Genomic DNA, 511,092 nt, shown 5'->3' with positions numbered 1-511,092 from the left:
GAAACCGGTTTGGCTCAGCGGTAGAGCGTCAGTCTGCGGACTGAAAGGTCCTGGGTTCAATTCCAGTCAAGGGCATGTACATTGGTTGCGGGCACATCCCCGGTAGGGGGTGTGCAAGAGGAAGCTGGTCGATGTTTCTCTCTCATCGACGTTTCTAGCTCTCTTTCTCTCTTCCTTCCTCTCTGTAAAAAAATCAATAAAATATATATTTTTTTAAAAAAAGAGAGAGAGAGAGAGAGAGAACTATAGGCCCATGTAATATCTTGACTGAAATCTCATGAGAGACTGTGAGCCAAAATCATATAGCCTAGCTCTCTTGAGTTACCAACCCCAAAATTGTGTGAGGTAATAAATGCTTATTATTGTTTTAAGTCACTGAATTTTGGGGTAATTTGTTATACTGCATCAGATAACTAATACACTCCACCTGACACACTCCCCTTACACCTTACTGGCCAGAATGTATCATGAGAATAAATCTGTGACATATGTTACCCACAGTTGCAAGGGACCCAAAATAGTATTTACTTTCGCTTGACACATTCTTCCTCTAAACAACCCTGAGTTCTGGTTCTATTATTTAAAAATAAAAATAAAAAAATAAAAAGGGAGGGGGGTGGGGAATGGACATCAGGTGTATAGCTACTCATTCTCTACTTCAATTCTGTCTTCTCCAGGAAGAAAAATAGTCTTAAGAAAGGAAGATAAGCATAAACAAGAAAATGCAGGCTTTAAGAAGCAAGGAAATACTAGCAAATCTAGTAGCTGCTTTAAGAGGGTTTGAATCTCCAGACAGGGCAATCTGCATTCCACCATGAAAACTAAACCCAAAACATTCACCTGTAACCCCCCGACAGTAATCACACCGAGGCATCATGACAAGTGGGAGAGAAAAAAGGACACAGGAATATGAAAATGCTGTTTGGTTTTTTCTTTTAGTAAAGAAAAATGAATATATATACTTTAATGATAGTTTAATCCACATAAAATTCTGTAACAGATTATTATCTAGGTGATTTATACATGTTTAGAAATAATGCAGAGCTCAAGAGTAAAAAGATAAACGTGTGTTAAGAATAAGTGTGGGAAGAGACAAAAGGCTTTATTTTAACCCTAACCTTGGCCTTGACTTTTCAATATTTTTAGTAGTAACATAAGACATAAAAGAGATGCCTATCATTTATGCTCATGTGACACATCCGGGAATGATACATATAATAACAGAATAAAAATTCTAAATGATCTTGACAGCTTACAATACTGTCATCCAACAATTCTAAGTTATTTCATGGATTTAATTTTTGTCTCCTCAAAAAATATACTAAATTTATCAGGGCAGGATGGAAAACGCACCCTTTTAAAACCTCCTATGGTATTCAAAACAGTGTTGGGAACATAGTAGGGTATTTTATTAATATTTAAAGTTGAACTGTATCCAGTACAATTGTAGAGAAGGTTAGACTAAATCTGTGACATATGTAACATAATAGCCTCTTACTCTTACTCAGGTCATACATAAAATTTATCTCCTTCAAAAACCTCTTCAAAATCTAATTTTTCCAGCATACACTTCTTAAGCTGCCTTCAGCCCTTTAAAGAAAGACTACAATAGGTAAAACTTTACAGTATACTTAAAAACCTCTGTGCCCAGCTTGCACGGTTCAGTGGTTGAGCATCGACCTATGAACTAGGAGGTCATGGTTCAACTCCCGGTTAGGGCACATGCCTGGGTTGCAGGCTCCATTCCTAATGTGGGGTGTGCAGGAGACAGCTGGTCAATGATTCTCTCTCATCACTGATATTTCTCTCTCTCTCTCTCTCTCTCTCTCTCTCTCCATTTCCCTTCCTCTCTGAAATAAGTATATATTTATATATTTTAAAGCCTTTGCATTTTTTGTTTATTTTTGTTTCAGTATTATGCACAGTCTGTGCCATTAGACTTCAAGTTCATGAGGCAAATTCAATAGTGTTTTAAAGCTCTCCCCATATATATGAAGCAGAAAAAGATGTACACCCACTTTGCAGAACTGCACAACATAACATTTTCTTGTTACAATTCAATATCATTCCAGCAAGATAAGCACACACCACAGTCTAATTTAACAGACATGAAGAAGTCAAGCTCTATTGTTCAATGTCACAGCCAGCCAGCTCTGCATGATCAACCTTTATTCTTTTCTAGCTTCATTATGAGGATAATGCCTTTCAGCTGTGGTGACTAAACCTGTTAAACTACAAAGCAAGAAATTTGTAGAACCTTTATAAAAGTAATACTGAACAGCTTAAATGTAAAACCTACAATTAAATTCTGAAACTAAGCACTTCACTCCCAAGAAAATGCTAAGTAGTTCTTCAGCAACATGCCTGATTTACATACCCCAAAGATGACAGGAGCTATATACATACATGCTGTGGTGATATTAATAGTAATTCTTTCAAGTAATGTTCAATATAAAACATGGTAATATTAACCCATGCATTACAAAACTAATAAATTGCCCCCTCAGCAAACCAGGCACAGGAACTATGCTTTTTCATTTTCAAAAAGCCCCCTTTTGTCAGATGAAAAGCCTCAAGGGTAAAATATTTCAGTATAGTTCAGTGATAACAATGGGTATGCCATTAGATTACCATACACGTGAGTAAAGCACCAAATGATACTGAATATTTTTTATGCTTTAGATTTTGATGTGAAATGAGTCTAATTATTTATTCATAGACTTTCCCTCTAAGGAATTCAAGGCACTATATTTTAAATTTTCAAACACATATTTCCTAAGCTCTGAAATCTACCAGGTAGGACAGAAGAACATGTGGCAGGGAAAAAGATAAAGAAAAGCAACACAGAAAAAAAGAAGAAAAAAAAAAGAAAAGAAAAAAAAAAGGCAGCGTGAAGAGCTCGAGCACATTTCAAATGTGAGGGGGTACATTTTATTCATTCATTTATTCTTCCAGCCATTTGAACATTTAGTGAGAACCTATTACATGTCAAGCTCTGTGCCAGATGTTAAGGATATAAAAAACAGCCCCTGCTCCAGAAGCTCACCAGACAGAGGGATGACTCACATTTACAGTGATAATTACATGTTCCAAGGGCTATCCTATAAAAGGCTAATATACAAATCCACCAGTCGCTATGACACACACTGACCATCAGGGGGCAGACACTCAATGCCAGGAGCTGCCCCCTGGTGGTCAGTGCACTCCCACAGGAAGAGCATCACTCAGCCAGAAGCCCTGAGCCGGGCTCACGGCTGGTGAGCACAGCAGCAGTGGCGGGAGCCTCTCCCCACTCTGTGACAGTGCTAACAATGTCTGACTGCCAGGGAGCAGGCCTTAGCCATCAGTTGGACATCCCCTGAGGGCGCCCGGACTGTGAGAGGGCACAGGCCAGGCTGAGGGAATCCCTTGATGCATGAATTTCATGCACCGGGCCTCTGGTAAGGGAAGAATAAACTAAGTACTTTGGGGCACAAGGGAAGGAACCGCTGGCCTGAAGAATTTGAAAAGCTTTAATAAGAAGGCAGCATTAGCCAAAACCGGTTTGGCTCAGTGGATAGAGCATTAGCCTGCGAACTGAGAGTTCCCGGGTTTGATTCCGGTCAGGGGCATGTACATTGGTTGTGGGCACATCCCCAGTGGGGGGTGTGCAGGAGGCAGCTGGTCAATGTTCCTCTCTCACTGATGTTTCTAGCTTTCTATCCCTCTCCCTTCCTCTCTGTAAAATATCAATAAAATATATTAGAAGAAGAAGAAGAAGAAGAAGAAGAAGAAGAAGAAGAAGAAGAAGAAGAAGAAGAAGAAGAAGAAGAAGGAGGAGAGGAAGAGGAAGAAGAAGGCGGCAGCGTTACAGTTGTATCTGGACAACTAGTAAAAAGTCTGTCAGCAAATTCAGAGGAGAATCTTTAAGGTAGAATATTGAAATGCAAGTTGTCCTTAAAATTTTGCCTGTTCAGAGAATATTGAGAATTATAACATGGCTTATAGACAAGAGATGACAGTGCCTAGAAATCATAGGTTTTAAGTTTTAAAAGCACCATAATCATCAAAACCTTTGCACTAGACAAATCAAAAAATAAACATATAAACTATACATATACATATATATATATTTGTTACATATATGTGTTTTTATATATATGTAACAGGTACATATATTTATATATACACACAGCTCTTTGGTAAAACATAACCAATGCTACTGGACTTTTCTTCTGTACTGCTAAGGCCAGCGATGTGTTTGCAGGGCAAGTGAAAGTGCTGGATCAGCCGAAACCGGTTTGGCTCAGTGGATAGAGCATGGGCCTGCGGACTGAAAGGTCCCGGGTTCGATTCCGGTCAAGGGCATGTACCTTGGTTGCCAGCACATCTCCAGTGGGGGGTGTGCAAGAGGCAGCTGATCGATGTTTCTCTCTCATCGACGTTTCTAACTCTCTATCCCTCTCAATTCCTCTCTGTGTAAAATCAATAAAATATATATTTTTTTAAAAAGTGCTGGGTCACACACACATTCTCCCCTCATTCACCTCTTCTACACAGTTCCTTCTTCTCTTATGTATGGTTAACCATTTTGAGAGACTCTCTCAAAATGAAGTCTCTCAAAATGAAGATGAATATTCATACCAGACTCTGCTGATTGTCTTTAACCCCAAGCTGCTACCAGCTCCCAGGTTCGATTCTGGTCAGGGGCATGTACATTGGTTGCGGGCACATCCCAGTAGGGGTTGTGCAAGAGGCGGCTGATCAATGTTTCTCTCTCATCGATGTTTCTAACTCTATCCCTCTCTCTTCCTTTCTGTAAAAACTCAATAAAATATATTTTTAAAAATAAAAATAAAAGGTACACAAAGACATATTATTCACTCCATGTTGTGTTTTTAAAAAAGAGAGAGAGAAAATTTTTTAAAAAGCAAGAGATGGTTAACCATACAACTTGCCTTTTTTATACAGCCAATCATTTTATATTTACTGAATGCACAGGATGACATACACCATAGAAGAAAGCAAAGACAGAATCATAGTTCTCAGGACTTCTCTATTTGCAAGCTTGATAACAGAGGCTGATGATTAAGACCTGAGTCACCATTCTAATTTACCCTGGACCTTATTACTGAACAACTCTGATTTAGGCAAATTATTAATCATAATTTAAAAGTCAAAGAACTATCTAATCCTGAAAACTCATGTTGTAAAAAGGAGTATTTTCCAGAAAGTCAAATCAAAAGAAAATTAATACTGAAACAGAGACTTGAATGTATCATGTCAGGTGGGTATTAAATGTATTGGAGGCAGGAATTACCTAGTAAGTTATATAAATGTCCAAGTGCTCTGTTGTGTACCTAAAACTAATATTAAATGTCAACTTCATTGAAATAAATTTTAATTTTAAAAAGAGAAAAAGAGATTTGAATATAAACATATACTGGGACATCAGAAAAGTGTTCTGCTACTTGCCAAAGAGCAAATAAGTGGGGGGAAATGCTAAGGACGTAGAGCCAAAGGAATATTAAAAGGGAGAACATGACCTACTAGTTGAATACCTTAGGTACTGGCCAAGTAAGCACAAAGTATAATGCTAACATTTACCTCATGACATGGAACTCAAATTAGTATAAGTGGTGAGGGTAATGTTAGGAGACCATTCTGAGAACAGAGCAAGCGTAGGTAAAGATAAATGGAGAATTCTGAATACTCCAAGTAAATGAGGAATTCGGTGAAAAATAGAGCCAAGATATTCAAAATGGATGAGAAAAAATAAATAAGAAAACAAAGGTTTTATAATTATGATCAATACAAACCGTATAGAACTATAAAATTGTGTGACTCTTCTATAGAAAATGAATGTCGTGGAAGTAGTGCTGTCTTCGGTCTTTCTAATAGAAATGTTCTATGTCTTTCCTATTGAAAATGGTGGCCACAAGCTACATGTGACTAGTGAGCCCTGGAAATGTGGTTAGTGGACTAAAAAACTGAATTTTAATTTTATTATTTAAATGTTATTTTATTTTAATTAAGTTAAACTTAATTTTTAAAATGCCACAAGATTTAGAGGCTACCATATTAGACAGAGCAGCTTTAGACTTAAAGAATTTGTGTGCTTTTTATAGATGTAAGAGTAGAGCCCCAGCCAGGGTAGCACCATGATTATAGCGATGGCCCATGCACCAAAGGGTTGTGGGCTTGATATCCAGTCAAGGGGAGGTACCTACGATGCAAGTTCAATCCCTAGTCTCCATTGGGGCTCCTGCAGGAGACAACCAATCAATGTGTCTCTCTCACATAGATGTTTCTCTTTTTCTCTCTCTCTCCCAACCCCCAATCTTCCTCTCTCTCTCTTCCCTCCCTTCCCACTCTCTAAAACTCAATGGAAAATATCCTTGGGGAAGGATTAATATTAAAAAGTCATTGTTTTAGTTATAAATTATTTTATTGTTACTATAATTATATAGTCCTGATAGAATATATAAAACTTATTTACACTGCCTTAAATCAGAGATTGGCAAACCAAGGACTTTGGGTCAAATCCAGTCCTCAACCTGTTTTGACCCTTGAGCTAAAAGTAGTTTTTACATTTTTAAAGATTTATAAAAAATAAAAACAACAATATGTGATAAAGACCATATAAAGGATGGAAAAGGTTAATGAGGGGAAAAGGAGAACTATGTAATACTTTCAACAATAAAGATATTTTTAAAAAGACAATATATATGCGGAAATATTTACTGTCTGAGAATGCTTAATGTGAAGGTTAAATAAAGTTCAGAAAAAGTTTGCCAGCCCCTGTTCAAAGTAATCATAGTCACTAGGCTGTGTGCCTTATAAGTCACTAGAGGCCCAGTTTATGGATTTGTGCACTGGTGGTGTCCCTCAGCCTGGCCTGCGGGGATCAGGCCAAAACCAGCTCTCCAACATCCCCCAAGCGGTCCCAGATTCGGAGAGGGTGCAGACCAGGCCAAGGGACCCCACCAGGGCACAATCGAAGCTGGGGAGGCACTGCGGAAGGGCTCCAGGGCATTTCTGGCCTGTCTCGCCCAGTCCCAATTGGTCAGACCCCAGCAACAAGCTAACCTACTAGTTGGAGTATCTGCCCCCTGGTGGTCAGTGCACAACATAGTGACTGATTAGACAAGCAGTCAGACACTTAGCATATTAGGCTTTTATTGTATAGAATTACATCCTCTTTCTTTCTCTCCCCTATCTGAGGATGCAGAGGCTCTCAGTTGAGAACTACCCTGTTTTCCCGAAAATAAGACAGTTTCTTATATTAATTTTTTTTCCAAAGATGCACTAGATCTTATTTTCAGGGGATGTCTTATTTTTCCATGCGCTAGGTCTTATTTTCAGAGGATGTCTTATTTTCAGGGAAATACGGTATTAAGCTATCTGTATGCCCTTTGTCACTAACTTAACCTCTCTGAGCTTTGTTTAACCATCTGTAAAATGAGACTGAACATAATTTCATGGGATTTCTAGGAGAATGAATGAGGCACTATGTATGGCAGACATTCAATAAATGAAAACAATCATGACAACTGTGCTACATTAGACAAAGACAACCTCAAACAGAAGACACTTGGTAAACAGAACTAAGAAAGCAGAATGATATAAACTTTGTTTTAAATTTACTTAAAAGATCCTCCAATATATAAATTAAAACATCATAAACTTTATTTAACCTTCACATTAGTAAGCATTCTCAGTTCTTAAGTAGTAAATTTGACTAACAGCTAAAGACATACCAAATAATAGCCATGACAATCAAGCAACTTCTGAATTCAGAAACACAGTGACTAAGTCACTCCCAGAAAGCCAGAATCTCTCTTCTATTCACTTGGATCACCTTTATTTCATTGTACATTTTATAACACCAAAGCAAAACATGGCATAATTTCAGGCACTGAATCATCATCAAACTGAGTTGCAATTAAGGATAAGAACATCATTAAGTTTTAGGTAATGCTTGCAATTGTAAGTAAGCAGTGGCTTTCTATTCTTCTGGAAAATGCCATTTAGGAGGTTTCAACAATTCTCCTAAACCTAAACTGTAAGTGCCATGCTGGAATTTTTTTTGGATGCACGCCCAACAATAAATGATCCACCGTGATCTGAGGATAGCATTCCCATCCAAGAACTTAATCAGATTAATGATGTATTTGTTTTATAAAAATGAAGTACATTAAGCCTGAGAATACCTAATTTACATACTAAATGGTTGCTAGGGACCAAAAATACTAGTGGTTTATATAAAACTGAGGTTACAAAATTGCCTATTGTCTTAAAATCTGTTAGTAAATAGCAGTGAAATGCAAAATAATAAACAAATGTTAATTAGTAGTGTTTATATATGTAAATTCATAAGGTGGTATATAGTCTTTCAAAAGAACATAACTATGCTCATGTTTCAAAACATACATGCCCCCAAGAGAATATGATGCCATTATGTAAAGATGGAAATAACAACAAACTTGCTTGTTTTCTAATTGATTTGACCTCAAATTGTGATTAAAATGCTACTCTAATTTTTTTATTTGGGGGGTCCTAGTTTAATATATGCAAACATAAGCAGTAAATTAGCAGTCTAGGTTTCTATAATTTTTGTTGGTAACATATTAGCAACCTTAAACTAAAAAGAGAAGGAGAGCTTTCACAAAATAGCTGGATTTCATCAAATCCTTAAAAGAGGAGAGTTAAAACATCTTTGGATATCTTCTTATAGATATTCTCTCTCTCTCTCTCTCTCTCTCTCTCTCTCTCTCTCTCTCCCCCTCCCCTTTCTCTCGCTCTCTCTCTCTCTCTCTCTCTCTCTCTCTCTCTCTCACACACACACACACACAATTACTTCATGAATTCAACAAACATGTTTATTGAGCTTGAGGAGGCAAAATGAATAAGACAAGTCACTCTCTGTTTGCTAAGGAGCCTAGGTCAGCAGATAATTACAATGTAATAGGACATGTGTTATAATTAAGATATAAACAGAGACCTCAGGGCACAAAGAGAAGCTAGCCACCAACTCTGCAAAGGACACAAGATAAGCCCCACAGAGGAAGTAACAGTTCACAGTTCTTAACACCTGAGATGAAATGACATGTACAAGAAACACTGAGAGCAGAGAATGGGAGAGGACTGATGAAATCTATAGGCTTATGGTTATCTATATATTACTCTATTTTTTAAAAAAAAAATTGAAGTTTCACTTAAATCAGGGCAAGACCACAAAAGTTGAGATTACTTTTTTAAAAATATATTTTATTGATCTCAGAGAGGAATGGAGAGAGAGAAATATCAATGATGAGAAAGAATCATTGATTGGCTGCCTCCCACACATCTCCCCCCCAACCCTCACCCCTGCCACTGGGGACTGAGTCCATAACCCAGGTTTGTGCCCTAACCAGAACCAAAACCAGAATTGAACCAAGACCTCTTGGCTCATAGGTCGACATCCAACCACCAATCCACACTGGTCAGATGAGGGTACTTTTTTTTTAGAGTACTTAGAATTAGGTTTAAGTATTTTTATACAGAAGCTTAATTCTAATGCCTTGCACTTTATTCAGTAAATACTACATAAAGAAAGACAAGAGGTTAAAAAAAAACAAACACCTGAGTTTAAAAAATCTAAATGAATACTTTTCTTTACTTTAAAGTGTAAAACTTTAAATTAAAAAAAAAATAAGTTGGATTCAGATTCAAATATCAATATTTATAGGCCTTAGAAATATACATGCTATTGGTTCCAGTACTGAAAAGATGGCAGCTGGCAGGACGGAGGTGAGGGAGAGGATGTGAGTGAGGGGATGAAAGGAGAGTGTGTGGATGAGTGTGGATGTGTGTGGTGTGTGAGTGAGTGAGGGACAGTTAAGTCCAACAGGAGCAGCAGGGGCTGGCTCTCTTGGACAGGGAGAGACTTCCACCACTGTAGGCACTTTGCGGACTGCAGGACTTGAGCACAGAGCCCACACCACCTTGAAGGGGAGAGCGGCCTCTGCTTGGAACTCAAAAGCACCACCACCCAGACAGGCCTTGGACACTGCTTTTGACACGGAAGCCATGGACCCTGGGATCTCCACCTCCAAAGGTACACCGCTCCCGCAGCAGTACGTGCAACTTCCCCCTCCCCAGCAACAGACCTCCGGACACAGCCCACAAGCCTCCTGAGCACACCACTCCACAGGCAGCCCGTGGATGTGATGTGAGCCCCCACTGGGTGTGATTTTGTACAGACAAGGGGCATGGTGCCCTGCAAGAGAAATTCTGAATTCACCCATCTTGGATACCTGCCCACAGGTTCCTCGATTGCATGGCTTCCGTGCCAGGGCCCTTCAGAGTGCATCAGTGCATCCTGCTGGCAAACTATACTAATAAAAGAGAAACACACAAATTGACCATCACTCCACTCCTCCCACAAACCAATCAGAAGGGAATATGCAAATTAGAAGGACAAAGATGACGGCTGCCCAGATGCTCCAGGCACGGAGTGGCAGGGCGGAGCAGGACACCTATTATGAGAGGGAGAGTGGGGGATGAAGGATTCTATAGGAGTGGCACTCCAGCCCCAGCGAAGACGAAGACTACAGACTCCGGAGTCTGCAGCAAAGATGAACATGGCAGACTCTGGCCAGAGTGAAAGCATTGGTCCTGGGTGCTGGTGAAAAACCGGTGCTGGAAGTCAAGGGAAGGAAGGTCAATTGCAGAAAACTCTTCATGCAACAGGCCTCTAGTCTATAGTAAAAGCGTAATATGCTAATTAGACTGGACAGCCAAACGACCTTGCAGACAACCTTCCAGGTGTAGCTGGGCTTCGAGGACCGAAGCAAGCTGCCGCAACCATGAGGGCCAAGCCCCTTGCATGAATTTTGTGCATCAGGCCTCTAGTATAAGAATAAAATAGAGTTGCCTGGGCATCATAATCTTTTTTATAAGTAATCCATGTCAATTTGCTATAACTGCAATCATAGAGACAGAAAATACATATATCCTTGGGATTTGGCAAAATCCTGGGCACTTAATGTTTCCTGGTAATATAATAATTCTGGTAGAGAATTAAAAATGTCAAACATATCAAAGGTGGAGCTCACGTAGAGCAAAAAAGCTGATGATACAAGAGCATCCAGGCAAGATTCAGTCAGCTGATGAGAAATATGTAGAGCAGAATGCCAAAGAGTGTAGTCTATTAGAAGAAAAACAAACCTGAATGTGGTAAAATGTGTTAATGCTGAAAGTCAATGTGGTAAGATGTGTTAATACTGAAAGACAAACATTTGTTACTTTTAGAAACAACACAAATTCCTACAGAAGGGCAAACCTACTGCTGAGCCATCTGTTATTTGCAATACACATAACAAATTCAACAGACGGGTGCACCCTCTGAGCTTCCTATAAACAGATGGTTTTTTAAAGTCTAAAACATCCTATCATTAAAGACCACAACCAACAACAACAAAAAATCCCTCACAGCCACACACGGCCCACGGTTTCTTTTCATTCAGCAGACGCATAATAAAGATGGCACTGCAAACCCTAGACTGCCATCCTTCTGTTACCATGAGAGCAGCATCTTTTCTTTGTGAAACACGTGTGGAGACAAAGGAGTCTATTCAGTTGAACTGGTTAAACATCTTTTGTACCTGGAATGTTGATGATATGTCTTGTTGGCAGGCAGAAGCAGCATGACCAATAAATAGCTCACTTCTTCATTTATTTACAAACTGTACACATGCATAGCTTACAGACACCACCGCACAAATGAATGCATTCAGCATGTAAAAGGGCCTGGCAGAGTTCTATTATAGCAAGATATCTGATTCTAAATATTGCCCTTAAATCTGTAGGAAAATTATAATTTTGAATGAAATAGTGATACCTCAAAACTTTAAAAATCTACTCAAAGTCACTTACATAACTGTATTCAAACATGTTTCAAAAGTTAAATCCAATATTAGCATTTGCACCTTAACCAAGTCACTGACATGGCTTTCATTTGTACACTACTGGAGTTATTTTTTAGTTCACAGTTTGGGGTCCGCAAATAGAAATTATTTTATATGAAACAAAGGTAAAAAATAAAACTTAAGACAATTTTATTTTTCTAAATAGGCTGAATACCAGGGTGGGCAAAGTAGTTTGACGTTTGTGAGCACACAAAACAGTTTATTCTTGTATTATTTATTAACTAGAGGCCCAATGCATGAAATTGGTACAAGGGGCTTAGCCCCTGCCACCGCAGCTTTGTCTGGAAGGACGTCCAGTCTAAGTAGGATATTATGCTTTTATTATTATAGATGAATTACTGTATTATTTATTTGTATTATGTAAACCTTATTTGTCCACTCTTATATAAAGTAAATTCTCAGTTTGTCAAGCACTTCCATTTTTCCCATAAGAAACATTCTGACTATGAAACGTCTTTTATCATACATGCTTATGAAAGTCTAAGATCTCTAAACAAATATCACTGACAACTACAATTTGAAAAAATACATTTCAAATTTATAAACAGTAAAATAATAAAAGCACCACTACATTTATTACTTATTTTAATCAATATGTCTTAACTTACAGTATCTATTATATCAGTCATGAATGTCCAGATCTTGACCTATCTGAATCAATTACTTGCTTGGAATCAATTCATATATAATGCCATGGAAAAGGATATGTAAATGTAAGTATATTTCAAGTCCATTGTATTTAAATATTCCCTAGTATTTTAAATTGAACTAAAATGAATAAAAATATATAAACAACAGACAGACCAGCTCTAACATAACTACCGAAGAAAGTGAGCAGGATCTGATTCTTTTCTGCTAATTAGACCACAACATAGTGAGATTGCATACAAGGAAATGCCTTTTTTGAAATTAAATTACTATATCATATTTCAATATGGCTGGCATTTATTGAACATTTACCATGTGCCATGCATTAAGTGCTTTTATTTTTCATTGTTTAACTCATTTAACTTTCACACTAGCCCCAGAAATCTGTAAAGGAGTAAAATACTACTTTAAAAGCACATGATTTGATTAAGCACAGCCTCTATTAGCCACCAGAAAGCTGGTTAGTTTAGTAAATCCTCTGAGTCTACTATGGAGGGAGAGTTAACATGCTAAAATTTAAGACAAATTTACTATATTAGTCTAAATCAGTGTTTTTCAACCTTTTTTGGGCAAAGGCACACTTGTTTCATGAAAAAAATCACGAGGCACACCACCATTAGAAAATGTTAAAAAATTTAACTCTGTGCCTATATTGACTATATATAAAGTAATTCTCTTGAATAGGAATCAAATAAACACAAAGAAAGTATTTTATAATTACTTTATTATGAAATATTAAGTAAACAAAATAGTGAAAAATTATAAAATTCTTGTCTTGTCTGCACCTACGGCACACCAGGCAACATCTCGTGTGCCGCGGAACAGCGGTTGAAAAACGCTGGTCTAAATGAAGACTTAGTCTGACCTCTATCTAAAGTATCAAACAAAGTTTCAGAGAGCCATTAAATAATACACATCAATTAATCATCATCATCCGCTGAGTCAAACATTGGAAAATAATGTCAAGAAGTCACCCTGTAATTACTTTGTGGCTCCTTGAAAACCCATTTGACATAATCACTCTCTGACAGCTGCAAGAGGGAAAATGTTCCATTTCTTCTCCCACCAGTACCCTCTTCTGAGAGCCAGGGGCATCGCTTTGCAGCACTTCCTGATCTGCCAAATGTTTATGAGGGAAGTGTGTGGGGTGCCTCTGTAATCAGTGCTCCGGAGACCAGTGAGGGGTTGAGAGTTTCCAATCAAAGCTGTGGATTCAGGAGAGTCGCAGTCAGGGGAAGAGCAATGGGCTCATTATTACCAGTGCACCGGGAGGAAAATTACTCAAGTACAAGAGAAGAGTACCTGGTTTTATCTAAAAGACCCCTGGAACATTTCCCTCCCTTCTGTGTCTGACATTACATTTCCATTTACAAAAGAACCCCTCCGTATCCCGCGTATTACAATACGGTAAACATTCTTATTTGCCAGTGTGGGGGTCAGTATTGAAACTGCGACTCGTTCACATAAACTAGGGCAGAAGTGAAATCATCCTGAACCCAGCTGACAAAGCCTGTAGTTTCCATCCACGCTTTTTGGACCTACGACCACATTAGTAAACTGATAAAGACTAAGTCTCCCTCTGAAAGGGAAGCAGTCAATTTGACAGCTCATTTCCAAGATGTGAATATGGTCCTCCACTTCTCTGAACACTTACTTGGAGCTAACATCTGAGTCCAGTTCTCCACCTCCCAAGGGGAGTGTTTTCTCATTTTCTATTATAATTACACTTGGTTTTCATCAGAAGCATCCACCAGGAGAAGGGCCTACCTATCTGATAGCACAACATGATAAGCTCAAAACCCCAGTGCCTCAGCAATAGAATATAAGAGGAACCTAGAAAAAAAATTCCTGCAAAACAATCCTATTGGGGAAAATTGAAGTTTCATATTGCACTGCAAATACCTATGCTCTTATCATGGATTTTTCATTTTTTCCATCAGAAGAGATATAAGGTAGGCTTGCGACACAGCAAGATTTAGAAAGTCTATGGCATTAATGAAAATGTCATTGGTGCAGTATCTTATACCTCTGCTGTAATAAAAAAAAAAAAAAAAAGGAGGGGGGATCAAGGCCAGGAAAAGAAGAAAGCAATAAAGAAACCAGCAACACCAGAATAAATACAGTACTGGGTTCTGGTAGGCCATTTTACCCATCTGACAAGGACAAAAAGGGTGAAAGTCATTTATACAGTTTGGTACTTAAAATTGGATTGGGACCTACTAATGATATTTTTCTAATTTTCTTAACTTTCTTAGCCCTTCCTCAGAAATTACTACAAAGATAATTTACCCTATTTCTCAAATTAAAATGAAACTTGAAAGGGATAATATCACTTTACACACAAAAAAAATGTTATTTACAATATCTTCAAGTAGGTAGAAGGAATAACATCTTTCATTAAAAAATAATAGGCTAATTATGCTGAACTAATTTAGGTTAATATCATTCTCACTTTTGTCCCCAACAATGTCACTTGCATATTTATGAGTAAGAAAATTCTGCATGATTAAAAAATGAACTTAGACTCCTTCATAACTGGCATTTTAAAGTAACTTTTTAATAATAATGTGTTACAACAATGATAATTTTACTTATTAAAACCTTATTTATTTACAGCATTGATATTTCATAGTACTCTTGCAAATAAATCTTTAGTAACTTAACATTACAACTTGATAACTCTTCCTAATCTCATGTAATTTATCCTACTTAATTCCTTGCTTCTGGATATGCTACATTTGCCACCCAATGAGTTTATTTCACTGGTCATTTACTTTTAACAGTAAAGCCAAACTATTTGAACGGAATAATCTCCCTGTAAATCCAACACAGTAAAAAAGGACTCTGATTTATCCAGCATTTTGTGCCATGAATTGAAGCTTTATTGCAAAGAGTAAGCAATAAACAAAAACACCTCAGGGGTCTGGGAGGAGCAATGTAACCAATTACATTTAATTAAATCAAAGGATGGGAGCCCCAGGGTTGAATGAGCTGAAGAACAAATTTGCATTAACACCTAGCAGCCAAACAAGTAGCTCTGGGTCTAGTATGCAAGTACAATTGTTGCCATCTATTCTCTGCACTGAAGGGGGGCCATTAGCTAAATTCTTAGGCATTGTTTGTCCACTAATGAGAGGCTGCCTTCTCAACATTTCACTTCATCACACATGAAAATTGCCTACTAAAATAAGAGCCGCCTCTGAAAGCTCAGAAACAAACATTATTCCCTGATTCCAGTTTGCAATTTGGTGAAAACTTTCCATAAAAAGAGAGGGGGGTAAAAAAAAAAAAAAAAAAAAAAAAAAAAAAAGGAAAGGAAAGGTGTGATTCCAGACCCTAACTTTACAATTGATGGAGATCATATGTTTGAGCATATTCCTTTGTAAGAGACTACAAGGCAGGTTATTCCTTAGGTTCCACCAAGAATGACTCTGTTCTAAATAGGATACTTCCAACAACTTAATCTCAAACATGCTAAGCTTAAAGCTCATTCTATTATTCCAATCACAATTCCCCAAACAATGCTCTCGCTTTATGAAGACCTTCTCTCCCTTGGTGACTTACTATTTCTATTATTTGGGGAATTTTGTCTTAATATATTTATATACACACATATATCACATGTGGTATCACAAATTCTTTTTACTCTACTGAGAGCCAACTAATTATGGAAAGTTAACCTAATTCTGGTAGCTTTTATTCTTTTGTCTTACACATTACTCTTTAGTCTCATTGCAAATATTGCACTCCCAAAAATGAAACAGAACAAAAACCAAACGCTGATAAGGTAATCCAGTAAGTCATTAGGAGCACCACTATGGTAGAAGATGAGGTAGTAAGTGTCCTATCTAATAAAAGAGTATTATGCAAATTAACCATCACTCCACTGCACCAACAAGTCACATCCACCAGCCAATCAGAAGTGTGTGCAAATTAACCCCAACTAAGATGGCTATGGCCACGGAGCAAGCAAAAGGCTTAAGTTTCCCAGGTGATGGAGGAAGCAAAGCTTTCCCCACACCCTGGCCAGACCAGGCCTCCACTCAAGGCTACAAAATTTCAATTATAGAAGATAAATAAATCCCAGATATCAGGGCCTCCACTTGGGTCGCTGGGGGGCGTGGCCAGCCTGCAAACCACCACAGGCTGCCCCACGCCCCAAGGGAAACCCCACCCTGATCCAGGACACCCTTCAGAGCTGGTCCCCATCTGCAACCAGATCTCTATCCTATCTAATAAAAGAGTAATATGCAAATTGACTATAACTACAACACCCATGTAGTCAAAGATGGCTGCCCCCATGTGGACAAAAGATGGCCACCTCAAGATGGCCAGCAGGGGAGGGAAGTTGGGAGGGACCAGGCCTGCAAGAGAGGGCAGTTAGGGGTGACCAGGCCAGCAGAGGAGGGAAGTTGGGGGTGACCAGGCCTTCAGGGAAGGGCAGTTGGGGGGACCCAGGCCTGCAGGGGAGAGCAGTTAGAGGAGACCAGGCCTAAAGGGGAGGGCAGTTAGGGGTGACCAGGCCTGCAGGGGAGGGCAGTTAATGGCAAACAGGCTGGCAGGGAAGCAGTTAGGCATCACTCAGGCTAGCAGGGGAGTGGTTAGAGGGTGATCAGGCTGGCAGGCAGAAGCTATTAGTGGCAATCAGGAAGTCAGGCAGTCGAGCAGTTGGGAGCCAGCAGTCCTGGCTCAAGAGGGGTCCCAAATTGGAGAGGGTGCAGGCTGGGCTGAGGGACGCCCCCCTGCCCCCCATGCACAAATTTCATTTGCTTGTCTTTTTGAAGGCATGTTATGATCTAATTCCTCATTTGGTTTCCTATGCATATCACTTTTCACTTTGTAAAACTTTAAAAATGAGTTTTTATTGTCATGGATGAACTGATGCTCACTTTGAAAATATTTCAATTTTATAATTATTCAAAAAGTCTTTACTACACCCCCTCTCAAAGTAACACATACTAGAAATAAATCAAACAATATAGATCAATAGAGAAAAAAATAATTTTTTCTCCACCCTAACTCCTCAGATCCCACTTTCCAATGTGATCAATACTGTAAATTTGGTACATATGCTTTCACAGCTTTTGGCATATTTACACATACACATTATATACATTACTCAACAATACATCTTAGACATCCCTCCAGATTAGAGCATACAACTCAGTTTCTTTTTTTCTTTTTTTATTGATTGATTTTGAGAGAGAGAGAAAGAGAGAAAGGGAGAGGGAGAGAGAAAGAAAAATCAATATAAGAGAGAAACATCTATTGATTGCCTCCCACACAGGGATCAAACCCACAACCTGGATATGTGCCTTGACTGGGATCAAACCAGTGACCCTTCGGTGCACAGGCCAGACTACATTCAACCAACTGAACCACACTGGCCAGGGTAAATTTATTCTTTTTAATAATTACATAATAATCCACTGTATAAAAATACTGTAATTTATCCAACTATTCTATTAAAGATGGTAATAGACTCAGACTGTTTCCAGATTATTTTCCTTTCCAAGCCAAATAATTCTGTAATTAACATCCAACCCTGTGCATGTGTTCTTATGTACCAGAGGATAAATACTAAAAAATGAGATTGATGGGTCAAAAATGAAAAATGATATTTTAATTTTTAAAAGCCTGTATAAGAAGTTTTAATATACACAAAAATAAATAAAATAGAACTCCCATTTACCCATTATTCAACTTTAACAACTGCCAAATTTTAATGTTCTCTTTTACCCCGTACCCCTAAACTATTAAAATCTATTAAATATTCAAAACTATAAAACACTATTAAAATCCATTTTAATAGTTCTGTCTTCATGAATGACTCTAAAAGTGTATCAAAACCTTTTTTATAAAATTAGTCTATAGTAAACATCAGTATTTGTATTCTTTAATATTGTACTTAACTTTTTAAAAATTCACCCATAATATTCACTTCCTCCCTCTACCATGCTCTTTGAGGTGGAGAAACAGCAGAATCAATGCATCTAAGACAGCAGAAAAATAGACTAGGAAAGATCATCCTAAAAGCATAAAAAGACCTTGAAAGGGAACAATATCAGGCAGGCATAGAGGTATATTAAATGAAAGAGGCAACAAAGAGAAAGAAAGGAGTAACATTAAGTAGATATTTAAAAGCTAGCATTAGCTGGTAGGGAAAGTACTTAAGGGATTGCTGGTGGTCCGAATGGGAAATTTAAGCAAAGAAATAGCAATTTATGAGGAATAGTACATGCTATTTGAATGTATTTTGGAACTAGCTGCTTAAAATGTATTGCACTGATCAGCAAGCTAGGTGAACAGCCACTTAGTGCTCTCCCAGCAGAAGATATTTGAATGAAAAAAAACATCATCCATGGGTAACAAATTAACATTTATTTCTTCTTAAATATAAGTAGTACCCCGTCTAAAGAAAGATAATATAGAATGTGTGTATATGTACACAAATATGCAAAAAGGACACAATAGAAATGTGTTTCTGGAGGGGTGGGACTATATATAATAAAATTTTTAAAGAATCCTAAAGTAAATTACTTTGCATAGTGAACATTTTATGACATAATCATATCTTTACTTATTTATTTAAAGTGTGGGGGTTTTCTTAAATATTTTTTTATTTATTTCAGAGAGGAAGGGAGAGGGAGAAAGAAATAGAAGAAACATCAATGATGAGAAAGAATCATTGATTGGCTGCCTCCTGCACGCCCCCTACTGGGGATCAAGCCCGCAACCCAGGCATGTGCCCTTGACTGGAATCGAATCCAGGACCCTTCAGTGTTCAGGCCAATGCTCTATCCACTGAACCAAACCAGCTAACGCTTTTCTATTTTTAAATACTAAGTTCACAAATCTATAAAGAATTTATTATTCACTATATGCCAGGCACTGTACATACACAACCAAAAATAAATCACTCAACACTAGAAGCTTATAGTCTCACCCCCTCACTCCCCCCTCCCAGGGAGTAATTTAGACACAATTATATGTGATATGTTTTCATCGTGTATTTTCCTCAAATCTAAAGGTAAATATAAGATGTATGATTGTAGCTGTAGCTTAGAAAGAGTCAAGAAAGGGTTTGTAGAAGGGGTGACACTGAGTTGATTCTTGAAGGCTGAAGAATTTTAGAAATGTGGGGAGAAACTTATAAAACTTGTGCAAATCCTTGGTGATTCACCTCAATATATTTAAACTGAAAATGGTTTCTAATGTACTAAAACCAATAAAATCAATGGTTTTATTCCTATTGTGACTAGATAGTTAATATTAGTAATAGGAAAGAAGCAAAAGGAAGATCAGACATTATAAGCATGGCCATCTGGGCAGCTTCACCCAGAAGCTGCAATGTCACACTTCCCAGCGAACCACAGGGCCATTCTCTGCCCATCACTAGGGAATGGGCAGATGGATGCATACACAGTGAAGTCAGGGTGATGTAGGGAAAGTACTTGCCTGTCAGTCTAGCCTGAGGAACCATGTACTGGCTATAGGGGGTGGAGCTATTGCAAGCACATGACATTCCAAAAGGTTAAAATCCCAAAACAAAGGAATTCTTCTCTCTCTCTCTCTCTCTCTCTCTCTCTCTCTCTCTCTCTCTCTCTCTCTCTCTCTCTCTCTCTCTCTCCCTCCCTTCCTCCCTCCCTCCCTCCCTCCCTCCCTCCCTCCCTCCCTCTTCCAGCCATGTAGGCCTAGAAACCCCAATGACTAATGGCCATACAGATTTCACACATAATCGACCACAGCTGGGAACACAAACTAAGCTAGCTAATGCTGGAGTGGACTGTGCAACTCTGCTGCAGAAACTCTGGACACTGGCTTTAATCCTAGCTCTGTTGAAGACATGGCTGGGCTTTTTCCTTGGTGGGACGGAAGGAGATGAGACCTTGGAAACTTGGTGTTTAATTCCATACCAATAAATGTCACTCCTCCCATGCGAATCTCAGAAAATGCCTTTTCTCCTAACATCGCAAGAAGCCACTTCCACCAGCAATAGGTGGGGACACAGAGAGCCCCCAACCAGTAACAGTTTACTTAAATGAAATTTAAATTATTTCTTAGCCATTTTTAATTTGCTAGAGCAATTATGTGAGATTGGTAAATGTGTATGTGTGTATGTAAGTGTGTGTAGTTAAAGATGTTAGAATGAATCTATGTATTAGCTTCCATTCCCTTCCTGATACACCACCTAAAACAATAATAAATAGATTTGGAAATGGAAGTTAAGGTTCATAAAGGCACAAGAAGATAGCAGTAAAAAAGCTGAATCCTAAGTTGGCAGTGGGAAAAGTCATTTCTGTCTCTATAAATGGAGGTGAGAATGGGCTAAGTACAAAAAGTTTTGTTGAAAATCTATTTACAAAGCAGTTAGACCTTAAAGTCATATCTCTCACTCCAAATAACTGTCATCCAGTCTAGTCTCCAAAGAATAGAAATGAGAGGGTCCCTGGACTGTAGAGCATTAGTCCATTTGAGGGGGAAAATATCTTTGGGTGAGGATTAACAAACAAACAAAAAATATTTAGCTCACAGTAAGCATTCATAGAGTGATGCAACAAACACAACCCAAGCAAATGGCCAAATACCCCCCAACTACCCATAATTCTCTGTGGAAAGGCTATCCACAACCCAAACTACGTTGTTAAAGATGAAATGATTCTTTTGGATGAAATTTTTGTGTAACATGTCTATATAAACAATTGTTAAATATCACTGTGGGGAAAAACGTTAAAACAAATTTTAAATGAATGAAATATAATGAATACCAGGCTATGTAAAAATACAAATCAGTATTTACCATTGTATTATCATGCAAAAAGCGGTGTTTTTAAAAAGAAAGAAAAAAAACTGAAATAAAACAAAATCCACATTTGATTTTATGCTGTTAAAATAAATGCATTCTTTCACCCCTCTCCTCACGCCCCAAATCCCCACTCCATTAGATTGTCAACTACCTTTCAGAAACCCTAGAGGGCCCATTTTTCCAGTGACCTTTAATCAGTCTCCTCTGAGACACAATCCACTGGACAGAATTCTTTTCCATTTGCCCAAGTTATTTTCTAGCACTCCAAGTTGCCACTTTTAGTTTCAATTCCCACCATGAACTTTTAAAATTCATTTCTTGCCATTTGGGAGAAATGCTACCTTTAGGAAATACAGTACAATAGTTATAAATTCTTGTGCGACCACTAGCTAAATATTAATTTTTAAGCAAGTTATCACTACCTTGAAAAATTGTTAAGAAGATTAAATGGTAATAATATTCACAAAATTCCTGATAAATACTGTAGGGGATGCAAAAGAAATGGTATCTTTTTTTAAAAACTGATTTTAGAGATGGAGGGAAGGAGGGAGGGAAGAAGGAGGGAGAGAAACGTCGTCGATGTAAGAGATACATTGACCCATTGCCTCCTCTATGTGCCCCTATGGGAAATTAAAACAACAACCTAGATATGTACTCTGTCCAGAATCTAACCCATAACCTTTCAGTGTACCAGAGGATGCTACAACCAACTGAGCCACACCGGCCAGGGCAAAAATGGTAGCTACTTTTTAAAAAACAGAGAAAGAAGTACTACTCAGTATTTGCTCAAAGAGAAAACACACAAACACACACACACACACACTCAAAAAAAAAAAAAAACCCACACACAAAACACTTGCTTGGTATATCTTCTGCCAAAATCTGGAAGCACCCAAATTAGAAACATCCCTTCAAATGTTTAAAGATGGGAAAACCTAGCAGGTTGATAGCAAAGACATGAACTATTGTACTTTCTAGTATTATTGCACTATTTAGTATTAACACCTTATGAATCTAGAAAGGATTATAGAGTTTATTTCAGTCTTTTCTCACAATTGCAGCACTTTCTATTATCAAAGAGAACCAGTCCAATTCCATAATTTTTTATTTTAAAAGTGCATTGAAAAGACATCCTCTAAGTGTTCCTTCCCTTGTAAAAGTAGAAACAAATGCACAGGACTCTGTTTAAGGTTAAGGGGGCATGCCTCCACAATATTGTATCAAAAGAAAAAACTGCCCTGACAACTATGGAGCTACAAAACCAGGCAACTGCAGATACCTGGCTAGGAAAACTATCTAGAAAAGTTTTCTAACCAAGACTACATATATATTGTGATCCTCTACAGGAGCTAAGAGCCAAATCCAGAGCCAGTCCTGCATGTCACCAGCTCCCCTCTCGCCCTGGGGCCTCCTACAGTCTCAGGGCTGCAGACCATGACCCATGCAAATTAACCACACAATGTACTGACCCTTAAATTTTTTTTTAAAGGAACTTATAAATTATCTGTGTCCAAGCTCAATATTCTGCCAGACTGAGTTTTTAACCTCTTTGTACTCTTGTGACCTAATAGGGGCTAGAATGATCTAATCTCTCATTTCTTATTGCACAAAAGTATTGCATCAAAAGATACAATATTAACATATAACATGCTCTGAGCTCCTTGGAGGAAAGTGCCATTTAAAAATAAATACTTTATATTTTTTTAGTGGTAAAATGAATTGCTCCTTTTTCCCCCAAGTGCTTTCCGAAGCAATTTGAGATTTTATCACAGCTTTCCAAAAGATAAAAATAAAAATAAATTAGTACTCAATCTGGAATTTAAAGAGTAACTACTTTTATTAAAAATAACTTTGCTTTCTCCAATTATAAAACTAATACATGTCATTAGAAATCAAGCAATACTGAAGCATATTGAAAAGAGAAGGAGAGCCCTAGCTGGTGTGGCTCAGTTGGTTGAGCGTCATCCCATGCACCGAAAGGTCGCCTATTCGATTTTCCCATCAGTGTATCCAGGTTACAGTTCAGTCCTCACTTGGGGTGCATACTGCAGGCAGCTAATAAATGTTTACCCTTCATAGTGATATATGTGTCTCCTTCTTTCTCTCTCTGTTTCCTTCTCCCTTCCTCTCTGTCTAAAATCAATAAAAATATATTTATTAAAAAGAAGAGGAGTCATCAATCCCTGAATAGCCAAACCAAATACTATGAACATGAAGACATACTTCTATGCATAAACATAGCTACTTAATGCATATATGTATTTTACATAAATAAAATCATACTTTCTATAGTGTGTGTTTTTTTTTAGCCTAATATGTTTTAGATATCTTGAACAGCTACATAATGTTCCATTTTATGAATCATCCATAAATCTCAGTCACATTAAGTTAAAGATTTATGGTGGGGGTTTTTTCAGTTATTCATTGTACTACAATAAATCCCTTTACAGTCTAACTTTACAGTCTCATTTCGTTTTTCTTTTAAATATGTTTTCACTACCCTAGCTGGTTTTGCTCAATGGATAGAGCGTCAGCCTCCAGACTGAAGGGTTCAGGGTTCAATTCCAGTAAGGGCACATGCCTGGGTTGCGGGCTCAATCCTTAGTGTGGGGCATGCAGGAGGCAGGCAATCAATAATTCTCTCACCATGATGTTTCTATCTCTCTCTCCATCTCCCTTCCTCTCTGAAATCAATGAAAATATTTTTTAAAAGGGAGGGGGAAGAGAATAGTGGAAGGAGTCTTACCAATACATTTCCCCAAATTTAAGCTGCAATGTTAGCCAAAAATCCTGATCATGCTAGGTTATTGCAATGATTTATAATAACTTTTGATTTCCTATCCTTTAAAGGCTTATACATATTATATTGTATATATTACATACAACACATGGTATGAGAAGTATTAACTGTTTTTACTGCCAAAAGAGAACTGTGTGATAAAAAATATACAAATGAAGCTATTATATACCAAATACCAAATATGTAGTTGCACTGTATACTATGACGGCCAATTTTGCATCAACAAAGTGCCAAACAGAATCTCTTTTTTAACCCATTGTATGCCATAAGTGTCTGTAGACACAAGCAGCAAATCTTCCCCACACGCCAAGCACGTCTATAAAAGAAAAGTGTTTTGCCGAAACCGGTTTGGCTCAGTGGATAGAGCATTGGTCTGTGGACTGAAGGGTCCCAGATTCGATTCCGGTCAAGGGCATGTACATGGGTTGCGGGCTCATCCCCAGTAGGAGGTGTGCAGGAGGCAAATGGTCTATGTTTCTCACTCATCAATGTTTCTGGCTCTCTGTCCCTCTCCCTTTCTCTCTGTAAAAAAACAATAAAATATATTTTTTTTAAAAAGAAAGAAAAATGTTTTCTATAAGTGGCAGCCCTGACCAACTTTAAAATCATTTTTCGAGAGAGAATTTTCAGTTGAAAATATTCAAGAACACTTGACTCATGAGTAACATGTTTATTTTTATAGCATTCATTGCATATTGATTTTTTTAATTAAATTCAAAATATCGTGGCATGTGGCAATGGTTTCCATTTTGGACACGTGGCAGTTAACTGGTTAAAAAAAAATCATTTCAGTAGAGGAAAGAGATGACTTTGGAGAAAGAGAAAATGGTTTTGGAAAAGACATAGCATGATGGGGCTTCTCTGATTAGAGGTCAGGGACAAGCTGGAATGGAGATCCTACCCACAGAGAAAACAGAAGCAAGAGATCTGCAGTGGTGCTAGCAAAGCACCCTCTGACCCAAAGTACCGTGCCTGTCACAGGAAACACAGAAGCAGCCAGCACCTCATTTGAGGTGAAGGGTGTCATCCTATACTTTTCCCTAGGTAGCTTGACGACATCTCTTTCCAGGCACGACGAATCAATAGCGCAGACAACCTCTCCCCAGAGTAACTTTGATATTTCAAAAGGAAGTAGTTTCTCAAGTAGAACTCAAGTAACAAAATATGTATACCTACCCATATAGTTGGAGATAAGCACAAAAGAGCCTACCTTTAAAAAATCATTTGTTTTCCACAATAGCAAACACATAATATAAAAATAAGACCGGGATCATATTCTGAATGAGTCATGCAAAATGATTGTGGAAGATTCATTTCTTCCTACAACATTCAAATGAATTTAAACTGTGAAAGGTATCTCAAAAATATAAAACAGCCGAAACCAGTTTGGCCCAGTGGATAGAGCGTCGGTCTGTGGACTGAAAGGTCCCGGGTTCGATTCCGGTCAAGGGCATGTACCTTGGTTGCGGGCACATCCCCAGTAGGGGGTGTGCAAAAGGCAGCTGATCGATGTTTCTCTCTCATCGATGTTTCTCTCTATCCCTCTCTCTTCTTCTCTGTAAAAAATCAATAAAATATATATATATATATATATATATATATATATATATATGACAGGACATACACTTAAAAATACACAACACTTTTAAATAATAAAGGTAAAATAAATAATGTCTTCTAATATATAAGGAAACAAGAAACTAGAGGTTTCATTTATTTTCTAAAATTAAGGATTTTCTCATATCCTTTAGGTTAGAGAATAAACAAATGACTGATTCTCCACTCTTTGAAAATTTATAATGAATAAAATCATTACTTTTTTAAAAAATTACCTTAAAATTGAGATTAAGGGTTATACAAACCATGAATATATTTTATATGTACATACATACCATGTTTCCCCAAAAATAAGACATCCTCCGAAAATAATACCTAGCGCATGGAAAGATAAGACATCCCCTGAAAATAAGACCTAGCGCAACTTTGGAAGAAAAAATTACGTAATATAAGACACTGTCTTATTTTCGGGGAAACAGGGTATTATAGTATATATGTACATCAAACTTTTAAAACTATAAAATATTTTAATTATGTTATTCTTTCTATTATCAGAGAGCTATATTAACCTGGAAACTAATTCCTGAAATACATGGATAATTCTATTAGGTCTTTCACAGTATTAGAAACTTTTTTCCTCATCCTAAACATCCCTCAGTATACTTACTATCAATGTACTACTATGGTGATGACTTAGGAATTGATATTCTTAAATAGAACTTTCTTTCTATATCAGTATTAACAAGGTCAAAAATATTCCTCTATGTGAAGCTAGAAATATAAAAATTCAACTATTTAAAACAAAAAAGCAAATAAACTAAAAAAATAGTCAGAAAAATCTATTTTTTAAATTAATGAGTTCCTGAATACAGTAAATATATAAAACAAATCAAATGGAAATGTTTAGACATATGTCTTTATATGTTTATATGATGAAAGCTTACAGTTATTTATTACCCAAGTTATTAATTGACGCATGTTGAGCAGTGAGACAGAATTATGATGTGGCGCCCTCTGCTGGGTTTTCACAAGCTCAACCTAAAATCACTATTAATGTAAAATCAAATACTTGAGTGATTAAATTTTTTTTTAATTTGTGAAAATTTACTTTTTTAATCCTTGATCATTTTAAGCCTTGACAAATATTATATAAAAATTATAATCAATGCTTACTTTATTGTAACCAATTTTTCATTAAACAAAATATCAGTACAGATTTTTCTTTTAAAATAAAAAGAGTGTAATATAAAAGTTACACTAAATAACATGTTTTGACAGGTCTTATTTTTGTCATCACTTTTATCAGTTGGAATATTAAGGTTTTGAAGGCCACATTTGTGGCAAGACATTTTAACAAATTACTATTTTGGTCATTTCTCTTTCCTGCCTTATAAGTTCTATCAAAATAATTATTTTAAAACACCAGAATAACTCTTTTTTTTAAAAATATATTTTATTGATTTTGTACAGAGAGGAAGGGAGAGAGATAGAGAGTTAGAAACATCGATGAGAGAGAGTCATCGATCAGCTGCCTCTTGCACACCCCCTACTGGGGATATGCCCACAACCAAGGTACATGCCCTTGACCGGAATCGAACCCGGGACCTTTCAGTCCCCAAGCCGACGCTCTATCCATTGAGCCAAACTGGTTTCGGCCAGAATAACTCTTAATATTATCTTCATTATTAGAAAAATTTTAGAGGCGCTCATCATTGATAATAATAAATTCTATAGTGTCAACTATGAAAATGCAATATATACTACACACTTTTTATACATTATTTTCAGTTCTAAGAGTTTTTTTTAAATTGTGGCTCATGGAAATGATATAAATTGCTCAAGATGAATTTCAGAACAAAGATTCAAATGTAAATAGGTCTCATTCCATAGACTCAAATCTTACTACCAAACAATAGAGAGCAGTGAAGAAATATTTTCAACATGAAATTTCTCCATTTGTCAATGCAACAAATGGAGTACATATTCTATGTAGATAAATGAGGGTTTGAGGGGTGGGGGCAGCTGATACGGAAAAAAATGTTGGAACAGTGTAAGACAGCTAATCAATATATAAAGTAATAGCTTGGACCTCTAGGAAAATATTTTTGTTTTACATAATGCTGCCAGCTAGTGGCCCTGTTTTATACTGAGTCACAGGGAACAATATTTTATTTTTACACTACTGAATCAAAATTTCCATATTTTTAATATATGTTTTATTAATTTCAGAGAGGGAGAGAGAGAGAAACATCAATGATGACAGAGAATCATTGATTACCTGCCTCCTGCATGGCCCCCACTGGGGATCGAGCCGCAACCTGGGCATGTGCCCTTGACTGGAATCGAACCCGGGACCCTTTAGTCCACAGGTCAACGCTCTATCCACTGAGCCAAACCGGCGAGGGCAAAATTTCCATATTTAACACTCTCCAATCATGTTCCTAGATGCATAAGCCTGACTTAATGTTATTTTACATTACCCCAGAATTAAAGGAGAATGCCTCCTCAACTACCATTAGCATCCCTTTGGCCACTCCTTGCCTAAAACCCCAATAAAAATGTGAGATATGCCTAAATAGGAAACAATTCAGGAAGTGCCAACATGTAGAAACTAAAAGATACCCATGAAAAATAAACATACATTATTTTAAATATTTTAGGATTCTTGAGGATATTTCTAAATTCCTTAGTGACAAAATGCATATTTTGCTATACATGAAAAGTTTTCTATACTGTGGTGCATAGAATAAGACATTATTCTATGCAGACCTAAAATTAGGGAACATTTAATAAAGCAATACTATTAGCAAAGGAAATTGTTTTAGTTCAGACAGTAAGTAGTTACAGTTCTAAAATTTCCTTTGAGAAAAAAGGTAGTTGAGTACAATTTTTACATTACAACTGTCATACCACATTGATAATTCATTATCTTAAAAGAAATATCCTATGCAATACACATAAAGGAGAACCTAGCTTCTATTGTATCATGGTATGCTATTTAGTGCAATGATATAAAGATATTCTTTTTTTATTTCTTTAATCATATGACTTTATAATGATTTAAATGGTTTTTTCAATGGAGAAATCATGACTTTCAGGCTTAGATGAAAAAAAAACTATATATTCTATAATATTATAATATTGCATAAAACAAAAACATTCTGGTACTAAAGTATATTAACAGCAAGGGAAAATGTTCTGGTTGCATTCTGTAGTGAAAGAAAAGAAGCAGGAAGTGGAAAAGAAAGCACCCAAACCACAACAAAGAGGAGACAGCCCCTTTGTTGGATTAACTGAGAAGGTCAAAACGAAAAGAAGAAACAAAGGGAATACTGGAGAGTCCAGTACTGGAGAGTATTCCTCTGACCTACATTTTCTCTCACATACACAACTGCCATGTGTAAAACTGCCTTGTCCCACTTAGTAGGCGCATTGTATAGGAAGCTCATTTTGCAGCTAAAAACTGTAAGAGTTCCTATTATACCCACATTCGTCAGTATAATAAACATTAGTGAGAACAAATACCAATTATAAATTCACTTTTTAATACACAAAATATTTCTACATAGTGATCATATAACTTACAAACATTTCCTGTATTGTCAAAGCTGGTAAGAACATCTTCAATATTCAAAGATCCACTATTATGCCTAGAAAGGAATAAAACATTTTCTTTAATGATTCTGGAACATTAAGATTTGCTTTAAAAAAAAAAGTGAGACTGCATTGCGATACATTCAATACTCACAAACCTTTCCATATTGTATTTTTAAAATATTTCTGCCCACTAGAGGGAGAAGGAAAAGAAACAACAGAATATAGTAGTCCTCCTAATATTTAATGAAATAACATTTCCTGATGCTTAATCTACATTTTGAAGTACTAATGTTTTTATTGTTGTTTTAGTTATATAAAGGTGGGATTAATTATTAACCTTTTTTTTTTAATCCTCACCCTAAGATGTTTTTCCATTGATTTTTAGAGAGAGGGAAAGACAGAGAGAAATATCGATGTGAGAAAAACACATCTATTGGTTGTCTCCTGCTTGAGCTCCATCCAGGACACAGGCTAGGAAGGAACCTGCAACCGAGGTACGTGCCTTGATTGGAATCAAACTCTGGTATCCTTTGGTCCACAGGCCGATGCTCTCTCTACTGAGCCAAACTGGCTAGGGCAATTAATTACCTCTTTAAAGATAACAAAACCTTACACTTGGAGAATCTAAAAAGAAAAATAAGCAATCAAACTCCAGAACCTCAACAATACATAAATGTCCTTTTTAACAGCCCAAAGAATTCAATCACAAGGAACTAACCAACCTTCAGGTCTGCACATTCCATCTATAGGGAATTATGTCAGAGGGCAAATTCTTTGTATCTTTTGCTCACTAATCTTAATTCCACTCCCTTTAATTCTAATCTCTGGTCACTTGAAAACCCTTTAAATATTTAATTTAATTACTAATATTTTATTCATCCCCTTATAAAAGATACTATTCTTCATATACAAATGGACCCAACAGGCAATAAATAGAGTTTGAGTTACTTTTCCAAGAGTGGTAAAATATTGGTGCTAATGCAATCTTCTATATACTACTCTATATATCTTAAACCTATAATTCTTTAAGGTGTTGTAACAATTTACAATAACCATCTACTAATAAAAGAAGATGCAAATTGACCGTACCTTCACGATGCCCACCAGCCAATCAGGAATATGCAAATTAATACAACAAAGATGGTGGGTTGATTTGCATACATCGGCGCTGAGAGGCCGGGGACATTCCACACTGTCCCAGCCACTCGGGGCCTCTGGGCAGTGTAGAAAGGCGGAAAGGCAGCTCCAGCCAGAGCGAAGGCGGTGTCGGCAGCCATGGGAAGGAAGGCCCATTCTGGCATGAATCTTTGTGCATCAGGCCTCTAGTTTATAATAAAACTTACCTCAACAACACTACTTTAATCTTGTCATTAAACCTTATCATAAATGATATAGAATATTATGAAATGAATTGTATCTTTTCCAAAATTGATCTGTTGAATTTCTAAACCCTGGTACCTCAAAATTTGGGAGATTGGGCCTTAAAGAGGTAATTAAATTAAACTGGGGTCATTAGGGTGGGCCCTAATCCATTATGACTTGTGTCCTTATTAAAAAGGGAGATTAGGACACAGACAACAGGGCACGTGCACAGAGGAACTACTGAAGAGACAGCAAGAGGGCAGCCAACGCGAGTTAAGGAGAGAGGCCAGAAAGGAAACCAAACCTGCAACCCCTTGATCTCAGATTTCTAGACCCAAAACTGAGAAAATAAATGTGTTGTTTAAGCCATCCAGTCTGCAGTGTTTTGTTTTAGGATCCCTAGAAAAACTAATGCATGTATATAGTAAAAGAATACATGTAAACTGTATTACCTTAAAAAAATAATAATAATAAAAAAACTTCACTTTTATCACAGCGACCTAGTTCTTTGATAGAGTGACTAAGTGAAAATGCAAAAAGTTATTTGCCAAATAAGCCTTGGGCTCAACAAAATCATATTTTAAGGTAATGAAGTTACCAACCACAAACCAAACTTTCAACACCATAACACAATGATTCTGTATCTTCTCTGTGCAAGCAAGCTGAGATTTACACTAACATGGAAATCCACACTTGAGACAGGAGAGAAAACAATGTATTGACCATCTAAAATACAAGATGAAGCCATTAAAATTATCAGCAATAGCATGAAACTCAAAATCACTTTTTCCTAAATATAAGAGCCATATATTAATATATGGATCCTTAAGCCCAGCCAGCATGGCTCAGCGATTGAGCATTGATCTATGAACCAGGAGGTTCAATTCCATTAGATTCCCGGTCAGGGCATACGCCCAGGTTTCGGGCTTGATCCGTAGTGTGGGGCATGTAGGAGGCAACCAATCAATGATTCTCTCATCACTGATGTTTCTCTCTCTCTCTCTCTCTCTCTCTCTCTCTCTCTCTCTCTCTCTCTCTCTCTCTCTCTCTCTGTAATCAATACAAAAATATAGTTTTTAACTGGCTGCTAGGTTATGTTTCGTTTTGTTTGAATTTGAGCCCAGTTGGCCACCGGCAGCCCTTTTTAGTATCTTCCTTCTCAGGATTCACACTACTAACATTAAAACTACTTTTTAAATATAACTTCAGTGTTCATATTTGCCTCAGATGCCAGCCTTGCCAAGCTTTATATGGGCATCTATAATACCCACATATATTGTATAAGGATGCCATACATCTAATATCGTAAACATACCATTCCCATCACTATTTTTTATCACAGGATACTTACGAAATTCAGTGGGGTGAGAATTTGCTTTACTTTTTCCTTTCCCCAGAGAAGCAATATGATCTTACTGTAGTGTATTTGTTTTACTAGAAAGATGCATCACAAAGACAAACTCATTCTTGACTTCTTGCCCACTCTAAGCAATTAGGACAAGCCGAAAGTCATGAGTTTTCTAATTCAGCAATTACCATAGCAACAGGAGTCTTATCATCAAGAAAGGAGGACAGTTAAGCCTCTCAGCTTTTTCTATACCCAAGATGTGTATATATTTATAAATGAATATTTCAGGCAATTCTATGGTTCCAAATATAATGGAAGTATTTTAAAGCTTTCAGAATATATACATTCCTACTACACTAAAAATAAATTGACATATGGGGGGGAGTGGGGAACAATTTCTAGTATCCATACAAAAAATTCTGTATGAAAACAGATTCCAGCTTATAAATCTGGGAGAAAGAATTTTTAATGGAAGATTTTTAGTATAAACATCCCCTATTATATATTTGTTTCCTATAGAGGTGTCTATCTAATAGCAAGGGCCTCTTCTATAAAGTTCTAAGAAATAAAGCACCAGAAAAACAAGAAAAATTTGCCAAGGAATAAAATACACGTCACATCCTGAAATTTGATTTCCTAATTCTCAACACTCACTTTGGAACAATGAGTCGACCATTCCAGGTATATAGAAAAGACAATAGATCTTAGGGATTTCATAACATAATATTTACATTGTCCAGACCTTTGATTCTGATGAAAAGTTACCAAGGGAAATTCTTTATTCTTTCATTTTAAGAATCACCAAGTAAAGCTATCAGAAAATAAAAGGACAAAGTTTTAATGTGGACCACTGCTTATATACCTTTTAATAGTATAAAAAAGATAAAAAATATCTTAATTATCTAAGTATTTACCCTCTTGGAATATTGATTTCAAGTCCAGTAAAACTTTACAAAAACAAACAAAAAATTTAAAGAAACAAATCAATATGTAGGAAAATTTTAAGAAGGATAAGACTAATAAAAAGTATTGATAAGTATTAATCACCATGTACTAGTATTCATCATCTCTGTTAAACTGTGGCAGGTGATCTTAGGTGATAAGAACTAAAGATTCGAAAATGGAGTTTATATTTATGATCTGTGAGGAATAAGGCATCCCAAATGTTCAGCCCATTATTAGAACCCAAAAGTAAATCCATGTTATAACATTTATTGATCACTATTCCTCCCCAGAGAGACTGGTTTTCTCAGTAGCCGCTGATGATTATGCCTTGTGCTTGCTGACCGCTATATATTTTCTAGTGCCTTTGCCCTCACCGGGAATGATTTCTTCCGTTCTCCCAGAATGTTCATATACTTCCAGATCCATTTTAAACTGCTGTTCCTCAAGGCCTTCAAAAATCACTCCTACCCTAAACTCCTAATATGCATGAACTTTTCCACTCATTTGGTAATTAGTTATGCATTACCTGGTGATAACTTTTAGAATAGATGTTTAACTTAACTTTCCTTCTTATTTAACTATTATTTAAAAAAATAGTAGTTCACCTGAGGATATTTTTACCATTGATTTTTAGAGTAGAAAGAAGGAAGGGAAGGAATGGATGGAGGAAGAGAGAAACACGGATGTGTTGCCTCCCACACACACCTCGGTCAGGCTGCAAAACAAACCTGCAACCCAAGTATGTGTCTTTGACTGGGAATTGAACCCATGACTCAGGCCAATACTCTACCACTGAGTCACACTGGCCATGGCTTAATTATTTTTTATTATTTCACTTTTCACCTATTTCAGCTCCTTGAGGATAATATATTTTATATTTCTTTTTGTTTATCTACACAGAAGGTACTAATAAATATTTTATTTGAATTTATTTTAAATTATTCATCATGTTTTTTCAATCATTCCATAGTGTTGAAGCCAACATGAACAATATTGGCAATGGAATGGAATGAAGTATTCTTGTAAGAAATCCTCCCCTAAGCAATGTCAGTAATTTTTGTTGCAATTTCCTATTAACAGAATTATGGAATAAGAAATGGAATACTCAGAATAATCAATGAGGAAATTGGTTTTACTAGGCCTCAATCCTTTCATCTGAAAAATGAATAAATAGATGCATAACTGCCTCCTAAGAGGCCAGATGTGTAGAGTTAAGCTGGGTGAAAGGTACCTGGAGCTCCTTGTACTATTTTTGCAACTTCCTGAGAGTCTATAATTATTTCAAAATAAAACTGTTTGAAAGTACAGGCTGTGGAACCAGACCACCAGGGTTTGAGTAGAAGCATAACCAATCGAATTATTTAACTTCTCTGGGCCTTACTTTCCTCATCTATAAAATTAGGATAATGACAGTATTTACTTTATACGGTGTTATGTGGATTAAATAAGCTAATACATGTAAACCATTCACAACAGTGCTTGTCACATAGTAGGCACTCAATAGTCAGCCATTATTAATGCTGTTAGAATTTTTTTAAATGCATTCTAAGATCACATTCAGTTCTAGAGTTGTGTTAAAGTTACTCGGGCAAATATTTTTTAATCCTCATCTGAGGATACTTTTTCATTGATTTTAGAGAGAATGGAAGAGAAAGGGAAAGAAAGAGAGAAACATCCATGTGAGAGAAACACATCGATTGGTTGCCTCCTGAATGTGCCCTGACCAGGGCCCAGGCCAGGGAGGAGCCTGCTACCAAGGTACCTGCCCTTCACAGGAAACGAACCCGGGACTCTTCGATCTGCAGGCTGACGTTCTATCCACTGAGCCAAACAGGGTAGGACAAGTTTTTAACTCAGTCACCTCTTTTCTCTCCATAAAGTAGGATTAAATGTCATATTTATATAGACATACCTGTATTTATTCTTCCAAAACTGAATATATCACAACCTATTGGAGAGGAGTCTCAGTTTACATTCGAGCCTGGCTTCCAGGTCATCTCTATCCACGTCTTATTTCGAAAGTTCTCAAGAATAACAGATGTCACCTGCTCGCTGGCAATGCTTTCCAGGGCGTTGCAGACATCAGGAAATTATTTTTGGCGCATTTATTGCTTCTTGTCACCAGTGGATGTAAAAGATATGTTTTAGAACTTTGTACCTGAAGACCCCTACTGAATCACTCTGCTTTTCCCTCTCTTTAATTTCCTCATATATACTATCTTCCAATGGTTTATCTTCATTTCTATTCCCCAGAGTTATTGTAAGGATTACATGAATTAGAATACATCAAAGCACCACCCTCTATATTTGGCTCATACTAAGCATTTAATGCATTTTTCTTTCTTTCTTAACCACGGACCAAACTAAGTATCTCCATTAGAATGTGAGGCAATTGAGGTGTTCTAATTAGAATCTCATAAAGAATGTACAGGCAAGCTAACTAACCCAAAAGTTCTTATCTTTCATTTGAAGTTCTCAAAACAGTTCCTAGTTGTTCTTCCCTGCTGAGCCCAGTCAATTTTTATCAAAATCCCAAATTTTAGCTATTATGGTGTCTCTAAAGCTTAAATATTTTAAACTAAAATAGTTCAAGAAATCCTATATAATAAAAGGGTAATATGCAAATTAACCCTAATAGTGGAATGACTAGTGACACACACTGACCACCAGGGGGCAGATGCTCAGTGCTAGAGCTGCCCCCTGGTGGTCAGTGCGCTCCCACAGGTGGAGCTCCTCTCAGTCACAGTGAGAGGGCAAAGGCTGGGCTGAGGGACGCTCCCTCCCCAAGAGTGCACAAATTTTTCATGCACTGGGCCTCTAATATCTATAATAATAAAAGTGTAATATGCTAATTAGACCAGACGTCCTTCCTGCGAGGGAAGCCTGGGATGTGGGTGCCTTCTGGTGGCTGGAGGGAAGCCTGGATCCCAAGTGCCAGAGGGAAGCCAGTGCCCAGCAGCTGGGAGAAGGAAGGCCTACTCTTGCATGAATTTTGTGCATCGAGCCTCTAGTGTACTATAAATAGACATCCTTTGGAGAACTTTTTTTCTTGAAAGTATTTTTAGCCTTACCAAAACCTTATTCAGTCACATTTTTGCTTAAAATGTTTTTTGTTCTTCTTATAGTTACTGTAAATGTGCTCCTCCCTCCATTTCAAAATGTGAAATCTTATTTAAAAAGGGGGCATATCAAACACCTAAAGTAATATTGCAACATGCTAGATTAAAGCTGTGAGAGAAAAGTAATTCAATAAAAATAGGATCTTGCTACTTTAGTTTGCAACTATGTCTGATTTTTAAAGCCAGAACAGTCTGCATGCTTCTCACAATATCAGTGTGTTCAGTTGAATTCTCTCCTCCTATTCTTAAGATTCTATTCTGAAAATGACAAAACATAAATGGGATAAATACCAAAGCTTGATTTTTTTAGATAACTACTACTTGAAGAGTAGCTTAGAAAAATTCTGTGTTCACTTTCAGCCTTCCTTGCCACACAAAGAACTTGGCTTTTTGTCATAATCAAATGCTATGAGAGAATGGTTAAATGAACCCTTTGATTTACGCCACAGTTTATCCTCAAATGTCACTACATTTTTGAAAATTTTTTCTTATTTCTGATAATACAGCAAGAACAAGTTGAAGCAGCAGGAATTCCTAACACAAAGTTAGGAAACATAATTTCTGATAAAGATGACTTGCAAACTCAATAGAATGAACAATGAGGTTATTATTGTTTCTCTTTTATAAGAGGAAAATGCCTTTTTTTTTTCTTTTTTTTTCTTTCAAATCCTCACCCAAGGACATGCTTCGAAGGAGAGAGGAAAGGAGGCGGGGAGGGACATTGATGTGAAAGAGAAACAATTGGCTACCTTCTATAATCTATATGCTCCCCAACTGGGAATCAAACCTGAAACCCAGGCATGTGTCCTGACTTGGAATTAAACCAGCAACCTTTTGGTTCACGGGACGATGCTCAACCAACTGAGTCACTCTGGCCAGGTGAAAAAGGCTTTTTATTTTATCCATAGATGGTTAATTAGTTTTTTTGAACAAAATCTTAACTGTGATGTTTACCTTAAGGAAATACTGTATTCAGGGAAGAAGACACTTGTATATTGGACCCATGCACCACATTCCTCTTCAGTTTCCCTTTCTTTGGCTTCTGTTACTGAAAACAGATTAAATGATTCAAATCTTCTTACAGATACATGTCGTAGACAACCATCCAGGTGTTTTTGCTTCAGGACCTTTGAAATGAAACCAAAGATTGTGATCATATTATATAAACATAAATTCCGTGTACATAACCAGGTCGTGTACGTAAGCAATAGCTAAGCCTCTCCTCAGAGTGACAGAGCTTTGAATGTAATAAAAGTGTAATATGCTAAGCATCCAATGCAGGCAAATAAAACTACTAACAACAGCCACATCCACTGTGTTTAGTTATAAAATGGCAGGAACTGTACAGGTTGGAGCAGGAGTAGGCTCACAGTTGTTCGTATGGAAAATAATATCATAATTAATAAATAATACCAAAATAAGCTGTTTTGCATACTCACAGCTGTAAACCCACTTTTGCCACACCCTGTACAAGATGAACCTAAAACATCATACACAAGAAAACAAGAAGGCCATACAAAATTAAGGGGTTAGCCGAAACCAGTTTGGCTCAGTGGATAGAGCGTCAGCCTTCAGACTGAAGGGTCTCAGGTTCAATTCCGGTCAAGGGCATGTACATTGGTTGCGGGCACATACCCAGTAGGGGGTGTGCAGGAGGCAGCTGATCGATGTTTCTCTCTCATGCATATTTCAAATGGCAGGGGAGGGAAAGCAACCAAAGGACTTACATGCATGCATATTAGCATAACCAATGGTCACAGACACTGGGGCAGTAGGGGCTTTCCCAGGGTGGGAATGGCTGGAGGGTGGAGAAAAAGAAAACATTAAAAAAAAAAAAAAAAAAAAAAAAAGAATCAAGTACTTCTTGTCTTTCCTATATGAACTGTAATTGAGAGTCCAAGTAGAAGATCAGGGGAAATTTCTCTTTATGGTAGTTTTTCAAGTAATAATGAAGAAGGGATAACAGAATTAGAATATCACCATTTCAACACACTCCTCATGAATTCATGAACCTAGGTAAACCATCACCAAAAAAGAGAAATAACCAGACATCACTGTGATTACTGATAACAACTGTAAGAGAAAGTATACAACACCATCATCTTGACCAACCAAACCAAACGAACAAACAAAAAACTTCAAATCTGAATCTTCTTCCCTTGCCCCCTCTAAGAAACGGTATATTTCTCTGCCCCTTGACCTTAGGCTTAGCCAAGTATCTTACTTTAGTCAACAGGATGTTAGCAGGAGCTTAAAATGTGTTTCAGTGGTTAGGTTTGCTCTCTTATACCAACTGGTCCAAGGATTAGAACCATGTGGACCAAGAATGTAGCACAGAGCCCCTCAGCTGATCACAGCCTATATGAGATAACTCCCAATTGGCCTACATATGCACAAGCAGCATAAATGGTTGTTGATGTATGCCGCTGTAATGTTGTAGCTATTTGTTACTCAGCAATAGCTAGCTGATGCAATACACTGAGGACTAGGTGCTGTGGACCACTTAAAGACTTTCTTTACTCTAAGGTTTTCCACAACAATTGACAATATCTACTAAAAGCCAACTAGCCAGGCCCTGTGCTAGGTGCAGAGGATGGAGATTCATAAAATATCTTTTCCCAGAGAAAATTCCCATTCTTGTGAGAAAGATGGACTCTGATCAAATGATCATAAAGTAATGTGATTTGGGGCTCACCAGAAGTGAACGAACTAACGGTCTCAGTCCAGATGAGTTAGTCTTCGCTAAAAGATGAGATTGAAATGGAGGCCTGAAGGATACACATTCATTCATCAAGTAGAGAAGAAGATAAAGACTTTATGCAGAGGGCAGGTGTACAGTGAAACATTGAATGTCAAAGCCTGTGGGGAGTTCAAGTGGCATTCATAGTTGAAACTTGTCTCGTGTACACAGCAATTCAGAATGAACATCAGTGCTGGTCAACCAGAGTTTTTCCTATACTAAGAATCACAGAAGTCATCACAATAAGATTAACTTAAGGCCCTAAATTACTACCGTACTTTCATAATTAGACTTTAACTGATGTTTACTTCACTACAGAAAGTTCCTATGATAATGATGTATGAAGAACATTCACTTTATTATCCTACTAGAGGCCCGGTGCACAAAATTTGTGCACAGGTAGCATCCCTAGTCCTAACCAGCAATCAGGCCGATATGTGGAGTGACCAGCGGGATGATGGGGGGGAAGCCCACTGGCACCCACCTTGGCTGGCCTGGTGCAGCTCACTTGCCAGCCCCGCCCTCTGCCATCACCAGTCACGGCCTATGGGCTGGGGACAGCTCCTGCTTTGAGCAGGTCATAAACACCCACCATCTTTCTGCTGTTTGGTCGATTAGCATATTAGGCTTTTATTATATAGGAGGATTTGTAACATTATTAGCAAAACCAGCTCTGGGAAGACTTCCAATGCATCAACAAAGAAACACTCTTCGAGTTATGTTATGACAGCACTGGAAGGTCACCATATGCAAAGGTGACTCTGCAAACAAAATAAACCCCAAAGTACTAACCGCACCATCTCCGGTAAAGTAAGTGACAAGAGCTGGAAAAAACTCTTCTGGGAAGATGTCAGAAATGGATAATGAACAACATAAAACTGATGAACAAAAACAGACCCAGAGAAAGAGAAGCAGCGATCAGACTCTCAAACCTCAGAGGGAAGGTAGGGGAGGGAGGGGGTAAGGGGGAGAGATCAACCAAAGGACTTGTGTGCATGCATATGGGCCTAGCCAGTGGCCATGGACAACAGGGGGGGTGGGGGCATATGTAGGGAGGGGTTGGGATGGGAATGGGGGGATGAGGACAATTATGTGATACCATAATCAATAAAGAAAAAAGAAATTAAAAAGAAATGGAAAGTGTCCGCTGGAGTCCAGTTTTCATCAGGCAGCCTCAGGCAGAGGCACAACAATAAACAGCCTTCACTTCCCGCAGTTTGTAAAGCGTCAGTGATGTCCCATGGGCACTGACTAATCAGCACCCTGGGCTGAAGTTAGGAGCCCATAGCAGCCACTTTGCAATACGAGCAGTACGAGAAGATAACCGCCAGGAAACAAACTCTTCCACCTGCGACAGCCAGAAAGAACCTCGTCCATCTCCTCACCCTACAAGATGCTCAAGTAACTTGCACACCCCAAAGAGGAGTCGGGCACGGAAGAAACCGGGGTGACGCGTGCCACCGCCAAGTCCCAACACCGTCAACCGCGCTGGTGCCCACGACAGGGGCCGGACCTGGGGCTGGAACCGGGCTGGGAGGTAAGCAGCAAGAAGACACCTGGGAAAGGAAATTAAACAGACGCGGGAAAGAAAAGATTGGGGCCGGGACAGACCGGGGCCGGTGGTCCTGCCCATCCGATCGGCGTGCAGGGAGACGCAGACATGTGTCTAGAACGGGACTGTCCACTTCGCTCGGAGTTTCCCTAAAACTCGGGGGGGGGGGGGGGGGGCGCTGCTCCTTCCCACACACCCCCACCCCGACCTGGCTCCCCTCCGTTGGTGGGATCCTTCTAGGAGAAGCAAGAAGACACTTCTGAGGTGGCTCCGGACGACACTGCGAGGGGGGAAGACCTGCCGATCGCACGCCCGATCCACCGAGGGGAAGGGGCCCCGCGCCCAGGTGAGGCGGGCGGGCGGGCTCTGCCTTACCTGCCGCAGGAGCCTCCACCGGGCGGCTCCCAAGCGCGAGGAGACCGCGGGGCCCGGGGCCGCGCCGCCGCCCCGCGCCGTGCCCTCGCCCGAGGCGCGCTCAGCCTCCCCGGTCCGGGCGTCTGGGACTCGAGATTCCATCCCGCAGGTGCCACCTCCACACCAGCGGCTGCCAGCACGACTCTCCCCTGCCAGGACCTGCCCACGTCTTCCCTGTCAGGACCCGTGACGCCGATGGGCCCGCCCACTGCCCGGAGGCTACTAGGGACCCGCACTTCCGGTTTCCGCGTCTCCTTGGCAACCAGGCCCGCGCTGGTCGTCCTGTCATTGCACCATTTTCCCGGCGGCCATGTTGAGTGAGGGCGGCGCGGGCTGGCGAGGGAGTCGTGGCAGAGCTAGTGAGACGCGGCCCCTGTTGGTGTTCTTTTCCCCTGCCGCATCTCTAGTTTGGAACGCTAGCAACGAGCCAGAAGGCTTGTCCTTTTTCGCCGGTGGTAGAGCCCAGGAGACCGCAAAAGAGCCGCCCTTGCCCACAATAAAGATGGCGGATTACGCGTCGCGCACGTGCTAGGCCGCGGGGGTGCGTCGGCGGCGTGCTGCAAACCAGCGCTGGGCAGCTCTGGGCAGGCTGCGGTCTTGCGGGCTGGAGCGCGCAGACGGCGCCGGACGCGCTCGAGGTCGCACCCTCGCTCCTTCCCAAGAGCTTCGGGGCCGTTGGGCGGCCTGCCTTCCCTCGTGCCGGCGTCCAGAGTCAGACGGCCTTTGCATTTGCGTAGGTATGGGTAGCGTATGCTGGGGGGGGTCTCTCCCCTTTTTCCATCCCTCCCCCCATCTCCCCTGCCCAACCCACACACACACAGCCATCCCTTAGCCCCTTGGTCTGGCTTTTTGGCCTGGCACACGGGGTACTACTCCCTCTCGCACTCAAATCGCCACCTCATCCCTGGGGTGGAGAGTTGCACCGGGAAAACGCAGTTTTCTCCCGGGAACACCCATTCATCGGCCCCACCCCCATCCCCGTCCTTGCCTCGTGTCTTCTCCCTGCGGATGGAAGGTGGGTGGATTCAGGCTGCTGCCCGCATGGATGTAATGGTTTAGGTTGTTTGTTTATTTCTACTTATTTTGCTACGGATCCCCTGTTCTCGCTCGCCCGTTATTTTGCTGCGACACAGAGACGGGGGGCGGGGGGGGGGGGGCGGCGGGGGCGTTGGCCTGGCAGCGCATCCGAGCGGGAGCGAAACTGACGCAGTCTGGTCCCTTTGGCAACCGAAGGGCCTGTGGCTTACTGCATGGTGGCATTCCGCACTGTGCAGCATACCGACATGTTTCCTGTCCTAATGGTAGCGGTCATCCTGTAACTAAGGTCTTAGCAGGCACTGTACTCAGGTCTTAGCATAAATGGTCTCATCTTATTCTTGCATCAATTCCATAGGGCGAAGGGTGCCCTTGTCTCAGTTTTGCAGATCAGGAAACTGAGGCACAGGTAGAAAGTGCAGGAGTGAAGGCCGGAACCCAACCCTCTCTGTTAACTACTTGCTAGTTTTAATTACCTTGATAAGTTAGTAAGGACCAACTTCCCAAACAAATCAGAGATGCTCTCACATTTTGTTGGTGCATCCTGAAGGACTTTTGTTTGTTTAGCTAACTACCTTTCTAATAGTAAAGTCCATGGTTATGTCCAGTTGGTCCCAAGATTTGGAGCCAAACCATGTTGGGCTCTTTGTTCTACTTCTTACTCCAAGTCACCTGGGGCAATTGCTTAAACTTCCCAGAGCCACAGTTTGCTCTCCTGTAAAATATTCACAATGATGTTATAATAGCTACTCTATCAGGCCCTTATATAAAATCAGAGTCATTTTGCCTTTTAAAAACCCTCAGAGTCCCAGAGAGGCCCCCATTAAACTCCATGTACTTATTTGCAAATTTTTATTTTGTTTTTTGTTTTGTTGTGTGTGTTTTGTGTTTTTGTTATGTGTTGTTGTTTTGTTTTTTAGTTTTCCCCTATGTGTACCAGAATCAGTGCTGCATGGTTTGAACGTGATAGGACTGACTTTACAAATGAAACATTTCTGTCACACCTGCCAAGAAGTATGATTTGAATGAAACTTTAACTTATACACATTATCACATATTTTTTAACCTGAGTTCTCAGCTGTCTGCAGTTATTCCTTACCCTCTAGGGTTGTATGACCCTGAAGGGGGGATAAAATCTGCGGGTTTTAGGTACTGTATAATCAGACCTATGAAATCACTTGTGCTGGCAGCCCCAAAGCGACCATAAACCAGGGACTTTGTTATCATGCAGCAGAAGAGCAAATTGTTTCTCCAAGCTTTGAAGTATAGTATTCCTCACCTTGGGAAATGCATGCAGAAACAGCACTTGAGTCACTGTAACTTCGCTGGTCATTATTACAGTAGAATAAAGTTGAAAAAATATCACCTAACCAAGTGTCTGCAGAATAAGCCCAAGATATCAGAGTTAGCAAGAAACATCCCAAGTCGGAGCTTCTCATCGAAGGTATGGATTGTTTAAGTTTACCTATCTGTAGGTCGTTAAGATTAATTTTAGCCTAACGATAATTCTAGTTTGATTTTTTTAATGTCTACAGTTATCTATAGTCAAATTAAGTATAAAAGTATATATTTATAAAGTTCTAATTTAATATATAAAAATATAGATTCATGTAATGACTCACCTTAGAAATTCCTTAGTGTGCCTACCAATGTAACTCAAAGTATAATTCAGTTTTCTAAAATTTCTAGACTATCATAATAGCTCTTAATACAATCTACTAGTATAGTAATTTTTTTCTGAATACCAAATTAGTAAACTTCAGTAAAGGCCATGTACTTGTGTGTTACTTCTGTGTTAAAAAAATAAATAAATAAACAAACAAACAAATAAAATGGAAAGGAAAAGAAAAAAAAAGACTTGCATTTTTTACCACTGGGTCCTTTAGGAAGATGCTTTCAGACTATTGTGCTTTGGCCAGACCCCAAGCTGCATTCATGACGTCTACCTTGAGAACCCAGTTGCCCTTATATGTAGAGTAACACATCCGGGTTTGCCTGGGATGGTGTCAGGCTACACCTGCTGTCCCTGTGTAATTATTAATAGTGTCTCCTTTCCTCTCAAAGTGTCCCGGTTAGGATGGTAAATTATATGTTCATCCTACTTGTTTGAGATGGAGTTATTTATTTATATTGCTGCTGCTTTGAAATACCTACCCTACCCTATGCTTGTTATACTTTCAATATTTTATTATCTTAATTTCTGGTTTTAACTGTTTTGTTGCATACTGAATTTTCTTCTTAACTCTATTTTTACTTCCTCGTTTTTTATAGTTAAACATACAACATATAAAATTTGCTATTTAAACCCTTCTTAAGTGTAATTTAATAGCATTCATTTCGTTCACAATGTTGTACAGTCATCACCACTATCTCTTTCCAAAACCCTTTCATCACCCAAAAACATATACCCATTAAGCAATGTCTTACCTTTTTTGAGCCCCTGGTAACCTTTAACCTACTTGGTCTTTATGAATTTACCTATTCTAGGTAATTCAAATATAGTAAGTAGAATCATAATATTTACCCTGTTGTGCCTGTTTTATTTCACTTAGCATAATATTTTTAAGGTTCATCCATGTTATAGCATATATCAGAACTTTATTCCTTTTTTTGGCTGAATAATATTCCATTGTATGTCTATACCAGCGTTTTTCAACCGCTGTTCCGCGGCACACTAGTGTGCCGCGAGATGTTGCCTGGTGTGCCGTAGGTGCAGACAAGACAAGAATTTTATAATTTTTCACTATTTTGTTTACTTAATATTTCATAATAAAGTAATTATAAAATACTTTCTTTGTGTTTATTTGATTCCTATTCAAGAGAATTACTTTATATATAGTCAATATAGGCACAGAGTTAAATTTTTTAACATTTTCTAATGGTGGTGTGCCTCGTGATTTTTTTCATGAAACAAGTGTGCCTTTGCCCAAAAAAGGTTGAAAAACACTGGTCTATACCACATTTTATTTGTACATTCATCTATTGAGAGACACTGGAGCAAGTTCTTCTAATTTTAGAAATTATTTTTTAATATTATTTTACTTGGTTTATCTGTGTCTTTTATTTAATTATTGCTTTTTAAACTAATACTTATGGGTTTTGTGTGTGATTTTTTTTTTGTTTTGTTTTTTTGCATTTAACTTTTTATCAGTTAGTTCCTAAAGTTTTACTCCTTGCATTTTTTTATTTCATGTTTTATCACTCCTTACATTTTAGTCTTTCAAATTATTTTTCTTTTTATAGCATCTTAATTTAGCACTTCAATTCTTTCTATAAATTCTTTTTTTTTAAGATCTAATTGGCTTTATTAGGTAATTCATGAAAGGGATAACATCCCATCTAGCAACTAGAAGGTGCTCCCTCATGCAGGAATTCTTTATGCCTTCCTTTATTTCATTTTTACCTTTTGTGTGTACTACACACACGTGTAACTTTAGCATACTTTAGAAAGATAGACTTAAATGTTACCGATTGGACACATTTTAGACCTTTAGATCATTTTATTTTGTATGTGTTTAGAACATTGTGTCATCTTGTGCTTTTATGTTGAATCTTAGTTTATAAATAGTAGGCAGGAATTACCATCAGAGTTACAGCTGAGATACTAGGTCACACTTGTGCAGGAGATTGACTTTTTCCCCCCTCCATTTGTTCCTGAAGCAACTTGTCAGTTCGCTTCTGTAGATACCTATCACCTGGAAACTTTATCTTGATTTGATGACTCCAAGTTAAGGGGCTCTTTTAGTAATTCTTTTGCCTAATAAATTGGTCTGCTTTCATATGTCAACCATTCTGTCTTAGAGAAAGGTACTATCTAAAAGCTTTGATCTCTGTTCTCAGTGGTCACTGGGACCTGGAGAAGCTGTGAAGAGACCTATAGCCAAGAAGGCACATTTCCTTTCAACCAGCATTTACTCGGTTTCAATTTTGTCCTCTTATGGGTGCAATAAAGAAGAAAAAGTAGTTAGTTCCTATAGACAAAACATATTTGCTTAAAGTACAGACCTATTTATATAAGGTAATGTTTTCCTGGCTTGCCTTCTACCTTACAAACCTATCCTCACTCTCCTTTTCTAACTTCTCTTTTATATGACCTCTAAATTTTGGGGTTTCTCAGACCTTAGGCCTGGCCCCTTTTTCTCTCTTCTTAAGTATTGTAATTTTACCTATAGTGGATTTAAATGAGATAGCAGTTACCTTCCTTCCAAACTCCCCTTCGAGCTGCACATCGTGGACATCTCACTTTTTCAAACTGTGTCCATAGTTGAACTTCAACTCTTGCAACTCCGACTCGACTCTTTCTGTGCTCAGTTATTCAAGCTGGAACACAGGGAAACATTGTTTATCCCTCCTGTTCCATCACATCCATTAACAGTGTATCCTGAACTAGCTTCGGGATTTTTACCACGAAGGCTATTATTTATTTTAGTCTAATCAACCTGCCTTATCCCAAGAAATAATATTCAGTAAATCATCAGTCTGATGCTATATTCTTTCTAATAAATTATTCATATCCAAATTATGTATACCATCATATCTGAGATGTTTTCAGAAACACTGCATTGACTTCCAAAATACATATTGAATCTGTTCATGTTTCTCCATCTCTGTCGTCATCTCAGTCATCTTTTTCCTGGACCACTGGTAAAGGCTCCTAACCAGATTTTTTTCTTGTCTCCTTTTCTTTTCTTTTCCTTATTTGTGTGTGTGTGTGTGTGTGTGTGTGTGTGTGTGTTGTTGACATCCCCCATTCTCCCTTTTGCCCCATTCCACCCAGCCCCACCCCACCCCAGGCCTTCACCACATTATTGTTTGTGTCCATGGCCTATGCATATATGTTCTTTAATTAATGTCTTTCCCTTATTCTTTTGCTTGTGGATATCCAATTATCCCAGCACCATCTATTGAAAAGATCTTTTCCCATGGAACTGTCTTAGCACCCTTATTGAAAATCTGTTACTAACCATAAATCAAATATAAATCTGGGAGGCCTCAGCATATAAATAGCATTTAAAGTCGTGAGGCTAGATGAGATAGATCACTAAGGGAATTAGTGCAAACTGCAGTCCAGGGAGTACCAATGTTAAGCCAGAGAGTTAAGAAGGAACCAGCTACAGAGACAAAAAGGGCAGAATTAGGAGCAAAGCAATGAGAATGAGGTGTCCTGGGAGCCAAGTGAAGGAAAGTGTTAAGAAAAGGAAGTGTTCATCTGTGCCATGATACTGATAACTCAAATAGTGTAAATACTAGAATTAACATGTGCCCTTTCTTTGCAGTACGGGGACTGCAATGGGTCATCATTGATTTTGACATGAGCAATTAATAGAATGAGAAGGGCAGACATCCAGAGAAGAGGGAAGAGAGCAATTGGGGGCAAGGAGCAAGTGAAACAATTACTTTGTTTCATTTTAACAATCACTTTTGAATAACAATATAAACAACAAATATAACTAGATATTTTAAATGAATATAATGAAGATTCTTGGAAAGTATTTCACAGATACTTAAATAAGATGTGTACTGCCCCACCGATATGGCTCAGTTGGTTGAGCCATTATTCCCATACATAAGGGGATGTGACTTCCATTCCAGGTCAGGGCAGTTGAGGGTTCGATCCCTAGCTGGAGCATGTGCAGGAGGCAACTGATTGGTATTTCTCTCTCTCTCTCCCTTCCTCTCTCTAAAATCAGTAAAAAAATGTGTACTAATATGAATATACTTTGGGTATGTTATTTACAGATTTGCTATGGTCCTGTTTCAAACAATAGGGAGACCATTTATCAAGTCAGGGAAGTTCTTCTCTATTCCTAATTTAAGGTTTTATTATGTTTTTTAAAGTGTGGGGTTTTTTCCTCCTGTTTTAATTTAAATTTCCCTAAGATTTACCTCCTTTATATGTGTTACATTACATTAATACATTTTTTCTAATATTGAACTATCCTTTTACTCTAAAGATAAATCCTTCTTGGTCACTCAGGGTTTCATTACTGTTATTGTTTTTGTTTTGTGCTATTTATTTATTTAAAATATATTTTTTATTAATTTCAGAGAGGAAAGCAGAGGGAAAGATAGAAAAATTAATGATGAGAGAGAATCATTGATTGGCTGACTCCTGCATGGGGATCCCTACAGGGGATCGAGCTGCAACCCAGGCATGTACCCGTGCCCAGCATTGAACCTGTGACCCTTCAGTCTGTAGGCCAGTGCTCTATCCACTGAGCCAAATCAGCTTGGGCATGTGTTGTGCTTTTTAAAAATACATTGATTTATTTTGGATTTGTAAATCTATACTTTATAATAATATTGATTTTTGTCATATATTGTGATTGTCCAGTTTTAGTTTCAAGGTTATCTTAGCCTGATAAAATTAGTTGGGTAGTTTTAAGTAGTGGTCATTTTTTTTCTTAAATAGTAGTTGATATATGAAAAGATTATCTGTGCCTTGAAGATTCAAGAAAGCTACCTTTGAAAGTATGATTTTATCTATGTTTTCTAATGTAGTGGCATAAAGAACTTTGTGATTTTTAAAAATCTGTTATATCTCTAATAATGCGATGTTTATGTCTTTTTTAAGCCACAGTTGCTATACATGTCTTTTTTGTTACATTTTTCAAAGAATCAATTTTGCATTTTGTTGATCCTCTGTTTACTTTTATCAATTTCATTAAACAAATTAATTGTATTTTTCTTTTACTCCCTTTAGGTTTACTCTTCTCTTTTTTCTTCTTAAATTGAAATGCTTTGTATCTGCAGATATATAATATAATATATTTTCCCACTATTAATGATGCTATCTATGCTCGATCATTTTGATTAAGGGGTTAAATCCTTGTTCTCTCCATTGTTAAATGAGCAATATTCCCTTTGCAATACTAAGTAATCAGTCGGGTAATACTTTGGTACTGTGCAAATATTGTATTATGCAACGTAATTTCGCCTAATGAGTTTAACAACCACTAATGATCTTTACCCCAATCACTTCTCTCACTGGGGCTTGTTAATGATCTTCTAATTCTACTATTCTTTCTACATTTATTAGCTTGTATAATTTCATAAAGAAGGACTTCTTTTTTTGATGTATCCTCTTTTTATTTTAATTTAGTGGGGAGGGTTTTTTGCTTGTTTTCAAGTTATTATGAATTTTTTCAGTGTATATAATCAATTATAGTCATTATTCTTTTTGATGCTCAAATTGTCATTGTGGCTAGTAGGAACCCCTTCAAACGGGCCCTTTGACAAGTCTTCAATAATCTGTGAGCATTTCCTTGCTTTCTGGCAGATGTCCTAAGCCTACTTTTTATTCTTCCCTGCCCAAGACTTGGAATTAGCCATTTATTAATGGCACCATCCTAACTAAAAGCAGTCTAAGTATCCTTCTACGGTGCCATTTTCTATCTTTAGAGTTAACCATTTTTGCCATAAGGAAGTTTACACATTCCATTCTCTTATGTTTAGAGTGCTAAAATGGTTTTGTGGTGGGCCACCTGAGAAATGGGGAGCAGTGCTTCTTTTTCCACTAATGGCATGATAATGTATATGCAGCCTTCTTAAGCTATCCTCACCTCAGCTCCATTAGGTAGTGTATACCCTTGAAGCCAGTAGACTGTTAATGTATTAAGATACTTGGCTAGCCCAGCCAGGTGTGGCTCAGCGGTTGAGTGTTGACCCAGGAACCAAGGGGTCACCGGTTTAATTCTCGGTCAGGGCAGATGCCCGATTTGCAAGCTGGATTATCGATTCTCTCTCATTGTTGATGTTTCTCTCTCTTCCTTCCTCTCTGAAATCAATTAAAATATATATTTTCTTATTTAAAAAAGATACTAGGCTAAATTGGATAGGTTTTACTGCATACCCTAATGATATTGCTAGCTGACACTGAATGCAAGCTTAAAAAACATAGTGTGTATTATTGGGACAATAAAACCAAAACAAGTTGGTGTCCTTTATGAATATTAAATAAAAATCTGTTTCCCTGGGTATAAGTATTTTTAGGAATTATCTACAAGGCTTTTGAAAGCTACTTGCCTTTTGTCAAGGCAGTTAAAAATCCTGTTGCCTTCAGAGTTATTTTGATTCAGATGAGCTCAGTTTATTTGGACTTTTGACATAGAAAAAAGCTAAGAATGTAAAGTAAGCTTCACTAAGAGAGCAGGTATTGGGCCAAACTCTGTTGCCTTTAGCCTTGTGTTGGCTGTGCCTCTCCAGCCCAGTGCCCTGACCTAAAATGTGCAATGAGCTGCCAGGTGGTAGAAACAGTACTGCCTACTTTAAAAAGTCTAATAGGATTAGGGATCAGATGAGCATGTATCCGCAAATGAAGAGGCAGAGCCCATTGCTAAGTTACAGTTTCAGGAGAGATTTCTAGTAATCTGATTTGTGTTTTAGGTGATAGTAGAACATTATTGATACAAGTATTTTGCCTCACAACTCTAAAGAGACACTCTAGATTTTGTAAAAATGCAAATATAAATGAAAAATAAACAATGAAGAAGGCCTCCAGCTTTTGGACTTCACATAATTACTCAAGGATAATAATTACAAGATGGAAGTAGAGACTGAGCCGAGCCTGCGGACTGAAAGGTCCCAGGTTCGATTCTGGTCAAGAGCATGTACCTTGGTTGCGGGCACATCCCCAACCAAGTAGGGGGTGTGCAAGAGGCAGCTGATCGATGATTCTCTCTCATGGATGTTTCCAACTCTCTATCCCTCTCTCTTCCTATCTGTAAAAAATCAATAAAATATATATTTTTTTTAAAAAGTAGAGACTGAATGATTTAGACTACCATAACAACCATTGTTGCTAATTTGAATCTAATCCAAATCAAAAGCATCTCAGAACTTCTAAAGGAAAAACTTTGTGAAAATGATTGTTTTTCCATTTAATGTTTTCTATTTTAGTTGCACGTTTAATTTTAGATTGTAAATGCTTTATGATATAAACTATATTTATAGCCTACATTTTCTAAAGTGTTGGTAAAGTACCATGGACACACTTGTGCAGTAAATATTTATCAGCTGTTGGAGGTCCTTACCAAAGACTTAATACCCCTCTGGCACAAGTCACTGTACAGTTGTCATCTTTGACTGGAACTTGACAATGAAAATCTTGGCTAGGATTCTTTTGCTTGACGCAAACCTATGAGTGTTAAATTATTGAACTCTTTTTTAACAACTGAGGTTTTACCTTATATAAATGTCAATACTTTATATGATATTTGTGTGCTAACTAGAGGTCAACTAAAGCTCATAGCTTATTAGATACTCCCAATAAAATAGAGTGCTTATTTAGCTTTCATTGATATCTCTATTTATGTTCATTAGTTTTTCATTACTTTCCCTTGTTCTTCCTTTTATACGGTGAATATATTATTTTTTACTTAAACTCAAAGAAAAGCTCTGTTTTATAAAGGATTAATTCATCTTTTTATCTGGTCAACAGTTCTATTTGGGGGATTCTTTATCCCCATGAGAAAAGAAAATTATGGCTAATGAAGATCTAATGTAGGATAAATTTTTTACCATAACTCATGCTGTGAATAGTGAACATTTATTAATAAAAATGTCTTACTCTCACATCAATATATCCCTCCTTTTAGGAGGTAATTTATTGATATTTTATTTTTTATTTTTATTGATTTCAGAGAGAAAGGGAGAAGAGCGAGAGATAGAAACATCAATGAGAAGAGACAATAATTGATTCTTTGCCTCCTACATATCCCCCACTGGGAATCAAGTCAGCAACCAAGGCATGTGCCCTGACCGAGAATCCAGCCATGACCTCATGGTTCATGGGCTGATGCTCAACCACTGACCTGGGCAAGAGGTCTTATTGATATTTAGTACTGGATAAAATTCAGTAGATTTTTTTTTTATACTTCTAAGTCCTGATAGTTAAATATGTAAGTTTTCATAGGATTTCCTTTACTGCTTAATTTTCTATACACCTTTCCCATAGAATTGCTGAACATTCTCCAGTGCTTCTTATTAATTCTGCATCATAAGGTTTTGTCCATTTAAATTAATAGTTTAGCTACATGTATCCACCTCATTGTCTTTGTTTATATTTTTAAGTGAAAAAAAGATCATTTATTGAGCTTGAGAAACGACATTTAAGATCTTTGAAAGGCGTACTATTACATAGGTAAAGACCTACCATTGTAGTACTTGCATGAAAAGGAATTAAGAAATATCTTTTAAAAGCCAAGATACTTTCCCTAGTTTGAAATATTATGATCATATCAATAAAACTTTTTTCCAGGATAGTCCGCCTACTAAACAAGGAAACGAAAAACCCCTTACAGAAAACATGGATGCTTTTGAAAAAGTGAGAACAAGATTAGAAACACAGCCACAAGAAGAATATGAAATCATCAATCCAGAGGTAGAATATTAATGATTTTTTTTAACTCTGATATTACCACTCAGGATGTATAATAAATGAACTACCTGGTGATTTATAGGCATAATCCACATCAGAAGTAGACTGCTTTTGGCCTTTAAAATATGCTTAAAAACTGAAAGAACAAAGAATAAGTATGATCCTCAATGTAAATTATAAATGTTAAAACCTAGGTGAATTTTCAAGCATATTTTGTTAATTGTAGTTTTTAGCAAAAAACGATTCTGTTTTAAATTTTTAAAAATAATTCCAAGCGTAACTTCAAATAAAACTAAGTCATATTTCTTTCTTATTAGAAAAGTATTTGATTGCTCTAGCTACACTTTTTTTAATGAAAAGAAATTCACTGTAAGTCATGTTGTATGGAAGTCAAATATTTGTTTGACTGTTTTATGGTTACTACAATCAATTACATTCAATATATAGGTACTACACAGGAGCACTATTTATTCTCTCAGTTTCAGACTGTCTATATCTGTCACCCATAGAAAATAATATGCTTTGTGTAAAATCAAGACCATGAACAGTTGATGGTGACAGCATATTTGAGAGGAAAGAATCTGAGAAAGATATTGACTGGGTTTTCAGCCCAATCTGAGCCACAGTCTTCTCACCTACATCATTCTGGACTATCTTCAAGATGCTCCTGATGTCTGTTAATGGAATCCCACTATAGAGATGTTAGATGTTCCCAAAATACAGCTAAAATACTTTGTACAGTCATGAGAACCAACATAGATTGCATTATGTCTTCTCTTTGTTGCCTCTTTCATTTGTGTATAAGAAAGTCCTTCAGTGATTGTGGACACATGAAAACCATTTCTTAACCACTATGTTGTAAAAAGTGATCCATTTTATAGTTTTTATGTGTTCATTTATAAACTTCAACATGCTTTTATGAAAAATCCCATTTCTTCATCTTGACTAGTTAGAACATTAAACAGTTAATCAAATTCAATCATGCTTGAATTGTTAAATAATTATGTATTATTATTAAATAAACAATTTATTTCTTTTTATTGTCAGATTAAACATGGAGATTTTGTTTACTACCAAGAAGGTTGCTGCTTGGTGCGTTCAAAAGATGAAGAAGGTATACCACAGTTTTTCCTTTTAGCATACTCTGATGTTTCAGATTTCACATTTTTCATAGGAAATTAGATATTCTCAATGGCATAGAAAAAATTTTTTAGATTATTTCTGAATATTTATTAAATGGCTCTTTTTTAATATCTGAGTTTATTTAGGATATAGTTTGCAGCCATACTCAAAGCTTTGATAGGAAGAATGGAGATAGGAACCAGCATTTTTTGAGCATCTGCTATATCCCAGGTACTGTACTAGGTACAATTAGTCGATGTCATTTACATTATCTTCTAGGTTCTATGTGGTCTTTAAATACTAGGCTATAATGGTATTGAATAATATCACATAAATTGATGCACAGCATAATATGGAATAGCATAGGATAATATTAAATAACTAATGCCAGTTTCTGTGCAAATCAAGCTGCCATTAATGCTACAGGAAACTAGGAGAGAGAGAGAGAGAGAGAGAGAGAAAGAAAGAAATGATTGCCTCCTGCATTTGCCCTGAGAGAGAGAGAGAGAGAGAGAGAGAGAGAGAGAGAAATGATTGCCTCCTGCATTTGCCCTGACCGGGAATGAAACCCACAATTCTTTTTGTGACACAAGACGATGCTCAACCAGCTGAGCCACCCAGCCAGGCAGATTAATGCTAATTGAAGACATTGAAATACAATTTAAAATATTTTTAAGTACATTTGTGGCATTATCTCTTTCATTTTTTTTCTTTATGCAGCAGACAGTGATAATTACGAGGTATTGTTCAATTTGGAGGAACTTAAATTAGACCAGCCTTTCATTGATTGTATCAGAGTTGCTCCTGATGAGAAATATGTAGCTGCCAAGATAAGAACGGAAGATTCTGAAGCATCTACTTGTATAGTTGTGAAGCTCAGTGATCAGCCTGTCATGGTAGCTTCTTTCCCCAATGTGTCCAGTTTTGGTAAGCCATCAACCACAACAGTCTTCCATTTAACAAAGCAAATGTAGAGAATTGTTCACACTTTTAAACATTTTATTTGCCCATGAGAGTGAATGAGAAAGTGAGTGCCTGATCCATTTACCCCCGTGGTCTCCAGTCCATACTATGTGCCTCCTATTCCAGGGTCCGCCCATTCTTTATATATTCGATAGCAAACTACCCAAGGTCACTACCAGAGAAACTTCGGAACATGTCGTCTAACTAACTTACTCATCAGTAGAAGTTGTGATATTTTTACTAATAGAACCAACTTTAAATGTTATCACTGATCATTGAGAAATCTAGACCATATTCCCTTTTTCATTTTCCGTCATAAATTTCCCCATTGTTTCATAACTAGATGCTTTTGCAGTGAATTGAAATTATACCCTATCTAATTGATCCTAATACATAAATTTGGTACATTTTAACCTCTCTTAAAATCAGGATGCATTTTATACAATGCTGCCTTACAGTAACTGTCAGCCAGGTGGCAGTCACGATGTCATTGTGTGAAAACTTTCACTGACAGCTTCTGGTAAGATCAAGAAAACCCCAGCTTTAAAGGATATCTGGTAGTCTGAGATATCCTGTGGCTTGAAAGCAGACAGAAAACATTTAGGCATGAGAGAAAATGATCTAATATTTCCTCATACTTAAAGTTAGAGGTTTTAGATTTAAACATAATTTATCTCCTAAAAACAAATGACTTTACCAAAGTCTTCCCTAAATAATGAACATCCATTCCTCTCCTATTTATAAACTTTAGTGTCCTGAGACTGATAACAACTTGAAAGTTTAGAATTGAGGTAGTATAATATTTTATTCTCTGGAAAGCTTTTAGGTTTATATAACACAGGTTCTATACAGTTGAACCTATGTTAGATTTAGATTTCCAGGGATAAACTTACACATCTCTTTTCTTTGGCACTCAAATTGAGAATGCACTGTGCCTTTTTAAAAATATTTTTATTGATTTGAGAGAGAAAGGAAGAGGGAGAGAGAGAGAGAAACATCAATGATGAGAGAGAATCATTGATTGGCTGCCTCCTGCACATCCCTCACTGGGGATCGAGCCTGGGCCCTTTGTTCTGCAGGCTGACATTCTATCCACCAAGCCAAACCAGCTAGGACTGTGCCTTTAAAAAAAAAAAAAAAAAAAACAAACCTGTAGCCAAAACCGGTTTGGCTCAATGGATAGAGCGTTGGCTTGGGGACTGAAAGGTCCTGGGTTCAATTCTGGTCAAGGGCATGTACCTTGGTTGCGGGTATATCCCCAGTAGGGGGTGTGCAAGAGGCAGCTGATCGATGACTCTCTCATCGATGTTTCTAACTCTATCTTTCTCCCTTCCTCTCTGTACAAAACCAATAAAAATATATTTAAAAAAAACAAAAACTGTAAGTAGTTGGCTATGTATAATTCTTTTTTTTCCCCCCTCCCAGAATGGGTAAAGGATGAAGAATATGAAGATGTTTTATTCTATACCTTCCAAAGGAATCTTCGCTGTCATGATGTGTATCGAGCCACTTTTGGTGAAAACAAACGTAATGAACGTTTTTACACAGAAAAAGACCCAAGGTACTAGAATAATACAATTAAATCTTTTTCTCCAAACTATTTCTCCATTTATCTAAAGTGCTGCTCTTGCCAAAACCTGTTTTGGATAGAGCGTCGGCTTGGGGACTGAAAGGTCCCGGGTTCGATTCCGGTCAAGGGCATGTATCTTGGTTGCTGGCATATCCCCAGTATGGGGTGTGCAAGAGGCAGCTGATCAATGACTCTCTCTCATCGATGTTTCTAACTCTTTATCTCTCTCCCTTTCTCTCTGTACAAAATCAATAAAATATATTAAATAAATAAATAAACTGCTGCTCTTGGTTGGACTTAAAATGTTGATTTTGGCTGGAAACAGATAAAATATTGTAATTATTCTTTTTGTAAGTTGTTTAGATTCAAAACGAGTTAGGCATATTCAAACTCCAGAATAAACACAAACACATCATTAGACCGCAAATGATGAGTTACTCACATTCTCTCTCGACTGTGACACAAGAGGAGTTGTTGATTGAACATTTAATAGGGTTGTCATATAGCAATTATAAATCTCTTGTAAGTCAGATACCATGGTATCAGAATTCACTACTCATTTCATAGAGATTATCTGAATTTTAAATCGCTTTGCTTTGAGCCATGATGGCCATTGGTCCTTCCCTGGTACTTTGGTAATTTCTTATTAAAGCTGCTTGTCTTTATTTCCTTGTAATTTCCTGGACTCATGCCCTATCTTACCACTTAAGCTTGGAAGGAAATGATAGTGAATGATTCCTTGTAATTGAGAAACAATTTTTTTTCTTAACACAAGGATCCTGTCACTTTGTACATTATTAAACAATATAGTTTGGACAATATCTGAACAGATTTTGCAAGGAAAAAAAAGGGGTTTAAAACTTAATAAATTTATGCCAGTGAAGTCAATATCAAAAACAAGAAACTTTACTCTTCATTTCATAAGAACTGGCAAGGATCTTAAAGGAAATCTTAAAAAGAAAGAAAGAAAATCTTGTACAACTCCTAATTAATTAATTAATAGTAGTAATCTTAGGTCTAAAGGAATTACATTATTCCAGGCCATAGAACTAATATTCTTGGTCCAATGATATAGTCATTGTTTTGTTTGTTTTTTCTGATAATGATTATTTTAATGAGATTGATTTTTAATAATCATAAAGACCGTAACTAATGTTTGGGGAGATATTGATATTATGTGACATAAAAATATGCAGAATCCACCAAAGCCGGTTTGGCTCAGTGGTAGAGTGTCGGTCTGCAGACTGAAAGGTCCCGGGTTCGATTCCGGTCAAGGCCATGTACCTTGGTTGCGGGCACATCCCCGGTAGGGGGTGTGCAAGAGGCAGCTGGTCGATGTTTCTCTCTCATCGACGTTTCTAGCTCTCTATCTCTCTCCCTTCCTCTATGTAAAAAATCAATAAAATATATTAAAAAATATGCAGAATCCTGCCATGACTGGTGTGGCTCAGTTGGTTGGGTGTCTTTCCATACCCTGAAAGATTTCAGGTTGATCCCTGATCTTGGTGCATACGGGAGGCAACTGACCAATTCTCTCTCTCTCTCTCTCTGTCTCTCCCCCTCCCTTTACCCTTTCTCTAAAATTAATCTATAAGCATGTCTTCAGGTGAGGATTTTAAAAAAAAAAGCAGAATCCTTAATTGTATGTATATTTTAATTACATCTATTTAAAAACATGAATGAAATACAAATAAACCTTAAAAGAAAAAAATAGAAAAATAAAATAATTAAAATGTGTTAGGTTAGTGGAATTATGAGGAATTTTCTTTCCAACTGTTGATCGGTTTGTTATAAAAACTAGAAGAAAAAGAAATTCAGCATGAATACAGAGGAAAAACAAAGTAACTGAGTCCCTTTCTAAACTATCTATACTAATAAAAGAGTAATATGCTAATTAGACCGGATAGACTGCATGTCTTCCAGACGTCATTCTGGACGTCCTTCCTGACAAAGCCGAGGCCTGGGCTGCGCCACCTGGGTTCCTGGGTGCCTGCCCAGGCAAAGCCAGCCTGAATCGCAGTTGCCTGTGGTGGCCAGAGAAGGGCAGCTTGGGTCTCAGGTGCAGGGGCCAAGGCAGAGACTGTTAGGGGCAATCAGGCAGGCAGGTGAGTGGTTAGGGGCAATCAGGCAAACAGGCAAGCAGTTAAGGGCGACCAGGCAGGCAAGCAGTTAGGGGCATCAGGCAGGCAGGCAGAGGCAGTTAGGGACAATTGGGCAGGCAGTCGAGCGGTTAGGAGCCAGTGGTCCCAGATTGCGAGAAGGATATTTGACTGCCTGTGGGATTGGGCCTAAACCAGCAGTCAGACATCCCCCAAGGGGTCCCGGATTGCGAGAGGGTGCAGACCAGGCTGAGGAACACACACACACACACACACACACTGTGCACAATTTCATGCACCAGGCCTCTAGTAATTGCATTTTCCTCTAGGAAGTTTATAGCCCTATAATCTATTAATGAGATTGAGAGTGAGATGATGTCTGTACTTTACCTTGAAATACATTCAAGAACAGATGGATAGATGATGCATAGGTATGTGATGTTGATATAGATTAATAGGTATTTACCATACATTTCTTTCTTTCAACTTTTCTGCATGTTTGAAAAATGTTCATAATAAAATGTTAGAGAAAATTTATTTTTAATGTTTCTAGAGGCAATGAGAAAAATAATAGCAGGATTTTAGTTTACAAGTAGAATTCATAAGCAGTTATTTTTATTTTCTATCTGCATTTTAATTAATATATATACTGACCACCTGTAAGATACTGTCATTAACAAGGTAGCATGCACTTGAAATTTATTGAATTTTCATATCTTTTTCTCTCCCTCTCTCTCTCTTCTCTCTCCCTGTGTATGTATGTGTGTGTATAGCTTTTTTGTTTACCTTTATCTTACAAAAGACAGTCGTTTCCTCACCATGAATATCATGAGCAAGACCACTTCTGAAGTGTGGTTGATAGATGGCCTAAGTCCTTGGGATCCACCTGTACTTATCCAGAAGCGAATACATGGGGTCCTTTACTACGTTGAACACAGAGATGATGAACTATACATTCTCACTAATGTTGGCGAGCCTACAGAATTCAAGGTGATACCCTATTTCCTTAGCTCCATTTGGGAAGTGTCACATTTCCATCAGCAACATTTCTTGCTCTAAAAGTTCATTGTTTCATAGGCTTTTGGTTAAGTGTAGAAATTGGTGCTACCATCCTGTGTTTAGTCAGTCCCATTTGAATTGTTCCTAAAAAGGATAATAAATGAAGCATACTCTATCCTGATTATATCAATTACCAAAAGCAAACCTAGTAGCTTAAAATAACAAAGTTTTGCCTTGGCTGGTTTGACTCAGTGGCTAGAGTGTCAGCCTGTAGACTGAAGGGTCCCAGGTTCGATTCCGGTCAAGGGCGCGTACCTTGGTTGCAGGCACATCTTCAGTTAGGGCTGTGCAGGAGGCAGCTGATCAATGTTTCTCTCTCATCTATGTTTCTAACTCTATGCCTTTCCCTTCCTCTCTGGAAAAAAAAAAAAAAAAAAATCAATAAAATATATCTCTAAAAAATAAAAAAAAATAAAAGAACAAAGTTTTATAAATTCATGATTTTGTGAGTTAGCAATTTGAATTGTTCTCATCTGGCTGTTCTGTCAGTGTCAGTGAGGCTCACTGGTGCTTCCATAGTCAGCTGGATGTCAGTACCCTCACTCAAATGTCCATTGGTTGGCTATCATTCAGTGGTGATGGTCACACTTCAGCCCACATGCAGTTAGCTCATCATAAGACAGTGAAGAAGACTGTGTCTAGTTTTCAGTGGTTTCATCTATGGCTTTGGATTTTGTAGATATCATGTTCTGTTACCTAGATCTCTTCTTACTTTGTTCCACACAGCTAATGAGAACAGCAGCTGATACACCTGCTATAATGAATTGGGACTTATTTTTCACAATGAAGAGAAATACCAAAGTCATAGACTTGGACATGTTTAAGGATCACTGTGTTCTCTTCCTGAAGCACAGCAATCTGCTTTATGTTAATGTGATTGGTCTGGCTGATGACTCAGTTCGGTCTCTGAAGGTATGTTTAATTATTAAAAGACAATACCATTAATCAAAATACATGCAGTTAAGCTTCACCAGAACATCAAATTTTTACTAATATCAATGTACTTTTTCTTAAAGAATTAATTTAAATGACTAGGTCTTTATCAAATTTAAGAGGTAGGTCTCTTTCTATAGATCACCTATTTCTATAGCTTTAGATATAGTAATAACTCAGGCCAACTTGGCAGCTAGTGCCAACCCCTGCCTGCTGCTTCTTCCCACACCCCCAGTAGAGTTAGTGCCTACTGTGTTTGTGCCACACTGCATGCTTGGATCTGCATCATCTCTCTGCCATGTTTCTCACCAGGGCATGAGGAAAAGTGAACTTCGATTTCTTTCAATAAGGGGTGGCAATGGTCTCCACTACAACAGCTGTGATGCTGGCACATGTCCCTGGCAGGCTGATCCACTGGTTTTGCCTGTGGCTGCCAGGAAAGACAATCTGCCTCCACAAGTGAACTTACAATGGCACCCTTAATGCCCAGTATTAAAGCCGCATTAACATGTGAGTTAAGACACCAGACACTGAAGCACAGAGGAGAGGCCTGCATTTTCCTTAATATGGAAAGGGTTGTGGAGCCAATTGGCCAGTAAGCATAGACCGCTTACACCTCCCTAACTGCAGTGTTGTCGCAATTTCTGTTAAAATGCAATTCCTGGAAATTCACCGGGAATTGAATTTCTATGCGCAGAGCACTGTATGGGGCACTCTAGAGTGGAAAGACAGCAGGACAAAATATCTAGCCTTAAGGAGGATACAGTTAATCATGAGCTTCAACTAACAAAGAGCAGGTAGAAGGTGGTTTGAATAAATGGTGTCAAGAATGAAGGAGATATAAAATAACTATTAGGATACACAGTAATAGTTGTTATAGGCAAGATCCAAAGAGGATAGACAGGAATTTGATGAGTAGGAAGGGAAATGGTATTCTAGGATGAGGACATCTATCAAATGAAGCACTAAGCTGGAGTAGCTCAGAAAATGGTCAGGAAACTGCTAGTAATTCTGTTTTATTATACAGTAGATTTATGGGGGATGACGCTATGGTTTGACGTTCTTTGATTGTCACAGTAATGAATTTATGCATAAATTATGAAGAGGGGAAACATGAAATTTGAGGGTAGGAGAGTGATTTGAGGAGTGAGTTATGCTTCATGAGGTTATCTGGTAGCCACATTAGGACATACTGAAGCAGCGGGAGATAAAAGGCAGGGAGATTAGTTTTAAGATTGTTATAGTTATATAAAATAAGAAATTACCAGGCCCTAAAATTTTCTAGCAACCTCATAAAATCAAATTATCAAATGTAATATCTGATGTCTTAGAGGACTTGTCCTAAAACACAAATGGTGATTTTACTTTAGCAAATTTTTATTGGTTTCATCTACTAGATTCTTATTTGCTGACTGAATTCTAATTCACAATCTATGTGAATACAGATGGAAGGAAATATATAATTCCTAGCAGTGCATTTATAACACAAAATTCTGTTAAGAAAATTAGGAATGTCATGAGTTGACTCTGTTATAAGATTTGACTTTTAAGTAAATATGACCTTTTATATTTTTTGTCAGTATTTCTATTTTCCATGGTTATAACTTCCATTAGAATAAGCATCATGTGTTTAGTTTATTTCCTCTGCTTTATTCCCTAACCCTCCCAACCTGTAGGACCTCTTATGCCATGTATAATGTTCTGAGTCAGTATCACATGGAATCAGATACTGTATTGTATGGCAGGTGCTAAAGAGGATTTCGCAGATGCGAGCCTTTTCACGAACTGCATTACACTGATTGATATGCATAGGCAGCACTATATACGAAGGACAAAACCTTTGGGCCAATTTTCTTTCCGCATTTAAGATACAATTATTCTTGGGTGCTGTCCATTAATATACATGGTAGATACTACGGGCTTATCCAAGTGGGAAATGTGGCTTAAGATATTCTTGAGATCATTAATACTTTATTTCTGCATTAGCTGGACAGACTTTAAAAAGTCTATAGCCGCCGAAACAGGTTTGGCTCAGTGGATAGACCATCGGCCTGCAGACTGAAGGGTCCCAGGTTCGATTCCGGTCAAGGGCATGTATCTCGGTTGTGCGCACATCCCCAGTGGGGGGGTGCAAGAGGCAGCTGACCGATGATTCTCTCTCATCGATGTTTCTAACTTTCTATCCCTCTCTCTTCCTCTCTAAAAAATCAATAAAATATATTTTAAAAATAAAAAATAAAAAAATAAAAAGTTTATAGCCTTGGAACAGTTGTTATTATAATTAAAACTCTAACTTTGATCCATTAGTTTAATACACCCAAAGGACTTATTGCTTTATTGGAACCACTTGGTGTAAAACTAGAGCAACTTAATATGTGGATCACACAGAAACTTTTAAAGTCACCAAAGGACAGAACTTGTGCCTCTCAGGGCCGAGGACCCTTGTCCCCTCAGCCTGAGGCCTGGTTGCAATGTTAACAGCGGTGCTTGTTTGTTCCCTTCCCACTAAGGACTCGGTTTGCTCGCTCCATTCATGTGACCAGCTTTCCCAACTTTCATGATTACACTTTTCTTTCTGGTTATAGCTTGCATTTAGATACATTGTCCTTGAAAATAATCCTCAATCTGAGGAGAATAAATCGGGGACTCTTATAAAGAAATATTGCAAATGTATGTCCTTATTAGTTTCAGGAAAATAGATTCTTTGGATTAATTACAAGAAATTTGCTCTGTAAACATAAGCTCTTTGGCTGTAGTTTCTACAATTTAAATGGTGCACTCTCTATGCACACATCCCCCACTTATCCTTTCTGAATAGTGCCCACCAGTGACTTTGCTGGGCCAAGACCTCTGATTTTCTCAGGAATTTGCTCCTTCTACAATTACTCAGGAAAAGAAAGGCAATTTTCTTTTAATGTTCTGACTCCTGGTACCATTTCTAAGACACTGTCAGCCTGCTTACCGGAGTTCTTTAAAAGGTGTAAGAAGGATGTTAGTGGAAGGCTTGAAGCAGGACCCTGCTGCTCTGAGAGAATAAATTTTGATTCCTTTCCTTTTTTTCTTAAAGTTAAGAATCTTAATCATAATAGCTCTGAGTCTTTCAGAGTGAATGTGCAGGAAAGGTTTTGTTCTGCACAATGGTTAGCCTAGGAGCTAAAGTTAGAAACAAATTGTAAATGCTTTAGTGCTGCTGCGCCATTTTGTAACCCAGGAATAATAACTGTCATCACTGTGGCTGTCTGGGCAGCAGAGCGTGGGCTGGTGGGTAAATTATTAAAAATACATGTCTGAGATTTCGTGTTCTATGAGGACAGAGATCTTGAAGATGTTGCTTGGTTCTGAATTACTATTTGATTTGCTCTTATTAATCCTTTTGCTGTTATTTTATTGCCCAAGTTTATGCCCCAAAATAAACTTTTTTACTAGAGAGTTCATATAAATCCAAAATCATGATAAACTATTTTCTATCATTTTCCTTATTTTATTGATCATTGGTATAGTATTATTTGTCTTTTACTTGAAATGTATTTTGTTGTGCTAAAGTAATCCTTAAATGAAGCATTATATGATAATGGATAGAACCTGATGTTTACATTATCTTGTTTCAAGCAGACCCAGAAATTTAATTAATATACCTAGTGTCTAGATAAAGAGTAAAAATAACTTCTATTTTTTTAGCTCCCTCCTTGGGCCTGTGGATTCATAATGGATTCAAATTCAGACCCAAAGAACTGTCCCTTTCAGCTTTGCTCTCCAATACGTCCTCCAAAATATTACATATATAAGTTCGCAGAAGGCAAACTGTTTGAGGAAACTGGACATGAAGACCCAATCACAAAGACTAGTCGTGTTTTACGTGTAGAAGCCAAAAGCAAGGTAAGTCTTTGTAATCTCCACTGTCAGCCCCCATTTACTGCAAGCCTACTGTTTGTCAAGTATTGTACAGTTCCTCATGTTGTGGTGACCCCCAACCATAAAATTATTTTTGTTTCTACTTCATAACTGTAATTTTGCTACTGTTATAAATCATAATGTAAATATGGTCTCTTAAGAGACCATAACTCTTCGTCTTAAAGTTCTGCTCAGCGTCAGTAAGCAGAACATAAAATAGGTGATAAAACTGTTTGAAAATACTCTTTTTTACATAGATAATAAATCTTTATTTCCAGGATGGAAGATTAGTGCCAATGACTATCTTCCACAAAACAGATTCTGAGGACTTGCAGAAAAAACCTCTCCTGGTCCATGTGTATGGAGCTTATGGCATGGACTTGAAAATGAATTTCAGGCCTGAAAGGAGGGCGCTGGTGGACGATGGATGGATATTAGCATATTGCCATGTTCGGTGAGTCTGCATATTTATCCTGGCATATGAGTGTGAGAGCACGGTGACAGATGTCCAAAATAACATGAGCAAAAACTTTATTTTTTCAATTGTGTTGAATTTATGGATTTCTACACCTATGCTGGCGGTGGAACTTGGTAACATTATTTGAACCAAAAAACAAAAGGGTCCATTTTTTAGGATATTGTATCAGACTTTTAGGATTTTTAGAATACTACCTGTCTCTGCTTATTTGGTAACATTATTTCCATTTAATTCTCCCTAGTTTAGGTTTTTCTAAAATAGTCTCTTAAACTGAACTCCTTTTTTCCAATCTAATTTCTATTTTATTCTAGCTGTTTTCAAGACACAAATATTATTGTGTCTCTGCTTAAAATCCTTCACTAACTCCCCATCTCCATAATAAAGTCCAGATTTCTCAGTATAGTATTTAACAACCTGATGACCTCTCTCATCTCTGTACAGACATCTGTTATCACTGCCCACGCATGTCCTGTGCTCCCACCATACACTCCACAGCCAGCCTTGCTTGTCCTTCCAGGCGACAGGCTGCTTTCCCTCGGTGCCCTGGCTCATGCAGTGTCCTGATGTCATCCTTGCTTTTTCTCTGGGAATTTACATTCTTCCTTCCACTTATGTATTATCTCCATATTAAGCATATGTGTTCCTGACACATGGATGTTCTTTCTTCCACTTCTGAGACACCTTTTAAATCAGTGGTTCTCAACCTTTCTAACGCTTCGACCATTTAATACAGTTCCTCAGTTTTTGGTGACCCCCCAACCATAAAATTATTTTCGTTACTACCTCATAACTAAGATTTTGCTACTGCTATGAATCATAATGTAAATATCTGTGTTTTCCGATGGTCTTAGGCGACCCTGCTAGCAGTTCTCAATCTGTGGGTCACGACCCACAGGTTGAGGACCACTGCTGTAGAGCCTAAGACCACCGGAAAACACAGATATAACATGAGGAACTCTATTAAAGGGTCATAGCATTAGAAAGTGTTGAGAACAACTGCCTTAAATACATTTGTGTAATAGCAGCAACCAGATTTCTTGGTAGCTGTTTTCGTTCCCCACAAAATTATGATCTTCTCTGGGGCAGGGGATGTTTGCTTATTTATGTTTTTAAGGCCTGCATTTAGCACAATGTCTGGTAAATACTAGGCAGGCACTCAAAACATGTCTATTGATTGTCTACATCAGGGGTTAGCAAACTTTTTCTCTAAAGAACTAAATAATAAACATTGTAGGCTTTGCAGCCACATGTGGCTCTGCTGCACATTCCTGGTTGGGGTTTTTTCTTCCAACCTTTGAAAATGTGAAAACTGCTTTTAGCTCGAGGGCCATACAAAAACAGGCCTCTGGGTAGATTTGGCCCATGATATAGTTTGCTGACTCCGACCTATATTATTATTATTTTTTTTTTCTCTCCACTAAAACCTTTTTGCCATTTAATTTCAGGGGTGGTGGTGAGTTAGGCCTCCACTGGCACACTGATGGCCGGCTAACTAAAAAACTCAATGGCCTTGCTGACTTAGAGGCTTGCATTAAGACGCTTCATGACCAAGGCTTTTCTCAGCCAAGTCTAACAACCCTGACTGCTTTCAGTGCTGGAGGGGTGCTTGTGGGAGCGTTGTGTAACTCTAAGCCAGAGCTCCTGAGAGCTGTGACTATGGAGGTGAGTACACTCAGTCTCTGATTGTTTACAGAATGGGGAGGCATGAAGCCATACACTGCCCTGAGAAAAAATTCTGATTGACCATAGCATATGAGTGTAACAAAGCTTTTCAATTTCAAACAAAGAATTATAGCTCTGAGTGAACTTCTAAAGTTAATTTAATCCAACTACTCGCCCTTTACTTTTCCCTGACAGTGTTCTTTATTATGTTTTAAGGATTTCAATTGAAGGGTATTAATAGCTATCCCCATTGTGTGTGTGTGTGTGTGTGTGTGTGTGTGTGTGTGTGAGAACATTTAGAGTTGGTGTAAGAGACAAAGCATATAAGACTCACCAGCTTCGGGAAGTAAGGCAGAGTGCCCTGGGACTCTGAAATGCACCAAGTATTTTATTCCATTGCCCATCAACCTTTCAGTCCTGATTTTAGGGGCTCTCTGGTTTTACTCTATTTTTAATGGTCCTTAGGGATAGTTTTTCTATACTTCAATTGAAATACCTTATTCTGAAAATGCTTGATAGCCTTTTCCTTCTGTCCAAAATTACGATGTTATAGCAGCTCATCTCTCCTGTTTCTTGGTTAGATGCTTTAGGAAATAAAATTATTAGGGTGAGCAGAGTAAAATATTTTTAAGTTTTTTATTTTGAGTGTGTGGGGTGTATGCTGTGGGTTTGTATAAAATACGTGTTAAATAATTCTGAACTGAACATCTGGCTTTTTTTTTTTTTAATAGAAATACGGATAGGGGAAGAAAAACCTAACACAAAGATAATAATGGAAAAATTATTTGCACTATAAATAAGCTTCAACCTTTGACTTTTAGAAATTAGGAAGGAAATCAGAAATGTATGTGTAAGGATTTTTATCCCACACTAGAGGCCCAGAGTATGAAATTCATGCACTTGGGGAGGGTTCCCTCAGCCTGGCCTGCGCCCTCTCGCAGTTTGGGAGTCCTGGACGGATATCCAACTGGTGGCTTAGGCCCACTAAGCCATCAGTCAGACACCCTTAGCATTGCTATGGAGGTGGGAGAGGCTTCGACCACTGCCACAGTGCCCACCAGCCGTGAGCCCAACTTCTGGCTGAGCAGCGCTCCCTGTGTGGGAGCACACTGACCACCAGGGGGCAGCTCCTGCATTGAGTGCCTGCCCCCTGGTGGTCAGTGCGAATCATAGTGACTAGTCATTCCATCATTCAGTCATTAGCATATTAGCCTTTTATTATATAGGATTGCTTATAATAGTGAAGAATTGAAATCTTCAATTATTCCAATAATAGAGTATATATATATCCAAAAATATTAGTAGGATCTGTATTAGTCAGTTCTTTAAAAAAAAATATATATATTGATTTTTTTACAGAGAAGAAGGTAGAGGGACAGAGTTAGAAACATTGATGAGAGAAAAACATTGATCAGCTGCCTCCTGCACATCTCCCACTGGGGATGTGCCCCCAACCAAGGTACATGCCCTTGATTGGAATTGAACCTGGGACCTTTCAGTCCGCAGGCCAACACTCTATCCACTGAGCAAACCAGAGTCAACTATTAGTCAGTTCTTAATCAGAAGCATCAGAACCGTAGTTCTTCATTAGAAGCACTAGTTCTTAATTAGAAGCACATGACTAATTTAAGCAGAAAAAGGATTTATTGAAGTGTATTGGGTGAGGGTGGGTATGGAACCAGTCTTAGAGGCTGCACAACCAGAAGCATGTCTGAAATATACCATTAACCTATCCCATGAAGCTATCACTACCCCCAGGATCAGGCAGAAGTCACTTCAAACTGCCAGGGAACTCCACCACCACCACCCCCCCCCCCAACTGCTCTTAGAAACCTGATATGGCTGTGGCAATCTTGTCAGAATACATTCTCTGTGGTCCCTACTTCTTTCAGTCACTAACTTCCCATTCAGAATTTGGAGCACATTGTGTATGATTGGTAGACTGAAGTCATGTGGCTACCTCTGCGCTGGAGGGGAAGCTGGGAAAGGAACTACTTAGCATTTAGTACCTCTGCTCACAAGGTTTGGGATACTCTAACTGCAGAAAAGGAGTTCAGGTGCTAGGCACCCAAAAAGAATTCCATTTGCCCATGTGGTTAATGTTAATGCAAGAGAAAGCTGAAAAGACCATAAAATTAAGTGGAAAAAAAAGCAGCTACCATTTTATTAAATGTTTTAACACTATATAAGCCAATGAGTGATTTTTCTCTTCTTTCAAGTTGGATATTTTCCATATTTTCTTCAATTTGCATTTATCTTTTATTTTTATGTAAAATATCCAAATGGTGAAAGAAAATTAATTCATGTATTGCTGAGTTTTTATTTTTTATTTTTAATTGTGGTAAAATAACAAAATTTACCTCTTCACCATTTGTTTTGTTAATCCCAAAGATATTTTTTTCCCATTGATTTTCAGATAGAGTGGAAGTGATGGGGAGAGAGAAAAACATTGAGGTGAGAGAGACACATTGATTGGTTTCCTCCCACACCCACCCTAACTGGGGCGAGGGGTGGGAGAATCAAGCCTTCAACCGAGGTACATGCCCTTGACCAAATTAAGCCCATGATGCTCTAACCATGAGAAAACTGTCCAGGGCACCTCTTCACCATTTTTAAGTTACAGTGTGAGTCCATTCATACTATTGTGCAACTAATTTCCCAGAACTCTTCATTGTGCAAAATTGAAATTCTATACCCATTAAGTTACAACTCTTCAGTTTCCTCTTCCCCAGCCCCTGAGAACCACCATTTACCTCTGTCTCTCTGGATTTTACTAAGGTACCACCTAGAAATGGGGTTCTTATGTAACTGGTTTATTTCACTTAGGTAATGTCCTTAAGGTGCATTTGTGTTGTGGCATGTGTGAGAATTTCCTTCTTTAATAGCTAGCTTTCCTAATAGATGTGAAGTGGTATTTCTTTTATATAAAAATGGGTATGTGTGTCTGTGTGTGTGTGTGTGTGTGTGTGTGTGTGTGAATAAAAGGCACAAAATATGTGAAATCCTATATAATAAAAGGCTAATATGCAAATTGTCCTTTTGACCTGGAATCCACCAGGGGGTGGGGCCGGACGGACAGCACCCTTGCATGAATTTGTGCACTGGGCCTCTAGTTAAAATATAAGCCCTTTGTGTGTGTGTGTGTGTGTGTGTGTGTGTGTGTGTATATATATCACTTAAGAGGTCTGAACATCTAAAAAGCCGATATAAAGCCCAGGTGCTGGGTAAGGACTGAGGAATGTGTGCGGCTCCTGGCTTCTACATTGCTTTCTAAGCTCTGTTCTCTCATGTCAACATATATATTCATAATGTATATTTCCCTGTAACTCATTTTACCAATTTGTTAGTCAAAGTTTAAGTCCCTTTGGCTTTTTTTTTTTTTTTTTTTTTTTTAGGCACCTTTCTTGGATGTTCTCAACACCATGATGGATACTACACTTCCTCTGACATTAGAAGAATTAGAAGAATGGGGGAATCCTTCATCTGATCAAAAACATAGGAGCTACATAAAAAGTTACTGCCCATATCAAAATATTAAACCTCAGGTAGTGAAAGACAGTTACGATATTACTATCTCAAGTGACCAAGTGAAGATGATCAAAAGGACACTTACCTGAGCTCAGGCCAGAATTCAGTAGACCTTTAGTTGTTTCTACTATAAAACCCAGACACCTTTCAGCACTGCCGCTGCTCATATTCCATGCTGGTTTCAGTAGGGTCATGGTCTCTCTGGTTGAGAAAATACTATTCCAGATAATGAGTAGTCTAGTACTCTAATACCATAGATTTCTCAAGAATATCAAATAAAGGGGGGAAATGTAGCATTGGGGGGGGGGGGGGAATTAGAGGTAATTATTTTTCATAATTTGTAAGATAGAAAGTGGCCATAAGAAATAATATACATTCTTTGTACATTCATTTTCTTACAGCATTATCCTTCAGTTCACATCACAGCTTATGAAAATGATGAACGGGTACCTCTGAAAGGAATTGTAAACTACACTGAGAAACTCAAAGAAGCCGTTATGAAGCACGCTAAGGACAATGGTGAAGGTGAGGGACTACTAAGAAGCAGGAACATAGCTAAGCAGACTATTACCTTCAGCATACTGCTCAGAGGAATTCATTTCATGTACAGACCAAATTACCAACCTATGATTTGGGACAAATTATTGTTTTTTCTATGTTGACTACTAATTAAAGCACACTTTATAACCAGTTAATAATGAGGATTTTGTAATCAAACACGATAATTTCAAGAGAAACATCAAAAGTGCTTTATTCAAAGCAATGTCCATTGCTAGCTACACATTTCCCCCATCTTTCAGGTAATTTGTGGATACTGTCTCAATAGAACCTTTCTTGTCTTGAGGCAAACCATTCAGAGACCCAATTTTCCACTTCATACGTTTTTAAGTGCTGCTCAGAAAGTGCGTGTGCCATCAATCAGAACAAATGGTAATCTGAAGGAGCAAGGTCTGGTGTATATGGCCAATGGGTTAATACTTCCCAGGCAAGATCTTTTAATATTGGAAGTGTGTGATGGTGTGTTATGATGAAGCAAAATTACTTTGCCGTGTCTTCTGGCCCATTCTGGTAGTTTTACGATCAAAGCATGGTTCAAATTGACTATTTGTTGTTGGTAACGATCAGTATTAACGTTTAACTTGGTTTTAAAAGCTCCTTTCTTGGTGGAATTGGTAATACACCACACCTTACTGATCCTACCAGACGCAGAACATTGTCTTCTTTCCGAAGCGATTTGGCCTTGCAGTTCATGTTGATAGTTGACCTGAGTCAGCCCATGATTTTGTGCATTTGGGATTCTCAAAATAAATCCACTTTTCATTGCCAGTCAGAATTCGATGCAAAAAATACTTTTTTTTCGTGCGCTTGAAGCAACATTTTACTGATGACTTTTCAGTTTTCCATTTGTCTTTCGTCCAGTTGATGTGGCACCCATTTTCCTTCAAAATCTTTCCCATTGCTTGTAAATGATCAGAAATTGTTTGCTGAGCAACATTTAATATTTCTGCAAATTGGTTTTGAGTTTGACATATATCTTCATCCAATTATGCTTGTAATTGTTGGTCTTTAAACTTTTTGGGTTGATCTGTACGTTCTGTCTTTCACATCAAAATCATCACTTCTAAAGTGTTTAAACCAGCATTGACAAGTATCTTGAGATGGAGCATGTTCACCATAAGCTTCCCGAAGTATATAACTTTTAGCAGCACTTTTCTTCAAAATAATGAATTAAAACTTCCTGCAAATGCTCTTTTTTTGGCACAAAATTTGACATTTTCAAGCATAAAAATATCTATGATGTTAACACCTTCAGAAAATTTGACATTTGAAGTTTTGAATCTTGCTGTCAATACAATAAAATAGCATACATATCAAATCACATATATAGCAACATATGTGTAACTCCATCTATTGGAAAAAATCCGCATTATTAACTGGTACACTTAGTAATATTAATTGAGCCATTACTCTTGAGAATCTATTTTTTAAAAAAGAAAAAAGAAAAAAAAGGGTTCTGAAGTTTTTGCTCTGGAGCCTCAGTGCCCAAACTAATGGCTTTAATTTTCTCTAGATCTTTGTGTTTTATTAAACAAGAGCTCTTACCTTTTTTTCTTGCCAATACATCCCAGACCTTCAGAGCCAGGTGGGAGGACCCACATTCATGTTTCCAGACGGTTGCCCTGTGCCCAGCTCTGTCTCACTCTCACCACTGCTGTAGTGGGTGTTTCTGGGTCTCAAGACTCTCTCAGACTTCACAGGGCCAGTGGCTTCCTCCTCGGTCACAGCCTTCTTTCTCCCTATGGTCCTGCTCCTGCCGGCCCCTTCCCATCTCTCTGTTGGAAGTGATGGTTCAGGCCTTTTCCTTCTCTATCGTTTTCACAGGTTACTTAGAAAGGGGGGAGGAGCAGAAATGGGCCAAGAACTTTCTAATTGTTTCATATGTTAACTCTTTCAGGCTATCAGGCCCCCAATATTATTTTAGACATTCAGCCTGGAGGCAATCATGTGATTGAGGATTCTCACAAAAAGGTATGTTGTCCAGCCCTCTCAGTTGACAGATCCTCAGACAGAAGTGTGCTCCACATTTCAGTGGTTGGGGCGGGGTGGGCCACATTCAGGTCTGTGACTGAGACCAGGAGGGTGAGGAAGAACACTGAGTCCGTCAGAGGAGCAGGCTCTCTCTAGTGCTTGTGAGCTCTCTTCATGTAATTGAACCTTAATCGGTGGCAGCCTTCTGCCTCTGTCCCAAGGAAAGTGGCCCTACCGTAAGTTGCTGACTTGAGGGTTAGGTGAAGAAGATGGACAGACAGACTTAGACACTGGAGTTTTACTACCAAGGCCTTCCATCTAATTTTTTAATGTGTGTCTTTTAGATTACAGCCCAGATTAAATTCCTGTATGAGGAACTTGGACTTGACAGCACTGGTGTTTTCGAGACTCTTAAGAAATATGTAAGATTCTGAAATTCTGTGGAAATTGGAAATACATGGAAGTATTTCCTAGTTTTATTTGCAGTTGGGTTAGCAAAAGTGAGATATTTATAAGTAAATGAATAGTTTATTAAAATTTGCTTCTCCTAATTTTGTTCAGTGTATACATCTCACACTGTTCTCTCCTTGGTGTATATGCCCCTTACCTAGGAAAATAGATTTCTAATCAGAGGATGTGGAGAGGGGGGTAAGGAAGAGTTGGTGGCAGTAGAGCACTCCCCTCTCCCCATCAAAACAGCTTTGTGTTTGTTTTACTAAAATTTCATTTGAACAGTTTGCAAATCAAGGTCCTGCCTCTATGCTAGTGAACATTTTTAGACACTTTAGTGGTAAGTCATGCTCCAGTTTCTGTGCCTGTATTTTGTGGAATGAGAACATTCTTCACATTAAAATGAATTAGATCTTTGTAATAATCTGGGGTCCTGAGGTGTTCTGATGATCTCTATTGATGCCTTGTCAAAAAGTTACAAGTTCCTGCATGTGATAATTTTATTTTAAACATTATTCTTTAAAAACATTGAGAACCTTTCCTAAAGCAGTTACATTCAAGCTGCAGATATATTTAAGAATTAATGATTGTCTGTAAAGTTTGCCCAGCAGTGTACTGTACACTAAGTTACCGCAAATGCTGAGAGTAGAACGGAAAGCCAGTGTCTTCACCTCCTCCGCAGAGATGTCTAGCAAAGGCTGTGCAGGATGTTTAACACACTGGAGTAGCACGCCCGGCTGGAAACAAAACATCTGTCCCTGGCGTCTGCTTGCTGATGCAGGAGAGTCTTTGTATTGTATTCAAAGATGAATCCTTCTCCCTTGCCCAGTGCAATGGCTTGCGTGTCAACTTCACTTCCTTTCTTGGTGGAATTGGTACTTAACTTTATCCTCACTGTTGTGGGAATGTTTGAAATAATTTCCTTTAGATTTAGCAGTGATGATTCTCCAAAATTCAGAACCACCAGGAAGACTCTGTCTATGCCATTCATTTCTCTTGTGTACACGACATGGTGGCTGTCTGTCCTCAAATAGCAAAACCAGCCCCTGTTGAGGAGCAGCTCATTGGCATGCAGCAAACTCAGTTCTTGATATAACGTTAATGCTGATCTGGGCTGAGCCTTTTGGACCTGTTTTTTTAAAAAAGTATTAGGATAAATGTTTGATTCTAATTTTTTTTTTAATAGCTTTAGTATCAAATAAGAAATTTCCCCAAAAATCTTGCTTCAGTTTGCCCCTTCAAATAATTATCAAACTGTAATAATAAACTACTGATAGAAATTGCAAATGCAGGGTTCCACCTTGTCGGTGCAGTATGTACATCATCTTGACCAGAGCTGAAGTAGAGAGCAGATTGGACTCCATTTTAGGAATCCCAAAACAGTGCCCATGTCAAAGTTAGTGGATACTTAACTTGCCTAAATAAAAGTCCCTTCATTCTCTATTGTAACTGGCAGAAAAGCAGCCATGATGGCCACAGACTCAGAACTGCTGGTGAATTCTCTGTTCCCTTTCATAGAATTGTAGGTATGTTTGCCATAATTTTTGCAGACATGTATTCATGCATAGCTAATGAACAGAAAGTTGCAAAAAAGGATGCAAAAAATGCTGCCTAAAATAAAAATCAGTACTTTTTTTAACCAACATAAATAATTTAATGTATTTATTTTTTCTTTAACATGTCAAGCATCTTTTGTTATATAATTCCTTTAATGTCATTTTAAAGGCAAAAAACTATTCTCTTTCATTTCAGCATTCAAGTTTTTAATATTTTTTTTATATTCATAGTGTGTCTCCCGCCCCCCAAATTTGGATAATTTAGGATATAAATATAAGAAAGACAATTACTATGTCAAAGAGTATGGACACTTGATACATTATGCCAAATCTTTATCAGAGCTGTTGCCAAATCAGTGATAATGTTCATTTCATTATGCCCCTGCCAGCCATGTTGACTGGTGGTTTTGGTGATTGTTGTTTGGGCAGGTGCCTAATGTGTAGTCTTTCGTGAATATTTAATGGATGTTTAAAATGCATTTATTCTGTTTACCAGGTATAACAGTATTTATGATACATGTATATGCTATATGTATATGACCTGTCAAATTACTATTAACATTTTCTATAGCATTAGATATTGCATGAAAAAGCATAAGAAGTGCCCGATAATTGTTAAACATTATTTTTGTTAAACATTATTTTTGTCTACTCGATTTACCAGTTACTAGAAGTATGTTGAAGTGTCTCTCGGTAATTGTGGATTTGTCAGTTTCCCTGCATTTCTCACAGTACTTACTTGTTTTATATATTTTGAAGTTATTGTAGATACATAGATTCATGATTTGTAGTGGAATGCTCTTTTATCTGTTTTCTAAAATTTGCCTTTCTCTCAATGCTTTTCATATTGAATTCTATTTTGTCTGCTATTAAATATTTCACACCTGCTTTTGGTAACTTTACTTTTTTAAATAGGAAATGCATGTGTACAGTATAAAACTCAATTATAAGCGTATATGAACATATAAAATAAAAAGGTTTTCTTCAATACCAACCCCTAGTTTCCCAGTCCCTTTCTCAGAGATAGACACTGTTGCTATTTACATATTCTTTCATTTTATGTATAATGAAATAAGCCATTCTGTGCCTATGCAAACATATACTTTTTTCTTCTTACACAAATAGTGGCATGTTACCATTCTTACTTTTTTGTATTACTTAGTATATGTTAGAGGTGGTCTCATATCAACACACATAGGATCTCCCTTATTCTTTTTAAAAGTTGTATATTAGCCTATTGTGCAGAATTAACCATAAATGATCCAGCTGATTGTTGATACATTTAAATCATTTCTAAAGTCTTCTGCTATTAAAAACAATGCTTCAGTAGAGATCCATGTCTCTTTGCTGTGTACAAATATTCCTAGATACAGATATTTACAAATAAAATTATTCAGTCAAAAGGTATTATGCATTTTTTCTTTTGATAAGTATAGCCAGGAGGCAAGCTTTTTTTTTGGTTATCATTTGTCCTCAGTGTCTATATTTTCTTTTTTTGTTGTTAATCCTCACAAGGATATTTTTCTATTAATTTTTAGAGAGAGTGGAAGGGAGGGGAAGAGACAGAGAGAGAGAAACATCGATTGGTTCCCTCCCACACATCCCCAACCAGGTCTGAAGATCAAGCTTGCATCCAAGGTACGTGCCCTTGACTAGAATCGAGCCCGTGATACTTCAGTCCTCAGATCAACACTGTCCAAAAAGCCAAACTGGCTAAAGACCATTGTATTTAGTTCTGGGTCCTTGGGTTTAGTCATGTCTTATGTCAGATTTTGTCTTTAGATTGCTCTAATCTGAGTATTCTTATCTTTTATATTTGTGGTCACCATATGCTTAGACATAATGCTGTAGCCTAATTTTCTCTTTAACTTACTTTTTATTTTCTTCCTTTTTGGCTTTTTATTGGATCAATTGGTTATCTTTATGACATTTTTTCCCTTCTAATGTTCTTTGAAATTATACAGTTATGTCTATTCTTCTAATGGTTACCGTTAAAATTGTAATAGCCATTTAAAAATATAATGTTTTAGCCGAAACCGGTTTGGCTCAACGGTAGAGCATCGGTCTGCGGACTGAAAGGTCCCAGGTTCGATTCGATTCCGGTCAAGGGCATGTACATTGGTTGCGGGCACATCCCCGGTAGGGGATGTGCAAGAGGCAGCTGGTCGATGTTTCTCTCTCATCGACGTTTCTAATTCTCTCTCCCTCTCCCTTCCTCTCTGTAAAAAATCAATAAAATATATTTTTAAAAAATAATAAAATAAATAAATAAATAAAAATATAATGTTTTATATCTTTTCTATATCTGTGCTGTCCAGTATGGTAGCCACTAGCTACTTAGCACTTGAAATGTTGCTAGCATGACACAGGAACTGAATTTTTTATTTTAATAGTCACAATATTTAGGAAATTTGTTTGCTGAACTTGGCAAATTTGATCACCATAATCGGCAAAAACCAAATGGTGTGCTTTTCTAGAACAGCTACTGCCTGTCAATGGTGGTTCATGTCTTCAGTTTCTCCGGGTACACAGGCTTCTCTGCAGCCCACATTACCCTGAGTGATCGGACCCCTTCCTCAAGGGGAGGAAAGAAGGGAGGATAGACCTGCTGACAGACCTTCATAAAATTTCCTTAATATCTCAAAGCCCTTGGTCTTTCCAATGAAGAGTTGCATATTCTGTATGATAGTTCAAATGCTGCCAATTTGTATTTTCACAAAAGCATGACTTGAAAGCTGTAAGAGAAGTCTATGTGATTGATTTGAAATGTGTATCAGGCCCTGACCCATGCATCCGGTTGGTTCAGTGCCCACTTGTGCACCAAAAGGTTGCGGGTTCAATTACTGGTCAGGGGACCTGCCCAGGTTGTGGGCTTGACCCCTAGAAGGGGGTGTGCAGGAGCAGCCAATTGATGTTTCAATTTCTCACATTGATGTTTCCCTCTTCCTTCCTCTCTCAAAAATCAATTTTAAAACGTTTTAAAAATAAATAGCATCAGTTAAGGTTCTAGTATATGTTATTAGCATAGAAACTCATTTCCTGTTTCTGGAATCAGCATGAAATTTTCATTGATACTTACAGCAACATTTACAGTGTAGTAATCTGTATTGGTAGGTAACCAGGTGTGATTGCCTTCAGAAAAACCGGCATGTGAGCTATTGTCCCACTGCATTGGTGACTTTGAGAGAAGGGTATCCTGTGTCAACAACCGTACAGAGAAAACAGTGGTCAGATTAATTAGTGAAATATAATTTGGCCATTATTGACTTCGTAATTACTTATACCTATACTTGAATTTGTTAACATTCAATGTACAACCATTAAAGTGGAAAACAGTTCATGTCATCTTGAGTTTGAATAGACTATACTAACTAAACTTTCATACATGTTTACACTCTGCTGCTTTTTTAAAAAATTGAGTAATGAGAATTTCAAAACGTGCTATTACCAACTCATTCTGTGATATAGTGCTGATATGGTGAATTCACATATGCAGCCATGTACAAGTGAGTCTAAATTCTATCCTCTCTATCCAGCATGATTAATTGCACTATTGGTGCACACACACACACAAATTTAGGAGCTGAAATGGGAAGTTTCCATTAGGGAAATTGGATCTGATACAATTGAAAGCTAATCTTACAAATTATAGGTTCAAGATTATTCATCTACTCAGAACAAAATGAAAGCCATAGCCTCAGACAAAAGCAAAATAAAAACACCCTGCCCAGCCAGTATGGTTCAATGGTTGAGTGTTAACCCATGCATCAAGAGGTCACAGGTTCAGTTCCTGGTAAGGGCTTATGCCCTGGTTGCTCATTTCAATCCCTTGTAGGGGGTGTGCAGATGGCAACTGATCGGTGTTTCTATCCCTTCTTCCTAAAATTAGTAAAAACATTTTTAAAAAATAAATAATAAAAGCCACCCAAGTGTGAGGCTGTGTGCTACTTTTGTTGAGTCAGAAGTGTTGCTCAGTGGTTGAACCAGGAAGTCAGAGTTCGATTCCCAGTCAGGTCAGAGTTGTGGGCTCAATCTCCAGTAGAGAGTGCCGGAGGCAGCCGATCAATGATTTTCTCATCATTGGTATTTCTTTCCCTCTCTCTGAAGTAAAAAACATTTTTTTTTTTTTAAATGTCAGGAAGAATCTTGTGCTATGGTCAAGTGAGATCTAGCAATATAGACAAGCACTATAAATAGACGTTCCTAGACATGTAGAGGGTAATGAGTAATATTCCAAACTCAAAAATGGTTCTCAGATTTTATTGTGCCTAAGAATTAGCTGGGAAGCATCTTTAAAATGCAGATTCTTGGCCCTGGCTGGATAGTTCAGTTGGTTAGAGGGTCATCCTGATATACCAACATTGCTGGTTTAATCCCTAGTCAGGGCACATACAAGAACAAATATCTCTCAAATCAATAAATGCAGATTCCTAGGGTCTACACAAGAAATTCAGTTGTGTTACTAGAGGCCAGGTACACATGGAGGGGGGGAGAGGGAGTGGGGGCGCTGGGGAAGAGGGGTGTCCCTCAGCCCAGCCTGCACCCTCTCCAATCTGGGACCCCTCGGGGGATGTCGAACTGCCGGTTGGCCCGATCCCCCCTGCCCCCAACTACTCTTCCCTGTTGGCCTGTTCACCCCAGTTGCCCTCCCCTGCCGGCCATCTTGTGGTGGCCATCTTGTGATGATATGGGGGGGGGCCATCTTGCGATGACGTGAGGCTTTTATTAGTGAGTGTGTGTGTGTGTGTGTGTGTGTGTGAGTGTGTGTGTGTAAATTTATTGTATATATTTCAGAGAGGGAGGGAGAAACATCAGTGATGAGAGAGAATAATTGATCAGCTGCCTCCTGCACAGCTCCTTCTGAGGATTGAGCCCTCAACCCAGGCATGTGCCCTGACTAGGAATCGAACTGTGACCTCCTGGTTCATAGGCCAGTTGTGTGTCTCATTTTACAAGCTCCTCAGCCTGGAAAGCTAAGAATTCTCACTGTCTTAGAGCACATGTGTCAAACACAAGGCCCGCGGGCCAAATCCGTCCCGCCAGGCTTTGCAATGTGGCCCGCACCGCGCTGTCATCACTGCACTCCGCTGCGTTTCCATCACAATGACAGTTTATGACTGTTCAGTAAACCATTCGGCCCGCGATTTAGGCTGGATTTTAGATTTTGGCCCCTTCTCTGATTGAGTTCGACACCCCTATCTTAGAGTAAGAAAAGAAAAATAATTTTCAGCTGTGAAAAAGAAATAGTAAATTATCTGATTTGGAAAAAAAAAAAAAAGAGAGAGAGCATATGGTATGGAGCACAGTTAAATTATATTAACTTACGACATTATAGCTTTCGTTGAGGTTTGTGGCTAAAATATTTCCCATTCCTATTTCTTCCCCATAGTAAGTAATGGGAGTTCCAGGAAGTGTGAACACAAGCATGTTCATGATGTTAACATATTCTTTCCCCAGACGGGAAGTCAGCCGAGCATTGTCCGGTCCACCAATCTAAAAGGCATATATTTATAAGAACACAACTCTGTATACAGGCACATATTTTTAATAACACGACTCTATACACAGTTTTCCATGGATCCTTGATATCAGCAAACCTGGATTTCAATCCCAAACCTGCTACTTGCTGCTTAACTGATCAGTTCACCATCTTGGCCATTATGACCAACAAACTAATTTACTTCCCAGTGATATTGCAAATTGTAAGATTCAGGAGGGTGCACGTTAGTAATTTTACACATTTGGATAAGAATATTGACATGAAAAGAAACAAAAATGCTTTCCATAGAGAGCAGGATGGGGACAGAACAGGTGGAAGGGACAAGGGTGGGACAAGAACTGATATCTGTGACTTGAACTATTCAAAAACTAATTTTAAATTAAAAGAACTGTAAATAAGCCATGTGAAAAATTTTTGTAAAGTTTTGTTTTTACATAGCATATTTCTATGTTAAATGTTCCAATTACATATTGTAACATCTAATCCTTATTGAAGAGTTCTTTGAATCGCCTAACAACTCTTCCATATACCATAACTCATGATGAAATGGGCCCTGAGAAACTTCATCATCCATTCAAGTCAGGGAATGAGGCAGAACCAGCCTTTGAACTTGAGTCTGATAATAGGAATTTAGTTGCTACAATTCAAGGAAAGGGAAGTTTCTTTTTTCCTTTAGATGTACTAAAATTATATTTACAATGACCTTTTATAGGCCACTGTAAAGTGTATTTCTACTTTTAAGGACAAATTAGGTCAAATTTTGCCTTTGTTTATTCTTTTCATTACCTTAAGAGTATCTGACAAGAAACATTGATTTTCAAGCCTAGGGCACTTCCTTTTTCATAACTTTTCTGCAAATAGTTCACAGCAGTGGACAGAGTACAGGGCCCCCCACAGATTGAGAGGTCCCAGTCACCTCTGATATCGGAGACTCTGTGTATGAAAAAACAAGTGCTCAAACTACATTATGAAATCTGTGGATTGGGGGCACTTCTGTAATGGTGCAGTAAGGATTTCCAAAAGTCACATAAAAGGAGAACTGGCAAATCAGAACCCTGCAAATTAACTAAAGGCTTGCAAAAATCCAAGGAAAACAGCCACTAGTAGATCTTGGAATGGCAAGCTTTATGTCATTTTAACTTGCCCTGATTTCATGCCCCTCGCCTCAGATCTACAATCGTCTTGAAAACAACAGACTTGTAACTACAGTAGCGGTGGTGGAATAGGTTTTGAATTTGCCGAAAGCTTCGCCTGTAGAAAATGATTACTGACCTCTCTAGCAGCTGGGACTTTTTTTCTTTATCTGATCAGATTCAAAGTTGCTTCTGCCTCTTCCCCAGAGTATTTACCCAAAACAACCAGTAGCAGTTGTTCAGCATTACACCTGCCAAGGGGCTGACCAGAGACTAGAGACTGGCTGAGAAACTTAAAGGCTGGTGAATGAGATGTCCGTAGGGGCTCTGGCATATCCCTGGAATTTGGAAGGCTACACGATGTACAGGACTGTGCAGATGTCCAGGGAAGACCTGAGATTCACTGTTTCAAGGCATTTAAAGAATCTCCAATCATTAGGTGACCGATAAGCTGGATAAGCAGAGGCATGGCCACACGACAAAGAAGACAGATTTGGGAGAATTCATCCAAGAAAGTCACTAAACAGTATCAACCACTAGGGAGGGGAGTACATAATTTCCAGAATTTTCACATTACATTTTTTAAAACACCCAGTTTTCAAAACAACAATAAAAAAAATAATAATAAAAAACAAGAGTGCAAAGAAACAGGAAAGTATGACCCATAAGTGGGGGGAGGGTAGGAGAGGAGAAGCATTCAATAGAAAATGTGGCTGAGCCAAGACCAGTTTGGCTCAGTGGATAGAGTGACAGCCTGCGCACTGAAGGGTCCTGGGTTCGATTCCGGTCAGGGGCATGTACCTTGGTTGCGGGCACATCCCCAGTAGGGGGTGTGCAAGAGGCAGCTGATCAATGATTCTCTATCATCGATATTTCTAACCCTCTTTCTTCCTCTCTGTGAAAAATCAATAAAATATATTTTTTAAAAAGAAAAAAAAAAAGAAAATGTGGCTGAGAAAACCCAAACACTGCACTTACTGAAAAAAGACTTGAATCAACTATGATACATACATTTCAAGGAGCTAAACGAAATCTAAAGAATTTTTTAAAGCATGATGAATAATGCTTCAAATAGATAATATCAATAAAGAGAAATAATGAAAAAACCAAGTAGGCATTTTATTTGAAAAGCAAAATAAATGAAAAATGCAGTAGAGTGGCTCGACAGATTTGGCCTGGCAGAGCAATCAGCAAACTTGAAGACAGATCAATTGAGAGTATAGCCTGAGAACCCGGGAAAAGAATAAAGACAAATGAAAAGAACCCGGTCAGAACCCGGTCAGACTAGCTCAATCAATCACCAAGTAAGGGAAAGGTGAAGGTCGCTAGGAGACAAACATCCTTCATTTTAGAGGTAACTTATTCCAGATGCTCACCAGCACCAGATATGCAGAGCTGGGCATGAGAACTTACCATCCAATTAGGCCATTTTCCTTCTGGTAGATGTTTCATCCAGGATGTGATAACCTCAAACACACTGTTCCCAGAAGGACTGTCTAGCCTTGTGAGGTAATCGTTGAAGGGAAAATCTGCTTCTTGGATAAAAGGCAGCCCGTAGTACATCATAGTCCTGTCAATGCTGTCCCCATAGGCTTCGGTGCCCATGAACCTGTGAGAGTTGGCAGTGTACAATGTCTTCAGGCCTAGGAACGTGCTTACATCTGATTAACAAGATGTGGGTGATGAATGCATACTATTAACCATATTAGTCTGGGACTCACTAGAAAAAGCCAGATGGCCAAAAAATAAATGCTGGATTACCTGGACAATTTCTCACTGTAATAAACCCAAAGACTTGCCTAATACTAAGGCCATGTCTACGAGTTAAAACCTTTAGATCTCAATACTGTTCTTTTTAGTCTAATAAAAAACTCAGTCACTTCCAGGAAGATTGGCAATTCTCATCACTCTCCTGAGAATGTTATGGATATATCTACATATAAGGTAAGGGGAGGGGAGTTTCCTAAAAACATGCCTTGTATTTGAATCCTTGTAAAGTCTCACTTTTGTACCAAGGCACACTCAGTTATTGGCCTGAAATGACCCACACCAATGCTGGCTTTAGCTGTTTGAGTCATTGTGGTAATAAACAAGTATGTCTGGAACCCAAGTGTTTCAGTTCCCATGCCATCACTACATGTGTGACCATTGCCTCCATGCTTAGAGTCTCAGTTTCCTTCTCTGTAAAATGGGGATAGTAATCAGAGGACCAACTTTAGGAGAAATTTCTTTAACTCCTTTCCTATTGATTCTATTGAGTGATTAAACAAATTTAGTAAGTGTTAAGTTTATTTTGTTTAGTATGTGCCAAGCACTGTTTTAAATGCTTCATATACTTTATCTCATGTAATATCCCAACAGCTTTCTAAGGATGTGGCTATCACTTTTTATATATATATATCCTCATCCAAGGATATGTTTCCATTGATTTTGAGAGAAAGAGGAAGGGAGAGGGAGTAAGAGAGAAACATCAGTGTGCAAGAGAAACATCAATTGGTTGTCTTCCCTAGGTCCTTGACCAGGGATCAAACCCACAACCTGGGTTAGTACTCTGACTGGGGAATTGAACCCAACATCTTTCAGTGTACTGGACAACACTCCAACCAATTCAGCCATACCAGCGAGGACTATGACCTTTTAACTGATGAGAAAACTGAGACTTATGTGTAACTAATCAGGCCAAAGTCACACAGCCTTTATGCAGGAGTCCATCTCAGGATCATCTAATTCCAAAGCATGTCCCTAACCATTGTGATCTACTAATGTTTAGTTGAAACACTGGATTTATACTGTATAGGGATACTAACAGCTCAAATAATAATAATGGGTAACATTTAGATAACATTATCTTTTAATTTTCACAAAGTTCTTGTGAAATAGTAAGTACTATGGTTAGCATTTTACAAAAGAGGAAACTGAAAATCAGCAAAGTTAAGCAACAAGAGAATATAACAGGCCCCGGCCTGAGTTATAATACACTAGAGGCCCGCTGCATGAATTCGTGCACCAGTGGGGTCCCTCGGCCTGGCCTGTGGGGATCAGACCGACTCTGGCTCTCTGACATCTGCCACGGGGTCCTGGATTGCAAGAGGGCAGTTCTTGGGTGACACACCCTGGAATCAGACTCCCTCCTCTCTGGTTCCGAGTGCGTCACTTGAGAATCTCAGTTGCCAAGTCACTGCAGCTCCTGCGTTGGGCATCTGACCTCTGGTGGTCAGTGCGCAGCATAGCTACTGGTCAGATGGTCAAATAGTCAGACAACCTACCTAGGCTTTTATATATGTAGATTGCAATTACACAAGTTTGTTCAATTATAACTTGAACCTCCTGAGAATGCCTGGATATAAAGGACAAACTGCTGCATCAGGAAGTAAGGACACACGTCCTATTGTTACCTGTATCTCCCAGGCTCCCTGCTCTGTTGGTCCATTGTCTGCCGGAGGCTCCGGACAATGTCGTGCATTCCCACCTGCGTGGTGGTGAAGTCATGGTACAGCTCTGCGTAGTGTGTGACTGTGTCCTTTGAAAAGAGGGCAGCACAGTTACCACCATTCCCCACGTCCAATAATGTGAATACAGATTGTCTCTAGCACTTCCAATGCTCAAAGGGTTTTGTGGGTAAAGAATATTCATGACTGTTAGTATTTCACTTGATACTTAATTATTAACTATAAATCTAATAAATTCTAATTATCATCTAAACATTGGTAGCAAATGTATTTAACAAGATGCTCCTCTGGAACATTTAACTGTCCTAAATGCTCCAGACTTTTTAAAGACAAAGAAAGCCAATTATCTTAATGATTACAGAGCTCATTTTTATACCTATATGTTATCTGCTCTTTATGCAGGAGTATTAATAGCATGTATTTATAATAAACTTGTTTGTTTTGTTTGTTTGTTTGTTTTACCACTTCTAGCCTTTATTTTCACTGTTATATTCTCCAGAGTTTCCGAAATTTTTCCTGGTACATATTCTATGCCTTCCCAAGGTTAAATAGTCTAGAATCCAAAGAAGAATTTATATCTAACACAAGCCAAGGTTGTAAGTCCTGGGATGGACATGGACAACCTGGAAAATCCAAACCTGAAGTTACCATTGATTCAGTGGACCCTTTTTTAAAAAATAGGTGAACTTACAGGTGTTTTTGGAATCTCAGGTCTCTTCCTGAAATTACATAATCTTTACATTTTTCTTGGGTAGCACACAAATACCATTGTTCTGATCATTTGTCAAGACTGGCAAATGTCTTTCCTATGACATCTCATTATTAATTACCAAGATTTTGAGATTTCTTCTTCAAGGATAAGTGCTTCCCCCTTGGGACCACAGGCTACCTTAACACCTTTCCCCCCTTCTTATTGAAAGTCACGTGTGAAAAAAAGAGAGACAATTATAACCTTCAGTTCATGAAGTGCTGTCATAATTAGCCCATGCACAGCCAACTTCTCTTTAGGTAATTGGTTTGTTTTAATGAAGTCATAGTACCCATAAATTTAGGACAAAAGCTTGATGATACACTTGATATCCATATGAATTTCACTTGTTTAACTTTATAAAAAGGGCCTCATGCTATGTATGATAATTTTAGATATTTTTTTTAAATATATTTTTATTGGATTTTTACAGAGAGGAAGAGAGAGAGAGTTAGAAACATCGATGAGAGAGAATCATCTATCAGCTGCCTCTTGCACACCCCCTACTGGGGATGTGCTCGCAACCAAGGTACATGCCCTTGCCCGGAATCGAACCTGGGACCTTTCAGTCCACAGGCTGATGCTCTATCCACTGAGCCAAACCGGTTTCAGCAATTTTAGATATTTTTTGCTATTCATTACATTGCTAAGATTCACCTGTATTGCTATGTGTCACTGTAATGCATTTACTTTGACATTCCATTATATAAATATACAAATCCATTATTCTGAAATGCATTTCAGGACTGCTGTCTACTTGGCCTTGAAAACAGAGCGACTGTAGAGTGTTGGTGGACCAGATGAAGAGAGTGGCATGTGATTAGTATCTCTCATCAGTGATGGGGGGTGGGGGTGGGGGGAAGGGGGAAGGCTTGGAGGTTGAGAACCACAGGTGGAGCACCACAGAGAGCCCAGATTCTGTAGTGAGCTAAGGCTTGGTTGTAACTCCATTTATCACCTCTCATCCTGATAAATTCGTTTCTCCAAGATTTGCTAAATGGGGATCATGAAACCACTCTCATAAGGTATTCCTAAGTAAACAGCACACAGTATACAATAGTCCAGGGGTGGGGGGACCTTTCTTTTTTCAGCCAAGGGCCATTTGGGTATTTATAACATTGCTCACAGGCCATACAAAGTTATCAAGTTAAAAATTAGCCTGCTTGCCAAAACCGGTTTGGCTCAGTGGATAGAGCGGCAGCCTGCGGACTGAAGGGTCCCGGGTTTGATTCCCAAACAAGGTCAAGGGCATGTATCTTGGTTGTGGGCACATCCCCAGGGGGGGGGGGGGGGGGTGCAGGAGGCAGCTGATCGATGTTTCTCTCCCATCGATGTTTCTAAATTTTTATCCCTCTCCCTTCCTCTCAGTAAAAAAAATCAATAAAATATATATATTTTTAAAAAATTAGCTTGCTCTATTGGGTCAAACATTTACCTCATCCCTAATGCCTTGGCAAGGCCAGACCAAATGATTTTGTGGGCCATATACGGCCCTCGGGCTGGATATCCCTCACCCCTGCAATAGACTCTCAGCATGTGTTAATGCTGTACCCTTCCACCTGTGTGCTCTTTAATGGCCACAACAGCACCTGGGGGGCTTGAGTGAGATGCCAAAACTGCAGTGAGTAGTGGTGGCCCTTGGTAGAGTCCACACTGTCCACGCCCTCAGGACCCTTGTCACCGAAGGATTCCTCATAGGGCCCCTGGCTCCTGAGCGAACCAGGGGAAGGGAGCATCAATCAGGTCACATGCATTTGAAATTCCTCTGGGTTTGCTAAAGAAAATGATTTAAGGCGCTTCCTACAGACAGGACAGAACGCATCTCTGGTAGCTGGTGTCTCCGGCTGAAAAGGAAAAGCACGCATGGCATTTTCAGAAAAGGGGGATACCTTACCGGGGTCTGGTTCTTATTCACTTGGATCTCATCCCTCAGATGTTTTGCTTCTAGAAGAAACTTAACAGCCTCGAAACTGAAGCCATCGACACCCTTTGAGAGCCAGAACTGTATAATTTCCTAAGATGAAGAAGCAAAACACTAGGTTACATTACAGACATTATCACAATGTTTAATAAGGATCTTGTCTGTTAATAAAGCAGCCATTCCACCCCCTACCCCCCCAAAAAAAGATAAGATGCAAGCACTCGTAGTGTGTTTCCATCTATTTAGCATAGCAGTGTCTCAGTAGAATGAACTCAAAAATTGTATGTATAAGACTCCCATGCTTCCCTCATGTTTGAATTCCGAATGTGACGTTTGTAACTGATGTTATAAGCATGTTTGCAAAGTTTAAAGAACCCATTCAAAATGAAAGGTTGGACTCAGGAGAAACTGGGACCATATCTTCCTCATGCTGGGCTTCTTCACAATGACTCCAAACTGAGAGAAAATATAACCAGTGAAGCACCCGGTCATGAATGGCCCTCCCACCAGACCGGGAGATCCCTGAGGCAAGGCTGCTTCATTTCCAGTTCCCTGGCCTCTGACACACTGCACGGCCCTTAGAGAAACAGTCCTTCCTGCGCTAAAGAAGGAAGCACAGAGAGCCAGATGAGTCGGATGTGGTGTGGTTCTGATGGGACACCTACAAGGCATCTACGGAATAGTTGGGGAACACAGGTTACCTAAGAATGCAAGGCTGAGCGCAGGTCAACCTCCAAAGAGGAGAGTTCTCTTTCTGCCTGGCTGTTGGAGCTCCAAGAAGATTGTATTTAATGTGTGTGGGTGGGTGGGTACTACCAGAGAAGGAAGAGCTAGTGTTTGAATGTGGCCGGTGGGATTCTATCAGGGAGTGAGATGAGGAAGAACATTCTGGACCTGCCTGTGTGGCTCAGTTGACAGTGTTGTCCCATGCACCAGGTGATCACAAGCTTGATTCCTGGTCATATGCCCAGGTTGTGACTCAATCCCCAGTCGGGGGCATGCAGGAAGCAGCCAACTGATGAACATCAATGTCTCTCTCTCTCCCTCTTCCTTCTCTTTAAAATCAATGGAGGAGGAGGAGGAGGAGGAGGAGGAGGAGGAGGAGGGGGAGGGGGAGGGGGAAGGAGGAGAACATTGTGGACTGTTAGTGGACAGCATGAACCAGTCGTGGAGGCAGAAACTGACTTGACTTGGCCTGTACTGGGGCAGTTGGGAGGACGAGGCTCTTGAAAAGCAGAGGGCATAGTTCTCCGCTCCACCTCCCACCATGAGGCATCCCCTCGCAGCCTCGCCTATTCCAGCACTGTGTGACAGGACAGTGAGTGGCTCTCCCCACATTGCTCGTGGCTCACCCCTTACTGAATTGAAGGTTTCATATTAGAGCAGAACCACCTGCGATTCAAAGTGTTAGAGTTAAGTAGCCAACTTTCACCTGCTGAAAGGAACAGAGCCTTAGAACCCTAATGAGGATCAGCCCCAAAATCACTTGTTGGAAGCAGTGGTTGCCAAGACCTCATGGACCACCAGCGATCTGCGGACCACTGGTTGGCGACCACTGCTGAAGTGTTTCTTATATCTACATGTGAGTGTGGAATCTCTAGGGTGCTGAAACTCAAGGGGCTCAAAAAAAAGGTGTCTATTGGCTAAATGGAAGGGTTCATACTGCTGAGGTCAATACACTTAAGAGTGACATTTTGAAAACTTGAAAAGTTTTCCAAATCTATGCAGGCTCGGCTGCTGACAATCCTTAGTGTGGACATAGTTGACCTAAATAACTTTAAGCTAGTACTACCCAGTGGAATTTTTCTTTTGAGCACAAAACCCACAAATTTGTTGTTACTACCCTGTTTCCCCGAAAATAAGACAGTGTCTTATATTAATTTTTGCTCCCAAAGATGCGCTAGGTCTTATTTTCAGGGGATGTCTTATTTTTCCATGAAGAAGAATACAGTACACATTTATTGTTAAATGAAAATAAAGGAAATTTATTACCTGTATACGGTACAGTAGTTGTCAATACAGACCAGACAAACTGTGAATCCTACAGTATAAAGAATTTACTCATTTATTCAATGACAATCATGTCATCATCTTCTGGAACAGGCATCCTCAAACTTTTTAAAGTGGGGGCCAGATCACGGTCCCTCAGAGAGCTGGAGGGCTATATGAACTACTAATTCCTACTGTAACACCTCGGCTGTGCTCACTGCCCAAAAAACCTGGCGGGCCGGATCAGACTCCTCTGCGGGCCGCATGTGGCCCACGGGCCGTAGTTTGAAGACGCCTGTTCTGGAACATCATCATAACAATCCAATTCCTGAATTTCCTGGTGAATTTCTTGTGGCTCTATTTCTTTCAGAATCAGTGGACCAAATCTCTCATGTTTAGCCTAAGGAATGCTTTATATTTCACTCAGAAGGAAACTTGTAAGTAGGTCTTATTTTCGGAGGAGGTCTTATTTTGGGGGAAACACGGTAGCACCTTTACTTCTTACCAAATTTATTCATTTAATGAGTATTTGAGCCCTGCCCAGTTTGGCTCAGTGGATAGAGAGTTGGCCCAAGGACTAAAGGTCCCAAGGTTCGATTCTAGCCAACAGCACGTACCTCGGTTGCAGATTCAATCCTGGTCGGGACTCATATTGATGTGTCTCTCACATCAATGTTTCTATTTCTCTCCCCCTCCCTTCCACTCTCTAAAAATCAATGTAAAAAATTTCCTTGAGTGAGGATTTAAAAAATAATAAGTATTTGAGTTACAACTCTGGGCCAGGCACTTAGCCAAGCTCTGGAACTACAACCATGAGCAAAATACAACCGACAGGTCTGTCTTTAGAATATTTTAGAACCCCCAACTAGACAATCAACTTGCAATGCAAAAAAAAAAAGAAAATTAAATCAGAGCCAGGATAAAGCTTTCAAGGAGAGGAACAAGGTAATACAAGAGTGTGAAACAGTAAGATTTGCCCAGGAATCAGCACTGCAGGATGACTAGAAGTGAGGACAGATGGTTAGAGACGGAGCTAGAGAAGTCAACGGATATTGAGGCACCTCATTCGTAGAACAGGATCTAGGACGCTTTAGGGTCCAAACTTAAAGACCCCCTCACTTGTACGAGCCCCTTCTTCCCACAGCTTTCCTCCTTCTAAATGCTCATTTCTCTGCACCTAATTTTACAGTCTTTTTATTTTAAGACGACCCCAAATTTGTAGAAACTTCAGACTCCACACAACCAGGGCCCACCTCCAGATGGCGCTGTTCTTTACAAGAGGGAACAATGACAGGATATGGGGCGGGGTGGGGGGAGCACAAAGAGCTATAATCCAGCCAAGCAAGCAGCCCCTGACAAAAATGTGGAAACCATTAAACACCAAGATGCTGTAAGCATGAAGCTTCTGAGCACTGATTTCCTGGGATAAAGCGACTAGTGGGTCCTTTTCCTATTGGGCGCCCTCAGCCTCCTTAACTGTTGGCCCGAAATGAAAGAATGAGAAATGTGTGCACCAGCAAAGGTGGATGGCCTTGCAGGGGTTTTCACTGTAGTCCAGTAAGAGATGTTATCGTTGTTTGATGAAGCAAAACAGCAAAAGCTGGATGCTTATTTTTGAGTCATTTTAAATGCTGAGGTTTTTCACTCAGAGAATCCAAAATGTGCTGTTGAAAAAGATTTGCTTCATGCTATTTATGCTCTTGACCAGGTGAAAAAAGAGAGCACCAGGTTTTAATCACTAAGCCTCTTTTACTCCAATTAAGCTCTCCCTGAGTACCGGGTGGGGCAACTGGCCCAGAGCCTGGTTCTGCCAGGACCTGATGAGCCAGGTAGGTGCCACAGGACTCTGGGGATAGTACACTGTGTCCCCGATTCCTGTCTCACTCCCATGACATCACACCAGGCACCTGCTCCTTCTTTTCTCCTTAAGCAACTCACTGCTCTGAGTAAAAACGGAATTATTTCAGCATTATCGGTATCCAAATTCCCCAAACCTTGAGCCAAACCTTTCCTAAAAAGCCAGGTTTGGGAAAGAGAAGCTCTGCTCTTATATGTGATGATCTCTAAGACTTCCTTTTGATAATGACATAAACCCCAGGTCATCCATCGTTAAGAGGGAATGAGAAAGTCTAAGAGAGCCCTAACTGGGTTGGCTCAGTGGATAGAGCGTCAGCCTGTGGACTCAAGGGTCCCAGGCTCCATTCCGGACAAGGACATGTACCTTGGTTGCGGGCACATCCCCGGTAGGGGGTGTGTAGGAGGTAGCTGATTGATGTTTCTCTCTCATCAATGTTTCTAACTCTTTTCCCCTCTCCCTTCCTCTCTATAAAAAATCAATAAAATTTATATTTTTTTTAAAGTTTAGGATATACAAAGAGAAAACTATATTGTGAGTATAGGCAATGGGACAGGGGGCGGGGGGCAGGGGTGGGGCAGGTGGGTACTGACCACAGTGCTGCTCAGAAGTCTTGGTAAAATTTCTTGCTAAGTCCTTCAGGAGCCGGAGTAGAGGAAGGACCACAGGCTCTGGAATATGAGCTAACCTCGAGCTACCATCCCACCGCCCCTACCGCCCAGCTGCAAGAGTTAGGGCATCAGCATGCCCTCGTTAAACCTTAAATAAAATAAAACCCACCTGCAGGGTGTCTGTGAGGTAAACGAGGTATTCCTGCTACAGTCAACTGACATTTTGGTCTTTAAACTTCCTGAACTCTCCGCCATGTTTGGCACTGCTGACTAGCCTCTTTTTCTATTGTACAAATACATCCCTTCACTGCAGGACGCCCTGCTCCGGGTTTGTCCCTCCTGGTCTGTCTGCTCAACAGGCCTTTAGAGCTCCCTGAGGTTCCATCTTACACCTTCTCTTCATTTCACATCACTTTACTCATTTATCTACCCACTTATTACTTAACAAGTACTTATGTAATAAAGAATACATTGTCCAACATGCGCTACAAAAGTCAACCCCTTTTATCCCCAAACAACCCTGTGAGGTATGTACTACTATAGTTCTATTTTACCAACGAGGGAACTGAGGCCCAAGGAGATGGGATACCTTGGCCAAGGTCATACAGAAAGTAAGTGGTGGCAGCAGAAGGGGAACCCTGTGGCACACTTACCAATTCACCCACTTGACTTCTCCAGGCCTTCGTTTTTCCGTTTGTCAAATAAGAGATTGACGCTTACTCTGATTTTTTGTTGTTGTTGTTGTTTTTTACTGGAAGGTCCACCAACACCTAGCCCTCATTCCCACATAACGACAACCAGCTCGAGCTAAGTAGCAACTGACCCCTGCTCATCACAGCCAGCCTAGCTCTTTCCCTGACCTCTGCAGACATTATCCATCTGTCAACAAGTCCCAAAGTTCTATCTCTAGACCAGTCATTTCCCTGAGCTCCTTGACCTAACAGTTGGATGTCTCACAGAGAGAGCACAAACTCTACACAACTAAGACATCACCCCCTCCACTTCCTGTGTCTCCCATCTCAGGAAATGGCATCATCCCCCAGTCAGTATTCAAAATCCAAATCCAGGAATCACACCAGACTCCTCTCCAAGTGCTGATGATTTCTCTGCAAACCCACACCACCTCATTGGTCCAACGCCCAGCTTTTCTTCCCTGATGACTGCACCTCCCTCTTTCCTGGCCTCTCTCTGTCTCCAAACCTGCTCTACTCCCTCTTCTCCAAAGCCAGATTTATTTTTTCAAAATGCAGATCAAGTATTATTTTTCTAAGACCCTTTACACCCACAGCCTTACCACAACCTTCAATGCCGCTCAGACCTAGTCTTGTTGAATCAAGCTCCCGCTCTATACGCCATGTCCAGCCATGTTGGAAAACTCCTAACACTTCTAATGTGCCATTCTCCATGCTTTCTCTCTACTTGAAACACTCCCACCCATGCCTCTCAACCTGGCTCATTTGTCCTCGTCCATTAGTTAGCATTGCTTCATCTGAAAAACATCCCCTGATCTCTCCCCCTACGTCACTCCACACCTAGGTTAGGTGCCTTCCCTGTGCACTCCTACTTCCCATTGTCATGGTCACTCAGCACACTTCATTGTAATTGCCTGCTTGTCTACCACCCAAACAACCCTGTGATGAGCAACTCAGAGCTCAGGTAGGTAGGTACCAGGTGTTTCTGCCTTCCTCCCATTTCGATTATTTTGGGTTAAAGGAAGGAAGGTGCCACTAGCATATCTGAGAGACTCCTTAATCCCAGAATTTAACGACACAACTTGATATTCCCCGCACAGTTATTGCTCAACATAAAAGTGTATCAGATAACCACTTAAGCTTCAGGTCACAGAGAAGTCTGAGTAGATGTCTATACTCACTTTTATTTCTTCTTGAACATCAGGATTGCGGAAATTTAAATCAGGTTGCTCTTTTGTAAACTGGTGAAAATAACATTGGTTTCGTACATCGTCAAAGTGCCAACTGGAATTTCCATATACACTTAGCTAGCAAACAGAAAATAGCAAATCAGTTACTTGGTATCATTCATATGATGGTAGTGCCCATAAAAAAAAGTGATCATTGCCTTCCCTGACCCTCATCCCAGGCTGAGTGTACAAATCCCTAGAGTTTTCCTTCCAGGGAGAGGATTAGGCAAATTAATTCCTAAAATGCCACCCACTGTCCTAATGTCCCAAACATGGTGGGATGTATTGCAAAATCTTTGTGTTTCTCAATGTCCAGATGTTCTCTTTAGCATGACATGAACAAATGTCCCAAGGCAGAGCCCTGAGGAATTCTCACATTTAAGGACCCTTGGCATAGACTGAGAAGAAGGCGTGGGACATGTAGTAGAGTCAACCAGGGGAGTCATGGCATGGAGCCGAGGATGTGAGTTCCCAGAAAGAGGGAATCAGTACAGTGTCAAATACTGCATGCGTTGTTTTCTTTTTATTAGTTGGAAGACCTAATAACAGTGGGTCTACACTTCTATGGTAATAACTGGCTGCTGCTTTTTGAGGAAACATACCCTTGCCAGCTCACCTCATAGCCCACCTAGGGGTCATAGACACAAAGTAGGATAAGGCATTTACAATATATATAACCGAGAAAAAAAGAATCAGTATTCGGAATACAAGAACTACACAAATCCATTTCAGAGGGACCAGCAATTCAACAAAAAAGTGAGGGTAGGGGTAGGGAAGCCATAAACAGGTGTTCACAGGAACAGAAGCTCAAGTGAATAAATATGTGAAAAGATATTCAACAGTATTAGTAATTAGATAAGTCATCATTAGCAATTAGATAAATATAAAATTAAGACGTCAGCCAAAGCCGGTTTGGCTCAGTGGTAGAGCGTCGGTCTGCGGACTAAAAGGTCCCAGGTTCGATTCTGGTCAAGGGCATGTACCTTGGTTGCGGGCACACTCCCAGTAGGGGATGTGCAAGAGGCAGCTGGCCGATGTTTCTCTCTTATCGACCTTTCTAGCTCTCTATCTCTCTTCCTTCCTCTCTGTTAAAAATCAATAAAATATATTTTTTAAAAAAGACTTTAATGTGTTACCAATTTATGTTCACTTGGTAAAAATTACAAAGTCTGGCAGTACCAGCAATTAATGAGAATATGTATTTTTTTATGCTGTTGGAAGGAATATAAACTGGTACAACCACATCGATAATCAATTTGGCATTATCTTTGTAGAGTTAAGCATGTGGTATCCTGCCCTCAGTAACTGCACTCTGAGTTATTTGCCTCTATAATATAAATTGATTTCAGAGAGGGAGAGAGAGATAGAAACATCATCTCTCCTTCTCCCTCCCTCTCAACATCAATGATGTTTATTAAAAGTGTAATTTGCTAGTTAGCTGGGATGAAGCTAAATATATAGTAAAAGTATAATATGCTAATTAGCTGGGATGAAGCCAGGGCTGCAGCCTCAGGGTGGAGGCAGCCGCTGCAGGTGGGAGAGAGGATCGAGGCAGCCATAGTTGAGAAGGCCTCCTCTTGTACGAATTTCGTGCATCGGGCCTCTAATATGTGTGTGTGTGTGTGTGTGTGTACTTACCTAAAGAGTAGGTAAGTAAATCTTAGAATACTTACACAGTGAAATTGTATTAGCCACACAGAATAAAACTACATGAAAGAATCTGGAGAACAATGAGGAAAAAGCCAGGGCGGGCTTCCTGGATTTTTATGTGTAAATCTGGTAACCTCTATTGCAAAAGAAGTGATTAAGAGGGTGGGAGTGGAGGCAGGCAGGTTTGCTGGCTACTGTTCTCTGTTTGAACAGCAGAATTTACTGCTTAGAGTGATAAGATAGGGAGAATGCATTTAGGATGTTTGCAGAGGAGGGAGGGCGTTGATCTGTTGGACTTCCGGAAGAGACTGATGGGGACAATGGGTGTGTGCTACTTCCAAAGGCAAAGGCTCAGAGAAAGAAAAGGGAGAGTTGGGTTCTTTGTGGCTAGAGTTTTGTTGGATGAGAAGGCAAAATGTCAGAAAGGCGAGGGGGTCTGGAGCATAGCAAGACACTTATGAAACTAGTGGGCATGGAATCTAAGGGGGACAAAGTGAGAGTGAGGGAAGGAGGGAAGGAAAGGCTAATAGAGAGTGTAGGTTTTAATCTACAAGAATGCACTAGCTCTACAATGAAATCAGAAATCCAAATGACATTGGGAGGCTTGGGCACCTTATTTTTATTTGTTTGGGAAACTTTCCCCTTCTCATAAACTATACCTATTAATTGTGTGTGTGTGTGTGTGTGTGTGTGTGTGTGTGTGTGTGTGTGTTTCTTTAAAAGGGCTTTATAAATATCCAGTTTAATCCCCGAAGATCTGATCATTTTTATTTTAGAAACCAAGTTGGTACTTACCCAATTGTTGGGTGGTATGGTTATGCCATTTTCATGGGAACAGTTATGCCAGATATAATAATCAGCATATTTCCCTGTCCGGGTACGACTCCATTGAAACCAAGCATGTTTATCACTGGTGTGGTTTGGTATAAAATCGATGATTAATTTTAAACCTAATGAATGAAAATGTTTCAAATGTTAGGTAAAGATTATATTTGAATAATACACGACAGGCAAGAAAAAAAGGCTTTACGGAGGCATTTAGGGAAATGCTTTTTTCAAACCCCACCCCTCTGACCCAAAGTCCGTTTGGTTTACCTCTGTCATGTATGGCTGCAACCAGATTCTCAAAATCTCTCATGGTTCCAAAAATGGGATCGATTTCTCGGAAATCTACAACAGCGTGTCGGAAATCTTTAAGGGATGATTTATAAAACGAAGTAATCCAAACAGTTTTTATATTTAAAGTTGTGATATAGTCCAGTTTATCTTGAATACCTAAAGAAGAAAAAAATCCAGTCCATGAAAAAATAAGTAAATAAAGTTTGGGTGTTTTGGTTGAAGGATTAAAAATTAAAGGAATATGCTTAACATCAAAATATGTTTATTGAGACAGAATTCGAATTGGAGTGAAAATTCAAATAGCAAGGTTTAGTTCTACAAACAGCAGCAAATTAGTCTTCTGCAATAACCTTTAACCTTGCACATAGCTACAATAACATGAAGTCTGTCTGTGGCTTGTTCATTTTATACATTTAAAACCAAGATACAGTATTGTTCATTCATTCTACACATGGTTTTTGAGCACCTGGTCTAGGCCCCATGCTGGGCTAACTGCCAAAGAACAGAGAAGAATAACACATGGCCCCTTAGCATCCCTTCGTCTAAGCTGCGCTGTCCAGTGTGAGAGCCTCTTGTCACCTGGGCTATTGAGCATTTGAATGTGACTAAGTCTGAATTGAGTTGTGCTGTGAATAGAAAACACACTGGATTTTGAAGACCTAGTATGAAAAGAAAGAATGTCAAAAATCTCATTAATATTTTTATTGTGTTTATATGTTGAAATATTAACCAAAGTACATTATTAACATAATTCACCTGATTTTTAAAATCATTTTCATGTGGCTCCTAGCAAATGTAAGGTTACATATGTAATTATATTTCCTCTGGACAGTGCTGACAACGAGAATGTACACAGATGGGAATTCTAGACTTGGCTGATAAGAAGTGCGGGAATGAAACGCTTTGTACTTGGAATCTTGTAGGGTAATTAGCAGATAGTATGGTGGTTTTTAAAATATATATATATGGTTATTGATTTCAGAGAGGAAAGGAGAGGGAGAGAGAGATAGAAACATCAATGATGAGAGAGAATGATTGATTGGCTGCCTCCTGTACACACCCTACTGGGATTGAGCCGCAACCTGGTCATCTGCCCTCGGCCAGAATTGAACCTGGGACCTTTCAGTCCACAGGCCGAAGCTTTATCCACTGAGCCAAACTGGCTAGGGCTGTGGTGGGTTTGTTTGTTTGTTTGCTTGCTTGCTTCTAATTCAGAGTTTTAAATGTAGACTCAGGAGTTGTCTAGTATCCAATCTCCAGTAACTTTCAGTGGGACCTCTATAAGCCTCCTACCATCAGAGCTTGTCAGTGTCACACTGCAGCCAGAGGTCACTGTGCCCCAAACACAGTCACCTGCCTCTGGCATGGGGCTCTTCCCCTGTCGCAGGCTGCCCATTTTTGTCCTTGTTGTGCCTCAGTTCCCCCATGTGGGTGACTCGGAGACCTCACAGTGTCAACAGGCAGCAGAAGGATTTTGATTTAAGTCAGGACAACAGTATGATAAATCTGAAGAATGGGCACAAAGGAACAAGATGACAAAAACAATGGACTGGACAGACACAAACCAGGAGTGAAAAAGGGATCCCAGATTCACGTTCTGGTCTAGGGGACAGAAGGCAATCACCAAAACCAAACTGAAACCTACAATGGTTTCTTCAAATAATCACAGAAGCCCCTCAACCTCAATGATCAATGCCTACTGATTACAGGAAGCAGCCAGCTCTTCAAGAAAAAGTTATTGGAAATAGCTAATGTAAGAGATGAATGGGGCATACAGGTATCCCCCAAGTCCCATGGCTCTACTCTGCTTTTTTTTTTTTTTTTTAATCTACATTAATACCTGTTTTTTGCTAACTGAAAGAAATCGAAGAGGATTTTCACTTTCAAGAAAAAAAAAAGGTGAAAAGCGAAAAAGTGTGTTTAGCATTTTCTGCAGCAGCTGTTACAGAGGTGGGGGGAGCAGGAGCAGTTGAGAATGGCCCTGCCAAGCCCCTTCCAGGGAACTACGCTCGGCATCCCAGCATCAAGCCCCATAGCCTTGAACTGTGTCTGAGCATCTGCATTTTATCTCTACTTTGTGCCTCTGCTAGCAAGATGTGCCCTGTAGATAGTATTTTTTTTCTCTGCTTTTACTATATGTTAGTGTTACTTTAGATTTTATGTGTTGCTTAGTATGATTTGATAAGTTACGTTTGGGTTTGGGGATGCTTAATAATTTCCATATAAATTCATGGTGATTGCTCCTTCACCTCTGCCCATTCAGCTTAGAAAAGGCTTCACAGTTATGCTTTACTTCTGCATGGGCTGGGCCAGGTGAGGGAAAGACTGTGTCTAGAATACAGTTACAAAGGGAGAAGCAGGAAGTGGGCAATGTATCTTAGGGTTTAGGGAGTTGAGTGGGTGGAGGGGTGTGGAAGCGAAGTCACCCAGCCCATGACAAGGCAGTGTCAGAAGGTGCCACAATCAAAGTCCAAAGCCCAGTAGGAGCTTGGGAGGGGAGGGCAGCACGCCAATGAAGAAGGATTAGAGGGAGGAAATAAACATGAATGCAGGAAATGGGTCTGAACTGCATCTTGAAGGACTAAGAGTATTTCAATTAGTGAAGATATAGGACAATTTTTAAAAAGAGAGAAAGTGATATAAGTGTACAAAAGAAAAGTTGGAGATTTTGAGTTTATTTGTATTATTTTAAGGTTAGATTAAGCTCATTTCTACTCGCCACACTCCGTCAAATAACCATTCTGTTTTCTGTTCTTTAAACTAAATACCACTATCAGAAACAACCATATAAAATTAAATTAAATTAAATTAAATTGAAATAAAATAAAATTAAAAGCCTATTAGTTTCTTTTTTTTAAAATTGACTTGAGAGAGAGAGAGAGAGAGAGAGAGAGAGAGAAGGAAAACATCAATCTTTTGTTCCACTTATTGATGCATTCATTGATTCAAACCCACAACCTTAGTGTATTGGAATGATGCTCTAACCAACTGAGCTGCGAGGCCAGGGCCAGTTTATTTATTTCTCGTTGCCACCATTAACTAGAGTGACCATATCAACAGATTTCCCCAGGACAGTTCCAGTTTATACCTGCTGTCTGGCTTAATTTATATTTTTACAATAATTTAAACAATAAATAAGGTCATTCTACACTTAACTCACTAGGAGATTATCAGTGTAACTTTAAAATATAATTTTTACTTCTACTTTATATATAATATAATATAATATAATATAATATAATATAATATAAATATATATATATATTGTTTTAAATAGCCTTTAATTCAATTAAAGACCAGCACACTGCTATGCCTTTTTTCCTTTCCTTCATTTCTCAGCATTTATGCTTTAAAGACTCAGACTATACTTTTTAATATCACAATATTTTGCTGAAATACTACTTACGTTTTTAAAAAATATATATTTTATTGATTTTTTTACAGAGAGAGGGATAGAGAGTTAGAAACATCAATGAGAGAGGAACATCAATCAGTTGCCTCCTGCACACCCCCTACAGGGGATGTGCCCTCAACCACCGCACATGCCCTTGACCGGAATCGAACCTGGGACCTTTTAGTCCGCAGGCTGGCGCTCTGTCCACTGAGCCAGATATCAGTCAGGGCACTACTTACGTTTTATTCACTGATAAGAAACTCTCGGCTAGACTGCCCCCCTAGCCACTACATGTGATGGCAAAGAAGTTCCGAGCTGCCACCATGAGATGATCGGCTATAAAGTGCACAGGAGCAGGACACTTTCAGGAGGAACCCTCCCCTACGTAAGAAGTCAGAACTGATGACCAACCAAGCATAGTGCTTAGTGAGAAGTAAATTAAATAACTGTGGTCTGTGTGTGTGGGCGGGGGGAGGCCAAGGGCCTCCAGGCAGTCTTCCATCATATGGGAAGAATTTCTGGTGTTTGCTAAATGGCTTTTAAAAACATCACAAAGTGTGACCAGTCCTACCGGACTGTGCTTACCATACAACCTGGACATAATAATTCGGTTTCAAGGACAGAGAATGCCACAAACCCACCCCATCCTGGCCCCCACCCGACACTTTCTCCCCCAGGCACCTTTAAGATCTCCGTTCCCATCCTGGTCGCTGTCCTTGAAGGATCTGGGGTAGATCTGGTACATGGGTCCGGCCTGCCACCAGTCGAGGCACTTGGGAGAGACGGCGATCATGGCTATGGTGCCGGCCGTGAGTACCAGCACGGCAGCCGCGGTGAGCCAGAAGAGCAGCTCGCGGGGCACGCGGTACCGGGCCTGGCCCGAGAAGTGGAACAGCACCTCCTTGGGCATCCCCGCGTAGGGCCGGATGTCCTTGAAGTCGAGCTCCCCGGGGCCAAGGATGCCCACGGAGCAGGGCTGCGGGCCGTCCGTTGGGCTGCCTGGATCCGGGTCCTTTTCCAGGATGTCTTCGCTTTGGACAAACCCATTGTTGGTTCGGCATCCCTTCTCATCCATCCCAATAGAGTCCCTCTTGCTTTTCTTCTCAGCCATGTCTCCCTGCCTTATCCCCGAGAAGCGCCTTCCTGCAGTAACAAAGGTGGATTCCTGAAATGCTGGGTCATGTTAATGAGCTTGTGTGGTTTATAAATAAACCTGGCAGACAAAGTCCAGCCCGGGGGGAAAAAAGGGTAAAGATAAAGGGTGTTATAAAAAGTCCTCTTTACACCTGTGGGGCTGATGTCCCTTGGGTCCCTGCCCTGAGGAGCTGAGACCCGGACTGGGACAGGGGCATGGAGGAGGGGGAAGGGGAAAAGTGGTGGGATTCCATTGCGATTTAAGATGTTACTTGAGCTGAAACAGGTTTGGCTCAGTGGATAGAGCGCCAGCCTGCGTTCTGAAGGGTCCCAGGTTCTATCCCGGTCAAGGGCATGTACCTTGGTTGCGGGCACATCCTCAGTAGAGGGTGTGCAAGAGGCAGCTGGTCTATGTTTCTCTCTCACTGATGTTTCTAACTATCCCTCTTCCCTCCTCTCTGTAAAAAAAAATCAATAAAATATATATTTTTTAAAGCCAAAACCGGTTTGGCTCAGTGATAGAGCGTCGGTCTGCGGACTGAAAGGTCCCGGGTTCGATTCCGGTCAAGGGCATGTACCTTGGTTGCGGGCACATCCCCAGCTTTTTTTGAAGCTCTGGTCCTACAAATCCTGGAGACGGGAGACAACACCTCTTTGTTACTGATACTAATTTTATTTTACCTCAGTTCAAGCTAATCGTACAAATACCCATAAATAGCTATAAACAGTTGAACCCAGTTACATTCGATCTTGTTTCCTTTTTTCAGAAAAGGAAATCACCGCTCATTCTGGGAATCACCTTCTGAAGGGAGGGGGGGTGGGGTGGGGAGGATTCTACATATTGCAAGATCAAGTGCTTTAGGTAAGCAGTTTTTTTTGTTTTGTTTTTTTAAGTATGTTTTTATTTCAGAGAGAGGAATGGAGAGGGAGAGGGAGATAGAAACATCAATGATGAGAGAGAATCTTCAGTCAGCACACCTGCAAACAGGGCCTGTGCCATGACCAGAAATCGAACCATGACCTCCTGGATCATGGGTCCACGCTCAACCACAGAGCCACAACGACCCGGACAGTAAACAGTTCATGACACAAGCACTAAAGAGTTGTTTAATCATTGACAAGAAAAAATACACAAACCTGAGGAAATGGCATTAAAGATAGGTGTGCTTTCCTATAAGACTCTGCATATCTTAAAAGAATGTGATGGATGATTTGTGGTTTCGGTTTAATCTAGCCCTATGAATCATTTGATCAGATAAAATTATTTTTAATGATGAAAATTACATTCCTAATTTCTAGTACTACTGTTTCTTATGGAGTGATGTATAAACAGTATTGGTACAGAGGGAAAGAACTATTTGATTTTGGTCAAGTTATCTTTATTTTTATTTTTTCATTGATTTTAGAGAGAAGAAGGGAGAGTGAGAGAAGGGAAAGAGAGAGAGAGAGAGAAAGACAGAGATATCTATCCATTGTTTGCTTCTCCCCACTCGCTCCAACCAGGATTGAACCCCAAACCTGTGTATGTACCTTGACCAGGAATCAAACCATAACCTCCTGGTTCAGGGGTTGATGCTTAACCAGTGAGTCACATCAGCCAGGCAAAACCATCCCATTTTGTACAGCCCATTGGAGCGAACCTTCTATTGTAGTTGCCAGATGGGATGTTGCCTGATTCATTAATCCCTTAATAAAGCCAATTAAATCTTCAAATTACTCAGTTGAATTTTGTTTTTCTAATAGATTTAGTAAAATTTTTCAACTTATTATGACACAAAGCATACTAATTGAAGAGCGTATGACAAATTGGAAATATATGGGTAATAAATAATCTCCAAAAATGTCGTATGTCTTTAACATTTTTAAAGTTTGTGTATATATATTATTAGACATTATATGAATACTAGAGGCCTGGTGCAGGGGATTCATGCACTGATGGAAGGCGTGGCCTGTAGGGATCTGCCCACTGTTGGAGTGTTGCTCATCCCAGCCAGCCAAGCAGTTGTGGACCCGGCCTCTGAGTGGCTGCTCCCACAGCTGGAGCAGCTACTCATCCTGGTCAGCCGACTGGTACTCCCATTGTGGGAACACACTAACCACCAGGGGACACCTGCATTGACCACCAGTCTGCCCCCTGGTGGTCAATACATGTCATAGCAATTGGTTGACCGGTCGTCCTGCGCTGTTTAGTCACTAGGCTTTTATTATATAGGATATGAAATTTTATATTATTAATTAAAATTACAAAATGGCAGCTCTGGCTGGTATTAATAAGTGGCTAGAGTGTCCATCAGCCCAACCACAGAAGGATTGCAGGTTTGATCCCTGGCCCTGTTTGGGGCTCTTTCCAGGAGGCAAATGTGTGATGTCTCTCTCTTGCATTAGTATCTCTCTCTCTCTCTTTCTCTCTCTCTCTCTCTCTCTCTCTCTCTCTCTCTCTCTCTCTCTCTCTCAGGAATCTGAGATAGTAAAGATAAACTTGTTCGGTTAATTCAAATCTCAAGTAAGAAGGCTGCACTCTCATGATAATAAAGCAAAGAATGAACCACCTAAGGAACAAATGACAAAACAATAAGGAATACCACAGAATCCAGAAACATCCTGCAAATAAACAAGTACAAAAAAGTGAAACAAACACACACACAAAAAAATTAGCAGCAATCAGCCTTGCCCAGGGTTGCTCAGTGGTTGGAGCATTGGTCCAAGTACCAAAGGTTTACAGGCTCCATTCCTGGTCAAGGGCACATACCTGGTTTGTGGGTTTGCTCCCCGCCCCCAATCAGGGTGTGTGTGAGAGGCAACCAGTTGATGTATCTCTCACATTGATGTTTCTCTCCCTCTCTCTGCCCTTGCCTCTTACAATCCCCTGAAAAAGCAATGGGAAAAATAACTTCTGGTGAGGATTAACAATAACAACAACAACAAAGTAGCAATCAATGAAAAAAAAAAAGAATTTTAAAACCAACATATCATAAAGATTTTCCACATTCATCAGCAAACCCACCAAACTGGCATGTAACATCTCTGGTTTATAAATATGTGAAACAGGAGGATTTCCCATATTCCATTTACCTATTTACAGCTTCTATAAACTAAGGGTATGATATTCTACAGTGTCGTCTGTAAATTCCCAGAATCTAGTTCAGTGCCTGATGTGTTATTAAATGACTAAAAGGAAGAAGGAGGAGGAGGAGGGTAGAATACGTGAAGAGTGGGGAGGAGAAAGTGGAGAAGCGAAAAGTGGGAAGTACATTCTACACAAAAACATAGATTTGTATCATGTAGCCAAATGTCCTTACCTTGATATAGGTTAGTGAATCAAATTTTAAGTCAGAGGAAGTTTCAAGCCTGCCTCCTCCACTTGCTCTCTGCTTGACCTTAGATGAACTTTGCAGCTTGAACTAAGCCTCTGATCTCTCAGCTGAAAAATTTAATTTGCTTCCAGGGTTAATATTATATAGTCCAGAGTAAAATGTTTTTTAAAAACAGTTCTAATTACAAGAAAAAAAAATAGTTTTATCCCAGCTAGCTTGGGAGGGAAGGTCAATGTATTCAACCATTGAAATCAAGGGAGAATATTTAAACTTATTTTTGCTGGAAGTTAAACTATTTTGAAACATATATATATATATATATATATATATATATATATATATATATATATATATATATTATGCAAAATGTCCCCTTGGGAGTTCAACCAGAGAATGAGAGTTCGATCTCTCACTATGACATGTACTGACCACCAGGGAGCAGTGTGGAACATGGCAGGTGACCAGCAGTGGCAGTGGGGCACTGAGGGAGTGAGGGAAGAAGGAGGTGGAGAACCTGATTGGCCCTGATCGTTGGCCAGGCCTAGGGACCCTACCCATGCACAAATTTTGTGCACTAGGCCTCTAGTATCGGGTCTAGTAATAATTAATGTCGTTTCTCAACATTCGTTTAAAATCTTGCTTGGCGTTGACTTGTATTGACATAACCTTCAAACACGTGATATCTACAGAACGTGTGAAGTGCAATTAACAAGTTTTGCTTGAAAAAGTTTGTGTTTGGTTTGGTTTTTGTTGCAAAACTAGGGCTAAGAAGATGGCGGATGAAGAGCATATTCGGCACTGCATGCTTTACGAGTTCCAATTAGGAAGAAAAGCAGGTGAGGCTGCAAAAAACATCTGTAGTGCTCTTGGTCAAGATGCAGTTAGCGCCGGGACCGGTTTGGCTCAATGGATAGAGCGTCGGCTTGGGGACTGAAGGGCCCCGGGTTCGGTTCCGGTCAAGGGCATAATTATAACAAAAATAGCAAAAGAAATCTTAACAGAGCATGACAATGTGATAAATACCATAACAAAACCTTATTATCCTTCACATATAATTAATGCAAACATATAAAATCAATAGCTAAATTACATCCAGTATGAGATTTTAAAGGATGGCAAATTATATCCCTTGATGGAATAAATAAAAGTACTTCCTTGATGGAATAAAGCCAAATAAAAAAAATCACCAAGGTACATGATGTTAATTGCATTGATAGACCAATTAATGAAATCCCTGTATTTATGCATTTTGCCCCAAATTTCTTAGTACCTAAACACAGTGTCCAGGCTTGGCCAGGTGGCTTGAGTTGGCCAATGGAATAATAACAAGCTTGATACAGAAGGAACTTTAAAAAGAGACTGTGCACTTCTGCTCCTTTTGTGGACCCTGCCATTACCATGAGGTTATGCCCAGGCAAGCCCGCTGCAGGAATGAGAGGAGAGAGGGAGGAGCTGTGTGAAGCAGTGCGGTCTCTCCCCTTCCAGGGTCTTCCAGACGAGCGAGCTAGTCCCAGGCAGCCAGCCAAGTGGCCACAGGTGCATGAGGAGGCAGGATCCATGGAGCTCAGCTAGGGCAGCCGCTCCATCAACAACAATCCTGTCGTAAAATTAAGTAATTAATGATTGGGTTACTTTCTGGTTTTGGCTTTTACAAAACAGTTTTGAGGGATAGTTGACATACATTATACGACACTCATTTAAAGTATACAATTAGTTTTACATTGTATATACACCCATGAAACCATCACCACAATCAAATTACTGAACCTGTCCGCCACCTACAAACAGTTCCTCCCACCGTGTAACCCTGGAATCTCCCCCTCCTTACCCTGGAATACCCCTGGCTGTTAATGGATGCACTAACTCAAAGCCAGAAGATAGTCAGCATGGCTTTGGGCACTGGGTCAGGCTCTCTGGAACACGTTTTGTACTCTAAGGAAATTCCTTTACCCACATCTAGGCAAATACAAAAAGCCACTGTGAATGTGTCTCTTAAAATAAAGTCCACTTACACTACATAATCCTCTCAAAACACTCATACCACAACTCTGAAGCTGTCAGGACTCTCACAGGGAACAAGTCCAGATACTGCAGCCTAGAAGCCCAAGCTGCAGTCCATGTCCATATCACCCTTCTGACCTTCTTTCTTATCTCCAGATCAGGCCCTCTGATCCATCAACCACTGATGCTCATTGTTCCCTTGGCACTGACTCTGAACACCTACCTGTTCTGGACACTTGTTCTTGGCCCTCTGCCGGCTCTGCTCCATCGACCATCCCCTGCCCCACCAATATAATCATCCCAGTGGACACTGATCCAGAACTCCTGTGTTAGTCATGTGCATATTCATCCTTATAATGACTGCTATTTGAAAACATAATTTTCTTTGGTCTTCCCATCCTAGATGACTGAGAATTGTAGTGGTATTACAATTATCACAATGCCAGACCTCTGCCTATAGTTAACATTTAGAATCTTTAAAAAATATTTATATTTCATTGATTTTTTTACAGACAGGAAGGGAGAGGGAGAGTTAGAAATATCTAAGAAATCATCATTGTACTCCCTTGATGGAATAAATAAAAGTACTTCCTTGATGAATAAAGCCAAATAAAAAAAATCTCAATCAATTTTTCAATATTTTACTCCCTTTTAAAATGTATCTGTTATGAACACAAGTCCTTTTTCTTTGCTTGCTTTCCTTTATCAGATGTTTTGCCTATTCATTTTCTTAACAGTGTCTCTTGAACAGATTTTAATCCTTATATGAGCTTTGCCTAACCCAGGATCACAAAGATTTCCTCCAATGTTTTATCTAGAAATTTTAGTTTTAGCTCTTAAAGTCTGGTTCATTTCAGGTTACACTTTGTGTGGAATGAGATAAGGTTAGGATTGATTTTTTTTTCCTCTTGCATATAGCTATGCATTTGTTACAGAACCATTTGCTGAAAATACTTTCCTTTCTCCCATTGAATAGTGTCAACCTTGTGAAAAAATAAGTGGCTACATAAGTGTTACATACTTACAAAGACTGTTTCTGGACCCTCTTCCGTGTTCAATTGATACATATAAAACTGGGCACCAAAAGCACATTATCTTAACTACTGCAGCTTTATAAATAGAAAAATTAAATTCAATTGAGACCTTTCTTCAAACAAGTGTTTAAAGCTATAAATTTACCTATAGGTACTGCCTTAGCTGCAGCCTAAAATTTCTGGTATATTGTGATTTTTCATTTCCCTTCTGTTTAAGGTATTTTCTAATTTGTCTTGTAATTTATTATTTGGCACATGGATTGTTTGTGTTTTTATTTTTCTGCTATTGATTTCTAGGTTAATTCCATTGTGGTAAGAGAATATGCCTGGTACTATTTCATTCCCCTAAATTTAGTGAGAATTTTAAAAAGCAGGAATATTTTTCTTTGCTCGCCTTCCAGTTCTGCTGCTTAGATAGCATAGGGCCCTGGATGATGATATAGCCACAAGATGAGAAGTCTCAGACCTGAATCACCACATGGAATAGAGAAGCAGGCTTACCTAGAACATCCATCCTGCTCTATACATGAGCAAGAAATAAACTTCTATTGTTAGAATCATTCCAGGTGTGATTGTTTGCTACAGTAGTTTAGTTTACCACAATTAAAATGCTGCTTATGCCCAGCTGGTGTGGCCCAGTGGTTGAGCCTTGACCTTTTCCCATGGCTTAAGGGACGCGATAGATAATACAGGCAGGGAGAATGTCAGAGAGGAGCTACATTACCTCCTTTCCCAGAGCAAATGCAGGTCTCTGGGGCTGGTGCCAGCCAATTTGGCATCTCTGATACATTTTAAAAACTCCTCCAAAGAATTCCTTTTTTGAGTCATGTCACTTCTACAGCCTGTCAGATATTTGTTGCAATATATACTTATGCTTATTTTTTTGGTAAGAACACTTTCCTGGAAAGTTGTGACAGGGAAGTCCCCATTGCTTGTGATGTGAATAGCATCCTTCTGCATGGGGCAATGTTCTGCTCCGTCCAGATAATAAAATAGACACATGCTGCACATGGCTCAGGCTGTGGCCAACTTGTAGTGTTTTTTGGTTTTGTTTTGTTAATCCTCACCAAAGGATATTTTCCCCCCCATTAATTTGCAAGGAGAGTGGAAGGGAAAGGGGGAGGGGAAGAGAGAGAGGAGAGAAACATCAATGTGAAAGAGAGACATTGATTGGTCACTTCCCAGACATGCCCCGACCAGTGCAGGGATTGAACCTGGAATCCAGGTACATACCCTTGACTGAGAATTGAACCCACCACCCTTTGGTGCACAAGCTGATGTTCTAACCACCGAGCAACACCAGCCAGGGCCCAAGTTGTAGTTTGACTTTTTATTTTTAATGCACAGGGATTATTTTATAAAATAATTTTAAGTGGGGAATCATATATGTATATGATAAAATATGGAGATGCACCTAAAAAGAGCAGCAACAGCCGGGACCAGTTTGGCTCAATGGATAGAGCGTCGGCTTGGGGACTGAAGGGTCCTGGGTTCGATTCCGATCAAGGGCATGTACCTTGGTTGCAGGCACGTCCCCAGTAGGGGGTGTGCAAGAGGCAGCTGATCGATGACTCTCTCTCATCGATGTTTCTGACTCTATCTCTCTCCCTTCCTCTCTGTATAAAATCAATAAAAAATATATATATTTTTAAAAGGGGAAAAAAAAAGACTCCTTTAAAAAGAGCAGCAACAACAAAACAAAAAAGCAGCTACCAGTTTTTACAGGAAGAACTGTAACAATTTTAGAATTTCAAAAATGCATAAGTAATGCAAGAAACACCATAAGAAAAACAATCATCAGAAATTTGCAAGTACTCACAGGATTAGGGTGAAAAAAAAAAAAAGCTCCAAATAAATTGAATTATGCACAAGTGATAGGGCCAATAAGAACTTTATTTCCTATTTTATACCGATGGAAAACAAACCTAAGATTATCTCTGGGTGACCCAGTCTAAGTTTTACAGAAGTTACGGAGGGTTATCAGCCTCAACATCAGAAAGGGAACTGTCATTCCAGTCTTTGGAAGAGATAAAGGATGGTGACAACTTGCTACTAATTCGAGGAAGGCCCTAGAATAGATCTTATTATAATGATAATATTTTTAAGTCTTTAGGAAAGAGAACATCATTCAGTAGGTTTGACTTGACTTCATGAACTTTTGGAAGCAGTTATTCGCTAATATTTGGGAAATGTAGGTCTTCAGCAAGAAATTATATTAAAATCCTATGATTCCCTTACAGATAACCGGGGAGAAATATGGGCTGGTCAGTAAAGCACTCAAATTATTACCTAATGGGTGCTGATTAATACATCAGTCTGTCTGCATCATACTGAAGACAAGTTTCTGAGGCCGACTACAGGCTACTACCCTCAGACTTCTTTCACTCAATATAGGTTTACATGTCAAACTGGAGTGATTTGAAACGTTTAAGAAAATATAACTAAGATGGATCCCAAAACACCTCAAAAGTTTAATGAATCTAACATAAGAGAACTTAGTAAGAATAAATAAAGGTCTTGCCAAGTAGGGCTAAAAAATGAAAACCAAAAAAAACAAAACAAAAACAACAACAACAAAAACACACACACACACACACACAAAATACTGACCACACTAGTAAAAACAGAGAAAGAATGCTTAACAGTAGTAAAAATAACTCTAAGGACTCCAACAGTACCATGTGGTATCACATTAGCTAGCCCAATATGTAGGTGTTAAATAGAACAGTATTAGCTAGAACAAAGAACATGACAGTTCTGCTACTACTATAAATGTTCACTTCTGGGTTGTAGACCTTAAGAAATATATAGAAAACTAGAGTCTTTGGAGAAGAGGGTCTTGGGTGGTAAAGACAACAGAAGCCACAATATATGACGAGTGAAGTAACTGGGGATAAAAAAGAGAGATGCTGGAAGTCATCCTAATAACTGTGGCTAAATGTATGATGTTAAAACCATCACCATTCAATTCCGTTTCTTTTCTCTCTCAAAAGGACATATGAACATTTGTGTGTTGCTCCCCGCATCTGCAATTTTCTTGAGATACAATTGAATTGTGTGGTGTTTTTTGTTTTTTTGTTTTTAATATGTAATCAGACCAGGAAATGTAGCTTATTCTTTATTCTGTCCCACTCCAGTGTTAGAGCAATCAGCATCGATGTGTACATTTTACTTTTTGTTGTTGTTAATTCTTACCAGAGGCTATTTTTCCATTGATTTTTTTAGGGAGAGTAGGGGGGGAAAGACAGAGAGAAACATCAATGTGAGAGGAACACATTGATTGGTTGCCTCCTGCATGAGCCCCAACCAGTGCCTGGACCTGGAAGGAGCTGCAACTACAGTACGTGCCCTTGACCAGAATCAAATCCAGGACCCTTTGGTCCCCAGGCTGACACTATCCACTGAGCCAAACTGGTGAGGGCTCGATGTGTACATTTTTTATGTTGAAAGACATTTCACTAGGATAGTGTGGTAGTTACACTGTAATAGGAAACTGTCTTTTTTATCTGCCAGATTCATGGGTGTCGCACACACACAAAAAAGCCAAAAGTCTTTAAAAATACTATCTAATAAAAGAGTAATATGCAAATTGACCTTACCTTTTCTACACCAACAAGCCATGCTCACCAGCCAATCAGGAGTATGCAAATTAACCCAACCAAGATGGCAGTGGTCATGGAGCGAGCAGGAGGCTTGGGTTTCCCTGGCAATGGAGGAAGCCAAGCTTTCCGCACACCCTGGCCAGCCATGGATTCCACTCAAGGCTACAGAGTTTCAATTATAGAAGATAAATAAACCCCCCCTCAAAAAAAAAAAAAAAAAAAGGCTGCATCCACAGAGCGAACAAGAGGCTTCAGTTTCTCCGGCAACGTAGGAAGCCAAGCTTTCTGCACACCCTGGTCGGCACTGGACTCCACTCAAGGCTACAAAGTTTCAATAACAGAAGGTATCCCAGATACCAGGTCCTCTGCTTGGGTTGCCAGGGGGCATGGCTGGCCTGCAAACCACCACAGGCCCCTCGCTCAGGCTGCTTCATGCGCCAAAGGAACCCCCACTCTGATCCAAGACAGGATCAAACCAGCAGGCCCCAAACCTGTACACCAGGCCTCTATCCTTTCTAATAAAAAAGTAATATGCAAATTGACCATCACTTCCACACACAAGATGGCCATGTGGTCAAAGATGGCTGCCCCATGTGGACACAAGATGGCCACCACAAGATGGCGAGCAAGGAAGGGAAGTGGGGGGGGGGGGGGACCAGGCCTGTAAGGAAGGGCAGTTGGGGGCATTCAAGCCTGAAGGGGAGGGCAGTCAGGGGTGACCAGGCCAGCAGAGGAGGGAAGTTGGGGGCAAACAGGCTGGCAGGGGAGCAGTTAGACATTAATCAGGCTGGCATGGGAGTGGTTAGGGGGTTATCAGGCTGGCAGGCAGGAGTGCTTAGGGGCAATCAGGAAGGCAGGCAGGCGAGCAGTGGGGCCAGCAGTCCTGGACTGTGAGAGGACAGTTAGACATTCCTCGAGGGGTCCCAGAATGGAGAGGGTTCAGGCTGGGCTGAGTCCCCCTGCCCCCGTGCACAAATTTCGTGCACCAGGCCTCTAGTTATACATATAAAGATAATACAAATGAGTTATTAGAAAGGAATTCCTTCCTTTTCAAAGATAATTTTACATAGCTCACCTTTCAGGTGCATTTAACTTATTGTTTTATTGATACAATTTAGGTTACCTCTAACTTTCTGGAAATGTGTGGCATGAATCTAAGTCTAATTAATTCCAATTCTGCCTTAAAGATGCCTCAGAACTACAAGCAATCTTTAGGCACCAGTACTACAGAGCCGAGATTCCTGTAAGTCTATTTCAATATTCATTCTCAGAGATTACATAAAGCATGAGTAAATCAATGAAAGACACTAAAGAAACTGGCTATTCTACAAAACCACATCATAGAATTATCCAGAGATGGAAAAATGAAAGGAAACTTTTCCATGGTTTTTCCTAAACGGAATTATCTACTTCTAAGACATGGAAACAAAGTGTTTTTGGTAGATTGGATAAAGAAGATGTGGTACAATGGAATATTACTCAGCCATAAGAAAAGATGAAATAATGCATTTTTGACAATATGAATGGACCTTGAGAATATCATGCTAAGTGAAATGGCTAACAGAAAAAGTCAAGACCATATCATTTCAATTATATGTAGGATAAAAACTGAAAGCAACAAGTGAACAAACAAGACAAAAACTCAAGACATAGACAACAGTTTGGTGGTTACTAGAAGGGGAGAGAGGAAGAGGGGAGGTGGTAACACAGGGCAGAGGGGGTAAAAAATATGGTAATGGGAAGGAGACTTGGCTTTGGAGGGCAAACACAATGCAATAGGCAGATAATGCATTATAGAGTTGTGTACTTGAAATCTATATAATTTTACTAACCAATGTCACCTCAATAAAATTAAAAGGGGTCAACTGTAATTTAATTTTTTTGATATATTACCTCCTAGAATATTTATATAAATTTTCTTTGGAAAACCATGAATTTATGTTGGCTTATCTTTGTGCTCAAGGGCTAAATATGTGTTTCTTTTTCTTACCATACTTTCTTGCATCTTTCAATCTCAGATTAAAAATATAATCTCAGAAAGGGAATATACAATTATTGTGCAACTTACTACTCCCTGATTATATAAAAGTAAATAGACAATTGGAATTGTAAAAAAAAAAGAAAAAGAAAAAGAAAAAGAAAAAAAAGAAAAGTGCATACCTGTGATATATTATTACCCAAAAGAACTATTTTTTGGTGACTGGGAAAAGTAGATGAGAAAATATTTGAAAATCCTTACCTGACCAAGAAATTCACTACCTTCTCTAATCCTCAACATAGGTCTTCAAAGTCATCTAAATTAAGCCAAAAGGTGTCTAAATTTAAGGGGGTATTAAGATTTGTAGTCATGTAGAATAAACCAGCTATGAACCTACTTCCCTTTATATTAATTTTATAAACTCTGTTCTTCATTTCAGAAGACACCCAGGAATCATTAAAAACTAGTCCTAAGATACACATTTAGAAATCCTGTAACTTCTCATTTACATGGTGCTTTTTGGAGAAGAGAAACAATAATGTCAGATTAAAGCCTGCCTTTAGCTATGAGCATCCCTAGAATAAAACCAGAAATACTGCCAAGAAGCCACAGGTGTTTATTCCATGGGCAGAGAAAAATATGATATTTAAGGGCCCAATGACAGTATCTTCATTGCCCCCATTAGTGGGTTATAAGAGTAATGGTTAATAGCAGTAATTTACATAATGTTGAGTTCACTTTTAGGTTTATGAAAAAACTTTTTGTCCTTGTACTTTTGGAAGGTCTGCCAGCCACTCTGCCTTTCTTGTCCTCAGAGCCTCAGCAGGTTTAACAGATGGATGTGTCCAAGACTGCCATCTGGTGGGAATGATAGAAATTGAAACTTTTGTTTTTGTCAGCAATTAAAGAACTTGTCTATTAAGATACGAATTTAAAATGTATTGGGAGGGGGTATATATCTATAGGGGTGGAAAAGGGCAATGGGGGAACAAAAGGAGGGGCTTCTGCAAGACTCTCAACAATAAAGATTAAAAATGTATTGGGGTAAATGATTCATTCTTAACAGTAATAAATATAAAATAATAAGGAATTAATTTAATAAATGTGTAGAACATAGGCAGAAAACTACAAAATAACACTAGGGGCATTAAAGAAATACCCATACAAATATTAAGATGCAGCATTTCCCTGGAATAGATCGCTGCTAAAAACATGAATGACCCCTATATCAATCTACACTTATAACAATTCCACATTCACAGGATTTTCATCTGCTAGGAAAATCTTGGCCAAGTTATTAAAAAGTTTATTTGGAATAATAAATATTAAAAATTTGTTAAAGTAGACTAGTAAGAGAAAATTTCTTTACTAGATAATAAAATATACAAAGCAATGAAATAGAATGCTCATAAACATTCAAGCATAATAGTATACAAGAAAATGCCCTATAGTAAGAGGGAATTTTCAAAGAAATGAACTAAAACCAGCTTAAGTATTAGATGATATAAAGGGATAATAGAAAATATTACATTAGATCTTTGCCCTGTAGCAAAACCCAAAATGAGTTCTTTTTGTATTGTATACATAATTTCAAAAGGCCAAAGTCATAAAATAAAAGATGTAAATATTTACTTACTCAGAATGTTAAAAGATCGTCTAAGTATACAATTGTAGTTTGAAACTGTTAAAGGAAAAGGATAAAATTCTAAATATTTTGAATGTAAAACTAAGACACTTCTCAAAACTTAACTTGAACAGTGAAGATCTTTGCAGTTTGCTGTAAATTTTTTCAGGTTTTAAAAAGACATAAAAAAAAATAAAACCTACTATATTTGACTTAAAATGGTATATGGAAGAATAAAAGGCAGTATTTTTTTACTAAAGAGAGGTACCCAGTACTTTTTACATCAGAGAGCATTTTAGCCCTCTCTAGCACCTCTGCAATTACACTGAGTAGAAAGAGCCTTTACTCTGTCTGCAGGAGAAGTTGACATAGAAACAAAATGTTATTGTATAAGAAAAAGCACTGAAACAGAAACAGAGAAGCATAATATAAAATTTGGAGTAGGAGGAACCTATGCTACTGAGATTGTAGTTTTTCAGAAATTATGTCATTTCAGATTATTCAACAGCTTTGTTCTTGGTCTCATTCCTCAATATCCTTATTTTCAAAAAATTGTTAAAAGGAAAGGGGTGAATTGAGAATAATTCATGACGTGATAGAAGGATGATATCATTGGTTAATTTCCTAAATATATAAAGAGCTCTCACAAATAATAACACGATAAATGTTTATGGAAAATACGCAACATATGTAAACAAGCTTTAATCAAATACATATAGAGAAAATGTTCAGTCTCACTGATAATCAAATAATTGAAAATTAAATGAAAACTTCATAATTTATTTTTACCCAGCCTGACAAGAAAGCAGAAATCATGGACATTTTTGTATATTGTTGGGATTATAAAATGGTACCTTCTTCTTGGAAGGCAACTCATGACCACTAAAATTCAATTAGTTTCTGTATTTAATTTTTTAATTCAATTTTATTAAAAATTCAAACATCCAAAATATGATGATACCCTTACCTATTACCCAGATTTAACAAACATGTTAGCATTTTGCTATCTTTATTTTTCAGGGAGAAGGAAAAAAGTAAAAACCTCACATTTCCCAATGCTTCTGAAGTACTGTCCTAAATTATTGTGTACTCCCAAGCATATTTTATACAACTATCTATAATAAGAGTAATATGCTAATTAGGCTGGATGTCCTTCTGGACGAAACTAGGGCCTCGAGGGAAGCCCAGTTCCCAGATGCCAGAGGGAAGGGAAGCCGGTGCGGGCAGCCAGGGGAAGGAAGGCCTACTCTTGCACAAATTTTGTGCATTGGGTATCTAGTGTGTCTATAAATTATACATTATATATACCCTCAACTCTAAGATTCCATCTTTTATATATAACTAAGAAAAATGTTTCCAATTAAACTACGAAATGTTTTAATAACACTTAGGATTGATTACATTTATTGTAATACATTTTAAGACAGATTAACAAAAATCTTGTTTCTGAATTTTGCTTACACAAAACTTTGCTTCTACGTTAAATCTTACATAATCATTTTGAAGACATTCTAAGCATTTAAACTTAACACAATTCCAACAGCATACAAAAACCAGTTATGGAACTGAAATGTGGATAGCTGTGACTACTTTGGTACTACTGTGCCAGGACAGCTGCCTAGCCGGTGGCAACTGTAAGATTCCACTGACCTAAGATGCTTCTCAATTTCAAAGTTGTTAAAACGGGGGACGGGGAAGGAATGCATTTTGGAATAAGTTTTGGAGATTTAAGCTTTCACATAAAGGACATATACTTGGAACTTGATGTTTGTTTCAGCGTTCTGTTTTCCAAGTATTGAAGATGGCTCACGGCCTAAGGAAGCAAAGCTAGGCCTTCTCTCCATTTCAATAAGCACCGCAGGAAAAGAAAACTGCTTGGATTTTTTTATTTGTTGTTTATTTCTTAATCATCACCTGAGGATATTTTTTCCATTGCTTTCTAGAGAGAGTGGAGGACCGAGTGGAAATAAACATCGCTGTGACGAGAGAGACACATCCTAAAATGCTACTGGAAGTTTTAAAACTCGGTTAAAGTATAATCACTGCCTTTATAATTATTCCAAGTGTTTATACATTTGGGGGAAACATTCATCCTTTTCAGATTTAACTGACTTGAAATAATGGATAAAGCTAGACTCTTTGAACAAAGAAAATTTACCAACTAGACCCTTTTACGAGAATACATAAAATCTATTTTACAGTTAAAAAATGGCAACAGTTGACAAGTTGAGGGCGCACAAATATCGAACAAAATGATTCTTTATGTTTGCAATTCCATTGCTTTGAAATATCAGCAGTGCCTGGACCAGAATGGTCATCGGTTTGAAAATAAGCATTGACAAAAAGAAAATTATTCACTTCTGGAGATTCTTTTAAATTTTGAAAATGAACTGTATGTTAATAAACATTGACTTTATAATCATTCAAAATGTGTATACACTTATTTGGGACACCCTATGTAACAAAATATCTCAATACTTGGGTAAGTCACCAAATAGAAATCTGCAAATATCCCTCACAGCCCAGAGTAACTGCTCTTACTGTTGCCTTTCTTATAAAAAAGTAACTTAACTGTCTTGTTTCATTTGTCTAGTTATATTTATACTCTCTGAGCCTAGTGGCTTTCAAACTTTTCAAAGTCAAAGAACGTTTATTCAAATGAAATCTTAACTGGAATCCCAACAAGTCAACATACAAAAGTAGAACTGCTCTGGAGGTTGAGAGTGGGGACCCTGGTAATTTCCTCTGGAAAGGACATCATATTGGGAAGAGTTTGAACTTCCTGAAAATGCTTAAAACTATTAGTTTATTTTGAATGCACTTAATTTTAAAATTGAGCTCTTCAGAAACAGTTTTGTAGCTTCCTAAAGAAACTGTAACCCCAGGAATAAAATCCGGTCACCTTCAATTTGGGAGTGTACTTTAATAGTTTCAAAGTGCCATAATAATTACAAGCAGTCTTGTCTAAGATCAATTTTAATAGCAAATATTAAATAGAAGTATTTAAAATAGGCTTTATATTATGTCAATTTACTTTAAAAAATGCTTATCCATAGGCAGAATCTCATGAAAACAAATCCAGGGCCTTCTAAATAAAGCACAAGTAAAAGCAAGTGTAAACAACCCGAGAGAGGAAATGAGGTATCAGGCCCATTTATTAGGGGAATTCTTGGATTGTACCAGTCCTCTTCACTTCAAATACATGCCCAAGTATTTTCTTCTTTTTTTAAAAAACCAACAAACATATTTTTATTGATTTTTTAGAGAGGGAGAGGGATAGAGCCAGAAACTTTTATGAGAATGAAACATCAATCAGCTGCCTCCTGTACACCCTTAATGGGGATGTGCCCGCAACCAAGGCACATGCACTTGACTGGAATCGAACCTGGGACCCCTCAATCCACAGGCCAATGCTCTATCCACTAAGCCAAACTGGTTTCAGCCCAAGTATTTTCTTACAAGTAGATATTATATGGGAAGAATATAAGACGACATTTGTAGTGCAGACTTAAATCACTAAAGAAATCACTGTTGCCAATATTATAAATTAGGGTTTTTAGTTAAGAAAAAAATGTCCCAAACCTTTGCTTCTACCCATATATAAAAGTTATGATTCTTTTGTACTCCATTGGAGTACTGGATATGAAGAGATAGAATAATTAACCTCCTAACACCAGATTACGAACCCCCATGCCTGAATTTTAAGAGCAGAACTGTCAGTTACATCTGAGTGGCAAGTAATATAGTTAAGTGTTTGCCAGATAGAATAATACTGAAACAGAAAATAAGGGGGAGAAGGTTCCATAGCCAAAAACAAAACAAACAAAAACAACCCAGCAAGAAGTGAGAATTGGTAGTGGTGCTGCCTGAAAAGCATCTTACCCTATTTTAGTAGCTATACTTCTAGACCACAATAAATCACTAAGACAATGAGCAAAAACAAATACTCTCATCTACTTTTCACATTAAGAAATTAACTCTTGCCGAAACCGGTTTGGCTCACTGGATAGAGCGTTGGCCTGTGGACTGAAAGGTCCTGGGTTCGATTCCGCTCAAGAGCATATACCTTGGTTGTGGGCACATCCCCAGCAGGGGGTGTGCAAGAGGCAGCTGATCAATGTTCTCTCTATCCCTCTCCTCTCTCTTCTTCTCTGTAAAAAATCAATAAAAACATATTTTTTTAAAAAGCAAGCCTCAATTTAAAAAAATTAACTCTTGAACATAAATTGTACTTATATGCAACTTAACATTTCAATATTTGCTATATTAGATAAGAAAGAAGCCCAAACAAAGACAGGTCTGTTGATATTTTGTTTCCACACTGGCAACTTTCATCTTAGTTTTAAATTTTGTTATGGTTTCTTATGAGGACTAAATGTCTAGTTAACTGGTTGGAGAGAACCTGACAGCACCATGAACAGATCAAAACTCAACTGAATCACAGATTCTAAAAAGAAAACTGACAAGGTGAAACAAGAGTTGTAGTGACTTCCGGCTACCCAAAAACATTTAAAAGCAAAACCTCAAGTAATAAGCTTCTAAAGTGTTATAACTGAAGAACCTAACCAAAAGAAACCAAAACCTTCAGCATAAAGCCATGATCCACTTAATTGTCACTTAAAAAGTCCTATCTTAATATTGTTGACCTAATATATCTCAGCCATAGTAAAATGATTTTAAGACATGGACTTAAAAATTCAATTAGAAGACCTTCTTAATAACACAAATCTATAGTAACTAAAGATACCTAAAAAGATTAAAATGACCTTAATATATGCCACATAAAACTATTGTTAACCTTAAATCATAAATTTTCTAAGTCAAAACCCATCAAAGAAATACTGAGAGAGAAAAGTATAATACTAAAGATTAGACCTTTATAATCTTGCTTTCTAAGTTCGAGTGTAATAGTAACCACCACTGGCCCACACACACCACCAAGTAGATTTTGTCACATCTGTGTTTTAACATTCACTTACTATTATACTGAGATGTTTCAAATAAATGAACAGATCGTCTCCAAAGGGATGAGGGCAGCAATTCTAAAAATCTGGGGGCCCAGAGAACCTTTTAAGGAGGTCCATGAAATCAAACTATTTTCTTAACACTAGTTTTTTATTGAATTTTTTAGAGAGAGGGAAAGAAACATTAATGTGAGAAACATCCATCTCCCTTCATGCACCAGGGATCAAACTCAAAACCTGGGTATGTGCCCTGAGACAAGGAACTGAACCTGCCACCTTCCAGTGTACAGGACAATGATCATACCAAGACATACTGGCCTTGGCAAATTTATTTACTTTCTTATTTACTTATTTATACTGACACTTGCACTGATTGTGCAAAAGAAATGATAGGTAAAACTGCAGACACCTAAGCACAAATAAGAATGGTAGCACCAAACAAATTAGTCATTATTATACTTTCACTACTACAATATATCACAAAGAAAAAAGGGGGAAACAAGTCAGTTTCAGTTAACAATGTCCTCATTAAGCACTAAAAGTTAATTTCCTTACGACTCTACCCTTGAGTATACATCTTTTTAATAGCAAATATGGTGAAAGGAGAGTACTGATTCTAGAACATGAAGTGTGATGGTCTTTTCATGCTACTATTCAAGATATGCAGAACCAGCCACTTTTTACAGAACACAAGTTTTACTTGAATGACATGTTCTAAAATGAATAAGCCTGTCACTTAAGGGGGGGAAAAATGACAATATTTGTTGCCAATACTAAAATTTCACCTTGCAAATGAAAATTAGCTGTTGAAAAATCTGTATTCATCACCATGAGCTTGGCAGTGTCCCAACATTTTTTTTCTGATGAGATCAGTTATATCAACAAAAAATTTTAAACACTGCATATGTCGATATTCTAAAGAATTGGGGTGAGAACCAAGATGGTGGCGTAGGTAAATGCCTCTACTCTCCACCTCCCACAACCACATCAAAATTACAACTAAAATACAATCATGATTAAGAACTGCCTGAAAGCAAGCTGAATGGAAGTTCTACAACTAGAGAAGAAAGCATGAGACTGGTACAAGGGGTGGAGATATGGAATGGGTTGGTCTGACATCCAAGTGTTTTTTGTTTTTTGAATATATTTTATTTTTTACAGAGAGGAAGGGAGATAGAGAACTAGAAACGTCAAGAGAAAAACATCAACCAGCTGCCTCTTGTACCCCCCCGCCCCTTACCGGGGATGTGCGCACAACCAATGTACATGCCCTTGACCAGAATCGAACCTGGGACCCTTCAGTCTGCAGACCGACACTCTACCACTGAGCCAAACCGGCTTTGGCCCAAGTGTTTGTTTTTTTTAATTGGGAGGGATCTCTCGGCTATGGAGCTCTCCTCCACCAACTCTGGTGAGGAGCAAGGGGTCCCAGAGTTGGGAAGAGAAGTCCCTCTAAAAACCAATGGAGAGTGTGGCTGAGTGATACAGAGGCTGCTTGAGACCCAAGTGTTCCTCTTAAAGGGCCAGCACACAAACTTACTCAAACTCAATCCCTCAGAACTTGTGTCTGGCAGCTTTGGGGGATCCGGGGATAGATGAGGAGGTACTGGATTGTCTAGCATTGGATCAGGAACTCAGGAGTGGCTGTTTCTCAGATAGGGGTCCTCGTTCCAATGGTGGGACTTCCCCTTTGCAGAGCTGACAGCCATATCTGAATCTCCATCAGCCTGGAGCACAGTTTGGTCCACGTTGGTGATTCCCTGAGCCCTTGCCCCAAGCAATTTACAGCCCCACCCAAGCTGTTTGCAGCAGCTTTTTTTTGTTTTTTTAATATGAATAGCCTGTGCTAGCTTGGGCTTAAGAATCAAATCAATGATTTGTAATATGAGGAAGCAAAAAAATACCCTATCAGAACAAAAAAAAAAAATCCAAAAAATATGAAGAGTCCAGCTTGCTTAGCTCAGTGGTTGATTGGCGACCCTTGAACCAAGAGGTTACCAGTTTGTTACCAGGGGTTTAATTCCCAGTCAGGGCACATGTTAAGAGTTGTGGGATCCATCCCCAGCAAAAGGCAGCCAATTCATGTGTTTCCATCTCATCCATGTTTCTATGTCTCTATTTCTCTTCCTTCCTCTCTAAAAATATATATTTAAAAAATGAAGATGGTGTAAAGGAGCGTCTTGGACAACTTCAAACGTACCAATATTTGCATTATGAAACTGCAAGAAGAGCAAGATATTGAAAACCTATTTGAAGAAATAATGGCAGAAAACTCCCCCTACGCAGTGAAAGGAATAGATTTACAAGTAGAGGAAGCACGGAGAGTCCCAAACAAGAGGAACTTAAAGAGGCCCACAAAGAGACATCATAATTAAAATGCCAAAGGCTAAAGACAAAGAGAGAATCTTAAAAGCAGCAAGGGAGCACCCATACAACTGTCAGCTGATTTTCCAATAAAAACTTTGCAGGTCAGAAGGGAATGGCAAGAAATATTCAGTAATGGATAGCAAGTACCTACAACCAAGATTACTCTACCCAGAAAAGCTCTCATTTAGAATTGAAGGTCAAAGAGCTTCACAAGACAAAAAGCTAAAGAAGCTAATCACTACCAAACTAGTATTACATGTTGAAGGATATTCTTGAATAAGAGAAACGAGAGGGTGAGGAGGAGGAAGATAAAATATATGAACTTTAAAACAGCAATAAATGCCGAAACCGGTTTGGCTCAGTGGATAGAGTGTCGGTTGGTCTGTGGACTGAAAGGTCCCAGGTTCGATTCCAGTCAAGGGCATGTACATTGGTTGCAGGCACATCCCCAGCAGGGGGTGTGTAGGAGGCAGCTGGTTGATGTTTCTCTCTCATCGATGCTTCTAGCTCTCTTTCCCTCTTCCTTCCTCTCTGTGGAAAATCAATAAAACATTTAAAAAAAAAAACCAGCAATAAATATTAACAATTTATAAATCAAATGAGAAATCTAATGAACAAAATAAACTGGAGAATAAAATAGAAGAAGAAGCATGGAAACATGGAACAGTCTGATGAATCTCAGAGGCAAGGGCGGAGAGAGGACAGGAAGAGATTAGCCAAAGATTTACATGCATATATATGCATTACCTATGTTTGGGTAGGAAATGATGCAGAAAAGCAATGGGGGGTGGGAGGGAAGGAAGGAAAGCTGTAATACCCCCAACAATAAAGGCATGATTTGGCAAACCAGTATTTTATAAATGACCAATGTATGTTATTAAATCATGCAAAAGTAGATCAAACTGCAAGATAGGTCAAACAAATTTTAATTTAACAGACTAGCACAAAGTTGAATAGTTTCAGATTTCACCCTGCAACTAACTTTCAAGAAACTACCAGTTCTGAAGTTTTGGTAATGTAACAAAGAGTATCCACAATTATCTAAAACTACTGAAATATTCTTCCAAATACATATGTGTGTGAAGTCAGATCTCTGCATACACTTAAAAGCGCCATATTACAACTGATTGAATGCAAAAGCAGATATGAGAACCCATCCAATTTATAAAACAAAAGCATTTTTTTGTTTTGGAAAACATGTTGTTGTTGTTTTTTTTAAATAAAATAATGCTCTTAATGTTAATAGGTAATTTTAAAAAATATAATAAATATCAATAGATATAACCTACTAAAGCAAAAATTCTTTGGAGCCTCAACCTTTAAGAATATAAATGTTTGAGAACAGTGGGACTAGGAAATTCATATTAATAAACTGGAGTTTTTCTTTTGCTATTTCAATGCCACTAAACTCCCCAGAGAAAGGGTAAAGTGGTATTAAAAATGTATGGAAGTGGAAAAGGGTTTAATTAGTATTGTCTTATATAGTTTAGTTAATTCTTCCCTGGAATTAAAATTTAACTACACAGTTCTATATGAAACATTTCACAATATTCTAACTATATAAAATGTTTAAAATAACATTCAAAACTGGACTTTTACTTTTAAAAATCATACCAAGTAGTAATATGTCACACTGTTTTTATCAATTCTTTATTTAGGTAACAAGTTGGTTATGTTCACTGCATTGTATGAAACATCACAATATCATACTGGAAAGGTACTGTCAGTACAGGATTGGATCAGAGTGGACAGTTGAACAATAAACCATTTTTGCATTCTTCATTCTTTTAACAACCCCTAAACCCAGTAAAGGGACAAATAGCTTTTAACATCATCATGTAAAGCACTTTAACTTACAAGGCTAAAATCTAAAGAATAAATAAAATATATTGTGGCAATAATTCTTTTAGGCCAAAAATCAGGTGCACAATAAATTGAATGATCAAGGAAGCTGTCTGTATTCGAATGTGTGGCTCCCCAGAAACAGCTTCGGGAAAATGTTACAGAAAATACCATGAATTCCACTGCACACAGGACCAGATGATGACTCATCTTAACTATACACAAAGGCAATTACATCCCGCTGAAACACAATTTAAACATACAGGGAAGTGTTTACAAAGCATCCACAACATGTGAACCATGTACAAATGGATACATTCATTGCTTCTCCTATCCCAATAGCTTTTAGATAAATATTTTACTCTTCATGTTCAGCATTAATTGGATACATGCAAAACTCAAAAAGAATTCAAGATTATTGTAAAAATAGAAGTAAATGAATAATCTTCAAGTACCTTATGTGACAGCCACTCTGTACCGTGCCCAATGTTATAAAATGAAAGGTTACTGAACCCATGAAAATATCTCTGTAATATTTCCTTAGTTCTAAAATAGATAATTTTAAATGTATTTATAGTCATTTCAATGTGATATTCTGAGCTTTTAAAATAACGTAAACAATTAAAATTTATACCAAATTACACAAAACTTGTATCTTAAAAGCTGAAAAATTAAAACTATAGAAACCCACATGTAAAACAAAAATCACAATTTACATTATAAAGGCAAATCTCATCATTTAAAAAATTTGCAGCAGTGAGATGTCTAAGCAAATTATAAATAGCCATAAATTAATCCATTTGGTTTCAAAGATTTTCTATTGTGTGTTGAAGGATATAGGAGATACATGCATAAAATTTGTAAGGGTTTATAATATTATTGCCAAATACACTTATCTTGAAGCAGGCAACATTACAATTTGGACATTATTGAGGAACCCAGTTTGGTAATACAGGTAAAATTGGAAAAAATTTAAATAACAATAAATATATACCCTATAGTAGATTGCTCAAATGAAATTTTAAGCCAGAGCTGCAAAAGGCTTTCAACTTGGTGAACTGAAAAAAAGAACATCTCATACAATTCTTTACTCTTACATGCTTATATGTTGTGTGTCTTGTTTAAAAAAACAAAAAACCCATAATGTATCTTCAAAGTACAGCTAACTATATTCCCATGCACCTCAGGCACAATTATTATTTGTGGTGAAATAACTCCGTTGGTTTCTAGGGCCAATAGTTCAATACAGATGGAATCGGTATGCCTGAGGTTGGCAAAAATACTGGAGTACAGGCAATGCTACAAGTGGCAATTATCAGAAAACACAAATATGAACAAATGATGGGAAATGCTAATGATTTTCTGCTCATATCACAAAACGTTGGGAATCCACAAGAATATTTTTCCCTTGTATTGAAGAAAATGTGATTAAAAGTTTTTCCCCCAATTTTCAGAATCAAAAGCATTTTAGAAGTTTATAAGGCTACCATGGGTCTTCTAGATCTCCAGCACCCTACAGGAAAAGAAAAGGAAGAATATTATTATTATTTACCTATACCACTTTCAGGTTGGATTGAATTTAAAAAGAAAACAAATCAGATGAACAAATTACCTTCCTTTGTTTGAAAAGATACTTTTAGAGAGATGTGTGTATTGTACATTGTGTGTATACACAAAGATCTATCCAGTATTGATAGGTAACTGGTTGTTTTTTTCTTCCCCTTTCCACCAAATAACTTCCTTTTAAACCACTTAAAAGTATTCCAGCATTGAAAAAATAGATCAAAACATCAGCTACCTCCAATGATTCCAAAGTTTCAACTTCCGATACACCTTACCCAACTTTAGACACATGATAAGTATAAACATGAAGAAAAGTTAATTATCTACATTCACAAAATAATTGTTTTAAGAAATAGTTTCCCACATGACTAATAGTTATCTGTATTTAAACATCAATTTTAACAAAAACAAAACTCATATATTTGCCACTATTTAAAATACCCCATAATTCTTGCAACTAATAATATCTGATGAAGACTTATAGCAAAGTCGACAGTCTTGCAATCTTCATCATGGCAATTTTCTGACATGTCTATGTGTGTTCATTCTGCCCAAAGTTTAATATTGTGTACCATAAAAAGGGGATAAGATACAGACTAGCTTTTCTTTAAGCAAGACTTCTCAAAATTTTTCCCCTTTTAATGAAAAAAGCCAAGCCAATAGTTTTCTAAATTTTATATAAATACAAATGAATTTCTAATGGGTATTTTTCCAATGTACCAAACCTGTTTAAAATAAAATAAAAAAGTACAACATTCAAAGATTATTCCATATCACATGCTTTATTTGAACTTAAAACACTTATAATTTCATTCTGAACACTTGATTGACATACATTTTGATGTATGTGTGTAGTTAGGCTATACAGAATATACAAATCAATGCTATACTTAAAATACACATTTTTCAAACATTATTTTTCATAAAGAATACAGAGAAAGGAAAAATAACCACATATCCAATAGCTAAGAAATCTAAAAATAAAACTACAGAAATGTAAAATATAAACAAGTCAAAAAACACACATCATCATCCTTGAAAAAAATTACAGGCCAGCATCTGCCATTCTTTGAAGAACTAAAATTACTAAAGAAAACACAAATTTATTACAAGTTTATTATTATGAGTATACTAATATGTAAAATACTGTGAGACAGTAAAATTCTACATTAACAAGTTTTTTCACAACATAATGTAATCTTGCTAATCAGTAACTTTTAAACCTATCTAGTATGAACTTAATTATTGATTTTAATAACTGGTAGCCTCATTTCTGGCATACAATATGAAATAACAATTTTATTAAATTCTAAGTATATAAACAGCCGATTTTAACCTATCTGATAAAGGTGTATGCAAAGGCCTTCTGAAAAAACAAGGCTATATGAATATTAATAAAACTATCGATAGTTACCAAGATAAGATTCAAATAACAAAATCGTTATATAAATGCACGCATTATACTTCCTAAGTAGAAACCATCAAATCAAAGATCACAAAAATATCCCCACAAATTAAAGTCATACTTTTTCATCACCCATGTTTGTCCCTGCATCTTCATTACAGCTGTCTAAGTCAGCAAGATCACTTTCTGATTCAGTATGGCTTTCCTGCATTGTCACTGGGTTTCCAGCATCAATGTTCGAGGAAGGAGCTGCAGCAGCTGGTTCAGCAGGGCTTTCTTCTCCCTCTACTTTAGCTAGCCTGTAACTAGACAGCATCTCCTCCAGAAGTTGTCGGTAGTTTCCCCTATGATTAATTCTCATTTGCCTGAGAGCTTCCACCAATTTTCCCTGTGATCCACTCTCCTCTGCATCATCGGAGGCCTTTTTTTAAGATTTAAGACCCCAGTGTCAGTAGACAAACTAGGATATCACATGTATTTCATAACACATCACAGCAAAACACTCATTTTTCTGCCATGAGTAATATAGTGTAAGCACGAGAACATTTCGTTAAATAAGAATCAAGTCTTACTGTGTCAATTAATAAAAATTTACAATAGAAAATATCTCAAGTTATTTTTAGCAAATTACCATTAACTAGTTTAGGTCTCATTTCACATTATAATTTTAAGTTTAACCTGAAGTTTACTTTGCACTATTAGAATTCAACAGCAACACAAGCATTTCCTGAAAGTGACTTACTTAAAAACATAATTGGCTATAATGACTTAGTGTAAAAGGGAAATTAGTGTGTAAAGCAATAGGAAAGGACAGAAAAGCAGGTATTAGAATATTAGTTTCTCCATGATTTCTGCTAAATGACAGATAGGAAAGGAGATAAAAAATGTTAAACTATATAAAAGGAAATAGAATTTTGGGGAAATATTAAAATTTTCATGGATAAACATTTTAGTTGTATTTTTATCTTTAAAGGGTTTAATAAATAGACGAATCATTTTAAACATTAAAATAAGGTATGGATAGCAAATTCCTTATCCTTTTATATTTTATTAAATTTGGGGAAATCTACAGCTTTTTACAATAGCAGCTACTTAATCTTATTAGTGAAACAAGCTCTAACATCCAAGCTAATTAAAGTTAACCTGAAATAGTAAATACCAGACAATCTTACATTATAATATGCTCCCTGATTTGATGAATTAAGGAATACAGGGCCATGTCCTGTGTTCTTGCCAAAAATATTTAAAATAAATCTAATAAAAATAATTATTATTTTACAGGAAATAAAGAATAGAGGATCAAGTTAAAGGACAGCACAAGGAAACCATTATTCTGAATGTAGGACATTAAAAAGCTGGCTCAGATTCTTATTTAGTGTGGGGGGGCGGGGGGAGAGAAAGAGTGTGATCTTGATTAAAAACCTGCCTAATATGCTTGAATGTTAACTTAATAACCTGATTAGACCATGGTTCAATATAACAATTATGATAGTCATTCTAGGGACAACTGGGACTTGTTATTAAATGACATTAAGTTTATTACTAATTTTCTTAGGTATAAGATAACGCTTTTGTAGAAAAATATCTTTTTCTTTTTCTTTTTTTTAAGATTTCAAAAATTGATTTTAGAGAAAGAAGAAGGGAGTGGGAGAGAAATGGAAACATCAATGATAAGAAAGAATCATTCATCGGCTGCATCCTGCATGCCCCTATTAGTGATCAAGCCCAAAACTTAGGTGTGTGCCCTGTCTGGGAATCAAACCAGCAACCTTTTAAAGCATAGGACAATGCCCAATGAACTAAATCACAGTGGCCAGGGCAAAATATTCGAATTCTTAAGAGGTACATACCAAAATAGAGGTAACATATTATGATGTCTTCAATTTGCTGTCAAAGGATTAGTAAACACACACACACAACCACAACAATAACACAACAACAAAACAACTAGTAGCCCTGGCCAGGTGGTCAGTTGGTTGGAGCATTCTCTCACACACCAAAAGGTTGTGGGGTCAGTTCCTGGTCAGGGCACATACTTAGGTTATAGGTTCAATCCCCAGTTAGGTGTATCCAGGACCCAATGATGTTTTTCTCTCACATCAATGTTTGTTTGTTTCTCTCTCTCTCTCTCTCTCGCTCTCTCTCAAATCAATAATCATATCCCCAGTGAGGATTAAAAAAAAAACAGTAGTGTACACACACAGAAAGAGATAAAGCAGATACGGTAAAATGTTAACTATTATTGAATCTAAGTAGAAAGTATTCATTATGCTTATTTCAACTTTTCTATAGGTTTGAAAGTTTTCATCATAAAACTTTGGAAAAATAAAATACAAAAATGGTTAATATGGATGATCTGGCACAAATTCTTAAACATCTTTGGAGACTAATACTCTAATTCCATGACAAAGATATATTAATAGAAGAACACAATAAAAGACAATATTTACAAGAAAAATGAGAGTGCCTGAACACGTTTTATAAAAAGTGCCACGTGGCAAAAAGCAAGAGATAACTGTGTATAGCTTATGTTTTGTGTGTGTGTATATGATTGTGTTTGTTATTTTAGGATATCATATACAAACTGCCTAGGTGGAAAAGAAATACAATATACAGGGATTGGCAAAAGTAGATTTGCAGTTGTTCAAGTGGAAAAAGACATGCAGGTTATGAGGTTATGATTATTACAATAGCTTTAAGTCAAAAGAATGTCACAATGGCACAGTGCACTTCTCTCGTAAATGCTCAGATTGTTGGCCTTCACTATTTACACATTCTTATAGTCTTTGAAAATCGTCCTGAGGGGTTGCAAACCTACTTTTGCCAACCCCTATATAAATAATGATAATGGGTAATGAAGTTACAGATGCTTGTTTTCTTTGAATTCTCCAATTTTTTATATCAGGCATATTAACTATCAAGATAATTTTATTTGCAAAATTTATTGTGCGGTGAGAACATAAAATGTGCTCTTTGTTACCATTTTTCGTATTTACCTTTCCTTCTGTGCTAAATAAACATGTTCCCCTAAATAAAGTTTCCCTTTTGAATCTATTCAGGAAAAGTTAAGATGGAGCCATGCATGGTAAGTGCTTACTCAACATAAACTTTATCAGTCTTTAGTAAGGTCTGCCAAAAGGCAATTTTCTACTTAGTGGTAAATTACAAAGAAGTTTTAATGAAGGACAATTCCCCACCCCCATCTCCTGAAAACCTCAAATAAAAACTCCCAATTAAAAAAAAAAAAAAAATCTCCTAGGACATTAAAACAAAATTTTCTTGAATTGGGCAAGTTGACTTTCACATAGCGAAAGTGATTATCAATGCTGGTTTTCACATAAGAATCACCTCTGAAGCTTTTAAAATTGTACAGATACCAAAGTTCTACTCCATTATATTCAGATTCAATGGGTTGGGGAGATATATAATTCTGTTAATTGCTTTAGTAGTATGGGGTGGGGGGAGAAGGATTTGCTTTTTAAAAACCAAACTAAAATCAAACCTATAAATTAAGTAGAGACGGATTTATAATGGTTGGTATCATAGAACCACTGAATTGAAAAGAACTTGAGGAACTGACCACATTTAAAAGTCATTATATCTTATAGCAAATTACATTTCCCTATCATATTAGATAGATGATATATGAGTGAAATCCTTTCCCTAGTTATTTCATTTGAGTCTTCAAAATACTATTACATAACCCTCTCATGGAGTTTCATTAATATCAGAAAAGGAACCTATTATTACTTTTTTAAGTTCTCACTCAAGGATATATTTTTCATTGATTCTAAAGAGAAAGGAAGGAACAGGGACAGGGAAGGAGAGGGAGAGGGCGAGGGAGAGGGAGAGGGAGAAGGAGGGAGAAAGGGAGAGAGAGGGAGAGGGAGAAAGGGAGAGAAAGGGAGAGAGAGGAAGAGAGAGGAAGAGAGGGAGAGAGAGGGAGAGAAAGGGGGAGCAAGCGGGAGGAAGGAGGGAGGGGAGGGGAGGGGAGGGGAAGGGAAAGGAGGGGAGGGGAGGGAGGGAGAGGAGAGAGAGAGAAAGAAACTGATCTGTTGCCACTGTACGCACCTTGACTGGGGACAGAATAGACATACAACCTGGGCATGTGCCTGACAGGGAATCGAACCTGTGATCCTGGTGTAGTGGATGATGCTCTAACCAACTGAGCCACTCTGCCAGGGCAGAAACCTATTATTTACCTCCACTTTCTTTACCTGAATTCATATGTCATCATGTATACATATTTATTACAGCAATTAATTCACCTTGCAACTGTTTACAAGTCTATTAGACTATAAACTCATTGAATTAAAGATAATTTCATATTACTTTCTGCATCCTCACTACCACCTACGGAAGGGAATTTTATATGCATAATCTCATTTAATCCTCACAGGTACCCTACATGACAGGCATTTCAACACTAACTGGAGAAACTAAGGCTCAGACAGACTGAAGCTATTTGGCAAGGTGACAATACTAGTAAGCAACAGAGCTCAGTTTTGTGTTCAGGTGCAAGTAACATCAGCAATGTCCCTCTGAATGTTTGTTGAATACATTATGATAAATAATGGGTTTTGCATAGTAAGTGCTCTATAATTAAACACTAAAATAAATACTGGTTAAAATGGCTGTAAAACTAGACCACAAATAATTTCATTTCAAATCTATAATGTATTTTAAAAGATTAACAAAATGATAGAACCAAGAAAACCACATTAAATGGAATATTAAAATTATTCTTCAAAATCAATTTAAGGCAATTATGGAGATTGGAATTTAGAACTTTTCTCAGTTTTTGTTTGTAAGGCTTTACCTGTTATCTAGACTCACACAGCTTAAAAATAAAATCTCTCATTATAAAAAAACTGTCTTATGCCAAACAAGTTATGGGAATCTACATACCTCACAGAGCAAAAAAGGAAGGGGAATGGGAATCTAAGCACATTTTAAAATAAAATTTTACTAGCTACTGATTGCAGCATTAAAAAAAATGTATTGATAGTTACCATAAGCAAAATTCTTCAAATGATTAGCTAAAACAATGGAGAAAATGTAAACAATACTACCATACTTATTATAGAGTTTTTTTGTGGTGTCCTATGCCCTGCTTGTCAGCTAAAAATAAATTTTAGAACTAGATTCTCAAATATGACTTCATGAGATACAATGACCAAATGAAGAATCTGATAAATTAGATGTTATTTATAAGAATCGTGTAAAATTTAATTTGAAATAATTTTGGAGTCACTTAAATGGTCAAGACCACAAAGCTAAAAAATGTTATGTCAAACCATATCTCAAAAAAACAATGAATATAAAATTAGTGTATTTTCTTTTTTCTTTATAGTTAGTGCATTTTTAAATACATTTGGTCTACTCCAGTGGTTCCCAGCCTTTTTTTGGCATCTCTAAAATCCTGATGCCTCCCTGAGACATATAATTCATAATATTCAAAAACTGAACTTCTGTTCACGTGGAGGAAGCCTAAAAGGCCATTAACTTGATCTAAACAAGCTTCCAAAGAACATGACATCCATGAAAGAAAAAGAGAAAAGAACAAAAGGACAGCTGAAGCACCAAGGAAGAAATCCCTAAGAAATTGTTTAGGAAAAAAAAAAAAAAAAAATGACATGAAGTGATATGAAAAAATAGCAAGTAGTTTCAAAACATATAATAGAAAACTGAATACATAAATATATCAAAATATATATTTATGTGCTGTCTGTAAAGCTCTTGACCAGCGTGACTCTGTTGGTTGGAGAAACATCCACATACCAAAAGGGAGCATTCAGTAAGCAACTGATAGTTGTTTCTCTTTCCTATTAAAACTTCTTTCTCCCTTCCTCCCTCTAAACATCAATTAAAAAAAAACCCAATAAAAAAACACACACACACACACACAAAAAAAAACCCAAGTAGTATTAACAAAGTCCTAAAATTGTGATGTAAAAATGCAACAAGCAACTATTTTTATTGTATCGATAAGTGACCTATTTAAAATTAAAAAAAAAAGATGGTACATAAGATTGAATGAGAAAACAGAATATGGAGATTTATTGGTGTTTTTGTGCTGTCCTTCCTTCCTTTCTCAAAAATCCAAATGCCTTAAAAAGTTTTTGGCTTAGGATAAATAAAAATGTATATTTAAATGAAAAATGAAGGATTAAAAAAACGGGCTGGACTGCTTACTTTCAACTTTATAAATTATTCCTCATCAAAAACAGAGTATCTTAAGACTATTAAACATGAGATTCACAAAAGAATGGGAAGATTTTCTTGGATGATACACAGAGGTATATAGACAAATCTCAAAATAGTTTAGATAGGCAGCATGAAAAGTGTAGAGAGAATAGTTTTAGGAGTGACTCTGACTTAGATTAAAATCTGGTTGCATGATTTAGTTTTGTAACTTGGGCAAGCTACTTCATCTCACTAATTCTTGATCTTATCTATATAAGAAGGATGTTGAAGAGATTACCTATGATTTTATATGTATATTAGAGGCCCAGTGCATGAAATTAGTGCAATGGAGGGGAGGGGGCGCCTCAGCCTGGTCTGCGACCTCTCATAGTCCAGGAAACCTTGCTCCCTTCCACCCGCTTGCTCGCTGCTTCTTACTGCTCGGCTCGCTGCTCCTCTCCTGCTACTGCAGCTGTGCTTGCCAGCTGTGAGCCCGGCTTCTGGATGAGTGGTGCTTCCCCCTGTGGGAGCGCACAGACTACCAGGGGCAGCTCATGTGTTGGTGTCTGCCCCGTGGTTGTCAGTGCACATTATAGCGACCAGTTTTTCTGGTGGTTCCATTATAATGGTCATTAGGCTTTTATTATATAGACTAGAGGCCAGGTGCACGAAATTCATACACAGCGGGGGAGAGAAAGGTGTCTCTCAGAGATCGTGCCTAAACCAGCATCAGACATCCTTCTAGCAATCCAGGACCACTGGCTCCTAACCGCTCACCTGCCTCCCTGCCTGATCACACCTAATTGCCTCTGCCTCTGCCCCCATCACTGTGGCTTTGTCCAGAAGGTTGTCTGTCTAACTGGTCTAATTAGCATATTGCCCTTTTATTAGCACAGATATACATGTATGTATGTATGTATGTATGTATATATGTATGTATATGGCTTGGCACAATAGGAGTTGGATAAATACAAGTTCCCACTTTACCCTTGAAAAATCATCAACTTATATAGCTACTCAATCAGCTGCACACTAATTCAAAAGCATTATAAGTCTTCTTTGATGGAAGAACTTAACATTTTTGCAAGAAAAATGTTCTGAAAATATGCTTTCATAGCAATTAGCAACTTCAAATTATTTTTTTAAATATGTGACTTAAGGGTAGGCTTAGCAAACATCAACTAGAAATGAATAAAAAAAATTTTCTTATTTAACAAATATTTATTGAGTTCTCACCATTTTGGCCAGACACTGCTGTAGGTGTTGGAACTATAATCATAATAAATAAATCAAATGAAGTCCCAGATCTCATAGAATTTATATTCTAGTCATAAAGCACAAAACTAGCATTTTTGAAGATTACCTATGATTTCATATATAAGAACAACTGATAGCCAAAATGTAGTTTTACTTTTCTGATCCTATAGGCAATTATTCTTTCAGGGTCACAGACTCCTTTGAGGAACTGATGAAAATCCCAGACATAATCACCATTAAAGAATATGTATATACACACATAAATATGTTTGCAAAAATTTGGGAGGGAAACATGAACTCCTTGATTAAGAATTCCTCTCTGTACCATTTGTAACAGCATAGATGGAACTGGAGAGCGTTATGCTAAGTAAAATAAGCCAGTCAGAGAAAGATAAATAACACATGATCTCATTCATTTGTGGATTATAATGAACAACATAAACTGATGAACAAAAACAGATCCAGAGATAGCGAAGCATCGATCAGACCATCAAACCTCAGAGGGAAGGTAGGGGAGGGTGGGGATAAAGGGGAGAGAGATCAACCAAAGGACTTGTATGCATGCATGTAAGCCTAACCAATGGACACAGACCACAGGGGGGTGAGGGAATGCGGGGTGGGAGGGTAATGGGGGGGGGGGTGGATAAGGAGACATATGTAATAGCATAATCAATAAAGAAATTTTTAAAAAAAATATTTTTATTGATTTTGTACAGAGAGGAAGGGAGAGAGACAGAGAGTTAGAAACACCGATGAGAGAGAGTCATTGATCAGCTGTTTCTTGCACACTACCCCTGGGGATATGCCCGCAACCAAGGTACATGCCCTTGACCGGAATCGAACCCGGGACCTTTCAGTCCCCAAGCCGACGCTCTATCCATTGAGCCAAACCGGTTTCGGCCAATAAAGAAATATTTTTTAAAAATATATTTTTATTGATTTTATACAGAGAGGAAGGGAGAGATATAGGGTTAGAAACATCGATGAGAGAGTCATCTATCAGTTGCCTCTTGCACCCCCCTTCCCCCCACTGGGGATATGCCTGCAACCAAGGTACATGCCCTTGACCGGAATCAAACCCGGGACCCTTCAGTCCCAAGCCGACGCTCTATCCATTGAGCCAAACCGGTCCCGGAAATAAATAAATTTTTAAGAAAAGAAATTTCTCCCTAGACTCTCTTCTACAGATTTTGATTTTTAAAGTTGGAGAAATTTCAATATTGTTTGCATTCAAAAAGTTGAACTAAAATAAATTTAGTAAACAACTTAAGATTACCCTAAATTGTGAACTTTCTGAATTTATTTTAATGATTTCACTTGTTACTTATATTCAACTCAGTTTTTTGAAATATTAACCAAAAGTATTGTTTTTTTAATGTAAGAAAATTAATGAACTCTTTATAATGGTACTCTGTTATAGGCATTTGCAGCAGAACAATTCTCTCTTTGATATAAAGTAGACATTTTAGGAATCTAAATGAATTTCTGATTCATTCTAACTAGCATTCTTTTCTTCAAGTTATTTTTAAAAACTAATTATAATAGTTCCCCAACTGTCATCCTCTTTGAATTTCTACCACACTTTAGTCTTTCCTATTCTGCACATTAACTACTGTTCCTGACACATTGTACTTCCTAGTAATATCTTCCACAAGGCACAGATCTATGTTGAGAAGCATTTATGGAGCATATCTGTGCCTAATTCCCTGCTATCATAGGTCATGAGCTAAAATTTTAATTAAACATCTACAATTTATTTTTTGTTTATTTTGTATTTATTATTATATTTCTGCTATTTGTGATTACAGGTCAACATTTTTCTAAGATCATGATTTTCTGAAAGAATAAAGCAATGTTTCCCAAAATAATATTCTAGGCTGCAAGTTAATTTTTATAGTAAAGAGGATTCTTTAATCCATATACCTACCTACTAATAATGAATTTATACTTATCATCTGATTTCTGCAATTATTTCACAACTACTTAACACCCAGCATCTCTTGAACCCAGAGATTTTCAACAAGTGTGCTACGGAGCTTTAAAAACATGTAATACCTGACTATTTAGTCAGAGGTACCAACCTCTTTTCCAAGTAAAAAAATGACAACAGCTAACACAATGATAGTGCCCAGTATGAATGAATCAGAATTATCCTTTTATTTTTAATTGTCAAATGGGCTGCAGAAATTTAGTGATTTGTTTATGTGTCATGAGATGGAAAAGGTAAAAAAATGCTATTTTAACATAATACATGTTTATTTTCTTATTACTAATATATTTTTATGGATATAAGAGAGAAAGGGAGGGAGGGAGAAGGAAAGGAGGGAGAGAAAAAGAGAGAGAGAGAGAAACATCAATGACAAGAGTGAATCACTGACAGGATGGCTGCTTCCTGCATGCCCCCTACTGGGGATCCAGCCTGCAAGCCGGGCATGTGCCCTTGACCAGAATTGAACCTGGGACCTTTCAGTCCACAGGCTGATGCTCTATCCACTAAGCCAAACCAACTAGGGCTCATACGTTTCTAAGAGGCTAAAATATCAGATATTCCTTTGAATCTCTCTCTCTTATGCTCCAAACATATATGGTGCTGGCTCCTCAATTTAAAATATAAAGTTCAAAAGTCCTCTCTAAAAATACTTCTGCTATCCTAAATCTTTCTTTTTACCACAGCAGTTCTCTGTTCCATTAAAAAATCATGTCATTTCTTTCAAACATAGCTACCATCCTCCTCATTTCATTTCTGCTATTCAAATCATTCTTCTAATCCTATCTTATCTCTGAAAATATTATTTTTCCAGCAATCATTGTACAATTCATGTGGTAATTAATCACACTCTCAATTTTGTAATATTTTTATTCTTTATCTTTTGTGTTTATACCTATATTGCAAGCTGCATTCAATTAGGGATGGGACCATGCCTTATGTTTTACAGTCTTCCTCAATACATGGTAGACTTGTCAGAGTTTATCTGCTGATATTAATAGAAAGCTTATATCTAAAGATAATTTAGTATATAGTTCCTTAACTTATATAATCCTATCAAAATCAGTTTTATATCCTGAGCATTTCTCCTCACCCTTCATGGTTGTGTTGCCTATTTATAATCACTTAAGTGTTTTCTTTATCTTTCTTTTTTTTTTTTTAAGTTTAAAAATCATCCTTGGTATATATTAAACAGAAATTTAGGGTTATAAAACACTTAAATCTTGTTTGGAGAAAAAGCAGCCAATTTTTTGAGGAACTAAGAAATTCAGCAAGATATATGGAATTTTTTTTTTTTTTTTAAGATTACACATTCCTTTTCAAATACACAGGGAAACAGGGATACTTAATAAATGAATCCTTAACTAACTTTAAAGAGCCTACTTCTTCTAACCACAGTGGTGGGAGCTATGTGGAAGCTATAATCCAACTGAAGAGGTAAGACTCTTCACTCCACTACCAATTCCCACAAATTTTTAAGTTATGGCAATGCCTTATTCTCAACTACCTGATTTAGAATTCTCTAATGTATCACATGACATATCTTAATTTTAAAACTAGAGGTCCAGTGCACGAATTCGTGCACTAGTGGGGTCCCTCAGCCTGGCCTGCAGGAATGGCCGAAACTGGCTCTCTGACATCCCTCGGGAGGGCCTGGATTGCAAGAGGGCACAGGCTAGGCTGAGGGGCCCCACTGGTGCACATTTGGGGATAAGGAGGGACATGGGAGGTTGGCCAGCAGGGAAGGAACTGCAGGAGGGTTCTAAGGCATGTCCAGCCTGTCTCACTCAGTCCCAATTAGCCAGGCCCCAGTACCAAGCTAACCTACTGGTCAAAGCTTCTGCCCCTGATAGTCAGTGCATATAATAGCGAGCGGTTGAGCGGCCTTAGTATATCATTAGCATATTATGCTTTGATTGGTTGAATGGACGACCAGACACTTAGCATATTAGGCTTTTATTATATAGGATTAATTTTCACAGCTTTAATATAATTCTTAATATTTTGAGGTAACTGCCACAGAAGACTCAGAATCACTGCTCTAGAGTAAGAAATAAAATCTATTAATATATAGCATCACTTATGTTAAACACATTTTACAATGTATTACTTGTAAAATTTTCCTTGACAAAACACTTTTATTGTTAAGAAAAGATAAATTTTATGATATTGCTATGTAATAATGAACCCTGGAAAACAATGCAATTGAGATGATACATAATTTCTATTATTGGCTGCTGTCTCTCTCAAGACCTGCCAAGAAAAGCTGGAGACCTGGAAGATGAGTCTATTTTTTTCTCAAGAAGTTTCATGCCTAAGTTTGGTTATCTTAAATCTTAAAAGCATACATGTTAAAAATTAAGTAATCAATTTTTAGACGTCCAGAAACTTAAAAAATCCTGTGAGAAAATATTTATTTGAATTATTAAAGTTTAGGGCAATTAAAAAAAAAGATAAACTAGTCCTAAAATTAAAAAACGGAACTATAGAGAAGCAGTTGACAGCTTATCAGTATTTCTAAGGACGGTAAAAGGGATAAAGAGATTTGCGCTAAGAAGGCACAGCAGGGTTACAACAAAAATGGTTCTCTCACTTCAACACATAAACCCACAGCACATAAGATTAGAAAGTATCCTCACGTATTCAAATGGGTACATGGGGCACTGGAAGGTCTGGTCATTAAAATAACATTTATTATCACTAATATTTATTATCTAGTAATGGCAGAAGCCTGCTTAAGGAGAAACTGAGATATTTGAAAATATATTCTTTGTCTCAAAATTAAGATTTAAGGGAGAAAGAGAAGAAAAGGCAGACATACAGGGGAAAAATAAGTACAGCTCAAACAAAAAGGCATTTGATACCCATTAAATGACAATAAGCCTATCTGCAATATAGAACTCTACTTCCATTTCAACACATTTCCTTAAACTTTAATTGATTCCTTAAAATAAGCAGTAATTTATTATAGATTTCATTATGTGAATATACTCCCATCTAGTAATATTTACATTATAAAATTATTTTAAATGCTTAAGAAATAAAACTTACCCCTTCATTTTCTCTATGTGGATTCAGCTTACTATAAACAGCTTCAATAATATTGCGCCTAAAAATAAATTACAATTTTATTTTATTAAATTACAATGATTAAGCTTTGAGTGTTTAAAATAATACGTTATTTTGCCCTAGGTGGCGTGATTCAGTGGATAGAGCATCGGCCTGCAGACTGAAGGATCGCAGGTTTGATTCCAATCAAGGGCATATGCCTAAGTTATGGGCTTGATCCCCACCCAGTAGGGCGTGCAGGAGGCAGTAGATCAATGATTCTCTCTCATCGTTGATGTTTCTCTCTCTCTCCCTTCCTCTCTGAAAAAAATATATATATATTTAAAAATAAATACGTTAACTATGTAACTAAAAAACTGACACACAAAACACTTGCTAAGAACAGTTTCTAGATTTCACTCAGAATTTGATCCAACACAATATACTGTGCTCTTAATTACCAAGGTAAGAAGGACCTTCATCCTCAGATTATGATGTTTTACAAATCTCTTTTCAATAAAATTTTAGTCTTTTCTAGTATAAGAACTATAAGAACTATCAACCCATTTCATCTTACTCAAAATTATTTAATTAGTAATTATAAAGAAACACAAAATTAGTTCTTTTTATTCTACTTACTTGCCAGCAAGACCTCCCCCAGGAGGCAAATTTGGGATATTTTCTGCAGACAAGATGCGCATGACCTGGGCAAGATCAGGCATTCCATCCTCACGAAACTTCTCCATAATTTCTGTAAATTAAAAAAAAAAAAAAAAAAAGTTCTTAAATTAATGTAGTATTCACACAGAATTTAAACAAGGTAGTATTTGGTAGTACCTTTGTAAAATATAAAAACAAGCATTATCTGTTATCACACAAAAACAAAAATAGGTAATATAAAAGTTATTTGTATATATATATGCTCATTCTAGCATTATTCATAAACACAAAAACTGGAACAAATTATTGTCCAACAATAAGGAAAAAATTTTGGTATAGCTAGCCACTAGTGAAATGCTTTATAATCCCTAAAAATTATCCCTATCAACATAGTACAACTACTTGGAAAAAATACTTTTCATCTAATTTTACATAAAAATGAAATTATTAATACTATAATTATAGAAATATAAAAGCAATATATGGATAAAAATTAAAGGAAAGGAACAAATTTCAAACTGTCCTATAGGCTTTATTTTAATCCTCACCAGAGGATATTTTTCCATTGTTTTTTAAAAAGCGTGGAAGAGAGGGGGAAAGATAGAAATATCGATGTAAGAGAAACACATTGATTGGTTACCTCCTGCATGCCCCCTACCAGGGCCATAGCCAGGGAGGAGCCTGCAACTGAGGTGCATGCCCTTGACTGGAATCGAACCCGGTACCCTTTGGTCTGCAGGTCAACGCTCTATCCATTCAGCCAAAACAGTTGGGGCACCTTATTGGCTTTCTAATACCTTGAGTATGTCCACAATTTATTTAAAATAAAGAAGGAGCCCTGGCCAGTGTGGCTCAGTTGGTTGGGCGTTGTCTGGTGCACAGAAAGGCTGCTGATTCAATTCCCAGTCAGGCACATGCCTGGGTTGCAGGCTCGATCCCTGGTAGGGGGCATGTAGGAGGTAGCTGATAAATGTTTCTCATATTGATGTTTCTCTCCCTTCCTCTCTAAATATCAATAATAAAGGAATGAATATAAGAGTATAAATTAAAGAACTGCTAATGCTTAGAACAAAAATTAAACATTTACATGATCCATTTATAATTTATGGAAAACAGATTTTTAAAACATAAAGTTCATCAAGAAATCTATAAAAGAATGTAGTTTTCTTAAAAGTAATTACACATTTGAAGACTCATCAATAATAAGCCAAATTCAATAAGCCTATTATGTCCTAATCATCATCATTCAGATGTATTTACTATTTTTTAAGTAAGTCAAGCCACAAAAGTGCTGGAAGAAAATATGTAATTAAATTGAAGAAAGAACTTCATAAGAATGGCATCAAGGCAAAAAAAATATGATTGACATAACTTCATAAAAGGTAATTTTATATCTTAAAAAAACTACACAAATAGTTCTGGCCAGGTAGATCAGTTGGTTAGAGCAGCGTTTTTCAACCGCTGTTCCGCGGCACATGTTGCCTGGTGTGCCGTAGGTGCAGACAAGAATTTTATAATTTTTCACTATTTTGTTTACTTAATATTTCATAATAAAGTAATTATAAAATACTTTCTTTGTGTTTATTTGATTCCTATTCAAGAGAATTACTTTATATATAGTCAATATAGGCACAGAGTTAAATTTTTTAACATTTTCTAATGGTGGTGTGCCTCGTGACTTTTTTCATGAAACAAGTGTGCCTTTGCTCAAAAAAGGTTGAAAAACACTGGGTTAGAGTGCCGTCCTGATATGCCAAAGTGGCAGGTTCGATACCTGGGTCAGGGTACATACAAGAAGCAACCAATGAATTCATAAGTAAGTGGAACAAATCAATGTTTCTCTTTCCCTCCTTTCTTCCGCTCTCTAAAATCAATAAATTAAAAAAAAAAAAGACAAAACCCCAACACATATAAAATCAAAATGCAGTATTAAGTTAGGAACCTGTGATTATCTCTAATGCATTCTCAAGTTATCAGGGTAACCACTAATTGCATTTTTAAAGATTCTTTTTTTTTTTTTTTTAATATATTTTATTGATTTTGTACAGAAAAGAAGGGAGAGAATTAGAAACATTGATGAGAGAGAGTCATCGATCAACTGCCTCTTGCACCCCCCCTACTGGGGATGTGCCCGCAACCAAGGTACATGCCCTTGACCGGAATCGAACCCGGGACCCTTCAGTCCCCAAGCCGACGCTCTATCCATTGAGCCAAACCGGTCCCGGCTAAAGATTCTTTTAAAGTTGATTTTGAGAGAAAGAGGGAGGTTGAATGAGAAAGAGAAAGAAAGATCCATTGTCTGGCTGCCTCTTGCATGCCCCTGACTAGGGATAGAGCCCACAACCTGGATATGTGCCCTGATCCAGAATCAATAGGCAATCCTTCAGCTCACAGGATGATGCCCAACCAACTGGCCAGGGCTAATTAAATTTTTAAAAGAATGTACAACCAATAAGCAAATTGTAAGAATGAACTAGAAAAAAAAAAAAAAAGAATGAACTAGAATAGAAAGTTAATCCAAAAGTCAAGGAAGAATAAAAAACAGATGGAATATATAGAAACAAATAAGATGGCAGATTTAAACACACATATCAGCAATTATATTCAAGCTTCCCATCCCCCACCCCACCCCATTCCTGAATAGTAATAGGTTTTTAGCCCAAAAAACATTAGTAAAGGCCAAGCAAGGTAAGTCTTACAGGGATGGAGGTGACAGTGGTGACAGCAGCAAGGTCCAACCAACATGGGCTATCCAAGCCTGACCACAATAGGCAAAACTTTATCACTGGTTGGGGTACTACCTGGAATGGGGTTCAAAGCCAATATGGAGTGAGGAAAGTGTCTAAACAAGGCCCAGATTGGGACTTGTAGGGGGCAGGAGGCAACCAATCAATGTGTCTCTCTGATATCAATGTTTTTCGCTCCCTCCCTTCCACTCTTTCTAAAAACCAATGGACAAACCACCTCAGGTGAGAACTGACAAAAAGGTAGGTAAAAATTTAAAAAGGAAAATGTTAACATCTCAAGCACCTTCCTATTGAATACATATTTGTAAGAGGGCCAAATGGGAAGACACCTGGACATTCTTTAGATTTTTGTTGACTGGGCCTGGGATATTGACAGAATCATGTCAGTTGCACTCCCGCCCTGGGAGTGCGGAGATGTTCTTAGTTCCTGGCTTGTGTTTGTTCAGGAGGAAGGAGTTATTGATTTTGTACAGAGAAGAGAGAGAGTCATCGAAAAACCTGGGCTCTCCCAGGCTCCTTGTTTTCCTGCGAAACCTCTTGTTGGATTGGAGTATAAAGAGATGTGCTGCCTGGCTTAGGAGGTTGTCAGTCTGTCTCTCCAGCAGAGGAGGTCAGTGGCCCTCCCATCTCCCAGCTTGAAATCTATTTCTATATCCTCTCTCTTTATTTCTAATATTTCTCAATCCCTGGGCACCTCCACTTAGAAACGGTTCATTCATCTCTCTTTCCATGCGGGACATGGAAAAGGGAGATTCCTGCAGCTTCAGGCCCCCACACTTATTAATATTAATAAGCATAACATAACTTTTCAATGGAGGAACCCAAAGACATCATCTCAAGCAAGTGATGAAAGTTAAGATTACCATATCATGATGCATCTAGCTTCACTTCTATAGTATTTCTGTCAAAGTACAATCTGAATCTTCTCAAGAATAAACATCAGCCAATCCAAATAGAGGGACATTCTAGAAAGAACTAACCTGTACTCTTGAAAATATCATGGTCATTAAAAACAATAAAAACAGCCGGGACCGGTTTGGCTCAATGGATAGAGCGTCGGCTTGGGGTCTGAAGGGCCCCGGGTTCGATTCCGGTCAAGGGCATGTACCTTGGTTGCGGGCATATCCCCAGTAGGGGGTGTGCAAGAGGCAGCTGATCGATGACTCTCTCTCATCGATGTTTCTAACTCTCTCTCTCCTTTCCTCTCTGTACAAAAATCAATAAAATATATTTTTAAAAATAAAATAAAATAAATAATAAAAACAAAATGCAACTTTTTCACATGGAGAAAGACTAAAGAGGCTCAGCAGAAAAGCACAACACACGTTCTAGACTAGATCCAATGAAAGACATTACTGGTACAACTAGGGAAATTTTAATAGGAATCTACAGAATAGATGATAATATAATTTCAATGTTAACTTCCTAATTTTGATGTATGTACTATGGTTAGGTAGCTACTGTTCCTTTTTGTATTAAAAAGTAGAAAGTTAATATTATCTTCAATTACTCTAAAATGGTTCAGAAAATAATCTGTCAGAAAATAATTCAATCAATTAGGGAAGATGAGGTAAAGTGAGAATGAGTGTACATTATAGAGAGTATAGCAAGAGATGAGAAAAAGGAGGTATAATGTAAATAAATGGGTAATCTATTGTAGATAAGAGGTACTACATGTACATGGGAGCTCTATATTTTTGCAACTTTTCTGTAAGTTTAAAATTACCGCAAAATAAAAAGGTAAAAAATAAAATTAATAATCTTGCACAATATCAGTATTAACTCTATCAATATGATTAAAACATATGGTAATGAATTCCTATAATTAACTTCAGAAGAAGTAAGATGTTAATGGAATTATAGCTAAACTGAATTATAATGGACTCAGTTCATGATAACTTGAGGCCAATCACATTGGATTCTTCACTAATTACCAAAAATGTAATCAGGGAAAGCAAAAATAGTAAGCTTTAACAGACTCTTCAAATTATGTTTTTCTCTGGTGGTATATAATACACATATTTGTTTTCTTTATGCCAAGAAATCCCACACATTGGTTCATGATGTGATAATAAATCTTAGATGGAAATTTTTTTTTTTTTATTAATTTTTTTATTAAATTATTATCTGTGTACATATTTTAACATTGCCCTCCCCTCCCATGTGTACCCCCCCTCCCCAGAGTTTTGTGTCCATTGGTTGTACTTATATGCATGTATACAAGTCCTTCGGTTGATCTCTTATCTCCCCCAGATCTCCCTACTCTCCCCGCTGTAATTTTACAGTCTGCTTATTGCTTTACTATCTTTATATCTGACTTTTGGTTTGTCAGTTTATAATGTTCTTTAATATCCATAAATGAGTGAGGGCCAAGTGGTATTTCTCTTTCATTGACTGGCTTATTTCACTCAGCATGATGTTCTCTAGTTCTATCCAGGTTGCTGCAAATGATCAGAATTCCTTCTTTTTTATGGCAGCATAGTATTCCATTGTGTAGATGTACCATAGTTTTTTGATCCAATCATCTGCTGACAGGCACCTAGGCTGTTTCCAGATTCTAGCTATTGTAGATTGTGCTGCTATGAACATAGGGGTGCATATATCCTTTCTGATTGGTGTTTCTAGTTTCTTGGGATATATTCCTAGGAGTGGGATTACTGGGTCAAATGGGAGTTCCTATTTGATAAACAAGGAAGTATTTTTTTTTCCTTTCCTTCTAAATTAAAAGACAAACAAAAAAGCATCTTTCTTACCTTCAACCCGTGATTCCAAGTACTTATCCAACTCTGCATCTTTTCTCACTGCTTCATCTGAGACCTTGGGGGCATTTGGAAAGCAAACTAGTACAATACTCATGTTATCGCGACTTCCCTATATATTAAAGAAAAAGAAATAATTATTTTTATAGTCTACCAACTTTCTATTTACATCAAAGCAGAGTTAAGTAATTACAGCTTATTCATCCAGAATGTACACATTTATCACATTTATTTTAATTCCAAAGAACTATTTGAAACACCCCTTTTTCTATTCACCACTCTAAAAACATTAAGTCAATGGAGGCAGTAGGCTATTTCTGTTTGATAGTGGGGCGTGTCAACCCAAATGAAAAAAGCCAAGGCCATACTAATTCCAGTCTTTTCAGTCATTATGACATGAATCTAGGCAGGCATTGTTTGGTTCAGACTTTCCACCTTTTTAGAACCCAAACAACACAGAAGAAAAGATATACAGGCCTTGAAAAACTTTTGCCATCAACTCCTAATACTCAATGGAGCAAAGTTTGAAAGCAGGGGAGGTCAGGTATTGAGAAGACTTCAAAAAATGTAAACCTGCTGGTGTGGCTGTTTGAACATCAACTTATGAACCAGGATTTGATTCCCAGTCAGGGCACATGCCCCAGTTGGGGGCTTGATCTCCAGTGGGGGGGAGGGGGAGAGCGAGGAAAGGTGGTGCAGGAGGCAGCCAATCAATGAATCTCAACACTGATCTCTATCTCTCTCTCTCTCTCTCTCTCTCTCTCTCTCTCTCTCTCTCTCTCTCTCTCTCTCTCTCTCTTTCTCTCTCTCCCCCCCCCCTTCTTCCTCTCCCTCCCTCCCCCCTTCCTCTCTGAAATTAGTAAAAACATACTTTAAAAAAGTAAACTCCCTCCATATACTTTCATGCTTTAGTAGGAAGAATTATCCTAAGTATATTACCAGCTTTTCAGTATCTGCAAGTGGAAGCGTTGGTGGGGGTGGGGGGTGAATCAGGATTTCCAAAATGGCCAAAACTACTTTCATTCCTTAATGAAAACCCATCAACACTTTCATGATTAATATTAGAAATAATGCATTGGCTGTATTAATACAAACATATACACCATGATTTCAAATAGCAAAAAAAGAAACAAAGAGAGAAAAAGTTAATATATTCTTTCACAAGAACCAGAATTTTACTATTTAAATTCAGATCAGGTAAAACTTTATACCATAGATATTCAAGTCCAATATTCACTTGAATACTAATGATTTTTAAAGCAACTTTATGAATAAACAGAATTCCTCATATTTTAGAAATCCCAGTTTCTTCTAACCATTTCTATTTTAGTAACAATAGTATGAGCATTGCTTAGCCATTTGTTATCTATCCATCTATATGTGTGTATAAAACTTAAAAATCTAACGTAAATTATTCATATAAATGCCAATATATAAATATAAGTAATTTCCATTAGATTTTTTTTTAAATATATTTTATTGATTTTTATACAGAGAGGAAGGGAGAGAGATAGAGAGTTAGAAACATCGATGAGAGAGAGTCATCGATCAGCTGCCTCTTGCACACCCCCTACTGGGGATGTGCCCGCAACCAAGGTACATGCCCTTGACCGGAATCGAACCCGGGACCCTTTAGTCCCCAAGCTGACGCTCTATCCATTGAGCCAAACCGGTCCCGGCTCCATTAGATTTTTAGGTTATAAAACATACATCATATCTCATCAGTTGGAAAATTAACAGAAAAATAGTTTTAAGAAGTTTAAATATCCTAAGATATTTAAAGGAAATAATTTACATTTACACCTTCAACATGTAATTTCAATGATGCTGCTTCTATATCTACGTATCTACTTTCCTCTAACCACAAAGTATAAGTGTGTTTCAGTAATTTTTATACAGCAATTAAAAAACCACCCTTGCATAAATAATCAGCTAATTTTCCAGCTGAAAAGGATACAAGTATTCATCCTATATTTATAGCTTCATACTATCAAAAGGCAACCCTGAAAAATGATTATAAAAAACAATACTAATGCTACTTACTTTTCATGGTTGTGAAAATTAAATGAGTTTTTAAAAGTGCAAAGTGTTTAGCATTTGATTCATAAAAAGCAATCATTTATTGATACTATTGTGATTATGATGATTATCACAATCTCCCTAGATTTCATGAGTTAACATATAAAAGTGCTAGTAAACTATTAGAACATAATGTGTTAGAAGTGCTAGAAAATATTGACACTTCATTTAAATCTATTATCAAGGAAACATCTACTTAAAAACTGGATCTATTCCTACTTAACAACCAACACCTACTGAGCAATTGCTAAGTGCTAAGCACTGGGCTAAATGCTTTCTATGGATTTAAAAATTTATATTCAATCTTTCAAAGTAAATTTAAAGCAATTATATTGTATTTCAATCACATTGTTTTATATTGCTAACCCTTAGTTTTACAATACAAACAAGTGAAGTGACAAAATTATGTAGGTAGAAAATAGGAATGGTTAAGAGGTTTACTTAACTCTATTAAGTAACAGAGAGTGGTTCATAAATCTGTATGTCTTAACAAAAACAGCTAACTAAACTTCTCAAAACTGATTTTGATTTGAGCACAGCTTTATTTAAAGAAATATGATGAAACACATATTCCAGCCTCTTGTCCCTATTACTATAACTTATGATTCATGAGATTCTAGAACTCTGGCTAGAATCTTTTAACACTACAAAAAGGCATATTTATCAGTTCAAACTAAAAGCTATGAAGTGAAATATGTCCCCAGAATCATTTAAACTCCACATTCAGAAAGGAGGGGTCAAAATTCCTGAAAACTAACATCCTTTCAATAAAAGGGAGAGTGCTGTTTATGTACAATACAAACTTCTTTCCTACGAAGTACATCTCATTCTTGGTTATTCTAAAAAAAAACTACATGTCACTCATTCAACAGAATGCTATGCAACCAGAAAAAAATGATTTAGGTCAATACTTATAAACATGGAGATCTCTCTACAATATATTATTAAATGAAAAAAAAAAAGAAAAAAAGAAAAAAAAAGGTTGAGCCTGGCTGACATGGCTCACCTATGAACCAGGAAGTTCGATTCCGGTCAGGGCACATGCCCAAATTGCAAACTCAATCCCCAGTAGAGAGCATGCAGGAGGCGGCTGGCCAGTAAAAAATACACAACTCACACTTTTACTTGTTTTTATCTTACCTGCTAGGGGGCTCAAAACTAAATTACAAACTTTACCTAGTCTAGGGTTATGGTGCATCTTCCAACATTTTATGTGGCTCTTGATTTTTGTATATCTAGTACAGAATTATACATCAAACTGCTTCATAATAAGTTTTCGGACAGCTATTGCCTATGCTGAGAATATGAATTAAAGTCACGTTCTGGCCTGGTTGGTGTGGCTCAGTTCAGTGGCTGAGTGTCTATCCATGAACCAGGAGATCACAGTTCAATTCCCAGTCAGGGCACATTATTAGGTTGTGGGCTAGATTCCCAATGGGGGGCATGCAAGGGGCAGATGATCAATGATTTCCTCTCATCACTGATGTTCCTATTTTTCTCTCCCTCTCCTCCCTCTCTCTGAAATAAATAAAAATATTTATTTTTTAAAAGTCACATTCTGTATAGATGCTCTGCCATGGAAACAAGCCATAAAGTACTTAAATGACAACAAATACCACAGAAATTTATTCAACTTAATTTTCAAACTAGAAGGTTGAGGCAAGTGAGAATGGCTTTACAAAAAAAAAAAAAAAAAAAAAAAAAAAAACTGTCATATTTCTGCAGAAGAAAATAACTTAAAAATGTACAACCATAATAAAAATACTAAGTTTTTAAAATTTATGTTTGCTTGGTTTTACTTACCATATTTTTTCAAAATTAATAGGGTATTTTAATTATAACAAAAAGATTTACATACCTTATGTAAACAAGTGTCCACTACCCAATTGCAAACATTTTCCAGGTCATCAGATATCTCAAGCCTAGATTTAACATAATCACAGAGCTCCTCGTTACTCATAACATCCCAGATCCCATCACAAGCCAAAACGATAAATTCATCATCTTCTCCTCTTAAAAGTTCATAAACCTCAGGCTCTGGAGAAACTAGTTGTTCCGTTGGGCCCTTGCCATCCACACACTTGTAATCATAGTCCCCCAGAGCACGAGACACTGCCAATGAACCATTAACACGCTGTATCATTACGCTGCCTCCTGCGTTTTGGATACGCTCCTTCTCCCTTGGATTGGAAGGCTTGTGATCCTGGGTGGAAAAGCAGACTTGTCCATTCCTACACAGAACAGCACGTGAATCACCACAGTTGATAAAGTAGACATGCTTCGGCGAAATCATAACTCCCACTGCAGTTGAACCACTCCTGTCCATTCCATTTCTGAGGTCTGAAAAGTTACGCATGAATTCATCAATTTTCAAAAAGCCAGTTCTGATACCATTCTTGACACTTTCCACTGTAGGCTCATGAGAAAATCCTGATTTTGCAGCTGCCTTGAAGTCTTCATTATTAGTGATGTGTTCTAATAAATGTGTTGAGCAGTAATTTGCCACTCGGGATCCAGCATGACCATCATAAACTGCAAAAAATGACCAGTCTTCCAAGCCGTGAGGAATACCTACAACAGCTGTGTGTGCATCTTCCATTTCCACTCTCCATCCTTGCATGCTGCTCAGGCCATAACGTAAACCATTCCCAGCACCATGAGCATTATGTTTCTCAGTTTTGGGTTTATCCAAAAATGCACCCATGTTTAATAATTAATCTGAAAGAAAAATTTTATAGGTGTTATATATTTAAATCTGACACAGAATTCACCTATATTAGCTCATTTATTCTCTAGTAAATCTAAAAAATATACTTGGATAGGAGTTATCTGAATTTATTGAACAGAAAAAAACCACCACATACACAAAACAAGAAAATTTCCCTGCACATCCTTTTTCTACAACAATGGTTTCAAAATCCTAGCACTTTACAATCATCAAACCAATTAAATCAGAATCTCTGGGGATGGGATTAAGATATCAGTAATTTTTTAAAGCATCTCTGGTGCATCATATGTGCAAGTTGAGAACCACAGTTATAGGAGAAAGGAAAACCAAGAAACAAAACCTGGTTAAAGTTTTTTTTATAATTCAACTTATACAATAACTCTAAGGTTCAATATATAGAACAAGAAATAATCCTCTCTTGATCCGATAAGGAAGAACGGGAAGTTTGGGTGTGTATTTGGAGTACTGGGGTGAAAGTGGTAAATCTCATCTCCAGTAATGAGATAAATAATTCCTAAAAATGGGGGGTGATCAAGAAGCACATGAGTTAGAGATTTGAAGATAAACTCTAAAGAAATCAGGAACTAAGATTTAGAAATGTTGGTTCTGGTGAATCTCCATGAACAGGGCCTTCGAGAACTATGTTGTTCTTTAAACTATATCAATGGTTATTTTAATTTAAAAAGCTAAAGAAGCCTAAAGTAAAACAATAACACATTACTTGGTAAGATTTAAGGAATTGCATTTCTAATCATAAACTAATCTCCCTAATATAAAGGTCCTATAAATAAGTAAGAAAATGACCAAGGTGATAGAAAAATGGACCAGGAACACCCCCCACAAATGGATCTTAAAATATGTCCAACCTCATAATCATAAAAGAAATGAAAATTAAGAATACACTGAGGTATCAATTTCATGGGTCAAACTGGCAAAGATCAAAGGTTTGGTAATCATTTTCTCCACAAGAATATGCAGAAATACACACTGCTGATATTATTAAACTGGTACGATCTCAGTAAAAGGAAATTTCATCAAATCTATCCAAAATTGCAATTGTACATATTCTTCAACCAAATTCTATGAACCTATAGGTTTACTCCTATATATACAAATATTCACTGCAGCACTGTTAGAAAAAGTAAAGTATATAAAACTATCTTAGCTAAGTGAAGTCAGTTGGAGAAAAATAAATATCACATAATTTCACTCATTTGTGGAATGAACAACGTAAAATGATAAAAAGAGCCAAAGGGGGAAAAAATATTTTAGATTATAATAGAAGTAATCCTGGTATTTGCAGATTTTATATATATATATGTATATTTTTTATAATAAATACAATACTTTTGTTGTCATTTTTTAAATATATATATTTTTTATTGATTTTTCACAAAGAGGAAGAGAGAGGGATAGAGAGTTAGAAACATCGATGAGAGAGAGTCATCGATCAGCTGCCTCTTGCACACCCCCTACAGGGGATGTGCCCGCAACCAAGGTACATGCCCTTGCCCGGAATCGAACCCGGGACCTTTCAGTCCGCAGGCCGACGCTCTATCCACTGAGCCAAACCGGTCCCGGCTATTTGCAGATTTTTAATATTTCCTACAACTTTTGTGATTTTATACTACGTGGTACAGTTTTGAAAATATTATTTAAAATATTTTTCTTCAAGTATTAATGCTTATTGAATGTAAATGTATAATTATTTTGTATCTACAATCTTGAAATAAATTTATTTTGTATATTGTAAAAATAAATAAGTAAATAAATGAACCATCTTACTATCACCCATTTGGGAACTGATTAATAGGAGAATCAAGATTCATATTTAATGATATATAGGTAAAACATAATAGCCTACAAAAAAAAAAAAAATATATATATATATATATATATATACACACACACACACGTGTGTGTGTGTGAGCAAGCACACAAGTACCAGAGAGCTTTAAAAAATAAACTGGAACCTCTGGGGAAGAGAAATCAAGAGCTCGGAAGACAGAAATAAAAGAAATACTCTCTATTATACACTAGAGACCCGGAGCACGAAATTTGTGCAAGGGCTTTGGCCCTGGCCCTGCCCCGCCATGGCAGTGGGCCTCTGCTGCCTCCCTGCCTGCTGTGGCTTTGTCTGGAAGAAAGGACGTCCAGAAGAATGTCTGTTCTAATTAGCATATTATGCTTTTATTATTATAGATATACCTTTTCCACTTTAAACATTCAACTGTAATAAAAACTATATAAATTGAATGTCATTTAATAAATGTTATTTCAAACTAGGAACATTCCTTAAGAGTGACTCCTATAATCAATAAGGATCTAAAATAAATGTCAATATATTTGATACCCAAAGTTTTTTTTCCCCTTTACAAGCAAAGAAACAATTACCTACTTTGACACAATGGACAATTAAGACCCAGCAGATACATCCATTTGAATGCATTGTCATTTCCTTGAGGAACTACTACAAAAATGAAGTCTAAATGCAATTTAAAAATACTATTGACTCTCTGTCAATGATTACTGAAATACGGTGATAGGCACATGAGAAATCAGTATCTACTATCATTTCAGCATTTATGTACATGTGAAATTCTTCCTAACCAGAATTTTAAAAAAAATTTTAGTGCTGTCTTTCTAGGTTTTGCCAAAATTAGGCATCCTGAACAACTATACTTGGATATTTTTTATGGGAATGAAATTTAAATTGCAGGACAGATACAAGAAATAACTGCCTAAACAATTTTGATCTCTCTTTATTCCTTCACATAAGTACAAATGACAGATACTATGACCAAAGTTATCTTTAGTTGCTTGAATCCATCTCTACAGTACAATGGCAACAGACTGCCAAGAGGTTTGATCAGAAAGCAAGCCCCTTCAGGGACAACCAGGCGACTATCTGAGAGGGCTAACGGTCCTCTTACCTCTTATTTCAATTAATATTTGCTCCAGAGGCTTGTTATAACAAGTAACCAAAATATGCTTTTATATCGTTTGAGGGACCTAGGAATAAGCAAATATTTCCATAGTGCTCATTCTGCAACATGCACTGCTTAAATGCTTCACAAATTAACTCATTTAAATTTTAATCCTTTAGAAAAACTAGTATCAATAAAGCAAACAATTCTCAAAGAAATATCCAGCCAAAAATCTTTACAAAGTAAATTATTAAAATTTCAACAAAGGACATTTAGATACTACAAAATTCCCATTCTCCTTTCTACAGCTTGCACACTCTTCTAAAGGAGCCACATGGAAATTGGACAAGCCTTGCTTAAAAAGAGCACAATCTGTCAATCCCATCTGCTTCCTATCAAAAAGGATGAAGTGGTGTCAGGGATGTTTTAGGCCCACAGTCGGCAAACTGCAGCTCACGAGCCACATGCAGCTCTTTGGCCCCTTGAGTGTGGCTCTTCCACAAAATATCATGGCCTGGGCAAGTCTATTTTGAAGAAGTGGTGTTAGGAGAAATTTTAAAAATTTGGCTCTCAAAAGAAATTTTAATTGTTGTACTGTTGATATTTGGCTCTGTTGATTAATGAGTTTGCTGACCACTGATTTAGGCCTATGGACATTTTTTCCTAAGGGTTTCTTTCTTTTGACTAAAAAGTAGCACATCCTATCTAATAAAGGGGTAATATGCAAATCAGCCATCACTCCATCACAAAGATGATGCCAATAGCCACAAGATGGCGGTGCCCAGTCCTCTCAGTCCTGCCAGAGTCCCCCAGTCCTGAGGAGGTGTGTGTATGTGGACGGGAGGGGGGGGGGCAGCCACTGAGAGCGGGCACCATGAGCAGCCTGGCGGAATGCTTGCTTTGTTGCCTTGGAGACGAGGCAAGTGTTCCACACCTGCCATGGAGGGCCTCTGGCCAGGCCGTGTGCGGATGGGCCTCTGGGCTGCAGAGAGCCTCTAGGCAGCAGGAGCAGAACAGCCAGGTCCCACAAAAAGCCACTGGCGCGCACGGATTCATGCGCAGGGTTACTAGTATAGCAGTAATAATAATGTTTAGGTTTTTTTTTTTGTATGAGCTCTGTAAGCCAGGCTTTATATTAAGAGATTGATGTTCACTATGTCGTTTACAACAAACAATAATTTAGTAAAGTTAGTATTATGAATATTCTTATTTTATAATTGGGAAAACTGAAATACCTAGTATACCTAGATAACAAAATTTATGTAGCAAGTCAGAATTCAAACAAAAGCAATAGCCTAGAACTGGCATTCTCATCTCAAGGCTTAAGTGATTAATGCATTTTAAAGCGGTTTGTATTGTTTTTAAAAATCAAAATAGTGATCTATAAATTTTTAGAGACTCAAAAAGCAAGGTTACTAAATGTAATGTGGTACCCAGATTGGACCCCAGCACAGAAAAAGAGAATAGAAAAACTGGTAAAATCCAAATAGAGTCTGGAGTTTGGTTAACAGAATAGTACAAATGCTGGTTTCTTAGTTTAGACAAATACACCATGGTAATATAAGAAAACCAGTTTACAGGGGTCCTAGCCTATGGCTTTCTATACACCTAAAATTATTTCAAAAGTAAAAGTTTATTTAAAAAATTAAAGTAACATGCAAGCCTCAGATAGGTAGAACTTTATACAAACCAAGCTGGTGCAAGGATTCTCAACTGGCTATGGAAAACCTCTCTACCTGTGATTTTGCCAATCCCAGCTCGGAAATGCATTCTAAAAATACCAAGATTACATAATAATTAGAACTCTGACCCAATATTCTACTTCTGAGAAGTTATTCTAAATAAACCAAACTGTACATAAATATTGTATTATTTTAAAAGATTAAATATTAAATTCATTAAACAAATAGCCTATTTTTAATAACAAAACAGAAATAGAAAAATGGTTATATAATTGGAAATCAGTAATGTAAAATTCACCATAAAAGATCAAAAGAGAAAAATCTTTGTGCATAATGATATTCATTAGAGTGCTACTTATACTGAAAATAATTTGTATTTCTAACAATAGAAGAATGGATTACATGTATAACTGGTTTCTCAACCAGAAAAGATTTTGACCCCCAGAGGGCATTTTGCAAAGTTTAGAGGCTTCTATGGTCACAACTGGCATAGGGAGGGAGTGGAGTGGAGGGAGAATTATTGGCATCTAATTAGTAGAGAGGCAGGAAGGCTCTAAAACATCCTATAATACACAGGCCATCCCTGCAGCAAAAAGTTATCAATGATGTTGAGGCTAATAAAACCTCACCTACAGGATGTAGTATTATACATCATGGTCTACTAAGAATTTGGAGAAAACATATTTACAATTTAAGTTATGGGGGAAAAAACAATATATTTAAGCTACTATATTTTAAAGGCAAATAAAGAATTCTATGAGAATTCAATCCCTCACTCTCTTCCATGCACTCTCCTAAATACAGCAATTTAAAGCAGGAGAGGAATAGATAAATCAGGCTAGTTTTAGTCTTCCAAAATGCAATGCAGAGAAGTGAAACAGTGTCAAACACTTGAAGGAAGCAAAGGATGACACAAGTGTTTTATATAAACTAAACTGTTGTCCTTTCAAACATGTGAAAGGATTACAAATTATATCACAGAGGCATCAAAATTATATCGAGCTGAAGACATGAACAAATCATCAGATGCAAAGAGGCTTTGTCTGAACTCCACTCCCCTTACTATCTAAAAAAGCAGAGTCTTCACAAAGAACTACCGTATTTTTCGGACCATAAGACGCACTTTTTTCCCCCCAGAAGTGGGGGGGAAAAGTCCCTGCGTCTTATGGTCCAAATATAGCCTACACATATACTTTAAAAAAAAAGTTTTTTCACTTGCCCGGCTCTGTGTGGTCTCTGTGTGCTTGCCCGGCTCTAAAATGGTTCTAAATGCTGCTGTTTACTTTACAGGGTTGATTACATGTGTTTATGACTGTGATGTTGGGTTTTAATGCACATAAAATATTTTAGGACACTATTTGTTTCAGAATCTTTTTTTCTTCATTTCCCTTCTCTAAAAACGGTGCGTCTTATGGTCCGGTGCGTCTTATGGTCCGAAAAATACGGTAAATGAGACAAAAATCCCTCACTCCAAAGGGAGGCTTCCAATAATGGGAGATTGACTTCTATCACCTGAGATGAGAAGTCAGCACTAAGATAAGACATCAAACATTGTCAGAAGATGCCCCCCTCAATCTACTCTCCTAAAGAACTATTTGTCTTTCCTATGTCTTTTGTTATTCCATAAGTGCCCCTCCTCTCCATCCACTTCCCCATTAAAATGGCATATCAACTCTAAATTCTAACTTATTTGGGCTCCCGTAAATAAACTTTATCTTTTTTTTTTTTTTTTTTTTTTTTTTTGCTTCTCTGTATTTTATCAGTTTAATTCACCAGCCCCCTTATCTCGAGGGTAGAGAAAGTTTACCTCCCACACATGAAAGAATGCAATTTCATTCTCTTAGGCCCATTCTTAAAATTTTTTTTAATTACACACACACACACACACACACACACACACACACACAATAAAGAGATCAAATTCAGCTAAATAAGAAATGACTAGAAAAGTGATGATAGTCCAAACCATGTAGCTCAGTGGTTGAGTGTTGACCTATGAACCAGGAGGTCACAGTTCAATTCCTGGTGAGGGGTACCAAAAGGCAGCTGATCCATGATTTTCTCTCATATTTCTATCTCTCTCTCCCTCGTCTTTCTTCTCTGAAATCAATAAAAACATATTTTTAAAAGTAATGATAAACAGCTGAAACCAGTTTGGCTCAGTGGATAGAGCGTTGGCCTTCAGACTGAAAGGTCCTGGATTCAATTCAGGTCAAGAGCATGTATCTTGGTTGTGGGCACATCCCCAGTAGGGGTGGTGCAAGAAGCAGCTGATTGATGATTCTCTCTCATCGATGTTTCTAACTCTCTATCCCTCTCTCTTCCTCTCTGTAAAAAAATCAATAAAATATATTTTTTAAAAAGCAATGATAAACATAAATCATAATCAAATAGAAAAAATAAAACAACACTACTAGAAGGTGCAGGAAAGAGGCGAAGGTACAGGTAGCAAATGTGTGATATTTTTTCTTTCTTGGGGGAGAGAAGGTCACATTTGTTTAGCATGATTAAGTAAAGTGACAGATATACAAGGTGTCCCCCAAAATGTATCCACACTTTGAATAATTATAAAGGCAGTGTTTATTAAAATACATTTTATTTTCAAAATATAACAGAAATTAACTACTATAAAGAGTGGTAATTGAAGAATCAAAAGCAGATGGTAGAAGATAAAAAGTAGGAAATACTAGAAGTAAACTAACTGCCACCATCTTTCAGATTTATTACATAACAAGAGACCTAGTGCACGAAAATCATGCAGGGGAGGGGGGAGTCCATCAGCCTGGCCTGCACCCTCTCCAACGAGGGACCCCTTGGGGGATGTCTGATTGCTGGTTTAAGCCTGATACTGGCAGTCGGATGTCCCTCTCACAATCAGGGACCTCTGGCTCCTAACTGCTCACCTGCCTGCCTGATTGACCCCCAACTGGTCTGGTTGCCCCTTAAGTGTCCGGAAGGAAATCAGACGTCTGGAAGATGTCTGGTCACCCTGTCTAATTAGCATATTACCCCTTTCTTAGTACAGATTATAAAGATAGTCATCGATGAAATAGATTATAAAATGTCTAAGTCACAAAGAAAAAACATGCCCAAAAGAAACAGTAAAATATTTTAAAATTTCAAACATTAAAAAGAGAAAGCAAATAACAACCTAAAACAATGACACTGTTAATAAATATAAACACCTATAAAAAAAAAAAAAAAAAAAAGAACTTCCAAAACAAAATCATCTATCTACATGCTACATTTTAAAAATTGAGCCACAGCCGAAACCGGTTTGGCTCAATGGATAGAGCGTCGGCTTGGGGACTGAGAGGTCCCGGGTTCGATTCCGGTCAAGGGCATGTACCTTGGTTGCAGGCATATCCCAAGTAGGGGGTATGCAAGAGGCAGCTAATCGATGACTCCCTCTCATCGATGTTTCTAGCTCTCTATCTCTCTCCCTTCCTCTCTGTACAAAATCAATAAAAAAAATATATTAAAAAATAAAAATAAATAAAAAAAAATAAAATAAAAATTGAGCCACAATAAAGAGACCCAGAAAGATTGAACATGAAAGATAATATGGGCAACTAATGCAATACAAAAGAAATAATGGCCACAAAATAGCAAATTAGGTCATATTTGGGGGAGGGGGGATGAAGGAGGGAGAATCCAGTTTTAAAAGAAATATAAATCACAAAGAAAATTTAAGCGCAGTGATACGTCAAATAACACAATGCCAAAATAAAAAATACAGGTAATACAGGAGGAGAGAACCAAAACAGAAAAAACTAATTCACAACTCCTATCCTATGGTAGCTCAAAAATAACAAAATAAATAAAGCAATATTAAATTATAAAATATCCATGAGTCCACATGGATTAAAATAAGTGACTGAATAAATGTGAGAGAATAGTCATATCTCCAGTGTATAAAAATTCCAAATAATTTATGTAGATATTGCGCACTCAAACAGGTGGACCTTAATTTCCCACCTCTTAAACTGGGCAAAGAGACTTTCTTTCCAGAAAGCACAAAAAGAATAGGGGGAGGGGAGTAACTAACTTCACAGCGGAGAAACCAGACACACATTATCTCAGCCAACTAACCAAGGTCAAATCAACAGTCATCATCATGTTTGCAGTATGAAAACAGCATTTCATCTCTGGTCTTCTTCCCCAAGCCCCACAATCCCAGTCTAATCTCTAAGAAAGCATTAGACAAATACCAATTGAGACATTCTATAAAATACCTGACTAGTACTCCTCAAAATTAGCAAGGACCTAAAAAAGCAAGGAAAGTTAGAGCAACTCTCACAGCCACAAGGAGCCTAAGGAGGCATGGTAATTTAATGTAATGTAGTATATCCTAAATTAAATTCTGGAATAGAGAACGAGACATTAGGTTAAAAAAATCATGAAAGCTGAGTAAGTGTGGGTTTTAGTTAATAATAGTGCATCAATACTGGCTCACTCACTGTAAGAGCTCAATGGGCAGTTGCCACTGAGTTTCTCAGATTTCTCAGATTTTGGGAAGATTCACCTGAAAACTTATTAAATGGTTGTAGTAAATTGGAGCTGTTCGTTAGGAATTCGGCTGGGACTTAATTCAGCTGGAGAAAGCCTGTATGTGGTCTCTCCAGTTCAACTACCTCAAACTACTCAGACTTCTTACATGGCACCTGGCTTTCCCCAAGGGGAATGTCCCAAGGGAACCAGGAAATAACAACTTGGCCTTTTCTGAGTGTCACCAGTGCTGCAGTCTGTCAGTTATAAGCAAGTAACTAGGCCAGCTTAGATTCAAGAGTAGAAGACATAGACCCACCTCTCACAGAGGAAAATTAAAAAAGAACTTGCCGCCCAGCTGGTGTGGCTCAGTGGTTGAGCATCGACCTATGAACCAGGAGGTCACAGTTCCATTTCCGGTGGGGGCACTTGCCAGACTTGTGGGCTCGATCTCCAGAGTGGGGTGTGTAGAAGGTGGCAATCAATGATTCTCTCTCCCTCTCTCTCTTTCTCTCTCTCCCTTCCTCTCTGAAATCAGTAAAAATATATTAAAAAGAAAAAAGAAAAAACTTGCAGACATGTATTAAAACTACCACACACAGAAAAAGACCAGAAGTTTAATTTGAATAGTCTGAACTACAAAGGTTCATGATTGAAAGCCAGGATAAGACTTATTGAAGCCCTGGCTGGTTTGGCTTTATAAATGGATGGAGCAGACTGGCTTGCAGACTGAAGGGTCCCAGTTTCGATTCCCATCAAGGGGACATGCTCGGGTTGCGTGCAGGAGGTTGCCAATCAATGATTCTCTCTCATCATTGATGTTTCTACCTCTCTTTCCTTTCCTCTCTGAAATAAATAAAAATGTTAAAAAAAAAAAAAAAACTTACTGAAAACCAGAGTTAAGCTATAAATTTGCATAATGAATGCTAAACACTCAACTTCCCAACTCAACTTTCAGAAATTTTATAAATTAGTGTACATGGCATCTCAGTGTGATTTTAATTTGCATTTTTCTGATGCCTGTAGATATTGAGCACCTTTGCATGTGCTTATTATGCATTGGTATTTCTTTGTGATGTGTTTATTCAAATCTTTTGTCCCTTTTAAAGCAGCGCTCGCCAAATGGTGGTCCATGAACCACAGTGGTCTGTGAGGTCCGAAAGGTTGGCAACCATTGTTTAAAAGGTCTTCCATTATTAAATTGTAGCGTTTTTAAAATATGTAATTTGGATATAAACATATTTGTTTTGTGAATATTTTCTCCCAGTCTGTGGCTTTTCTTTTCATTTTCTTAGTGTCTTTTAGAAGAGCAAATGTTCTAAGTTTTTAGTTCAGTTTACCAGTTTGTTTTTTTTCTAGTTGGTACATTTTGCATCCTCAACTATCTCTGCCTATCACTCAACTCAAGAAACTACTAAATACTAAATAGCATTTGAATTTACCATGCCCACAAAATAGTCAATTGTAATGAGGGTAGGGGGAAGACAGCCCATCAAAATCAATCATTTTCCTTTGCTTAATGTTGCTTCCTTCAAGAAAATAGAAAAAACTATAAATGGAATGGATATGAATACAAAAAAAAAAAAACAAGGAAAAAATTTTTTTATAAATCTCAGGTAAACAATTTTATTGCTCTCTAAGGAAATTCAACAGTATCAAAAAAGTAATTTCAGATTACTCACATTCAGGAATACTTGAAATGGTCAGGGGTCAGGTCTCCATACAAGGAGGCCTACCAAATGACTGTCCTTGTCCATTCACATAAAACTTCCAAACTTAAACATGAATAGCCATTCAAAGATTACCAGACAATGAAGGAAAACATCAAAGATGAAATGCATAATAAATAAAAAGAAACAATAAACAAATCAAGGGGGGAAAAAGAGCAGAGTAGAAAAAAAAGGGGGGGTTCTCAAGAGAAATGAGTACTGTATTCATGAAACATGAATGGGATGTTATAAAAATGTGTTTCAGAGAAAAAGAAAGTGCTCTTATGAACTAAGAAGAGAACAGACCTTTGAAAATAAAAGGTTATGCCTGGCCAGAGTGGCTCAGCTGGTTAGGAGTGCACCCAAGGATTACCAAGGTTTCCCAGTCAGGTACAAAGCCAGATTGCAACTGATCCGAAATGGGATGTGGGGGAGGACAAGCAGAAGGTAGCCAATACATGTCTCTCACTCTCACATAGATGTTTCTCTCTCCTCCTCCCTTCCTCAAAAAAAAAAAAAAAAAAAAAAAAAAAAAATCAATGAAAAAATCTTTTAAAAATTACAAGATTACAAAATCAAATTGGAAAAACAACCCAAAAAGTAGGATTCGCCCATCTCCCTCGCCCCCAATCCCAAAATAAAGAGACTAAAAATGGGAGAGAATACAACAAAGAATTTTAAGATCAGTCCAGAGTAGAACATCCAACTAATATTTTAGAAACAAAAAAAGCAAAGAGAAGACATTTATCAAAGAAATTATTCAGAAAAGTTTCCCAGCACTAAAACAAGTTAAGTGATTGAAAGTGCATAGCAAAACTGAAAGTTGAGCCACAACAATAAAAAAGGTAACTGAAATTTCAAAATACTGCTGAAATAAAAAGCCTGAAAATTCCCAGAGGGAAAAAACAGGTCACATAGAAAATCAAGAACTAGAACAGCACCAGAAAAACTCAGAGTAATGTCTGGTAAAGATGCACATAACTTCCTATGGAATTGTCCGATTATATGGAGTACCCAGATTATAGAGTACCCACTGTCGAGTACCTACAAGGAGAAGCACACAATGATGCAATGTAACATTCTATAGAAGTTAAAAATATGAGTTACATTTACATTTATCACCATGAATAAATATAAAAACAAAGCAAGTTGGAGAAGGTCTGATGCTATTTATGTAAAATTACAATATTTACAAGTCAACAGACTAGCTTAGATGTGTGCACATATAGCAAAAATATTAAAAACACTAGAGGCCTGATGCATGAAATTTGTGCGGGGGAGTAGGGTCCCTCAGCCCAACCTGCACCCTCTCCAATCTGGGACCCCTTGGGGATGTCCGACTGCCTGTTTAGGGGACATCACTTTCACAATCTAGGACTGCTGGCTCCCAACTCTCTCCTGCCTGCCTTCCTGATTGCCCCTAACTGCTTCTGCCTGCCAGCCTGATCAATGCCTAACTGCTCCCCTGCCAGCCCGATTGTCCCCAACTGCCCTCCCCTGACAACTCGGACACCCCCAAATGTCCGCCCTTGCATATTCCCTCTTTATTAGATAGGGTTTTTTCTTTAACATATTGGGCAGTCCTAACTGGTTTGGCTCAGTGGATGGAGCATTGGCCTGCAGAATCAAGGGTCCCAGGTTCAATTCTGGCCAACAACATGAAACTTGATTGGGGGCACATACCCAGTGGGGAATGTGTAGGAGGCAGCTGATCACTGTTTCTCTCTCATAGATGTTTCTAGCTCTCTATCCCTTTCCCTTCCTCTGTGTAAAAAAAATCAATAAAATATATATTTTTTAAAAAAGAAACATTTAAGATTCCTCCATATCTGCTTGGCTGGTGTGACTCAATGAGACCCCAGGCTGCCACTGCTGGAAGGGGATCATACCCTGGCCAGACTGAGACCCCAGCCCAGTCAGCCATCTCAGCCTGACCTGAAGATCGCAAGGCAGGGGTGCGCGGCCCTGTTGGCCTGAGACCCCAGCCCAGGCTGCCGCTGTGGAGTCGCACCTTGGGTGCGCAGCCCTGCCCATCTGAGATCCCAGCTCTGGCTGCCGCCGTGGCCAGGGATTGCAAGGCTTTGGTGCACGGCCCTGCAGGCCTGAGACCCTAGCCCATGCTTCCACCACCGCTTCGGTGCGTGGCCCTGCAGGTCTGAGACCCCTGCCCAAACTGCTGCCGCTGGCCAAGGTCACACCAGGCACTAGCACCTCCCAGCCGGACACCCCGGACTGCCGCCACTGGGCAGGGATCACGGCATGGGAGGGGGGGGGCGGGCACCTCCCAGCTAGACATCCTAGACTGCTGCCGCTGGGCGGACGTGGGGACTTCGGTGGGGCCAGGAGGACGGGCGCCACCATCTTATGGCTATGGGCAATGGCCATCTTGTGGCTATGGGCACCACCATTTTTGTCGCGGAGTGATGGTTAATTTGTGGTTAATTTGCATATTACTCTTTTATTAGATAGGATGCTTTAGTATAAAAACTACTATCAAGATCAACTTGATAATAACTTCTTAGAAACAAACGAGGAAAGATGAAGTGATAATATTTAGATAAAATTGGTGATATTAATACCCATTTCCTTGAAAAATGTTTCAGAAAAATTTAGTCAATCCAAAACTATGAGTACTTGTTCTGCTCAATTTATGGAGTGTGAAAAAGCTATGTAAACACATATGCAGAACAGAAACTGTTTAGCCAAAATAAATGTTACTTCTGTTTTAACAGACGCCTGGTCTAACACAAATAAAATATCAACTCATTTATCTACTTACTAAATTCAGAGTCTTTAAAAAATTACTTTCAAAACAAAAGAAGAAGAAAAAGCTTTTGAAAAAGGAACCAACTAGCCTGGCCGCTGGTGTGCTCAGTGGATGAGGGTCAAAACCATGCACCAAGAGGTCACCAGTTTGATTCCCAGTCAAAGCACAAGCCTGGGTTGCAGGCTTGACCCCTTCATGCTGGACTTGCAAGAGGCAGACAATTGATGTTGATGTTTCAAACTGATTTATCTCTCTCCCTCCCTTTCTCGTGTTCTCTCTCTCAAATCAATACAAACTTATTTAACAACAACAAAAAGGGGGGCAGGGGGGGCCAGGCAAAGGAGAGAAAAGTTTCAAAAGTGCTACACGAAACAAGACATGAAATTTAAAATTTCAATATTTTCTCAAAATGCAATATAAAGTACTTCTATATTATTGGCAAATAATGATTTGTACACAAACAAATGTCCTATGGTATATAATTCTTTAGTGAAATATTTTTATAATGAAAATGATCATTCATATTGATATAGTAACCTATATAAATGATTTCCTTAACTCAAAACAAATTAAACACAGTCATAATTATCACTCATCCCTCCTAATACACCACTCAAAATATAGTTGTGGAATATTTTAAAATTATAAAACAAACAACAATAAAAACTTAAGAGAGAGAAAGTGAAATAAGAGGTGTGCCACTGTTACTAGAGCATTAAGTTCTCTTGTCACTTGTGAAAGTAAGGTTTTTGCTATATCTCCAAAAAATGCATTTTCTAAGATTTGCGTGTGGAAAAAAGGCTTTACTGGTGTGGAGTTACATTTCTCAGGTTCCAAAATCCCCTACCCCTTCAGCCATTTCTGGAAATGGTGCAGAGAGGGTTCTAGCAGGCCACTGGTTCCATGTTGCAGCTGGGTGAGTTCAGCATCTAAGCCAGTGGTTCTCAACCTTTCTAATGCCTCGGCCCTTTAATATATTTCTCATGTCGTGGTGACCCCCAACCATAAAATTATTTTCATTGCTATTTCATAACTGTAATTTTGCTACTGTTAATGAATCATAATGTCAATATCTGTCCCTCAAGCAGCCCAGAGATGGAAAAAGCTGACGACACCTGGCCACACTAGCAGTCGGCAGCTGTGCGTTGCTGCAAGTTGCCCAGGACCAAACCAGAGAGGGTCAGACCTGCATTGCCACCATCTGTCCATCATCCAGATATCACTGCTGACATGCACACATAAGGAACTATTTGACATTGAAACTGGGTCTCTGAACTGTTGGGCACTGAAATTGGGACTCAAATGTTTTTTGTTATTTTATGTTTATTTCTAGCCTGCAGTTACAAGATTTTTCAAAGAAAAGAAATGAGGGGGAAATAGTTATAGAGATAAAGAACCATTGAACAGACTGTCAAACTACAGTGGGAAGGCAAGGGAGGTTGGGGAGGGGGGGTGTTGTAAGAGATCAACCGAAGGATTTGTATGCATGCATATAAACATAACCAATGGATACAAGACACGGGGGAGGGGAAGTAGGTGAAGGCATATGGGGGGGGGGGGGGTAAGAGGAGGCTGGGGGAGGTTAAAGGGGGGAAAAAGGAGACATATGTACTATTTGTAATCCTTCAAACAAACAAACAAAATCTGTCCCTCACCCTGGCCTTCACCCTCTCCAATCTGGGACCCTCAGGGAATGTCCCTGTGGGATCGGACCTAAACCGGCAATTGGATATCCCTCTTGCAATCCAGGACTGCTGGCTCCTAACCGCTCACCTGCCTGCCTGCCTGATCGCACCTAACCATTCTGCCTGCCGGCCTTCTTTCCAACTGCCCACCGCCACCCCCACCCACTACCCCTAGTCAGCCTGCTGGTCCCCAACTGCCCCCCTTGTCAGTCTGATTGCCCTCAATTGCCCTCCCCTGCTGGCCTGATTGGCCCTAACTGCCTCTGCCTGGGCCCTGACACTATGACTTTGTCCGGAAGGTCTCCCAGTATAATTTCCATATTACCCTTTTATTAGTATAGATAGCCAAGACAACAAAGCAACTAAGTATCTAATGATGGATGATGAAAGAATAAACCAAGGGACAACGCTCTAACCAATGAAGCCACATTGGTCAGGGCATTAAGTACTATTTTTTCTACAGTTGCAAATATTACTTGGTGTTTTTCATTTTGTGAAGTCACAGACAACTTGATTCCTGGAAAGTTCTGTGTGTTAATGCATCCATTGAGCCTTTCCCCGTGGTAAAAGGGGGCATTTTCCAATCAAGTTTGATTTGTATCTCTTGTTGGATCCTTGTGTGGCAAACAAATGGGAAGTTTTCATTTTAAGGTCTTTGCACTGAGATTGACAGTCAAAGGAGTTTACCTGAAACAGACCTGAAATTCTTTTCAAAACAAATCTGCACTGACATGTGCTTCAGAAGCTATTGTGGGGATGTGGTTGGACTCTGTTCCTTTGCCTCTTTTTCTAGATTTGGCTCAGTGGACAGAGCGTGATCCTGTGGACTGAAAGGTCCCAGGTTCGATTCTGGTCAAGGGCATGTACCTTGGTTGCAGGCACATCCCCAATAGGGGTTATGCAGGAGGCAGCTGACCGATGTTTTTCTCTCATCGATGTTTCTAACTCTCTATCCTTCCCCCGTCCTCTCTGTAAAAAAATCAATAAAGTATATTTTAAAAATAAATAAGTAAAATAAATAAATAAATAAAAAAGCTTTTCGGGTTAAGAATGGAGATGGAAAGTCATCTACATAAAAAATAATAATCCAAATTGCATGGAACTTCCCATCAGTAAAACTAGGTAATAGAAAATTCCTTTGAAGTTCCGCAGAAAATCAAATAACATCTTTAAAAAAATTGTTAGTTAGTTGTATATACATTTTTTAAAATTTAAAAAGATATTTTGTTTTACTGATTTCAGAGCAGAAGGGAGAGGAGAGATAGAAACATCAATGACAAGAGAATCATTAATTGGCCACCTCCTCCTGCACACCCCCTTAATGAGAATCCAGCAGGCAACCCGGGGAATGTGCCCTGACCAGGAAGTGAACCATAACCTCTCAGTTCATAGATTGATGCTCACCACTGAGCAATAATGGCCAGGCAGTTGTATAAACATATTTGTTAAAGATAATGCAGTTACCAGAGAGTCCATAGATAATACGAAAAACTATTGTTTCAGAGAACACGATTTGTTTTCCTCATTATAAACCTTTTATGCCATTTATTTTGAATTGCGCTCATATAAATTTTTAAAAATGGTTACATATAAAAGTATTTTTACTGAGCTGTATAAACTCCAGAGATCAGCAAAGTAAAATTAAATTAACCATATTTTCTTACAGCTTTCCATTGTAAAATATGAAGCATGTTTCTCTGAATTTAAAAAGTTGGTTATCATGGGGGGAGGAAGGCATTTAGAAAGGAAGAAACCTAAGGCAAAACAAATTTAAGAGAAACATACTTGCTGATAACAAATAGTAATTATACTATTCACAACAGCAGTATGGTATGTTATCTTTAACCAGAATACTAAAAATTTTTTATTTGTAGCAGGAAAAAAAAAGAGCAGAAACAGCACACAATTTTAACTTTATGTTGTGATTGTATAGCCCTATATCCCTGATTAGGCACCCTAAACTTTTAAACACTTTACTTTGAGGTTAAGAATCACTGACATTTCTGAGTCAAATGATCCAGGTTTCCTAAAGTCTAGAAAATTCTCAGCTAAAAATCTCTTAATATAAGAGATGTATTTTAGCCTACCTACTTGCAGTTAAAAGCACGGGCTCCAAAGCCACACTGTCTAGATTTGTTTGCATTTATCTCCTACACTCTAAATGACTTTGGTCAAGTCACTTATCTTTTTGTGCCTCAGTGGCGATAAAATGTGGAGAATACCCTCAGAGTGTTACCAGAATTGTAAAAGTTAATACACATGAAATGCTTAGAAGAGTACCTTTTTCTTTTATTTTTAAAATATATATATATATTTTATTGATTTTTTACAGAGAGAAATTAAGAGTTAGAAATATCGATCAGCTGCCTCCTGCACACCTCCTACTGGGGATGTGCCCGCATCCAAGGTACATGCCCTTGACCAGAATTGAACCTGGGACCCTTTAGTCTGCAGGCCAATGCTCTAGCCACTGAGCCAAACCGGTTTGGGCAAGAGTACCTTTTTCTAGTTTCAAATTTTAATTAGGCCATGTAATTTTTTCCTAAGGGTTATCAAGAAATGTTTCTATAACGTAATAACTAAGTACTCCTCACTACCAGCTTGTTGCTAGATACAATGCCCAGATTTACTAGTACACGTTTTTACTAGTATAACATGTCATAAAAGTTAATAATCTACATATATAAAAGGCTAAGTGACTGGCCAACTGGCTGGTAGATGTGACGCACACTGACCAGGAGGCAGGTGCTCAACACAGGAGCTGTCGAGCAACAGCAACTTTCAGAGTGCCCTCTCTAACTCTGGGACCCCTCAGGGGATGTCAGACTTCTGGTTTCGGCCGGATCCATGCAGGCCAGGAGGAGGGACCCTGTCTGCCGGAGTGACCCCACTCACTCCACAGATGCCTTTGAGCCCTGGCACCGCCCCAGGTGCAGCTGGCCAGGGAGGGACCTCAGGAGGTTGGCTCCAGGATGTATCTGGCCAGTCTCAACCAGTCCCACCCTGCAGGCCACCTTCTAATTAATTTCCTTTCAATGTAAACGAATCCATGCACTGGGCCTCTAATAGTAGTAAAATCCATATTCATCATACTTAAAATGATGCTTGAAAAGTAGTACTAATACCAACCCAGAGCTATTCAGAGCATATTCTTTCACAAATATCTGCTGAGAAGCAAAGAATACTCTCCCCCTTCATTAAACTCACAGAAACAGAACATGTGGCTCTATTCTTCCCTATAATTCTTAATGCTCTCAGTATTAAATCAAGTTCTCTATTCTTCCAAATCAACTCTGGTGTATTGTAGTATGAGTGGCATTTACTTAGATTTTTAAAAATAATAATAGAAAAAGTTAAAAGAATTTACTTAATTGTTAAATCGACACTTTTGTTTTTAGTATCATAGATAATTAGGCATTGCCACTCCTAGATCCAATAATAAAGAGATGTTACTAACGGGATTATGCTAGACATTTTAAGGATCCTTCAATGGTTGAAAAGTATATTTCTAGATTAGCTGATGAAAACAAATCAAGCCAGTCACAGATTTTGTGAAATTAATTTATGGTAAATAAGGTTCACCATGTATCAGAATAACTTAGATGTTTTTGTTTTAACTCAAAAGCGTGGCTAGAGATTTCAAATTTAGGACAACAGACCACTCCCCTGGCTCTACGACGAGGAAAAAGTAGGTCAAAAAATAGAAATAGCTTTGTTGTCACTGGCATTTGCTTTAGCTGCAAATTTAATGAGAAAAACAAAAATCTATCACTGTTTGGATATGTATAGTGTGTTATAAAAATTAGACCACATGCTTACCTGAACTGTGACTAATATGACCTCAGGCTCTATCAGATTGTCATTAAACTTTGACAGCAATGCTTTTATGCCAGAAAACAATGCTCCAGAACAATGCTCCATGCAAGGAAAGAAAATCAATATCACAAAATTTACATCCAAAAAGTTGACTTTCAAGTATAAAATATAAACACACTCTATGAACATGCAAGACCTCAGGAAATATTGTTCCCATATAAGGCCCTCCAGAGGAACCAGACTTGAGATAAGGATGTTAGGAGTGAGGATGAGGAAGAAAATGAGAAAGGGTCTCCTGAATGAGAATACTGGAGAAATTACATTGGGAAGAGCAGAAACCTCATTCTTTTTTTTTTCTTTTTTTTAAATATATTTTATTGATTTTGTACAGAGAGGAAGGGATAGAGATAGAGAGCTAGAAACATCGATGAGAGAGAGTCATCGATCAGCTGCCTCTTGCACACCCCCTACTGGGGATATGCCCGCAACCAAGGTACATGCCCTTGACCGGAATCGAACCCGGGTCCCTTCAGTCCCCAAGCCGACGCTCTATCCATTGAGCCAAACCGGTCTCGGCAAAGAAACCTCATTCTCAATAGCCATCAGGGCCATTAGCTCAGATCCATCTTGGATTGTCAAAAGCTAGAAACACCAGATTCTTGGGAATCAAAGGAGCACTTAGCATGGGTCATAGAATTTAGAGAAACACTAAGCCATTTCCTCTCTTTTACGCCACCACTCTCCCTTCCAAGACTTCTTCTTTTTAAGGTACGGGCTTTAGCACAAAATAGACTTGAATTCAATTGCCAGCTTGACTACTTACTATGTAACTCTGACCAAATTATTTCTAAAAGAGTAATAAAAGCACCCATAAATTAAGTGCTTTAAAAGTATTATCATTACCATTATAATCCACAAAACATACACCTTAGTCAATCATAACCAACCTAATACTACATAAATAAAATCCAATGTATTCAAATTGAGAAAATATTTATAGTATGTTCCAGGATCAACTACCCATAAATAAGTTGACAGTTAAGAAAATATCTGATGTTATAGAATGATTGATTATTCTATGGATAACATCTTAAACTACCAAGTTTTTCCAACTAGGCTTAGCTATATTTAAATATTCTTTAATAACTGTTTCACTCCTGAAATCCTTTCAATGGCTTCTTCTTTTTTTTAAAATGATGTTTACAGAGCAAGGAAGAGGGAGAGAAACAACAATGTGACAGCAAAACATCAATAGGCTGCCTCCTGCATAACCACTACTGAGAATGAGCCCACAACCCAGGCATGTGCCCTGACCAGGAATCAAACCAGCAACCATTTGGTGCACACGACAATGCCCAACCAACTGAGCTATCCTGACTAAGGTTCAATGGCTTCTAAAACTAGTAAACCAAGAAAACAACACTTTACTTAACTACATATTATCAGAATATTTTAGTTGATTTTATATAAATGTATATTTGCTTTTATTTCAAATATAGCAAAATCACTGCCATTTATCTGAATTATCATCTCTTATAACTTGGTCAGACACATAAGGGGTATCAACAGTGTTGGATAGCTTTACTGTGAAAAAAGGCCAATTCACTACAAAAACCTCAGACTGGAGTCCAATCCATAAAATTCCATTTTACTTTCCATTGTTGCTTAAGACTTCCTGGCTATTGTTGCTTTCCATATAATAAAATGCACTCATTTTATGTGTGTGTAGTTTGATTAAGTTCTGATTATACACTTGTACAACCATCGCAACAATAAAGACACAGAACATTCCTATCACTTGAAAAAATTCCTTCATGACCCTTTGAAGCCCACCTCACCATCATCCAGGCTTAGGTAACCACTGATGTGCTGTTAGTAGAACAGTTTTGCCTTTTCTAGAATTTCATGTAAATGAAACCATACATTATGTACTCCTTCCTTTGTATCTGGCTTCTTTCAGTTAGCATGTTTCTGAGATCCATCCATGTTGTGTTTATTATCAGTTTGTTCCTTTTTATTGCTTCCATGACTTCTAAAAACTCCAGTTCCTCTGAGGTTTGAAAGCACCTAAAGAAACCACTGTAGGTATTGCGCAAATATGTCACCAGCTACCTTCTCATGTCCCATTGAAAGCTTAATACTAGTATGCTTCGGTAAGAGAATTTTTCCCTCAACCATACAATAAATATTTCAGCTAATGTTGCTGAAATCAGAGGGAGTTCATGTCCTATCTGTATTTGACTACCTGAGATGAAGCAAGGGCTAAAGATGCCTTGCTTGGACTTCGTCATACAATATTTCAAAGATTTAATAGGAAAAGAGTGCAATAACATCAATTTTTGCTGAAATTGTTTTGATGTATCAGATTAAATAAACTACATTACAATCAACTTGGCTTGTTCCTTTTTTGTTTATGTGGACCTAGAAAAATTTAAGTTACATGAATGGCTGACATTGTATTTACACAGGTCAGCACTGATAATGACAGAGAGCAACAGAAAGTTTTACATACCACTGCTGGAAATACAAACTGGTACTTTGGAGAGAAATTTGGAAATATCTAGGTAAACTGTAAGATGAGACTAGCTTGCAATTCAACAATTATACTCCTAAGTATGTGCTGTGGAGAAACTGTCACACAAACATACATGTTTTAGCACCACTGTTTTAATCACAAAAATAATTCAAATGCCCATCCAAAGAACTTAAACAAAATGTATTATAATCATACAATGGAATACTATGTAATATATATGTATTTAAAAAAGGAATAGAGCAACAAAAACTTCATAAAAATGTTTAACGAAAATGTAAAAAACAAGATATTCCAAATTTGATCAAGTACAAACACTACAAAATCTCTTAAAACAGTACTACTATGTTATTCAAACATAGATACAAAGGGGGGGGGGGTTAATGGGAGGCTAAGAACACATATGTAATACTTTAATCAATAAAGAAAAAAAACTAAAAAAAAAATAAGTATTTTTCCAAATTAAAAAATAAGCATAGATACAATATACTTACATGGTGGTCATATATATGTGAGGGTAGGCACAAAATTTAGGATAACAGGAAAGAAAGGATGGAATACAGCAAGATTATATATAGAAGGGCTTCAACTATACTTTGGTATTCATTATTCCTTACAACATTTTTATGACTGCTATGTTCTTAATACATGAATTTGTATATCATGTTTAACATTAACTTTATATTTTTTACTAGAGGCCAAGTGCACAAAATTTGTGCACAGAGGGGTGTGTCCCTCAGCCTGGCCTGCACCCTCTCCAACCTGGGACCCTTTGGGGGGGATGTTTGACTGCCGGTTCAGGCCTGATCCCTGTGGGACATCCCTCTCACAATCCGGGACTACTGGCTCCCAACAACTCACCTGCCTGCCAGCCTGATTACCCCCTAACTGCTCCCATGCCAGCCTGATTTTCCCCAATTGCCCTTTCCTGCCAACTTGATCACCCACAACTGCCCTCCCCTGCCAGGGCCTGATTGCCTCCAACTGCCCGCCTCTGCCAGGGCCTGATTGCCCCCAACTGCCCTCCCCTGCCAGGACCCGCCTCCTCCATGCCTTGCAGAACCACGAGACTCGCAGGCCGCACTGCATGGAGTGGCCACCAGGCCCCCCTCCACTGCACACGCAGACATCTTGTGATGGCCATTTTGTGACGATGTGAGGGCATGATGCCATTTAGGCTATTATTAATATAGATGGTTTGGGGGACATAAGCAAAACCTTCACAATTTCAACCATGTTAAAAGCAATTACCGTATTTTTCGGACCATAAGACGCACTTTTTTCCCCCCAGAAGTGGGGGGGAAAAGTCCCTGCGTCTTATGGTCCAAATATAGCCTACACATATACTTTAAAAAAAAAGTTTTTTTACTTGCCCGGCTCTGTGTGGTCTCTGTGTGCTTGCCCGGCTCTAAAGTGGTTCTAAATGCTGCTGTTTACTTTACAGGGTTGATTACATGTGTTTATGACTGTGATGTTGGGTTTTAATGCACATAAAATATTTTAGGACACTATTTGTTTCAGAATCTTTTTTTCTTCATTTCCCTTCTCTAAAAACTGGTGCATCTTATAGTCCGGTGCGTCTTATGGTCCGAAAAATACGGTATACTTTGAATAATATTACAGAGTGCAAGAAAAATTACATATAAACACCAAATACATAAACGCCAATTTTATACAATCACTTACCACTACAATGAGAAAAAGGAAACAGTATGTACAGATAGAGCCAGCAAATTTTCTTAAGTAATATATATTTGGAGCTTTGCAGGGCCATAGGGTTTCTGTCACAATCACTTAATCCTGCCACAGTAGTGGAAATGCAATCATAAATATGTAAACAAATGAACATCGCTGTGTTCCAATAAAACTTTATTTACAAAAACTGGCAGCAGGCCAAATGTAGCCAATGAACCAGTTTGACTCAGTGAAAATCCAGCTTTAAAAAATCATTAAGTGGAAGTCTGAAGGAGAAATAATTTGCAATGGTAACAAAACATGCCATGAGTAACCTGGTAATTACAAAAGAGAAAATTTTCCTTGTCCACTGAGACATGTAGCAGTCATCACCTCAACTCTGTGACCAAACTTAGCACCACATTAACGTTTTAAAATTTTTTAATTTAAAAAAAATTTTTTTTAATTGATTTCAGAGGGGAAAAGAGAGGGGAGATAGACACATCAATGATGAGAACCATTGAGCAGCATGCCCTTAACTGGGGATTGAGCCTGAAACATGAGAATGTGCCATGACTAATAATTGACATATGGCCTCCTGGTTCATAGGTTGACACTCAACCACTGAGCTACACTGGCCAGGCCATGAGAGTACTTATAAAAGTGATACAGTTATAAAAATATACTAAATGTGAAACTAGTAATTCGAAGCCTTCTTTGGGTGCTATAATATAGGTCTCTTAGGTTGTGAATGGTACTACTGTTCATTTTTATATTGGGGCACTGAAATACAGTTGCTTTGCTTAAAAACATCTGTTTACTGCAACAAGCAAGATCACATGACACCCTGACTCAATGATTCACAAATGAAAAAAAACCCATTATGCATTAAAATAAAAACAAAGACCAAAGATCTCTCACACTTAAGTGTGCAATGTTTGTGTGCACTCAGGAGGAGGTATCTTTACCAGGCTGGACCATCACTGGGAAAGTTATAGAACAAAAAGAAAAAACTAAGCATCTGCTTGGTAGTTAAATGCCATAAGACATCCTCATGCAAAAATTTACAATGCAGGAAAACAAAAGTAGAACTTCGAGTAATAAACCAGTTATGGAATTAAGGGAAGCATTGGCAAATATACAGACAGACCAATTTGAGCACAATAAACTAAGTCAGGTTGGCTCCATCGGCTATCTTCATCAGGATTGCCAAATAACCAGAGAATAGAAGTAGTTGTCACAAATCAGTTTTTTCAGACAATTTTCAGCTATATAGTACTAAGATCAGAAACAGGGTCTTTTCCAAACACAAATAACAACATATATTTTATATGTATGTCGCAAGTCATTCAGGCCACATGTGTTAAAAATTCTGGTTACGCTTCTCCCATTATTACACCTTTTCTCCAATTCTACTGCCCAGGAACTCATCTACTCAAGGCTAACAGTAAATGGAAACACCTGAAGCCCCCAGCTTTCTTCATGCCTAAGACAGCAATCTTTTTTCTACCTCTGGCTTTTTTAAAAGTATTTTTTATTGATTTTTTGAGAGAAACATCGACATGAGAGTGTAAGATCCCTACTGGGGACAGAGCCTGCAACCCAGGCATGTGCTCTGACTGGGAACCAAGCCACCAGCCTCTCAGTGCATGGAATGATGATGCCCAACCAATGGAGCCACATCACTGGCCAGGGCTCTATTTTTAATCTTAAGTAGAACAATATTTCCCCCTTCCTACTTTCTCTGTTTATATTTCAGTTTTTGTCCAGTTACAGAAAAATGCTTCTTTTTCTCTCTTGTTAAAAATGGTGAATTTCTGTCTGGCCAATGATGTTCAGTTGGTTGAGTGTTGTCCCAGGCACCAAGTTTGATTCCTAGTAAGAACACATGCCTGGATTTTGGGTTCGATCTCCAGTAGGGGGCATGTAGGAAGCAGCCCACGAATATTTCCACCTTTCCCTCTCCCTTCCTTTCTCTGAAATCAATAAAAACATTTTTTTTCAAGTGAAGTTCCAATTACAGCTTTTAAGTAGTTCAGAAAATACCACAGATCCCAAATTTTCCAATCTTAATTTAAGCCACCACAAAGAAACAGTTGTAATATAAATTAAGGAAGAGTGTTTGTTATCAAATGGAATATCTATGATGGCAGAGATTTTGTCTGTTTTGTGCAGTCTCCAGCCTGGAATAAGTGCCTTGCATATTAGAAGGCAATCAATAAATGTAAAAATAATGATTGGGGGTAGAAGTTACCTATAAACCAAATACTATTAAAGTATGCTGAATTCTGCACTTTCCTGTGGATTGCTAGCCTGGAGTAAGTAAAAGTAATTGGAAACCTCTCATATCTATACTTGATCTCCCCTCCCATATAGTCTATTATTTAGAGTTGTTCTGAGTTAATTATTTCCTCTTTGTAACGGATAAAGAAGGGTCACTGTGTACAGCAGATAACACCAGTTAACTCGGAGTTGACTGCTTTAATTATAAGAGGGGAAAAGCAAAACTCTTTGCCAAGAAAGGTTAAGCATCCATGAGCAATATGGATACTCCTATCTATTGATATATTCTCCTACTCATATCTATTAACTATCTCTTTTCAATGTTGGGAGTACATTTCTATATGTATCTGCATCAAGAAAATAAAATGAAATGAGATTTAAGAATCAGTGACATTACTCTCAAGTTTTGAAGTGCTCTGAAATCCTTCAGAACTTCTTATATACCCTTTATCAAACCTGCTTCTTCTCAGGTACAGTAGTCTCCCTTGACCAGTGGAAGATCAATGGATCTCAGTGGATATCTGAAGCCGCAAATAGTACTGACTCATATATGTGTGCACTTTTCCTACCATACATATGTATTTTAAAGTTTAATTTATAAATTACGCACAGTAAGAGATTAACAATTGAACAATTATAACAATATACTGTAATAAAAGTTATGAGTGTGATCTCTTTCTCAAACTATCATATTGTACTGAGTTCATCCTTCTAATGTGATGTGAAATGATAAAGTGCCTTTGGGATGAAATGAAGTTATGTGGATATGATGGATAAAAGGGTAATTTACATAGTACCAGGAAATGGGTCCAGCTTTAATCACCCTACTCATAATAGTGTGTAATTTAAAACTTATGAATTATTTCTGGAATTTTCCATTTAATATTGTTTGTTATTTTCCATTTAATTGAAATTGGGAAAAGCAAAACCGTGGATATGGGGAGACTACTATATGTACTATCTATAAACAAAATTATTCACTTGTTTTTCATCATAAATTTGATTATATATCTGATAACCACATTATGAAAGTGTTCCTGAAGGAAATGGTTTTTCATGTTTCTATCATACAAATGCACTTTTCATTCACAACCTATTTTTAACTGGAGGACATTCTACATAGAGAGCACAGCAATACTACCAACAGGTCTTATCCTTCCTATATCACCAATAATTGGTCAAATAACTAAGAGTAAAGATAAGTTCCTTACTATCCAATAGAAGTCTGCAAAGGTTTGTCTCTCTCTCTCCATTAACTATCACATCACAGTTGATCTTTTGTTCAAAGGATACAAAACAAGTTTCCAACTAGTGTTACATTTCTAAACTTTAAGATATTTAATTTTTAAGAAACAAATCAATTTAAAGCTAATAAATATAATCTTGAATTTCAACATACCCCAAAAGAAAATTTTGAATCCATTTTATTAGCAAGTGAATAATAAACTATTAAGTAGGTTATAAAAGCTTTAATTGGTAAACTGAGCTTTAAATATTAAACCGTTAAACATCTAAATACATTAACTTAAAATATTATAGTTGATTAGATACTAGTACACTTAAATTAATCAAAAAGAACAAATATTGTTTTTATCTTCTAATTGATTTGAGAGAGAAATGGAGAAACAATGATTTGTTGTTCCACTTATCTATGCATTCACTGGTTAATTTTCTTTAATATATTTTTATTGATTTCAAAGAGAAAGGGAGAGGAAGAAATAAAAACATTAATGATGAGAATCATTGATTGGCTGCCTCCTGCATGGCCCCCCAAATGGGGATCCAGTCTACAGCCCAGGCATGCGCTCTATCTGGGAACTGATCTGTGACCTCCTGGTTCATAGGTTGACACTCAACTACTGAGCCACACCTGTGAGGCCATTGGTTGACTCTTGTATGTGCCAGGGATCAAACCCACAACTTTGGTGGATTGGAATGACACTGTAACCAACCGAACTAACTGGCCAGGGCAAAAGTTATTTTATGTAAACATATGATAACAAAAAAAAAAAAAAAAAAAGACAGATTATGTACCTTTTCTTTACCCATATTTGTTAGAGCAGATACTAGAAACTAATAAGCTATCATAAATTTTACGGCAATCAAGCAAACACTACAAAAACCAGTATTTCCAAAATCTACCCTACTTTACTTTCACTGTTTAATATGCATACAGGATAGTGAGATGGGAAGTATTTTAGGTTATAATTCCAGAGTTTACAGTTTGTATAATAAAAATCTTATCTCAGTATGCCCAAATAATTCGTTATCTTAACCCACAATTCTGCTGATGTATATATACACATACGCACACACATGTATACACATTCTATAAAAACAAATATAAATCAGTATTATTTCATTCTAAATTCTAAAATTAGTTCACTTAAGGGAAAAAAAAAAGAATCATCACTGAAAATCCAGAAATAACCATATTCCCCCGAAATTCTCTTACTACTAACTGTAATTTTATATTTTAAGCTAAATATTATTTTAATGAATTTTTTTGAAATTAAAAAAACACACGTTAGTATAACTCAGATACTACCAGCTGTTTCCCAAATGAAAATCTGTGAATTTGTAAATGGCATATTTCACAAGAGACAAAATACCTTGTTATATTTTAATAAGTTAATTTTATTCACCTTATTAATATATTAGAAGGACCACTGTAGAGTTAGAATTATTCTCTATGCTAGGTAATATCATAAAATACTTATTATATATAATATACAAATATTCATATAATATAATATTTGAAACTAAACAATGAATGTGGAAGTACAATAAGTGTTTTTAACCCATTTACAAGGGTATGTTTGAAATCCTTCCACTATTGGCTCAACCAGTTTTTAATGAATCTCCACAATTGCTCACTATCCCATGGCAAATTCTACTCTTCCAAAAGTGCCAAAAAACCATCAGCATTGAATTTTAATTTAAGACTCCATTAAAAATGTACATTACCTTATATAATAAAGAGCTAATATACAAATTGACCCTCACACCTTCACACAAGATGGCCACCACAAGATGGCCAGAAGGGGAAGGCAGTGGGGGGGGGGGGGGGGGGACAGGCCTGCAGGGAAGGGCAGTTAGGTGGGACCAGGCTGGCAGGGGAGGGCAGTTGGGGGTTACTGGGCCTGCAGAAGAGCAGTTAGGCATTGATCAGGCTGGCAGGGGGATGGTTTGGGGGTGATCAGGCTGGCAGACAGGTGAGCAGCTGGGAGCCAGCAGTCCCAGATTGAGAAGGATGTCCGAATGCCAGTTGTTTAGGCCCGATCCTGTGGCAGTCAGACATTCCCCTGAGGGGTCCCAAATTGGAGAGGGTGCAGACTGGGCTGAGGGACACCCACCCCCAAGTGCATGAATTTCATGCTCTGGGCTTCTAGAAGGAAAATAAACTTTCAACAGGTGTCACTCTTCCTGATCATGTCAACTTGTGAATCAGGTGTTCTTAGAAATAGCTAGACACTACACCATTCCTTCAAATGATGTAATCTTAAGGAATTTGGTAATTACAATATGTGGATTACTAACATAAAATAGTATTCAGTGACATGACTGTCAGATAAACTGAAAAGACTTTCACTTATTCCTGGAGTCTTCAAAGAAATAAGACACCCAGTATTAAGAAAACAGGTGTTAAAAGCTCGGCTGTTCACCTCTAAGGGAATTATCACAACGTGAACACATCCAAAGGTTAATGTACAAGAAACTGGATAGATCTTGGCTAATTAGTATGAAAGATCAAATAAAAATACTACTCCATGCTGATACTGCAACATAAAAAACACTGCAGAAACTGTGATAAGATGTTATGAAAGGAAAAAATAAATGAAGAGGAGAAAACACAAACAACAAGCATTAAAAGAGACAAAGAAGATATTGAGAGAAGTTGCTCAGTAAAATTTAGGATTATTCCAGAAAGAAAATCTGTTGACTAAAAAAAAAAATTCTATTCTACATTCTTTTAAAAGTTCTACTAAGACATTTGTATATTCAGGAAGCCTAAAAAATAAACTTTAAAAAATTACCATTTAACCAGTATAACTTCAACTATTTTTTTTAAAACTTGTACATTTGGAAAGGACTATAATAATTAGAATAACTTGCCTCATTATTTACTTAGAAATGCTCTATTTAAAAGTAGGCCAATAATAGGAACTCTGCTCTTGCACAACAAAGTAAGTAAATGAAATAATGTCTATTAACATTCAGTGTCCATGGCACGTTTCTCCATCTCCTAGAACATACTTATATTTTCTACCCTGAACAATTACAGTAGCTCAAATAAAATGAGTTCCTGTGTTAATCCCACAATAAACCTGTTACTCTCACATCACAGGAGCTGTAAACGTTTGTTAAAAGAAAAAGAATGTTTTTCCCAAAATAGCTATATAACACTAAGACTACTTAAATTCCTAAATAATCCTTTTACAAGACTCCTGCCAACTTTATTTTGATACATTCAACATGTGGTGCCTATTTTAAAAGGTCTTTTAACTGTGACATCATCACAACACCTACCGAGCTGTTCTTACAAGGTCTTGTTTTTGAAGTTTTCGAGTTGCTTTTTAAGCCAACTTGAAGACTGATGAGTCTGAGCCACTATCAAACGTTTAAGAAGCATTTTTGCCAGATAAGATGGGCGAATGTTCTAATTCTGCTAAATCTGACATTAGAGGTCATGTAACTAAAAAAAAAAAAAAAAAAAAAATAAGGATTTTCAGCAGTCATTGAGCCCCTCATTTTAAATATTACTTCTGTGTTGCTTTCACAGTCTTCATTTGAATATATATATATATATATATATATATTTTTTTTTTTTTTAGGGGTGTTAGGCTCAGCTATATATATATTTTTAAAACCTGATCTTCCCCATAGAGCTGGCGAGTGTACTCATAAGGGGCCTCTGCTGGATAGGAGTACAGACGATAGAAATTTCATTTAAGAACTTCACTGGTTCAAAAGAGAATGACATCCGAAAAGGATTGCGGGGGGGAGGCGGGGAAGAGAAACCCCGGAGTCTGCAGAGAAGAGAAAGAGAAACGATGTCAAGACATTAAGGGGAAGAAGATGGTGAGACCTTAGGGACAGAAAGGGGGGGGGGGGGGGAGAGAAAATTTAACAAGGAAGTGAAGTGGGGCGCAAAGTAGGGCAGGAGCTGATGAGGAACCCGACGGGAAAAGGTAGTGTTTTCAGATAGGCATATGCCAGGAAGGGATGAGGTTAGGGCCTGGGGCTGCCCCCGTGCTTTCACTGGGGATGTTCGCAGCCTGAAGCAGAGGACAGGGGCAAGCAAGCACTTGACGAACGAGGCATCGGAGCAAAGGAGAATGCCCTGCCCCAAGCCTCCTCTCGCTGCCTCGGCGGGGCGCGGAGGCGGCGGCTGGCGAAGGGGCCTACCCAGGAGCCTTCCCCGGGAGCCAGGGCCGGCGTGCCGCTGCCCTCGGCTCCGCGACGCAGGAAGAGACTCGAGGGCTTGGCGGGCAGAGGCCGCCGCCGGAGCTCAGCGACACCCCGAAAACGGTCCTGGGCCTCGGCCGTGCCCTCGAGCGAGACCCCCCTGGCGCAGGACGCCGAGCGGCCTTACCTGAAGCCAAGAAGGAAGGCGAGGTCTAGGGCGTCCGCTCACGCCGCCGCAGAGCCCCGCCGCTCCAAGCCCAGGCTTCCCACGGAGGCGCGCCCTGGCTCCAGCCGCCGCTTCCCCCCTCTCGGGGTCTCGGCCACCGCCTCCGACAACTCCGGGGCTGTTTACACCGTCGTCGGGCCCCGCACGCCGCCGCCGCCGCCGCTGCTGCCGCCTTTTCTCCACCCCAGCGCCGCTGCCGACTCGGCCGCCGCCACCTCCTCCGCCGCAGCCTCGTCTCTCTGGAGCATCTTCCAACCACCAAACCCTGAGAAAACAGAGACTCCAACCGCGCCGGCAGGAAACTCCCCCGCAACTGCCAGGGGGACGAGGCGGTCAGAGCACCGGCGGCTTTTCCGCCATTGAGCAGCAGCCGCTCCGCTCCTTCTACCACCCCCCTCCCCTCCTCGGGCTCTTCCCCGCCCCTAGGCGGGCCCCGCCCCCAGTCCCGTCCTCTTGGGACGCCGCGCGGCCTCTCGCTGTCCTCGGTTGGATGAGAAGGCCGTCAATCACCGCCCTACCGTCCACTCGGGCTGCCCCTTGTACCTCGGGACGGAGTTTTCCCCGCCTACAACATTTCCATTGGGTATCGGGGCCCACCTTCAATTGGCAAGGTCAACTATCCATCAAACACCGCCCACTGAGTGAGACCCAACCCTTGTATTACCATTGACTTTCTTCAAGCCCCGCCTCTGCTATACCTCCCGGACCTCAGGGTCCAACCCACCTTTGCCAGCCATAAGTAGAAACCGCCGTCAATCAAAAGGCACCCACCTGCGCTCCGCCTCGCAAAGCCGAGACAGAGCGACTCCCTTTTCTTATTGGTCGAGACGGTGGCCCGATCCCTCCGTCATTGGCTTTCTCTGTGTGTCCGTCACTGAACCAATTTCCAAGTCCGTCACACCGGCTTTTTTTAAAATGAACGCGCACAAGGCGGGGGAAGTACCCGGGAAGCGATTGGCTAGTCTTCGAAAACGGTCAAACCCATTGGGTCCGTGCGGATCCATTGAATTCTACGGGGACCATGCCCCTCTGTGTGTTTTTTTTACCTCTAAGCCTCGAATAAAACTAGCGCCATATAGGAAGCCAACGGGCTGGCCAATTATAGGTATGGAGGCCTAGTCCCGCCCGGGATTGCAGAGGGTCGGCTGCTGATTGGCTAAAAAAGTCTGCTGGGCCCTCATTGGCTGTCCTAAACGCCTTTCTTAGACGCGGAGTCGGGGAGGGGTGGCGCAGACGAGGGCAAGAAGCGGTCTGGGGAGTGGCGGCTGTTTTGCTCCAGCCAGCGGGTGGGGCGCACCCGTGAGGGGGAGCCTCGGAAGGCTGGGTTCTGGGGGAGGTGTTGCGGGGGAGAGGAAAAGCCCGGATGTGCCCTAACAATGAAATCATCACGGACCAATCAGGGCCGCCTAGCTGTGATACCTGCCTGACCTGTCCCCAGAAAGGGAAGAGAATTGAGTTAGGGAGCGGGAAATTGGGGTATCAGGAGGGCCCAAAAGGCGACGTGTGACAATGGGATAGGTGATCCCTTCAGGAGAATTCTGTGGTGGTGGTGGTGGTGGTGGTGGTAGTTTTTATTACATCTAAGCCCGCACTTCATTTAGACCTTGACATTTCCGTGTTTAATTTCTCAATCAACACTGAGTTTGAAAACTTTCAGCCCATCTTTGATAGTCATTCGTTCATCCCAGTTACTTAGCGTCTCCTATTTGCCAAGCACTGTACGCAGAGGTGGAGATACAAAAATAAGTTAGGCCATCCCAATACAGGATGATAGGTGCTATAATTGAAACGTGCAAGGTTGGTGACGACATAAAGGACCCTACCTGTAGATAGGTTTACCGAGGATGGCTTCACACACATACAGGATGAGTCTAGAGTGAATGATTCAATAGGCAGGTAGAGGAACTGGACATGATTCCTCCAGCAATTAGACTACAAGGTACTGTCAGGTTAATTTCCCCCCCCCCCCCCCAAAAAAAAAAAACCATATAGAGCATAAAAGCAGACACATTTGAGGACTCTTGTCTTGAGAATATCTCAGAAGGGCATCATAGAAGCTGCTTGGTCTCCTTGATTTCCTTCTCACTTTCCCTTAGTTGACCTCAAAACTATAATAACATAAAATCCAACCATTTAGGTGCACTAATAATTGCATATTATTATTCAACTGCTTTAAAACACACACACACACACACACACACACACACACACACACACACCACCCATTGAATACTTTTCTAGATATTGAGAATACAACAGAACATATAGGGAGCCTTCATTAAGTAGGAAATCAATACTCAAACCTCACTCTGCTCCCTCCCTCTATTCTCCCACAAGTGCTTCTCATTGGCCAAACCTAACTGGAGCCTGTTGATATTCATATAGGTCACTGAACAGATGGATAAAGGTGAAGGGACAGCTGGATATCTGGAGGGACAAGATCTACCCAACACACACACACATTTGACATTTTTTGTACCATTTATTTCTAGTAATAGAATTATTCTTTTTCTGTAGCTGAAAAAAATTCAAATTATAAAACAAAAAAGAAAAAAATCGACAGTTCTCAAAGTGTGCCCTGAGGGTCTTCAAGGTCAAAACTAGTTCACAATGATACTAAGAAATTATTTGCCTATTCTCATTCTTTCAGAAGAATACAGTGAAGTTTTCCAGAGGTTATATAAAACAAGGGAGAGAAATCAACCAAAGGACTTGTATGCGTGCATATAAGCCTAACCAGGGAACAAAGACAACGGGGGAGTGAGGGCATGAGTTGGGGAGGAGCCTTGGGAAAGTAATGGGGGATGAGGACAAATATGTAATATCTCACCCTAACCGGTTTGACTCAGTGGATAGAGCATCGGCCTGAGGACTCAAAGGTCCCAGGTTCGATTCTGGTTAAGGGCATGTACCTTGGTTGCGGGCAAATACCAGTAGGGAGTGTTCAAGAGGCAGCTGATCCATGTTTCTCTCTCATCGATGTTTCTAACTCTCTATCCTTCTCCTTTCCTCTCTGTAAAAAAAATCAATAAAGTATATTAAAAAATATGTAATACCTCAATCAATAAAGAAATTAAAATGAAAAAAATTGCAAAAGCAGATAAGAGTCCACCTGTTCTATTAAGCCAGAGATTAAAGAGTTTTGCAAAAATATAGACAATGTATCCTTCCTAATATTTTTATTGTTTTAAAAAATATATGTTTCACACAAAAATATGCTGTTTATATAAACACATACTGGATTTTTATTTAATTAATTGATATATGTTTTTAAATTTCTCAATTTTAATTTCTAGTACAATAAATGTGTATATATATCCCACACAAATAAAAGCTCTTTGGACACTTAGTAACTTGTGAAAGCGCATAGGGATCCTGAGAACAAACAAGATTAAAAACTGCTTTAAAGCATACCCCACCTAAAGCTACGTAGTTCCAAAGATAAACCAGCTTTAGTCAACTTAATGAGCTGGAGAGGAGGTGGATTGAAGGAAAGGATGACCTTAAAATGCCTGTCTTCCGTACTTTTTTTTTCTTCTTCCTCTCTACCTCTTTTTTAAGCCTTTTCTAATTTCCTCTCCATATTGAATCGCTACAGGGCTTTGCTGCTCCAATTCTAGATCACTTACCCTATTCTGCCTCATATTTTAATTATTTAGGTAATTTATTGTTCTAACATTCTACCCTCTCTGTGTGCACACACACAGAAGTTCTTTTAAAATTTTTAATTTATTGCTTAGAGAGAGAGAGAGAGAGAGAGAGAGAGAGAGAGAGAGAGAAGCATGAATTTGTTATTCCACTTATTTATGCATTTACTAGAGGCCCATTGTAGGAAGATTCCTGCAAGAAAAGGGCTTCCTAGGGCCTATTACTGGGGGGCGGGGAGTGGAGGGGTTAGACCAAACGCCAGCCTGGGAGTGAGGTCCTACCCTACAATTGATTGCCCATTGCTAGGCATCTGGGGTTTTCTATCCTGATGACCTTCTGTACCTGGCCCATCGTCCTTGCTCTATTCATGTCTGTCTAACTACCTACAACACATCTTGTTATTTAAAGTATCCATAAAGAGGGACATTATATTACATTATCATTAATTTACAGCTTTTTTTGATGACTGTTTCAATATAATTGGTTTCTTTTGAAATTTTGTGAACTTAGTTTCACATGTTTAAAAACATTATTCTGAGAAGGAGTCTATAAAGATTCACCAGAGACCTTTCCTCCTCAACTCCTCCCCCCCCTCAAAAAAAAAAAAGTATGGGGAGTAATAACCCTGTTGAGAGTAATCTCCAATTCAGCAAAAACATTATTTTTTTGTTGCACATTGTACATAGTAGTTCCTCAATAAGTGTTTATTGAATTAACTTAGCATTTCTCAAGTAGTTCACTGGATGTTTTCCCTTTTCAAAAGGGCCCCCTATCTCACTTTCTCCTAAGAGAGGAAGTTGATCAAGCTGTCACCAATTTGCATGTAATCCCCATAGCCTTGGAGGCCAAAACTGGCTGGCTCGGAGCCAGATACTCCTTTGTGTTTTAAAGTGTGTGTCATGTGCATGAAAAGGTTAAGATTATAGTTATAACACAGTGGGTGGTATCAGAAACACTTTTCATTTGCAGCCCAACTGAGAAAATGCTGCAAAACTACAACATGTTTCAATAGGATCGACTATGGAAAACTCTAATAATCAGCTGTTTACGTAAGCAGTTTTGCATTGATGCCAAAGTTCATTTACATTATCCATTTGCTTTGTTATGTTCTGTTTTCTTTTTATAATAAACTATACATTCCTGCCAACTCTTCAGCTTTTGCTTCTCAGTAGCATTGCCATTTGCTTATGCAACATGGTGGTTTGCACATGCATCAGAAAACTAAAGGAAATGTTGTACTGCTTTTCCCTTATTTTCCTTCCACATCTGTAACCACTCCTTTCCTGTTGACTTGCCTGAACGCTCTTTTTTCTCCTGCTATTAAGTTGGGCATGAGTGCTGATCTTGAGATTCTAAGCAGACTTCGGGATGGAGCAGCCATCAAGGAGATGACCACAGGAGTGAAGCCACAGGTTGCTTATTCTAAAAACAAGGTTCAGGGAAATAGCTTTAAGGATATTCTCAAATGAAAAATTCATGATGAAAGGGACATGCAGGACTTGAGTGCTATTAGTTTAAAAGGTTTCATAATAAAGCCCATATTTGCTGTCCTTTAGATAAAGGCCTTAGGTTTCTGGCAAATAGCAAAGATCCCAGCAGTTAGATAACTGGCCACAGAGAGATTGCAGATCAGGATTGAGAAATGCGGGCTCTGAAGCCAAGTAGAAATGGTGATGGGAGAGGAAGCCAAAGACTCCTGTAATAGTCAGCACAGATCAGGCGCAGAAATCGCTGAAAATGAACCAAACTAGGGCCTTTTATATTCTCCCTGCTTGTTACGAGAACTTGTCTCAAAGTATAGAAGATCCTTAGAGAAGGGTTAAGGAATAAGTTACAAAGGAGCTGGGGAAGCAAGAACAGGAAGCTCCTTCTTAGAGAGTTTCCAAAGGTTTCGTGGTTGGATTTTGTTTTTCAAAAATTTTTATGACAGAAATGTTCAGACCCACACAAAAATAGCAATATTACATATGAACCCCATATACCTATCACTCAACATTTTGACTATATAGTTCCAACCATCCTTTCCCTCATTTTTTTTTTGAGGTTCACTTCCTAGCCCTCTGATTTTTATACCATCTTCTTTGGCAATGTGCCCCATTCTCATGACTCCAACTACTGCTTTAATGCATCTGAGCCCCAAGTGTGGAGCACCAGCCCCATGCTTTGAGGTATGTTTGGTTGCCTCCTGCATCTGTTCATTCCAAGATCCAATGGCACTTAAGTCTGTAATAGACACTGTTGGTTGACTTCCCAGCAGCCTCCTCTTCTTGATCATGTGTCCTGCTCTGGAATCTCAATTGATGTATGAGGGTAGGTTTAATTCCTCTCCAGTCCCAGACATTAATCTGATTGGTCAAAAATATCCATGATAATTTCATTCCCCTTTTGAGTGACTGGTTTAATGATATGCACGTACATAAATAAGGCTAATGATACTTAAAAAGAAATACGCAGGAAGTAGGGGGATTTAAAGAATTTTCCTTACTCTTACAAAGGAACCTGAGGCCCAGTGCATGAAACTCGTGCAGGGGAGGGGAGTTCTTCAGCCTGACCTGTGCCCTCTGGCAGTCTGGGACCCTTTGGGGGATGTCTGCGCGCCTTGGGGAGCAAGCCTAAGCCGGCAGGCGGGCATCCCTCTTACAGTCTAGGAGTTCTCGTTCCTTACCTGCTAGCTGCTCCTTACTGCTCGATGCTACCGCTGCCGCCACCACCGGAGCACTTGCCAGCCATTAGCCTGGCTTCTGGCTGAGCAGTGCTCCCCCTGTGGGAGCGCACTGACCGCCTGGGGGCAGCTCCTGGATTGATCATCTGCCCCCTGGTGGTTAGTGCACATCATAGTCACCAACCATTCCAGCTGTTCCGCCATAACGGTCATTTAGGCTTTTATTTCATAGATGTTAGAAAGGTACTCTCTTCCTTTTTTTTGGAGCCAGATGATCTTTAGTTGTATGATGCCACTCACTAAGAAAGTTATTTAATTTCCTTATACTTCAGTTTTCATATCTGTAAGATGGGGATAATAGATCCAACTCATGGGGTTGTGTAAGGAGCAAAGGAACTCATATATGTAATGTGCTTAGAACGGTGTCTGGCCTATCAAAAGTGCTATGCACATTTTAGCTAATATTATTTTGTAAGGATTTGGGACTTGGAGCTGTGGCAGCCATCTTGTGACCATTAAAGAGCAAGCTTGAGGACAAGGACCAACTCACTATGTAGGAAAAAGAGGAAGCGCAGAAAGGACCTTAATCATTGAAGATGCCAAGCTACTGAATTAAATAAGCCTGGAACCACACTAAACCTGAGTTTTTCATTAAGTGAGATAATTTTCCTTGTTATATTATAAATTATTATATTTCCTTTGGTTGAATTTTCTTTTACTTGAAGCCAAAAGCATTCTAATTAATGCATATGCTTCAAATCAGATTTTGTTTTCCCAAAGTTTGCTCAAGTTCACTGCATCACAATTTCCCCGTTCAATCTTCTTTATAATTCCACATATCTAGCCATGTCAATGTTTCCTTACTTTTTCTTTTTCTCCACTAACAGAATCACCAGGAGTGGCAAAACAAAAACAAAAAATAGTGCAGCTTACTGCCCTGACATACCCCTTATGAAAAGTCAGAGGCTCATACAAAGTAAAAATACTGGTCATGGCCAACTTTGTCTTGTTCACAGAGTCTAACACATAGTAGGTATTTCATATATATTTGCTGAATGAATGTATAGAAGAATGGATGGATAAGACATGTCCCATGTGAAGGTTTTTTCAGAGGATAATTTTTCAGAGAAAGAAATCTTCCTCTGCCAATTAGGTGTGTTTACTGAATTCGCCATTAAACAAAGCTGCTTCACGAGACCTCTCAGAGCCTTCAACGGACTTGGATGCATTAAGCATCAAGAGGGGGCTCTAGCTCTGGCCAATTCTGCTCAGTGGTTAGAGTGTCGGCTTGGGGACTGTAGGGTCCGGAGTTCGAGTCCAGTCAAGGGCACCGTCCTTGGTTGCAAGTCCCCCAGCTCTGGTGGGGGCACGTGTGGGAAGCAACCAGTCAATGTGTCTCTTTCACATAAATGTTTCCTTCCCACCCTTCCTCCCTCTCCTTCCACTCTCCCTAGAAATCAATGGAAAAAAATATCATTGGGTAAGGATTAAAAAAAAAAGAGGGGACTCTATTATTCAGTGCTACCCAAGCTTAATTGACCAGAGAGGCATTGACCAGTCACCATCTTCTGGCATTCCACAGAACATAGCTAGAGAAATATTAAAGCAATATATTTTTAAATGAGCACAATATCATTAGCTAACGAATGAAATTATAGTTGAATAAACATCAACATTAGTTGGGTTTTCTTAAAAGTATAGGGCCAACATACAAAAATTAGAACTCCCTCCCACTTTTATATGGGCCTGAGTCCATTTTCCAGAAATATCACAAGGTCTCTGTAAGTTAACTCAGTTATTATACACTCAAATGCCTACAGAGGCCAGGCAGTAAATGAGTGAAGAGGGTGAATATAAAAGGACATCCAGAGCTAGCATGATTTTTAAATGGCAATTAATCTTCAGTGTCAGTGTCAGGAATAAGAGGTACCTAGTTAAAGAGCCAGCTGATTCACCACTTTGTCTGGGTAGTATATATGGACACAGTGGGACAAAAGCATTCCTCCCCAAAAAAACAACAACAAAAACAACAACAAACAAATCTTATAGTTGGATTTTTATATAAATTTCCCAGCTTTTCAATATTAAGAAAATTAATTTTCAATTAATTTTTTTAAAAAGTTGCATGGGCCAAACACACTGCTGGGCTGCCTGTTCTAGACCAATCAGTCTATTAATAGCATCTTTCAAGGTCCATCCTTATCACTGTATGAACGGTTATAAAGTGAGATTACACATAACAGTAAGCAATCACTCTAAAGTATTGTAATTTGACCTGTTCTTGATCAAATAATTTTATGGTGTTTAGGTATCTTAAATGCATTATAAAAGAAAAAGAAACATTTTAACATTTTACCCATTATATGCATTAACTATATAGTAAATAATTACTATTCATATATAGGGTAGCCCAAAAAAAATCTATGCTTACTTTTTTCTGATAGCTCAATTGACATTTCTTTCTTTTCAGATTTAACCTATTGGAATTAATAATTATTCAAAGTGTTTATACATTTTTTGGAACACCTTGTATATGTTTTATATTTTTATGTAACATGTGTACAAATATAAAACTGCAACCTGTCCTGGTCAGCATGATTTGGTTGGTTGGAGTGTTGTTCCATACACCAAAAGGTTGTGGGTTCGATTCCCTGTCAAGGCACATACCTAGGTGGTGGGTTCAGATCCTAGTTGGAGTGCATACCGGAGGCAATCTATCGATGTCTCTCTCTCTCTCTCTCTCTCTCTCTCTCTCTCTCTCTCTCTCTCTCTCCTCGTTCCTCTCTCTAAGATAAATAAACATATCCTTGGTTGAGGATTAAAGCAATATTTTTTTAAAAACTGCAATTTAACAATTTTACAGTCATTACTCAGAAAAATGAAACCATCTTTTGCATCCTAAGCATATCACATTGTCACTTCTAACCATGACTGCAGCAAATAATTCTTGTGTTACTTCAATGGGCTGATTTTTTAAAAATGGTTGACTATTAAAATAAGTCTTTTAGAAAAATTCTATTGTCAGGATGCCATCAGATAAACAATTTTATATTCTACTGAAGAAATGTAAACAGATGGATTTTTAGTACATCATAGTATTTCTCAAATTTACCCTGTATAATTCAGGCCACTATTTTGTTCAAAAAAATAAAAGGCTCAGGCTTTTATTAATAGCAGGTATTTAGAATAGAACAGCTGGTCTTAAACTATTTTTTGCCAATGACAGCTTTAGGCAGGAGAGAAAACTCTAGAAAAATCTGCACCCTATATTTGCTTTACTATATACTAATTCTCATTTTCTGGAAGAAGAGCTGGGGAAAACAGTGAAGTTTTACTTTACAGAAAAATTGGAGAGTTTTTGTGTATGCATCTATTTTTACAGTTTTAGTATGGCTTATTTGTTGTTTGAGCAATGTGTACATACCCTAATGTACTCATGTAAATATTGGAAAATTCCATGCTAAAACACCAATGACACAAATATATAATACTACATTTTGTAATCAAAACCGCAGAGCAAACTGATAATGATAAAGTGTAACTGAGCATGAAATGTAAGAATAGCAACTTTTGCACAGCTGATGTGGCTCAGTGGTTGAGTGTTGACCCAGGAACCAGGAGGTCACGATTCTATTCCAGGTCAGGGCATATGCCTAGGTTGCAGGCTCAATCCACAGTGGGGGGCATGCAGGAGTTAGCCGATCAATGATTCTCTCTCATCATTGATGTTTCTATCTCTCCCTCTCCCTTCCTTGTTCTGAAATCAATAAAAACTTCCCCCACGTGGTGAAAGAAGTAGACTTACAAGTCCAGGAAGCACACAGAACCCCAAACAAAAGGAATCCAAAGAGAAACATACCAAGATACATCATAATTAAAATGCCAAGAGCAAAAGACAAAGAAAGAATATTAAAAGCAGCTAGAGAAAAACAGTTAGTTACCTACAAGGGAGCACCCATATGACTGTCAGCTGACTTATCAACAGAAACTATGCAGGCCAGACGGGAGTGGCAAGAAATATTCAAAGTGATGAACAGCAAGAACCTACAATCAAGATTACTCTACCCAGCAAAGTTATAATAGAAGGTCAGATAAAGAGCTTCAGAGATAAGAAAAAGCTAAAGGAGTTCATCACCACCAAACCAGTATTATATGAAATGCTGAAAGGTATTCTTTAAGAAGAGGAAGAAGAAAAAAGTAAAGGTAAAAATTGCGAACAACAAATACATATCTACCAACAAGTGTACCTAAAAATCAAGTAAACTAAAAATCTGAGGAACAAAATAAACTGATGAATATAATAGAATCAGGGGCATAAAAAGGGAGTGCACTGAAATTCTCAGGGGGAAAAGGGGATGGGGGGTGAAGGAAGAGACTGAACAAAAATCATACACCTTTGGAAGAGGACAGTGAGGGGCGGGGAGTAAAAGCAGAGGGTGGGTGGGAATCGGGTGGAGGGGAACTATGGCGGGGAGGGAAGGAGAAACAATTGTAATAATCTTAGCAATAAAGATTTATTAAATTAAAAAAAAAGAAAATGAGAACACAACAAACAATCCAAACTAGATGGGACTTTGTGAAAGCAGTCCTAAGAGAGAAATGCATAGCAAGAAATCTCAAATAAACAATTTAATTTTGCATTTAAAGGAGTTAGAAAAAGAATAACAGAGCCCAAAACGAGTAGAAGAAAGAAAATAATAACCATCAGAGCAGAAATACTAGTAAACGAAATAGAGTATAAAAAGATAATATAAAAAAATCAATGAAACCAAAAGCTGGTTCTTTGAAAAGATAAACAAGATTGATAAACCTTTAACCACATCATCAAGAAAAAAAGGAAGGGACAGAGAGAGAAACATCAATGTGGCTCAAAATGGCTCAGTTGTTTGGAGCATCATTCCTAGTCAGGTTACATACCTAGGTTGTGGGTTCGATTCCCAGTCAGAGCCTGTGCAGGAGGCAACCAATCTCTCTCTCACTCTCTCTCTCTCTCTCTCTCTCTCTCTCTCTCTCTCTCTCTCTCTCATCAATAGACATATCCTTGGGTGAGGATTAAAAAAGAAAAAAGAAGAGAGAGTACAAATAAATAAAATAAAAAATAAAAGGGGAAAAGTAACAACTCATGCAGGAATTTTCTTTTACTGTAACTTCCTAGCATTTCTTTTATTTACTTACTGTTGGGTAATTATTATAAAGTAAAGCATTTTGTGAACTTCAATTGCTACATAAACAATGCACATTTATTCATCTTTAGGCGATTGTATTATGGTTTGTTTGCTATTAATCACCATTTCACAGGCCAACATACAATAATCAACTTGAGGTGTGTTTTTTTGTTTGTTTTTTGTTTTAAATATATTTTATTGATTTTTCAGAGGGAGGGATAGAGAGTTAGAAACATCAATGAGAGAGAATCATCGATCAGCTGCCTCTTGCACACCCCCTACTGGTACATGCCCTTGACCGGAATCGAACCCGGGACCTTCCAGTTCGCAGGCTGATGCTCTATCCACTGAGCCAAACCGGTCCCGGCCCAACTTGAGGTTTTTGACATGATTGCTAATGTTTGTTGCAAAATACTTCATCAAGTAGGACAAAGAGCTGATGGCCCTTGATAAAAAGCTGAAGTGAGTGAAAATAGACTGTGCATTGAAAATACTACAAGATTATAGGCCAGACAACTTCAATCAAAGCAGTGTGCTTTGGTAATTTTCCAACTAGAACTCACCACCAACTAGAAGCTACCAGTAGTAATCAGAAATGAGAGAGCTATTTTTAAGCAAGTTTCCTACCAATTAGTGATGTGAACCCACTTCTTCTGTCCTACTGGTTTGCTCACTATGGGACCCTTTATCTTTCTCTCTACCCATTACAGACTCAATGATCTTGCTCTCTCTCTTTCCTGTACAGTAGAAATGTTTCTGTGCTGTGCAATTTAATACTTAATGCTATACCCTTTTGTGCTAGTCTCTGATTGTTTTAGATGTATTCTCAACTAGATTGTAGACTCTAAGGCTAGGACCATCTTTGTTAATGCTTTTTTTTTTTTTTTTTTTTTTTTTAAGGAGAAATATCAATGTGAGTGAAACATAGATTGGCTCCTGCACGTCCCCTACCAGGGATCAAGCCAGCAACCCGAGCATATGCCTCAATCAGGAATTGAACCAGCAACCTTTCAGCGCACAGGAGAATGCCCAACCAACCAAGCCACACCAGCCAGGACTGTTAATGATTTTCATGCTAAACATGATAGGCACTAAGTAATGTCTTATTGGGAAACCTAAAAATAGTCATTGATTTTGTACAACTGTGACCACAGCTCAAAGCAAAAACACTTCATGTCTGTGTGGGGTAGAATGTACAGTCACTGGGCATTAATGTTTTCACATTTATTTAGATCCTCTGATTACAATAGACATAATTCTATTCAAGTTGGCTTAGCTTAGATACTGTACCTATAAAAAGCAGACAAGATAATTTCATGGAACCCAATATTGGTAACAAAGACTGCATGGGACTGAACCTGGAAATTGGAATGTCAGAAACCATTCAGTGTCTTTTTATCATTTCTCTATCCAGCTGCTTGTATCTCACTGTGTAGGTGTAGTCAAGGCTCACAACCTTCTATGGCCTTACAAAACCAATGTCCATTGAGTAACTAACCCAGCCTTCACATTTCACTTCCAAATTTCTGACAGAAAAATATGGTTGACCTGTACTGGGTCAGACAGTTATCTCTAGTCCAATCAGCTCTCCTGAATAACACGTGTCATGTGGTTTGATATTCATTCTCAGCAGGGGGGAACACCACTCAACAAAGAAGACGGACAGAAGGCAGGCAACTTGACTGATCCAACAACCAGTTAAAATATATAGGAAATTGCAACAAAAGCTTTTATGAGTGTCTTCCCAGCTCATAATCCCCTTCCTCTGATCATTTTACCCCTGATCTAGTGGGGTGGGCCCCTAATAGATATATTTGTACCAAATGACACGTACCTCTGGCCAGCTAACCAAACCAGGGTGAGCACTCTTCCCAAGGCAAGTTAAACTGGTTTTCTCCTGAGAAATTTGATTTGAGGCCAAGAAACTGCCCATGAGGCTAGAATTGTCTTTTGAGAGGAAAGGCTGTCAACTAAGAACTGTTTCAGGATCATCCTTCCTCATTCTGTTCCCAAGGAAGGAAAGAGAGCAGCTAGTCTGCTGGGAGAGAAGAATGAAGCAGATATACTTAAAAAAGCAGAGCTGAGATAAGAGAGCAGGTTCTGCCCACATCTTTAGGACTGAATAGTTTCTGATTTTAGAAGGCCAACTATTTTACTGACTTGAGCTCTGCAAGACATTTCCACATTCTTTTTTGCTTAAGTTAGCTTGAGTTGGTGTCTCTTGTATGCAACCTAAATAGTTGTAACTGAGACATCCAGATTTAAAGTAAGAAAGAGTCTTTCCTACACTTGTCCATTGAGACCAGTCTAATATTAAGAGGCCAATATTTTGTTGCCATGAAAAGCTTCTAAATTTATCTTGTAGACTCATATATCTGTGCAGCTATACAGTACATCTGTTGGTGACTCATGAGGATTAAGTTGTATGGGAGGCCTGTTACCTGATTCTCAGTTGGGTGTCATATGATTTCTTAAAAGAGAACAATTTATGAATAAAAGTTGGCCTTGACATTTTTTATCATTCATTATGCCTGTTATTATAACTGATGCTTGTTACAGTTTTGTTTTTTTAATTTATTTATTTATTGTTTTTTTAATAAATTAATTAATTAATTAATTTATTTATTTATTTATTGGAAGAGAGGAAGAAAGAGAGAGAGAAAGAGAAACATCAATTTGTTATTCCACTTGAACCTACAACTTTGGCATATAGGGACAACATTCTAACCAGCTAAGCTACCTGGCCAGGCCTGCTTGTTATCATTTTCAAAGCAAATTTACACAACTCTCTTTTTTTGGCATTCACAGCTATCCTCTGAGGAAGTATTATTATATCATTTCTATTTCCCATATGAGGAAACTGAAGCTCAAAAAGATCTGGTGATTTGTTTAGTATCACTAATCTAGTGAGGATACAATACAGACTCAAAATTAGTGTTCTTTATATATGTCTGACCCACGTTTGGTCTATGTCTTCTTTCAGCTGGTTTTTTAATTTTTGTTTGTTTTATTTTTTCCCTTTAAAAATTCTCCCCCCCCCCTTTTTTTTTTTAATTGAAGTATAAGATGGGCACAGAAAAGTGAACACACTATGTGTCACCAATGGAGCATGACATTGGATATGACCTGCTCCCCAGAGCACCTTTCTCCCCCGCCCACTAATATTCCTCCCTCCACTTCCCCCATACCATTCTGTTTCAACACTATATATTTGCTTGTTTTAAAACTTTATATAAATGGGATCATGCAAATGGATAGTTTTGTGTTCAACCTCTTTTGCCAGTGTGAGATTTACCCACTTTGTTGTAACAGTGGTTCATTCATTTATATTTCTGCATAATATTCCATTTTATGAATATACCACAATTTATGTATCCATTCTATTATCTACAGATACTGGGATTGTTTTCTGTTGGAGGCTATAATGCAGGGTGCTCTATGAGCATTCGTCAGCATATTTTTTTAGTGTAGCACATGCATGACCTATTAAGTAAATACTTAGGAATGAAGTCACTAGGTAAAATATCCTGATTTAATAGCTATTGCAAGGCAGTTTTCCAGTGAGGGTGTATCAATTTACTCTCCCACCCAACTGGTATAGGAAAATTTTGGCTTCTCCATATTTTCATCAATCCTGATATTTTCTGTTTTTAATTTCAACCATTCTGGTGAGTGTATAATGGTGTACTTAAATTTGCTTTCCCCTGATAACATACGGGCTTGAGCATATTTTTATGTTTCCTGGTTATTTGGATACCCTCTTTTATGAAGGGCCTGTTCAAGCATTTTTCCATTTTTTCTACTTATTTGTAAGATTTCCTTATATATCCTGAGTAATATGCATTACCTTTTTTAAAAAAGATTTTTTTGTTGACATATATATTTTATTTATTTATTTATTTATTTATTTATTTATTTATTTATTTAGCGAGAGAGGAAGGGATGGAGGAGAGAGAAACATCGATGTGAGTGTAGAACATTGACCAGCTGCCTCCTGCAAGACCCCTACCAGGGAGGGGTCCAGCCCCCAACCTTGCTCTATGCCCTGTCTAGGAACCTTTCGGTACATCGGACAACACCCAACCAACTGAGTGGCACCAGCTAGGGCTGCGTTACCTTTTGTGATATGCACTGCAAATATCTTCTCTCCTCTGTGGTTTGTATTTTCAGCCTTGAATTTTTGACATCAAAGAAATCATAATATCTTACTTGCATTTTTTGTTTTTGTTTCACTTAAAAATGTAATGATTTCAACTATTTAGGATAAACTCCAATGAAATAGGATGTTCAAATGGCATTTTTGGCCAGGCATCCAAAGCTGAAACGGACGCAATTGTTGACTAGTACTCCCAAGTCATTCTGGATCTGCTTAGAGCATGTAAACATTTCTCGTTCTCATGAACCTTCTGTTTACCCTGAAAGTAGTATATGGAAGCTGAGGTAGAAAAGATAGAGGGCAAAGGGAAGGGTTTATTTGGAAAGTGCTTTCTCCTCCTCCACCTTCACATGGGGCTGGGGGGAGGTGTGCTCCTTCTCACCTCAAGCCAAATGAGAGGTGCCTTAGAAGGCCTTCCATAATTTGTCCCCTGGGTTTCAGGAAGAACATGGGGTTGATCCTTGCCCAACATGAAGGCTGGAGAATCTGGTTGAAGCTTCGCCTGCTTACAGGGCTACATTGAGTGTAAACTGGGCTTCCACTTACAGGCAGCAAAAGGGATAATGTCCCAGGGAATAAAGTAAAATTTATAAAAAGCTTGGCCTGGAATCATCTGAAAAGCAATCTTGCCTCCTTGCCTCACAATGGGTGAAGGAAGCACCAGTAGCTCAGGTCTGGAAATGTTTCAGAATCTAACAGCCAGAGAAGTATTGTCTCTATCTGGGAACTACAGTTGGGGTATATGGGAGGAGGGGGAACTTCTGAGAAAACAACTGGAATGAGTCAGCATTGGATAGTCTCCATACCCAGAGGGCACTGATGCCAGATGACATAGTACAAGGCATACAGGACTGTTTCCTTTTCCCCAATTTCTCTATTCCCCCTGGCACAGGAGTGAGAGGTCAGAAACAGCCCTAAGAAGTGTGGAAGGCCCTAAACTGGTTTGGCTCAGTGGATAGAGCGTCAGCCTGAGAACTGAAAGGTCCCAGGTTCGATTCCGGTTAAGGGCATGTACCTTGGTTGCAGGCACATCCCTAGTGTAGGGTGTGCAGGAGGCAGCTGATCGATGTTTCTGACTATCTGTAAAAAAAAACAATAATATATATATATTTTTAAAGTGTGGAAGACAGAGTGAGAGGAGAGAAGCAATCGATAAGGCATCTCTCCACCTCAGGTTTGGAAGCCTGAAGCAAACCTGAGCTGGGGAGGTGGAGGCTTAGCTTTGAACACGTTTGGAAATTTGAAATTGTCCTTGAGAAAACTGCAGATATATGATTAGAGGCCTCGACTGTACTCTTCTACAAATTCCCCCCTTGACAGTTTCTATTCGGATGCTTAATTCATCTACTGAGTTTTCAACTTCAATTATTAAACTTGTCATCTCCAGAAACTGTTTGGCTCTTTACATTATCTGCTTTAACTGATTTTACAGTCTTTTGTTCCTTGATCATATTTTCAAGCAACTCTCTTATTTCTCTAAACACATATTACTGTTGGACCTGCCTATGGCAATCTCTCATGTCATGGCACATCTGATTCTTCTGTTTTGCTTTTGTTAGTCCTTGCTTCAAGTGCCTTATTTCCTTGTGTTTTAGATCCATTTCTGTAAGCTGAATCATCGGCCTTGGGATTTTATCTGTGGAGTCTCTTTGAGGTCCAGGTTGAAACTGCAGTCCTCCTGCCTATTGTCTGGGGAACTACTTACTACCTGAGGCCACTTCAAGTTCAATGATCATTTGAGGTTTTCAAACCTCACAGGGATAATGCTTTTGGACTGAAAATCCATTTAAAGGCCAGCTTGTGTCATAAATGCTCAGGGAGATTTTTTTTTAAATTGATTTGAATGAAAGAATGAGAGAAAGAGAGAGAAAGAGAGAGAGAGAGAGAGAGAGAGAGAGAGAGAGAGAGAGAGAGAGAGAGAGAGAGAGTGGCCTCTGCGAGAGAGAATGATTGCCTGCTCAGCAGATGTATGTCACTTTACTCCAAATCCTATTTCCTAGCCTCCCTTAGGAAGGGAGGTATAGTCTGAGTTTTGGTCAATGGAATGTGGGCAAAAGTTAGCCTGGTCCGTAAAACTCTCCTGCACAGTTATTGGTGAGATACAGTGATTGGCCAAGCTATTGGCCAAGCGTGCTGGCCCCTGCTCCTCTCCAACAGATGTAGCATGTATTGAGTCTCCATCTACTGGGTCGCTTTGCTTATTCAGACCTCAGCAAGGTGGGTTAATGCAGCAAAAAGATACAGGACACATGAACACTACATATCACAAAATTCAAACCATCCGTCTAGTTACCTACTAAGTTCTCTTTTTTCTTGCATTTTGCTGTGTGTTTAAAATTGATCCAATAAGTCATGTGATTCAAAAACCAAACCCAACACCTGGCATGGTCTTTTTCTTTTGCTATTGAAACAAAGGACTCCAAAGCTCCAGAAGATGGCAGACCATGAGATGGAAGAAATCTGGGAGCCCAAGTTACTCATTTACCAAACACCAATTAGAATTTGACCGAGAGAGAAATTAAACTTCTATTGAATGAAGCTATTGAGATTCTACAATTTTTCCGTTACTGTAGATATTATATTAACAAATACAACCCACAAAATTCCAGCAAAATTACCTAATGTGGTTGTAAAATCTTCCTTTTAGCAAGCTAGGTCACCCGGATCCAGCAAGTAAGATTTAGATATACTATTTTACTTTGTCACTAGTTCTATATTGCTTCATTGTCCACAGGGTTTTGAAAATGACTAAGCATCACAAGCAGCATATTCTCATTGCAACTAGGTAACAATGATTAGTTCATGGCTATGGATTGCATTTATCTAGGAGGCCTAGGAGGGACTGGGCTAAACAAGCCTGGCCATGGCCCACCAGTTATACATATTGCTAAGCAATGTTTTTTACATGTAACCTGAATAACTTGGGTGATCCCATATAGTATTAAAAACAATACTCTTGAAACCCTCAAGATAACATCCATCTTTACCCTGGTAAGATAGGAAAATTGCACAATGTTTTCTCACATTATGGGGTCAAGTTACTTAGTGGAAAAAAACAAAAGCCAATTCTGGCTAACTCAGGCAAAAACAAAAACAAAAACAGAAAACTAAATTATAAAGTTTAGCTTTCATACTAAAAAAAGAAAAAAATCTGGGGAACCATAGTCAACAAATTGGCAAGAATTCCAGAAAGCTAGACCAAATAAAAACTCCAAGACCCAAACAGAGGCTAGTTAACTTGTCTTCAAATGATCACCCCATGGATTACTTACTAACTAAAAAGAGGGAAAGCTACTTTCACAAAGGAGAAATCTGATAGACACCACCTTAACTGAGTGATGTATTTAATATCACTAATAATGGGGCAAACTGATATTACATGTCTTCTGAAGTGATACTAGAAGGACACAATGTCATCTGGGTAGTATATTTATAAAAATATTTAACCCGAAATTAATCCGGGGAAACAAAGAGGCAATTCCAGAGTGTGAGACTTCTACAAGACAACTTGCTGGTAATCTTCAAAATTATCAGTGTTATAAAAGACCAAAGAGGAGTCTAAATTAAAATAGGCTAGCAACACACAAACCTTGATTACATCTTAACTTGAAAAACAAAACAAAACAAAAAAAACACACACTATTTTAAAAGGCATTGAGAGAACAATTTTAAAATTTTGAATATGTACTAGATAATATACTGTGTCAATTTAAGTTTCTGAAGTGAGATAATATTGTGGTTATCTATCAGAATGTCTTCATTCTTAGGAAATATCTATAACGTACTATAAAGATTCAGAAAAGAAAAAAAAGAAGAAGATAACAAGGAAGGTAGATAGACAAAAACAGAGCAAGCAAATGTCACAAAAGTTAATGAGAGGTAAACCAGGTGAGGATATACGGGTGTTCATTGTATTATTTTCTCAACTTTTTTTAAGTTTGACATTTTTCAGAATGAATACCTTGAAAACTTTGTAAAGAACTGTAGTGCTTCTAAATTGTGCCTAGGAATTTTTACGGTGTGGGCAATAAATTATACTGGGTTGGGTGTGGGCAACTATTACATTAAATGTTTCATGCCAGTCTCTGACAAAAGATGTAGCTTTTTACAGGTATGATAAAATTCAATAAAAAAGTTCTTAAAATGAGAGAGAAAGAAAATTACCAAAGGTCACATAGCTTACTAAGTGTCAGAGCTGGGATATAAACTCATGCTCAAACTTTTTTCTCTATGGACAGCAAAGCAGCCAAAAGCTTGCTATGCTCTAAAATCAAACAACCTGTTTCTCAATTCTGCAGAAGGCTAATCTTAAAAATAATTTCTAAATAATTGTTAAATTCTAAAGATAGTAACAGAATAAAAGGAAAAGAATACTTAAAAATATTGTTCTATTAAGCCAAACTTGAGAGTATGTTCGGGATTTATAAGAGGATTTGAGAAATTTAATAAAACAGTTATTTAAAACAAGAAGCTCTTTGATATGGATTTAACAAGGGTTAAAAAGCATTTAGGAAAGACTCACTTCCAGGTACTCTAATTAATATGTTGGATTTGTCAGGAAAAATTAATTGAAGTGGAGAACTATTCTGGAAAATAATATGATTTTATAAAATCCTATAATAATAGACCTTTACATTTTTATCCCAATTGTTCAAAATTCTGTTCTTAGACTTCTCCTCTTTGTTCTTTTTCAGCAAATTCATCTGCTTCCCTTCCTTTAACCAATAACTCAAAGCAAATGTCTCCTAAAATCTATGTCTCTGGTCTTAGCCTCTTACCAACCTTCACAAGTACATTTCATCTGCCTCTGGAATCATGCTAAGGAATCCAGTTAACATCTCATACTCAAAACAAATTCGTCATTTCTTCTTAAACTTTGGCCCTCCTAATTTCTCTGTTCCTGACATCATCATTTTCCCAGTTATATGCGTTAAATCATATAATGCTGCTGTTTTCTGAAAAACATTTTTTTTTTTTCTTATTGAGGAGAGACAGAGAGGGGTGGGGTGGAGAGAGAGAGAAACATTGATTTGCTGTTCCACTTATTTATACATTTGTTGGTTGCTCCTTGTAATGTGCCCTGACCAGAATCAAACCCACAATCTTGAATGATGATTTAAGCAACTGAGCTTCCCAACCAGGGTGGATTGCTTTGTTTGTTTGTTTGTTTGTTTGTTTTTAATCCTGCTTCCTCCTCTGCCTTATAGATTCAGTAACTTGCAAAATTCTGTATATTCTAATTCCACAGTGCCACCATGTTTGCTCCATTTTTTCCCTTCTTTTTAATCTATACTAATCACCTCTAACCCAGAGTTTATCAAGCAGGATACTATGGATATTTTGGACAGAATAATTCATTGCTCTGGGTGTTGTCCTGTGCAGCTTAGGATGTTTAGCAGTATCCCTGGCTTCTATCTACCAGATGACAATAATACCTCCTCAGTTATGAAAATCAGAAAGTATTTCCAGACATTACCAAATACCCACTGCTCTACTCTAAATGATTGTCATTGCCTTTTATTAGGAACATCTCCCCATCTATTATAGGAGTCCCACCACCGATTCGTTCTAGACATAGCTACTGATTTACTCTTCTTAAGGTTTAGCTCTGATATTATTTCCTCGTCCTTAAGCATTTAAGGGTACCTTATTGCCTACAGAGTAATGCTAATATTCCTCTGTAGATTTAGCATTTAAGCCTATCTACTTTATGGCCCTAAATTACATCTCAATTATATTTTCCACTGTTACTCTGTATATTCCTTGTTTCAGCTTTGTGATCTCTGAAACTTAGTTTATGAGATTTATTCATTCATTTATTCATCCAGGGATAGATTCATAATGGTATGGACACTAGTTGTTATGGCGGGTCTAGCATTCACTCTACTTCTTCCAGCAACAGAGTCTCTCTTTGTTGTGTGGGATCCTTTCCATGAGATTCAGGTAGAGCTGACTCATCATTCACAATTCTAGAGATGAGGAAACTGAAGCTTACAAAAGTTAATGAGGAAATTTAGATGTGGGGGAAATTCGGTGTATTTTCCAATTGTTTGGCACAAGCTCACACTGCTAGTGAATCACAGAGCCAGGATTTGAAAGCAAGCATTTTCATCTCAGAGGGAACATTCTCAGAGATTAACAGCTTCTTTTGTACATTTGAAAATAAGGAGGGAATGAATGTACATGGAGAGGGAAGAAAACAAGGTGTGATTGGATTACTGGATAGTTAAGATTGTGTGTTCTCTTGAGGACTTATACCCCATTTGAGGGGTATTACTTCTGGCATTTCAAAGGCGTATTAGTCTAGATACATAAGCACAATGGACAGGCCTGCCTTAAAACCTTTCACTAAGGAAGTTATGGATTTGGGATGTGACTATCCACCAGGCCCAGTTAGGAATTTTTGATCAGAGAAGATACTACCCATAGAACTCCATTTTTTCACCCACATGGGCATCACTATCTCAGCTGCCAGAAAGCTCAGCCCATGCTTGTGTTGCAAAAATATAATTGAAAACAAAATCTCTCAACACAGAAAAGTTCTCCACAATGGTAGAAAAATGGAAAATTTTAAATTTGAATAAGCATAAAATCAGAATGTAATACTCTGCACAAGTAAACCTCCCTGGGAATTGCACAGAAAGAAATAAATCTCTGTCTTTTATATAGCTACCTGGATACAATCATTCAATTCATTAGATAGATTTTGCAATTTATAGTCAGGTGACAACTTAGACCTCGCTCATCCCAGGAAACTGGGAGACTGGGTTTATCTTCCTTGGTGATTATACTTCAAAGAGATGGCTCCCAGACCCTCAAGGAGGAAACATTCCTGAGTTATGAGACTGGCCAGAGGCTTATTTCCCATTAAAAAGATTTACATATATTTGAAAAGGCCAGAGAAAGAAATTCAGAAAGAAGAGGAAAGAAGAGTCAAGTCTCTGGGCTCATTTTTAGCTGAAAATCTGTATTTGCCCTCACATTTGTGGAAGCATTTTAGAAGGTCAGCACATTTTCTCTGACTGACTTTATACATTATAACTTCATCCCGTTTATTTGTGTTTATTTTCATGTTGCTTTGTTAATTTTTTCTAGTCCTTTTCTTAGACTGATTATATAAACTCACAATTTCTTTGCCAAAAAGAAGGATTCCATTCCGTAAATGTTGTAAAATGATTGACAGCTTTCTGTTCTAAGAACTTGGGAGCGACAAGCTGTTGAGGTTTCATCCACTGACAACCAGACCAGTGTCAGGCAGGAGCCATGTTCTGGTGCCCAAAGATAACAGTTGTGGCTCTTCCTCTTAAAAAATGTGGACAAAAAGAGGTAATATACTAACCTGATTAACTCAAGGAAGGCCTGTGTGATGGCCTTGCAAACTTAGAGATCTAAAGTAACCACAAAGAATGGTCTAAAATGAAAACTTTTTAAATTAAAAGCAGTCTATGGTGGATAGTCATGTCCTAGGCTCATATCTTCCCTGACAAAGATCAACTTTGATCTTTGCTAAACCTATTGTCTTTTTGCATCTAAGATAACATTCCTGTGGAATGTCAGGATAACTTGTAACTTCCCTTTTCCCAACCCCTCAGGGCAAAACACACCAGGGCAGACCACACCGGATCCAGCTACATCTTGGAATGGAAACTCTGGACACTGGTTTTGCTTTCAGTTCTGCCAAATCCCCAGCTGCACATTTTCCAGGACTGGATTAAGGAAAATGGGACCTTGGAAACGGAGGAATGTGCTGATTCTCCCGTGGGGGCCTCCAGAAATGCTTATTCCAGCAGTACCCCAAGAACCCCACTCCCACTAGCAATGGAAAAAAACCATCCATGTATTTCTCCTAAACTTACCACTTTTCCTTCTACATCTACAGGATGATGCTCCAACCAACTGAGCTACACCAGCCAGGGCAGCAGGGACTCACTTTAAACCTTTATCAATGAACTCTTCATTAATTTTCTGCTTTCAGTTAACAGCTTTACTGAGGGATGAAAGGTCCCCAAATAATTGGGAGTGTGGGGAGGCTATGGTAAATCTGGCAGTTCTGAAGGAAAAAATACTCTGACAGAAACTATACTGCCTGCCAAAGACAAATTTCAGCTACCTCTCTGTTTTGTTGAGGGCCTGACCTAAGAGAAGAATGGGCTGAACCAGGCAGTATCTACAAGGTTATTTCTATGTTAAGTTTCTATGAAAATAAAACTTGTTTTCTGCCCTCAGTGCCTCTGCATTGATTTCTCCCTCCCTTCAAAGTCCCTAGAGCCAGTAAGCTGCTCCTTCTCCCTGGCCTGCTATCCTGACTGCCTCTCCAGGGCAGAGCCATGCAAAACCTGATTCTTCCACCTTCCTAATGAGGAGGAATATAGGGGGCAACCTGGGGGGTAGGTGGACCTAGCAATCTGAATCTGTGCCAGTGACAGGTGTCCTAGTGCACATTCTTATTAGCTTATAATTAAGTCACTGCCCCTTCCTTAGGCAACAGTCTGTTTCCTGGGTGTTCCTAGTTTGTAGAGACCACAGGCCCAAAATTTGGCAGCTTGTGTGTGTGTGTGTGTGTGTGTGTGTGTGTGTGTGTGTCCAGGTATTTAGATACAATCTAACTTCTCCATTCTAATTGACTCAGGAGGAGCTGTGAAAGCCCACCACAAAAGCCCGGTAGTTAGGAAAAAAGAAACTTATGAATATATAAGGGGTGATCTCATTGCATTAGCTATTCAGGCTTTGGATCTTTGAATACCCTGAGACAGCAGCTTCTCTTTAAATAAAGGTTTTTTCCCGAACCTCAGAGTACTTGTCGAGTATTTTCTGGTCATCTGGTAAATTCTGAAAAACTACTTTTTTAAAAAAATATATATTTTTTATTGATTTTAGAGAGGAAGGGAGAGAGACAAAAAGAAACATCAATGACATTGATTGGCTGCCTCCCGCACCCCTCCCCCCCACCCCCCACTAGGGATCAAGCCTGCAACCCGGGCAATATGTTCTTGACCTGGATCGAACCTAGGACCCTTCAGTCTATAGGCCGACACTCTATCTACTGAACTAAACCAGCTAGGGCAACACTACCTTTTTACTCTTCCTTTTCCCCTCACATCAAAACTTACCTATTTATTTACTCAAGGACCTGATAAATCAGGAGTTAAATGAAACCCTTAGAGGGTCAAGACCTGTTTTATTGATTGTTTCTTCAGCATCCTGACATATGGTGACTGTACAAGAGTGATATTCAAGTGGATGGATGCTAGATATAGAAATATACACTGAGTGACCAGATTTTTATGATCTCTGAACGCATAATAGTCTGGTCACTCAGTGTATATCCTATATAATAAAAGGCAAATATGCAAATTGTCCCCTTTTTTGAGTTTGACCAGCAGGCAGGCCAGCCAACCGCCCATGTCCCCTTCCCCTGGCCAGGCCGGCCAGACTCCACCCATGTATGAATTCATGCACCAAGCCTCTAATACACACACACACACACACACACACACACACACACACACACACACAGTTGCCAGATTATTATGCATTCAGAGATCATAATCTGGCCACTCAGTGTATATTAATAGAAGGTACTAGCTAAGATTTCCCTATCGATAGCCAATAATTTGGAGGGAAATATTTTGGGAGAAGGTAGGCCTTCTATTTCTCATGTCAAGGTCAGGAGCACTACAAACTTCATTGTAAGACCAGCCCTGTTTGTTCTGAGGTTGAAAGTGACTTGGTCACTGCCTGAATCTGAGTTTTTTTAAAAAAAGGAAAGACATTAAAGTTCCCTGAGGTTTCCCATATGGTAGGGGGAAGGGAAGTCAGGTAGGAAAGTCCACAGAATAATGAAACAGGCATTGCTCTAAAAATCAGCACAGTTAAGTACTCTGTAACCTAATTCCACCATACACTTTCAATTTAGCTGTAATACTGTAAATCTATTAAAAGGAACATAAATCTCCAAATATATGCTTTCTTACACTTAACCACTATTTGACCCCTGATCCTCTCATTAAAATAAACTTAAATGGTTATGTTGAATACGTGCTTATATATACTTAACCAGAATTTGACCCCTAATACTCTCAGTGCACTGTATCTCACAGAATGTCCTAGATATACTATGATCTTATTTCTAATAGCTGAATAAGCTAATCCCCATAAAGCCACATGAGTACTTCACTGTGATGTAGTACAAGGAAGAATTAGGATGTTCTCAGTGGGCACTGCAATAAGCTACCTGCTGAGTCACTGAGCTGATCTATTTTTAATCCAATGAGCAAAACTTCTATTTGGTGTGACCTTATCTGAAAGATATCTTCTGTAGAGCTTGTAAAAACTATCCCACTCTGAGAAATTGAGGAACTGTTCATTTTCATTAGACCCTGACAAAATAATTATGCTGTTTATTCAGTTGAACATGAATCTTGTATTTTAAAGGAGAAGAAGTCCTGTATTTTAAGGGAGAAGAAATCAAGTATTACCTTCCTAAAGACAGATAGATAGGCAGCCAACTTGTAAAAACAAACAAACAAAAAAAAACTTGGTTAAACTAAATTCCTATTTTCCTTTGAGAATTCATCTATAGAGTAATAATTACTGGAAATGCATTAGTTACAGTGAAAATTATATTATTATTTTACATATACTTCTCTACTGGTTCAGAAAAATGAATGTGGCGAAGGTCACCATGTGATATTGCTTTTGATAGTCTCAAGTTACTGTAGATAAACAACTGCTTTTGTTTCTGAGAGAAAATGTCCCATAAAAATTGTGAAACTCCTGCTGGCTTAACAAGAAAAAATGAACCAATAGTGTTTAATTTTTAAAATAGATTTTTATTGACTTCAGAGAAGAAGGGAGAGGGAGATAGAGAGAATGATTGATCAACTGCCTCCTGCATGTCCTCCACTGGGGGCTGAGCTGCAACCCGGGCATGTGCCTGGGAATCAAACACTCTTGGTTCATAGGTTGACACTCAGCCACTGAGCCTCCATTGGCCAGGCTGTTACAGATGTGTTTCTAAGACTACTATTAAATAGAGGAAAAAAATTATTGTAATTGAATAGCATTTGTTCATGATTTCCTTTTCAGCTTCCACAAGAAGAAATAATTTGATGCTAATTGTTTGAAGAGGTTGAGAAAGGTATCAATGTCCAGTGTTAGTTAATTATCTCTTTGTAAGAAAATAAGGCACACCGTACACTTAGATCAGGGAGGAAAACTTACTGTAAAATTGTGTTGGATGAGAGGATTATTGCCTTCCCATTTCTTTCCCCAGTCTTCCTGCCGAGAACATAGATTTGATGCCTCCATGTACAGCATCCATCTTGCAGTTCTAAGGACAAACGCCACAAAGGAAGGATGATAAGGTAGGCTGCTAGAAGAACACATTCTGGACAACCTACTTCTAAGACTGCAAAATAAAATACATGCTGCCCAGTTTAAGTGGTGCATAAAACATACTTACACTAAAAGACTGTTTAACTGAAATTTATATGTAACTGATGTCCTGTATTTTTATTTACTAAAGCTGGCAACACTCCCTGCTTCTAGACTTCTTGCTGTTTGAAAATATTCCAATCCTCTTTGGATAAGTTACCACTGTAGTTAGGTTCTTATTTCATGCAGCTACAGTCCATCCCTAACTGGTACACATTTTAAAAATATTTATTTTAATTCAGACTTTTTCTAAAGCCCTGCCCTTTAGGTTAACTATTTGGAATGATGAGCTACATAATATCTTCTTTCTTTAAAAATGCAATCCTGATATAGCAATTGTTAAATTATTTAAACAAAGGAGGCCCTTTGACTGAGGTGGTTCTAATGCCTTGGTGGCGTTATATAAGCACATAAAACCCAACCTTGCAAATGCTTCAAGGTTAAGAAATGTAAACCTAAAGACAACCAACCACAAACTGTCACCTAGGCTTTCTGAAATAAGGCAACTGTTTAATCTGTAGCCAATCAAATAATTTCCTTGCTTTACGTCTGCCTCTTCTCTCTAAAATCTTTTCCCAGCTCCTAGTGGTGGAACACTTTCCAGTTTGAATGGACTTTCTGCTCAAATAAACTCTTAAAATTTTTGATATGCCTCAGTTTATCTTTTAGCAGTTTAAATGGTTAGTCATTTCTTTTACCAGCAGTTGGCCCTTGAAACTTAACTAGCATTAGAAACAGAATTCAAATTTGTCTATATGATTCACCAATTAGAGGCATAAAGGTTAAAGATTTGCCTCACTCATCTCTGATAAAAGCCTGTGCAACATTAAAAAACTACATACATGAATTATAAGTTAGTAAATTCAAAGGGGACCGTTATCCATTGAATTACTAATATATTTCTAGATTTATTTATACTCTTTTTATTGCACTGATAATACCAAATATCTCAAATTATTAAAGGCAAACTGACTAATTCATTTTAATTTACTAATTATTGTATCACTATGCATAAGTATCGAGTATGAAGAAGTGGAAAATTATGGGGGGAAAAGTAATAATCTTTTCAAGAAAATAAAACTTACATGAGTCAAGTATTTAAGGATGAAACAAGAAAGAATAATACAGGGTGGAACAAATATAACTTTACAGTTTGTATGGAAAATAATACAATAATTAATGAAAAATAATACAGGAATAAACTTTGTTTCATGTACTCAAATGATAAACCTACTTTCACTCCATTCTGTATAAATAAGATAAATTATAGTTAAAATTAAATATAAAAGTTGCCAACATGTAGGACAGAAGTTACTTGGGAATATTTTATGGAGTAGGTGGGATTTGTGATGGGCCTTAGATTTGCCCCATTCATCTCTGATAAAAGCCTACGCAACTGGTGTGACCACTTATAAGCCCGCCCATAAAAGGTTTAGTGTTTAAAGCGAGATGGTGAGTTCTATTTCTCCTCTCTTACTCTGCTCAGTTTCCCATTTCTTTCCACAAAGAGTGACATTGTTCAGAGCAGAATTGTAGATAGAGTACTTTTCTTTTCACCTCCTAGGCTGACTCTAGTTTGAATGCATTTGGTATGATCATTGGAATTTCTTTTCAGAAGTAAAAGGGGTATTGTATACTGTTCTGGGGGATGAAATGCACTCTACTTCAGGAACCAGAAACCTGTGTTCCTGTCCCAGCCTTTGTGTGACTTTAGGTCAGTCGCCTCTCACTGGGGTTTCAGTCTGCCCATCTATAAAATTATCTAAAACTTTTTTCTCGGAATTAATTTGTGGGGGAGAACAGCTTTATTGAGATATAATTCACATTTCATACAACTTACTAACTTAAAGAATACTATTAAGTGGTTTATAGTATATTCACAGAGTTGTGCACCCATCACCAGTCATTTTAGAACATTTTCATCGTCTCAAGAAGAAACACCTTATCCTTTAGCTATCACTTATACCTGCGTACTGCTCACCACCGCACCCCTCCCTCCCCCTGCCCCCACCAACTCCAATCAACATTTTGTCTCTATAGATGTCCCTATTTTGCACTTTCCTATGAGTGGAAACATATAATATGTGGTCTTTTGTGACTGACTTCTCTCAGTTAACCTTATGTTTTCAAGGTTCATCCATGTTATTGCATGTATCAATACTTCATTCCTTCTTTATGGTCAAATCATTTTCCATTATATGGATATACCACATTTGTTTACCTACTGTCTTTCTGTTGATAGACAATTGGGTAGTTTTCAGCTTTTGGCTATCATGAATAATGCTACTATGAACATTCATAAACAAGTTTCTGTATAGACATATGTTTTCATTTCTTTTGGTTATATACCTAGATGTGGAATTGCTGGATCATATGATAACTCTAGGTTTAATTGTTTGAGGAACTGCCAGAATGTTTTCCAAAGTAACTGTATGGACCATTTTAGACTCATCAGCAGTGTATGAGGGTTCTGATTTCTTCTTATACTTTGCAATACTTGTAATTTTCTGACTTTCTGATTTCTAGCCACCCTACTGGTGTGAAATCATATCTCATTGTATTTCCTTGATGACTAATGATATTAAACATCTTTTCATATTCTTATTGGCATTTGTATATCTTCTTTGAAGAAATGACATTTCAAATCCTTTCACATTAATAAAATTGCAGGCAATAAATAGCAAGGGAGAGAAAGCTATTTCACAAATAGAACTATTAATGCTTAAAAACAAAAACGTAAATAACTAAGCTAATTTTAAAGTCTCCAAACTTTTTACCCTAAGTTTATTTTTAAGCACACTTATTTAAAAAGTTAAATTAGTACTAAATCCTTTGTTTTCTCATTCTGTGATTTTAATAGTAGTTAAATAGTAATTAAATGGGTATATATCTAGGGATCTAAGATGGCAGTAAGGCAGGTAGAAGTTATAGTCACTTCCTCCCAGGATCAAATTTATTGAAAAATCAACCCAAATAACCAAATGAAGACTAGCTAGGCTCTGGCCAAGCAGCTCAGTTGCTTAAAACATCATCCCAATGTGCCTGAGATGTGGATTTGATTCCTGGTCAGGGCACATTCAAGCACTAATTGGACAGAATATATGTACCCCTATATCCAATGCAGTAACATTTACAATAGCCGAGATATGGAAGCAACAGAAGTGCCCATCAATAAGTGAGTGGATAAAAAAGCGGTGGTACATGTATACAATGGAATATTAGCCACAAAAAAAAAGAATGAAATCTTACCATTTGCACAGCATGGATGGACCTAGAGGTATAATACTAAATGAAATACATCAGAAAACCTAAGGAATAAAATAAATGGAGAAACAAAATTGAAAGAGACTCATGGATATTGAGAGCAGACTGTTGGTTGCCACAGGGGAGGGGTGAAAGATGAAGGGATCAAGAAGAACAAATTGACAGTTACAAAATAGTCACAGGAATGTAAAGTACAGAACAGGGAATATAGTCAATAATATTATAACTATGTACATTGGCAGGTGGGTATTGGAAATATTGGGGGAAACACTTTGTAAAGTATATGATTGTCTAAACACTATGCTGTATACCTGAAACTAATATAAAATAATATTGAATGTGAACTAAAATTGAAAAATAAAAAAATGTTGAAGGGTAGATCAATCAATGATATATTTCAACATTCTGTTTCAGATATTAAAGATTCTTTGTCAGTAAATATGGTTATTTTCTGTGATAGTAGGTCTCAATGTGTGGTCTGCCTCCCCGTGGACTCACCAAAACCCTTTCAGAATGTCCATGAGGTCAAAACTATTTTCCTAATAATACTATGACATTATCTGCCTTTTTCATTATGTTGATATTTTCACTGATGGTACAGAAGCTCTGGTGGGTAAAACCGCTGGTGCCTTAGTAATCAAAGCACCAAACTATAATAATAGTGATTACATTTTTCACTGCCAAAGACTGCCTGTAAAAATATAAGTATGTAAACATACAAATAAATAAAATTTAAGATGCCAGTTTCACTTAAGAATATTCTTGATGAAACAACAAAAATTCTTCATTTTGTTCAGTCTTAACCCTTGAGTACACATCTTTTTAACACCTGTGTGATGAAATGGGTTGTATACATACAGCCCTGGTGCTGCATGCTGAAATAGGGGTTATCTTGAGGAAAAGCATTTGTTCTTTGGTTTGCAAGCTGAACTAACTCCTTTTTTCATGGAACACCATTTTGACTTAAAAGAATGACAGATTAAAAAATTGTAGTTATTGAAACTTGGATATTTAGGAAACATTTTCTTAAAGATGAACCTTAGTGGGCCTGTCGTGTCAATGAAAATAATTGACAGTATTTGTTGTCAGTGATAAAATTTGGGCTTTCTTGAGGAAATCAGAATTTAAAAAACCTTATATCTGCCACTGTGAACTTTAAAGACCTTTCCAATGGGATAGGGATAGGTGATGATGTTAATTAATGTGATTTTTTTTTTGGGGGGGGGAAGGTTTGTATAATGACATGTCAACATTTGGAAGATCTGCATTTCTCAATGAACCATGAGCCCTCCCCATATATTCTGACAGACAATACATGATGTTATAAAATCATGCATAAGTAAAATATTTGAGGGGAACAGAGTTTGCGACCCCAAAAATGCCTTGGGGACATTATTGTATGATGGTTATTTTTAAGAATAGAAAGACTTAGTAAATACATTTGAACGCCCCCCCCTCCCCTCTCAGCTTCCTTTATTATCTGGTTAGGGCCATGGGATATTAGGTTACATTATTTTCTCTGTCACAAAACTAATTTATTGAAGATTTGGTTAAAACAAATAAGTATAGCTTCCCAATGATCCAGATTGTCTCTTAATAAGAGTAGTACTCAGCCCTACCCAGTTTGGCTCAGTGGATAGGGCATCGGCCTATGGACTGAAGGGTCCCAGGTTCCATTCCAGTCAAGGGCATGTACCTTGGATGCAGGCACATCTCCAGTGTGTGCAGGAAGCAGCTGATCAATGTTTCTTTCATCGATGTTTCTGACTCTCTATCCCTCTCTCTTCCTCTCTGTGAAAAATCAATAAAATATATATTTTTAAAAAGAGTAGTAACAGATTTATTTATACCTTTGTGGAAAGCAGGTGTTTTTTTTTTTGTTTTTTTTTAGTATTTAATGACAAACAAATGGGAATTCTTTCCATGTTTAAAAAAAATGCATGCTGATTTTTTCCCCCTTGTGCTACTGTTAGACCTCTTGAGATTTCTTTTATGGTTTTGCTTTCATCATTGAGCATGCATTATTTTATATAAATATAATTTCCAGTGAAAATAAACTCTTGACCAATCTTAGGGGAACATTAGGAAACACTAGAAAATGCACTGCTTGAATTCATATTTATTCCAAAGCACTTTTTGTATCAAATGCCAACTTTTCAAACTCTTTCTCAGCAATCATTCCACCACTTCTACACACACACACACACACACACACAAAATCTAGCCCAGTGATTTTCAACTGGTGTTCTGCAAGAGTTTTTAAAACATGCAGTACCTGACTATTTAGTTAGTCATGGGCACCAACCTCTTTTAAATTTAAAAAATAACAATAGCCAACACAACAATAACTGTCTGGTGTGAATGAATAAAAATTATACCTATTTCTTGTCAGATTATATTATATTATATTATATTATATTATATTATATTATATTATATTATATTATATATATTTTGTGTGTGCCACAAAATTTTAGTTATGACAGCCCAGAAAAATTAATAAGTATAATGACTTAACACATCAAAAATTTATTTCTTACTCAAAGTCCAAAGAAGGTTGGCAAAACTTTCCTTCCACTGCTGACTCGGGAACCTAGGGTCTATCTATATGTGCCATGAGATGAAAAAAGTTGAAAATCACTGCCCTAGCCATCTTCTCTGAAAACAGGTGTGTGTGTGTGTGGGGGGGTGTTTTGTTGTTGTTGTTGTTCCCACTAAAACTACTTTCAACAGAAAAGAAATTAATACCATTTCTTGGGACACTATGACATTTGTTTTAACCACTCAATAAATAGAAATGACAATGCTCCAGATCTTCTGAAACAGTCCTGATTTTAAATGACAGGATTCAGGGATTCAGGAATCTGTAACACTAATAAGTGGTGATTTTCTTGGGGACAGTGTAAGACTACACTTTGAGAAACACTGAAAAAGGAAAGAAAGTGGGTGAAAACAGGAGATAAGGTTGGAGAAATAGGCAAAGGCATAACCAGTCTGGCGTGGGAGTTTGAAGTGTACCCTGATGGCAAAGGGACAGAGGACTGTAAGTAGAACAGTAAATGACATGACTAGATTCATGTTTTAGAAAAATCATCTCAGGTCTATTTTGAAGGAGAGAGAGGCTTGGAGACTGGGGAACTTACTCAGGGCAGTGAGGATAACAATGGAGAAACGAGAATGGTTTTGAAAGATATTTCGGAGATTGAACATCCTGGATTTGGACTTGAATGTGATGTACGGGGGCAGGGTAGGTGGAGCAGGAGGAGTTGGAGACACTTTCTAAGTTAGTGCACATAATAAGGCCAGGGAAATCTAGTAAAAATATTGCTAGTAAATTTTCAAGTCTTTTTTATTTTTTCCATCTAAAAATAAGAAAAACTGCATTTGATTTAGTTTCTGAGACTTATCAAATAAAATCGCCATCAGGTATCATGACAGTTTCCTAAAACCAGACTTTCTAACCTCGGGTTAGACATTGTTTCCAAGCAAAACTCTTCTATTTCAGGGATATTCTGATCATTCCTTCTGGTACTGTTAAAATACAACATACTATTTTAAGAGGGGGATAATTTGTCCTTGGCTACCCATGGAGAAAGGAAGGAAAAATGAATTCACAGTCCTGGAGCAGGCCCTCAGACGCCTTCTTCCAGAATGGTGAGCACATTGCCAACACGCTACAGAATCATCTGCAGGTGCATAAAATGTGCTGAGCACTTCTAAAATTTAAGTTATATGCTGTCGTGGGACATGCATATAGATAAAAGAATAAAATTTACTCGTGTTAGAAATACATGTGCATTAAGGAGTTTCTCTGAAATAAAGGATATTGCATCTGGAGGCTGGTAAGACTGTTTCTTACTGATTACGTAAGAAAAGAAAGTTGTAATTTGTAAGTCAGGCCTTTACACCCTGCCATGGTCACAGCCTCAGCAACAAACAGGGACAGGATAAAGCCGTGGTTATGAAGTAATAACTGGCACTAAGAATAAAACAGACTCATAACTAGAAGGGTCTCAATTATACCTTTATGAGTCAGACTGGTCATTCTGGTTTGCCCAAATGTAGGGATACTTCCCTGGTCAGGTTGGCACTCATAGAAGATCTGTAACTTTGATCTTAGCAACTGAATGTTGACCCAGGTTCTTACTTATTGAGAGAGAACAATAGCCACTTGCTCTTTCTCACAACATTTCATTGGATTTTGTTGATAGAATATTCTTGAAAATCAAGCTTGTCCACCACCTCCTCCTACACACACATACTCTTAAAAAAATTTTTAAAATATGTTTTTTATTGATTTCAAAGAGAGAGAGAGGGAGACAGATTGAAAGAAACATCAATGATGAGAGAGAATCATCAATTGGCTGCCTCTTGCATTCCCACTACTTGGGATCGAGCTTGCAATCCAGGCATGTGACCTGACTGGGCTTTGAACACTGACCTCCTGGTTCATACGTTGACGCTTAATCATTGAGCCACATCGGCCAGGCCACTTCCAGACTCCTAGAAGTAGAAACTATAGGCTTGATTTGATCCTTGTCATCAAGGAGCTTACCATTTGGGGGAGGTGAAGAGAAATGTTAAGCACTGTCCAGCCAGCGTTGAGCATCAACCTATGAACCAAAAGGTTACTGCAGTATGGGGTGTACAGGAGGCAGCCAATAGATGTTTCTCTGTCTTCAATGTTTCTCTCTCTCTCTCTCTCTCTCTCTCTCTCTCTCCTTTCCTCTCTCTCTAAAATAAATAAAAATATATTTTTAAAAAAGGTCAAGCACACAGGTACCATACTATATGCTATCTAACTCCAGAATGACTAAACAGTCCTATAGGACCAGGGAGGAGAAAAGGATCACTCGGGGGTGATCAGGCAAATTTTCATAGTTGATTAGAACTGAGCCTTAAAATATACATTTGCCGAAACCGGTTTGGCTCAGTGGTAGAGCGTCGGTCTGCGTACTGAAAGGTCCCAGGTTCGATTCCGGTCAAGGGCACGTACCTTGGCTGCAGGCACATCCCCAGTGGGGGGTGTGCAAGAGGCAGCTGGTCGATGCTTCTTTCTCATAGACGTTTCTAACTCTCTATCCCTCTCTCTTTCTCTCTGTAAAAAAATCAACAAAATATATTTAAAATAAAATAAAATAAAATATACATCCTCTCCTTAAATAGAATTCAGGTATCATTCTTACTAGTTTTCTACTGCTGTGTAAGAAATCCCTGCAAACTTGGCTCAAACACAACGCTTATTTATTAGCTCATAGTTCTGTAGGCCAGAAGTCTGGGCAGGTTCAACTGGGCTCCACTTATAGTCTGACACGGTCAAAATCTAATGTTGGTCAGACTGGAGGCTCTCAGAAAGAGCCTGCTTCCAACTTAATTCGGGTTGTTTTTAGAACATAGTGTCTTGTGGCTGAGGTCTCCATCTACAGTGAGGCCACTGTTTACTAGAGGCCACCCACATTCCTACTCATATGGCCATCCCCATCTTTAAAGTCAGAAATGGCACATCGAGCCTTCACACTCAGATCTCTCTGACTTCTACTGTCCAGAGAAAAAGCTCTGCTTTTAAAAGGCTCTTTGTATTTTAAGGCCAACTAACTTGGGACTCAATTACACCTGTAAAATCTCACAACATTGCCTAGATTAGTTTTCATTGAATAACCAGAGGTCAGGAATCTTGGGGGCTATCTTTAGAATTCTTCCTGCCACGTGGTTATTCCATGAACCTATCTGAAGGTGTTTACCAATCATTTTATCAATTCAATAATCTATTGGTCCCTTATTAAGTGCATAGAACCAGTTATGGTCATGCTAAGCGGAATCTTAGTTTTAGTTTGAAAGATTGTCCAGGTGCTTCAAAACTTGAAAGTCTAGTCCAGGCTTAAAAATAAAAGTCAAATATTTTCAATAAACCGTTAAGGGGACGGGTGTGTAGAGAGGTGAAGGAGGATATAGGGGGATAAATGATGAAAGGAGACTTGCCCTGGTGTGGTTAACACACAATACAATATACAAATGATGTATTATAAAAAACCTGTATAGACTTTTAAGAAATTAATTTCAGAGAGAGAAAAAGTGAGATGGAAAGAAACATTGATCGGTTGCCTCCAGCACACACCCCAACCAGGGATCAAATCCACAATCTGGGTATGCACTCTGACTGGGAATTAAACCAGTGACCTTTCAGTGCATGGGACAATGCTCAACCAACTGAGCCATACCAGCCAAGGCAAAACCTGCCTGGTCTTTATTAACCAATGTCACCCCAATAAATTAAAGAAAAAGGAAAAAAATAATTAAATATAACATATTAAAATTGTATTTCAAAATGTTTCAATGAAGACACATAACAGTGTTACTTAGGGAGAATTCTAAGCTACAAAGGAAGCAGAAAGTTAACTCCCCATTTCTCATACCCTCAACCCATTCATAAAGAATCATCATTTTAATGAGTCAGTGTTACCCATTTCTTTATCTATGATGATCTCTCTGTTCCTCACACATACTTTGGTTCTCTTTTGCTTCCGGAACTTTCATACATGTAACATCTTCCCATCCCTTACACTTATCAACATTTCACCCACACTTTAAGACTTTGTTAAAATTCTTTCTCCTTCTGACCATACCTACATTTTTTTTCTATGCAATCTTTTTGGCAATCAATGGTATCATTGGGCTATATCACTTCTATTTCAACCTCATATACATATATATTTTGAACTTTTTCTTGACAGTGTGTTTTGCTATATTATCCCAAAGTATTTAGCCTAGCAAAGGCATTGAAAAATATTTGTAGATGTGATTAAATTTATCTGGTTGGGAAAAATCTGACATTTCCCATGATTTACTGCTGTTAATATTATCTATCTAGCTGTTAAATTCCTTAAATATCTTTAAAAATAATCAGGGTTTTAACAAACAAGAAATATACAATCACTGGTTGAGGCCTCATGCTTTCCATTTATGAATAGGCTTCTATCTGAAGCTTTCAAAGAAGTGTCAGTTATTGATATTACCAAGCAAAATACTATAAAGTGTGCTAGAACTGAGAAACATTTTTTTCCCCTTTCCAAGTTTTATTGAGATACTAGAGGCCCACTGCATGACATTCGTGCATGAGGTTGGGGAGTCCCCTCAGCCCAGCTGCACATATTAGCAGTCCGGAGCCCTCAGAGGATGTCCACCTGCTGACTTGGGCCCGATTCTTGACTTAGGGGAGTGGGCCTAAGCTGTCAGTCAGAGATCCTTAGCGCTGCCGTGGAGCCAGCTTGAGCCAGCTGCTAGCTGAGCTGTGCTCTCCCTGTGGAAGCTTACTGACCACCAGCGGGCAGCTCCTGCATTGAGCATCTTCCCTCTGGTGGTCTAAGCAACAGGGCAGAAGCCAGGATGTCACAGTGACCACCCCTCAACCCCCCTACACAAACACACACAAATCCCCAGTCCATGGCAGGGGTGAGGCTTCTCCTCTGCCCAGTTCAGGCATCTGCACATAGCAGGTGCTCACTGAACATTCACCAAGTGGTCTGAGTAATAAGGCTTCTCTTTTTATCTCCCCACCTTCACCCACCATACTTTGAAGACTTTCCTTGCTCTTAAAATTCTGAGGAATAAAGGATACTGCTTCTTCCTTCCTAAAAACAAAAGGAAGACTCCTCCCTTACATCCAATTTTGTATAAAGTAATTGATTGATCCTGACCATTACTCCATTAACTGTACTTTGAACAGCAGCTCCCACCTCCTTTCCTCCCTCCTCCTCCTTCTCTGTACACTGAAGTCATGATGTCTAATTTAGTTCATCATCATCATTTCTACCCACAGCAAGCTGATGTCATCGCAAGCAAGCACAACCCCAGACTACCCTGAGACAGAGAGGCAGAGACCCAAGAAAGAAAATCAAGGCCCATATTCATGCCCTCCTCCCTCCCTGCCCAATCACTTGCCTATTGTCCTATTGTACTATGGAGCCTGCATACAAGAATATCTGTGGTTTAGAAGTATTTAATACATTGCAGAGATACAGACTGAAATTCCTTATTTCTACAATATATTTAAATTTATTTATTTATGTATTTATTTGTTGCAATCAATATATACTCCCTCTACATATTTATTGTACTCAATATGTATGAGATATATATACTAGTATACTTAAGAGAAAATGCAGGTGTTGGTCTTGTTTCCTCTAATTAATTTATGTATTTGAGTTGTTTTCATTTTAGAGAAAATTACAAAAACAAAAGACCAGAAAGGTTAAAATATCACAGAACGTTCTGTCCTCATTACTTGTGTGAAGTCCCCACTGCATCACAGGGACAGCATGTTAAATCAATAGAGACTTGAGCTGTTAATTTCCAAAAAGGAAGAGATGATTGAACTAAAATAGCCCGTGTCGAGTCTCTGCCCACTGGGAATGGAAGTCCCTTTAGTTTCAGGTCTTTCTACAATTAGGTATGTTCCAGGAAGATTATGAGCCACTTTACAAAATTTCCTGATTTTATTTTTATTTTAAGGGGTTGGGGGTAGGGAGGGAGGAAAAACTTTGCTGACACAAAAGCTTTAGTTTTTTACAGCACTAATTTTACAATAAGGTGATAAGTATAATTGGTGGATATGTAGGTGTATTTAGGTGAAGTGTGATGAGGGTGGGGTGGGGTGGGGCTGGGGAGATGGCGTCACATCAAGGTCAGTAACAGGTAAGCTTCTTGCCTGTTTTTAATTTCATCTTCCTTCCCTGGACTAGGCCTCTGCATTGAAAGTGGAGGAGACACCAGGACCGGTTTGGCTCAGTGGATAGAGCGTCGGCCTGTGGACTGAAAGGTCCCGGGTTCAATTCCGGGCAAGGGCATGTACCTTGGTTGCTGGCACATCCCCGTTAGGGGGTGTGCAAGAGGCAGCTGATCGATGATTCTCTCTCGTCGATGTTTCTAACTCTCTATCCCTCTCTCTTCCACTCTGTGAAAAATCAATAAAAAAAATATATTAAAAAAAAGAAAAAAAAGAAAAAGAAAGTGGAGGAGAGGCGATGCCACTTTTATATTTTACTGATCTAGGGCCATCTTTTTTTAATTAATTTATTTATTTCCAAGCAGAGACTTGCATAGGCTCATGATCAATGACTTTTGATCTGGTTTGCATGACTAAATATTTGAAGGGTCTAATGAGGACCAGCATGATAAAATAAAGGCAGGCTTTTACTTGAAGACATTTCCTGATACCACTCCTTGATGAGTCTATTCCTGTGAACTATAATGGGTGTCATTAGCCTGATTACCTTTTACATATACAGATTGTGGAAATTCAGAGTAGATAGTAGGCATTTTTTTCCCAAAATAAATATCAGCTGATTCTAATTTTTTAATAGTCGTTTCCTCCCCCGCCCCCCCCCCCTTTTTTTTCTTCTCATTCTTATTTATGACTTCTTCAAACTAAGAGTGTGTTGCAGCTGGCTGGGGATTCCTTTTTTTATCTTTATTTTTTAATCTAAAATAAATTCCTTTCATTCTTAGAATGACCATGAGCTCTAAGCTGCCACCCCTGAGCTATTCCCCAGGAGAAGCGAGCAGCAGTTCTCTATCAGCTTTCCCCTGCGGTTGCAGTGGATATGAAGGGAAATGCGTTCCTCCACCTGTCACTCCCCAAAGGAGCTCCCTCCTCTCAAAGAGTAGCTGGTCTCCACTGGCAAGGGGTGAGAAGCAGGCTGAATTTTGAGATCAGGTGTTCCCTGCCATTTGGTCTGTGGATGGGACAGCTCTAGTGCTAAGCCAATCTCACCAAAGCAGGTAAGAGAGTAGCAGCCACCCCCACCTACCACCATCCATTCGCTCAGTTTTACATTGGGGAACAGGCTAGGGGCCTAGAGGCCAACTTAAGCCACACCTCTTCCCTCTTCTGGGAAGGCTGCCTTCATACTAGAGTGTTGATTCTCAGTCTTCCCTGCATCAGAATTCTCTGAAGAGCTTTGAAAACGCCCAGTCCTGGATCTACTTTAGAGCACTTGAAACCAAACCTAAGGAGGTAGAGACCAGGCAGGCATGTTTTCAAAGCTCCAGGCAGGCGTCTTCAAACTACGGCCCGCGGGCCACATGCGGCCCTCAGAGGAGTCTGATCCGGCCCGCCAGGTTTTTTGGGCAGTGAGTGCAGCCGAGGTGTTACAGTAGGAATTAGTAGTTCATATAGTCCGGCCCTCCAGCTCTCTGAGGGGCCGTGATCTGGCCCCCACTTTAAAAAGTTTGAGGACCCCTGCTCCAGAGGGAGAGGTGAGAATGTGCTTCCTATTGTCCAATGCCAGCTTAGGGCACTTGGCAAGTCAGCCCCTTTGAGCCAGCCTTTAGTAATGGCCCTGCATGCAGTCTTATCGAGACCACCCACATTCGCTTTCTATCTTTCTTGTCTTGCTCTCCATGGGTCCTGGGTGTTGCCTTGCTCCTGTTCACTTAGCATTTCCTCTCTAGACTTAATCTGGCTTTACCTCCATTCAACTCTGTCATCTCTCTGCTAAGATGGCCAAGGCCATGGTGACCTACGTAAGCTTCTCTCAGAACTGACCACAAACCTACAAGCCTATTTGGAGCTTCTCTTCCTGTACTCCCTTCCTCCAACATTTATTAAGCACCTAACAGGAGTGAGAAATGTCCAGCCCGCGGGCTGCATAAGGCCCACAAAATCATTTGGTCTAGGGGTGAGTTAATTAAATGTTTGAGCAAATTACAGCAGGCTAATTTTAAGTGGCTAATTTTGAATGGCCCTCAAATGGGTTATAAATATCCAAATGGCCCCTGGCAGAAAAAGGGTTCCCTACCCCTGAATGTGTCCATTTCAATGCCAAGTGCTTTGTATTATTACCGCATTCAATCCTCACAACAACTTATGAGGAAATATTATTTACAGTTCATGATTTAGAGATCCTGACATAATAAAGACCTTGTGCATGTGTCTTACACAGGTCTGGTTTTCAAACACAGGTCTGGCAGTCTCCAGAACCCATGGTCTCCACACTGCCACACTGCTCCTCAGTGGAAAAGACCTGATTTCTGCCAGGAAGTGTTCACAGTCTAGTCAGGAAGACACACAGGAAACAAGCATGAGGGCCAGAGGGAGACTCAGGCTATGGGAACAGGTAAGAGGGGCACCCGCCCAGAGAAGAGTCCTAGAGAAGATGATACTTTGAATTGAACCCCAAAAGATGAGTAAAAGTTATTCATATGAAGAACTCCATATATACTGATGTGGCATCCACAGAAATCTAGGCTTCCTCAGGGACCTTAAGGAATTCAATATGGCTGGAGGAGGATGTGGAAGAAGAAGCAAGAGGTGGACAGGTAGGCAGTGCAGGTCATGAGTCTTTAAGCTGGTGAGTTCTGCATTTTATCCTGGGGGCAGTGAAGATTTTAAGTAGAAGAGAGATAAAAATCAAAATGCATTTAGGAGGAAGAGTTGCCAAAGGACATGCATGACTAGAGGCAAGGAGAACATTTAAGAGGTTATACAATGCAAATTCTGGTGAAATCGCAATGGTGACCAGGACTAAGATTTTGCCAGTGAAACAGAAGGGGACAAAATTAGGAGCTATTTAGAAGGAAAATACGATTGGATTTGATGAAAGACTAAATATGGTGAGAACAGGAAGAATCAAGAATGAATCCTTTCCTTGAAATAAAGAACACAGGAAGAAAAGCAGGTGGGGAAAGCTGTGTGTTTCTTTGATCATGTTATGTTAAGGGGTCCAGGATAAAGGCCTGGAGTCCTGGAAAGGTCTGGACTAGATTTAAAGTAGGAAATCACCAAGGAGGTCAGTGACTCCAAAGACATAATAAGATACCCTGATAGAGTGGGCAGAATGAGGAGAGCTGCATCAGCAATGACCAATAAAAGGGAGCCCAGCTTGCCTCCAGAACTTGACTATTATTCTGACCCCTGGACTGCTTATTCAGCCCTGACACCCTTGCCTGCTTGCCAGTACTTTCCCTGAAAGAAAGCGTACTCTTCTTTATGCCCTCATCCACTTGCTGAAACCTCCATGAATGTTCAGCTCTTCCAGAACCACATCTCTGCTGGATCCAATTCCTGCATGCTTGCTGCTGCCCAGAATCTCTCCCTACCTTACACCACCAACCAAACAGGACACTCCAGGACCGTCATTTGCCCAGGCTTTCTTTCCCCTTCGGGCACCGTATCTTGAATCGATCAAGCTCTGTTGTGGGCCAGCCTCTAGAATCAGGTTAGTTCCTTCTGGCCCAGATCCTATACCCTAAGTGGGCAGGACCCTCCCTGTTTACTCTTCTCCCCTTTTGGCCCAGGGCTGTGCCCTGATCCAACATGCCTCACTTCACAGCCCATGGAACAGCAACACAGGCCCCTGAAGATGCTAAAGCTGAGACTGAAGCTGATGAAGGTGGAGGTAAAGGTTTCTTGGTCTATCTAGCTGCCTGGAGCAGGGGAAAAGAAAACACAACAGAGGCTAACAGAATGGAAAAGTAGAACACCAGAATTTGCTCCCATGGGAGACTGGCTGTAGAATACCTGAAATTAGAAGTCTCAAAACAAAAACAAAACAAAACAAAACAAAAAAAACGTGTTAGGGATCCCTGTTGCCTTGGCTGGCTCCGGGTGTGGTTCTTTCCAAGGGAGAATGATTGGTGGAGTTTTTCCAGCCCTATAATTCTACTTGTGATGAGGTAGAATTAAAGCTGAAATGTGAGTTCATAAATTGCCTAGTTGGTGGATAAGATTTTTAAATCTCCTCGAAAAAGTTACATACGAAATCATATTAAACTCTCTATCCATCTGCCTACAATGATCTAATTTCCAAATTGAGCACAATTAATTTTTAATCCTAGGTCAGCTTTCCCACCGCCACCTGTCTCTCTCGTCACAACCTCCCCCATCAGATAGTGTGTGCTCAGAGAATTCGAGACCATTTTAAATATTAACTTGAGCCATACCTACCCAGAAAGATGAATCCACACACACGCCTTCTCTTCTTCCGCCTGTTATTACTAGTATAGTTGCTCATATATTCCTAAATGTAGTTCTGGTTAAAAATAAATGCTGTAAACTAAGAATGTGGGCTGTGTCTGCCTCCACAAAAATTCCTTTGTTCTCTGTGGAGAAGTGAGCAGAGATGCAGAAGTACAAAGCCAAGCCTGCCTTTAAGAAAAGGATACTACACCAGTTTTCAGCATCCGTGTATGTCTTTCTGTTAGAATCGGGGGTCATGGATTTGGAGGAGAGATCTGGGTGCTCCCAGGCTTTATAGCATAGACTTACTTCCACAACTGCTCAGTTATGGATGGGCAGAAATTCCATTAAGAAAGGGTACGAGAATAGACAGGCATAGTGGGCTAAGGCCGGTTATCACCAGGAAGCTTACATGATGAAGCATCCTCCAAGAGCAGGCCGGTCAGGGCTGAATCAGCGAAGTCAGGAAGCTGCTGTCAGCATCTGGAGAGGCCAGTGTACTCCAGGAGAGAAGCTCTTGAGATGGAGATCCTCTGCAGTGAGGCTTTTTGTCTGGGTGAATTGAACCATGAATATTTTTAATGAGCTTTTGTTCTCCTTGACATTGGAATTCTCATCTTCTATGACAGACCTACTCACCCTTGGGGACCGGAATATCAGCACAGATCCTTGAAGAAAGGACAAGGAAGAGGGCAGTAACTCCTGGGGATATGATGGACCGTGCTCAGTGAAAGTAGAAGCCAAAGAGGATACCATTCTAAACAAACCCTAGATTGTTCACATTCCAGGATTATTTGCAATAGGCAACTCAAAGGTCCTGAACCTGAAGGGCAGCTAGCAACAACATAAAGCTAAAAAGGAGGAAACTGACCCTAGAGGCAGCCATCTGTGAACATTGCCCGCCAGTAGTTTCTAGAAGCTACCAAATTTGAGAACTGTCCCTGAGACCTTCTGAAGACTCTCAATGTTAGCTGCTTAATAACTGATCTAAAATGTCTGACTGGTTTAAGCCTTTATTTTTACATGGCCCTTAGCAAGTGGCACGGAAGGTTAGCTGAAGTTAGACTCTTTAATGGAGACAAAAATTTCTGACTGAAGAATGACCCATTTGGGGAAGATAAAGCTGATGGCAGGAAACGGGCTGCACCTAGACGTTAGGCTCTCTTTTCAGTGAGTCACGAGTTAGAGCGCATTCAGAGGCTGAGGACTTGGCCTCCACAAAAATGAATTAGATCACAAGTATAATACTTTTAACCACAAAGACTGCAAAGGAAAACGTTTAAAGTAGTCAGCAGTGAAAACAACAAGGCAATTACTAACATCAGGGAAAACAAAAGGTAACTTTCTTTGCATGTGTATAATGATATAAGCACCAAATATTAACTTAATTAAAAGTTATATCGCCGGGACTGGTTTGGCTCAGTGGATAGAGCGTCGGCCCGCAGAATGAAAGGTCCCGGGTTTGATTCCGGTCAAGGGCATGTACCTTGGTTGAGGGCACATCCCCAGTTGGGGGTGTGCAAGAGGCAGCTGGTCGATGTTTCTCTATCATCGACGTTTCTAACTCTCTGTCCCTCTCAATTCCTCTCTGTGTAAAATCAATAAAATATATTTTTTTAAAAATTATATCATTATGTAGGAAGGATTAGAGAGTTAAAACAAAGGGAGAGCTGAAAAGAGTGCTAAATCTTCACTTACCATAAAAGGATGATAATATTATACATGTAAAATTGCTGAACCAAAAGCACATGTATATTACTTAATATATGGCAATGTAGAAATGCCAGAAGAAACAAGAAGACGAAGGGGAGTAGCAAGAAATGAGGAAGGAAACTGCTGAATTTCATTAGACTTTTAATGCTATTTGACTTTTTAAATTATGAGCATGTGTTCATTAAAACAATTTCTAAGTGATCTTTCTCCAGGACAAGACAGAACAGAACATCTTAACAGTGTGTTGAAAAGGCCAATTAACTTAAAGCTCCAAATGCACTATATAATATAGGAAAGATTTAGGAAGCAAGAGGAAAGGCTAAGGCTCCTTTAGTTGATTTAGGCACAATTTGATAACAGTTAAGTTTAATATCAAGCTTAATTTGTACCTAGGTCTTACATGATTTTAAACCTTGTTAATTCTTGTATAATATTTATAACAAAATTTAAACTTTATTTTTTAAAAAGTAGTTTGGGAACAGAAATATACTGAGTGTATCATGCTCTATACACTATTTCTTTAATTGTCCTTATAGAAAGAATGGCTGACCAGTGGACGGACCTATACATCCATAAACATCATTGTTATTTATCAAGTGCCAGCTACCTAAAGAGCAAGGTATTGACTAGGAGGAATTAATCATCCTCCATAAGATTTGAGACTGTAGCCCTAACCAGTTTGGCTCAGTGGACAGAGTGTTGGCCTATGGACTCAAGGGTCCCAGGTTTGATTCTGGTCAAGGGCATGTACCTTGGTTGCAGGCACATACCCAGTGGGGAGTGTGCAAGAGGCAGCTGATCGATGTTTCTAATTCTCTATCCCTTTCCCTTCCTCTCTGTTAAAAATCAATAAAATATACTTTAAAAAAATATTTGAGACTATGATTGTCATAGATTTAATCCATTTCTTTTTTCCAAGCTCTCTTTCAGAAGTGCTAAAAATAAAAGAGTTTGCCCAAATTTTTCTTTGGTGACACTGTTTAAGTAAACATGTTGTCACACTGAATGGATGACTAATGTGGAATGAACTTTTATCCTTTATCAGAGGATTCCTTAATCTCAGCGCTATTAACATTTGGGGTCAAATAATTCTTTGTTGTGGGGGTCTACACTGTGCATACCTGTCCTCACACACTAGATACCAATAGCATCCATCCTCACCAATTGTGACAACCAAAAAATGTATTTAGTAGCTCATCAAAGATTTAGGTTTAGTCTATATTATTAACTCTGCAGCAAAGAACATCCAAACAGTGATTAAAATTTATTATACCACTCTGCATCTGATAACTGAGACATGTTAAGTGAGAAGGTTCTCCCTAAAGTATAATTAGACTATGTAAATTACTTAAGTATTTTAAAATCTGGAATAAAATTGAAAATGAAAAGAATCCCATCATGACATCCTAAGACACTGGTTAAATCTTTCTCCAGGCAGGGGAATCTTGCTCCCAAAACCTTTATAATCTCTGCCTCAAATGAGCTTGCTTCAGCTTTCAAGAAATTTGGGGGAGAGCCCATAGGGGTTTGAGCAGGCAATGGCACTCCAGTGAGGACTCCTGGCCAAAGTGAGTACGACTGGGTCTGGGACATAAATAGCTGCTTCATCATCAAAGCCTCCTGCCCAAGAGAAGGCTTTCATGAGGACTCAGGCTCATTGTGTGAAAATTCAGATGACTGAACTATAATTAGCTCGATTAGTCAACATTTTAATTCATAGGATTCTGGCTTTGATGTGTTCCTTTCTCACAGAATCAAAGCTAATAATTCTGGAAACATAATTGGGAGCTGAGTGCCAGCTTGAAGCTCGGGGAGCTCCCTCACCTCTTTGGCAAGCTCTGCTTCCAAGACAGCCGCTTCCTGGCCATGAATGAACCTGATCCAGGCACCTCCACCTTGCCCTTTAGCTCCTTGCTTCACAGGATATTCCCAAGCACCTTTTCTCTGCGAGTCAAGATCTCCCGCATTAGGTTCTAAATTTAGTGGTTGACATTAAATTATGATGTCAGTATCTCCAAAGCCTGAGCCCATACATTATAGGTGCTCAATAAACCCTTCTCTCTCTCTCTCTCTCTCTCTCTCTCTCTCTCTCTCTCTCTCTCTCTCTCTCTCTCTCTCTCTCTCTCTCTCTCTCTTTTGATGTTGCTAAACAAACAATGGAGCAGATCACTGGTTGGTTCTTTATCCAAGAACTATCCTTCCTGTTTCAGGAATAAAAACCTAATTTAAACAACCAGTTGTTGTGATTATCTTCTTGATCAAACATAAGCACATGAGATAATTCTGGCCAATGAAAATCAACTGGGAGGAATCTCAGAAAGATTTTCTTGCTTAAAAAGGCATACATACCAAAAGACAGTCCTCTTCAGCTATTGGATGTGGTTGTGTTTCCATGGGACACATAGGACTGCGCACATTGTCTTGAAATCAGGAGGAAGACTCTCTGAAGACAAAGAAGACAGGCTAAGGATGCATCAGAGAGACAGAAGAAGGTGCGGCCTCTGTGACATTGTTAAGCTGTGGATCAGCCATCCCTGAAGCGACTTCTAGATTTCTTAAGTAGATGATACATCTTCCTTATTGTTAACCTATTCTCAGTTGCATTTCCTGTGGCTTATAGCTGAAAACATCTTAATTGATCTAAGTGATTCACTAGATTTTTAATTTATTTTATTTTATTTTATTTTTTGTACAGGAAGGGATTTACATGAAAGGCTAGCCTACTGGGAACATTATTATAACCACTACTACTTACTGAGAATGGACCACACACATGCTCCAGTACCGTATGAATACTGACTCTAAACCTCACAAAAACTCCAGGAGATGATGTTTATTATCTGCGTTTTATAAATAAGGAAACGGAGGCTTTGAGAACATAACTATTAATACACTTATGCAAATCACCCGGTTACTATACACGACAACTCAGATTCATACCCAGATATGGTCTGACTCTGTTTTTCTCTACCTTCCACCTCTCATTAGCTTTCTAAAGACACATTGGAAGAGATGAGGATGAACACACAGAGGAAGGCTACATGGTTCTTTCTATCTTATAACTTATTTCTGTGTTATAAGATAGAAGGAAGCCAAAACTGGTTTGGCTCAGTGGATAGAGCACTGGCCTGTGGATTGAAAGGTCCCAGGTTCAATTCTGGTCAAGGGCATGTAACTTGGTTGCGGACACATCCCTAGTAGGGGGTATGCAAGAGGCAGCTCATCGATGATTCTCTCTCATCGATGTTTCTAACTCTCTATCCCTCTCCCCTCCTCTCTGTAAAAAATCAATAAAACATATTTTAAAAAAAGATAGAAGGAAGGAAGGAACGGACATCATGTCTCCTGAAACTGCCTAAATGGGTAATGAAATCACTGTCTTCAAAACATCCCTTACCATGCATATAAGCCTAACCAGGAAGGTAAGGGCATGAGTGGGGGGGATGGCGGGGTAAGAACACATATGTAATACCTTAATCAATAAAGAAAAAAACCCTAAAATGCCACCTATGTCATACAGCAAGATTTCTTTGAGCTTTTTACTTAATCCCAGTTATTTATTTATCTATTTTCATGTCAATAAAATATTGTTTTAATTATAGTAAAACAAAAACAAAACCATCCCTTACCAGACACCCTAGATACAGATTCCAAACAAGAAGAGGTGGGAAACTCTTTGACATTTTGGTATTGGGATAAATTAGTCCTGCAAACCTGGTCATGGCACTTATAATTTGTAAAGACCATTACTGGCTTCTTTGAAAGTGCTACAGACTGAGTTTTATTTTCTGGGGAATCCTGCAGGACATGAGTGGGGAAGAACGGGAGTTTCTTCTACAAAAAGCCCTAATGGGCCACTGTGTCTACTTATATGACCTTGACTGAGAAGATTAATAAACCCCATATCCTCCCCCCTCCCATTGTCTTCCCTTATAAAACAGGAATAACAAAGGCTAGTTGACCATAAAAATCCAGAGATGAATGTCAGCATCTGACTGCTGTGAGCTCTCAGGCCTGCACGAGACAAACTAGAGATCATCCCTGTACCACTCCAGTTTCTCCTTGGCTACCCCAACCTTCACCAACTCCCATGAGCCTCATGAACCTAATGGTCATCAAAGTCGGAAATGTCTTCACATTTCCCGGGCCACTGTAAAGAACTGATAAATGAGCTAATCTCTGCACACCATACACCCCAAGAGCTGGCTTGCTGGCATGGCATGCTGACAAACCTGGAGAGGAAGGAAGAGACCCAGGCTTCCTGGATCCAGGAGATCCATGGAAGCTGAGGCAAGAAGATACATCAGCATGAAGAGTGTGGTCCTACTGGGCCAAATGCAGCTAAGAAACCAAGAATGTGACCACTAGATGAAGCAATGTGGAGTTTACTGGACCATTAGAAGAGCCATTGGGACTGAAATGCTAATGGACTGTGTTGAGGAATGAACAGGAGGGAAAAAGAAGTGTCTACAGACATCTCTGAAGAAATATTGCTTTGAATGAGATCAGAGAAATGGAAGAGGATGTGCAATAAAAAAAAGTTTAACATGAGGGATATTAGGGCATCTTTATAGGCTAATGAGAATATCCTTTCAAGAGGGAGAAACTGGCCGAAACCGGTTTGGCTCAGTGGTAGAGCGTCGGTCTATGGACTGAAAGGTCCCAGGTTCGATTCCGGTCAAGGGCATGTACCTGGGTTGCGGGCACATCCCCAGTAGGAGGTGTGCAAGAGGCAGCTGGTCGATGTTTAGACGTTTCTAGCTCTCTATCTCTCTCCCTTCCTCTCTGTGGAAAAAAAAAAAAAAAAAAAAAAAAAGAGGGAGAAACTGAGGAGAGAGAAGTGATATCTACAGAAGGGAACTCTCTAGGAAGGTAAGAAGTGGGGGTACTTTATTCTCTCAGTGTGAGATCTTTCTGGTAACTTATTTCCTCTAGTCTTCTGATGGACATATGTTCCATGAACCCTCACGTGGTAGTCTAATCCAGGACAGAGTCAAGAGGTATTAGAAAGATTCCACGTTATGAGCTTCTCTTAGTGTTACATACTGGTTCTAGGATCCAAGCTGTGGCAATCGGCTTCCCGTTTCCGAGTGAACTATCCTCAAGGTCTGGGGCACATTTTTCAAAGGTCAAAAAATTAATGTCTGAGCTCCCTTAATAATATAACTCTTAAAAAATATATATTTTTATTGATTTCAGAGAGGAAAGGAGAGCAAGATAGAAACATCAATGATGAGAGCATCATTGATTGGCTGCCTCCTGCACATCCCCCACTGAGGATCAAGCCTGCAACCTGGGCATGTGCTCTTGACAGGAATCAAACCTGGAACCTTTTAGTACGCAGGCTGACACTTACTGACTGAGCCAAACTAGCTAGGGCAGTGGTTGGCAAACCGCGGCTCACAAGCCACATGCGGCTCTTTGGCCCCTTGAGTGTGACTCTTCTACAAAATACCACGTGCGGGCACGCACATACATTGTGACTGAGACTTCGTGGCCCATGCGCAGAAGTCAGTTTTTGGCCTGGGCAAGTCTATTTTGAAAAAAAGTGGTTCTAACGCAGAACCACACTCAATGGGCCAAAGAGCCGCATGTGGCTCGCAAAGCCGCAGTTTGCTGACTACTGAGCTAGGGCAATAATATAACTCTTAATATGGGCCAGACATTGCACTTATTGTCCCACTTCCTGTTGTTATCCCACCTTATAGATGGGGACCCAGAGGCATGGAAATGTTAAATGGCCTGCCAGAGGTCACATATATGGTAAGTGGAGGAACCGGGACTTGAACCCAATCAGTGTGGCTCTGGAAGCTCATCTCTTTAATCTCCCCCATATTCTGTTTCCTCCCTTTGGCCCTTCTTCCAGAAGGCCTCGGTTCCTTTAAACCTATAAAACTACTTGTGGCTTGTCTTGACTCAGGAGACCACCCCCTACCCCAATCTTACCCCCCCCCCCCCACACACACACTGCCTATCCTGAAGCCCTTCTAATGAGAAGTCATCTCAATTCACCTGCGACTGGCCCTGTACTCATGAGGAATGCTTCTCGGGCAGGGAGGGTGGCCTCTGAGCCGCTGCTTTCCTATTTATATCAGGTCAGAGCCGGGCAGGAAACAGATGGCACACTCAAATTGAGTAATTGGAGGAGAGTGGAATAGAGGGACTATTTACAAAGGTGTGGGCAGGATGCAGGGAAACCACAGAAGTAGTGCAATAAGTAACAGCTACTTGACCACCCCTGGGCTTGAAGGGGCAGGGAAGGTGTGAACACCAGGACCCAGAGAGTGGGCCCTGTGTGGTTCACCACCTGACAAGAGCTGTGGCCATGAGTCAAGAGATGCAGCCAGACCGGAGGTGGCCTCTTCTCACCCCCTCCTTCTCCCAGGTCTCCCTCATACTTTTCTTCCCTCTGATCTCCTGCCCAGGGCTTCCACTGGCTAAACCCAACCAAAGGGCAAGGGAGCCTGTTGATACAGTTTGCATGTTGTGGATAGAAAAGGGTGGGGCGTAGATCTAGAAGGGCAAATAGAAGTATCCAGCATACTAACTAGCTTACTATTTAGGGTGGAGAAGGGGGCTCTGGAGCCAGGCTGGCTGAGTTCAAGTGCCAACTGCCTCTTATTTGCCACATGACTCTGGGCAAGTCATTTCACCTCTCTCTGCATCAGTTTCCTCATCTGTAAAGCGGGTTACCTAACAAGAGCTATGATCATAACACCAACCTCACAGAGTTATAGTAAGTATTAGTCCTTGATTTTTCTCATTTAGATAGCACACTTAGCATATAGTAGGCACTCAATAAATACTGGTTCCTTTCCTTTCTCACCTTCTTCAGGTCAATGTATAGGGACAAAGTCTTCAAATTTATATGCAGCTCTATTATATGCACTCAGTATAGATTGCTTGATTGATGATTGAAGGGACCTTTTTTTCCTTGAGGTCTCAGAATATCCTGTAAAGGACCCATCAAGTCACTCCTAAGAGCCTGCAGTAGTTAAATTGTGGCTTTAAAGGTTCTTGATATTGTTGACATGGTTCTAGCTCACTTTGTGGGTAGCTGCAAGGTTACTAGAGTGTTGGCCTTATATTTTATTAAACTGTACATTTGTTTCATGCTGTTGTCTGCATTTGCTTAATATCTAACAGTTTTAAATGTTTTAAAGAATATTTTCTAAATTTCACATAACCATAAAAAAAATAAAACTATTTCATTGCTTTCCCTCCATTTGGTCTTTCCTGTGACTAGATGGATCTAAATTATCAACAGGTTCTTGACAAAAGGCATTTGAAAAGGTGATTTTACTGGTGATAAGTGGATCTTATCTCTTCCTACTCATATATTTCTTCTGAGGCTGGGCCTAATGCTTGTACAGAATGTACACCTGAAGGCAGCGATATATACACTGAATGCTCCCTACTCTGGCTCTTTCTTTGAAGAACTTGATGGTTCTTGTTGACTGGCTCCAAATCCCTGCCCTTTGATGCACCCTGAACAAGAGGCTTCCTCTATCAGCCTCTTAAAAGCTTAGCATGTGAGGCTCCTGTTCTCTCTACCAAGCACCTCTGCCATGTTGCCAGGCCTTGTCCCCAATCCACTCCTAAATAGATGCCAAAGTGGAGGAATGCTTTTCCGAGCCATTTACCTGGCATCCTCCCTTTCTATTATAGCATCTCTTTCAAACCTTCTTTCATTGCGTGCTTCCCAAAGGAATTAAAACTCCCTACGAAAACTCTACTGGACTCCAAGTTCCACAGTGGTGTAGAATTGTATTTTCCCTTTTTTTTTTTTTTTGTTTTTTTTTTATTTTTTGTTTTTGTTTTTTTTTTTTTTTTTTTTTTTTTACGGAGAGGAAGGGAGAGAGATAGAGAGCTAGAAACATCGATGAGAGAGAGACATCGACCAACTGCCTCTTGCACACCCCCTACTGGGGATGCGCCCACAACCAAGGCACATGCCCTTGACTGGAATCGAACCTGGGATCTTTCAATCCACAGGCCAACGCTGTATCCACTGAGCCAAACCGGTTTTGGCAATTTTTCCATGTTTTTATTATCGATATTGCCTGAGTCATTGATACAGATTAGGAGCTCAAGAGAATGTTGTTGAAACTAACTGAATTGAATTTTCTATCCCTTCCTGCCTGCATGAAAACTGTGTTTCTCCAGACCAGCGTGATCACTTCAGTGGGCTGCACACTGCTTGAGGGAGAGGGACTTGGCCTTCTCTGGGAGTTGGTTTTGAACTGGCAGCTGCGGCAGGAGTGTGTAAAAGGATGACATGGGAGGTAGACAGGGAGGAACCAGCACTTAAGAAACTTGGAGTCTCGTTTATTTTTTAACATGATTCACAGATGACTTTCTATCTTTCTTCTCCTTAGCATAGATGCTTCTACCCTCATCTTGTAAACGAGCGCATAGCTGAGGAATTGTATTTGTTTATCTTGCTTTTTGAACAGTCACAGATACACTCCCAGCCCCTTTCACCCCCTGCCTGCCAAAGCTGGCCCGGTGCCTTTGATGTTTTTTTCACTTCTGCAAAAATGACACAGGGCCTGGAGATGAGAGAGTTCCAGCTAGGACAGTTAGCTCCTCTGTGCCTCACCTTTCCTCATCAGTAGCCGGGAGTGGGAGTAATAAAAAAGGAGTAAGAAAGAAGTGGAGCTTGCTGTTGGGACGAAAAGTTCCAGCCTGTGAAACGTGTGATTTATGGCGATGAGACATTCAGATCCAATTCCTGGGCGAGGGCATCTGAGGCAGGGGCCTCAATGTGTCCCTACCATAAATCAGGACACTGATTGACCAAATCAGCTGTTTTCCTTATTCCTCCAAGTTCCAAAGGGCAAAGGCTTTCCTGCTGAGTAGTTATTTTAGAAGAGGGAAGGGGAAGTAAAAAGCCAGGCCACCCGGAGGGCCCAAGCGGCGCTGGCCATGCTTCCCAGACACCATTGTAATCTCTCTGATCTCCTCGCTCCCTAGTTAACGCCACCCTTGTCCGGGCTCCGAATCTAAAATGACTTGAAACAAGCTCAGCGCACAGAGCAACGCGTAGCTTTCCCATCTCCTAAAGATGAGATTCCAAGGGTTGGTAAATAAATACTCCCCGCGGCAGAATTTCATTGTCAAGAAGGACAGCATGTTTGTCCCGACGCCCACTGGAGGGCCTTTTGCCAAAACGAATGGGAAATCATTGGCCCAATTAACATCCTGTGATCTTAGATCTAAAAATGACCGGGACTTGGTAAACAAGGTGACGTAAGCGGCTGGGCAGGGAGTGGCTCTCTACTGCCACCTGGAGGAGAGCGTCCGCAACGGCGCAGAGGCTCCGGGCTGCGGGAAAGCGGGCCTTGGCAAGCTGGAATGAACTGGAGAAAACGGGTGCGAGCTGGGAAGATGCCCGGAGGGTGGGAGAATACAGAGGAGGCTAAACGGAGTGGAGAGAAAACTCCTCTGCGACCTCTGCTAGGGGAAAACGAGGTCTCTGTTATCCAGGCCACGGGGCGCTGTGGCATTAACCCTGCTGGCTTCCTCCTGGGAACATTGCTTTTATAAAAGGACTTGGGCACCATAAACTCCCGCTAGAAAAAAAAAAAAAATTATAGCTCAAGCTGGGTGGGGACAAGATTGCAACGCTGTAGGCCCTTGATAAAAACAACTCTCAGGATTTTTTTTTTTTTTTTTTTTTTTTTTTTTTTATGGGGGGAAGGCAGTGGCATGGATATTCTAATCACCAAGGGCCACCAGATTTTCTGTTGTCCTTTGGGCTTCACTGTGGCTTAGTGGGGAGGGAGGGCAGGAGTGTAACAACAGTCCTAATTTACTTTCTTGTCAGACTAATGTGAGAATGAGGCTGCAAAGCTCTCTGCATTACGCAACCCCCATGCTGGGAGCTGCCCCAGAAATGTGCTGGGGGCTAGATCAACAGTGTGTTACTGCTTTCCCTCCTGTAGATGATCCACAAAAGAACAACTGAGAGTTGATTTTTAACTTGTTAAAACAAAAACAAAACAAAACCCACTTTATTTGGGGGAGGGGGGGGGGTTAGACAGTTCTGGCTGTGTTGCAAATCTCTGTAGCTGGGGACAATAAACATTTCATTTTCTTGCTAATGGAGCTGCAGGTCAGCCTTGCTCTGACCTTAGTTAGGCTCAGCTGGATTAGCTGAGCTCATCTGGACCCCAGGCTCAGGGTCAAGTACAGGTCTGCTCCACGAGGTTTCATTTCTGGACCGAGATGAAAGGCAAGTGACTACCTGAGGCATACTCTTCTGGCAGAGGGTGGAAACCGTTCAAGAGGCCAAGTCAAAACAGGCAAATACATTTGAAGCTTCTGCTTGTGTGTCATGTCAGCTAATATTCCATTGGCTGAGACAAGTCCAACATCAATGGGGGTGGAGGGCGGGGAGTGGGATATACCCTGCTTACTCTAGTTGATCCAGACTGGAATTTAACCAGAGGGTCATTGTCTGCTCACAAGAGAGATCTGCTTCCTGTGGGAGAATTGCAAAGTGAGGGTGGTCTAGATCAGCGGTCGCCAACCTTTCGGATCTCACGGACCACTGTTTGGCTACCACGGGCCTAGATAATCCTTAGGTATATTGGTGGTCGCCAACAAGAATTCAGTATTGCATAACACCTTTAATTCACTCCTCTTTCAAGTTATACCCTCCACTTATGACATTATGTGTTCATGTCAGGTCTGCTTTATGGACATTCCGCTTGTCTCATGACAGGATTTATTCAAAACTCCCTGTACCAGGAGAGTAGACATTACTTATGCAGGTATCATCTGTAGAATGAAAACAACAGGGAGAGAGTCTTTAAGAAGGCAGCATGGTGTGTTGAGAAGAGCACTAGATTTGAGGATCAAGAAACCTGAGTATCTAGTCCTGATTTTCCAGTTTTGGAATTTGGAAGCATTGGCAGAGACAAACAACCAACTGCCTTTAAAGCTTTGTTTAGTAGCTTGGACTTTATCCTGTGCACTGGGGCATGACAGGGTCGGATCAGAGTTTTTGAATAACCTTTTTGGCAACAGTTGTGGAGGGTGGATTGAAGGAAAAGCATTGGATTGGAGGCAAGGAGGTGGTTAAGATATAGTCCAGGTGAAAGGTAATGGGGACATAGACCAGGAATGAAGCACTGGAGATGGAAAAAGAGATCAATAAAGAGCCTTTAGAAGCAGAACTGACAGGAAAAACTTAAAGACAATCAAACATGAGAGGAAAGAAAGAGAAAGAGGGAGTCAAACATGAATCGAGGATTCAGAGTGCCTTGCACAAACAGGAGTAAATATTGTTTCTCAAGCTCTTTGTTGTAACTGCATAAATGTATGTGTACGCGTGGGTAGGCAAGCATTGTAAAATGAATTTCTTTCCAGGGCTGGTGCCCACCTCCACATTATACAAAATGGACTATATCAGTGTTTTCCAAACTTCAGTCAATTGTATACCTCAGTCACAATTTTTGTCATATTCAAATAGCACCTGCATTCCTTCGTTCTTTAAATGAAGTCATTTAAAACCTCAACGCTTACTGCAGGCTCATCCTAAAACAAAATCACATATGTGAAAACATGACGTTTATGTGCTAGTTATTTGTCTATTCATATTGAAACAAATGCAAGGCCATTAAATTAAAATGTATCTGTTCCAAGGGTTGGCAAAAATAGGTTCACAGTTATTCATATGGAAAATAATATAGTTTAAAAATAATAATAATAATAATAATAATAATAATAATAATATAATAAACTGTTTCTCATACTCAGAACTGTATGCCTACTTTTGCTTTTGCCCACCTCTGAATATTACCAATCCTATCTAATAAAGAGGGAATATGCTAATTGATTCTCACTCTGTTGCAAGGATGGTGGCACCCAGCCCTTTTAGTCCTGCCTAGTGGCAGGTGCACAGCAAGGCCAGGCCTACCTGCCTCCAGAGTCCCCCAGTCTCCTCAGCCCCCCAGGGCCGGCCCAAGGTGTAGGCAAGCCTCAGATGGCAGCTGCTCAGGGCCAACTGAGGCTTGCCTACACCTCAGGCCAGCCAAGGCTTGCACTGTCAGCAGTGGCAGCAGCAGAGGTGTGATGGGGTGTCACCTTCCCCTGATTGCCAGGTTTCCTCCCGCCCCTAAGAACTCCTGGATTGTGAGAGGGGGCAGGCCAGGCGGAAGGACCCGTACCATGATTTTCATACACCAGGCCTCTAGTAATAACAATCATCATCATCGTTATAGTAGTAGTGGTAGTAATAGTATTATAATACTTCCCATGCCCTTGGCTATATGCAGGCCAGATTTACAAAACCCCTGACCCACATGATACCTAAAGCCATTAGGATTATACTGATTTTGCTTTTTATACCTTCCTCTTGGTTTCCATTCAGATTGTATCTGGATGGCAGGTCTGGTCATTGGCAAAGCCTTGCCCTGTAGGCAGTGACCTTTAGCAGAGCTGGGCTTGAGGTTGTCTTCCAAACAAATGGGGTCTGACCTGGAATGTCTTTTTAGCTCAATGTCTCATATCTGAAAGCCGCTGCAAGAGCAGACAAGCCAGATGAGCTGGGCCCCTTGCTGTCTGCAGCCAAGATGCTCAATGCAGGAGCTGCCTTTGGTGGTCTCTGCAGGCTCAGCTGATCCACAGGCGCCAGACACCAAGCTCATGGCTGGTGAACGCACCTGCGGCAGTGTGAGCATTCCGCAGACACTCCTCCTGTGTACCCCTCCCCCATCCAGACTGGGACTGAGATCAGGATCAGGACCAGCATTGGGACTGATTGGGTGCAAGCCCACAGCAGCTTCTTGGTCATGGGTGCGCCAGTATAACCCTAGGACAGGCGCGTGGAGGCTGCTGCAGAATGGCAGTGGCAGTAGGCACAGAGGGGCCAGGATGAGCAGGAGCAGCGCTGTGCCCGGCTTGGGCTCCTTCCCCACCGCCTTCCACTTTGTGCACTACTACATCTCTTGGGGTATGTTGGATCCTGGTTTCAGCCCGATCCCAGCAGGCCACACCTAGGGACCCCACCAGTGCCTGAATCTGTGCACTGGGCTTTAGTATACATACAATAGTAAAAGCCATTGTCAATTCTATTATGGCTTATTTTAACTGTTGTATTATTGGAATTATTATTTTTATTTACTTATATTTTAAAACTATAGCAACAATATTTACTTTCAACCTCACTACCACCATTTTAATGCATTTAAAAATTTACCATAAATGGTCATGATCATGACTGTCAACATATAAAGCTGTCAGAAGACTTTCCTTTTCTATCATTGTAATTAGTAGAGTTAATCATTGCAATTAGTAAAGAACTCGGTTTGTATAATTTTGGGGAAAGTAGGACTAGGATCTAGGGAGATTATTTCCTGTGCAAAACTAAAAAGTTAGAGGTAATTTTCCCCCAGGGTGCCCCTCCCTATTGTAAGTATCCACTGTTCTCTCCTCTTTACCTCACTTCATCTCCTAGACTCCACTGTCAAGTCTTCATTCACACTGAGGTGTTGATGGTTACTGCCCAACACAGCTATTTTCCTTAGAATGTGAGTTATGTGGAAATTAACTTGTTACTAATAATAGAGTACTAAAGTCTTGTTACTAATAATAGAGTACTTTTTATTAAGTCTGAGTTGACTCAATGTTTCCCCTGAAATAAATTCACCTGGTCTCCCTTACTTCTTTTGTGGGAGAAGAAAAATGTGTGCTGGTAAATTATGTGACCTCTTCGTCACAACCCATGGGGATAAAATGATGTTCCATTAATAGCCGAGGCCACTTCAGATTGCCCTGGGAGGGAGTTGAGCTTAAATGTCTGCTTATTTTATTTTTAATGTTGTCCAACGATAATTTTTAATAACTTCACCAAATCGATATTGCAAGTGAGGAAGAATGATGCTGGAAACGTGTGTTAGTGAAACTACAGATATTATGATTACTTAAAAGATAAAGTGATAACACAAATAAAATGTACAATACTATTATTCACAATGGGTACTCAATAAATATTCATTAAATTAATGAGTGAATTAATATTTAAAACATCAGAAACAAGGTTTGTTGATGCTTTGCTGAATATTTACTCATTTTTAACATAATCTGTGGTGTAAGAAATAATAGTTTCAAAAATGTTTTTCAGAAGAGTTTAAGATTCTTTTAAAACCTATCCTATCCTATATAATAAAAGCCTAATATGCAAATTGTTTGACTGGGAGAATTTGACCACTCACTATGATGTGTGCTAATCACTAGGGGCGAAGCACAGAATGTGGTGGGCATTGGCAACCAATAGTGGCGCCTGAAGGTGGGGCCACCACCCAGCTCCCAGGTGCTGAGGGAGCTGGGTTGGGAGGGGAAGGGATGGACTGGCCCCAATCGATCACCCCATACGCGAGATGGTAGAGCAGGTGAGGGGGCAGTGCCAGGCCACAGAGGGGTGCCAGGCAGGGTGCCAGACAGGGCTGTGAGGTTGGTGGCATGAGCTGGGGCCTGATCCCTGCAGGCCACCCCGAGAGAACCCATCCATGTACGAATTCATGCATTGGGCCTCTAGTTTTTATATATTTTAACATAAAAATAACTATTTTTAGGAGTGGAACAAAAGTCTTAAGTGAAAAAACAAGACATAAAGAAAAAAAGAATGGTAATGTTTGAGGGTATGAGGCAGTGACAATTGACCTCTAAATTTTGTACAGAACCTGTGGCCTCAGGAATATGTTACCTAGAATGTAATGTTTTTATGAATACCTTATCTACTTTAGAAATATTTTCACTGCTGTTTTCCCTATTCTTTGCCTGCTCCCCTGAAGTTATTTTGTTTGTTAAATAAAACAAAACTGAGTTCTCTAATAGGAGTAAGTCTTTGTCAGCCAAAGTGAGGAAAAAATTTGAAAAACAACAATTTGAGAATTGGGACCTTAATATTCCCGATGCCCCCCCCCCCTTTTTAAGGCTACCTCCACCTTTCCACTCCCCCCTCTTCTCTACCACCCCTCCCCCCACCCCACAAATACACTTCATAGCCTTAAACTAGAGGAAGAAGGCTCCCAGAGTAAAAATGAGGCAACAGCCAACAGGGTGAACCTCTGCACCACACCTGTGGGCATCCCCACCCCTTGTCCACTTGTAGAGTCAGCCCTGCTGCGCTGCTCTGTTTTTGCGTCCCATGTATCATTTCTGATTACTGGAAAAAAGTGGAGTTGGGACCATTATTGGGAGCCACTGATCAGAAGTGCTGCTTTTACCAGTTGAGTAGAACATAGATAATCCCTCCATTGCCAGCCTGCTCACCCTGCTCCTCCCCCAGCCGTCCAAGAGGAGGATGACTGAGGTCTCTCTGGCTCGCAGGAGACATCCAAGTATTTTCCTCAGGGCACCTGTCAATGGATCAATTAACTTGCTACTCCCAAGCAATTTTCCCAGCAGCAAAAGATTTTTCAGTCCTTTTAAATTTATCTAAGGACACAAACTATGCAGGACATTCAGGATATAAGCTGTGTGAGCAATAAATAACAAAGCACTAATTGCATCTAGTGGGCATAGAATTTCAGTGACTTCATGTTGGCTAAATATAGGCGAACACTTGGTGTGTAATGCGTGCCAGGGAGAACCATGATGCAATTATCCTTACTGGAAGGGGGAGGACAAGGGTCAGAAGGCAAGAAGGAGATTGCCGCATAAATGGTCACTTGTAATAGCCTCAAACTCCACTGTGTCCATGGCTTATACATACACACACACGCCCTCCCCTAAGACAAAGGAAACATTACTATAAATAGCTTTAAAAGAACATAAATACTAAGCTTCTGACCACAATTAAAAATAATTGCTTTTGTTTTAAAATTTAATTGCTTCCATTTCCTTTTTAATCTTTATTGCAAACTCATACACCTTAAAACATTTAGAAACAAGTAACTGCTAATTCTTACTGAGCAGCTAACAGATGCCCGGCACTGCCTGCTATTGGGGCTTTACATTATCAACTTTTTTGATCATCACAATAGGTGTAATCATTAATCTCTGTTTTACATTCAAAAAAGAACAAGGGATGAATTGGGTTCAGCACCTTGCTTAAGGTTATCTATTTATAAAAGGAAAGACTGGGAGTTAAATTCATGTTTGCTTGATATCAAATGCCATGCTCTTAAACTCTAGACCAGTGCTGTTCAACACACATATACTTTGAGCCACATATATAATTTAAAAATTTCTAGTAGTCACATTAAATAAAACAAAAAGAAGTGAGTGAGATTAATTTTCATAATGTTTTATTTAACTCAATATATACAAAATATTATCATTCCAACATTTAGTCAATATGAAAAATGATGAGAACCCAACTGGGGTGGCACAGTGGTTGAGTGTCAACCTATGAACCTGGAGGTCATGGTTCCATTCCTGGTCAGGGCACATGCCTGGGTTGTGAGTTCAATCCCCAGTAAGAGAGAGTTGATCAATTATTCTTTCTCATCATTGATGTTTCTATCTCTCTCCTTCTCCCTTCCTCTCTGAAATCAGTAAAAATACATATATATTTTTAAATCCAGTATATATTTTCCACTTGCAGCAGATCTTTATTAGGACTAGCCACATTTCAAATGCTCAATAGGCACCTGTGTCCAGTGTCTTCCATACTGGACAGTACAGGTATGGAAAGAACATTTCCATCATAGCAGACAGTTCCATTGACAGTGCTGCTCTAGATTCCACTGGCAGTTGAAAAGAAAAAACATCACCTATAAACTCCATCTATTTCATCTGGATTACAGTATGCACAGATATACTGTCATCCAGATAAGGGTCATATATAGTTTTAATTAAAATTTTAAACATATATTTTTATTGTTTTCAGAGAGAAAGGTAGAGGAAGAGAGAGAGAGAAACATCAATGATGAGAGAGAATTATTGATTGGCTGCCTCCTGCATGCCCCACACTGGAGATTGAGCCTGTAACCTGGGTATGTGCCCTGACAGGGAATTCAACTGTGACCTCCTGGTTCATAGGTTGATGTTCAACCACTGAGCCATGCCAGCCTGGCAGATTTCATTAATTTTTAATGATTATTTTTTTAAAATGAAAGCTTGCAAACCTCCAGTGGTTTTTCCTCCTTGTAGGTATGTGAGGCAGCTTTGCTGTGCTGAAAATAGCATGAGTCTTGGAGTCAGAGGGCTCTACACTTAGCACTGTGTGACAGTGGATAAGCTGTTCTCCAACACTTGGTTACCTTATCTGAGGAGGAAACATGTAAGTTGAAAAATACCTTATAAAGAAAGCCTCTGTTAGTAAATATCTCATTCTTCTTATAACATGGGCAATATATTACTTTTTAAATCATCACCCAAGAATATGTTTTATTGATTTTAGAGAGAGAGAAAGGGAGAGAAAGAGAGAGAGAAACATGGATTGGTTGCCTTCTGTACATGCCCCAACTGGGGCTTGAACCTGCGACCCAGGTATGTGCCCTGACCAGGAATTGAAACCCACAACCTTTTGGTATATGGGAGGAAGCTCCAACTAATTGAGCCACCTGGCCGGGGCAACAGTATGTTCTTACACAGCCATAAAGAGGAGAAAAATCAATCAATCAAAACTGACCCAGACTGACACAGATGTTAGAACTAACAGAGGATGTTGAAACATTTATTTTAACTGTATTTCACACATCAAAATTTTAAGTGAAGAAATAGGAGGTATAAAAAAAGACCCAAATAGAAATGAGAATTATAAAGATGAAAAATGCACTGGATAGGGAAAACAGGAGATTAACAGGTATTACAGAAAAAATATTAGTGAATTTGAAGATATAGCAAAAATCCAACCCAAAACTATATATATATATATATATATATATATATATATATATATATATATATATATAGAGAGAGAGAGAGAGAGAGAGAGAGAGAGAGAGAGAGAGAGAGAATATAAATAAATAATTTAAAAAGCACCAGTGAACTCTGGATAGCTTTGAACAGCCTCATATATGTGTAATTGCAGAGCACAGAAAAAAAACTATTTGAAGGAATAATTGACTGAAAAACTTCTAATTTGATAAAAACTATCAACCCATAGATCCAAGAAACATAGTAAACCCCAAATATAGGAAACATGAAGAACACTACACCTGAAAACTTTCAAGTTGAGTAACTATGCATTTATTTACTCATATATTTAAGTCTAGACATGGATTTCAAATTAAATCTGTCCTCTGCCAGTAGAGAAAACCTTAGAGGCCTTCTGACTGTCTTCCTGGGACCTGTGGAGGAGTCAAAAAGAAGACTGGGAAAATTGATTGATGGTAATCTCTGCCACCCACTGTCTATATATGAATGGCTCCCCCTCAATCTACGTAGTTCACAGTCCATACATCTGTATCTAGTCATGCTGGAAGTGTTGGTCTCCTTTTGTCATCCCACCCTGGTAGGTTCTCCAAGAAGAAAAGGGAAGGAGAAAGAAAAACCTAAAAAACCCGTCCTGCCACATGTTTGCTATCTGAGTGTTTAACCTCTCCATTTAGACTATAAACTGCTGAGGGCAGCCCATACGTCCTCTTTATCCATGTTCCCTACACAGAAACATCTAGCACCCAGATGTGCACGCAGCAGGCATGAGCGAAGATTTGTGGATTATCCGACTGATTGAAACATTCAACCTGGGCTTTGTCATGGAGAGTGGGGGTACCGGTACCCCCAAATTCCTCTGGAGGGGATGCTCTCCGTATTGGCCTTTGCTCTCCCTCTGATGATGGACATAGGACAGAGGCAGTGGGTGCTGGGACTGCACTTTGGAATCTTCATGACGGCCTCTCCTTCAAGCAACTATTGCACTATACTCATTCTACCAGCAAAACGATTTTCACTTGTAGTAAATGTTACCTGTATGTGTCTGCCTTCCCCTGCAGAGTGTGAAAACTTGATGCAACACTAGCACATTAGAAGGCAATCAACAACTTGGTGTAAAAAAAGCAAACATAAACAAATATGTTCACGAGAGAGATCCTTTTCAAGGAGGACGTAGTAGAAATTGCAGCTAGGGTAAGAAAAGCAGACAGAACGGGGACACTTCAGAGCAGTGCAGAGCAGGGGAAGGGGTTTGCACCCTGGTTGCCAAGTGGTCCATTTCCTGTGCATCTGACCCCTTCTAACCCAGCCAGATCTGATGCAACCTCCTCCTTCCCACCAGGGAAGTGTGTGTGTGTGTGTGTGTGGGGGGGGATGTTGAGGGAGGAGGGTAAGGGTTGAGAGGGAGAGAACATGTTTCTGCTTTCAAATGTACTTGTTATAATCTTTGCCTCAGGAGACAAAACAAAATTATAGCTAAGCCTACACATCAATGAGCTGCCTTGTAAAGGAAAACATCAAACAACCTTTTGCACTTTGGATTTTGATCCACAATAAAACTTTCCACTAGAAACCAATTTTAACTTCTCACTACCTCCATGTCAATAGAGCTTAATGAGACTTGATGTGGCCTCCTCTTTCTCTGCTCCTTTTACTCAACACTGCTGGCCACACCCTCACGCTGGTGCATATATATTCCCATTCAGCCCCTTTCCAACTGATTTATCAGAGCATTTCCCTCTTGTCCTTTGAAACACAGATGGTAGCACTCAGCTGACAATCTGGGGACCTGCTCTTAGGGTAGTGCTAAGGTCTGCTTTTGGCAGCTCTAGGGGCACTTGGCAGAAGCTCCTACTTGCTTCGGTTCCAGGCAGATCCTATGCTTTACTTATGGTAGCTTCTGGCCAATGGGTAACAGGGATGGGAGGGAGTCTCTAGGCTTTGGCCCTCCATGGCAGAAAGTGACTGGAGAGGTTGCACTGCACAAATTAGGACACTGAAGCACAGATCTATTAGGTGACTAATCTAGGATCACTTTCATTAATTGGAAGAAAAGAGATTTGAACCCACATCCTGACTTCAGAGCTCACAGTCTTAGCTAAGGTCTTTGAGAGGAGTGAAGACTGGTCATTAGTGCAGCTGATTGGCATGATGACCGAGTGTGTGTGTGTGGGAGGGGGGGTTGTGGGGGGAGGGCGACTAAGGCTGGCTGGCGGTGGTTACTACATTGTTCTCCTTTCCAATATTCTTATTCTTATTTTTTTATTTTTAAAAATTAAATCTTTATTGTTGAAAGTATTACATATGTCCACGTCTTTTCCCCCCATTGACCCCTTTAAGTGCTTTTTGGGCTGTGTGTCTGACACTGGGCCAGGTATTGGGCACATGAAGGTTAAGTAGCATCCAGGCCCTGGCCTTGTGAGGCTCAGTCTCAAGTGTGGACAGTTCTGTGTAAGGGCTGTAATGGCTTAACCATGGGAGTCAAGATGGGGAAGTGCCCTGCTCAGGGAGGGATTTATGGAGAAAAGAGGTATTCAGCCAGCTTTAGAAGAGAACTGTGATTCTGGCTTTATCTCTTTTCCTCCAAGTTATGTCCAAGAAATAGTGTACCCCAAGACTAAGGACTGTGTTTTACTTATGTTAAGTAAGACTGTGTTTTACTTACATTAATGTAAAAAACCATTGAAATGAGAGAGAATCATTGAACCGCTGCCTTCTGCACACCCCTACTGGGGATTGAGCCTGCAACCCAGGCATATGCCCTTGACTGGAACTGAACCCAGCACCCTTCAGTCCATAGGCTGTCACTCTACCCACTGAACCAGACCAGGCAGGGCAAGTTAAAGTTTTATTTCAGACCATCCTTTTAGTTTGCAAGACCGCCATGCAGGCCTTCCCCGAACTTGTCAGGTTAGGACTGTAGCCGGCAAACTGCAGCTCGAGAGCCACATGCGACTCTCTGGCCCCTTGAGTGTGGCTCTTCCATAAAATACGATGGCCTGGGCCAGTCTATTTTGAAGAAATGGTGTTAGAAGTAGTTTAAGTTTAAAAAATTTGGCTCTCAAAAGAAATTTCAATCGTTGTTCTGTTGATATTTGGCCCTGTTGACCACTGGGTTAGGATGAGGCCCCTTTCTACAACACTTAACTTCGTGTCTTCAAAGATGCTAGGGATAATGAATGGCATATAGTAGGTGGGTATGGAATAAATGTATATGGGATAAATGAATAAGTAAGCTGATTAAACAAAATTGATGGTAAAGAACTCTAATTTGGGAGCAGAAGCAGGCAAAATAAACTTAGGAGATCCAGCAGGAATGAAAACCAGAGTGATGCAGAACAGGAAAAACCCTTTTACAATCAATCAACTCTTTGCTGATAGTGAACAAGTCTGCCAGAAGTCTGCTCTCTGATTGTGTCCCTCTCTGTGGTGTGGAGGGAAGAGAGTAGTTGTTCCCTGTAGGGTCCTCAAGGATGCAGCCATTGAGTCTAGATCCTGGGTAGGAAGGTTACTTCCCAGAGAAAGTTAGTTGTGCTTGTAATCAGATAACATACATCACTCCAGAAAGCCCTCCAAACACCACAGATTTAATGGCAACTGGCCATGTCCTGCAACTCCCGCTTCCAACCAGCAGAGTGGGACCTGCATAATTTTATCACCCAACCCAGGTCACCTTGGGCCCTCTCAGATTATTCTCAAGGTGAAGAGGGAGTGATAAAACCCCAGGGTCAAGCCCCACCTAAGAAACTATGAAAGAACGTTAAAAATAAAAATGAATTATCATTATCACAAATTTTAAATTTGAACTCAAAGAAAAACCACACCTAAATATCTAACAAACAAAGACTTCTTAAATAAATGATGGTATATCCATGCCATGAGATATTTAGTAGCCATTTAAAATGATAGTATAGATTTGTATTGACATGAAAAGACATTTAAGACATATTAATAAGTGAAAAAATAAGTTATAAAATGGCTTGTAGATATATACATGGTGGGGCAAACGTAGGTTTACAGTTGTGAGTACGTGAAACAGTTTATTCTTATATTATTATTTGTTAATTATTGTATTATTTTCCATTCAAATAACTGTAAACCTGCTTGTGCCCATACACAGAAAAAAAAAACCTGTGCTACATACCTAGAAAAAAACAAAAACAAAAAACAACTGGAATAACATAAGTCAAAATGTTAAATGTTGATTATTCCAGATTCTATCCTCATTAATAACTTTTGGGTTGTTTTCTCTTTCTATTCTTTTTTTTTTTAAATATATTTTATTGATTTTGTACAGAGAGGAAGGGAGAGAGATACAGAGTTAGAAACATTGATGAGAGATAGACATTGATCAGCTGCCTCTTGCACACTCCCTACTGGGGATATGCCCGCAACCAAGTTACATGCCCTTGACCGGAATCGAACCCGGGACCTTTTAGTCCCCAAGCCAATGCTCTATCCATTGAGCCAAACCGGTTTCAACTCTCTTTCTATTCTTAATTTGCATACAACATGTAATCATAAAAGGTTTGCCTGAGTGAGTCTCTTGGATGACTTTAAAAGCAGACTGCCTGACCATGGGGTTCATCAACTCCTCCTACCCTGAGAATAATAGGAGAGGCTCAAAGGTGGTTGGAATAGGTGATAAGATCATCCCTGATCATATGCTGCTGATTGGAAGTTGGAATGGCAAGAAGCTGGCAATTGCAGTAGAATTTGCTGTTTGGGAGGTTTTTTTTGGATAATAGCATATAGTCCTGATTGCAGGCTATGCTAATTTTCTCCTTTCTGCTCTAGTTTCCAGAGTCAATGGTGGCTCATCAGGTGATTGTAGACTGGGAGGTGAGAGCTTTTCCAGACAGCAAAGATGGCCTAGGTCAGCTCTGATAACCCTCCCCCACCTGCCAGTTTAATCTCCTCTCTTTTTCCAGTCTAGTCTCAACTCAATCAGGGAAGAACCTGGGCTGGGAGCAAATCACTTTCCTCACCATTATTTCATTGTCTGCATTTCACCCCTGCCCCAGAGGCCAGCTCACTTTTCCCCTGTAAATTATTTATATACAAAAACTCAGAAAAGATCCTTGGTCTTCTCCTCCCAATTCCTCCAGGGTCGTGCCTCCAGCATTTTAACTCTCTCCCTCCATTGTCTTCCTGGACATCTTCCCTAGTCTGAGTGTGTCTGTCAACTTCTTTTAGAGCTGGAGTTTGGGGAAAATGAGGAGCTGGGTCAACTGCACCAGTTCCCAAAGAAACAGACCGTTGGGCTATTTAGCAATATCAAAGCTTCTCTCTCTGGCCAGGACTGGAGTGGCTTCCACAGTCATGCTGAGCTGCTCCATCAACGAGGACAGAGAAGCTCTTTCTCACTTAGCCTTTTTCTCATACATGCCAATGAGTACCCCCATGCATGTGTACACAGAGAGAGGAATATACCACATCCAGAAAAGACATGCACACAATCATGTATACATGCATGCTCCGTATATACCTCTTCAGACACATATAGACAGACACCAAATGTGTTCTCCTTTGCATCCATGCCTATAAATATATACACATACCATAGATAACATATAGGCCTTCAGACAGGCATTTGAACATGTATACAACATGCAGACACTCACAGATACAACTGCATATCCTCACATATACAGATAACAAAACTTGCACACATATGTAATCACATGACTCAAACATAAGCACACATAAATCTACAACAGACAGAAAAGACGGCTGACAGATCATCTGTTGCTAGACAGAAATCATACCACCCACCTTGACACTGGGGTTGCTTTGTTTTGCAGGAAGTTTCTGTACAAAGTTGGCTGTGCCTTTGACAATGAGTTCACCCCTTTTATGCCTCTTGCTCCACAGCTAGCTTTCTCCTCCCTGTCACCCCATTTTTCATCCATAGCTGTGCCTGCCCAAGGGGAATGCTAATCGCTATGACAGGAACTGTTTCCACCTGTTTACATCCCTGCTTGCCTCCCCCTAATTCCATTTTAGACTCTGCCAAGCAGCAGAGGAGGCCTGCTGTGCAGGGCCCTTGTGCGAGGGGGAAAGGAATGAGCTAGAGGACAGTTGGAGTGTGAAAAGGACCCGTCACTAAGTGACTCCCCATTCCAACAGCCCACACACAAGATGCACATAATTGCTTTTAGCACAGTGGGATGTATAGAGATACAAAAGGTCAAATCAAGGATTTGTCCCATAATATCTTTGCTAAGCAGCAGCGTCAGACATTGGAAAAGCATATTCATGAATAGCGTTGCCAGAGTGTGAGGCAGGCTTTTCAGAGGCGGCTGTGTGTTCCCTCTTTGAGGTGTGCCTGCCGTGGTGATTGGATTCACACGGAGCAAGTGACTTCTCAATGTTCAACAAAGCTCTGCCTGTGAATTGGACTAAATAGACTACTTGGCAGGCAGCTGAGATAACTACGCTAAGTGAATTTCATACTTGCTCCCACTCCCCTTGTGCCCAAGCCTACTAGAAAATGCAGGATAAAGGCCAAACTCCTGAGAGTGGCATTCAAAGCCTCCCACCATCTGACCCGATTCTATCTCTCTAGGCGCTCCCCAACATGAATGTCAGATGCCCACTGCACTGGGCCCTTCATTGGTCTGAACGCATCAGGAGACTCACTCCTCTGAGGACTTTGCCCATGTATTCTCCAGCACACAATGTCTGTCTTCCCTTCTTTATTCAAATCCCATTTATTATTCAAGCTTGACTCAAGTCCTAATTCTACCAGACCTTTCTTTGTCCCCCTCCCTAGAAGTGACCATGCCCTTCTTGGCAGCTGAATATTAGAAGAAGAAGACAAGTCTGTATGCAGTTATTGGTGTTAAATATTGATGAGTTAATTGAGGCTAGCGAGTTGAGAACAGTCTGTGAGGTGGGGAGGGAAAACTGAAGCAGAATCCAGTTCGGAGACTACTGCCATCATCCAGAGCAGGGAGGTAGATTATATGAGCCAGGGCGATAGTAGAAGAAGTAGGGAGTAAAGGTTAGATGCTGTTACATTTGAAGGTAAATCTGAAGGGAACTGTCCAAGGACTGGTTGTGGGGTATAAAAACAAAGTTAAAAATGGCCACAAGCCGAAACTGGTTTGGCTCAGTGGATAGAGCGTCGGCACAGGTTCGATTCCAGTCAAGGGCATGTACCTTAGTGGCGGGCACATCCCCAGTAAGAGGTATACAAGAGGCAACTGATTGATGATTCTCTCTCATTGACGTTTCTAACTCTCTATCCCTCTCTCTTTCTCTCTGTAAAAAATCAATAAAATATATATATTTTAAAAATGGCCACAAGATTTTTTGCGTAAGCCAGTGATTTCAATAGGTGTGCTACAGCAGGCACACTGGTGTGCCAAAAACACTTTTAAAAACATGAAATACCTGACTATTTAGTCAGGGGCACTGTTCTCTTTTCCCTTAGATTGTGAAATGGAAAAATGACAACAGCTAACACAACAACAAAATTCTTGGTGTGCCTAGAATTTTGGTAATTAGTTTATATGTGTCCTCTGATGAAAAAAGTTGAAAATTGCTGGCATAAGCATTTACTGATATGCAGAAAGAACACATCTGGATAATGGATATTAAGAGTTTAGTTTTGGCCGAAACTGGTTTGGCTCAGTGGTAGAGCGTCGGTCTGAGGACTGAAGGGTCCCAGGTTCTATTCCGGTCAAGGGCATGTACATCGGTTGCAGGCGCATCCCCGGTAGGGGGTATGCAAGAGGCGGCTGGTCGATGTCTCTCTCTCATCGACGTTTCTAGCTCTCTATCTCTCTCCCTTTCTCTCTGTTAAAAATCAATAAAATATATTTTTAAAAAATATATCTTTAAAAAAAAAAAGAGTTTAGTTTTGGACATATTTTAGGTACCTATTAGGCATCCAAACAGAGATGGCAAGACTGAGAAGGACAAGTAAGACACCAGAAGAGATGATATCCTGAAAGTATTTCAAGGAGAAAAGCATGATCAACCACTGTCAAATATATTTAATAGGCAGAGTAAGATGAGGACTATACACTGACCAATCCATTTAGCTACTTGGAGGCCTTTGGTGACCTTGTCAAGGCTGGTTTCATAAAACAGTGGAGGTAAAAGTCTGAATTGGAGTTGTTTCAAGAGAGAATAGTCAACTTTTGAGAAGTTTTGCAATAAAGGAAAACAGATCAATGGGGTAGAATAGTGGAATTAAAAAAAAAGGAATTTTTATGGGGGTAAAAATACTATCTTTAAAACACACTGGCCCACACTCTCTCTTCCCTTCTTCCTCTCGTCCAGATACAAGGACTGCTTTAGGGTTTACCAAAATGAAGTGCCCTCTTGAACACTCAATGATTACAGAAATTCCCTTCCAAGTTTCTCTGAAAATCAAAATGACTCTTCGTATAAGCCCATTCTTATGGCTCTGACCACATCAACCTTTCTTCTGCTCAACATTATGGCCAATATATCACTTTTCCTTCCAAATTTATCTTGTAAACCCATGAAGGAAGGGAGATGTTTCTCAGAAGAGCCATATATTCCCCAGTAAGTAATAATGGCAAATCACAATTTTCCCTAGCAACTTCATAATTAAAAATGTAATGTTCTTCTCCATAGGAGGGAAAAAAAATATCTGCCATAGCAGCTGCAGAGATGTAAAATACATCTTCAGTTTTCATGAAATATATTGTGTGTCGGGTCCATAATTTCACTAGCCTATTGTATGGAGTAAGCTATTGCAAAGGGGGTCTGTCATGTCTCCATTATTACCAACCCCCATTGGGGTTTAATTACCTTCAAGACTATTTGCAACTATGGTTTCCCCATTTCAAATCACATTAGGCTAACATTGAGCCTATAACTTACACTTTGGGATGTAAATATGCAGCCCTGTCTGTCAGCGTATTATACTCGTTAAGCTGTTTCTATGTAATGTGAAGGAAAAATAAATAAAATTATCCATTTTAGTCTGAGACCCTATGAACCATTGGCTTTGTAATTGAAGGTCACCTCTAGGCGGGAAATACCTGGGAGGAAATACCACTCATCTTTCATCAGCTGTACTAGTCTGGTTGGAATACTCTCACTCTCATGCCAACGTTAGTGAAAAGGTTAGTTACTCCAGTTAAGGCCACAAGTCTTTCTGAAATGGCTTCTGGGTTACCTGCGGTCTCTGGCTTCACAGACAGCTGCCAGTTAGAGTTGCACAATGATTGTGAATGGTGCCTCCTACCGCTGTACAATGTACAACCTCACAACCATATGCAGCACCCTGTTTCAGGGAGCTTACAAGGGTAGAATGAGAGAATGCTAGAGTACAAATACTTGGAGTTTCTTCCCCAACAACGGCCCTGCCTTTACTGCTACTGAATCCTTTTCTGTGCTCACTGGGCTGATTCTTACTCGAGAGTTTCAGCTTCTCTTTGATACTTCCCCAGCCAGCACTTCCCCTCCTCCGCCCCTCCCATGCCCCCAATCCCCAGGTTGTGTTGCCTTTATGAAATCTCTGGTCTGATCTAATCTCCAACAAGCAGCCTCTTTTGCTGCTCTCTCTCTCTGACAAGCTGATTTATCTTGATGTGATGACCTTTGGGACGCTTAAGCCGTGCTGACCTCTTTGGGGAGCTTGGCTTTTGTGGTGCTGGGAGCCCTCTCTCCTGAGGGCTGTATCAGCCTAGTCTTTGTCATACCTGAGCCTGTTTTTCTAAAAAGAACTTTGGAGGGCAGCCCATGCCATGACTAAAGGTGTGGACACCTGTCCTTTCTTAGGAGGTCTTGCTCTCATCCCCAACTGTCTACTGAGCAAGAGCCGGGGGCCAGAAGGGGCATGGAAACCTCAACCACCATCACATCAGTTAGGTTATAGCCCTTTAGACACTGGACAGGCCAACAAAAGAGGCAAAACATTACGCGTCATATCATGTGTGTTACATAATCATGTATCATATCATTTTGTACTTGTTAGCTAGAACTGCCATAATAAAATACCACAGACTGGATGGCTTCAACAACAGAAATGTATTTTCTCACAGTTCTGGTGCCTGGGGGTCCAAGATCAATGTGCCAACAGAGTGGCTTTCCTCTCTCCTTGGCTTGCAGATGGCCACCTTCCTGCTGTCTCTTCACATAGCCCTCCCTCTGCATGAGCTCTGGGGTCTGTGTTCTAAGTATCCTTTTCTTATGAGGACACCATCACGTTGGATGAGGGCCTACCCTAACAGCCTCAGTTTACCTTAATCTCCTCTTTAAAGGCCCTGTCTCCAAATCTGAGGAACTTGGGGATTAGGCCTTCAACATACGGATTTTGGAGGGAAACAATTCAGCCCATCATGATATGAGTCCCCATTCCAATCATCAACTTGCACTGAGGTCGCACACAAAAAGAACTGTCTCAAATTGCAGTGTGGGAGATTTCAGCTGGATGTAAGACAGGTTCAGGCATATCCCAAATGAGATGCTGGGGTGGAATCAACTGGAAGTGAGGAAGAAGGAAGAAAGAAGAAGGCAGGCATCCTAGAAAACATACATTCCCACCCAGTGAGGACCATTTCTAGAATTAAGAGGTTAAACTAAATGATTTTTTTAACATTAATTAATGCATCAACATGAATTCATTAAGCAAACGTTCACTAAGTCCTCACCATGTGCCAGACACCTGGGACCCAGAAGTAAACCAGTGAAGGTTCTTGCCCCAAAGAGGACTTACGCATTCTGACATCTAAACCTTGCGTGGGTTGGGAGGAGGTCTGTCTTCATGAATTTATTTCCCACTTCCTTGAATGTTAATGAAACCCCAGAAGGTAGTACAGGCTTGTGCATTTCCTTGCTGGCAGTTAGCCGTGCCCACACTCAGGGCAAGACCCCTTATCTGATGGAAGCTTGCATAAAGCATAACCTCCCCAGGTTTGGGACATCTGAAAGACCATGCACCTTGAGTTGGCCCAGGGAAGCTGGAGACATTTCTAAGCCCTACACCTGGGGCAAGCAGGGGAGAGGAGGCGTGGCTGGCACACAGTGGAGTCACTGTAGCCATAAACCATGAAGTCTGGGATCCAGTAGGCGCTGGCCTGATGCCACTGCAGCTGCAGCAGGGCAGGCACACAGTCCAAACCAGACACCTCTTCCCCTTGCCACCCCCTGTCTCCACCAAAGCTCAGTTACACTCTCCCTAGGAGCCCACCAGATGCCCCTGAGAATGTGTGGCAGCTAGAAGCAAAGGAAAGGATGCCAGTCCCTTCCCTCTAGAATAGATCAAAGGCACCAGATGCCTCCATCCAGAAGGTAAGTCTGCCACCCAGTGTCTAAGGGGGAGCGGTGCAGGGGCAAGCAGCTTCCCTGGCCCTGCCAGTTGTGCTCAGCCCGTGGAAAATTCTTCCACCACCCTCGCTGAGGGAAAACCATTGTGCTTTTAGAGTGGATTTGATTTTCTTGAAACAGCTAAAAATCATTCTAAGCTAAATGGTTACTGGTGGGAAGACAAATAACACAGATTTCCCTCTATGATTTGTAACCATCTTAAAGGCAGGCGACTATTTTGAAAAACAAAATTTTTCTTTTTCAATTAGTCCCTTGAGGGGATTAAAAGTCTCATTATTATTTTTTTAAATATATTTTATTGATTTTTCACAGAGAGGAAGAGAGAGGGATAGAGAGTTAGAAACATCGATGAGAAATAATCATTAATCAGCTGCCTCTTGCATCCCCCCTCTCCCCCCTCTGGGGATGTGCCCACAACCAAGGTACATGCCCCTGACCAGAATCAAACCCGGGACCTTTGAGTCCACAGGCCGGTGCTCTATCCACTGAGCCAAACCGGTCTCGGCAAAAGTCTCATTATTTTAAAGACAATAATGTATACCATGGATTCCTACTAAAGTACATTTTTAGAAGAATTTAAATATATCTTTCCAAGAAATGAGTGTTGGTGCTGCTTTTTCCATGCAGGCCTGTCTTTTATAAGAAAAGGAGAATGGCCTGTTTGGTTTATTCTGCCGCTGAGTAAGGAGTTGTCCATACAGCCTGATGGAGCTCAGTCTCCACTCAATCCTGGGGTCTCAGAGCTGAGCCTTAAACCCAGAAACTGGGCCCTGTCTAGGAGACTGTTTGTCATGAGGCTTTCTGAAGAGACTTAAGATCTAGGAGGAACACGAGGCAGGAGATCAGCTCATTGTTTCTCAAAGAAGGTGTGGAGTCTAGTGCTCACACCAGGATAGCAAAGGGCCTTCCATCTGAGGACTCAGAGGGAGGGGCCAGGAGGTCACAGCAGCAGAAGCTCAGCTGTTTGGTCCTTTGGGTTCATGGTTGAATGGCCACTATTTCCCTGGAGAGGAATAGGAGAGCCAACGCCTCAGACCAACCCTGACTGAGGTGGGAGAGGCTCAAGAGAGGCCTCCCCACACCAGCCCAGCCAGTCCCTGGAGGTCAGGCCTCAGGTGCTCAGCAGCCCTGAGCTCCTTGCGCCCTGAAAAAGGCCTCTCCTAAAACTAAAAAAGAACTTTATCTTGGAGCAAAAAGGAAACACTCCCTTCCCTCTCCGCTCCCCGATCTCATAGGATATTTGCTGACTTTAATATTATCTGAGCACAAAGGGTCACTTCAGTTGGAACGAGTCTGAACTAATCTTTTTAAATATGGAACAAGGCCAGGCCAACCCTCACTTGGCCTGAGTGCTTGGCAACTCCATTAGTCCCTTGATCAACAGTATTCTGGAGCTGGAGGAATTCCAGCTAATAAATAGAGAAGGAATAAAATATTTTTTTTAGCCCTGCCCAGATGGCTCACTTAGTTGGAGAATCGTCCCATATACCTAAAGATTGTGGATTCGATCAGGGCACATACCTAGTTTGCTCTATTGATCCTCAGTTGGGATACATATGGGAGGCAACTGATTGATGTTTCTCTCTCACATTGATGTTTCTTTCTCTCTCCTTCTTTTCTCTCTCAAATCAATAAGCATATCTTCAGGTGAGGATTTAAAAAAAAAAAGAAAGAAAAATTTAAAAATCACTAATACTCCAAATTAAATAATGAATGTAGGTAATAATCATCAATGGATACTAAAATAATCCGATGAAAGGTTAACAGGGAACTTTGTGGGTTGACACTACCTACTGAAACCTACTGATCAATCTTGGCATCATTAAAAGTGAAACAATCAGCTAAAACCTGTTTGGCTCAGTGGATAGAGCATCGGCCTGCGGACTGAAAGGTCCCGGGCTCGATTCTGGTCAAGGGCATGTAAAATGGTTGCGGGCACAGACCCAGCAGAAGGCAGCTGGTCGATGTTTCTCTCTCATTGATGTTTCTAACTCTCTATCCCTCTCTCCTCCTCTCTGTAAAAAAAATCAAAAAAATAAATAAATATATATATATATGTATATATATATATATATATGTATTTTAAGTGAAACAATCAGACAGTATATGCCTGATAATAACAGCACCACTATGAAATATTGTGCCTAAACATACTGATCAACTCTAAGCAAGGCTCTAAAGATAACTACCAGTTTACAGGAAAGACAGAGGGTAGAGGAACACATTCTCTTACTCAACAAGAAAGCAATCAGACAATACAGAACAGACAATGCTCAGAACAAATACTGAATATATTTTTATTTGCTAAATCTAGCAGCCCTACACCCAAGCCAGAAGACTTGAAGCCATCCTGAATTCCTCCCTCTTTTTCCATTCTTGAATGCATTCCAAGTCTTGCTGATTCTTTTCTATACTTCTCATTCTGTCCTCCTTCTCTATCTCCATGTGACTTTCCTATTCGAGCCATTGCCCTCTATTTCTTAAAAGCTCCTTTAATTGGCTTCCACTTGGCCTTCCTGTTTCCAGCCTCATCCCTTTAATTCATGCACAACAGGTAAACTGTTCTTTCTAAAAGGCAAACCTGACCACAGCACTCCTCCACTTAAAATCCTTCCTTGGTTCCCCATGGCTTTCAGGATAAATTTGAGACTGATTTTAGCTGACAAAGCCCTTGATCATTAGATTTCTCTCTAGCTATAGTCCCATTCCTCTCAGGTTCTAACCCAAGGACCATTTGGATATTTATAACATCATTCTCAGGTTATACAAAATTATCAGCTTAAAAATTGGCCTGCTATATTCGGTCAAATGTTTAATTAACTCACTCTATAATTAACTCACCCTAATGCTTTGGCAGGACCAGACCAAATGATTTTGCAGGCCTTATGCGGCCTGTGGGCCAGATGTTCCCCTCCCCTGCTCTAACCCATCACACATGGCCCAGCCACATCAAGCTCTAGGAGCCCAAAAGAGTACCACACCATCCCTTTTGAAGGTGTATCTCTATTCTTGTTAATACCAGCAACCTCACACACATCCTACTCTTCTCATTTGCCTGGCTAAATCCTACTCTTTCTATTAAAAACAAACAAACAAAAAACAGTTTAAAGGTCACTTTCTCCAAGAAGTCTTCCTAACTTATCGTTTTAAGCTCATATTTTTGCTCCTTGGCACACTGTATTATAATATCAATAGTTGACTTATCTGTGTGTTTCCCCAACTACATCATTTTAAGTTCCTTCAGGGCAAGAACTGTGTCTTAGCTATATAAAGTCAGCAACTGATAGAGTAATCAGCACTAGTAAACAATAAGTGTTTATTAAACAAATGATGGTTCTTTAGCATAAAATGTTCCTACTCTCATCTCCTGCTGATCCAGCACGTCTTACTTGGATACTCCCCTCCATTTTCAGATGTGCACCTTCCTGCCTGTAGTATCTTTATCCTCACTGAAACTCTGGGCTTTGATTTCTATGGCTCAACCGTGATGAAAAAGCTTCTTGTCCACTCCATTACGCTACCACCGAACGGATGTAGAATAAAGAAATGACACCTTACCAAGTGAGGCCCTCGCCAGTTCCTCACCCAAGCTGAATTTCAGATCATGATACCAGTTGACATCGGGCAGCTGTTAGATGAGAGATTTTCGCCTGCCATCCCAACCCCCACGATTTGCCCCCAGCCCTTCCTCATCCCCTGGGGAACAACTTCTCTTTTGTTTTGGGCCAGTGTTTAGCAAGAGCAGGCACCATGCCTTGTTTGAGCTGTGATCTAACACCAGCTGACAGGTGGGTTTCAGGGGTGTCTCTGGGGCCGTGGCCTGTTTAGTGGATTGACCACTCTAAACTCAATTACAGGAGACTTTCACGCTCCATAAGCAATTCCAGGCCCTTTTTTGATAAAACTCTGGTGAGTAAATAAGTCATGATGATGAGAGGGGCTCTATTTAATATTCATTGAAGTACACATGTTTGGAAATTGGAAGCAGAGTTTAATCCATTTTCATATTTATAACAACATACAGTTTTAAAAGGGATTCCTCTTTTTCTCTAGCATTCTTGTCAATCTCTCCTTTGGAAAGCTAAAGGTAAACCAGACATACATTTTAAAATTAAAAATATCTAAAATTACAATTATTAAAGTCTGAGTTTGAGATGTTAATTTTCAACTCAGAACCAATTCTTGCATTTCCTTTGAACTCCTGGGACAGGTAGGTAACAGATAAGCCATCGCTATTTCTGATGGCTAGATTTTTGGATTTAACTTTGTAATTAAGAGCTCAGCGAAATGAAGAGATTCAGAAGATGCTAGTCTCAGCCCCAAGATCTTACAATTCAGGGGAATGTTTACTAGCCATTTCAAGTAAATGCCAAAGCGCCCCTTTTTAAATAAAGGTAAAATTCACAAAATAGCAAATGTTTATGCTCACCAAAAATTATAAGACTATTCATTGAGGGAGAGCTGAGATATGAGGAGAAAGAGTTAACACAGTGAAGGGTGTTGAGCACTGTTGTGTAGTGCCCTCCCCTCCACTTTTTTTTTTTTTTTTTTTTTGTGGGGATGAATGTTTAAATATGGTGCTATGGTTGAAGGCTTCTCTTTTAATAATGCAACACATGGCTTCCTAGGGGGGCAGCAGTTGATTTGGAAACTGAATATGCTGCACTCTAAATTCTCCTCCCCGAGGAAGGCTGACTAACTAAGTGCCATGAGCTAGCATGGAGACTCAATCTGTCAAATCAACTTGCTGGAAAAGCCCCATGCGGAATCCTCTCCAGTCTCCAGGAGCTAATGTGAGCAGACACTTGTGACATTAGACAGTGTAGCAGGCCTGGCATGAAGGAAAAGTTCACCATCCACCGACAAGGTGGTCTTTAGATAAAGAAATCAGTGCACATTTGTTAATGTAACAACTTGGAAAAGTACGCTTTAAAAAACAGCTGCTCTATGGGGAGAAAGGATCAAAAGAAAAAGAAGGCAGTAACAGTCCCTGGAAGCTTTCTTTGGCCTTTCTGTACCTTTGAGGCATTGCTTTTTCTACTGGTCCTTCTTCTAGGCTGGGGTATCTTCAGTTAAGTGAGTGAGTCCCAAACTTTGCCACTCCACAAGCCACCGCTCCTCCTAAAATTGAAAAGAGGGGTGGGGGGAATAAAAAGCAATGAAGAGGGAAAATTTTTTTTGCCTTATTGGGATAAATAACATCTTTCCTATTTCAGATGGGTGATCAACCGACTTTCTAAGTGAGAACTGTTATCTATCTGAAGGAAAACTGAAGTGATTATTACCTGGAAAGAGATGGGTGATAAGAGGATATTACTTCTGTGTCTGATACAAAATAGAAGTATATGTCTATAACAGGATAAAATATTTTAAGAATTAAACAGCATTCTAGGGGAAAATATAGTTATTAATATCAGATAAACAAATTTGATTGTGTTGAGTGTCTGACTCAGGTAGGTGGTTTTGCCAGTTATTTCCCCTCGGAGGGATGAATTTAATAAGGATAGAAATTTGCTATAGCATGCTTATTGCATATTTAATTTAGAAAATAATCTGATATATTTTTGAGTATGACATGCTGAATCAGCTCTTCCATGGCAGCTGTGAGAGCACAGGTTCTGGATAAAGATACCTGAATTTAGGTCCTGGTTCTGCCAGTCACTAGTTTGTGTTTGAAAAGTTGTTTAGGAAAAACATTTATCTTATAAGATTATTCTGAAAACACTTTTCTCCTGGGAGTTTCATAACATAAGTTAATATATGGGAATTTCTCAGGTCAATGTCTGTGATATACTAAGTGCTTCATAAATTTGGCCACAATTATTATTTAAATGAACCTAAATGGGTTCCCAGAGTTATTGATTTTAACAAAAAAACAAAAAACAAAAAAGGTTTCTGTGGTCAAATAAGCTTATGAATCAGGTTTAACACAATTAACCTTTTAAAAATATAGTATTTTCTAAATTAAATGTATATTATGACTATCCAAGGGAGAATTTACTTTCAAATATTTGACCATATAAACTTTTTTCATAACTGATGCTGTTCCCTATGTGAAAAAACAACAGTATACTAACCTGTGATTCAGAAGTTAAGAAATTTTTGAGTCATGGTAATTGGTTATCCTATCGGTCTCATAGGTCTCAAAGCACTCCCTTTTTAGAACAACATTTTGTAAAGTGGGATTGGTAGGAGGCAGAATCCGTATGTTAAAACACAGACCCTGGAGTTGGACAGACCTTTATTTCAATTTCCCAAACAAGCTATTTCATCTCTCTAAGCCACAGTGTCCCCAGCTATTGAAAAGACAGTAATAGTGATATTTACCCTCTAGGCTTGCTCTATAAATTAAATCAGGTAATGCCTGGCTCTTAGCTATGAATGATGTATTTAGTCCAACAGTGGGGCTAATATTTGTCAACAAATAATGAATTAGTTATTCTATTCTCAACTAATATCTGTACTCATTCAGAGCCCTTGGTCCCTCTAAGGTTACAGTAAAAAAACACACAAAAAAAACACTGGAATGGGAATAAGCATCTGTGGGTTTTAAAGTACCCTTTGTGCGTGATTAAGTAGTTAGTTGATGAACATTAGGACATGTTTACCAAGATTACCACACCCCTCTGTGCTTAGTTTTCTCTTCTGTGAAAACAACCATACAGCAGCACACCCTGCCTACTTATATCAGAGTAACTGTGAGAAACAGAAATACTTACATACATATGATTTTCTTAAACTATAAAGGCCTATAGCTTTTTCAGAAGTAATTTATTATATGTTTACTTAGTCTTACATATGATGCCTCATTTTAATCCTTACTATGAGGTGGTATTATTATACCTATTTAGAGATGAGGAGACTGAGGCTCAGGGAGTTTAAGTACTGCTAATTTCTCCCAAGGTCACCAGTCTTATAGAGCCAAGAATCAATTCCAGATCTGTCTGACTTGAAAGTGCTTAGAACCATTGTGCTTTAAAAAAATAATAACATTGCCCGTCGTGTGGCTCAGTGGTTGAATGTTGATTTATGAACCAGGAGGCCAGAGTTTGATTCCCAACCTGGTCACTTGCCTGGGTTGGAGGCTTGATCCCAGTATGGGGCATGCAGGAGGCAACCGATCAATGCTACTGTCTTATCATGAATGTTTCTATCTTTCTCTCCCTCCCTTTTCCTCTCTGAAAATAATTATAACATTAAAACACATTTTAAGTTAGAAATTAGTATTGGCCACATACAATTCATTATTTTGCAGTTCTACAGATACCTTTTTGATGTTGTAAATGAGTGAAGATGATGAGTGAAGATGAAGCATTGGGTAGGAAACAGAGTGGCCAATACAGAATCCAGTGTCTTAATTGGATGATTATTATAGACACTGGCTAATTTGATTAACTTTCCCTATGACTTAAGTATATTTGCCATAATTATCACAATGACTAGCATGTTTGAGGTCACAAACTCCAAAAAGTCCAGTCACCTGTGTTAAATGATCTCTACCTCCTGAGAGTTTCTGGATGACAAGTTGACATGCATGGCAAGTAGTTTCACGAATTGCAATAGAACAAGGTCTGTCAGAGAAGGAAAATCTATATTAATCATATGCTATAAAACACTTTTTGTTAGTTACATATATTCCTTTACTTTCATTTCCCAAGAATAGCTCAGCTGTCAAAGCATTTCCATGATTTCCATAGTTTCGTCAAATACTGTGCGATCGAATTATTGCTCTGAGAGAAGCTACAATTAAAACACTTTAATCACTGTAACAAAGGATCCTTATTGAAGCTGACAAAGATGGTGAAATCTGATGAATAATTGGTCAGGTTAATCTTTTAAAAAGTGAATTAAACTGCTAACAAGTTAAATCACTGTGATTTTCCATATAAGCCTCCAGGGTGAATAGAGAATGGGAATATTATCATCATTTAAAAAAATATTTGCTTTCTTTGTCTCCCCTTTTGACTTGCACTGGAGGCCCAGGGTTAGAATTAGGGTGACCCTGAGGACCAGCTGGCAGAATAAGGTTGGTCCAAGTGTGAGGACATGTTCTTCACTTTCCTCCTCAATGATCCCTCAGTATTTCTAAGGAAGGCATACAGTGGATAGATGAAGACCCAGAAGTAATATGGCACCCACTTATCAGCCACTCTCAATGACTTCAAGTGGGTCCATCATGTGGTTCTGATTTTGTCCCCACTCTAAGCCAACAATCCATGACAATGAAGTCACTCTGGTATAATTGCCCCTTATGCCCTTTTTCCAGTCAGATTGCTTATCCTTCCAGATCTCTCTCCTATTTGCATTTCAATGACTGTGGAAAATATACTATGCTCTGAAATAAACTGAGATTGGCAAATATGAACTGGAAATTCACTGCAAATGGACAGAAGAGGACTTTTGAGCTAAAGTCTTGACTTGGGATAGGCCTCCACAATTTTTGGGAGTTTCAGTGGATGCTGTGATGAATGGTCCAGACCCTCTCCAGGAAGAAAGGGGTTATTCCCCCAGCTGCTGGGAGTGGCGATAGATTTGGTCCTCAGCTGTTAGCCTTGAGTCAAGAAAACTGAACACATTCTCCAAGGTCATACTTTCTTGTAGGGGTAGCTGACGTCCAATTATGGAGCTGTAAAGACTGGCCTGTTGGCACAGTTCCCTGTAGTGTTGGCTAATGTCTTTGTTGGGATTGCAATACTGCCCACTTTCTTCACTGGAGTCTTGACCAATAAAAATTCTGTTAAGAGAATAGACAATACCCACAAAAATTAACTTGCCCTGAGATCTCCCCAGTCACTCTGGGCAATTTCCAAGTAACTTTAAACTCTTTAATCTCTTGGTGATGCTATTGCCTAGGCCATTGTGAGAAAAAGCCAAATTTACAATGCTCTTGCTATGAATCAGATCCCTATATCTATCTTCGGTTTCACCCTAGAAAACCTTAACAAAAGAAACAGACTAAAGTGGGCCTCAGAGAAAAGTGAAGTGGAATTGGCTCAGGATAAAGTTCTATTAACTCCCTTCCAATGCAAAAAGTCTATTGTGTGGACACTGTTCAATTTTTCTTTGACTTCCTGTTGGAATAAACAAGATTGAAGAAGGAAATATTTTGGCTAGGATTACTAAAGATCACTGAAATCTTTAGAGAAGTTACATCAGACTACTATGCATTTATATATGTGCTCTATTTTTAAAAATCTAAATGATAGATTTTTAAATATTATTTTGTTTGATAACATATTTATATGGCTTCAAAGTCAAATCTACAAAACAGTGTACATTAAAAGAATTCTAGGTATCTCCGATCTTCTCATTCTATTCCCTCCATCTCTCATAAGAAGCATTTTTTCTGTTTTTACTGACCACTCCTTTTTCTTAAAATGTTTTCCACTGCTAATTTTCTTTCTCTGGGTTCTCCTTCCTTAACCAATCACATAAATTTGCTATTCTTGGGGTTCCATCATTGGCCCTCATTTCTTCCCATTTTGCCTTCTCTCTCTGGGTGATCTCAATTACTGCTTCAATTTCCACTACAAGTCAAATGCCAACTTCTTATTTACTTAATTATTTATTTACCTATACCCCACTTTATTAAAAAATGAAGTTTAGATACCTCACTAAAATATAAATGGAAAAAATTAACTGAGAAAATCTAGACCAAGTGGGAGTAGGGGGTATAAGTAAGGTAAAACACAAAATTTGGCTCTAAGAGTTCTTAATTTTCAAAATTTCTTGAGCATCAGTCTTCTTTGTTAAAAATAAAATCTGCTAAGTGGCATACCAACATTTAAACTGATCCAGGTGAAGCAGTTCTGCTTGAAAGGGAAAGCAGAACCCTGTTCTTCTATTTCCTATCTATCCCTGCCTGCCCAGTAGCTTCTGAGGTTCAGCAGAACAACTTAAAAAAAAAAAAAAGTGATTTTGAGAGAAACCTATGAAAACAAAGGGTTTAAAAGCAAAGATAAGAAGTGGTTAGGGAATGCCAGGCAGAGGGAACAGTGAGACTTGTGGTGCAGAGGCCCATAAAGTCTAATTTGGCCAAAGCATTGGATAAGAGAAATATAACCTAGCAGTGGGTGATAGTTATTAGTATATGGTCAGCCAGGAGAGAAATACTGGAAAAAGATCCTATGGATGTCATGCTAAAGACTTAAAACAAGACTGCATTTTCCACTAAAGTTTTGCATCAGAAAGTAGTCCCCTAGAGTAATGTCTCCCATAGAGCAAAATTGATAATGCCACTCAGTGACAGAACTGTCCCTTTTGCAAGAAAGGAGATGTACTGCAGATGCTTTTTATGGGTTCTAAATCACTTTACACATTTCTTTGCAACCTTTTCTTTTTTTATTTTTTTTTACTTTTTTTTTTTATTAAGTAAGCAATACTATTTTACCCTGGCTCTGGCCCCTAAGCCTGATTGAGAAGTATGCAGATGAAAATTAATAAATAATCCAAAATATGCTCATAAAATTAGGCCAACCAGCCTCTTCAGGTTTTTTTTTTTTTGGGGGGGGGTCTTTCTTTTATCCTTGGCCTCAGCAGGGGGAAAGTAGGGGCCTCAGACTAGGGATAATTGGCTAGTCTTAAGGTGCTCAATACTATGGACAACCAAGTTCCATGTCTTAGTATTCAGAAAAAGTTGAATTCAGAAGGGCAAAAGTACCACTTTAAGATAGCCCAATTTTATTCTTCAAGGGTCCTCAATATTTGTAGAAAGAATTAGTTTTAGTTCTTTGAAAACATTGTTTTCTGTGCACGTGCATATGAACATGCACACCTGCACACATCAGTACACCAAGTGTCTAAATAAAGGGTATATCGGGCTTTCCTCTTCCTAGTGAGAGTTCAAAGAAAGGGAATCTTGATAGAAATGGTAGAAAGATTAGTCTTTGAAATTCACCATAAGATTCATTCCATTGTTTTGGTGTGGCAGATAGATATACTACATCAAGTCTTAACTCCTCTGCTGGGAGATGCAGCATGTTGCCAAGGCATCGCTGTCCATGGTACTGACATTACTGAGCATGGATGTTTCTCTTAACTCTGAGACACGGGTGAACTGAAATGAAGGTCCTTGTGAGTGCTTATGTCTAAATGCCCATAGTTGTACACTTTTTCTTTTATTTTCTTGTTTTGGCTATCAATACTTTTTACATGTTCACACTTTGTTTTATTCTTGAAGATTCATAACAAAAGTACATGGAATGTAATATGAGTTTTGATACATTGAGCAATTACAATTCTAAATAAGACAAGTCCATAAAATATGTTCCTCGTTGTGAGGACAGAAACTTCCATTTCACTAAACAGAAAGAACCACAACTATTGTTCTAATTTGGAGATTGACAGACTTGAAGACCATATATATATATATATATATATATATATATATATATTGTATATATATTAAAAAACACACAAATAAAACTCAACACAGTCAACTACCTCAATTCCCCTCTCCTTTTTACATTTTCTTATCTACATCATATAATCAGGATGGACAAAAGCATAAGTCAAAGATATGTGGGACAAGGTTAGGTGCTCTGCTGATTGAATGCCAGACACACGTTTCCTGAGGTGATCAAGAAATGTACTTTGAATCAACCACTCAGTGTTGTAGCTAAGAAATACAAACAGGGAGGAAAGAATTAAAAAGAAGCTACAGGAACTGCTGGTGGGAGACCTGATGTCCACAGCAAATGTTTAAAATCCAACTTATATAGTGGGAGGATGGCCTGAATATATATGGTCAGTACATTTAAATAGAAATTTGTAACTGTAAAGTTAGTATCTCTTGGACATCATGGAGCTCCTGAGCTTCAAGCCTTTGGATTCAGATCAGGACTTACACTATTAGCCTCCCACCCCCACCCCCATTCTTGGATCTTTAGATTTGAATTAGGGTTGGATCCTACAGTTCTCAGCTCTTCAGATTTGGACTAAAGTACACCATCAGTTTTCCTGGTTCTCTGTCTTGCATACAGTAGTTTGTTGGACTTCTTGGCCTCCATAGCCCTATGAACCAATTCCTATAATAAATCTCCTCATCTGTCTGTCTGTCTGACTATATATCTGGTTCTGATTCTCTAGAAAACCCTAATACAGTCATATTCTCAGTCAAGGTCTGATGAATGAGTACAAAGACTCTGACAAAGAACACATTTGGATGTGGAAATCTGATTCTTGAACAACCTGTGCCCAAAACTCTTTAAAATTCAAAGCAGTGTTGGAGAAATTTCCACTCTCTGCAGAATGCCAAATTTTGACATTTTTTCTCCTGACATTTTTTATTTTCTATTATCAGAAAGGGCAGAATTTCTTAAAAAAAAAAAAAAAAAGGAGAGAGAGAAGGAAAAGAAGGTATACAGAACATGAGTTTTAAGTGTTATTTTTGTTCTTGAAAAGACTTCCCATAGACTTTATAAGAAAGCTTTTTTTTTCCTTCAGAGATTTATTTTGATAGAATTATCCAAGCCTTGTCAGGGAGAACAAAATTTTGTGAGCCTACTATACGAGTAAATGCCAAATTATATGCTGTAAGTTTTTTGTTTTATTATCTCTGGGTCCAGTCAAAGAGAGAAAAGAGTTTGAATCCAGAACTATTAGCATTTGGAGACAAAAGAGAGCCTTCACTGCAGCCTCTCCCCGGGGCTTGCTTCCCAGCCTTATAGGCTCCATCACTCAGGTGAAAGGATGTTGTACCCAACCTTCCCACAACCATATCCCCACTCTCCACACCCCACTATCCCCCCTACTCCCCGCCCCCCACATGCACATTTCTCTTCTGGAGATTCAAGGAGTTTACTAACAGGGTCAATTTCCTTAGCAATCTCTTTCAAAACCTTTAAGCCAGCTTTATAATGAGCTTTATAACTAGGACACCAGTGCTTCCTTTCTTTTCTCTCTGTTTCTGCCTCTTTCTCGCTCAATAAAAAGTAACATTTTACCAAAGGCATTATGTCTGCACTGGCCTATTCTGGTCACAAAGAAGTAGCATAATGCAGTGGAAAGAGTTTAGACTTTAATACCAGACATACCTAAATGTGAATCCAAGCTTTATTACTATCCAGCTCTGCTATGTTGGGCAGATTACCTAACCTCTCTGATTCCCAGTTCCTTTATTTATAAAAAGGAGATAGTAAGATCTCTGTTGAGGGAGTCATAATTAGGATGAAAAATATCTGTAAAATGCCTAATCTATTGACTTGCCTGCAGTAGGAACTCATTAATGATATGCTGCTATTCTAAGTGAAACCTGGGACTATGACATCTGAGAGATCAACTTTAGGTGTTAGAGACACCACAGGAAGGCCACTGTGTGTGGAAAGAGGTACTAGGAGGGAACAAGAGGGTGAGGCTAAAGAAATAAGCAGGGGCCTCATCACATAGGATCTCATGCAAACATGGTAAGGACTTTGAATTTTTGTTCTAAGTGTGATGGAAAAGGTTTAAGAGTTTTGACTAGGGGAATAAAATGATTAGATTTATGTGTTAAAAATACGTCTTTAGTTGCTGTGTGGAAAACAGAATGTAGATGAGCAGTTGGGAGGCCATTCCTGTAGTCCAGATGAGAGCTGAACATGGTAGGAGGTGATGATGCAGGTGGCAAGAGGTGTGAAGTGCAGTATGTTTAGATGGTGGAGTTGACGGGGCTTGTTGATGGGAGTTGACAGGGCTTGCTGATTCTGGATAGATCATGTGAGAGAGAAAGGAGGAATAAATATGATCTTTGGGTTCTTGCTCTGAGGAATTCAGAGAATAGAAGAGTCATTACTGAGAAGGAAGACTGTGAGATAAGCAGTCTGGATCAGAGCTATCTATTAAATATCCAAGTGGGAAATGGAGATGGGACCTCAGAGCAGAAGTGAGATAGTAATTTGGATGTCATCATTATAGAAATGGTGTATAAAAACAAAACAAAACACGAGTGTAGAGGAGTTTGCCAAAGCAGAGAAAAGAAACCCAAGGCCCATTGCTCAGGGCACTGCAATGTTTAAAGGTTGCAAAAAAGGAGAAAATCCAGTAAAATAGACTCAGGAGGAATACTCGCCTCTGGATTTGACAACACAAAGGTATTGTTAAACGGAATGGTGGGGACAAAAGTCTTCTTTGAATAAGTTCAAAAGTGAACAAAAACTGATGAAGCAGAGGTAAAAACCAGTACAGACGATTCTTTTTAGGAATTTTATTGTGAAGGAAAAGGGGGGGGGGGGGTGTTCTAGAGGGAGAAGTAGAATCTAAAGGGTTTTTTGTTCATTTGTTTGTTTGTTTTTTAAGATGAAATGCATACTGTTAGGAATCACTTAGAAGAGAGGGCAACTTGAGTGTACAGGAGAAAGAAGAGAGAATTTCAGGAGTGAAGTCCTTAAAAACACAGAAAGGGAGATGAGATCTGAAAGAAGTGGAAAGATTGGCCTTACACACAAAAGGAATGTAGGACTAGTTTATGGGCCAAGATGCAGGAGGCTGATAGAATAACTGTCTTGCATCTTCCAGAACAGGGTCTGGACCCGGGTGCATTACTGGAGAGTTTTCTATTTCGGGGAGGGTGGCATTCTATTAGTATGAGATTTCACAGCACAACACAGGGAAAGTTAATTTTATTTTTCCCTTGCTTCCCTCCCACCAAACCCTCCTGCACTCTCTGTGGCTTTCTAACTAGACTCCAGCATGGACACTTGCATGCTAATGAGACAACACTTGGTCCAATCCCAGGCACTTGTTTCTGAATAATTAATCTGGCACTTTACCAGCACCTACAAACCACGGTTTTTCTGATGATTAAATAAAAGGCCAAGGCTCTTAACAACTGTCAACTAGCTGTTCGGTATGGCTTGGCTCCATGTCAGATGAACGCACTGGGAAATCTGGACTGATCTGATGAAAGGAGAACACTCCCCTCCCCCTTTGGCCTTCCACCAAACCGTAGGTCAGACATCAGGGGGTTCAGCTTAGTCATTCCAAGAAGATGAAGGAAGATAGGCTGTCCTGATGATTCGGACCCTTCGCGCTCGTTTCAAGCATCACCTGAAGCCCCTAGCTTTCCTGAGTCCCTTCCAACCATTCAAGTGCCTTGTTTTTGTAGCTTTCTGGCAATTCTCACATCTCCCTTTCCTCCCTCCCTTAGGCTCATATTTCTTCTAGATGTGATCACATCAACTTAAGTTCCCCAGACTGCATGACTCAAGCCCTAAATTAAAAATAAAAGCCTTCTTTCTACTGAGAATTACACACACACACACACACACACACACACACACACACACACACGTTGCTTGCTCTCAGCCCAGATTAGAAAATGCCAAACAGAAGCACCACCTTTTAAACAAGCTTTGAGACTTTCTTTAAAGATAGCTGAAAGGTGGAATTGAGGATCGGTTAGTAACCACTTTTGAGAAGGCCTGCTGGGAATGCAGAGCTTCCTGAAGTCACAAGGGCATCAGCGGCGCTGACATGGCAGAAATTGTAGTGGCAGAAGCAACTGGAAAATGTCCTGAGACTGAAACACAGACAGATTAACATCACCCGGGTGGACACTAATGATTTGCACTTTGAAATGCCAGAGGCTCATACTGCCATTAAAACAAGGATAAAACACACTTCTAATCTCCAAAGACCTTAGATCTTTCCAGACTCTGCAGGCAAATGTAGCCGTCATGAATTTCTGCAGGTGGGCAGCCCTTTTGTGCCTTTAGGGGAATCATTGCCAGAGTTGCTGTGGGCAGTAGAGTCAGTAAAGCTGAATCAAACAATCACTGAAAACCTCCCAGAAGTTGTTAGTAATGATTCAACTTATAATTCAGTGCAATCAAGCCTACAACACTTCCAAACACCAACCTTATTTTAGCAGTACTTAGAAAACCACTCTTTCCTCTGAACATTTTCAAGTTCAATAAGTGGGTTTCCAAACAAGTTTTATGATTTATCACAGACAGATAATTAGAATGTCATTTCAATCACTGGCATCTGGATAAAGTAATTTTGTCCCAGCATGGACATTTCTAGGAAATAAACAAAAGTCAAAGAGGAAAGGCTTGCTGGAAGCTTTCTCAAAAGGAAAATCTTTTGAGAGCTGCTGCTCTCAGCGACAAGAAGGAAATGCTCCCACAATGATTTGATTAGCAAAATAAACATTGGCTTTGAGTAGTGCAGAACATCAAAAGGATATCTGATGTGACTGAAGGGAGGAATATCTGGTTAAACATCTGAAACTGCAAAGGGGTAGGAACTGATAAAATGTAATGACAACCTCATTAATTCAGTCCTTAAATGAATCTAAAATTCATAAGTAACAGGTTTCCAAGATCAATTTCGCACTTTTCAGTTTGGTCAACAAATAGCTTAACGGTGCACTGCACCAGGTTCTACACAGAACCCGAGTTCTCAGTCAATTTCTGATACAGTTGAGAAGGCAGGACTAACAGAAGGAAAGGGGATATAATTAAAAGCCAAGTTGTGTGATTCTGATTTTAAGCTGAGTATAAGAAGTTCAGAAATGAGAGAAATCAATGTTGGCTGAGGTGGAATAGTTCCTGAGAGGCAGAATAGCCAGCCTCTAAATCAATGGTCGGCAAATGGCAGCTTGCGAGCCACATGCTGCTCAGAAGCCGCAGTTTGCTGCTCTGTTGATTAATGAGTTTGCTGACCACTGCCCTAAATGAACCAAATATATCTTCTACTGGCCTGCCTGCAATTGTCATCTATAATATTGTGCCTTTGTATCCAGGCTGCTATTTAAAACAGAACAAGGTACTGCATGGGAGAATATATTTGCCAATGATATTTCAGATAAGGGTTTAATCTCCAAAATTTAGAGAACTCATACAACTTAACAAAAGGAAGATAAACGATCCAATAAAAAAATGGGCAAAGGACGTAAATAGACACTTTTTGAAGAGGACATACAGAAGACCAGGAGACATATGAAAGCATTCTCAAAGTCACTAATCATCTGAGAGATGCAAATCAAAACAACAATGAGATCTCACAACTATTAGATTGGCTATCATCAACAAATCAACAAACAGCAAGTGCTGGAGAGGATGTGGAGAAAAAGGAACCCTCTTGCACTGCTGGTGGGAATGAAGACTGGTGCAGCCACTGTGGAATACAGTATGGAGTTTCCTCAAAAAGTTAAAAATGGAACTCCCATTTGACCCAGTGATCCCACTTCTAGGGCTATATCTGAAGAAACCAGAAACACCAATCAGAAAGAATATATGCACCCCTATGTTCATAGCAGCACCATTTACAATAGCTAAGATTTGGAAACAACCCAAGTGCCCATGAACACACAAATGGATTAAAAAAAACTGTACTATATCTACACAATGGAATACTATGCCACTATAAAAAAAAAGGAACTCTTACCATTTGCAACAGCATGGATGGAACTGGAGAGCAAAGTGAAATAAGCCACTCAGAGAAAGATAAATATGACATGATCTCACTAATATGTGGGATATAATGATCAACATAATTTGAACAAGAATAGATCCAGAGACAAATGGCAGGGGAGGGGGCAGGTGGTTAGAGAGAAACCAAAGGACTTGTATGCATGTATAATAGCATAACCAATGGACACAGGCACTGGGCGGTGGGGGCTTTCCCTGGGAGAGAATGGCTGGGGGAGGGGGATGTCAATTGGGGAAAAAGGAGACATATGTAAAACTTTAGACAATAAGTTTAAAAACAAAATAAAAAAAGTAAAACAAACAAACAAAAAACAGTACAAGGTAGTGGTTAAATACACTGGCTCTGGGACCAGTCTGTCCAGGTTTCAAACCTGGCTCAACCCCTTACTAGCAGTGTGTGTGATCCTGAGCAACTTAGTCTTTCTGTGCCTCAGTTCCATTTATAAAATGTGGTTAATAACAGAATCTATCTGATAGAACCACTGTCAAAGTGAAATGAGTTAATTTATTCAATTCACTCACTAAATTTATAATTAGATGTGTATCAAAATCACCTGGGAAGTTTATTTAAAAAACTACAGGCCCAGTGCATGAAATTCGTGCATGGGGATGTGTGTCCCTCAGCTCAGCCTGCACCCTCTCCAACCTGGGACTCCTTCAGAGATGTCTGACTGGCTGTTTAGGCCTGATACTACTGGGATCGGATATCCCCTGCCAGCCTAATTGATACCTAACTGCTCCCTTGCCAGCCTGTTTGCCCCTACCTGCCCTCCCCTGCAGGCCTGTTCCCCCCCAATTGCTCTCCCCTGCAGGCCTGCCCCTTCCCCCCCGCTCAACTGCCCTTCCCTGTAGGCCTGGTCACCCCCAACTTCCGTCCTCTGCTGTCTTGGTCACACCTAACTGTCCTCCCCCTGCAGGTTTGATTGCCCCCAACTGCCCTCCCTTGCAGGCCTAGTTCCTCCCAACTGCCCTCCCCTGCTGGCCTGATCAACCACAACTCCCCTCCCTTGCAAGGCTGGTCCCTCCTAACTGCCTTCCCCTGCTGGCCATCTTGTGGTGGCCATCTTGTGTCTACATGGGGGCAGCCATCTTTGACCACATGGGGACAGACATCTTGTGTGTTGGAGTGATGGTCAATTTACATATTACTCTTTTATTAGAGAGGAGGATGTCATGGGATCTGTAGAAGTTGGAGGAACTAAACCCCCTAGAGCAGCAAGTTATATTTGGGGAGATAGCAGTAGTGTGTAATGAAGAATTGAATAAGACTTTCAAAGAAGAATAAATAAGAATAAAGTCTTATTTCCAAGCCATTTGGTCAACAGACATTTCACCTTTGCTTAGGGCAGTGTTTCCCAAACTTCTCTCATGATGAGAATCACCTGGTGGAGTTGTTAAAATACAGATTCCTGAATCCCAACTAAGAAGTGCTAAACTAGAATTTTGGGGAACATATGGTAAAATTGTATACTTAACTAGTGCTCTAAGCTTTATTGGTCTCCCTCTCCAACTTAAACTGAAATTACCAGAAGGCAAGTTACATTAAAAGTGTCCAACTTTTAAAAGATGAATTTTTAAGCCTTAAGAGAGGCACAAGCTAAAACAGAAATACCACATTATCTATTGCTCAGAGAAAATTAAATGCATTTTCTAGTTCCTTAAAAAACAAAAAATCAATTAACCAGGAAATTTAAGAGATTCATGTCACATTTCAGGAATTAACAATGACTGTTAATGAGACTTCCTAAAGTTTATTTTCAGCTATTACAAGGACTACAACTGTTTTCTGTCTTGAAGGGACTCAGTTGTATAATACGTTGAAATGCCAATTATGTTTGACTACTATTGATTTATTCAGACACTATCTGCCCTGTGGGAAACACATCAACTTTCAGCCTTCACACATGGTAACACTGGGAAAATATCAGCAACGATCCCTTGTTGCTAGTGCTGGTTACCTTCTTACAGTAAATGACCCTGCATCTGTCTTTCTGGTTTGTGGGCACATAAAAGAATTATTATTTGACAGAAGTGTTGCTGAAGGGTATAACAATGATAAATTGGATCTCCACTTATACTGATAATTGTGGGCTGTGTGCAAATAAAAGTCAAAGCAGAATATTTTTTGAATAATTGGGAATTACATAGATGAATAAATTTGAATATGGAGATGGAATCACAGATGGAAGAAGCCCTTGATTCATCAGACAAGTTGCCTTAAGAGAACATACAATCACAGCTAAACATTAAATCTGTTGCTTGAAATGTTAAGTCTTTTAAGCAAAATAGGCATTTATTTATTTATTTATTTATTTATTGTTTCTAAAGTTTTTCTCTCTCTTCATTTTATTTTTAATTTTTTATTTTTTTAATTAAATTATCTTTGTACATATATTATTGCCCCCCCCCCGCCCCCAAGCAAAATAAGCTTTTAAACTCAAGGCAATCACTTGGTTCTTTGCTCACACTGTTTTGTGTGTTTGTTTTACTCTTTATTGTTGAAAGTATGACATATGTCCCCCTTTTTCCCGCCCATTGACCCCCTCTAGCCTGCCCCCGCCTCCCACCCCAGACCTTCACCACCCTATTGTCTGTGTCTATGAGTTATGCATATGTGCATACAAGATCTTTGGTTAATTATCTTCCCACCCATTCTCCCACCCATTCTCCCACGCCTTCCCTCCGAGATCCTGCACTCTGTTCCATGTTTCCATGTCTCTGGATCCAGTCCGTTCATCAGTTTATTTTGTTAATTAGATTCCATATATGAGTGAGATTATGTGATACTTGTCTTTCTCTAACTAACCTATTTCACTTAGCATGATGCTCTCCTGGTCTCTCCATGCTGTCTCCAAGAGTAAGATATTCTTCCTTTTTGCTGCTGCATAGTATTCCATGGTATAAATGTACCACAGCTTTTTTTATTCACTCATCTACTGATGGGCACTGGGGCTGTTTCCAGATCTTAGCTATCGTAAATTGGCTCACACTATTTTGAATGGAGTTATGTGAAAATTGGAGAAGACTCCAAAAAGGTGGACAAACAATTATGAGTGATCAATTCTACTTTCTGGTCTTTTGTGATTAACCATAAAGGGTAGGGGCCCTGTTAGGATGCCAAAAAAGTTTAATTGACCTAAGTGAAATGAGAATAATGTCCTCTATCTTATAAATTTCCCATTCAGGGTATTGAATACCATACTTTCAGCTCAGAATTTTGAAGATGAATGTTCCTTTTTTCTTTTCTTTTTTATACTTTATTGATTTTTTACAGAGAGGAAGGGAGAGATATAGAGAGTTAGAAACATCAACGAGAGAGAAACATCTATCAGCTGCCTCCTGCACATACTGGGTATGTGCCTGCAACCAAGATACACAGTGACACAGTTCTTTTTCAAGGAGTTGTCAAGGGAGCTCAACAGCCAAAGGGGAAATGACCAGGCAGGCCTTCCAAGGGTAACTTTTTTTTTTTTTAATATATTTTATTGATTTTGTACAGAGAGGAAGGAAGAGAGATAGAGAGTTAGAAACATCGATGAGAGAGAATCATCGATCAGCTGCCTCTGGCACACCCTTTACTGAGAATATGCCCGCAACCAAGGTACATGCCCTTGACCGGAATCGAACCCGGGACCTTTCAGTCCCCAAGCAGACGCTCTATCCATTGAGCCAAACCGGTTTCGGCCAAGGGTAACTTCTGAGCGCTCACCTGGGAACGGGTAGGAGGCAGCCAGGTGGGGTGTGGAGGGAGTGGAAGCCTATCCTCCCTGTGCACAGGGGACTTTTCTGGACTATAAACCCTATGACAGCAAAAGCCTCCTATGCTATCCCCAGATTTGGCTCCAGATACTTTTCATCATCCTTTCGCTCTTACCTCCGATGCTGGTGCATTTTTTTTTTTTTTTTTGAAGGAAGAGGGCAGCGTGGGAGTGGGGGAGGATGACTTCGGTTAAAGCTCTGAAAGTGTCAGACTCCGCTATTTCAAGCGAGGCATCGCCTGCGGACGCAGGGTAGGATTCTTTCCAAAAATCCGGACTTTTTAAAAACGCCGCGGGACGCGGGACACATTGTTAAAAAATCGGGACGCCCGGTCACCTTACTTCACACTGTCCCCTGGCGGAGTGCAAAGGTCCACGTTTTTCTGTCCCACGTTTCTGAGAACGGCGGGACCGTCCCAGTCCGTTCGCGCGGCAGCACCGAACGCCAGGGGCACCAGCTCCCGCACTGAACACTGATCACTCCGGGAACTTCACGGTCGGCCCTTCTGCGGAGTTCTCGCGGGTTCTCGTCAGTCGGCCCCGTCCAGCTCCGGAGTTCACCTGGGAGGAGTCGACCTCTTCGGACTCTACCAAGTGAACACGCGTAGGGGTGGAGCGGCTGAACCATCTGGGACGAAGGTCGGAAGACGGAAAGCGAAACTCCCTTAAACAACATATACATCGCTATTGTCAAGTACAACGTGGCGTAGGGGCTCTTATCTCCTCCCAGAAGTAGGTAATTCCACCTTCCCAGAGAAAATCGACTCATGCCTCCCCTGGCGTTGGGCGCGCTCGGCCTTGGTCTCGCCCGCGCCGGGCGACCCCGAGGTCACGTGCTCCTCCTGTCCTTCTGGAGGAACGTGCAGCCTAGGTTAGGCACAGCCGAGCCATGGCAGCCCTTCTGCGACCGGCCCGCTGGCTCCTCCGCGCCGGGGCGGCTCCGCGCCTCCCGCTCTCCCTGCGCCTCCTCGCCGGCGGCCCCGGCAGGCCGCCCGCCGCCCGCTGTCTGCCCGCAGATCGCACCGCGCCGGTCCCCGCGTGAGTGCCCCGCAGCCCACCTTGCAATGTGGGCGTCTTCCGGGTGATCAGTCGTTGACCCTGGAGGACCATGGGTCCCTCCTGCCCCCTCGAAGTGCCCACTTCGCCTCTCTGCAGGGCTAAACATCCCGGGGCGTCGGACCATGCTTCTCTACAGAGATTTTTCGGGTGATCGGATTGGTCGCCTTCCGAAGGTCATGGCCGCGGGCATGGCATGTTTCCGGCTTGGATCCTGTCCTCGGGCTATCTCCGGCCTACGAAACTCAGAGGGGCTTGGAAGGCTGCTGCGAGGGTCGGGTGTTCCTCTCCTTAGGATTGACCGGTTAGGGCTGTCCCATGGGCACGCGTTATTGGTGATCAGTAACCAGCTAGGACTTAGATTTTGAGTCTTAGTTGGGTGGTGGGGAGGGGAGAGTAGATTGGGAGTTTTGAATGAGCTAGGGATAGCTCAGAGATAGTCATTTAACTGTGATCAGTTTGGGATTTTGCTTGAATTTCCTAGTATTGACGAGATTGTGATATGGGCTGGGAATTGTCACAATTAGGCTCAGTAAGTGTCAATGAATGAATTAAATGAACACATGCAAGGTATTCCGTGGGGACTCCAAAGGCAAGTTAGATTCTCAGTGTGTGTCAAAGGTGTGAGTAAAATGCCCTCATGGATTGAAGTTTATCAAGAGGTAGGTTTGGTATTAGACTTTTTGGGGTGGAGAATAAGTATTCATTTGAATAGTATTCCTGACCACTGAGAAGGGGAGATAGGCACTGAGGTTTCGGAATTGGGGAAAAGCTGACTTTGAAAGACTAGTGTTTAAAGGTATTTTGAGAGACAGCATAAGAACTAAGACTAAGTGCCAAGGATCTGTAATGGGCCAGGGCTGGACTGCTGACCTCTACTTATTTACATAGTGCCATTCGACAAGTTACTTAGTATCTCCAGCCAGGCCTATTTCCTTAGTTATAAAGTGTGAGTAGTAATAGTGTGGGTTGTGGGGCCTGGAACCTAGTGAGTGCTTTAAAAAAAAAAAATAAAAAATAAAAAAATATATATATATACACTTTATTGATTTTTACAGAGAGGAAGGGAGAGAGAGAGAGTTAGAAACATTGATGAGAGAAAGTCATCTTTCAGCTGCCTCTTGCACACCCCCTACTGGGGATGGATGCCCGCAACCAAGGTACATGCCCTTGACTGGAATCGAACCCAGGACCTTTCAGTCCCCAAGCCGACGCTCTATCCATTGAGCCAAACCCATTTCGGCCTAGTGAGTGCTTTATTAGTTACTGTTATAATAAGTATGATTACATGGATCTTTGTGGACCAGCCTGGAAAACTACTCTCTGCATAAAATTAAATGGAGAAAATGTTTTATGACTGCTTAACAACCTAGTTATAAATCTTGGGAATGTAGCCTACCTGTAACCTGGAGCCTGCCTAGATTTTCTCTTTAGGCCTCAGTCATTGACCTTCATGCCTCTGCTTTCGCAGAGCTACATCTTTTGGCTTTCAAAGTGTTATTTGTCTAGTCCTTAACATCCCTTGAAGGGTCTATCATTCATCTTCACTGTTGCATTTGAGGGGGAAAAAATCAGAGGGAACACAATTTAGTAGAAAGGGTATCCTATGTAATAAAAGCGCAATATGCTGTGTCCAACCTAATTGGTGGACTGCTCAACCAGTCACTATGTTGTGCACTGACCACCTTGGGTAGGTTAGCTTGCTGCTGGGGTCCAGCTGATGGGGATTGGGTGAGAGAGCTGGACATGCCAAGGAGCTCGCCCATGACTCCTCCCTGGTTGGTGGGCCCCAATGGGCTCCTATTGGGGCTTGTTGGTTAACCTCCCTTTGTCTCTCCCCAGCCACCTGGCCCCAATTGGCCCTGGTCACCTGGCAGGCCAAGGGGCCCCACCTATGCACAAATTCATGCACTGAGCCTCTGGTCTATTATAAAAGGTTTGGGTGTTCATCAGACCTGGGTTCCATTTACTTGCTCCAAAATCTTACCTAGCCTCTTTGATCCTTGGTCTCATCTGTAAAGTAGAGGTAACAGGTCTTTCCTTCTTTGTAAAGTTGAGTTCTTGTCATTTAGAACTCAACTTAAATGCTGTTTCTTTAGAGAAGTCTTATGTCAACACACTGTAAAAAATTACCCTATTTTAGTTTTATCATGGCATATCTCACTTGTCTGATACTACTTGTTTATCTTTTCTCTATTTTCTTAGAAAATAAGTTGCGTGAGAGCAGAACTTTATCTTCACCACTGTGCTCAGCAAGTAAAGAAGTATTTATCCCCTTATTCTTCTGGACACTAAACCCTTTTTCTATGCAATCTTCTGTCCCTCAGCCTCTAAGCATGCCTGATCTTTCCCTCCTGAAATATAAAACTTTTCCCAGGACTCAGGATGCTTCTCAATCTCTCTTCCCTGCCCATACTCCCATCCTTCATTTCCTCACTTTGCATCCCCTTATTTACCCACTACAGTCACCTCTGCAAAAACCATCATTATCTTGTTTATAACTTTTGTATCGTATATGTTTAAATTACATAACTCATGAGGAACAATTGCAAAATGCAGGAAAAGGCAGTAAATTAAAAATCATCCTAATTCTATCACCCAGAAAGAGTGATATACTGGTATATAACTCCTTCTAGTCACTTAACGTATGTGTAAGATGATCCATGTTCAAGGCCTTGATCTCTGGCATATTACTCTGTCACCTATTTTGCCTGCTTAGACTTATTTCTTGGCATCAGTGACATTACTCTTTCTAGATTTTCTTGTCTTTAGAATTTTTCTCACTGGCTTTGGTTCTTCCTTTTTCCTCTGTTTATCTCTTAAATGTTGATGTTTGGGAGTGTTTTGTCCTTAGTCTTTTACTTCCTCATTTTTTAATCTCCTTTTGGTGACCTCTTCCATTTTCAGGCTATCAGCCCTATCTATCTGATGATGGCTCTTTCTGTACTTAGTCTATCTATTAGATATCTCCTGATTGAACTACCGGTACTTCAGATCCATCACATCGCATATTGGTCTAGTCTTTCCTCCCAAATCTGTTCCTTGTGTGTTCTGTGCTTTAGTGAATATTGCTTTTCCTGTTTCCTCGAGATTTCTCATTCATATTTCATTGACACCTCCCCTATCCCCATGTATTGACTCCACAATGATTAAGCCTTATTAGATTTACTTGTGGAATGAATCCCTTCTTTCAACCCCCATATCATTCTCTAGTCCCCTTGATAATTGATCATGTCATTTTATTACTTACAGTCAGTCACTGTGATGACTCCTACTAAGTCCAGGATAAGGTGCTCCATGATTTGGAGATGGAGTCTCGCTTCTTATGAGTTTTTTCCCATGGAATCCTAAACTACTATTTTTGAAGTCTACTGGGTTTCTGAAACTATAATGAGCATAAGAATTTCTTGGAGATATTGTTAAAAATGGGGTTTTTATCCTAGCCTATTTGGCTCAGTGGATAGAGCGGCAGCCTGTAGACTGAAGGGTCCCAGGTTCGGATCCAGTCAAGGGCACATGTTCAGGTTACAGGCTCGCTCCTCAATGTGCATGCAGGAGGCAGCCAGTCAGTGATCCCTTCTCATCACTGATGTTTCTGTCACCCCCTCTCTCTTCCTTTCTGAAATCAATAAAAATATTTAAAAAAAAATGTAGGCTTGGATTTTATAAATCTAGGCAGGGTACTGAGATTCTGCATTTCTAACAAGCCCCCAAATGATAAAAATGCTGCTGATCTGTGGACCAGCAAGGCTCTGGTGGGCCATGCTACATATCTGCTTACTTTTGAATATAATGTTCATTCTTGAGATGTGTCCATTCTTTCCCCTACTCAAGTGTTCCCCTTCTTTGTTAAATCTTTCTTGGCTGCTTTTCTCATTTGACTGCTCCTTTCTTGTACTTTCTCTCATAGCTGGATTCACTAAAGCATTCATTAACATGATTACATGTGAGGCCACCAGCACTCCAGACCTGGCTGTAAGTTCCTTGAAGGCAGGAACTTTGTTTATTTTTTTGCCTTGAGTTGAGGATATCAATGAAAATTTTAGGCATTGAGTAAAGAATATTGTGAGAGGCAAAGAAGTTTGGGGTACTTAGCCCATTCATGCAGTGTAGTTAATTTCCACACATTCACCCTGATCTTTATTTCCAGGAATGTCCAGTTTGAGAAGGAAAAATGAGTATTATTAAGCAAATATATCAATCTGTTTTCAAAATTGGAGCACCAAAAAGTATGTATTTTTTTAGAGGGAGGGAGAAGGATAAATATCAATATGAGAGAAGCATCGATTGGTTATATGTACCCCAACTGGGAATGGAACCTGCAACCTGGGTATGTGCCCTGACCAAAGATTGAACCCGCCACCTTTTGCTGTATAGGATGACACTCCAACCAACTGAGCGACATTAATGGCGGCTTTAGTCTTATTCTTCAGTTTCCTATTTCAGTACTTAAAAAATGTTTTTTCTTTTAAATCCTCACCTGAGGATATGTTTTCATTGATTTTTAGAGAGATAAAGAAACGTTGATCTTTTACCTCACACATGTGCCAGCATAGAACCTGCAATCTAGGTACATACATGCTCTGACTGGGAATCGGACCCATAACCTTCTGGTGTATGGGACGACACTCCAACCAAGTCATCTGGCTAGGGCAGCACTTTTTTTTTTTTTTTTTTTTTTAAACAAATGTTTTCTTAAAAACCAGTGCTTACCTTTTCTTTGGGGAGGTGGAAGAGTAACACTTTTGCTTTCTCATACACATTTTCTCACACTTCTGGATTATAAGCTGCTTATATATTGTGAGAGTTTTAAGAATAGTACTTAAGTGCTTCAGAGGAAAGATTAACTTTGAGGTAAATCATTTTGGAAGTAGATTTCGATTGACGATTGGCTCAAAGGTGAAGATCACATATTGCCCTAAGACATAATGATGTGACGTGTTTAACATTGGAAGGAAAGAAAACGCCCTTGTTTATCACTTTAAAAAAAATCTCTCAAGCATTAAGAGTATGTCTCGGTTCTTTGGGGCTGTGATTCAGCCTCTGCTTCTTGTGTGTATAAATTTACCAATCACATAGAATTATGATAGGCACAGTGCAACTATTACATTAGTGCTACCCATAGGAGATGAATTTACTTTTAGAGAGAAGAGCGGTCACATTTGTTTTGCAGTAGGGGATCATTTCAGTTTGAGAGGATGCACGCTAATGACTAGTCAGTGTTCCAGGGGAAGAGAAGAGCATGAAGAAATTTGGAGGTGGTACTTTAATCCTGTGTGACTAACGTGGGGTGGTGTGCAGTGGAAGTTGACACTGCAAAAGTTATTTGATTCCTTAACGCTAGCAAGATTGATTAGAAAGTTGGTCATTTGATGATTGGAAGACTTTGAAAGGTTATAGAGGTACAAATGTTGACAAAGTTCACATAGACTCATGGAGAGATAGAGGCTGGAGATGGACAGACCAGTTAGGAACAACATAATACTACAAGTTAGGACTAATAGGACCTCAGCTAGTTGGTGCAGAACTGGAGAAAGATACTTCCTTTTCTTGATTGGTAAGGATGCTAACAGATTTAGGAAGAATAGATTTGGAGATGAATATAAACAATAGTACCTTTAGTTTAGATCTTTACCATTTTCAAAGTGTATTTGTATGAATACATCACACATTTCAAAGTAGGAAATTAAGGCCTAGAAGAGTGAACTATTTTATCCAGGATCTCCAGTTGGGATTCAACTACTGTGATTCCCAGTTCTGAAATGTTTTGAATATGTTGTAGTTTAAGTTATAAAAGTCTTTAAGAACATAAAAACATTAAAAAAAAGAAAAAAGAAAATATATGATATGTTATAAATTTAGGAATTAAAGACTATCATGGTAAGTAAGCACACAAAAAGATCTCAGAATGTAAACTCTGCAAGGGATCGTTAGAGTAATCTACTTCATCCCACTCTCACATCGTAGATTTTAAAGAGTATACACATCACATTTTAGGTCTCAACCTGGTTAACTGACTCTTCATCACTTCCTGTCAGAGCTGAGACATCCCTATGGATGGCAGTATTCTGAGCTGGATAGGGAAAAAGGAATGGCATTGATGTTTTAGGCCTGGAGACTTTTTTTTTTTTAATTTTTAAAAAAAATATATTTTATTGATTTTGTACAGAGAGGAAGGGAGAGAGAGAATTAGAAACATCGATGAGAGTCATCGATCAGCTGCCTCTTGCACACCCCCTACTGGGGATGTGCCCGCAACCAAGGTACATGTCCTTGACCAGAATCGAATCCGGGACCCTTCAGTCCCCAAGCCGACGCTCTATCCGTTGAGCCAAACCGGTTTCGGCAGGCCTGGAGACTATTATCAAAGTGTAGGAAAGTTGCCGAAACCGTTTTGGCTCAGTGGTAGAGTGTCAGTCTGCGGACTGAAAGGTCCCAGGTTCGATTCTGGTCAAGGGCATGTACTTTGGTTGCGGGCACATCCCCGGTGGGAGGTCTGCAAGAGGCAGCTGGTCGGTGTTTCTCTCTCATCGATGTTTCTAACTCTCTATCTCTCTCCCTTCCTCTCTGTAAAAAATCAATAAAATACATATTTTTAAAAAAGTGTAGGAAAGTTGCACACATTTGTAGTCTGAAATTCTGTGAGTTACCATAAAATATAAAGCTGTGTTTGAGTGTTAGCTTAACTAGGCAAGACATTTTGAGGAATTGAGACTCTGCAAAATAATTCAGGGAGAAAGTTCATTGTGAGAGCTCTACAAAAGACTAGAAAAAAGGCCAATCAACAGATGTTTATTAGGCATGTTCTAGAAGAAGAGCTTTTTTTGAGCACTGTTCTGTTAGGAATCTGATAACCGCTTTTTTAAATGTGATCTTTACAAGGTAGTATTTTTCTTCATATGAGGAACTAATGCTTGCACCAAATACCTTTGCCAGAGCCAGGTAGCTGTTAAATAGTTTAGCTTGAATTTCAGTAGGCCCTTTAAAATAAGTCTTATGTGCTTTCTGTTAGTACATTGAAAAAAGAAAATGCTCTGGTAAATACGAAGTTAATATTTATTACAGTTACTTTGCCAATTTTTTTATATACATTTTTCCAGTGTTGTTCAAACTTGGAGCATTTGTATACTGCCTTCAGATTTTTTGCCAAAACTGAGCACTACTTAAACTGTTACTTATATCTAAAATGTTTATTACAATACATAGAACTACTAAAATGGAAAATCTTTGTCTATATGTAATCTAAAACCATCTTTCCTAGCAGAAGTGTGATATTTTGGGAAACAGTGCATATTTCAGTCAATCTTTATGATATTCTTGTGAGGTAAATACACTGTTACCTCTCAGGTTTTACAGGCTTTGAGAGAGTTGCAGTAACTTGGCCAAAGTCTCATATCTTATAAATGGCAGAAGTTGAACTCAGGCTGGTCTGTAGGACTCAAGCCCACACTCTTTTATTTTTTAAAAATTATTTTTATTGATTTTAGAGAGGAAGGGTGAGGATTAGAGAGAGAGAGAAACATCAATGATAAGAGAATCATTGGTCAGCTGCCTCCTGCATACCCTCTACTGGGGATCGAACTCATAACCCAGGCATGTGTCCTTGGCCAGAATCGCACCTGGGACCCTTCAGTCCACAGGCCAACGCTTTATCCACTGAGCCAAACTGGCTAGGGCTCAAGCCCACACTCTTACTATGTATGTATTTCCACCAGGCTATGGAGCCTTCTTTTTTTTTTTATCTTTTAAGATTGTGCTTATCAATTGTTTATCAAAATGATACATAATAGTGTCAGATGTATACAGAGAATTAAGTAAGCACTTAATACATGAGATTTTCTTCAATACATGTAGGTAAGATGACCAAATTGTGTGGTGCGACTTGGAATTTGTAAATAAATAAGGTGCTGGCCATGGTGCTATGGATTTCTGTCCCATCTACACTGCCCACTGTAGTTCAAGTTTCCATCATTCTCTCACCTGGACTACACTGCAATGGCTTCCTCAATGGATCTCTGTTTTAATTCTTGCTGCCCTCTAATTCATTCCCCATTCAGCAGCCTGACCTTTTTAAAACAAATAGATCATGCTTATAAGCCTAAGAGTTCTGATACAGTTATGATCATTTTATCAACTTCTTCATCTGTTAACTTCTCTCTAAGGTTTGTCATCACATGGTGAAGCTCTGCTGCACTAATATAGCCATTGCCATCCTTATCAAACATGCGGAATACTTCTTGAATTTCTGCTCCACTGTCTGTGTCTTTCATTTTTCTTGCCATTATTGTAAGAATTCTGAAAAGTCAATTATGCCTTTACCATCAGCATCCACTTCATTTATCATGTCCTGTAACTCTGCTTCTGTAGGATTCTGTCCAAGAGACCTCATTACAGTTCCCAATTCCTTTGTGTTTATAGTCCCATCTCCATCCTTGTCAAGTAGGGAAACAGCTTGTTTGAATTCTGCAATCTGCTCTTCAGTCAGTTGATCAGCCATGCTGCAAGCGTTACTGGTCTCCGAGATGCGACTTACACAACCACTCAGCTCACTCACTCCACTCGGACTAATCTCTTATATAGCTTTTGAAATACAAACACCCACTATAAAATTGTTATTTTATTTTTTATTTTTAGTAAAGAGTAAAAATAAAAATCACCACCACCAATTTTTTAAAAAATGAGGAAAATAACTTTCTTTCTTTATTTTTAAAATATATTTTATTGATTTTTAACAGAGAGAAAGGGAGAGAGAGAGAGCTAGAAACGTCGATGAGAGAGAAACATTGACCAGCTGCCTCTTGCGCACCCCCTACCGGGGATGTGCCCACAACCAATGTACATGCCCTTGACCAGAATCGAACCTGGGACCTTTCAGTCCTCAGACCGACGCTCTACCACTGAGCCAAACTGGCTTTGGCGAAAATAACTTTAAATGCCAGATTTTGCCAGAGAAAATTCATGGGTAACTGAATATTAGTGGTGAGTGCTAGAGTCTGAGGAGGGGAACTCCTGAGCCGTTTATGACAGGTTATGTGGTTACATCGATTTTTTTTTTTTATCTTCGGCATTTGGAAGCAGTGGGCTTTAGCTTGTGCCAGCTGATGAGTAGATGCCTCTTTTGCATGGACCCATCGTCACACCAGGCTATGAAAGTTTTGTCTCTTTCAGGATGCGTTTAGTGAATTTAAAACCAAGTTCTAGGCCACATAATAGATGTAGAAAGCACTGCTATGTCGGGAAGCGCTGGAGAATCCTTTTGAAGACTGAAGACTTCTTTGATCTAAATGTGCAATCCTTCCCTTACCCCAGTTTATTTTAGAGTAGATTCATTCATATTTCAACTTCATTAATGAAAGCCACACTATGTTTAATGGCTGCAATAAAGATTTATATGAAAAATTAGCTTTAGAGTGTTCAGAATGCTGTGCTGGTATATTAACATTTCTGACTTCTGCCTGAATTTTGTTTTAGTATGTTTGATGTTAACATTTTAAAAAGTGAAATAAATGACAAAGGTATTATTTATTTACTTATTTAGTCTTTTCATAGTATCAGATTTGGATTATGTAAAAGATTTGGGCAAATATACTTCACTCTAATTTGAAATTGCTATAATCAACTTTTGTTGTTGAACAATGTGACTGCACTTGAACTTGACACATTATTTTGGGTGATTTAAAATATCGTTTTTGTGTTTGCTTTATTAACAAAGGCATTGTTTAGTAGCAGCTGATCTAATAGCCAGATAAATGGCCAGAGAAAACCTTTGAAAATAAGGAATGAATATGTAGGAGTGTATCTTTTGTGGTTTTTAGGTAATCATCTAGCATTTAATTTTGCTAATTTAACAGACTAATCAATGAGACACTTTTGCTCATTTAACAGATTTTAATCAACTAAATGTGACATTGACTTGTTTAGTTAGTATCCTGATATTTTTCATTTTATTTTCACTTCATTATATTTATTTGCTTAGGTGGAATAATTAAGACTAGAGTGGTTGTGATTTGTCCCAGATCACAGTGGTAACATTCTAGTCTGGTATCAAATGCTGCCTCTGTGTTTTACATCACCTTGTGATGAAACTACTGGTGTAGCTTTCTTTAATGTAACATCACATACTTAATCACTCAATTTATGATTGGTTTTTTAGGTTAATGATGTAGGGTAGGAAATCAAGAGTTTAAAATTTATTACTATATAAATATTTATCTTGGTAATTGACTGTGGTAAAAATACACACATGCCAAGCATGCGTTTATAATCCTGTAAGCATGCTTGGATTAATAAGTATTTTTATATTATATTTGGTTAATATATGCTTAGTATATTCAATATAATTGTTTGTACTTATTGGCTGCTATTGGAAAATTTAAAATATTTTGGAATACATATATAAATCTCTGAATTAGAAATTTTGTATTAATGATATTTGAATGCAGAGAAAGTTTAAATTCAATTTGAAGATGCATGATGGTTTCCTTTACACAGAGGATTATTTTTAAGTTTGATATTTGAAATCAGATACACAACATATTATTCTCTTAGTTTGAAATAATTTCATATGGGACCTTATCAATACATTCTAATAATTAGTCAAGATATTTACTTTGCATATAATTTGTATTTGTGTCTGATTTTATTTAAAGCAAAAGTCAAACTTTCTTGCCTACCAGTTTATACTTCTCTGAGCAAAATGCTATTGCGTTATGAATTTATGTATTTAGTAACTAATAAAGTTTTGTATAAATTTTGTCCAAAAAGATGACTTATATGGGTAGTAGTTGACTTAATTTATTATTAATTGTATTTCATTTTATAGAGGACTGCTGAGCCAAGCCAGGCTATATGCCATTGCTGCTGAAAAAAAGAATTATCTTCAAGAGGAGTCCACTTCTTCTCAAAGAAGGAGTGCCAGTCAGTTTGATTGGGCTCTCATGCGATTAGATAATTCTGTCCGAAGAACTGGCCGCATCCCAAAGTCACTCCTACAAAAAGTCTTTGATAACACCTGCCACTCAGGTATTCCAAACCTTTCTGTTTAAAATGTTGGCTTTTAACAAGTACTTGTTTGTGGGGAAGCTCTTTGATACTTTTATTTGTGATTTCTAGTGATCATGATTTTATTTTATTTGTTGTCTTTTTGTCTTTCCAGCTCATCAGGGCAAACTTTTGAGTAACTAAGACATTTTGCTTCAGATGTGTTTTTTTTTCAAAATCAAATAAAAACTGCCCTTTTGCTTTTCACAGTTTATAAAAGAGTCACTTTTAGTAGTAAATTTTCTTGGAAGGTATTAGTTTTTTTTATTTTCCCTTGTTTAGTGACAGCTGTGCCTAAATAATCACACATGACAGATTTCCAGGAACACCGTTAATCATTCCCCTTTTATTATTTCACTTCCATTTAGCTATTAAAATTCGTTTGAATCACTTATGCAACTTGATAATTTGATGGAAGCTTGTAAGCCCTCTACTTCCCTATCCTATCACACACACAAAAAAAGCCTACATGCAAACACACATAATTTTATTTGTAGTTTCAGAGCATTCGCCAGCTTACCTAAAGCCTGTCCATGGATTTCAGTCACATTAAGAAACTAGAGTTTAATGAAGAGGGATACCAAAGAAGTGTCAGTTATAATTAATGTGCATTTGAATAATGTTTTTTATTTTCTCTTTTTTTGATTCTTTCAGCATTGTACAACTAACACCACAATTTCAGAACATTTCTATCACCCCAAAAAGAAACTTTCATACCCCCATCAGCTCCCAAACCTTCCCATCTCTTCCAGGCCTAAGAAACCACTAGTGCACTCTCTGTTCATAGAGATACTGTATGTTATTCTGGATACTTTATATAAGTGGCATCAACAATTAGTGGTATATTTTTGTTTTTGTCTTAAAGTCAGCTTTCAGGGACATTTTGATAAAGGACATGGATAAAGGGAGAAGAAAGTTGATATTATTTGTAACTATTTGTAAATCTAAAATTGACATCCATGGGATTAAATGTACTGCTTTGTGTTATTTCATGAGATACTGAGAAACTTGGCCTTTGAATTGCAGTAAGCACTGCTTTTAAATGAGGTTCCTTGTATTTTTGTATTCTATAGTCTTTCAAATTACAGATTCATAACCTTAGGTGCCTTAAGAAAGCAGACTAATTTTTAAAAACTTAGAACAATGTTACTAATTTTTAAAAATTTAGTAACTTACAATGTTACTAAATTTTTAAAAATTAGTAACATTGTAAGTTACACTTGTGGATTAGGATAGGAATTTTCCAATTTACGGTAATCTCTTTAATATTATCTTTAGGGAGGCAAGAGAGTTTTTAATATTTTTAGATTTCAGCTTAAGATTTGATATTTATCTATACGATATTGATATTGTGTTAAATGTTACCCACTAATCTTCTTTCATAGGTTGCCCAGGTGGTAATCATGCCTTGCTTCTGCTGCGCAGCTGTGGTTCTCTCCTGCCTGAACTAAGGCTCCCAGAGAGGACAGAATTAGCTCATAAGATATGGGACAAACTTCAGGAATTGGGTATGATTATTTGAATATGTGGTGTGTATAAAAGGTGGAGATTTTTTTTTTCCTTTAGTTAAAAAATGATTTCTTTAGCCCTAGCTGGTTTGGCTCAATGGATAGAGTTGTCAGCCTGCAGACTGAAAGGTCCCAGGTTTGACTCCGGCCAAGGGCACGTGCCTGGGCTGCAGGCTGGATCCCCAGTAGGGGGCGTGTAGGAGGCAGCCGATCAATGATTGTCTCTCATTATTGATGTTTCTACTCTCTCCCTCTTCCTTCCTCTCTAAAATCAGTAAAATATATTAAAAACAATAATTTCTTTAGATAACTATAATTTAATTTTATACAAGGGCTACTTGATTCAAAATTTTTTACAATATGATTTATTTGGTGAATTATAGTGACATCTAGGGACATTAAGAATAAAATATTTTTTCATATCAAGTTTTACTTTAATGGTAAGCTAAATACAAAGGACTTTAGGTCTGTCAAAGTTATACATGCACATACCATTTCACTAAGCTGTTTCATTTGTTTGAATTTAGATACAGATATACTCTCATTATTCATTGTAGCTTGTTTGTAATAGTAAAAAATTTGAATCAATTTTAATGTCCCTCACTAGGAGATTGATTAAATAAATTATGGAGTGTCCATAAAGTAGAATATTATGCAACTGTTAAAAAAATTAAAGGTGTTCTTCATATACTAATGAGGGGTATTTTTCAAAATATAATTAAAAAATTAAGTTGCAGAATAGTGTGTATACTGTGCTACCATTTTGAAGAAAAATATATGTTTATATTCATACAAAACAGTACAAATTTTTGTTGTGATAAAGAATATGATTTTAAGTGCTTTTCTAAAAATCTGATTTAAATTTCATTTGTAGGTACTGTGTATGATGTAAGTCACTATAATGCTTTACTTAAAGTCTACCTTCAAAATGAACATAAATTTTCACCAACTGACTTCTTGGCAAAAATGGAGGAAGCAAACATTCAACCAAATCGTGTAGGTAGCTGTTATAAATGTTTGTTGTCACATCCACTCTTCTTTTTTTCTTTACTAGAAACGTTATTTAAAAAATATTATCAATAACTGGCCCATTTCATTAACAGGTAACATACCAGAGGTTGATTGCTGCTTATTGTAATGTGGGAGATATTGAAGGTGCCAGGTATGGAACTCTATAAAAGTATGTATAAACAAACAAATATTTAAATCTTCTAAACCTAGAACATTTCACTCTCTTTTTTGAGTTTCTTTTTAATAAGGAAAATTATTTCAGAAATATTCTAATCTAGCATATGACTTCTATACAATATAAAATTATGTAAGAGGTGAAAGATAAGTAACAATTGTTATTTTAATTAAAAATTTAATTTATTGAAGCAGAGGTTTAAAATTGTTATAAAGCTAGTTTTATTTAAATTATTTTCTAAAGAAAATGTTCTTAGCTATTTAAATCGTATACACTTATAAAACTTATTTGTCTCACAGGTTCATATAAAATCAGTTGTAACATTTCTCTGTGTAAAATTTATTACTACTTTTGGATAGAGGGTTTAGGAAATAAGGGATATATTGAAATGTACAATCTTATTTTTAACTCAGTGAACCTTATTAAACTTTATGCTTTTTAAAGGTTATTTAGAATCACAGAAGAAACAATCAGATTTTTAAATATTACTGTTTTTAACAAGAGTACTTCAAGACAATTGATTTAATTTCAAGGAATGGGGTTTTGTGTATATGTGGTATAGAAACTGTTTTTGATGTATAATGCCAAGGAGTATTTTTATTTCATTTTTTATTGCAGCAAGATTCTTGGATTTATGAAAACTAAGGATCTTCCAATCACAGAGGCAGTATTCAGTGCCCTTGTTACAGGGCATGCAAGAGCTGGGTATGTTCAACCTACAGTTTTGTTCTCAGGCGAGGTTTAAATTATAGAAAAATGATGTAGAAAATCTTAAACCATGTTTATCAACCTCCTCAAAAAAAAAGTTTGAGCATGTGAGATAAACCCTGCACATTTAAAAAAAATCAAAAGTAGCTGACTTAATAAAGTTATTAATTGATCTGCTAGTGCCTGGAAAATATTTTTTGGTGTAAAGAATAATTTACTAAAAAGATAAATTTGAGTCGTAATACATTTAGTGAAAGAATACACATTCTTTAATGTCTATGTAGTTTTATGCAGTTGAATTTCTCATTTATAAAAATTTCCTGTAAAAATTTGGGATGTTTATGATCTTTATTTCTAAAATCTTTAACCAGTTTAATATGTGTTTTTTTTTCTGATGTTGCCATGGTTTTACTTTTGATAAGTATACATTTGAGATTGAATGATATATTACTTTTGGCAGTATTATGGTAACTTGTTTGATTGTCTTTGAATTAACTTACAGAGATATGGAGAATGCAGAGAATATTCTTACAGTAATGAAAGAGGCTGGAATTGAGCCTGGTCCAGACACATATCTAGCCTTATTGAATGTGTATGCTGAGAAGGGTGACATTGATCATGTTAAGCAGGTATGACTTATTGTATAAATAAACATACTTTAAAATCATTTTTATAAGCTTACAGCAGAAGAATATAGTTTATATCTGTTTTTAAAGATATATCTTGAAAATAATAGCATTGATAGGACAATTCCTATAGTTTGCTACCTTAGTGTCGAAGCAGAATGTTTCTGTTTTATAAAAGAAGTCCCAAATATTTAGATGATATGTGTTCCTAATTAAAATTTTTGTATTTTAATATATTTAGCTTTAATTTAAAAATAGTGCTTTCTGACTTAATCTTTTAATTTCTGGAACTATTTATAGACTCTGGAGAAGGTGGAGAAGTCCGATCTTTACCTTATGGACCGTGATTTATTGCAAATTATCTTTAGCTTCAGTAAAGCTGGGTATCCTCAGTATGTCTCAGAAATTTTGGACAAAATTGCATATGAAAGAAGATGTATTCCAGGTAGTTTTATAAGTTTTACTTTCATGATTTTTGTAATCTAAATTACCATTTTTTACATGATGAAAAGGGCATTCTCTAACAATACGGGGGTTGTGATAGAGGAACCAAGGACTCAAAGTCAGCTTAATAAACTAAAAAAATTGAGTTAATGGATACATTGGAATGTTTTGATGTGGAAGTGTTCTATTATTATTTAGGATATTTTAAAGGATAATATTATATTCTTTTCGTATTTATAGTTCATAAGTTTGTCTTTCAAATTGGTTGAAGTGTAAAAGTATTATTCAGTTCAGTAACAAAGGTTATCTTTGTTTTCTTCCCAGATGCAATGAACCTTATTTTGCTTTTAGTCACTGAAAAATTGGAAGATACAGCATTGCAAGTTTTATTAGCATGTCCTATATCAAAGGAAGATGGTCTGACTGACTTTGGCAGTTTCTTTTTACGGCACTGTGTGACTATGAATACGGTATTCTGTCCATTTTTACCTTGTAGACAGTGTAATAGGTAGTGAAATAAGATTTTTTAAAAAGTATAAGGACCTGTTTTGAGATTAGACCAAACAAAAATACTATGAAAACTTTGTTTTTGTATTGTAAGATGACGGATAAAAAGAGGATGAGAGGTTCAGACTTTTCAACCCAAAAGTGTTAAGAGTATTTGCAGAAAATCAGAGGGAGCTGATGTGTTCTTTTTCCCCCCATAGCCTGCAGAGAAGCTGAAAGACTACTGTAAGAAGTTAAAGGAAGTCAAGATGCATGGATCTCCTTTGCAGTTCACCCTGCATTGTGCTTTACTAGCCAATAAAACTGGTACTATATTTTCATAGCTAAAACCAACTAAATAAGTTTTTTTGAGGTAGCGTTGTAATATTTAATGGTATCTCTTTCAGATTTGGCAAAAGCTCTAATGAAGGCTCTGCAGGAAGAAGCTTTTCCTATCAGAACTCATTATTTCTGGCCATTGCTAGTTGGACATCAGAAGGAGAAAAATGTTCAAGGTTAGGTTTTGCCTTTTACAGATTTATAATGGTTCAGAGATCCAGTGTAACAGTTTCTGTACACATCTAATTGAAATCTATGGGAAAGCATACTTACTCCTGAGTATGAGATCTGAGAAAATTGAGTTGATTTACCGTAAATCATAGTAAAATATCATCAGCGTTTAAAAAACCAAATGGTAATGCATTTCTTTCATCGTAATTATAATACATTAATTTTATTTATTAATCTCTGGTTTTGGTATTCAAACTTGTGAGTATAGTTTTAATAAATAGTTCATTACTTTTATGTTTTTCTAAGACTCTTTAGTTTTTTATTTTATATATAGAGTTTGAAATAAGTTAGCCTAGCCTTATTGAAGGTAAAGTTATATATAATTAGGCCATTTTCTTTGTGGACCAGTCTTTTTTCTCCTTAACTGAGCTGAGTTACAATAATAAGAAAGACAGAAAAACTTTTATTGCACAATGAATGCTCATGGCCTGACAGCCTGCTGATTGAAGGGCAGAAATGTTCAGTCTTTCAGGTTCTTAAGTACATTTAAGCATTTAGCATACTTTTTTCTTGTACACATGGGATGTCTATAAGGTATGAATAAGAATTGAACAAATATTAAATTTTAGAGTACAGTATCTAATTCTTTGGTTTGCATTATTGGTAATTCAGAAAGAGAAGTATCATAAAAAGGTGCTTTTAACAGAAGTACTTCCCCCTTGGGGAAACAAAAAATGGTCTTTTTCATTTTATCTCGAAGTGTAATGTGCTTAGAATGAGATGCAGAGTTGTTAGTATGACATTGGGTGACAAACAGAATGCACAAACAACAAAAAAGTGCTTTTAGCAGACTTTCATATTGCAATTTTATAATAAATATATAGCTGTCTTCTGGCTTAAAGGAAATGGTGAAACAAGTATTCCCTAATTGTTTCTGGCTATAAAAGTCTCTAAATCCTTTTTAGAAAAATCTTTGGAAAACAATATGCTAGTTGATTAACTCTTTGCATAACCTCCTATTCTGAAAGCTTGAAGAAGTAATCTTTGACCCATATTTTTGAACCACAGAAAGTTTACATTGTTCCATGAAAATGTGTGGGCATATAAGTATTGTCCACCTTTCCACAGATATGAAAATATTTTTTGGGACCCCTGTTTAAATGTTTCTTTATCAGTAAATTTGCTTTCTTCAACCATTGCACTGTATCTAGTCTTGAATTGGATATCATGTTTTCACTACTTAGTACATACAAAACAATTCAGGTATTTTTTTTCTGTAGATAAAGCTCAAACTAGTAGAAAGTGTGCTTTTTGTCTAGAATCTCTTTTCTAAGGACCTCTAAGGACCTTAGAATTTAGATTTATGAGGTGTCTTATTGAAAGCTCAAATTATATTGATGAAGGAACTGAGAGCCACAGAAAGATTCAGTGAGTGATCTTAAGTTCCACATTTAGTTTTCAGTAGTGCTGGGATTACATGTGAGGATTTCTGCCCTCCTATTTTAGATACTCTTTTGTTTTTTTTTTGATACCATAACACCTCCATACTAAATGTTTGTAAACATTATGCTGAATTTATTTTATGAAAATTTTTAGCTACTGATTAAATATTAGGTACTGATTTTTGCATTAGGGACATTTAAAAAAGTTTTACCAAGTTTTTTAATCAGTGAAAGTCTTTTAAAAAATTAATTTGTCTTCTAGTTACAGTTGACATGCAGTATATTAGTTTCAGGTGTATCAACATAATGTTTAGACATTTATGTATCTTACAAAGTGATCACCTTTGTGAGTACCCATCTGACACCATACATAGCTATTATATTATTTTATTCCCTGTACTGTACTTTACATCCCTGTAACTATTCTTATAACTAGCAACTTATACTTCTTAATCTCTTTTACCCTTTTCACCTATTCCTCAACCTCCCAGAATCAGTGAAGGTTTTATCTGGAAAAATAGAAAAGCTGAGAAAGGTAACTTGAGAGTACAAGATATTGCCACTAGTTTTACAGTTTTTAAAAACTAGTTTCTCCTTTGCAGGAGATTCAGAAATGTAGTAAAGTAACATATTCTACAGTCTTCCTTCATGTAACAGGGAAATTATTTAGTGTTAGGTAAACAACTAACATTTTTATTACCCCAATGAGTTTGTTCTTTGTCCAGGGAAAGTCACATACAAAAAAAGAAAATAATGGCTGAAGTGATGGAGGATGTAGAGGAATGTTTCCTGTAGAATAAATAAAACCATTCAGGATAAGAAAGATATTTAGGGACAAATCAAATTGCACCAAGAATTTTCAACAATAGGGTGATCAAATTTTTATTGAATTCTGGAATTTTTCTGGCTGCAAATTTAGCCATGACCAGTCACTAAGACAGACTCTTACAATGACTTCCTCATGGTTCATCTTATTAGTATATTTCTTTGGGGCACAAATGGAAAAGTCATCACTTTGAATTTTAGCAAGTTGGCCTGAGGAGGAAATAACCCAGAATGACTAAGGATCTATATCTCTTGGTATATTTAGAAGCTATAAAAATAGAAATATAGGAAGGGTAAAATATAAGGAAGAGCCAATAAGAAAGCTAAATGCCAGTTGGGGAAAGTGTTTGAATAGAGAGTATTTTAAAATATATATATATTTTATTGATGTTTTACAGAGAGGAAGGGAGAGGGATAGAGAGCTAGAAACATTGATGAGAGAGAAGCATCGACCAGCTGCCTCTTGAATACTCCCTACTGGGGATTTGCCTGCAACCAATATACATGCCCTTGGTTGGAATTGAACTTGAGACCTTTCAGTCCGGTGACTGGTGCTCTATCCACTGAGCCAAACCGGTTTCGGCTGAATAGAGAGTATTTTTAAAAAGTAAGAAATTGGGTCCTATTAATAAGTGCTCTGGTTAGAGTCTAAAATCAAGTAAATAGTCATAGTTGGTGAAAGTTGATCAGGTAAACCATTTTTATTTCCCAAAAGTTTGAACTATTTTAGCTGATGCCCAAACCGGGCAGGGCTATTTTAATTCTTATAAAATTTGTTGGGTAGAAACTTTCCTCTAGATTCATAAACTTTCTTATGATAATATTTGAAATTTTTTATTAGACTATTTAGTCTTAGTTTAGATTTTCTAAGTTCACAGACCTTTGGGATCCGTGTTACGATTATTTTAGTCTTTTTTAAAAAAGAAATATGGATTGTATTTTTTAGAAGGATGTGGATATGTCAGATCAGTCACCTTTTTTCTCCTTACTAATAAATGTTTCTTCCCATCTGACTATATTGTTATTTTAAAAAATTCCTCACTTGGGGACATGCAGAGAGAGAGAGAGAGAGAGAGAGAGAGAGAGAGAGAGAGAGAGAGAGAGAGAGAGAGAAACTGATGTGAGAGTGAAACAATCAGTTGTATGTGCCCCATCTGGAGATCAAACCTGTAACCAGTGTGTGCCCTGAGTGAGAATCAAACTTGTCACCTTTTGGTATATGGGACAATGCTGAGTGAGCCACACCAGCCATAGCCTGACTATATTACTGAAGTGAATATTTTTCGTATACTTCCTGAGAATGTCTGAGGGAGTAACTGAACCCAGATCTTACTAAACCTATTTTAATTTTGGTTAGAAAAAACATGTTATAAATGCTAGTAACACAGGTCATCTAGTAAGCAGAATATACTCTTCCTCCTGATAAAGGTTATTGGCAAGGGGGGGGGGGGGGGAGGAGGGAGAGAGAGAGAGAGAGAGAGAGAGAGAGAGAGAGAGAGAGAGAATGAGAATAGAGATATTTTAGGTGTAGATGATTGGATGAAGTGTTTTGTACAGAATAAAGTTGTCAGTATATTGGCCATTTTCACACATTCGAAAATCAATTATATGGTTACTTTATGCTACATTTATTGTACATAATATCTAAGGAAATTTTAAAAATTGTTAGTGTTTTAAAACAGGAGAACATTAAATCATTGTTACTATTAACATTTATTTAATATTTTTAGGGTTTCACACATTGTTTTCTTTTAATTTCCAGGACTATCCTGAGAGCATTACTATAATCTTTTCTATATTACAGAATTTCACTTATCTTATTTCCCAATTCTGTTGTTTTTCTGCTTTCTTTTTTAGGCAAACAAAATGCTGAGTACTCTTCACTGTGATTCAGAAGCTGAATGAACTAAACTTTCTGATCTTTTGTTAATTTATTCCAAGTTCTTCAACTCTGTACTTTTAAATTTTCTCTTATAGGTATAGTTAAAGTCCTCAAAGAAATGCATGAAATGGGAGTAAATCCTGATCAGGAGACATACGTAAATTATGTGTTTCCATCCTTTGATAATGTAAAGTCAGTTCGTGCTGTATTGCAGGTGAGTTCAAATATGATTTTAATTTCATAATTGAAGAGAATGTCTTGCCTCCCTAATGTTTTGTGTGATCAAAAAGAAAAAAGTCATTAAGCTGAGCACTAAAAAATGGTCGTGTTTGTATGCAGTTTTCTAAAGTTTTGTAAAAATGTTGGTAAAACTCAAAAAATCTTAAAGTAAAGCAGCATTTTTGTGTGTTGATTGGCAATATGCCAATATCAAGATGTTTATATATTTTATTGATTTTTTTTACAGAGAGGAAGAGAGAGGGATAGAGAGTTGGAAACATCAATGAGAGAGAGTCATCGATCAGCTGCCTCTTGCACACCCCCTACTGGGGATGTGCCCGCAACCAAGGTACATGCCCTTGACCGGAATTGAACCCGGGACCCTTCAGTCCGCAGGCCGACGCTCTATCCACTGAGCCAAACCGGTTTCGGCAGAAAATGTTTAAATAAAACATATTTGCTCCTTAATTTCACTATGTAGTGCCATTATAATTTTCATTTTTTGAATATTACTTTTCACTTCTATATGAATTTTCATAATACACTCAGTATATTTAACTATTCTGCTTTTTAAAAATAATATTTTATTTGACTCCAAAGCATTATTTTCCTAACCATGCGTCCTTTCTCCATGAGAATAAGGAAGGCCTTTATGAAGAAATTGACACTTGTATCAGCAAGGGTTCTCTATTTTCAAAACAAAGTGCTACATACAATTAGGGTCAACATGGCAGAGCACCAAATACTTTAATAAGAAATATTTTCAACATATCTGGTTCCTAGGTGGTTATTCACATAATGCCTTGACTTTTTCAATATTGGAGCATGCTTTTCTTTCTTTGTAATTACAAACTTCTGAAAGGTAGAGTTTAGGTCTCGAGTGTCTCTACCTCTTTACTCTGAGTGCTTAGCAGGGTATTTTGAGCCTCTACATATTTTATTGTTAAAGAAATATATTAAAAAAGTAATTTCCTACATATTCTTATTTCCCTAAAAATCCTTTTTTTTTAAACTTGGCACCTTTCCATTATAGTATGTAATTCCACCAATTATTATTATTATTATTTTTAATATATTTTATTGATCTTGTACAGAGAGGAAGGGAGAGAGATAGAGAGTTAGAAACATCGATGAGAGAGAGTCATCGATCAGCTGCCTCTTGCACACCCCTACTGGGGATATGCCCACAACCAAGATACATGCCCTTGACCGGAATCGAACCTGGGACTCTTCATTCCCCAAGCCGATGCTCTATCCATTGAGCCAAACCGGTCTCGGCCACCAATTATTTTTTATGCCTGCATGCTGTGTTATTGTATGGATATACCATAATTTATTTTTATTCGTTGCTTCGGTAGTTTTTAATATTGTGCTATTATACTGTGACTTAGAACATATATTTGAGCTAATTTTTGGCTTCTGTACTTAAATCTTTAAACAAATGATGATGTTAGGAAAAGTGAAAACCCACTTGGTTATAAGTTAGATTTAATTTTTACCTCACTAACTGCCCCAAATGTCATTTTAGATTAGTTCATTCAATTTTCATTTTATTTTAAATTAGAGAATTGTTCTAAATGTTACCAATAGTAAATTTTTTCTAGAAGGAAGGCATTCTAAGTAATAAATTATCTGAATTTGAAGATAAGCATTTAATATGGAACGTTGAAACTGTTACTAAAGTTCAGTTATTTGATTTACATATTGTTCTAGAAACGGATTATCAGAATATGGTGGTATAAATAAATGGGAAAACAGGAAATTTGAATAGCATATCAAAATGTTTTTAGCTAAGGCATAATATTGAAATGTGCTTTATCCCTAGGAAAATGGATGTCCATTTGACAATAATATAATTTCTCAAGCTGAATTGAGAAGTGAAGCAGTAAATGGGAACTTAGACTATGTTTTATCATTTTGTAAGTATGCAACATTAGCAGTAAACTTGATAGGTGTAGTTTTAGTTACTAATGAAGGCATACAGGATAGTTATTGCCCTCATGCCTACCGTAGTGTAGTTGAAGGTAATTTTCTTGAAAGAAAGGAAGTTTTTATGTTTTCTTTAAGTCAGACTGATAAGACAGTTTATGATATGATCTTGTGGATAATATGGATGCAATTTTAAAGTTAAAAGAACCTTAGGGATACATAATGGTAGGTAAAGTTACATAAAGCCAGTCCTCATTAACAAAAACACAGCAAATTTTACTAAATTCTTTTAAATGCAAAGGTGCTTTACAATATTCATCATGTTAATAAAATTACCTCCATTGATAGATAAAGAAAGGCAAAGAAAAGTTAAATGACTTGCCCAAAGTTAGTGATTTGTCTAGAACCAAGATTTTTTATCTTCAACCATTTTTTTTCACCATAGTACATTTTAAAGTCTCCATTTTTTAACATATTTATGATGTTACTTGGGAGTTTTTCAGATCTTATAAAGAAGATATTGTTTAAAAACAAAACACAAACTTTAATTTCTAACCCCTAGTATGTTAAAAGTTCAGCTCCAATTAATTTTCAAATCTATATATATTCAATTTTATAGGTGGAAGCTTTGGAAAAAAAAACATAAATAGTATATATTATCTATATATGTTATTTAAAATAACTCATAATATTTTAAGGAAAAGACAAAATATTCAGTTTGAAAATTAGGGACTGTTAAGAGGGATAGTTTTTTGAGGTGAAGGTTGTGTACTAATGCTGGGTGCTGGCTGAGTATTGATTTTTGCCTCCCACTGTAGATAATATATAGATCTTCCATTGTGACTAGATGAAAACAAAGAAACATTAGCAGAGGAATCTAGGCACATACATGAAAGCTGCCATTACTTGTTTTCATACCATCCATTCCACTTCATTGTCAACCTCTTGATTTTTCAGACTTGTTAGTTACTAAGGAAACTAGGTATTTTTTTGTCAGCAGCCTTCAACTTGCTGAGATGTTTCTGCTCGCCTTTTTAACAAATAAAAACTTGACAATATTTTGTAGAATACTAATTTGAATAGTATAAAAATAAATTTTTAAGAGATTCTTTATTAAATTTGAAAAGAAATTCCAGGAACTTTAAGACTAGAGTATTTCAGTTCACTCCTGTCAGTGCCTCCTCTCTTGATTTGCAGGTCTCTGGAGTTCAGTTAATTCTGTAATTGCTGGTAATCACTATTGGCAGCTCCTAGGTCTGCATGTTTGGTTACCATATCACCACGATGGCTTATCTAAATGGAGTTTGTGGGGTAGTAGGAAATTCCAACTCGTGTTTGTAGGCATGGAAAATTAATTTGATCAAGCAAATTAAAGGTCATTTTAAAAATAAAATTTCTGAAATGAGTATTAAAAGCTATTGGTATAAAAGTGTTTCCAAATAAGTTGATAATTTAAGTTTTTGTCTTTGATCTCAGATTTAATGATGGCAATTTTCTTTTGCAGTGGAATCAAATACATCGCCTTTCCCATTTTCTTCTGTGAGAGGCACCCTAATTCTAGGCTTTAGGAGGTAAGATGTCCTTTACCTGAATAAGGTCTGGTTTCTACTGTCTTTTTGACCTACTGTATAAGAAAAGACAGATGCTATGCCAAATCTTCCAATGTCCTAGTTACCTGAAATAATCTTAAATCTATTTGATTCTTTCTACTAAAAAGTTGAATTGAGTTTATGTAGCCATTTATACCATCTTTTCCAAGAAATATACACTGATTTGGTAAAGGTCTTGGTTGTTTTTTTTTGTTTTTTTTTAAATATATTTTATTGATTTTTCACAGAGAGGAAGAGAGAGGGATAGAGAGTTAGAAACATTGATGAGAGAGAATCATCGATCAGCTGCCTCTTGCACACCCCCTACTGGGGATGTGCCCGCAACCAAGGTATATGCCCTTGACCGGAATCGAACCCGGGACCTTTCAATCCGCAGGCTCTATCCACTGAGCCAAACTGGTCCCGGCTAAAGGTCTTGTTTTATTGAAGAAAGCACTATTTGAGTTATGGTGAATTGGTGCACCGGGCCTCTAATTTAAACAATGAAAAATGGAAAGAATACCATTTGTTGATATTTTGCAGTATTTATTTTTTTATGTACCCTTATAACTTGCTTTCTTAAATATTCTTTCTCAGTATTTACTTGCTTTCTTATATACTCTTTCTTAATACTTGTTTTTTAAAAAAAATATATTTTGTTGATTTTTTACAGAGAGGAAGGGAGAGAGATAGAGAGCCAGAAACATCGATGAGAGAGAAACATCGACCAGCTGCCTCTTGCACACCCCCCAGCGGGGATGTGCCCGCAACCAACGTACATGCCCTTGACCAGAATCGAACCCGGGACCCCCCAGTCCTCAGACCAACGCTCTACCACTGAGCCAAACCGGTTTCGGCTCTTTCTCAATACTTACTTGCTTTCTTATATACTCTTTCTTAATACTTACTTGCTTTCTTATATACTCTCTCAATACTTACTTGCTCTCTTATATACTCTTTCTCAATACTTACTTGCTCTCTCATATACTCTTTCTCAATACTTACTTGCTCTCTTATATACTCTTTCTCAATACTTACTTGCTCTCTTATATACTCTTTCTCAATACTTACTTGCTCTCTTATATACTCTTTCTCAATACTTACTTGCTCTCTTATATACTCTTTCTCAATACTTACTTGCTCTCTTATATACTCTTTCTCAATACTTACTTGCTCTCTTATATACTCTTTAGATTGGATACATGTACAGCCATCTATATGCACATTGAGGTGGGCAAACTTGTACATACGTATAGTGTTACTTCCTCTTTGCTGAACCACTTGAAGTTGCAGACATACAGATGATACTGATCTTTCAGCTTACTACAGCTCTTAAAAATAGGTCATCTGTATAATCACAATACCAATATCACCCCCCAAAAAATAATGCTATAATATCACTCTATTTAGATTGTCATAGTTCTGACTGGTTTACCTTTTTTTTTTTTTTTTTTTTTGGTGCTGAAACCTGGCTGTCATATTATTTTTTATTGAGGATTTGATTAAGGTCATGCATTGCATTTGATTGCTATCTTTATATTCTCTTAATTGAGAATACTTTCCTTAACTTTTCTGTCTTTATGACACTGACTTTTTTTAAGAGTCCAGGCTACTCTATCTGTAGAATGTATCTAACATTTTTAGCTACAATACTTCATCTATTAATACACTAATAAAAGAGTAAGATGCAAATTGACCATACCTTTACGACACCCACCATCCAGTCAGGAGTGAGTATGCAAATTAACCCAACAAACAGGGCGGGGCCGCACGCAGGCCTTCCGCACTGCCCCAGCCGCTCCAGGCCTCTGGGCAGCGTGGGAAGGTGGAAAGGGGCCTCAGAGCCAGAGTGAAAAGGCAGCTCTGGCCCAAGTGAATGCGGTGCCGGCAGCCAGGGGAAGGAAGGCCCATTCTTGCACGAATATTTGTGCATTGGGCCTCTAGTAGATGATAAATATTTCTTATTGTTTCAAGAGTTATAATGTCAGGTGTCAAATAATGGTGCCATTAACCAAGTTTGAACTCTTGGTTATTGGGGTAGTTTCCATATGTCTCCTCTGCAAAGGAACCCTACCCACTTTGTAATTGGTAAGAAGTCTGTGGGGTAATACTTGGAGACAATTTATCCTATTTCCTAGCAGCTTTCACTTTGGTTTTAGCAGCCATTGGTAATCCTTGTTGAATCATTAACAGTGGGATTGCAAGAGTATGAGTATTTAACATTCCTAATAAAATCCAAATTAACTACCTACAACTCCTATAAGTATTAGCACATAACAGATTGATTTAGTTACTCTGTATCAAAAATAATTATTCCTGATTGTCAGAAATGTTAGAATTTATACATTAAATGAGATATCGTAGTCACTTGAGCTAATTCTAAGGGAAACTTGAGTAGGCATTTCAGTGTTGGAATGCGATTTTGGGGATACCTAGCTATAATCTGCCTCTTGGTGGTAGGTCCAGGGTCTATGAGGCAATAGTTCAGCATGTGCTCTGTAACCTGTTTTAGCCAAGATTAATTTTTTATACTATCCAACAATAATTTTGAAAAACCAATGTTTTCTTCATATCTCTTGAAAATAGTATTTAAGAGATAAGTTAGTATTTCTGTAAGTTGATATGCTCAAGAAATGGTCATTGATTACCAATCAAATGCAATGCCTTCCTAAAATTTTCCAATTTATAGATTAAATTGTCTAACCTGTGTAGGCAAAGACACTTGTAAAAACTATTTAAATTCAGTACTGCTTAGGTAAGGTGAGATTATTCAAGATTAATTTACTTTCAAAAGTAAGTACTTCTAGCTAAAAATGTTCAATCTGAGTCTGATCATGAGAAAATGACCTATAGAATATAGGTCATTAGCTTTTTAAAAAAATATATATTTTATTGATTTTTTACAGATAGGAAGAGAGAGGGATAGAGAGTTAGAAACATTGATGATAGAGAAACATTGATTAGTTGCCTCTTGCACACCCCCTACTGGTACATGCTCTTGACCGGAATCGAACCTGGGACCTTTCAGTCCGTAGACCGACGCTGTATCCACTGAGCCAAACCGGTTTCGGCCCAGCAGCTTTTTAAAGCTCAAATATTTTACTCTGTTCAACTTCCTAAAATTTGGGGGTGGTAGTTAATGATTCTTACCCAAACTAACTTCTATTTTGAGGTTCAAAGTAGTGAGAGTCAACCTTTCTACATTACCTTTCTCCTGAAAATTCAACTTGGTTTTTATGCATTACATACTGGTAGTTTGCTTTAACTTAAAATGTTTTTTAAACCGCTGAGTTTATTTTCAATCCTTTGCTGCCCTCTGCAGGTCTATGAATATAGATCTTTGGAGCAAGGTAAGTACTTCCAATAAAAAAGCTATTAAGAGCAAGAGTTATGCTATACACATTTTAATATATCATAAGTTAGTGAGTTTAAAATCTTGAAGTTAGTAGTTTTAAAACTGCCTTCCCAGATCATGAAATTTATTATGGAAGCAATTCATGACCTAAATTCTTCAAAAGGTTTTTAATTTTTCCAAAGGACAACTATAAACATCATTGCATTGATATTTGACCTTACAGATTTAATAATTAATTTTAAAATATGCATTCAGATGTGTGAATGACATAAAGACCAATTTTAAACCTGTCTTTTATGCAGGAAGTACAGTTATTTTTATGTAGAATTGCAAGAAATATTTTTATCTTAATAAAATCAGAATGTGCATTATTAGACGCTGTTTCTATCTGTTCTGGGACCAGAGTCAGAACAAGTCCGACTGTTCGGTCGCCATCTTCAAGCTCCGCCCCCAGAATGTGCATTATTAATTTGATTTTCAATTTAAATATTTTTTGAAATCTAAATTTTACTCAGTTTTGTTTTTAATATTATGCTGCTATTGAAACTGTATAGTCAGTTATAATATATGGTGGAGATAGTTATATTTGTAAGTAATCTTTCCACTAGAAAGGTTTTCTTATTGCTTTATTCATTATTCGTTATTCAATGTGTCTATGTTCAAATTTGGTGTTAAATGTCGCTGTCTTATTTAATGTATGGTTACAACTTTTGATAGAATGTATTGTTTATCTTCTTTATGTCTCTGTTGGTTGAAAACAGTTTGTAGGTGACGACTGTTTTACTTTGTTTTTAAACAGTTTCTACCTTTTGAATTGCCATTAACCACAGCATGATTTTCATGGTGGAGTGAAGTGGGATATGGTTAATTTTATCTCATTTTCCATATTACCAAATAAATAGTAGTAGGATTAACTGCAGTTTGAATTGTTAACACTAAAAACATGTGCCAGGTACTATTTGAAGAGAAAAAAAAAAATTAGTGTCAGAATGCACAAAGCATAGTTTAGTTCAGGACTCCTCATACCACTTTGGAAAACAACTCCATGTTTTTGTTCTTATTATCTCCAGTCCAAGGATATATAGTGAAAATATTTTGTTCAAAAATTACAAGTCGTGCTATTGATTTTGTAATCATTTTAATCATAAAATACATATTTGGTGTGTTTTTTTAATTAAAATATTTGCCAGCAGAATTAATTTTGAATAAGTGTTGTGCATGCGTTTTAGTGTTTGTATATTCAATTGATAAGAATCCATGAGAATAAACATATTAGAACTTCTGGCCCCTTTTGTTTTAATGCCATTAAAATGCCTGGGAAAAGATTGTTGAAAAACTAAAAATTAAAATACAATAAATGGTCCGGATATTTTACTTTATAATTTCTGTAATACTTCACTTAACAGGAGGCAATTGGTTCAATTTCAGTAAAACCCAAAACAATATGATGAAAAAAAATATTGGTTGATAATTCCTATATGCTAAATATATAGCAGTTCATTTAAAATAATACGTAAACAAATCAGTTTAGAGTTTTTCTTAGTGACATTCATAAAACACATTGCAGTTTTCCTTTAACATGGGTTTGTTTTGGTTTTGTTTTTAAAAGACAAACCTATTATTTAAGAACGAAACAATCTCCTTGGCAGGTGGGGGTGGTGTTGAATTACCGTGATATAGAATGATATCTTACTGGGGGAAAGCTTTATTATTTCAAGAATTCAATTTCAGATTGCATTTATTCTTGTTTGCTTCTCTTGCTGCAATGCACGAATTTTCTTTCTTAACAGATAACGGAACTGTTGTACAAGGATGAACGTTATTGCCAGGAGCCTCAAGGACCAATGGGTAGCGTTTCAATTTCGATGATTGTAACTTATCCACAAATTCATTCTTCCATGTAGTGATAGGCTAGAAAGATTACAGCAATAAACATTTTCTTTTTGAAAGTGAAATTTGAAAACATTTGGTTTATCTTTACGTTGCTAACCACGACATTTTGAGATCTATGAGTTGTTTAGTTTTGTCATAATTATTTTCTTAAAAGACAGGATTGAGAGGCCTTTTCTTTTTAGGAATTGAAGAAATGCTTCTTGCAGCACCGAGGAAAGTAGGCTTACGAGTTTGTAATCCTTAGTGTCTATGTGATTCTAATCCCTTATAAGTGTTAATTTTAAACATATAAAGTAGTAAAGACGTCTTGATAGATTTTTTTCATTTAGATATAGTTTATTACATTATCTAACATTTAATTATTTCACTATTTTTATATAATAGGGCCTAGAATATAGGGTTTTCTCGAAGAAGGCACCCTTCCTGAAAGTTCGAATTTTCTAGGTATTAAAACATGGCCCTATACATTTTATGCTTGAATGCTTAGAAAAATTACTGTTGTTATAAAACATCCTTGCTAATCTTGGTTTTTCATTGGCTAATAGGCAGCTCTCCGCAGGATTGCTGTATCTGCTTATTAAAATCACTTAACTTTTAACAATCCTTTTAAATTTTATGTTTCCCTAAATGTTGCCCATAAAAAATTAGTATAGAAATGTGCATAAGGCATTTACTTATTCTCACTATTGTGATTTGGACAGGAAAGAAGTAAGGCCTGGGGCAGGACCACTTCTGTCACAGAGTGGTAGAAAAAATAGATTGAAGTAAGATTCAGTACTGAAAAGCTGTCACTCGGTCTGAAAATAATTAATATTCCTTTCACTCACCAGTTAGATATGTGCTCCCAAACCACATAATCTCTATGCCTCAGTGATCATTGTTGCCATTTCAGAGCCTCTCATCAGGGTGACATCTCACACCAAAATGATTTCTTATAAATTAATCTTGATAACATGACAGTCTCAGTAATTTTAGTGGAATGCTTTCTCTTGTTTTTTTCCACAGAAGCTGTTGGCTATTTTCTTTATAACTTGATTGACAGCATGAGTGACTTAGAGGTACAGGCCAAGGAGGAGCGTTTGAGACAATACTTCCATCAGCTGAAGGAGATGGTACCGTTTCATTTTTTTGCTATATAATGCCTGTCCTGCCTGACATGTATCTATTAGATTTGAAATTGCTGCTTTTAAGTACAACCAGACCACTTCTCAATGACATACAGGAGTTGGAGACTTAAATTATGTCTGAGATAATTTCTGTTAGACCAATTTCAGTTTGCTTGTCTAAAACTGAATGGTTTTTTTTTTTCCTCCTTTTTCACAGAATGTAAAAATTTCCGAAAATATCTACAGAGGCATTCGTAATCTACTGGATAGCTACCATGTTCCTGAATTGATTAAGGTGTGTGAGAAATAATAATTAACTTTTTAAAATGCTTAATTTATATATAAAATCACATTAAATTTTTATTTAAATGTGATGTGTAGTCCAAGAAAATTTATTTAAATGACAGTTAAAACAAGGCTTTTTCATTGATTTTTGGTAAATACTATTTATATATTGAAGAATTCATTTAAAACATTTATTATAATAGCTAATAAAATATGACAATTTATGGAAATTTTTGGAAAGATGGAAAAATAGCAGGAAAATGTGAAACTTTCAAAATTTGCTTTTGACATTTGCTAATATATTTTTCCATGTATTTTCTAATTCTAATTTAAATCCCAATTTTAGGATGTTAATGTATTGGTTGAAAGAGAGAAGACAGACTCTCAAAAAGTAAGTAGGTTTTTTAAGTAGATACTACCTACTATAAAAACAAAATTTAATGAGAATTCTAGACTGTTTTTATAAAATCAGTGGTTCCTAATATTTTGCCGTCAGTATAACTCTAAGAAAGAAGTTGGTAAAAGCTATTACCCAACTCAGAAAAATCAACCCATCTAAGAAATTTGCAAATAATCTCAGGAGCTTTATAAACCCCTAGAATCCATTCACGGACCCCCATATTAATATTATTGATTGCATTTATGACATTTTGGAAAGGTCAGTTTAAAGAGAAGAGTGGCAAAAATAAGTAAGTAAGTAAACAAGTGGAAGAGTGGCAAGGGTACATTTTCTTTCCTTTTTTCCCTTTTGTAGTAAATTTCTCTCCTTTTTTCTTTCCATTTCTGTAGCCTATTAGGGCTTCATCATCTGAGTTGGAATCTACACTTGAAAAACTAAAAGCTGAAAATCAACCTGTAGGAGATACCCTAAAGCAACTCATATTAGCGCTTTGTTCAGAAGAGGTAATAATTGTTTAAATATTCAAAATATGGTATGAAGGTAAAAAAAAAATTTTATATATAAAAGTATAAGCAAAGCCAAATAGAATATTTGTGATTTTTACGATAATTATACATCTTGCTTGAGAAGAACGCAATTAAATGAAAGGTTAACAAATTTCTACTACACCTTGAATGGCATGTTTTCAGGTTGCTGTAGTTTGTTTACAATAATCTGCAAAGTGAATGATAGTAACAGCCATGATAGGTTTATCATACATGCCAAATGTCCTTTCAAGCCATGGCTCCGGTCTCTTATATCTAGATTGTCAAGCAACTGATACATGCAGTAGTCATTTGCAAGTCAAATATTACTAGATTGTTAATGCAGGGATTGAAATTCCATTTTCCTGCTGGAAAAAAAGCTCTTTCTGAGGTAAAGGGTCTCTTGCTTTTTTTCAGCAGGCATCCAGCTGTACTTGGTGTTTATTTTAGTGTGTGTCTGCGATTTGTGGCATATCACTAGATTTTTTTCAGTTTCTAGTTCAATATGCCTGTGATTTTAGGGAAAAGATATAATGGGCTTTAAGATTGTAACATGGTAGTGTTAAATTCCAAAATATTTTTTCACATTACTTGGATATTAAACTAGGCTCCGAGGAACTTTGCAATGATTCATTTTCTGTGTGTGGAAATCAGACTGTGAGTAATGGTTGGCTTGGTATATATTTAATTTGGGATGTCCTTTTTATAACATAGTACTAAAACATCAAGTTTGGCATAGTGGTCTGTTTTGCATTACAGACAACAAATCTTTTAAATCCTACATATGTGTCTTAACCTGTTTTTCAAAGGGTGAATGAAAATATTAAGGAACAAGGTGAAGTAAATAACATGAATCCATTTATTTTTAAAGCACATGTAACTTTTTCTACACTTAGAACATTAAAACAAGAAATTTTCTATTTTCTTTTATATTTATTCTTTTTCATGTCTGTCCTTTATTTTAGAACATGCAAAAAGCTCTTGAACTGAAAGCAAAATATGAATCAGACATGGTTATCGGTGGCTATGCAGCTTTAATAAATTTGTGCTGTCGACATGATAATGCAGAAGATGCACTGAACCTGAAACAAGAATTGTGAGTACGCTGGCACTGAAACAAATCAACGTTAACGCTGATACACTATCCTTGATGGATCATGAAGTTTGAACATTACTGTCTTATGTAATGTAGTTTTTAAAAATTCTCTTTTGGCTGTGTTTTTGCATAATGTGAAACTCATTGATTAATTATGGCTTGTTTTTATACTGTAGTGTAAACAAAATGCTGTCCATTTTTCAAGTATCATTAGGTGCCTCATTTTGATAGATTTATCAAATAAAAGTATGTCTCTTTGAGTATTTCAACGTTCGTTACAAAGTTGGGATCACCTAGAGTGCTAGGAAGCAAGAGTTCCTTCAGTTCCTGTCATTTGCAGATAGAGTGATGCTTTTTTGTCACTTTGAATATAAGAAGTGAATGAGTATGGCTTCAAAAATAAACCTTAACTGAAATGTAGAGGCCAACATTAGCAACAATCCTGCTTATCTGATAGGTGATAAAAAATGGATATTGCTGTTCTTTGTGCAGTTAATTGACTTTTAACATAATATAAATTTGGCTTTTAACTTTTAGTGACCGTTTAGATTCAACTGCTGTCCTTGACACCAGCAAGTATCTAGCCCTTGTAAAAGTATTGGGAAAACATGGCAAACTCCAAGGTAAGCCTGGGCATATAAAGAAAACATGTGATGCAAGTCTCTTGCCTCTGGAATAACATGTGAATTGATATTAATGGTATATCATGTCCTGCAAAGTGCTTGAACACTTTGCATACAAATTTGCATGTGAATCTAACCAGAGCAGCATGGACAGTGCAGGCCATTAGTTTTAATGGACTGGCAAGCTTGTCATTTACATTTGCACAGCTCAGTGCTTTTTGCATTTCTGCAGCTAGTTTTTATTAGCATTGCTTTTTGGATTGAGTTTGAAGATCTTGGCTTATGGAACAATTTGCTTATATGCCTGCACTAATAGCTTTGTTTTTTCTTTAAAATGTCTGAAGGCTGAACATAAAACTTATAAACATAACCTTTATTTTAGAATATGAATTTTGCAGCAGTCTTTGTCTTACTTTTTGATAACATTAACCAAATGTGCACTTTAACAAGTTTTTATTTAGAAGTTTTCAGAGAAAGCCTAGATGATAGATAGCTGATGTGCATAATCTAATGTTCTCATTGTTGACATAATGCTAAGCCTAATATGATTAATTATACTTGATATATTCTTACTGTTTGCTTGTTTCTTAACTTGCTCATTGGGTTTTATTTTGAAACTTCTTTTTCAGCCTTCCTCTCTTCCTTTTATTTCTAGAGATTTAAAAACTTATTTTATAATGAAAAATGTAAGAAGAGACTTTGATATAAAAATTGGATTTTTTTCTCTAGGAAGCCTTTCTAACACAGAAAATTCTTTATAATGATTAGCTGCTTTTAAAAATCACTTTTTGTAAAGTGGTCAAAACATTTTGCCTGTGCAATAATTAAGAGCAACATTATAAAAATGCACTTATTCCATATCCTAAAATGTTTGTTTCTGCCTTCCTAATGAAGCTTAATGAATCTAATGTATTAACATGCAGTCTTTTGGAAAGCTTTCATTGGCTCTGCTTGGCTAATTAGTATCGACATAGCAAACAGGCCCTATCGGTATCAGACCATTAGTCTGCCTGTATATACAGTGTAAACACATCTTTATTATCTGGCTTCCTGACAAGCCATCTGCTGAAGAAACAATGGTGTGATTTAGCAGATGTTAGCTCTGAACGATAAAAGCATCCATTTAGGAGGATCTTAACAGCTATAGGGCAGGCTGTACAGGGTTATGTGGTGCAAAGTGGGCACACAGTCCCTATCTATAATTTGTAGTCAAAGTTGCAGAGAAATGATAAAACCATGCTATTGTGGATTTATAATTGTAGTCTCGTTTAGAAATGCAAGTAGTAATTAACTTGAAATCGGCATTATACACTAGAATTTACATTCCTGCTGGGCTTGAAATGCTGTTTTAATAGCAGTTTGTTTTCCCTACATGAAATTACCTAAGGGTCTTTTGTGTTCCTTCCTTGTAGATGCTATTAACATTCTGAAGGAAATGAAAGAGAAGGATGTTCCTATCAAAGATACAACAGTTTTGTCCTTTTTTCACATCCTAAATGGCGCAGCTTTAAGAGGTGAAACTGAAGCAGTAAAACAGTTACATGAAGCCATCATCACTCTAGGGTTATGTAAACCAACCATCAACATATGTTCCCCGTTGGTCACTCTATATCTGGAAAAGTAAGTTAATTGGATTTTGAATTTTATATGTTGGCATTAAAAGAAGGAGTCTAATTATTTGGGGATTATACTTTGTCACTGCTCTGTGGTGCTGTGGAAGCCTTGAAGGTTATTTGCCAAGAATAAGAGGACTTCCATGGACTAGGTGACCTTTAAACTCACAGCAGCTCTGTGGTCCTGCGGATTACTTCTGATGGATGGTCTATGGTGAATTTTTCTAGGGCACATGATAATATTGCATGAAATCTAATTGACTTTTTTCCAGTTTTGAGCCTTATAAGTGTTAATTAATAATAAGTGTAAGAAAGGAGGATTCCCTAGGGCTTTTGATTATGCATCATGACTATTAATCAGGTAACGGTGTAGCGGTATTTCTTCAGTGTTCCTTTTCTTTAAATGATATATTAATTGCTGTACCAACACAGAGTTTCTGTTGTAGAAGTTGTCTCTGTGCCTTGTGAGATGAATTTTTTTGAAATGCTCATGTGAGTGTCCAATTTAAAGTATTATTTGCAATGCAAATCATGAAATCAACCTCCTCTCTTGTAATGATGATTAAGTACCCTTTATTATCTTTTCCTTTTGTGTGTGTTTGTGTTTTTTTTTTTTATTTCTTAGATCTTAACTCTTTTGTCATCTTTTTCATGGCTTAACGCAGTTTTTAATCTGCTTTTTTCCTCATTGGGGCTTTCTGATTTTAGTTTGGATGTTGTCCTATCAATGCCAGGAGGAAAATGAAAGATACATCTTAATGTTCTTATATTTTCCCCAAGTTTCTGGTAATTTTTCTTTATTTATTAGGGGGTATAATTAAATATAATGAGTGTTTTAGAATTGATTTTAAAATGTAGAATAAAAAATATCTTTATGTTAGGAAATGTGTATATAAATATATATGTATACACATGTTTTATGAAATAATTCCTTTGCCATGCTATTAAAAAACAGTTTATCAAGGTAGATGATTGGCCAGATCTTAACCTTTACTGTCTCAGCATTGCATCCTTTTAAAGAAATGGTGATTCAAACAATTACTGTGTTATTGAGTTCTCAGGTTCACATCCAACTTTATATAGAAATCCTATAATTAATATGCTTCCTACAAGAATTTTTTGATTGTTTAAAAAAGACCCATCTCTGCCAATTGCATGTGGAGCTCCGCATAGGGATTTGAAAGAATGGGCCCAGTGCCCAGAAATTTAGGCCCTCCTCCACTATTGAGCAAAAATAAAATAATTAACAATAAAAATGAGGCCCTGGTAGGAAAGAATCTTACAAATAGAAATACTGTGAAGACAGTGGAGACATAAAAGTTTTCCAAGACAGGTCTGCAGATGGGGCTCATGAACCAAGAAGAGCTTACCCAGGGCCCGTGGAAATACCAGGGGTCCACACTTACCCTGGCGCTTCTCTGTGCTTTTGGTGATATGGTGCAGCCAGAGAAATCTAAATTAGCATATTTTCTTCAATGATTTCTTTCGATTTTCACATACATAGAGAGATTATTACCTTTATTTTTATTTGCCTAGGGTTTTGGGTTTTTTTTTATTTTTTGTTATCTTTGCTTTGTAGGGATAGTCTCCATGATAAGATCTTTCACATTCATTTATCATAATTTAAAAGGTTTTTATGATTGTTTTATTAGAGTCATGAGAATAATAAAAAGGAGACAGAGGAAATTTCATGTTTATAAATTGCGGAAAACAGTAGCAGCACTCCTCGTTGGGGATAAGTTAAAGGGAAAAAATGTCTTTGAAACTTTTTTCCAAATGTGTTTTCCCCAACCAATGGGCGTTATTAGCTAAATCAGAATCTTGACAAGTGTAATACTAGGATTAGCTACAACACTAGTAATACTAGAATTAACTACACTAGTTAATCCTAGTAATATAATGTAATTGACCTCAGCAGTTATGAGCTCAACTGGGGAATGAGTCTTAGTTATTCAAACTTGAGATAAAATTACAAAAAAATCCCAGAACATTGTACAAAATCTTCATCCTTTCATTCAAAGGCAAGCATGTTTTAGAGTCAATGCAGTGACTCTAAAGAGGCTATTACTTACACATTGTAATTCTTGAACAAATTCATGAGGTCGAGTTCCTTAGAAAGATGATGTTTAAAATTCAGTAGATTTTAATTTTGAGCTGACTTTTTCAACATTAGGAAAAAACATGGGAGAAATGAACACTGTCATGTTGTTACTTCGATAATGTATTAAAAACTTTTTGGATATGGAAAATAATATATTTTGTTTTTATTTTTTTGCCAAAATAACAACAGGTTTGCTCAATTATAAACAAATTGATAAAACTAATCTGCTTCTGTATTATCAAAACGATAATATTTGTATTGAATAGAAAAATATGCAAAGTTGAACATTTTCATGTGTTCCTTTATGTTAGGATTGTTCTATAAGTCATGTGTCTAAATGTATTCCAAATGAATCTTATTTTAGACAGTTTCTTTTATGGCTATTTACATTTTTAAAAATTGAGATCATGCCTGATTTTGGGGAATGACCTAGGTCCTCCATATTAAAGGAAGAAAGAAATGCTTTAAAATAGGTTAAAAGAGTTTTGTTTTTGTTTTTTAAAAGAGTTTTTGATTTGTCTTTTTGCAATGGTAAAGAAAATGAAATTAATAAAACCTTGACCATTAGGTGTAAAGGCATAGGAATTTGATGCAGTTTCAGATTCACTTGTTTTATAGCTGGATCTACTTTTGTTTCATTGCATATGAAAAATATCTTTAGCTGTTTAACTGGATTATTTAGTAAAACTGATCAAAGAAGCATTACTTTTGCTTTCCAGTAAGGATTTTTCTGTGTTGATTTGTGCTATAATCTGTATATATCCACATACATTTCATTTAAATGAATCGTGGACTTTCTGTATCTAATCCTTTCAGAGTCTTGATAAATTAATCTTGAGTTTTTCATAAAAAGGTCATAATTTCTGTTAGATAGCAATACGTTTTAAAACTCACTGTAACACTTTAACATGTTACATAAGTGGGAAATATATTTTATTAAATGCTGGTTATTCTGTCATATACACTCCCCTTCAATTTTAGCATCTTCATTTGTACTGGATATTTTATTGTTTGTGGGAATGCTTGCCTTCTAGAATAAAACTCTTTATGTGCTGAAAGGAAATTAAGGAGGTTTGGTTCTTTTACTCCATTATTGCAATTAAGAATTTAGCATCATCAGTGCCAAAGGACAAATGTGTTTCATTTGCCCTAGGGGGACAGGACAGTGATAAGATGATTTTTTCGTCAAGGATCGTTGGGTCGTAATTAAGTTACATTCCTGACTATTGCTTTCTGAAGGATGATTGGTAAATGACAGGCTTCATGTGCTTAGTGCGGACAGTGTTCAGTAGGGCTTTTTCTCCCTCTGTCAGAAAATCCTGTTGAGCCTGATAATGTAAATGTGGCATTTTATTCTGAACAAAAGAGCAGGGAAATGAGCTATCTTGTCTAATCATTCAGTTGTTTAACACCGACTTCCAGTTTAGACTCAATTGGCTGGAAAGCACTTGACATGTGAAGTTAGTTAGTGCTGTTCGGAATGCATGTTTGAGTAAATTTTAAAGTAAGTGACAGCTAAATTGTACCTAGGGAAATTACAAAGCCTTCAACACAGTTAATTTTTTGGGAAGGATTAGTTGTAATTGCAACACCAGTCTCCTTGAAGATTCCTCATTTATAGATGATGAACAGGGAGGGAAAAAAATTTGCTCTTTCAAGGGTTGATTCTCTTAATTAACGAAATTTTTGTGAAGATGATGTTTTCTCCTGAATTGATTTCTCTCTAAACTGCAGATCTGCTTAAAATTTATAGAACAGTTTGTTTTTAGAATGTTAAGGTGTTTCCTCACCCCCACTTTTAAAAACTCCCCCCCATCCTTCTTTTCTCTAGTGATTTCAGATTTTGAGAGCTTTTTAGCCAGTAAGCCCTTTAAGTAAATTGCCACTTCTGTAATACTTTATGTATTATGTTGGAGCACTTTTTTTTTTTTTTTTTTTTTGGTTGTTAAAATTAAGTATACTCTCTGAAATTGGAAAGTTTACTATAATTAAGAAGACTTAAGTTTATAACTACTGAGAGGTGAATAGATAGAGGTCACTGATTGTTCTTGTTCTAACAATTCAAGATCATATAAAAGACATTTGTGGTTATTAAAGTTATAGTGAGGAATTTGGGTCAGGAGTGCTTTGTTTCCTACTACTTTTAAGTAGATATTTTTATGGTCAGTAAATACCTTACATGAATGTATGTCCAGTGTTTGTTTTTCTCTCGGGGACATTATATCATACTTATAACAAGGACTAAAACCAGAAGTAATAACATGTTTGCCTTCTGAGCTTAAAGTTTGCTTCTACATAGTAATGCAAAATTAAGTTTCTAGTAGTTTTATGTAAGTTCAGATTTCCTTTAAAAGTGAATTAGATATTTCAAAAATGAATTTTTAATATGAGCACAGTGAGTCTATTCATGTTAACAAATAAAACTTTCTTTTAAGTGATTGAATTACTTATTGAACTCAGGCTATTATGTATATGTATTCTTAAAATTTAGGATTATAGAATCTTTCCTCTGTTCTGCCTTTATTTCATAGACTTACAGAATTTTGATAAAGCTTATATGAAGTTAATTTGCATCAATCAAAATATTTAAAAATGATTACCTACTATTTTGTAGCATATATAGTTTGATTCATGAAAATTATTTTATGCGTTTCACTGAAATAATTTTTGGGGTAGTCTAGTCATTGAACTATCACAGTGGAGTTTTTTGTTTGTTTTTTAGAGATAATAGTCGTTGATTTTCTTTCAGTAGTTGAAGCTTGTAAAAGCAGTGGCTAAATTTTATCAGTAAAAGACTTTTTATACTTTGTGACCCAACTACTATATATATCTCTCCATCCTATATAATAAAAGGATAATATGCAAATCGACCGAATGGTGCAACAACAGGTCCCTATGATGTGCACTGACCACCAGAGGGCAGATGCTCAATGCAGGAGCTGCCCCCTGGTGGACAGTGTGCTCCCATAGCAGGGAGCTCCACTGCTCAGCCACAAGTTGGGCTGAAGGCTGGAGAGCAAGGCACAGCTGGCCTCCTAGAAGTCAGCCTTGGGCATTGCAGCTGCTTCTCCTCACAAGGAAGAAAGGATATAAAAGCGGCCTCCAGGTGGCTCCCAACAATCAGCCCAAACATCAATGGGAGAGGATCCCAGCGCCCGCCAGGGCATCCCACCGCCCGCCACCCTCCCACCCCCCAGGGTTACCGACCTGTGCACAAATTCATGGACAGGGCCTCTAGTTCAAAGTTTTAGGAATTATGCATACAAGAGTGGGCAAAAGTAGGTTTATAATTGTAAAACATAGAATACAATAATTAATAAACAATACAAGAATAAAACTGTTTCTTGTACTTCACAACTGTAGACCTACTTTTGCCCACTCCTGATACACTGAAATAAGTATGGAATCAAAGTTTTGAATCCAGAATTAATGGTTATCCACAAGACTTCTTGAAAAGATTATTGTTATTTCAGAGCAGAATTTTAAATTAATTCTGATCTTTTAAAGTGTACAAAGGCAGTCACAATCATTTTGGGTCACCGAAACTAGAAGTACACTGATTAGTAGTGTGGTGCCCCACATTTTGGGCATAAAGTTGTTTCTGCCTTTTCCTTTTGATATTTTGCTGCTCTTACTGACTTTATCCTGCCTAATGAAAGTGGTATTTTCAGATTATTTTTTTCTGCTGGTGTGAAACATTTGAGCTGATAAACCTAATAAGCTCAAATTCATAGACCCAACCTCACATTAGAATATTAGAACTGGGAGGGAACCCAGAGGTCCGTCAGTTCAGCCATTGTGTTAATCTTTTCATCACCACTTCTAGGAATGTATCACATGGCTGCAGCTGAACTCCATGCAGTACTTACCAATGAGATTGAAATTCAGAATTCCCATGAGTATACAGCTATTTTCATAGCAATGAGACTACAGAGACTTTTTCATTTCCGTGACCACATTTCTAAGCTTGAGTAGGAAAAATTAATAATGATATCAGGTAATACGAAGAAGGGACACTTCTACCTCTTTTTAAAGGGACATGATCCAGCCTCAAGTCAGAATGTAGGTAATAGTGTTTGTTTGGAAAGAACAGACTGGTCATTAGTTCATTTCTATCATAAGTATCACTTTTTAAAAATGTTTCATTATAGTTTTCTATTCTTTTTGTTGGCAACCTGAGGGCAGTAACGTTGGCACTTAAATTTCTAACAACTATATGAATTATTTACATTTTGATATTCTTGTCTTTCCTGTTGTTGTTTTGAGCATGTATAATCTTTAGAAGCATATATTTGGAGACCAAAGACTATTAACATCTCTCTTTGATTGACAGAACAATTATGCATTCATTTATTGATAGTTTTGACCTAATGTAGGGGAAATACAATTGAGACATTACTATTCTAGTTTGGGAATTGATCTGAAAAAGCAAATCATACCACTTTAAAAAAAAATCAGTATGTGTTAGCTTTTCTCTTAAAAATATTTTAGTAGTTTTCCATGAAAAGTAATTGTAGAAAGGTAGTAACTGAACTTGTGTCTGAAGCAAGGGAAAATACTGGTTATATAAAGCTTTATATCATATGTGGTAGCTACTGTAGCATTTCTCTTGTATGACAGTAATCTAGCCTGCAACATCTACTTGCAGTTTTGAAATTAACCTGTAATTTAGTCTTCACCCCAAATGACAAAAATTCAAATGACTCTGTGGGGTGCCGGAAGATGCACTGTAAACAGGGCCCAGTAAGGGGATAAGGTAGAGTTCCATCAGGACAGACTCTCTTTCACTGTGTCAGGATTATTGCGGTAAAATTAATGCTTCTTCATGGTATTTTACTTTTTTAGTGCAGCTTAAAATCTTAATCTAGATAAAATAGTAATTCCGTCTAGGGCAACCGAACATTTGTATAATGGACCAAAATGTTAGGGCTTCAACAGAAAATTTAAAAAGGCTTTTTTCTTTTGAAAACTGTTGCTTGTGTGAGAGAAATGTGTTTTCTCCACTAAAGTGATCTCTGTCACTAGTACTTCGGTCTATATCTCTAACTATGCCTTTTTTTTCTTTTTTTTTAAATACTTCTGCTTTTTTTTTTTTTTTTTTTTAATCTAATTTAATTTGAAATTGTATTGCCATATTAGGTTAACCAAGCAACAATGCTTTTAATAGAGCGTAATGTGTAATTAGGTATACTCCTGAAAGTGGGAGGCCCAGGGCACTGATGGCAGTACCTTCCTTCCTCTGTTCACCTAGCAGTAACCAGTTAATCTCTAAGTGTCTTAATTTCCTCAGTTACTTAATAGTAAAGGATGGTGGCAGGTAGAATTGGGTCACATAATCTTTCCTAAGGTCTTGCCTATTTTTCATACTGTCGTTCCTTTTAAAGAAAAAAGTAGTTTTTGAGGACCCACAAGAATGTATTTCCACACTCTTATTTAAGAACTCAGACTTAATGAAAATACCTTTTTATATTAATTTATTACCACATAAGAGAAGCCTTTACTTTATAATTGGAAATTATTTTTAAAAGCTGAGCCTCTAATGAAAAGCCTCTTCTAGAATTGACTGACCATAAGATTATTCTAGTTTTAGCAACAAGACATTTCTGTATATATGAATTCTCAGGCTATTTTCTCCTTACCTGGAAAGACAGCAGTATGAAAAATATGACAGTAAAGTTGAAAGTGCTGGGAAATACCTTGATAGCTATTGATAGACATTTAATACAGTTTCTCTCCCTGGCTAAGTGGCTCAGTTGGTTTGAGTATTGTCCCATACATCAAGAGATTTTGGGTTCGATTTCTGGTCAGGGCACATCCCTCGGTTATTGGCCCGATCATCTCCAATCAGGGCGCATCCACGAGACAACCAACCAATGTTTCTATCACTTTCTCTATCTCAACCTCTGCCTTCCTTCCTTCCCTTCCTAAATCTCCTGGTCTCCCTCCTTCTCTAAAATCAATAACTATATCCTCGCTGAGGATTAAAAAATAAAAATAAAGTTTCCCAACTTGGAATTATTGAGAACCATAAACACGTAAGTAGTTAGAAAAATATTTTATAGTAATCTTTGTTTTTAGAAGTAATGTATTCTTAAAGTAATCACAAAGAATGCCTTCATCTATTTGGAGTTTTTAAAAGTGCTATTTAGCAAGCAAAATGATAAAGATGAGGCAGGGAATTGCTAATGATGCCTGTACTCTGAACATTTATTTATATATAAGAATTATTTTTTCTCTTTTTTTTTTTTTTCATTTTGGCTTTAAGGTTTTCTGCCTTAAATAAAGCTCAGTCATATACATTGTATTCATTGTTAATATTTTTATATTTCCAAGGGATGACTTACCCGCTGCTCTTGAAACCAGCATGGACTGCTATAACAAGTATAAAATATTACCAAGGATCCATGATGTCTTATGTAAACTGATAGAGAAAGGCGAGACTGATCTCATTCAGAAAGGTTAGTCACCTTTTAATATCTTGGTGTTCGCCCCGCTCGTCACTTATTTAATCTTAATGCATTGATGTGAAGAGAAAAATCAAAGACGAAGCCGACACATCCAGAGAAATGTTGCTACACTTCTAAATTAAAAAGAAAAATATCAGATAAAATTTCAGTATTGTAAATGTCTTTGATTTTAATAACTGTTCATTTTGAAAAGTTGCCCCTCTATTAATTTTTGTTCTACTTGGCAATCTAGCTTTATTAGGATTTTTTTTTACCTTTATTGTCACCAGTTTTCTTTGAAGCTAGTCTTAGGTACTTAATTTCATAAGTGTAGTTAAATAAGAAATGTGACAGAAAATTGGTTGACATAGATCTTTAAGGTGTTCTAAATATTGCTTTAAAGTTTTCTTTTATTTTTCTAGAGCTTCAGTGCTTTTATATTTCTCTTTATTTTTTTCTTCTAATATATTTTCTTCTTTCTTTTCTAGCAATGGACTTTGTGAGCCAAGAACAAGGTGAAATGACAATGCTGTATGATCTCTTCTTTGCCTTCCTACAAACAGAAAATTACAAAGAAGCCAAGAAGATCATTGAGGTGCGATTTTTACTACAGTATTCTAATCAGTTTTTTAGAATCTTAGGATGAGTTTAAAAATTTTAACCTTTGTCGGGACCGGTTTGGCTCAATGGATAGAGTGTCGGCTTGGGGACTGAAGGGTCCCGGGTTCGATTCCGGTCAAGGACATGTACCTTGATTGCAGGCATATCCCCAGTGGGGGGTGTGCAAGAGGCAGCTGATTGATGACTTTCTCTCATCGATGTTTCTAACTCTCTATCTCTCTCCCTTCCTCTCTGTACAAAATCAATAAAAATATTTTAAAAAAAAATTTTAACCTTTAATTACACTTGTTGTAATTCATGTTAATATAATTCAATCCCAATAGTGGAGCGGTAGTGGGGAGATACTTGGCCAGCTTCTTTATCCTATATAGTAAAACCCTAATATGCAAATAGACTGAATAGTGGAACAACCAGTCACTAGGACACACACTGACCACAAGGGGACAGATGCTCAACGCAGGGGGAGTGCTGCCCACCCAGAAGCCGCCTCCATTGCAGGCAGGCAGACATCCCTGAGGGGTCCCAGACTAGAGAGGGCACAGGCTAGGCTGAGGGAGTGCACGTGTCTCCTCTGCCCACCAGTGCACCAATTTTGTGCACCAGGCTGCTAGTTGTATATAATTACAGTTCAGAAAAGGCAGCCTAGTTGTATATTGAATTTGTTTCCTCACTTTGTTAAATTCACTGTTATATATCAAGATGATATTTGCATAAATCTCGGATTGTGGAACAATTAAATTAAACTAGCATTCCTGGGTATAAAGTTGCTAATCCTCTTTGCCAAGGAATTCTTTGTTCTTAAAAGCAGTGGAATTTAATTTGCTGCAGCCCATACTCAGATTTATTTGTAATGCTTGTCTGCAAATTAATCAGCCAGACAAGTGCTGTTTGGAACTGTTTGGCATTTAATTTAAAAATTTCTTCTCTCTCTTCTTTCTTTCTTTCTTTCTTTCTTTCTTTCTTTCTTTCTTTCTTTCTTTCTTTCTTTCTTTCTTTTTTTTTTTCTTTAACTATGGTAAGCAGCTTATGGGAAATAGTAGGTGACAAACCTTACCTATTTGGGATTCCTATATTTTACCTAAGTTTGAAATTTTGCTTACTGAAATCTATTAGTCAGAGAAAGGGCAACTATAAAGTCTGTACAAATTGTGATTAATTTCATTATTAAACAATTCTGTGTCCCCTAAAAAAACTAAACATTCCCCAGAAGATGGATGCATCATCCTAAAAACATATTTAATGTGATTATATAAATTTGTAAACACATCAGTAATCGTGTTTCTCTTAGATCATACTTTGCTATTACTTTGTGTCTTTTTCCAAAAGCGCCCATGGTGGATGGTACACAGAGGTGGTGTTTGGCCTTCTTGTTTGTATATTGATAACTGCTTATCATTAAATTGAAAACATAGTTATTAGTTTCCATTGATGTTTTTGAAAGAAAAGTCTAGTATGGAAAAGGACTGTGAAATTAATTCAGGACTTCTTTTCTTGTCTGTCTTATAACTCAATTGACCCTCTTGCCAGAGGCAAGTGGGACATGCTTTCTTGGACAGGTGTTTCTGTAGCTTGAGTAGTTCATTTGCATTTTTTAGAAGTGGTATAAATTCTTTCATTGTAAGTGCACTGTATGTATATCTGAAATTATGAGGGGAGCTGCCTGCCTATTAAGTTCTGCTGCTCTTTGTGTATGGTATCAGTATTTGCAGGGTACAGATCAGAGTAGAAATTAGGCTCAGGTATTCAGATAATAGCAATGAAAGGTTCTACAGTAGATAATCATGTGTCTCAGTATGTAATAAGCAGGACAAAATAGGAAGAGCCAAAGGTATAGAGTGAGTTCTCCTTTTGCCATCTACTTGTTAAAGTGATAATGGGCAAGTTACTAAACCTTTTTACCCTTTCTCATCTATAAAAGGGAATGCAGTGTGGGGCAAAAAGTAGGTTTACAGTCCATATGGAAAATAATACAATAATTAATAATAATACGAGAATAAATTGTTTCTTATACTCTAAATTGTAAATCTACTTTTGCCCCACCCTGTATACTATTTTTTTAAGATTCAATCACATAATGTATGTAAAGTAGCTTGCCTGTTTCCTGCATTATGGTAGTAATCAATAATATTAATTCTCTTTCCCCTGAAAAGTAGGGGTTGTATTTTCTTTTTTACCCCACATAATTCATAATATGATGCTTAGCATAAGGTACATGCTTTTCACATGAATAGGCAATGAATAGGAATACTCTAAATCTTTGCCAATGTATAACATCATTGAGTATAATCATTTAGGAATGGCTGTCTACTGATGACAGAATTTTCATAGTGGATATATACAAAATTGCTTAAAGATTAAAGAGTAGCTTTATAGAATTCAGCAATGTGTATAATTAATACATGAGACTATATTGTAGTACATTTTAGTTGCTTTTTAAAAAATGATTAGTTGGAGTTGAAATAAAGTTGGGAACTTGCTTTTTTCATTATTAAATTCAAGACCTGGAGTTCTTTCTTACAGTTTTCTTAGGATTACGGAAAAATGCAAATTAATAAGCTAGGACTGTATCGGCATATGAAAGAATATTATAAATACTGAGTAACATTTTTTATTATTCTCTGAAATGCAATAATGCCTTACCGATGGGTAGATTCATTAGGTTGGATTTCCAAAGCAAAATAAACAATGAAGCTTCTTTGATTTGAAGCACTGTGGTAGATAAGATTAAACCAGTGATTAAAATGAACATAGACTTATTTTTATACATGGATTATTGTAGGAGGATGGGATTATACCTGTTATTTTGTTTTATGCTTTTCAATGTTTTCTATAATGAGAATATATATATTATTATTTTTATATATATTATTATTTTTATAATGAGAATATACATATTATTCTTTTTGTATATATATTATCCTTTTTATGTATTTTCATATAATATATATTCTTTATATATATGTATTTTTTTTTATATTTTATCTGAGAATATATATTATTCTTTTTATATATTTATGTGATTATCCAGTCTTCCCAATGACATTTCCTTAAGAGGCTAGAGGCCCGTTGCATGAATTCATGCGCGAATGAGGTCCCTTGGGTGGCCTACAGAGATTGGACCCCAGTTCACACCCACAGCCCCATAGCCCCACAGCCCCGCCTAGCACCCTGCCTTGGCCTGGCGCCGCCCACTCACCTGCTCCACCATCCCATCTGCAGGGCCATCAATTGGGGCCAGCCTCCCCCCCCCCCCCCCCCCAATTGCTATCTGTGGTGCAAAGGGACACCCACTCGCACCCACCTTGGCCTGGCACAGTCCACTCACCTGCTCCACCTTCCCGGTGCCACTGTTGTCAGGGCTCTTTGGAGCCTGCAGCTTCTCCATTTCTGCTCTCTGCCAGCACTGCGTCACCAACACCCACCATGATCCATACTGCCCCTGGTGGTAAGCTCATGTCATAGTGAGCTCTCAAGCAACTGCCTGAGGGGACAATTTGCATATTAGGCTTTTGTTATATAGGATTACCTTCTTTCCCCATTAAGTATTTTTGGCTCCCTTGTCAAATATTAGCTGACTATATATGCAAAGGTTTATTTCTGGCCTTTCGATTCTGTTCCATTGATGTATGTGTCTGTTGTTATGCCACTACCATGCTGGGTTGTTTTTTTTTAAATATATTTTATTGATATTTTACAGAGAGGAAGAGAGAGGGATAGAGAGCTAGAAACGTCGATGATAGAGAATCATCGATCAGCTGCCTCTTGCACACCCCCTGTAGGGGATGTGTCCGCAACCAAGGTACAAGCCCTGGACCGGAATCGAACCCGGGACCCCTCAGTCCGCAAGCCGACACTCTATCCACTGAGCCAAACCTGTTTCAGCTATCATGCTGTTTTTATAACTATAGCTTTGAACTATAATGTCTACTCTTAACACCTGGTTAAAGTACATCATGTTCAGTTGACAATAGTTAGACTGTTAAGTTTGACTTGCTCATACATATTATCCTCCTTATTAGACATGGTCTATAAGTCTATCTCTGAAGATTTTGAAGAAAAAGACAAACATTGAAAGGATTAATAAGTTCTATGATACCCTTTTTCCACCCCTGCTATCCTGGGTATGGGATAAATAGTTGATTTAAAAAAAAATATTTTATTGATATATATATATATATATGTGTGTGTGTGTGTGTGTGTGTGTGTGTGTATTGTGTGTGTGTATTGTGTGTGTGTGTGTGTGTGTGTGTGTATATATATATATATATATATATATATATATATATATATAAATAATTCCCACACACACACACAGAGGAAGGGAGAGAGATAGTTAGAAACATCAAATATCGATCAGCTGCCTCCTGCACACCCCCTACTGGGAATGTGCTCGCAACCAAGGTACGTGCCCTTGACCAGAATCAAACCTGGGTCCTTTTAGTCCACACGCCAACGCTCTATCCACTGAGCCAAACCGGTTAGGGCATTAGTTGAGTTCTTATTATTGTCTCATCCCCTTATACATTTGATTTTCCTCCTAATGCTCTGGCTACAGAGCATGATGCTAGAGATAATTGTTCGTTTTCCATTTTCCATTTCCAGCAGTAATAACAAAAAAACAAAACAAACAAAAAAATTAAAACGTAACATTTTCACCTAACTGGCATGGCTCAGTGGTTGAGCATCAACTTATGAACCAGGAGGTCATGGTTCAATTCCTGGTCAGGGCACTTGCCCAGGTTGTGGGCTCAATCCCCAGATGGGGGCATAAAGGAGATAGCTGATCAATGATTCTCTCGTATCATTGATGTTTTTCTCTCCCTTCCTCTCTGAAATCTATAAATATATTAAAAAACAACAACATATCAATAGCTCTCGCCAGTTTGACTCAGCAGATAGAGCGCTGGCCTGCAGACTGGAGGTTTAATTCTGGTCAGAACACATGCCTGGGTTGCGGGCTTGATCCCCAGTAGGGTGCATGCAGAAGGCAATGGTCAGTGATTCTCTCTCATCATTGATTTATCAATCTCTTCCTCTTCCTTTCTCTCTGAAATCAATAAAAATTTATTACAAAAACAAAACAAAAAATATAACATTTTCTATTTCAGTCTAATTTATTAAGATTTTTTTTTAAATAGTTTGAAGTAAAAGAATCTTCATTTCTTTTCATTTAAAGGAAGTAATTACTTTATCTGTTTTTACTAGTATACATAAAAGCCTTGTTATAACAACAGATTTATTAGTATATCAGCAATATAATGAAATTAAAGTAACGAATGTTATTTTAGAATATTTTTTTATCTTTATATAAGTAAACTTAGTACTAAACTGGAACTTCACAAAGAATTTTGAAGCACAGCAACCCAGTTTTTTATTATTTTTTATTACAACAAGTAATGTATTGTCATTGTTCATTAAATAGATTGTATATAGCAAAACAAAAAACTAGAGGTGAGTCCGTTGTTTTAATTCAGCATTAACTGGTTTTTGAAAAGTTATATTCAATGTCCCAGTTAGAATTTTATTCTTCTCCATGTTTTTATTACATTTTCTATTTTTGCCTTCAACTTGCAGTGTTTAAAATCAGTAAGATGTTAAGAGATAAGCCAGAAATGTAGACTCTTTTACAGAAGCCTAGGAGATTTAGTTAATCTGACCTAGATGTTCTTTTGATGATTGAGACTTAGTAGTATATGTGAAAGCTGTTCTCAATTTCAAAATGAAACATAGAAATATGTGCTGTACAAGTCAGCTGTCCTGCTAGTGACAGAGATTAATCAGCCACCAAAAGGAAGAGTTTTCTATAAAAGTTGTGCTATTTATAGATTGTTGGCATTTGGATCAGAATAATATTGAAAGTTGTAAGTGAATGTAGCCCTTACATTTTGCCATGTTGGAAAGAGGATTGTCTAGTATTTTTTCTAGGGCTTTTTGTATGCAGTTGATGTTGGTTTCATGTTCAGCATAATGCATGTGAAGCAAAACAGATATGTAAGAAAATCCATGAGTGGAGGTTATGTGGAAAATGTAAATATTAATGATACTTGAGAATATAGTTAAAAATTAATTCATTCAACATTCATTTCTTGTATTCCAAAATGTGAACACTTGCACAGGTAGCATGAGAACACTTATACAACTTCTGTACCAATTTTTTCATTATTCTGTCAAAGCTCTGAGTTGTTAGTTTCTGCTTTAGTTGTTAATTTAACATTATATAATATTATTCTAAGAAATAAAAATAGAAAGGTTTATAAGTAAGAGATCTGGAGTATCTGGTTTGGTCAGCCGAGTTGAATGGAGGTATCAGTAAAGGTTTCTCCTGTGGACTAGAGCAGCCAGGCCTCTAGCCGTGTGTAGTTTTATTATCATAATACTGTGATTGAACTGTAGTATTTAACGGTGAAGCCCCCTTACACAAGATGAAACTACTTATAGTTACACTGACAAATCCTTGGAATTATATGTATAATGGTTTGGCTTTTATTCCAGTATCCAGAATTGTAAAATAATTGCTTTGAAGCCAGAGTTATTGACTAAATGCCAGTAATTTCTTATTGAGGATAAAGGATATAACATGACTCAATTATTGAAATAAACTAAGGCTCTGAACTAATTGTAAATACTTAGCTTGACTTAAGTACTTAGCTCTTTAGACATTTAGTTTTAGATCTAGGCAAGCATTTGTGGTAGTCAGAAGACTTTTAGCACTGAAATTTTACAAAGCATTTTTAAAAGCTATTGGTTTATTGTGACAGTTGTTATTAAAGTCTATGCAACATTAGTAATTTTTGCTTCCTGAATCTATTGGGATTTGAGAGAGAGAGAGAAAGAGAGAGAGATTTGACATACTTTGGAGTTTAAGTTCATTATTTCAAGATTTCTTTTTGAACTAAAGGAAGCTTAACCATTTTAATAACTAAAGATTTATGGAATGAAATTGATCTGTAAAACAGCATTTTGAAATAACTAAAATCTTAAGACACAGGTTAAGCATTGGTTGTGGGTTATGCTCTATTCTAATCCTAAAAGTCTTTGATAATTATGGGTTTAAGTTGTAGATTCCTTAAATGTATATGTTTGAGAAGGAGGCAGCAAATCTATTAAAGGAAAACTATTTGTCTTAGAAAAATTAACATTTAGCTACAGTCTTACCTTATGAGCTGTGTGCTTCTCTTATTTTACAGACTCCGGGCATTAGAGCACGACCTGCCAGACTTCAGTGGTTTTGTGATCGATGTATTACCAGTAATCAGGTTCGGGTTTCATTTCTGGTCTCAATTGGGTAAAGCTAATTACCTAAGACTGTGAGTGGGAAGCAGGTGTCCTGCTTGTCATCTGAGCATTTGGGGGTTTCAGGAGATAGTGTTATTATTTTGGTTGTTTTCAAATAAGCTATGGCTTAATTCTTATTTCTGAGGTGTCATAGTTCCTAAAAATTCTGATTTGGGCCCTGAAGATTTTAGCTTGTCTTATTTTATTTACTTTGAGCAGGCTAACTTTATTTCCTTGGAAATTAAAATCTGCTTTAGCCGAAACCGGTTTGGCTCAGTGGATAGAGCGTCGGTCTGCGGACTGAAAGGTCCCGGGTTCGATTCCACATCCCCAGTAGGAGGTGTGCAGGAGGCAGCTGATCGATCTCATCGATGTTTCTAACTCTCTATCCCTCTCTCTTTCTCTCTGTAAAAAAATCAATAAAATATATTTAAAAAAATTTTTTTAAATCTGCTTTAATCCTTAATGACTAGAGGAGTTGCTTGCTGGGAGCCCAGTGCAATTTCTGCTTTACTTATCCTACCTCCCCTGCAGTTCAGGTGTCTGTCCACATCTTGCCAAGTAAAAGCCACCGGGGAAGAGGAATTTGTATGGAAGAATATTCTTGAAAAACAGAGTGTATACTCACTGAGTCCTCCACCCCAAATATCTTTGAAAATTCTCCAAATGTACCTTGTGAAGGTTTCCTCTACTACATAATTGACCATGTTGTGTCCTTGACTCCAAGGAACCTTTGAATCCTTTCACTTAAAAAAAAAAATTGTTTTTAAATTATGAAAAAATACATGTAACATAAAATTTCCCATTTTAATCATTTTAAGGTATACAGGCTAGCTAGTGGCATTAAGCAAATTCACATCATTATGCTCAGGCCTTTAATTTTGAAGTAAAGTTAATTTACCTTTTTTGGGTAAAGCTAATTTTAAGGATTATTCAACTATAAAATATTTTATATAATCTAGATCCATCTCTTATTCGTATTTTTAAGGTTCAAACTCTAGAAAAATTAGTGGAGCTGACACAGAAGCTATTTGAATGTGACAGAGACCAGCTGTACTACAATCTGCTAAAACTATATCGTAAGTAATCTGACTGTTCCTCATATTTTCATTTTGGAAACATTTATTTATTCTGTTGAAGGCATTGGACTGACAGGAAAGGGGTCTTCTGCTTTGAGGAGTATCAGGGATTATCAAATGTAGAATTATCAACAGAGGTTCAAGAAGAGGGCAGATTGAACTTTATCACAAAATGTTATATTTAATTGCTAGACACTGCAATCTTCATAATTTTTTATATTCTTACTGCTGTAATGAGAAGTGAGAATAATCTTCATCAGAGTTGCAGAATTTAATAGGACTTTTGAATATACACTATTTTTTTTTTTTTTTTACTTAAATCTCCTAGATCAGAGATTTTTCGACCTTTTTCATCTCATGGCACACATAAACTAATTATTGATATTTTGCAGTGCACCAAGAAATATTCTATATTTCTTGCCGATTTGATGGGGGGGAAAATAGGTGTAATTTTGATTCATTCACACCAGGCAGCTATTGTTGTGTTGGCTGTTATTTTTTTATTTAACAATCTAAGGGAAAAAAGGTCTGTGCTCCTGACTAAATAGGCAGTTATTGTCTGTTTTTTAAATCCTTGCAGCACACTGGTTAAAATCATGGCTCCAGATATTATCAGTCACTTCTATAACTAGGTAACTGTCGACAGAGTTCATGAGTATAGATCTTTTTCCAGAGTAATGCATATTGATGTACAAACTCATTGCTAAGCAGTGAAACAGAATAGAGAGCCCAGAAATAAATCCATGCCTGTATAGTCAGTATTTGACAAAGGCGCAAAAACATACGATGGACTAAAGATAGTCTATTTAGTAAGTGGTGTTGGGAAAATTAGACAGATACTTGCAAAAAAAATTAGACTAGATCACCTTTTTACACTGCACACAAGAATAAATTTAAAATGAATTAAAAGCTTAAATGTTAGACATGAAACCATAAGAATCCTAGAAGAAAACATAGTAAAATCTCAGACATTTCTTGTAGCAATTTTTTTTTTCCTGCTATATCTCCTTGGGCAAGGGAAACAAAAGAAAAAGTAAACAAATGGGAGTACTTCCAACTAAAGAGTTTTTATACAGCAAAGGAAATCATCAACAAAATGAAAAGTCAAATCACTGAATGTGAGAACATACTCACTATTGATACATCTGCTAAGAGGTAAATATCTAAAATCTATAAAGAGCTTATAAAACTCAACACCAAAAACCCAAACAATCCAATTAAAAAATGGGCAAAAAACCTGAATAGACACTTCTCCAAAGAGGACATACAGATGCCAATGGACACATGAAAGAATACTCAGTGTCACTAATCATCCAGAAATGCAAGTCAAAGCCATAATAAGATAACACCTCACATCTGTCAGAATGGCTACATCAATAAATCAACAAACAACTAGTTGGCAAGGATATGGAGAAAGAGGAACCCTTGCCCTGTTGGTGGGAACACAGACTAGTGCAGCCACTGTGGAAAGCAGTATGGAGTTACCTTAAGAAATTAAAAATGGAAGTGCTTCATGATCCAATGATTCCTCTTTTGGAGAGTTATCCAAAGGAACACTAATTTGAAAGGATAATGCTCTCCTATGAACATTGCAGTGTTATTTACAATAGCCATAATCTAGAAACAGCCCAGTGTCCATCAGAAAATGAGTGGATGAAAAAAACTGGTACATCTACTCTGCTATAAAAAAGAAGAAAATGTCACCAATGCAACAGCATGGATGGACCTGGAGAACATTATGCTAAGTGAAATAAGCCAGTCAGAAAAAGACAAGTATAATATGATTTCACTATTGTGGAATTTAATGAACAAACTGAATGACCAAGCAAATAGAGACACTCAGAGAGCAGGCAGATAACTCGGGGGAGGGAGGGTATGGAGGAATTGAGCAAAAAAGAAAAAGAAGTCATGGACACAGACAACAGTATGGTGAGTTCAGGGGTGGAGAGGGTAGAGGTATAGAGGGGATAAAAGAATGATTGAAAAAAAATAAAATGAAATAAAATTTTATAAAAAACTATCACACACTGTCATAGAAATTTTTCAAGTCAATCTAAGAGACAAAATTCTCCCTACTCAACTAAGTGAAAAAGATTTGTTGTTTAGTCACTTTTGAGGAAAATCGTACAGTTGCAGACTCAATTATTTAAGATGCTCAGCTATGTACTATACTTTATACATGTACTCATTCTCCTTCCAGAGTTTGAAGTACCTCTCTCTGATTTTAATTTCAGCAGTGGGCAGTTTCTCACTTTAAAAAGACAAACTTTATCAACATATTTCTATGGTGTTTAATAAAGTTCAGGGTTGCCGAAGCTAGTTTGGCTCAGTGGTAGAGCGTCGGTCTGCGGACTAAAAGGTCCCAGGTTCGATTCCGGACAAGGGCGTGTATGTTGGTTGCGGGCACATCCCTGGCAGGGTGTGTGCAAGAGGCAACTGGTCGATGTTTTCCTTTCATTGATGTTTCTAGCTCTCTATCTCTCTCCCTTTCTCTCTGTTAAAAATAAAATATATTAAAATAAATAAATAAATAAAGTTCAGGGTTTTGTGTTGGTTTTTTGGGGAGGAGTCTGGGGGTTGGTTTTTAATAGGTAAGGATTATCTATGGTTTAAAATTCAAAAGGTATAGTACAGAAAAAAGTTGTTTATTTGTATGTTTTGTTTTGTTTTACTTTGGTTCCACAATCTCCCTGTTCCTTTCCTTGGAGTCAATATTTGAAATAATGCTTCCTTCAGCATCAAATAGAAAGTCCTAAGTATTTTCATGAATTCTACTTAATATGTTCATTCATTTCTGTTTCATCAAATTTTGTAGAAATAAACAGTGATTGGCAAAGAGCTGATGCTGCCTGGAATAAAATGCAAGAAGAAAATATTATTCCTCGTGCAAAGACATTAAGATTATTAGCAGACATCCTTAGAAACAATAATCAGGAAGTTCCATTTGATGTACCTGAGGTAATTTGTTTTTAACTAAGAATAACAGACTTTCCTGTCAATATAACTTTAGGTCATAGATTAGTCTATTTTTTTTTACTGAAAAGATCACCATATTTGCCACTTTTTCTGTAACTAAATAATTTTGTTTTTAAGTTGTGGGAAGAGGATAAAAAAGATTCCCTGAATACTCCAGTATCATCACTTGAAGAAGTTCATTTGCAGAGAGATCTATTGAGTGCCTGCCAAAGGAAGAAAAGCAAAGGTAAGCATGTGCACTGGGGTGTTCTTTCTAATAGAAACATGGATCTAAGCCCCACAAATTAGAATGTTTATAGGATAGAGATGGAACTGTAATTGTATATTATTAATTCTTATTTTTTTAATTAATGAAAACTTTTTGGGGCAATTGGGAGATTTTAAATATTGACTGAGTGGTAGGTAATATTAAGGAATTGCTCTCATTTTTGTTAGATATTATAATAATAATTATGATTTATAGGATTGTATCCTAAATTTGGAAATACATAATAACGTATTGACAGATGAGAGAAATCTAGGTTTTTGTAATTTATTTATTTAAAAATATATTTTATTGATTTTAGAGAAGAAAGAAGAGGGAGAGATAGAAATATCAATGATGAGAGAGAATCATTGATTGGCTGCCTCCTGCATGCCCCCTACTGGGGACTGAGCCCACACCCCAGGCATGTGCCCTTGGCCAGAATCAAACCTGGGACCCTTCAGTCTGCAGGTCGACGCTCTATCCATTGAGCAAACCAGCTAGGGCTGTAATTTATTTTAAAATACTTAAGCTATAAAAAAACAAAGAGCAAATCTGGCAAAATGTTGATAATTATTACTATAGACAGGTGACGGATGTTTGGAGTTCATTACACTATTTAGATTTTTCTGTACTTTTGAAGATTTTCATACTAAAAAGCTAAAATAGGTAAACATTTTTTTCAAAATTACTCTTTGAAAATAGCATCACAAAAATGTTTTGGTATATAAATTTTAATATATTTTTTGCTTTTCTTTATTTTTATTATTATTTTAAATATATTTTTATTGCTTTCAGAGAGGAAGGGAGAGAGAGAGATAGAAACATCAATGATGAGAATCATTGATTGGCTGCCTGCTGCACGCCCCCCACTGAGGATCAAGCTTGCAACTCAGCATGTGCCCTTCAGTCCATGGGCTGACTATCTCCACTGAGCCAAACCAGCTAGGGCTTTTTTGCTTTATTTGAAAGCAAAAAATCGTTAGGATATTAACTACCCTAATCACATTGTATGTTGAAGTAATTAACCAATATAGTAGTCTCCCTTCATGCGTGAGGAATGTGTCCCAAGACATCCAGTGGATACCTGACACCGCAATAGTACTGAACCTATCACACATACCTATGATAAAGTTTAATTTATAAATTAGACAAGTAAGAAATTAACAACAATAACTAATCCTAATATATAAAAAGCCAGGGGCCGTCATGACCAAAACAACTGGAAGGATTACGGAACAGCAGGCTGCATAGGGCGACCAGGCTGGAAGGGGGGTTAGTGAAGGATGATCAAATGACTGAACAGCAGGCTGTGTGGGGCAATCAGGCTGGTGCGGGGGCAGTTGGGGGTGACCAGGCCACTGGCCGGGGGGGGCGCGTGCAGTTATGGGCAATCACGCAGAGGTGGTTAGGGGCAATCAGGCAGGCAGGCAGGCAGGTAAGCAGTTAGGAGCCAGTGGTCCCGGATTGTGAGAGGGATGTCTGACTGCCTATTTATGCCCAATCTCCAGGAGTTGGACATCCCCTAAGAGGTCCTGGATTAGAGAGGGTACAGGCTGGGATGAGGGGACCTCCCCCCTCCCATACACGAATTTCATGCACTGAGCCTCTAGTAATAAAATAGAACAGTTATAACAATATATTATAATAAAAGTTATGTGAATGTCACATTATTAAGTAAAAAAAGGGATACTTGAACACAAACAAGCACTGCAGAATGAGACAGATGATCTGATAATGGACATGGCAACTAAGTGACTAATAGGTGGGTAGCATATACAGTGTGGGTACACTGGACAAAGGGATGATTCACAATCTGAGCAGGACAATGCACAATTTCATCTCACTACCCAGAGCAGTGCACAATTTTCCAAGGAGGGACTACTGTATCTATGGTTGGAGGCAGGTCATGAGCCCTGTTTCTTTATTTACTTCCCTGAAGGCATGCCTACTTCAACCGTCACTACTTTAAAATTTTATGACCATCTTGAGCCCTCTGATGTAAGCTTGCCAACTTCATGCCAGCTGTTTTCACTTAGACTTTTTTGTACTCTCCCAAAATCAAGTATTACTATGCTCCCTTTAATTTTGCTAGTTTGTCTCCATAAAATGGTACCATTATCTTTACGTCCTTCAGTTTTTGTGTGGACTTTGAAGTAAGATTTATGATAATTTAACCAATATGTAGCAGATTTTTTTCCATTTTAATATTGACAGTTTTCGGTTCTGGTCAGTAGAAAGAAATTAATTTAGAAATTTATAGAACCTTTTAATTTCTTGACTTAACTAGAAATTTTGTGACACAAACATAAAATGTATGAAATTTCAATAAGCTCAGCTCCTGTGCTTATTCTTCCTGAGTCAGTTTTCATTGCTGCATATTCAGTCTATTCATCCTTGAGTCTTTCACCATGCAGCTCTTAAACCTAAATGTAAAATTAATTATTATCAATACTACTTAAATAGTCTAATGGAGTTTTTTACTTGACTGAAATAAATGTAAAGTTAGTAGATAGTTTCTGGGTAAGGATTCCAAAACTCCTTCACATATTGCCTTTTTCAAAGTTTCTGTTTTATTTAAGTAAAAAAAATTTAGCCAATTAACTAAGTAAATGCAGTGTTTATTATAAATGCAGAGCTACATCCCTATTCTGGTTTTAATATACAGTTTACACTTACCTATTGGTTTTATCCTGTAAATTTTTTTCAGAGCTTTTGGTCATTTTTTTTTTGTATATCTTGGATTTGAATGCTTAGCAAAATATGAGTACCTTGAGAAGTGAATGCTTGCATTAGCACTTTATCAAATTTCTAATAGTTTGGTATACATAAAGGGATAGTGTGACTCATGTCAGAAACGAACTGCGGTCAATGAGTTTGGTGAATTACAATGATGCTTTTTTATTTTAACTACTGAAAATAATAAACAGCCATAGTAATTTATGTGACGACTACAATTTCTAGAAAACAACTAGTAAGATTTTCTAGATTATTTTATTGATCTTAAATATTCAAATCATACATATTTATTTTCATTTGACAAACTGGTGAACTGTTATATATGCTTGTTGGAAAGTCAACACTATTTGTATTACATCTTAACTTCTTAGCTCCCTTAAAAGGAAAACATATGCATTGTGTACTGAATGATAGTCTGCTCTTTTTTTGGTTAAGATACAAATATTAATGCCATACCTTTGCTCTTTTATTTTCTGTGAATTTGACTTGAAAGGATAATTCAGTTTTTGGTATGTCATTTTGATAGAGGGGCTAATGCAAATAACCTAATTATAAATACAAGCCTGGTCTCTGCTTGTTTAGGAAATACTGAAATAGCTCGAGATGTTCTTGTGAGCGTTAGTAGGAAGTTCATTTTTAGCTATATGTTCTAGTATGTCCATAGAAGGTTGCGCCTCAATTCAGTTATGCCAGTCTTCATTGTGATTTGTTTATACACACCAGGGAGAGGATTGCAGTTTCAGTTGGATGTTTATAGCCAGGCAATTTTATTTCAGAAAAGTAAGTGACTGAAAAGTGTAGATACCTCTCCTTTGGTAACATCTTTTCATTCACTGACAGTTATTGTGAACAAGTGAAATAAAACTGTTAATCAGTCAAACAAATGTTGCTAGTTTACTTGTTAGATATCTGTATATCTGAAAATTGTATGTTTTTGTATAAGTCCTGTCGCAGCCAAATAATTTGATCTCCTAATTTTAGAATTATAGGCTATATTCACTTTAATGCTATTGTGTGGCAGTGTTAACCATTGTAACCACCCATTTATAGATTAAAGATTGCTTTAAAATGAGTCTTTTGCTCCCCTCAATCTAAATTATACCTCTGCTTTATTTGGACTTTGAGACACATTTTTGCAGTTTACTTCACACTGGTCTCTTTTGACACATTCAGAAGAGCTGTTTCTAATTTTCATGGCATGAAAATAATTCATTGACTTTTGAAAGCGAATATGAAAGATAACTGTAGAAGGAGGCCCTTTCAGGCATCATCCGTTTGGATTAGGCAGTAGTTTTCCAAACTCACTTTGTATTTTAAAGATTAGAAGAGAGAGAGCATCTGCTTGCATCAGCAGTGTGAATGTCTCTGTAGAGTGGTTTTGTTGGTAAAATTTAAAAGAAACAAATATGTGGGTTTCGGGCTAGGTTTTCGGTTTTCTCCCCCCTCTTCTTTGCCACTTCAGATTGATGTCCTCTCATTTTTGTTGTTTTACTTTCTTCATAGATGCATATAATATTTTCCTGAAAGCACAAAAACAAGATGTTTTGTTCGACAGTGAAACTTACAACAGTCTTATAAAAGTCCTGTTGATAAAGGAAAGCTTTACACAAGCAATGCAAGTGAAAAATTTGTAAGTATTAGTCCATTTATTATACCTCTTACTTTAAAAAATACCATCTGTTATTAAGGACCTTTCTTAGTGTGTTGTAGTGGTTACTCAACTACCCACAAAAATCATATGAAGTGGTTTTCTACTTTTATGGGTTTTTAAACTTAGCAATTATGCAACCTTTTCTGGCCCTGGGTAGTGCAATACCTTTTATTTATGTTGTATAACCTCATTACTCATTGATGGTACCCATAGACAGAAAAGTAATTTGTATCATGTTCTGTTTCTTTTCTTTTCTTTTTTTAATATATTTTATTGATTTTTTACAGAGAGGAAGGGAGAGAGATAGAGAGCCAGAAATGTCGATGAGAGAGAAACATCGACCAGCCGCCTCCTGCACATCCCCCACCGGGGATGTGCCCACAGCCAACATACATGCCCTTGACTGGAATCAAACCCGGGACCTTTCAGTCCGCAGACTGACGCTCTACCACTGAGCCAAACTGGTTTCGGCATGTTCAGTTTCTTGTTCAGCAGCTAGATCCACGCTCCTTTTGTGGCAGGAGCAACCTGGCATAACGAAGGGTTTGAATCTTACTTGAAAGCTCTATGACCTTTGAAAAACTACCTCTCAATTTGAGCCTCAGTTTTTATTCTATGATGAGTGCATAGTAATATTTACACTAAAGGTTTCTGCTAGATATTGAAAGAGATTAGCAACGTAGAGAAAATATAGGTGCTGAATGAATTTTAAATACCTTTCCTCCCCCTTCCGTTGTGGTTTTTGTTTGATATTTATTTGTTCTTGGTCTGTTTGGTGGTGTAGGTATTGGTGGTGGTAGTAGTTTTGTCTCTATGGCTAGTTCCCTAGATAAAAATACTCAGTCGCTAAGTAAATTACCTACTTGTAGAATACTCACTGTATCCTCAATTAGTGACTTGGAAAATTTGACAGTGAACAGCATCCTGTCATCTGTACCCATTGAAGTCATCAAGAGGGTGGAGGTTTTTTTCCTAAAATTACCTTTTCTCAGGAAATCATTATCAACAGTCTTTCCCGACACTACCCATTATAATCAATGAATGAATGGCATTCTGGAGCAACAGTTATTTGGAAGGAAGGGGAGGCGGGAAAAATAGAGGAGCGTTTGTATTGAGAGTTGGGTTATGAAAAAAGTGAGGAGATAGAAGCAAAGAAGGAACAGTTAAAAACTTTTAATCCTGAGGTTGGTTTAAAAGACCTCTAAAATACCTTCCAAAAGCACAGATTATAATTTTTATTTTAACCGGACTTGTTCTAGAACAGCGAACCTCCGGTTCTGGTAGCATAAAACGATTCCCTCCAGCCGAGGCTCTGATTCAGCTGATCAGCAGTCTGCATTTACTGAACACCCAGTGATCCGAGACTCACGTCTTAAACATTTTGGCCACATACCGTTAATACTGAATAGTACTAATGTCTCACATGTACGTGTATCATGAAACATAAAAGGAATGAAGGATAAGTTTTAAATAGAAAGGTTTCAACATTTTCTTGCTTCACCCGAGCATTCACACAGTGTGCATGCCTTTGCTGAAGACCATTTTCACAAGTAGTTTATCAAACAAGTTTTAACCAGTTAGTGGGTCATGGAGTCTATTTAGTGGGACAGACCAACATTTTAAAAAATGAACTAGAATATAAAATAGCAAAGCACTTTATGTGCTAAAAATACTTTGTGAAAGTTTATTTTAATTACATGTGCATTTACATATCTATGCATTGGTATGTATTGTAAAAACTTGATCAAACAAGTATGCAAACTGCTGACCAAGAAGATGGTTATAAGCACAGCCCTTCTGTTTCCTCAAACTGTAAAATGTAAGTTATCTATTTTCCTTCCCTCCCTCTCTAGGTCTTGTGAAGCCTTTCTGAACTCTTGTGGTCACTATTATCTTTGTATTATGCAGGATTTCATTATTACACTGCTACCTTTCTCTTGTAGCTGTGTGGGCCTAAGAGAATCCTAGATGCCAAGCCTTAGAATGCCCAGAGGCACCTGACCTGAGGATCTGATGCACATCCTTTCCCTTGAATGACTAAAGCATTTTATTTGACTATGAAGAACTATGTTATGGGTTAGGTCTACATTGAAAATAACTGTGGACTGGAAATTCACAAGTGGAAGTTGTAGTTCCAATCTCTAACTAATTAACTATGTTACTAAAGGACTGTCACCTAACTTCTCCGGATTCATTTCCTGGTTTATTGACAACATGAGGCCCTTCTAGCTCTGAATCTATGATTGGAGTAAAAAGTACTTGTTGCTTTGTTTTATAGGCATCTTTATTATAATATGGTGTAACCAAGTGAGCCACACCGTGAGAAGTAGTACCCCTTGCTCTTTTTCTGGTGCTATTACTTTCAATTAATAGCAGTCAAATAGCCGTCTGTTGTTATAATTACCTACACAATGCCACTTGTTCAGCCTTAGGAGCAATGGTTTTTCCTATGAACTAATAAAGCTTTGTTTTTGCTATACTTTTGCTGTCACTAATGTGTTGCAGATTCACTTGACCTCTAATGAGATTTTTTTCAGTTTTATTTACAAGGTCATTTAATCTTCCCCACTAGTAATAGAACCTTAAAAGTATTAGCAATAGCTGTCTTTAAAACTTTCAAAGAAAACAAAATGTTTTCACTTTTAGTTAGAATAACTTCTTTTCTTTATGTTTCAAATAAAACTAGGTATAGTGAACTATTTTAAGGGAGTGGAACTGCTTATTCAGTGAACAGGAGGGATATACATTATTGTTAAAATGTCTGATGGCCCTGGATGGATGACTGTGGTGGTCAGAGTGTCATCCTGATATGCCAAGGTTGTAGGTTTAATCCGGGTCACGGCGCATATAAGAATCAACCAATGAATGCATAAATGAATGGAACAAGTCAATGTCTGTCTGTCTCTCTCAAATCAGAAAATAAAAAAATTTAATAAAAATAAAATACCTGGTAACATTAAACGGCATTCTTAGGAAATTTTTAGCAATAGCACTACTTTATCTTTCAAGAATAGCACTTTGTTTTCTCCTGTTCCTGCCAGCTTCTTATTTCATTCTGTCTAGAAATAGTGCTAAATAATTCACTGATGGTTTTTACTGGATTGGCCAGTTGTTGTTATCCAAAGTGAGATAAATTATAATCACCAACTAATGTTCTGTGTTTTATATAAGTATAATCCATAGACCTGTTGTCATTCTGAAATCTCTAAGATGAAACGCTCCCTACAATACTATATCATCTTTGGTTAAGACATTAATTTTTGCAGCTGATTGTAAGTTAAAAGATCTTTGCCCTTTTATCCTTTGTAGTTATTTCCTTTATTTTGGCAGTTCTAAAAATGAAAATGTCTACAATTCTGTGTTGTTTGACCCAATAGCTACTGTAGCCATATGTGCTTGTTTAAATTTAAATTAATTAAAATTAAATATAATTATTTCCATTCCTCTATCACATTCAGCCACGTGTGGCTAGTGGCTGTCCTGTTGGACAGCACGGATAAAAAACAATCCTATCATCACAGGAAGTTTGATTTGACAGCCCTGGACTAGATGGTTTTTTATTTATTTATTTATTTTTATTTATTTATTTATTTATTTATTAAAATCTGAACACATTTTTCTCTTTTTTTAAAAAAAATATATTTTATTGATTTTGTACAGAAAGGAAGGGAGAGAGATAGAGAGTTAGAAACATCGATGAGAGAGAGTCATCGATCAGCTGCCTCTTGCACACCCTCTACTGGGGATATGCCCGCAACCAAGGTACATGCCCTTGACCAGAATCGAACCTGGGTCCCTTCAGTTCCGAAGCCGACGCTCTATCCATTGAGCTAAACCGGTTTCAGCCTAGATGGTTTTTTAAAAGGAAAGATCAAAACTATGGACAGAAGTAAACTTATTATATTGTATGAATGAGTCCAATTTAAAGATCTCTGCCAGTAACTTTTTGTAGTTATTTTTCCTTTTGCCAGTTTGGAATATACTTTGGATACGACTGATAACTTCTACATAGGCAAAATATAAGTATTTGGTCTATACTGGAACTGAATAGAGTCTTTGTCTTCTTGTTTATTTCACTTTAATGTTTGTATTGAATAGGTAGCTTCCCAAGGTGGGAGAGAAAATGTTCTGTGTTCGAGGTCTTTGAAAGGTTTATAGTAATTCACACTTGATGTCCATTAAAAGAGAACTTTCGTTAACCTCGTGATTTTAATAAATTTTAGGAAGTATTTTCAAGTAAATATGGTATAATACATGTAATAATGTTGGCATAAGAAGTGAGCTTAATTTTAATAGCATCTACTGTTTATTTAATCATGTAAAGATTGAGAAAGTAAATCCTTTATTTTAGGCAGTTTATAGTCTGCAGGAGTTGTTGACTTAAGAGCTTTGGCAGATGGTACAAAGGAAAGGAGTTAAACTGAGCAGTGGGTGCTCTGGTGGGATTAAGAGGATCGATCGGTTGGGGGATAAGAAAATCCTGCGCCTCGGGGTGAGGGGGGCTGCAGGAGTGAACCCCAGAGGCTGGAAGTGACAGAGGATGGGCACATCACTGTGTCTTTGGAGGATTTTCTTGGGATTGACGAGAACAATTTAGCAGTGACCCTGCTGTTCTCGAAATCTGCCCACGTCGGCAGGCTGAGGTTGTTGGCAGCAAGATCATCACTGAGCTTGATAAGGCAAATGGCAGCAATTGCTTTTGCTCTTTTTGACCTGTGGAGATTTCCTAATCGGGCGGTGAGCCCTGCGGATACTGAAATTTCATCACAGGAGATGTACAAACATGTAGCAAACAGAAATCATCTCTGACTAGGGTTTGTTTGTTTTTTAAATCCTGTAGGTTTTAGTCATAAGTAAAGCACTGTTTTGCTCTTGGGTTTTAAAAAGTTGGGGGGGTTTGTTTTAAATTTTTAAGTCCAGGACAAGATTGTCGTGTGAAATTTTAAATTTTAATGTAACAATGGTTTTAGTTCTACAGGATGTTCACCTTTAAAAATTTGTATGAGGACAGCAAATTAAAAATTAATCAACCAAGTGATAGGAGGTTAGTTAGTAATATGCTTTAGTTTATGTTTAAAATATACCGTGCTGAAAATAAGCGTTCATTTTTGTTGCCGAAAGAATAGTTTTACATTTTATAATTATGGTGAATGTAGAAAAAAGAGGAAAAGGGATCCTGCTTAGGATACAGCAGAACAATGCAGGGCATGCAGTTATTTTAGTCATCTAATATGTCAGCATCTGAACCGATTGTTTAAAAAAATCTTGTACTTTGTTTCTTTTGTTGCTCATTTCCAACTTTGTCATCTGTCAGAATGCAAAAAAAAATTATCCTTCTATAACCATTGACAGGATAACACAAAAGCTGTCTCCAGGTCGATATTTTGCAGCAATATTTTTAACATACGAACAGTAGTTTTTATAATTTCACCTTGGTGCTCAACCATTTATTATCGTATCAGAAGCATGTCAGTAATTCCTTTCTGAATGTCTGCTTCTTTTAGCGCTGAGACCCACATCAAGGGCTTCACACTGAACGATGCTGCCAACAGCCTCCTCATCATAACGCAAGTTAGGCGGGATTATTTGAAAGGTATGTCACAATGCTTGACCTTTACGTCACATTAATGCCTCTGCAGATTTTTCTTGTAACGCCCTTCGAATACTTGGATAAAGGAGTCCATTTAGCAAATTACCTGCTTATCAAGAGCCTTTTGTGGTAGCTGAGAGACGTAAATTACTGTACATGCATTTATAATACAGCTTGAATATGAATGTACTTGTCATTTGACCACTTAGTCCAGTTTCCATTCCATTTAACACAAGATGGGTTTTCTTAAGATGAATCACAGCTCTTCAGACATGCAAAATTTGTGTTCCAGAACGAGAGAAAGTACAGGCTTTCAAGTGCGTTAAAATTCACAGCACAAGTCACTTTGCTTTGGAAATTAACATACTTTACTTCAGAGCATCTAAAACAATTCCCAGCAGTTGTTTCTTGCATATTGTATTGGTTGTGTGTGAGATAGCAAATGAGTTAAATTGAGTGTTAAATGTGTGGGATTGTGCACCAAATGATTATAATATTGATTTTTAAAACTTAATCTAATACTTTTTTAATAGTCCATAATGCTATCGGTAATAAAATGTGGTGTTTGTTTGGAGTTTGGAATTTAGAGTTTTTAAATAAATATTAACAGGATAATACTAGAAAGATATGGAGATGGACTTTGCGGAGGATCGGGATGGTGGCCGCTTGTTTGGTAGAAGCTGTTTTTGGGTTGCTGAAGAATGGGTTTGCATCTGGAGGTCTTATGAATGAGCTCTCCCCAGGGGGGAAATGATGAACCTTAAAATTAGGTAGACATCTTTTCATGGGTAGGTTTACATTTGAAGTGTAATAGGAACACCTTAGTTTTGCCAGTATGACAAAAGCCCACTTAGGAAATCTTTAAGGAAGATTGAAAAAAGCTCTTTAACTATTTGGTATTTTACTTATTTCTTCCCCAGTCTGTAATAATGATGTTATTCCCCACTGGTGTGTTTATTAAATAATGTCATATCCCTCAGAGAAAGTTGCTCTCTGATTGTGTAGCGTTAATGTTGCCTGTAATACCTAAATGTGCTGATCTTTAGGCGTCTTCCTAATTGATTAGGATGCACTGTGTAAGATGATTTCTCCCTTTGCAAAATTTTCACCTCAGCATTCCACAGGCAGGGCCAGCCTGCAGTCTTTTTGGACAGCCTTGAGTCATAATTAAGTGTTGGAGGGCTTGTTTTTAATATGTTAAAGGCTTTCATTTTCAAAAGAGGCTTTTTGTCAAATTGGTATTTTAGTTTATATATATCTGTAGGCACGAAGATAAGAATAAAATACTTTTAATTTCAAGGGATTAATTTTTTTTTTAGCAGAACCTGAACTGAATTTAACTTGACTGCTACACTCTACTTACATGTGAGATACCCTGGAGAAACCATAAGAAACTTTGACTTGTAATTTTCACATCTCAGCTGTTCAGTTGAACTGGAAGTTGGCTGAGAGCAGGAGCCATGAGCCACCTCCTGTGCCTCAACACAGACTTACTTATTGTTAAAATGATATGGGCAAGGATGGGAATGGTGTTGGCACTGCCCCCATGTCTTTATTTTGCTCTGTGGCTGAGCTCCCAATTTAAAAAACCCTCTTCTCTTTTTTACATTTCTTTTTTTTTCTTTTCTTTTTTACATTTCTTTTTCTCAGTCCCATCTAGAACAGGAAGAAAAATAAAGCCAATTCAATTTTAATCTAATTTTATAAGTGAATACTGTTTTGGAATATTAATAGCTGATACATGTTACCTTTGCAATACAATCAGTATGACTAATAAATTAGGTGAAAATGAAAAGGAACAGGTGTATAGGTACCGGTTTTTATTGTCTCTTAAGTCATAAACAGTAGAGAAGGAAGGTGCTGGGAATATGATTTAGGTCCTAAGGTCCTATACTCCTTGGGGGTAGACATCAGGTGAACTCTTCTCCTCGATCCTCCACTCCGTCAAACACCTGTGCATCCACTGATGCAGGTTCTACACTGGTTAGGTCCCTGGGTTAGTGTCTAGCAATATGACCCTCGGGCAAATTATTAAACTCTCTGCCTCTGTTTCTCACCTGTAAAATTGGTACTTGGGTAGTTGTGGGTGTAGTTGCTTACTACTGTGCCTGGCATGTAGCAAAAGCTCAATAAATGCAGGTTACTATCATCGTCATCATTATCTTATTTTTGTTTTAATTTTAATTCACTGGTGGAAAAAGCCTCCCTAGCTGACAATATTCTTGGTTAATAAAAATATCCTGAAATTATCTGTGTATGACCACCAGTTAAAAAGATGTTATCAAGCTTATTTTCTATAAATTTATTAACAGTTTTTGTTACCTATATGTACATATTTATAAAATTTTATTGAATATGCCTTTTAAACTACCGGTTTCCTCTTTTCCCCATTTGAGAATCACTGGCATTTGGAGTTATTATAAATTGTTTATTCGGTAATAAACACTGAATCCATTGTCTTTTCACTATATCACTTGTAATAGACTTTAATTATTACTCTTTCCCCATTCTTCTATAAAAGAAATGTTCTCCTTATTTGGAAAGCTGCTTTGAAAGTCTTAGTTTTGTCTATGTTACAGTAATTGCTGTAAGCTGTGAAGGTTTTTTTTTTTTAGTAGTACCAGTAGTAGTGTTAATTGTTATGCTAAGTATTATATTTTCCCTCAATCCACCACTTGATTTAATATAATGATTTCACTACACTTGCACAAGTCAGTAAATCAAAAGGATGTTTCAAATTTATCCATAATCAGGTACTTAAGAAAAAAAATTCCTGTGGCTATATCTATGGGAATCTGATGAGTTTTTTTTATCTTCTTAGAAAAATGAGAGCAAGAATCTACCTGCAAGATATTTTTCAGTAGTGTAAAATAAATTTGCTAGTGTGAAAGTTGAATGTTTCAGTTTGGCTGTTTTTGCATAATTGATCCTATTTGAACTAGAAAAAGATACTGTTTTCCAGAAAGAACCTTTGGAATATTAGAAGATTTGATAATCATCTAATTTTTGAGTATAATAAAGTCTGGGGAAGTATAAATACTCGTATAGTAGAAATTATGTATTTTTGGAAACTTCATTCTTTAACATTCTTATTTATATATCCCTCTGAACTTGTCAACTTCCTTGAATTGATGAAATGTTTTTCCCAGAATGGTACCCACATTCTTTCAATATCGTTTGTATTTTCTGTGACTTAAAGAAGACATTTCTCTGGTCTCTGTCTTATAGGTAGTCCAAAAAATTGTTATTATTATTTTTTTTTAGGTTTTTTATAAAATGTAAATATTTTCTGTAACCTAGGATAAATTATTCAGAGCTTTTTGTCTATAGCCATTTGGTATTTGTATTTAAAAGCTGGTTTTCAAAGTGCATTAAAGTCATTATGGCTAATACAAGAAAAACTCTGTCACTGCTCTTCTGTTGCAGAGGCTCTCACAATGCTGAAGAAGGCCTTGGAGCAGGGGCAGACACCTTCTAAGCTGGCAGTGACCCGCCTGATTCAGGCATGTGCTTTGAAGGGTGATTTAGAAAGCATACAAGCAATTCAGAAGATGGTAAATGGACTCGAAGAGGTGATTGGACTTTCAAATATGGTTTTCATCAATAACATTGCTTTGGCACAAATAAAGAAGTGAGTATTTTCAAGCTTTCTTTTTCTCCATCGGATGCTGAGAGGACATTACCTCTAATATTACCTTTTAAAACTTTTTAAAGCTATTAGAAACCACATCAACTAAAGAGGAAATATGGATGCTAGTTGCTGATCATTCCCTAACTGTTTGGGAACATTTTATTATATATTATGGAATGTGTGGTAGCTTTAAATTAAATCAGAATAAAAAACATTTATCAAATTTTTCAAATTCATAAAATTTGTTTCACGGTTGCAAACTGTTCTCATTCATACAGGCCAGGCCCTTGGGGAAACATGTTGTTACAGAAGGGAAAAATGAATTCATTGATTGTCAGCAACACTGAGGGCGACAGTCTACTACCCTGTTTCCCTGAAAATAAGACAGTGTCTTATATTAATTTTTTCTCCCAAAGTTGCGGTAGGTCTTACTTTCAGGGGATGTCTTATCTTTCCATGCGCTAGGTCTTATTTTCGGGGAAACACAGTAGAACATTGTGAAACAGAGAGCCCAGCAAGCTTGTTTGAAATAGAAGTTTCTCTTTTCCCACCCTCCTACCATCCACCCTGTCATTACAGCTCCACAAAAAAGGAGGTGTAAAGAGGTGATTCTCTTACCACCAACACTAGATTCCTTGTGAGAATCGCCACGGTAGACAGAAGTAACTTGATTTTTATTAACTTTTTCAAGTTCAAAATTCATGGGGATAATTATGGAATTGGCCTCTTTTAGGCCTTTAGAAAAAAAATGTTCTTTAGTAGTTAATCTTACATATATTTAATGGGTTAAGATACTAAAATGTAATGTTTGTGTTTTTTTGGTTTCTATATCTTTGGACAGAGAAGTTGTGTTTTGATTTCTCTTTTAAAACTATTTCCCCAACAGAACTTTTAAACTTTCCCTTTAATGAGAAAATGTGATTATGTTAAGTTCAAGGAAATTATCCAAGTAAGAGCAGATGAATTTTTAAAAGTTATCATATAAACACAGTTTTATATGATGTGGAGAATATGTTTTTATTTACTAGTGAATAATTTTTCTAACTAAGACCTGTAAGAAAAATTTATTGTAATGGGTGTTCATTTTTAGTTAGAGAATTCTTATGTTTTAGGTAATAATTTCAACATAAATATTAGAATGCCATAACTGTAAAATAGCAACTAAAGAGTACTTTACCCAAAAAGTTATAAAGATAATTTTTTTTACTGTAACTTGTTAAATAAGGCCATGTAATTGAATTTTTAATGTAAAGTGTGAAGATACTTTTTTCTGATAATTTTAGTATAAATTGAATATTTTTCAAATGTTCTATAATACCTGAGAGAGAAAAAAATCATTGTGACTATCGTTTGAGATATTTGAAAGTACACCTTTTAAAGACATCATCATCATCTTTAAGAATCCGGAGATGGTACATACTAACTTTACTTAATGCAATAGTGACCATTGTACATTATATAGCCAAAATTGTAGCACTTATACAAGTTTTTTATTTTATATCCAAAGAGCTACAAAATCAAATTAAATATTTAAGATACAATTTTTAAAAGTTATAATGCTTGTATATATAGTAGTTTGATTTTTTTCTCTCGAGCAGTGTTTTCAAATAAGCAACTACTTTTAATTATTGTAGCATAAATCACCTAGGGATTGTTTTTGCTACCAAAGTGTGATTGAGTTCAACTTGCACAGTGTTTTTTCTGGTTCATATGAATATATTTCCTTTTTTTCCCTAAGCATTTGCATGTGTGAATCCCAAGGTAAGTTCTCCTATGAAAACTACCTGAAATATTAATACAAGAGGAAATATTTCTTTATATCTTTCTTTTACAGCAATAACATAGATGTTGCAATAGAAAACATTGAAAATATGCTTACTTCAGGGAATCAAACCACGGAAACCCACTATTTTGGTTTGGCGTACTTATTCAGAAAAGTAATAGAGGAGCAGTTGGAATTGGCACTTGAAAAGAGTAAGTTAGCTATTTTTTGCTTTTAAAAAAAGAACAGAAAACAAATATATACACACAGAAAAGAACCACATTTTCTCTCTAGTGAGGCTGGACCGAATTTCTCTGGTGTGGTTTAAGTGAGAGATTTTTCTCCCTTGTCATTTTTCCCCCCTAGTAAGCATCATGGCAGAGAGACTGGCCAATCAGTTTGCCGTATACAAACCTGTCACCGACCTTTTCCTTCAGCTCGTGGATTCGGGCAAGGTGGATGATGCCAAAGCTCTCCTACAGGTAATGGCCCACACACGGAGCAGTGGGGCTGATGGCTCGTCAGAAGTAAATTGAGAAATTACGTGACACAAGTGTGTGGTAGAATGTGAATGGCATTGTGGTGCTGCTAGCACGTTTAAGTTCATTGTGAGTCAAGGTTGCATGATAAGGACTGGATTGTGAATTGTTGGATGCTGTGCCAAATCAGATTGGAAATGTCCTTGGATTTTAGAGGGGAGGGGGCCAGAGGGAGGATTTGTTTTGATGAAATGATTTGAAGACAAATGTTTCTCTACAGATAGGTAACTATTCCTTTGATTTCTTACTTTAATTTCTCTAATGATCTAAAGACTGTGCATTACCATGGCAACACAGTTTGCAAACAAAAAGTAGGAAATGTTTGCTTTTCAAGTACCGCTTCCACTTGAATACACAAACATTTTCAGTGCCTTGCTCAAGGTTTATTAAGAGTTGAACTTGCTTTCTATTCACTTGTGTGTCACAGACATATTAAACGACAAATGCAGGTCTCTGTGGCCCAGACTCTCAGTTAAATTAGCAATCTTCCGGGAAGGAGACAACTGCATTCCTGCTATTTGAGCAGCACTAAATATCAAGCTGCTCCAAGCGGGGACGGTGGGTGATGGGAGCTGCTGCTGGCAGTGTACACAAACAGGCACCGCTGCGGAGCCCCTTCCCAGCGGGCGGCAGTCAAACCGTCACCGCGATCCTGCCAGCGGCGGGTTTGTGTAGACTCCCTGTGTCACACTGAGGTCTGGGGCCGGTTTCTGATAGTAAATAATATTCTATTCACCTACATTTTTAACTAGTAGAAGGGATGAGAAAACGACTCGTTTACCAGAGCTCTAGATTCAGTCCTTCAAGTTCTTCTATTGTAGTTTGAGAGTAGAATCCAAGCCATTTTTAAAAGGTATGCCTGAGAAACATGTCTGTGTTAACAGTTTTGTAAAAAGTGTCAATTGGCACTGCCTCTAAGGCTTTTGTACCTCCTTTTCTGGCCAGAGAGAAATCTAGGTTAATTGAAAATTCTATTGTTTGGTTTGGTTTCTTTACCTTCAAAAAAAACAAAAAACAAACAAAAAACAACAACAAAATAGAAAAGGAAGTTTGTGATAGGGATTTCAGGAATTTTCTAATCTTCCTGCCTTTGGTATTTCAGATTCTCTCTTGAAAGAACTAAACTCGAATGCTTTATCTTTGTGTGTACATTTCTCAGTGTACCTACTAGGAGTATTTGCATATCTAATTATACATGTGGCTGTATTTGTTAAATTTAACATAGTATTTTGATTGTTCTCTAGAAAAATGGCACTTGCTATTTTTTCTGCCAGCCTGTTCTGAGCCCGAATCTTTCAAGGCTCTTAGCACCTGGGTGGAGCCTGCTGCCCTCGGAGCGCATTCAGCCAGAGCGGCTTGCCTAGCAGCTCTTGGTGACCGCTAAGTGTTCTGCATCTTTTCGCTTTCATCCCTCAGTAGACTGAGGTTTCCAATGATAAAGCCTTTACCCATCCTTTACCTGCTTGTCAAACAGTAAAAGATTATTCTTACTGTGCCGAAGAATACTTTATTCACTGATGTCGAAAACATCAGTTTATAATGTAAATGTTCTGTGTGCCCCCAAAAATTCTTTTTATACTGTTCGTTTTAGTATTGACAATGTTTTAAAGCTTTGAAAGAGGAATGAGCTTTTAGAAACTTAAGGAATGACATCTATGAAGAGTAAAAACTAAAATATTGTCTTGCCAAATTTGATTTTACTGTTGCATCTAAGATCCGGTAGACACTTGATTTATGTGGTCTGTCACATAAACTTTTTTTTTTTAGTTTAACTTTTGTGTCTTTCTCAAGCTCTGGCTGTCGCAATGAAAGCCTTTTGTAAAATAGAGAGATTGAAATCAGTCCTTTTGTATGCATAAGTGTAGGTAATTATACTTTAAAGAGAACTTGCTTTGTACATTTTAATTTTTATAAAGAAACGAGCAGTTATCTCCCTGACACCTTATTAAATGTATAATTAACCTTATGATCCCTGGCTCACTTGTGAGTGCTTGGCAGTATAATTGGAGAGGAGCAGTGTTTCTTTTTTTCCTCTTTCTTTGCAGTCCTAAACCTTGTTCTGTGGTTGTTGAAGCACTAGTTTAATTTCTCCCTTGTCTTTTTAAACAAACTTTTATACTTGCAAAGCCAAGGGTAGCATTCACAAAAGCTTGACGTGGTTCTTTTTTCTTGCCTTAAAAATATTGGCTGACCACTAGGCCTTCCTTTTAGTAATGATACATTACTGTATTATTGTGAACTTTCTTAATTGGAAATAATTGCCTTGGTCTGCTTGTCTATCAGAAACCTTCACTTACTGATACTGTTTCAATTTTTAGAGATGTGGTGCAATTGCTGAGCAAACCCCAATTTTCGTGGCGTTCTTTATGAGGAGTTCCCAGAAGCCAGGAAAGGTACTATGCTGGACTTGCTGACTATAAGCCAATCTTGTTGCTTCAAGGCCTGATCTAAAAACCTGAAGATCGAAGACTTTACTTGTCTATACTTGTTTACATTTTTACATGTTGACAAAAAGTTGGTGTGGCTCCTTAGTTGAACTGGAAACATAAAACAAGTTCACGCAGTGAACACTCCACGCACATAGTATGCATGGGGAGCCCCCAGGAAGGGCCCAGAGAAACAGGAGATAAAAACCCTGTTGCTTAGGTCATTTGGGACATGTGACAGTGTGCAGAAACATTCCCCGCCTCACGAGGCCTATTTATTTATTTATTCATTTATTTATTTTTACCATTTTTAACCATCTGGTAGTTTAGCCATTTGGCCTTAAACCCGGTATGTGCCAAAAATTAATGTTTTCAATTTGTGCACTTACCTTATGTACACTAAGAGATTCATGCATGGTGCATAGAACAGAAACAAGTCCTATTTTTGATTTAAAAAAAAAAAAAAAAACACATTTCCAAAAAATTTATTTACCGTATTTTTCGGACCATAAGACACACCGGACCATAAGACGCACCAGTTTTTAGAGAAGGGAAATGAAGAAAAAAAGATTCTGAAACAAATAGTGTCCTAAAATATTTTATGTGCATTAAAACCCAACATCACAGTCATAAACACATGTAATCAACCCTGTAAAGTAAACAGCAGCATTTAGAACCATTTTAGAGCCGGGCAAGCACACAAAGACCACACAGAGCCTGGCAAGTAAAAAAACTTTTTTTTTACAGTATATGTGTAGGCTATATTTGGACCATAAGACGCAGGGACTTTTCCCCCCCACTTCTGGGGGGGGGGGGGAAAGTGCGTCTTATGGTCCGAAAAATACGGTAGATCTGATTTTACTGTTGAGCACCAGGAACCCCATTCTTAGTTTATTTGGGCACATTATGAAGTTTCAAATTGAGGGCCAATTATAATGTTTGTTTTATTGTGAAACATTTAGATTGTCTCCAGTCTGTGAGGTCTAAGATTTCCTTAATTTCTACACACTTCTCTCACACACACACACACTTTTAAAAAAAAATTGTTTTTACCTAATTGCAAATTTTTGGTATATTTTTATTGATTTCAGAGAGAGAGAGAGAGATGCATAAACATTATTGATGAGAAAGAATCATTGATTAGCTGCCTCCTGCATACTCTACCCTAGGAATCAAGCCTGCAACCCGGGCTTGTGTCCTGATTGGGCATTGAACTGAGGCCTCCTGATTCATAGTTCGATGCTTAACCACTGAGCCATGCCAGCCAGGCAATATTGCTTTTTTGTATTTTATTTATTTATTTACAAATTTAAGCTAGCAAATAAAATTACGACTTGCTTATTATTTTTTAAATTTCTTTATTGATTAAAGTATCACATATTTATCCTCATCCCCCCATTCTCATCCCAAACCCTTCCCCATGCATGCGCTCGCCCCCCCCCCCCCCCGCCCCGTTGTCCTGACCACTGGTTAGGCTCATATGCATGCACACAAGTCCTTTGGTTGATTTCTCCCCCTTCTCCCCACCCTCCCCACAACTTGCTTATTATGATGCTTGCTTTCTTGCAGTGGTCTAGAATTGAAACCAGCCTGTATACAGAAGGGCAATAGTCTGTTAAATTGAGTAGGCAGTTCTATTGTAATTATTGTCAAGATTCTGTGATTTCATGTTTATATATCAGTGTTTTATTTCACAGTTCTTCTCACTTCTATTTTAATATCCTAGACATCAATATTGAGATCTTTAATAGAACTGATTCCTGAATTAGTTGAAAAAGAAGAAATATACACTTCGATCATGAAAAGCTGTAGTAAGTAGTTTAACCTGACTATATTAATATTTAAGTGATTTAAATATTTATAATATAGTAAGTATCCCGGGCTCCTGGGAAGTCCACTTGGGTTTACATAGTGGGAACCAATCCAGTCTCCCCAAGGCCCTGCCACCTGAAACATCGCATGAAATAGGCACATACTTGAGACTACCACTTGCCTTGCCTTCTTGCTCCTTCAGTACCCTCCTTGCTTACCGAGGCCTTTGAAATAATAGGCCCTTTACCAAAAAGTGGGCTCCAAAGTTTCACTTAAGTCACAGTGGAAATTCCTGGCTTTTAGACAGTTTCCTGATTGCCTGCCCATCACATATGAGAGGGAACTTGTCTAAAGTTACCTCAGTAATCAAAATACACGGTAGCATTTCTAAGTTTAGATCACCTACCCATCTGCCAACAGCCGATTTGCTCACTTGAGGCAGGAGGTAAATAAATGGCTGCTTTTTTTATTTTATTGTTGGCAGGACAACTGATTGCAATCAGAATTAGTAAACTGGTTCTCCGGTTTTCCACCCTTGTCAGGAGAACATGAAGTATTTTAAAAGAGAGCTGTAATCACAAACCTTCTCAGAGTTCCATGGTCAGATATTAAACAATAACTAAGTAACATGAAATAGAGTCAGTCAGCATCAAACTATTAAATTTGTGTGATGCCGCTTGGGAATCGGGAGGGAGAAGAAGCGGGGAGACCAGGAAGTGGTGGAAGGGAAGATGAGAGCTTTCTGAGCGGCTTTCTGGACGATGAACCCTTGGCACGGAGGGAAAGGGTTGGCACGGGAGATTGAGTTCACCCCGCCTACCAAGATCTGTGCAGACACAGTGAGAGCTGGTGCATCATCACCCTCGCTCCCTTTTGGGTGATCCTTAGGTTGACTCCTAAACTTCTCATGTCCATTCTGGAGGCCCGCCCTGGAGCTGCCATATTGGGGTTGTTTATAGAACATTAGTGTAGGATCAGAGGGTTGTTAGGTGCTTAGAGGTTAACAGTTACCAGCAGCTAATAACTGAGCCCCTATAATCTTAGCAGTAAATGTAGAAAGAAAACTTCTGCAAATCAGCCAAGGTGGACAGACAGCTAACCCCAGCTCCTGGGCTACTCATTCACCCATTTTAGTGAAATAGTAGTGTAACTTGTTAATAGGTAGATGTATATAGCTTTTCATGTGGATTGATTTTGTATGGATTTTTTTTTGTCATTGTAGCTAACTGTATTCCTCACATTTGCTTATTTTGTAACAGAAGACTGTATTGAAAGTCTTTTTGATGTTGTTTAGCTGATGATCTTGATACTGATGTAGATAAAGATTCTTCATAATTTGCATGTCCCTCACCATGACAATTCCTGAATTACATTGATTTCAGAATATGGTTTTAAGCAGAAGAGATTTGAATGGTGTGTGCTTACTCTGTAGTTGAGGGTTTCAGTTTGTAGTCACTTTTACAATCATAGATCTTTTAAAATAGTTGTATTTGTCATTTTCCTTCTCTTTTGTGGTGACTGAAAGTTACTACACTATGTTTATTTCAAATACCTCAACCTTCCATACCCATGTATAAACATGCACGCGCAAACGCACACACTCAGCGAATGAGAGGTGTGGGGAAGGAGTGAGGGTGCTTATAGATTCTGAATGTGGCTTTTGTTAACAATAGTTTAGTATTCATTTGAGATAAAACAATCCAGGTAGGAAGACAGAGGTCCCTGAATAGCCAAGTGTTTTGGGAAAAGAGGAATCCAGGTTGTGTTTATCTGTGACTAACATCTTTCTCTTTAGGCGTGAGCAGAGATGTCCCGTCTGCCAAAGCACTGTATGAAGATTTGATTGCAAAGAACATAAAACTGGATAATCTGTTTCTAAAACGTTATGCAGTTTTGCTGAAGAATGCTGGAGAGCCTGTCCCTTTCCCTGAGCCCCCTGTGAGTATTTCTTAAGGAGGGAAAAAATCACCTCTACAGATTTATGAACACTTCACAATAATGTATTAAAAAAAAATAAGTTGAATAGTTAATTACATGAGGATTAGATCTCTGTGGAAAACCCTCAGGGGACGGTTTCGAGAACTGAACCTTCATACATCGGGCACGGGCTGTGGGATAGTGTAACCCTCTGGGAGTGTGGTTTAAAATACAAGGTCAGTTTCAGACTTTCAACTATAGTTATGAATTTATCAAATGTCCTTGGGGTGGTTTTCTCATTATTTCAACTTGAAATAGCATTTCATAACCTATATTGCAATAGCCTCGGGTATTATAGGACTGTTAATTGCTTATTCAATTTAAATACGTTTGTTTTTATTTCTTCACTTAGGACATTTTTTATTGAGATATAATTGGCATTATATTAGCTTCAAGTATACAATGTAATTATTTGATACTTGTATGTATTGCAAATTGACACTACAATAAGTCCAGTTAATATCCATCACCATATGTAGTAACAACATTTTTTTCTTATGAGAACTTTTGAAGAGCCACTCTGCTAGCTACTTTTACACATGCAGTACAGAATTATTAACTAATAAGCGCCATGCTGAATATCACATCCCCGTGACTTACTGGCCCTATGGCTGGAAATGTGTTCCTTTGACTCCCTTCACCCATTTCATCCCTCACCTCTTCTCAGGCAACCACCAGTCTTTTTTGGATAAGCTCTGTTTTGTGTCTTGTTAGTTAGATTCTACATATAAGTGAGATTTTATTGTATTCATCTTTTTCTGACTGACTTCTCTTAGTACAATGCCTGCAGGGTCCATCTATATTGTTGCAAATGGCAAGATTTCATTCTTCTTAATGGTTGAGTAATATTCCACTGGTGTGTACAGCACACCTTTTTTTATCCATCCATTCATTAATGGACATTTAAGTTATTTCTATGCCTTGGCTATTGTTTTTATTGTTCTATTTAACAAGAGGAATCGTAAGCAATATTTCTTTTCATTGTGTCATTGAACTGAAAGCCACACACCATATTTACTTCAAATACCACAATTGTCCATACTCCTGGTGCTAGCATTTACTCTGAATCTGGGGCTGACGATTTCATGAAACAAAGTGCTGCCAGTTTGCAGTACTTTGTGATTTTGAAGTTTTGTGCCATCACCTCTTGCTAGTAAATCTTACCTTCCTTTCCTTTTTATCTTCTCAACAGGAAAGCTTTGAATTTTATGCAAAGCAGCTAAAGGAATTAAGGGAAACCCCTTTGTGAAGCAAGCACGCACCACTTTGTTTTTTGTGTATTTGTGATTCTGTGTCTAAAATGTTATTTTTTAAATGTATTTGAGAGGACAAAAATAAATAAATGAAAAGTTAATCTGTTTATGTGCTTGTATTTATTGGTAATATGGGATATGATATATACAACAGCTCATTGACCATAGCTGTGTGCACTTGGTCACCAGACTTTTTTGGGTTTGCCTACAACATAAATCCGTGGCATTTTCTTTGAGGCTCCTGATGTATGTATGAAGCCATAATTTTTCAGGGTCTTCTTCCAATTAACTCTTCTTCCGGCCCTGTACACAGTTTCATTTATTATTTCCATTAAAAGGCTGTCCCTTTATTGAGAATGTACTAGTTAATATTGTTTATCTGAAGAAGGTTGGAACTGCACAGAATGGCGTTCAATGAGCTTTTTAATGTTCAATATTCTATGATATATCAATTCTTTACATGTATGAAGCCCTGCATAATTTTCCAGTTTTGTAAAATGTTGGCGTTAGAAGGTATCTTACCAGCCATCAAACCCAGTGCTCATTTTCCAGGGAAGCAGAATCAAAGAGACTTTTGCTTGCCCTTGGTTGGGGTACTATTCAATATTTGCCAATGCCTAGAGGTTCCTCACCATGCGTTCCCTCTACCACAATAGCTCCCATGAGCCTCTGCTCATAGAAGTCTCTAAAACCTAGTCTGAGTCCTAACTGATCATGACATAGAGCAAGGCACTTCCTCTCATCCTGGTTTCAGGAATTGTCAGCACAAAATACCCCAACACTGAGCCTCTTCATGCTCAGGTCCTATAAATATGTGATTCAATATACAAAGGAGTGGAATCTTGGTGTACATTCAGTTTTATCTCCAAATTGGCTTTCATGCCATTAATATCTCCATGATAAATGGGTACTTTAAGAAATGTAAAATGGTAGTCAGTTTGCCATTACAAAGATACGGGGATCGAAAATGTTTCATTTGAGAGTTATCCCTTTTTTGTTATATTCCTTGTCTATTTGAAATCTGTGACCACTTACTTGCTTCCCAATGTTTATGTGTATGGCCAGTGGAGGGGGTGAAGGTGGGGGTGGGGGGAGACACCGTGGCCTTGGGGAAATAACTTGACCTGTTTGTGCTGATAACCTATCTGAGGGACCAGCCATCCTGCGTCTAGAGCCGCCAGATTGCTTGAGAGGGTGGGATGATGGAAGAGAGCCAAGAAGTAAATGTTATGACATTGGCCATATTCTTCATCTTTTTGTACTTAGACCTAAGGAAATTAGACCTAGAGGACTTAATGAAAATTTCCTTGTGACTTGGGTGCAGGACCTGCACGTGTTGGGGTTATGATGTTGCCGGATTTGCCATGAGCCTCACTCCACTAGTGATTCCACTGAAGCAGGCCTTATTTTTTGCAGTTATGCTGATAGTTGAGCTCAGTTTTATTAATGTTCATTAGTAGAGATCTCTAAAAGGAGGCATAACCCTGGGGCATAATCTGGACTTTGCTGTCATCGTTGGGGAAACAGTACAATCTCAATCGCATGAAGTGACTCCAAGCCAGCCTGTGTATTGGCTGGTGAAATGCGTGTTAGTGCAGAGGAAATGGGCACAAATCCTAACCTAGCATTCTAAACATCTAATTGAATGTTTTACGTGATTAACTACTATGTCATATCTTTAGCACTGATTGGCATTCCCTTTTGAATGTAAATATTTAAAATTTAATAATTGTATATTATAGGTGGGCTTGTGAGTGGATGCTTTCTATAATAAATACCTACCAATGAAATTGAAACGAATGGAAATACAGAGTAAACACAATTACAGCAACGCTCAATAATACGTTTTAGATTCAAATTATAAGCAAACAGCTAATTCTAAAAAGTACACGTCATTGGAAACTAGTGTGCTTTATATGTAACTGAGCATCCGCGTATTTAAGCCTAATATAATTTTAATGTGAAATGCTTTGAATAACTTGTAGTCCAGATTTTTTTTTTAAATATATTTTATTGATTTTGTACAGAGAGGAAGGGAGAGAGATACAGAGTTAGAAACATCGATGAGAGAGAAACATCGATCAGCTGCCTCTTGCACACCCCCTACTGGGGATATGCCCGCAACCAAGGTACATGCCCCCGACCGGAATCGAACCCGGGACCTTTCAGTCCCCAAGCCGACGCTCTATCCATTGAGCCAAACCGGTTTCGGCTGTAGTCCAGATTTTTGCATCACTGCTTTTAGCCATTTCAAGCACCTGACTCTTAAAATGTTTAAAATGTTTAATTAAAAATTGTGCGGTGGCCTCTTGTTCCTGGAATCTCCTGGGTGCACAGTGTGTGGAGAACCGGTGAAGTTTCTGTTTACAGAGTTGGCAAAAATTAGCAGAGTTAAATATGTGATAAGGTAGGGGATTTTACCTTTCCTTGTCAGAGAGCAGGAGCGTTTTATAGACATGATGGCTTGATCCCCTCTGCGCGGGCTGTCCGCAGCACACTGTCCTCTGTCGTCTGCTTCGCCCGCATTCCTTTCTCCTGAAGCTTACTAGGCCGGCTCACTCTGGCCCCTCTCCCCACCCATTATATTAATTACTCCTTTCCAGGGCTCCCAAAGCCCCTGAAAAACACACAGGTTTTGGCTCCCTACGGACCAGTTCTTTGCTTCATGTCCATATCCCCAGGCCAAGCACAACCCTGGCTTTGAGTTCACAGTAAATCGAGTTACCTGTAGTCGGCTCTGTGGGTTCTTCACATCTAACATGAACATGTTACCGTGGGCCAGGCCTCCTCTTGCCCGATATTCGTGATGAGAAAACAAGGGCTGACAGAGTTAATATGCCCAGAATCACAGCCATATGTCACATGCTAGGACTCTGACTAGTCATTTAGTTGCTATGAGAATACAAAACAAAAAAGCAATCCAGCTAAAAGTAAAATCGCAATCTCTAAGATTATTTCAATTTTTAAAATATATATTTTATTGATTTTTTTTACAGAGGAAGAGAGAGGGATAGAGAGTTAGAAACATCGATGAGAATCATTGATCAGTTGCCTCTTGCACACCCCCTACTGGGGATGTGGCCGCAACCAAGGTACATGCCCTTGACCCGAATCGAACCCGGGACCTTTCAGTCCGCAGGCCGACGCTCTATCCACTGAGCCAAACCGGTTTCAGAAGATTAATCCAATTTAAAAAAAATAAACCACACACACATAAACCTTTCACATTAGTACAAGTGTTCCCAGTCTGGACAGCTTACATTGTAAGGCTATTTTCTTCTATTTAATCAAATACCCGTTGCCTGGCATAATCACTATGTTTGCAAATTCCAGTAAATTATTAAGCGAGCTATATATCGCAAATTGTTCTCTCCGGTGCAATTTATTTCAAGTCTTCAATGACTGAACTGACTGCACACCTTTTCTCACGTCTTTAAGCACAATTTTCATTTAATATTTGTTTTTCTGGCAAACCAATATCTAGAGTTTTTATAAGTGAAAGCAACATTCCTGAGGTATGATGGAACTCGGAGCTGCGGGGGGTACAAAATCATGGTAATTTATTGCTTTGCTGTTGTAGTCGTGCAGGCGAGTGTTTCCATTAGAAATGTATCCTGCAGACTTTACAAAGCCCACATTGTGTGGCCTCAGTACAAATAAAAGAAATGGCTGCATTAGCAAATTCAAAATAGCCACTTATCTTTTTCTCCTTTGCATGAAGAGCAAAAACACAACCTGGACAGTGGTCTGATCTCACCCTGCTTAGAGAGCCCTCTTCACCAGCCCTGCCCCACGTGTGCACTTGCTGAAGTCCTCGTTATTTACTCATTTTTGTCATTTCCTACCCCAGAGTGTGGGTCAGGCAAACCATTAGTCAGAGCCTGGCGCTGGTGGGTGCCCAGTAAGCATCGCTGAGTGAATCAATGGACGCATAACACCTGCTTCCCATCCTAGTCAGTTCTTTCTGAGATGCATGGTTTGTGTGCATTGAGGGGGTGGGGGGTCCTCACACACTTGTTTTCATTAGATCAGAGATGCCACGTTGTAGCTCAGAGCTTAGATATTGGGGGCTGAGGCCCCAGAAGTCCTTTAAAACCCGTGTTCTCGCATGTAAACATCTTCACAAAGTGTGCAGTGATGGAAATCAGGACAGCCTCGGGCTGAGCGAGCACAGGGCAAGAGTGGAATCAGCACCAGAAAACTTAATTTTAACAGTTTGAGGAAAGAAGGAATACTTCCAACTTTGCAAGAAGACAAGACCGTCATGCCGACAATAAATGTGAACACTATTACGGAGGAAGCGGAGAAGTGTGTTAACCAGCCGCCGAGGTGCTGTGTGTTTGGAAATCTCAACCCGCCGCTTGAAACATTAGTGTTTTAATTATTAGCTGCTCCTGGCCTGCCAGCCCAAAATGGGCTGTGCTCCATCCGCAGGCCTTCTTCCCGCAGCAGCGGCCTCAGGCAGCCAGTGAGGTAGGGACGCTGCTCTGTACCTGGCCCCTTTAAAGGAAGAATCAGTCATTCAAAAACAAATGATACATGACTTGAGATTTGGATGATAGGGGTTTTTTTGTGTGTGTGTTTGAACAGTAGATATATTTCCCAAATAAGCACAGGCCAACCAGCACGATGCTTCCTCACCCACACCTGACCCCTCGCTCCTTCCTGGGAGCCTCTGGGGCCCCAGGGACAGTGGCACAGGTGGCTGAGCAGAACGCCTCTGCTAAGTGACTCAATTGAGTCTCAGTAGAACCCCAAGCCCCAGGTCCGTAGTTAACATTTGGATTTGGTGTAGATTTAAATATCGCTGCTGCTGGCTGCTTAATCTGCGATCAAAACCAGAAGAAAAGCAGGAGAAAGAAAAAAGCAAACGCAAGTTCTACCTCTGTGAGCCTGACCAGGGAGCTAGCTCGTCCCAGGGCAAGATTATGTCTTCACTAATCCTTATAGGAACCAGAACTGTTAAATCCCATCAGGAAATATTCAAGTCAGTACAGGTAATTATTTTCTGCTTAATTAAAATGTCCTCATCAATAGCATAACTTGAAGTGGCGGGGAGTGGTTAAAATGCAAATTTCAAAACCATTCCCTTTTGATCACGGATCTGCAGACTAGAACCTGGGGCCACATCCAGCAGGCGGCCTGTTCCTGTAAATAACGTTTCGTTGGAACGCAGCCCACCACCCATGCTTTAGAGTGATCTGCGGTGGCTTTCACATTGCAACAACGGATGTGAGTAGTTGCAACAGAGACTTTGGCCGCAAAGCCTAAAATATTTGCCCTCTGACTCTTCCCAGGAAAAGTTTGCAATCCCTGCTCTTGGTCATGACACGTAAGCAGATCTCTACCCCTTGCGATGCAGGCAGGGCCAGCTGAACTGCATGTGCCTCTAGACCACTGGTTCTCCCGGGCCTCCCCTGGCGCTGGGAAGCCGTTTTTCAAAACAGTGGAGTCAGAATTGCTCCCTCCCTTCCTCCAACTGATGGACAGAGAATGAAACTCCACCTGCGGACGGACATTCCTGAGCACCTAACCAGGCGCCTTATATGGACTGTACATTGAGCCACCAATCAGCACCTGCCAAATACCCCAACCCGATTCCTAAGTCCCTAGGTCCCTAATCATAGGCCTTACATGAAACCACCATTCAGCGTGTGCTGAGTGCCCTAAGCCCCATCCCCTCTCTTTCCTCCCCTCACATGGTGCCTGAACTCTGGCCCTCGCTCTCTTTTCTCCTCTGGAAAGCAGCCGGCAGTGGTCCTCTTCTCTTCAATAAAGCCTGTGTCCTGATCCCGGTCTCCGGCCTCTCTGTTTCATCTTTCAAGAGGGAAAGAAAAGAAATGGTGGCTGTTGGAGTTTCTCCATCTCTGCTGCCCGGCACTTGGCCTCTTGCCCTGCACACGAGAGCCCCCCGAGCTATGGCAGCCTCCGCAGGCTGAGTGGCTGTCCCTCTCCCAGGGACAGACTGTCCACCCTCCCTGCACATTGGAATCACTGGGAATTGAAGAAAAACCCCAAGGTCCTCTTTCTCCTCCTTTCTCCATTTAGGCCTAAAGCCATTGGGTGACCAGTGTAGTGGGGGTGGGGCCGTGGTGGACAGCATAGGGTGAGGAAGGCACTGTGCAGACTCGGGGCAGCTTGGGATGGGAGTTACAGCCCAAGCAGCGTGAGCAGGGTCAGAAGGCGGGCGGTGTAGGTGGGAGATTGTTATATACAGGGATTAACCAAATGAGTGAAAATATTAAGGATAATGGAAGGCAGGTTTTTTACAATTGGAGGAGGAAATTACAGCCATGAAAAGGGAGAGGACTAGAATCAACTCTGTTATGCTGGATTGGAACTGGAAACATTAACATGGAGATTATATATATATATATATATATATATATATATATATATGGTATATATATGATATATATGATATATGTGGTATATATATGGTATATATATGGTGCGTGTATATGTATATATGTATATATATTATATGGTGTATATATGATATATGTGGTATATGTGGTGTATATATATGGTATATACATGGTGTGTGTATATGTATGTATGTGTGTGTGTGTGTGTGTGTGTGTGTGTGTATATATATATATATATATATATATATATATATATCCCTTAGCTTTGCCCACGGAGAAGGTCTGAGAGCAGTGACACCCCAGTAGTAATGAGCATACTTATCACTCAGATCTTGGCTATTAAATACCATTTTCCACTAAGAGGGACCAATATGCTTTAAAGAAATGGCTGCTTCCAGGACTGGGTGGGAATGTACAAGATGAGCCTGAACTGCTTTGTTGTGAATGAGTGATAGGGACGTGTGGAAAGGAGGCAGACGCCAGCTAGCGTGGGCTCCTGTGGCCAACTCAGGGGCAATCTGCGCATCAAAATTAATAAGGATGGCAAAGGGAGGCAACACACTGAACAAAATAGGAAACCACACGTTTATATGGATAAAATTTCAAATGAATAAATAGAAAGTTTAATGAGGAATGGGAGCTTTACAGAGTGTCAAAGTATCTACCTACAAAATGCTTTTTTACTATAAAAGCAGGGGAAGTAGGGACTTGACTTGGAGAAGCCGGGCACACACCCCTTCCATCAAGCGGGACAGATGGAAACCACCTGACAGGAGGCAATGAGAAGACCACATTGTTCCAGTGATATCCCTCCCAAAGGCGCAGGGCCTTGATTGAATCACGAACATATACCAAACAAATGCAAACTGAGAGCTATTCCGTAAAATATGTACCGTATGTGTCAAGGTCAGGAAAGTCGAGGATTGTTGTAAACTGGAGACCATTGACAACTAGACCTAGCACTTGATCTTGATCTAGGTCCTTTGCTGTGATGGGCACTGTCAGAGCAATGAGTGCCTGTGGGATGGTGGCCAAGGGAACGTACAATGGGACAATGTGAATGTCCTGCGTGTGATGGTTGCACAAGGACACTGCTCCTTCAGCGTGCATACACATCACCCCAGGGTCTTCTTAAGATGCAGATTCTGAAGCGGTGGGTCTAGGCGGGGCCTGAGATGCTATCTAACCTGTTCCCAGGGAAGGCCCATGCCGTCAGCCAGGGGGCCACACTCGAAGTCGCCAGGACCCTGGGAACCTGTGGTGGACACTTTGCCTCCTAAACCCACCTCTTTTGGTTCCAGACTCTGGTTTTCCTTTGGGAACTATCTCCTCCCCGCTCTCCCTGCTCCTGTTTGGGGTCAAATGGTCCTCAAACCACCATAAAGGTTGTTTTGAGTGTTTTGTATGGTACCTGGCTCAGAGTAGATGCTCAATACATTTTTAAATTATTCAGTTTGGCTTATACAATTCGCTGGTAGCTTTTAGGTCATAGTCTGTCTTGACCGAGGCTAAACACAGAGTCTTGGGATTCTGGAAGATGAGGCCAAATATTCCGCTGGCTATTATGTTCTGGCTGCCTCTGGGTCCTATTATGTTCTGGCTGCCTCTGGGCCCTATCAGTTCTTGCCTACTTTGGAAGCAGCCTGAGTGCCCATCCGTAGATGAGTGGGGAAAAAAGCTGTGGTACATTTACACAATGGAATACTACTCAGCCATTTAAAAAACAATAAAAAAAAAAAAAAGGAAATCTTACCTTTTGCAACAGCATGGACAGACCTGGAAAGTATTATGCTAGGTGAAATAAGCCAGTTAGAAAAAGACAAATACCATGTGATTTCACTGACAAGTGAACGTAATGAACAATTAACCTTTCAAACAAAAGAGAAACAGACTCACAGATACAGAGAACAGACTGACAGCTGTCAGAAGGGTAGGGGTTTGGGGGGCTGGGTGAAAAAGGTCAAGAGACTAAGAAAACAAAAACCACACCTCCATAGGCACAGACAACAGTATGTGATTATCAGAGGGAAATGTAGGAGGCAAGAGAAGAGGGGAAAAGGGGGGTAAATGGTGATGGAAAGAGAATTGAGTTGGGGTAGTAAACACACAATCTAAAACCATCTTGCATGGCCTCGTTACTCAATTGATACCTAATTTGTTCCCATCCTGTATTGAGTTGCCTATATAAATACACATCAAAAGGAAATAAATTAGCAACGTTGTATGTAGGTGTCTCAAGCATGGTTCTCCTGTTCCCAGTAATCTTAGCCTCCTCCGGCCAGTTATCAGAAATCCCTTTCGACTGTCTTTATTCTACTGCCATCCTGTGGCCAGCTTGTGCCACTGCAGCACCGTGGCCAGATGTTGCTGAGCAGCTGTGCTCAACTGTCCTCACCTGTCCTCCTTGTACCCTCGGGGGGCTCTTGGGAGGAAGGGAGTGCCGGGGAAAAGTCTGCTTGAGCCCCTCACCAGCGGGGAAAAGTCCGGGTTTGAATCACCAATCTTGACTTGATTTCTGTTTGATGAACTTTAAGGACACGTAGTACAGGGCCACGAAGCCCCCGCTGATGCCCATGAGGATGAGGTAGATGGCGCAGAGCGGGTATGAGTCCAGGTGCATGGAGCTGAGGATCTGGGGACACGGACATCAGTGAGCTCATGGAGGCGGCCAGAGGGAGGCCAGGGCTAGGGGTCCGAGCCCTCGGCTACTTACTTTGTCTCCCGGGACTGGGAGGGTGAGGTTGCCGACCACCAAATGGTAAGTTTGCCCTTGAAAATGGATCAGCATCAGCCCTTCGAAGCACCATCGGAGGAAGGACACGTTGGAGATCCAGGCAGGCACTGAGGACAGCGAGAGCCACATTATTCACACCGGCCGACCTCTTGCTCCCTAAGAAACATCTCTGGAGACAGGGGGCCCTGCTGGAAGCAAGTGCCCTGATGGAGCAGGGCAGGGGGCGGACAAGAGGGTGGAAGGGCAGAGGGGCAGCTCGGGACAGGGGTGGGGGTGGGGGTGGCCAGTGGCCGCGGGATCGGGGCGTGTTGGTCCATAACAACTCCAGAGAGTAAGGTGTTGGGTGTCCCTCCCAGCACACACTCAGCCTCCCAGGGCAGGCGGGCTGTAGAGACTCAGCAGCCCCAGACCAAGATTTCCGAGTCCGCGTCCTGACCCTGGGGAGGGCTGAGGGCGAGGGGAGGAGGAGGAGGAGGAACACGGAGCCCTGCCAGGGAGGGTCAGGGAAGGCCTGGCCGAAGGAGGAGCTGAGGATGGTGCTGACTGCTGTTTCCATGGAGAGGGGGCCTGGAGTGTGTGGTGTGGGAGGCTCAGAGAGCCAGGTGCAGGCAGCAGGGGGTGAGCAGCCTGCCCTCCCCCGCGGGTTTGCCCTGAGAAGGCTCACTCCGCATGGAGAGGGCTGAGAGGGACGTCGGAAGGACCAGGGTACAGAGAGCAGGCTACGGCCTTGGCCCAAGATCGGACCGTAAGACCAGGGCTAGGGGGGGAAGGCGATGGGACATGTCAGGAAGATGGGGGAGGGAGGCAGAATGGGCCCGGCTCGCTGCCATGTGGAGGGTGGGGGAGAGAGGGTCAGGGGTGACGCCCAGGGGCCAGGTGAGGGTGATTCCCTCGGCGTGTAGGACAGTTGGACCCACATGGTGCGCTAGCACCTCCGGGCCAGAGCAGGCGGAAGCCGCAGGGGGCCTCCGCGCGCCTCACCTGTCCACAGGTTGCTCAGGCTGATCATGAAGCCGCCGGTGAGGTAGAAGGAGTTGTAGAGCGCGTTGCCCAGGAAGGAGGACATGTGGAAGGTGGGCAGCAGGGCGGCGGCGCACAGGGCCATGAGCCTGCAGCAGAACACCACCAGCCACACCAGCAGGAAGTGCAGCAGGAAGGGCTCGGCGGCCGGGCGCAGGTTGGCCAGCCAGTAGGTGGGCATCCCGTAGATGAGGATGTAGGCGCAGTGCTCCGGGAGCTCCCCGAGGATCTGCCAAGAGCAGCCCGTGCAAGGATGTGGAGCCGGCGCCTCCGCCTGCCGCTGTTCCTCATGCACGATTGAGGACAGCCACTCCCGGCCATGCCCCCGCCCTCCCGGGGGTCAGGCAGGTGGGTGCGGGGAGGTGGGAACCCTGGAGCGTGGCTCCCCCTGCAGGTGCCAGGTGCTCCCTCTGGGACAGGTGAGAGCACTTTCCCCCAGGGAGGCAGTGGGGATCTGTCCCAATAAGACCTGGTTTCCCGGCCCCACCCTGCCTGCCCAGTCCCAGGAGCTGTGTGACCGCCCTGAGCCTCCGCTTCCTTGAAATGAGAAGGCAGCACCCGCCGGCCCTGCCCCGGGGACACGGTGGGACTGGGGAAGGCGAAGGAAGTTAGATGTTTCCCACTTGTCTTTCGTAGGTTTCTGCTGACCAGTGCCCTTCCTGGCCCGCAGCCCGGGCCTCCCGGTAAGTGTTTACAGAGCATCAAGTCTCCGAAACCCCCCTAGGCCGCAGTGGTCGGCAAACTCATCAGTCAACAGAGCCAAATACCAACAGGGCGACGATTGAAATTTCTTTTGAGGGCCACATTTTTTAATCTTAGACTTCTTCTAACGCCACTTCTTCAAAACAGACTCGCCCAGGCCGTGGTATTTTGTGGAAGAGCCACACTCAAGGGGCCAAAGAGCCGCACGTGGCTCACGTGCTGCCGTTTGCCGACCACTGCCCCGAGGGAATATGGCATCTACCACCCCTGGCTCAGCAAAATGCTTCTCTGTGACTTCTGTATAACGAGGGCAGACTCCCCTGCCTCCACCCCCCACCCCGCCGGGCGGTCCCTCCCTCTCAGCCCCAGCAGTCACCTTGGCAAAGAAATAGGGGCCAGCAGTGTACAGCCCGTCTTCCAGTTCATAGTAAAGCATCGCCCTCTCCGAGTGACCTAGAAGGGGGAGAAAAGGACGCTGACAAAGTGAAATTACCTCACAGCCTTCCTGTTTGGTCGTCTCTCTTTAGTTCCATTAAAAATAGGGCCGAAACCAGCTTGGTTCAGTGGATAGAGTGTAGGCCTGCGGACTGAAGGGTCCCAGGTTCGATTCTGGTCAAGGGCATGTACCTTGGTTGTGGGTACATCCCCGGGGAGGTGGGGTGTGTGTGCAGGAGGCAACTGATCGATGTTTCTCTATCCCTCTCTCTTCCTCTCTGTAAAAAATCAATCTATATACATACATATATATATATATATATATATATATATATATATATATATATATATATAAAGATATGGCTGAGACTGGTTTGGCTCAGTGGATAGAGCGTCGGTCTGCGGACTGAGGGGTCCCTGGTTCGATTCCGGTCAGGGGCATGTGCATTGGTTGCGGGCACATCCCCAGTAGGGGGTGTGCAAGAGGCAGCTGATTGATGATTCTCTCTCATCGATGTTTCTAACTCTCTAACCCTCTCTCTTCCTCTCTGTAAAAAATCAATGAAATATATTTTTAAAAAAAGATATGCCATAATAAAAAGAAATAGTTATTTTGACTAAATGGTGTGTGTGTATGTGTGTGTGTGTGTGTGTGTGTGTGTGTTTAAGGCAGAGTAAAAGCATCCTGATCTGGATGTTTGTCATTCTGGGGCTTGTACCCTTGCTGTCAACTGTGAATCCTGCCGGGAGAGGAATGCTAGGACGCCTTGGAAATCCGCTGGCATTTGCATAGTAATATCACTGAGAAAACAACTCTCATCTTTTACTTCCTGACCATGGTGACATTCAATACACGTGTTTTCCCCGGGAGCTCAGAGCAACCCAGGTTGGCACTGGACCAGCTCGGGGGCCGGCGGGGGCCGAGGGGCGTGGGTGCCGGGGAGCGGGGACACTCACACTTGGCGATGACATCCAGGACCACGTTGAAGGGGATGAGCGCCCCGATCATGAACAAGAGGGCCGCCGTGTCCACGAAGGAGAGTGGGACGGCGCCGTGGCCGTAATAGAGGAACCCGATGACCAGGGACATGAGGCAGGCCTCCGCCCCGTGGATGAGGAGGGTGGGCAGGTCTCTGAAGTCATTGGCAATCTGACGCCTTAAAGACACAACAAAGGAAAGAGGTGCCCCCCCGTCCTATGACCTTGGCCGTGCCATGGGGTCTCTGTGAGCCTCGTCTTTCTCATCGGTAAAGCGGGGGTCGCCGTGGCCACGTCACGGAGCCGCTGTGAGGGCTGCGTGAGCCGATGAAAGCATCGGGCTCATGGCAGAGAGAGACTCGGAGAATGATGGCGTGGCTTTCATCACCGATCTGTCTGGCTGGAGATTTTACTGTAAGAAGCTACCGGAGGACATTGCCGATCAGGCATGTAGAGGGGGCATGTATAAGGATGTTGGCTACAGTTCCTTGTCATAGCAAAAGCCTAAAATAGTCTGACCATCCACAGGGTCTCCCAGGGTAAGTGGATCACGGCTGGATTGGACTGGACTGCCCAGGAAGATCTGAGCCAGGAGGGGCCGGGGAACTATCCTGAGGATCCCTCCCTCCCCACGCAAAAAGCCAGCCTAACATGGTTATAGAGCAAAGACCAATATGTGGAGGAAGGCCCCATTTTTGTGTTTTAAAAGGTTAGGTGCATGGGACCCCTTAGCCTCCCTCCCAGGTTGTGGTTTCCTCAGAGGGAGGGTGACGGGAGGGCCTCCTGTGCTGCCTGAATCCCTCACCACCAGCTCGTGTGCATTCTGTGGTCTCTGCCCCGCCGGAACATTTGGATTTTGTTTAAAGAATAAAATAGCGGGGCCAAAACCGGTTTGGCTCAGTGGATAGAGCGTCAGCCTGCGGACCGAAGGGTCCCAGGTTCGATTCCGGTCAAGGGCATGTATCCCGGTTGCAGGCGCATCCCCAGTGGAGGGTGTGCAGGAGGCAGCTGATCAGTGTTTCTCTCTCATCGATGTTTCTAACTCTCTATCCCTCTCTTTTCCTCTCTGTAAAAAAAATCAATAAAATATATATTTTTTTAAAAAATTGAGAGAGAGAGAGAAAAAAAAGAAAGAATAAAATAGCGGGAATGCTCCGCATCACACGCCAGAGCTGGTGCTGGTCTCGGCGACGCTGACTTTTCCCCAAGGATTTACTTCTCTGCATTCACTTCAGACTCCCGTGGCTCCTCCCAGTTCACTTTAGAGATAGGGCTTACTTGGCTACAGCCGTCTCTCGCCCCGGGTGGGAGGGATGGCGGGTGTGAGTGTGTGTGTGTGTGAGTGTGAGAAACGGCAGACAATTACCGGATCAGCGTGGCGAACTGCTGCACGGGGCCAGGCAGCCGGGTGGGCGTCGAGAGGTGGTTGGGGTCACTCGGGAGGACCAGGCTGTCGAGGCGGAGAGTGTGTCATGGGGACGTGGGGGCGGCCGCCTCCCGGAGGGCTCTCCCCACTGAGCCACCCGGCCGCCTCACCTCTTGGAGCAGGAGTCTGCGCCCGGCTCCCTGGCCTCCGCTCTCCACAGGAAGTCATCGAAGCCACGCACTTTTTGCTGGAACAAGGCTGCGAGGGACTGCGCCTTCTCCCTGGTGGCCACTTCCCGTTCCCGGCTCTGCCTGTCTATGCTGGTCAGGTCCACTGCAAGCAGAGCGTGTGGGGTCACGGGGGACCCGGCCCTCCTCTGCTCACAGGGAGGCATCAGGACAGGCCCACATGCTCCTGGCCCTCTGGGAGGGGACCATGAAGCACGGTCAGAGCAGAGAGAGGGACAGAGACCCCCAGGGCTGCTCCCCTGGACCAGCCAGCCACATCCACAGAAAGCCTGCCTCCGGGGAAGGGGACCACAGATGAAGCCTCACACCCAGGCTCCTGACAGGACACCTCAGGGCAGAGAAGGAGGCCCTGCACCTCTGGATCCACAGACCGTGGCCCAGGGAAACCCCGGTTCCAACCGTGGCCGTCCCTGCAGCTCAGGAGCAGGACTCAGCCTCCCTGTGGGCTGGCCCAGCCGAGGCCAAGGGGTCTGGGCCCCTGGAGTCCTAGTCCTCCCTGTCAGTTGCCATGTGGCTTCTCACACAGCCTGCCCGTGTGGGGAGGCCGTTTCAGCTGGACGTGCCAGGGGTCCATTAACGACAACTAAATCTCTCACTGTCCCCAGGTAGGGGAGCCAGCATGACGGGCTGCAGAACCAGCTGTCCCCTCCCAGCCCCCCTGACCCTGTGGGGACGCCTGGGAGCCAGGCCTAGGCCTTTTCTTATAGGGCCGCTGCAATGCTAGGTGGGCACCCCTGGCTGGGCACACAGGGCCTTCCTGGCCCAGCCCCTGCAGGCTCCCTCCAGCCTCCCTTGGCTGGGGTGACCCCTGAGCCTCTCTGCCTCTTCCCTCCTCCGTCCTCTCGCAGGGAGGATAATGTCTAGGAGGGCCTGGTGAGCTGGGACGTGTGCCCTCAGTGTGCAGGGCTGGAGCTCAGGACGCTAGACTCTGCCCACAGCCCCCAACACCCGAGGCGGTGAGGGTCTTACTGGCAAGAGCCCCCACCCCCCCAAAAATGGTGACAATAAAACGTAAAGAAAAAGCAAGTGTTTTCAGGTCCGGTCTGGGTGTTTGACCTCTGGTAACCCGGCCCCGGGGTTACTGCAGTTCCTCCCGGTGGCAGGTTGGCAGGTGCCCTCTGCCCCCTTATCTGATCTGGGGACGGCTGGCCTGAGGATGACACACCGGCAGGGAGCCCGGCTGGCACCTGACACAGGGAGGGAGGGAGGGGGTGACTTCTGGGTGAGTTCACACCGTGCGGAGCGCAGGGTGAGGGCTGGCGGGTGAAGAGAGTGTCTGTCCCACTGGGGGAGGGGGAGGGTGGCTGCTGGGCGGAAGAGGGTGGGCAGCAGGGCCCGGAGTCAGAGTGGGGGCTGGCACACACGGATGGGGAATCCCAGTTCTGCACCTTACGGCTGTGCAAGGTGTCTAACTCTTTGGATTCCCGTCTTCTCATCCGTGCGGATGGAAGGGGCTTGAGGGTCAAAGGGACACCCTGTTGTGGTGTGGGGCTTTGGGCCCTGTGTCTGCCCTCAAGGAGACGGCCCCTGCCATCATGCTTATGGTAGGGCCCTCTCTACACCAGCCCATCCCGGGAGAAGGCTGGGGCCGCAGCCAGCTATGGGGTAGGCCGTGTCCCTCAGCACTCAGCGCTGGGCACCTGCTTTTGGGGCAGGCATCTGGGGGGCAACCTCCCCACAGGAGTGAAGACAGTGTCCACGTGTCCCCGGAGGGCCATCGGCTGAGGGCTCAGCACCCAAGCAGAAGGGCCTCTCCGGTGCTGACAGCAATTTCACATCTAGAGATTCATTGTCCGAGAGCACCAAAGGCCCTGAGCTGGCCTGCGCCCCGACTCCCCCTAACCCCTCCTCCCTAACACTCCCACCCGGTGCCTTCTGGCTCGCTGCCTCTGTGGGTGCAGCTTTAGGATTTCCTGGAGGCTCCCAATTTCAAACATTCTGTTTCTATATAGAGATTAAGTAAAGGCCACGATTGTAGACATGGATCCAAACTCTCTTGGATCCCACCCCTCCAGCGTGGCACACGTCGCATTTTTAATCTGTGTGTGCACAGGGGTGGCTGTGTCAGCAGCTGCCTTTCTCAGGCCTCGTTTCTAGCATTTGATGCTAGCACCCGCTCTGCCCACTCCTCGTCCCGCCCCCTCATCTATCCAGCAGGCTCTGGGGAGCCCTGAGTCCCAGGCCACAGCCTGGCCGGCTCACCGTAGAAGTCGGCGGGGTTGCTGTAGCGAGGACAGGGGTGGCCGAGGGCGGTGAAGTAGGGGACCATGTGCTGGGCCGCCCCCAGGTAGATGGTGATGCCCGACGCCATCAGGAGGACCAGGTCGAACAGCCGGAAGATGTCGGAGCGAGGCTGGTGCAGGGAGATGAGCACCAGCCGGTTGCCCTTGGCCAGCCGGGACAGCGTCTTCACCAGGTTGTGGGCCGTGAAGCTGTCGAGGCCCGAGGTGGGCTCGTCCAGAATGAGGATTCCTTCCGGAGGAAGAGAGGGGCCTGGTCAGTGGGCAGGAGCCTGTCTAGACCAGGCTAAGCCAGGTGGGCAACCCAGGCCCCTCCTGCCCGCCCAGCACCCACAGCCCTCACCTGGGTTCCACAGGAGCTGCACCCCGATGCTGACTCTCCGCCGCTCGCCCCCCGACACTCCCCGCACGTAGGTGTTGCCCACGCGCGTGTGGGCGCACTGCCGCAGCCGCAGCTCCGCGATCACGTCGTCCACCTGAGGACCAGAGGGGCCGGGCCCCGCTCAGGGCCAGACTATTCTGCTCCAGAGTATCAGGACCTCTGGGTCTCTGGATGGGCTTAAAGCCCCAGCTTCGTTCCCCTGATACACTGACTGCCCGTGCACGGATGTCGTGGGCTGGGAATGTGGCTGTGTCTTGGACACAAGGCAGTTGGACTCCCTGCCCCCATGGAGGACCACAAAGCAAACGCCCATCACATGTTTTGGCACCTGCTGGGAAGGGAAACACCTGGGCTGAGATGGCTCACAGAGGGCTCTGGGGCTGTAAAGGCTGGTGAGGGGCGGGGCAGAGCCTACGATGGATGGATGGATGGATGGATGGATGGATGGATGGATGGATGAATGGATGGATGGATGAGTGGATGGATGGGTGGGTGGATGGATGGAAGGAAGGATAGGTGGGTGGGTGGATGGATGGATGGTGAGCTGGGTTGTTCAAACCATTGGTGGCTGGGTCCTGAGGCAGGGAGGGGGAGGAGGTCATGGTTTTTGGGGTCACGGAGTCAATTACCCTTTTGTCACGTTGAGCCTGGGAGAAGGTTCTGGGCAGGCGCAGCTGGGCCACGAAAGCCAAGGTCTCACGGACAGTCAGGTTGGGGAGCAGCTGGTCGTGCTGGCGCACGTGGGCCACCGACTTCCTCACCAGCTGGGGCGTGCTGGGCTGCCCGTTGATCCAGATCTGACCCGTCTTAATTTTGCCACCATGGCCTCGCCCGGTGATCACGTCCAGCAAAGAGGCTCTCCCACAACCTGCGAAGCCACCAGAGACATCCCTGAGGTCACAGAGTCTGCGGGGTCAGCCTGGAGGCCACGGTGAGCCTGGGCTGTCTGTCCTCACAGAAGGGACTGGTCCTAGGGAAGGGGCACCGCACTCAGCCCTGGATGGGGCAGCCCAGACTGGAACTCCCAGCCTCTGCCCACAGCCATCCTGAGCACAGCGATGCGGGCACAGGGATGCTGGGGGCTGAAGCCAGGTCCGCCAGGGGCCGAGTGGCAGGAGAAGGATGGAGTCGGGGCTGCCACAGGCCTGCCTGTGCCTGGAGTGTGTCCCCTCCCTCGGAAGCAGTGTGTCCCCTCCCTCCCACTGGCGTTAACTGCACAGTGAAGCTGAGCTATTGGGGGCTGGCAAATGTGCCAGTGGCATTTCACCATTCATCTCGTTTGGCTCGGAAGCTAGCTTTGTGGGAAGGACTAATTTGAAGAATTAATAGGGTGTCTTTAAAAAATGTGAAAGCGAGTCTATTTTCAGAAGTAAGGAAGGAACAAAAATAGAAAAGTAACAAATGTGGGAATGATTTTAAAATTACAGCATGGTGTACATGTGTGTTCTGAGTTCCTCTCCACCTTTTACAGGCTCTTATTTAAAAAATAAATTTTAATTGAGTTTAGAGAGGGAGGAAAAAATAGAGAGAGAGAGAGAGAGAGACAGAGAGAGAGAGAGAGAGATCAGTTTGTTGTTTCACTTATTTATGCATTCATTGATTGATTCTTATATGTACCCTGACCAGGGATCAAACTCATAATCTTGGGATATTGGGATGATGCTCTAACCCATTGGGCTATCTGGCCAGAGCCTATTTGCTCTTATTATTATTTTTTTTTCAGTGATACTATTTACTCTCCCTACAAAACAACAACAACAACAAAAATCGCAACAAAACAATGACCCATTGCACACAAATGCATAGCACCCACTTCTGAATGACGTAGTGATTGCTATCGCTGTGGGGATGAGCCAGATTGCAGCAGGATTCCGGATGCTCGAGGAGACTCTCTGACAGTCACTTAAATTGTGAAAGAGAACTGGGCTCAGGATCTGAGAGCACCTTTGTGGGACAGAGCTGGGAAGAGCCTGCCCACTTCCCCCAGGAGGGAGCCTGTCTACAAATCCCTTTTAGCGAGCAAATCTTCCAAGCTGTTTCCAAACAAGGAAGGTGCCAATGCACATCAGGTAACAAGTCTCCTGCAGGCAGCCCCCTGGCCTCTGTCCAAAAAAATGAAAATCAAGAAGCTTCCCCAGGGCTCCTTCTGCATAGGGACCACAGGCTTTCAGGGTAGAGGGTAGCAGGAGGAGGGCTCCTGTAGCAAGTTGTACAAAAGTTCCTGAACCTGCTGGGCCCCACGTTCTCTGAGGAACCTTCTGATGTCTCCCCACAAGTGGACATGGGGGAAGAGAGAAACATTGATGTGAGAGAGATATGCTGCCTTCTGGGTGCACCTCTCTCAGGGTCCCTGAGAACTGAGGTGGAGCCCCGTGGCCAGGAGAGAAACGAGAGAGGTGGGCTCTGGCCCTGTGCCCTGCTCAGCCTTGGACACTGGCTCCGGACTCTGGGAGCACAGGGGACTTTGCCAACATTCGCAGAGACCGTGGGATTCCCAGTCAGGAGGGGAAAGGCCACGTTTCCTAAACAAGACTTTGTGAGTGTTAGGTCACCTCTGACTTCCCGTCTTTGCGGGCTGGCGCCATTTTGGGGCTCAGCACATCTGGGTTTCCAGATGACCTAATACATTCACGATTTTTTACCCATTTTGGCTTTGTGTGTTCCTCCTTTGTGTGTTCCTCCTTCAACCACCCTACCAGTGAGAGCAGTGGGTGCCTTTCCAGCATTGGTACGACTGGGGAGACCCTCCTGAACCAGGAGCAAACACTTGCATTCGAGATCCTCATAAAAGGGATCTCTGGAGCAGTAAGTTCATTTATGGGAGAGCACTTTCGGCACTGCTGAGTCCATAGGAGAAGCTAAAATGCCTGGGCTGTTTTATTTTTTAAATTAGAACTAGAAACTGATGAACAAAATAGATCCAGACACATAGAAGCATGGAACAGACTGTCTAATCTCAGAGGGAATGGGTAGGTGGGTGGGAAGAGATTAAACAAAGAACTTGCATGCATATATGCATAATCCATGGACATAGACAAGAAGGCTTGGGGTGGGGGGGGCGAGGGGGGGGGAGGGACGGGCTAGAAGGAGTCAATGGGGTAAAGAGGGGACATATGTAATACTTTCAACAGTAAAAATTGAAGAACCATATTATATAAATAGACTATATTATTTTTTGTGAGAGGAATAAATGTCGCAAGTATTATGGATAAGCCTTTCTAAGAAATCATCTTAATAATTTCTGCCAAGCAAACCCGAAGCTAAACCCACTGAGCCTATCCTATGGTCAAAGGACCTGCTCAACGTAGCATCTCCCAACCAGGGATGCTGACAGCTGCCGGGCTCTGGGCAGTGAGATGGCCCGGTAACAGCCCATGGGTCTCTGAGATTGTTAATTCTTGAAGGAAAAGCAGATAAAACAAGAAGAGCCACCAGGGGTTAGAAACAAAAACAAAGCTAGCCTATGAAGTACCTACTTTTTTTCCTATTTAGGTCAGAGTTTCAGGGTCGGGGCCATGAGCAGTTAGGCTATGACCTGTGTGTGTGTGTGGAGGGGTGTTCCAGTGACAAAGTACACTTATATATACACATTTGATCTTTGGTTAGACAATAAACAGAACTTCCCTATCTGAAGATTGTAAAAATTTGGAGCAGATGTTTAAAAAGTTGAGTAATCTGTACTTCTGGTAATGATTAATGAGAAGGCATAAAGTGCTGTCTCTAACACGATGTAAGGGAGACATTATTTTATCTGAGATTATAATCAGGAGACCAAAGTTCTAGTTCTAGGTCTGCATGAAATGTATGTTCTTAGTGTGTGCATGTGTGTGTGTGTGTGTGTGTGTGAGAGAGAGAGAGAGTGAGAGAGAGAGAGAGAGAGAGAGAGAGAGAGAGAGAGAGAGAAGGCAGGGGAAAAGACTCTAGAAATATGGAGGGCTAGATAATTTGAAAACCCTCCTGTAAAGATGCTTCCAAACAGGTAAGGAGAAAAAAAGGTAGAAGACAATAATGAGAGTGGACTCTGTTCTCCAAGGCCCCTTCAGTCCCGCCTTCGGCGATGCCAAGTCTGGCGCATGGAAGTGACTGAGGCACTGCAAGCATCTGGAGCTGTGCAGAGGGTTGAAACTTGGGCCCAGACTTGGAGGGGCTGTGTCTACCCACTATCTGACCGTAACCAGAATCCGATTGTGGGGAAGCAATGAATGCTCTTTGGGTGGAGGAGCCCCCTGAAAAGAACATTCCATTCTGAAGCTGCATGAGGATCCTGGAGAGATTTTTGACTTGGTCTCAATCACAGGTGTTACGGCTGCAGCTTCAAAAGGCTCAGTCCTGATTCCACACCAAGGATTCTCAGCGACTGCTTGAGAGCTGCGTGCGAAGTGGAGCAGCAGAGATCTGAACCCAGGCCTGTCGGCCCCAGAACCTGTGCTCTCAAGCACTCAGCTAGAGGACTCTCCTAGTCAGGGAAGGGTTCTGTGGGAGCATCCACTTGTCCAAGGGACCATTCTGCAACCCATGGCCCCACCGCCTGCCCTTCAAGGTACCTGAGCTCCCTATGATGGCCAGCATCTGCCCGCTCCTCACTTTGAAGCTCAGGTTCTGGATGCCCAGCTCACAGGAGTCCTTATGAGAGGCCCAAGGCATCTTAAACTGAGCCAGCTGCTCAAACCAAGGCACCTGGGAGGCCATGTCCACCTGTGGGGAGACACCAGGAGGTTCCTCAGAGAGCTGGGGGCTCAGCAGCTTCGGGAGCTTCTGTTCAGCTCACTCCAGGAGCCCTCCTCCCGCTGATACACCAGGCCCGACGGGCACCCCGGCAGGCTCTACCAGGCTCGGAGGCGAGCCCACCATCCTGAGAGCCTGAAACTGTCTGACGATAACACCTGGGAAACATGTGTCATAGCAGAACAGAAATAAAAACACCTCAAGTAAAACGATGCCTTCACTCAATAATAACAGGAATTGACCGAATGTTTGCTATGTGCAAGGCATTGTATTAAGCGATCTACACTCATTATCTCATGCAGTCTTCATTGCAAACCTATTACATGGGTGTGATTAGAATCCCTGTTCTCATAAAGCTCAGAGCAGGCAGTAGCTTGCTCATGGTCACATAGCTAGCAAGTGGCAGTGCAGAGAGAAGTGACGGCATGGCTCATTAGCTCGTCCCAACTCACCTCCATGGGAAGCCAGAATTGAGACTCCATCCCAGGCCCCACCCTATTCCAACTGGGCCCCTCGGGGTCTGACCCTGGGGAAGTGTGGAAAAGGCACTTGCACTCGGAATGTTTTATTTAGCTCCAGGGACAGTACAGTTAGAAAAGATTCAAAAAGTGAAAAAAAATCTACACAAAGTCTGTAGTTTAGTTCCTCGTCTCATACCCCTGTAATACCTTCGCTTGGATCACTGTGCTACGGACTGCAGGTCAGCAAGTTGTTCACGTCAGGGAAAGTGGGACAAAGGGTAACGGGAACGCTGCACCATTTTTGCAACTTTTTCAAAAGTCTAAACTTGTTTCAAAATATAAAGTTAATAAAGCTCCAGAGATTCTAGAGATCTTTCTCCCCTACAGGCTTACACAGTTTGCTTCAGGCTTTAATACGGGCCTTTGCTTATGCCTGAAAACCCCAGGGCCATGGAAGGGGCCTCCGTGGGGCTTGCACCCATCCCTCCGGGCCACTTAGGAGTCTGTTTGGCCTTCTCTGCCCGCTCTCCCACCTTGTTCTTAGGTGTGCCTCTACCTGGTAGCTGAGGCCCTGAACCTCCAAGGTGTTGGACGGGCCACTGTAGGTGAAGTACAGGCTGTTGTCACTTTCAGAGGAGAACAAGCTGTCCTGGAGGCCCTGCAGGGAGACATGACCAGGTGAGGGGCTCTTTCAGAAGCTGCCAAGGACACAGGATAAGCTGAGGGGGAGACCCGGCAGGTGAGAACAGCAGCTAGTGTGGCTGGGAACTGAATTTGCAAGACATGGGTCGGGCCAGGTGGACCCAAGGGCTGTGAGACAATGGGGCCTCGATGAGGGCACATCTCCTCTTCCTGCAGAGAGAGCTTTAGGACCGCTTCCCCCCTACTCATCCCCCCACCCCCACCCCACCGGTCCAGTTCCTGGCCCCAGAGAACCTCAACTGCAGGCTGGTGGGTGGTGAACCCAAGCAGCCCATGACGTATGAGAACTGGTCTCTGGACTGGAGGGAGTTGTGAGCCTCTGTGCTCGGGGAAGACCTGAGCTGGGAACCGTCCTTTGACTTGCTCTTCCACACATCAGACTTAGTATCTCCTAATGTCAACAGGCTTCACATACCAGCATGTGAGAGGAAAAGCGCTAGTCAGCAAGCCAATGCTCCAAGTTTATGAGGACACCATCCTTAGGAAAGTTGCATTTTATTTTGATGAGGAGTTTTGCACAACAAAGCTACTGAACAGGCTGTTGGGAGATTCAAAGGAAGTCCCTTTCTCCTCCTCCTGCTTCTCCTGCTCCTCCTTTGTCTTGCTGCTATTTTTGCTGGATTGGTGCTGTATTTGAACGTCCATCAAATCGATGTTTTGTGGTATCAGCTGATACCTTTGAATGGTACTGACAATCTGCAGATCTGAATTCCTTCTATTTTATCAATTCAATTATATAATCCCTGCAACCTAGAAAAAAAAAAAAAAACCCTGCCCAGTAAAGTTTCTGGGGTTTTTTTTTTTGTTTGTTTGTTTTGTTTTGTTTTGTTTTTCATGCATTCCAGTTTCCCTCCATTCTGTAGTGCAGAGGAAAGTACATATTCGCTAACGAGTTCCAGCTGCCTCTGGTCTGCCCTCACAGGGGCCAGTCGCACGCTGATGCATTCCTGCAGTCAATCAATCAATCAAGCATCCAACAAACACATATTGGGAGCCCACGGCATGTTTCAGGCACGGAGTCTGGGATGTGACCGCGGGACAGACAGTCTTTGAGAAGCTTAGACGTTAGCCGGTGAGACAGGTGATTAGGATGGAGCAGGACAGGTGAGGCGCAGAGGCAGGTTGACCTCAGGCAGCCAGTCAGGGTGTATTTTCACTGTGTACAAGGTGCTGTGTGGGAAAATAGCATGATGATGGTTTCTGTGAAAATAACACCAGCCAGTCTTTGTCAAAGCCTCGCTGCGATGGTGGGGGTGAGAGGTATATTCCAGAGCAATGAGTGGAAGGCGATAAGTACAGGTGACAGTCAGCGGCAGGCCCACTGCGAGTGGCCCACAGATTTCTGGGAGAGTCTGGAAACAGCAGACCATGGCCCCTTAGCTTGTTTAATGTTAGAACTAATACCATGAAGATCCTAAGTGATACAGGGAAACGTGGGAAAGATAAATAGCGCATTCGGCAGAAGCGCTATCTTTGGGGAACAGAACTGAGGGGGATGTATAAGGGAGGAGGGTGAAGGGAGTTCGGGTTCCGGGCTCCTGGAGAGAATATGAGGGCTTCACTATTCTTCCAGCTGAACTGTCTGAAATATTTCAAAATATGTTTTCAAATTGAGAGAGCTGGCCAGCGAGTAGAACTCCAGATTTCTACTCCTACCTCGACCTCCAGCTGCTAATGCCTCTAAGACATGGATGGAGGTGGAGGAGGTGAGAGGGTCTGCACCCTCAGAGGCAGAGAATGAAGCTCCTGGGAAGACCAAGAGCAGATCAGAGGGCTGCTGGATCCCAGCACGGCCCCTACCACCTCCACCACCAGCATTCGCAGTGCCTCGCTTTACCATTTACTTTTGTTACCTTACCAGAGATTCTACGGGCTAATAAGCATCCTGTCTGTTTGCTTGTTTTTAAACAGCAAATATCTGTAGGAAGGAAGGTAGTCAATAGGTATAAGACAGGAGTTAGCTCAGAAATTGCTTCTGCAAACGAACATCTGGCCCTCCCCAGGTTAGATTTCCGGGGAGAGGGGCTGCTGAGAAAGGAAACTTGGACAGTTTGGAAATCTGGAGGTGATCTCAAGCCAGGGGGGAGGGGAGAGGTCCACTTTCCAGTTAGGTAGGTGCTCCGAGGAGGTGAGGGTTCTGGGGCTCAGAGCATCCCCTGTGCCCTGGACCGGCTAGGGCAGTCCAGACCCCAACTCCCCTCAGGGGACTGTGCCTTTGGGAGCAGCATTGGCAGCTCAGCTTTCTGAAGAAGAGAATCTGTGGCCTCTGTCCCATTTGAAGTATTTTCCTTGGCTCCCAGGAAGGATTTGTGAGGCTCTTCCTGAGGTTTTGACAAACGCGCTGTATTTTTCAAATACTTAAATATCTACTTGGCTGACATCTTAATCAGTACGACTGTCAGAACATCACTTGAATTTCTGACAGGTGACACCCAAAAAGCAAAAGCGGGTTTATTTGTAGGTAACCAGCTCGGCTCCTGCTGGGCTACACTGTAATTTCTCCTTCTATTAACTTCTGATCGAACTCCTCAGTCGGAGCACAGAGAGGAAAGAGACTGGGAGCACAGAGCACAGGGTCCTTGTCCTGAGATGAGGAGCCCGTGGCCTGGACAAGCAGCGATGTGCAGAGGAAGCATGCTGAGGATGCACACAGGCTTTGTTATTGGCGGAGGGGAACAGCCAGGCTTTTTCTAAAATGTCCCGCTCAGGCCTCACACAGCTCTGCCCGGAGGCCTGGGCCCCTCTCACCCTCCTCTGCTCAGGGTCCTGCCCTCGGACTGAGGCGTCTGTGGCTGAGGACACTGGCCACCCCGCGTACCAGGGCCCCAGAATTTCCTGTGTGAATGACCGCAAGTGCACGCTCAGGGCCTGTGTGGACCTTGCCCAGGCCCCTCCTCCTGACGGACAGTACTGCCCAAATGGCCATCCCCGGCCACGGGGGCATCTGTCTGTGGAGAGTGTTTCTGGAATGGGTGTGGGCAGGGTGGGTGTGTGAGGTCACGTGTGGAGCTGGGGTGGGCAGAGGAGGCAGACAGGCTGTGGGTTGGGTTGGAAGGTGGTTTCCCTGTGCCAGTACATTCTAGTTGTTCCTCCAAGAAGTCCTAGAATTTTTATTTTTAATTGATTGATTTTTAAAGGGGGGGGGGGGGAAGGGAGACAGAGAGAAAGAAGGAGCGGGAGGGAGGGAGAGAGAGATTTGATGCATTCCTTGGTTGATTCTTGTTTGTGTCTTGACCGGGGACCAAACCGGAAACCTTGGCTCATCGGGATGATGCTCCAACCAAATGAGCCCCCTGACCAGGGCTGAAGTCCTAGAAGTTTTAAATTCGCACCCGGCATTCCAGGTTGTGGGGAAGGTCCATGAAGGTACGAGGATAGAAACTATTTTCTATTTAATAGTTTTTAGCTTAACAACTTTAAAATGTCTAGACGTAGGATATGTAGCCCTCATCTAGTGGTTCTCTTGGCGCCCGAGTGACAGGATCGGAGAAGAGAGAATGGGAGCCACAGATTCCTGCCCGCACTCCTGGAGGCCAGCTTCCTGAGCCATGGTGGCTGCACTGTCAGACCTCTAGGTCCTAGGACAATGTCAGCCACCGCGGAGTCTGCATCCTGGTCAGGCTGTGAGCACGGCAGTCACGGTTCCTGGGAGTCATTTCCTGTTGAGCTCAGCCCGGTGGGTTTTCCCAGAGCACAGCTGGTCATCTGCAGTGGCGGCGAGCTCACCAGAATGGTGGGCCCCGGTGGGCCTGGCTCAGGTCAGCAACTCAAGACTGTGGCCTTCCCCTTGGTGTGTGGCATCCTCAGTGACTCCCCTCTCTCCCCCTCGTCCCCAGAGCAGGCAGGCACAAAAAGGGAGGGCGGGGATTGGTATCCTTTCAGCCTTCCCAGTCAGCCTCCGGCTTCAGATCCTGCCCATGCCCTGATTTTAATCAAAGGCCATTTCTCAAGTAAGCGTTTCTTACATGGGCCCCAGCCTCTCGGCCCCTGGCTGTCGCCTGTTCCTCCCAGCTCTCTCTGGGGTAGCACGGCTGCCTGCTGTAGCCACATTTTGAGCATAAATCCGGATGTTCCCACAGACGTCACCTGCCATCCGGTCTCCTGGGTTTCCTGCTGCAGGGATTCCCAGCTCGACTCCCAGGAAATGGGGTCCAGCTGCCTCGGCCTCACTCCACTCACTATCGCTTGTGGACAGAAGGTTCCCGAGGGAGGAGAATAAGGCCCAGCTCACCCCCACCCAGCAGGACGGAGGTGACGCCCCATCACTCACCGAGGCGTCCTGGGGAGCAGCCCCGGTCCGCAGCCCTCTGTCCTCGGGGGCCGTCTCAGCCATGGGGCCCGGGCAGCGTCGGCGGCGTCCCTGGCTGCGATTCCTTGGGACCTTAGCTGCCACCTGCCAGCGTCACTGTTTTCTCTCTGTCCCGCAGCGAAGCAACCTCTGGCCCTCGCTGTCTGGCTCCCAGCATGCCTCTCTGGCCAGCCTCCCCGCAAGCACAGCATGTGTGTCCTGCCCACCGCCGAGATAACACACGACTCTGGCTAAAGGTACATCAGATAATGCCGCCGTGGCCAAGCCCCTTCCCGCTGCGGGGCAGGCCGAGCCAGGGACTCGGGGCCAGGTGAGGAGCCGGCGGGCCGTCAGCTGCTGGCTCCTCCGCCCAGGCCACTCCGGGAGGTCAGGCCCCAGAAAACCCTCCGTCTCCGCTGCCCGGTGACCATGAGTGAGCTCCCGGCCTTGACCCCCGTGGGGGCCTCAGGACTCCAGCTAAGCAAAGGCCCCGGGGGCTCCTCGGAGGAGGTCCCTGCGGCTGCATCTAAGCCTCGGCACAGCCTGGGCGTCTTCCATGCCTCCTACAGCGTCAGGTAAGGCGGGCATGGTCCGGGGCGCCGGCCCGCTCACCCCTCTGCTGGCCTCTCGCTAATGGGGGGCATGTTTGGGGGCTTGGGCTCCCTCCTCAGTGGATGGAGGTGGAGAGAAGGGAGGGAAGGGCTGCCGGTGATAAAGGAGGAACGAGGGAGCACGGCCCCTCCTCCTGCCAACAGGACCTGGCAGCTATGCCAGACACGGCAGCTGTGCCCTGCCTAGTGCCCCTGTGCCCCCGTGCCCCTTGCCGGCTCCCATGTGTCCCCCTTGTGTACGACCTGTTGGATGTGGATGGAGAGTGCTTGGGGATCAGGGGGTGCTTGCAACAGGAGGTGCAATGAAGACTGGTGAGAAAAGGCAGGGTCAGCCGAAGGGATAAGCAGCGTGCTGCCTGCCACCTCCCAGCCCGGCCAGAGAGCCGAGCGCAGAGCAGCTGCCGGCCGGTGCTTTCCAGAGGGGATCCTTGACTGCCACTTGCCAGGGTCCGCAGAGGAGGACACTGAGGCTGAAGCACCCTTAGCACCGTGTCCAGACATCACTGGCATCAGTGCTGGGGGACAGTGTGGCCCCTTCCAAGGCCCCACTCTGCTTTCCCCTTTAAAGCTATCGCGTCGGGCCCTGGTGGGACATCGCATCTCGCCGGCAGCGGTGGAACAGGCAGATCCTCAAAGACGTCTCCTTGTACGTGGAGAGCGGGCAGATCATGTGCATCTTGGGGAGCTCAGGTAAGCGTGAGGGCGAGGAGCGCTCTGAACTCTCGCTGGGAATTCAGGGAAGGCTGTGTGGCTTGAGTTGACCACCACCTCGAGGAAACAGGCTTAAGCTGTGGCAGAGTTCCTAACAAGTGTGATATTGGAATGAAATCTAGTGCCACGTCTGACTGTGAATGCAAGCGACCTGGTACTCACTCATGTGAGATATTTAGACAGATCCTTGGAAAAAGGCCTGCCTAACATGTAGGTTCATTCATATTTCTTTTTCTTTTTTTTAATGTATTTTTATTGACCTCAGAGAGTAAGGGAGAGGGAGAGAGAGAGATAGAAACATTAATGATGAGAGAGCATTGTTGATCAGCTGCCTCCTGCATGCCCCCACCTGGGATTGAGCTTGCAACCCAGGCATGTGCCCTGACTGGGAATGGAACTATGACCTCCTGGTTCATAGGTTGACGCTCAACCACTGAGCCACACCAGCTGGGCTAACTTTCCTTTTAATAATTATAACATACTTCTTTAAAAAGAACCAAAGCTGTTATTTCTATAATAACTTGTCGCTTGTTGCCTCGCTGGTGTAGGATAAAAGCGGGCGGCATGTAGCACACAGCCGGGAATTGAACCCACCTTCTCAGAGGTGTGTCCCACAGGCCAATATGATGGCTCATGCACATCTCAGGGGGACAGTGGGTGGGGTTCTTGGTCTGGGGCTCATGGGCTGGTTCCTGATGACACCTAATTGTGGTTTTACGACAGTGTCCATCCTCTCATGCTGAGCATGGATTCTCAGTAGGTGCAGGTTCCGCAGGAGTGGGAGGTCTCTCCTTCTCTTCCTGCTCTCTCTTCAACGACTAGGACAGGGCTGGGCCCAGAGTAAGTGCTTCATAAATATTTGCTGAATGAATAGATAAGCAAATGAATCCATGTTATGAATTACTCTTAGTGTTTCATAAAATGACATGATCTCATTATCTAAAGCAGCTTTATTTATTAGATCTTTATTAGTGAGGCACAAAGATGGCTTCGGTGTTCAAAGTCTCACTAAAGAATGGTCAAGTACAAGTTTGCCTCGGGTCCCCCAATGCTCCAGGGAAAGGAACTCCATTTGCTATCGATTGGGACGTAGATTCTGTGCTGCATGTTCCCTCGAAGCAGACTAGTTACAAACGATTTCCATCCTCTTAGACAAGATAACCCCAAAGGTCATGGTTTTATTGCCCCATACAGCATTAACCTTTTTTGGGGTTTTTGCCCCTTTTTATTGTAATAAAATATACATAATGGAAAATGGCACATCCTAATCATTTTTAAGTGCCCAGGTCAGTGGGATCAAATATCTAGGGTGTCCCCCAAAAAATGTTAACACACACTTTGAATAACTAGAAAGGCAGCGTTTATTAAAATACACTTATTTTTCAGAATTTAGCTATCCGCTGTTAAAGTGTGTTTACATTTTTGGGGACATCCTGTGTTTGCAGCATTGTGTAACATTCGGGGAAATGCCCGCTGTGTATGTCAACAAGCAAGTCGCCTTGATGACGGACCGCGGGGAGGCCGGCTTTGATGTAGTGATGGGACTGGCATCCAGGCTCCTGGACACTCAGAGCTTCTGTCGGAACTGAGATTGGGCCCCAGAACTGTAAGGCCAGGCAGGCTTCCAGCTAGAGATGCACATGCAAGGCCAATCAGGTGACTGGGACATTTCAGGGCACCTTATTGGGCCTTGAAAGACAGCCCCTATGAAGTCACCTTTGTTTCTTTGCAATCACTCTCCTCTCTCCCCACATTAATCTCTACTCAAACAGGTTGGGGCCAATTCTGAGCTTGGTCAGTCCTTGGGTAGAAAAGAGGATGACTCTATGGGAGTGTGGCTTCTTCATCTTTGTATCCCTCCCTCCCCCCAAGCAACAAGCAGTTTCCTTACAAATATTTGAACCAAAGATCTTCTCCTTAGGGTTGTACAAGCCACCCCATTCAGGCAGCTTGTCCACAATAGCTCTTGGTGGGAAAGTTCTGAGCAACAGCCTGCTGGGTTAGGCCCGAGGCTGAGGCCAGCACGGTTTCATCAAGAACTCACTAACTTAGTGCTTTTCACACGCTAACATGCCTGGGATGTACCCAGGGATCTTGTGTTAAAAAGCAGCACCTGAGTCAGCGGCTGTGGGCGGGGCCTGAGAGCCCGCACGTCTAACGAGTGCCCTGGTGATGCCGATGTGGCCGGTCCTCAGGACACCCTGGATTAGCGGGGTTCCAGGCAGTGTCCCCTACTTTTAGGAGCCACCTGACGATCCCAGGGGGCCACAAAAAGAAATCCAGATATCTTAGGACCAAATGTTTCAACAACAACAACAAAAATCCTGGTTTTCCTTTTACTTTGAACGTACGTTTGTCTTTTTCAATGGGAACCGGCTTTAAAAGCAAACACACAGGAAAGACCAGGATGAGAGAAGTGGCTGTGCCTCCTGCCACTCAGGCGACAAGCAGCACAAGCTCATTCGCGCCACCAGATTTTTGCTCAGGAGAGAACAAGTCAGGGTGGACCCTGGCTGGCCCGCCGAGGCCTTGGGGAGCCCCTGGCTGCCTGTGGCAGGGCTCCCCCAGGGCCTCCTCTGCTCGCCCGCAGGCTCGGGGAAGACCACGCTGCTGGACGCCGTGTCGGGGCGGCTGCGGCGCCGGGGGACCCTGGTCGGGGAGGTGTGCGTGAACGGCCGGGCGCTGCGCAGGGACCAGTTCCAGGACTGCTTCTCCTACGTCCTGCAGGTGGGCACGCACCCCCCCTCCCCCGGCCCGGGCCCCGGGGTGCGGCCGCGCTGACCCTCCTCTCCCGATGCCTCCTCCCCGCAGAGCGACACGCTGCTGAGCAGCCTCACGGTGCGGGAGACGCTGCGCTACACGGCGCTGCTGGCCGTCCGCGGGGCCTCCCGGGCCTTCGTCCAGAAGAAGGTGGGTGCCGCCCGGCAGCCTGCCCGGCAGCCCAGGGCTTCCCAGGCCCCCCAGCAGGGGCACCGAGGGGCTCACCCCCACTGGCTTCGCACCAACTCTTTCCTCCATTCCCCGCTCTTCCCTCGTCACAGCCTTTCTTTTTTCTTTTCTTTTTTTAAATATATTTTTTATTGATATTTTACAGAGAGGAAGGGAGAGAGATAGAGAGCTAGAAACGTCGATGAGAGAGAAACATCGACCAGCTGCCTCTTGCACACCCCCTACCGGGGATGTGCCCGCAACCAATGTACATGCCCCTGACCGGAATCGAACCCGGGACCTTTCAGTCCGCAGACCGACGCTCTACCACTGAGCCAAACCGGTTTCGGCACAGCCTTTCTTTTTGAATCTAGACCTGCACTGCCCAGTGTGGCAGCCGCTGGTCCCACGTGGCTTTGAGCACATGAAATGTGACAGGTCCTAACTGAGGTGTGGGGTGAGTGTGCCATACACAATAAATTTTTAAAAACAGTCTGAGAGGAAAAAAATACCCAGAACACGCTGGTTTATTCATGCATGTTTAACCTCCCCCTACTGCTTTGTATCTGTTTAGATGTGTTCCTCCTTTTGGTCAAAGCTGTGTCTACGCTGCTGATCCCACCCCTGTGTCCTCTGGAACACTGTTCCCTAACTCACCGCCTTTTACTGCAATCTAGTGTGTGTGTGTTTTTAATGCATATTTTATTGATTTTTTACAGAAAGGAAGAGAGAGGGATAGAGAGCTAGAAACATAGATGAGAGAGGAACACCGACCAGCTGCCTCCTGCACACCCCCACCGGGGATGTGCCCACAACCTAGGCACACGCCCTTGACTGGAGTCGAACCTGGGACCCTTCACTTCCGCAGACCATCACTCTATCCACTGAGCCAAACCGCTTTCGGCTTGTTTGTTTCTTTAACACAGTGCTTTCTTTTTTCGTTGTAAAAGTAGCACAGTCTCAGAGCTATAGGGGAACAAAGCTCACTGCCATATAAATCGCTGTTCTCAGTTCATTCTTTCTGCTTTGCCCTCAGAGGGGGACTGGGTAAGGGGAGAGGCAGAACTAGAGATCGTTGGAGGGTCTCTGGAGAGGGGACAAGCTCAGGGAGAAAGGAGAGGGAGGGAAAAACCACCACCTTGTGATTAGAGAGTCAGTAAGGAACCTTTTTGGTTGTGGGGAGCTGAGAATGCGGAGTAAGGAGAGGTTTCGGGGAGCTGCAGGGTGTGAGATAAGCAGACTGAGGAGAATTGGGGGGAGAGGACGTTTTAAGAAGTGTGGCTGTGGGTTATAAGCTGAGTCCCCCTTTAAGTCCTTAAAGAGATTCAGGTAAAGATTGGCATTCCTTTTCGTTGCTTTCGATAGCGGGATTATATAGTTCTTTGATGCAAAGCCGCCCAGAGATCGGACCACAGGGGACTCCTGGTCTTATTTGGGTTACGTAAGGGAAATCAGGTTTACTTCAGACCAAATGGGATTTTAAAAATCTAGCAAAGTTTCGAAAACCAAACATGAAAGGGACAAGCTGTGTTGTGGCTGTGCCTTTGGGGGACTTTTCTCTGTGGGTTGGACTGCCTGCCTCTCTGAAAATAGGCATCCAGGGACAACTCCCCCATCTCCTGGGGAATTTCTCAGAAGCAGTTGTTGCTCTAAGGACTTTTTTTTTTTAAAGGCAATTCCTCTTATTTATTTTAATCAGCTGCGTGGATTATGTTGTGATTAGAGCCAAGTTGGATTTTCCTGCGATAGACCCGCTCTCCCTGGGTGGTGAGGCTGAAAGCGGCCTCTGCTGCCCCCCTCAGGCTGAGGATGGAATAGCAGCCCGCGGTGACCAGCCTTCCTGGGCTCTGTCCCACAGGTGGAGGCGGTCATGGCCGAGCTGAGCCTGAGCCACGTGGCCGACCAACTGATTGGCAGCTACAACTTCGGGGGCATTTCCACCGGCGAGCGGCGCCGGGTCTCCATCGCGGCCCAGCTCCTCCAGGACCCCAGTAAGTGGGACCCGAACTGCCACGAGCTGCTCCTGTGGGGCCTTCCACCTCAGGCCCTTGCTTTCTTCCTATTAGGCCCTTTCCCCACAGGCTCCATTTGCAAAGGGGCTTGCACAGGTGTTTCCAACCAAAGACCCAGTTTTCTTGAAAGTCCTATGTGGTTCCTGATACTCTTTCCTCATCCAAGTGATCAGACAGCTCTGGGACTCAGAAGCACTCATTTGTGTTTTGATGGTCACTTAGGGGATCCTGCCCTGTGCACCCCCCACTTCCTCCAGGAGCAGTACCACTATGTCTGCTGTGTAAGCCCTGAGCTTTGGTGGGACTGGAAGTATGTATGAAATGGCAGGAATTAAAACAGGATGTGGAGGCATACACTTAAAAGTGATTGGGTTGGGGGAGCTATCAAAATGGGTAGCTTGTCACCTGGCTCCCCTGGCTGGTTTGGTCACTCTCCCCATCACCCGGGGAGGCGGGACCTCTACAGAAACCTGGGAGAGCACACATTGCCTCTGGATACTTTTTCTGCGGGGGGAGAGGGGGGGGGGGGGGGGGGGGGAAAGAGACCACAACTGCCTGTCCTCCCAATGGTGCCAAATCACTTGAAGGCAAAGAAGAGAGATGCTCTTAAGAGCCCTTGCCACTTTTGGGATAGAAATAAATGACAGTTTAATCCTTTAAAAAATCCAAACTCGCCCTGGCTGGTTTGGCTTATTGGTTAGAGCATCAGCCTGTGGACTGAGGATTCCCCGTTCAATTCCGGTCAAGGGCGTGTACTTCAGTTGCAGGCTCTTTTCTGGCCCAGCCCATGTAGGAAGCAACCAATCGATGTGCTTCTCTCACATGGTGCCATGCCAGCCTGCCAGCCCTGCCCTCTCAGGGTCCCCCAGACGGAGCCCAGTGGTCCACATAACCATGTGCGAGCGAGGCGTGGTCTGGCTGCTGCTCTGCTCCCTCAAGGATCACGCCTGCAGTATGCTCCGGAGCTGGGAGTGAGGTCCCCCTAGGCCGGTCCTTTCTCCCGGGCTCAGGCTGAAAGACAGCTTACATGCAGGTGCACTGACTGGATGGGTGCAACAGCCGGAACCGTTTAAAATGCCGAGTGACTGACGCCTGCCCCTTCTTTGCCGGCAGCGATCATGCTGTTTGATGAGCCGACAACAGGCCTGGACTGCATGACCGCAAACCAGATCGTCGTGGCCCTCGCAGAGCTGGCCCGCAGGGACCGCATCGTGATCCTCACCATCCACCAGCCCCGTTCCGAGCTCTTCCAGGTGAGGGCACATCTCGTGTTCCCGCTGAGCTCGCCCAAGGTGGTGCATGCGTGTGTGTGTGTGTGTGTGTGTGTGTGTGTGTGAGCGTGTGTGGTGCTGAGGAGCACGGGTAGAGATTAGTTAGTACTCACCACCCAGAGCAGCTGGAGCCAGTAGCTTCCGATATGGGAAGGGCAAAGGAAGGAAGCTCACTTCCTTCAGCACCTGCTCATTTGACCCACACGACCATCCCGTGAGGGTGTGTCAGTCTTTCTACTTTACAGAGAAGAGTGAGGCTTAGAAATGATACAACACTGAGCCATGGTCACACAGTTAATAAGAAGCTGGAATTAGAAGTCCACTTGGCTTCAAAGACTGTTTTGTGTGCTTTCCCCCCGACTAAATCAGTTTTGTTTTTCCCCCCCAAATTTCAATTTATCCTCCCGGGATCCTTTTAGGGATCTATTATTTGCCTTTTGTAGATGAGGATCTAAGATTTAAAAAATAAATAAATAAATTTGTCCAAGGTGACTCATTCACTCAGTAACTCGACTGGGACTCAAAACCAGGTCCATTGATCAGATCCAAGTGTGATGCTGGGCACAGGCTGGATGCTCAAGGGTACCCACACCGAACAGAATAGGGGTGCATTTTGCGTGTCTCCCTGGGGTGCGGTAAGAATACTGATGCATGGCTGAGGCCATCGAAGGACGGACTGCTTGGGACTGTTCTCACAAGGGTGTGCTGACTTGATTACGCACTGATAACCATCTGTTGTCCAATCAGCTCTTTGACAAAATCGCCATTCTGAGCTTCGGAGAGCTGGTTTTCTGCGGGACACCGGGGGAAATGCTTGAGTTCTTCAGTGGCTGTGGTTACCCTTGTCCTGAACACTCAAACCCGTTTGATTTCTATAGTAAGTTTTTCCTTCATAGTCCCCACCATGAGAAACAACTTCATCATCCCAGATTTCTCTGGACAACACCAGCACTGGATTTATTTTTGCTTTTGTTTGAGTGTTTTTAATCCTCAAGAAATTAATTTGGCTGGGTCAGTGAACTTGCCAAAACCTCTCAGAATTAAATGGGGGATCTCTTTTAAATTGGGCATGCCTTCTTTGTCGAGAAAAATCTGCTGAGCTTCTGAATTCTTCCATACAATCTCCATGGGGTCCTTATGGCCCTGGTGGTAGTTTTAACACAGTCTGATTTTAAAGGTGGGCATTAACAACAGGTATTATTCTGGCGGATGAAGATTACAGCTAGTACTCCTAGACCAGTGGTTGGCAAACTCCTTAGTCAATAGAGTCAAATAAATAGTACAACGATTGAAATTTCTTTTGAGAGCCAAATTTTTTAAACTTAAACTATATAGGTAGGTACATTGTTATTAACTTAATTAGGGTACTCCTAAGCTGGCCTTTGCTAAAAACTCAAGGGGCCAAAGAGCCGCATGTGGCTCTCGAGCCACAGTTTGCCGACCACTGTCCTAGACCAATGATGAAACCTAGAATATTAGCCATTGTGTATGAATGTGCATTTAAAAACACATGGGTTATTTCTTTTGGGAAAATATTTTAGTGGACCTGACATCAGTGGATACCCAAAGCAAAGAACGGGAAATGGAAACCTACAAGAGGGTCCAATTGATTGGATCCGCCTACAGAGAATCGGCAATTTACCACCAAACCTTGGAGACTATCGAGAGAACAAAACACCTGAGAACATTACCAATGGTTCCCTTCAAAACCAGAGACTCCCCTGGAACGCTTTCTAAACTGTGTGTCCTTCTGAGGTGAGAGACTCACCCCATTTTAGGTGCTTCCATCCACCCACCAAAGAATGGGAATTAAAACGGGGTTGTCTTTCAGGAGAGTGACGAGAAACTTAACGAGAAATAAGCTGGCAGTGGTTATGCGTCTGGTTCAGAATCTGATCATGGGTTTGTTCGTCATTTTCTTCCTTGTACGCGTCCAGAACGATGTGCTCAAAGGTGCTCTCCAGGACCGCGTGGGTCTCCTGTACCAGTTTGTGGGTGCCATGCCGTACACAGGCATGCTCAACGCAGTGACTCTGTGTAAGTGCCCTGCCCAGGAGGTGCCGCCCTGGGGCCAAGGGAGGGGGAGCTCCTCTCTCCCTGAATATCTCCCATCACCTTGCAAGACTCCACCATTAGCAGGATATTTCTCTGAGCTCAACCTGGCCTTCTCCAGATTCTCTCTCTGGGGAAAAGCAACTACTGAACTACTCACTCTTACTTAGTGTGTTCAACCAAGTGCATGTCTGAGGGTCCCTGAGGACCCAGGGAAATGTAAAGTATGAGGTACTGATGGGCAGGGTTTGGGAATATTATCCCTGGTGTCCTATCTTGGCCGGTAAGATGTGCAGTCCAGGGGGCCCAGATACCTGGCCAACTTGGTGCTACTACCTTCGGTTCGAAGCCCATTTTAGGACAGCCAGAACCTAATTTTCCAAGTCAGTGGGGATTCAGAAGCAACACCTAGTTGCTTGATGCTCTGTGCCAAGGTCCTGCACAGAGAGAGGACAAAGAGGCTCTCCTCAGTCATTTGTGCCCCTTTTGCATGAATGTTATTGAACTGGTGACACCGCTCCCCCCACAGTAGGGAGAAGGAAGTAAATTATGACAAATTTGCAACCGTATGGTCATTCAGATCAAGTGTAGACTTCTAGGGTGGAGTTAACTCCCTGGGTAGCAGCGCCGCTCTTTCACTAACTTGAGAGCCCAGCTGGTCCTCACGATCCAGCTCCAGAAGACCTCAAGTGCAGCTTGGGCTAGCTCTCCCTCCCTCCCACCGCTGTGTGGTGACCGACTGTTCTGCAACCTGCCTTCTGTGCCCAGTTCCTGTGCTGCGAGCGGTCAGCGACCAGGAGAGCCAGGACGGCCTGTACCAGAAATGGCAGATGCTGCTGGCCTATGTGCTGCATGCCCTCCCCTTCAGCATCATCGCCACCATGATCTTCAGCAGCGTGAGCTACTGGTAAGGGGTGTGCGCCGACCTCCTGTGGGCCCAGCCAGCCAGTGGGACCCAGAGGGGGGGGCCAGGGTTCCAGGCAAGAGAGCCCTGAGGTTCTTCGTACTTTCCCATCGGCACTGCTGTTTGGTAGGAATATTAATATTAACGTGCTTGATGACTGGTGGAGTCCCAGATCCCACTACGGCAAGTGTGGACTACACAGCGTCAAACCTCCCCCAAATCTGTAAACTGCCACATACCAAAACACATCTGGCCCTAATGTGCTTCAAATAATGGGATATGGCCGGCACCGGTTTGGCTCAGTGGATAGAGCGTCGGCCTGCGGACTGAAGGTCCTGGGTTCGATTCCGGTCAAGGGCATGTACCTTGGTTGCCGGCACATCCTCAATAGGGGGTGTGCAAGAGGCAGCTGATCAATGATTCTCTCTCATCGATGTTTCTAACTCTCTATCCCTCTCTCTTCCTCTCTGTGAAAAATCAATAAAATATATTTTAAATAATAATGTGGTATGGACATAAGCAAATCTTCAAATAACTTTAATTCATAAAGTTTAAGATTAGTATTACAAGAGAGCACAAACACCATGCTAAGGAATATAATAAAAATAATAGTAATAGCTAACCTATCGAGCCCTTGCTTTATGACAGGCACTGAGAGCTTTAAATACAATATATTATTTCATGTCATCCTTGCAGCCATTCTATGAAGGTGATATAATTATCCTTGTTTGTAGGCAGGGAAACTGAGGCATGGTGGCCTCCCTCATCGCACACCCTTTATCCCAAGTTAATCACAGATGAGACCAAGAGTCTACTTGGTTGGGTGAGGGGAGGGGCTCTTGGAGGCTTGATGGAGGAGAATTTGAGAGACAGCAGCATTTCAACAGATGGAATCAGAAACAAGGGCCTAGCAGGGGAAGGAGCAGCAGGGGCGTAGGTTCAGAAGCAAAAACACGGAAGAAATTTCCGTTGCATTGTGGGGAATGAAGGGTTGGGAGAAGTCACGAAAAATCTGACTGCTGGCCTTAGAGCCCAGAAGGGGAGGTGCTGAATGCCAGGCTAAGGGGCTGAAGTGGATTTGATAATGGGACATGGCAGAGGTTGAGTGAATCCTAACATTAGGGTAGTAGGCTAGCTTGGGGAGGAGGGGTGCTAGCAAGGCAGAACGTGGTTATTTATGGAGAAGCCAGGAGAGTCCAATACCCCTAACTCATTGTAGTTGGCTGTGACTCTTCCTCTGAGAGCCGAAGGAGCCATAAGAGGGAAAAGGCTCTCATTGAGTTGGAGCCAACAGAGACAACTGGCGATAATAAGTGGTCTCAAATGCTAGCTCTGTTCCCAAAGGCCTTTCAAAGGGGAGTCTGACTTGCCTGCAAACTCTTCTCTACCACTCACAGCCACGAACTCATTCATAGAAGGCAAGCATGGTATTTTTCTTAAATGATAACCCTTGGAGAGAAACTAAAGACCCTGTGTGTTTTTAGGACTCTGGGCTTATACCCCGAGGCTGCCAGATTTGGATATTTCTCTGCTGCTCTCCTGGCCCCCCACTTAATTGGTGAATTTCTAACTCTCGTGCTACTTGGAATGGTCCAAAACCCAAATGTGGTCAACAGCATAGTGGCTCTGCTCTGCATCACTGGGGTGCTGGTGGGATCCGGACTCGTAAGGTAAGCTACCACACGTCAAAGGATTTAGGTTGTATGACTTGTTGTTAATGATCAGCTGACAGTGATTATTATTGAGAAATTCCAGCGAAGGGCTGTGACACTAGTTAAAGGTATCACCTTCTAGTCTGGGGTTTTATAGTGCTTGCTAATCATTATTGCATAGACCTTAAACTGTTCAGTATTTGTTCAATAAGGTGTCTTCACACTGAGAATCAGGAAATGACAATTTAGGCTTGTTATCAATATGATTCACAGGTATAAACCATTATAATAACAGGAAGAAAAACAGTCCAGAAAAACCCACAGTCCATGTTATAAGCTAAATAACATGCATTTAGTTCATGTCTGCTTCTGCATTGGCGAGTCTCTATTCCAGTCCCCAGCCCTCACTTTCTTTTTTTTAAAAAAATTAAAAATATTTTATTGATTTTTTACAGAGAGGAAAGGAGAGAGATAGTTAAAAACATCAATCAGCTGCCTCCTGCACACCCCCCACTGGGGATGTGCCTGAAACCAAGGTACATGCCCTTGATCAGAATCGAACTTGGGACCTTTGAGTCTGCAGGCCGACGCTCTATCCACTGAGCCAAACCGGTTTTGGCTCACTTTCTTTTAGAAAAAAGAAGCAGGTGAGAAGAGAGCCTGTGGGATCACAGACTGCAAGCAAGCATCAGAACTAGGACACACAACGAAAGTTAACGGCAATTAGCTCTCGGTGACATATTTTTATTTTTTTCCTTATATTTTGTGAATTTTCTATACTGGACAGGCATCATTTTATAACCAAGAAAAAAATATATAAGTAAAAAAAAAGCATATACAATATAATTTTTTATATTAAAAAGATATAAACAGAATAATATAAAAATAGTCTAAATAAAAAGGAGATAAATACATGCAAAAGTAGTAGCAGAAATAAGGGAAAAGTTTAGAAGGTTAAAAGTGATTCCAGGCAAGTGACATAAGTAGATCTAATAAGTAAAAGGGAGGAAAAATGGAGATGTTGTTTTTTTACTTAAAAATAAAATAAACAAAAAAGCTGCATTATATTTGCTTGTTTAGTTATTTAACTCTCAGAGCAATTGCGTTCAGGGAGAAAACTAACCTCAGACCTAGCTCAGCTCCAGCTACAACGCTGTGGCTCCCTAAGAGAGGACTGGCCCTGGAGTCAGAGACTTCCTCCACCTCCTCACTGCCAGTGGCCCTGGGCAAGTCAGTTTGCTCATTTACGAAGTGGAGCCAGCTGCCATTGGATCATGAGAAGCAAATAACAATATGAAAACACGTCATATGCTGTAGGGAGTTATACAGAGGTGAGGTATTATAAAGCGAAATGAGCTGCAGATTGATCAGTCACAGAGGTGTTTTTTTTTCCTTTTTTTTTTCTTTCTTGTTTTGTTTTTAAAATAACAACGCTATTGCGTTGTATTTGTCTATGGTGCTTAGGTTGATCCCTAGCATTTGTGAAAAATACACAAATCAAATCATCCCAAGGTCACAGAATCAAGCCTGCAAAGTATAGACCCAACCTTGAGCAGATTCTTCTGCTTCATATTTCTATCATTACTGGTTCCAATCAATCTGGCAGTATTTCATGTATTTGGTTTGTAGGAAAAGGGGATTAATTATTCTTAAAAGAGAGACAGTGGCCAACATTAACAAATGCTCTTAGGTTCTTGGCAAAATCTCAGCTTCCCAACACTTTACCTGGGTTCCACTGCCATCTTGAAATTCTCTCTGCTCTTGAAAACCACATCAACCTCCCAGTCCTTATGTTTATATTTTTCCCTCAAGTCATCATCTTTCCTGGCTGAGTGCCTGCAGCATTAGAGCGTTTGGCTGCCTTTCCCTTTAAACACAATTGGAAATACTTTCACGGTTGTTCTCACTTACAAAATCATGCAAGTTCTCAGGGGCGGGGGATGCAAACCATACCGAAATATTGTAAGGAAAACAGTAAAAGTTACCTAAAGTATCACAATCCAAAGTTAAATTTGGTTGTGTATCTTGCTAGACATTTATGTAATTTTTAATAAAAATGAGATCATACTATTGTAAAGGGAAAAAGGATGCATGCTTTTCCCCCATTTAACAATATAATGTGGGCAGTGCCATATCAATACATTTAGATCTGTGGTTCCACTCTCTTGAAAGTACTCCAGAACTTCTATGCCAGCCTGGTTCTCTTCCTATGCCCCTTACTGTCCCATTGGTCTCCTCTGCCACCTGCACGAAGCCTGCCCATCATTTCCTTGACTAGGTGAGCTCTCCCTCTATTTTCTCTGAGACTCGTGTTGCAGTCTTCTTTTAATAGACTGTCAACCCTTGAGGGCAGCATCTGTGTCTCATTCACCATGATGGCTCTTCTCAGTGACCACACCAGTTAGGTTTGCAAGTTATATTTGAATTGTGTGAACAAACTCTCCCTGCTTACTCTCTCCATCCTTTCACCTTGTATGGTAGTTTAGTTCTTCACACACTACACTCTAAAGTACATTTAATCACAGAAAACCTTCTCTAATGTGACGTGCACTAGGTATGCTTTTTAAAAAATATATATATTTATATCAATGGTGTTTACCAAATATTAAACACCAATCCATCATCGGGATTGATTGTTAAATGAAGGTTTCTACTATAATCAACCACCAAGCTGTGACTTAAAATGTTAAAATGCTATGCCTATTGACTTGGAAGGATGTTTGAGGCATGTTTGCTTGAAAAACAGCAGGTTAGGAAAGGGCATGATTCCATTTATGTAAAGAGTTTAATTCCACTTATGTAAAATCTTATAAATGCACATACACATGTCACATGTATCACCAAAATGTGAACAGTAGTTATTTCTGGGCAGTGGTATTTCTTTATACTCTCAGTATTGTTTGACATTTTTATAGTAAGCACTGTTTTTATAATAAGAGATGAAAAACTGTGTTGGCAAACATAAAACAAGGGTTGCCTTTCTTTCATTTGGCCGGACTATTGCCAAAGCCTACTGAATTTCACCTCTCTTTTTTTCTTAAGGAACATACAAGAAATGCCCATTCCTTTTAAAATCTTCACTTATTTTACATTCCAAAAATACTGCAGTGAGATTCTTGTGGTCAATGAATTCTATGGACAGAATTTCACTTGTGGTAAGTATTTTATTTTGGAATATTATTTGTACATATCACTCCGAGGAAGCAACTTCCGGAGGGAAATGTCTTTTTAAAATAAAAGATATGTTTTGTAATAATAGACTTAAAACTTTGTCTTGAAATAAAAGCTTAGTAGCATTTTCTTTGATTTTTAAAAAGAAAATAAGCAATGGTCAAGTTAGACACCTGTCAAAGGTCAATAGTTGAAGCTTGGGTAACACAGTTGGTTAGAGCATTGTCCTGATATACCAAGGTTTGGGGTTTGATCCCTGGTCAGGCTACACATAAGAATCAACCAAATGAATGAATAAGTTCAACAACGAATTGATGCCTGCACCCCCCCCCCCACACACACACACACATTGATAGATGATAATGATAGACCTGATGCACGCTAGCATATTCTGATGGAATCAATTTCTACTGAGCTGGTTGAAGCTGTGTGCAGTGGCTGCTTATTCCTTAAATGTCCATAGTAGAGAGCCAAGTAAAGCCAGGGACCAGAGCAGTGGGAGCCTAACAAGGTCCTCCTGGCCCTTGGAAACCCTGGCCATTCTCTGAAGCTAACTGGAGGGCAGAATGTAATAGTTGTTTTAAATATCTTTACGTGATAACAGCAGTAATCTTGGGATATTCAGTGCTAAGTAGTCCTAAGTGATTATGATTTTTATCAGAGCTATGGAAATGAAACCAATTTCCAACTTCAAATGGAGCCAAGGCACAGAACACTCATTATTGCTTCATCTAATAATGATTTTAGGGCTGTGTCAAATGTCTGTATCTCTCCTGAAGAAGCTACTTAGCAGGGTGCTAAGCACTCAGTGGGAATTTGGTAAATACTTGCTTACGAAATTACTTCTAAATCACCAAGTATTTACCACATGCCCATATCTCACAGTGTCGATCCTTTCCCTGGCAGGCAGCTCAAATGGTTCTGTGACAGCTAATCCAATGTGTGCCTTCAATCAAGGACTCCAGTTCATTGAGAGAATCAGCCCCGGTGCAACATCCAGATTCACAGCAGACTTCCTGATTCTGTACGCATTCATCCCCGCTCTTGTCCTCTTGGGAACAGTTGTTTTTAAAGCACGGGATCATCTCATCAGCAGATAGGAAAGCACATTGCTGCGAGAATGGAACTGAAGCTCTTAGAGGTGCCTGGCTGCGTGGAATATCTGAACTAAGAATGCCTCGTGTTTCTGTCTTGACAGCACATCTGAAGTCTTTTAAACCATTAAGACTCCTTTTGTGCCCTTGGATCCATGAATGCTATTCCAAGTTGAAGGGACATGTGGTATTTAGAAATTGTGACTAAACCAGTCCAAAATGTAAATAATAATACTTCGTAAAGTTATGGAGACTGTACTATTCCTTTGCTTTAGAGAGAAAAATAGGTTGGTTAAAAATTATGCTTGCATTTGCTAAAGGGTTCAGTAAAAAGAATCCTGAATAGTTGCTAAGTAGCAGAAAATGGGGTGGTTAAGACAAAGCATCATGCAGAATTGGGTAAGAATGCTTTCATTATCACTTAAAAACTCATAATGATGTGCACATGTCCACATGAGGGTTCCGAGTGACCTGATGACTTCGAGAGGATGGTGGGCAGATGCTGGGTGACAAAGACCACAGGTACAGAGCACTCAGTGATTTTACGGAGGGTTACAACGAGGAACTGCAGGAATGGCTGAACTGAGAACACAGCACATCAGGCACCCCTCTTGTAATATTTTTAAAGATTAGCTGGCTATTTTTCACTTCCGCTTAGTTTACTTATAAAATTAAAATGAAATATTACTACAGTGTTTGCACTGAGAAATGACATCGATAAGGTTGGGGAGCAGCTATTATTGAAAGTCCATGTAGACAAGCTCTCAACTGACAGCGCTTACTCTCAGAACAGGATTATGTGCTGGGAGTTCACGTCCTTGAACTGTAAAGAGAAAGAATGCTGATGAATACAAACACCTATATTGCATATTGTGAGGGATCAAATGTTGTACATAGATTGTATATAAGTGGTATATATGAAATGACTGATTATCTTTCTGATCGATTTTCAAGAAATTCGTGTATAAATCTGAAATAAAACTGTCTCAATGTTACCATGGTAACTCTGAGTGAGAATATTTTAGAGAGTACAAGAACTTGTTCATTTTCTATGACCTAACTTGTAAAGAATGATAAATTATAGCATTTGAAATGTCTCACATTATAGTAGAAAAGATCATTTCATTAAGGAAACCACAGTAAAATTCTATTTCTTAGAACAGTATTTAAGGATCTGGAGACATTGGTGAATTACCAGAATAGTATTGTCAATTTTTATAAAAGGTCTTTGACACTGATGATTATGGTGTAATAGTTACATAATGCCTCACAGATTATATATGTCACATCAATTATAGACAATTCTGGAGATGATAATCTATTAACGTAGTTCAAAGAGACTTCCACAGGAACCTCTTTAGAAATCACTGATTTCAACTTACTAAAGATATGGGTGCACAATGTAAGTGGAAACATTTTCCACTATTCATATGCAGATGAATTTCATCCTAGCTCTGAAACACTTGGAAAATTGACACAGCACGTGACTTCAAGCTATTAAATGCTAGCGATACCATCTCTGAGAAACACAATGACTTTCACTATGTGACAGTTTGTCTTAAGTCAAAAATGGACAGTGACATGTTAGAAAATCAAATTATATAATAAAAATTCCTATTACCATCATGGAATGAGCTGTTTCTTCCCACCAGTAGATGATGTTCCTGAGAGCACAACGTTCACTGTCAATTTAATTGGAGTCCTTTCTCCACAATACCCAGGCACAGCGCCTGTCAGCTCCTTCAGCTGAGGTTCCTTGGAGCCTGCAAACCCCGTTCCCCATATGCTAGAACCATGAGTACTGCAACTAGTTTAGGACATCTTATTTCATAACAATAATCAGGCAGCTTGCTGTTCACTCAGATGCCACTCTTCAGTCTTGGTGTTCTTGTGGTTAGTAGGTGTGCTTATTTGAAGCTGGGTGCATTGCATAGTAGAGTCAATATATTTTATAGTGGAAATGGAAAACACAGAGTGAGAGACCTTTCCTGATTAATAACAGCAATTATACTTACTCTGAATTGAATTTGGATAGCAGGTACGTGAACCTGTAAGATGGATGCTTCTTAAATGCTATTTTACCTTTAAAATAATCTTGGTTATTACCAAGTCATCAAGTGTTGTTCTATTTATTGACAACATCTTAAAACTGTCTGTTCTCTCAAAAGTTATACTTAATGTATGTCAGAATCACAGGAGGTGCTGATTAAATATGCAGTTTCCTGAACCCCATTCCAGACTCACTGACCCTGGATTTCTGGGTGTGGGGGCTCAGGAATGTGCATTTTAAATAAAAACCATGGGTGCTTTTTGTGCCTCACCATTAGAGTGACATTAGATGTTTGTGAAAGTGAACCCAATTCCAGTTTCCTACCAGCCACAGCTGAGAACTCCGTAGAGAAGAAGTGTGTCTAATATGAGCACTTAACCTTATTCATAACTGTTACTACATGCTTTTGCTTTCATATTCCTGAAAACACATAAGCACAAACTTATAAATGCTGAACCAAGGACATATTTACTTAACCAAGGTAGAGGTAGGTAACAGAAGACTCTCTATTTAAAAAAATACTATACATAGTTATATAATTTTTCCCCCTTTTCAAAGACTTACAAATATCCTGGGGTGGCATTAATATAAGAAATCCACTTTTCCTTTAGCAAATTATACATCTTAACTTTCCTTTTTTTTTATTGTTTAAAGTATCGATATTACATGTCTTAACTTTCATTTAATTACCACAACAACTAATTTATTAATGAGCTATTAATATTACTAGAGGCCCAGTGCATGAATTCATACACGGGTGGGGTCCATTGGCCTGACCAGCGATCGAGGCCATCTTGCCCAGTCCCAATCAGGGCCATTGGGAGCTGGCAGCCCAGGGAGGGACCACAGGAGGCCTCCACGGCATGTCCAGTTCTCTTGCCGAGTCACCATCGGCAGGACCCCAGCAGCAAGCTAACCCACTGGTCGAAGCGTCTGCCCCCTAGTGGTCAGTGTGCTTCATAGTAACTGGTCAAGCAGTTGTACACTTAGCATATTACATTTTTATTACATAGGATTTATTAATAACAACGAATTCATTAATGAGCCAATATCAATAAAATAATCTTACTTGTATTTGGGAAATAAATACACTGTAGCTGAATTAGGTTCAAGAATCCAGCTCAATTTGTTTCCAAGACTTGGAAGAACTCCTTTTGTACTGTTCCAGTTCCTAAAACAAAAATATACATTATAGTACTTTAAAAAATAAACTTTAACAATTAAACTAGGCATCTTAAAACTCCCTTAGCACTTTTAGATATAACAATGTATCCTTTACAGCTTTGTCATCCTCAAAAATTTTTGACAATTATTTTGTAAATGATTATACTTAGTAGTTATTTTTCTAGAATGTAGTCTTTGGAGTTTCTGGGTAGCATAAGCAGCACTCAGAACTGAATTTAATAAAGTGTCAGATAAAATTATATTCTATATAGTATATAAGTTCATTCAATTAATAAAGTATTTGTCATATATTAAGTATTAAAAAGTGACCTTATTGTTAATTGTTTGCTATTCAACTCTTGTCAAAAACTTGAAGTTAGCTAAGTATCAATATTTAAAATGTATAGATCTTTTAACCCACAATCCTGCCTGAAGAAATTTATCTATAGGATAGTATAGAAGGGTACAAGGATATAAGCAGAAAGATATTCACTGCACTGTGTATATTGACACACAATTGGGAGCAGTTTAGAGGTAACCTTTGGAGCAGCAGTCGCCAACTGGTGGTCTGCAGACACTGGTGGTCCGTGAGGTCCGAAAGGTTGGTGACCGCTGGTTTAGATGATCTCCCAGTAAAGACTGATTAAACACACCAGCACTCACCCACACGTGGCTTTACAGCCAGCCAGCAAAAAGGATGGCAGTCACATGTGAAAACAGCAAGTAGATAGAAGAACATTTCCATTTTCCATTATATATACTTGTATATCTTTGGAATTTTCTTCATAATGAGTATATGTTACTCTTTTTAAAATCGTGTTTTTCAATTATAATTTACATTCAATATTATTTTGTTTTAGTTTCAGGTGTACAGCACAGTGGTTAATTATATCCTTTGTGAAGTGATTCCCCCAATGTTTCCAGTGCCCACCTGGCACTATACATAGTTATTACAATACTAGAGGCCTGGTGCATGAATTTGTGCACCATTGGTGGTCCCTTGGCCTGGCCTGCAGGATCGGGCCAAAAACGGCTCTTTGACATCTCCTGAGGAGTCCCAGATTGCGATGAGAAAGCATAGGCCAGGCTGAAGGACCCCACCAGTGCATGATGGAGGCTGGGGAGGGATGCGGCAGTTGGCCAACTAGGGAGGGATCATGGGAGGGCTCCAGGGTGTGTCTGGCCTGTTTACTCAGTCCTGATCGGCCAGACCCCAGTAGCAAGCTAACCTACCAAAGTGTCTGCCCCTTGATGGTCAGTGTATGTCATAATGAGCAGTTGAGTAGCCTTAGCATATCATTAACATATTATGCTTTGATGAACAGATGACTGGATGACTGGACACTTAGCATATTAGGCTTTTATTATATAGGATTATTGACTAAATTCCATTTGTTGTACTTAACATCTTGAGACTATTTTGTAACTATTACAATTCACAAAATAAAAAATAAATTTAGTGGGAGTGAAAATCCTGTGTGAGACCATCAACATGCAAAAGGGACCATCTCTGGGAATGCCTCCTCCAAGCCTCTTGCCTGCTGTTCAATGTCTAATTGTACCAAGTAAAATATTATTTCAGATAAGCAAAAAGTGGTTACCTGCAAGATAAGGCAATCACTGCCCTTTGACTAACATAATTAAAGTTCATAGTTGCTATAAACAGAAAATCCTATTCTCATTATCAGAAAAATTGCAGACTGTCTCATTCATACCTATAGTCTAAGTCATTAAAATTTATACATTCAAACTTTCAAAACTGTATAAGACTGTGGAAGAGGTTTTATACTAATAACTCCAAAGAAGTCTTTACAGCATGCTTTATTTTTTCTAATGAAGTTAATTCAGCTCACTAGTTTGAACTTATAGTTCAAAGATTGTTAACTCATAAAATAAGCCACAATGATTATTGGGCATCACTTTGGGATTCTTGGCTAATAGTATGTCCCTTCTGCTGTCAGCAAACTTAGAAGAATGAGCTGTTCACACAGACCATGCCAGAGGGAGGATAAAGAATAACTCACTAGTATGACACAGAACTCACCATGTCCACTAGGTCCTTCAGTACTGCTATCATGTGAACTCAAAATAATGTGATAATGATATAAAGGAATAGCAAGTAAGAGGGTTTTCTTTACACTGCAATTCTTTTTAAAAAGTATTTTAAAATTGATTTTTATAGAGAGAGAAAGGGAGAAAGAAAGAAACATTGATGTGAGAGAGAAACATCCGGCATGCCCCTCACTGGGTAACAAAGGTACAAACAAGACATGTGCCCTGAATGGGAATGGAACCAGCAACCTTTTGGTGCACGGGACTGGCCAGGGCTAGTCCCTGTTTTTAAAAATCGACTTGCTTATAATCAGTAGGCCTATAGTTTACACACACACACGCACACACACACACTGATACATGTTTAGGAAGAATATAGAATTTAGTGAGGTAGCAGTGTGGTAGAAGAGTTGAGTGAAGAATGACATAGGACTGCTTTCCAGTTCCACTCAAAATTCTTATGGTTTTAGATCAGTTAGGGAAGATGGATTTGACTGAAAACTCATGATAGCAGAAATACCCCAGACCTTTAACAATACTATGTATATAAATGTAATAAAAGGTCATTATACAATATAAACAAATACTCTTATCAACAATGACAGTTAGTCATTGACTTCTAGGTAAATATTAATTTAGGGATGACTTCCAACTAATCTCTATAGCCAAGATATACACATAGTAAGAGTTACTCAAGGTCATTTTACTTTTCTTATAACATGCCCCTCACTTTTTGTAACTGAGGTATAATTGACATACAACATTATATAAATTTCGTGTATACATGATTCAATATTTGTATATATTGTGAGGTGATCACCACTATAAGTCAACATTTATCAATAAACAGTTACAGAATTTTTTCTTGTGATGAGAACTTTTAAAAAAAATATATTTTATTGATTTTTTACAGAGAGGAAGGGAGAGAGATAGAGAGCTAGAAACGTCGATGAGAGAGAAACATCGACCAGCCACCTCCTGCACACCCCCTTCCGGGGATGTGCCTGCAACCAATGTACATGCCCTTGGCCGGAATCGAACCTGGGACCTTTCAGTCCGCAGACCGACACTCTACCACTAAGCCAAACCGGTGATGAGAACTTTTAAGATCAACTCTCTTAGCAACTTTTCAATATGCAACACAATATTATTAACTATACTCACAAAGCTGTATATTGCTATGATTTATAACTGGAAGTTTTTACTTTTTTTACTCCCTTCACCCCTTTGGTCTATCACCTACTCCTCCTCTGGCAAGCACCAGTCTGTTCTCTGTCATCTACAAGCTCGGATTTTGTTGCTATTGTTTAGATTCCATATAAAAGGCAGATCATATGATACTTATCTTTCTCCGTCTGACCTATACCCTCAAGATACATCCATGTTGTCACAAATGGCAATATTTCCTTCTTTTTCATGGCTGAATAATATTCCTCTGCCTATGTGTGTGCTGTGTGTGTGTGTGTGTCTTTATCCATTCATCTGTCAATGATACTTAAGTTGTTTCCATGTCTTGGCTATTGTATAGTGCTGCAATGAACACGGGGGTACATATATCTTTTTGAATTAGTGTAACAATGTCAAGGAGCTTACTGACTATGTTGTTTCTAGGAGTTTTACAGTTTCAGGTCTTATAGTCAAGTCTTTAGTCTATTTTAAGTTGATTTTTCTGTATGGTGTAAGATAGTGATCCAGTTTCACTCCTTTGCATGTGGCTATCCAATCTTCCCAACATTATTTATTGAAGAGACTGTCCTTTCTCCCATTGTATATTCTTGGCTCCTCTGTCATAAAATAATTGACCATATATACATGGGTTTATTTGTCCCATCGATCTATGGGCCAGTCTTTATGCCAATACCACACTGTTTTAATTATTAAGTCTTTTTAATATAGTTAAAACCAGGAAGCATAGTGCCTCCAGCTGTGTTCTTTTTCAAGATTGCTTTGGCTATTCGGGGTCTTTGTAGTTCCATACAAATTTTAGTATTGTTTGATCTATTTCTGTGGAATATGCCATTGGAATTTTGATAGGGATTATAACATGCCTCTTATTTTACTACAGCTACAATCCCTCTAAATATTCATGACATACTTTTAAAAGTCTTCTGGACTATATATAAGTTCAATGTATTGCTTGATGCTGAGAAAAATACCCAGTGGATGGTAGTATTTAGGCTATCCTTGAAACAATGCCTAAGTTACACAGCTTTACAAATCCTGCCTGAGAGGTTGTTACGACATTCAATTTATAGTGTTTCTATACATAAGCTTACTTATTATACAAGGATTAGATTCCACATACTGTCTCACTTTATCAAACTAAAAGGTAATCCTGGGAAATATAAGTATTGGGCCAAAATTTACCAAGTTTTGCATCCTTACAACAGATTTGTGTATCATAAACAGTACTATCTTGGCATATGTGGAATGTAGTCCCCACTTTTAAGCACTTTCCTGAGAGATCCTGGATTTTGTCAGTTATGTTTGTGTGCTTTCAGATTAGGCAGTAGTTAATTTTTCTGGTACAAGAAAGCATAGGTATGTCTGAATGTCCTAATTAAAAAAAAAAAAAAGCTCTTTTATAATAAATAATCCCACAAACACAAGAATATAAAAATATTTCCCAGCAGCCAAGTAAGATTCACTAGCCATCAAACACTGGAAAATCCAAAAAGGATATGTAAACATTGTTATCTCTGGGTGGTAGAGTAATAAGTGATTTTTAATTCCTTCTTGATTCATATCAGACTTTTAATTTTTCTATAGTGGAGATGTATTATTTAAATACAAATAAAAAAAATTAAGTAAATAGAGAAAAATATATAGAAGTCTACAGGTATTTTTGTGGTAATTCAAAATGAAATGAAAGTTTAGGGTAATACCTGATCCTTCTGAATTCTCATTTCATCAACTTCACTTTCAGCATACTGAGGGTCCTTTGCAGGGTCCTTGATATCTTTTAGTGTGTCGGTACTCTGAAATTACAATGCTTCAAATCATTTCATGCCCATAACCCAAACCATCTGACTCATATCCACGTCCTTTCCTCAGCCAGCCATGTGGGTTCTCTATGATCTTTTATCACCACCACTGAGGGTCATTCAAATTCCACCAGGACCTTTTTCCTTCTTCTCCTTTCAGATGACTGTGTCTCCCTTGTCTAGTGGCCAGAGAGCTCTGCTTCCACGTGGAGCAAGAACTGTGTCATAACCCGCCTTTCAGCCCCCACAGTGTCTCATATACAACAGATTTTTATATGTGACTGTTTAATTTTTGAGCATGAGTTGAACACGAAGTTATCATAATAAACCCATTGGAATATTTCCCAATAACTGTTGAACAGTAGTGAAAATTCTTGCTTTAAAAGAACTAGAAATAGATACCTTTGGTGGAAAGAGCTTTTCATACACTTTTTTCCACAACTCCATTGGCGAACGGGCATGAAACTTTCCAATGTCATTATCAGGAACAGGAGGAGACCCTAAAATTGGAAGATTTGCTCCAAAAACTGCATTGATTAAAACATTCAAACTCTATCAATAAATGACACTAAAAACAGTATAAATCACCCACAATCTTGTCGCTAACCTCTGCTATTTACTAATCTTACCTTCATTTGTAAAACTCTCATTCTAAAAATTTTATATAGAGTCGTAATGTATATATACTTTTCTGATTGTCTCTTTACATTCAGTAAAACTCCATGGGAATACATTCAAATTCTGTATATCAGTAGTTGGTTCCTTTTTACTGGTGAGTAGTATTCTATGGTATAAATGTACCACAGTTTGTTTATTCACTCACCTGTTGAATGACATCTGGGTAGTTTCCAGTTTTTGGCTATTACAAATAAAGCTGCTATGAACATTCTTGTACTTAATTAAGGGGTACTTAATTAATACTGTGTTCTTTTTTATTTATTCTATTACTTGAATCTCTATTTTCATCATTGCCCATAATATATAGTTTTGAATTTCCTGACCACTCTATGTTCTTGGTTTTCTCCTAAATCCACGGAATTAAAATTTAAAATTACCTAGAAATAGGTGAGGGACAGGAAATACATGGAAACTTTTTAGCGGAATACAGATCAGAAGTCAGTCCCTCATGTGAAACATCCCTTCCATCACTAATATGTCAATGTGATGTACTGCAGCAATACTGTGTATACAAGTAAATAATAAGAAATTACAGCAATGAGAATGAAACCAGAAATGCTGGTATGCTGGAGAAGAAGTGAAAATGGAGTAGGATAAAATCAATAAGCAATTAAAAAAAAGATTGAACAAATTTAATAAGTTCACCAACCTATATTACTTAAAGAATCCAATCCTGCTGTGATAAACAGTGGTTTATTCTGATCCACACATATTGATTTGCTACATGGATAAAAAGAAAAAAGAATCTAATTTAGTTTAGCAATCAAATATCCTGCCACACTCTACTGTAAGTACAAGAAGCAAATTTTATATCCAGCCACTGGTGAAAGCACTGCCCCAAATGAGTGGATTAATATTTGTGTAAGTGATTTCAAAAATTAAAGTAGAGCATTAATGAAGGTTTTACAGAAGAAAAAAAGTGACAGACACAAATTACATTAAATCAAAACCAAAAAAAGTAGCATGGTTAAGAAAATTATGTACAAATATTGTTTATTCATTTATAATCAATTCAGAAAGTGATCATAGAAGGAAGGCTACTAAAATGAGGGAAAAGAAGTAAAAGAAATCAGGGAAGGGAATATAATAAAATCATTTTATTCTAGTGTCTAAGTATTCTCTAACATTTTAATTGTCAAACTGAGAAATATTTAAAGAATAGAAGAAGCAGGAGATCCAAGATGGCTGCGCCCAGGTGAACACCTAGCCGCAGCCGCACACAACAATTTCAATAAAATACAACTAAAATATAAAACGGACATTGCCCAGAACTAGAGGAAGGTTGACTGACTGGAAATTCTACAGTGAGAAGCAAGGAGAAAACCAGAAGGAGGTGTGGAGGAGCTGGAAAAGCCAAGGTACAGAGACGCGGTGCGCGGAGAGGACGGAGCCGTAGAGGAGGGAGGCCGAGTGCCTGGCGGACGTTCCCTAGCGGAAAGGAGATAAAACTCCGACTGTGCTGGGCCCCCGACTGCTCTGATCCCCAGTTTTAAGCCAGACCCCGGGGACTCAGGCTCAGCCATAGGGAGCCGGGCTGTAAGGCGGAACCCCGGGGAAGTGGCGAAAGGAGGTCCCAGCGGTGCGCACACTGCGCACAAAGAAGGGACGGTCGGCTGTGCCGCGGGATTGCCCTGACGGGAAGGAGACTGGGGCTCCAGACTGCTCTGAACGCCACCTCCAACTCCACTTCCAACTGAACTGAACCCCAATACCGGGCTCATTGGGGGAGAGCATAGACTGGCAGCAGGCGAAAATCGAGGGCACCTTTCTCTCAGAGGCCCCAGCAGCGAGCACTGACGGACCCACATAGGGCGGGGCTGACGGAAGCCAAAGCTGCAGGCTCCACCCTGAAACCCCGTCCCATCTGTAACTGCGAAATGCGACAACAAAATAGATCACAAACGAAAGAAATGGAGGACAAAAAGCATCTGGATATAGAGTTCAAATCTACGCTTATAAGGTTTTTCAAGAATTTCCTAGAAAAGATGGATAAGGCCTATGAGGATATGAAAAGAGATCAACTAGAATTAATAAGGAGTCAACAAGAAATAAAGAATACATTGTCTGAAATAAAAAATATTTTACAGAGTCCTAAAAACAGAAGGGAAGATCACAAGAATCAAGTCAAAGATTTGGAACATAAAGAGCCAGAAGACACTCCTCCACAGAAGCTAGAAGGCAAGAGAATCCAGAAAATTGAAGATAATGTAAGAAACCTCTGGGACAACTTCAAGCGAACCAACATCAGAATTATTGGGGTCCCAGAAGATGAGAGAAAGCAAGATATTGAAAACATACTGAAAGAAATAGTGACAGAAAACTTCCCCCACCTGGTGAAAGAATTAGACTTACAAGTCCAGGAAGCGCATAGAACCCCAAACAAAAGGAATCCAAAGAGGACCACACCGAGACACATCATTATTAAAATTCCAAGAGCAAAAGACAAAGAGAGAATATTAAAAGAAGCAAGAGCAAAGAAGGTAGTAATCTATAAAGGAGCACCTATACGATTGTCAGCTGACTTCTCAACAGAAACCATGCAGCCAGAAGGGAATGGCAAGAAATATTCAAGGTGATGAATAGCAAGAACCTACAGCCAAAAATAATCTACCCAGCCAAGCTATCACTCAGAATCGAAGGCCAGATAAAGAGCTTCACTAATAAAAAAATGCTAAAGGAGTTCATCACCGCCAAACCAGAATTATATGAATTGCTGAAGGGGGTTCTTTCAGAAGAGAAAGTAAACAAAGATAAAAATTATGAACAACAAATACGTAACTATCAACAAGTGAATCTAAAAACCAAGGAAATTAAAAAAATCTGATGAACAATATTAACTATTGAATATAATAGAATCAGAGGTATGGAAGGGGAGTGAACTGACGATTCTTGGGGAAAAGGGGAGAGAGGGGCGTGGGAAGAGACTGAACATAAACTGTGCACCTATGGATGAGGACAATGGGGAGAGGGGAAAGGGCAGAGGGTGGGGTGGGAACCTGGTGGAGGAGAGCAATGGTGGGGGGGAAAAAAAGGAACATTTGTAATAATATGAACAATAAAAACTTATAAAAAAAATAAATAAAAAAAAAGCAGAACTCAAAAAAAAAAAAAAAAAAGAATAGAAGAAGCAAAAGGTAATGTAAAATTATCTAAGAACAGACATCTGGGGCACTTTCCAGGTCAAGAAACAAAAGACTAGTGAGAATAATAGTCAGATGAAATAACATTGGCCAAAAATTCTATATAATAAAAGGCTACTATGCAAATTGTCCCTTGACTGGGAGTTAAACCAGAAGGCAGGACAAGCTGGCCAACTGTCCACTGCCCTTTACCTCCACTAGCCCTGCCCCTGATCAGCTCCTCCCACCTTGATTGGGGGCAACCCGCTGGCCAAGCACCCAAAGCCCCTGGCCCCGCCCCTGGCCCAGCCCAACTGATCCCCCCCATTGGGGATGGGGCCAGCCCACCAACCACCTACGGCCCCTCTCCCCAGACAGCCGGGACCCCACCCAAGCACAAATTTGTGCACCAGGCCTCTAATAATAAAAAGATATAAAAAAAATATTTTAACAGTACCTTTTGCCAATACCAAATGCTAACTGGTTGATAACTCCACGTATTTTTAGTAATAGAGCTTCTGATTTGCTTGTAAACTAAAAAAATTCAGAAGAATAAATTTTATACTCTGCTTTCAAATCACAGAAACAGGTAACATAGATATGGCTTTGAACCAGTACAGATTGCACAGTGAATTACTATTTATTTGCCCAACAAATACTTATGTTTAAAAAAGAAAAACAGAATAAAGGGGGGAAAAAGAGATGTGGATAAATTCATTTTAATGACTCTTTAAATTTCATGATTACATAATATTGAAAGAACCTGAATTTATGCACTAAAAATTTTAGCTACTCCCATGAATGGTTCATAGTTACTGTTAAAATGGAATCTGATTGGTTAAAAAACAGAAGGTATACATCACAAATAACATTTCCATCCAAGGACATATTATTGCCTTCAAGTAGTTAACATGGGAGCTACAGACCAGTCTAATAATACTGATATTCACTAAAACAAAATTTTAACTTCTCTTTTGAATTGCCTTTGGAGTTTCAAAATAAGCAACTGAATATTCTCAGTGGGGGTATGGTAACTAGGGTGACATAACCAGAACATTTTTGAGAATAAAAGTGAGTAAGTATTAATAATTAAGCTGAGATATCAGGTAAAAACCAGGACATATGGTAATCCTACAAATCTTTTAAGTCTAAATTTTATTTTTTAAAATACCCAAAGACACTAAGCCAAAATAATAATGACTAAGATGTGCGAAAGTAGGAACAACAACCTTGAACCAATGTGTTCTTTTTTAAACTTTAAAAAAATGCTGTTTGTTGCAAAGGTTAAAAAGTTGAACTCAGGAGTCCTGCTGGGTGGTTTGATATTTAGGGAAATCATTGACTAAATGTGTGATTTTGGACAAGTCATTTAAGTCTCAGTCTCCTCCATGGTAAAATGGACAGAACAGTACCTTCTTCGTAGGGTTAGGAGGATTAGAAGAGGGAATAATGTAAAATACTTAGCACAAGGCCTGGAACAAAGTATTACTCAAGAAATATTGGTTATTATAATTATTATTATCATTATCTATTTGATATCCTTCAATGCAATAAAATATAAAAGAAATTTTTATTTTAAAAGATACTTTTCCCCCTCCCCCTATGCCCCATTCATATGATCTCTTTTTTCTTCTTAATCAAAGCAAGAGGAACCTGGAGACAACATGGTCTAGTCCTTTTCTCTTAAGAGAATATAGATTTTAACTCTTAAGGGGAAGCGATAGATAGATAGATAGATAGATAGATAGATAGATAGATAGATAAGTAGATAGATAGATAGATAGATAGATAGATAGATAGATAATTTGTCTCTTTAAGATTGGGATTTATACATTTAAGTGATTCAGATCTTTTGCACCAAAGAAATGTCAGGCCATCTAGCAGTATGTTCTATGGATACATTATAAAACGAAGGTTTGGGGGCAATGATGTGCATTAGTAAAAGCATTAGTCTTCATGACTGTGCATGAAGTTGCTAATCTTTCCAAATTTGGTACTGTCCATTCAAGCCCAAAGGATAGAAAATGTACGAACCATTAATGATGCTCCATAATAATGTGCAACAAATCGAAGTGTCTTGCATATTACCTTTCTCTTCTCAGAGTCAAAATCCTAAAGAAATATGTTATTAAAATGAAAAATGACTTGAGAAAACTAAATGTCTGCAGCATGAAGATATAAATTATTCAGTGTAGATATAGATTATTTCTTAGTTCTTTGCTTATTTTTGAACACATCCTCAGGAGTAGGATTCCATTACCTTGGTATTTATTTCTATAGAGAGCTGAACAATAGCGGCAGCCTTCTGGAGCTACAGCTGTCAGATCTTCCCTTGTTTAAACACAGCTCAATAGAATTCAAAAATCAGCACACATTTCATAGTGTGGAATACCCTAAGGATTCTCTGACAAGCAAAGATAAAAAGAAACCAATTTTCTTCTTTCTTCAATTTAAAAGTTGGGAAGTAAGTCCTATCCCTTGGTGACCGAGTTCAAGATTCAGTTTCTAAATCTTCTACCTTATCCCCATTCCACTGTATTTGTTGTTCTTTACCTATTTTTGCTTTCCCAACTATATCCTCCTTTCTAAAATCTGTAAGATGTGTGACTCCTTGACCTTTCCCTCTGAGAGATACTTTCATATTTTACTATTACTTTTTTTAGAAAGTGTTTTAAAACATTTTATCACAGAATCCTATTTCCCCCCCCCCCAATATCACAGTGTTACCAATGAAGTTGATACTGGTGCTTATCAAAATATAAAGACAATCAATGTTTTATATAAAACCACTTTATATGTTAACTTATTCCCAACCTCCCACAATTTTCTTTTTCTTTTCTGGCCTGATTAAAAAAAAACACCTGTTACAAATATCTAAAACATCTTCAATTAGATGAGCATTCTTATAAATTGAAAAAGGGAATCTTATGAATAGACTATGCAAATCTATTATTACTTTGGTTCCTCTCCCATAAAGCATAGACATGTATGTAAAACAAACTCAACTAGAAGTAGATGAGCTTACCTGAAAAATATCATATTTACTTCCAATTATGACCAGAGGTATTGGAAATGGATCAATTAATTCACGATCCTGTTAGCAAACATATTTCATTGATTTACTATAATTAATTATTATTGTATATTCAGCAATTTCTATTTATTTCCAAAAAGATACCATTTTCAGTCTCTTCATAGATGTTGACCGTGCTTGCTTGACTTTAAAAGGTTGTTCCAATAATTATCCTTCACTCAATAAACTGTATATCTCAAATATAAAACTACAAGCAGAAATTCCCTAAATTACTAAAAGATTTATTCTTTTTGTGTGTTCTGCCTTTTTATTTTCTTATGTAACATGTCTTCTTCCTTTTTGTTTCTTGCTATTTTGTATTAACTATTTGTTGCAGTATCATTTATACTGCATACCTGGGAACCATAAGCTATCAGTTTTGTTTTGATATTACCTATGTAAAACACATTCATAAAAATTCTGGCCAATATAAAATCCTGCTCTTAATGTTGTAGATTATATTCAGATTGTATTTAAAGGACTTATGTTGTTCACCATTGCAACTCTATAATGTAATTACTTGTCAGGTGATAAATGTACTGATTGTGACACTGAAGAAATGTAAAATACAGAGTGACAGTAAAGGGTTAAACTCTCACCCTTGATTAAATTTGTAGCTTCCTTTAGTTTCTTGTCAGGTGATATTTGTACAGTTTGGTTCTTAATCTTCGTTTTATAAAGTCAATGTCAAACTACTACTTTAAAACAATTTCTTTAGATTGGTGTAATATGCCATAACAGTCACAGAAGATGTCTAAGAAGACATAAGAAATCTTTTTCCTTGATAAGTTCTTACTTAGGTTTTATAAAATTGCTATAACTTTCCAGTGAGCAGGTTCATCTATTGTACATCAAATGAATCCTAAGTCACGCATAAAAATCTAAAGAAGCTGTTGTGATGTTCGCTTTAACTGTGTATGGGCTTAGGTTCCAAGAATAATCCCAGCTGCAACTCACTGGATGGTCCTTCTGCATGTTACTCCGTATCTTCTGTCTCATCTCAGAAGCTGCTGTGGAATCTGTCTTTCCCAGTTTCATTATCACTTTATCCACATGGCTTTTTGTGGCTTGCAACAGATTTTCCATGGTGGACCAAAGGTCATTAGGCTTTGAAAGATCCAAAACAAGAACAATAGAAAATGTCCTAAAGAAATAAAAAAATCTCTCAAAAAAGATTCAAAATAATTACCATTGTGAAACCCTACTCTACTGAAAGTTATTATTTAAGGATAAGATAGCTTAAGAAAGAAAAACACATAGCACTTTTCTAAAACAAAAAAACAACACACACACACACAACAGCACCAAAGTTATAACCTTACTTATTTGAGTGCTTTTTTTTTTTTTAGCGATATGTAAGTGTTATAACTAACAGTTGGACTGGAGTTTGAACTAGTAATAATTTGGTTCAAATAATTTGCAAGCAATTGGGTCCAATCATGTATGTTTAGATCCAATTTTACTCTGTGTTCCAAAGAAGGGAAACTAAAATAATAATAACAGCAGCACAATAGTTAAAGGAGAAGAAAACAGATTTACTGGTGGACCTTGTTTTAAGCAAAAGAGAAATGAATTGTTCAATCTTTTCAAAGATTAAAATTTGTGTTTCCAATGCATTGGCAATACTTGTGTTACTTTTATCTTCATAGCAAATGACAGCTAAAAATATTAAAACAAAGCAAAAACAACACAACCTCCTAAAATAGAGAATCAGGCCACAGGAGATGCTCTCTTACAATTTATCTAAAGTCTGTTGAAACGTTCAATGCATCTGTAATTATTTTATGAATGGTCATTTTAAAGACAAACAATTCTAATAGCAGCTGGAAATTTTATTTTCTCCAGTTGCTGGGTTATGTCCAATAAAAAAAAATCACGTGGCAAATTAATTCCAGTCACAAAACACTCTGAGATTTGCAAGTACATGAGGAGTGAAATGTTTTCCATGAACTCTTTAACCACTCAGCAACCTACTTTGGACCTATGCCTATGGCTCCCCTTCCGTGTTTTCATAACCTTGACCCTTCCTCTCTCCTAAAGCAGGGCCCAGCTGCTGTGGGGTTCCTGGGAAAGGAAGAGCAAGAACTCACCAGGTCAGGTATTAAAGAAGCTGTGGAAAGCTTTGGCTTCTTACAGAATCAGAATTTCCAAAAGCCCATCGGGCCCAAACCCTGTTAGGCCCAGAAATGGCGAGTGAGGCAATGTAACAAGGTAATGCGACAGTGAGGGTCAGACCTGCAGCCTGCTCACAACCCTGCGAGGGCCCAACTCCTTTCACCTCAGGCCACACTAACTGGCAGCTCAGGTTCCTTTGGCTCTGCCTACCCTCGCCAGCTCTTCTCTACTACAGCTCTTCCCTGCCTCGCTACCCTAACTCCCAGGCAGCTTCATTTTCTCTGTTAAAGGGGGACAAACAGGAAACTAGATAGCAGTAAAATTCCATGTTCCTGAAGAGTGAAGTCATGGGGAAAGGGTGGTTATAAGTGAGAAAGCAAAATCTAAATGTGCATAAAAACATCTAAATTCTGTACAAAATATATTTACAAACACTGGAAACACTGAAAGAAATACCTTAGCATTGCTAATAGTGATTATTCTCTTATGTGATTACTAGCAAAAGGAAAAAAACTCAGGGCAGAGATAGCTCACACTTGGATGGGTACTTTAAAGAATTAAGCCTTTCAAATTTATTTTTACAAAGTGAATTCATTGCCCGAGCATTTTTTGACATGTTTTTGTTTGTTTGCACGCTTGCAAAATATGTTACTAGGTGGAATGCCAGCTCTCTCGTTTCAGCAAAGGCAGAGCCTTAGTTCTTTGAAGCATTACAGTTAAAGCACATAGAAAGGAAGTTGAGCATAAGCCTTCAGCAACATACTAATAGTAAAACTGTCCCCCAAAATTCTAATTCACAAAAGTCTACTCATTCCCACGGGCAGGACTGACTGGGTGCTTACTAACTACGGTCCCTGGAGCTGGCTCACTTACCTTAAGGTGTCACTTGTGATCGGTATGCTGATTAAGTCCAATAAAGAGGTCCCTCCACCCAGTTCCCAAAAGTGAGCAATATCTTTTGGCTGAAAACAAAAACAAACAAAAACAGGTGTTTTTTCTTCAAATTAAATTAAAATAATTTTTTTAAATGCTTATACTTCATTAGCACCAGTCAGTAATAATTATGGATACAAAATACTGTAATCCACCATCACTCTTTCTTGGCAGTCAAAACTTTCCTCTTTCTCTATCCCATCCCTCAAAATGCAACAAAACATGTATTCCAAAGAATAAAGATGAAGCATTAAGAATATATATGTATACATATAGTAAATGCCTTAATTCTAGTAATTCCTTAATAGAAGACATAAACAGTGCCCTGATTCTGTAAATAGCACATGTAGCAGACACTCAAATGTGATATAAAAATAAGTAGCTGAAAACATTTGGTATTATCTTTTTGAAAAACAGTTATGGTTCTAGATAGAAATAAAATCATTGAATAAGAAAACATCCTGGTATAGGGATGGAAAAGCTCACAAAATCAATTAGAAATACAGGTAGGGCATGGGGAAATGGGACAGACAGATGGCAGTCCCTGATGCAGACCAGGGTTACCTGAGCAAGGATCTGTGCCTCATGCCCCTGGGGTATCTGACAGGCAGGCTCAGTGGTAATAAACAGCTGCTTCCCTTTCTATAGGACTCTTAAATATGAGTGGATAGAAGGGCTAGGCAGCCAATTAGCTTGCAAACAAGACCGTGACAAGCTCCCTAGACTGCTAGCCACTGACATCTCCGCTTCCGGCCTGACGCTGAGTCGCCTTCAGGGTACCAACCCTGTGAGGAGCTGACCAAGGGCTTCAGGTAGAACACTCAGGGAACATTACATTTAGAAAACATGAATCTTCTATTATAGAATGAATATGGACAAGCTCAACTTGATAGCATAATGTTTAGAGGGAAAAAATAGGTGAAAAAGAATCACATGGGTTTTTAATGTATCTGTTAACCATGAACTTGGAAGAGACAGATGGTCATTAAAGCAAGTTTTAGATGAATATATATATTTGACAAATCACCACCTCATCATCACTAAAATTGTTTTTTTGCTGTTGATATCTGAATTATTAACGCTTGTGGGGGAAGTAATTTTGTCATTTTGAAATGTCAACTGATTTACAATTTGATGAAAGGACTTTTTAGAGCTCTCTCAAAAGTTAAGATTATGTAAATTGTCTCAGAGTTTCCATTTCTAAGTTAATCACTCATGTCAATGCTCATGTAAGTAACAAAAATAAAGTTCTCCTGTATCTTAATATCTTATTTTTTCTTTTCTTTTTAATTTCAGTTTTAATAACCAACTCTCATTGCTGAATTCAGGAAGAAGCATCAGGCAGTTTTAACTCTTTACACACTGTCTAATGATCAAAGTTTGGACTAAGTCAATCTATAAGAATTTGCCTGTGCTACAGAAGTGGGACCATCTATTCTAGATTGTTCTTCCATATAGTTAACTTTATTTAAGAAATGGCCTCTTTTCATGTGAGGACTCCAAAAATGCTATAAAATCTCCCTCTATCCTGAATAATTTCTAATCTTCCTTTGAAGCGACATTAAAACAAGTGAAAACAGGATTATAACCAATTAGCGCCTGCAGTCTAAAATAGTTTTACCAACTTCAGGATATATTTGCTGGTAATTTGCTTTTTGAGCAGTATATTTTCATAAATATTCCACAGGTCAAACATATTTTTAGAAGATTTTTTGGGGAGACAAGAGAACATAACTCTCATATTCTCATTTGAAGAAGAAAAATCACATTAATACAATTAATAAATTATGCCCCAAAATCATACAATAAAGTTACAAAGGAATCTTATGCTACCATTATAAGACACAACAAATGAGAAGGCTAGGATATTTTCAGTTTGGGTTAGCTTCATATCTGCTGAGTTGCATTTGAAGTTTAAAAGTACATAGCCATGAAGTATAGCCTGATATATTTATTGATTATAGGTCATGTGGAAAATGTAAAACCAAGTCAGCATCATTACTTCTCCATCTGTGGGCATAGCAATACCACTTAAAAAGACACTCACTGTGTTATGGCCTTTAGCTTTTCTTCCATACGTATATTCCAAGGCTAAGGTTGGTTTTGGTGGCTCATCCCTGTACAATAAAGATAGTATTACCATTATTTCCTTATGCTATCATCTACTCAGTAAGTTTTTGCTTCCCCATAAAACATTAATCTACTAGTGGAGAAGTCACTTTGTATAGCAGCATTGAGGTAGAAATTATTTTAATCAATATCAATAAGCCTTCAAAACACCATCCTGATGGATTTAGTGGCAGCTGCAGAGTGAGTAACAGTGCCTGCATGACCTGGTGGCCCCACAGATGCTGCTGGGCAAGCAGAGGAGGCGGTGGGGCTGGCAGTGCTGATGGCTGTCAGGGCACAGGCTCTCTGCATCCAGGCAGGGGGAGAGCACTGGCATCAGGGTCATGCTCAGCCTTGCTCTGGGGAGCAGGAACTAATGACTATCAACTTAATGAAGACATCAGTGGAGACTTAAATAAAGTTCTCTATCTCTATCCCAGCTCAAATGAGAACATCATTTACCTACTGAGAGCTACAAACAAATGATATTAGTGACTCCTAAACATCGACAAATGATTTGAAACATTCCTGCATGTATCTTTTTTCATATATATATATATATATATTTCAAAATGAGCAACTGAATATTCTCAGTGGTGGTATGGTAATTAGGGTGACATAACCAGAGCATTTGTATCCATGAGTAATTTAAAAATTATGACTAACATTCAAATAATCATGGACTAGATAGAATAAAAACAATTAACATACCACAGTAATATAGCCAAAAAGAAAGTACTAGCATAGGCTGTGTAGTCATGTTAATTTCTCCACAAATAGGGAAATCCAATATTAATGTTGGATTTAATTTTTTTTTAGTTACTGTTGATTTTACTTTTCAAAGAAGGCCTTAAAGACCATACTAAGGGTCTACTGAGAATTATTTTGTTTGTGCCTCAAAATTGTTTTCCTTCCATATGTCTTTTAGGATCTAACTTGCCTTATGCAACCAGAATAAGCAAAAAATGTAGTCTAAACGTTAACAACACTTACCTGTCAAGAGATCTTAGAATAATAGTAGTCTTGCCCTAGAAATTTAAAAACACAATACTGTGTTAATGTCATCCACATGTAAAATTTTACTATTGTTCATAGTTGTGGCCCAAAATAGCTTTTTAATTACTTAAATGATAAATTACCTGGAAACTAGAAACTTTCAGAATTGTTCCCAAGTTTGATAAGTGGAAAAAGTTAACTGTCAACTTTCCATCACAGTGTAACTACACTGCTATTATTATAATTACAAAGTCTCTTGGATGACAAATACTAGCAAATCATACCTCACTTTAGTGGTCAACTTGTCAGCTTTCTTAAATTTTCTCTTTACTCATCAATGCTAATTACTGGTTAAGCTGATGATTAGTGTCTTCTAAAATGTTTGAATTCTAATTGTTGAGGTGGAAATAAAGAAAAAAGATAACATACAAATAAAGGACATGTTGTAAATATGTTCAAAGTAAGCAATCCAGATACTTGGTTAGAGTATTTTTTGTTTTATTTCTAGAGGATATACTTATTCTAAGTATTTTTTAGTACCACATACATAAATTATTTTAATATAATTAAAAAATACAAAAGATTGTAAAAAAGGGCCCAATCTTATAAAATTAAGGACAAAACCAATAGCATAAACGAAAGACTCTCAGATCTCAAGCTCAACCTTAGTGAATAGGGTTACTATATGATTACTAAATTTTTCTCTTTTTTCTTTATTTCTTCCCCATCACCATTTAAACTTTCCTATACATTAAAACCAAAACTCAGCATCTGGAAAAAGAGAAACTGGCAGACTTGCTCTAGTTTATTATAATGAAACAAAACCTCAAAATTTCTGTAGCATCCTGAGACTTACACATGAGAATAATTCCATCTAAGAGTTACTGAGATCATGACAGATAGAGAATCCATGACTGACACAGAGTCCATGACACAAAAGATACAGCTGAATGAAATGAAGATAAAACTGAAACAGATACTTGGGGAGACATGTGGGTTGCCATTAACTATTTGACGAGCCATTTTATAACATTTGAAGATTTAGCAAATAGAAGAGGAATTCGATTTAGTCACATAGTCTTATGGGTCAGAATTAGGACCAAGGGGTGCACGTTACAAACTGAAGTTTTCTAATGACTAGGAGTTAACAAAAATCAAAACAGGCTACAGCTGTGGAAGAGAACTCCCCCATGTTCAAACTGGAGATGTTCAAACGCTAAAACCACTGTTTGCAGTAGCCCTTAACCTCTTAGGGAGGTGCTAGAATGCTGGGATATTCTAATTTCCCAGAAAAATGCACTGATGCACAATCACACAATTTTGCATACTTTTCTAGGGAGTTCACTGGCCCCAAGAAGTACCTTTATGGTCCCAAGGTTAAGCCTCCCTATTGTAGAAAATAGAATATCTCCAAGTTTCCTTCAACTTCTGTGACCCCAGTTAAGTGAAGATTAACTATACCAAACCTGTATGGTTCATGTTCGTGTTATCTATATGCTTAATGCCATTGTACAAGTGGTCATCAGGTTAGCATTTAGGGTGCCTTTGTGCAAATTGGGAAGAAATGGCTCATCTGGACAGTCTAATTAGAAATAAGTGTCCCTTCCTCCAAGCTGCTGTGGCCCACGTCATGGGACACCAATGGCAAGTGTTCGGGCAAGTGTGAATACCCACTCACCCATAAGGAGGACACCCTCATACAGGGCATAACCAGCTCCAATGTAATCAGCAGGTCAGAGACTCATTGGATGGTTCAAGAGTTAAAGTATCCACATTTTTAATCAAAGTATTAACATAAATTTTACCGCTAATTGTTCAATCAACACAATACTTGGGAAAAATTGGGAAACGTTACCCCATTTTTACTGCCAAGGAAGAAAACAGATTTTTCTCCAATTTCAACTCCATCACCTTCACTTCCGTTACTTTCCCGTTTTTCCACTTCAGCTTTTGCGATTTCCCAGAGCGTTTCACTAAATGAGAGGCAGAAAAAATTCAGAGAAGCAAGAAGACTCCTTTCCAGTATTTATTTCAAGCTCAGAGACTTTTATTTCAGTCAAATTTATAGATCGAGTCAACATTATTTTCTGGAGGACAATAAACTGGTAAAACTGCCGAGGATTCGTTCTTTTCTTTGTACTGGTTCCTCAAAGGAAGCTGAACATGCTATGCAGAGCCTTTCGCACCAGACTTGGAGGGTTTCCATTCTGGGGCTTGGCTTCCAGGCAAGGCCGAAAGCTGTTATGTGTTAGCTTCTCAGACACATACGAATATCCAACTTTGGGAATTATACAACTTGAAAAACAGCATCTAGGAAAATGGGGGAAGGTGTAAACTAGTATTCCAAATAATCTCTGCTCCCTCAACTATTCCTGTTTTTTAAATTATATTTTTAGCTCAGGATTCCCTTATTTTTAATACAGAAAATATGAAGGGAAAAAATCACCCAAAATCACATTTTGAAAATCATTCATTCATATCTCTACACACATATATAATTTTACATAAATACGATTACAACATTTTTTAAATTAAAGCTTAATATGGAAAGTGGCATATTGAACTAAAAAGAATGAGCAAGATCTGATGTGTTGTAAGCCTGAATCTGCTATATTCTACATATGCCAGCTTAGGTAAATTAGCAGACTTCTCTGGATCCTTCATTCGTATACTAGTTCAACAAACACTTATTGGGCACCTAATATTTGCAGGTTTCTGTGCTGGTCCCCAGGCTCACCTGTTTCTTCTTCTCTAACATGCTAATAAAAAAGAATACCAATCTTATAAGATTGTCATGATCGATTATTAAGATGTGTCATTTAGTTTAGGGCTTGGCCTATATATAATTACTACGAGATTATAATTGTTATCCAAGGAGCAAACACAGGTGTCCCTAAATGTCTGCACTAAAATTCACACATTGATTCCACAGGTGAGCCCCCTGGAACTCAGCCCAGGCCTGACTGCTCTTTATGGACATGCCCTTATCTCAGAGCGTGATTATTTGCTTTCCAGCTTCCCAAAGAGAGGGGAGAAGGAGATGCTGCAACCAGTTTTGCCGCTGGTGGAAATTTATATCTGTAGCCAGGACTTTAAAATCGTTAACCAATGACACATTTACTGGGAAACTGACGAATTTTCACACAAGATTCACAGCCTCCACGGAGACCGCACTGCCAACCCACAAGGTGAGAAAACCAGATTTACGCTGCTCTGTGGTCCAGTCTCCTGCACGTCCTTATAAATTGTTCAGAGGAGGTTTAGGGGTGGCCTTCAGAACAGACACTTAAAACTGGCACAAAAGAATTGAAGAGCTATCATGTAGCCCTAACCAGTTTGGCTCAGTGGATAGAGCATCAGCCTTGGGACTGAAGGGTCCAGGTTCGATTCTGGTCAAGGGCATGTACTTTGGTTGCAGGCACATCCCCAGTAGGGGGTGTGCAGGAGGCAGCTGGATGATGTTTCTAACTCTCTAGCCTTCCTTCCTCTCTGTAAAAAATCAATTATATATATATAATTTACCACCGCAGGAACCCCTGCTCCCAGGGCATTCCCTGGCCTGCAAGAAACTTTCATGGAGTCAGTGCATGGATGGAGTTGTATGTTTCAAAATCTCTTCCTTTCCACCTGGGGAACTTTGGGCAGAATCCACACGCGCAAGCGCAGTTCCTACGGGTCCCTGACCCTCCAGGCACGGGCTGCAAACAGGACGGACCTACAATTCTCCCCCACTAACTGGTCCCGCGTGGCTTCCCTCCCAAAATACAACCCCAGCGGCCTCTCCCTCCCCATCCCTCCCGCGCTAGGGTGGGAAGAGGGGAGGCTGTGGAGGGGGGCGTAAGCCTGGCGCAGGCAGGGACGCGGGGATACCTGGGCATGATGGCTCTGCAGGCCCGGGTCCGAGCTCCGCGGGGGGCCCGGTTTAGAAATTAGACCGCAAACTCCGAGGTGGGCCGCGGCGAGCAGGCTCCTCGGTTGCCATGGGAGCGACGTCACGGGCTGGGTTGCGTGCAGAAGAAGGGCTTTATGGGAAATGTAGTTCTCAGTGTTCTTTTTGCAGTCTCCAAGCTCAGCCTCATCTCCCAGAATGTGCAAGAACGAAGTGACACGAGGTACCAAACCCTTTGATCTAAAAGTTCTCGGCTGGAAGTGTTATTTCATTTAAAAAAAAAAAAATTCTATTGAGTAACGAATATATGCCAGGATTCTTTCTTCTGTTTCTCTTCTCTTCTCTTCTCTTCTCTTCTCTTCTCTTCTCTTCTCTTCTCTTCTCTTCTCTTCTCTTCTCTTCTCTTCTCTTCTCTTCTCTTCTCTTCTCTTCTCTTCTCTTCTCTTCTCTTCTCTTCTCTTCTTTCTCTTTTCCCTTTTAAATCTCCCCTTCCTTCTTCCCTTACATCTCTCTCTCCTCCTTCCCTTCCACTCTCTAGAAATCTCCCAAGCTATTTTCTAGTGATTTACTAGCGGCAAAGAATATTGCGATTTTTGTATTTCCCAACTTTCTGCTTATTTAGTTTCAGGTTTTACGCAACAACACATTATTTATTAATAAGTTAATAACGTCAATGCATTCCACAATATTTCATTTACTTTACCTTCAAATCAATAATAAATATTGAGTTATCATTATATGCAAAACTGTGTGATGCACAGAGTAAGAAATGAAGCAATGAATAATGTAAGATCCGTACCCTTGAGAAAGATATACAATAGTAAAATATAATAACCCAAAGGAAGCCAGTGATATAAACTATTGCAGAGGTCCCCAAAATTACATAAGAATAAGTGACTATGCCCAGTGCCATTGGTGGAACATTCATGGCAGTGGCAGCAGTTGATCTGCCTTGAATGCTGAGTAGATGCAGGCTTTGCAGCTCAAAATGTCCTGGATATTTGAAGGAGATACTCTCCCTGCAACATCTGCCACTGGCTTGGTTTCTATGGTGTAATGTTCAGGAACATGGACCTTAAAGTAAAATAGACTTAGATATAAATCCTGACTCAGTCACACTGTGAACATTTGTGTCTTGTTTTGGAGTTATTTGCTCCAATAAAGCTATTGCCTTAGTAAGATTTATTGTTTCTTGCCTATTACTGGATCCCAAAATACTTCAAGCATACAATGAAGATTTTTGGATTGATGTAAATTATAAATATGCCTTCAGAATCATTGGGATTGTTCGACTTAGGTAAAATTATAATATGAAGCCAGTGCTTATCTCATCTCCTCACCCAGCCTCTGCTGAGGCCCATGCAACTCCTCACTGTAGGACTGACCTTCCCACTTTCCCACTTAAATGCCCAAGAAAAGCCCGAGGTTTGGGTCCCCTGAAATATGGATGAGTCTCACTTTACTCTAAATATCCATGTGTGGACTTTACATTAATTTGGAGTTTAAAATTACGCAGCAGTAAAACCCCTTTCTTCTTTTAGGGAAAAGGGAATAGGGGAGAAACGTGAGAGGAGATGCAATTTGTATGTGAGCCATGTGGCAGAGAAACTTCTCTTCTGTTACTTCTGTTCCCCATCCCCCTTTTTCAGTCCCTACAATCCTGAAGCCTTGGCTCCACAGACATGAGCCCAGACACTGCACTGAGGGAGTCCAAGTTCCCTCCAGCTCAGGGGCAGGAGACTGGGAGAAATGTGTTCTTGGCATCCCAGGAACATGGACAACCTTTTTCTGGAGAAATATGGTTACCCACAGTGGTTAGTGCTTCAGGATTACGTTGGGAGCCATCAGAGTTGAGACAAGCAACTCAGTCTTAAGAAAATAGAATTAAGTTCCTTCTAGCAGAAGTTATGTGGTGCCCTGAGGGTTTGGCCAGAAGATAAGATTAACCTGCCGCTTAGCATCTTTGCAATTTCCCCTTCCTGATCCTCCCCCCCTAGATAGCCCAGCCTTGGAATGTCACACCTTGGAATGTTTCCGCTGCCCTGGCAGTTAGCCAATCCTGTGTTGCCAGATACCTTACCACCTTGCCACTCAATGCCTAAACCAATTGTACACTGCCAAAGACCCCTCTGCATAGGCAATCCTGCCCCCCTTTGTTTCTGCTGTATATATACAGCCATTTCAAAGAATAAAGTTGAGGCTTGATCAGAACCTTGTCTTGCCTCCATTCTTCCGCGTTCCTTGTTTGTTTCATTCTCTTAGGTGGTTCCTGCGTACCCCCGTTGTTGCCCAGGGGTCGGGACAGGATTATACTTCAGTAAAATTATGGGTTAAATATCTTGTTCCATTTTAAAAAATATATATATTTTATTGATTTTGTACAGAGAGGAAGGGAGAGAGATACAGAGTTAGAAACATCAATGAGAATCATTGATCAGCTGCCTCTTGCACACCCCCTACTGGGGATATGCCTGCAACCAAGGTACATGCCCTTGACTGAAATTGAACCCAGGTCCCTTCAGTCCCCAAGCCGACACTCTATCCATTGAGCCAAACTGGTTTCGGCCATTTTTTCCTTTTTCTGTTAAAAAAACTCCAACCAACCAACTAATATACACAATTTTAGAACAAAGATTCTGTAAGTTGTGACTAACTTTTCTTGTAAATGGAGAGTTAAATTCATTTCCAACCTCTGGCAGTATTTGACTTTAAGGACACACACACACAAACACACACACACACACCCAGAACCCTTAAAAATAAATTTTGAGAAAACAGTCCATTCAACTTATCTTTATGCAATAGGCTCCCTTAAGGGGTTAATATGAAATCATGGGAGAAGCCCATGATTTATACATATTGTATACGTGTCAATATGTATGCACATGAATTAAAATTATAGCTTCCTTTTATATGGATAAAACAAAGCAACACTGAAGACAAAGCGTGAATACAAGAGAAAAAGGTAATAACTACCATTTTCATTATGAGTAGACCTCAGTTTTGACAATGAAAACATTAGCTACTTCTTTAAGATTATTCAAAAAATAATGCTCAACATGGGTTTTGTAAGTCATTTATTATGATTGAAAGGTAAGAAAATGATAGGAGAACACATATTATAATTAAACATGGAGCATTATTCTCTTGTAGCCAATCATAATAACATAGTTTTAATTTTTAAATGTCTATATAAGTAATTTCCCAGAAAATGAAAATTTCACATCATCAGTTACAGAAAATTGACTTCTTTCCATCAAAATATTTTCTCTCTACTCTATCAAAAATTAATACTGAGTCCAGGGTACTAAGGTTTACGCTAAGCCTTCACCACTTGTTTAAATGAGAAGATTTAGGGTTGCTTACCAAATGGTGAACTAACTATTGCCTGGGAATAAAGTTCTCACACATATTTAACAGCTCTGCCAAGCCTCTGGCTCACCAAACTAATGATTTTTAAATGGTTTTCTGGGAACTTAAAAACTCTATTGTATCCCAGCCAAAAAGCCTCATGAGAGTCATCCCAAACTTGTAACCAGTTTATTCTCTAAAAGTAAGTGGTTGTGGTTCAAAAGTGAGGGGGAATAGTAAATGGAAATCTCTTTCTATGGTTTGTTGTTCTTGCTGTTCTTGTTTGGTCATTTCCAATAACGCAACATCTTACTTAAGCAGCACATATCTTGGCTCTGTCCTTTCTTAGGGATGCTAGTATGGGATGGCACATTTGTAAAAGGCTTAGTGTGAGAATAGTGTACTGCCACAGGGAGGACACAGCAATGAAGAAATCATGGAGGTTCTGCCAACAAATTAATTCAAGCAGCTAACGTTTTCTTTTATTGGTTAATAAAAATACCATACACAAAGTGATAAATATGTCAAAAAATAAATACAAATATTCTACACATAAATAAAATTAAGTATCCTGATTACCATCGCAATTGAACATCTTATAATTTTCATGTCTTATCACAGTTTCATATTTATCAAGAATACTCATTACTATGTCCTGACACATACTACAATGTACTGACCATTTATGTAACCTAGTAAAAGAATATATTTCTAGGCTCTTTCAAATGAAATTTCACCTCCTTTGACAGAAATATTACTTTCTCTTTTCTTATAAATACATTTTTGGGAACTTATTTGCAAACTACAATGAAAAAGGACCATATGAGGCAAAAACTGAAGAACTGTCTTTGTTTCCAAAAATATTATTATCTAGCAAAGCAAGGTCAAGATGGCCCAGCACCCAATGCAATGGAATGCGGGCAATAGTCCGGTAAACTCAGGCTCTGTTGACAACCAAGGAATGTCAGGAATCGCTGTCTCCTTTTAAATTTTATGCTCTGGTGATCTGAAAAGCTGACGGTGTATACTTCCTAACATCACACAGGAAGTTCTGGCTACCTAACTCCTGTTTTCTCACACAGTGATTCATCGGGCCAGAGATTTACTGAACTTGCTCTGAAAATTTACACATAAACACCATCCTGCAGCTGTTTCTTACACTGTGCACTCCACTTCTTTCCAAACACATTAATTAAAATACATGTAATTACATGTACTTAGTTTTTTTTGGCATTATTTCCAAATATTCAACTGGTTTGCCAAATGAGAGTTTGGAATCTCCCTTTCTAAAGATTGCCAGAGTATTTTTTAAAAGAAGAAGAAGAAGAAGAAAAAACTCCCCCACCATATTGCATGATGTGTCTGATATAGCAAGGGAGAAGGGAGATAGAAAAAAATTACAAATTCTAATCCATTTAAAATACATGTACAAATTTCCAGGAGAAATTTGTGTGCGAATTTTGTGTTTTATGTGTTATTAGTATTCATTTGACTATTTATGAATAAAACAAATAATCCCCATTATTTTTAAAATCTGGAATATAAATATGTGGGTGCCATGTTGCCAGGATGTAAATAAACTTATTTGGAGCGGATGCAGCCACTGCTTAGAGGGCAGAGAGTGAATGTTCAGGCGCCTCCCCCGCAACCCCTCACTTTCAGAGTAAGGTGGGGCCTATGGTTGGTCTGCTGCTTGAGAGAAGGGGCTGGCTTCCCATCGTCCTGGCTTGGGGCCCCTGGTTCCTGGCTGAGAGCAGCGCTGGAGCAGAGAGGTGGTGAAACGCAGCCTTTTGCTGATGGAAGTTGTTTATGTAACTGGCGATCAAAAGAGTGATTTCAAGAATCTAAAACAAGAAAATCAGAATTGTTATGCCCCTGAGAAGTTCTCATCACTTCTAAAAGAAAATGTTAGCCATGGGTGGTCTCTATTTGCAAGTGCCCAGGCTACCAGCATTCCTGTCTAGGCAGATCAACCAATGAGGTATTTACAGGTTAGCATGTAAGTTTACTTAGATGCATTTAGTTAGAGACATTAGTTTGCTAAAACTAGTAAAGAAACAAGTGTGTTTTAATTATAAAATCTTAATTTTCCCACTAATGGGTCGGTAAAGTGAATTACTCCAAGTAAATACGATAGTAATACATATAAAGTTCCTCACAACAACTTACACCAAGGCCACTTATTTTGAAACTTCTGGATAGCAAGCATTGGGCTAAATACAATTCCTTCATTTAATTCTTAAACAAACAAACAAACAAACAAAGGTAGCAACCTATCATTTAACTTTTAGATGAAGAAATCAAGGCTTTAAAAAGACGAGGTAAGCCCGAATTTGGAACTAGGGTATCTGACTATAAGTGTTTTCTCATCTGGATCTTAGTCTTTGCACAGAAAATGTTTTAGGATGAAAGAACATTAGCATAAAGAGTTGGTTCAAAGAATTCTACTCACCTTGGGTTTTGCCATGGCAAAAAGTAATTTCTCTGTTGGTTTGTCCTTGGAATGTGTGTTGTTAATGACTATCATAAAGTCATCTTGATATCCTCCAAATGTCATTAGACTCTTGTACACATAGCTGACTATTAACCTCTTCAAAGAGAAGTAAATATGTTATACACTCTTTATTTTCAAAGACAAGAAATGACTAATAACATATCTCCATTAAATGCTGATATTAATTAATTGTGATATAATACATTTTTCCTAAAGTAAAATTTACTGTGATCCAAAATAGATAGTAGTATACTAATTTTATTTAGGCATCACTTATCTTTATAATTAAAATACATTTTGATTTTGAAACAAATAACTCACTAGGAAATGAGAAAATACAAGAAGAAAATAAAGTGTGTATATTCCAGCATCCAGAGGAAATAATTTTGTATATGTACTTTAATATTTTTGTATATGTCTCTCTATCTATATGTATTAAGTTTAACCATATGAAACTGATACTTTTTAAGGTAAAACATGTCAAATATTGGCAAGCTCATATGGTTTATGCTGATTTGCATACTTTGATTTATTATACACAAACAGAAATAGGATCATGCACACTGCTTCTTTTTTAATTTAACTAGTACATATTATGAAAATCTTTCCATGACAATAAATGTACTTGTGTAACAACTTTAAAATTATTTTATAGACCATTTTTATTTAAACTACTCCTTTACAGAACATTTAAATCATTTTTACTTGTCACTAACTTAAGCAACACTCGAATGCATATTTTTCAACATATTTTGTAATACATATATGTAATTATTCCTTTGGTTACAAACCTCAACAGCTGGAATTGCATCTCAAGAAAATAAGGACAATATGTAAAATATTCCCAGACTCCTCCAGAAGGGTTATAACCATTTATGTACCCAGCACCACAGTCCTGCTAACACTAAACATCACTTTTTGAATCTCTGTCAATCTGACTGGTGAGAAATAGAATCTTACTGTTTTAAATTGAATTTATTTGATTACTAGTAAAATTAACATTTTAAAATACACGTACTGAACATTTGTATTTCTTCTGTGAATTGCCTTGGACCATTTGTCTATTGATGTGTTGATCATTTTCTCACTGTTTTTTAAAATGTGTTTTTATTGACTTCAGAGAGAGTAAGGGAGAAATAGAAACATCAATGATGAGGTAAGAATCATTGATCACCTGCCTCCTGTACATCCCCTACTGGGATGCACCCTGACCAGGAATTGAACCAGTGATCTCCTGGTTCATGGGTCGACACTCAAGCACTGGCCAGGGCATTTCCTTATTGTTTTATTAAGAGACCCATGTTTATAAAGGATAGCAACCCTTTATCATATATGTAGCACATATTTTTCCTAATGTGTTGCTTAAACAATTTAAAAAATATTATTCAAGCCGAAAACGGTTTGGCTCAGTGGATAGAGCATCGGCCTGCGGACTGAAGGGTCCCAGGTTCATTTCCGGCCAAGGGGATGTGCCTTGATTGTGGGCACATCCCCAGTAGGGGCTGTGCAAGAGGCAGCTGATCGATGTTTCTCTCTCAGCGATGTACCTTGATTGTGGGCACATCCCCAGTAGGGGCTGTGCAAGAGGCAGCTGATCGATGTTTCTCTCTTCCTCTCTGTAAAAAATCAATAAATATATTTTAAAAATATTATTCAAAGATGTACAGCCTAAAAGGAAAGGAATCTGCACATTTAATAATTAGTTTGCAAGAAAAAGCAGACCATTCCAGCATTAACTGGCTCAAGGCTCAGCCCACCCATGTCCACTTCCTGGCCTCTTTACCCGTCTCCCAGGATCTAGAGAACTGGTTTTCTTAGCTAAGATAATGCAATAATGGTGTACAATTTTTTGGTGACTTTAAATCCCATTTTAGAATCTATCTTCAAGTTATCCATTCAAGAACTAAAAGGCATTCAAAAGCATAAACTCTTTCCAAAACATTTTTTAAAGCGACTATAAGGAGAAACAGTTACTATAACACTTCAAAATAGTTTGGTTTCCAGTAAATTCTCAGTGATTGCTGACTATCCACAGTTGGAGAGCCCAGGATACCTACCAGGTAAAATGTAGGAATTCCTGCCTGCCAGCTTAAAAAAAAAATCACAACATTTTTACTATGTAATATGATACATGTGAAGTAAATAAATGACACATAGAAAGCCTATTTGACTTTATAATCACAGAAAAAGGTCTAAGATACTGTTTAGGTACAAGTAAACTGATAAGTGATTTGACAGGAAATTACAGGAATCCTTCCTGAAGCCTTAGGAAAACTGAACTTAAGTTTCTATTTGAATGTCATCTTTTTTATTTTACATAGGAAGCAATCTTCCTAACATGATAAATGGTCATTTTACAAATACAACTATGATTACCATTCAGTCATGGTATCCTGATATTTTTCTCATACACAGTATAGGCATACCTTTGGTTTATTGCACTTCACAGATTTTTATTCAAATTGAAGGTAAGACCCTCCACCAGCAAAAGATTATATTATTCACTAAAGGCTTTCGTGATGGTTAGCATTTTTTAGCCATAAACTATTTTTTAATTAAGGTATGTACACTGTTTTTTTTCAGACATATGCTATGGCACATTTAGTGGACTACACATACTAGGAGACCAAGATGTTTGTGTGACTTGCTTTATTGTGATATTTGCTGCATTGTGGTGTTCTGGAACGAAACCGCAATATCTCTGAGCTATGCCCGTATGTAACCTGTCGAATTTTGTTTTTAAAAGATTAAGCTGTAATCATAGTTGTATGTTTATAAAAGGACTATTCATTATATAGTATTAGGAAGAAAATCAGACTAAGATATCATTGCCTTCCGTTTACAGTACACGGAGCAATAGGCTCAATGCAAAACCTCAGGCTTTAATCTTACCATGGAGTTGTGTTCTAAGATGCTTAACCCATCCTCATGGACAGCCAGCCACAGGACAGTGCTTCCAAGTGATGATGGCGCTATGGGCTATGAAGAAGTGAAAATACACTTTGTCACAAATGCTAAGCAAATTCGCAGAAATGTTTTTCCCCCCGCTAAAGGTAATGCAACATTTCAAACAACAACTATTAAAAAAATCTCTCCGGGGGAGGAGGAGGCAGTGTGGCATAATGGAAAGAGCAGTGAATCCGATCTTAGGAAGCCTGGGTTTGGGATCCAAAATCTCCGTCTATTAATGTGTGCATTGGGACGAGCTCTGTGATCTACCCCCTGGCAGGGTCAGCCTCTCCCTCCTGCGTTCTGGCCGAGCTCGGCTCACGTCACTCTTGGCCAGTGGTTGTTCCCAGGCCCCATTGCAACACGGACTGAGAGTTCCTGGAAGTGAGTGCAACCCATCTGAGACCGTGAGCTTATGTATCCCCTAGAGCACATGTGTCAAACACAAGGCCCGCGGGCCAAATCCGTCCCGCCAGGCCTTGCAATGTGGCCCGCACCACGCTGTCATCACTGCACTCCGCTGCGTTTCCATCACAATGACAGTTTATGACTGTTCAGTAAACCATTCGGCCCGCGATTTAGGCTGGATTTTAGATTTTGGCCCCTTCTCTGATTGAGTTCGACACCCCTACCCTAGAGCTTCGCTCAGTGTTTGGCAAACAGAATTCATAAAATACGCAATAAATGAGTGAGAGAGTCGCTGAGGGAATGGCTGCATGAATGAAGAGAAGGAAGCGAAGTTCAGCTGTCGTCTTCAGTCTAATGCTGAGCCCAGTGAGGGTAAGAAATGGCTAAAGGGAGGGCCAAGGGGAGCAGAGGGGAACAGATAGAGGAGCTGATGGCCTCCCTGTCTTTTACTTATTGTTTAAACGGTTGGAAATGTCTTTATTTTCCTTTTAAACACTGAGCCTATAAACATGGGGTTACGGTTACCACTGTTTTATTTACTGAACTGAATGATCCCCCATCTTTCTTACTTTTGCAAGAAACAACTTGGCACCGAAGAATGGCCACTTCCTGGCGACTGTCAAGTAAATTCGCACGCAATCAGCAGCACTGTGTCCCCGGAGGGCCATCCATCTGGTTGATAGTCGCTGGCAAAGCTGCCTAAAAAGGAAAGAGAAAAGGACAAAAAAACACAAAACAAAACACGCCAAAATATGAACAGTGGATCATCCTTCTAAGAGAAGGCTCTTATTAAACCAGTCCTAGGCAGAACTGGGATACCTAGACCCAACCTAAGCGAAATATGTTATTTTGTGACTCCCATGTAACCACAGCCTACCCCTTGTCCTTTTTGTAGTATTCCTTTCACCAAATCCTCAGTATTAGTGCTCTCAGCAGGACCTAGGTTTCCTGTTTCCCACCCACTGCAGGTACACTTTAAAAATCTGATTAATGCCAGCCAGCATGGGTGAGTGCTGACCTAGGAACCAGGAGTTAGTGGTTCGATTCCCAGTCAGGGTACATGCCCCAGTTGTGGGCTCCATCTTAGGTGTGGGGCTTGCAGAGGGCAGCCAATCAATGATTTTCTCTCACCATCGATGTTTCTATCTCTCTACCTCTCCTTTTCTCTCTGAAATTAAAAAAAAATAATAAAAAATATATATATATATATATATATATATATATATATATATATATATATATAAATCTTGATTAGTTAATATAAAATCTCAGTGTAAATTCTTTTAACAGGTAATTTCTCATGGGAATAACTTCCATTTTTAAAGAAAAGTACAAGAAGTTGAGACCAAACAATAAATTCCTAACGGGAATTTTAGGTACTGCCATCCCTGGCTTGTCAAAATGCTGGATGCAGGGAAAACCTCTTTTAAACCACTTCTACATAGAGAAAAGACTCACCTCAACTGTCCCTGTTTTGGAAAAATTCATTGTGAACTAGATTTCCTCTATTTTTAAATCTATAGTTCTTCTTTACATGCTCTCAAAAATCAAAACTCCAAGTTATCTGAGTTTAATTTAAAGGTTTATATTAAACAATCTTGTGTAAGATGATAGTTCATTTTTATTCCAATTTGTTCATAATAAAATACCCTAAGAGATGAAAAAATGGTAATCACTTCATCAAATTAAACATATTATTGACCAATTTTTTTCTTTTATTTCTTTTAAAAAAATACATTTTGTTGATTTTTTTGTTTTTGTTTTGTTAATAAAGATGAAGGGAGGGGGATAGAGAGTTAGAAACATCGATCAGCTACCTCCTGCATACCTCCTACTGGGTATGTGCCTGCAACCAAGGTACATCCCCTTGACTGGAATCGAACCTGGGACCTTTCAGTCAACGCTCTATCCACTGAGCCAAAGCAGTTAGGACTCATTTATTTCTTAAATCTAGATTCTAAAGTTTTTAGGCATATAAATAAAAGGATCTATAATCTCCTGGGATTCACCACTATTAAAAAGCCTTGGGGAAAAAATGGTCATGTTCATCTTTAAAATATCACCAAAGAACAAGTGTGACTCTGCCTTTAAGAGTTACAAGCGGTTCCTTACCTTACCTGCTCTTCAGAGGAGTCATCTCTATACCTTTTAGGGTAAAATTTCTCTATGACTTGTTTCAGAGTTTGGTTTGCTTTGCACTGATTAGTTACATGGCCTGCTGGCGTTGAAAAAGGTCTTTCAAAATCTCCAATCTCCACCTAATTGGAAATACAAAAAAAGAGAAAACAAAGGATAAGAGTTAAAAAAAAAAAGAAAAAGAAAATCAGTTTTATTCTTTCTAAGCATTCTTTATAATATATAATTACACATAATTATATAATATATAATTACACATAATATATATAAATCTATTTGTCACGATTGTGTGATTATGGAATTTTTTTTGACATTCTAATACATTTTATTTAAACCAATATAACAAAAATGTTTTCATTTCAACATGACCAATATGTTTTTGAGACATTTTACTCAGTCCTTAAAATCTGGTATATATTTTATACTCACAAAACATCTTATTTTAACTATCAAGTACTCCATTGCCACATAGATAGTGGATGCTATATTGGGCAGTATGGGTCTAGGGTGATTTATATGCATATAGAAGTTTGAGAACCACTGTGTTAGGATAAGTAGAGTACTGCACATCAAATATATATTTTAGTCTTTTTAAAAAAATATATTTTATTGATTTTTTACAGAGAGGAAAGGAGTGATTATGGAATTTATAATCATATGTATTATTATTAAAATCTAAGTCCCATCTGAATGCTGATTTTGAAAAAAAAATCTCTAACTTAAACATTTCAGTTCTCTATCTACATTAACCACACTAGGTTAATATCATCCTCAAATAGTATTTGCTCAAGGCCACATCACTCCACTGTTGCCTGTTATAACACAGGAAAAATTTTCATTTTTAGGTACCATTTTAATTGATAATAAGAGAAGTTAAAAATGAAAGACAAAAAAAGTTATAAAGCTAAGGGAAATCTCAAGAATGTATTATAAACTTTTTAAGGGGCTTTACTGAATATAATGGGAGCAAGAATTATATTCTCATTCATTTCTTCCTAGATTTCCACCATAAATGTTATTGTATTCATCTCCTTGTTTTATCATTCTAGGATTCCTGGGAATAGAGCCCCTTTCTGCCCGAACGAAAGACTATTCAATTTTTATCTACACAGACACCATCCCTTGCCCACCCATCCAACTACCAACTATCTCTCCAGCCACTCACCTATCCATTCCTTCACCCAAACCTACACCATGTCCCCTTTCCATGTCAGGTGCTGGGCTAAGTGATGCGAAAGGGAAAAAGGCTGAGCCTAGGTTTTATCCTCAGGGAGTTAACTGTTTAGTAGGGAGACTGAAGTATTAACAAATGGAGGTTAAATCCTAAACTGATAAACTGAGACAAATGCCTAGTACATGGTACCAAAGGAGGGTTCAAGGAGCGAATTGGGTGGGGCTATTCAGGTGAATGTCCTACAGAAGAACATCCACATCAAACCTGTAACACTCCCCAACGAGCAGATGGAGGGCTCCAACGAGACTGGGACGGGCTTACAGAGAGTCTCAGGTCTCCATTTCAACAAGGCCCTTGGCCTCCAGGTAAGCTGTTAGTACAACCAGCCTCTGAGATAGTGACCCATTCAGCTTCCCTTATTGAGCTTTTTAAAAATATATATATATTATTGATTTTTTTTTACAGAGAGGAAGAGAAAGGGATAGAGAATTAGAAACATCGATGAAAGAGAATCATCGATCAGCTGCCTCTTCCTCTTGCACACCCCCCTCCTGGGGAGGTGCCTGCAACCAAGGTACATGCCTTTGACTGGAATTGAACCCGGGACCTTCTGCAGGCAGACGCTCTATCCACTGAGCCAAACCAGTTTCGACAGAATAACAGGCGTCTCTGGGTGGGCACCTGATTGAGCTCTTAATCTGATCCGTTACTGCCTAAATCCCTTAGCTGAGCTTCATCCTTACAGTCTATTCTTAGAACTGTCCAGGTTCTCAGACCCAGTCTTTTATTTGTTGGTTTCTTAGTTTGACTCTGCTGTCCAGCTGCCACCCCCCTCTCCTATCTGGTCAGGTATCCTTCCTACTTTCCTCACCAGTACACGGTTTCCTCAGAGCAATTGTTAGTTGTCCCCACCTGTCCCCAGGTACTACTCAGTTCAGCCACCTGTGCAACCCCAGACAAGGATTTAACCTTCAAAGACGCGGCAGCTGGGCGAACAGGAGTTATAAAAATGGTAGGCTGTTCTAGGAAACGGTGCCTTATAGGGAACCCTTCAGCAGTATCTCCGAGCTCAGTGTCTCCCCGCTCTGAGGCTGTGGCACAGAATGAGCACAATCATGTTTAGAGAATAGTAACTGAAAATTAACTCATGCTCAGTCCGCCCCACATCAACACCAGGCCTCACCAGATTCTCCGCACAATTAACGCTCAGCCCCAGGGTTTCTAATTAAGACAGAGAAGATCAGCAAGTCTGATTCTTATTAGATGAGAGGGGGATGTCAGCATGGCGTCCTTAGCCCCACGGCTCTACGCTCATCAAACTCCCGCGTTAACTGCAAAGCCTCATGGTTCACGTGAAGATAATGAAGCAACGAGGTTCCTTTTACGGAATTCTGTCTCCTTCCACATCCCTGCAATCGCCAGCAATTTGGAGCCAGACTGTCATTCAACTGCCTGCAATGTTGAAGGTGTGCATCACAACAAAACAAACTTCAAGAATTCCTAAAGGTACCTTGCTTTACTATACTTAAGTCAGTGCGGAAATTAGTGTCTTATCTTTACGAAATGTTACTCTATGTACCCCGGCTGATACCTGAGCTAAAAGAGCCGCCATTTCCAACGCCAGGTCCTTGTTCAGAGGGAAAAGTCCGTTGATGATTTGGTCATTTGTCTGATACATTAACAGCAACTTCTCTCGATCCGTCTCTCCACGGGCTTGCATGGAGAAATACAGTCTGTAAAAAAAAAAAAAATAAATAAATAAAGAAAAGAAAAGGAAATTTTTCATTAAGGAGGTTGTTCTAACAGTTGTCTACGTGATGTAAGCTTAGAGCAGTGGTCGGCAAACTCATTAGTCCACAGAGCCAAATATCAACAGTACAACGATGAAAATTTCTTTGGAGAGCCACATTTTTTAAACTTAAACTTCTTCTAACACCACTTCTTCTGAGGGGGGAACTGAGGCCCTGAGTGAAATGAAATATGCCCTTTCTTTCGGGGAATGAAAGGAACCCTTCGGTTCATGAAATGAACCATAGAAACCCAATTTTCAAAACACTCGTGCTATTTCCTAAGTACCTTGGACACGCCAGGGAATAGGAAATGCAGGCTTCCATTCAAAAACAACATCAAATTGGGGGGGGGGGGGGGCAAATTTCTGGGGAATCGAAAAGATAATATTTGTTCATTTAAATGTTTTGACTTTTTTGTTTTGTTTTCGACCACATTCTCATGAGCAGCGTTAGGAGCTCAACAATAGGTTACATGTTATGACCAGCTGCTGAGATCTAAGATGGCTTTTGTCTGCCTGGCTCTTCACCAGTTCAGGGAGCCTCTTTCTCTATCACCATGGTGGGGCCTTATATGTGAGATTTCTGGGGCTCCGGCTTCAGGCTGCAGGTCAGGCATGGTGTGCAGTGAACGTGGCAGGGGAGCGGGTAAGCAGCACTTGGCAAGCGTTAAGACTGTCATGACAACACAGTGAAGCAGAATACTGTGGGATGGAGATCGCATCACTGCGTGGACCAGGACCATTATCCCCGGGCACACAGTCCCAAGTTCCGCAGAGCTCTGAGCCCAGCCGGCTCCCTATTCCATTCCTCAGAGCATTTATGTCCTACTGCCTTTTTACTGTCATCCTGTAAACTCACTGAGGGCCTGCTTTCACTCTCCGCCTCCCTGCCCTCCTCCATCCACTGCAGTCTGCTGATATCACTCTCCTAAAACTGCAGCTGTGACTCCCTTCCCTGTCCCCGACCCCTTCCATGGCCACCACTCAGATCCCTGCTCGGAAGTCATCACCCTGAAGCCTTCCTCTAGTTGCCACCACAGCTTTTACATGTATGGGTTATACTCAAGGTAAGAGCAGATCTGGATGGGGCATTAACTGCGTGACCGCCCTGACCTAAGAGTTTTGACCTTCGAGACAACCTTAGAGTAGGTACTGTTTTCATCTCCATTTCACAGAAAGGGCATCTGAGGCACAGAGATGGTAAGTGACTTTCCCAAAGCCACACAGTGAGCAGGGAAACCCGGATTCCAACCCAGGCAGTGTCTCTCCAGAGACCATGTTCACGACTCTGCCACACCGTTCCCGTTACAGCAAGAATCACGTGTCTGTCTCTCCCATCAAACTATGCACCAGACACTGAACAGATGTTTACAGCAGGAATGGGTATATGAACGGCAGTGGGAGTCACTAAATATGGGAATCATTTGTGGAAAAAGCTGGAAAGAATCCCCTTTTCTTGTAAGCCTTGGGCAAATGACTTCCCTCTCTGGAGCTTCAGTTTCCTGACCTGTAAGATGGAGATGATAATAAAACCTACTTCGTAGGGGTGCTGTTAGGATTGTACGAGATGACACATGAAAAGAGCTCAGCACAGGGCCTAGTGTGTGGTAAATGCTCAATAAAGTTTGGTTATTATTCCTAGAGGCCCAGTATATGAAATTCATGCACTGGGGGAGGAGGATGTCCCTCAGCCCGGCCTGCACCCTTTCCAATCTGGGACCCCTGCCTGCCTGATCGCCCCTAACCGCCTCTGCCTCGGCCCCTGCCACCATAGCTTTGTCCAAAAGGATATTTGGAAGGATATCTGGTCTAATTAGCATATCACCCTTTTATTATAGATTAGCATTCTTCTCTAGCGGTATTTAGTCTCTTCATGTTGGAATTGTTGTAGTGTTATCATAGCTAGAAAAAAATGGGCTAAATTACATGACCTGTCAAGATGCTTCTTGGCTTAAGATCCATCAGCTGCAGGCTCTCTGACAATCAGCTAAAGGTGGCTGGGATGGGAATGTCGGGCTGTGCTTGGGAAAATACTAACGACAAAGGACTACGGAAAATGATCTTTGCTTTCAACGAGGGGATAAGGAGGAGCTGTCCTCCTTAGGGAGGGCCCTTGCCCGTATCTTTTGGTTAAAAGCATGCCTTGCCCTTACAATGTCAAGTACAGAGTGAGGAGCCAATTAAATAAGCAGCCTAACTATGAATAGAATTTAAACATTCGTTTACAAATGGTCATCTCTGAGAACAAGCTTATAGCCTATTAATGAGATCTTTAACCTCTGAAATGAAACAATTAGAAGTCCGTAACTCACATTCCTAAGTATAAAGGAAAACTTCATGATAAGGAGCTGGTATTTTAGTTTTTAATGCAGGGCTCCCGTCCGTGGCTGCAAGGATAGGCCACAGCAGTTCCCTTCCTGACTGTGCCACTGGAATCAGGGCTCATTGTCTAAGCTGCTTCTACATGCATGCAGAGCAAGCTCATATTTAGAAGCATGGTATTGTCTCAGAGCTGTGGCTACCCAGCCATTTCAGACTTCTGTTAAAAATTAAACCTTTTGGTTGAGTTGCTTTTATTCTGATGTCAAAGCTACTAGTCATGATGTTTCTTTTCTTTTTTTTAAGGCAATCTTTGTTATGTGTTACTCATGACTCTCTCTGTCCTATCGAGTGCTATTTACTACACTTGGGGGATTATTCTTATCGTGTCTTCCAGAACATCTTTTTTCATTTCAACCAAATTTAATTTTGGCCCCCACTGTGGCCATCATAGGCAGAATTAGCATGTATTTAATAAACAATCATAAAGTATGCATTATTAGAAATAGTCTTAGGCATGAAAGTAATGCCATTTATTTTTTTTTTAAATATATTTTTTATTGATTTTTTTTTTTTTTTTTTTTTTACAGAGAGGAATGGAGAGGGAAAGGAATAAAGAGTTAGAAACATCAATAAGAGAGAAACATCGATTCAGCTGCCTCCTCTACGCTCCCTACTGGGGATGTGCCCACAACCAAGGTACATGCCCTTGACTGGAATTGAACCTGGGACCTTTCAGTCTACAAGCCGACGCTCTATCCACTGAGCCAAACCGGTTGGTTAGGTCCTGTGTATCAGTGCTCCTCAAAACCCAGCCTGCATCAGGATCACCTGCAGAACTGTGGAGACAGGGTCTCACTCCAGAGACTCTGACTCCTTAAGGCTGAGGTGCGGCTTAATCGTTTGTGTTTCTAATGTGCTCCCAGGATGCTGGAGCTGCAGTCCCGGGCCCACACTATGGGAATCTCTGCTCCAGCCATCACAGAACTAGAAGAGCCACCTGGGAGTGCCAGGTCCTCCAGCCTGCTGCTCTCCAGTCACCCAAGGCCACACATAAAGGCTGTCATCAGTGGGAACAGGCGCCTCCAGGAGGCGAGCCCATTACTTTCCATTATCTAAGTAACCTTGTTTGTCTCCAGAAAAGCACGAGTTTGAAACCTTAGATACCAAAGCTTAACAGTCAGGTCTGTGTCCTGCTCGTGAACCCGTGAATAAAGAAGCTCCAGTGGCTCACAGCCACCGTTATCCAGGTCAAAGGAACCGGTTCACACAGTGTGTGGCCTTCAGTGCTGACTGTATGAGCCGAGTCCAAAATATGAAGGCACCACACTTATTTAACTTTCCTTTCTCTGCCCCCCTCACCCTCACCCTCGCCTGCCACACACACTAATTTTTCTCTATTCTAAAAAGTATGGCAAAGAAGCTACTTGGGAATACTGGAATACTTGTGCCCACTTATGTGGGTATTTCTGTGGGAGGGTTATTAAAGAAATCCTGACTGGATCAAAGGCTAGTACATTATTTATATTATATTAGTGCCTTCACTTCTTACATTCCAAAGGTAGGCCTCTGAAAGGAGTCAATCCTACATCAATAATTCCACCAGGTTCGTGATCTGATATTTCAGATTCTTTTTCTTTTCTTTTTTTTGGTATAGTTAATGTGATCTGATTACATTAACTTACACTGCTTAATAAGTACCACTTCCTGCTGATATATAGACCAAAAAAAGAAGTTAAAAAGAGAGAGAGAAAACCTGGTTTCTGACTATGTGCCACAGTATATTAAAATTATATCTGTTGAGAAGGTATATGCTCTAACCTCACTGGCTTTTTAACCATTTCTGAAACCCTGAGATACCTCCGTCCATAGGCTTTTGAACATTCTCTACCCGTTTTAACACTCCCAGCCTCTTCTGACTTTGACATAAGCATCATTTCCTCAAAGCCTCCCGATGTCTCCACTGTATGTCAGACTTCTAGTTACGCTCTCTCACAGAACCACACTCTTCTCTTTCAAGGATCTTAATGTGTAATTTTATGTTCATTAGAGTTATTGTATGATTAACTCCTGTCTTCCTCACTAGCCTGTGAATTCCAAAAGTTCAGGTACTGTTTGTGTCTGATTTCATTATTATTTTATCTGGAGCATCTAGCTAAGTGCCTGGCTTATAACTGAAACTCAATATGGGGGGTGGGGGGGAGAGGAAGAGAGATAAAGAGAATATGAAAGCATTAGAATGAATGAATATGAATATATCACTTATAAAGGCTTGGGTAACTTAAATATTTCTTCTTACTATAAATCTGTAGTATTTAGTCTTTATGAAAAATATAATAATAGTGTCAAAGAAAAATTCGAAAGTGAATAATTCACCCTATGCTAAGGCAGCAGCTATTTTTTTCCTGTAGTTTTCTTCTAATCTTTGTCCAAGTGCATATTTTTATAAAATATAATTATTCATGACATTAAAGGACAAAAATTAGAAATAAAATTTTATGCGACAGTTTCTTCCTGTGATAGTTATCATTTATAGAACAAATATACAGATAATTATAACTTTTAAGGCTCTTCAGTAGAAAGTTAACTTATAGGTGCATGATTTGGAGATGTGTATACTCCTACTTGGGCGTTTGGTGATGGTATTACACACCTGTTTTTATAAGTTAGACGAACAGTTCTCGTACCTTCCCATTTCCCAGGCTGCTGTTCTTTGGAAGCCTGTTCCCACTTGGAAATAATGTCACAAATCTAGAAGAAAAGTGAAAAATGGAGATTTACCCTACTTTTCAAACTGGCATATTTTGAAGCCAAGTATGTCTGTACACTGAAAAAAACAAACAAAAAACAAAACAAAACAAAAAACCTCCAAGGAATGTGATAAAACCAAAGTTTTTTGTTTCAAGATTATGCAAAGCTCTTGAGTTTAGGATTTAATTATAAATTGCTCTTTGGTCCACATCCGTTTGGACACACATTAACTTTGGAGCGTGGCAATGCATTTTTTACTCAAAAAAGAATCTTAATGAAGGACTGCATGAGATTGGAAACAAGAGGATTCCAGGAATATTTTCATGATTTAGTCACTGAAGAAGCAACTTTCCTACCTTCTGAGTTTATAAAGATTGGGATAAATGAAGTCATACCAAAGAAATCTGAAATACAATCTTAACATTCTTTGTCTGGGAAAGAACAAAAATTCTTCAGGAACCAAATGAATGTTTGTTTATTTTACTGACCATTTACAGAAATATACTGGTAAATGAAAGTCTTCAAGAAGATGTGGTGAGCAGTTACTCAACAAAGCCCCTGATGCTTACTTAGCTCAAGTCAGTCAAAAATACTAACTCACTTCTTGACTAATTTATGAACAATAGTGTTCTAGGAATGACTGTCTCAAAATTTACATTCGGATGTATTGAACTGGGCAGGACAGAGTTGGAGCTGAGGAGAAATAAGACATTTATTCACCTAGAGTTCTCAATATGCGGTAGAAGATGCAGGCAAGGGGATGAAGGGGAAACCGTACCTATTAACCAACACGCCCACTGGGCTAAGCACAAACCGTATTCTGTACGGGTGGTTCTGCAAGTGGGGCAGGCTTCGTGAGCTACTGATGCTGCGTACACTCTAAACTTGTGAGCTGTTATTTATAAGTCTAGTTCTTCCCCTACTCTGCCCCAATTCTGTCATCTCCAAATCCCAGAAACAACTTCACCCCGTAACAAGGCGCCTATTCCCAACAGCAATCAAAGACCATATAAAGCAAGGAAATGGTCCAGACCCAGCTCTACCTGTTTGAGTTGGGGTAAATCATTTCCCCCATGGGGCCTCAGTTTCCTCATCTGCAAATTTTTGTTTCTCTCAAGTTCCTTCCGGTTCTGTAATTCTGTTTTTCTAATTGTCGCCATAACTAGAAACTTTATTGAAGTTATTTTACTAAGACCCAGAAAAGGCCGTTTAAAAGTCTTCCAATTCCGCCTTTGCTCATGATGTTCCTTGTCTGAAACCCCTTCAAAGCCCAGTTCAGACCTTCCCTCATTTCTAATGCTGAGCTTAACCTCTCCACTCAGTGGAATGCTCACAGCACTCTCAAAACACTGATCACTCCCAACCTGAAAGTGTCAGTAGGCAAATTGTAAGTGTGCTGTGGGCAGGGACTATTTCTGATCCTTCTTTGTGTTCCCACAGGATCCAGCCCAGCTCCCGGGACACAATAAATACTGCTGAGTAGCTAAATAAAATACAAAGCCATCTGATAAGAGTTTCCACATTTCTAGCCATATTACCCTAATACTTAGAGTACTATTCCTATTATTAATCCTTTCCCTCTATTTAATGCGCGTGCACGTGTAGATTGTATAATAAGAATTCTACACTTCAACAAAGAGTGTTTTATTGTGAAGATTAGATTGCTTAAATTTTGTTTTTGAAAACTCCTGAATTAAACTTGTTGCAAATAGCAAACAGTAGCTTCTTTGTCGCTTGCTGGGTGTGCCTCCTTAAAAGGACTTGGTTTTACCTTGATGTTTCCTTGAAGGCAGTGCTCTAAATCCCTGCCAGAAGGATCATCGGTGAACAAGGCAAATCCAGACTGAGCTGGCTTCCGCATTCCTGTATCCTGGTTTAAAGTGTTCAGAAATTCTTCCACTGTGGTGGATGCATCAAATCCAACTACCTAAACAGAAGTAAAAAAGTCGTTCTCTGAATGAAAAAGTATGTACATTTCAAACTTAGGTTTCAGGGGGAAACAGGACATACTTGATGCATGATTAATTTGTATCAAAGCACCACTGGAGAAATTAACGTTGTCTTAGTCATTAGCTTGCTGTAAGAATTCAGAACTCTTGGCTACAGCCAACTGAATTAAAAAGAGGCCGATCATTTAACAGCTGCAAACATTTTACAGAGATATTATGCCTACCCATTAAAAGCAAACCAAAAACGACAGTTGCACCATGTAATCTTCAAGCAAATGAAAAAAATATATAAACAAGAAATGTACTTAAAACAAATGAACTTTTATGCATTTAATGTTTGTTTCTTTAATATACAGCTGAGTATCTGAATCCTGTGATAAAAGGCGTTGGCCGCAAAGACTAATTGCTAGCTTTGGGACATGTTTGCTTCACTTCATAAGCGAGCATCTATTGAGGTAGATCTGAGAGTTGGGAGGGCCCACATAAGCTTTCCCAGATAATTCCTCAGATTTGGAGACTTTAAAGTGACTGAACTTGTACACACCTCATGTTAGTCATTATTTCCTCACCTAGCAGGTGCACTGGGGACCTCAACCAACGTAGTTTTGTGTGTTTTTTTTCGTGTGAATCCTTTTTATTTAGCAAAGCTGTTTAAACATGCAGCAGTTCTGATAAAAGACCTAATATAGTTGTAAATATCATTGCCAGCTGCTGACAGACGTAGGTGTACAGTCTCATTTCTTTGTTGCCCAGAGGTTACACATAGGACTTCAGGCCCTGCATGTCTTCGTCAGGGTAGAAAGTCTAACTCACCTGATAGATCCCATTCATGAAGTGCACAGGGATACTGAAGGGCAAAGAATGATGATAAGGGTTTCGAAGAAGGGTTGAAAGAATTTCCATTCTTGAGGGTCTGGCTTCCCGATCTCCATTTTGTTGTGTTCTTTCTACACATCGCTGGCAATAAATGGCGTATTTTCCAAATTCTGTCCTATAACACAAAAGTTAAGATAAAGCCCAAGAATAAATTTAATTAAGACAGCCTAACATATAGGAAGTCATTGAGAAAGCTTTCCCTAGTATATATTATTATAATGATTTATCCCAATGTTGACAGCAATGTTTCTTTTAGCATGATATGATTAAACCTCTGTTACTTTTCTCATCTTTTGGGCAATTTGTCACTGATTGCAACTCAAGTCACAGGATCTCAATTACAGAGTCTCCAAAGCATGTTATGAACTAGAGAATATTTTTCTGTTTCTTCCAAGTTGTTTCCTGTCTCATTGTGCTTGTTTATTTGTTTATCTGAGTCCCAGAGCTTATTTAAGCAACCTGGCATGATCCTGATAACCCTTGGTTGGCTGCCTTGGGTCTCAATGTAAAAAGCCATTGTGATAGTTGGGTTTTAAATGTCTTTCTTCAAGGAAATAAAAATTCGGAAGTAATTCAAATACACACAAGTATAAAAGGAGGGAAGAACATCAGGGGCATTTTCCACATAAAACAATTCAATGTGGAGGAAAACAGAAATAGAGAAAACTAAGGAAGCAAAGTAGTTGCTGTTATAACGATAACGCATGCTAAGTCATCCATCCTTGAAAATACACAGACTTTTCCCTTAAAAATAGTCTTTATCAGGTTTCAAGCGCTCACTGCAGTCTTCCATGGGAGATTTAACATAGCAAAGGAAATATTTCCCAAGCTCCACACCAGTGGTGACCAAGGTTCTCTGTACCAACATTTGCTCCAACCCATTCTCTATCTGACAGGTTACTAAATACTCATGATTTGTTGTAGACTTTCAGAGGCCACATAAACGCGTCAGCTGGCTAGTTTTCTGCACACCTGGAATCTGCATTCCTCTTAAGATGGAGCCTGAGAAGCCACAGGAAAGGATGATGGGGGAGGAAGAGCCCCACGCAGAGTGCCAAGAGCTGCCAGGCCTGGCAAAGAGAAACAGAGTTAGGTTAGACACCATGTGGCAGTCAGAGACCCAAGTCAGAACCAGTGTGACGGGCAGAGTTGATAGTCTTTCTTCCTTTTTTTTTTTTTTTTTTCAAGGTTTTATTAAGTTCAGTAGTTTGTAGCCTTTCTTGACCCCAAATGTGTTTGCTTCTTCCACATATAGATTATCTTCTTAGAGCATTTATAATACATAAAAACATTTAAAAGGCCACATGGGGTCAGATCCAGAATCCCTCTAGTTATGTATAATATATAGTTGTCTACAACTGAGCTACCAAACAACATGTGGATATATGATAATCCTTTTGACATCAAAGATTAGAAACATTGCTCCTTTTTTTGTTCATTTATGTATTTACTCATTCATGGAAATAGAAGAAAGGACAGATGGAAATAGAAGAAAGGCTTTGAGAAAGGACAGATTGAAAAATAGTAAAAAATCATATATCCCAAAATAAAACCAATGTACTCACACACATACATAGATATATAAGGGACAAATATAGAAATAACAGAGATTAGGTAATAGGATTATAGTGACTTTTCTTTTCCTTTGCTCTGTTCTGTATTATTTTATTTTTTCCATCAAGCAAGTGTAGCTTCAACACTTTATAAACTGTTATATTAAAAGGAAGGAGGAGACCTGTACACAATTCACTCCTTTTAAAGAAAAGAAATTGAAATGTAAGGCTATGTAAGATTTGCTTTAAACTGTAATGTAAAAAATGTGAGAGCATATAAACACATACATTTCCACAGAAACATATAAATATATAAATAAACTGAAAGTATATACTTCAAAACATGAATAGCTATTTTTCCTTTTCAAACTTTTTTGTATTTTCCAATGTCTATGTTGAATATGCATCATTCTTACAATCAAGACAGCAACCTCATTTTAAATTGCATGTATATGTATTAATATTACTATATACCTGCAATGGTCCTGGTTGACTCTGTGGCTGTCTCCGTCTCGTCTGTTTAATGAGCTGGCAGCAAATTTCATTCTGTAGCTCAGGATGTGTCAGACAGATCTGCAAAGCACTCTGGGCTAGAGATACATGGTAATCAATTGCAGGGGAGTCAACTGCAGCATTTATAAAAAGCTGGCAGGTCTGGATTAAAAAAAGAAAAAGGTATAGTCAAGGTGAGGAATGATTAGATATCCTGCATGAATTATACTGGTTCTCTTCTTAACAATAGTGTTTTGTTTTTTGTCAAATGGATGGAAAAGATATATTATGGCAACACTAATTAAAAGAAACCCAGAGAGGCTACATTAATAGCTGACAAAGTGTATTTCAGAGCAAGGAATTCTGACAGACATAAAGAGGGTTACTTTATCATAATAAAGGAGCCAGGTCATCCAGAAGACATAACAATTTTAAATGATTATGTGCTTAATAAAGTAGATGAAGCAAATACTGATAGGACCGTGAGGAGAAATAGACAAATGCACAATTATAGTTGGAGATTCCAAATACTCCCCCCTCAATAATTGAGAAAACAAAGAGACAGAAAATCAGTAAGGACTTAGAAAACTTGAACACTATCAACCAACTTGACTTAATTGACCTTTACAAAACACTCTACCTAAGGGCAGAATATGCATTCATTTTAAAGGTACACAGACATCAATCATCTCTTATCCCCTATAAACTCCATAAGGATAGAAACTGTGCCTTATTAATATATTTTTTTATTCTCTACACAGCATAGAGTGACAAAGCAAGGTTTAATGAACGGATGGATTTTAAATCTGATCAAATAAACACAATATCTATTAAGAAACATTCAAGAGTTCATAAACACCAATGGATGGTTTTAATACTTTGTCACTATGCAGTAGGTAGTCTTTATCCCTTCTAAGGACAGATAGGATCAAATACATTTAGACTCTAACCTAAAGCATTGCTGCCAAAGAACTTCTTCATAAAATGAGCAGTGAAAAAAGATTTCCACCATTAACTTTTATCATGTTAAGAAAGTATCACTATTTTATGAACGTTAAATTTGTCAAATGCCTTTTTAGCATTTATAGAGATGATTGTCTACTTAATAATAAATAATATTAATAGGCATCTAATATATAGACATCCTTGATTTCCTGTAACAAATCTTTTAGTCATGTTAGAGTACTCTTGTAATCTGATGCTGGATTCTGTTAATTAATATTTTACTAGTTTTTGCACAAAATGTTCTGTTTTGTACAATTGTTCCTGGTGTTTGGTTCCAAATAATACTTCACGTAAAGAATCTGGTGAGATAACTATTAAGAATGGCTTCAAATATTCCAATGCTGGGGTGCAGTGGGGATGGGGAGACTAAAACAAAACTGGCCATGTGTTGATGCTATGGAGCTGAGTGATGAGTACCTTGGACCTCATATTTTATCTACTCATACATATGTTTGAAATTTTCCAAAGTAAAAAGTAAAAAAACACACACCCCAGAATTTGGAAAATTTCCTTCTTTTTCTATGCACTGAAATTTACCTACACTTTAAAAGATTGGTAAATTTTCATTCTCACATGGATTTAATTTCAGCCATTTATTTTTTTATTATAAAGTCAACCACTTCATTCAGATTTTCAAATATATTTGTGTAGAGTCTTTCTTGCTTTCGGTAGTTGTGTATTCAATGGGTGGGTTTTTTAAAATGTTCCACTATGGTAATATTAAAATATGAACAAAAGTTGAGAGAATAGTATATATATGATTACTCATGCACTCATCACCAAGCAACAACAATTATTAGCATTTTGCTAAACATGTTTCATTCAACCTCTACTCTACTTTTTTTCCCTAGAGTATTTTAATATATATATCATGGTGGTGGTGTTTTTTTTACCAATAAATATTTCAGTATGAATCTAGAATTGATACATTTTTCCTCATAACCGTCATGTTATATTATACCCTCCCAAACTAACAATACTTTTTTGATATTATCTAATAAGCAGATGACTTTATTGAGATGGCAGGAATGTAGGTAAGAAGAAGCCAAAAGAAACACAAAAACTGAGACTCTAAGAGACTAGGCGAGAATGAAGTACCAACCTCCTGGTGTACAGTTGATATCTGAATCCATAGAAGTTATACTATATTTGGAAACTGGAGGAATGAAGGGGAAAATAGATAATGTCTGCTAGGAAAAGATATGTGAGGTGTTCATGACCGATGCTCTCTAATTTTCTTAATAAAATATTGTAGAAGGTAAGTTTGTTGGGAGGAACATTAGTCATTGAGGGGGAAGGTTGAGGATGAATGTGACCAAAGACGAGCAGAAGAAGAGATTGTCGGCTCTGAGGAATGAAGACCACAGGTTCACATCGGCTCCAGTGCACAGGGGTGTTCAATGTTCCCTCGCAGTGCACATGTGATTTGTGTGGCAGCAGATAAGACAGGAGCACTGAGGTAGGTTGGGGTTTGGCTGAAAAGTTCATGGAATTATGGGTCTCAAGGAACTACGAGTATTAATGAAAGTCATCCAGGTTGGAACAAGAAGGAAGGAAAGCCAAGAGGAAGTTTTCAAGCTCTCTCTGGATCTCCAAGAAAATAAATGACTCCAAACAAAGGTCTGAGTGAGGAATGAAAAATGGAAGAGTAAGAAAAGAAGAGAGCTCCCAGGCTAAGAGAATATGGTTAAAGAAAGAGGTATTAATAATAGAATTTAAACTTTCAGAGGTGGTGTACTCCTAAGGATCGGTGAGGTCAGGGTGTGGACATGGAGAACAGGAAGGTGAAACAGACCAGAGGTGAAGCTTACTGGCCTTAAGAAGGTCTGGAATCTTAGACCATTGCATTGGCGCATCAAGTAATCATTAAGTCATTCAGCATAATGGCAAGATCTGAGGCAGAAAGTACGTGAGTTGGGAGCCAAAATCCATAATGAAATGTGAAAAGTTAGCAGAAGCTGATTAATGACAGAGATGTGGTTAAATGACATGTTTCAAGTGCTCAGGTGTTTCTAGTAGAAGTTGAATAATAAGAACTTGAGAGCAGCACTGGAGAAGAAGGGTGCTGACCCTCTCCCAACACCCCGTTAGGAGTGATGCGAGAAATCCCTCCTCTGGGGAGGTGAATGGAAGATGATTCTTCTGATATTAAGAGTTTCTCATCGCCCAAACCACACATGGTTTATTTCAATAAATCCCAAAGTCTCACATGGAAAGCACATTAAATTCACCTAATTTTATTTCAGTAGATTTTCTTAATAATAACAACCACCACATTTTGAATTTTCTTGGGAACAGTGAAACTTTATATACCTAAATTGTTTATTTTTATTTTTTCAAATTAAAATGTTAATAACATAGAACACCATATAAAATTTTACCTTAAATAATTTAATAGCCTCTGTCTGTAGAGCTTCAGAAGGTAGTGTTGTCAGAGGGGACACAATTCCTTCCTTGCTGTGACACAAAGTAGGATGTCTCCATATCTGAGAGGCTAAATGCAGGGTAAAATAGGATTAGAAAACAGAAAGAATCACTTATTTTGGCCTCCCATTTATTAGCCCTTTAGAAATTAGTTAACTTAGGCCTGGCTCACAACTTTAAGTCATAAAGGTCATGAAAAAACTTTGGCAGCATGATTTCATTTCATTTTCCTGGCCATGGGGGACTCCCATGTCTCTGTTTTGAAGAAATCAAATCTAGAAGACTGTGGTCTTACTATTCTCGGCTGAAACCAGTCTACCAGGGCACTATGATGTTGCTTAGATGTGCTAAAGATTGGGGACCCAGGTGGGGAGATGAGTATACACGAGAAGGAGCTGCGGAAAGATCTAGAAAGGAAAAATCAAGTAGGAGGAGATAGAATGACAAAGAAGAACATTCTTAAAATCAACATTTATTAAATTCCTATGTTAGGTACTCAAAATAAAATTTGATCTCTGCAATTAAGTAAAGCATAACACAGAATCTAGACTCTCACTGGGGAAACCTTAGCCATAAAAAATAATTTCAATGCAAAGGAATAAATGCTATGAAGTAATTAAAAGGCAAAGCTCAGTAGGACATAATTCTAACATTTATTAAGAACCTTTTATGAGCCAGATGCTGAGCGGGAGTGGGCTGGCTGGGGAGCGTCTGAGGTAGGCAGGCTTTTACCATGTTGGCGAGGAATGTAAGAAGGGGGACATTTCATGCCGAAACCGGTTTGGCTCAGTGGTAGAGCGTCGGTCTGCGGACTGAAAGGTCCCAGGTTCGATTCCGGTCAAGGGCATGTATGTTGGTTGCGGGCACATCCCCGGTAGGGGGTGTGCAAGAGGCAGCTGGTTGATGTTTCTCTCTCATCGACGTTTCTAGCTCTCTATCTCTCTCCCTTCCTCTCTGTAAAAACATCAATAAAATATATTTAAAAAAAAGAAAAAAAGAAGGGGGACATTTCAAGCAGAGGGGTATTGTCAGCCAAGGCAGAGGTGTCACGGGACATGGGATTTGGGGGAACAATGGTGTCCCTGGAGTTTAGGAACCACAGTGAGCATTCTGGCGCATGACAAGCAAAGCCAGTGAAATGGTGGGTAGCTTGCAGGGAAAGGAACTTAGGAAGTAAAGCTCCATTAGGCCAAGGGGGTTTGGATGCATTTCATAAGCCATAAAGCCTTATACATTATGAACTTACAAGGTTCCCCTTCGATATTTAGCAGTTTACAAACGAGCTGTTCAAATTCAGATCCAACGTTTACAGTATTACTTCCAGCTGCAACAGTCAGATGATAAAGCCACGTGTCCTTAAAAACAAAACATATTAACAGAAATGCTAACCAGTGTATAATTTTTGGCGATTTAAGGGAAAACACAACTTGCATAAACTATGGAAAACTTCAACATGGAAAAACAAAACCTCTTTGATTTTAAGTAATAATTAAAAGCAAGCCACGCATTCAAACAGTTCTGAAGTAGGCTCAGTTGAATTGTGCTCATTGTACTTTTCCCACTGTTCTATAGATGTTGCTTAGGAAAACACGATAAAATTAAAGTAATATAATGTTAAGAGACTAGAGTAAATACAACCAGTTAATATTCCTTTAAGAAATACAGTAAATTCTACCACATTTAAAGTCTGACTCCCAGTGCATACATATAACACATACAAAATACGTAGGAATTCCAGAAAATTTAAAAACGAAAATAATACTGAGAACAAACTTACCTCAATACAATCAGGGCCATATAAGAAAAGCCCACAGATAATATCATACTCAATGGTGAAAAAATGGAAAGCTTCTTCTCTAAGATCTGGAACAAGGCAAAGATGTCTATTCTTGCCACTTCTGTTCCAATTTTATGTAGTCACATCTATCACCCATTTCTACTGGGTTTCTTACATTGCTTTTTTTTTTCTTTTTAGAAAGTACTTTCTATTTCAAGATCAGATAAAGGCTCTTTTAAAAAATTATTTCATTTAACTCTTTAAATTCACCTGGAAACTATTTTGCTATATGTGTGAGATGACAAACTAAACTAATGTTTTCCTAGGTAGCCAATTTCCTCAATGTACAATGAACACAAAATATTCTATATTGAACAATCCATTACTTCCCCATTGTGATGCCTCTTTTATTTTTTATTTTATATATAATATATAAGTAACTATAAGTAACTTTTATATTTTTATATATGATTACATATATAATAATAGTTGACTTTCAATTTTTTCTAAACCAAAACTTTGTTGAAAATTAGTCAAAATTATAAAGTTGGAGGCCTTAGATTCATCCCTCCCGAAAAAATCCAATCTGAGACAGTCACAGTTTGAACATAATGTTCCTTTATCTACCTATACCTGCACTAATTTCAGCCTGGAGACCACTTTTATCAATACGACTGAAAAATGACACATTTAAACAAGGCTTGTTTCTAGGGATGTAAAGAATCTCTGAAAACAGAGTTGAAAGTCTCTAGCAATGTTTCCTTCCTTGTTTCCATGAAAATGATTTGAAAATCATTAGCAGTAGTTAATAACGTTAAATCTACATCATTCTAAACCAACCATTAAGTCCTTACGAACCTTTTCATGCTTGGACCCAATCAGGAGGTAGGTGGGACCTTGGTCTTTGGGGTGGATCACGATGGTGTAATGCGTGGATAACAGACTCCGCCCACTGGCTTCATAATCTTCATCTGAATCACAGGATCTGTCAACCTCTTCAACTTTAGCCTCCCAGAGTTTGATCTGACCTAAAGGCAACTAAAGAAAGTATTAGTAATTGTGAGGAAGGCACTTTCTAAATCTTTTCCTAGTAAAAAATTTTTAAAAAAATATATTTTATTGTTTTCGTACAGAGAGGAAGGAAGAGAAATAGAGAGCTAGAAACATCGATGAGAGAGAGTCATTGATCAGCTGCCTCTTGCACACCCCCCACTGGGGATATGCCTGCAACCAAGGTACATGCCCTTGACCGGAATCGAACCCGGGTTCCTTCAGTCCCCAAGCCGACGCTCTATCCATTGAGCCAAACTGGTTTCGGCTTCCTAGTAAAATTTTTCATATTCCTTTTCATTCTTACCTTTATAAAGCGTACCTTTTCTTAAATGAACGCCTACAGGCAACTGGATTATCCGTGGTTATGAAACCAGTAGTTGAAACCAAAATGCCCAATTGCAATATAAAAGAACAATTTGAATACTAAGCATTTACCTTTTGTGGAAAAAGCAATTATATAATTGCTTGACTACTTTACTTAGTCAAGCAATTATATATAATAACTCAGTCAAAACATTCACTTGACTTTTTTTTTTACCCCCAAATTGATTTAAGATACTGGACCAAAAAACCAAGTGTAGACATAGTCTCAATACTATTTATAGAAAAAGTAACACAATTAGGTAGCTGGTACAAAGAAGTGTGACTAGCTATCATCCTAAATCACAGTAGAAGGAGTAGTGTTCTGAGAGGGTATTTATTAACAGACATAATAATACAAAACAATGCTATGATTTCTTCCATCTTAATTTACTAGTAAGGGTAAGAAAAACTTCTTAAAATTGATGCATATTAAATTTTACCTACTCTTGTCGACAAAAACAATTATATCTGTTGTGCTGAATATCTAGCGTATTTGTTCTAAAACGTTTGTTTTAATCAAGTACATTTATTCCAGGAAAATACAGTCTGCTTCTGATTTGCAGCTTCTAAATGCCTGATAAGGTTTGCAACTGCAATCTGAAAATATTCATTCTGACTCCAAGAAGAACATTTACCATCGTACATGTTCATGCTCAGCCCAGAGCTCAATGCTTGGATCCTTTTTCCACCCACATTCACGTGGGTGATCTCATCCGAGCTCCTGGCTTTAGTACCAGCATATATTAGCTACCCCGGCATGTATAACTCCAGACTCGCTAGTTCTACTTGGTCGTGTACGAGTATCTCACACTTAATTTCCTAAGTCCTCTCCCACGACCTGCTCTGGGCAGTCCCCCATCTCAGCTGCTGGTAACTTCATCTTTCCAGCTGTTTACTGACTCTATTATTTCTCTTACATCCCATATCTTTTCCCATACCAGCCAACAAGCTTTTCAGAATATATTCAGAGCCTGGTCACTTTTTACATCTCCACTCCTACCAGTTAACCACAATCATCCTTGACTGGGATTACTGTAATAGCCCCCTAACTAGTCTCCTCATTCCCTCAGACAGCTACCAGAGTGTGCTTTTAGTCATAAGTTAGATCATGCCAATGTTCTGATCAAAAACCTCCAAAGACCCCTCATCTTACTTGGGGTAAAAGCCCAAGTCCTTACTATGATAGGCCCCCTGGAATTTGATCCCTGTCATGCCTCAGATCTCATCTCCTACCATTGATTTCAGAGCGAGGAAGGGAGAGAGATAGAAACATCAATAATGCTGTTATACCTGTAATACACAGAGCGGCTTCTATTTTCCTGACTTAACATTTAGTTGGGATTATACTAAATATATAATTTTATATTGTGCTTATTCATATAGCATATATGTGTGCATTTTCCTATTTTACTTCAGAGGTATCATGTTTAAGGGCTGCACTGTATTAATGCCCATCTCTGAGCAACACTGAAAATAATGGCATGCATTTTCAATGTAGCTACTCTGAACGGAGAGTGCAAGCTGTGAAAATGGGACAGAGAAAAACCAGCGGACCCATGTGGTCACTGGATCAAGGAGTTTAGTCTCATTAACACAGTAACTGGTCACAAGCCGCTGTTCTGTGCCACTGGCATCTTTATTTTATGTGAGCGTCTTGGCCCATGCTGGTTTAGTTTTTATAGTGTCAGTAACCAAAGGTGACATGGAGTAGATATCCTATATTTTTACTCAGAAAGTGAATATAACTCAAGTTCTTTTTGGAAGGAGATTAGTTAAAAATGAATAAACAGGACATCCATAGGTAGATGAATGGGTAGGTAAACGGTATGGAGGGCCTGGCACAGGACTGGATTCTTTTCCCTCCTTGCTCTTCTTCCCTAGTTTGTTGTTCCCTTCCCTCAATCTTATTTAGCCTGCCAGACCTCAAAAGTACAAGAAATTGATGGTTGGGAGTGAGGTAGAGAAAGGCTTTTCTAAGAAAAAAGTGCATTAATTAGAAGTTGCAAAAATGTGTAGTTAAGAATCAAGACCCTTGTAGGTATATAATTGGCTCAGTAATATATTTTATGCAAAATTTCAACCTTATCAAAAAAGTCTAAACTTTTAGCTAGCAACCGAAGACTAACAGAAAAAATGTAAGACACGACAAACAAAATGTTCCTCTCGTTAGCATATTAAAAATACATACATACCTTATCTTCTTGACTGCGAAAATAATACAGTGTTTTTCCTACCAGTGTACACCAGACTCTCTTGGAGTAGCCATGCTTCACCTGAAATCATATTCCAGAGAATTATGAATGTAGCCAACTCAGAACTCTAACACCTTTAGGTAAAGTATGGCATACACACTCTGTTGTATAAGTATCCAGTTTGCTTAAAGTATAAGTGATATTCCAACTAGACTGTCAAATGCGGTTTAAATTTTACCTGTAGCATGACATGTTTTGCTTTGGGGCTTATCATTCAACATTTAACAGATGCTCACTATATCTCAAGTATTGTGCCTGGGATTGAGGATTCAAAGATGGATAAAACAAGATGCTGATTTCAAAAACTATGACATATACTCATATACTATGAGTATATGTCATAGTTTTCATATTTCATAGATGTCCAGTAATCCCAGAACTCCCTAGGATAACACCCTATGTTAGAAATGTGTCTGCAACTGAGCAAGTGAGGACAGAGGGAAGGGTAGGAGGTGATGGGAGAAGGGGGAGAGATATATTTTGTAGGATCTTTGCAATGACTTACATTTAAATGAACTGTTCTGATAGTAACACATTGGGAAGAATATAAATTACTGACACAATAGATTTTGAAAGGCCTCAATGTTGAGTCAAATGGACTAAGGCTTAAAGTCCAGTTCTACCGCACAGCAGATGGTGTCCTCAGGCGACTGACTTCACCTCTGGGCCTCTGTGGGTAACATGGGATTCCTGGACACCTCATTGGGCCGTTGTGATGACCAGAGAAGAAAATGTCAACAAAGCAGAATAGTAGTTACTCAATAAATGCTTCCTTCCTCCCTGTGCATAAGGGGGGAGTAAAACACATGTTTTATTTAAACCCACAAGCAGCCAGCCTCTGTGCTTTCAGAGTTATGGTTTAAGCAAACAACTCCGCCATCTCACAGTTTGAAGGATTTAAAATGCTGCTTGAGGGGGAAAAAAAATAGAAAAATGTTTCATTTGGCAAGACATGTTTCAGTTTAATTAAATTTAGAAACATATATTTGCAGACAAATATCCTGGAAGTTTTGAATGGTTTGTGTTATGCAAGGTTTTTGCTATTTTTTCTTTTCTTCTTCTTCTTTTAAACAAACTTAAAAAAGAGACTCATCAAAACTGGAGTATATTTGTGTCAGTCTCTGTTCTTCCTACCAGTTAAGAACCCTTGTCCACCCCCATGTTTTCACCCTCAGGGGAGCAGGTTTTTCCAAGTTGTCCCATTGCTATGAAGTACATATGTAGTTAGATATTAAGGTAGATATTAAGAACGTGACTAATTTGATTCTGGATATTCACTCTTGCAGCTTTTCTTTTACTACTTAGGATGATTTTTTTTTAACTTAATAACTCATTTATTTAAAAAAAAAAATATCCCAGCCAGCATGGCTCATCCACCTATGAACCAGGAGGTAACAGTTCAATTCCTGTTTAGGGCACATGCCTGGGCTGCAGGCTGGATCCCCCTGTGGAGTATGCAGAGGTAGCCAATCAGTGATTCTCTCTCATTATTGATGTTTCTATCTCTCTCTCTATGAAGTCAATAAAAATATACTTTTTAAAAAGCAAATGAAGGAAAATTTTGATGGGTGGATTTGTCAGAGCCATAGGAATATAATGTAATCACAGGTCTTAGAGCAGGAGCTATTTTATGATCAAACACAGGATCAAAGATTGGTGGAGAAGGAAGCAGGGGCACGGGGGGAGACTGGTAAACTGGACTAAAATGGGAGGATTAGGGGGCTCAGTTTTGAATGAAGTCCAAGAATTGGAGTGGTGTGAGTAAGGAGAGAGGTTGAGATCAGAGGGTAGAATATAAATATCTGTCAAAACCAACTGGAATTTTAAAAACTAAATAATATTTTTCTGCATAAATCAAAACTTATTAAAAAGTTATAAAATGGAACTAAACAAAAATCAAATCACATATTCAATATACATTGGTAAATTTCCCATATAGCATTGGTGGCAAGAATAGCTGCCTTCTTTTCTATGAATATGTTTAACAAAAGTTGTACTTTAAAGCATTATACACTTCTGAGTGAATGTAATACTGCACTCTGCTTGTTTTATCACCCAACACCATATTTCTGTAACATTACTGTTAACAATTAAAATGACTATAGAATAAAGCATTATCTGATTAAACACATATTTATCTAAGCTACCCCCTACTCTGCATCTACGTTGATCCCAAATTTTCTTTATTATAAACTATTCCATGCAAGTAATCTTTCTGGGATAATGGAAATGTTCTATATCTGTCAAAACTCATCAAACTCTACACTTAAGATCTGTGTTGCAATATATGCTAATTATATCTCTTTTTTTTTAAATAGAGAACATCTATCTGTGATGAACATCCTTGTACTTAGATCTTTTAGATTAAGACCATTTCCTGAGCATAGATTACTTAGACTAAGATTACTGAATCAAATGTATTTTTAAAAGACTTATTTTAAAATCTTTTAAAAACATAAATGCATATATGTTTTGAAAACATATGATATTTTTTCATTCATTTGTTCTTTCAAAAATACTTACTGAATAAACAGTTTGGCCAAGACATTGCCAAATTGCCTTCTAGAGTAATTCTCTTACTAGCAGATGTCTCAATTTGTATCAATAACTGCATTTCATAACGTTAAAAATGTTCTCCTTTGACCAGATGGTTAAAAATATCTATTATTTCAAGTTGTGCTTTTTAAAGAACATTATTAGCGAGAGTCAAATGTCTTTCCATGTGCTTATGAAGCATGTGTATTCCATATGACCTCTCCCAGCTCTGCTTTTTTCCCTTGGAGTCCTTTGTCCCTTCCCCTGTTGGTGTCCTTTACCTACCGATTAGAAAAAGCTTGTTCTTCAGCCATTTCATCTACCTTTTGAAATACCTTTCCAAAAATTCTGCCTAGAGAATTTTCGAGAGTAAGAACATTTAGATTTTTATATATAGTCAAGTTTGTCATTTTTCTTCTTTAATGGTCTTGGTCTTTAGCATTCTATTTAAAATACCTGTTTCCACCCCAGAATAACATAAATATTCAATGTATATCCTCTGACACCCACTATTCCCGATTGGGGGGGGGGGGAGACCCTCTCAGGCACACAGAGGCCTCCTACCTTTGTGAGCAGGCCCTTCACAGTTGGTTTGCCCTCAGGCTGCAGGGAAAGCGGGTTGGCAGCTTGTACTCGGAGAACATTCTGTAACACCTTAATCCATTCCTCCAATATATTGGGAGAATCTGCAGTCAGATAGTATGTGTGCTTTTCAGTGGTCAACTGGAATGGGATGAGAAAGAGTCAGGAAAGAGAATTCTGGAGATGTAGGCTTATTGGCATTTCCTTGTCCATTCTTTAAACATTGCTACTTAACATGGGAACTCACATACTAAACCTTGAATCCTCGGTGGGAAATAAATGATTCCGTAAGTAATTTATTAGGTCTAGTAATAATTAATGTCGTTTTCTAATACTTTTTAAAATCGAATTTATTTAAACAATACAACAAAATTTAATCAACAATATAGTTGCCGTTGTTTTCTACTACTTGTGCCCAACGCTCAGGAAGCATTTTAATCCCTCTGTTGTAAAATTCTTGTAATTTTGATGCAAAAAATTCGGTCAATGCATTTTTGAGGCATTCTTCATTATTAAATTTTTTTCCAAGAAGAAAGTTTTGCAAAGAATGAAACAAATGGTAATCGGAAGGGGCAATATCAGGAGAATATGCAGGTTGAGGGAGAACTTCCCATTCCAACTGGCGCAGTTTTTCAGCAGTGATTCTTGCAGTATGCAGTCGTGCGTTATCGTGGTGAAGAATTACGCCCTTCCGATTAATCAGCGCGGGTTCTTTTTCTCTTAAAGCTTGGGCTAACCTTTCCAATTGGGCACTATACACTGCACTTGTAATGGTTTGGGTAGATGGTAAAAGTTCATAATGAAGAATTCCTTTAAAATTCCACCAAACACACAACATCACTTTTTTCGCATGCAAGTCAGGTTTTGGCGTGGGCTGCGGAGCCTCATTTTTGTCCAACCATTGAGGCCGCCTTTTCAAATTAACATACAGCACACATTCTTCATCTCCGGTAACAATTTGCTCTAAAAACGGCAAACGGTTTTGACGAGAGAGGAGCGAACTGCAAATTGTGACTCTTTGATTACGGTTGTTGTCGGTCAACTCATGAGGAACCCATTTTCCAAACTTTTGGACTTTGCCAAGTGCACGCAATTGATTGGAAATTGTTTTTTGTGAACAATTTAAAGTTGTCGCAAGCTCTTGTTGGGTAATTTGAGGATTTTGCACCAAAAGAGCTTGAAGAGCTTCTTGATCAAAATTGGACACACGGCCTCGACCACTCTTGTCATCTAACGAAAAATTTCCCTCGCGAAATTTCTCAAACCGACGCTGGCATTTTCTGGCGCTAACTGCATCTTGACCAAGAGCACTACAGATGTTTTTTGCAGCCTCACTTGCTTTTCTTCCTAATTGGAACTCGTAAAGCATGCAGTGCCGAATATGCTCTTCATCCGCCATCTTCTTAGCCCTAGTTTTGCAACAAAAACCAAACCAAACACGAACTTTTTCAAGCAAAACTTGTTAATTGCACTTCACACGTTCTGTAGATACCACGTGTTTGAAGGTTATGTCAATACAAGTCAACGCCAAGCAAGATTTTAAACGAATGTTAAAAAACGACATTAATTATAGCATTTTTTAACCACTTTGTCAGAAATACAGTGATTAACCTTCTGTTGAAAATTTTTTTCAACTTAAGTTTACTTTAAACTTTTCATAGTATTGATATTTTAGGTGATGATTTATCTTGTTTACTCAAAACATTTTCCTTTAAGTGTGCTATAGGCTCCTGGTTGTTGAAGTGAGGAGCAGAATGACTGGAGACTGTACTGAAATGACACATTTTTAATCAAGCCAGGAGCTGTTATAGAAATGAAAAGAAAAAAAAATCGCCCTAGCTGATTTGGCTCAGTGGACAGAGCTTTGGCATGTGGACTGAAGGGTCCTGGATTCAATTCTGAACCCTTCCTCTCTGAAATCTATCTATCTGAAAACAATAAATTATAAATAAAATAAGAGTTCTTAGAACCAACATGTGATCAGACATTATGAACTTGCAATTTTTCAGACTCAAATTAACCATATGTCAAATTTTACAGATATTTAAGAAGCTTACAAATGGCCCTTATCTGCCATGCTCTCAGACAAAGCTTCCATGATTTTTCCTTTCTACATTTTGGGACAATTCTCAGGTATTATCCACTGAAAACATTGATAATGTAACTTTCTAATAAATGTCAAAGTCTACCATTGCAAGGAGCAAGATAATAATGATTATTAAAGGCATTTCAAAGTGTCTGAATTTAAATCACATATACCAAACTATCTCAACAGCCTACGTCTTAAATGGGACAGGTTTCTGTCGAGACTGGCCTATTGGTGAGTGAAAGGGTCAGTGGTTCTTCTATGGTGTAATGTAGTGGGAACTAATACGGCCCCACCGCTCACCAATATCCTTCCTATTTAGGTGTCAACAGTATCTGAAGTTCATAGAACTGTCACTTTCTGGTTCTGTATTTAAATACAAACACCCCTGAATTTAATATACATTAAACTACTAACGTCTTCATTTATCCGATAACCTTCCCCTAAAATAGCTAGACAGTTTGAGAGCTGAGAATAGCTGGGAGATTAAGTATAGAGAAAGAACAGTATAAGTGATAAAGGGCAAATGAAGTAGTGGAGAGTTACTCAACAGAAACTTAGCTCATATTATGGTTTTAACCAAGAACTCCTGGAGTTTCATAAATTTTGAGTCATCAAACCCACAGTAAACTTTTACAAAATAGTGAATATCCAATCTCCTCTTCATTCGTTGGAATAATTGAGAATCGAGTTTTGCATGATACAAAAATAAAAAATTAAAAAATAGCTTTTAAAAAAGTACCTGGACCGTTTGTTTGTTATCTCCTCTTAAAATACTGCAGGATGCACTAAGTTCAATATGGCCGTGGGGTTTTCTAATTACATCACTCTGCAGGAAAGGAAGAAAACCAAAAACAAAGTAATTATTACCTGTAGTGACAATAATAAGAAATGCTTAATGTTATTAATAATTAATAACATCACAGGGAAGAAAATCAATCAGAAATCTGAATTCTAGTTGGAGGAATTCAGTTCCAAATAGCAAGCACTGCTCAGCTGGTTGAGCATTGACTATGAACCGGGATGTTGAGGTTTGATTCCTGGTCAGGGAACATGCCCGGGTTGAGGGCTCCATCCCTAGGAGGGAGTGTATAGGTGGCAGCCAATCAGTGATTCTCTCTCATCATTGATCTTCCTGTCTCTGCCTCTCCCTTTCTCTCTGAAACCAATAGCGAGTGCTTTCCACTCACCGGAGATTTGTAGTAGAGTAATTCACCACCTTTCAGGACAAACCATCTCCGCTTCCAAGTCTTGACTTTACCGCTCATTTTTAATAAATAGCCAGATTTTTCCAGTGGTTCCTAATTACAAAGAGATTTTAAAAAGCATTTCAGTTTCCTTTGGAAGATCCAACTAACGGATTTATTAATGTAAAAAACGAACAAAACCTGATGCAGTGTTTACATTTTTCCCATTATCACTGGAAGATGAGCATGTTTTCGGGAGCTTCTGCTCCGGCTGTGAGCACTCGGTGTCTGTGGAGTAAGCATCCGGGGGGATAGCATAATCACTTTCAGAAGCCACGGAAGACAGAGACACACCTAGATGAATAGAGAAATAAATCAAAGTCAATATTTAATAATTGGGTGGTCCAAAGGCTGGCTGGGAGTTCTCTTAAGGATACAGCTATTCCTAAATCGTAAGCCTTCCTCTGCTAGATTTAGTCTCATTCCTTTGGCCATGAAGAACTTTTAAAGCAGAAAATGAAACTAAAGGGTAAGGACTAACCTGCAAGTCTTTAAGGAAGTCAAAAGAACATTAACATTTAAAGTGATTAAAAGCAAAGTTATTTTTGCATATATAAAACATATACATTAGTCTACAAATGTATATTTTATTAAGGATTAAAATTTGTGCTTTTACGTTTTTATATATAGGCAAACAAATATTAAATCTTTTTTTTTCAAATATTTAATCTTAAGATTTTCACAATCACATTCACTTTTTGTAATCACCTTTAAAGTAATTCACATTTACAAACACTCCACAATTTCAGAATTTTTTTGTATAAGCCCAATAATACTAGTTTATAGATTTTAAAAATATTTTTAAAAGAGAAGCAATATGATTTAAAGACATAAACAGACTATTTCATTTGCCAGGGGCTATAAAAGAAAATTCAGGGAACATTTTCACAAGAACTCACTTGGCTTTTTAGAAAAAGACTTGAAAATTGCAAGTTATATTTGGAGGGTCACTACAATGGAGATTTTGAATATATTAAATAAAATCAAGGACTTAGATCATTATTCATTAGAATATATAGCCAATTAAAAATATTTATTAACATTTAAGGGACATTAGAAGAATGTCACTGTATCATTATTATTTATGTGAATAAGACAAATAACAGTTGTGATTACTGTAATGTCTTTTTTCTTTTAATGGAAGAACAGAAATTTAGATCTATAAAGGACCTAAAAGATCATCTTAGCGAATCCCCTCATTCTCTAAGGAGACTAAAGGATTTGCCCACAGTCAAATAACTAAGCGTGGGCACTGGTGGAGAACAAAGCTCAGGCCCCTGGATCCAGGGCCAGTAAATCAGGCGCCATCCTAGGTGCTAGCAATAGAACAGACAACAGAACAGAACCTTTTCTGCCCTCGTGGAACGCGGATTCTCGTTGGAGGGAGACAGATAAAAAATGGGCACTGAGTCCTGTGGAAAAATAATATAGAGGGCAGACTAAAGGAATTTTCAAGAGCCCAGCAGTTGGAGAAGGTGAAGGAGTACATCTGAATGGTGTGGTCAGCGCAGATCTCACTGAGAGGACAGTGTCTGCACAGGCACTGAAGGAGGCGGGGGAGTCGGCCATATAGACAGCTGGGTGAAGAGGACCAAGCAGAGGAAGCAACCAGTGCAAAGGTCCTGACATAAAAGCGTGTCTGGGATGTTCCAGGAACAGCAGTGTGGCCAGAGTTGAATGAAGGAGGAGAAAAAAAGGAGAGGAGGAAGGATATAAAAGACACCTTATAGCCATTTTGAGTTCCTGCATAATGGTGTCACCAGTTTTGAGTAAAAGAGTGATACCATGTTTCCCTGAAAATAAGACATCCTCCGAAAATAAGACCTAGCGCATAGAAAGGTAAGACATCCCCTGAAAATAAGACCTAGCACAACTTTGGGAGAAAAAATTAATATAAATCTAGTTGGGGGGTTGGAGGGTAAGTTGAGGAGTCAAGGTATAAACAAAAAGACCATTGGAAGCCCCAAAATACTAAACCTATGAAAGTTGATGACTCCAGTTGAAAATGAGGGGTTTGGGAATACCTAGGGGTTCCATGGAACACAGTTTGAAAACCAATAAACGTATCATGGTGAATTCAAAGTTTCTGTAACTATAGACACCATTTAGTGTGATGACATCTCTCTGTAACCTCTTCCTAAGCGAAAAGTTTCTTCCAAATCCACTAAACATCACAAATATATCTGAAGTAAATTTTTTATTGTTTTCCATCTTACTATCAGATTAATCACCAGATTTTTAGATGTGTTTGCTGCCATTTAGCATTGTATCAAATTGAGCAGAAATAAATCTATCCCATAAATTATCCAAATGAATTGTTACCCACAATAAAGTGTCCTCTCTTTTACATGAAAGAAAAGGTTAAACAAAAAAAGCGTATGTGGCTTGTCTGGGAACAGGAAGAGAATCGAGAATATAAGTGTCTTAGTCCCAGGCTAATTCTCTCGTCACCGTGGTTTAAAATAAGTGTTCTGACTTTTTAAAATATCCTATTACAAGAGATAAGAGTCCCACGAAGTATTCTGAACGGTTTGGAGTCGCCTCGGACGCCCGAGCCTTTCGCTCACCTCGCTTCATGGCTCTGGGGCTGCCGGGCCCGCTCCGGCTGCGCGTGTCGGACTCGGACGTCCGGGAGCTGCATCTGGAACTCTCTTCCTCCTCTGACCCAGACGACTCGTCCAGGAACGGGCTGCTGCTTATCTGGGTCGCCTTCTGCAGAAAAGCAGAGTCAGCTCTGTGTGTCCATCGCTACGGTCACCTCTCTCTTTAGGAAGAACAGACGTTTAGATCTATAAAGAGCCTAAAAGATCATCTCAGCTAATCCCCTCACTCTCTAAGGAGACTGAAGGATTTGTCCACAGTCAAATAACGAGGCATGGGCACTGCTGGAGAACAAAGCTCAGCCCCCAGATCCAGGGCCGGTATATCAGGCACCGTCCTAGATGCTAGAAGGTTTTATCAGAAGCAGCCATGGAATACATGTTTTTTAAGGAATGAAAGAATATGTCTTGCCATGATCAAAGTCATGTTGCTAAGTCCCAAATTCTAATGAGCAAGGCATGTGGCGATTTATAAAAGATTCCTGAAAACACAAGGGCATGAATACCTGGTGATACTTATTTAAATAAGATTCTTCAAGCAAGGGAGGGGAGTCCTGGCAGTGATACAGAGATTTTTCTAAGTTAGTTTTCATGGCATCATTAGTAATATAGTTCCTTTAAACAATTAACTAATCCGTGGAGGGGGTGGAGTATCACATGGGACAGAACAAAATTGGACTCAGATCTCTAATACTGATAAGAACAAATATCTTCTCCAGATTGTTCATTTCTTATATTTTTATGCTATATTGTTACATGTTTAACAGTAACAATAATGAGTTACCCCCTTCAATGTTGTATACACTGGAGTTGTCAAATTCTTGTATATCAGAGATGTATAAAGTCCTGATGTGGTATAGGAAAGCATTGCAACAGAATCTGAAACAGAAAACAAAATTATTTTCTCAAAAACAACACAAAACCTTCTAACCAGCATTTTAGAAGGTCTATTTCTTACAAATGTGAATTAACAAAATTTCCAATTAAAAGAGAAATTGGATTAACATGATTATTGGTTATATACTCTACTTTAAAAATTATGGCATTTGCAGGTGTAATCATACGCTCTATTACATGGTTCATTATTTCCTCACTAGAGGCCTGGTGCACGAATTGGTGCACCTTGGTTTGGCTGGCGATCGGGGCCTATCAGAGGGGCTGGCCGGCACTGGGGAGGGGCCTCGGGAGGTTGGCCAGCTGTGGGGAGGAGCTGCAGGAGGTTGGCTGTGAAACTACACTGACCACCAGGGGGCAGCTCCTGTGTTGAGTGTCTGCCCCCTGGTGGTCACTGCGCATCAAAGTACTGGTGGACTGGTCATCCCCGTCATTTCTTCTTCCTATCCTACCACTAATCCATATCTCAGAGATAACCAGTGAATCTGATCTTGATAACATTATCTTACAAACCAGAAATTCTGTACCCATAAAACAACTATTCTCCCTTCCCTTCCCCCAACTCCCAATAATCAGTATTCCACTTTCTGTTTCTATGAATCTGACTACTGTAGATACCTCATATAAGTGGAATCATACAGTATTTGCATTTTTGTGACTGCTTATTTCACTTAGCGTAATGTCCTCAAGGTTCATTCATGTGATAGCATGCAAAACCACTTACTTTTATTAACATTCTCCACACTGAAGGCCTCAGACATCCGAATGCCTGACTTGGCCACAGCATAAATTCTGCTTTCCTAATGTAAAAGAGAAGTTTAAACTGAATATTTAAAGCAAAGAAATGATTACTTTCAATACACATGTTTTTCATTTAATATTCATTAGAGTACAGCATTATTATAAAACTGTCACCATTGCCAACTAAAATATGCCACTGTGAATAGCACTGCAGAGGTTTTTTTTCATCCATTAATAATTCCATTATTTATCTTTGTTCCCAAATTTTTGCTCGGTATTTTAAATTCTTTTGAGGATAGGAAAAAAGTAATAGAAAGCTTACTCACAATCAATCACTAACTCTACATGAGCACTAACTCTAATAGCCAACCATTCTAGAATATGGTTAAAGAAAAAAAAAGGGGGGGGGGGACCTTGAATAGTTGTAACATGAATCCAGAATCCATTCCTAATCGTTGACTACACATAAATATTGCCTTTAATATTCTACTATTCTAGAGCATGGTTGAAGAAAAAAGAAAACACTTGAAATCAGAAATCACAGATAGAGTAGCATTTAAGCGTTGTTACCTTCATATTCCAATGAAATAGAAGAAACACCTGAGGTCAAATAGTAAGTGTGAGAATTGCAATGGAATGTATAATTTTTTCCAATTTTTAATGGAATGTATACTTTTTCCAAAAGTAGGTTATTTTTCTTTCTCTTTTTCAGTTCAGAGGTAGCTCTGAAATGGGTACTAAAAAGGTTATTAACCCTGCCCACTGTGAGAAAAGGGTCTCTAACCTGGACACAGTTGTCTGGACCATAGTACAGTAGGCACCTAAGGCAGTCCTGGTCAGGACTGTGCTAGCCAGGGGCCTGTGAGGTCATGGGCGTGAGAAGCTCTGACCGTCTGAGACACTCTGGATTGAAGAGTGGCTGACTGAATGACTCAGATGCAGTTTCTTTGAGAGTGTGATTGTGGGCAGAGTTGGCAGAACAGAGAAATACTGGTAGATAAAAACTAGAGGCCTGGTGTATGAATTTGTGCATGGGTGGGGTCCGGCCGACCCGCCCTGATTGGGGCAATGGGGCTGGGCCAGCAGGGGGCAGGGCACACGGTAGGTTAGCCAGCTGGCCCCACCCCCAATCAGGGTGGGGGGGCTATTGGGAGCAGGGCTGGATGGGGGAGATGCCACGGGTGGTTGGTGGGCTGGCCCACCTCCTGGTCAAACTTACGGTGGAATTCCTGGTTGAGGGGGAAATTTGCATATTAGCCTTTTATTATGTAGGATAAGACAGTAAGCAGGAGATGTGAGACAGTAAGAAATCATGGGAGAGTGAAGAGGAGTAGTTAGAAGTGGTGAGAGAAGCAGACTCGCTGTAGAGAGGAGAGGAAAAGTGAGCCACTGGGCCACGGGCAATGGTGTCACCAGTTTCTAAGGAGTTGACGATCAGAGGTCCTGCTCAATCATCACAGGTTGTCCCCCTAGAGTGACCATTGAATTTTAAATGATAGTCAAGTTCAATGAGGATGGGCTATGTCTTAAACTATTAAAAATCCTTAAAATAAACTCTGATAAATTGAATAGGAATACATCGCTCTTTTGTAAAACCTGAAAATACCAATAAACAAAAATAAAATCTCAAACTTGGCCAGTCTGCTAAAGGGTTTGTGAAAAAAACAATAGTATTTTTTCCAGGACTGAATAGTTTCAGCAGCCAAGGAAAAGCAAAAAAGGCAAAAAAAAAAAAAAAAAAAAAAAAAAAAAAAAAAAAAAAAAAAAAAAAAAACAAAAAAAAAAAAAAAAAAAAAAAAAAAAAGTAAAATGGTTTGCCAACTAAAACAAACATGAAAGCCTAACCTAAATCTCTGGAAATCTCAACATAATAAGAAAAGCACGCTGCCTACAGGATAACATATTTGGAATTCCAGAGGTTCACATGCTGATAGCATCCCCTCCCGCTTTTTTTTTTTTTTTTTTTTTTTCTGTCCAGAATTTAGTAATAAACTGCAGACGGTTTCATATGGACAATGAAAGGTTCTTCTGAAAGTAAATAAGAGCACATACAGCTCAAGGTCTGAATTTATACTAGGAAACATGGTCACCTTAATTTGCTAAAAACTGCATTTCTCACTAAATAAAAAAAAATAACTACAGAGCACGACTCCAAAAACCCAAAACTCCTGCCGTCCAGGTGTTTCTCTTGAGGCCACAGGTTAAATTACGTCAAACTGGGAAGGAAAACTTAAATCTACAGAACAGACCGTTTCACTCTGTTTCAAACAGGGGAAGAATTTTCAAATCTGGCAATTCTTAAGAAATCATGTAATGGGTGGGTTAATTATTGTATTAATTGTCAGTGTTTCAATGGAAGAATTTCAGCCTAATTCTGGATATTTAGGAAGATGCTTTTGGTTAAAGGAATGGGGTTTATAAGTTCATAAAGAGCAAAATTAAATTTCTCTTAAAGCCAGTCAATTAAATAATTAACTTCAAAAACGGATGGCCAATCAGAGTGAAGCGTCCTGGTGGAGAATTCACCCACACATATCATACAATGAAAGAGGAACCTTTCTCCTCCACCCAGATGTTTTCTTAATTGTGGAGGGAGCTCCAGTAATTCAATACTCCTGATCTCTTCCCAACTATTCACTCTCCCTCCCCAGGGAGGAGGAGTGGTTTAATGCGATTGGAAAGCTTAGAAGGAGAAACTGGACATGCAGAGTCCAGCACCTTCCTCTCTCCTTTCCCTTATTTAGAACAACCATTTGTTCTTGCTCTAGGCTTTCCATTTCCGAGGGGCAGGCCCCACTGGCCGCAGCCTGAGCAGGGTCCGGCACCAGCCGATGAATCAATCAGCTGGTCCCAAAGTCCAGTATTAGAAAGCTCATCTGCCCACCAATTCTCTAAAATCCATTTAATCAGTAATAAAGGTCGTATCTTGTTCTCCCATCTGTCTTACCCTTGTCTTACTTCTCAGCGACTCAGACCTCAGTGAGAAAGAGAAGGGGAGATTTTGCTCTGAAAACAGGGAATGATTGGAACACAGGTAGATTTGAAAAGAAGCAGGAGAAGCAGCCAAACCTGAAAATGAGTGTTAAGAAAAAATAAATAAATAAATAGTGTGCGTGTGCTCCACGCAGCAGCACAATTTACCCAGGAGGGAAAGCGGTGCAGGGGAGGAGTTGGAGGTTTGCTGCATGCCGCCTTCTTCGCCGAGTCACAGCTTTCCTGGTCATCTGAACACGGGGACTCCAGGGAGTCATAGGAAAACAATCCGTCGTCACCACTGGTGTCCATGTTCTCTAAAACCTCTGGGCTGTCGCCATCCACCAGATCCAGGTCGGTTTCCTGGGGCCTCAGCGGCCGGATCATGCTTATCGCATTTCTGTTTGTACCAAACATCCTGTCGGAACTTAACTGCGGCTGGCTTAGGTGCCTTTTGGCCAGGGCGACGCTTATACTGAAAACATTGGGAATCCTTAACTTTGGGGGTGGCAGGTTGGATGAAGGCACTAACTGGGTTCCTCTTCCAGGCAGTAGGTTAGGATGCTTTGGAGTCAACGCTGGGGTCAGAATAGGGCTTGGGGTGTTGGGCTCGCTGGAGGATGATGAATAATCCAGCCTTTGAGACTGAAATTTTTTATTCAGTTCGTCTGAGGAACTGTCGTGCTCTTTTTTACTTGACTCAGGATTTCCCTTTCCAAGAAGAAGACTATTCTGAGCTTTCCACTGCGCTTCCTGCTGCCAAGAATACAGCTTCTTGTGTTCTAGTCGCTTGATGCCGAAAGTCTCTTCTTCAAATATAGAACTGCTGTCATCGGACGCTGTTAGGTAGGTCTCGCTGCCCATCCTGCTACACTGGGCCCCTTCCTCTGACGTGTGGCTGGAGAGGGTGGACGTGTACCTGGACTTGGCTCTTCCTTTGCTCCCGTCTTCCTCGTCGGAACTCCAGTCACTCCCAGGAGCCCCAGAGTTCTGGGATGTGCCGCCCTCCGTAGCAAAGCTGGTTCTTGATTTGCGATTCTGTTCTGAGCCGCAAGGGGTTGGACCCGGGGTTCTCTGGCCTCGGTTGTTTCCTTGAACGTGGTTATCGACAGATTTCTCTGGAATTTCCATTTCTAGAAAAGCGTATATCATATTGGCACGTTTGGCTTTAATAATATCATCTTCCTACGCATTTAGCTTTATGTAACTACATGGTAAAAACTGTAGTTTTCATAAGAATAGAGTTAATTTAATTTACATTATTCTTTTCTAGTTGTATGACTTTTTAAAATCCAAGTTTGGAAACGATTAGCTTTATATAAAATATGGAGCCCTAACACTTCAATAGGGTAGTATCAAAATGAAACTGCTTTTACATATTAACATTTTGGGGGAAGACTGACAATAGTCTAAGGAGAGATAATCAAAGAAGCAAAATGTGAAAAAGGGCAACACTACCTATCCAAGAAAGCAGCCACTAAAAAATGATACTCTTAAATCGATTTTAGAAGCAAAGAGAATGACAACCCTCTTTCAATTATATTTCAAAATCATCCCAAGTAAATTAAAACATAATAAAGTTTAGATAACAAACTTGGTTTCCAAACTTCAGTACATGAAATATGCAAAACCATGAAGAAAACATAAACAGAGAAAGGCTTTCCTCCCTCTACTTCTGGTTTAATCATAACTTCAAAATGTGTTTTTATAATAAGAATTACACTCTTCTACAATGTCTTTAGACATGGTTTATTTTGTTTATAACATAATTAACAGAATAAACCACTGCCTTCAGAAACAGCGAACTAAAGTTTTAGATCAAAGAGTACAAAATAAACTTTTGAAAACAGAAACACAGGTATGACCTTTATAGCAAAGGATATAGAGGCTGAACAAATAAACTCTGCAATTTGGTATCAGGCACTTGGTTAAATCACTTGCAAATGAACAGAAGTTTCAGTCTAGGCAGCCTTCTCAGCAAACAACAACAACAACAAACATGCAAGTAATGGCATAAAAGTGAGTAGCACAGGAGCCTTCAAACTGAAAAAACATGAGGTAGTTTCCAGAATTTCATAATCAAGCATAGACTTTTAGGGCTATAGTTTTTTCCTTTGGGGGAAGCGAAGTGGGGACTGTAAATAGAGAAGATGCAAATTCAGTCTCCCTGAAACAGCTGGGAAAAGTCATCCTAGGTGCAAAGCCAGCAGCAGCATCACAAAGCAAAATTTAGAGGGGCTTTAAGACCGAAAGAAGAATACAAATCCGCACAGAGGTTCAGCGTTTCAACATCTAAACAAATATTTTCGTCTTTGAAGCAATAAAGGGAAAATCAAAGCAGTTAAAAAATTGTCCCCTAGTGCTCTTTTTCTTTAGAAATTTGCAATGTTATATTTAATATTAGATAATTTTTGAATATTTAAAATAATGAACAGAAAGTTCATAGCTCTAATATGAAACTCTAAACTGAAACAAGTACTATGTAGGTACAACTGTGAACCTTTTAAAAAGATCCTATCTAATAAAAGATTAATATGCAAATTAACTGTCACTCCATTCACAAAGATGGTGGTGCCCATAGCCACAAGATGGCGGCACCCAGTCCCCTCAAACCCTCTGCTGGAATATCCAGGCCTGTAGGCCAGGGAAGGGGTGGGAGGGAGGCTGAGTGGTGAGGCTGGATCTGCCCACTCTGGCGGGGCATCCAGCCTCACCACTCACAGCCTCTGGAGTGTCCGGGCCTGTCAGCTGGGCTACAGAACTCGGGTGCTGAACAAAGAGGCTGGATCCAGCCACACTGGCAGCAGATCCAGCTGCTCCGCAGCCTCTGCGAGTGTCTAGGCTTCACTCAGGCCACAGGAAGCTCTATTCTTGCAGGAATAGGCCCAAGGAAGTCCTATTTTTGCAGGAATCTTCCTGCAACAGGCCTCTAGTATGTGTGTGTGTGTATGTGTATGTGTATGTGTATGTGTATGTGTGTGTGTGTGTGTGTGTATATATATATATATATATATATATATATATATATAGATTGATTGATTTCAGAGAGAATAAAAAAGGGGAGAGAGAGACAGAAACATCAATGATTAGAGAGAATCCTTGATGGGCTGCCTCCTGCATGCCCCACATTGAGATAGAGCTGACAACCCAGGCATGTGTCCTCACCAGGAGTCAAACCATGACCTCCCAGTCCATAGGTCAATGCTCTACCACTGAGCCATGCCAGCCGGACTGCAAACCTTTTGCAATTTTAAACATCACTGCTTCCTACTGCAGGAAGAAGTACCAAGAGGAGAAATCAGTTTCTCCTCTGTATCACTGGCAAAGACTCTCTCTCAAAAAAACAACAACAAAACATAACTAGATACACAATGTTAAATGCTGAACTGCTCTTTAAAAGTAGTTTCATAAGACATGAATCTGTCAAGAAAAAAAAAATTTGTATATTTACCCTTTTGAGTGATGGAAATTAAAAATTAAAAAAGGAAAATTAAGCTACATAAGGATTTTTCCCTTTTAAAAAATGTCAAAGCAAATTCTGCTCGTTCATAAATACCTTCTATATCTTTTGCTTCAGTGAACTCGGGTTCTTTAGATGGTATCTTGCTCATTTCCTCAGATTTTACCACTTGAGGAGGACTCCTCGCTCGGGACAAAAAGCACCCGAAGGTCAAACTGCTCAGACGCTGGCCTTCCGAAAGCTTTGGTGTGGAAACACTGGATGACTTCTTCCCTTGAACTTCTGCAAGATCGTTAATCAAAATCAAGATCTGAATTTTTCACAGCTTGTTAAACACAGAACCAAAGCACATAAAAATGGGGACAAATCACTCCTTATGCCAGAATAAAAGCCTGAAAATCCTAAGGTTCATCTTTCCCCCCCCTTTTATTATTCAATTTAGTAAAACTAAAGAAAAAGAAAAAAAAACTTCACCTATTTCTCCCACCACACATCCCTCGTTTTTGGCAACCGCCAATTTGTTCTCTGTGTCAATGAGCTTGGTTTTCCAATTTTATTTATTTTTAGATTCCACATATAAAAGATGACAAGGTATTTGTCTTTTTTTTTTTTTTTTTTTTTTTTTTACTTATTTAACTTAACATAAAGCCCTTGAGTTCATCCTTATTGTTGCAAATGGCAAGATTTCTCTTTTTATGGCTTCTTTATCCATTCATCTATCGATAGACATTTAAATTGTTTTCATATCTTGGCTGTTGTAAAAATGCTGCAATGAACATGGGGTGCACATATCTTTTGAATTAGTGTTTTCATTTTCTTCAGATAAATGCCCAGAAGTAGAATTGCTGAATCATATATGGTAGTTCTATTTTTAATTTTTTTGAAATCTCCATACTCCTTTCCATGGTAGCTAAACCAATTTACATTACCATTAGCAGTGTATCAGGGTTCCCTTTTGTCCACATCCTTGCTAACACCTAGTTATTTCTTGTCTTTTTGATAATAGTCATTCTGACAGGTATGCAGTGATATCTCATTGTCGTTTTGCATTTCCCTGATGATTAGTGATGAGGCCTGGCTGCCAGGGGAAACAGCCAAGTGATTAGAGGGTTGGAAATTTCAGCCTCACCCTTCACCCTCTACATCTGACCTCAGGGAAAGGGAGAAGGGCTGACAGTTGAATAAATCACCACTGATTTTTAGAGAGAGTGGAAGAGAGGGAAGGAGGGGAACATCGATGTGAGAGAGACACATCAATTGGCTGACTCCTGCACTGCAACCCAGGTACATGCCGTTGACCAGGAATCGAACCCAAGACCCTTCAATGCACAAGCCATTGAGAAAGACAGGCCAGAGCTAATTTTTTTTTAAGCAAACATACCTGAAAATAAACGTTGAAATTAGTATTATCTCTTTTGTGTTACTTGCTACTGTCTACCTGTGTTTTCTAATATGAACATGTGGTTATTTAAATATAACTCAATTCAAAATAAGTAAAATGTAAAATTCAGTTTCTTAGTAGTGCCAGTCATATATCAAGTGCTCAATAGTAAAATTGTATATAACCAAATAAAACCAACTGAGCTATTTTAGTCAAAGTACTCATACCTTGTAGTTTTGACTGTATTGTTCTTATCTCTTCGGTTTGGTTTTGATTAATCAAACGAAGATTCTGATTCTCCAATTCCAGCTAAAAGGACATATGGTATTCTTTTATATTTTATATGTAAAAAATATATTTATATATATTTCTAAAATATACTAGTAAATTACAATATTTAGAAAATGTTAATACCTAATTACACATAAGCAAAATACAAAAGAAATGATAAGCAAATATCAGACAGATTTATCAGCATAAGTTATCAATCTACATAATTATGGCTTCAATATTAATTTTTTCTAAAACTAGGAGTTTTAAGTGTTTTCACCCCCTATGCCTTTACACTGTAAAATTAATTTAAACCAAATTACTTTAGCATTTAATCTGCCATATAAACTAAATAATGTGTACTTCTTAGATACTGAACGCAATTTTATGACATTCACATGTTCTATAATTATTTAAAATTAATGAAATAGAGTTTAGAAAATACTAATTGGAATGAGGCTACTTATACTGATTACCATGAGCTTATCAATATTTTTCATTTTAGAAATATATTGAACATTAAAATGAAAGCACCCTATCTCACTTTTACCAAAAGACAGCAGCTGAACCAACTGGCCAGAATTTTGTTTCACTGAGACTGATCATATAATTCTGATAACTTATCTATTTAAAAGAAGTAAAAGGTACAGAAAAGGCAAAATATAACATTAAGTACCTCATTTAACTTAAGTGTTACCCATTCTTTAATCTTAGCTGCTTTCTCTTCTATTATTTTAGCTTCTTGTATCCTTATTTGTTTCTGAAATAACATTAACAGTTTGTTTAGTTCAAATATAAGCTCACAGGTCTAAAAATGTTATATCATACATAGAAAAGGCAAATACACTTAAAACTTGTTTCCAAGTTAATACCTCTACCTTCAAATTACCAAATAGAGTAAAAAAAAAAAAAAGTGACAATTGTCCAGCGGATAAAATAATAAACCATAATAGCATATGCGAATATTACTACTTTTAACAACTGCTATTCTCTTTCTCTGAAAGATAATATACTGAAATCAATCCACTGAACTTTTCAACAAAAGAAACCAGGGTTAACAACAATGGGGGGAGGGACGGGGAAAGTGGTCAACCAGGTTAGAGAGAAGAGAGTCAGAATCTCCTCTGGGACCTGGCTTTGGTTTCCCCTCAAACACTACTAGTTTTTAAAGATCAAGAAAAAAATGAAGACCAAAAAGCGCTAGCTTACATTTACCAACCTTAAAATCTAGTTATGGTCACAAAACTACTGAGAATGTGACTACCATATAAATTATATTTGGTGGGGAACAGGGGTGGTGAAGGCTGAAAACCACTGATCCAATAAAACACCAATACCCACAGAAATGGGGGGGGGGAAAAGCTGAAAATAAGTAATTTAACATACTTAACAATTTCATAAATGATGCTAAATAATCCTAATGCAATCTTTTTGCTAATAAACTTTTAAAATGAACTCAATAAAGTGGTTTATAAGCAATGTGCACATTTCTAAGCAGATAAATTAGCCACAAACATATATTTAAAATATAATGATCCATCAACATTCCCAACACCCTAAACCATCTAAAACAAAGATTTATTTGAGACATTTTACAGACAGAAAGGCCTGCTGATAACCAAGTGTTTTCAACTTAAACATTATACACAAACCTTTATAGTTAGGAGCATTTTCACATACAAAAAGCGTCTCAGAATTACCCCAGACTTAAAGGTGAATGCCATTTTACTTTCACCTCTCACCAATAAATGTGATGCCCTTCTATGAGTTGACCAAATGAGTAAGATTTCTGACCAAAATTTAGAAGTTCAAGCTCTGTCTCTTTAATCTTTGTGATTATGCATAAACGAATGCATATATTTAGAACTGTTAAATGATCAAATCCTTCCTAACCTGCTCTTCAAGTTGCAGTTCCAAGTTTTGTATGATGTCATCTTTTTCCTGTATCAGGGTCTCCAGATCTTGACACTTTTTATATAATCTTGTCTCTGATTCACTCGTTTGAATATTAGCTGCTTTTAATTTCTCTTCCATAACTTGTACCTAAGTTCAGAAGAGAAATAATAAAATTAGGCATGGACTTAATTTATCACAGTATTAAATTTAGAATTTTACATTAACATTAAATAAGTTCCTAAAAGGTATCATCATAAAAGGAAAATACTGCACAGCACATTTTAATGTATATATAACAATTATCAAGTCTGAAGACGACTTAGCCAAGTGGTAACTCTGAAGTACAAAAGGGTACATTAGAGATTTGCAGAATTGCTATCATATAAAGTAATGTACATGTTTAGTAAAACAATAATAATATGCAAAGCATTTAATAAGAATCAGGAAATTTCCAGCCCTAACTTTTTCATATTTTAAACAAAGTTTAAAGGAATATAAAGAAGGTAAGTGGTGAGATAAATATCCTAATTGGATGGCCTAGCATAATAATACATTTTGAGGGGAAAATTAAACTTAGATGAAAACACACACACACACACACACACACACTTATAATGGAAAGCAAAAGGAAATAAAAAAAACTTAGGGTCCACTGATGGAATCATAAAAAAATATTTTTAAAAATGAGTGTCAAGATATAGGTAGGAGAGTATGTCAAGTGAGGTTTATTGATTCACCAATTTAACAAATATTCAGTGAATACCTGATTCTGCCAGGCCTGTTCTAGGTCCTGGGTAGACATCAGTGAATAACACAGACCTAAAGTCTTTGCCTGAATTGAAATTAAAGTCTTTGGGTAAGAGAGATCACAAGTATAATAAAGGTGTAAAAATTATACAGAATGTTACACAAGATGATAAGGGTAATGGGGGGGAAAAGAAAAATAGAAAAGAGAGTGTCTGGGGGTACAGTGGTGCCTCAAGTTTAATATCTAAAATACACTGGCTCTGCTTATATCTTTTGCAAAACACATTTGAACATGTAAAATCTTAGAAGAGATGTGTGAGTGTTAATGATAGTAAGAAAGAAAATGAAGTGCTGGGCCATTTCTATGATACTAAGACTTTTAGTTTATATACTCCAAATAAGTAGGAAAGTAGTTTTAGCAATGTTTCAGATTATAGGGGCCAAGAAGATAAATATGCAAAAGCATTTGAGGAATTAAAGATTATAGTTAGGATGAAAAACCTTAAACTATGAAAAACACCTCTGAAAAATCACGCAGTCCTTACTTAATGTTTGAAAATACTTAACATCTGGAAGGATGATCTTAAGGCTAGTTTTGTTTTGTTTTTTTAACCGTGAATACAAGATTTCCCCTGTGAGTTCAGCATATAAGTGTAAATTCAAATCCAATGCCAAAAGTGTCCTATATAAACACCATCCACATGGCTGGAAACTATGAAAATAAAAGTAGATGTTTAAAAAGATTTAAAAAAAAGGTATTTCACTATCCAAAAGACAATTTTAAGTCATCTTAAGGTTTAGATTTTTTTTTTTTTAACATAACATAGCAGGCTTTCTGCAGAAACTGCAGACCAACAGTCAAGGACACAGGGCTATATTAGGGACGCTGTCATGAAAAACAGCTGGAGCAGGACAGTGAGTATCTAGGGTCCATCTGAAGATGGTACAGCCAATTCTGCACAGGACATCCTGTAGCTGTGGAAGCAGAGAGAGAAGAGCAGGGTCCAAGTCCAAAATGGTGTATGTGCTCCAGGAATCCAGTAATAGATGATAACCCTAAAGGGGAGCAGAATATATCCCCCCCAAACGTGCCTCTTGGGCATATTGAGGATTTGAACTAAAGTTACTTGAGAAACAGCCAGTCCAAGAAGGACACTCTGACCCTCTTTGGTTCCCTCCAAAGCAGGAAACAAATCTCCCATTTGAAAGATACCCTCCCTGTATCCGGAGGGTACAAGGCATTCTTACCAGCACAGTAAGAAACTTAGGGCCGAGAAAACTATATAAACAAGTCTTGTTACTTCTTCAAAAATTTAGTGAAGCACAACCCCCTTCATTTTGTCAATTTTTCACAAATTTATTGTTCTCTCGTCTAAAAGGTATGAAAGCTACCTACTTTGTTCACTTCTATGAATCTCATATCTTTATGGGGCTCCCATACATAAATCATTAAATTTGGGGTTTTTAATCCTGTAAATCTGTCTTATGCCAATTTAATTATTAGATCAGCCAAAGAACATAGAAGGAAAATTTTTTTTCCATGCCTATAAGCCTAAAGAAAACCAAAAATAACTGAATAAGAATAGAAATAAACATTACCAGGCCTATACCTACACTCTCTTTTATTGAGTCAGAGCAAGCCACCCTACAGACCTGGGGCTGCCACATAAAACTGTCCTGTTACTGCCTAGGAAAACTCTGGTTTGGGAGTATGCATCTTCCTTGAAAAACACATTCAGTTTGAAAGGCATTCTCGTTTTATGAATGAATGCCGCAGCCAGAGCTCCTTGGCTGCATCTTTGGCACGTGCAACTCTGCAAATTGATTAGTGCTTTTAGATAAACACTTTCCCAGGCAAGGAAAAAATTGGCAAAAATGGCAACGTCTCCTAAGGAGAGGGATCACCAAATAGTTCCAGGCAACCCATTTGCTAAGTGGCCCTGTTAAGACCGAGTTTCACAGAATTCATCAGTCGCCCTTGATAATGAAAGAATAAGAGTTCTACAGAAAAGGCTTATAGGGCCGAAACCGGTTTGGCTCAATGGATAGAGTGTCGGTCTGCAGACTGAAGGGTCCCAGGTTCGATTCCAGTCAAGGGCATGTACCTTGGTTGCAGGCACATCCCCAGTAGGGGGTGTGCAGGAGGCTGGTCGATGTTTCTCTCTCATTGATGTTTCTAGCTCTCTATCCCTCTCCCTTCCTCTCTGTGGAAAATCAATAAAATATATTAAAAAAAAAAAAAAAAAAGCTTATAGGAAAACCAAGCAGCTTTCAAAATATCTTACCACAAGTCCACAGAAAATAGCCCGGGTCTTTTTTGATTCATTTAACCTGAACCATATAAAATTTTTAACTACTCAGAGATTGGCCAGTAACAAACATATATGAATTCACACTGGTTGTTAAAGAAACGCTTGCAAGGCCCTGCAGATTATGACTGAGTAGTAATCATTTATTAGGAACCAAAATTGATTTTGATATGAAGAACCAACTTTAGAGAGGCAGATGAGCCCACGTGTTTGAATGGTCACAGGGAACTTGAAATCCAGCTTCTACCAACCACAAACAAAGGCACGTGATTGAACTCAGGACAGAAGGAAAACACAAACTTCTACAGGGGAAGTTATTGACCCCAATGGTTAGCATAAAATCGTGTAGTACAGTGGTCGGCAAACTGCGGCTCGTGAGCCACATGCGGCTCTTTGGTCCCTTGAGTGTGGCTCTTCCACAAAATACCACAGCCTGGGCGAGTCTATGTTGAAGAAGTGGCATTAGGAGAAGTTTAAGTTTAAAAAACTTGGCTCTCAAAAGAAATTTCAGTCATTGTACTGTTGATATTTGGCTGTTGACTAACGAGTTTGCCGACCACTGGTGTAGTAGCTTTGAGTACACAGCTAATCAGGTACTTGGGAATGAGTCCTGTGGATCATTATCTTCCCAATGCAAGACTCGTTGCTTTTCTGTCTCACAGAATACTCATAAATAGTAGTGGGTTAAACTGCACACACTGCTTTCAAAAGTTGTGAGTAACAATAAAAATGTCCTGTAGCATTAAGTATAAAGACTGCCAATATGCCTCTGGGGAAATATGTGATTTTTTCCTCCCCTCTAAAATCCACTTATTTAATGGTTGTGCAGGTGACGCCCCTCATGAGTAAACAAGAAGAAAAATGGTCAAAGCTAAAAAGTGTCCAGTTGAGCTGGTTTTAGCTGACTACTGCTTTTAGTGGTGAAACATTCCTTTTTGGTTAATATAAATACAGTTTAAGTCTTAGGCTATGGCTCAATGACAAAGGACAAGCTGAATTTAAGCAACATAAACAGCAAATAGGCCACCGTCCCAGGGAAACTGTTAAAGATAGCAAAGGATTCATAATATTTACTTAATCTTGGGCAGGCCAAAGCAAGGTGCTATAATCGGTGTGTGAGAATTCATCTGCTCTGTTTATGTTTCCTGTTAACTTTTAGATTCATTGGGAAGTATTTAAGAAAAAAAATTCTTGGGGCATAAAAAATAGATACTGAATAAATTTAAAGTGTTGTCACAAAAAGAAATATATTCAGATTTTGCTAAATTGTATAGAAACTGGGAGATGGCATGGTAGTTAAGATTTTTAAGTCTTCATTTATAGATTAGTTGCTGAAATACTCATGGGTGAAATGATAAGATGTCTGGGATTTGTTTCAAAATAGCCTGGTGTGGGGGTGAGGAGGGAAAAGTGGATGGAGTTATAGAGTAACTGTGATTTAATTAACTGCTGAAGTTGGTACTGGGTGTTCATTACCTATATACTCTTGCAGGGGTTGACATTGGCATAATAAAATTAAAAAAAAATTTTCAAGAATAATTAATTTAAGAAAACTAAGGATTAGGTTAGTTTGGGTTTCCTTGGAAAGTTGTCAGGCCACTAAAAGAATCCACTGTATGAAATTAAATCTTCCAGGTGAAGGACAAAACTAAAATTATACCCTACCTGTTGAAAAGCTTTTTCTGCTTGACGTTCAGCATCAATAACCTGTCTCTCAAGCTGTTGCATCTGTAAAGTGAGGAAAATAGAAAAAAAAATTATAAAGGCTCATATTTCCCTTTGGAAAGGCACTTAGAAATCTCACAATGTCATCAACTTTTTAAGGAATGTGTCCCATTACATAAATGTAAATACACGTGTAAGTATCTCCAATAAAGTTTATGACACTTTAAAATCAGTTTATAGAAAAGCAATACTTTAATTTTGAGTGACTGCTTTCATAATCATTTAAGCTGAAAAGTAACTTTGCAAAACACTTAATAAAGCAGTGCAGGAAATATTCATGTAAGGTTTTACTTTCATGATGTAAAGCTTGGGCTAACTCCATAAGCAATCCACACTAAGTCACTAAAAGACACTGGAATGATCTGCTGTCCAGATCAGGCATTGGACAAAAATAAGTATTTTATGAACAGGCCACTTAATACGATAACAAAACCTACTGTTTTGATTACTACAGAAGTGCCCTCTGTATTCTAATGCTACTGGACACAGCAGCAAATGGCAGGAGGAAATCTGCCACTGATCTTAGATCATAACACTGAGGCCATTAATGCTTAGTGTTTCGAGTATTGTAGGCTGGCTATGTTAGACGGAATACTTTAGGACCTTTATACTTACTGCCATAGACTGCAATCCCCCAAGTAGCTTTCTTCCTGACTTTCCCTCCCCCATAGAACCCATAAAAGACTCTATCACCATTTTGTTATAATAAATAATATCTTCCATCAGTAGCCCAAAATGATATAAATTAGCCTGCAAAGTCTTATCGTTGGAATACACATAATTTCACAGTTATTGTATAATACTGTGAAATGTTAGGGGAGGCCACAGAGACACTGAGATGTGAAATTTAAACAGGCGTGGTCATATGAAAAGCAAACCTTGTGCTGTCCACAGACTCCTCATTCCCAGGAGAGCATTCTAAACCACCTCTGGGGAATCACAGTCTCAGAAGGAAGGTCAAGTGCCCAGAAACCAGACAGCACTGCTGTCTCAGCCAAAGGCAGCCCGAGGTGATGTGGGCCACACTGAAACCTAAAGGAGAAATCCTTCCACTCTAGCCCATAGGAAACAACCTTCACTTCAACTTAAAGTGAAACTTGCCTTTTTCCCCCTTCCTGACTCAGAAAACTAGTAATACTGTAAAGTAGGAAAACTACTTAAATCTCAGCTTCCCTGAAGAGTTTATATTTGGCATACTAGAGATATTTCCAACACCATTCCTTAAATTCCTTTAGAGACCTCTCCCACTTACAGCAGTATTTGCCCAAGACTTCAATAAGGCCTTTTTCTTCATAAACTTCAATATTCTAAAGCTACTTAGAAATTATGATTAAAAAATACAAAATAATGCTTTTTAAGGAAAAAACCCTGTATTCTCCTACTCCATCTCCAAGTAAATAAACAAATAAATAAGGTATATGGTATGTAACTGAAATTCACCTTTCATTATAAAAAAAAACAGTCTGAGGCCAAAACCGGTTTGGCTCAGTGGATAGAGCATCGGTCTGCGGACTGAAAGGTCTCAGGTTCGATTCCAGTCAAGGGCATGTACATTGGTTGCGGGCACAGCCCCGGTAGGGGGTGTGCAGAAGGCAGCTGATTGATGTCTCTCTCATCAATGTTTCTAACTCTCTGTCCCTCTCCCTTCCTCTCTGTAAAAGATCAATAAAATATATTTTTTAAAAAAAACAACACTCTGAGATCATCTCACATGTCTTTTTTTAAAAATTCAGAAAGATGTCTCCTATTAATTGGCAATTACATTTGTTTAAATCATCTCCTTGCACACTTAGCCAATGTATTCGTTTAGAAAGATATAGGAAAATAATAATGAGTTACTTCTATGTGTGAGGCACTCTATTTATAAACTGCATCACAAGAAAAGCATGAAAGATCTAAGGTTTAATGCCAGCTCTTCAATTTCTAGCTGTGTGATACTGGGCATACTATTCAAATACTCTCAGTCTTAATGTCAACATATTTAGACTGGGAATCACAATAGTTTCCTCATCAGGTTACTTTGGGGTTTAAATTAGCTAATGGTTGTACTAATTGCTTAGGAACTATAGTTAGCACTCAGTGTTAGCTGCCATAGCCCGTGCCAATAAAACAGAACTAAGAGTCAAAAACTATTGCAGAAAAGCAAAGTTGGCTAGAATTCCTGGCAAAGAGCTAAAAATCAAATGAGTACTCTCTCAAGAATCCTCAGCCTTGGGCCAGGATCCATTTAAGGGGAAGGTGTGGAGAACTAGTAGGGAAAAGCTATGGGGAATACTGGTCCTAACATAAAACCAGTTGGTTATGAATGGGACCAGACTGGCCTCTGGAATGCAACATTTGACTCAAGTTGGCATGCAGAAGCAATGCAATAGGGTTTGCTTTGGGGAAAAAAAAAAAAAAAAGTAATGTTATGTAAATCATTATGACTACATACACACACACATCGTAACACACAGATACCGACCCCCAAGCAGAGATGGATTTATCTGTTGCATGGCTGAAAAGAAGATTGAATAGATGAGTGGGTACGTATGTCAGAGAAAGCAAGGAATGTGGTAATAAAACTATATGGGAGAGGCCATATAGGGTGATGGCTAAGTATTCAGGTTCTGAAAGCAGAATGCCAAGTTTCAAATCTTGGCTTCACCACTTACTTTTTGGCACAAACACAGGCAAGCTAAGTAACTGCTATGCGCCTAAGTTTCCTCTTATGCAAATATGGATAATTCAGTACCTATCTCATAGGGTTGTTGTAATAATTAAAAAGTTAATTTGCAAAAGGCATTTAGTAAACCTGGCACATAGTAAACATCCGTTTCCTAATCTGTAAAATGAGAACAATAAAGTTTATTACTTCCCATGTTGTTAAGCACATAAGGAATCAACAAATACTTGATATTTTTATTTAAACATGGGTGGGTACCAAAACTAATTTTTAATCCAGAGAAAAATATTGCATAATGGAATATAACAGAAAATATTGTGAAAAACGTTATTTCCCTTTTGGTGTTGAACCTATTTACTGGAAAACCACGAGTAACTTGGCAAACTTATCCACTTTCCACTGTATAAGACACAACTGAGTAATTCCAGCCCTTAGATCTGGCAAAGGATTTAAGTCACAGATACAAAAGACAAAAAAAAAAAAAAAAAAGGAGGAAGAAAAACCCTCTCAAAATTCATCCACTGACAAGGAAAAAATAAAGTCTAATAACACAAATTATTAATCAAAAGCTATTTTCAATATTGTAGAGAAAACAACACTAATGTTTAAAAAATGGGCACCAAAATAATTTTGTTACAAGTCTTCTAAAAAAAAAAACACACACAGAATAAAAGCTGCCATCAAATTCAGAATTTAAAGGTCAATTAATTGGAAACCAAATAAGCATAACTTCTATTTAGTCCATAGAGAACCAAAAAAAATTTTGAGGAGTCAAGAGTGTGCTAACTGCTGAGAGGCTAAGGCAACACCTTGGAATGAGGTTTACCAACATGTACATAATTTATAATCTTGACAAAAGTCATCGTATGAGGTGGTTAGAATTGTGGAAAATACCTGATAAATCACAGTACAACCTCAGAAATGGTTTTCATAGAGAGAGGAGCAAAAGGCAAAAGCATGTGTCACTAACTGTGAGTTAGGATAAGCTTCCCCAATTTGGAGACATTCAACTGGTATTTTCTTCAAGTTACAACTTTGATTAGAATAGAGATAAGTAAAAGCAAATTGATATTGGATACTAATGGCATAACTTAAATCTTTGGACCTAAAAGATGTTAAAGCACAAAAATTTAAGATGATATTAAACTGAATGATGTTTCACTGGGTTTTCGTGATATGTAGTTTTCTGGTGCGTGTTTTACATTTGCAACACATCTCGATTTTACCTAGCTTAATTTCAAACACTGATCAGCCACTTGTGGCTAGTGGCTGCCATATTGGACAGTGCAGATCTAGAATCCAAGTTCCCTGGGAATAGAAACACAGCGTGTCTTGTTCACAATTGTAACTGCAGCATTAAGAACAGTGTCTGTCACATAGTCCGCCCTCAATGAATATTTATGAATGAATGAATGCATAAATGGATGAATTTAGCTATTCATTTTATACACATACATGCCCCCCAAATTCTTGTGACATAAAATTTTAATCACATGATGAGAATTATTAAGAAAGGTATACAATTATTTTAAATTCCAGCTGAGATGATAGCTTAGTGATATATAGTTAGTCAATATAAATACTGTATTTTTTCAAATACAGTATAAACACATTTTAACTATCAATAGGGAACGTTCTTCTATAATCACTTTAAACATAACTTTCCTAAACATTTAAGTAGATCAAAATGCTGTCACACTTCTCTAGCAAAATCAAATAAATTATAGCTTTTCTCTCTGGAATAAATGCACTCTACATTTGTCAAATACATATAATGCTTACATATTCCACTAGAATTTGCAATGAAATGTTTTAGTCTTAATGTACTCTAAGACTGGCAAAAGACTAGACCAAATATGGCTTCAAAGCCCTGGCAAAAAGTTAAATTATAGTCATTTTGTGTCAAGTGTTTATCCCTAAAAGTACTGTGATTATTTAACAGAAATGAAATAGGGCCTACGTCACTGCTGTTTAATAACACAGGTCAGGGAGCCGAAACCGGTTTGACTTAGTGGATAGAGCGTCCCAGGTTTGATTCCGGTCAAGGGCATGTGCCTTGGTTCTCTCTTATTGATGTTTCTAACTCTCTATCCCTCTCTCTTCCTCTCTGTAAAAAAAATCAATAAAAATATATATTTTTTAAAATAACACAGGTCAGGGAGAAAAGCTTACCTTCTCTGCTAGGAGCTCTCTTATCTTGCTTGCTTGAACCCTAAATTTCATGAGTTGGGACTCCAGAGCTACGCATCGTTCCTTCCAATCTACTGGTCCTTCTGTCTCAGAAAGCTCTGCCATATTTATTCTATAAAAGAAAGCATTCGAATGGCATAATACCAGTTAGCACTCAGGGTAATTCATTAAACCATCTGATGTACATATTCTAATAACCACCTAATCATACACAGATACAAGTTTCGAATTCTAAGATAAACTCCGGAACTGGTGACAGCACATGGAAAGGACTTAGTTGGATACAGTAAGCCAGGGTTGAAGGCCTAACTGTATTAATTAAATGTTCTATGTAACCTAATCTTTCTCTGTCTCAGTTTATCCAATGTAGAAAAAAGGGGGACATAATAGTAAAAAATCATTCTTTTTCATGGGACAAATTAAATAGTGCAGTTTTTAACAGCACTTTGGACAGTAAAATAGCACCACAAACATAGAGTACTATTATTATTTTAGCTCTAGATTTTAAAAATCAATCAGCTCATAATTTTATCACATTCTTAAATTTACAGGATTATTACAGTGTGATTCTATTGGTAGCATGACAGAATTATCTAAAGAAGCTTTATACCAGTGCTACAATTAAGGCTTGGACTTACATTATAATTATTATCACCACCCTAAATTTTTCCCGGTCCAGGTTGTTTTTCAAGCCAAATATCCTTTGGCATATTTAACTGGGCAAAGTATTATAACCTTGGACAAGTTTGCATAATTTTTATTTGGAACAAGAGAAAACATATAAATATAAAATTTAGAACCACCTACATTAAGTCAATAAATCTGGAATCAGTTTTATTCACTTTCCCTCTGGAGGAGATTCTGCCCCTGTGAGGCAGAAGCCAGGAGGCAGGGAAAGGTTTTGAAATTCTAAATAGCAAAAAATACAATAGTACTTGATTTTGAAAGCCTGATTGTTTCTGGCTCTGGGATTCATATAAGTAGTCTGAAACGTTCAATGTTTTATCAGGCCATTTATTAAATAGCTTGGTAATAATATATTTCTGAATAGGTCTTGCTATGAATGGACAAAATTTGCATTAGAAATGAACCTCCTGAAGAAACCAAGCCTGTCATGGACTCTATGTGACAGCAAAACTCTCAGAACCCAAGGACAGAACTGCAGTTGCAGGCGTACTATTCTGCGCTTTTGTTTTACAAAAATATGTCTCCCTCACATATTAACCAATTTGTTTTTCCAGAATTTACTGTAATATAACCCCTAACTTATATACCAGTTTTTAAACTACAAAAGATTATTTTCCTAGCATAACTATTGTTTTATGCTTGCCTAGCCAGGTGGCTCAGTTGGTTTATACAAAAGGTTGCGGGTTCGATTCCTGGTCAGGGCACATGCCCGGGTTGCAGGCTTGATCCCCAGGAGGGGACATACAGGAGGCAGCTGATATCGATGATTCTCTCATCATTGATGTTTCTTTCTCTCTCCTTCTCCAGTCCTCTCTCTGAAATCAATTAAAAACGTATTTTTAAAAAGTCAACAAACTAGTAACAGAAAGGAACTTTCTCAACCTGATAAAGAGCATCTATGCAAAGCCCACAGCTTACATCATACTTAACAGTAAATGACTGGTCCACTTAAGATTAGAAATAAGACAAAAATATCTACTCTCACTACTTGTAGACAACATTGTACTGAAGGTTCAAGCCAGGGCAATAAAATAAATAGAAAGTATCCAGATTGGAAAGGAAGAACTAAACTACCTCTGTTTTCAGATATCATGATCTTGTACATAGAAAATTCCAAGGAACCCACCAAAAAAAAACTACTAGAACTATTTGAGTTCAGCAAAGTTTCAAGTACCAGATCAATATACAAAAATCAACTGTTTTTCTATACACTAGCCAGGAAAAATCCAAACATGAAATCAAGAATATCTTCCATTTAAAATAGCATCACAAAAAAATAAATACTTAAGAATAAATTTAACACTAGAAGTATAAGGATTGTACTGTGAGAACTGCCAAATATCTCTGAAAGAAAATTTAAAAGACCTAAATAAATGAAAGACAGCCCATATTCATAGATTGGAAGACTTAATATTGTGAAGATGGCAAGACTTGCCATTGGATAGACACATTCAATACAATCCCTGTCAAAATTCCAGAAACTGAGAAGCTGAACCTAAAATTCATATGGAAATTCAGGGGATCCAGAATAGTCAAAACAAGGTTGAAAAGCTGTAGGAATCAAATGTTCCAATTTAAAAAATCACCATAAAGCTACAGTAATGAAGACTATGTGGTATTGGCATAAAGACAGATATGTAGATCAATGGATTACAATCAAGAGTACAGAAATAAAACCTCACATTTACATTCAATTGAGTTTTGACAAAGGTGCCAAGACCATTCAATGGGAAATGAGAGTAGTCTTTTTTAAAAATGGTGCTAGAGGGAGGCTGAGGGTTAGGTGGAGAAGATAAAAGAATTGAGAAGTACAGACTGGTAGAGACAATAGTCATGAGATGTAAAGTAGAACATAGAAATACTGTGCCCGGTGAGTACTGGAAATATCAAGAACACTTTGTAAGGCATATAATTGTTTAGTCACTATGCCCTACACCTGAAACTAATGTAAAAAATATTGAATTTAAACTGTAATTAAAAAATAAAATTTTAAAAAATGGTACTAGATAACTGGATATTCACATGCAAAAGAAAAATTTGGACCCTCCTCCACCACACACTTTATATCATATACACAAATTAACTTAAAATGGATCAAACACCTAAATGTAAGACCCTAGTTCCAAACTCTTAGAAGAAGACATAGGCATAAGTCTTTGTGATTCTGGATAGAAAACAGTTTCTTAGATATGATGTGTAAAACATAAGTAATTAAAGAAAAATAGATAAGTTGGACTTAATAAAAATTTTAAACTTTTGTGCTTCAAGAGATACCATCAAGAAAATGAAAGATAGCCCTTGCCGATTTGGATCAGTGGATAGAGCGTCGGCCTGCAGACTGAAGGGTCCCAGGTTTGATTCTGGTCAGGGCATGTACCTTGGTTTCAGGCACATCCCCAGTAGGGTGCATGCAGGAGGTAGCTAATCGATGTTTCTCATTGATGTTTCTAACTATCCCTCTCCCTTCTTCTCTGTAAAAAAATCAATAAAATATATATTTTTAAAAAATCAATAAAATATATTTTTTTAAAAAGAAAGTGAAAGATAACCCACAGATCTTTCCAAATCATACATCTGACCAGGACCTGTATTCAGAATACATAAAGGACTCTTACAATTTAACAAAAACAACTGAAAAGTAGGCAAAGAATATAAATACCGGTAAAGTATTTCTCTAAAGTATATATACAAATGGCCAATAAGCACTTGAAAAGGTGCTTAACACCATTAGCTGTAGGAAAAAGCATATCAAAATCACAATGACATACCAAAACATACCAATCGGATGGCTAAATAAAAAAAAAGACATGTGCCAAAACCAGTTTGGTTCAGTGGTAGAGCGTCGGTCTACGGACTGAAAGGTCCCAGGTTCGATTCCAGTCAAGGGCATGTACATTGGTTGCAGGCACATCCCCAGTAGGGGGTGTGCAAGAGGCAGCTGGTCGATGTTTCTCTCTCATAGACGTTTCTAGCTCTCTATCCCTCTCTCCTCCTCTCTATAAAAAAAATCAATAAAATATATTTTTTTTAAAAAAAGACATGTAATAATAGTGTTGGTGAGGACGTAGAGAAAGTAGAACTCTCACACATTGCTGCTGGGAATGTAAAAATGGTATAGCTGTTTTGGAAAAATAGTTTTAACGGTTCCTCAAAAATTTTTTACATAAAATTGCCATATGACACAGAAACTCCAATACTAAGTATATATACCAAGATAACTGAATACATAAATCCCCACCAAAATTTGTACACAAATGTTCATAGCACCATTATTCAAAGAGCCAAAAAGTGGAAACAACCTAATGTCCATAATCAGATGAATGGATATTATGCAACCACAAAAAAGGAATGAAGTTTTGATGCATGCTACAATGGATGGACCTTGAAAATAATATCCTAACTTCCAAGTGAAGAAGCCAGACGCAAAAGGCCACATATTGTGATTCCACTTATGTAAAATACGTAAATCGAAGGAGACAGAAAGATGGTTGGTGGTTGCCACGGGCTGTGAAGAAAGCGCAATAGCGATCCCTTTGCAGCTTCTTTTTGGAGTGATGAAAACGCTCCAGAATTAGCCCAGCCAGCATGGCTCAGCGGTTGAGCATCAGCTTATGGAGGAGGTCACCGTTCAGTTCCGGGTCAGGGCACATGCCTGGGTTTTGGTCTCTTACCCAGTAGGGGGCATGTAGGAGGCAGCCTATGGATGATTTTCTCTCATCATTGATGTTTCTCTCTTTCTCTCTCCTTTCCTCTCTGAAATCAATAAAAAAATAAAATAAAAAAAGGAAAGAAAATACTCTAGAATTAGTGTTAATGGTTGCACAGCCTAGTGAATTTACTAAAAATCACTGAATTGTATACTTTTAAATGGGTAAATTGAATGGTTTGTGAATTACTATACTTCAATTTTAAAAAGAGCATCTACTGTATTTACAAATGATTAAAAAGTAATAGTTTAAGACTTTAAGTGGATATAGATTAGGTCAACATTTACACATTTAATGATCCATTGTTTGTCGTTATCCCTGCCAAGAATTTCACCATCAACTCAAGTAATTTAGAGGTAATTTTTAACCTCAAATATGACAAGAATCAGACATATGTCTTTCCAAGAGTACTTTGCTATGAAAATGACACCGTATATAAATTCTATGTTCAACATGCCTATTCATATATTTGGTTATGCTAATGACCTATTTTATAATGAAATAGCAAAACCTTAACATACTGTTGGCATTGAATGTCTGCATTCCCTATTAATAAGATCATAATTTTTTTAAAAAATTCAAAGTTAGATTGGCTGGCTAATGGTCGCCCTGAGGTCTAGACACCTGATTCTTCATTTCATTCTGTAATTTCAGTTAGTGTGAAGTAACTGCTGTGCGAATGCATCAATTTGATCAAAGACTCTAACTTTGAACAATGTCCACCGTCCTTCTCCATGACCTCTGACTTTATGGAACCCACCGTATAGCTTTGGGAGCTGAACCCACTTGCTAAATAAAAGCCATGACCAGATTCTGAATTGGAAAGTGACTCTCTCTTCACTGCCGCGGACGGAAAACGCCTTGGCTTTTCCCAATGCCCCTCAGAGACTTCTGGAAATATTTACCGACACAAAATTAACTGTTGACAATTGTGGAGTGAAAGCTCTTTTTCTCTTGAATCTCTGACTTCCTGTTTCTCTTCCAAATCCCAAAAGGGAAAGAAAAAGAAAAGAGCCGATTCATCTACTTACGCTGACCCCATGAGGCTCAGGGTGGGCCACTCGTACTGTAATTCTCTCCTCTTCGGCAACAGCTTAACTTGGCCAGGTAACTGTGTGTTTGTATCTATTTGTTTTCTAAAGCAGAAAAGATGTCTTTCTGGACCACACTGAGGCATGCCTTGTGGAAGGAGCCTCCGGACTACCACCCAGCCCCTCTGGGGCACAACCTGTGGCCCAGAACAGCCGTGCCCCTGGCCCCACGGCTCCTGGGGGACACTCCTGCGGTCCGGGCTTGCGATGGGCATTTCCACACAAAGAAAGTGACCTGCAGGGAGCACAGCCCTGGGACTGTGTAAAAGGCTTAACTCTTCTTTCCAATGCATTTCGCACATCACAACCTAGGATTCAAATGTTCCGTCTTTTTGTCTTTTTAAAAGTGGTTTGAGGACTTCGGGGCAGCGCAGTTTGGAGGTGGGTCCCCTAAGGGCACTCTGACAGTCCGGCAACTCCAGGTGCAGCACACGGTTCCCGAGTTTAGAGAAGTTTCGCACCGGGGATCACGGTGGGGCTCCCCGCCAGCGGAGGCCGGGCCGAAGCATCCCTCACTGCGCGGGCCCCTCGGCCAAGGACGCGGGGCTCCCGGGTGCGTGTCCTCCCCCCCCCCCCCCCCAATCGCCGGCTCCACGCCACGAACCCGGGCCCCACTTTTGCAAACACAATGTCCAGGGAGACCAGGGCGCTAGGAGCCCCCGCCCCCAGAGGAGACCCCACAGTCTTGGGGGCAGCGAGCGGGGGAGACGTGGGGAGGGGGGAGGCGGGAGGCGCGGAGGCGAGTCCTGCACCAGCCGGTTCCATCCCCCGGTGCCCGCCCGCCGCCCCCATCCTCCATCCAGCGAGCCCCCCATTCCCCCTCCCTCCCCCCTTCCCACCCCCGGGAACGCGCGCTCTCCAGGGGGCGGGGACACCCGCGCATCCGCAGCCCTGAGGTCGCCTCTGGGCCCACCGCCCTTCTCATTAGCCTACCTCCGATCGGGGTCCCCAGTGGCCGCGCCCCAAGACCCAGCCGCGCCCGGTGCGGGGCTCCAGGGGCTCTCCGCCCGGCCCGCCGCACTCCGAGCCGGGAGCCGGGAGCGGGCGGGGCAGGGCACGCCTCCTGCGGGGACTGGCGGCGGGAGGAGCCCATCGGAGGTCGCCTCCGATCGCCCCACGTCACCTGGAGGTGTGGCTAGGGCTCTGCCTGCTCCCCGTCCCTGGGGCGGGAGGCAGTTGTGTCCTGGAGTGTGTGCACCCCTAGAATTCCCCACACCTGGAGCTCAGACCCTGCGGTGCCGGTCACCTCCTTTCTCTTCCTTCTGCCCGCACCCCGCACCCACCTGTTGGATCTCCCAGCCTGACGTCTCTCTTCTTGGACCTCCATCCTTCACCCTTTTTGCCAGTTTATGAGTCCTGAAGTTTTGAGGAACACCCCGCCCAAGACCCTCTCTGCCTTCCCTTGGCTTAAATCATCAAAAACAAGATTCCCCAGTTTTGAACTTGAGGCCTCCATCCTACGTGTTTAGCTTTTTTTTTTTTTTTTTTTTTTTTTTTTTTTTTTTTTTTTTTTTTTTTTTCACAGCTGCTCTCCAGGCAGCTGAGCTGCTGTGTACCTCCCCACCCCAGCGAAGTCCTTTTGGAGCATTTACTAGCTGTACCGGTTACTAATGAGGGTTGTTTTTCCCCCCAATAGATGGAATTACACATATGTTGATAGATATGCGATTGGATATGTAGGCTATTGTGTTGTATTGACAGCAAGCTTCAAAACTTCCTATGTCAAGTTTTCTGAAGGTGTTAACATCAGAGATATTTTTACGCTTGAAAATGTCGAATTTCATGCAAAAAAAAAATGAGCATTTGGGGGAGGTTTTAATTCATTACTTTATTTTGAAGAAAAGTGCTGCTGAAAGTTATCGCTTACTTTGGAAGCTTATGGTGAACATGCTCCATCTCAAGATACTTGTGAAAGCTGGTTTAAATGCTTTGAAAAGTGATGATTTCAATGTGAGAGACAAAGAACGTCCAGGTCAACCAAAAAGTTTGAAGACCAACAATTATAAGCATCATCATGAAGCCATTATCTAACTATCCTCATCTAAGACACAGCTCAAACTCAAAAACAACTTGGGGAAAGTTTAAATGTTGCTCAGCAAACAGTTCCCAATAGCTTACAACCAATGGGAAAGATTTTAAAGGAAGGAAAATGGATGCCACATCAGCTGAACGAGAGACAAATGGAAAACCGAAATGTCGTCAGTAAAAGTTGCTTCAATGGCATGAAAGAAAGTCTTTTTTGCATTGAATTGTGACAGGCGATGAAAAGTGGATTTATTTTGAGAATCCCAAATGCACAAAATCATGGGTTGACCCAGGTTAACCATCAACATGGATTGCAAGGCCAAATGGCTTTGGAAAGAAGACAATGCTCTGTGTTTGGTGGCATCAGGAAGGTGTGGTATATTATAAGCTTCTAAAACCAGGTGAAACATTAATACTGATCTCTACGGACAATAATCAATTTGAATTACGCTTTGATCATAAAATGACCAGAATGGGCCAGAAGACACGGCAAAGTAATTTTGCTTCATGATGATGCACATCACACACTTCAAAACCAGTTAGAGACACATTAAAAGATCTTGCCTGGGAAGTATTAACCCACCCACCAAATTCACCAGAACTTGCTCCTTCAGATTACCATTCCTTCCAAGAACGCACACGCACTTCCTGAGCAGCACTTCAAAACGTACAAAGAAGTGGAAAATTGGGTCTCTGAATGGTCTGCCTTAAAACATGAAAAGTTCTATTGGGACAGTATCCACAAATTACCTAAAAGATGGGGGAAATGTGTAGCTAGCAATGGACATTGCTTTGAATAAAGCACATTTGATGTTTCTCTTGAAATTATCGCTCTTTCTTTGATTACAAAATCTGCATTTTAAAGTAGTAAATGTTCATCCAAATTTTTAACCTGTAAAGGGTCAATCCGAAGTTTTAACCAGTACCACAGAGTACCAAACACAAAGCATTGTCTTCTTTCTGACGCGATTTGGTCTTGCAGTCCATGTTGATGGTTAACCTGGGTCAATCCATGATTTTGTGCATTTGGGATTCTCAAAATAAATCCACTTTTCATCGCCTGTCACAATTCAATGCAAAAAAGACTTTCTTTCATGCCATTGAAGCAACATTTTACTGATGACTTTTTGGTTTTCCATTTGCCTCTCATTCAGCTGATGTGGCACCCATTTTCCTTCCTTTAAAATCTTTCCCATTGGTTGTAAGCTATTGGAAACTGTTTGCTGAGCAACATTTAAACTTTCCCCAAGTTGTTTTTGAGTTTGAGCTGTGTCTTAGATGAGAATAGTTAGATAATGCTTCATGATGATGCTTATAATTGTTGGTCTTCAAACTTTTTTGGTTGACCTGGACATTCTTTGCTTTTCACATTGAAATCATCACTGTTAAAGCATTTAAACCAGCGTTCACAAGTATCTTGAGATGGAGCATGTTCACCATAAGCTTCATGAAGTAAGCGATAACTTTCAGCAGCACTTTTCTTCAAAATAAAGCAATGAATTAAAACTTTCCGCAAATGCTCATTTTTTTGCATGAAATTCGACATTTTCAAGCGTAAAAATATCTATGATGTTAAACACCTTCAGAAAATTTGACGTAGGAAGTTTTGAAGCTTGCTGTCAATACAACACAATAGCCTACATATCCAATCGCATATCTATCAACTTATATGTAACTCCATCTATTGAAAAATAATCGCATATTAACCGGCACACCGAGTATCTACTATTGTACTATTGCCTATGTTCGCTTTGAGAAGTTCTAACTATCCTCTTCTGAGATGCAGCTCAAATCATCTTCTCCTTGCAGCCATGCTTCTCACCCCCCACCTCTTCTCTTGTTTCTGCTCTTGGCACTTTCTGCCTTTTTGTAGTGCCTTTTATTGCTCCATTAGACCTTTGAAATTTGAAATTTATTTTCTTCCTTTTGCATCCTTCTCAGCACCCAGCACAGAGAATTATACAAGTAGATGAGTGATAATGTAAGTCTAATTAGATTTTACTTCCCAAAATGGGATCTGGAGAGGCCAATCTGGGGGGTAGAGGAAGGGAGAAAGGGAGGAAAGGGAGGGAGGAAAAGGAAGGAGGAATGGGGAGAGAAAGAAAGAGAGAGAGAGAGAGAGAGAGAGAGAGAGAGAGAGAGAGAGAGAGAGAGAGAGAGAGAGAATTCTGAATGTATGGGTAATCCTTCTGAGGTTCACAAAACTAGGTCAAATTACTCTCTGGCTCACAGTTGGCCAATAGAGGGTGTCAGAGGCTTTTCCCACTACAATCCTTTTCTTCTTTTTCTTCTTTTTTTCCTTTCCTAAAGCTCACTTCACCTTATATAGAAAAGCATGAAGAGGTAAAGATGTGCAAAGTTCCTTACAGGGAAGGCAATAAGTAACTATGACTAAAAGGCCAGTAAGCGAGTATCAGGCTTCCATATTTCTTCCAGATGAGCACTAACTTTGGACTGGATCCCAGACGGCCCCCACACATCAAATTCCTTTTGCCTTCTATGGGAGCTGATGATGCATATCATGTGAAAAACTTCTCCAAACAGCTTTGGCAAATAAGCAGGCTGGACGGGGCTTATTTTACAGAGCACACAGGAATTACATAAACACCATGTAAGTAACTTGCATCACTTAACACAGCAAGTTAGGAGAGACCAAAGAATGAAGAGCAGGAGAGAGAGAGAGAAAGACTGCCAAAATAGAATCACTTCCGCTGGTGAGTCAGAATGCTAAATAGACAAGAGAGCTGAGTGAAGAAAGTCACTCATGAAAAGAAGCTTTCTAAACTCTGCTACCACCCATGCAAGGCTCAGCCAACGTTTACTTACTGTCACCTTTTTATAGAAAAACATGACAAATTGGATTTGTTTGGCTGTGAAGAATACAGCGGAGCAGCATCCTGTTTCTGGCTGTGCTAAGAAAAATATATGGTACAAGGAAATATTCTTTAGCCATAAAAAGAAATGAAGTGCTGATAAATGCTATAACACGGATACACCTTGAAAATATTATGCTAGCCAAAGCAGGTTTGGCTCAGTGGTAGAGCGTCAGTCTGCGGACTGAAAGGTCCCAGGTTTGATTCCGGTCAAGGGCATGTACATTGGTTGAGGGCACATCCCCGGTAGGGGGTATGCAAGAGGCAGCTGGTCAATGTTTCTCTCTCATCGACATTTCTAGCTCTCTATCTCTCTCCCTTCCTCTCTGTAAAAAATCAATAAAAATATATATATTAAAAAAAAGAAAAAGAAGAAGAAAATATTATGCTAAATGAAAGAGCCAATCATAAATGATCACATTTTGTCTGATTCCATTTACATGAGATGTCCATTATAGCAAATTTATAAAGATAGAAAGTAGATTAGTGGTTATGAGAGGCTGGGAAGGATAGAAGTGATGGCTAACGGGAGAAGAATTTCTTTGGGGGACACAAAAACCTTCTAAAACTTGGGTTGATGATTACATAATTCTGTAAGTATACCAGAGGCCATTGACAGGTACAGTTTAAATGAGTGATTTGTATGTTATTTGAAATATCTCAAGTAAGGTGTTCTGAAAAAAAGAAAACTACGTGTTGAATTTTATGTTTTCTATGTTAAGTAGCAGCAGTTGGAAAATATCCCTGATGAGCCCTCATGAATGTTAATGGCATTATGCACCTTTGTTTTATAGTATTTACCTCAGCTGTAATACACTTATTTCTGATTATTTGGTTGCCTACTGCCCCCCTCCACACACACACTAGACTATAATGAGAGTAGATACTGTCTGGTTTTCCTCTTTACTGTATATCCAGTATATATGGCACAATGCCTGGCATGTAGTAGGTACACAAAAAATATTTGTCAAGTGAATAAATGAAGGTGATGAGGGAGATATAATGTATTAAATACATATAATATTTCAGGCATTGTACTAGGTTCTGAGGGATACAAACTGAGAAATGCCAGACATGGTTTCTGTCTTCAGGGAACTGTGACCTACGGGGAAATATGCATGCTCATTAATGTCCACACAAATAAATGCAGGGATGGGCAAGAGTAGGTTTGAATTCAACCACCTCAGGAGACCGTGGGGCTAACCCAAGCAGGTCACTGAATTCAGCTTTTTTTTTTTTTTTTCTAAGACAACAATAATGTGTAAACAATGAAGGCTGGCAAATCGAGCACTTATGAGATTGCACCTAAGTGTGCTATGTCTTTCTCTTGATAAAGCTATTTTAATAATCATAACCTGTGTGTCTCTTTCCATATGAACTATAAACTTCCCATTCCCACCCCTGTATATAATTACAAATTACATTAGATGTTTTTGTTTGTTTCTTTGTTTTTTAAATATATTTTATTGATTTTGTACAGAGAGGAAGTGAGAGAGATAGAGTTAGAAACATCAATGAGAGAGAGTCATCGATCAGCTGCCTCTTGCACACCCCCCACTGGGGACATGCCCGCAACCAAGGTACATGCCCTTGACCGGAATCGAACCCGGGTCCCTTCAGTCCCCAAGCCGACGCTCTATCCATTGAGCCAAACCGGTCCCGGCATGCATTAGATGTTTTGAAGGAGAAGCACAAGGTGCTCTACCACCAAATAATAAGGGGATTTGGCCCAGTCCCAGGAATCAGGAAGACCTTTGAGAAAAAGCTGAGCTGAGGGGTGAAGGAATTAGCCAGGCAAAGCAAAGGGATGATGGGAAACGTATCCCAGATTGTGGGAACAAAAGCTACCAGGCCCTGCAGTGAGGAGAAGCCTGCGATGTTGGAGGGGCTGAAAGGCGAGTGAGGCAGGGACACCAGGGGCAGGAGAAGAGTCGAGAAGGAGGTGTCCGCAGAAGAAAGGGGTAGACTGTCTGGGACCTTACAGGACAGGGCTTCTGAGACCTCAGTGGGGGTCTTGTTAAAATGCAGATTCAGACTCCATAGGCTTGGTATGCGGACCAGGATTGGGTATTTCTAACAAGTTCCAGGGACACACTGTGAGTAGCAGGGTTGTGACTACATTATTCCAAGAGAACCGGGAATCCACTGAAATGTTTTAAATAGTGACAAGGTCAGATGTAGCAGGAGGGCAGAGAATGGATTAGAGAAGAGCAAGAGTGGATTCAGTGTGAGCAGTTGGGAAACTATTTGTCTTCCTGGTGAGAGATGGTGGCAGCTGGGGGCTGGTGGTGATGAACAGAAGCAATGGGTGGCCAGAGCTGGGCTTAAGGAAGCTCTATCTAGCATGGTGGAGAGACTGGCTAGGAGAGGGAAGAGCAGTTCGGAGGCTCAGGAAATAATCAATGAAGATCTGAACTATGATGCTCATAGTGAAAATGAAATGGAGGTCATGGTGGGAATTAAGAGATGCTGAGTGGAATAGATACATATAGTAAACAACCGGTGGCACTTACAATGATGCATTGGGCACTGTTCTGAATGCTTTATCATACATAATCTCATAACAACTCTGTGATATAGGTGCAATTACTATTCCTATCTGACATGGGGTAACTGAGGCACATAGAGGTTAAATAGCTGTCCCAAGGTTATGTGGACATTAAATGGTAGAACTGGGAATTCTGGCTTCACAGCAATCTATATTCTGTAGTTCAACTTCTTTAAAAAAAATCACATAAATCTACAAGGTCTAACAACTAATTGGAAGGGGAGAACAAAAGGGTCTGGGAGTCCTGGAGAGTATTATGTGAAATAAGCCAGTCAGAGAAAAACAAGTGTAACATGATCTCACTCATATGTGGAATCTAATGAACAAAATCTGATGAACGGAGTGGATCCAGAGACATGGAAGCATGGAACAGACTGTGGAATCTCTGAGGAAAAACATAACCAGTTTTGTACTGTTCTTTGGCAAAATTATTTGGCGTGTTGTTTGTCTACAAGAGGAGAACTATAGGGAAAGAACTTAATCGTTCTTCCCTCTCCTTGCAGAGGGAACGCAAATAGCTTTATATAAAAACAATTTCATATTTGCAGGGAGAGGAGGTCTAATAAGTTCATCTTTGAGCAAAGCTCCAGGGCTAAGGAGTTCTCCATAGACCAGCTTGAAAAGTTTGAATGAGCTTTTCCTTAGGTCTCTTGTATAGATCGTATAAGGACATCTCTCTCAGTCTTGTCATTGTTTCCTGAGAGCTGCTCTGTTTAATCTCACACCAAATAGGGAGATTGTGTTCAGGTCTGGATTAGCAATGACTGGGCTTTAATCAAGTTCTGGAAACAGAAAGTTAACCAAGCACCATTCTCCTAGCCCAGTGGTCGGCAAACTCATTAGTCAGCAGAGCCAAATATCAACAGTACAACGCTTGAAATTTCTTTTGAGAGCCAAATTTTTTAAACTTAAACTTCTCCTAATGTCACGTCTTCAAAACAGATTCGCCCAGGCCATGGTATTTTGTGGAAGAGCCACACTCAAGGGGCCAAAGAGCCGATGTGGCTTGAGAGCCGCAGTTTGCCAACCACGGTCCAACACCACTGTGTTCTCCAGGGTTTTCTTAATATAAAACTACTCCTCTTCCAGGCTACCTGTACACTTAATTTTCTGACGGGCACAATTTCACTAGGACCATTTGGAAAGCATTGACCACTTTGGGGAAATTTTGACATGAACAAGGCTGTTCATTCAAGAAGTGCCTCGGATTTAAAAGAAGAAGAAAACTTTTTAAGGAGATTGTCTTGTTTGCCAAAAAGAAAGAAAATGTTGTTTATCCTAAGAAACACCCCCTCCTTGGTTTTTGTACTTTGGGGATTTCTGAAATCTTGATGCTCTAATGGATGGCTTGATAAAATTGTCAAGGATTCAAGTTATGTCAAAACCAACTGCTTGCCACTCTCTTTTGGGTGTATATATGTAAAGTGTACTTTTCTATATTTATATTTTCTTCCCACTCCTTGATGAGAGAACACAATTAGCTTTTTACAAAAACAATTTCATATTCGTTTTTGGCTCCCTCACATTTTTGCTCTTTCTTTTCCTTCTCTTGGAAAACTTTGAAGATTATTTAATTTTAAAGAGGCATTCAGTTGCTATGTGCTCACTCTAGGAATATAGTCCAGATAAGCAGTCGAAAAAAGAAAAGAGATATTACTCTGTGTTTCTTCTTATTGACACTAAAAAGAATATTCATATAATGGCCCACGTAACAGCTATCAGATAAGAAGAAAAAGCTTTAGTTTTAAGATAAAAGAAGTTTTGTCATGATTTAGTCTTTAAAAATTAGTATCTATATGTATAAAAACCAAGTGACTGGAATGGCAAAAGGACAAGCACTGTGGAGGCCAACAGCCTAAAGAGGGCCCTGATGGGCCACCCCCACTTTGATCAAGGGTGGGGCCAGCTGGCCAACTGTCTGCAGCCCCACCCCACCCCCACCAGCCCAGCCCGATTGGCCCCCATCAGGGCTGGCCAGTGGATCCTACATGTGCACGAATTCATGTACCAGGCCTCTAGTACCATATAAAAACAATGTTAACACAATAGTTTGTTAATCCTGTTCAAGACCAGGGTTAAATTTCATTTGATTCAAACTTCTTAAATGTCCTACACTTCTTAAATAAATTACCACTGTTTTCATAACTTGCTTTAAGTAAAAAATTATATGTATAAAATTGTATTCAACTAAATAGGATGATAATGAATGTCTGTTCAAAGGGTTTAATTTTACGCATTTCTGACAATGCTTCAAATCACAAAGATTTGACATGTCAAGTAAATTATAGTAATTTCCAGAGCTTTAACTTTAAAAGTTTAGACAAATGCTTAAATTAATTAAGAAATAATCTTTCCACTGTTCTCAAAACAGCCTGGTACTGGCACAAGAACAGACATATAGATCAATGGAATAGAATCGAGAACCCAGATATCAACCCAAATCAATATGCTCAATTAATATTTGACAAAGGAGGCACGAATATACAATGGAGTCAAGACAGTTTCTTCAATAAATGGTGTTGGGAAAATTGGGTAGACACATGCAAAAGAATGAAACTAGATCACCAACTTACACCATACACAAAAATAAACTCAAAATGGATACAGGACTTAAACATCAGACGGGAAACCATAAAAATACTAGAAGCATCCTCAGGCAGCAAAATCTCAGACGTATGCCAAAAGAACTTCTTCACTGATACTGCCCCTAGGGCAATGGAAGCTAAAGAGAAAATAAACAAATGGGACTACATCAAAATAAAAAGCTTTTTTACAGCAAAAGAAACCATCAACAAAACAACAAGAAAGCCCACTGTGTGGGAGAACATATTTGCAAATAACACCACTGATAAAGGTTTAATCTCTAACATCTACAGACAGCTGATACAACTAAATAAAAGGAAGATGAATGATCCAATTAAGAAATGGGCAAGGGACCTAAATAGAATATTTTCAAAAGAAGACAGAAGGAAGGCCAAAAGGCACATGAAAACATGCTCAAAGTCACTAATTATACGAGAGATGCAAATCAAAACAACAATGCGGTACCATCTCACACCTGTCAGAATGGCCAACATCAACAAATCGACAAACGACAAGTGTTGGCGAGGTTGCGGAGAAAAAGGAACCCTCGTGCACTGCTGGTGGGAATGCAGACTGGTGCAACCACTGTGGAGAACAGTGTGGAGTTTCCTCAAAAAACTGAAAATGGAACTCCCATTTGATCCAGTAATCCCACTCCTAGGAATATATCCCAAGAAACTAGAAACACCAATCAGAAAGGATATATGCACCCCTATGTTCATAGCAGCACAATCTACAATAGCCAGAATTTGGAAACAGCCTAGGTGCCCGTCAGCAGATGATTGGATCCAAAAACTATGGTACATCTACACAATGGAATACTATGCTGCCATAAAGAAGAAGGAATTCTCATCATTTGCAGCAACCTGGATGGAATTGGAGAACATCATGCTGAGTGAAATAAGCCAATCAAAGAAAGAGAAACACCACATGACCTCACTCATTTGTGGATAATAAAGAGCATTATAAACTGATGAACCAAAAGATAGATATAGAGACAGTAAAGCAACAAGCAGATTGTCAAATTACAGCGGGGAGGGGAGGAGGATCTGGGGGAGATAACAGATCAACCGAAGGACTTGTATACATGCATATAAGTACAACCAATGGACATAAAACTATGGGGAGGGAGGGGATATGGGGGAGGGAGGGAGGGGGCAAAAAAAAATCATTAAAATATGTAAAAATAAATAAATAAATTAATTAAAAAAAAAAAAAAAGAAATAATCTTTGGATACATAGCCAGTTTCTAAAAAAAGAAACAAATACAAAGCCTGGTCACTAAACATAATTTTAAGTTGCCCTTTATCGTTTAAATGGGCAATAAATGAACAAAACATGCTAATACATTGAATGATATTACACACACACACACACACACACACACACACTTTAGTTACTTGTTAAAATTGTATGAAATAAGTGCTGAAGGAGAAAAAAACCAGGTAAACAGATTTTGTTTTTTAATTCTCTAGTTCTCTTTTGAGTCTGAAGAAAAGTTGGTTACGTTTGCAATTAATATAATGTTTCATTACACTAGATACAATAATACTTTATTATTTTTTTTAAATATATTTTTTATTGATTTTTTTTACATTGAGGAAGGGAGAGGGATAGAGAGTTAGAAACATCGATCAACTGCCTCCTGCAACACCACACCCCTTGCTGGTGTATATAATTGATTAGAAAAAGAAGTGAAGAACCACAAATGTGTCTCATTTCATAAATTTGTTAATATTTGTCACTAATTATTTTTCTTTGAAAGCAGGAACTGAGATGGGGCTTGGCATGCATGATATTTATTAGGGGCCAACATCCTGTTTGAAGGGTATGATGTAAGTTGGAGAGAGAACTATGATATTGGCTCCCCAAAGCCTCAGGAAATGCCATGGGAATGCCATCAGTTTATCAGTGAGTGGATGGAAGGGTGTGTGCTTGGGCATGGCCACAGGTTAGGAAACCCTGACAAGAGTCACAGCTGGAGGCTGTCTGCTCACTAAATTCTCAGCAGTCTGGGCAGCAAGTCTTTCCTTGAAGTAGCACTTCCGTATTTACCGACATCCTATTTCATAAATGTATAGTCATAATTTTAAATGAGACAGATTACATTCAATCTCCCTAACAAGAATATGTGTATTTAAAAAGGTGTGGAAAACATCGAAGATGTATGATGGAATTTAGCATCTTGGAAACTCACTACAAATACATTTTCTTCTCAGAAATATTGAAGTTTCAATCATTGTCATGAGGCTTCCTTTCTTTAAATTTAATGGGTAATACTTTTAGGTCAGAATTTTGGTTTACTTTGTCCTAAAAGATATCCAATATTTCTATGGCAGATTGCAGCTCATGCTCTCCTTTGAGGGATTTTGAATTTCATCTTTTCCATGACATCAGAAGCCAACTATCCAAAAAAAATTTTAACTTAAACAGCTTCATATGCTAGCTTTGTACTTTGAAGTCTAATGCTATTCTCTTCTGTTATAAAATGACTAGTGGCCCAAAGCACGAAATTCGTGCAAGTGGCTCAGCCCTCACAGCCCTGGCTTCGTCTGGAAGGTCGTTCAGTTGTTCGGTCTAATTAGCACATTAGCTCTTTATTATATAGGATTCTTTAAACCTATTTTAAAGCAATAAAGCCAACTGCTTTATTAAAATATTCCCAGTATAATAGATACTACCAAAGAATTTTAACATGATAAAATTTATCTTTTAGTGGAAAAATACACTCCTGAATTTAAGAAGTTTTCTCTTGTGCTCTTTTCCTACCTGTGTCATTCTAGATCATTCTATTCTGCTGCTTTTCTTTCTACTGCATTTCTTACTATTTCTAACACTTCACATTTTTCTTTTCTAGCTTTTGCTTTCTTAGCTTACATAAATATTGTATCAATAGGACCTAGAGGCTACCAATAACACATTAAGGGTTGATTCTGCATTAAAAAAACACGTTAGATTGTTATAAACAATTATAACTATCAGTCAGACCCTCAAACCTCAAGGCTCTGAAGACTCGGCTGTTCACCAGCATCCCTGTCACTTGAGGTTGATTCTATCTGATGAGGGAGACATTCACAGAACAGGTCATTTCAATACAAAGTTAAATGCTAGCAGAGAGGTATACTCAATGTGCAATGGGAGCTTAACGTAAAGCCGCTTCGCTCAATCTAGGGGACTAAAGGAGGTTTCTAAGGATGACAACAGCAGATTTGCGTTAAAGGATGTTTAAGAGTCACCCAGTCTCTTAAAACAAGCCCTCCAAGTGACTGTGATACAGGCCGAAGTTTGGGAACCACTGCTCTACATCATCAGGAAACATCTGACAAAGCCTGGAGTGGGGCGCAGATTGGGGAAGAACTCACCCTGGGTGCAAAAAGTTAAGAGGGTGCTAAAATCCTCAGTAATCAAGATAAACAGTGTTCAATGCAAGATTTTTTAAAATCAAAGTTAATGCCAAAACTTCACAACGTTGTTTGTTTGAAGGCTCTGTGTTATTGTGCAATGAGAACAGTTGTTCCCCATCAGCGTAAGCTTCCCAGGGCCGACAAAGCTGTTCCATTTCCTATCACGCAGATTGGGTAATGTGGGGTTCAGAGCTAGCTTCATGCGTGTGAGACCCATGCAGTAAAACGGGGTCCCCACTCCAAAGGACCCCATGCTTAGAAGGGCCCCATACTTAGTTTAATGCCCTCCTGTCAACTGTCTTGAAATTCTTCATCATTTTTGAAGAAGGAGCCCTGTGTTTTCATTTTGTACTGGGCCCTGCAAAGTTTCTCTGGAATGGCTTAAGCGTGTCTTTTCTTCTCCTTCTCCTTCAAATTTTACATCAGCAGGGGGTGAATTCTGTCTTTTTGTTGTTGTTGTAGAACTTTCATTAACTTTTACACTTGGTTCAAAATACGAGAGGGCATTTTGGTAAGTTCCCTTCTGCCTCAGGTCCCCATGCGGCTCAACACAGTACTGTTCTGGAGACATTTGTGATTGTCACGACTAAGGAGTGCTACTGACATCTAGTGGATGGTGGCCAGGATGCTACTAAACATCCTACAAGGCACAAGACAGCACCCACAACAAGGAATTATCTATCTACAAGGCCAAAATGTCAGTATTGCTAAGGGCAAGAAACTCTACAGGGATAAGTCAGGAGGCTGTTAACAGTGTCTTGAAATGGGGGTAGTGACACCAAACAGGGGCTGTCTTGAACTTGATGATTAGTCAGCTGAAAGTGGAGTTGGAGGAAAGACTCTCAGAGTTTTCGCTTGCTCAGGTCACCAATTGGGATAAGAGAATTCAGAAGGAAACGCTAGTTAGGAAGAAGCAAGGCAAAAAGAGGTCAAGAGTTTGAAGAAGGACATCCAAAGGGAGACGTTTGTTTGAAGGCCAGCATCTGAATCTGTGAAGAGATTTTAGGACTGTCAAGAGGAACTTCCATGATGGTCCTCTGCTCCACCCAAACCTATAGCACAATTCCATCTGTCCTGCCTCAGAATGGACACTACAGCTAAATCAGGGGGCAAGGAAGGCAGTTTTGGGCTTTTTAAGTCCTACATGATTTTACTGAAATTTGTGGTAGAGAAAGTTTTGTGCATTTCAAATATGTAAGCCCTAAAGGCTCAAGGTATAGAGTTCATTATCATAAGTAGCAGGCTGGGGTAACAGGCAAATCCAAGTGCTTTTCTCTGAGATGAAATAAAGATTCCACAGATGGAGAAAGAGGGAAGAGAAGCAAATGTGCAGGAGGAAATGGCTGGGGCAATGGGATTGGATTGTGGGCACCAAATGGACAGGAGCAGAATCAACATCAAGACCACCCTGCCCCACCTAACCAAGCACCAAGGAGCTGCTCTTCGTGATCGCACCAATATGCTATGTCTGGGGAAAACAACCAAAGATCAGCATCCAGCATGCCCCTGCCTACAGGCCGCCCTCCATCCCAATAGCTGAGAACACGTGTAGGTCCCAGGATAGAAGTAAAGCCCCATCACCTGTTCTTGGGAGAGCTGAAGGGATCCACAGTCCCTCACAGATGAACACGGGTAATCATCTGTGTCCAGTAATCTCCTACTGCTTTGGTTATGTTTCACAGGCAAGTTTCTCCAGAACTGTTTCTGACTGGCCTTTTTTTCTTCTTCAATTTTATACCAGCGGAGAGTGAACTCACTTTTCACCTCAAATATTTTCAGCCTTCATAATTGCCTTCAATAAAAGGCATGGCCCAGCTGGGTGTAGCTCAGCGGATGACCAAGAGGTCATCGGTTCGATTCCCAGTCAGGGCATATGTTCAGATTGTGGGCTCGATCCCAGTGGTGGATGTGCAGGTGGCAGCCAATCAATGATTTTCTTTTATCATTGATGTTTCTATCTCTCTCTCCTTCCTCTCTGAAGTCAATAAAAATATATTAAAAAAAATAAAAGGCATGGATTTTTCTTTGATGTTTAAGCTTATGAAATGTACTTTCAGAAATATAATTTCTGAAATATAACTTTCTGTTTCTTTTTTTGTGTTTTTTAACATATATTTTATTGATTATTACAAAGAGAAAGGGAGAATAGAGAGAAACATCAATGAGAGAGAAACATCGATCAGCTGCCTCCTGCACGCCCCCTATTGGGGATAGTGCCGCAACCCAGGTACATGCCTTTGACCAGAATCGAACCCAGGACCCTTCTTCAGTCAGAGGGCCAACGCTCTATCCACTGAGCCAAACCGGGGCTATTTCCTGGTTTTTTTTTAAACATTTGTTGGTTTGTCGATTCTTCAACTCTGCACCCCTGGGTAACTTTGGAAAACTGAGATGTTGTTTTGTTCAACATCATATCCTTAGACTATGGCACAGGGCCCAGAACATAGCAGGGGTCTGTAATGGATGCTGTAATGTGTTGCCCGATCCCTTCTCCCCTCACCCCTTTGGGACCGAGGCACTCATTTCCCCAGATGCTCTTAGTGTCAGCTGTTACAGCTTACTGTCTGATCCAATAACTAATTGATGCAGGACAGAGGTTCTGTCCCTTGCCAAGTCAACTCCAGAGTTCCCAGTAGGATTGGCCAAAGTCTCTGTGGCAAATTCATCCCAGCTCTAACCTTTCTGACCAATTGCTTCCCTCAATCCCTTACAAGGGTTGTTCTCAAGAGTGCTCTCCAGTAGCCCTCTCTCATGCAAATCTCTGCCTAGAATCTGCTTCCTGGGGAACCAATTTAAGACAATGTTTAATAAATATTTGTTGAATAAATGGATGAAGGGACTCTTCCATTGTAAACTATGAGGTTCTTCATCCTGAGCAGAGATAATTGTGAAAAACCTCTGACCTTTATTTGTATACTTAACATTTTATTTTGTCATCTCAGGCCCTAAAAGCCAGAGCCTCATATTCAAATCATTCACCCTACCTCGGGGTCATGTGTAACTTTAATAAGATGACAGTATCAGTACCCAGTTGTTTTAGTTATATTGTCACTTGACCACCAGATGGCAGGGGTGACACTTGGGAAATCTGACCCTCGGCCACATACTTCAGAATTTAACATGAAACCCATTTAGTACCATTAATTCCTAAACTCTTTGTAATTATGGCATCGTTTCACTTTGTGGGGAAGTGTCACCACATGCTTGTCCTCATTTGCATATAAAAAGAGGAGTTTGGAATATAATGGAAAGAGCCCTGGACTAAGCATCAGAACCACTGCATGCTGGCCATTTGTTCCATTTGACCACATTTCATTAATAAAATGAGACTCCCAGTCCTATATGCTCCACAGGTCTGTTGAGAGGAGTAAATGAAGGTCACTGGGGTTAAGAGGAGGGACCACTTGTGGCTCCTCCCAAGTCCAGGCCAGGTCTGGGTGTGGGACAGAGACGAGTCCTGTAGGGACTTTGCCTAAGGGGCTGGTGTGAATGATTGTCTCAAAGGAGGATGTCTGAGATGTGGGCACTCCAGTCTAAGGCCCTCTGGAGTTTATTCCTACTCCTGGAACAGCATCAAGATTTCTGCATGCTGGGGTGCAGAAAATACAGTATTTCTCTTTCCAAGAATCCTCAACTCCTGCCTTTCTTGCTTATCTGTGCTGAGAGCAGGAATAAGCAGCTGAGTTTGGATGAATTTTTCACAGTGCTGCGGGATGGTCACTTCACTGCTGGAATTCACCCGTTCCCACACCACTGGCCAAAGTGGGAAGAGGACCAAGAAAGTTGGTACAGGATTACAAGCACCTGGACTAAGGTAGTGGCAGCTCCCACTTGGCCTGAGCCATACTACCCTCACCCCAAGAGATCATAGCTGTCAGCTGGCCCGATCCACGTATGACTG

General features: G+C 39.2%; 9 protein-coding genes, 2 long non-coding RNA genes and 2 pseudogenes across 39 annotated transcripts in view; 3 read left to right on the top strand and 10 right to left on the bottom strand.

Annotated features, from left to right (window-relative positions):
* CAMKMT (calmodulin-lysine N-methyltransferase) overlaps window positions 1-41,107 on the bottom strand; it is a 240,867-nt gene extending 199,760 nt beyond the window's left edge. The window contains exons 1-3 of one of the 4 annotated variants that reach the window (XM_036435198.2): window positions 40,801-41,107; window positions 37,088-37,260; window positions 29,348-29,412 (exon numbers count right to left, since the gene is read on the bottom strand). In XM_036435198.2, coding sequence (XP_036291091.1) covers window positions 29,348-29,412; window positions 37,088-37,260; window positions 40,801-40,941 — 379 coding nt within the window. In that variant the 5' untranslated portion in view covers window positions 40,942-41,107. The remainder of the gene's footprint in view (window positions 1-29,347; window positions 29,413-37,087; window positions 37,261-40,800) is intronic. The other 3 variants (XM_036435197.2, XM_036435200.2, XM_036435196.2) reach the window with 3 other exon arrangements.
* A 284-nt stretch (window positions 41,108-41,391) lies between these two features.
* PREPL (prolyl endopeptidase like) lies at window positions 41,392-73,713 on the top strand. Of its 9 annotated transcripts, none has more exons than XM_036435186.2 (15): window positions 41,395-41,576; window positions 42,795-43,318; window positions 52,133-52,255; window positions 53,300-53,366; window positions 54,098-54,301; window positions 55,763-55,898; window positions 58,780-58,996; window positions 59,792-59,977; window positions 63,677-63,874; window positions 64,168-64,343; window positions 65,813-66,029; window positions 69,425-69,574; window positions 69,959-70,082; window positions 72,013-72,086; window positions 72,431-73,713. In XM_036435186.2, the coding sequence occupies exons 2-15, from the start codon at window positions 43,100-43,102 to the stop codon at window positions 72,518-72,520; spliced, it is 2,181 nt and encodes a 726-aa protein (XP_036291079.1). In that variant the 5' UTR covers window positions 41,395-41,576; window positions 42,795-43,099; the 3' UTR covers window positions 72,521-73,713. The 9 variants fall into 9 exon arrangements, with proteins under 9 accessions (XP_045436658.1, XP_036291079.1, XP_045436654.1 ...); XM_045580698.1 differs by having other exon boundaries at window positions 41,396-41,572; window positions 54,095-54,301; XM_045580697.1 differs by having other exon boundaries at window positions 41,396-41,576; window positions 54,095-54,301.
* On the bottom strand, window positions 72,646-100,573 carry SLC3A1 (solute carrier family 3 member 1). Its single transcript, XM_036435189.2, has 10 exons — window positions 100,064-100,573; window positions 95,965-96,144; window positions 95,665-95,819; window positions 93,172-93,297; window positions 86,817-86,936; window positions 84,121-84,245; window positions 82,139-82,334; window positions 79,418-79,585; window positions 77,172-77,288; window positions 72,646-73,665 (listed from the first exon to the last, which is right to left on the bottom strand). Exons 1-10 carry the CDS (start codon window positions 100,491-100,493, stop codon window positions 73,225-73,227), a joined length of 2,058 nt encoding a protein of 685 aa, XP_036291082.1. The 5' UTR covers window positions 100,494-100,573; the 3' UTR covers window positions 72,646-73,224.
* A 12,468-nt stretch (window positions 100,574-113,041) lies between these two features.
* PPM1B (protein phosphatase, Mg2+/Mn2+ dependent 1B) lies at window positions 113,042-180,953 on the bottom strand. Of its 8 annotated transcripts, XM_036435192.2 has the most exons (7): window positions 180,822-180,953; window positions 148,792-149,651; window positions 144,849-144,966; window positions 139,328-139,439; window positions 138,692-138,749; window positions 114,082-114,126; window positions 113,042-113,303 (listed from the first exon to the last, which is right to left on the bottom strand). In XM_036435192.2, exons 2-6 carry the CDS (start codon window positions 149,635-149,637, stop codon window positions 114,082-114,084), a joined length of 1,179 nt encoding a protein of 392 aa, XP_036291085.1. In that variant the 5' UTR covers window positions 149,638-149,651; window positions 180,822-180,953; the 3' UTR covers window positions 113,042-113,303. The 8 variants fall into 8 exon arrangements, with proteins under 8 accessions (XP_036291085.1, XP_036291087.1, XP_036291086.1 ...); XM_036435194.2 differs by lacking the exon at window positions 114,082-114,126; XM_036435193.2 differs by lacking the exons at window positions 113,042-113,303; window positions 114,082-114,126 and adding an exon at window positions 122,658-124,755.
* On the bottom strand, window positions 180,822-181,359 carry LOC118717750 (annotated as a pseudogene).
* A 26,021-nt stretch (window positions 181,360-207,380) lies between these two features.
* Window positions 207,381-228,312, bottom strand: LOC123652213. The gene is made up of 3 exons (XR_006741411.1): window positions 228,209-228,312; window positions 224,456-224,698; window positions 207,381-207,901 (listed from the first exon to the last, which is right to left on the bottom strand). It is a non-coding gene; the product is annotated as an uncharacterized LOC123652213 (long non-coding RNA).
* An 8,225-nt stretch (window positions 228,313-236,537) lies between these two features.
* LOC118717301 lies at window positions 236,538-276,878 on the bottom strand. The gene is made up of 4 exons (XR_004987411.2): window positions 276,290-276,878; window positions 262,485-262,575; window positions 260,023-260,125; window positions 236,538-236,644 (listed from the first exon to the last, which is right to left on the bottom strand). It is a non-coding gene; the product is annotated as an uncharacterized LOC118717301 (long non-coding RNA).
* Window positions 276,879-277,003: 125 nt separating this feature from the next.
* LRPPRC (leucine rich pentatricopeptide repeat containing) lies at window positions 277,004-356,747 on the top strand. Of its 5 annotated transcripts, none has more exons than XM_036435166.2 (38): window positions 277,009-277,211; window positions 288,052-288,251; window positions 289,655-289,777; window positions 290,652-290,773; window positions 290,881-290,939; window positions 291,582-291,668; window positions 292,174-292,300; window positions 292,598-292,742; window positions 293,066-293,211; window positions 293,449-293,554; window positions 293,635-293,742; window positions 297,982-298,100; window positions 299,931-300,024; window positions 301,539-301,605; window positions 304,946-304,973; window positions 306,769-306,826; window positions 307,877-307,983; window positions 308,195-308,272; window positions 308,609-308,653; window positions 309,052-309,165; window positions 310,152-310,282; window positions 310,820-310,905; window positions 312,318-312,525; window positions 320,953-321,077; window positions 321,554-321,660; window positions 328,874-328,942; window positions 329,950-330,040; window positions 332,856-332,998; window positions 333,146-333,242; window positions 337,503-337,629; window positions 343,155-343,243; window positions 346,667-346,871; window positions 348,706-348,845; window positions 349,000-349,115; window positions 351,491-351,565; window positions 353,325-353,409; window positions 355,206-355,348; window positions 356,580-356,747. In XM_036435166.2, the coding sequence occupies exons 1-38, from the start codon at window positions 277,063-277,065 to the stop codon at window positions 356,634-356,636; spliced, it is 4,176 nt and encodes a 1,391-aa protein (XP_036291059.1). In that variant the 5' UTR covers window positions 277,009-277,062; the 3' UTR covers window positions 356,637-356,747. The 5 variants fall into 5 exon arrangements, with proteins under 5 accessions (XP_036291061.1, XP_036291062.1, XP_036291060.1 ...); XM_036435164.2 differs by having other exon boundaries at window positions 333,134-333,242; XM_036435167.2 differs by lacking the exon at window positions 351,491-351,565 and having other exon boundaries at window positions 277,008-277,211; window positions 333,134-333,242.
* On the bottom strand, window positions 285,320-304,548 carry LOC118717718 (annotated as a pseudogene).
* Window positions 356,748-364,839: 8,092 nt separating the features above from the next.
* On the bottom strand, window positions 364,840-383,450 carry ABCG8 (ATP binding cassette subfamily G member 8). Of its 3 annotated transcripts, none has more exons than XM_036435173.2 (14): window positions 383,272-383,324; window positions 380,860-380,919; window positions 378,833-378,957; window positions 377,658-377,808; window positions 373,743-373,981; window positions 373,075-373,207; window positions 372,694-372,963; window positions 370,414-370,576; window positions 370,244-370,327; window positions 368,857-369,056; window positions 367,841-367,917; window positions 366,724-366,991; window positions 365,722-365,849; window positions 364,840-365,640 (listed from the first exon to the last, which is right to left on the bottom strand). In XM_036435173.2, the coding sequence occupies exons 4-14, from the start codon at window positions 377,800-377,802 to the stop codon at window positions 365,503-365,505; spliced, it is 1,845 nt and encodes a 614-aa protein (XP_036291066.1). In that variant the 5' UTR covers window positions 377,803-377,808; window positions 378,833-378,957; window positions 380,860-380,919; window positions 383,272-383,324; the 3' UTR covers window positions 364,840-365,502. The 3 variants fall into 3 exon arrangements, with proteins under 3 accessions (XP_036291066.1, XP_036291065.1, XP_036291063.1); XM_036435172.2 differs by having other exon boundaries at window positions 378,856-378,957; window positions 383,272-383,322; XM_036435170.2 differs by lacking the exon at window positions 380,860-380,919 and having other exon boundaries at window positions 378,856-378,957; window positions 383,272-383,450.
* A 125-nt stretch (window positions 383,451-383,575) lies between these two features.
* On the top strand, window positions 383,576-399,942 carry ABCG5 (ATP binding cassette subfamily G member 5). Its single transcript, XM_036435176.2, has 13 exons — window positions 383,576-383,864; window positions 384,469-384,590; window positions 387,202-387,338; window positions 387,423-387,521; window positions 389,398-389,530; window positions 390,665-390,804; window positions 391,570-391,699; window positions 392,364-392,577; window positions 392,654-392,859; window positions 393,643-393,781; window positions 395,263-395,448; window positions 398,473-398,585; window positions 399,508-399,942. The coding sequence occupies exons 1-13, from the start codon at window positions 383,719-383,721 to the stop codon at window positions 399,699-399,701; spliced, it is 1,959 nt and encodes a 652-aa protein (XP_036291069.1). The 5' UTR covers window positions 383,576-383,718; the 3' UTR covers window positions 399,702-399,942.
* Window positions 399,943-399,959: 17 nt separating this feature from the next.
* On the bottom strand, window positions 399,960-424,983 carry DYNC2LI1 (dynein cytoplasmic 2 light intermediate chain 1). Of its 2 annotated transcripts, none has more exons than XM_036435180.2 (14): window positions 424,839-424,983; window positions 422,824-422,941; window positions 420,966-421,000; window positions 419,911-419,980; window positions 417,804-417,892; window positions 415,773-415,959; window positions 414,768-414,836; window positions 413,777-413,854; window positions 412,200-412,276; window positions 409,273-409,343; window positions 408,348-408,445; window positions 407,847-407,939; window positions 402,815-402,916; window positions 399,960-401,612 (listed from the first exon to the last, which is right to left on the bottom strand). In XM_036435180.2, exons 1-13 carry the CDS (start codon window positions 424,844-424,846, stop codon window positions 402,854-402,856), a joined length of 1,056 nt encoding a protein of 351 aa, XP_036291073.1. In that variant the 5' UTR covers window positions 424,847-424,983; the 3' UTR covers window positions 399,960-401,612; window positions 402,815-402,853. The 2 variants fall into 2 exon arrangements, with proteins under 2 accessions (XP_036291073.1, XP_045436652.1); XM_045580696.1 differs by having other exon boundaries at window positions 399,960-400,518.
* Window positions 424,984-427,917: 2,934 nt separating this feature from the next.
* Window positions 427,918-494,837, bottom strand: PLEKHH2 (pleckstrin homology, MyTH4 and FERM domain containing H2). Of its 4 annotated transcripts, XR_006741410.1 has the most exons (31): window positions 494,692-494,837; window positions 488,256-488,385; window positions 483,359-483,421; window positions 478,635-478,784; window positions 477,418-477,501; window positions 476,699-476,780; window positions 475,187-475,372; window positions 471,799-472,763; window positions 468,641-468,716; window positions 467,807-467,901; window positions 466,990-467,134; window positions 464,580-464,716; window positions 464,366-464,476; window positions 463,918-464,004; window positions 461,072-461,230; window positions 457,913-457,993; window positions 455,163-455,342; window positions 453,774-453,882; window positions 452,485-452,597; window positions 449,081-449,260; window positions 448,026-448,123; window positions 446,991-447,168; window positions 446,000-446,155; window positions 444,131-444,228; window positions 438,961-439,102; window positions 436,172-436,317; window positions 434,629-434,758; window positions 433,595-433,681; window positions 432,760-432,790; window positions 430,661-430,798; window positions 429,916-430,052 (listed from the first exon to the last, which is right to left on the bottom strand). XR_006741410.1 is itself a non-coding variant. In XM_036435161.2 (30 exons), the coding sequence occupies exons 2-30, from the start codon at window positions 488,376-488,378 to the stop codon at window positions 429,867-429,869; spliced, it is 4,485 nt and encodes a 1,494-aa protein (XP_036291054.1). In that variant the 5' UTR covers window positions 488,379-488,385; window positions 494,692-494,837; the 3' UTR covers window positions 427,918-429,866. The 4 variants fall into 4 exon arrangements, 3 of the variants coding, with proteins under 3 accessions (XP_036291054.1, XP_036291055.1, XP_036291056.1); XM_036435161.2 differs by lacking the exon at window positions 432,760-432,790 and having other exon boundaries at window positions 427,918-430,052; XM_036435162.2 differs by lacking the exons at window positions 432,760-432,790; window positions 457,913-457,993 and having other exon boundaries at window positions 427,918-430,052.
* Window positions 494,838-511,092: the final 16,255 nt, after the last annotated feature.

Source organism: Pipistrellus kuhlii, unplaced genomic scaffold, assembly GCF_014108245.1.
Source record: "Pipistrellus kuhlii isolate mPipKuh1 unplaced genomic scaffold, mPipKuh1.p scaffold_m20_p_13, whole genome shotgun sequence".
Classification (NCBI taxonomy): Eukaryota; Metazoa; Chordata; class Mammalia; order Chiroptera; family Vespertilionidae; genus Pipistrellus; species Pipistrellus kuhlii.
Note: the sequence above shows the minus strand (reverse complement) of the source record. Positions and strands in the feature narration are given on the sequence as shown.

Coding starts and splice junctions, on each gene's coding strand:
- DYNC2LI1 (XM_036435180.2), bottom strand. Junction 419,981..420,965: donor ATTCTAAGATCTCTTGACAG/GTAAGTGTTGTT, acceptor TTTATTGTACAG/GGATGAGCCACCAAAACCAA. Junction 409,344..412,199: donor GCATTTGGTATTGGCAAAAG/GTACTGTTAAAA, acceptor TTATCCATGTAG/CAAATCAATATGTGTGGATC.
- PREPL (XM_045580698.1), top strand. CDS start 43,100: ATGCAGCAGAAGAGCAAATTGTTTCTCCAAGCTTTGAAGTATAGTATT. Junction 53,367..54,094: donor GCGTTCAAAAGATGAAGAAG/GTATACCACAGT, acceptor TTCTTTATGCAG/CAGACAGTGATAATTACGAG. Junction 72,087..72,430: donor TTGAGGATTCTCACAAAAAG/GTATGTTGTCCA, acceptor TGTGTCTTTTAG/ATTACAGCCCAGATTAAATT.
- PLEKHH2 (XM_036435161.2), bottom strand. CDS start 488,378: ATGGCAGAGCTTTCTGAGACAGAAGGACCAGTAGATTGGAAGGAACGA. Junction 476,781..477,417: donor TAACACTTAAGTTAAATGAG/GTACTTAATGTT, acceptor ATGTCCTTTTAG/CTGGAATTGGAGAATCAGAA. Junction 452,598..453,773: donor AAATATCGAAGGGGAACCTT/GTAAGTTCATAA, acceptor CCCTGCATTTAG/CCTCTCAGATATGGAGACAT.
- SLC3A1 (XM_036435189.2), bottom strand. CDS start 100,493: ATGGCTGAGAAGAAAAGCAAGAGGGACTCTATTGGGATGGATGAGAAG. Junction 84,246..86,816: donor TGAATAAGAACCAGACCCCG/GTAAGGTATCCC, acceptor CTCTTTTCAAAG/GACACAGTCACACACTACGC. Junction 77,289..79,417: donor TCAACGAAAGCTATAATGTC/GTAAGTTAATAT, acceptor TTGTTGACACAG/GATACCCTTCTCTCAAAGTC.
- LRPPRC (XM_036435164.2), top strand. CDS start 277,063: ATGGCAGCCCTTCTGCGACCGGCCCGCTGGCTCCTCCGCGCCGGGGCG. Junction 321,078..321,553: donor GACTGATCTCATTCAGAAAG/GTTAGTCACCTT, acceptor TTTCTTTTCTAG/CAATGGACTTTGTGAGCCAA. Junction 343,244..346,666: donor TAGGCGGGATTATTTGAAAG/GTATGTCACAAT, acceptor CTTCTGTTGCAG/AGGCTCTCACAATGCTGAAG.
- ABCG8 (XM_036435170.2), bottom strand. CDS start 383,334: ATGGCTGAGACGGCCCCCGAGGACAGAGGGCTGCGGACCGGGGCTGCT. Junction 370,577..372,693: donor CAACCCCGCCGACTTCTACG/GTGAGCCGGCCA, acceptor CTCTGCTTGCAG/TGGACCTGACCAGCATAGAC. Junction 365,641..365,721: donor TCCCAGTCCCGGGAGACAAA/GTAAGTAGCCGA, acceptor CCGTGTCCCCAG/ATCCTCAGCTCCATGCACCT.
- PPM1B (XM_036435191.2), bottom strand. CDS start 149,637: ATGGGTGCATTTTTGGATAAACCCAAAACTGAGAAACATAATGCTCAT. Junction 139,440..144,848: donor CTTGGAATCACGGGTTGAAG/GTAAGAAAGATG, acceptor TTTAATTTACAG/AAATTATGGAGAAGTTTCGT. Junction 126,632..138,691: donor CACATAGAGAAAATGAAGGG/GTAAGTTTTATT, acceptor TCTTAAAAAAAG/GCCTCCGATGATGCAGAGGA.
- ABCG5 (XM_036435176.2), top strand. CDS start 383,719: ATGAGTGAGCTCCCGGCCTTGACCCCCGTGGGGGCCTCAGGACTCCAG. Junction 387,339..387,422: donor GCTTCTCCTACGTCCTGCAG/GTGGGCACGCAC, acceptor TCCTCCCCGCAG/AGCGACACGCTGCTGAGCAG. Junction 389,531..390,664: donor CCAGCTCCTCCAGGACCCCA/GTAAGTGGGACC, acceptor CTTTGCCGGCAG/CGATCATGCTGTTTGATGAG.